A 569,028-nucleotide genomic window follows, 5' to 3' on the forward strand; every position below is an offset into this window, starting at 1 on the left:
GACCCTCGTGCTTCCTCTCGAGTGGAGACGGGTATGTTGGGGAACTTCTTGAGTTGCAGCAATAGTGTGAAGGACCCTTTGGAAGTTCCATTGGTTAGATGTGATTAGCCTCGAGAAGCCTCAGCGGAAATGGGCCTCATCTCGCCTGGAGGGCAAAACCTCCTGGATTTTCTCGAGTTGCGGCAGGTGCTCTCGACTTACGACGGGGACCACAGGGACCCACTCTGGTGGCCTCAGGAAAGGCCAGTCCCCATGCGAGTTCCTCGGGGGCCTCCTGGGAGTTCCTCTCCCGTCGATGCCGGGGCCTAAGACCTTGTGTGGAGTCGGGGCCGGAACCTGAGGATTCCTCTCCAGTGCTGACATGGATCTTGGGGTACATCTGGAGTCTCCCCAGGGGAGTCAGTCCTCTTCTCGAATGCGGGCATGCACTTGCGCATTCCTCCAGAGCGGTAGCAGCAGTGTCACGCAGTCCGCCGCGTGGATCAAAGGATCTATGATTTTCCCTCGAGTTTTTACCACGAGGCTTTCCCACGAGGCTTTCCCAAAGGGCTGTCCCACGTGCACACGTGGTGGGAGTCGATCCTCGGCTTGAACGTCAAGGCAGTTCAGTGAAAACAGGTTCCTCTGGAATGGACTAACACATCTGGGGTCTCTTGGAATGGTGGCACGACCCTGGAGTTCCTCTCGCCTTTCCTGTGGTGAGCGCCGCCTCTTGAGATGCGACGGGAACGCCGGGAATTCTTTCCCTACGAAACAGGGAAAGGATCCCTCATCTCGAGCTAGGAGGCGGAAACGGGGCTCCCCTGGATGTGTGCGGGACCCTCGTGCTTCCTCTCGAGTGGAGACGGGTATGTTGGGGAACTTCTTGAGTTGCAGCAATGGTGTGAAGGACACTTTGGAAGTTCCATTGGTTAGATGTGATTAGCCTCGGAAGCATCAGCGGAAATGGGCCTCATCTCGCCTGGAGGGCAAAACCTCCTGGATTTTCTCGAGTTGCGGCAGGTGCTCTCAACTTACGACGGGGACCACAGGGACCCGCTCTGGTGGCCTCAGGAAAGGCCAGTCCCCATGCGAGTTCCACGGGGGCCTCCTGAGAGTTCCTCTCCCGTCGATGCCGGGGCCTAAGACCTTGTGTGGAGTCGGGGCCGGAACCTGAGGATTCCTCTGCAGTGCTGACATGGATCTTGGGGTACTTCTGGAGTCTCCCCATGGGAGTCAGTCCTCGTCTCGAATGCGGGCATGCACTTGCGCTTTCCTCCAGAGCGGTAGCAGCAGTGTCACGCAGTCCGCCGCGTGGATCAAAGCATCTATGGTTTTCCCTCGAGTCTTTCCCATGAGGCTTTCCAACGGGGCTTTCCCACAGGGCTGTCCCACGTGCACACGTGGTAGGAGTCAATCCTCGGCTTGAACGTCAAGGCAGTGCAGGGAAAACAGGTTCCTCTGGAATGGACTGACACATCTGGGGGTCTCTTGGAATGGTGCCACGACCCTGGAGTTCCTCTCGCCTTTCCTGTGGAGAGCGCCTCCTCTTGAGATGCGACGGGAACGGCGGGAATTCTTTCCCTACTAAACAGGGAAAGGATCCCTCATCTCGAGCTAGGAGGCGGAAACGGGGCTCCCCTGGATGTGTGCGGGACCCCACGCGCTTCCTCTCGAGTGGAGACGGGTATGTCGCGGAACTGCTTGTGTTGCAGCAAGGGTGTGAAGGACCCCTTGGAAGTTCCAGTGGTTAGATGTGATTAGCCTCGAGAAGCCTCAGCGGAAATGGGCCTCATCTCGCCTGGAGGGCAAAACCTCCTGGATTTTCCCGAGTTGCGGCAGGTGCTCTCGACTTACGACGGGGACCTCAGGGACCCGCTCTGGAGGCCTCAGGAAAGGCCAGTCCCCATGCGAGTTCCTCGGGGGCCTCTCGGGATTCCTCTCCCGTCGATGCCGGGGCCTAAGACCTTGTGTGGAGTCGGGGGCGCAACCTGAGGATTCCTCTCCAGTGCTGACATGGATCTTGGGGTACTTCTGGAGTCTCCCCAGGGGAGTCAGTCCTCGTCTCGAATGCGGGCATGCACTTGCGCTTTCCTCCAGAGCGGTAGCAGCAGTGTCACGCTGTCCGCCGCGTGGATTAAAGGATCTATGGTTTTCCCTCGAGTCTTTCCCACGAGGCTTTCCCACGAGGCTTTCCCACAGGGCTGTCCCACGTGCACACGTGTTGGGAGTCGATCCTCGGCTTGAACGTCAAGGCAGTGCAGGGAAAACAGGTTCCTCTGGAATGGACTGACACATCTGGGGGACTCTTGGAATGGTGGCACGACCCTGGAGTTCCTCTCGCCTTTCCTGTGGAGAGCGCCTCCTCTTGAGATGCGACGGGAACGGCGGGAATTCTTTCCCTACGAAACAGGGAAAGGATCCCTCATCTCGAGCTAGGAGGCGGAAACGGGGCTCCCCTGGATGTGTGCGGGACCCCACGTGCTTCCTCTCGAGTGGAGACGGGTATGTCGCGGAACTGCTTGTGTTGCAGCAAGGGTGTGAAGGACCCCTTGGAATTTCCAGTGGTTAGATGTGATTAGCCTCGAGAAGCCTCAGCGGAAATGGGCCTCATCTCGCCTGGAGGGCAAAACCTCCTGGATTTTCCCGAGTTGCGGCAGGTGCTCTCGACTTACGACGGGGACCTCAGGGACCCGCTCTGGAGGCCTCATGAAAGGCCAGTCCCCATGCGAGTTCCACGGGGGCCTCTCCGGATTCCTCTCCCGTCGATGCCGGGGCCTAAGACCTTGTGTGGAGACGGGGCCGGAACCTGAGGCTTCCTCTCCAGTGCTGACATGGATCTTGGGGTATTTCTGGAGTCTCCCCAGGGAAGTCAGTCCTCGTCTCGAATGCGGGCATGCACTGGCGCTTTCCTCCAGAGCGGTAGCAGCAGTGTCACGCAGTCCGCCGCGTGGATCAAAGGATCTATGGTTTTCCCTCGAGTCTTTCCCACGAGGCTTTCCCACGAGGCTTTCCCACAGGGCTGTCCCACGTGCACACGTGGTGGGAGTCGATCCTCGGCTTGAACGTCAAGGCAGTGCTGGGAAAACAGGTTCCTCTGGAATGGACTGACACATCTGGGGGACTCTTGGAATGGCGACACGACCCTGGAGTTCCTCTCGCCTTTCCTGTGGAGAGCGCCTCCTCTTGAGATGCGACGGGAACGCCGGGAATTCTTTCCCTACGAAACAGGGAAAGGATCCCTCATCTCGAGCTAGGAGGCGGAAACGGGGCTCCCCTGGATGTGCGTGGGACCCCACGTGCTTCCTCTCGAGTGGAGAAGGGTATGTCGCGGAACTGCATGAGTTGCAGCAAGGGTGTGAAGGACCCTTTGGAAGTTCCAGTGGTTAGATGTGATTAGCCTCGAGAAGCCTCAGCGGAAATGGGCCTCATCTCGCCTGGAGGGCAAAACCTCCTGGATTTTCTCGAGTTGCGGAAGGTGCTCTCGACTTACGACGGGGACCTCAGGGTCCGGCTCTGGTGGCCTCAGGAAAGGCCAGTCCCCATGCGAGTTCCTCGGGGGCCTCTCGGGATTCCTCTCCCGTCGATGCCGGGGCCTAAGATCTTGTGTGGAGTCGGGGCCGGAACCTGAGGATTCCTCTCCAGTGCTGACATGGATCTTGGGGTACTTCTGGAGTCTCCCCAGGGGAGTCAGTCCTCGTCTCGAATGCGGGCATGCACTTGCGCTTTCCTCCAGAGCGGTAGCAGCAGTGTCACGCTGTCCGCCGCGTGGATTAAAGGATCTATGGTTTTCCCTCGAGTCTTTCCCACGAGGCTTTCCCACGAGGCTTTCCCACAGGGCTGTCCCACGTGCACACGTGTTGGGAGTCGATCCTCGGCTTGAACGTCAAGGCAGTGCAGGGAAAACAGGTTCCTCTGGAATGGACTGACACATCTGGGGGACTCTTGGAATGGTGGCACGACCCTGGAGTTCCTCTCGCCTTTCCTGTAGAGAGCGCCTCCTCTTGAGATGCGACGGGAACGCCGGGAATTCTTTCCCTACGAAACAGGGAAAGGATCCCTCATCTCGAGCTAGGAGGCGGAAACGGGGCTCCCCTGGATGTGTGCGGGACCCCACGTGCTTCCTCTCGAGTGGAGACGGGTATGTCGCGGAACTGCTTGTGTTGCAGCAAGGGTGTGAAGGACCCCTTGGAATTTCCAGTGGTTAGATGTGATTAGCCTCGAGAAGCCTCAGCGGAAATGGGCCTCATCTCGCCTGGAGGGCAAAACCTCCTGGATTTTCCCGAGTTGCGGCAGGTGCTCTCGACTTACGACGGGGACCTCAGGGACCCGCTCTGGAGGCCTCATGAAAGACCAGTCCCCATGCGAGTTCCTCGGGGGCCTCTCCGGATTCCTCTCCCGTCAATGCCGGGGCCTAAGACCTTGTGTGGAGTCGGGGCCGGAACCTGAGGCTTCCTCTCCAGTGCTGACATGGATCTTGGGGTATTTCTGGAGTCTCCCCAGGGAAGTCAGTCCTCGTCTCGAATGCGGGCATGCACTTGCGCTTTCCTCCAGAGCGGTAGCAGCAGTGTCACGCAGTCCGCCGCGTGGATCAAAGGATCTATGGTTTTCCCTCGAGTTTTTCCCACGAGGCTTTCCCACGAGGCTTTCCCACAGGGCTGTCCCACGTGCACACATGGTGGGAGTCGATCCTCGGCTTGAACGTCAAGGCAGTGCTGGGAAAACAGGTTCCTCTGGAATGGACTGACACATCTGGGGGACTCTTGGAATGGCGGCACGACCCTGGAGTTCCTCTCGCCTTTCCTGTGGAGAGCGCCTCCTCTTGAGATGCGACGGGAACGCCGGGAATTCTTTCCCTACGAAACAGGGAAAGGATACCTCATCTCGAGCTAGGAGGCGGAAACGGGGCTCCCCTGGATGTGCGTGGGACCCCACGTGCTTCCTCTCGAGTGGAGAAGGGTATGTCGCGGAACTGCATGAGTTGCAGCAAGGGTGTGAAGGACCCTTTGGAAGTTCCAGTGGTTAGATGTGATTAGCCTCGAGAAGCCTCAGCGGAAATGGGCCTCATCTCGCCTGGAGGGCAAAACCTCCTGGATTTTCTCGAGTTGCGGAAGGTGCTCTCGACTTACGACGGGGACCTCAGGGTCCGGCTCTGGTGGCCTCAGGAAAGGCCAGTCCCCATGCGAGTTCCTTGGGGGCCTCTCCGGATTTCTCTCCCGTCGATGCCGGGGCCTAAGATCTTGTGTGGAGTCGGGGCCGGAACCTGAGGATTCCTCTCCAGTGCTGACATGGATCTTGGGGTACTTCTGGAGTCTCCCCAGGGAAGTCAGTCCTCGTCTCGAATGCGGGCATGCACTTGCGCTTTCCTCCAGAGCGGTAGCAGCAGTGTCACGCAGTCCGCCGCGTGGATCAAAGGATCTATGGTTTTCCCTCGAGTCTTTCCCACGAGGCTTTCCCACGAGGCTTTCCCACAGGGCTGTCCCACGTGCACACGTGGTGGGAATCGATCCTCTGCTTGAACGTCAAGGCAGTGCAGGGAAAACAGGTTCCTCTGGAATGGACTGACACATCTGGGGGTCTCTTGAAATGGTGCCACGACCCTGGAGTTCCTCTCGCCTTTCCTGTGGAGAGCCCCTCCTCTTGAGATGCGACGGGAACTCCGGTAATTCTTTCCCTACTAAACAGGGAAAGGATCCCTCATCTCGAGCTAGGAGGCGGAAACGGGGCTCCCCTGGATGTGTGCGGGACCCCACGTGCTTCCTCTCGAGTGGAGACGGGTATGTTCCGGAACTGCTTGTGTTGCAGCAAGGGTGTGAAGGACCCCTTGGAATTTCCAGTGGTTAGATGTGATTAGCCTCGAGAAGCCTCAGCGGAAATGGGCCTCATCTCGCCTGGAGGGCAAAACCTCCTGGATTTTCCCGAGTTGCTTCAGGTGCTCTCGACTTACGACGGGGACCTCAGGGACCCGCTCTGGAGGCCTCATGAAAGGCCAGTCCCCATGCGAGTTCCTCGGGGGCCTCTCCGGATTCCTCTCCCGTCGATGCCGGGGCCTAAGACCTTGTGTGGAGTCAGAGCCGGAACCTGAGGATTCCTCTCCAGTGCTGACATGGACCTTGGGGTACTTCTGGAGTCTCCCCAGGGGAGTCAGTCCTCGTCTCGAATGCGGGTATGCACTTGCGCTTTCCTCCAGAGCGGTAGCAGCAGTGTCACGCAGTCCGCCGCGTGAATCAAAGGATCTATGGTTTTCCCTCGAGTCTTTCCCACGAGGCTTTCCCACGAGGCTTTCCCACAGGGCTGTCCCACGTGCACACGTGGTGGGAGTCGATCCTCGGCTTGAACGTCAAGGCAGTGCAGGGAAAACAGGTTCCACTGGAATGGACTGACACATCTGGGGGTTTCTTGGAATGGTGGCACGACCCTGTAGTTCCTCTCGCCTTTCCTGTGGAGAGCGCCTCCTCTTGAGATGCGACGGGAACGCCGGGAACTCTTTCCCTACGAAACAGGGAAAGGATCCCTCATCTCGAGATAGGAGGCGGAAACGGGGCTCCCCTGGATGTGTGCGGGACCCCACGTGCTTCCTCTCGAGTGGAGACGGGTATGTCGGGGAACTTCTTGAGTTGCAGCAAGGGTGTGAAGGACCCTTTGGAAGTTCCAGTGGTTAGACGTCATTAGCCTCCAGAAGCCTCAGCGGAAATGGGCCTCATCTCGCCAGGAGGGCAAAATCTCCTGGATTTTCTCGAATTGCGGCAGGTGCTCTCGACTTACGACGGGGACCTCAGGGACCCGCTCTGGTGGCCTCAGGAAAGGCCAGTCCCCATGCGAGTTCCTCGGGGGCCTCTCGGGATTCCTCTCCCTTCGATGCCGGGGCCTAAGACCTTGTGTGGAGTCGGGGCCGGAACCTGAGGATTCCTCTCCAGTGCTGACATGGATCTTGGGGTATTTCTGCAGTCTCCCCAGGGGAGACAGTCCTCGTCTCGAATGCGGGCATGCACTTGCGCTTTCCTCCAGAGCGGTAGCAGCAGTGTCACGCTGTCCGCCGCGTGGATTAAAGGATCTATGGTTTTCCCTCGAGTCTTTCCCACGAGGCTTTCCCACGAGGCTTTCCCACAGGGCTGTCCCACGTGCACACGTGTTGGGAGTCGATCCTCGGCTTGAACGTCAAGGCAGTGCAGGGAAAACAGGTTCCTCTGGAATGGACTGACACATCTGGGGGACTCTTGGAATGGTGGCACGACCCTGGAGTTCCTCTCGCCTTTCCTGTGGAGAGCGCCTCCTCTTGAGATGCGACGGGAACGCCGGGAATTCTTTCCCTACGAAACAGGGAAAGGATCCCTCATCTCGAGCTAGGAGGCGGAAACGGGGCTCCCCTGGATGTGTGCGGGACCCCACGTGCTTCCTCTCGAGTGGAGACGGGTATGTCGCGGAACTGCTTGTGTTGCAGCAAGGGTGTGAAGGACCCCTTGGAAGTTCCAGTGGTTAGATGTGATTAGCCTCGAGAAGCCTCAGCGGAAATGGGCCTCATCTCGCCTGGAGGGCAAAACCTCCTGGATTTTCCCGAGTTGCGGCAGGTGCTCTCGACTTACGACGGGGACCTCAGGGACCCGCTCTGGAGGCCTCATGAAAGGCCAGTCCCCATGCGAGTTCCTCGGGGGCCTCTCCGGATTCCTCTCCCGTCGATGCCGGGGCCTAAGACCTTGTGTGGAGTCGGGGCCGGAACCTGAGGCTTCCTCTCCAGTGCTGACATGGATCTTGGGGTATTTCTGGAGTCTCCCCAGGGAAGTCAGTCCTCGTCTCGAATGCGGGCATGCACTTGCGCTTTCCTCCAGAGCGGTAGCAGCAGTGTCACGCAGTCCGCCGCGTGGATCAAAGGATCTATGGTTTTCCCTCGAGTCTTTCCCACGAGGCTTTCCCACGAGGCTTTCCCACAGGGCTGTCCCACGTGCACACATGGTGGGAGTCGATCCTCGGCTTGAACGTCAAGGCAGTGCTGGGAAAACAGGTTCCTCTGGAATGGACTGACACATCTGGGGGACTCTTGGAATGGCGGCACGACCCTGGAGTTCCTCTCGCCTTTCCTGTGGAGAGCGCCTCCTCTTGAGATGCGACGGGAACGCCGGGAATTCTTTCCCTACGAAACAGGGAAAGGATCCCTCATCTCGAGCTAGGAGGCGGAAACGGGGCTCCCCTGGATGTGCGTGGGACCCCACGTGCTTCCTCTCGAGTGGAGAAGGGTATGTCGCGGAACTGCATGAGTTGCAGCAAGGGTGTGAAGGACCCTTTGGAAGTTCCAGTGGTTAGATGTGATTAGCCTCGAGAAGCCTCAGCGGAAATGGGCCTCATCTCGCCTGGAGGGCAAAACCTCCTGGATTTTCTCGAGTTGCGGAAGGTGCTCTCGACTTACGACGGGGACCTCAGGGTCCGGCTCTGGTGGCCTCAGGAAAGGCCAGTCCCCATGCGAGTTCCTTGGGGGCCTCTCGGGATTTCTCTCCCGTCGATGCCGGGGCCTAAGATCTTGTGTGGAGTCGGGGCCGGAACCTGAGGATTCCTCTCCAGTGCTGACATGGATCTTGGGGTACTTCTGGAGTCTCCCCAGGGAAGTCAGTCCTCGTCTCGAATGCGGGCATGCACTTGCGCTTTCCTCCAGAGCGGTAGCAGCAGTGTCACGCAGTCCGCCGCGTGGATCAAAGGATCTATGGTTTTCCCTCGAGTCTTTCCCACGAGGCTTTCCCACGAGGCTTTCCCACAGGGCTGTCCCACGTGCACACGTGGTGGGAATCGATCCTCTGCTTGAACGTCAAGGCAGTGCAGGGAAAACAGGTTCCTCTGGAATGGACTGACACATCTGGGGGTCTCTTGAAATGGTGCCACGACCCTGGAGTTCCTCTCGCCTTTCCTGTGGAGAGCCCCTCCTCTTGAGATGCGACGGGAACTCCGGTAATTCTTTCCCTACTAAACAGGGAAAGGATCCCTCATCTCGAGCTAGGAGGCGGAAACGGGGCTCCCCTGGATGTGTGCGGGACCCCACGTGCTTCCTCTCGAGTGGAGACGGGTATGTTCCGGAACTGCTTGTGTTGCAGCAAGGGTGTGAAGGACCCCTTGGAATTTCCAGTGGTTAGATGTGATTAGCCTCGAGAAGCCTCAGCGGAAATGGGCCTCATCTCGCCTGGAGGGCAAAACCTCCTGGATTTTCCCGAGTTGCGGCAGGTGCTCTCGACTTACGACGGGGACCTCAGGGACCCGCTCTGGAGGCCTCATGAAAGGCCAGTCCCCATGCGAGTTCCTCGGGGGCCTCTCCGGATTCCTCTCCCGTCGATGCCGGGGCCTAAGACCTTGTGTGGAGTCAGAGCCGGAACCTGAGGATTCCTCTCCAGTGCTGACATGGACCTTGGGGTACTTCTGGAGTCTCCCCAGGGGAGTCAGTCCTCGTCTCGAATGCGGGTATGCACTTGCGCTTTCCTCCAGAGCGGTAGCAGCACTGTCACGCAGTCCACCGCGTGGATCAAAGATCTATGGTTTTCCCTCGAGTCTTTCCCACGAGGCTTTCCCACGAGGCTTTCCCACAGGGCTGTCCCACGTGCACACGTGGTGGGAGTCGATCCTCGGCTTGAACGTCAAGGCAGTGCAGGGAAAACAGGTTCCTCTGGAATGGACTGACACATCTGGGGGCTCTTGGAATGGTGGCACGACCCTGGAGTTCCTCTCGCCTTTCCTGTGGAGAGCGCCTCCTCTTGAGATGCGACGGGAACGCCGGGAATTCTTTCCCTACGAAACAGGGAAAGGATCCCTCATCTCGAGCTAGGAGGCGGAAACGGGGCTCCCCTGGATGTGTGCGGGACCCCACGTGCTTCCTCTCGAGTGGAGACGGGTAATTCGGGGAACTTCTTGAGTTGCAGCAAGGGTGTGAAGGACCCTTTGGAAGTTCCAGTGGTTAGATGTGATTAGCCTCGAGAAGCCTCATCGGAAATGGGCCTCATCTCGCCTGGAGGGCAAAACCTCCTGTATTTTCTCGAGTTGCGGCAGGTGCTCTCGACTTACGACGGGGACCTCAGGGACCCGCTCTGGTGGCCTCAGGAAAGGCCAGTCCCCATGCGAGTTCCTCGGGGGCCTCTCGGGATTCCTCTCCCGTCGATGCCTGGGCCTAAGACCTTGTGTGGAGTCGGGGCCGGAACCTGAGGATTCCTCTCCAGTGATGACATGGATCTTGGGGTACTTCTGGAGTCTCCACAGGGGAGTCAGTCCTCGTCTCGAATGCGGGCATTCACTTGTGCTTTCCTCCAGAGCGGTAGCAGCAGTGTCACGCAGTCCGCCGCCTGGATCAAAGGATCTATGGTTTTCCCTCGAGTCTTTCCCACGAGGCTTTCCCACAGGGCTGTCCCACGTGCACACGTGGTGGGAGTCGATCCTCGGCTTGAACGTCAAGGCAGTGCAGGGAAAACAGGTTCCTCTGGAATGGACTGACCCATCTGGGGGACACTTGGAATGGTGGCACGACCCTGGAGTTCCTCTCGCCTTTCCTGTGGAGAGCGCCTCCTCTTGAGATGCGATGGGAACGCCGGGAATTCTTTCCCTACGAAACAGGGAAAGGAACCCTCATCTCGAGCTAGGAGGCGGAAACGGGGCTCCCCTGGATGTGTGCGGGACCCCACGTGCTTCCTCTCGAGTGGAGACGGGTATGTCGCGAAACTGCTTGAGTTGCAGCAAGGGTGTGAAGGACCCTTTGGAAGTTCCAGTGGTTAGATGTGATTAGCCTCGAGAAACCTCAGCCGAAATGGGCCTCATCTCGCCTGGAGGGCAAAACCTCCTGGATTTTCCCGAGTTGCGGCAGGTGCTCTCGACTTACGACGGGGACCTCAGGGACCCGCTCTGGTGGCCTCAGGAAAGGCCCGTCCCCATGCGAGTTCCTCGGGGGCCTCTCGGGATTCCTCTCCCGTCGATGCCTGGGCCTAAAACCTTGTGTGGAGTCGGGGCCGGAACCTGAGGATTCCTCTCCAGTGCTGACATGGATCTTGGGGTACTTCTGGAGTCTCCCCAGGGGAGTCAGTCCTCGTCTCGAATGCGGGCATTCATTTGTGCTTTCCTCCAGAGCGGTAGCAGCAGTGTCACGCAGTCCGGCGCCTGGATCAAAGGATCTATGGTTTTCCCTCGAGTCTTTCCCTTGAGGCTTTCCCACGAGGCTTTCCCACAGGGCTGTCCCACGTGCACACGTGGTGGGAGTCGATCCTCTGCTTGAACGTCAAGGCAGTGCAGGGAAAACAGGTTCCTCTGGAATGGACTGACCCATCTGGGGGACTCTTGGAATGGTGGCACGACCCTGGAGTTCCTCTCGCCTTTCCTGTGGAGAGCGCCTCCTCTTGAGATGCGACGGGAACGCCGGGAATTCTTTCCCTACGAAACATGGAAAGAATCCCTCATTTCGAGCTAGGAGGCGGAAACGCGGCCCCCTGGATGTGTGCGGGACCCCACGTGCTTCCTCTCGAGTGGAGACGGGTATTTCGGGGAACTTCTTGAGTTGCAGCAAGGGTGTGAAGGACCCTTTGGAAGTTCCAGTGGTTAGATGTGATTAGCCTCGAGAAGCCTCAGCGGAAATGGGCCTCATCTCGCCTGGAGGGCAAAACCTCCTGTATTTTCTCGAGTTGCGGCAGGTGCTCTCGACTTACTACGGGGACTTCAGGGACCCGCTCTGGTGGCCTCAGGAAAGGCCAGTCCCCATGCGAGTTCCTCGGGGGCCTCTCGGGATTCCTCTCCCGTCGATGCCTGGGCCTAAGACCTTGTGTGGAGTCGGGGCCGGAACCTGAGGATTCCTCTCCAGTGCTGACATGGATCTTGGGGTACTTCTGGAGTCTCCCCAGGGGAGTCAGTCCTCGTCTCGAATGCGGGCATTAACTTGTGCTTTCCTCCAGAGCGGTAGCAGCAGTGTCACGCAGTCCGCCGCGTGGATCAAAGAATCTATGGTTTTCCCTCGAGTCTTTCCCACGAGGCTTTCCCACGAGGCTTTCCCACAGGGCTGTCCCACGTGCACACGTGGTGGGAGTCGATCCTCTGCTTGAACGTCAAGGCAGTGCAGGGAAAACAGGTTCCTCTGGAATGGACTGACCCATCTGGGGGACTCTTGGAATGGTGGCACGACCCTGGAGTTCCTCTCGCCTTTCCTGTGGAGAGCGCCTCCTCTTGAGATGCGACGGGAACGCCGGGAATTCTTTCCCTACGAAACAGGGAAAGGATCCCTCATCTCGAGCTATGAGGCTGAAACGGGGCTCCCCTGGATGTGTGCGGGACCCCACGTGCTTCCTCTCGAGGGGGACGGGTATTTCGGGGAGTTTCTTGAGTTGCAGCAATGGTGTGAAGGACCCTTTGGAAGTTCCAGTGGTTAGATGTGATTAGCCTCGAGAAGCCTCAGCGGAAATGGGCCTCATCTCGCCTGGAGGGCAAAACCTCCTGGATTTTCTCGAGTTGCGGCAGGTGCTCTCGACTTACGACGGGGACCTCAGGGACCCGCTCTCGTGGCCTCAGGAAAGGCCAGTCCCCATGCGAGTTCCTCGGGGGCCTCTCGGGATTCCTCTCCCGTCGATGCCGGGGCCTAAGACCTTGTGTGGAGTCGGGGCCGGAACCTGAGGATTCCTCTCCAGTGCTGACATGGATCTTGGGGTACTTCTGGAGTCTCCCCAGGGGAGTCAGTCCTCGTCTCGAATGCGGGCATGCACTTGCGCTTTCCTCCAGAGCGGTAGCAGCAGTGTCACGCAGTCCGCCGCGTGGATCAAAGGATCTATGGTTTTCCCTCGAGTCTTTCCCACGAGGCTTTCCCACAAGGCTTTCCCACAGGGCTGTCCCACGTGCACACGTGGTGGGAGTCGATCCTCGGCTTGAACGTCAAGGCAGTGCAGGGAAAACAGGTTCCTCTGGAATGGACTGACCCATCTGGGGGACTCTTGGAATGGTGGCACGACCCTGGATTTCCTCTCGCCTTTCCTGTGGAGAGCGCCTCCTCTTGAGATGCGACGGGAACACCGGGAATTCTTTCCTTACGAAACAGGGAAAGGATCCCTCATCTTGAGCTAGGAGTCGGAAACAGGGCTCCCCTGGATGTGTGCGGGACCCTCGTGCTTCCTCTCGAGTGGAGACGGGTATGTTGGGGAACTTCTTGAGTTGCAGCAATAGTGTGAAGGACCCTTTGGAAGTTCCATTGGTTAGATGTGATTAGCCTCGAGAAGCCTCAGCGGAAATGGGCCTCATCTCGCCTGGACGGCAAAACCTCCTGGATTTTCTCGAGTTGCGGCAGGTGCTCTCGACTTACGACGGGGACCACAGGGACCCACTCTCGTGGCCTCAGGAAAGGCCAGTCCCCATGCGAGTTCCTCGGGGGCCTCCTGGGAGTTCCTCTCCCGTCGATGCCGGGGCCTAAGACCTTGTGTGGAGTCGGGGCCGGAACCTGAGGATTCCTCTCCAGTGCTGACATGGATCTTGGGCTACTTCTGGAGTCTCCCCAGGGGAGTCAGTCCTCGTCTCGAATGCGGGCATGCACTTGCGCTTTCCTCCAGAGCGGTAGCAGCAGTGTCACGCAGTCCGCCGCGTGGATCAAAGGATCTATGGTTTTCCCTCGAGTCTTTCCCACGAGGCTTTCCCACGAGGCTTTCCCACAGGGCTGTCCCACGTGCACACGTGGTGGGAGTCGATCCTCGGCTTGAACGTCAAGGCAGTGCAGGGAAAACAGGTTCCTCTGGAATGGACTGACACATCTGGGGGTCTCTTGGAATGCTGGCAAGACCCTGGAGTTCCTCTCGCCTTTCCTGTGGAGAGCGCCTCCTCTTGAGATGCGACGGGAACCCCGGGAATTCTTTCCTTACGAAACAGGGAAAGGATCCCTCATCTCGAGCTAGGAGGCGGAAACGGGGCTCCCCTGGATGTGTGCGGGACCCTCGTGCTTCCTCTCGAGTGGAGACGGGTATGTTGGGGAACTTCTTGAGTTGCAGCAATAGTGTGAAGGACCCTTTGGAAGTTCCATTGGTTAGATGTGATTAGCCTCGAGAAGCCTCAGCGGAAATGGGCCTCATCTCGCCTGGAGGGCAAAACCTCCTGGATTTTCTCGAGTTGCGGCAGGTGCTCTCGACTTACGACGGGGACCACAGGGACCCGCTCTGGTGGCCTCAGGAAAGGCCAGTCCCCATGCGAGTTCCTCGGGGGCCTCCTGGGAGTTCCTCTCCCGTAGATGCCGGGGCCTAAGACCTTGTGTGGAGTCGGGGCCGGAACCTGAGGATTCCTCTCCAGTGCTGACATGGATCTTGGGGTACATCTGGAGTCTCCCCAGGGGAGTCAGTCCTCTTCTCGAATGCGGGCATGCACTTGCGCATTCCTCCAGAGCGGTAGCAGCAGTGTCACACAGTCCGCCGCGTGGATCAAAGGATCTATGATTTTCTCTCGAGTTTTTACCACGAGGCTTTCCCACGAGGCTTTCCCAAAGGGCTGTCCCACGTGCACACGTGGTGGGAGTCGATCCTCGGCTTGAACGTCAAGGCAGTTCAGTGAAAACAGGTTCCTCTGGAATGGACTAACACATCTGGGGTCTCTTGGAATGGTGGCACGACCCTGGAGTTCCTCTCGCCTTTCCTGTGGTGAGCGCCGCCTCTTGAGATGCGACAGGAACGCCGGGAATTCTTTCCCTACGAAACAGGGAAAGGATCCCTCATCTCGAGCTAGGAGGCGGAAACGGGGCTCCCCTGGATGTGTGCGGGACCCCACGTGCTTCCTCTCGAGTGGAGACGGGTATGTTGGGGAACTTCTTGAGTTGCAGCAATGGTGTGAAGGACACTTTGGAAGTTCCATTGGTTAGATGTGATTAGCCTCGGAAGCATCAGCGGAAATGGGCCTCATCTCGCCTGGAGGGCAAAACCTCCTGGATTTTCTCGAGTTGCGGCAGGTGCTCTCAACTTACGACGGGGACCACAGGGACCCGCTCTGGTGGCCTCAGGAAAGGCCAGTCCCCATGCGAGTTCCACGGGGGCCTCCTGAGAGTTCCTCTCCCGTCGATGCCGGGGCCTAAGACCTTGTGTGGAGTCGGGGCCGGAACCTGAGGATTCCTCTGCAGTGCTGACATGGATCTTGGGGTACTTCTGGAGTCTCCCCATGGGAGTCAGTCCTCGTCTCGAATGCGGGCATGCACTTGCGCTTTCCTCCAGAGCGGTAGCAGCAGTGTCACGCAGTCCGCCGCGTGGATCAAAGGATCTATGGTTTTCCCTCGAGTCTTTCCCACGAGGCTTTCCCACGAGGCTTTCCCACAGGGCTGTCCCACGTGCACACGTGTTGGAAGTCGATCCTCGGCTTGAACGTCAAGGCAGTGCAGGGAAAACAGGTTCCTCTGGAATGGACTGACACATCTGGGGGACTCTTGGAATGGTGGCACGACCCTGGAGTTCCTCTCGCCTTTCCTGTGGAGAGCGCCTCCTCTTGAGATGCGACGGGAACGCCGGGAATTCTTTCCCTACGAAACAGGGAAAGGATCCCTCATCTCGAGCTAGGAGGCGGAAACGGGGCTCCCCTGGATGTGTGCGGGAACCCACGTGCTTCCTCTCGAGTGGAGACGGGTATGTCGCGGAACTGCTTGTGTTGCAGCAAGGGTGTGAAGGACCCCTTGGAATTTCCAGTGGTTAGATGTGATTAGCCTCGAGAAGCCTCAGCGGAAATGGGCCTCATCTCGCCTGGAGGGCAAAACCTCCTGGATTTTCCCGAGTTGCGGCAGGTGCTCTCGACTTACGACGGGGACCTCAGGGACCCGCTCTGGAGGCCTCATGAAAGGCCAGTCCCCATGCGAGTTCCACGGGGGCCTCTCCGGATTCCTCTCCCGTCGATGCCGGGGCCTAAGACCTTGTGTGGAGACGGGGCCGGAACCTGAGGCTTCCTCTCCAGTGCTGACATGGATCTTGGGGTATTTCTGGAGTCTCCCCAGGGAAGTCAGTCCTCGTCTCGAATGCGGGCATGCACTTGCGCTTTCCTCCAGAGCGGTAGCAGCAGTGTCACGCAGTCCGCCGCGTGGATCAAAGGATCTATGGTTTTCCCTCGAGTCTTTCCCACGAGGCTTTCCCACGAGGCTTTCCCACAGGGCTGTCCCACGTGCACACGTGGTGGGAGTCGATCCTCGGCTTGAATGTCAAGGCAGTGCTGGGAAAACAGGTTCCTCTGGAATGGACTGACACATCTGGGGGACTCTTGGAATGGCGACACGACCCTGGAGTTCCTCTCGCCTTTCCTGTGGAGAGCGCCTCCTCTTGAGATGCGACGGGAACGCCGGGAATTCTTTCCCTACGAAACAGGGAAAGGATCCCTCATCTCGAGCTAGGAGGCGGAAACGGGGCTCCCCTGGATGTGCGTGGGACCCCACGTGCTTCCTCTCGAGTGGAGAAGGGTATGTCGCGGAACTGCATGAGTTGCAGCAAGGGTGTGAAGGACCCTTTGGAAGCTCCAGTGGTTAGATGTGATTAGCCTCGAGAAGCCTCAGCGGAAATGGGCCTCATCTCGCCTGGAGGGCAAAACCTCCTGGATTTTCTCGAGTTGCGGAAGGTGCTCTCGACTTACGACGGGGACCTCAGGGTCCGGCTCTGGTGGCCTCAGGAAAGGCCAGTCCCCATGCGAGTTCCTCGGGGGCCTCTCGGGATTCCTCTCCCGTCGATGCCGGGGCCTAAGATCTTGTGTGGAGTCGGGGCCGGAACCTGAGGATTCCTCTCCAGTGCTGACATGGATCTTGGGGTACTTCTGGAGTCTCCCCAGGGGAGTCAGTCCTCGTCTCGAATGCGGGCATGCACTTGCGCTTTCCTCCAGAGCGGTAGCAGCAGTGTCACGCTGTCCGCCGCGTGGATTAAAGGATCTATGGTTTTCCCTCGAGTCTTTCCCACGAGGCTTTCCCACGAGGCTTTCCCACAGGGCTGTCCCACGTGCACACGTGTTGGGAGTCGATCCTCGGCTTGAACGTCAAGGCAGTGCAGGGAAAACAGGTTCCTCTGGAATGGACTGACACATCTGGGGGACTCTTGGAATGGTGGCACGACCCTGGAGTTCCTCTCGCCTTTCCTGTGGAGAGCGCCTCCTCTTGAGATGCGACGGGAACGCCGGGAATTCTTTCCCTACGAAACAGGGAAAGGATCCCTCATCTCGAGCTAGGAGGCGGAAACGGGGCTCCCCTGGATGTGTGCGGGACCCCACGTGCTTCCTCTCGAGTGGAGACGGGTATGTCGCGGAACTGCTTGTGTTGCAGCAAGGGTGTGAAGGACCCCTTGGAATTTCCAGTGGTTAGATGTGATTAGCCTCGAGAAGCCTCAGCGGAAATGGGCCTCATCTCGCCTGGAGGGCAAAACCTCCTGGATTTTCCCGAGTTGCGGCAGGTGCTCTCGACTTACGACGGGGACCTCAGGGACCCGCTCTGGAGGCCTCATGAAAGGCCAGTCCCCATGCGAGTTCCTCGGGGGCCTCTCCGGATTCCTCTCCCGTCAATGCCGGGGCCTAAGACCTTGTGTGGAGTCAGAGCCGGAACCTGAGGATTCCTCTCCAGTGCTGACATGGACCTTGGGGTACTTCTGGAGTCTCCCCAGGGGAGTCAGTCCTCGTCTCGAATGCGGGCATGCACTTGCGCTTTCCTCCAGAGCGGTAGCAGCAGTGTCACGCAGTCCGCCGCGTGGATCAAAGGATCTATGGTTTTCCCTCGAGTCTTTCCCACGAGGCTTTCCCACGAGGCTTTCCCACAGGGCTGTCCCACGTGCACACATGGTGGGAGTCGATCCTCGGCTTGAACGTCAAGGCAGTGCTGGGAAAACAGGTTCCTCTGGAATGGACTGACACATCTGGGGGACTCTTGGAATGGCGGCACGACCCTGGAGTTCCTCTCGCCTTTCCTGTGGAGAGCGCCTCCTCTTGAGATGCGACGGGAACGCCGGGAATTCTTTCCCTACGAAACAGGGAAAGGATCCCTCATCTCGAGCTAGGAGGCGGAAACGGGGCTCCCCTGGATGTGCGTGGGACCCCACGTGCTTCCTCTCGAGTGGAGAAGGGTATGTCGCGGAACTGCATGAGTTGCAGCAAGGGTGTGAAGGACCCTTTGGAAGTTCCAGTGGTTAGATGTGATTAGCCTCGAGAAGCCTCAGCGGAAATGGGCCTCATCTCGCCTGGAGGGCAAAACCTCCTGGATTTTCTCGAGTTGCGGAAGGTGCTCTCGACTTACGACGGGGACCTCAGGGTCCGGCTCTGGTGGCCTCAGGAAAGGCCAGTCCCCATGCGAGTTCCTTGGGGGCCTCTCGGGATTTCTCTCCCGTCGATGCCGGGGCCTAAGATCTTGTGTGGAGTCGGGGCCGGAACCTGAGGATTCCTCTCCAGTGCTGACATGGATCTTGGGGTACTTCTGGAGTCTCCCCAGGGAAGTCAGTCCTCGTCTCGAATGCGGGCATGCACTTGCGCTTTCCTCCAGAGCGGTAGCAGCAGTGTCACGCAGTCCGCCGCGTGGATCAAAGGATCTATGGTTTTCCCTCGAGTCTTTCCCACGAGGCTTTCCCACGAGGCTTTCCCACAGGGCTGTCCCACGTGCACACGTGGTGGGAATCGATCCTCTGCTTGAACGTCAAGGCAGTGCAGGGAAAACAGGTTCCTCTGGAATGGACTGACACATCTGGGGGTCTCTTGAAATGGTGCCACGACCCTGGAGTTCCTCTCGCCTTTCCTGTGGAGAGCCCCTCCTCTTGAGATGCGACGGGAACTCCGGTAATTCTTTCCCTACTAAACAGGGAAAGGATCCCTCATCTCGAGCTAGGAGGCGGAAACGGGGCTCCCCTGGATGTGTGCGGGACCCCACGTGCTTCCTCTCGAGTGGAGACGGGTATGTTCCGGAACTGCTTGTGTTGCAGCAAGGGTGTGAAGGACCCCTTGGAATTTCCAGTGGTTAGATGTGATTAGCCTCGAGAAGCCTCAGCGGAAATGGGCCTCATCTCGCCTGGAGGGCAAAACCTCCTGGATTTTCCCGAGTTGCGGCAGGTGCTCTCGACTTACGACGGGGACCTCAGGGACCCGCTCTGGAGGCCTCATGAAAGGCCAGTCCCCATGCGAGTTCCTCGGGGGCCTCTCCGGATTCCTCTCCCGTCGATGCCGGGGCCTAAGACCTTGTGTGGAGTCAGAGCCGGAACCTGAGGATTCCTCTCCAGTGCTCACATGGACCTTGGGGTACTTCTGGAGTCTCCCCAGGGGAGTCAGTCCTCGTCTCGAATGCGGGTATGCACTTGCGCTTTCCTCCAGAGCGGTAGCAGCAGTGTCACGCAGTCCGCCGCGTGAATCAAAGGATCTATGGTTTTCCCTCGAGTCTTTCCCACGAGGCTTTCCCACGAGGCTTTCCCACAGGGCTGTCCCACGTGCACACGTGGTGGGAGTCGATCCTCGGCTTGAACGTCAAGGCAGTGCAGGGAAAACAGGTTCCTCTGGAATGGACTGACACATCTGGGGGTTTCTTGGAATGGTGGCACGACCCTGTAGTTCCTCTCGCCTTTCCTGTGGAGAGCGCCTCCTCTTGAGATGCGACGGGAACGCCGGGAACTCTTTCCCTACGAAACAGGGAAAGGATCCCTCATCTCGAGATAGGAGGCGGAAACGGGGCTCCCCTGGATGTGTGCGGGACCCCACGTGCTTCCTCTCGAGTGGAGACGGGTATGTCGGGGAACTTCTAGAGTTGCAGCAAGGGTGTGAAGGACCCTTTGGAAGTTCCAGTGGTTAGACGTCATTAGCCTCGAGAAGCCTCATCGGAAATGGGCCTCATCTCCCCAGGAGGGCAAAATCTCCTGGATTTTCTCGAATTGCGGCAGGTGCTCTCGACTTACGACGGGGACCTCAGGGACCCGCTCTGGTGGCCTCAGGAAAGGCCAGTCCCCATGCGAGTTCCTCGGGGGCCTCTCGGGATTCCTCTCCCTTCGATGCCGGGGCCTAAGACCTTGTGTGGAGTCGGGGCCGGAACCTGAGGATTCCTCTCCAGTGCTGACATGGATCTTGGGGTATTTCTGCAGTCTCCCCAGGGGAGACAGTCCTCGTCTCGAATGCGGGCATGCACTTGCGCTTTCCTCCAGAGCGGTAGCAGCAGTGTCACGCAGTCCGCCGCGTGGATCAAAGGATCTATGGTTTTCCCTCGCGTCTTTCCCACGAGGCTTTACCTCGAGGCTTTCCCACAGGGCTGTCCCACGTGCACACGTGGTGGGAGTCGATCCTCGGCTTGAACGTCAAGGCAGTGCAGGGAAAACAGGTTCCTCTGGAATGGACTGACACATCTGGGGGCTCTTGGAATGGTGGCATGACCCTGGAGTTCCTCTCGCCTATCCTGTGGAGAGCGCCTCCTCTTGAGATGCGACGGGAACGCCGGGAATTCTTTCCCTACGAAACATGGAAAGAATCCCTCATCTCGAGCTAGGAGGCGGAAACGGGGCTCCCCTGGATGTGTGCGGGATCCCACGTGCTTCCTCTCGAGTGGAGACGGGTAATTCGGGGAACTTCTTGAGTTGCAGCAAGGGTGTGAAGGACCCTTTGGAAGTTCCAGTGGTTAGATGTGATTAGCCTCGAGAAGCCTCATCGGAAATGGGCCTCATCTCGCCTGGAGGGCAAAACCTCCTGTATTTTCTCGAGTTGCGGCAGGTGCTCTCGACTTACGACGGGGACCTCAGGGACCCGCTCTGGTGGCCTCAGGAAAGGCCAGTCCCCATGCGAGTTCCTCGGGGGCCTCTCGGGATTCCTCTCCCGTCGATGCCTGGGCCTAAGACCTTGTGTGGAGTCGGGGCCGGAACCTGAGGATTCCTCTCCAGTGATGACATGGATCTTGGGGTACTTCTGGAGTCTCCACAGGGGAGTCAGTCCTCGTCTCGAATGCGGGCATTCACTTGTGCTTTCCTCGAGAGCGGTAGCAGCAGTGTCACGCAGTCCGCCGCCTGGATCAAAGGATCTATGGTTTTCCCTCGAGTCTTTCCCACGAGGCTTTCCCACAGGGCTGTCCCACGTGCACACGTGGTGGGAGTCGATCCTCGGCTTGAACGTCAAGGCAGTGCAGGGAAAACAGGTTCCTCTGGAATGGACTGACCCATCTGGGGGACACTTGGAATGGTGGCACGACCCTGGAGTTCCTCTCGCCTTTCCTGTGGAGAGCGCCTCCTCTTGAGATGCGATGGGAACGCCGGGAATTCTTTCCCTACGAAACAGGGAAAGGAACCCTCATCTCGAGCTAGGAGGCGGAAACGGGGCTCCCCTGGATGTGTGCGGGACCCCACGTGCTTCCTCTCGAGTGGAGACGGGTATGTCGCGAAACTGCTTGAGTTGCAGCAAGGGTGTGAAGGACCCTTTGGAAGTTCCAGTGGTTAGATGTGATTAGCCTCGAGAAACCTCAGCGGAAATGGGCCTCATCTCGCCTGGAGGGCAAAATCTCCTGGATTTTCTCGAGTTGCGGCAGGTGCTCTCGACTTACGACGGGGACCTCAGGGACCCGCGCTGGTGTCCTCAGGAAAGGCCAGTCCCCATGCGAGTTCCTCGGGGGCCTCTCGGGATTCCTCTCCCGTGGATGCCGCGGCCTAAACCTTGTGTGGAGTCGGGGCTGGAACCTGAGGATTCCTCTCCAGTGCTGACATGGATCTTGGGGTACTTCTTGAGTCTACCCAGGGGAGTCAGTCCTCGTCTCGAATGTGGGCATGCACTTGCGCTTTCCTCCAGAGTGGTAACAGCAGTGTCACGCAGTCCACCGCGTGGATCAAAGGATCTATGGTTTTCCCTCGAGTCTTTCCCACGAGGCTTTCCCACGAGGCTTTCCCACAGGGCTGTCCCACGTGCACACGTGGTGGGAGTCGATCCTCGGCTTGAACGTCAAGGCAGTGCAGGGAAAACAGGTTCCTCTGGAATGGACTGACACATCTGGGGGACTCTTGGAATGGTGGCACGACCCTGGAGTTCCTCTCGCCTTTCCTGTGAAGAGCGCCTCCTCTTGAGATGCGACGGGAACGCCGGGAATTCTTTCCCTACGAAACATGGAAAGGATCCCTCATCTCGAGCTATGAGGCTGAAACGGGGCTCCCTTGGATGTGTGCGGGACCCCACGTGCTTCCTCTCGAGTGGAGACGGGTATTTCGGGGAACTTCTTGAGTTGCAGCAAGGGTGTGAAGGACCCTTTGGAAGTTCCAGTGGTTAGATGTGATTAGCCTCGAGAAGCCTCAGCCGCAAATGGGCCTCATCTCGCCTGGAGGGCAAAACCTCCTGTATTTTCTCGAGTTGCGGCAGGTGCTCTCGACTTACGACGGGGACCTCAGGGACCCGCTCTGGTGGCCTCAGGAAAGGCCCGTCCCCATGCGAGTTCCTCGGGGGCCTCTCGGGATTCCTCTCCCGTCGATGCCTGGGCCTAAAACCTTGTGTGGAGTCGGGGCCGGAACCTGAGGATTCCTCTCCAGTGCTGACATGGATCTTGGGGTACTTCTGGAGTCTCCCCAGGGGAGTCAGTCCTCGTCTCGAATGCGGGCATTCATTTGTGCTTTCCTCCAGAGCGGTAGCAGCAGTGTCACGCAGTCCGGCGCCTGGATCGAAGGATCTATGGTTTTCCCTCGAGTCTTTCCCTCGAGGCTTTCCCGGGAGGCTTTCCCACAGGGCTGTCCCACGTGCACACGTGGTGGGAGTCGATCCTCTGCTTGAACGTCAAGGCAGTGCAGGGAAAACAGGTTCCTCTGGAATGGACTGACCCATCTGGGGGACTCTTGGAATGGTGGCACGACCCTGGAGTTCCTCTCGCCTTTCCTGTGGAGAGCGCCTCCTCTTGAGATGCGACGGGAACGCCGGGAATTCTTTCCCTACGAAACATGGAAAGAATCCCTCATTTCGAGCTAGGAGGCGGAAACGCGGCCCCCTGGATGTGTGCGGGACCCCACGTGCTTCCTCTCGAGTGGAGACGGGTATTTCGGGGAACTTCTTGAGTTGCAGCAAGGGTGTGAAGGACCCTTTGGAAGTTCCAGTGGTTAGATGTGATTAGCCTCGAGAAGCCTCAGCGGAAATGGGCCTCATCTCGCCTGGAGGGCAAAACCTCCTGTATTTTCTCGAGTTGCGGCAGGTGCTCTCGACTTTCTACGGGGACTTCAGGGATCCGCTCTGGTGGCCTCAGGAAAGGCCAGTCCCCATGCGAGTTCCTCGGGGGCCTCTCGGGATTCCTCTCCCGTCGATGCCTGGGCCTAAGACCTTGTGTGGAGTCGGGGCCGGAACCTGAGGATTCCTCTCCAGTGCTGACATGGATCTTGGGGTACTTCTGGAGTCTCCCCAGGGGAGTCAGTCCTCGTCTCGAATGTGGGCATGCACTTGCGCTTTCCTCCAGAGTGGTAACAGCAGTGTCACGCAGTCCACCGCGTGGATCAAAGGATCTATGGTTTTCCCTCGAGTCTTTCCCACGAGGCTTTCCCACGAGGCTTTCCCACAGGGCTGTCCCACGTGCACACGTGGTGGGAGTCGATCCTCGGCTTGAACGTCAAGGCAGTGCAGGGAAAACAGGTTCCTCTGGAATGGACTGACACATCTGGGGGACTCTTGGAATGGTGGCACGACCCTGGAGTTCCTCTCGCCTTTCCTGTGAAGAGCGCCTCCTCTTGAGATGCGACGGGAACGCCGGGAATTCTTTCCCTACGAAACATGGAAAGGATCCCTCATCTCGAGCTATGAGGCTGAAACGGGGCTCCCTTGGATGTGTGCGGGACCCCACGTGCTTCCTCTCGAGTGGAGACGGGTATTTCGGGGAACTTCTTGAGTTGCAGCAAGGGTGTGAAGGACCCTTTGGAAGTTCCAGTGGTTAGATGTGATTAGCCTCGAGAAGCCTCAGCGGAAATGGGCCTCATCTCGCCTGGAGGGCAAAACCTCCTGTATTTTCTCGAGTTGCGGCAGGTGCTCTCGACTTACGACGGGGACCTCAGGGACCCGCTCTGGTGGCCTCAGGAAAGGCCCGTCCCCATGCGAGTTCCTCGGGGGCCTCTCGGGAGTCCTCTCCCGTCGATGCCTGGGCCTAAAACCTTGTGTGGAGTCGGGGCCGGAACCTGAGGATTCCTCTCCAGTGCTGACATGGATCTTGGGGTACTTCTGGAGTCTCCCCAGGGGAGTCAGTCCTCGTCTCGAATGCGGGCATTCATTTGTGCTTTCCTCCAGAGCGGTAGCAGCAGTGTCACGCAGTCCGGCGCCTGGATCGAAGGATCTATGGTTTTCCCTCGAGTCTTTCCCTCGAGGCTTTCCCACGAGGCTTTCCCACAGGGCTGTCCCACGTGCACACGTGGTGGGAGTCGATCCTCTGCTTGAACGTCAAGGCAGTGCAGGGAAAACAGGTTCCTCTGGAATGGACTGACCCATCTGGGGGACTCTTGGAATGGTGGCACGACCCTGGAGTTCCTCTCGCCTTTCCTGTGGAGAGCGCCTCCTCTTGAGATGCGACGGGAACGCCGGGAATTCTTTCCCTACGAAACATGGAAAGAATCCCTCATTTCGAGCTAGGAGGCGGAAACGCGGCCCCCTGGATGTGGGCGGGACCCCACGTGCTTCCTCTCGAGTGGAGACGGGTATTTCGGGGAACTTCTTGAGTTACAGCAAGGGTGTGAAGGACCCTTTGGAAGTTCCAGTGGTTAGATGTGATTAGCCTCGAGAAGCCTCAGCGGAAATGGGCCTCATCTCGCCTGGAGGGCAAAACCTCCTGTATTTTCTCGAGTTGCGGCAGGTGCTCTCGACTTTCTACGGGGACTTCAGGGATCCGCTCTGGTGGCCTCAGGAAAGGCCAGTCCCCATGCGAGTTCCTCGGGGGCCTCTCGGGATTCCTCTCCCGTCGATGCCTGGGCCTAAGACCTTGTGTGGAGTCGGGGCCGGAACCTGAGGATTCCTCTCCAGTGCTGACATGGATCTTGGGGTACTTCTGGAGTCTCCCCAGGGGAGTCAGTCCTCGTCTCGAATGCGGGCATTAACTTGTGCTTTCCTCCAGAGCGGTAGCAGCAGTGTCACGCAGTCCGCCGCGTGGATCAAAGAATCTATGGTTTTCCCTCGAGTCTTTCCCACGAGGCTTTCCCACGAGGCTTTCCCACAGGGCTGTCCCACGTGCACACGTGGTGGGAGTCGATCCTCTGCTTGAACGTCAAGGCAGTGCAGGGAAAACAGGTTCCTCTGGAATGGACTGACCTATCTGGGGGACTCTTGGAATGGTGGCACGACCCTGGAGTTCCTCTCGCCTTTCCTGTGGAGAGCGCCTCCTCTTGAGATGCGACGGGAACGCCGGGAATTCTTTCCCTATGAAACAGGGAAAGGATCCCTCATCTCGAGCTATGAGGCTGAAACGGGGCTCCCCTGGATGTGTGCGGGACCCCACGTGCTTCCTCTCGAGGGGGACGGGTATTTCGGGGAGTTTCTTGAGTTGCAGCAAGGGTGTGAAGGACCCTTTGGAAGTTCCAGTGGTTAGATGTGATTAGCCTCGAGAAGCCTCAGCGGAAATGGGCCTCATCTCGCCTGGAGGGCAAAACCTCCTGGATTTTCTCGAGTTGCGGCAGGTGCTCTCGACTTACGACGGGGACCTCAGGGACCCGCTCTCGTGGCCTCAGGAAAGGCCAGTCCCCATGCGAGTTCCTCGGGGGCCTCTCGGGATTCCTCTCCCGTCGATGCCGGGGCCTAAGACCTTGTGTGGAGTCGGGGCCGGAACCTGAGGATTCCTCTCCAGTGCTGACATGGATCTTGGGGTACTTCTGGAGTCTCCCCAGGGGAGTCAGTCCTCGTCTCGAATGCGGGCATGCACTTGCGCTTTCCTCCAGAGCGGTAGCAGCAGTGTCACGCAGTCCGCCGCGTGGATCAAAGGATCTATGGTTTTCCCTCGAGTCTTTCCCAGGAGGCTTTCCCACAAGGCTTTCCCACAGGGCTGTCCCACGTGCACACGTGGTGGGAGTCGATCCTCGGCTTGAACGTCAAGGCAGTGCAGGGAAAACAGGTTCCTCTGGAATGGACTGACCCATCTGGGGGACTCTTGGAATGGTGGCACGACCCTGGATTTCCTCTCGCCTTTCCTGTGGAGAGCGCCTCCTCTTGAGATGCGACGGGAACACCGGGAATTCTTTCCTTACGAAACAGGGAAAGGATCCCTCATCTCGAGCTAGGAGTCGGAAACGGGGCTCCCCTGGATGTGTGCGGGACCCTCGTGCTTCCTCTCGAGTGGAGACGGGTATGTTGGGGAACTTCTTGAGTTGCAGCAATAGTGTGAAGGACCCTTTGGAAGTTCCATTGGTTAGATGTGATTAGCCTCGAGAAGCCTCAGCGGAAATGGGCCTCATCTCGCCTGGAGGGCAAAACCTCCTGGATTTTCTCGAGTTGCGGCAGGTGCTCTCGACTTACGACGGGGACCACAGGGACCCGCTCTGGTGGCCTCAGGAAAGGCCAGTCCCCATGCGAGTTCCTCGGGGGCCTCCTGGGAGTTCCTCTCCCGTCGATGCCGGGGTCTAAGACCTTGTGTGGAGTCGGGGCCGGAACCTGAGGATTCCTCTCCAGTGCTGACATGGATCTTGGGCTACTTCTGGAGTCTCCCCAGGGGAGTCAGTCCTCGTCTCGAATGCGGGCATGCACTTGCGCTTTCCTCCAGAGCGGTAGCAGCAGTGTCACGCAGTCCTCCGCGTGGATCAAAGGATCTATGGTTTTCCCTCGAGTCTTTCCCACGAGGCTTTCCCACGAGGCTTTCCCACAGGGCTGTCCCACGTGCACACGTGGTGGGAGTCGATCCTCGGCTTGAACGTCAAGGCAGTGCAGGGAAAACAGGTTCCTCTGGAATGGACTGACACATCTGGGGGTCTCTTGGAATGCTGGCAAGACCCTGGAGTTCCTCTCGCCTTTCCTGTGGAGAGCGCCTCCTCTTGAGATGCGACGGGAACCCCGGGAATTCTTTCCTTACGAAACAGGGAAAGGATCCCTCATCTCGAGCTAGGAGGCGGAAACGGGGCTCCCCTGGATGTGTGCGGGACCCTCGTGCTTCCTCTCGAGTGGAGACGGGTATGTTGGGGAACTTCTTGAGTTGCAGCAATAGTGTGAAGGACCCTTTGGAAGTTCCATTGGTTAGATGTGATTAGCCTCGAGAAGCCTCAGCGGAAATGGGCCTCATCTCGCCTGGAGGGCAAAACCTCCTGGATTTTCTCGAGTTGCGGCAGGTGCTCTCGACTTACGACGGGGACCACAGGGACCCGCTCTGGTGGCCTCAGGAAAGGCCAGTCCCCATGCGAGTTCCTCGGGGGCCTCCTGGGAGTTCCTCTCCCGTAGATGCCGGGGCCTAAGACCTTGTGTGGAGTCGGGGCCGGAACCTGAGGATTCCTCTCCAGTGCTGACATGGATCTTGGGGTACATCTGGAGTCTCCCCAGGGGAGTCAGTCCTCTTCTCAAATGCGGGCATGCACTTGCGCATTCCTCCAGAGCGGTAGCAGCAGTGTCACGCAGTCCGCCGCGTGGATCAAAGGATCTATGATTTTCCCTCGAGTTTTTACCACGAGGCTTTCCCACGAGGCTTTCCCAAAGGGCTGTCCCACGTGCACACGTGGTGGGAGTCGATCCTCGGCTTGAACGTCAAGGCAGTTCAGTGAAAACAGGTTCCTCTGGAATGGACTAACACATCTGGGGTCTCTTGGAATGGTGGCACGACCCTGGAGTTCCTCTCGCCTTTCCTGTGGTGAGCGCCGCCTCTTGAGATGCGACGGGAACGCCGGGAATTCTTTCCCTACGAAACAGGGAAAGGATCCCTCATCTCGAGCTAGGAGGCGGAAACGGGGCTCCCCTGGGTGTGTGCGGGACCCTCGTGCTTCCTCTCGAGTGGAGACGGGTATGTTGGGGAACTTCTTGAGTTGCAGCAATGGTGTGAAGGACACTTTGGAAGTTCCATTGGTTAGATGTGATTAGCCTCGGAAGCATCAGCGGAAATGGGCCTCATCTCGCCTGGAGGGCAAAACCTCCTGGATTTTCTCGAGTTGCGGCAGGTGCTCTCAACTTACGACGGGGACCACAGGGACCCGCTCTGGTGGCCTCAGGAAAGGCCAGTCCCCATGCGAGTTCCTCGGGGGCCTCCTGAGAGTTCCTCTCCCGTCGATGCAGGGGCCTAAGACCTTGTGTGGAGTCGGGGCCGGAACCTGAGGATTCCTCTGCAGTGCTGACATGGATCTTGGGGTACTTCTGGAGTCTCCCCATGGGAGTCAGTCCTCGTCTCGAATGCGGGCATGCACTTGAGCTTTCCTCCAGAGCGGTAGCAGCAGTGTCACGCAGTCCGCCGCGTGGATCAAAGGATCTATGGTTTTCCCTCGAGTCTTTCCCATGAGGCTTTCCCACGAGGCTTTCCCACAGGGCTGTCCCACGTGCACACGTGGTAGGAGTCAATCCTCGGCTTGAACGTCAAGGCACTGCAGGGAAAACAGGTTCCTCTGGAATGGACTGACACATCTGGGGGTCTCTTGGAATGGTGGCACGACCCTGGAGTTCCTCTCGCCTTTCCTGTGGAGAGCGCCTCCTCTTGAGATGCGACGGGAACCCCGGGAATTCTTTCCCTACGAAACAGGGAAAGGATCCCTCATCTCGATCTATGAGGCGGAAACGGGGCAACCCTGGATGTGTGCGGGACCCCACGTGCTTCCTCTCGAGTGGAGACGGGTATGTCGGGGAACTTCTTGAGTTGCAGCAATGGTGAGAAGGACCCTTAGATAGTTCCAGTGGTTAGACGTGATTAGCCTCGAGAAACCTCAGCGGAAATGGGCCTCATCTCGCCTGGAGGGAAAAACCTCCTGGATTTTCCCGAGTTGCGGCAGGTGCTCTCGACTTACGACGGGGACCTCAGGGACCCGCTCTGGAGGCCTCAGGAAAGGCCAGTCCCCATGCGAGTTCCTCGGGGGCCTCTCAGGATTCCTCTCCCGTCGATGCCGGGGCCTAAGACCTTGTGTGGAGTCAGGGCCGGAACCTGAGGATTCCTCTCCAGTGCTGACATGGACCTTGGGGTACTTCTGGAGTCTCCCCAGGGGAGTCAGTCCTCGTCTCGAACGCGGGTATGCACTTGCGCTTTCCTCCAGAGCGGTAGCAGCAGTGTCACGCAGTCCGCCGCGTGAATCAAAGGATCTATGGTTTTCCCTCGAGTCTTTACCACGAGGCTTTCCCACGAGGCTTTCCCACAGGGCTGTCCCACGTGCACACGTGGTGGGAGTCGATCCTCGGCTTGAACGTCAAGGCAGTGCAGGGAAAACAGGTTCCTCTGGAATGGACTGACACATCTGGGGGTTTCTTGGAATGGTGGCACGACCCTGTAGTTCCTCTCGCCTTTCCTGTGGAGAGCGCCTCCTCTTGAGATGCGACGGGAACGCCGGGAATTCTTTCCCTACGAAACACGGAATGGATCCCTCATCTCGAGCTAGGAGGCGGAATCGGGGCTCCCCTGGATGTGTGCGGGACCCCACGTGCTTCCTCTCGAGTGGAGACGGGTATGTCGGGGAACTTCTTGAGTTGCAGCAAGGGTGTGAAGGACCCTTTGGAAGTTCCAGTGGTTAGACGTGATTAGCCTCCAGAAGCCTCAGCGGAAATGGGCCTCATCTCGCCAGGAGGGCAAAATCTCCTGGATTTTCTCGAGTTGCGGCAGGTGCTCTCGACTTACGAAGGGGACCTCAGGGACCCGCTCTGGTGGCCTCAGGAAAGGCCAGTCCCCATGCGAGTTCCTCGGGGGCCTCTCGGGATTCCTCTCCCTTCGATGCCGGGGCCTAAGACCTTGTGTGGAGTCGGGGCCGGAACCTGAGGATTCCTCTCCAGTGCTGACATGGATCTTGGGGTATTTCTGCAGTCTCCCCAGGGGAGAGAGTCCTCGTCTCGAATGCGGGCATGCACTTGCGCTTTCCTCCTGAGTGGTAGGAGCAGTGTCACGCAGTCCGCCGCGTGGATCAAAGGATCTATGGTTTTACCTCGAGTCTTTCCCACGAGGCTTTCCCACAGGGCTGTCCCACGTGCACACGTGGTGGGAATCGATCCTCGGCTTGAACGTCAAGGCAGTGCAGGGAAAACAGGTTCCTCTGGAATGGACTGACACATCTGGGGGTCTCTTGGAATGGTGCCACGACCCTGGAGTTCCTCTCGCCTTTCCTGTGGAGAGCGCCTCCTCTTGAGATGCGACGGGAACTCCGGGAATTCTTTCCCTTCTAAACAGGGAAAGGATCCCTCATCTCGAGCTAGGAGGCGGAAACGGGGCTCCCCTGGATGTGTGCGGGACCGCACGTGCTTCCTCTCGAGTGGAGACGGGTATGTCGCGGAACTGCTTGTGTTGCAGCAAGGGTGTGAAGGACCCCTTGGAAGTTCCAGTGGTTAGATGTGATTAGCCTCGAGAAGCCTCAGCGGAAATGGGCCTCATCTCGCCTGGAGGGCAAAACCTCCTGGATTTTCCCGAGTTGCGGCAGGTGCTCTCGACTTACGACGGGGACCTCAGGGACCCGCTGTGGAGGCCTCAGGAAAGGCCAGTCCCCATGCGAGTTCCTCGGGGGCCTCTCGGGATTCCTCTCCCGTCGATGCCGGGGCCTAAGACCTTGTGTGGAGTCGGGGTCGGAAACTGAGGATTCCTCTCCAGTGCTGACATGGATCTTGGGGTACTTCTGGAGTCTCCCCAGGGGAGTCAGTCCTCGTCTCGAATGCGGGCATGCACTTGCGCTTTCCTCCAGAGCGGTAGAAGCAGTGTCACGCAGTCCGCCGCGTGGATCAAAGGATCTATGGTTTTCCCTCGAGTCTTTCCCACGAGGCTTTCCCACGAGGCTTTCCCACAGGGCTGTCCCACGTGCACACGTGGTGGGAGTCGATCCTCGGCTTGAACGTCAAGGCAGTGCAGGGAAAACAGGTTCCTCTGGAATGGACTGACCCATCTGGGGGACTCTTGGAATGGTGGCACGACCCTGGAGTTCCTCTCGCCTTTCCTGTGGAGAGCGCCTCCTCTTGAGATGCGACGGGAACTCCGGGAATTCTTTCCCTACGAAACAGGGAAAGGATCCCTCATCTCGAGCTAGGAGGCGGAAACGCGGCTCCCCTGGATGTGTACGGGACCCCACGTGCTTCCTCTCGAGTGGAGACGGTTATGTCGTGGAACTTCTTGAGTTGCAGCAAGGGTGTGAAGGACCCTTTAGAAGTTCCAGTGGTTAGATGTGATTAGCCTCGAGAAGCCTCAGCGGAAATGGGCCTCATCTCGCCTGGAGGGTAAAACCTCCTGGATTTTCTCGAGTTGCGGCAGGTGCTCTCGACTTACGACGGGGACCTCAGGGACCCGCTCTGGAGGCCTCAGGAAAGGCCAGTCCCCATGCGAGTTCCTCGGGGGCCTCTCGGGATTCCTCTCCCGTCGATGCCGGGGCCTAAGACCTTGTGTGGAGTCGGGGCCGCAACCTGAGGATTCCTCTCCAGTGCTGACATGGATCTTGGGGTACTTCTGGAGTCTCCCCAGGGGAGTCAGTCCTCGTCTCGAATGCGGGCATGCACTTGCGCTTTCCTCCAGAGCGGTAGCAGCAGTGTCACGCTGTCCGCCGCGTGGATTAAAGGATCTATGGTTTTCCCTCGAGTCTTTCCCACGAGGCTTTCCCACGAGGCTTTCCCACAGGGCTGTCCCACGTGCACACGTGTTGGGAGTCGATTCTCGGCTTGAACGTCAAGGCAGTGCAGGGAAAACAGGTTCCTCTGGAATGGACTGACACATCTGGGGGACTCTTGGAATGGTGGCACGACCCTGGAGTTCCTCTCGCCTTTCCTGTGGAGAGCGCCTCCTCTTGAGATGCGACGGGAACGCCGGGAATTCTTTCCCTACGAAACAGGGAAAGGATCCCTCATCTCGAGCTAGGAGGCGGAAACGGTGCTCCCCTGGATGTGTGCGGGACCCCACGTGCTTCCTCTCGAGTGGAGACGGGTATGTCGGGGAACTTCTGGACTTGCAGAAAGGGTGTGAAGGACCCTTTGGATGTTCCAGTGGTTAGATGTGATTAGCCTCGAGAAGCCTCAGCAGAAATATGCCTCATCTCGCCTGGAGGGCAAAACCTCCTGGATTTTCTCGAGTTGCGGCAGGTGCTCTCGACTTACGACGGGGACCACAGGGACCCGCTCTGGTGGCCTCAGGAAAGGCCAGTCCCCATGCGAGTTCCTCGGGGTCCTCTCGGGATTCCTCTCCCGTCGATGCCGGGGCCTAAGACCTTGTGTGGATTCGGGGCCGGAACCTGAGGATTCCTCTCCAGTGCTGACATGGATCTTGGGGTATTTCTGGAGTCTCCCCAGGGGAGTCAGTCCTCGTCTCGAATGCGGGAATGCACTTGCGCTTTCCTCCAGAGCGGTAGCAGCAGTGTCACGCAGTCCGCCGCGTGGATCAAAGGATCTATGGTTTTCCCTCGAGTCTTTCCCACGAGGCTTTCCCACGAGTCTTTCCCACAGGGCTGTCCCACGTGCACACGTGGTGGGAGTCGATCCTCGGCTTGAACGTCAAGGCATTGCAGGGAAAACAGCTTCCTCTGGAATGGACTGACACATCTGGGGGACTCTTGGAATGGTGGCACGACCCTGGAGTTCCTCTCGCCTTTCCTGTGGAGAGCGCCTCCTCTTGAGATGCGACGGGAACGCCGGGAATTCTTTCCCTACGAAACAGGGAAAGGATCCCTCATCTCGAGCTAGGAGGCGGCAACGGGGCTCCCCTGGATGTGTGCGGGACCCTCGTGCTTCCTCTCGAGTGGAGACGGGTATGTTGGGGAACTTCTTGAGTTGCAGCAATAGTGTGAAGGACCCTTTGGAAGTTCCATTGGTTAGATGTGATTAGCCTCGAGAAGCCTCAGCGGAAATGGGCCTCATCTCGCCTGGAGGGCAAAACCTCCTGGATTTTCTCGAGTTGCGGCAGGTGCTCTCGACTTACGACGGGGACCTCAGGGACCCGCTCTGGAGGCCTCAGGAAAGGCCAGTCCCCATGCGAGTTCCTCGGGGGCCTCCTGGGAGTTCCTCTCCCGTCGATGCCGGGGCCTAAGACCTTGTGTGGAGTCGGGGCCGGAACCTGAGGATTCCTCTCCAGTGCTGACATGGATCTTGGGGTACTTCTGGAGTCTCCCCAGGGGAGTCAGTCCTCGTCTCGAATGCGGGCATTCACTTGTGCTTTCCTCCAGAGCGGTAGCAGCAGTGTCACGCAGTCCGCCGCCTGGATCAAAGGATCTATGGTTTTCCCTCGAGTCTTTCCCACGAGGCTTTCCCACGAGGCTTTCGCACAGGGCTGTCCCACGTGCACACGTGGTGGGAGTCGATCCTCTGCTTGAACGTCAAGGCAGTGCAGGGAAAACAGGTTCCTCTGGAATGGACTGACCCATCTGGGGGACTCTTGGAATGGTGGCACGACCCTGGAGTTCCTCTCGCCTTTCCTGTGGAGAGCGCCTCCTCTTGAGATGCGACGGGAACGCCGGGAATTCTTTCCCTACGAAACATGGAAAGAATCCCTCATCTCGAGCTAGGAGGCGGAAACCGGGCTCCCCTGGATGTGTGCGGGACCCCACGTGCTTCCTCTCGAGTGGAGACAGGTAATTCGGGGAACTTCTTGAGTTGCAGCAAGGGTGTGAAGGACCCTTTGGAAGTTCCAGTGGTTAGATGTGATTAGCCTCGAGAAGCCTCATCGGAAATGGGCCTCATCTCGCCTGGAGGGCAAAACCTCCTGTATTTTCCCGAGTTGCGGCAGGTGCTCTCGACTTACGACGGGGACCTCAGGGACCCGCTCTGGTGGCCTCAGGAAAGGCCAGTCCCCATGCGAGTTCCTCGGGGGCCTCTCGGGATTCCTCTCCCGTCGATGCCTGGGCCTAAGACCTTGTGTGGAGTCGGGGCTGGAACCTGAGGATTCCTCTCCAGTGCTGACATGGATCTTGGGGTACTTCTGGAGTCTCCCCAAGGGAGTCAGTCCTCGTCTCGAATGCGGGCATTCACTTGTGCTTTCCTCCAGAGCGGTAGCAGCAGTGTCACGCAGTCCGCCGCCTGGATCAAAGGATCTATGGTTTTCCCTCGAGTCTTTCCCACGAGGCTTTCCCACAGGGCTGTCCCACGTGCACACGTGGTGGGAGTCGATCCTCGGCTTGAACGTCAAGGCAGTGCAGGGAAAACAGGTTCCTCTGGAATGGACTGACCCATCTGGGGGACACTTGGAATGGTGGCACGACACTGGAGTTCCTCTCGCCTTTCCTGTGGAGAGCGCCTCCTCTTGAGATGCGATGGGAACGCCGGGAATTCTTTCCCTACGAAACAGGGAAAGGATCCCTCATCTCGAGCTAGGAGGCGGAAACGGGGCTCCCCTGGATGTGTGCGGGACCCCACGTGCTTCCTCTCGAGTGGAGACGGGTATGTCGCGAAACTGCTTGAGTTGCAGCAAGGGTGTGAAGGACCCTTTGGAAGTTCCAGTGGTTAGATGTGATTAGCCTCGAGAAACCTCAGCGGAAATGGGCCTCATGTCGCCTGGAGGGCAAAATCTCCTGGATTTTCTCGAGTTGCGGCAGGAGCTCTCGACTTACGACGGGGACCTCAGGGACCCGCGCTGGTGTCCTCAGGAAAGGCCAGTCCCCATGCGAGTTCCTCGCGGGCCTCTCGGGATTCCTCTCCCGTGGATGCCGCGGCCTAAACCTTGTGTGGAGTCGGGGCTGGAACCTGAGGATTCCTCTCCAGTGCTGACATGGATCTTGGGGTACTTCTGGAGTCTACCCAGGGGAGTCAGTCCTCGTCTCGAATGTGGGCATGCACTTGCGCTTTCCTCCAGTGTGGTAACAGCAGTGTCACGCAGTCCACCGCGTGGATCAAAGGATCTATGGTTTTCCCTCGAGTCTTTCCCACGAGGCTTTCCCACGAGGCTTTCCCACAGGGCTGTCCCACGTGCACACGTGGTGGGAGTCGATCCTCGGCTTGAACGTCAAGGCAGTGCAGGGAAAACAGGTTCCTCTGGAATGGACTGACACATCTGGGGGACTCTTGGAATGGTGGCACGACCCTGGAGTTCCTCTCGCCTTTCCTGTGAAGAGCGCCTCCTCTTGAGATGCGACGGGAACGCCGGGAATTCTTTCCCTACGAAACAGGGAAAGGATCCCTCATCTCGAGCTATGAGGCGGAAACGGGGCAACCCTGGATGTGTGCGGGACCCCACGTGCTTCCTCTCGAGTGGAGATGGGTATGTCGGGGAACTTCTTGAGTTGCAGCAATGGTGAGAAGGACCCTTAGATAGTTCCAGTGGTTAGACGTGATTAGCCTCGAGAAACCTCAGCGGAAATGGGCCTCATCTCGCCTGGAGGGAAAAACCTCCTGGATTTTCTCGAGTTGCGGCAGGTGTTCTCGACTTACGACGGGGACCTCAGGGACCCGCTCTGGTGGCCTCAGGAAAGGCCAGTCCCCATGCGAGTTCCTCGGGGGCCTCTCGGGATTCCTCTCCCGTCGATGCCGGGGCCTAGGACCTAGTTTGGTATCGGGGCCGGAACCTGAGGATTCCTCTCCAGTGCTGACATGTATCTTGGGGTACTTCTGGAGTCTCCGCAGGGTAGTCAGTCCTCGTCTCGAATGCGGGCATGCACTTGCGCTTTCCTCCAGAGCGGTAGCAGCAGTGTCACGCAGTCCGCCGCGTGGATCAAAGGATCTATGGTTTTCCCTCGAGTCTTTCCCACGAGGCTTTCCCACAGGGCTGTCCCACGTGCACACGTGGTGGGAGTCGATCGTCGGCTTGAACGTCAAGGCAGTGCAGGGAAAACAGGTTCCTCTGGAATGGACTGACACATCTGGGGGACTCTTGGAATGGTGGCACGACCCTGGAGTTCCTCTCGCCTTTCCTGTGGAGAGCGCCTCCTCTTGAGATGCGACGGGAACGCCGGGAATTCTTTCCCTACGAAACAGGGAAAGGATCCCTCATTTCGAGCTAGGAGGCGGAAACGGGGCTCCTCTGGATGTGTGCGGGACCCTCGTGCTTCCTCTCGAGTGGAGACGGGTATGTCGGGGAGCTTCCTGAGTTGCAGCAAGGGTGTGAAGGACCCTTTGGAAGTTCCAGTGGTTAGATGTGATTAGCCTCGAGAAGCCTCAGCGGAAATGGGCCTCATCTCGCCTGGAGGGCAAAACCTCCTGGATTTTCCCGAGTTGCGGCAGGTGCTCTCGACTTACGACGGGGACCTCAGGGACCCGCTCTGGAGGCCTCAAAAGGCCAGTCCGCATGCGAGTTCCTCGGGGGCCTCTCGGGATTCCTCTCTCGTCGATGCCGGGGCCTAACCTTGTGTGGAGTCGGGGCAAGAACCTGAGGATTCCTCTCCAGTGCTGACATGGATCTTGGGGTACTTCTGGAGTCTCCCCAGGGGAGTCAGTCCTCGTCTCGAATGCGGGCATGCACTTGCGCTTTCCTCCAGAGTGGTAGCAGCAGTGTCACGCAGTCCGCCGCATGGATCAAAGGATCTATGGTTTTCCCTCGAGTCTTTCCCACGAGGCTTTCCCACGAGGCTTTCCCACAGGGCTGTCCCACGTGCACACGTGGTGGGAGTCGATCCTCGGCTTGAACGTCAAGGCAGTGCAGGGAAAACAGGTTCCTCTGGAATGGACTGACACATCTGGGGGTCTCTTGGAATGGTGGCACGACCCTGGAGTTCCTCTCGCCTTTCCTTTGGAGAGCGCCTCCTCTTGAGATGCGACGGGAACGCCGGGAATTCTTTCCCTACGAAACAAGGAAAGGATCCCTCATCTCGAGCTAGGAGGCGGAAACGGGGCTCCCCTGGATGTGTGCGGGACCCTCCTGCTTCCTCTCGAGTGGAGACGGGTATGTCGCGGAACTGCTTGAGTTGCAGCAAGGGTGTGAAGGACCCTTTGGAAGTTCCAGTGGTTAGATGTGATTAGCCTTGAGAAGCCTCAGCGGAAATGGGCTTCATCTCGCCTGGAGGGCAAAACCTCCTGGATTTTCTCGAGTTGCGGCAGGTGCTCTCGACTTACGACGGGGACCTCAGGGACCCGCACTGGTGGCCTCAGGAAAGGCCAGTCCCCATGCGAGTTCCTCGGGGGCCTCTCGGGATTCCTCTCCCGTCGATGCCGGGGTCTAAGACCTTGTGTGGATTCGGGGCCGGAACCTGAGGATTCCTCTCCAGTGCTGACATGGATCTTGGGGTACTTCTGGAGTCTCCCCAGGGGAGTCAGTCCTCGTCTCCAATGCAGGCATTCACTTGTGCTTTCCTCCAGAGCGGTAGCAGCAGTGTCACGCAATCCGCGGCGTGGATCAAAGGATCGATGGTTTTCCCTCGAGTCTTTCCCAGGAGGCTTTTCCACGAGGCTTTCCCACAGGGCTGTCCCACGTGCACACGTGGTGGGAGTCGATCCTCGGCTTGAACGTCAAGGCAGTGCCGGGAAAACAGTTTGCTCTGGAATGGACTGACACATCTGGGGGACTCTTGGAATGGTGGCACGACCCTGGAGTTCCTCTCGGCTTTCCTGTGGAGAGCGCCTCCTCTTGAGATGCGACGGGAACGCCGGGAATTCTTTCCCTACGAAACAAGGAAAGGATCCCTCATCTCGAGCTAGGAGGCGGAAACGGGGCTCCCCTGGATGTGTGCGGGACCCCACGTGCTTCCTCTCGAGTGGAGACGGGTATGTCGGGGAACATCTTGAGTTGCAGCAAGGGTGTGAAGGACCCTTTGGAAGTTCCAGTGGTTAGATGTGATTAGCCTCGAGAAGCCTCAGCGGAAATGGGCCTCATCTCGCCTGGAGGGCAAAACCTCCTGGATTTACTCGAGTTGCGGCAGGTGCTCTCGACTTACGACGGGGACCTCAGGGACCCGCTCTGGAGGCCTCAGGAAAGGCCAGTCCGCATGCGAGTTCCTCGGGGGCCTCTCGGGATTCCTCTCCCGTCGATGCCGGGGCCTAAGACCTTGTGTGGAGTCGGGGCCGGAACCTGAGGATTCCTTTCCAGTGCTGACATGGATCTTGGGGTAATTCTGGAGTCTCCCCAGGGGAGTCAGTCCTCGTCTCGAATGCGGGCATGCACTTGCGCTTTCCTCCAGAGCGGTAGCAGCCATGTCACGCATTCCGCCACGTGGATCAAAGGATCTATGGTTTTCCCTCGAGTCTTTCCCACGAGGCTTTCCCACGAGGCTTTCCCACAGGGCTGTCCCACGTGCACACGTGGTGGGAGTCGATCCTCGGCTTGAACGTCAAGGCAGTGCAGGGAAAACAGGTTCCTCTGGAATGGACTGACACATCTGGGGGTCTCTTGGAATGGTGCCACGAACCTGGAGTTCCTCTCGCTTTTCCTGTGGAGAGCGCCTCCTCTTGAGATGCGACGGGAACGCCGGGAATTCTTTCCCTACTAAACAGGGAAAGGATCCCTCATCTCGAGCTAAGAGGCGGAAACGGGGCTCCCCTGGATGTGTGCCGGACCCCACGTGCTTCCTCTCGAGTGGAGACGGGTATGTCGGGGAACTTCTTGAGTTGCAGCAAGGGTGTGAAGGACCCTTTGGAAGTTCCAGTGGTTAGATGTGATTAGCCTCGAGAAGCCTCAGCGGAAATGGGCCTCATCTCGCCTGGAGGGCAAAACCTCCTGGATTTTCTCGAGTTGCGGAAGGTGCTCTCGACTTACGACGGGGACCTCAGGGACCCGCTCTGGTGGCCTCAGGAAAGGCCAGTCCCCATGCGAGTTCCTCGGGGGCCTCTCGGGATTCCTCTCCCGTCGATGCCGGGGTCTAAGACCTTGTATGGATTCGGGGCCGGAACCTGAGGATTCCTCTCCAGTGCTGACATGGATCTTGGGGTACTTCTGGAGTCTCCCCAGGGGAGTCAGTCCTCGTCTCGAATGCGGGTATGCACTTGGGCTTTCCTCCAGAGCGGTAGCAGCAGTGTCACGCAGTCCACCGCGTGGATCAAAGGATCTATGGTTTTCCCTCGAGTCTTTCCCATGAGGCTTTCCCACGAGGCTTTCCCACAGGGCTGTCCCACGTGCACACGTGGTGGGAGTCGATCCTCGGCTTGAACGTCAAGGCAGTGCAGGGAAAACAGGTTCCTCTGGAATGGACTGACACATCTGGGGGACTCTTGGAATGGTGGCACGACCCTGGAGTTCCTCTCGCCTTTCCTGTGGAGAGCGCCTCCTCTTGAGATGCGACGGGAACGCCGGGAATTCTTTCCCTACGAAACAGGGAAAGGATCCCTCATTTCGAGCTAGGAGGCGGAAACGGGGCTCCTCTGGATGTGTGCGGGACCCTCGTGCTTCCTCTCGAGTGGAGACGGGTATGTCGGGGAGCTTCCTGAGTTGCAGCAAGGGTGTGAAGGACCCTTTGGAAGTTCCAGTGGTTAGATGTGATTAGCCTCGAGAAGCCTCAGCGGAAATGGGCCTCATCTCGCCTGGAGGGCAAAACCTCCTGGATTTTCTCGAGTTGCGGCAGGTGCTCTCGACTTACGACGGGGACCTCAGGGACCCGCTCTGGAGGCCTCAAAAGGCCAGTCCGCATGCGAGTTCCTCGGGGGCCTCTCGGGATTCCTCTCTCGTCGATGCCGGGGCCTAACCTTGTGTGGAGTTGGGGCAGGAACCTGAGGATTCCTCTCCAGTGCTGACATGGATCTTGGGGTACTTCTGGAGTCTCCCCAGGGGAGTCAGTCCTCGTCTCGAATGCGGGCATGCACTTGCGCTTTCCTCCAGAGTGGTAGCAGCAGTGTCACGCAGTCCGCCGCATGGATCAAAGGATCTATGGTTTTCCCTCGAGTCTTTCCCACGAGGCTTTCCCACGAGGCTTTCCCACAGGGCTGTCCCACGTGCACACGTGGTGGGAGTCGATCCTCGGCTTGAACGTCAAGGCAGTGCAGGGAAAACAGGTTCCTCTGGAATGGACTGACACATCTGGGGGTCTCTTGGAATGGTGGCACGACCCTGGAGTTCCTCTCGCCTTTCCTTTGGAGAGCGCCTCCTCTTGAGATGCGACGGGAACGCCGGGAATTCTTTCGCTACGAAACAAGGAAAGGATCCCTCATCTCGAGCTAGGAGGCGGAAACGGGGCTCCCCTGGATGTGTGCGGGACCCTCCTGCTTCCTCTCGAGTGGAGACGGGTATGTCGCGGAACTGCTTGAGTTGCAGCAAGGGTGTGAAGGACCCTTTGGAAGTTCCAGTGGTTAGATGTGATTAGCCTTGAGAAGCCTCAGCGGAAATGGGCCTCATCTCGCCTGGAGGGCAAAACCTCCTGGATTTTCTCGAGTTGCGGCAGGTGCTCTCGACTTACGACGGGGACCTCAGGGACCCGCTCTGGTGGCCTCAGGAAAGGCCAGTCCCCATGCGAGTTCCTCGGGGGCCTCTCGGGATTCCTCTCCCGTCGATGCCGGGGTCTAAGACCTTGTGTGGATTCGGGGCCGGAACCTGAGGATTCCTCTCCAGTGCTGACATGGATCTTGGGGTACTTCTGGAGTCTCCCCAGGGGAGTCAGTCCTCGTCTCCAATGCAGGCATTCACTTGTGCTTTCCTCCAGAGCGGTAGCAGCAGTGTCACGCAATCCGCGGCGTGGATCAAAGGATCGATGGATTTCCCTCGAGTCTTTCCCACGAGGCTTTCCCACGAGGCTTTCCCACAGGGCTGTCCCACGTGCACACGTGGTGGGAGTCGATCCTCGGCTTGAACGTCAAGGCAGTGCAGGGAAAACAGTTTGCTCTGGAATGGACTGACACATCTGGGGGACTCTTGGAATGGTGGCATGACCCTGGAGTTCCTCTCGGCTTTCCTGTGGAGAGCGCCTCCTCTTGAGATGCGACGGGAACGCCGGGAATTCTTTCCCTACGAAACAAGGAAAGGATCCCTCATCTCGAGCTAGGAGGCGGAAACGGGGCTCCCCTGGATGTGTGCGGGACCCCACGTGCTTCCTCTCGAGTGGAGACGGGTATGTCGCGAAACTGCTTGAGTTGCAGCAAGGGTGTGAAGGACCCTTTGGAAGTTCCAGTGGTTAGATGTGATTAGCCTCGAGAAGCCTCAGTGGAAATGGGCCTCATCTCGCCTGGAGGGCAAAACCTCCTGGATTTACTCGAGTTGCGGCAGGTGATCTCGACTTACGACGGGGACCTCAGGGACCCGCTCTGGAGGCCTCAGGAAAGGCCAGTCCGCATGCGAGTTCCTCGGGGGCCTCTCGGGATTCCTCTCCCGTCGATGCCGGGGCCTAACCTTGTGTGGAGACGGGGCCGGAACCTGAGGATTCCTCTCCAGTGCTGACATGGATCTTGGGGTACTTCTGGAGTCTCCCCAGGGGAGTCAGTCCTCGTCTCGAATGCGGGCATGCACTTGCGCTTTCCTCCAGAGTGGTAGCAGCAGTGTCACGCAGTCCGCCGCGTGGATCAAAGGATCTATGGTTTTCCCTCGAGTCTTTCCCACGAGGCTTTCCCACGAGGCTTTCCCACAGGGCTGTCCCACGTGCACACGTGGTGGGAGTCGATCCTCGGCTTGAACGTCAAGGCAGTGCAGGGAAAACAGGTTCCTCTGGAATGGACTGACCCATCTGGGGGACTCTTGGAATGGTGGCACGACCCTGGAGTTCCTCTCGCCTTTCCTGTGGAGAGCGCCTCCTCTTGAGATGCGACGGGAACGCCGGGAAATCTTTCCCTACCAAACAGGGAAAGGATCCCTCATCTCGAGCTAGGAGGCGGAAACGGGGCTCCCCTGGATGTGTGCGGGACCCCACGTGCTTCCTCTCGATTGGAGACGGGTATGTCGGGGAACTTCTTGAGTTGCAGGAAGGGTGTGAAGGACCCTTTGGAAGTTCCAGTGGTTAGATGTGATTAGCCTCGAGAAGCCTCAGCGGAAATGGGCCTCATCTCGCCTGGAGGGCAAAACCTCCTGGATTTTCTCGAGTTGCGGCAGGTGCTCTCGACTTACGATGGGGACCTCAGGGACCCGCTCTGGTGGCCTCAGGAAAGGCCAGTCCCCATGCGAGTTCCTCGGGGGCCTCTCGGGATTCCTCTCCCGTCGATGCCGGGGCCTAAGACCTTGTGTGGAGTCGGGGCCGGAACCTGAGGATTCCTTTCCAGTGCTGACATGGATCTTGGGGTAATTCTGGAGTCTCCCCAGGGGAGTCAGTCCTCGTCTCGAATGCGGGCATGCACTTGCGCTTTCCTCCAGAGCGGTAGCAGCAGTGTCACGCATTCCGCCACGTGGATCAAAGGATCTATGGTTTTCCCTCGAGTCTTTCCCACGAGGCTTTCCCACGAGGCTTTCCCACAGGGCTGTCCCACGTGCACACGTGGTGGGAGTCGATCCTCGGCTTGAACGTCAAGGCAGTGCAGGGAAAACAGGTTCCTCTGGAATGGACTGACACATCTGGGGGTCTCTTGGAATGGTGCCACGAACCTGGAGTTCCTCTCGCCTTTCCTGTGGAGAGCGCCTCCTCTTGAGATGCGACGGGAACGCCGGGAATTCTTTCCATACGAAACAGGGTAAGGATCCCTCATTTCGAGCTAGGAGGCGGAAACGGGGCTCCTCTGGATGTGTGCGGGACCCTCGTGCTTCCTCTCGAGTGGAGACGGGTATGTCGGGGAGCTTCCTGAGTTGCAGCAAGGGTGTGAAGGACCCTTTGGAAGTTCCAGTGGTTAGATGTGATTAGCCTCGAGAAGCCTCAGCGGAAATGGGCCTCATCTCGCCTGGAGGGCAAAACCTCCTGGATTTTCTCGAGTTGCGGCAGGTGCTCTCGACTTACGACGGGGACTTCAGGGACCCGCTCTGGTGGCCTCAGGAAAGGCCAGTCCCCATGCGAATTTCTCGGGGGCCTCTCGGGATTCCTCTCCCGTCGATGCCGGGGACTAACACCTTGTGTGGATTCGGGGCCGGAACCTGAGGATTCCTCTCCAGTGCTGACATGGATCTTGGGCTACTTCTGGAGTCTCCCCAGGGGAGTCAGTCCTCGTCTCGAATGCGGGCATGCACTTGTGCTTTCCTCCAGAGCGGTAGCAGCAGTGTCACGCAGTCCGCCGCGTGGATCAAAGGATTTATGTTTTTCCCTCGAGTCTTTCCCACGAGGCTTTCCCACGAGGCTTTCCCACAGGGCTGTCCCACGTGCACACGTGGTGGGAGTCGATCCTCGGCTTGAACGTCAAGGCGGTGCAGGGAAAACAGGTTCCTCTGGAATGGACTGACACATCTGGGGGTCTCTTGGAATGCTGGCACGACCCTGGAGTTCCTCTCGCCTATCCTGTGGAGAGCGCCTCCTCTTGAGATGCGACGGGAACGCCGGGAATTCTTTCCCTACGAAACAGGGAAAGGATCCCTCATCTCGAGTTAGGAGGCGGAAACTGGGCTCCCCTGGATGTGTGCAAGACCCCACGTGCTTCCTCTCGAGTGGAGACGGGTATGTCAGGGAACTTCCTGAGTTGCAGCAAGGGTGTGAAGGACCCTTTGGAAGTTCCAGTGGTTAGATGTGATTAGCCTCGAGAAGCCTCAGCGGAAATGGGCCTCATCTCGCCTGGAGGGCAAAACCTCCTGGATTTTCTCGAGTTGCGGCAGGTGCTCTCGACTTACGACGGGGACCTCAGGGACCCTCTCTGGAGGCCTCAAAAGGCCAGTCCGCATGCGAGTTCCTCGGGGGCCTCTCGGGATTCCTCTCTCGTCGATGCCGGGGCCTAACCTTGTGTGGAGTCGGGGCAGGAACCTGAGGATTCCTCTCCAGTGCTGACATGGATCTTGGGGTACTTCTGGAGTCTCCCCAGGGGAGTCAGTCCTCGTCTCGAATGCGGGCATGCACTTGCGCTTTCCTCCAGAGTGGTAGCAGCAGTGTCACGCAGTCCGCCGCATGGATCAAAGGATCTATGGTTTTCCCTCGAGTCTTTCCCACGAGGCTTTCCCACGAGGCTTTCCCACAGGGCTGTCCCACGTGCACACGTGGTGGGAGTCGATCCTCGGCTTGAACGTCAAGACAGTGCAGGGAAAACAGGTTCCTCTGGAATGGACTGACACATCTGGGGGTCTCTTGGAATGGTGGCACGACCCTGGAGTTCCTCTCGCCTTTCCTTTGGAGAGCGCCTCCTCTTGAGATGCGACGGGAACGCCAGGAATTCTTTCCCTACGAAACAAGGAAAGGATCCCTCATCTCGAGCTAGGAGGCGGAAACGGGGCTCCCCTGGATGTGTGCGGGACCCTCCTGCTTCCTCTCGAGTGGAGACGGGTATGTCGCGGAACTGCTTGAGTTGCAGCAAGGGTGTGAAGGACCCTTTGGAAGTTCCAGTGGTTAGATGTGATTAGCCTTGAGAAGCCTCAGCGGAAATGGGCCTCATCTCGCCTGGAGGGCAAAACCTCCTGGATTTTCTCGAGTTGCGGCAGGTGCTCTCGACTTACGACGGGGACCTCAGGGACCCGCTCTGGTGGCCTCAGGAAAGGCCAGTCCCCATGCGAGTTCCTCGGGGGCCTCTCGGGATTCCTCTCCCGTCGATGCCGGGGTCTAAGACCTTGTGTGGATTCGGGGCCGGAACCTGAGGATTCCTCTCCAGTGCTGACATGGATCTTGGGGTACTTCTGGAGTCTCCCCAGGGGAGTCAGTCCTCGTCTCCAATGCAGGCATTCACTTGTGCTTTCCTCCAGAGCGGTAGCAGCAGTGTCACGCAATCCGCGGCGTGGATCAAAGGATCGATGGTTTTCCCTCGAGTCTTTCCCACGAGGCTTTCCCACGAGGCTTTCCCACAGGGCTGTCCCACGTGCACACGTGGTGGGAGTCGATCCTCGGCTTGAACGTCAAGGCAGTGCAGGGAAAACAGTTTGCTCTGGAATGGACTGACACATCTGGGGGACTCTTGGAATGGTGGCACGACCCTGGAGTTCCTCTCGGCTTTCCTGTGGAGAGCGCCTCCTCTTGAGATGCGACGGGAACGCCGGGAATTCTTTCCCTACGAAACAAGGAAAGGATCCCTCATCTCGAGCTAGGAGGCGGAAACGGGGCTCCCCTGGATGTGTGCGGGACCCCACGTGCTTCCTCTCGAGTGGAGACGGGTATGTCGGGGAACATCTTGAGTTGCAGCAAGGGTGTGAAGGACCCTTTGGAAGTTCCAGTGGTTAGATGTGATTAGCCTCGAGAAGCCTCAGCGGAAATGGGCCTCATCTCGCCTGGAGGGCAAAACCTCCTGGATTTACTCGAGTTGCGGCAGGTGCTCTCGACTTACGACGGGGACCTCAGGGACCCGCTCTGGAGGCCTCAGGAAAGGCCAGTCCGCATGCGAGTTCCTCGGGGGCCTCTCGGGATTCCTCTCCCGTCGATGCCGGGGCCTAACCTTGTGTGGAGACGGGGCCGGAACCTGAGGATTCCTCTCCAGTGCTGACATGGATCTTGGGGTACTTCTGGAGTCTCCCCAGGGGAGTCAGTCCTCGTCTCGAATGCGGGCATGCACTTGCGCTTTCCTCCAGAGTGGTAGCAGCAGTGTCACGCAGTCCGCCGCGTGGATCAAAGGATCTATGGTTTTCCCTCGAGTCTTTCCCACGAGGCTTTCCCACGAGGCTTTCCCACAGGGCTGTCCCACGTGCACACGTGGTGGGAGTCGATCCTCGGCTTGAACGTCAAGGCAGTGCAGGGAAAACAGGTTCCTCTGGAATGGACTGACACATCTGGGGGACTCTTGGAATGGTGGCACGACCCTGGAGTTCCTCTCGCCTTTCCTGTGGAGAGCGCCTCCTCTTCAGATGCGACGGGAACGCCGGGAAATCTTTCCCTACCAAACAGGGAAAGGATCCCTCATCTCGAGCTAGGAGGCGGAAACGGGGCTCCCCTGGATGTGTGCGGGACCCCACGTGCGTCCTCTCGATTGGAGACGGGTATTTCGGGGAACTTCTTGAGTTGCAGGAAGGGTGTGAAGGACCCTTTGGAAGTTCCAGTGGTTAGATGTGATTAGCCTCGAGAAGCCTCAGCGGAAATGGGCCTCATCTCGCCTGGAGGGCAAAACCTCCTGGATTTTCTCGAGTTGCGGCAGGTGCTCTCGGCTTACGATGGGGACCTCAGGGACCCGCTCTGGTGGCCTCAGGAAAGGCCAGTCCCCATGCGAGTTCCTCGGGGGCCTCTCGGGATTCCTCTCCCGTCGATGCCGGGGCCTAAGACCTTGTGTGGAGTCGGGGCCGGAACCTGAGGATTCCTTTCCAGTGCTGACATGGATCTTGGGGTAATTCTGGAGTCTCCCCAGGGGAGTCAGTCCTCGTCTCGAATGCGGGCATGCACTTGCGCTTTCCTCCAGAGCGGTAGCAGCAGTGTCACGCATTCCGCCACGTGGATCAAAGGATCTATGGTTTTCCCTCGAGTCTTTCCCACGAGGCTTTCCCACGAGGCTTTCCCACAGGGCTGTCCCACGTGCACACGTGGTGGGAGTCGATCCTCGGCTTGAACGTCAAGGCAGTGCAGGGAAAACAGGTTCCTCTGGAATGGACTGACACATCTGGGGGTCTCTTGGAATGGTGCCACGAACCTGGAGTTCCTCTCGCCTTTCCTGTGGAGAGCGCCTCCTCTTGAGATGCGACGGGAACGCCGGGAATTCTTTCCCTACTAAACAGGGAAAGGATCCCTCATCTCGAGCTAAGAGGTTGAAACGGGGCTCCCCTGGATGTGTGCCGGACCCCACGTGCTTCCTCTCGAGTGGAGACGGGTATGTCGGGGAACTTCTTGAGTTGCAGCAAGGGTGTGAAGGACCCTTTGGAAGTTCCAGTGGTTAGATGTGATTAGCCTCGAGAAGCCTCAGCGGAAATGGGCCTCATCTCGCCTGGAGGGCAAAACCTCCTGGATTTTCTCGAGTTGCGGCAGGTGCTCTCGACTTACGACGGGGACCTCAGGGACCCGCTCTGGTGGCCTCAGGAAAGGCCAGTCCCCATGCGAGTTCCTCGGGGGCCTCTCGGGATTCCTCTCCCGTCGATGCCGGGGTCTAAGACCTTGTGTGGATTCGGGGCCGGAACCTGAGGATTCCTCTCCAGTGCTGACATGGATCTTGGGGTACTTCTGGAGTCTCCCCAGGGGAGTCAGTCCTCGTCTCGAATGCGGGTATGCACTTGGGCTTTCCTCCAGAGCGGTAGCAGCAGTGTCACGCAGTCCACCGCGTGGATCAAAGGATCTATGGTTTTCCCTCGAGTCTTTCCCATGAGGCTTTCCCACGAGGCTTTCCCACAGGGCTGTCCCACGTGCACACGTGGTGGGAGTCGATCCTCGGCTTGAACGTCAAGGCAGTGCAGGGAAAACAGGTTCCTCTGGAATGGACTGACACATCTGGGGGACTCTTGGAATGGTGGCACGACCCTGGAGTTCGTCTCGCCTTTCCTGTGGAGAGCGCCTCCTCTTGAGATGCGACGGAAACGCCGGGAATTCTTTCCCTACGAAACAGGGTAAGGATCCCTCATCTCGAGCTAGGAGGCGGAAACGGGGCTCCCCTGGATGTGTGCGGGACCCTCCTGCTTCCTCTCGAGTGGAGACGGGTATGTCGGGGAACTTCTTGAGTTGCAGCAAGGGTGTGAAGGACCCTTTGGAAGTTCCAGTGGTTAGATGTGATTAGCCTCGAGAATCCTCAGCGGAAATGGGCCTCATCTCTCCTGGAGGGCAAAGCCTCCTGGATTTTCTCGAGTAGCGTCAGGTGCTCTCGACTTACGACGGGGACCTCAGGGACCCGCTCTGGTGGCCTCAGTAAAGGCCAGTCCCCATGCGAGTTCCTCGGGGGCCTCTCGGGATTCCTCTCCCGTCGATGCCGGGGCCTAAGACCTTGTGTGGAGTCGGGGCCGGAACCTGAGGATTCCTCTCCAGTGCTGACATGGATCTTGGGGTACTTCTGGAGTCTCCCCAGGGGAGTCAGACCTCGTCTCGAATGCGGGCATGCACTTGCGCTTTCCTCCAGAGTGGTAGCAGCAGTGTCATGCAGTACGCCGCGTGGATCAAAGGATCTATGGTTTTCCCTCGAGTCTTTCCCACGAGGCTTTCCCACGAGGCTTTCCCACAGGGCTGTCCCACGTGCACACGTGGTGGGATTCGATCCTCGGCTTGAACGTCAAGGCAGTGCAGGGAAAACAGTTTCCTCTGGAATGGACTGACACATCTGGGGGACTCTTAGAATGGTGGCACGACCCTGGAGTTCCTCTCGCCTTTCCTGTGGAGAGCGCCTCCTCTTGAGATGCGACGGGAACGCCGGGAATTCTTTCCCTACGAAACAGGGAAAGGATCCCTCATCTCGAGCTAGGAGGCGGAAACGGGGCTCCCCTGGATGTGTGCGGGACCCCACGTGCTTCCTCTCGAGTGGAGACGGGTATGTCGGGGAGCTTCTTGAGTTGCAGCAAGGGTGTGAAGGACCCTTTGGAAGTTCCAGTGGTTAGATGTGATTGGCCTCGAGAAGCCTCAGCGGAAATGGGCCTCATCGCGCCTGGAGGGCAAAACCTCCTGGATTCTCTCGAGTTGCGGCAGGTGCTCTCGACTTACGACGGGGACCTCAGGGACCCGCTGTGGTGGCCTCAGGAAAGGCCAGTCCCCATGCGAGTTCCTCGGGGGCCTCTCGGGATTCCTCTCCCGTCGATGCCGGGTCCTAAGACCTTGTGTGGAGTCGGGGCCGAAACCTGAGGATTCCTCTCCAGTGCTGACATGGATCTTGGGGTACTTCTGGAGTCTCCCCAGGGGAGTCAGTCCTCGTCTCGAATGCGGGCCTGCACTTGCGCTTTCCTCCAGAGAGGTAGCAGCAGTGTCACGCAGTCCGCCGCGTGGATCAAAGGATCTATGGTTTTCCCTCGAGTCTTTCCCACGAGGCTTTCCCACGAGGCTTTCCCACAGGGCTGTCCCACGTGCACACGTGTTGGGAGTCGATCCTCGGCTTGAACGTCATGGCAGTGGAGGGAAAACAGGTTCCTCTGGAATGGACTGACACATCTGGTGGACTCTTGGAATGGTGGCACGACCCTGGAGTTCCTCTCGCCATTCCTGTGGAGAGCGCCTCCTTTTGAGATGCGACGGGAACGCCGGGAATTCTTTCCCTACGAAACAGGGAAAGGATCCCTCATCTCGAGCTAGGAGGCGGAAACGGGGCTCCCCAGGATGTGTGCGGGACCCTCGTGCTTCCTCTCGAGTAGAGACGGGTATGTCGGGAACTTCTTGAGTTGCAGCAAGGGTGAGAAGGACCCTTTGGATGTTCCAGTGGTTAGATGTGATGAGCCTCGAGAAGCCTCAACGGAAATGGACCTCATCTCGCCTGGAGGGCAAAACCTCCTGGATTTTCTCGAGTTGCGGCAGGTGCTCTCGACTTACGACGGGGACCTCAGGGACCCGCTCTGGTGGCCTCAGGAAAGGCCAGTCCCCATGCGAGTTCCTCAGGGGCCTCTCGGGATTCCTCTCCCGTCGATGCCGGGGCCTAAGACCTTGTGTGGAGTCGGGGCCGGAACCTGAGGATTCCTCTCCAGTGCTAACATGGATCTTGGGGTACTTCTGGAGTCTCCCCAGGGGAGTCAGTCCTCGTCTCGAATGCGGGCATGCACTTGCGCTTTCCTCCAGAGCGGTGGCAGCAGTGTCACGCAGTCCACCGCGTGGATCAAAGGATCTATGGTTTTCCCTCGAGTCTTTCCCACGAGGCTTTCCCACAGGGCTGTCCCACGTGCACACGTGGTCGGAATCGATCCTCGGCTTGAACGTCAAGGCATTGCAGGGAAAACAGGTTCCTCTGGAATGGACTGACACATCTGGGGTTCTCTTGGAATGGTGCCATGACCCTGGAGTTCCTCTCGCCTTTCCTGTGGAGAGCCCCTCCTCTTGAGATGCGACGGGAACGCCGGTAATTCTTTCCCTACTAAACAGGGAAAGGATCCCTCATCTCGAGCTAGGAGGCGGAAACCGGGCTCCCCTGGATGTGTGCGGGACCCCACGTGCTTCCTCTCGAGTGGAGACGGGTATGTCGCGGAACTGCTTGTGTTGCAGCAAGGGTGTGAAGGACCCCTTGGAATTTCCAGTGGTTAGATGTGATTAGCCTCGAGAAGCCTCAGCGGAAATGGGCCTCATCTCGCCTGGAGGGCAAAACCTCCTGGATTTTCTCGAGTTGCGGCAGGTACTCTCGACTTACGACGGGGACCTCAGGGACCCGCTCTGGTGGCCTCAGGAAAGGCCAGTCCCCATGCGAATTCTTCGGGGGCCTCTCGGGATTCCTCTCCCGTCAATGCCGGGGCCTAAGACCTTGTGTGGAGTCGGGGCCGGAACCTGAGGATTCCTCTCCAGTGCTGACATGGATCTTGGGCTACTTCTGGAGTCTCCCCAGGGGAGTCAGTCCTCGTCTCGAATGCGGGCATTCACTTGCGCTTTCCTCCAGATTGGTAGCAGCAGTGTCACCCAGTCCGCCGCGTGGATCAAAGGATCTATGGTTTTCCCTCGAGTCTTTCCCACGAGGCTTTCCCACGAGGCTTTCCCACAGGGCTGTCCCACGTGCACACGTGGTGGGATTCGATCCTCGGCTTGAACGTCAAGGCAGTGCAGGGAAAACAGGTTCCTCTGGAATGGACTGACACATCTGGGGAACCCTTGGAATGGTGGCACGACCCTGGAGTTCCTCTCGCCTTTCTTGTGGAGAGCGCCTCCTCTTGAGATGTGACGGGAACGCCGGGAATTCCTTCCCTACGAAACAGGGAAAGGATCCCTCATCTCGAGCTAGGAGGCGGAAACGGGGCTCCCCTGGATGTGTGCGGTACTCTCGTGCTTCTTCTCAAGTGGAGACGGGTATGTCGGGGAACTTCTTGAGTTGCAGCAAGGGTGTGAATTACCCTTTGGAAGTTCCAGTGGTTAGATGTGATTAGCCTCGAGAAGCCTCAGCGGAAATGGACCTCATCTCGCCTGGAGGCCAAAAGCTCCAGGATTTTCTCGAGTTGCGGCAGGTGCTCCCGACTTACGACGGGGAACTCAGGGACCCGCTCTGGTGGCCTCAGGAAAGGCCAGTCCCCATGCGAGTTCCTCGGGGGCCTCTCGGGATTCCTCTCCCGTCAATGCCGGGGCCTAAGACCTTGTGTGGAGTCGGGGCCGGAACCTGAGGATTCCTCTCCAGTGCTGACATGGATCTTGGGGTACTTCTGGAGTCTCCCCAGGGGAGTCAGTCCTCGTCTCGAATGCGGGCATGCACTTGCGCTTTCCTCCAGAGCGGTAGCAGCAGTGTCACGCAGTCCGCCGCGTGGATCAAAGGATCTATGGTTTTCCCTCGAGTCTTTCCCACGAGGCTTTCCCACGAGGCTTTCCCACAGGGCTGTCCCACGTGCACACGTGGTGGGAGTCGATCCTCGGCTTGAACGTCAAGGGAGTGCAGGGAAAACAGGTTCCTCTGGAATGGACTGACACATCTGGGGGACTCTTGGAATGGTGGCACGACCCTGGAGTTCCTCTCGCCTTTCCTGTGGAGAGCGCCTCCTCTTGATATGCGACGGGAACGCCGGGAATTCTTTCCGTACGAAACAGGGAAAGGATCCCTCATCTCGAGCTAGGAGGCGGAAACGGGGCTCCCCTGGATGTGTGCGGGACACTCGTGCTACCTCTCGAGTGGACACGGGTATGTCGGGGAACTTCTTGAGTTGCAGCAAGGGTGAGAAGGACCCTTTGGAAGTTCCAGTGGTTAGATGTGATTAGCCTCGAGAAGCCACAGCGGAAATGGGCCTCATCTCGCCTGGAGGGCAAAACCTCCTGGATTTTCTCGAGTTGCGGCAGGTGCTCTCGACTTACGATGGGGACCTCAGGGACCCGCTCTGGTGGCCTCAGGAAAGGCCAGTCCCCATGCGAGTTCTTCGGGGGCCACTCGGGATTCCTCTCCCGTCGATGCCGGGGCCTAAGACCTTGTGTGGAGTCGGGGCCGGAACCTGAGGATTCCTCTCCAGTGCTGACATGGATCTTGGGCTATTTCTGGAGTCTCCCCAGTGGAGTCAGTCCTCGTCTCGAATGCGGGCATGTACTTGCGCTTTCCTCCAGAGCGGTAGCAGCAGTGTCACTGAGTCCGCCGCGTGAATCAAAGGATCTATGGTTTTCCCTCGAGTCTTTCCCACGACGCTTTCCCACGAGGCTTTCCCACAGGGCTGTCCCACGTGCACACGTGGTGGGAGTCGATCCTCGGTTGAACGTCTAGGCAGTGCAGGGAAAACAGGTTCCTCTGGAATGGACTGACATATCTGGGGGACTCTTGGAATGGTGGCACGACCCTGGAGTTCCACTCGCCTTCCCTGTGGAGAGCGCCTCCTCTTGAGATGCGACGGGAACGCCGGGAAATCTTTCCCTACGAAACAGGGAAAGGATCCCTCATCTCGAGCTAGGAGGCGGAAACGGGGCTCCCCTGGATGTGTGCGGGACCCTCGTGCTTCCTCTCGAGTGGAGACGGGTATGTCGGGGAACTTCTTGAGTTGCAGCAAGGGTGTGAAGGACCCTTTGGAAGTTCCAGTGGTTAGATGTGATTAGCCTCGAGAAGCCTCAGCGGAAATGGGACTCATCTCGCATGGAGGGCAAAACCTCCTGGATTTTCTCGAGTTGCGGCAGGTGCTCTCTACTTACGACGGGGACCTCAGGGACCCGCTCAGGTGGGCTCAGGAAAGGCCAGTCCCCATGCGAGTTCCTCGGGGGCCTCTCGGGATTCCTCTCCCGTCGATGCCTGGGCCTAAGACCTTGTGTGGAGTCGGGGCCGGAACCTGAGGATTCCTCTCCAGTGCTGACATGGATCTTGGGGTACTTCGGGAGTCTCCCCAGGGGAGTCAGTCCTCGTCTCGAATGCGGGCATGCACTTGCGCTTTCCTCCAGAGCGGTAGCAGCAGTGTCACGCAGTCCACCGCGTGGATCAAAGGATCTATGGTTTTCCCTCGAGTCTTTCCCAAGAAGCTTTCCCACAGGGCTGTCCCACGTGCACACGTGGTGGAAGTCGATCCTCGGCTTGATCGTCAAGGCAGTGCAGGGAAAACAAGTTCCTCTGGAATGGACTGACACATCTGGGGGACTCTTGGAATGGTGACACGACCCTGGATTTCCCCTCGCCTTTCCTGTGGAGAGCGCCTCCTCTTGATATGCGACGGGAACGCCGGGAATTCTTTCCCTACGAAACAGGGAAAGGATCCCTCATCTCGAGCTAGGAGGCGGAAACGGGGCTCCCCTGGATGTGTGCGGGACCCTCGTGCTTCCTCTCGAGTGGAGACGGGTATGTCGGGGAACTTCTTGAGTTGCAGCAAGGGTGTGAAGGGCCCTTTGGAAGTTCCATTGGTTAGATGTGATTAGCCTCGAGAAGCGTCAGCAGAAATGGGCCTCATCTCGCCTGGAGGGCAAAACCTCCTGGATTTTCTCGAGTTGCGGCAGGTGCTCTCGACTTACGACGGGGACCTCAGGGACCCGCTCTGGTGGCCTCAGGAAAGGCCAGTCCCCAAGCGAGTTCCTCGGGTGCCTCTCGGGATTCCTCTCCCGTCGATGCCGGGGCCTAAGACCTTGTGTGCAGTCGAGGCCGGAACTTGAGGATTCTTCTCCAGTGCTGACATGGATCTTGGGCTACTTCTGGAGTCTCCCCAGGGGAGTCACTCCTCGTCTCGAATGCGGGCATGCACTTGCGCTTTTCTCCAGAGCGGCAGCAGCAGTGTCACGCAGTCCGCCGCGTGGATCAAAGGATCTATGGTTTTCCCTCGAGTCTTTCCCACGAGGCTTTCCCACGAGGCTTTCCCACAGGGCTGTCCCACGTGCACACGTGGTGGGATTCGATCCTCGGCTTGAACGTCAAGGCAGTGCAGGGAAAACAGGTTCCTCTGGAATGGACTGACACATCTGGGGGACTCTTGGAATGGTGGCACGACCCTGGAGTTCCTCTCGCCTTTCCTGTGGAGAGCGCCTCCTCTTGAGATGCGACGGGAACGCCGGGAATTCTTTCCCTACGAAACAGGGAAAGGATCCCTCATCTCGAGCTAGGAGGCGAAAACGGGGCTCCCCTGGATGTGTGCGGGACCCTCGTGCTTCCTCTCGAGTGGACACGGGTATGTCGGGGAACTTCTGGACTTGCAGCAAGGGTGTGAAGGACCCTTTGGAAGTTCCAGTGGTTTGATGTGATTAGCCTCGAGAAGCCTCAGCTGAAATGGGCCTCATCTCGCCTGGAGGGCAAAACCTCCTTGATTTTTTCAAGTTGCGGCAGGTGCTTTCGACTTACGACGGGGACCTCAGTGACCCGCTCTGGTGGCCTCAGGAAAGGCCAGTCCCCATGCCAGTTCCTCGGGGGCCTTTCGGGATTCCTCTCCCGTCGATCCCGGGGCCTAAGACCTTGTGTGGAGTCGGGGCCGGAACCTGAGGTTTCCTCTCCAGTGCTGACATGGATCTTGGGCTACTTCTGGAGTCTCCCCAGGGGAGTCACTCCTCGTCTCGAATGCGGGCATGCACTTTCGCTTTCCTCCAGAGCGGTAGCAGCAGTGTCTCGCATTCCACCGCGTGAATCAAGGGATCTATGGCTTTCCCTCCAGGCTTTCCCACGAGGCTTTCCCACAGGGCTGTCCCACGTGCACACGTGGTGGGAGTCGATCCTCGGCCTGAAAGTCGAGGCAGTGCAGGGAAAACAGTTTCCTCTGGAATGGACTGACACATCTGGGGGACTCTTGGAATGGTGGCACGACCCTGGAGTTCCTCTCGCCTTTCCTGTGGAGAGCGCCTCCTCTTGAGATGCGACGGGAACGCAGGGAATTCTTTCCCTACGAAACAGGGAAAGGATCCCTCATCTCGAGCTAGGAGGCGGAAACGGGGCTCCCCTGGATGTGTGGGACCCTCGTGCTTCCTCTCGAGTGGAGACGGGTATGTCGGGGCACTTCTTGATTTGCAGCAAGGGTGTGAAGGACCCTTTGGACGTTCCAGTGGTTAGATGTGATTAGCCTCGAGAAGCCTCAGCGGAAATGGGCCTCATCTCGCCTGGAGGGCAAAACCTCCTGGATTTTCTCGAGTTACGGCAGGTGCTCTCGACTTACTATGGGGACCTCAGTGACCCGCTCTGGTGGCCTCAGGAAAGGCCAGTCCCCATGCGAGTTCCTCGGGGGCCTCTAGGGATTCCTCTCCCGTCGATGCCGGGGCCTAAGACCTTGTGTGGAGTCGGGGCCGGAACCTGAGGATACCTCTCCAGTGCTGACATGGATCTTGGGGTATTTCTGGAGTCTCCCCAGGGGAGTCAGTCCTCGTCTCGAATGCGGGCATGCATTTCCGCTTTCCTCCAGAGCGGTAGCAGCAGTGGCACGAATTCCGCCGCGTGGATCAAAGGATCTATGGTTTTCCCTCGAGTCTTTCCCACGAGGCTTTCCCACGAGGCTTTCCCACAGGGCTGTCCCACGTGCCACCGTGGTGGGAGTCCATCCTCGGCATGAACGTCGAGGCAGTGCAGGGAAAATACCTTCCTCTGGAATGGACTGACACATCTGGGGGACTCTTGGAATGGTGGCACGACCCTGGAGTTCCTCTCGCCTTTCCTGTGGAGAGCGCCTCCTCTTGAGATGCGACGGTAACGCCGGGAGTTCTTTCCCAACGAAACAGCAAAGGATCCCTCATCTCGAGCTAGGAGGCGGAAACGGGGCTCCCCTGGATGTGTGCGGGGCCTTCGTGCTTCCTCTGGAGTGGAGACGGGTATGTCGGGGAACTTCTTGAGTTGCAGCAAGGGTGTGAAGGACCCTTTGGAAGTTCCAGTGGTTCGATGTGTTTAGCCTCGAGAAACCTCAGCGGAAATGGGCCTCATCTCGCCTGGAGGGCAAAACCTCCTGGATTTTCTCGAGTTGCGGCAGGTGCTCTCGACTTACGACGGGGACCTCAGGGACCCGCTCTGGTGGCCTCAGGAAAGGCCAGTCCCCATGGGAGTTCCTCGGGGGCCTCTCGGGATTCCTCTCCCGTCGATGCCGGGGCCTAAGACCTTGTGTGGAGTCGGGGCCGGAACCTGAGTATTCCTCTCCAGTGCTGACATGGATCTTGGGCTACTTCTGGAGTCTCCCCAGGGGAGTCAGTCCTCGTCTCGAATGCGGGCATGCACTTGTGCTTTCCTCCAGAGCGGTAGCAGCAGTGTCACGCAGTCCGCCGCGTGGATCAAAGGATCTATGGTTTTCCCTCGATTCTTTCCCACGATGCTTTCCCACGAGGCTTTCCCACAGGGCTGTCCCACGTGCACACGTGGTGGGAGTCTATCCTCAGCTTGAACGTCAAGGCAGTGCAGGGAAAACAGGTTCCTCTGGAATGGACTGACACATCTGGGGGACTCTTGGAATGGTGGCACGACCCTGGGGTTCCTCTCGTCTTTCCTGTGGAGAGCGCCTCCTCTTGAGATGCGACGGAATCGCCGGGAATTCTTTCCCTACAAAACAGGGATAGGATCCCTCATCTTGAGCTAGGAGGCGGAAACGGGTCTCCCCTGGATGTGTGCGGGACCCTCGTGCTTCCTCTCGAGTGGAGACGGGTATGTCGGGGAACTTCTTGAGTTGCAGCAAGGGTGTGAAGGACCCTTTGGAAGTTCCAGTGGTTAGATGTGATTCGCCTCGAGAAGCCTCAGCGGAAATTGGCCTCATCTCGCCTGGAGGGCATAACCTCCTCGATTTTCTCGAGTTGCGGCAGGTGCTCTCGACTTACGACGGGGACCTCAGGGACCCGCTCTGGTGGCCTCAGGAAAGACCAGTCCCTATGGGAGTTCCTCGGGGGCCTTTCGGGATTCCTCTCCCGTCGATGCCAGGGCCTAAGACCTTGTGTGGAGTCGGGGCCTGAACTTGAGGATTCCTCTCCAGTGGTGACATGGATCTTGGGGTACTTCTGGAGTCTCCGCAGGGGAGTCAGTCCTCGTCTCCAATGGCGGCATGCACTTGCGCTTTCCTCGAGAGCGGTAGCAGCAATGTCACGCTTTCCATTGCGTGACAGGGAAAGGATCCCTCATCTTGAGCTAGGAGTCGGAAACTGGGCTCCCCTGGATGTGTGCGGGACCCTCGTGCTTCCTCTCGAGTGGAGACGGGTATGTCGGGGAACTTCTTGAGTTGCAGCAAGGGTGTGAAGGACCCTTTGGAGGTTCCAGTGGTTAGATGTGATTAGCCTCGAGTACCTCAGCGGAAATGGGCCTCATCTCGCCTGGAGGGCAAAACCTCCTGGATTTTCTCGAGTTGCGGCAGGTGCTGTCGACTGACGACAGGGACCTCAGGGACCCGCTCTGGTGGCCTTAGAAAAGGCCCGTCCCCATGCGAGTTCCTCGGGGGCCTCTCGGGATTCCTCTCCCATCGATGCCGGGGTCTAAGACCTTGTGTGGAGTCGGGACCGGAACCCGAGGATTCCTCTCCAGGGATGACATGGTTCTTGGGGTACTTCTGGAGTCTCCCCAGGGGAGTCAGTCCTCGTCTCGAATGCGGGCATGCACTTGCGCTTTCCTCCAGAGCGGCAGCAGCAGTGTCACGCAGTCCGCCGCGTGGATCAAAGGATCTATGGTTTTCCCTCGAGTCTTTCCCACGAGGCTTTCCCACGAGGCTTTCCCACAGGGCTGTCCCACGTGCACACGTGGTGGGAGTCGATCCTGGGCTTGAACGTCAAGGGAGTGCAGGGAAAACAGGTTCCTCTGGAATGGACTGACACATCTGGGGGACTCTTGGAATGGTGGCACGACCCTGGAGTTCCTCTCGCCTTTCCTGTGGAGAGCGCCTCCTCTTGATATGCGACGGGAACGCCGGGAATTCTTTCCGTACGAAACAGGGAAAGGATCCCTCATCTCGAGCTAGGAGGCGGAAACGGGGCTCCCCTGGATGTGTGCGGGACCCTCGTGCTACCTCTCGAGTGGACACGGGTATGTCGGGGAACTTCTTGAGTTGCAGCAAGGGTGAGAAGGACCCTTTGGAAGTTCCAGTGGTTAGATGTGATTAGCCTCGAGAAGCCACAGCGGAAATGGGCCTCATCTCGCCTGGAGGGCAAAACCTCCTGGATTTTCTCGAGTTGCGGCAGGTGCTCTCGACTTACGATGGGGACCTCAGGGACCTGCTCTGGTGGCCTCAGGAAAGGCCAGTCCCCATGCGAGTTCTTCGGGGGCCACTCGGGATTCCTCTCCCGTCGATGCCGGGGCCTAAGACCTTGTGTGGAGTCGGGGCCGGAACCTGAGGATTCCTCTCCAGTGCTGACATGGATCTTGGGCTATTTCTGGAGTCTCCCCAGGGGAGTCAGTCCTCGTCTCGAATGTGGGCATGCACTTGTGCTTTCCTCCAGAGCGGTAGCAGCAGTGTCACGCAGTCCGCCGCGTGGATCAAAGGATCTATGGTTTTCCCTCGAGTCTTTCCCACGAGGCTTTCCCACAGGGCTGTCCCACGTGCACACGTGGTGGGAGTCGATCCTCGGCTTGAACGTCAAGGCAGTGCAGGGAAAACAGGTTCCTCTGGAATGGACTGACACATCTGGGGGACTCTTGGAATGGTGGCATGACCCTGGAGTTCCTCTCGCCTTTCTTGTGGAGAGCGCCTCCTCTTGAGATGCGACGGGAACGCCAGGAATTCCTTTCCTACGAAACAGGGAAAGAATCCCTCATCTCGAGCTAGGAGGCGGAAACGGGGCTCCCCTGGATGTGTGCGGTTCTCTCGTGCTTCCTCTCGAGTGGAGACGGGTATGTCGGGGAACTTCTTGAGTTGCAGCAAGGGTGTGAAGGACCCTTTGGAAGTTCCAGTGGTTAGATGTGATTAGCCTCGAGAAGCCTCAGCGGAAATGGGCCTCATCTCGCCTGGAAGGCAAAAGCTCCTGGATTTTCTCGAGTTGCGGCAGGTGCTCTCGACTTACGACGGGGACCTCAGGGACCCGCTCTGGTGGCCTCAGGAAAGTCCAGTCCCCATGCGAGTTCCTCGGAGGCTTCTCGGGATTCCTCTCCCGTCGATGCCGGGTCCTAAGACCTTGTGTGGAGTCGGGGCCAACCTGAGGATTCCTCTCCAGTGCTGACATGGATCTTGGGCTACTTCTGGAGTCTCCACAGGGGAGTCAGTCCTCGTCTCGAATGCGGGCATGTACTTGCGCTTTCCTCCAGAGCGGTAGCAGCAGTGTCACTGAGTCCGCCGCGTGAATCAAAGGATCTATGGTTTTCCCTCGAGTCTTTCCCACGACGCTTTCCCACGAGGCTTTCCCACAGGGCTGTCCCACATGCACACGTGGTGGGAGTCGATCCTCGGTTGAACGTCTAGGCAGTGCAGGGAAAACAGGTTCCTCTGGAATGGACTGACATATCTGGGGGACTCTTGGAATGGTGGCACGACCCTGGAGTTCCACTCGCCTTCCCTGTGGAGAGCGCCTCCTCTTGAGATGCGACGGGAACGCCGGGAAATCTTTCCCTACGAAACAGGGAAAGGATCCCTCATCTCGAGCTAGGAGGCGGAAACGGGGCTCCCCTGGATGTGTGCGGGACCCTCGTGCTTCCTCTCGAGTGGAGACGGGTATGTCGGGGAACTTCTTGAGTTGCAGCAAGGGTGTGAAGGACCCTTTGGAAGATGCAGTGGTTAGATGTGATTAGCCTCGAGAAGCCTCAGCGGAAATGGGACTCATCTCGCATGGAGGGCAAAACCTCCTGGATTTTCTCGAGTTGCGGCAGGTGCTCTCGACTTACGACGGGGACCTCAGGGACCCGCTCAGGTGGCCTCAGGAAAGGCCAGTCCCCATGCGAGTTCCTCGGGGGCCTCTCGGGATTCCTCTCCCGTCGATGCCTGGGCCTAAGACCTTGTGTGGAGTCGGGGCCGGAACCTGAGGATTCCTCTCCAGTGCTGACATGGATCTTGGGGTACTTCGGGAGTCTCCCCAGGGGAGTCAGTCCTCGTCTCGAATGCGGGCATGCACTTGCGCTTTCCTCCAGAGCGGTAGCAGCAGTGTCACGCAGTCCACCGCGTGGATCAAAGGATCTATGGTTTTCCCTCGAGTCTTTCCCACGAAGCTTTCCCACAGGGCTGTCCCACGTGCACACGTGGTGGGAGTCGATCCTCGGCTTGATCGTCAAGGCAGTGCAGGGAAAACAAGTTCCTCTGGAATGGACTGACACATCTGGGGGACTCTTGGAATGGTGACACGACCCTGGAGTTCCCCTCGCCTTTCCTGTGGAGAGCGCCTCCTCTTGAGATGCGACGGGAACGCCGGGAATTCTTTCCCTACGAAACAGGGAAAGGATCCCTCATCTCGAGCTAGGAGGCGAAAACGGGGCTCCCCTGGATGTGTGCGGGACCCTCGTGCTTCCTCTCGAGTGGAGACGGGTATGTCGGGGAACTTCTTGAGTTGCAGCAAGGGTGTGAAGGACCCTTTGGAAGATGCAGTGGTTAGATGTGATTAGCCTCGAGAAGCCTCAGCGGAAATGGGACTCATCTCGCATGGAGGGCAAAACCTCCTGGATTTTCTCGAGTTGCGGCAGGTGCTCTCGACTTACGACGGGGACCTCAGGGACCCGCTCTGGTGGCCTCAGGAAAGGCCAGTCCCCAAGCGAGTTCCTCGGGTGCCTCTCGGGATTCCTCTCCCGTCGATGCCGGGGCCTAAGACCTTGTGTGCATCGAGGCCGGAACTTGAGGATTCCTCTCCAGTGCTGACATGGATCTTGGGCTACTTCTGGAGTCTCCCCAGGGGAGTCACTCCTCGTCTCGAATGCGGGCATGCACTTTCGCTTTCCTCCAGAGCGGTAGCAGCAGTGTCTCGCATTCCGCCGCGTGAATCAAGGGATCTATGGCTTTCCCTCCAGGCTTTCCCACAGGGCTGTCCCACGTGCACACGTGGTGGGAGTCGATCCTCGGCCTGAAAGTCGAGGCAGTGCAGGGAAAACAGTTTCCTCTGGAATGGACTGACACATCTGGGGGACTCTTGGAATGGTGGCACGACCCTGGAGTTCCTCTCGCCTTTCCTGTGGAGAGCGCCTCCTCTTGAGATGCGACGGGAACGCAGGGAATTCTTTCCCTACGAAACAGGGAAAGGATCCCTCATCTCGAGCTAGGAGGCGGAAACGGGGCTCCCCTGGATGTGTGGGACCCTCGTGCTTCCTCTCGAGTGGAGACGGGTATGTCGGGGCACTTCTTGATTTGCAGCAAGGGTGTGAAGGACCCTTTGGACGTTCCAGTGGTTAGATGTGATTAGCCTCGAGAAGCCTCAGCGGAAATGGGCCTCATCTCGCCTGGAGGGCAAAACCTCCTGGATTTTCTCGAGTTACGGCAGGTGCTCTCGACTTACTATGGGGACCTCAGTGACCCGCTCTGGGGGCCTCAGGAAAGGCCAGTCCCCATGCGAGTTCCTCGGGGGCCTCTCGGGATTCCTCTCCCGTCGATGCCGGGGCCTAAGACCTTCTGTGGAGTCGGGGCCGGAACCTGAGGATACCTCTCCAGTGCTGACATGGATCTTGGGGTATTTCTGGAGTCTCCCCAGGGGAGTCAGTCCTCGTCTCGAATGCGGGCATGCATTTCCGCTTTCCTCCAGAGCGGTAGCAGCAGTGGCACGAATTCCGCCGCGTGGATCAAAGGATCTATGGTTTTCCCTCGAGTCTTTCCCACGAGGCTTTCCCACGAGCCTTTCCCACAGGGCTGTCCCACGTGCCACCGTGGTGGGAGTCCATCCTCGGCATGAACGTCGAGGCAGTGCAGGGAAAATACCTTCCTCTGGAATGGACTGACACATCTGGGGGACTCTTGGAATGGTGGCACGACCCTGGAGTTCCTCTCGCCTTTCTTGTGGAGAGCGCCTCCTCTTGAGATGCGACGGTAACGCCGGGAGTTCTTTCCCTACGAAACAGCAAAGGATCCCTCATCTCGAGCTAGGAGGCGGAAACGGGGCTCCCCTGGATGTGTGCGGGGCCTTCGTGCTTCCTCTGGAGTGGAGACGGGTATGTCGGGGAACTTCTTGAGTTGCAGCAAGGGTGTGAAGGACCCTTTGGAAGTTCCAGTGGTTCGATGTGTTTAGCCTCGAGAAACCTCAGCGGAAATGGGCCTCATCTCGCCTGGAGGGCAAAACCTCCTGGATTTTCTCGAGTTGCGGCAGGTGCTCTCGACTTACGACGGGGACCTCAGGGACCCGCTCTGGTGGCCTCAGGAAAGGCCAGTCCCCATGGGAGTTCCTCGGGGGCCTCTCGGGATTCCTCTCCCGTCGATGCCGGGGCCTAAGACCTTGTGTGGAGTCGGGGCCGGAACCTGAGGATTCCTCTCCAGTGCTGACATGGATCTTGGGCTACTTCTGGAGTCTCCCCAGGGGAGTCAGTCCTCGTCTCGAATGCGGGCATGCACTTGTGCTTTCCTCCAGAGCGGTAGCAGCAGTGTCACGCAGTCCGCCGCGTGGATCAAAGGATCTATGGTTTTCCCTCGAGTCTTTCCCACGATGCTTTCCCACGAGGCTTTCCCACAGGGCTGTCCCACGTGCACACGTGGTGGGAGTCTATCCTCAGCTTGAACGTCAAGGCAGTGCAGGGAAAACAGGTTCCTCTGGAATGGACTGACACATCTGGGGGACTCTTGGAATGGTGGCACGACCCTGGGGTTCCTCTCGTCTTTCCTGTGGAGAGCGCCTCCTCTTGAGATGCGACGGAATCGCCGGGAATTCTTTCCCTACAAAACAGGGATAGGATCCCTCATCTTGAGCTAGGAGGCGGAAACGGGTCTCCCCTGGATGTGTGCGGGACCCTCGTGCTTCCTCTCGAGTGGAGACGGGTATGTCGGGGAACTTCTTGAGTTGCAGCAAGGGTGTGAAGGACCCTTTGGAAGTTCCAGTGGTTAGATGTGATTCGCCTCGAGAAGCCTCAGCGGAAATTGGCCTCATCTCGCCTGGAGGGCATAACCTCCTCGATTTTCTCGAGTTGCGGCAGGTGCTCTCGACTTACGACGGGGACCTCAGGGACCCGCTCTGGTGGCCTCAGGAAAGACCAGTCCCTATGGGAGTTCCTCGGGGGCCTTTCGGGATTCCTCTCCCGTCGATGCCAGGGCCTAAGACCTTGTGTGGAGTCGGGGCCTGAACTTGAGGATTCCTCTCCAGTGGTGACATGGATCTTGGGGTACTTCTGGAGTCTCCGCAGGGGAGTCAGTCCTCGTCTCCAATGGCGGCATGCACTTGCGCTTTCCTCGAGAGCGGTAGCAGCAATGTCACGCTTTCCATTGCGTGACAGGGAAAGGATCCCTCATCTTGAGCTAGGAGTCGGAAACTGGGCTCCCCTGGATGTGTGCGGGACCCTCGTGCTTCCTCTCGAGTGGAGACGGGTATGTCGGGGAACTTCTTGAGTTGCAGCAAGGGTGTGAAGGACCCTTTGGAGGTTCCAGTGGTTAGATGTGATTAGCCTCGAGTACCTCAGCGGAAATGGGCCTCATCTCGCCTGGAGGGCAAAACCTCCTGGATTTTCTCGAGTTGCGGCAGGTGCTGTCGACTGACGACAGGGACCTCAGGGACCCGCTCTGGTGGCCTTAGAAAAGGCCCGTCCCCATGCGAGTTCCTCGGGGGCCTCTCGGGATTCCTCTCCCATCGATGCCGGGGTCTAAGACCTTGTGTGGAGTCGGGACCGGAACCCGAGGATTCCTCTCCAGGGATGACATGGTTCTTGGGGTACTTCTGGAGTCTCCCCAGGGGAGTCAGTCCTCGTCTCGAATGCGGGCATGCACTTGCGCTTTCCTCCAGAGCGGCAGCAGCAGTGTCACGCAGTCCGCCGCGTGGATCAAAGGATCTATGGTTTTCCCTCGAGTCTTTCCCACGAGGCTTTCCCACGAGGCTTTCCCACAGGGCTGTCCCACGTGCACACGTGGTGGGAGTCGATCCTGGGCTTGAACGTCAAGGGAGTGCAGGGAAAACAGGTTCCTCTGGAATGGACTGACACATCTGGGGGACTCTTGGAATGGTGGCACGACCCTGGAGTTCCTCTCGCCTTTCCTGTGGAGAGCGCCTCCTCTTGATATGCGACGGGAACGCCGGGAATTCTTTCCGTACGAAACAGGGAAAGGATCCCTCATCTCGAGCTAGGAGGCGGAAACGGGGCTCCCCTGGATGTGTGCGGGACCCTCGTGCTACCTCTCGAGTGGACACGGGTATGTCGGGGAACTTCTTGAGTTGCAGCAAGGGTGAGAAGGACCCTTTGGAAGTTCCAGTGGTTAGATGTGATTAGCCTCGAGAAGCCACAGCGGAAATGGGCCTCATCTCGCCTGGAGGGCAAAACCTCCTGGATTTTCTCAAGTTGCGGCAGGTGCTCTCGACTTACGATGGGGACCTCAGGGACCTGCTCTGGTGGCCTCAGGAAAGGCCAGTCCCCAAGCGAGTTCCTCGGGTGCCTCTCGGGATTCCTCTCCCGTCGATGCCGGGGCCTAAGACCTTGTGTGCATCGAGGCCGGAACTTGAGGATTCCTCTCCAGTGCTGACATGGATCTTGGGCTACTTCTGGAGTCTCCCCAGGGGAGTCACTCCTCGTCTCGAATGCGGGCATGCACTTTCGCTTTCCTCCAGAGCGGTAGCAGCAGTGTCTCGCATTCCGCCGCGTGAATCAAGGGATCTATGGCTTTCCCTCCAGGCTTTCCCACAGGGCTGTCCCACGTGCACACGTGGTGGGAGTCGATCCTCGGCCTGAAAGTCGAGGCAGTGCAGGGAAAACAGTTTCCTCTGGAATGGACTGACACATCTGGGGGACTCTTGGAATGGTGGCACGACCCTGGAGTTCCTCTCGCCTTTCCTGTGGAGAGCGCCTCCTCTTGAGATGCGACGGGAACGCAGGGAATTCTTTCCCTACGAAACAGGGAAAGGATCCCTCATCTCGAGCTAGGAGGCGGAAACGGGGCTCCCCTGGATGTGTGGGACCCTCGTGCTTCCTCTCGAGTGGAGACGGGTATGTCGGGGCACTTCTTGATTTGCAGCAAGGGTGTGAAGGACCCTTTGGACGTTCCAGTGGTTAGATGTGATTAGCCTCGAGAAGCCTCAGCGGAAATGGGCCTCATCTCGCCTGGAGGGCAAAACCTCCTGGATTTTCTCGAGTTACGGCAGGTGCTCTCGACTTACTATGGGGACCTCAGTGACCCGCTCTGGTGGCCTCAGGAAAGGCCAGTCCCCATGCGAGTTCCTCGGGGGCCTCTCGGGATTCCTCTCCCGTCGATGCCGGGGCCTAAGACCTTCTGTGGAGTCGGGGCCGGAACCTGAGGATACCTCTCCAGTGCTGACATGGATCTTGGGGTATTTCTGGAGTCTCCCCAGGGGAGTCAGTCCTCGTCTCGAATGCGGGCATGCATTTCCGCTTTCCTCCAGAGCGGTAGCAGCAGTGGCACGAATTCCGCCGCGTGGATCAAAGGATCTATGGTTTTCCCTCGAGTCTTTCCCACGAGGCTTTCCCACGAGGCTTTCCCACAGGGCTGTCCCACGTGCCACCGTGGTGGGAGTCCATCCTCGGCATGAACGTCGAGGCAGTGCAGGGAAAATACCTTCCTCTGGAATGGACTGACACATCTGGGGGACTCTTGGAATGGTGGCACGACCCTGGAGTTCCTCTCGCCTTTCTTGTGGAGAGCGCCTCCTCTTGAGATGCGACGGTAACGCCGGGAGTTCTTTCCCTACGAAACAGCAAAGGATCCCTCATCTCGAGCTAGGAGGCGGAAACGGGGCTCCCCTGGATGTGTGCCGGGCCTTCGTGCTTCCTCTGGAGTGGAGACGGGTATGTCGGGGAACTTCTTGAGTTGCAGCAAGGGTGTGAAGGACCCTTTGGAAGTTCCAGTGGTTCGATGTGTTTAGCCTCGAGAAACCTCAGCGGAAATGGGCCTCATCTCGCCTGGAGGGCAAAACCTCCTGGATTTTCTCGAGTTACGGCAGGTGCTCTCGACTTACGACGGGGACCTCAGGGACCCGCTCTGGTGGCCTCAGGAAAGGCCAGTCCCCATGGGAGTTCCTCGGGGGCCTCTCGGGATTCCTCTCCCGTCGATGCCGGGGCCTAAGACCTTGTGTGGAGTCGGGGCCGGAACCTGAGGATTCCTCTCCAGTGCTGACATGGATCTTGGGCTACTTCTGGAGTCTCCCCAGGGGAGTCAGTCCTCGTCTCGAATGCGGGCATGCACTTGCGCTTTCCTCCAGAGCGGTAGCAGCAGTGTCACGCAGTCCGCCGCGTGGATCAAAGGATCTATGGTTTTCCCTCGAGTCTTTCCCACGATGCTTTCCCACGAGGCTTTCCCACAGGGCTGTCCCACGTGCACACGTGGTGGGAGTCGATCCTCGGCTTGATCGTCAAGGCAGTGCAGGGAAAACAAGTTCCTCTGGAATGGACTGACACATCTGGGGGACTCTTGGAATGGTGACACGACCCTGGAGTTCCCCTCGCCTTTCCTGTGGAGAGCGCCTCCTCTTGAGATGCGACGGGAACGCCGGGAATTCTTTCCCTACGAAACAGGGAAAGGATCCCTCATCTCGAGCTAGGAGGCGAAAACGGGGCTCCCCTGGATGTGTGCGGGACCCTCGTGCTTCCTCTCGAGTGGAGACGGGTATGTCGGGGAACTTCTTGAGTTGCAGCAAGGGTGTGAAGGACCCTTTGGAAGATGCAGTGGTTAGATGTGATTAGCCTCGAGAAGCCTCAGCGGAAATGGGACTCATCTCGCATGGAGGGCAAAACCTCCTGGATTTTCTCGAGTTGCGGCAGGTGCTCTCGACTTACGACGGGGACCTCAGGGACCCGCTCTGGTGGCCTCAGGAAAGGCCAGTCCCCAAGCGAGTTCCTCGGGTGCCTCTCGGGATTCCTCTCCCGTCGATGCCGGGGCCTAAGACCTTGTGTGCATCGAGGCCGGAACTTGAGGATTCCTCTCCAGTGCTGACATGGATCTTGGGCTACTTCTGGAGTCTCCCCAGGGGAGTCACTCCTCGTCTCGAATGCGGGCATGCACTTTCGCTTTCCTCCAGAGCGGTAGCAGCAGTGTCTCGCATTCCGCCGCGTGAATCAAGGGATCTATGGCTTTCCCTCCAGGCTTTCCCACAGGGCTGTCCCACGTGCACACGTGGTGGGAGTCGATCCTCGGCCTGAAAGTCGAGGCAGTGCAGGGAAAACAGTTTCCTCTGGAATGGACTGACACATCTGGGGGACTCTTGGAATGGTGGCACGACCCTGGAGTTCCTCTCGCCTTTCCTGTGGAGAGCGCCTCCTCTTGAGATGCGACGGGAACGCAGGGAATTCTTTCCCTACGAAACAGGGAAAGGATCCCTCATCTCGAGCTAGGAGGCGGAAACGGGGCTCCCCTGGATGTGTGGGACCCTCGTGCTTCCTCTCGAGTGGAGACGGGTATGTCGGGGCACTTCTTGATTTGCAGCAAGGGTGTGAAGGACCCTTTGGACGTTCCAGTGGTTAGATGTGATTAGCCTCGAGAAGCCTCAGCGGAAATGGGCCTCATCTCGCCTGGAGGGCAAAACCTCCTGGATTTTCTCGAGTTACGGCAGGTGCTCTCGACTTACTATGGGGACCTCAGTGACCCGCTCTGGTGGCCTCAGGAAAGGCCAGTCCCCATGCGAGTTCCTCGGGGGCCTCTCGGGATTCCTCTCCCGTCGATGCCGGGGCCTAAGACCTTCTGTGGAGTCGGGGCCGGAACCTGAGGATACCTCTCCAGTGCTGACATGGATCTTGGGGTATTTCTGGAGTCTCCCCAGGGGAGTCAGTCCTCGTCTCGAATGCGGGCATGCATTTCCGCTTTCCTCCAGAGCGGTAGCAGCAGTGGCACGAATTCCGCCGCGTGGATCAAAGGATCTATGGTTTTCCCTCGAGTCTTTCCCACGAGGCTTTCCCACGAGGCTTTCCCACAGGGCTGTCCCACGTGCCACCGTGGTGGGAGTCCATCCTCGGCATGAACGTCGAGGCAGTGCAGGGAAAATACCTTCCTCTGGAATGGACTGACACATCTGGGGGACTCTTGGAATGGTGGCACGACCCTGGAGTTCCTCTCGCCTTTCTTGTGGAGAGCGCCTCCTCTTGAGATGCGACGGTAACGCCGGGAGTTCTTTCCCTACGAAACAGCAAAGGATCCCTCATCTCGAGCTAGGAGGCGGAAACGGGGCTCCCCTGGATGTGTGCGGGGCCTTCGTGCTTCCTCTGGAGTGGAGACGGGTATGTCGGGGAACTTCTTGAGTTGCAGCAAGGGTGTGAAGGACCCTTTGGAAGTTCCAGTGGTTCGATGTGTTTAGCCTCGAGAAACCTCAGCGGAAATGGGCCTCATCTCGCCTGGAGGGCAAAACCTCCTGGATTTTCTCGAGTTGCGGCAGGTGCTCTCGACTTACGACGGGGACCTCAGGGACCCGCTCTGGTGGCCTCAGGAAAGGCCAGTCCCCATGGGAGTTCCTCGGGGGCCTCTCGGGATTCCTCTCCTGTCGATGCCGGGGCCTAAGACCTTGTGTGGAGTCGGGGCCGGAACCTGAGGATTCCTCTCCAGTGCTGACATGGATCTTGGGCTACTCTGGAGTCTCCCCAGGGGAGTCAGTCCTCGTCTCGAATGCGGGCATGCACTTGTGCTTTCCTCCAGAGCGGTAGCAGCAGTGTCACGCAGTCCGCCGCGTGGATCAAAGGATCTATGGTTTTCCCTCGAGTCTTTCCCACGATGCTTTCCCACGAGGCTTTCCCACAGGGCTGTCCCACGTGCACACGTGGTGGGAGTCTATCCTCAGCTTGAACGTCAAGGCAGTGCAGGGAAAACAGGTTCCTCTGGAATGGACTGACACATCTGGGGGACTCTTGGAATGGTGGCACGACCCTGGGGTTCCTCTCGTCTTTCCTGTGGAGAGCGCCTCCTCTTGAGATGCGACGGAATCGCCGGGAATTCTTTCCCTACAAAACAGGGATAGGATCCCTCATCTTGAGCTAGGAGGCGGAAACGGGTCTCCCCTGGATGTGTGCGGGACCCTCGTGCTTCCTCTCGAGTGGAGACGGGTATGTCGGGGAACTTCTTGAGTTGCAGCAAGGGTGTGAAGGACCCTTTGGAAGTTCCAGTGGTTAGATGTGATTCGCCTCGAGAAGCCTCAGCGGAAATTGGCCTCATCTCGCCTGGAGGGCATAACCTCCTCGATTTTCTCGAGTTGCGGCAGGTGCTCTCGACTTACGACGGGGACCTCAGGGACCCGCTCTGGTGGCCTCAGGAAAGACCAGTCCCTATGGGAGTTCCTCGGGGGCCTTTCGGGATTCCTCTCCCGTCGATGCCAGGGCCTAAGACCTTGTGTGGAGTCGGGGCCGGAACTTGAGGATTCCTCTCCAGTGGTGACATGGATCTTGGGGTACTTCTGGAGTCTCCGCAGGGGAGTCAGTCCTCGTCTCCAATGGCGGCATGCACGTGCGCTTTCCTCGAGAGCGGTAGCAGCAGTGTCACGCTTTCCATTGCGTGACAGGGAAAGGATCCCTCATCTTGAGCTAGGAGTCGGAAACTGGGCTCCCCTGGATGTGTGCGGGACCCTCGTGCTTCCTCTCGAGTGGAGACGGGTATGTCGGGGAACTTCTTGAGTTGCAGCAAGGGTGTGAAGGACCCTTTGGAGGTTCCAGTGGTTAGATGTGATTAGCCTCGAGTACCTCAGCGGAAATGGGCCTCATCTCGCCTGGAGGGCAAAACCTCCTGGATTTTCTCGAGTTGCGGCAGGTGCTGTCGACTGACGACAGGGACCTCAGGGACCCGCTCTGGTGGCCTTAGAAAAGGCCCGTCCCCATGCGAGTTCCTCGGGGGCCTCTCGGGATTCCTCTCCCATCGATGCCGGGGTCTAAGACCTTGTGTGGAGTCGGGACCGGAACCCGAGGATTCCTCTCCAGGGATGACATGGTTCTTGGGGTACTTCTGGAGTCTCCCGAGGGGAGTCAGTCCTCGTCTCGAGTGGGGTCATGCACGTGCGCTTTCCTCCCGAGTGGTAGCAGCAGTGTCCCGCTTTCTGTGGTGTCGATCAAGGGATCTGTGGCTTTCCCTCGAGGCTTTCCCACGAGGCTTTCCCACGAGGCTTTCCCACAGGGCTGTCCCACGTGCCACCGTCGTGTGAGTCGATCCTCGACCTGAAATTCGAGGCAATGCAAGGAAAACAGGTTCCTCTGGATTGGACTGACACATCTGGTGGACTCTTGGAATGGTGGCACGACCCTGGAGTTCCTCTCGCCTTTCCTGTGGAGAGCGCCTCCTCTTGAGATGCGACGGGAACGCCGGAAATTCTTTCCCGACCAAGAAGGGAAAGGATCCCTCATCTCGATCTACCAGGCAGAAACGGGGCTCCTCTGGATGTGGACGTGACCCTCTTACTTCCTCTCGAGTGGAGACGGGTTTGTCGGGGAACTTCTTGAGTTGCATCAAGGGTGTTAAAGACCCTTTCGAAGTTCCAGAGGTTAGATTTGATTAACCTAGAGACGCCTCAGAGGAAATGGGCCTCATCTCGCCTGGACGGGAGAACCTCCTGGATTGTCTCAAGTTGCAGCAGGTGCTCTCGACTTAGGATGGGGTCATAAGGGACCCGCTCTGGTGGCCTCATGAAAGACCAGTCCCCATGAGAGATCCTTGGGGGCCTCTCGGGATTCCTCTCCCGTCGATGCCGGGGCCTAACACCTTGTGCGGAGTCAGGGCTGGAATGTGAGGTTTCCACTCCCTGGCTGACATGGATCATGGCTTACTTCTGTAGAATCCACAGGGGAGTCAGTCCTCGTCTCGAGTGGGGGCATGCACCTGCTCCTTCCTCCGAGCTGTAGCAGCAGTGTCACACTTCCCGTCGCATGGATCAGGGGATCTGTTGCTTTCCCGCGAGGCTTTCCCACAGGGCTGTTCCACGTGACACCGTGGTGTGAGTCAATCCTTGGCGTGAAAGTCGAGGCCGTTCAGAGAAAACACGTTCCTCTGGAATGGACTGAGACATCTGGGGGCCTCTTGGAATTGCGGCACGACCCTGGAGTTCCTCTCGCCTTTCCTGTGGAGAGCACCTCCTCTTGAGATGCGACGGGAACGCTGGGAATTCCTTCCCGACCCAGAAGGGAAAGGATCCCTCATCTCGAGCTACAAGGCGGAAACGGGACCTCTCTCGATGTGGGCGGGACCATCGTGTTTCCTCTTGAGTGGAGACGGGTATGTCGGGGAACTTCTTGAGTTGCAGCAAGGGTGTACAGGCCCCTTTGCAATTCCCAGAGGGTAGGTGTGATTAGCCTCGATACGCCTCAGCGGAAATGGGTTTCATCTCGCCTTTAGGGGAGAACCTCCTGGATTTTCTCGAGTTGCAACAGGTGCTCTCCACTTAAGACAGGGACTTCAGGGACCCGCTCTGGTGGCCTCAGGAAAGGCCAGTCCCCATGCGAGTTCCTAGGGGACCTCTCGGGATTCCTCTCCCGTCGATGCCGGGGCCTAAGACCTTGTGTGGAGTCGGTTCCGGAACCTGAAGATTCCTCTCCAGTGCTGACATGGATCTTGGGGTACTTCTGGAGTCTCCCCAGTTGAGTCAGTCCTCGTCTCGAGTGGGGGCATGCACGTTAGCTTTCCTCCCGAGCTGTAGTAGCAGTGTCACGCTTCCCATCACGTGGATCAAGGGATCTATGGCTTTCCCTAGAGGCTTTCCCACGAGTCTTTCCCACAGGGCTCACCCACGTGCCACCATGGTGTGAGTCGATCCTCGGCGTGAAAGTCGAGGCAGTGCAGGGAAAACAGGTTCCTCTGGTGCCGGGAGCCAGTGTGAGGAATCCTGCCCGTGACAAGTTTATGAGGAAGGACGCTGACATACGCAAGGCGTGCTCAGACTTCAGGGACCCCTCTGGAAATTCCTATGCATGTACCCCAACAAAAATCTGCCGGTTTTTGTGCTCCGCATTTCTACTCTTCTGACATTTTCTGGAAAAAGTCAAGGCTTTAGTCTTCTGCATTTGAAAGAGTGTTTCAATCCAAAAGACCCTCTGATGGCTTTCTAGCCTGCCTGCAGGACTCATACAGCTGTGTGTGTAATTGTTTGAGGCCTCCTGACTGCAGGAGGCACAGGAAGCTTAAAACATCCAAGGAATGTAGGGGCTTCCGAGGAGTCAAAATCTTTAGAATAGGACTGATTAAAGGTTTCATTTGTTGAGTCAGTGCTTGCTGCCAAATTTTCATATCCTATATTTTTAGATATAGTTGGTATATAGAAAAACAAGTAGTAGACCTTGTATTAGCAACATTAGCTCTTTGAGTTAAGTACCTTCTTTGTTATAACCCACTGCACCTTTGTTCTAGAAATGTACCTTTAACGCTTTAAGAAGATGTAGATTAAAGATAACCACTTCAGGGGAAACAAAATTAACATTCATTAAGGAAGAGAGCCAAAAAGTGTTAACAAGCCTCTTGGCCAGAAGATAATGTAAATCACCTGAGACCTTTGTATGCAAAATGATGTATAGAAAGAGTCTGAGCTGCGAACGCTACATAATTTTGGGTTACCCATTGATCTTCGTGTTTTATCAAAAGTATAAAAGGCCTTCTGAACAATAAAGGAGGGGGCCAGCTTCTCGGACCAGTTTCTTGAACTAGTCTCTCGGCCTGGTTTCTTGGGACTCTGGCTCCCCCCGTGTCTCTCTCTCTCTTCTTCTCTCCCTTTCCCTATCTCTGCTCTTTACTTTAACTTCAGGCTGAATCTCCACCTGGGGCGCGGAGGCTCGCCAGGTCTACTTACTTGCCCTGGCTGTTAAGACCCACACGAAAGGGAACTTAAGGCGAGGCACCCTGAGATTTCAAGGGGGCGCCGGTGGCCCAACGTAGATGGTGCAAATTCCTTCTCTGGAAATTTATTGGCCTTCTGTGTAAACCAAGCTATTCAGCCCTCTTCCTCCAATTAATCTTCTTACTACACTATAGTTTCTTAATCAAATCTTATATTAATAAATAAACAACTCTTTCCATGCCAACGCCGTCCACCCTTCGAATTCCCTGGATCCACCAGGGCTCGACCCCGGCACTCTGGAATGGACTGAGACATCTGGGGGACACTTGGAATGGTGGCACGACCCTGGAGATCCTCTTGCCTTACCTGTGGAGAGCACCTCCTCTTGAGATGCGATGGGAACACCGGGAATTCTTTCCCGAACAGGCAGGGAGAGGATCCCTCCGCTCGAGCTACAAGGTGGAAACGGGGCTCCTCTGGATGTGGGCGGGACACGTGCTTCCTCTGGAGTGGAGACGGGAATGTCGGGGAACTTCTTGAGTTGCAGCAAGGGTGTGAAGGACCCTTTGGAAGTTCCAGAGGTTAGGTGTGCTTAGCCTTGAGACGCCTCAGCAGAAATGGGCCTCATCTCGCTTGGAGGGGAGAACCTCCTGGATTTTCTCAAGCTGCGGCAGGTGCTCTCGACTTACGATGGGGACCTCGGGGACTCGCTCTGGTGGTCTCAGGAAAGGCCAGTCCCCATGCGCGTTGCTAGGGGGCCTCTCGGGATTCCTCTCCCGTCGATGCCGGGGCCTAAGACGTTGTGTGGAGTCAGTGCCGGACCCTGAGGATTCCTCTCCAGGGCTGACATGGATCTTGGGGTTCTTTTGGAATCTACCCAGGGGAGACAGTCCTCGTCTCGAGTGGGGGCATGCACGTGCGCTTTCCTCCTGAGCTGTAGCAGCAGTGTCACGCTTCCCGTCGCATGGATCAAGGGATCTGTGGCTTTCCCTCGAGGCTTTCACACGAGGATTTCACACAGGACTGTCCCAAGTGCCACTATGGTGTGAGTAGATCCTCGGCGTGAAAGTCGAGGCAGTGCAGGAAAACAGGCTCCTCTGGAATCGACTGAGACATCTGGGGGACTCTTGGAATGGAGGCACGACCCTGGGCTTCCTCTCGCCTTTTTTTGGAGAGAGCCTCCTCTTGAGATGCCAGGAATGCCGGGAATTCTTTCCCAACCAAGCAGGGAAAGGTTCCCTCCTTTCGAGCTATGAGGTGGAAACGGGGCTCCTCTGGATGGGGGCGGGACCCACGTGCTTACTCTCGAGTGGAGACGTGTATGTCGGGAAACTTCTTGAGTTGCAGCAAGGGTGTGAAGGACTGTTTGGAAGTTCCAGAGGTTAGGTGTGCTTAGCCTCGAGACGCCTCAGCGGAAATGGGCCTCATCTCACCGGGAGGGGAGAACTTCCTGGCGTTTCTCGAGTGTGGCAGGTGCTCTCGACTTACGACGGGGACCTCAGGAACCCGCTCTGGTGGCCTCAGGAAAGGCCAGTCCCCATGCGAGTTGCTAGGGGGCCTCTCGGGATTCCTCTCCCGTCGATGCCGGGGCCTAAGACCTTGTGTGGAGTCGGGGCCGGAAGCTGAGGATTCCTCTCCAGCGCTGACATGGATCTTGGGGTACTTCTAGAGAATCGACAGGGGAGTCAGTCCTCGGCTCGACTGGGGTAATGCACGAGCGCTTTCCTCCCGAGCTGTAGCATCAGTGTCAGCCTTCCCGTCAAGTGGATTAAGGGATCGGTGGCTTTCACTGGAGGCTTTCCGACCAGGCTTTCACACAGGGCTGTCCCATGTGCCACCATGGTGTGAGTCAATCCTCGGCGTGAAATTCGAGGCAGTGCAGGGAAAACAGGTTCCTCTGGAATGGACTGAGACATCTGGGGACTCTTGGAATGGTGGCACCACCCTGGAGTTCCTCTCACCTTTTCTGTGGAGAGCGCCTCCTCTTGAGATGTGACCGGAACTCCGGGAATTCTTTTCCGAAGAAGCAGGGAAAGGATACCTCCTCTCGAGCTACGAGGCGGAAACGGGGCTCCTCTGGATGTGGGTGGGACCCTCGTGCTTCCTCTCGAGTGGAGACATGAATGTCCGGGAACTTCTTGATTTGCAGCAAGGGTGTGAAGGACTGTTTGGAAGTTCCAGAGGTTAGGTGTGCTTAGCCTTGAGACGCTTCAGTGGAAATGGGCCTAATCTCGCCTGGAGGGGAGAACTTCCTGGATTTTCTCGAGTTGTGGCAGGTGCTCTCGGCTTACGACGGGGACGTCAGGGACCCTCTCTGGTGGCCTCAGGAAAGGCCAGTCCCCATGCGAGTTCCTCGGGGGCCTCTCGGGATTCCTCTCCCGTCGATGCCGGGGCCTAAGACCTTGTGTGGAGTCGGGGCCGGAACCTGAGGATTCCTCTCCAGGGCTGACATGGATCTTGGGGTACTTCTGGAGTCTCCCCAGGGAAGTCAGTCCTCGTCTATAGTGGGGGCATACATGTGAGCTTTTCTCCCTAGCTGTAGCAGCAGTGTCACGCTTCCCGTCTCGTGGATCAAGGGATCTGCGGCTTTGAATCGAGGGTTTCCCACTAGGCTTTCCCACGAGGGTTTCCCACAGGGCTGTCCCACGTGCCACCGTGGTGAGTCAATCCTCGTCGTGAAAGTTGAGTCAGTGCAGGGAAAACAGGTTCGTCTGGAATGGACTGAGACATCTCGGGGACTCTTGGAGTGGTGGCAAGACGATGGGGTTCCTCTCACCTTTCCTGTGGAGAGTGCCCAAGGGGGCCCAGGTGATTGCTCCATGGGGCCCACGAGATTAGCAACAAGGGGCGCATGTGATTGCCCCATGGGGACCAAGTGATTGCCCCTCGGGGCCCACGAGATTGCCCCAGGGGGCCAAGTGATTGCACCAAGGAGAACACGTGATTGCCCCAGGTAACCCAAGTGACTGCCACAGGGGCCTCCGTGATTGCAACATGGGGAAGTTGCCACAGGGTGCCCACGTGATTGCCCCTGGGGGAATAGCCAAAGGGTGACCACATGATTGGCCCGGGAGGCCCACGTGATTTTCTGTGGGGGCCCACAGGATTTCCCCTGGGGGCCCACGGGATTTCCCCTGGGGGCCCACGGGATTTCCCCGTGGGGCTCACGTGATTTCCCCGTGGGGCCCACGTGATTTCCCCTGGGGGCCCACGTGAATTCCCCGAGGGGACCATGTGATTTCCCCGTGGGGCCCACGAGATTTCCCCGTGGGGCCCACGTGATTTCCCCTGGGGGCCTACGTGATTTCCCCGTGGGGCCGACATGATTTCCCCTGGGGGCCCACGTAATTTCCCCGTGGGGCCCACGTGATTTCCCCTGGGGGCCCACGTGATTTCCACTTGGGGCCCACGTGATTTCCCCGTGGGGCCCACGTGATTTCCCCTGGGGGCCCACGTGATTTCCCCGTGGGGCCCACGTGATTTCCCCGTGGGGCCCACGTGATTTCCCCTGGGGGCCCACGTGATTTCCCCGTGGGGACCACGTGATTTCCCCTGGGGGCCCACGTGATTTACGCGTGGGGCACACGTGATTTCCCCGTGGGGCCCAGGTGATTGCCCCTGGGGTCCCACGTGATTTCCCCGTGGGGCCCGCGTGATTTCCCCTGGGGGCAAACGTGATTTCCCCTGGGGGCCCACGTGATTTCCCCGTGGGGCCCACGTGATTTCCCCTGGGGGCCCACGTGATTTCCCCTGGGGGCCCACGTGATTTCCCCTGGGGGCCCACGTGATTTCCCCGTGGGGCCCACGTGATTTCCCCGTGGGGCCCACGTGATTTCCCCTGGGGGCCCACGTGATTTCCCCGTGGGGACCACGTGATTTCCCCTGGGGGCCCACGTGATTTACGCGTGGGGCCCACGTGATTTCCCCGTGGGGCCCAGGTGATTTCCCCTGGGGTCCCACGTGATTTCCCCGTGGGGCCCGCGTGATTTCCCCTGGGGGCAAACGTGATTTCCCCTGGGGGCCCACGTGATTTCCCCGTGGGGCCCACGTGATTTCCCCTGGGGGCCCACGTGATTTCCCCTGGGGGCCCACGTGATTTCCCCGTGGGGCCCACGTGATTTCCCCTGGGGGCCCACGTGATTTCCCCGTGGGGCCCACGTGATTCCCCTGGGGGCCCACGTGATTTACCCTGGGGGCCCACGTGATTTCCCTTGGGGGCCCACGTGATTTCCCGGGGGACCCACGTGATTTCCCCTGGGGGCCCACGTGATTTCCCCGTGGGGCCCAAGTGATTTCCCCGTGGGGCGCACGTGATTTCCCCGTGGGGCCCACGTGATTTCCCCTGGGGGCCCACGTGATTTCCCCGAGGGGCCCACGTGATTTCCCCTGGGGGCCCACGTGATTTCCCCTGGGGGCCCACGTGATTTCCCCTGGGGGCCCACGTGATTTCCCCTGGGGGCCCTTGTGATTTCCCCGTGGGGCCCACGTGATTTCCCCTGGGGGGCCACGTGATTTCCCCTGGGGGCCCACGTGATTTCCTCGTGAGGCCCACGTGATTTCCCCTAGGGACCACGTGATTTCCCCTGGGGGCCCACGTGATTTCCCCTTGGGGCCCACGTGATTTCCCCGTGGCGCCCACGTGATTTCCCCGTGGGGCCCACGTGATTTACCCTGGGGGCCCACGTGAAATCCCCGTGGGGCCCACGTGATTTCCCCGTGGGGCCCACGTGATTTCCCTGGGGGGCCACGTGATTTCCCCTGGGGGCCCACGTAATTTCCCCGTGGGGCCCACGTGATTTCCCTTGGGGGCCCAAGTGATTTTCCCGTGGGGCCCACGTGATTTACCCTGGGGGCCCACGTGAAATCCCCGTGGGGCCCACGGATTTCCCCTGGGGTCCCACGAGATTTCCCCGTGGGGCCGACGTGATTTCCACGTGGGGCCCACGTGATTTCCCCTAGGGTCCCACGTGATTTCCCCTGGGGGCCCACGTGATTTCCCCGTGGGTCCCACGTGATTTCCCCTGGGGGGCCACGTGATTTCCCCTGGGGGCCCACGTGATTTCCCCGTGGGGCCGACGTGATTTCCCCTGGGGGCCCACGTGATTTCCCATGGGGGCCCACGTGATTTCCCCGTGGGGCCGACGTGATTTCCCCCGGGGGGCCCCGTGATTTCCCCCGGGGGCCGACGTGATTTCCCCTGGGGGCCCACGTGATTTCCCCGTGGGGCCCACGTGATTTCCCCGTGGGGCCCACGTGATTTCCCCTGGGGGGCCGCGTGATTTCCCCTGGGGGCCCACGTGATTTCCTCGTGGGGCCCACGTGATTTCCCCTAGGGACCACGTGATTTCCCCGACGGGCCCACGTGATTTCCCCGGGGGGCCCACGTGATTTCCCCTGGGGGCCCACTTGATTTCCCCTGGGGGCCCACGTGATTTCCCCGTGGGGCCCACGTGATTTCCCCGTGGGGCCCACGTGATATCCCCTGGTGGGCCACGTGATTTCCCGGGGGAACCACGTGATTTCCCCTGTGGGCCCACGTGATTTCCCTGTGGGGCGCACGTGATTTCCCCTGGTGGCCCACGTGATTTCCCCTGGGGGCCCACGTGATTTCCCCGTGGGCACCAGCTGATTTCCCCCGTGGGCCCACTTGATTTCCACGTGGGGCCGACGTGATTTACGCGTGGGTCCCACGTGATTTCCCCTGGGGGCCCACGTGATTTCCCCGTGGGGCCCACGTGATTTCCCCGTGCGGCCCACGTGATTTCCCCTAGGGACCACGTGATTTCCCCGAGGGGCCCACGTGATTTCCCCTTGGGGCCCACGTGATTTCCCCTGGGGGCCCACGTGATTTCCCCTGGGGGCCCACGTGATTTCCTCATGGGGCCCACATGATTTCCCCTGGGGGCCCACGTGATTTCCACTTGGGGCCCACGTGATTTCCCCGTGGGGCCCACGTGATTTCCCCTGGGGGCCCACGTGATTTCCCCTGGGGGCCCACGTGATTTCCCCGTGGGGCCCACGTGATTTCCCCGTGGGGCCCACGTGATTTCCCCTGGGGGCCCACGTGATTTCCCCGTGGGGACCACGTGATTTCCCCTGGGGGCCCACGTGATTTACGCGTGGGGCACACGTGATTTCCCCGTGGGGCCCAGGTGATTGCCCCTGGGGTCCCACGTGATTTCCCCGTGGGGCCCGCGTGATTTCCCCTGGGGGCAAACGTGATTTCCCCTGGGGGCCCACGTGATTTCCCCGTGGGGCCCACGTGATTTCCCCTGGGGGCCCACGTGATTTCCCCTGGGGGCCCACGTGATTTCCCCTGGGGGCCCACGTGATTTCCCCGTGGGGCCCACGTGATTTCCCCGTGGGGCCCACGTGATTTCCCCTGGGGGCCCATGGGATTTCCCCGTGGGGACCACGTGATTTCCCCTGGGGGCCCACGTGATTTACGCGTGGGGCCCACGTGATTTCCCCGTGGGGCCCAGGTGATTTCCCCTGGGGTCCCACGTGATTTCCCCGTGGGGCCCGCGTGATTTCCCCTGGGGGCAAACGTGATTTCCCCTGGGGGCCCACGTGATTTCCCCGGGGGGCCCACGGGATTTCCCCTGGGGGCCCACGTGATTTCCCCTGGGGGCCCACGTGATTTCCCCGTGGGGCCCACGTGATTTCCCCTGGGGGCCCACGTGATTTCCCCGTGGGGCCCACGTGATTCCCCTGGGGGCCCACGTGATTTACCCTGGGGGCCCACGTGATTTCCCTTTGGGGCCCACGTGATTTCCCGGGGGACCCACGTGATTTCCCCTGGGGGCCCACGTGATTTCCCCGTGGGGCCCAAGTGATTTCCCCGTGGGGCGCACGTGATTTCCCCGTGGGGCCCACGTGATTTCCCCTGGGGGCCCACGTGATTTCCCCGAGGGGCCCACGTGATTTCCCCTGGGGGCCCACGTGATTTCCCCTGGGGGCCCACGTGATTTCCCCTGGGGGCCCACGTGATTTCCCCTGGGGGCCCTTGTGATTTCCCCGTGGGGCCCACGTGATTTCCCCTGGGGGGCCACGTGATTTCCCCTGGGGGCCCACGTGATTTCCTCGTGAGGCCCACGTGATTTCCCCTAGGGACCACGTGATTTCCCCTGGGGGCCCACGTGATTTCCCCTTGGGGCCCGCGTGATTTCCCCGTGGGGCCCGCGTGATTTCCCTGTGGGGCCCACGTGATTTCCCGGGGGAACCACGTGATTTCCCCTGTGGGCCCACGTGATTTCCCTGTGGGGCGCACGTGATTTCCCCTGGTGGCCCACGTGATTTCCCCTGGGGGCCCACGTGATTTCCCCGTGGGCACCACCTGATTTCCCCCGTGGGCCCACTTGATTTCCACGTGGGGCCGACGTGATTTACGCGTGGGTCCCACGTGATTTCCCCTGGGGGCCCACGTGATTTCCCCGTGGGGCCCACGTGATTTCCCCGTGGGGCCCACGTGATTTCCCCTAGGGACCACGTGATTTCCCCGAGGGGCCCACGTGATTTCCCCTTGGGGCCCACGTGATTTCCCCTGGGGGCCCACGTGATTTCCCCTGGGGGCCCACGTGATTTCCTCATGGGGCCCACATGATTTCCCCTAGGGACCACGTGATTTCCCCGAGGGGCCCACGTGATTTCCCCTTGGGGCCCACGTGATTTCCCCTGGGGGCCCACGTGATTTCCCCTGGGGGCCCACGTGATTTCCACGTGGGGCCCACGTGATTTCCCCGTGGGGCCCACGTGATTTCCCCGTGGGGCCCACGTGATTTCCCATGGGGGCCCGCGTGATTCCCCCGTGGGGCCCGCGTGATTTCCAGTGGGGGCCCGGGTGATTTCCCCGTGGGCCCCGCGTGATTTCACCGTGGGGCCCGCGTGATTTCCCATGGGGCCCACGTGATTTCCCCTGGGGGCCCACGTGATTTCCCCGGGGGCCCACGTGATTTCTCCGCGGGGCGCACGTGATTACCCCGTGGGGCCCACGTGATTTCCCCTAGGGACCACGTGATTTCCCCGAGGGTCCACGTGATTTCCCCGTGGGGCCCAAGTGATTTCCCCTGGGGGCCCACGTGATTTCCCCTGGGGGCCCACGTGATTTCCCCGTGGGGCCCACGTGATTTCCCCGTGGGGCCCACGAGATTTCCCCGTGGGGCCCACGTGATTTCCCATGGGGGCCCACGTGATTTCCCCGTGGGGCCGACGTGATTTCCCCCGGGGGGCCCCGTGATTTCCCCCGGGGGCCGACGTGATTTCCCCTGGGGGCCCACGTGATTTCCCCGTGGGGCCCACGTGATTTCCCCGTGGGGCCCACGTGATTTCCCCTGGAGGGCCGCGTGATTTCCCCTGGGGGCCCACGTGATTTCCTCGTGGGGCCCACGTGATTTCCCCTAGGGACCACGTGATTTCCCCGAGGGGCCCACGTGATTTCCCCGTGGGGCCCACGTGATTTCACCTGGGGACCCACTTGATTTCCCCTGGGGGCCCACGTGATTTCCCCGTGGGGCCCACGTGATTTCCCCTAGGGACCACGTGATTTCCCCGAGGGTCCCACGTGATTTCCCCGTGGGGCCGACGTGATTTCCCCTGGGGGCCCACGTGATTTCCTCGTGGGGCCCACGTGATTTCCCCTAGGGACCACGTGATTTCCCCGAGGGTCCCACGTGATTTCCCCGTGGGGCCGACGTGATTTCCCCTGGGGGCCCACGTGATTTCCCCTGGGGGCCCACGTGATTTCCCCGTAGGGCCCACGTGATTTCCCCTGGGGGCCCACGTGATTTCTCCGTGGGGCCCGCGTGATTTCCTGTGGGGGCCCGCGTGATTTCCCCGTGGGGCCCGCGTGATTTCCCCGTGGGGCCCGCGTGATTTCCCTGTGGGGCCCACGTGATTTCCCGGGGGAACCACGTGATTTCCCCTGTGGGCCCACGTGATTTCCCTGTGGGGCGCACGTGATTTCCCCTGGTGGCCCACATGATTTCCCCTGGGGGCCCACGTGATTTCACCGTGGGCACCACCTGATTTCCCCCGTGGGCCCACTTGATTTCCACGTGGGGCCGACGTGATTTACGCGTGGGTCCCACGTGATTTCCCCTGGGGGCCCACGTGATTTCCCCGTGGGGCCCACGTGATTTCCCCTTGGGGCCCACGTGATTTCCCCTAGGGACCACGTGATTTCCCCGAGGGGCCCACGTGATTTCCCCTTGGGGCCCACGTGATTTCCCCTGGGGGCCCACGTGATTTCCCCTGGGGGCCCACGTGATTTCCTCATGGGGCCCACATGATTTCCCCTAGGGACCACGTGATTTCCCCGAGGGGCCCACGTGATTTCCCCTTGGGGCCCACGTGATTTCCCCTGGGGGCCCACGTGATTTCCCCTGGGGGCCCACGTGATTTCCCCGTGGGGCCCACGTGATTTCCCCGTGGGGCCCACGTGATTTCCCCGTGGGGCCCACGTGATTTCCCATGGGGGCCCGCGTGATTCCCCCGTGGGGCCCGCGTGATTTCCAATGGGGGCCCGGGTGATTTCCCCGTGGGCCCCGCGTGATTTCACCGTGGGGCCCGCGTGATTTCCCATGGGGCCCACGTGATTTCCCCTGGGGGCCCACGTGATTTCCCTGGGGGCCCACGTGATTTCCCCGTGGGGCGCACGTGATTACCCCGTGGGGCCCACGTGATTTCCCCTGGGGGCCCAGGTGATTTCCCCTGGGGGCCACGAGATTTCCCGGGGGGGCCCGCGTGATTTCCCCTGGGGGCCCTCGTGATTTCCCCTGGGGGCCCACGTGATTTCCCCAGGGGGCCCACGTGATTTCCCCTTGGGGCCCACGTGATTTCCCCGTGGGGCCCACGTGATTTCCCCGTTGGGCCCACGTGATTTCCCATGGGGGCCGAGGTGATTTCCCCGTGGGGCCCACGTGATTTCCCCGTGGGGCCCACGTGATTTCCCCTGGAGGCCCACATGATTTCCCCTGGGGGCCCTCGTGATTTCCCCGTGGGGCCCATGTGATTTCCCCGTGGGGCCCACGTGATTTCCCCGTGGGGCCCACGTGATATCCCCTGGGGAACCACGTGATTTCCCCTGGGTGCCCAAGTGATTTGCCCGTAGGGCCCACGTGATTTCCCCTGGGGTCCCACGTGATTTCCCCTGGGGGCCCACGAGATTTCCCGTGGGGGCCCACGTGATTTCCTCATGGGGCCCACATGATTTCCCCTAGGGACCACGTGATTTCCCCGAGGGGCCCACGTGATTTCCCCTGGGGGCCCACGTGATTTCCCCTGGGGGCCCACGTGATTTCCCCGTGGGGCCCACGTGATTTCCCCGTGGGGACCACGTGATTTCCCCGTGGGGACCACGTGATTTCCCCGTGGGGCCCACGTGATTTCCCCGTGGGGCACACGTGATTTCCCCTGGGGGCCCACGTGATTTCCCCTGGGGGCACACGTGATTTCCCCTAGGGGGCCACGTGATTTCCACTGTGGGCCCACGTGATTTCCCCGTAGGGCCCACGTGATTTCCCCTGGGGGCCCACGTGATTTCTCCGTGGGGCCCGCGTGATTTCCTGTGGGGGCCCGCGTGATTTCCCCGTGGGGCCCGCGTGATTTCCCCGTGGGGCCCGCGTGATTTCCCTGTGGGGCCCACGTGATTTCCCGGGGGAACCACGTGATTTCCCCTGTGGGCCCACGTGATTTCCCTGTGGGGCGCACGTGATTTCCCCTGGTGGCCCACGTGATTTCCCCTGGGGGCCCACGTGATTTCCCCGTGGGCACCACCTGATTTCCCCCGTGGGCCCACTTGATTTCCACGTGGGGCCGACGTGATTTACGCGTGGGTCCCACGTGATTTCCCCTGGGGGCCCACGTGATTTCCCCGTGGGGCCCACGTGATTTCCCCGTGGGGCCCACGTGATTTCCCCTAGGGACCACGTGATTTCCCCGAGGGGCCCACGTGATTTCCCCTTGGGGCCCACGTGATTTCCCCTGGGGGCCCACGTGATTTCCCCTGGGGGCCCACGTGATTTCCTCATGGGGCCCACATGATTTCCCCTAGGGACCACGTGATTTCCCCGAGGGGCCCACGTGATTTCCCCTTGGGGCCCACGTGATTTCCCCTGGGGGCCCACGTGATTTCCCCTGGGGGCCCACGTGATTTCCACGTGGGGCCCACGTGATTTCCCCGTGGGGCCCACGTGATTTCCCCGTGGGGCCCACGTGATTTCCCATGGGGGCCCGCGTGATTCCCCCGTGGGGCCCGCGTGATTTCCAGTGGGGGCCCGGGTGATTTCCCCGTGGGCCCCGCGTGATTTCACCGTGGGGCCCGCGTGATTTCCCATGGGGCCCACGTGATTTCCCCTGGGGGCCCACGTGATTTCCCCGGGGGCCCACGTGATTTCTCCGCGGGGCGCACGTGATTACCCCGTGGGGCCCACGTGATTTCCCCTAGGGACCACGTGATTTCCCCGAGGGTCCACGTGATTTCCCCGTGGGGCCCAAGTGATTTCCCCTGGGGGCCCACGTGATTTCCCCTGGGGGCCCACGTGATTTCCCCGTGGGGCCCACGTGATTTCCCCGTGGGGCCCACGAGATTTCCCCGTGGGGCCCACGTGATTTCCCATGGGGGCCCACGTGATTTCCCCGTGGGGCCGACGTGATTTCCCCCGGGGGGCCCCGTGATTTCCCCCGGGGGCCGACGTGATTTCCCCTGGGGGCCCACGTGATTTCCCCGTGGGGCCCACGTGATTTCCCCGTGGGGCCCACGTGATTTCCCCTGGGGGGCCGCGTGATTTCCCCTGGGGGCCCACGTGATTTCCTCGTGGGGCCCACGTGATTTCCCCTAGGGACCACGTGATTTCCCCGAGGGGCCCACGTGATTTCCCCGTGGGGCCCACGTGATTTCACCTGGGGACCCACTTGATTTCCCCTGGGGGCCCACGTGATTTCCCCGTGGGGCCCACGTGATTTCCCCTAGGGACCACGTGATTTCCCCGAGGGTCCCACGTGATTTCCCCGTGGGGCCGACGTGATTTCCCCTGGGGGCCCACGTGATTTCCTCGTGGGGCCCACGTGATTTCCCCTAGGGACCACGTGATTTCCCCGAGGGTCCCACGTGATTTCCCCGTGGGGCCGACGTGATTTCCCCTGGGGGCCCACGTGATTTCCCCTGGGGGCCCACGTGATTTCCCCGTAGGGCCCACGTGATTACCCCGGGGGGCCCACGTGATTTCTCCGTGGGGCCCGCGTGATTTCCTGTGGGGGCCCGCGTGATTTCCCCGTGGGGCCCGCGTGATTTCCCCGTGGGGCCCGCGTGATTTCCCTGTGGGGCCCACGTGATTTCCCGGGGGAACCACGTGATTTCCCCTGTGGGCCCACGTGATTTCCCTGTGGGGCGCACGTGATTTCCCCTGGTGGCCCACATGATTTCCCCTGGGGGCCCACGTGATTTCACCGTGGGCACCACCTGATTTCCCCCGTGGGCCCACTTGATTTCCACGTGGGGCCGACGTGATTTACGCGTGGGTCCCACGTGATTTCCCCTGGGGGCCCACGTGATTTCCCCGTGGGGCCCACGTGATTTCCCCTTGGGGCCCACGTGATTTCCCCTAGGGACCACGTGATTTCCCCGAGGGGCCCACGTGATTTCCCCTTGGGGCCCACGTGATTTCCCCTGGGGGCCCACGTGATTTCCCCTGGGGGCCCACGTGATTTCCTCATGGGGCCCACATGATTTCCCCTAGGGACCACGTGATTTCCCCGAGGGGCCCACGTGATTTCCCCTTGGGGCCCACGTGATTTCCCCTGGGGGCCCACGTGATTTCCCCTGGGGGCCCACGTGATTTCCCCGTGGGGCCCACGTGATTTCCCCGTGGGGCCCACGTGATTTCCCCGTGGGGCCCACGTGATTTCCCATGGGGGCCCGCGTGATTCCCCCGTGGGGCCCGCGTGATTTCCAATGGGGGCCCGGGTGATTTCCCCGTGGGCCCCGCGTGATTTCACCGTGGGGCCCGCGTGATTTCCCATGGGGCCCACGTGATTTCCCCTGGGGGCCCACGTGATTTCCCTGGGGGCCCACGTGATTTCCCCGTGGGGCGCACGTGATTACCCCGTGGGGCCCACGTGATTTCCCCTGGGGGCCCAGGTGATTTCCCCTGGGGGCCACGAGATTTCCCGGGGGGGCCCGCGTGATTTCCCCTGGGGGCCCTCGTGATTTCCCCTGGGGGCCCACGTGATTTCCCCAGGGGGCCCACGTGATTTCCCGTGGGGGCCCATGTGATTTCCCCTGGGGGCCCACGTGATTTCCCCGTGGGGCCAAAGTGATTACCCCGTGGGGCCCACGTGATTTCCCCTGAGGGCCCACGTGATTTCCCCTGGGGGCCCACGAGATTTTCCCGTGGGGCTCACGTGATTTACCCTGAGGGCCCACGTGAAATCCCCGTGGGGCCCAAGTGATTTCCCCTGGGGGCCCACGAGATTTCCCCGTGGGGCCGACGTGATTTCCCCATGGGGCCCACGTGATTTCCCCTAGGGGCCCATGTGATTTCCCCTGGGGGCCCACGTGATTTCCCCGTGGGGCCCACGTGATTTCCCCTGGGGGCCGACGTGATTTCCCCGTGGGGCCCACGTGATTTCCCCGTAGGGCCCACGTGATTTCCCCTGGGGGCCGAGGTGATTTCCCCGTGGGGCCCACGTGATTTCCCCGTGGGGCCCACGTGATTTCCCCTGGAGGCCCACATGATTTCCCCTGGGGGCCCTCGTGATTTCCCCGTGGGGCCCATGTGATTTCCCCGTGGGGCCCACGTGATTTCCCCGTGGGGCACACGTGATTTCCGGGTGGGGCCCACGTGATTTCCGGGTGGGGCCCACGTGATATTCGGGTGGGGCCCACGTGACTTCCCCTGGGGGCCCACGTGATTTCCGGGTGGGGCCCACGTGATTTCCGGGTGGGGCCCACGTGATTTCCGGGTGGGGCCCACGTGATTTCCGGGTGGGGCCCACGTGATTTCCGGGTGGGGCCCACGTGATTTCCCCGTGGGGCCCACGTGATTTCCGGGTGGGCCCCACGTGATTTCCGGGTGGGGCCCACGTGATTTCCCCGTGGGGCCCACGTGATTTCCGGATGGGGCCCACGTGATTTCCGGGTGGGGCCCACGTGATTTCCGGGTGGGGCCCACGTGATTTCCGGGTGGGGCCCACGTGATTGCCGGGTGGGGCCCACGTGATTTCCGGGTGGGGCCCATGAGATTTCCGGGTGGGGCCCACGTGATTTCCGGGTGGGGCCCACGTGATTTCCGGGTGGGGCCCACGTGATTTCCGGGTGGGGCCCACGTGATTTACGGGTGGGGCCCACGTGATTTCCGGGTGGGGCCCACGTGATTTCCGGGTGGGGCCCACGTATTTCCGGGTGGGGCCCACGTGATTTCCGGGTGGGGCCCACGTGATTTCCGGGTGGGGCCCACGTGATTTCCGGGTGGGGCCCACGTGATTTCCGGGTGGGGCCCACGTGATTTCCGGGTGGGGCCCACGTGATTTCCGGGTGGGGCCCACGTGATTTCCGGGTGGGGCCCACGTGATTTCCCCTGGGGGCCCACGTGATTTCCGGGTGGGGCCCACGTGATTTCCGGGTGGGGCCCACGTGATTTCCCCGTGGGGCCCACGTTATTTCCGGGTGGGGCCCACGTCATTTCCGGGTGGGGCCCACGTGATATCCGGGTGGGGCCCACGTGATTTCCCCTGGGGGCCCACGTGATTTCCGGGTGGGGCCCACGTGATTTCCGGGTGGGGCCCACGTGATTTCCGGGTGGGGCCCACATGATTTCCGGGTGGGGCCCAAGTGATTTCCGGGTGGGGCCCACGTGATTTCCGGGTGGGGCCCACGTGATTTCCCCGTGGGGCCCACGTGATTTCCGGGTGGGCCCCACGTGATTTCCGGGTGGGGCCCACGTGATTTCCCCGTGGGGCCCACGTGATTTCCGGATGGGGCCCACGTGATTTCCGGGTGGGGCCCACGTGATTTCCGGGTGGGGCCCACGTGATTTCCGGGTGGGGCCCACGTGATTTCCGGGTGGGGCCCACGTGATTTCCGGGTGGGGCCCACGTGATTTCCCCGTGGGGCCCACGTGATTTCCGGGTGGGCCCCACGTGATTTCCGGGTGGGGCCCAGGTGATTTCCGGGTGGGGCCCACGTGATTTCCGGGTGGGGCCCACGTGATTTCCGGGTGGGGCCCACGTGATTTCCCCTGGGGGCCCACGTGATTTCCGGGTGGGGCCCACGTGATTTCCGGGTGGGGCCCACGTGATTTCCGGGTGGGGCCCACGTGATTTCCGGGTGGGGCCCACGTGATTTCCGGGTGGGGCCCACGTGATTTCCGGGTGGGGCCCACGTGATTTCCGGGTGGGGCCCACGTGATTTCCCCGTGGGGCCCACGTGATTTCCCCGTGGGGCCCACGTGATTTCCGGGTGGGGCCCACGTGATTTCCGGGTGGGGCCCACGTGATTTCCGGGTGGGGCCCACGTGATTTCCGGGTGGGGCCCACGTGATTTCCCCGTGGGGCCCACGTGATTTCCGGGTGGGGCCCACGTGATTTCCGGGTGGGGCACACGTGATTTCCGGGTGGGGCCCACGTGATTTCCGGGTGGGGCCCACGTGATTTCCGGGTGGGGCCCACGTGATTTCCGGGTGGGGCCCACGTGATTTCCGGGTGGGGCCCACGTGATTTCCGGGTGGGGCCCACGTGATTTCCGGGTGGGGCCCACGTGATTTCCGGGTGGGGCCCACGTGATTTCCGGGTGGGGCCCACGTGATTTCCGGGTGGGGCCCACGTGATATCCTTGTGGGGCCCACGTGATTTCCCCTGGGGGCCCACGTGATTTCCGGGTGGTGCCCACGTGATTTCCGGGTGGGGCCCACGTGATTTCCGGGTGGGGCCCACGTGATTTCCGGGTGGGGCCCACGTGATTTCCGGGTGGGGCCCACGTGATTTCCCCGTGGGGCCCACGTGATTTCCGGGTGGGGCCCACGTGATTTCCGGGTGGGGCCCACGTGATTTCCGGGTGGGGCCCACGTGATTTCCGGGTGGGGCCCACGTGATTTCCGGGTGGGGCCCACGTGATTTCCGGGTGGGGCCCACGTGATTTCCCCTTGGGGCCCACGTGATTTCCGGGTGGGCCCCACGTGATTTCCGGGTGGGGCCCACGTGATTTCCGGGTGGGGCCCACGTGATTTCCGGGTGGGGCCCACGTGATTTCCGGGTGGGGCCCACGTGATTTCCGGGTGGGGCCCACGTGATTTCCGGGTGGGGCCCACGTGATTTCCGGGTGGGGCCCACGTGATTTCCGGGTGGGGCCCACGTGATTTCCCCTGGGGGCCCACGTGATTTCCGGGTGGGGCCCACGTGATTTCCGGGTGGGGCCCACGTGATTTCCGGGTGGGACCCACGTGATTTCCGGGTGGGGCCAACGTGATTTCCGGGTGGGGCCCACGTGATTTCCGGGTGGGGCCCACGTGATTTCCGGGTGGGGCCCACGTGATTTCCGGGTGGGGCCCACGTGATTTCCGGGTGGGGCCCACGTGATTTCCCCTGGGGGCCCACGTGATTTCCGGGTGGGGCCCACGTGATTTCCGGGTGGGGCCCACGTGATTTCCGGGTGGGGCCCACGTGATTTCCGGGTGGGGCCCACGTGATTTCCCCTGGGGGCCCACGTGATTTCCGGGTGGGGCCCACGTTATTTCCGGGTGGGGCCCACGTGATTTCCGGGTGGGGCCCACGTGATATCCGGGTGGGGCCCACGTGATTTCCCCTGGGGGCCCACGTGATTTCCGGGTGGGGCCCACGTGATTTCCGGGTGGGGCCCACGTGATTTCCGGGTGGGGCCCACGTGATTTCCGGGTGGGGCCCACGTGATTTCCGGGTGGGGCCCACGTGATTTCCCCGTGGGGCCCACGTGATTTCCGGGTGGGCCCCACGTGATTTCCGGGTGGGGCCCACGTGATTTCCGGGTGGGGCCCACGTGATTTCCGGGTGGGGCCCACGTGATTTCCGGGTGGGGCCCACGTGATTTCCGGGTGGGGCCCACGTGATTTCCGGGAGGGGCCCACGTGATTTCCGGGTGGGGCCCACGTGATTTCCGGGTGGGGCCCACGTGATTTCCCCTGGGGGCCCACGTGATTTCCGGGTGGGGCCCACGTGATTTCCGGGTGGGGCCCACGTGATTTCCGGGTGGGGCCCACGTGATTTCCGGGTGGGGCCCACGTGATTTCCGGGTGGGGCCCACGTATTTCCGGGTGGGGCCCACGTGATTTCCGGGTGGGGCCCACGTGATTTCCTGGTGGGGCCCACGTGATTTCCGGGTGGGGCCCACGTGATTTCCGGGTGGGGCCCACGTGATTTCCGGGTGGGTCCCACGTGATTTCCGGGTGGGGCCCACGTGATTTCCGGGTGGGGCCCACGTGATTTCCGGGTGGGGCCCACGTGATTTCCGGGTGGGGCCCACGTGATTTCCCCTGGGGGCCCACGTGATTTCCGGGTGGGGCCCACGTGATTTCCGGGTGGGGCCCACGTGATTTCCCCGTGGGGCCCACGTTATTTCCGGGTGGGGCCCACGTGATTTCCCCTGGGGGCCCACGTGATTTCCGGGTGGGGCCCACGTGATTTCCGGGTGGGGCCCACGTGATTTCCGGGTGGGGCCCACGTGATTTCCGGGTGGGGCCCACGTGATTTTCGGGTGGGGCCCACGTGATTTCCGGGTGGGGCCCACGTGATTTCCGGGTGGGGCCCACGTGATTTCCCCTGGGGGCCCACGTGATTTCCGGGTGGGGCCCACGTGATTTCCGGGTGGGGCCCACGTGATTTCCCCGTGGGGCCCACGTGATTTCCCCGTGGGGCCCACGTGATTTCCGGGTGGGGCCCACGTGATTTCCGGGTGGGGCCCACGTGATTTCCGGGTGGGGCCCACGTGATTTCCTTGTGGGGCCCACGTGATTTCACCTGGGGGCCCACGTGATTTCCGGGTGGTGCCCACGTGATTTCCGGGAGGGGCCCACGTGATTTCCGGGTGGGGCCCACGTGATTTCCGGGTGGGGCCCACGTGATTTCCGGGTGGGGCCCACGTGATTTCCACGTGGGGCCCACGTGATTTCCGGGTGGGGCCCACGTGATTTCCGGGTGGGGCCCACTTGATTTCCGGGTGGGGCCCACGTGATTTCCGGGTGGGGCCCACGTGATTTCCGGGTGGGGCCCACGTGATTTCCGGGTGGGGCCCACGTGATTTCCCCGTGGGGCCCACGTGATTTCCGGGTGGGCCCCACGTGATTTCCGGGTGGGGCCCACGTGATTTCCGGGTGGGGCCCACGTGATTTCCGGGTGGGGCCCACGTGATTTCCGGGTGGGGCCCACGTGATTTCCGGGTGGGGCCCACGTGATTTCCGGGTGGGGCCCACGTGATTTCCGGGTGGGGCCCACGTGATTTCCGGGTGGGGCCCACGTGATTTCCCCTGGGGGCCCACGTGATTTCCGGGTGGGGCCCACGTGATTTCCGGGTGGGGCCCACGTGATTTCCGGGTGGGGCCCACGTGATTTCCGGGTGGGGCCCACGTGATTTCCGGGTGGGGCCCACGTGATTTCCGGGTGGGGCCCACGTGATTTCCGGGTGGGGCCCACGTGATTTCCGGGTGGGGCCCACGTGATTTCCGGGTGGGGCCCACGTGATTTCCCCTGGGGGCCCACGTGATTTCCGGGTGGGGCCCACGTGATTTCCGGGTGGGGCCCACGTGATTTCCGGGTGGGGCCCACGTGATTTCCGGGTGGGGCCCACGTGATTTCCGGGTGGGGCCCACGTGATTTCCGGGTGGGGCCCACGTGATTTCCGGGTGGGGCCCACGTGATTTCCGGGTGGGGCCCACGTGATTTCCGGGTGGGGCCCACGTGATTTCCGGGTGGGGCCCACGTGATTTCCCCGTGGGGCCCACGTGATTTCCCCGTGGGGCCCACGTGATTTCCGGGTGGGGCCCACGTGATTTCCGGGTGGGGCCCACGTGATTTCCGGGTGGGGCCCACGTGATTTCCTTGTGGGGCCCACGTGATTTCACCTGGGGGCCCACGTGATTTCCGGGTGGGGCCCACGTGATTTCCGGGTGGGGCCCACGTGATTTCCCCGTGGGGCCCACGTGATTTCCGGGTGGGCCCCACGTGATTTCCGGGTGGGGCCCACGTGATTTCCCCGTGGGGCCCACGTGATTTCCGGGTGGGGCCCACGTGATTTCCGGGTGGGGCCCACGTGATTTCCGGGTGGGGCCCACGAGATTTCCCCGTGGGGCCCACGTGATTTCCGGGTGGGGCCCACGTGATTTCCGGGTGGGGCCCACGTGATTTCCGGGTGGGGCCCACGTGATTTCCGGGTGGGGCCCACGTGATTTCCGGGTGGGGCCCACGTGATTTCCGGGTGGGGCCCACGTGATTTCCGGGTGGGGCCCACGTGATTTCCGGGTGGGGCCCACGTGATTTCCGGGTGGGGCCCACGTGATTTCCGGGTGGGGCCCACGTGATTTCCGGGTGGGGCCCACGTGATTTCCGGGTGGGGCCCACGTGATTTCCGGGTGGGGCCCACGTGATTTCCCCTGGGGGCCCACGTGATTTCCGGGTGGGGCCCACGTGATTTCCGGGTGGGGCCCACGTGATTTCCCCGTGGGGCCCACGTTATTTCCGGGTGGGGCCCACGTCATTTCCGGGTGGGGCCCACGTGATATCCGGGTGGGGCCCACGTGATTTCCCCTGGGGGCCCACGTGATTTCCGGGTGGGGCCCACGTGATTTCCGGGTGGGGCCCACTTGATTTCCGGGTGGGGCCCACGTGATTTCCGGGTGGGGCCCACGTGATTTCCGGGTGGGGCCCACGTGATTTCCCCGTGGGGCCCACGTGATTTCCGGGTGGGCCCCACGTGATTTCCGGGTGGGGCCCACGTGATTTCCCCGTGGGGCCCACGTGATTTCCGGATGGGGCCCACGTGATTTCCGGGTGGGGCCCACGTGATTTCCGGGTGGGGCCCACGTGATTTCCGGGTGGGGCCCACGTGATTTCCGGGTGGGGCCCACGTGATTTCCGGGTGGGGCCCACGTGATTTCCCCTGGGGGCCCACGTGATTTCCGGGTGGGGCCCACGTGATTTCCGGGTGGGGCCCACGTGATTTCCGGGTGGGGCCCACGTGATTTCCGGGTGGGGCCCACGTGATTTCCGGGTGGGGCCCACGTGATTTCCGGGTGGGGCCCACGTGATTTCCGGGTGGGGCCCACGTGATTTCCGGGTGGGGCCCACGTGATTTCCGGGTGGGGCCCACGTGATTTCCGGGTGGGGCCCACGTGATTTCCCCGTGGGGCCCACGTGATTTCCGGGTGGGCCCCACGAGATTTCCGGGTGGGGCCCAGGTGATTTCCGGGTGGGGCCCACGTGATTTCCGGGTGGGGCCCACGTGATTTCCGGGTGGGGCCCACGTGATTTCCCCTGGGGGCCCACGTGATTTCCGGGTGGGGCCCATGTGATTTCCGGGTGGGGCCCACGTGATTTCCGGGTGGGGCCCACGTGATTTCCGGGTGGGGCCCACGTGATTTCCGGGTGGGGCCCACGTGATTTCCGGGTGGGGCCCACGTGATTTCCGGGTGGGGCCCACGTGATTTCCGGGTGGGGCCCACGTGATTTCCGGGTGGGGCCCACGTGATTTCCGGGTGGGGCCCACGTGATTTCCCCGTGGGGCCCACGTGATTTCCGGGTGGGGCCCACGTGATTTCCGGGTGGGGCCCACGTGATTTCCGGGTGGGGCCCACGTGATTTCCGGGTGGGGCCCACGTGATTTCCCCGTGGGGCCCACGTGATTTCCGGGTGGGGCCCACGTGATTTCCGGGTGGGGCCCACGTGATTTCCGGGTGGGGCCCACGTGATTTCCGGGTGGGGCCCACGTGATTTCCGGGTGGGGCCCACGTGATTTCCGGGTGGGGCCCACGTGATTTCCCCGTGGGGCCCACGTGATTTCCGGGTGGGGCCCACGTGATTTCCGGGTGGGGCCCACGTGATTTCCGGGTGGGGCCCACGTGATTTCCGGGTGGGGCCCACGTGATTTCCGGGTGGGGCCCACGTGATTTCCGGGTGGGGCCCACGTGATTTCCGGGTGGGGCCCACGTGATTTCCCCGTGGTGCCCACGTGATTTCCGGGTGGGGCCCACGTGATTTCCGGGTGGGGCCCACGTGATTTCCGGGTGGGGCCCACGTGATTTCCGGGTGGGGCCCACGTGATATCCTTGTGGGGCCCACGTGATTTCCCCTGGGGGCGCACGTGATTTCCGGGTGGTGCCCACGTGATTTCCGGGTGGGGCCCACGTGATTTCCGGGTGGGGCCCACGTGATTTCCGGGTGGGGCCCACGTGATTTCCGGGTGGGGCCCACGTGATTTCCCCGTGGGGCCCACGTGATTTCCGGGTGGGGCCCACGTGATTTCCGGGTGGGGCCCACGTGATTTCCGGGTGGGGCCCACGTGATTTCCGGGTGGGGCCCACGTGATTTTCGGGTGGGGCCCACGTGATTTCCGGGTGGGCCCCACGTGATTTCCGGGTGGGGCCCACGTGATTTTCGGGTGGGGCCCACGTGATTTCCGGGTGGGGCCCACGTGATTTCCGGGTGGGGCCCACGTGATTTCCGGGTGGGGCCCACGTGATTTCCGGGTGGGGCCCACGTGATTTCCGGGTGGGGCCCACGTGATTTCCGGGTGGGGCCCACGTGATTTCCCCTGGGGGCCCACGTGATTTCCGGGTGGGGCCCACGTGATTTCCGGGTGGGGCCCACGTGATTTCCGGGTGGGGCCCACGTGATTTCCGGGTGGGGCCCACGTGATTTCCGGGTGGGGCCCACGTGATTTCCGGGTGGGGCCCACGTGATTTCCCCTGGGGGCCCACGTGATTTCCGGGTGGGGCCCATGTGATTTCCGGGTGGGGCCCACGTGATTTCCGGGTGGGGCCCACGTGATTTCCGGGTGGGGCCCACGTGATTTCCCCTGGGGGCCCACGTGATTTCCGGGTGGGGCCCACGTCATCCGGGTGGGGCCCACGTGATTTCCGGGTGGGGCCCACGTGATATCCGGGTGGGGCCCACGTGATTTCCCCTGGGGGCCCACGTGATTTCCGGGTGGGGCCCACGTGATTTCCGGGTGGGGCCCACGTGATTTCCGGGTGGGGCCCACGTGATTTCCGGGTGGGGCCCACGTGATTTCCGGGTGGGGCCCACGTGATTTCCGGGTGGGGCCCACGTGATTTCCGGGTGGGGCCCACGTGATTTCCGGGTGGGGCCCACGTGATTTCCGGGTGGGGCCCACGTGATTTCCGGGTGGGGCCCACGTGATTTCCGGGTGGGGCCCACGTGATTTCCGGGTGGGGCCCACGTGATTTCCCCGTGGGGCCCACGTGATTTCCGGGTGGGGCCCACGTGATTTCCGGGTGGGGCCCACGTGATTTCCGGGTGGGGCCCACGTGATTTCCGGGTGGGGCCCACGTGATTTCCGGGTGGGGCCCACGTGATTTCACCGTGGGGCCCACGTGATTTCACCGTGGGGCCCACGTGATTTCCGGGTGGGGCCCACGTGATTTCCCCGTGGGGCCCACGTGATTTCCGGGTGGGGCCCACGTGATTTCCGGGTGGGGCCCACGTGATTTCCGGGTGGGGCCCACGTGATTTCCGGGTGGGGCCCACGTGATTTCCGGGTGGGGCCCACGTGATTTCCGGGTGGGGCCCACGTGATTTCCCCGTGGGGCCCACGTGATTTCCCCGTGGGGCCCACGTGATTTCCGGGTGGGGCCCACGTGATTTCCGGGTGGGGCCCACGTGATTTCCGGGTGGGGCCCACGTGATTTCCCCGTGGGGCCCACGTGATTTCCGGGTGGGGCCCACGTGATTTCCGGGTGGGGCCCACTTGATTTCCGGGTGGGGCCCACGTGATTTCCGGGTGGGGCCCACGTGATTTCCGGGTGGGGCCCACGTGATTTCCGGGTGGGGCCCACGTGATTTCCCCGTGGGGCCCACGTGATTTCCGGGTGGGCCCCACGTGATTTCCGGGTGGGGCCCACGTGATTTCCGGGTGGGGCCCACGTGATTTCCGGGTGGGGCCCACGTGATTTCCGGGTGGGGCCCACGTGATTTCCGGGTGGGGCCCACGTGATTTCCGGGTGGGGCCCACGTGATTTCCGGGTGGGGCCCACGTGATTTCCGGGTGGGGCCCACGTGATTTCCCCTGGGGGCCCACGTGATTTCCGGGTGGGGCCCACGTGATTTCCGGGTGGGGCCCACGTGATTTCCGGGTGGGGCGCACGTGATTTCCGGGTGGGGCCCACGTGATTTCCGGGTGGGGCCCACGTGATTTCCGGGTGGGGCCCACGTGATTTCCGGGTGGGGCCCACGTGATTTCCGGGTGGGGCCCACGTGATTTCCGGGTGGGGCCCACGTGATTTCCCCTGGGGGCCCACGTGATTTCCGGGTGGGGCCCACGTGATTTCCGGGTGGGGCCCACGTGATTTCCGGGTGGGGCCCACGTGATTTCCGGGTGGGGCCCACGTGATTTTCCCTGGGGGCCCACGTGATTTCCGGGTGGGGCCCACGTGATTTCCGGGTGGGGCCCACGTGATTTCCGGGTGGGGCCCACGTGATATTCGGGTGGGGCCCACGTGATTTCCCCTGGGGGCCCACGTGATTTCCGGGTGGGGCCCACGTGATTTCCGGGTGGGGCCCACGTGATTTTCGGGTGGGGCCCACGTGATTTCCGGGTGGGGCCCACGTGATTTCCGGGTGGGGCCCACGTGATTTCCCCGTGTGGCCCACGTGATTTCCGGGTGGGCCCCACGTGATTTCCGGGTGGGGCCCACGTGATTTCCCCGTGGGGCCCACGTGATTTCCGGATGGGGCCCACGTGATTTCCGGGTGGGGCCCACGTGATTTCCGGGTGGGGCCCACGTGATTTCCGGGTGGGGCCCACGTGATTGCCGGGTGGGGCCCACGTGATTTCCGGGTGGGGCCCATGAGATTTCCGGGTGGGGCCCACGTGATTTCCGGGTGGGGCCCACGTGATTTCCCCGTGGGGCCCACGCGATTTCCGGGTGGGGCCCACGTGATTTACGGGTGGGGCCCACGTGATTTCCGGGTGGGGCCCACGTGATTTCCGGGTGGGGCCCACGTATTTCCGGGTGGGGCCCACGTGATTTCCGGGTGGGGCCCACGTGATTTCCGGGTGGGGCCCACGTGATTTCCGGGTGGGGCCCACGTGATTTCCGGGTGGGGCCCACGTGATTTCCGGGTGGGGCCCACGTGATTTCCGGGTGGGGCCCACGTGATTTCCGGGTGGGGCCCACGTGATTTCCCCTGGGGGCCCACGTGATTTCCGGGTGGGGCCCACGTGATTTCCGGGTGGGGCCCACGTGATATCCTTGTGGGGCCCACGTGATTTCCCCTGGGGGCGCACGTGATTTCCGGGTGGTGCCCACGTGATTTCCGGGTGGGGCCCACGTGATTTCCGGGTGGGGCCCACGTGATTTCCGGGTGGGGCCCACGTGATTTCCGGGTGGGGCCCACGTGATTTCCCCGTGGGGCCCACGTGATTTCCGGGTGGGGCCCACGTGATTTCCGGGTGGGGCCCACGTGATTTCCGGGTGGGGCCCACGTGATTTCCGGGTGGGGCCCACGTGATTTCCCCGTGGGGCCCACGTGATTTCCGGGTGGGCCCCACGTGATTTCCGGGTGGGGCCCACGTGATTTTCGGGTGGGGCCCACGTGATTTCCGGGTGGGGCCCACGTGATTTCCGGGTGGGGCCCACGTGATTTCCCCGTGGGGCCCACGTGATTTCCGGGTGGGGCCCACGTGATTTCCGGGTGGGGCCCACGTGATTTCCGGGTGGGGCCCACGTGATTTCCGGGTGGGGCCCACGTGATTTCCCCTGGGGGCCCACGTGATTTCCGGGTGGGGCCCACGTGATTTCCGGGTGGGGCCCACGTGATTTCCGGGTGGGGCCCACGTGATTTCCGGGTGGGGCCCACGTGATTTCCGGGTGGGGCCCACGTGATTTCCGGGTGGGGCCCACGTGATTTCCCCTGGGGGCCCACGTGATTTCCGGGTGGGGCCCATGTGATTTCCGGGTGGGGCCCACGTGATTTCCGGGTGGGGCCCACGTGATTTCCGGGTGGGGCCCACGTGATTTCCCCTGGGGGCCCACGTGATTTCCGGGTGGGGCCCACGTCATTTCCGGGTGGGGCCCACGTGATTTCCGGGTGGGGCCCACGTGATATCCGGGTGGGGCCCACGTGATTTCCCCTGGGGGCCCACGTGATTTCCGGGTGGGGCCCACGTGATTTCCGGGTGGGGCCCACGTGATTTCCGGGTGGGGCCCACGTGATTTCCGGGTGGGGCCCACGTGATTTCCGGGTGGGGCCCACGTGATTTCCCCGTGGGGCCCACGTGATTTCCGGGTGGGCCCCACGTGATTTCCGGGTGGGGCCCACGTGATTTTCGGGTGGGGCCCACGTGATTTCCGGGTGGGGCCCACGTGATTTCCGGGTGGGGCCCACGTGATTTCCCCGTGGGGCCCACGTGATTTCCGGGTGGGGCCCACGTGATTTCCGGGTGGGGCCCACGTGATTTCCGGGTGGGGCCCACGTGATTTCCGGGTGGGGCCCACGTGATTTCCCCTGGGGGCCCACGTGATTTCCGGGTGGGGCCCACGTGATTTCCGGGTGGGGCCCACGTGATTTCCGGGTGGGGCCCACGTGATTTCCGGGTGGGGCCAACGTGATTTCCGGGTGGGGCCCACGTGATTTCCGGGTGGGGCCCACGTGATTTCCGGGTGGGGCCCACGTGATTTCCGGGTGGGGCCCACGTGATTTCCGGGTGGGGCCCACGTGATTTCCCCTGGGGGCCCACGTGATTTCCGGGTGGGGCCCATGTGATTTCCGGGTGGGGCCCACGTGATTTCCGGGTGGGGCCCACGTGATTTCCGGGTGGGGCCCACGTGATTTCCCCTGGGGGCCCACGTGATTTCCGGGTGGGGCCCACGTCATTTCCGGGTGGGGCCCACGTGATTTCCGGGTGGGGCCCACGTGATATCCGGGTGGGGCCCACGTGATTTCCCCTGGGGGCCCACGTGATTTCCGGGTGGGGCCCACGTGATTTCCGGGTGGGGCCCACGTGATTTCCGGGTGGGGCCCACGTGATTTCCGGGTGGGGCCCACGTGATTTCCGGGTGGGGCCCACGTGATTTCCCCGTGGGGCCCACGTGATTTCCGGGTGGGCCCCACGTGATTTCCGGGTGGGGCCCACGTGATTTTCGGGTGGGGCCCACGTGATTTCCGGGTGGGGCCCACGTGATTTCCGGGTGGGGCCCACGTGATTTCCCCGTGGGGCCCACGTGATTTCCGGGTGGGGCCCACGTGATTTCCGGGTGGGGCCCACGTGATTTCCGGGTGGGGCCCACGTGATTTCCGGGTGGGGCCCACGTGATTTCCCCTGGGGGCCCACGTGATTTCCGGGTGGGGCCCACGTGATTTCCGGGTGGGGCCCACGTGATTTCCGGGTGGGGCCCACGTGATTTCTGGGTGGGGCCAACGTGATTTCCGGGTGGGGCCCACGTGATTTCCGGGTGGGGCCCACGTGATTTCCGGGTGGGGCCCACGTGATTTCCGGGTGGGGCCCACGTGATTTCCGGGTGGGGCCCACGTGATTTCCGGGTGGGGCCCACGTGATTTCCCCTGGGGGCCCACGTGATTTCCGGGTGGGGCCCATGTGATTTCCGGGTGGGGCCCACGTGATTTCCGGGTGGGGCCCACGTGATTTCCGGGTGGGGCCCACGTGATTTCCCCTGGGGGCCCACGTGATTTCCGGGTGGGGCCCACGTCATTTCCGGGTGGGGCCCACGTGATTTCCGGGTGGGGCCCACGTGATATCCGGGTGGGGCCCACGTGATTTCCCCTGGGGGCCCACGTGATTTCCGGGTGGGGCCCACGTGATTTCCGGGTGGGGCCCACGTGATTTCCGGGTGGGGCCCACGTGATTTCCGGGTGGGGCCCACGTGATTTCCGGGTGGGGCCCACGTGATTTCCGGGTGGGGCCCACGTGATTTCCGGGTGGGGCCCACGTGATTTCCGGGTGGGGCCCACGTGATTTCCCCGTGGGGCCCACGTGATTTCCCCGTGGGGCCCACGTGATTTCCGGGTGGGGCCCACGTGATTTCCGGGTGGGGCCCACGTGATTTCCGGGTGGGGCCCACGTGATTTCCGGGTGGGGCCCACGTGATTTCCGGGTGGGGCCCACGTGATTTCCGGGTGGGGCCCACGTGATTTCCGGGTGGGGCCCACGTGATTTCCGGGTGGGGCCCACGTGATTTCCGGGTGGGGCCCACGTGATTTCCGGGTGGGGCCCACGTGATTTCCGGGTGGGGCCCACGTGATTTCCGGGTGGGGCCCACGTGATTTCCGGGTGGGGCCCACGTGATTTCCGGGTGGGGCCCACGTGATTTCCCCGTGGGGCCCACGTGATTTCCCCGTGGGGCCCACGTGATTTCCGGGTGGGCCCCACGTGATTTCCGGGTGGGGCCCACGTGATTTCCCCGTGGGGCCCACGTGATTTCCGGATGGGGCCCACGTGATTTCCGGGTGGGGCCCACGTGATTTCCGGGTGGGGCCCACGTGATTTCCTTGTGGGGCCCACGTGATTTCACCTGGGGGCCCACGTGATTTCCGGGTGGTGCCCACGTAATTTCCGGGAGGGGCCCACGTGATTTCCGGGTGGGGCCCACGTGATTTCCGGGTGGGGCCCACGTGATTTCCGGGTGGGGCCCACGTGATTTCCCCGTGGGGCCCACGTGATTTCCGGGTGGGGCCCACGTGATTTCCGGGTGGGGCCCACTTGATTTCCGGGTGGGGCCCCCGTGATTTCCGGGAGGGGCCCACGTGATTTCCGGGAGGGGCCCACGTGATTTCCCCTGGGGGCCCACGTGATTTCCCCGGGGGGCCCACGTGATTTCCGGGTGGGTCCCAGGTGATTTCCCCGTGGGGCCCACGGGATTTCCGGGTGGGGCCCACGTGATTTCCGGGTGGGGCCCACGTGATTTCCGGGTGGGGCCCACGTGATTTCCGGGTGGGGCCCACGTGATTTCCGGGTGGGGCCCACGTGATTTCCGGGTGGGGCCCACGTGATTTCCGGGTGGGGCCCACGTGATTTCCGGGTGGGGCCCACGTGATTTCCGGGTGGGGCCCACGTGATTTCCGGGTGGGGCCCACGTGATTTCCGGGTGGGGCCCACGTGATTTCCGGGTGGGGCCCACGTGATTTCCGGGTGGGGCCCACGTGATTTCCGGGTGGGGCCCACGTGATTTCCGGGTGGGGCCCACGTGATTTCCGGGTGGGGCCCACGTGATTTCCGGGTGGGGCCCACGTGATTTCCCCTGGGGGCCCACGTGATTTCCGGGTGGGGCCCACGTGATTTCCGGGTGGGGCCCACGTGATTTCCGGGTGGGGCCCACGTGATTTCCGGGTGGGGCCCACGTGATTTTCCCTGGGGGCCCACGTGATTTCCGGGTGGGGCCCACGTGATATTCGGGTGGGGCCCACGTGATTTCCCCTGGGGGCCCACGTGATTTCCGGGTGGGGCCCACGTGATTTCCGGGTGGGGCCCACGTGATTTCCGGGTGGGGCCCACGTGATTTCCGGGTGGGGCCCACGTGATTTCCGGGTGGGGCCCACGTGATTTCCCCGTGGGGCCCACGTGATTTCCGGGTGGGCCCCACGTGATTTCCGGGTGGGGCCCACGTGATTTCCCCGTGGGGCCCACGTGATTTCCGGATGGGGCCCACGTGATTTCCGGGTGGGGCCCACGTGATTTCCGGGTGGGGCCCACGTGATTTCCGGGTGGGGCCCACGTGATTGCCGGGTGGGGCCCACGTGATTTCCGGGTGGGGCCCATGAGATTTCCGGGTGGGGCCCACGTGATTTCCGGGTGGGGCCCACGTGATTTCCGGGTGGGGCCCACGTGATTTCCGGGTGGGGCCCACGTGATTTACGGGTGGGGCCCACGTGATTTCCGGGTGGGGCCCACGTGATTTCCGGGTGGGGCCCACGTATTTCCGGGTGGGGCCCACGTGATTTCCGGGTGGGGCCCACGTGATTTCCGGGTGGGGCCCACGTGATTTCCGGGTGGGGCCCACGTGATTTCCGGGTGGGGCCCACGTGATTTCCGGGTGGGGCCCACGTGATTTCCGGGTGGGGCCCACGTGATTTCCGGGTGGGGCCCACGTGATTTCCCCTGGGGGCCCACGTGATTTCCGGGTGGGGCCCACGTGATTTCCGGGTGGGGCCCACGTGATTTCCCCGTGGGGCCCACGTTATTTCCGGGTGGGGCCCACGTCATTTCCGGGTGGGGCCCACGTGATATCCGGGTGGGGCCCACGTGATTTCCCCTGGGGGCCCACGTGATTTCCGGGTGGGGCCCACGTGATTTCCGGGTGGGGCAGACATGATTTCCGGGTGGGGCCCACGTGATTTCCGGGTGGGGCCCACGTGATTTCCGGGTGGGCCCCACGTGATTTCCGGGTGGGGCCCACGTGATTTCCCCGTGGGGCCCACGTGATTTCCGGGTGGGGCCCACGTGATTTCCGGGTGGGGCCCACGTGATTTCCGGGTGGGGCCCACGTGATTTCCCCGTGGGGCCCACGTGATTTCCGGGTGGGGCCCACGTGATTTCCGGGTGGGCCCCACGTGATTTCCGGGTGGGGCCCACGTGATTTCCGGGTGGGGCCCACGTGATTTCCGGGTGGGGCCCACGTGATTTCCGGGTGGGGCCCACGTGATTTCCGGGTGGGGCCCACGTGATTTCCGGGTGGGGCCCACGTGATTTCCGGGTGGGGCCCACGTGATTTCCGGGTGGGGCCCACGTGATTTCCGGGTGGGGCCCACGTGATTTCCCCGTGGGGCCCACGTGATTTCCGGGTGGGGCCCACGTGATTTCCGGGTGGGGCCCACGTGATTTCCGGGTGGGACCCACGTGATTTCCGGGTGGGGCCAACGTGATTTCCGGGTGGGGCCCACGTGATTTCCGGGTGGGGCCCACGTGATTTCCGGGTGGGGCCCACGTGATTTCCGGGTGGGGCCCACGTGATTTCCGGGTGGGGCCCACGTGATTTCCCCTGGGGGCCCACGTGATTTCCGGGTGGGGCCCACGTGATTTCCGGGTGGGGCCCACGTGATTTCCGGGTGGGGCCCACGTGATTTCCGGGTGGGGCCCACGTGATTTCCCCTGGGGGCCCACGTGATTTCCGGGTGGGGCCCACGTTATTTCCGGGTGGGGCCCACGTGATTTCCGGGTGGGGCCCACGTGATATCCGGGTGGGGCCCACGTGATTTCCCCTGGGGGCCCACGTGATTTCCGGGTGGGGCCCATGTGATTTCCGGGTGGGGCCCACGTGATTTCCGGGTGGGGCCCACGTGATTTCCGGGTGGGGCCCACGTGATTTCCGGGTGGGGCCCACGTGATTTCCCCGTGGGGCCCACGTGATTTCCGGGTGGGCCCCACGTGATTTCCGGGTGGGGCCCACGTGATTTCCGGGTGGGGCCCACGTGATTTCCGGGTGGGGCCCACGTGATTTCCGGGTGGGGCCCACGTGATTTCCGGGTGGGGCCCACGTGATTTCCGGGTGGGGCCCACGTGATTTCCGGGTGGGGCCCACGTGATTTCCGGGTGGGGCCCACGTGATTTCCCCTGGGGGCCCACGTGATTTCCGGGTGGGGCCCACGTGATTTCCGGGTGGGGCTCACGTGATTTCCGGGTGGGGCCCACGTGATTTCCGGGTGGGGCCCACGTGATTTCCGGGTGGGGCCCACGTATTTCCGGGTGGGGCCCACGTGATTTCCGGGTGGGGCCCACGTGATTTCCTGGTGGGGCCCACGTGATTTCCGGGTGGGGCCCACGTGATTTCCGGGTGGGGCCCACGTGATTTCCGGGTGGGTCCCACGTGATTTCCGGGTGGGGCCCACGTGATTTCCGGGTGGGGCCCACGTGATTTCCGGGTGGGGCCCACGTGATTTCCGGGTGGGGCCCACGTGATTTCCCCTGGGGGCCCACGTGATTTCCGGGTGGGGCCCACGTGATTTCCGGGTGGGGCCCACGTGATTTCCCCGTGGGGCCCACGTTATTTCCGGGTGGGGCCCACGTGATTTCCCCTGGGGGCCCACGTGATTTCCGGGTGGGGCCCACGTGATTTCCGGGTGGGGCCCACGTGATTTCCGGGTGGGGCCCACGTGATTTCCGGGTGGGGCCCACGTGATTTCCGGGTATGGCCCACGTGATTTCCCCGTGGGGCCCACGTGATTTCCGGGTGGGCCCCACGTGATTTCCGGGTGGGGCCCACGTGATTTCCCCGTGGGGCCCACGTGATTTCCGGGTGGGGCCCACGTGATTTCCGGGTGGGGCCCACGTGATTTCCGGGTGGGGCCCACGTGATTTCCGGGTGGGGCCCACGTGATTTCCGGGTGGGGCCCACGTGATTTCCGGGTGGGGCCCACGTGATTTCCGGGTGGGGCCCACGTGATTTCCGGGTGGGGCCCACGTGATTTCCGGGTGGGGCCCACGTATTTCCGGGTGGGGCCCACGTGATTTCCGGGTGGGGCCCACGTGATTTCCGGGTGGGGCCCACGTGATTTCCGGGTGGGGCCCACGTGATTTCCGGGTGGGGCCCACGTGATTTCCCCGTGGGGCCCACGTGATTTCCGGGTGGGGCCCACGTGATTTCCGGGTGGGGCCCACGTGATTTCCGGGTGGGGCCCACGTGATTTCCGGGTGGGGTCCACGTGATTTCCCCTGGGGGCCCACGTGATTTCCGGGTGGGGCCCACGTGATTTCCGGGTGGGGCCCACGTGATTTCCGGGTGGGGTCCACGTGATTTCCGGGTGGGGCCCACGTGATTTCCGGGTGGGGCCCACGTGATTTCCGGGTGGGGCCCACGTGATTTCCGGATGGGGCCCACGTGATTTCCCCGTGGGGCCCACGTGATTTCCGGGTGGGGCCCACGTGATTTCCGGGTGGGGCCCACGTGATTTCCGGGTGGGGCCCACGTGATTTCCGGGTGGGGCCCACGTGATTTCCCCGTGGGGCCCACGTGATTTCCGGGTGGGCCCCACGTGTTTTCCGGGTGGGGCCCACGTGATTTCCGGGTGGGGCCCACGTGATTTCCGGGTTGGCCCCACGTGATTTCCGGGTGGGGCCCACGTGATTTCCGGGTGGGGCCCACGTGATTTCCGGGTGGGGCCCACGTGATTTCCGGGTGGGGCCCACGTGATTTCCGGGTGGGGCCCACGTGATTTCCGGGTGGGGCCCACGTGATTTCCGGGTGGGGCCCACGTGATTTCCCCTGGGGGCCCACGTGATTTCCGGGTGGGGCCCACGTGATTTCCGGGTGGGGCCCACGTGATTTCCGGGTGGGGCCCACGTGATTTCCGGGTGGGGCCCACGTGATTTCCCCTGGGGGCCCACGTGATTTCCGGGTGGGGCCCACGTTATTTCCGGGTGGGGCCCACGTGATTTCCGGGTGGGGCCCACGTGATATCCGGGTGGGGCCCACGTGATTTCCCCTGGGGGCCCACGTGATTTCCGGGTGGGGCCCACGTGATTTCCGGGTGGGGCCCACGTGATTTCCGGGTGGGGCCCACGTGATTTCCGGGTGGGGCCCACGTGATTTCCGGGTGGGGCCCACGTGATTTCCCCGTGGGGCCCACGTGATTTCCAGGTGGGCCCCACGTGATTTCCGGGTGGGGCCCACGTGATTTCCGGGTGGGGCCCACGTGATTTCCGGGTGGGGCCCACGTGATTTCCGGGTGGGGCCCACGTGATTTCCGGGTGGGGCCCACGTGATTTCCGGGTGGGGCCCACGTGATTTCCGGGTGGGGCCCACGTGATTTCCGGGTGGGGCCCACGTGATTTCCGGGTGGGGCCCACGTGATTTCCGGGTGGGGCCCACGTGATTTCCGGGTGGGGCCCACGTGATTTCCGGGTGGGGCCCACGTGGTTTCCCCGTGGGGCCCACGTGATTTCCCCGTGGGGCCCACGTGATTTCCGGGTGGGCCCCACGTGATTTCCGGGTGGGGCCCACGTGATTTCCCCGTGGGGCCCACGTGATTTCCGGGTGGGGCCCACGTGATTTCCGGGTGGGGCCCACGTGATTTCCGGGTGGGGCCCACGTGATTTCCGGGTGGGGCCCACGTGATTTCACCTGGGGGCCCACGTGATTTCCGGGTGGTGCCCACGTAATTTCCGGGAGGGGCCCACGTGATTTCCGGGTGGGGCCCACGTGATTTCCGGGTGGGGCCCACGTGATTTCCCCGTGGGGCCCACGTGATTTCCCCGTGGGGCCCACGTGATTTCCGGGTGGGGCCCACGTGATTTCCGGGTGGGGCCCACTTGATTTCCGGGTGGGGCCCACGTGATTTCCGGGTGGGGCCCACGTGATTTCCGGGTGGGGCCCACGTGATTTCCGGGTGGGGCCCACGTGATTTCCCCGTGGGGCCCACGTGATTTCCGGGTGGGCCCCACGTGATTTCCGGGTGGGGCCCACGTGATTTCCGGGTGGGGCCCACGTGATTTCCGGGTGGGGCCCACGTGATTTCCGGGTGGGGCCCACGTGATTTCCGGGTGGGGCCCACGTGATTTCCGGGTGGGGCCCACGTGATTTCCGGGTGGGGCCCACGTGATTTCCGGGTGGGGCCCACGTGATTTCCCCTGGGGGCCCACGTGATTTCCGGGTGGGGCCCACGTGATTTCCGGGTGGGGCCCACGTGATTTCCGGGTGGGGCCCACGTGATTTCCGGGTGGGGCCCACGTGATTTCCGGGTGGGGCCCACGTGATTTCCGGGTGGGGCCCACGTGATTTCCGGGTGGGGCCCACGTGATTTCCGGGTGGGGCCCACGTGATTTCCGGGTGGGGCCCACGTGATTTCCCCTGGGGGCCCACGTGATTTCCGGGTGGGGCCCACGTGATTTCCGGGTGGGGCCCACGTGATTTCCGGGTGGGGCCCACGTGATTTCCGGGTGGGGCCCACGTGATTTTCCCTGGGGGCCCACGTGATTTCCGGGTGGGGCCCACGTGATTTCCGGGTGGGGCCCACGTGATTTCCGGGTGGGGCCCACGTGATATTCGGGTGGGGCCCACGTGATTTCCCCTGGGGGCCCACGTGATTTCCGGGTGGGGCCCACGTGATTTCCTGGTGGGGCCCACGTGATATCCTTGTGGGGCCCACGTGATTTCCCCTGGGGGCGCACGTGATTTCCGGGTGGTGCCCACGTGATTTCCGGGTGGGGCCCACGTGATTTCCGGGTGGGGCCCACGTGATTTCCGGGTGGGGCCCACGTGATTTCCGGGTGGGGCCCACGTGATTTCCCCGTGGGGCCCACGTGATTTCCGGGTGGGGCCCACGTGATTTCCGGGTGGGGCCCACGTGATTTCCGGGTGGGGCCCACGTGATTTCCGGGTGGGGCCCACGTGATTTCCCCGTGGGGCCCACGTGATTTCCGGGTGGGCCCCACGTGATTTCCGGGTGGGGCCCACGTGATTTTCGGGTGGGGCCCACGTGATTTCCGGGTGGGGCCCACGTGATTTCCGGGTGGGGCCCACGTGATTTCCCCGTGGGGCCCACGTGATTTCCGGGTGGGGCCCACGTGATTTCCGGGTGGGGCCCACGTGATTTCCGGGTGGGGCCCACGTGATTTCCGGGTGGGGCCCACGTGATTTCCGGGTGGGGCCCACGTGATTTCCGGGTGGGGCCCACGTGATTTCCGGGTGGGGCCCACGTGATTTCCGGGTGGGGCCCACGTGATTTCCGGGTGGGGCCAACGTGATTTCCGGGTGGGGCCCACGTGATTTCCGGGTGGGGCCCACGTGATTTCCGGGTGGGGCCCACGTGATTTCCGGGTGGGGCCCACGTGATTTCCGGGTGGGGCCCACGTGATTTCCCCTGGGGGCCCACGTGATTTCCGGGTGGGGCCCATGTGATTTCCGGGTGGGGCCCACGTGATTTCCGGGTGGGGCCCACGTGATTTCCGGGTGGGGCCCACGTGATTTCCCCTGGGGGCCCACGTGATTTCCGGGTGGGGCCCACGTCATTTCCGGGTGGGGCCCACGTGATTTCCGGGTGGGGCCCACGTGATATCCGGGTGGGGCCCACGTGATTTCCCCTGGGGGCCCACGTGATTTCCGGGTGGGGCCCACGTGATTTCCGGGTGGGGCCCACGTGATTTCCGGGTGGGGCCCACGTGATTTCCGGGTGGGGCCCACGTGATTTCCGGGTGGGGCCCACGTGATTTCCGGGTGGGGCCCACGTGATTTCCGGGTGGGGCCCACGTGATTTCCGGGTGGGGCCCACGTGATTTCCGGGTGGGGCCCACGTGATTTCCGGGTGGGGCCCACGTGATTTCCCCGTGGGGCCCACGTGATTTCCGGGTGGGGCCCACGTGATTTCCGGGTGGGGCCCACGTGATTTCCGGGTGGGGCCCACGTGATTTCTGGGTGGGGCCCACGTGATTTCCGGGTGGGGCCCACGTGATTTCCGGGTGGGGCCCACGTGATTTCCGGGTGGGGCCCACGTGATTTCCGGGTGGGGCCCACGTGATTTCACCGTGGGGCCCACGTGATTTCACCGTGGGGCCCACGTGATTTCCGGGTGGGGCCCACGTGATTTCCCCGTGGGGCCCACGTGATTTCCGGGTGGGGCCCACGTGATTTCCGGGTGGGGCCCACGTGATTTCCGGGTGGGGCCCACGTGATTTCCGGGTGGGGCCCACGTGATTTCCGGGTGGGGCCCACGTGATTTCCGGGTGGGGCCCACGTGATTTCCCCGTGGGGCCCACGTGATTTCCCCGTGGGGCCCACGTGATTTCCGGGTGGGGCCCACGTGATTTCCGGGTGGGGCCCACGTGATTTCCGGGTGGGGCCCACGTGATTTCCGGGTGGGGCCCACGTGATTTCCCCTGGGGGCCCACGTGATTTCCGGGTGGTGCCCACGTGATTTCCGGGTGGGGCCCACGTGATTTCCGGGTGGGGCCCACGTGATTTCCGGGTGGGGCCCACGTGATTTCCGGGTGGGGCCCACGTGATTTCCGGGTGGGGCCCACGTGATTTCCGGGTGGGGCCCACGTGATTTCCGGGTGGGGCCCACGTGATTTCCGGGTGGGGCCCACGTGATTTCCGGGTGGGGCCCACGTGATTTCCGGGTGGGGCCCACGTGATTTCCGGGTGGGGCCCACGTGATTTCCGGGTGGGGCCCACGTGATTTCCGGGTGGGGCCCACGTGATTTCCGGGTGGGGCCCACGTGATTTCCGGGTGGGGCCCACGTGATTTCCCCGTGGGGCCCACGTGATTTCCGGGTGGGCCCCACGTGATTTCCGGGTGGGGCCCACGTGATTTCCCCGTGGGGCCCACGTGATTTCCGGATGGGGCCCACGTGATTTCCGGGTGGGGCCCACGTGATTTCCGGGTGGGGCCCACGTGATTTCCTTGTGGGGCCCACGTGATTTCACCTGGGGGCCCACGTGATTTCCGGGTGGTGCCCACGTAATTTCCGGGAGGGGCCCACGTGATTTCCGGGTGGGGCCCACGTGATTTCCGGGTGGGGCCCACGTGATTTCCGGGTGGGGCCCACGTGATTTCCCCGTGGGGCCCACGTGATTTCCGGGTGGGGCCCACGTGATTTCCGGGTGGGGCCCACTTGATTTCCGGGTGGGGCCCACGTGATTTCCGGGTGGGGCCCACGTGATTTCCGGGTGGGGCCCACGTGATTTCCGGGTGGGGCCCACGTGATTTCCCCGTGGGGCCCACGTGATTTCCGGGTGGGCCCCACGTGATTTCCGGGTGGGGCCCACGTGATTTCCGGGTGGGGCCCACGTGATTTCCGGGTGGGGCCCACGTGATTTCCGGGTGGGGCCCACGTGATTTCCGGGTGGGGCCCACGTGATTTCCGGGTGGGGCCCACGTGATTTCCGGGTGGGGCCCACGTGATTTCCGGGTGGGGCCCACGTGATTTCCCCTGGGGGCCCACGTGATTTCCGGGTGGGGCCCACGTGATTTCCGGGTGGGGCCCACGTGATTTCCGGGTGGGGCCCACGTGATTTCCGGGTGGGGCCCACGTGATTTCCGGGTGGGGCCCACGTGATTTCCGGGTGGGGCCCACGTGATTTCCGGGTGGGGCCCACGTGATTTCCGGGTGGGGCCCACGTGATTTCCCCTGGGGGCCCACGTGATTTCCGGGTGGGGCCCACGTGATTTCCGGGTGGGGCCCACGTGATTTCCGGGTGGGGCCCACGTGATTTCCGGGTGGGGCCCACGTGATTTTCCCTGGGGGCCCACGTGATTTCCGGGTGGGGCCCACGTGATTTCCGGGTGGGGCCCACGTGATTTCCGGGTGGGGCCCACGTGATATTCGGGTGGGGCCCACGTGATTTCCCCTGGGGGCCCACGTGATTTCCGGGTGGGGCCCACGTGATTTCCGGGTGGGGCCCACGTGATTTCCGGGTGGGGCCCACGTGATTTCCGGGTGGGGCCCACGTGATTTCCGGGTGGGGCCCACGTGATTTCCCCGTGGGGCCCACGTGATTTCCGGGTGGGCCCCACGTGATTTCCGGGTGGGGCCCACGTGATTTCCCCGTGGGGCCCACGTGATTTCCGGATGGGGCCCACGTGATTTCCGGGTGGGGCCCACGTGATTTCCGGGTGGGGCCCACGTGATTTCCGGGTGGGGCCCACGTGATTGCCGGGTGGGGCCCACGTGATTTCCGGGTGGGGCCCATGAGATTTCCGGGTGGGGCCCACGTGATTTCCGGGTGGGGCCCACGTGATTTCCGGGTGGGGCCCACGTGATTTCCGGGTGGGGCCCACGTGATTTACGGGTGGGGCCCACGTGATTTCCGGGTGGGGCCCACGTGATTTCCGGGTGGGGCCCACGTATTTCCGGGTGGGGCCCACGTGATTTCCGGGTGGGGCCCCCGTGATTGCCGGGTGGGGCCCACGTGATTTCCGGGTGGGGCCCACGTGATTTCCGGGTGGGGCCCACGTGATTTCCGGGTGGGGCCCACGTGATTTCCGGGTGGGGCCCACGTGATTTCCGGGTGGGGCCCACGTGATTTCCCCTGGGGGCCCACGTGATTTCCGGGTGGGGCCCACGTGATTTCCGGGTGGGGCCCACGTGATTTCCCCTGGGGGCCCACGTGATTTCCGGGTGGGGCCCACGTGATTTCCGGGTGGGGCCCACGTGATTTCCCCTGGGGGCCCACGTGATTTCCGGGTGGGGCCCACGTGATTTCCGGGTGGGGCCCACATGATTTCCGGGTGGGGCCCACGTGATTTCCGGGTGGGGCCCACGTGATTTCCGGGTGGGCCCCACGTGATTTCCGGGTGGGGCCCACGTGATTTCCCCGTGGGGCCCACGTGATTTCCGGATGGGGCCCACGTGATTTCCGGGTGGGGCCCACGTGATTTCCGGGTGGGGCCCACGTGATTTCCGGGTGGGGCCCACGTGATTTCCGGGTGGGGCCCACGTGATTTCCCCGTGGGGCCCACGTGATTTCCGGGTGGGCCCCACGTGATTTCCGGGTGGGGCCCACGTGATTTCCGGGTGGGGCCCACGTGATTTCCGGGTGGGGCCCACGTGATTTCCGGGTGGGGCCCACGTGATTTCCCCTGGGGGCCCACGTGATTTCCGGGTGGGGCCCACGTGATTTCCGGGTGGGGCCCACGTGATTTCCGGGTGGGGTCCACGTGATTTCCGGGTGGGGCCAACGTGATTTCCGGGTGGGGCCCACGTGATTTCCGGGTGGGGCCCACGTGATTTCCGGGTGGGGCCCACGTGATTTCCCCGTGGGGCCCACGTGATTTCCCCGTGGGGCCCACGTGATTTCCGGGTGGGGCCCACGTGATTTCCGGGTGGGGCCCACGTGATTTCCGGGTGGGGCCCACGTGATTTCCGGGTGGGGCCCACGTGATTTCCCCGTGGGGCCCACGTGATTTCCGGGTGGGGCCCACGTGATTTCCGGGTGGGGCACACGTGATTTCCGGGTGGGGCCCACGTGATTTCCGGGTGGGGCCCACGTGATTTCCGGGTGGGGCCCACGTGATTTCCCCGTGGGGCCCACGTGATTTCCGGGTGGGGCCCACGTGATTTCCGGGTGGGGCCCACGTGATTTCCGGGTGGGGCCCACGTGATTTCCGGGTGGGGTCCACGTGATTTCCCCTGGGGGCCCACGTGATTTCCGGGTGGGGCCCACGTGATTTCCGGGTGGGGCCCACGTGATTTCCGGGTGGGGCCCACGTGATTTCCGGGTGGGGCCCACGTGATTTCCGGGTGGGGCCCACGTGATTTCCGGGTGGGGCCCACGTGATTTCCGGATGGGGCCCACGTGATTTCCCCGTGGGGCCCACGTGATTTCCGGGTGGGGCCCACGTGATTTCCGGGTGGGGCCCACGTGATTTCCGGGTGGGGCCCACGTGATTTCCGGGTGGGGCCCACGTGATTTCCCCGTGGGGCCCACGTGATTTCCGGGTGGGCCCCACGTGTTTTCCGGGTGGGGCCCACGTGATTTCCGGGTGGGGCCCACGTGATTTCCGGGTGGGCCCCACGTGATTTCCGGGTGGGGCCCACGTGATTTCCGGGTGGGGCCCACGTGATTTCCGGGCGGGGCCCACGTGATTTCCGGGTGGGGCCCACGTGATTTCCGGGTGGGGCCCACGTGATTTCCCCTGGGGGCCCACGTGATTTCCGGGTGGGGCCCACGTGATTTCCGGGTGGGGCCCACGTGATTTCCGGGTGGGGCCCACGTGATTTCCGGGTGGGGCCCACGTGATTTCCCCTGGGGGCCCACGTGATTTCCGGGTGGGGCCCACGTTATTTCCGGGTGGGGCCCACGTGATTTCCGGGTGGGGCCCACGTGATATCCGGGTGGGGCCCACGTGATTTCCCCTGGGGGCCCACGTGATTTCCGGGTGGGGCCCACGTGATTTCCGGGTGGGGCCCACGTGATTTCCGGGTGGGGCCCACGTGATTTCCGGGTGGGGCCCACGTGATTTCCGGGTGGGGCCCACGTGATTTCCCCGTGGGGCCCACGTGATTTCCGGGTGAGCCCCACGTGATTTCCGGGTGGGGCCCACGTGATTTCCGGGTGGGGCCCACGTGATTTCCGGGTGGGGCCCACGTGATTTCCGGGTGGGGCCCACGTGATTTCCGGGTGGGGCCCACGTGATTTCCGGGTGGGGCCCACGTGATTTCCGGGTGGGGCCCACGTGATTTCCGGGTGGGGCCCACGTGATTTCCCCTGGGGGCCCACGTGATTTCCGGGTGGGGCCCACGTGATTTCCGGGTGGGGCTCACGTGATTTCCGGGTGGGGCCCACGTGATTTCCGGGTGGGGCCCACGTGATTTCCGGGTGGGGCCCACGTGATTTCCGGGTGGGGCCCACGTGATTTCCGGGTGGGGCCCACGTGATTTCCCCTGGGGGCCCACGTGATTTCCGGGTGGGGCCCACGTGATTTCCGGGTGGGGCCCACGTGATTTCCGGGTGGGGCCCACGTGATTTCCGGGTGGGGCCCACGTGATTTCCGGGTGGGGCCCACGTGATTTCCGGGTGGGGCCCACGTGATTTCCGGGTGGGGCCCACGTGATTTCCGGGTGGGGCCCACGTGATTTCCGGGTGGGGCCCACGTGATTTCCCCTGGGGGCCCACGTGATTTCCGGGTGGGGCCCACGTGATTTCCGGGTGGGGCCCACGTGATTTCCGGGTGGGGCCCACGTGATTTCCGGGTGGGGCCCACGTGATTTTCCCTGGGGGCCCACGTGATTTCCGGGTGGGGCCCACGTGATTTCCGGGTGGGGCCCACGTGATTTCCGGGTGGGGCCCACGTGATATTCGGGTGGGGCCCACGTGATTTCCCCTGGGGGCCCACGTGATTTCCGGGTGGGGCCCACGTGATTTCCGGGTGGGGCCCACGTGATATCCTTGTGGGGCCCACGTGATTTCCCCTGGGGGCGCACGTGATTTCCGGGTGGTGCCCACGTGATTTCCGGGTGGGGCCCACGTGATTTCCGGGTGGGGCCCACGTGATTTCCGGGTGGGGCCCACGTGATTTCCGGGTGGGGCCCACGTGATTTCCCCGTGGGGCCCACGTGATTTCCGGGTGGGGCCCACGTGATTTCCGGGTGGGGCCCACGTGATTTCCGGGTGGGGCCCACGTGATTTCCGGGTGGGGCCCACGTGATTTCCCCGTGGGGCCCACGTGATTTCCGGGTGGGCCCCACGTGATTTCCGGGTGGGGCCCACGTGATTTTCGGGTGGGGCCCACGTGATTTCCGGGTGGGGCCCACGTGATTTCCGGGTGGGGCCCACGTGATTTCCCCGTGGGGCCCACGTGATTTCCGGGTGGGGCCCACGTGATTTCCGGGTGGGGCCCACGTGATTTCCGGGTGGGGCCCACGTGATTTCCGGGTGGGGCCCACGTGATTTCCCCTGGGGGCCCACGTGATTTCCGGGTGGGGCCCACGTGATTTCCGGGTGGGGCCCACGTGATTTCCGGGTGGGGCCCACGTGATTTCCGGGTGGGGCCAACGTGATTTCCGGGTGGGGCCCACGTGATTTCCGGGTGGGGCCCACGTGATTTCCGGGTGGGGCCCACGTGATTTCCGGGTGGGGCCCACGTGATTTCCGGGTGGGGCCCACGTGATTTCCCCTGGGGGCCCACGTGATTTCCGGGTGGGGCCCATGTGATTTCCGGGTGGGGCCCACGTGATTTCCGGGTGGGGCCCACGTGATTTCCGGGTGGGGCCCACGTGATTTCCCCTGGGGGCCCACGTGATTTCCGGGTGGGGCCCACGTCATTTCCGGGTGGGGCCCACGTGATTTCCGGGTGGGGCCCACGTGATATCCGGGTGGGGCCCACGTGATTTCCCCTGGGGGCCCACGTGATTTCCGGGTGGGGCCCACGTGATTTCCGGGTGGGGCCCACGTGATTTCCGGGTGGGGCCCACGTGATTTCCGGGTGGGGCCCACGTGATTTCCGGGTGGGGCCCACGTGATTTCCGGGTGGGGCCCACGTGATTTCCGGGTGGGGCCCACGTGATTTCCGGGTGGGGCCCACGTGATTTCCGGGTGGGGCCCACGTGATTTCCGGGTGAGGCCCACGTGATTTCCCCGTGGGGCCCACGTGATTTCCGGGTGGGGCCCACGTGATTTCCGGGTGGGGCCCACGTGATTTCCGGGTGGGGCCCACGTGATTTCTGGGTGGGGCCCACGTGATTTCCGGGTGGGGCCCACGTGATTTCCGGGTGGGGCCCACGTGATTTCCGGGTGGGGCCCACGTGATTTCCGGGTGGGGCCCACGTGATTTCACCGTGGGGCCCACGTGATTTCACCGTGGGGCCCACGTGATTTCCGGGTGGGGCCCACGTGATTTCCCCGTGGGGCCCACGTGATTTCCGGGTGGGGCCCACGTGATTTCCGGGTGGGGCCCACGTGATTTCCGGGTGGGGCCCACGTGATTTCCGGGTGGGGCCCACGTGATTTCCGGGTGGGGCCCACGTGATTTCCGGGTGGGGCCCACGTGATTTCCCCGTGGGGCCCACGTGATTTCCCCGTGGGGCCCACGTGATTTCCGGGTGGGGCCCACGTGATTTCCGGGTGGGGCCCACGTGATTTCCGGGTGGGGCCCACGTGATTTCCGGGTGGGGCCCACGTGATTTCCCCTGGGGGCCCACGTGATTTCCGGGTGGTGCCCACGTGATTTCCGGGTGGGGCCCACGTGATTTCCGGGTGGGGCCCACGTGATTTCCGGGTGGGGCCCACGTGATTTCCGGGTGGGGCCCACGTGATTTCCGGGTGGGGCCCACGTGATTTCCGGGTGGGGCCCACGTGATTTCCGGGTGGGGCCCACGTGATTTCCGGGTGGGGCCCACGTGATTTCCGGGTGGGGCCCACGTGATTTCCGGGTGGGGCCCACGTGATTTCCGGGTGGGGCCCACGTGATTTCCGGGTGGGGCCCACGTGATTTCCGGGTGGGGCCCACGTGATTTCCGGGTGGGGCCCACGTGATTTCCCCGTGGGGCCCACGTGATTTCCCCGTGGGGCCCACGTGATTTCCGGGTGGGCCCCACGTGATTTCCGGGTGGGGCCCACGTGATTTCCCCGTGGGGCCCACGTGATTTCCGGATGGGGCCCACGTGATTTCCGGGTGGGGCCCACGTGATTTCCGGGTGGGGCCCACGTGATTTCCTTGTGGGGCCCACGTGATTTCACCTGGGGGCCCACGTGATTTCCGGGTGGTGCCCACGTAATTTCCGGGAGGGGCCCACGTGATTTCCGGGTGGGGCCCACGTGATTTCCGGGTGGGGCCCACGTGATTTCCGGGTGGGGCCCACGTGATTTCCCCGTGGGGCCCACGTGATTTCCGGGTGGGGCCCACGTGATTTCCGGGTGGGGCCCACTTGATTTCCGGGTGGGGCCCACGTGATTTCCGGGTGGGGCCCACGTGATTTCCGGGTGGGGCCCACGTGATTTCCGGGTGGGGCCCACGTGATTTCCCCGTGGGGCCCACGTGATTTCCGGGTGGGCCCCACGTGATTTCCGGGTGGGGCCCACGTGATTTCCGGGTGGGGCCCACGTGATTTCCGGGTGGGGCCCACGTGATTTCCGGGTGGGGCCCACGTGATTTCCGGGTGGGGCCCACGTGATTTCCGGGTGGGGCCCACGTGATTTCCGGGTGGGGCCCACGTGATTTCCGGGTGGGGCCCACGTGATTTCCCCTGGGGGCCCACGTGATTTCCGGGTGGGGCCCACGTGATTTCCGGGTGGGGCCCACGTGATTTCCGGGTGGGGCCCACGTGATTTCCGGGTGGGGCCCACGTGATTTCCGGGTGGGGCCCACGTGATTTCCGGGTGGGGCCCACGTGATTTCCGGGTGGGGCCCACGTGATTTCCGGGTGGGGCCCACGTGATTTCCCCTGGGGGCCCACGTGATTTCCGGGTGGGGCCCACGTGATTTCCGGGTGGGGCCCACGTGATTTCCGGGTGGGGCCCACGTGATTTCCGGGTGGGGCCCACGTGATTTTCCCTGGGGGCCCACGTGATTTCCGGGTGGGGCCCACGTGATTTCCGGGTGGGGCCCACGTGATTTCCGGGTGGGGCCCACGTGATATTCGGGTGGGGCCCACGTGATTTCCCCTGGGGGCCCACGTGATTTCCGGGTGGGGCCCACGTGATTTCCGTGTGGGGCCCACGTGATTTCCGGGTGGGGCCCACGTGATTTCCGGGTGGGGCCCACGTGATTTCCGGGTGGGGCCCACGTGATTTCCCCGTGGGGCCCACGTGATTTCCGGGTGGGCCCCACGTGATTTCCGGGTGGGGCCCACGTGATTTCCCCGTGGGGCCCACGTGATTTCCGGATGGGGCCCACGTGATTTCCGGGTGGGGCCCACGTGATTTCCGGGTGGGGCCCACGTGATTTCCGGGTGGGGCCCACGTGATTGCCGGGTGGGGCCCACGTGATTTCAGGGTGGGGCCCACGAGATTTCCGGGTGGGGCCCACGTGATTTCCGGGTGGGGCCCACGTGATTTCCGGGTGGGGCCCACGTGATTTCCGGGTGGGGCCCACGTGATTTACGGGTGGGGCCCACGTGATTTCCGGGTGGGGCCCACGTGATTTCCGGGTGGGGCCCACGTATTTCCGGGTGGGGCCCACGTGATTTCCGGGTGGGGGCCACGTGCGTTCCGGGTGGGGCCCACGTGATTTCCGGGTGGGGCCCACGTGATTTCCGGGTGGGGCCCACGTGATTTCCGGGTGGGGCCCACGTGATTTCCGGGTGGGGCCCACGTGATTTCCGGGTGGGGCCCACGTGATTTCCCCTGGGGGCCCACGTGATTTCCGGGTGGGGCCCACGTGATTTCCGGGTGGGGCCCACGTGATTTCCCCGTGGGGCCCACGTTATTTCCGGGTGGGGCCCACGTCATTTCCGGGTGGGGCCCACGTGATATCCGGGTGGGGCCCACGTGATTTCCCCTGGGGGCCCACGTGATTTCCGGGTGGGGCCCACGTGATTTCCGGGTGGGGCCCACATGATTTCCGGGTGGGGCCCACGTGATTTCCGGGTGGGGCCCACGTGATTTCCGGGTGGGCCCCACGTGATTTCCGGGTGGGGCCCACGTGATTTCCCCGTGGGGCCCACGTGATTTCCGGATGGGGCCCACGTGATTTCCGGGTGGGGCCCACGTGATTTCCGGGTGGGGCCCACGTGATTTCCGGGTGGGGCCCACGTGATTTCCGGGTGGGGCCCACGTGATTTCCCCGTGGGGCCCACGTGATTTCCGGGTGGGCCCCACGTGATTTCCGGGTGGGGCCCACGTGATTTCCGGGTGGGGCCCACGTGATTTCCGGGTGGGGCCCACGTGATTTCCGGGTGGGGCCCACGTGATTTCCCCTGGGGGCCCACGTGATTTCCGGGTGGGGCCCACGTGATTTCCGGGTGGGGCCCACGTGATTTCCGGGTGGGGTCCACGTGATTTCCGGGTGGGGCCAACGTGATTTCCGGGTGGGGCCCACGTGATTTCCGGGTGGGGCCCACGTGATTTCCGGGTGGGGCCCACGTGATTTCCCCGTGGGGCCCACGTGATTTCCCCGTGGGGCCCACGTGATTTCCGGGTGGGGCCCACGTGATTTCCGGGTGGGGCCCACGTGATTTCCGGGTGGGGCCCACGTGATTTCCGGGTGGGGCCCACGTGATTTCCCCGTGGGGCCCACGTGATTTCCGGGTGGGGCCCACGTGATTTCCGGGTGGGGCACACGTGATTTCCGGGTGGGGCCCACGTGATTTCCGGGTGGGGCCCACGTGATTTCCGGGTGGGGCCCACGTGATTTCCCCGTGGGGCCCACGTGATTTCCGGGTGGGGCCCACGTGATTTCCGGGTGGGGCCCACGTGATTTCCGGGTGGGGCCCACGTGATTTCCGGGTGGGGTCCACGTGATTTCCCCTGGGGGCCCACGTGATTTCCGGGTGGGGCCCACGTGATTTCCGGGTGGGGCCCACGTGATTTCCGGGTGGGGCCCACGTTATTTCCGGGTGGGGCCCACGTGATTTCCGGGTGGGGCCCACGTGATTTCCGGGTGGGGCCCACGTGATTTCCGGATGGGGCCCACGTGATTTCCCCGTGGGGCCCACGTGATTTCCGGGTGGGGCCCACGTGATTTCCGGGTGGGGCCCACGTGATTTCCGGGTGGGGCCCACGTGATTTCCGGGTGGGGCCCACGTGATTTCCCCGTGGGGCCCACGTGATTTCCGGGTGGGCCCCACGTGTTTTCCGGGTGGGGCCCACGTGATTTCCGGGTGGGGCCCACGTGATTTCCGGGTGGGCCCCACGTGATTTCCGGGTGGGGCCCACGTGATTTCCGGGTGGGGCCCACGTGATTTCCGGGTGGGGCCCACGTGATTTCCGGGTGGGGCCCACGTGATTTCCGGGTGGGGCCCACGTGATTTCCGGGTGGGGCCCACGTGATTTCCGGGTGGGGCCCACGTGATTTCTCCTGGGGGCCCACGTGATTTCCGGGTGGGGCCCACGTGATTTCCGGGTGGGGCCCACGTGATTTCCGGGTGGGGCCCACGTGATTTCCGGGTGGGGCCCACGTGATTTCCCCTGGGGGCCCACGTGATTTCCGGGTGGGGCCCACGTTATTTCCGGGTGGGGCCCACGTGATTTCCGGGTGGGGCCCACGTGATATCCGGGTGGGGCCCACGTGATTTCCCCTGGGGGCCCACGTGATTTCCGGGTGGGGCCCACGTGATTTCCGGGTGGGGCCCACGTGATTTCCGGGTGGGGCCCACGTGATTTCCGGGTGGGGCCCACGTGATTTCCGGGTGGGGCCCACGTGATTTCCCCGTGGGGCCCACGTGATTTCCGGGTGAGCCCCACGTGATTTCCGGGTGGGGCCCACGTGATTTCCGGGTGGGGCCCACGTGATTTCCGGGTGGGGCCCACGTGATTTCCGGGTGGGGCCCACGTGATTTCCGGGTGGGGCCCACGTGATTTCCGGGTGGGGCCCACGTGATTTCCGGGTGGGGCCCACGTGATTTCCGGGTGGGGCCCACGTGATTTCCCCTGGGGGCCCACGTGATTTCCGGGTGGGGCCCACGTGATTTCCGGGTGGGGCTCACGTGATTTCCGGGTGGGGCCCACGTGATTTCCGGGTGGGGCCCACGTGATTTCCGGGTGGGGCCCACGTATTTCCGGGTGGGGCCCACGTGATTTCCGGGTGGGGCCCACGTGATTTCCTGGTGGGGCCCACGTGATTTCCGGGTGGGGCCCACGTGATTTCCGGGTGGGGCCCACGTGATTTCCGGGTGGGTCCCACGTGATTTCCGGGTGGGGCCCACGTGATTTCCGGGTGGGGCCCACGTGATTTCCGGGTGGGGCCCACGTGATTTCCGGGTGGGGCCCACGTGATTTCCCCTGGGGGCCCACGTGATTTCCGGGTGGGGCCCACGTGATTTCCGGGTGGGGCCCACGTGATTTCCCCGTGGGGCCCACGTTATTTCCGGGTGGGGCCCACGTGATTTCCCCTGGGGGCCCACGTGATTTCCGGGTGGGGCCCACGTGATTTCCGGGTGGGGCCCACGTGATTTCCGGGTGGGGCCCACGTGATTTCCGGGTGGGGCCCACGTGATTTCCGGGTGGGGCCCACGTGATTTCCCCGTGGGGCCCACGTGATTTCCGGGTGGGCCCCACGTGATTTCCGGGTGGGGCCCACGTGATTTTCCCGTGGGGCCCACGTGATTTCCGGGTGGGGCCCACGTGATTTCCGGGTGGGGCCCACGTGATTTCCGGGTGGGGCCCACGTGATTTCCGGGTGGGGCCCACGTGATTTCCGGGTGGGGCCCACGTGATTTCCGGGTGGGGCCCACGTGATTTCCGGGTGGGGCCCACGTGATTTCCGGGTGGGGCCCACGTGATTTCCGGGTGGGGCCCACGTATTTCCGGGTGGGGCCCACGTGATTTCCGGGTGGGGCCCACGTGATTTCCGGGTGGGGCCCACGTGATTTCCAGGTGGGGCCCACGTGATTTCCGGGTGGGGCCCACGTGATTTCCCCGTGGGGCCCACGTGATTTCCGGGTGGGGCCCACGTGATTTCCGGGTGTGGCCCACGTGATTTCCGGGTGGGGCCCACGTGATTTCCGGGTGGGGTCCACGTGATTTCCCCTGGGGGCCCACGTGATTTCCGGGTGGGGCCCACGTGATTTCCGGGTGGGGCCCACGTGATTTCCAGGTGGGGCCCACGTGATTTCCGGGTGGGGCCCACGTGATTTCCGGGTGGGGCCCACGTGATTTCCCCGTGGGGCCCACGTGATTTCCGGGTGGGCCCCACGTGTTTTCCGGGTGGGGCCCACGTGATTTCCGGGTGGGGCCCACGTGATTTCCGGGTGGGCCCCACGTGATTTCCGAGTGGGGCCCACGTGATTTCCGGGTGGGGCCCACGTGATTTCCGGGTGGGGCCCACGTGATTTCCGGGTGGGGCCCACGTGATTTCCGGGTGGGGCCCACGTGATTTCCGGGTGGGGCCCACGTGATTTCCCCTGGGGGCCCACGTGATTTCCGGGTGGGGCCCACGTGATTTCCGGGTGGGGCCCACGTGATTTCCGGGTGGGGCCCACGTGATTTCCGGGTGGGGCCCACGTGATTTCCGGGTGGGGCCCACGTGATTTCCGGGTGGGGCCCACGTGATTTCCCCTGGGGGCCCACGTGATTTCCCCTGGGGGCCCACGTGATTTCCGGGTGGGGCCCACGTGATTTCCCCGTGGGGCCCACGTGATTTCCGGGTGGGCCCCACGTGATTTCCGGGTGGGGCCCACGTGATTTCCCCGTGGGGCCCACGTGATTTCCGGGTGGGGCCCACGTGATTTCCGGGTGGGGCCCACGTGATTTCCGGGTGGGGCCCACGTGATTTCCGGGTGGGGCCCACGTGATTTCCGGGTGGGGCCCACGTGATTTCCGGGTGGGCCCCACGTGATTTCCGGGTGGGGCCCACGTGATTTCCGGGTGGGGCCCACGTGATTTCCGGGTGGGCCCCACGTGATTTCCGGGTGGGGCCCACGTGATTTCCGGGTGGGGCCCACGTGATTTCCGGGTGGGGCCCACGTGATTTCCGGGTGGGGCCCACGTGATTTCCGGGTGGGGCCCACGTGATTTCCGGGTGGGGCCCACGTGATTTCCGGGTGGGGCCCACGTGATTTCCGGGTGGGGCCCACGTGATTTCCGGGTGGGGCCCACGTGATTTCCGGGTGGGGCCCACGTGATTTCCCCGTGGGGCCCACGTGATTTCCGGGTGGGGCCCACGTGATTTCCGGGTGGGGCCGACGTGATTTCCGGGTGGGGCCCACGTGATTTCCGGGTGGGGCCCACGTGATTTCCGGGTGGGGCCCACGTGATTTCCGGGTGGGGCCCACGTGATTTCCCCGTGGGGCCCACGTGATTTCCGGGTGGGCCCCACGTGATTTCCGGGTGGGGCCCACGTGATTTCCCCGTGGGGCCCACGTGATTTCCGGATGGGGCCCACGTGATTTCCGGGTGGGGCCCACGTGATTTCCGGGTGGGGCCCACGTGATTTCCGGGTGGGGCCCACGTGATTTCCGGGTGGGGCCCACGTGATTTCCGGGTGGGGCCCACGTGATTTCCGGGTGGGGCCCACGTGATTTCCGGGTGGGGCCCACGTGATTTCCGGGTGGGCCCCACGTGATTTCCGGGTGGGGCCCACGTGATTTCCGGGTGGGGCCCACGTGATTTCCGGGTGGGCCCCACGTGATTTCCGGGTGGGGCCCACGTGATTTCCCCGTGGGGCCCACGTGATTTCCGGGTGGGGCCCACGTGATTTCCGGGTGGGGCCGACGTGATTTCCGGGTGGGGCCCACGTGATTTCCGGGTGGGGCCCACGTGATTTCCGGGTGGGGCCCACGTGATTTCCGGGTGGGGCCCACGTGATTTCCGGGTGGGGCCCACGTGATTTCCGGGTGGGGCCCACGTGATTTCCGGGTGGGGCCCACGTGATTTCCGGGTGGGGCCACGTGATTTCCCCGTGGGGCCCACGTGATTTCCCCGTGGGGCCCACGTGATTTCCGGGTGGGGCCCACGTGATTTCCGGGTGGGGCCCACGTGATTTCCGGGTGGGGCCCACGTGATTTCCGGGTGGGGCCCACGTGATTTCCGGGTGGGGCCCACGTGATTTCCGGGTGGGGCCACGTGATTTCCCCGTGGGGCCCACGTGATTTCCCCGTGGGGCCCACGTGATTTCCGGGTGGGGCCCACGTGATTTCCGGGTGGGGCCCACGTGATTTCCGGGTGGGGCCCACGTGATTTCCGGGTGGGGCCCACGTGATTTCCGGGTGGGGCCCACGTGATTTCCGGGTGGGGCCCACGTGATTTCCGGGTGGGGCCCACGTGATTTCCGGGTGGGGCCCACGTGATTTCCCCTGGGGGCCCACGTGATTTCCGGGTAGGGCCCACGTGATTTCCGGGTGGGGCCCACGTGATTTCCGGGTGGGGCCCACGTGATTTCCGGGTGGGGCCCACGTGATTTCCGGGTGGGGCCCACGTGATTTCCGGGTGGGGCCCACGTGATTTCCGGGTGGGGCCCACGTGATTTCCGGGTGGGGCCCACGTGATTTCCCCGTGGGGCCCACGTGATTTCCGGGTGGGCCCCACGTGATTTCCGGGTGGGGCCCACGTGATTTTTGGGTGGGGCCCACGTGATTTCCGGGTGGGGCCCATGTGATTTCCGGATGGGGCCCACGTGATTTCCGGGTGGGGCCCACGTGATTTCCCCGTGGGGCCCACGTGATTTCCGGGTGGGGCCCACGTGATTTCCGGGTGGGGCCCACGTGATTTCCGGGTGGGGCCCACGTGATTTCCCCTGGGGGCCCACGTGATTTCCGGGTGGGGCCCACGTGATTTCCGGGTGGGGCCCACGTGATTTCCGGGTGGGGCCCACGTGATTTCCGGGTGGGGCCCACGTGATTTCCGGGTGGGGCCCACGTGATTTCCGGGTGGGGCCCACGTGATTTCCCCGTGGGGCCCACGTGATTTCCCCGTGGGGCCCACGTGATTTCCGGGTGGGGCCCACGTGATTTCCGGGTGGGGCCCACGTGATTTCCGGGTGGGGCCCACGTGATTTCCGGGTGGGGCCCACGTGATTTCCGGGTGTGGCCCACGTGATTTCCGGGTGGGGCCCACGTGATTTCCGGGTGGGGCCCACGTGATTTCCGGGTGGGGCCCACGTGATTTCCGGGTGGGGCCCACGTGATTTCCGGGTGGGGCCCACGTGATTTCCCCTGGGGGCCCACGTGATTTCCGGGTGGGGCCCACGTGATTTCCGGGTGGGGCCCACGTGATTTCCGGGTGGGGCCCACGTGATTTCCGGGTGGGGCCCACGTGATTTCCGGGTGGGGCCCACGTGATTTCCGGGTGGGGCCCACGTGATTTCCGGGTGGGGCCCACGTGATTTCCCCGTGGGGCCCACGTGATTTCCGGGTGGGGCCCACGTGATTTCCGGGTGGGGCCCACGTGATTTCCGGGTGGGGCCCACGTGATTTCCGGGTGGGGCCCACGTGATTTCCGGGTGGGGCCCACGTGATTTCCGGGTGGGGCCCACGTGATTTCCGGGTGGGGCCCACGTGATTTCCGGGTGGGGCCCACGTGATTTCCGGGTGGGGCCCACGTGATTTCCGGGTGGGGCCCACGTGATTTCCGGGTGGGGCCCACGTGATTTCCCCGTGGGGCCCACGTGATTTCCGGGTGGGGCCCACGTGATTTCCGGGTGGGGCCCACGTGATTTCCGGGTGGGGCCCACGTGATTTCCGGGTGGGGCCCACGTGATTTCCGGGTGGGGCCCACGTGATTTCCGGGTGGGGCCCACGTGATTTCCGGGTGGGGCCCACGTGATTTCCGGGTGGGGCCCACGTGATTTCCCCGTGGGGCCCACGTGATTTCCGGGTGGGCCCCACGTGATTTCCGGGTGGGGCCCACGTGATTTCCGGGTGGGGCCCACGTGATTTCCGGGTGGGGCCCACGTGATTTCCGGGTGGGGCCCACGTGATTTCCGGGTGGGGCCCACGTGATTTCCGGGTGGGGCCCACGTGATTTCCGGGTGGGGCCCACGTGATTTCCGGGTGGGGCCCACGTGATTTCCGGGTGGGGCCCACGTGATTTCCGGGTTGGGCCCACGTGATTTCCGGGTGGGGCCCACGTGATTTCCGGGTGGGGCCCACGTGATTTCCGGGTGGGGCCCACGTGATTTCCGGGTGGGGCCCACGTGATTTCCGGGTGGGGCCCACGTGATTTCCCCGTGGGGCCCACGTGATTTCCGGGTGGGGCCCACGTGATTTCCGGGTGGGGCCACGTGATTTCCCCGTGGGGCCCACGTGATATCCCCGTGGGGCCCACGTGATTTCCGGGTGGGGCCCACGTGATTTCCGGGTGGGGCCCACGTGATTTCCGGGTGGGGCCCACGTGATTTCCGGGTGGGGCCCACGTGATTTCCGGGTGGGGCCCACGTGATTTCCGGGTGGGGCCACGTGATTTCCCCGTGGGGCCCACGTGATTTCCCCGTGGGGCCCACGTGATTTCCGGGTGGGGCCCACGTGATTTCCGGGTGGGGCCCACGTGATTTCCGGGTGGGGCCCACGTGATTTCCGGGTGGGGCCCACGTGATTTCCGGGTGGGGCCCACGTGATTTCCGGGTGGGGCCCACGTGATTTCCGGGTGGGGCCCACGTGATTTCCGGGTGGGGCCCACGTGATTTCCCCTGGGGGCCCACGTGATTTCCGGGTAGGGCCCACGTGATTTCCGGGTGGGGCCCACGTGATTTCCGGGTGGGGCCCACGTGATTTCCGGGTGGGGCCCACGTGATTTCCGGGTGGGGCCCACGTGATTTCCGGGTGGGGCCCACGTGATTTCCGGGTGGGGCCCACGTGATTTCCGGGTGGGGCCCACGTGATTTCCCCGTGGGGCCCACGTGATTTCCGGGTGGGCCCCACGTGATTTCCGGGTGGGGCCCACGTGATTTTTGGGTGGGGCCCACGTGATTTCCGGGTGGGGCCCATGTGATTTCCGGATGGGGCCCACGTGATTTCCGGGTGGGGCCCACGTGATTTCCCCGTGGGGCCCACGTGATTTCCGGGTGGGGCCCACGTGATTTCCGGGTGGGGCCCACGTGATTTCCGGGTGGGGCCCACGTGATTTCCCCTGGGGGCCCACGTGATTTCCGGGTGGGGCCCACGTGATTTCCGGGTGGGGCCCACGTGATTTCCGGGTGGGGCCCACGTGATTTCCGGGTGGGGCCCACGTGATTTCCGGGTGGGGCCCACGTGATTTCCGGGTGGGGCCCACGTGATTTCCCCGTGGGGCCCACGTGATTTCCCCGTGGGGCCCACGTGATTTCCGGGTGGGGCCCACGTGATTTCCGGGTGGGGCCCACGTGATTTCCGGGTGGGGCCCACGTGATTTCCGGGTGGGGCCCACGTGATTTCCGGGTGGGGCCCACGTGATTTCCGGGTGTGGCCCACGTGATTTCCGGGTGGGGCCCACGTGATTTCCGGGTGGGGCCCACGTGATTTCCGGGTGGGGCCCACGTGATTTCCGGGTGGGGCCCACGTGATTTCCGGGTGGGGCCCACGTGATTTCCCCTGGGGGCCCACGTGATTTCCGGGTGGGGCCCACGTGATTTCCGGGTGGGGCCCACGTGATTTCCGGGTGGGGCCCACGTGATTTCCGGGTGGGGCCCACGTGATTTCCGGGTGGGGCCCACGTGATTTCCGGGTGGGGCCCACGTGATTTCCGGGTGGGGCCCACGTGATTTCCCCGTGGGGCCCACGTGATTTCCGGGTGGGGCCCACGTGATTTCCGGGTGGGGCCCACGTGATTTCCGGGTGGGGCCCACGTGATTTCCGGGTGGGGCCCACGTGATTTCCGGGTGGGGCCCACGTGATTTCCGGGTGGGGCCCACGTGATTTCCGGGTGGGGCCCACGTGATTTCCGGGTGGGGCCCACGTGATTTCCCCGTGGGGCCCACGTGATTTCCGGGTGGGGCCCACGTGATTTCCGGGTGGGGCCCACGTGATTTCCCCGTGGGGCCCACGTGATTTCCGGGTGGGGCCCACGTGATTTCCGGGTGGGGCCCACGTGATTTCCGGGTGGGGCCCACGTGATTTCCGGGTGGGGCCCACGTGATTTCCGGGTGGGGCCCACGTGATTTCCGGGTGGGGCCCACGTGATTTCCGGGTGGGGCCCACGTGATTTCCGGGTGGGGCCCACGTGATTTCCCCGTGGGGCCCACGTTATTTCCGGGTGGGCCCCACGTGATTTCCGGGTGGGGCCCACGTGATTTCCGGGTGGGGCCCACGTGATTTCCGGGTGGGGCCCACGTGATTTCCGGGTGGGGCCCACGTGATTTCCGGGTGGGGCCCACGTGATTTCCGGGTGGGGCCCACGTGATTTCCGGGTGGGGCCCACGTGATTTCCGGGTGGGGCCCACGTGATTTCCGGGTGGGGCCCACGTGATTTCCGGGTGGGGCCCACGTGATTTCCGGGTGGGGCCCACGTGATTTCCCCGTGGGGCCCACGTGATTTCCGGGTGGGGCCCACGTGATTTCCGGGTGGGGCCCACGTGATTTCCGGGTGGGGCCCACGTGATTTCCCCGTGGGGCCCACGTGATTTCCGGGTGGGGCCCACGTGATTTCCGGGTGGGGCCCACGTGATTTCCGGGTGGGGCCCACGTGATTTCCGGGTGGGGCCCACGTGATTTCCGGGTGGGGCCCACGTGATTTCCGGGTGGGGCCCACGTGATTTCCCCGTGGGGCCCACGTGATTTCCCCGTGGGGCCCACGTGATTTCCGGGTGGGGCCCACGTGATTTCCGGGTGGGGCCCACGTGATTTCCGGGTGGGGCCCACGTGATTTCCGGGTGGGGCCCACGTGATTTCCCCTGGGGGCCCACGTGATTTCCGGGTGGGGCCCACGTGATTTCCGGGTGGGGCCCACGTGATTTCCGGGTGGGGCCCACGTGATTTCCGGGTGGGGCCCACGTGATTTCCGGGTGGGGCCCACGTGATTTCCGGGTGGGGCCCACGTGATTTCCGGGTGGGGCCCACGTGATTTCCGGGTGGGGCCCACGTGATTTCCGGGTGGGGCCCACGTGATTTCCGGGTGGGGCCCACGTGATTTCCGGGTGGGGCCCACGTGATTTCCGGGTGGGGCCCACGTGATTTCCGGGTGGGGCCCACGTGATTTCCGGGTGGGGCCCACGTGATTTCCGGGTGGGGCCCACGTGATTTCCGGGTGGGGCCCACGTGATTTCCGGGTGGGGCCCACGTGATTTCCCCGTGGGGCCCACGTGATTTCCCCTGGGGGCCCACGTGATTTCCGGGTGGGGCCCACGTGATTTCCGGGTGGGGCCCACGTGATTTCCGGGTGGGGCCCACGTGATTTCCCGGTGGGGCCCACGTGATTTCCCCTGGGGGCCCACGTGATTTCCGGGTGGGGCCCACGTTATTTCCGGGTGGGGCCCACGTGATTTCCGGGTGGGGCCCACGTGATATCCGGGTGGGGCCCACGTGATTTCCCCTGGGGGCCCACGTGATTTCCGGGTGGGGCCCACGTGATTTCCGGGTGGGGCCCACGTGATTTCCGGGTGGGGCCCACGTGATTTCCGGGTGGGGCCCACGTGATTTCCGGGTGGGGCCCACGTGATTTCCGGGTGGGCCCCACGTGATTTCCGGGTGGGGCCCACGTGATTTCCGGGTGGGGCCCACGTGATTTCCGGGTGGGGCCCACGTGATTTTCGGGTGGGGCCCACGTGATTTCCGGGTGGGGCCCACGTGATTTCCGGGTGGGGCCCACGTGATTTCCGGGTGGGGCCCACGTGATTTCCGGGTGGGGCCCACGTGATTTCCGGGTGGGGCCCACGTGATTTCCGGGTGGGGCCCACGTGATTTCCGGGTGGGGCCCAAGTGATTTCCGGGTGGGGCCCACGTGATTTCCGGGTGGGGCCACGTGATTTCCCCGTGGGGCCCACGTGATTTCCCCGTGGGGCCCACGTGATTTCCGGGTGGGGCCCACGTGATTTCCCCGTGGGGCCCACGTGATTTCCGGGTGGGGCCCACGTGATTTCCGGGTGGGGCCCACGTGATTTCCGGGTGGGGCCCACGTGATTTCCGGGTGGGGCCCACGTGATTTCCGGGTGGGGCCCACGTGATTTCCGGGTGGGGCCCACGTGATTTCCGGGTGGGGCCCACGTGATTTCCCCTGGGGGCCCACGTGATTTCCGGGTAGGGCCCACGTGATTTCCGGGTGGGGCCCACGTGATTTCCGGGTGGGGCCCACGTGATTTCCGGGTGGGGCCCACGTGATTTCCGGGTGGGGCCCACGTGATTTCCGGGTGGGGCCCACGTGATTTCCGGGTGGGGCCCACGTGATTTCCGGGTGGGGCCCACGTGATTTCCCCGTGGGGCCCACGTGATTTCCGGGTGGGCCCCACGTGATTTCCGGGTGGGGCCCACGTGATTTTTGGGTGGGGCCCACGTGATTTCCGGGTGGGGCCCACGTGATTTCCGGGTGGGGCCCACGTGATTTCCGGGTGGGGCCCACGTGATTTCCCCGTGGGGCCCACGTGATTTCCGGGTGGGGCCCACGTGATTTCCGGGTGGGGCCCACGTGATTTCCGGGTGGGGCCCACGTGATTTCCCCTGGGGGCCCACGTCATTTCCGGGTGGGGCCCACGTGATTTCCGGGTGGGGCCCACGTGATTTCCGGGTGGGGCCCACGTGATTTCTGGGTGGGGCCCACGTGATTTCCGGGTGGGGCCCACGTGATTTCCGGGTGGGGCCCACGTGATTTCCCCGTGGGGCCCACGTGATTTCCCCGTGGGGCCCACGTGATTTCCGGGTGGGGCCCACGTGATTTCCGGGTGGGGCCCACGTGATTTCCGGGTGGGGCCCACGTGATTTCCGGGTGGGGCCCACGTGATTTCCGGGTGGGGCCCACGTGATTTCCCCTGGGGGCCCACGTGATTTCCGGGTGGGGCCCACGTGATTTCCGGGTGGGGCCCACGTGATTTCCGGGTGGGGCCCACGTGATTTCCGGGTGGGGCCCACGTGATTTCCGGGTGGGGCCCACGTGATTTCCGGGTGGGCCCCACGTGATTTCCGGGTGGGGCCCACGTGATTTCCGGGTGGGGCCCACGTGATTTCCGGGTGGGGCCCACGTGATTTCCGGGTGGGGCCCACGTGATTTCCGGGTGGGGCCCACGTGATTTCCGGGTGGGGCCCACGTGATTTCCGGGTGGGGCCCACGTGATTTCCGGGTGGGGCCCACGTGATTTCCCCTGGGGGCCCACGTGATTTCCGGGTGGGGCCCACGTGATTTCCGGGTGGGGCCCACGTGATTTCCGGGTGGGGCCCACGTGATTTCCGGGTGGGGCCCACGTGATTTCCGGGTGGGGCCCACGTATTTCCGGGTGGGGCCCACGTGATTTCCCCTGGGGGCCCACGTGATTTCCGGGTGGGGCCCACGTGATTTCCGGGTGGGGCCCACGTGATTTCCGGGTGGGGCCCACGTGATTTCCGGGTGGGGCCCACGTGATTTCCGGGTGGGGCCCACGTGATTTCCGGGTGGGCCCCACGTGATTTCCGGGTGGGGCCCACGTGATTTCCGGGTGGGGCCCACGTGATTTCCGGGTGGGGCCCACGTGATTTCCGGGTGGGGCCCACGTGATTTCCGGGTGGGGCCCACGTGATTTCCGGGTGGGGCCCACGTGATTTCCGGGTGGGGCCCACGTGATTTCCGGGTGGGGCCCACGTGATTTCCCCTGGGGGCCCACGTGATTTCCGGGTGGGGCCCACGTGATTTCCGGGTGGGGCCCACGTGATTTCCGGGTGGGGCCCACGTGATTTCCGGGTGGGGCCCACGTGATTTCCGGGTGGGGCCCACGTATTTCCGGGTGGGGCCCACGTGATTTCCGGGTGGGGCCCACGTGATTTCCGGGTGGGGCCCACGTGATTTCCGGGTGGGGCCCACGTGATTTCCGGGTGGGGCCCACGTGATTTCCCCGTGGGGCCCACGTGATTTCCGGGTGGGGCCCACGTGATTTCCGGGTGGGGCCGACGTGATTTCCGGGTGGGGCCCACGTGATTTCCGGGTGGGGCCCACGTGATTTCCGGGTGGGGCCCACGTGATTTCCGGGTGGGGCCCACGTGATTTCCGGGTGGGGCCCACGTGATTTCCGGGTGGGGCCCACGTGATTTCCGGGTGGGGCCCACGTGATTTCCGGGTGGGGCCCACGTGATTTCCGGGTGGGGCCACGTGATTTCCCCGTGGGGCCCACGTGATTTCCCCGTGGGGCCCACGTGATTTCCGGGTGGGGCCCACGTGATTTCCCCGTGGGGCCCACGTGATTTCCGGGTGGGGCCCACGTGATTTCCGGGTGGGGCCCACGTGATTTCCGGGTGGGGCCCACGTGATTTCCCCGTGGGGCCCACGTGATTTCCGGGTGGGCCCCACGTGATTTCCGGGTGGGGCCCACGTGATTTTTGGGTGGGGCCCACGTGATTTCCGGGTGGGGCCCACGTGATTTCCGGGTGGGGCCCTCGTGATTTCCGGGTGGGGCCCACGTGATTTCCCCGTGGGGCCCACGTGATTTCCGGGTGGGGCCCACGTGATTTCCGGGTGGGGCCCACGTGATTTCCGGGTGGGGCCCACGTGATTTCCCCTGGGGGCCCACGTCATTTCCGGGTGGGGCCCACGTGATTTCCGGGTGGGGCCCACGTGATTTCCGGGTGGGGCCCACGTGATTTCCGGGTGGGGCCCACGTGATTTCCGGGTGGGGCCCACGTGATTTCCGGGTGGGGCCCACGTGATTTCCCCGTGGGGCCCACGTGATTTCCCCGTGGGGCCCACGTGATTTCCGGGTGGGGCCCACGTGATTTCCGGGTGGGGCCCACGTGATTTCCGGGTGGGGCCCACGTGATTTCCGGGTGGGGCCCACGTGATTTCCGGGTGGGGCCCACGTGATTTCCCCTGGGGGCCCACGTGATTTCCGGGTGGGGCCCACGTGATTTCCGGGTGGGTCCCACGTGATTTCCGGGTGGGGCCCACGTGATTTCCGGGTGGGGCCCACGTGATTTCCGGGTGGGGCACACGTGATTTCCGGGTGGGGCCCACGTGATTTCCGGGTGGGGCCCACGTGATTTCCGGGTGGGGCCCACGTGATTTCCGGGTGGGGCCCACGTGATTTCCGGGTGGGGCCCACGTGATTTCCGGGTGGGGCCCACGTGATTTCCGGGTGGGGCCCACGTGATTTCCGGGTGGGGCCCACGTGATTTCCGGGTGGGGCCCACGTGATTTCCGGGTGGGGCCCACGTGATTTCCGGGTGGGGCCCACGTGATTTCCGGGTGGGGCCCACGTGATTTCCCCGTGGGGCCCATGTGATTTCCCCGTGGGGCCCACGTGATTTCCGGGTGGGGCCCACGTGATTTCCGGGTGGGGCCCACGTGATTTCCGGGTGGGGCCCACGTGATTTCCCGTGGGGCCCACGTGATTTCCCCGTGGGGCCCACGTGATTTCCCCTGGGGGCCCACGTGATTTCCGGGTGGGGCCCACGTGATTTCCGGGTGGGGCCCACGTGATTTCCGGGTGGGGCCCACGTGATTTCCGGGTGGGGCCCACGTGATTTCCCCTGGGGGCCCACGTGATTTCCGGGTGGGGCCCACGTTATTTCCGGGTGGGGCCCACGTGATTTCCGGGTGGGGCCCACGTGATATCCGGGTGGGGCCCACGTGATTTCCCCTGGGGGCCCACGTTATTTCCGGGTGGGGCCCACGTGATTTCCGGGTGGGGCCCACGTGATTTCCGGGTGGGGCCCACGTGATTTCCGGGTGTGGCCCACGTGATTTCCGGGTGGGGCCCACGTGATTTCCGGGTGGGCCCCACGTGATTTCCGGGTGGGGCCCACGTGATTTCCGGGTGGGGCCCACGTGATTTCCGGATGGGGCCCACGTGATTTCCGGGTGGGGCCCACGTGATTTCCGGGTGGGGCCCACGTGATTTCCGGGTGGGGCCCACGTGATTTCCGGGTGGGGCCCACGTGATTTCCCCTGGGGGCCCACGTGATTTCCGGGTGGGGCCCACGTGATTTCCGGGTGGGGCCCACGTGATTTCCGGGTGGGGCCCACGTGATTTCCGGGTGGGGCCCACGTGATTTCCGGGTGGGGCCCACGTGATTTCCGGGTGGGGCCCACGTGATTTCCGGGTGGGGCCCACGTGATTTCCGGGTGGGGCCCACGTGATTTCCGGGTGGGGCCCACGTGATTTCCGGGTGGGGCCCACGTGATTTCCGGGTGGGGCCCACGTGATTTCCGGGTGGGGCCCACGTGATTTCCGGGTGGGGCCCACGTGATTTCCGGGTGGGGCCCACGTGATTTCCGGGTGGGGCCCACGTGATTTCCGGGTGGGGCCCACGTCATTTCCGGGTGGGGCCCACGTGATTTCCGGGTGGGGCCCACGTGATTTCCCCGTGGGGCCCACGTGATTTCCGGGGGGGGCCCACGTGATTTCCGGGTGGGGCCCACGTGATTTCCGGGTGGGGCCCACGTGATTTCCCCGTGGGGCCCACGTGATTTCCCCTGGGGGCCCACGTGATTTCCGGGTGGGGCCCACGTGATTTCCGGGTGGGGCCCACGTGATTTCCGGGTGGGGCCCACGTGATTTCCCGGTGGGGCCCACGTGATTTCCCCTGGGGGCCCACGTGATTTCCGGGTGGGGCCCACGTTATTTCCGGGTGGGGCCCACGTGATTTCCGGGTGGGGCCCACGTGATATCCGGGTGGGGCCCACGTGATTTCCCCTGGGGGCCCACGTGATTTCCGGGTGGGGCCCACGTGATTTCCGGGTGGGGCCCACGTGATTTCCGGGTGGGGCCCACGTGATTTCCGGGTGGGGCCCACGTGATTTCCCCGTGGGGCCCATGTGATTTCCCCGTGGGGCCCACGTGATTTCCGGGTGGGGCCCACGTGATTTCCGGGTGGGGCCCACGTGATTTCCGGGTGGGGCCCACGTGATTTCCCGTGGGGCCCACGTGATTTCCCCGTGGGGCCCACGTGATTTCCCCTGGGGGCCCACGTGATTTCCGGGTGGGGCCCACGTGATTTCCGGGTGGGGCCCACGTGATTTCCGGGTGGGGCCCACGTGATTTCCGGGTGGGGCCCACGTGATTTCCCCTGGGGGCCCACGTGATTTCCGGGTGGGGCCCACGTTATTTCCGGGTGGGGCCCACGTGATTTCCGGGTGGGGCCCACGTGATATCCGGGTGGGGCCCACGTGATTTCCCCTGGGGGCCCACGTTATTTCCGGGTGGGGCCCACGTGATTTCCGGGTGGGGCCCACGTGATTTCCGGGTGGGGCCCACGTGATTTCCGGGTGTGGCCCACGTGATTTCCGGGTGGGGCCCACGTGATTTCCGGGTGGGCCCCACGTGATTTCCGGGTGGGGCCCACGTGATTTCCGGGTGGGGCCCACGTGATTTCCGGATGGGGCCCACGTGATTTCCGGGTGGGGCCCACGTGATTTCCGGGTGGGGCCCACGTGATTTCCGGGTGGGGCCCACGTGATTTCCGGGTGGGGCCCACGTGATTTCCCCTGGGGGCCCACGTGATTTCCGGGTGGGGCCCACGTGATTTCCGGGTGGGGCCCACGTGATTTCCGGGTGGGGCCCACGTGATTTCCGGGTGGGGCCCACGTGATTTCCGGGTGGGGCCCACGTGATTTCCGGGTGGGGCCCACGTGATTTCCGGGTGGGGCCCACGTGATTTCCGGGTGGGGCCCACGTGATTTCCGGGTGGGGCCCACGTGATTTCCGGGTGGGGCCCACGTGATTTCCGGGTGGGGCCCACGTGATTTCCGGGTGGGGCCCACGTGATTTCCGGGTGGGGCCCACGTGATTTCCCCGTGGGGCCCACGTGATTTCCCCGTGGGGCCCACGTGATTTCCGGGTGGGGCCCACGTGATTTCCGGGTGGGGCCCACGTGATTTCCGGGTGGGGCCCACGTGATTTCCCGTGGGGCCCACGTGATTTCCCCGTGGGGCCCACGTGATTTCCCCTGGGGGCCCACGTGATTTCCGGGTGGGGCCCACGTGATTTCCGGGTGGGGCCCACGTGATTTCCGGGTGGGGCCCACGTGATTTCCCCTGGGGGCCCACGTGATTTCCGGGTGGGGCCCACGTTATTTCCGGGTGGGGCCCACGTGATTTCCGGGTGGGGCCCACGTGATATCCGGGTGGGGCCCACGTGATTTCCCCTGGGGGCCCACGTGATTTCCGGGTGGGGCCCAGGTGATTTCCGGGTGGGGCCCACGTGATTTCCGGGTGGGGCCCACGTGATTTCCGGGTGGGGCCCACGTGATTTCCGGGTGGGCCCCACGTGATTTCCGGGTGGGGCCCACGTGATTTCCGGGTGGGGCCCACGTGATTTCCGGGTGGGGCCCACGTGATTTCCGGGTGGGGCCCACGTGATTTCCGGGTGGGGCCCACGTGATTTCCGGGTGGGGCCCACGTGATTTCCCCTGGGGGCCCACGTGATTTCCGGGTGGGGCCCACGTGATTTCCGGGTGGGGCCCACGTGATTTCCGGGTGGGGCCCACGTGATTTCCGGGTGGGGCCCACGTGATTTCCGGGTGGGGCCCACGTATTTCCGGGTGGGGCCCACGTGATTTCCGGGTGGGGCCCACGTGATTTCCGGGTGGGGCCCACGTGATTTCCGGGTGGGGCCCACGTGATTTCCGGGTGGGGCCCACGTGATTTCCGGGTGGGGCCCACGTGATTTCCGGGTGGGGCCCACGTGATTTCCGGGTGGGGCCCACGTGATTTCCGGGTGGGGCCCACGTGATTTCCGGGTGGGGCCCACGTGATTTCCGGGTGGGGCCCACGTGATTTCCGGGTGGGGCCCACGTGATTTCCGGGTGGGGCTCACGTGATTTCCGGGTGGGGCCCACGTGATTTCCGGGTGGGGCCCACGTGATTTCCGGGTGGGGCCCACGTGATTTCCGGGTGGGGCCACGTGATTTCCCCGTGGGGCCCACGTGATTTCCCCGTGGGGCCCACGTGATTTCCGGGTGGGGCCCACGTGATTTCCCCGTGGGGCCCACGTGATTTCCGGGTGGGGCCCACGTGATTTCCGGGTGGGGCCCACGTGATTTCCGGGTGGGGCCCACGTGATTTCCGGGTGGGGCCCACGTGATTTCCGGGTGGGGCCCACGTGATTTCCGGGTGGGGCCCACGTGATTTCCGGGTGGGGCCCACGTGATTTCCGGGTGGGGCCCACGTGATTTCCCCTGGGGGCCCACGTGATTTCCGGGTAGGGCCCACGTGATTTCCGGGTGGGGCCCACGTGATTTCCGGGTGGGGCCCACGTGATTTCCGGGTGGGGCCCACGTGATTTCCGGGTGGGGCCCACGTGATTTCCGGGTGGGGCCCACGTGATTTCCGGGTGGGGCGCACGTGATTTCCCCGTGGGGCCCACGTGATTTCCGGGTGGGCCCCACGTGATTTCCGGGTGGGGCCCACGTGATTTCCGGGTGGGGCCCACGTGATTTCCGGGTGGGGCCCATGTGATTTCCGGGTGGGGCCCACGTGATTTCCCCGTGGGGCCCACGTGATTTCCCCGTGGGGCCCACGTGATTTCCGGGTGGGCCCCACGTGATTTCCGGGTGGGGCCCACGTGATTTCCGGGTGGGGCCCACGTGATTTCCGGGTGGGGCCCACGTGATTTCCGGGTGGGGCCCACGTGATTTCCGGGTGGGGCCCACGTGATTTCCGGGTGGGGCCCACGTGATTTCCCCGTGGGGCCCACGTGATTTCCGGGTGGGGCCCACGTGATTTCCGGGTGGGGCCCACGTGATTTCCGGGTTGGGCCCACGTGATTTCCGGGTGGGGCCCACGTGATTTCCGGGTGGGGCCCACGTGATTTCCCAGTGGGGCCCACGTGATTTCCGGGTGGGGCCCACGTGATTTCCGGGTGGGGCCCACGTGATTTCCGGGTGGGGCCCACGTGATTTCCGGGTGGGGCCCACGTGATTTCCGGGTGGGGCCCACGTGATTTCCGGGTGGGGCCCACGTGATTTCCGGGTGGGGCCCACGTGATTTCCCCGTGGGGCCCACGTGATTTCCGGGTGGGGCCCACGTGATTTCCGGGTGGGGCCCACGTGATTTCCGGGTGGGGCCCACGTGATTTCCGGGTGGGGCCCACGTGATTTCCGGGTGGGGCCCACGTGATTTCCGGGTGGGGCCCACGTGATTTCCGGGTGGGGCCCACGTGATTTCCCCGTGGGGCCCACGTGATTTCCGGGTGGGGCCCACGTGATTTCCGGGTGGGGCCCACGTGATTTCCGGGTGGGGCCCACGTGATTTCCGGGTGGGGCCCACGTGATTTCCGGGTGGGGCCCACGTGATTTCCGGGTGGGGCCCACGTGATTTCCGGATGGGGCCCACGTGATTTCCGGATGGGGCCCACGTGATTTCCGGGTGGGGCCCACGTGATTTCCGGGTGGGGCCCACGTGATTTCCGGGTGGGGCCCACGTGATTTCCGGGTGGGGCCCACGTGATTTCCGGGTGGGGCCCACGTGATTTCCGGGTGGGGCCCACGTGATTTCCGGGTGGGGCCCACGTGATTTCCGGGTGGGGCCCACGTGATTTCCGGGTGGGGCCCACGTGATTTCCGGGTGGGGCCCACGTGATTTCCGGGTGGGGCCCACGTGATTTCCGGGTGGGGCCCACGTGATTTCCCCTGGGGGCCCACGTGATTTCCCCTGGGGGCCCACGTGATTTCCGGGTGGGGCCCACGTGATTTCCGGGTGGGGCCCACGTGATTTCCGGGTGGGGCCCACGTGATTTCCCCTGGGGGCCCACGTGATTTCCGGGTGGGGCCCACGTGATTTCCGGGTGGGGCCCACGTGATTTCCGGGTGGGGCCCACGTGATTTCCGGGTGGGGCCCACGTGATTTCCCCTGGGGGCCCACGTGATTTCCGGGTGGGGCCCACGTGATTTCCGGGTGGGGCCCACGTGATTTCCGGGTGGGGCCCACGTGATTTCCGGGTGGGGCCCACGTGATTTCCGGGTGGGGCCCACGTGATTTCCGGGTGGGCCCCACGTGATTTCCGGGTGGGGCCCACGTGATTTCCGGGTGGGGCCCACGTGATTTCCGGATGGGGCCCACGTGATTTCCGGGTGGGGCCCACGTGATTTCCGGGTGGGGCCCACGTGATTTCCGGGTGGGGCCCACGTGATTTCCGGGTGGGGCCCACGTGATTTCCCCTGGGGGCCCACGTGATTTCCCCTGGGGGCCCACGTGATTTCCGGGTGGGGCCCACGTGATTTCCGGGTGGGGCCCACGTGATTTCCGGGTGGGGCCCACGTGATTTCCGGGTGGGGCCCACGTGATTTCCGGGTGGGGCCCACGTATTTCCGGGTGGGGCCCACGTGATTTCCGGGTGGGGCCCACGTGATTTCCTGGTGGGGCCCACGTGATTTCCGGGTGGGGCCCACGTGATTTCCGGGTGGGTCCCACGTGATTTCCGGGTGGGTCCCCCGTGATTTCCGGGTGGGGCCCACGTGATTTCCGGGTGGGGCCCACGTGATTTCTGGGTGGGGCCCACGTGATTTCCGGGTGGGGCCCACGTGATTTCCCCTGGGGGCCCACGTGATTTCCGGGTGGGGCCCACGTGATTTCCGGGTGGGGCCCACGTGATTTCCCCGTGGGGCCCACGTTATTTCCGGGTGGGGCCCACGTGATTTCCGGGTGGGGCCCACGTGATATCCGGGTGGGGCCCACGTGATTTCCCCTGGGGGCCCACGTGATTTCCGGGTGGGGCCCACGTGATTTCCGGGTGGGGCCCACGTGATTTCCGGGTGGGGCCCACGTGATTTCCGGGTGGGCCCCACGTGATTTCCGGGTGGGGCCCACGTGATTTCCGGGTGGGGCCCACGTGATTTCCGGGTGGGGCCCACGTGATTTCCGGGTGGGGCCCACGTGCTTTCCGGGTGGGGCCCACGTGATTTCCCCGTGGGGCCCACGTGATTTCCGGGTGGGGCCCACGTGATTTCCCCTGGGGGCCCACGTGATTTCCGGGTGGGGCCCACGTGATTTCCGGGTGGGGCCCACGTGATTTCCCCGTGGGGCCCACGTGATTTCCGGGTGGGGCCCACGTGATTTCCGGGTGGGGCCCACGTGATTTCCGGGTGGGGCCCACGTGATTTCCGGGTGGGGCCCACGTGATTTCCGGGTGGGGCCCACGTGATTTCCGGGTGGGGCCCACGTGATTTCCGGGTGGGGCCCACGTGATTTCCGGGTGGGGCCCACGTGATTTCCGGGTGGGGCCCACGTGATTTCCGGGTGGGGCCCACGTGATTTCCGGGTGGGGCCCACGTGATTTCCCCTGGGGGCCCACGTGATTTCCGGGTGGGGCCCACGTGATTTCCGGGTGGGGCCCACGTGATTTCCGGGTGGGGCCCACGTGATTTCCAGGTGGGGCCGACGTGATTTCCCCGTGGGGCCCACGTGATTTCCCCGTGGGGCCCACGTGATTTCCGGGTGGGGCCCACGTGATTTCCGGGTGGGGCCCACGTGATTTCCGGGTGGGGCCCACGTGATTTCCGGGTGGGGCCCACGTGATTTCCGGGTGGGGCCCACGTGATTTCCGGGTGGGGCCCACGTGATTTCCGGGTGGGGCCCACGTGATTTCCGGGTGGGGCCCACGTGATTTCCGGGTGGGGCCCACGTGATTTCCGGGTGGGCCCCACGTGATTTCCGGGTGGGGCCCACGTGATTTCCGGCTGGGGCCCACGTGATTTCCGGGTGGGGCCCACGTGATTTCCGGGTGGGGCCCACGTGATTTCCGGGTGGGGCCCACGTGATTTCCGGGTGGGGCCCACGTGATTTCCGGGTGGGGCCCACGTGATTTCCGGCTGGGGCCCACGTGATTTCCGGGTGGGGCCCACGTGATTTCCGGGTGGGGCCCACGTGATTTCCGGGTGGGGCCCACGTGATTTCCGGGTGGGCCCCACGTGATTTCCGGGTGGGGCCCACGTGATTTCCGGCTGGGGCCCACGTGATTTCCGGGTGGGGCCCACGTGATTTCCGGGTGGGGCCCACGTGATTTCCGGCTGGGGCCCACGTGATTTCCGGGTGGGGCCCACGTGATTTCCGGGTGGGGCCCACGTGATTTCCGGGTGGGGCCCACGTGATTTCCGGGTGGGGCCCACGTGATTTCCGGGTGGGGCCCACGTGATTTCCGGGTGGGGCCCACGTGATTTCCGGGTGGGGCCCACGTGATTTCCCCGTGGGGCCCACGTGATTTCCCCGTGGGGCCCACGTGATTTCCCCGTGGGGCCCACGTGATTTCCCCGTGGGGCCCACGTGATTTCCGGGTGGGGCCCACGTGATTTCCCCTGGGGGCCCACGTGATTTCCGGGTGGGGCCCACGTGATTTCCCCTGGGGGCCCACGTGATTTCCGGGTGGGGCCCACGTTATTTCCGGGTGGGGCCCACGTGATTTCCGGGTGGGGCCCACGTGATATCCGGGTGGGGCCCACGTGATTTCCCCTGGGGGCCCACGTGATTTCCGGGTGGGGCCCACGTGATTTCCGGGTGGGGCCCACGTGATTTCCGGGTGGGGCCCACGTGATTTCCGGCTGGGGCATACGTGATTTCCGGGTGGGGCCCACGTGATTTCCGGGTGGGGCCCACGTGATTTCCCCGTGGGGCCCACGTGATTTCCGGGTGGGCCCCACGTGATTTCCGGGTGGGGCCCACGTGATTTCCGGGTGGGGCCCACGTGATTTCCGGGTGGGGCCCACGTGATTTCCGGGTGGGGCCCACGTGATTTCCGGGTGGGGCCCACGTGATTTCCGGGTGGGGCCCACGTGATTTCCGGGTGGGGCCCACGTGATTTCCGGGTGGGGCCCACGTGATTTCCGGGTGGGGCCCACGTGATTTCCCCTGGGGGCCCACGTGATTTCCGGGTGGGGCCCACGTGATTTCCGGGTGGGGCCCACGTGATTTCCGGGTGGGGCCCACGTGATTTCCGGGTGGGGCCCACGTGATTTCCGGGTGGGGCCCACGTGATTTCCGGGTGGGGCCCACGTGATTTCCGGGTGGGGCCCACGTGATTTCCCCTGGGGGCCCACGTGATTTCCGGGTGGGGCCCACGTGATTTCCGGGTGGGGCCCACGTGATTTCCGGGTGGGGCCCACGTGATTTCCGGGTGGGGCCCACGTGATTTCCCCTGGGGGCCCACGTGATTTCCGGGTGGGGCCCACGTTATTTCCGGGTGGGGCCCACGTGATTTCCGGGTGGGGCCCACGTGATATCCGGGTGGGGCCCACGTGATTTCCCCTGGGGGCCCACGTGATTTCCGGGGGGGGCCCTCGTGATTTCCGGGTGGGGCCCACGTGATTTCCGGGTGGGCCCCACGTGATTTCCGGGTGGGGCCCACGTGATTTCCGGGTGGGGCCCACGTGATTTCCGGGTGGGGCCCACGTGATTTCCGGGTGGGGCCCACGTGATTTCCGGGTGGGGCCCACGTGATTTCCGGGAGGGGCCCACGTGATTTCCGGGTGGGGCCCACGTGATTTCCGGGTGGGGCCCACGTGATTTCCGGGTGGGGCCCACGTGATTTCCGGGTGGGGCCCACGTGATTTCCCCGTGGGGCCCACGTGATTTCCGGGTGGGGCCCACGTGATTTCCGGGTGGGGCCCACGTGATTTCCGGGTGGGGCCCACGTGATTTCCCCGTGGGGCCCACGTGATTTCCCCGTGGGGCCCACGTGATTTCCCCGTGGGGCCCACGTGATTTCCCCGTGGGGCCCACGTGATTTCCCCGTGGGGCCCACGTGATTTCCGGGTGGGGCCCACGTGATTTCCGGGTGGGGCCCACGTGATTTCCGGGTGGGGCCCACGTGATTTCCGGGTGGGGCCCACGTGATTTCCCCTGGGGGCCCACGAGATTTCCGGGTGGTGCCCACGTGATTTCCGGGTGGGGCCCACGTGATTTCCGGGTGGGGCCCACGTGATTTCCGGGTGGGGCCCACGTGATTTCCGGGTGGGGCCCACGTGATTTCCGGGTGGGGCCCACGTGATTTCCCCTGGGGGTCCACGTGATTTCCGTGTGGGGCCCACGTGATTTCAGGGTGGGGCCCACGTGATTTCAGGGTGGGGCCCACGTGATATCCGGGTGGGGCCCACGTGATTTCCGGGTGGGGCCCACGTGATTTCCCCGTGGGGCCCACGTGATTTCCCCGTGGGGCCCACGTGATTTCCGGGTGGGGCCCACGTGATTTCCGGGTGGGGCCCACATGATTTCCGGGTGGGGCCCACGTGATTGCCGGGTGGGGCCCACGTGATTTCCCCGTGGGGCCCACGTGATTTCCGGGTGGGGCCCACGTGATTTCCTTGTGGGGCCCACGTGATTTCACCTGGGGGCCCACGTGATTTCCGGGTGGTGCCCACGTGATTTCCGGGTGGGGCCCACGTGATTTCCGGGTGGGGCCCACGTGATTTCCGGGTGGGGCCCACGTGATTTCCGGGTGGGGCCCACGTGATTTCCGGGTGGGGCCCACGTGATTTCCGGGTGGGGCCCACGTGATTTCCGGGTGGGGCCCACGTGATTTCCGGGTGGGGCCCACGTGATTTCCTTGTGGGGCCCACGTGATTTCACCTGGGGGCCCACGTGATTTCCGGGTGGTGCCCACGTGATTTCCGGGTGGGGCCCACGTGATTTCCGGGTGGGGCCCACGTGATTTCCGGGTGGGGCCCACGTGATTTCCGGGTGGGGCCCACGTGATTTCCGGGTGGGGCCCACGTGATTTCCGGGTGGGGCTCACGTGATTTCCCCGTGGGGCCCACGTGATTTCCGGGTGGGGCGCACGTGATTTCCGGGTGGGGCCCACGTGATTTCCGGGTGGGGCCCACGTGATTTCCGGGTGGGGCCCACGTGATTTCCCCGTGGGGCCCACGTGATTTCCGGATGGGGCCCACGTGATTTCCGGGTGGGGCCCACGTGATTTCCGGGTGGGGCCCACGTGATTTCCCCTGGGGGCCCACGTGATTTCCCCGTGGGGCCCACGTGATTTCCCCGTGGGGCCCACGTGATTTCCGGGTGGGGCGCACGTGATTTCCGGGTGGGGCCCACGTGATTTCCGGGTGGGGCCCACGTGATTTCCGGGTGGGGCCCACGTGATTTCCGGGTGGGGCCCACGTGATTTCCGGGTGGGGCCCACGTGATTTCCGGGTGGGGCCCACGTGATTTCCGGGTGGGGCCCACGTGATTTCCCCGTGGGGCCCACGTGATTTCCCCGTGGGGCCCACGTGATTTCCGGGTGGGGCGCACGTGATTTCCGGGTGGGGCCCACGTGATTTCCGGGTGGGGCCCACGTGATTTCCGGGTGGGGCCCACGTGATTTCCGGGTGGGGCCCACGTGATTTCCGGGTGGGGCCCACGTGATTTCCGGGTGGGGCCCACGTGATTTCCGGGTGGGGCCCACGTGATTTCCGGGTGGGGCCCACGTGATTTCCGGGTGGGGCCCTCGTGATTTCCCCGTGGGGCCCACGTGATTTCCGGGTGGGGCCCACGTGATTTCCCCGTGGGGCCCACGTGATTTCCGGGTGGGGCGCACGTGATTTCCGGGTGGGGCGCACGTGATTTCCGGGTGGGGCCCACGTGATTTCCGGGTGGGGCCCACGTGATTTCCGGGTGGGGCCCACGTGATTTCCGGGTGGGGCCCACGTGATTTCCGGGTGGGGCCCACGTGATTTCCGGGTGGGGCCCACGTGATTTCCGGGTGGGGCCCACGTGATTTCCGGGTGGGGCCCACGTGATTTCCGGGTGGGGCCCACGTGATTTCCCCTGGGGGCCCACGTGATTTCCGGGAGGGGCCCACGTGATTTCCGGGTGGGGCCCACGTGATTTCCGGGTGGGGCCCACGTAATTTCCGGGTGGGGACCACGTGATTTCCCCGTGGGGCCCACGTGATTTCCCCGTGGGGCCCACGTGATTTCCCCGTGGGGCCCACGTGATTTCCCCGTGGGGCCCACGTGATTTCCGGGTGGGGCCCACGTGATTTCCGGGTGGGGCCCACGTGATTTCCGGGTGGGGCCCACATGATTTCCGGGTGGGGCCCACGTGATTTCCCCTGGGGGCCCACGAGATTTCCGGGTGGTGCCAACGTGATTTCCGGGTGGGGCCCACGTGATTTCCGGGTGGGGCCCACGTGATTTCCGGGTGGGGCCCACGTGATTTCCGGGTGGGGCCCACGTGATTTCCGGGTGGGGCCCACGTGATTTCCGGGTGGGGCCCACGTGATTTCCGGGTGGGGCCCACGTGATTTCCCCGTGGGGCCCACGTGATTTCCGGGTGGGGCCCACGTGATTTCCGGGTGGGGCCCACGTGATTTCCGGGTGGGGCCCACGTGATTTCCGGGTGGGGCCCACGTGATTTCCGGGTGGGCCCCACGTGATTTCCGGGTGGGGCCCACGTGATTTCCGGGTGGGGCCCACGTGATTTCCGGGTGGGGCCCACGTGATTTCCGGGTGGGGCCCACGTGATTTCCGGGTGGGGCCCACGTGATTTCCGGGTGGGGCCCACGTGATTTCCGGGTGGGGCCCACGTGATTTCCCCTGGGGGCCCACGTGATTTCCGGGTGGGGCCCACGTGATTTCCGGGTGGGGCCCACGTGATTTCCGGGTGGGGCCCACGTGATTTCCGGGTGGGGCCCACGTGACTTCCGGGTGGGGCCCACGTGACTTCCGGGTTGGGCCCACGTGATTTCCGGGTGGGGCCCACGTGATTTCCCCGTGGGGCCCACGTGATTTCCCCGTGGGGCCCACGTGATTTCCCCGTGGGGCCCACGTGATTTCCGGGTGGGGCCCACGTGATTTCCGGGTGGGGCCCACGTGATTTCCGGGTGGGGCCCACGTGATTTCCGGGTGGGGCCCACGTGATTTCCGGGTGGGGCCCACGTGATTTCCGGGTGGGGCCCACGTGATTTCCGGGTTGGGCCCACGTGATTTCCGGGTGGGGCCCACGTGATTTCCGGGTGGGGCCCACGTGATTTCCGGGTGGGGCCCACGTGATTTCCGGGTGGGGCCCACGTGATTTCCGGGTGGGGCCCACGTGATTTCCCCTGGGGGCCCACGTGATTTCCGGGTGGGGCCCACGATTTCCGGGTGGGGCCCACGTGATTTCCCCGTGGGGCCCACGTGATTTCCGGGTGGGGCCCACGTGATTTCCGGGTGGGGCCCACGTGATTTCCGGGTGGGGCCCACGTGATTTCCGGGTGGGGCCCACGTGATTTCCCCTGGGGGCCCACGTGATTTCCGGGTGGGGCCCACGTGATTTCCGGGTGGGGCCCACGTGATTTCCGGGTGGGGCCCACGTGATTTCCGGGTGGGGCCCACGTGATTTCCGGGTGGGGCCCACGTGATTCCCGGGTGTGGCCCACGTGATTTCCGGTTGGGGCCCACGTGATTTCCGGATGGGGCCCACGTGATTTCCGGGTGGGGCCCACGTGATTTCCGGGTGGGGCCCTCGTGATTTCCCCGTGGGGCCCACGTGATTTCCGGGTGGGGCCCACGTGATTTCCCCGTGGGGCCCACGTGATTTCCTGGTGGGGCCCACGTGATTTCCGGGTGGGGCCCACGTGATTTCCGGGTGGGGCCCACGTGATTTCCCCGTGGGGCCCACGTGATTTCCGGGTGGGGCCCACGTGATTTCCGGGTGGGGCCCACGTGATTTCCGGGTGGGGCCCACGTGATTTCCCCTGGGGGCCCACGTGATTTCCGGGTGGGGCCCACGTGATTTCCGGGTGGGGCCCACGTGATTTCCGGGTGGGGCCCACGTGATTTCCGGGTGGGGCCACGTGATTTCCGGGTGGGGCCCACGTGATATCCGGGTGGGGCCCACGTGATTTCCCCTGGGGGCCCACGTGATTTCCGGGTGGGGCCCACGTGATTTCCGGGTGGGGCCCACGTGATTTCCGGGTGGGGCCCACGTGATTTCCGGGTGGGGCCCACGTGATTTCCCCGTGGGGCCCACGTGATTTGCGGGTGGGCCCCACGTGATTTCCGGGTGGGGCCCACGTGATTTCCCCGTGGGGCCCACGTGATTTCCGGATGGGGCCCACGTGATTTCCGGGTGGGGCCCACGTGATTTCCGGGTGGGGCCCACGTGATTTCCGGGTGGGGCCCACGTGATTTCCGGGTGGGGCCCACGTGATTTCCGGGTGGGGCCCACGTGATTTCCGGGTGGGGCCCACGTGATTTCCGGGTGGGGCCCACGTGATTTCCGGGTGGGCCCCACGTGATTTCCGGGTGGGGCCCACGTGATTTCCGGGTGGGGCCCACGTGATTTCCGGGTGGGCCCCACGTGATTTCCGGGTGGGGCCCACGTGATTTCCGGGTGGGGCCCACGTGATTTCCGGGTGGGGCCCACGTGATTTCCGGGTGGGGCCCACGTGATTTCCGGGTGGGGCCCACGTGATTTCCGGGTGGGGCCCACGTGATTTCCGGGTGGGGCCCACGTGATTTCCGGGTGGGCCCACGTGATTTCCGGGTGGGGCCCACGTGATTTCCGGGTGGGGCCCACGTGATTTCCGGGTGGGGCCACGTGATTTCCCCGTGGGGCCCACGTGATTTCCCCGTGGGGCCCACGTGATTTCCGGGTGGGGCCCACGTGATTTCCCCGTGGGGCCCACGTGATTTCCGGGTGGGGCCCACGTGATTTCCGGGTGGGGCCCACGTGATTTCCGGGTGGGGCCCACGTGATTTCCGGGTGGGGCCCACGTGATTTCCGGGTGGGGCCCACGTGATTTCCGGGTGGGGCCCACGTGATTTCCGGGTGGGGCCCACGTGATTTCCGGGTGGGGCCCACGTGATTTCCCCTGGGGGCCCACGTGATTTCCGGGTAGGGCCCACGTGATTTCCGGGTGGGGCCCACGTGATTTCCGGGTGGGGCCCACGTGATTTCCGGGTGGGGCCCACGTGATTTCCGGGTGGGGCCCACGTGATTTCCGGGTGGGGCCCACGTGATTTCCGGGTGGGGCCCACGTGATTTCCGTGTGGGGCCCACGTGATTTCCCCGTGGGGCCCACGTGATTTCCGGGTGGGCCCCACGTGATTTCCGGGTGGGGCCCACGTGATTTTTGGGTGGGGCCCACGTGATTTCCGGGTGGGGCCCACGTGATTTCCGGGTGGGGCCCACGTGATTTCCGGGTGGGGCCCACGTGATTTCCGGGTGGGGCCCACGTGATTTCCCCGTGGGGCCCACGTGATTTCCGGGTGGGGCCCACGTGATTTCCGGGTGGGGCCCACGTGATTTCCGGGTGGGGCCCACGTGATTTCCGGGTGGGGCCCACGTGATTTCCGGGTGGGGCCCACGTGATTTCCGGGTGGGGCCCACGTGATTTCCGGGTGGGGCCCACGTGATTTCCGGGTGGGCCCCACGTGATTTCCGGGTGGGGCCCGCGTGATTTCCGGGTGGGGCCCACGTGATTTCCGGGTGGGGCCCACGTGATTTCCGGGTGGGGCCCACGTGATTTCCGGCTGGGGCCCACGTGATTTCCGGCTGGGGCCCACGTGATTTCCGGGTGGGGCCCACGTGATTTCCGGGTGGGGCCCACGTGATTTCCGGGTGGGGCCCACGTGATTTCCCCTGGAGGCCCACGTGATTTCCGGGTGGGGCCCACGTGATTTCCGGGTGGGCCCACGTGATATCCAGGTGGGGCCCACGTGATTTCCCCTGGGGGCCCACGTGATTTCCGGGTGGGGCCCACGTGATTTCCGGGTGGGGCCCACGTGATTTCCGGGTGGGGCCCACGTGATTTCCGGGTGGGGCCCACGTGATTTCCCCGTGGGGCCCACGTGATTTCCGGGTGGGCCCCACGTGATTTCCGGGTGGGGCCCACGTGATTTCCGGGTGGGGCCCACGTGATTTCCGGGTGGGGCCCACGTGATTTCCGGGTGGGGCCCACGTGATTTCCCCTGGGGGCCCACGTGATTTCCGGGTAGGGCCCACGTGATTTCCGGGTGGGGCCCACGTGATTTCCGGGTGGGGCCCACGTGATTTCCGGGTGGGGCCCACGTGATTTCCCCGTGGGGCCCACGTGATTTCCGGGTGGGGCCCATGTGATTTCCGGGTCGGGCCCACGTGATTTCCGGGTGGGGCCCACGTGATTTCCGGGTGGGGCCCACGTGATTTCCCCGAGGGGCCCACGTGATTTCCGGGTGGGGCCCACGTGATTTCCGTGTGGGGCCCACGTGATTTCCGGGTGGGGCCCACGTGATTTCCGGGTGGGGCCCACGTGATTTCCGGGTGGGGCCCACGTGATTTCCGGGTGGGGCCCACGTGATTTCCGGGTGGGGCCCACGTGATTTCCCCGTGGGGCCCACGTGATTTCCGGGTGGGGCCCACGTGATTTCCGGGTGGGGCCCATGTGATTTCCGGGTCGGGCCCACGTGATTTCCGGGTGGGGCCCACGTGATTTCCGGGTGGGGCCCACGTGATTTCCGGGTGGGGCCCACGTGATTTCCGGGTGGGGCCCACGTGATTTCCGGGTGGGGCCCACGTGATTTCCGGGTGGGGCCCACGTGATTTCCCCGTGGGGCCCACGTGATTTCCGGGTGGGGACCACGTGATTTCCGGGTGGGCCCCACGTGATTTCCGGGTGGGGCCCACGTGATTTCCGGGTGGGGCCCACGTGATTTCCGGGTGGGGCCCACGTGATTTCCCCGTGGGGCCCACGTGATTTCCCCGTGGGGCCCACGTGATTTCCGGGTGGGGCCCACGTGATTTCCGGGTGGGGCCCACGTGATTTCCGGGTGGGGCCCACGTGATTTCCCCGTGGGGCCCACGTGATTTCCGGGTGGGGCCCACGTGATTTCCGGGTGGGGCCCACGTGATTTCCGGGTGGGGCCCACGTGATTTCCGGGTGGGGCCCACGTGATTTCCGGGTGGGGCCCACGTGATTTCCGGGTGGGGCCCACGTGATTTCCGGGTGGGGCGCACGTGATTTCCCCGTGGGGCCCACGTGATTTCCCCGTGGGGCCCACGTGATTTCCGGGTGGGGCCCACGTGATTTCCGGGTGGGGCCCACGTGATTTCCGGGTGGGGCCCACGTGATTTCCCGGTGGGGCCCACGTGATTTCCCCGTGGGGCCCACGTGATTTCCGGGTGGGGCCCACGTGATTTCCGGGTGGGGCCCACGTGATTTCCGGGTGGGGCCCACGTGATTTCCGGGTGGGGCCCACGTGATTTCCCCGTGGGGCCCACGTGATTTCCGGGTGGGACCCACGTGATTTCCCCGAGGGGCCCACGTGATTTCCGGGTGGGGCCCACGTGATTTCCGGGTGGGGCCCACGTGATTTCCCCGTGGGGCCCACGTGATTTCCCCGTGGGGCCCACGTGATTTCCGGGTGGGGCCCACGTGATTTCCGGGTGGGGCCCACGTGATTTCCGGGTGGGGCCCACGTGATTTCCCCGTGGGGCCCACGTGATTTCCGGGTGGGGCCCACGTGATTTCCGGGTGGGGCCCACGTGATTTCCGGGTGGGGCCCACGTGATTTCCGGGTGGGGCCCACGTGATTTCCGGGTGGGGCCCACGTGATTTCCGGGTGGGGCCCACGTGATTTCCGGGTGGGGCCCACGTGATTTCCCCTGGGGGCCCACGTGATTTCCCCGTGGGGCCCACGTGATTTCCGGGTGGGGCCCACGTGATTTCCGGGTGGGGCCCACGTGATTTCCGGGTGGGGCCCACGTGATTTCCGGGTGGGGCCCACGTGATTTCCGGGTGGGGCCCACGTGATTTCCCCTGGGGGCCCACGTGATTTCCGGGTGGGGCCCACGTGATTTCCGGGTGGGGCCCACGTGATTTCCGGGTGGGGCCCACGTGATTTCCGGGTGGGGCCCACGTGATTTCCGGGTGGGGCCCACGTGATTTCCCCGTGGGGCCCACGTGATTTCCGGGTGGGACCCACGTGATTTCCCCGTGGGGCCCACGTGATTTCCGGGTGGGGCCCACGTGATTTCCCCGTGGGGCCCACGTGATTTCCCCGTGGGGCCCACGTGATTTCCGGGTGGGGCCCACGTGATTTCCGGGTGGGGCCCACGTGATTTCCGGGTGGGGCCCACGTGATTTCCGGGTGGGGCCCACGTGATTTCCGGGTGGGGCCCACGTGATTTCCCCTGGGGGCCCACGTGATTTCCGGGTGGGGCCCACGTGATTTCCGGGTGGGGCCCACGTGATTTCCGGGTGGGGCCCACGTGATTTCCGGGTGGGGCCCACGTGATTTCCGGGTGGGGCCCACGTGATTTCCCCGTGGGGCCCACGTGATTTCCGGGTGGGGCCCACGTGATTTCCGGGTGGGGCCCACGTGATTTCCGGGTGGGGCCCACGTGATTTCCCCGTGGGGCCCACGTGATTTCCGGGTGGGCCCCACGTGATTTCCGGGTGGGGCCCACGTGATTTCCCCGTGGGGCCCACGTGATTTCCGGGTGGGGCCCACGTGATTTCCGGGTGGGGCCCACGTGATTTCCGGGTGGGGCCCACGTGATTTCCGGGTGGGGCCCAGGTGATTTCCGGGTGGGGCCCACGTGATTTCCGGGTGGGGCCCACGTGATTTCCCCTGGGGGCCAACGTGATTTCCGGGTGGGGCCCACGTGATTTCCGGGTGGGGCCCACGTGATTTCCGGGTGGGGCCCACGTGATTTCCGGGTGGGGCATACGTGATTTCCGGGTGGGGCCCACGTGATTTCCGGGTGGGGCCCACGTGATTTCCCCGTGGGGCCCACGTGATTTCCGGGTGGGCCCCACGTGATTTCCGGGTGGGGCCCACGTGATTTCCGGGTGTGGGCCCACGTGATTTCCGGGTGGGGCCCACGTGATTTCCGGGTGGGGCCCACGTGATTTCCGGGTGGGGCCCACGTGATTTCCGGGTGGGGCCCACGTGATTTCCGGGTGGGGCCCACGTGATTTCCGGGTGGGGCCCACGTGATTTCCGGGTGGGGCCCACGTGATTTCCCCTGGGGGCCCACGTGATTTCCGGGTGGGGCCCACGTGATTTCCGGGTGGGGCCCACGTGATTTCCGGGTGGGGCCAACGTGATTTCCGGGTGGGGCCCACGTGATTTCCGGGTGGGGCCCACGTGATTTCCGGGTGGGGCCCACGTGATTTCCCCTGGGGGCCCACGTGATTTCCGGGTGGGGCCCACGTGATTTCCGGGTGGGGCCCACGTGATTTCCGGGTGGGGCCCACGTGATTTCCGGGTGGGGCCCACGTGATTTCCCCTGGGGGCCCACGTGATTTCCGGGTGGGGCCCACGTTATTTCCGGGTGGGGCCCACGTGATTTCCGGGTGGGGCCCACGTGATATCCGGGTGGGGCCCACGTGATTTCCCCTGGGGGCCCACGTGATTTCCGGGTGGGGCCCACGTGATTTCCGGGTGGGGCCCACGTGATTTCCGGGTGGGGCCCACGTGATTTCCGGGTGGGGCCCACGTGATTTCCGGGTGGGGCCCACGTGATTTCCCCGTGGGGCCCACGTGATTTCCGGGTGGGCCCCACGTGATTTCCGGGTGGGGCCCACGTGATTTCCCCGTGGGGCCCACGTGATTTCCGGATGGGGCCCACGTGATTTCCGGGTGGGGCCCACGTGATTTCCGGGTGGGGCCCACGTGATTTCCGGGTGGGGCCCACGTGATTTCCGGGTGGGGCCCACGTGATTTCCGGGTGGGGCCCACGTGATTTCCCCTGGGGGCCCACGTGATTTCCGGGTGGGGCCCACGTGATTTCCGGGTGGGGCCCACGTGATTTCCGGGTGGGGCCCACGTGATTTCCGGGTGGGGCCCACGTATTTCCGGGTGGGGCCCACGTGATTTCCGGGTGGGGCCCACGTGATTTCCTGGTGGGGCCCACGTGATTTCCGGGTGGGGCCCACGTGATTTCCGGGTGGGGCCCACGTGATTTCCGGGTGGGGCCCACGTGATTTCCGGGTGGGGCCCACGTGATTTCCGGGTGGGGCCCACGTGATTTCCGGGTGGGGCCCACGTGATTTCCCCTGGGGGCCCACGTGATTTCCGGGTGGGGCCCACGTGATTTCCCCTGGGGGCCCACGTGATTTCCGGGTGGGCCCCACGTGATTTCCGGGTGGGGCCCAAGTGATTTCCGGGTGGGGCCCACGTGATTTCCGGGTGGGGCCCACGTGATTTCCGGGTGGGGCCCACGTGCTTTCCGGGTGGGGCCCACGTGATTTCCCCGTGGGGCCCACGTGATTTCCGGGTGGGGCCCACGTGATTTCCCCTGGGGGCCCACGTGATTTCCGGGTGGGGCCCACGTGATTTCCGGGTGGGGCCCACGTGATTTCCGGGTGGGGCCCACGTGATTTCCCCGTGGGGCCCACGTGATTTCCGGGTGGGCCCCACGTGATTTCCGGGTGGGGCCCACGTGATTTCCCCGTGGGGCCCACGTGATTTCCGGATGGGGCCCACGTGATTTCCGGGTGGGGCCCACGTGATTTCCGGGTGGGGCCCACGTGATTTCCGGGTGGGGCCCACATGATTTCCGGGTGGGGCCCACGTGATTTCCGGGTGGGGCCCACGTGATTTCCCCTGGGGGCCCACGTGATTTCCGGGTGGGGCCCACGTGATTTCCGGGTGGGGCCCACGTGATTTCCGGGTGGGGCCCACGTGATTTCCGGGTGGGGCCCACGTGATTTCCCCTGGGGGCCCACGTGATTTCCGGGTGGGGCCCACGTGATTTCCGGGTGGGGCCCACGTGATTTCCGGGTGGGGCCCACGTGATTTCCGGGTGGGGCCCACGTGATTTCCGGGTAGGGCCCACGTGATTTCCGGGTGGGGCCCACGTGATTTCCGGGTGGGGCCCACGTGATTTCCCCTGGGGGCCCACGTGATTTCCGGGTGGGGCCCACGTGATTTCCGGGTGGGGCCCACGTGATTTCCGGGTGGGGCCCACGTGATTTCCGGGTGGGGCCCACGTGATTTCCCCTGGGGGCCCACGTGATTTCCGGGTGGGGCCCACGTGATTTCCGGGTGGGGCCCACGTGATTTCCGGGTGGGGCCCACGTGATATCCGGGTGGGGCCCACGTGATTTCCCCTGGGGGCCCACGTGATTTCCGGGTGGGGCCCACGTGATTTCCGGGTGGGGCCCACGTGATTTCCGGGTGGGGCCCACGTGATTTCCGGGTGGGGCCCACGTGATTTCCCCGTGGGGCCCACGTGATTTCCGGGTGGGCCCCACGTGATTTCCGGGTGGGCCCCACGTGATTTCCGGGTGGGGCCCACGTGATTTCCCCGTGGGGCCCACGTGATTTCCGGATGGGGCCCACGTGATTTCCGGGTGGGGCCCACGTGATTTCCGGGTGGGGCCCACGTGATTTCCGGGTGGGGCCCACGTGATTTCCGGGTGGGGCCCACGTGATTTCCGGGTGGGGCCCACGTGATTTCCCCTGGGGGCCCACGTGATTTCCGGGTGGGGCCCACGTGATTTCCGGGTGGGGCCCACGTGATTTCCGGGTGGGGCCCACGTGATTTCCGGGTGGGGCCCACGTATTTCCGGGTGGGGCCCACGTGATTTCCGGGTGGGGCCCACGTGATTTCCTGGTGGGGCCCACGTGATTTCCGGGGGGGGCCCACGTGATTTCCGGGTGGGGCCCACGTGATTTCCGGGTGGGGCCCACGTGATTTCCGGGTGGGGCCCACGTGATTTCCGGGTGGGGCCCACGTGATTTCCCCTGGGGGCCCACGTGATTTCCGGGTGGGGCCCACGTGATTTCCCCTGGGGGCCCACGTGATTTCCGGGTGGGCCCCACGTGATTTCCGGGTGGGGCCCACGTGATTTCCGGGTGGGGCCCACGTGATTTCCGGGTGGGGCCCACGTGATTTCCGGGTGGGGCCCACGTGCTTTCCGGGTGGGGCCCACGTGATTTCCCCGTGGGGCCCACGTGATTTCCGGGTGGGGCCCACGTGATTTCCCCTGGGGGCCCACGTGATTTCCGGGTGGGGCCCACGTGATTTCCGGGTGGGGCCCACGTGATTTCCCCGTGGGGCCCACGTGATTTCCGGGTGGGGCCCACGTGATTTCCGGGTGGGGCCCACGTGATTTCCGGGTGGGGCCCACGTGATTTCCGGGTGGGGCCCACGTGATTTCCGGGTGGGGCCCACGTGATTTCCGGGTGGGGCCCACGTGATTTCCGGGTGGGGCCCACGTGATTTCCGGGTGGGGCCGACGTGATTTCCGGGTGGGGCCCACGTGATTTCCCCTGGGGGCCCACGTGATTTCCGGGTGGGGCCCACGTGATTTCCGGGTGGGGCCCACGTGATTTCCGGGTGGGGCCCACGTGATTTCCAGGTGGGGCCGACGTGATTTCCCCGTGGGGCCCACGTGATTTCCCCGTGGGGCCCACGTGATTTCCGGGTGGGGCCCACCTGATTTCCGGGTGGGGCCCACGTGATTTCCGGGTGGGGCCCACGTGATTTCCTTGTGGGGCCCACGTGATTTCCCCTGGGGGCCCACGTGATTTCCGGGTGGTGCCCACGTGATTTCCGGGTGGGGCCCACGTGATTTCCGGGTGGGGCCCACGTGATTTCCGGGTGGGGCCCACGTGATTTCCGGGTGGGGCCCACGTGATTTCCGGGTGGGGCCCACGTGATTTCCGGGTGGGGCCCACGTGATTTCCGGGTGGGGCCCACGTGATTTCCGGGTGGGGCCCACGTGATTTCCGGGTGGGGCCCACGTGATTTCCCCTGGGGGCCCACGTGATTTCCGGGTGGGGCCCTCGTGATTTCCGGGTGGGGCCCACGTGATTTCCGGGTGGGGCCCACGTGATTTCCGGGTGGGGCCCACGTGATTTCCGGGTGGGGCCCACGTATTTCCGGGTGGGGCCCACGTGATTTCCGGGTGGGGCCCATGTGATTTCCTGGTGGGGCCCACGTGATTTCCGGGTGGGGCCCACGTGATTTCCGGGTGGGGCCCACGTGATTTCCGGGTGGGGCCCACGTGATTTCCGGGTGGGGCCCACGTGATTTCCGGGTGGGGCCCACGTGATTTCCCCTGGGGGCCCACGTGATTTCCGGGTGGGGCCCACGTGATTTCCGGGTGGGGCCCACGTGATTTCCGGGTGGGGCCCACGTGATTTCCGGCTGGGGCATACGTGATTTCCGGGTGGGGCCCACGTGATTTCCGGGTGGGGCCCACGTGATTTCCGGGTGGGGCCCACGTGATTTCCGGGTGGGGCCCACGTGATTTCCGGGTGGGGCCCACGTGATTTCCCCTGGGGGCCCACGTGATTTCCGGGTGGGGCCCACGTGATTTCCGGGTGGGGCCCACGTGATTTCCGGGTGGGGCCCACGTGATTTCCGGCTGGGGCATACGTGATTTCCGGGTGGGGCCCACGTGATTTCCGGGTGGGGCCCACGTATTTCCGGGTGGGGCCCACGTGATTTCCGGGTGGGGCCCATGTGATTTCCTGGTGGGGCCCACGTGATTTCCGGGTGGGGCCCACGTGATTTCCGGGTGGGGCCCACGTGATTTCCGGGTGGGGCCCACGTGATTTCCGGGTGGGGCCCACGTGATTTCCGGGTGGGGCCCACGTGATTTCCCCTGGGGGCCCACGTGATTTCCGGGTGGGGCCCACGTGATTTCCGGGTGGGGCCCACGTGATTTCCGGGTGGGGCCCACGTGATTTCCGGCTGGGGCATACGTGATTTCCGGGTGGGGCCCACGTGATTTCCGGGTGGGGCCCACGTGATTTCCCCTGGGGGCCCACGTGATTTCCGGCTGGGGCATACGTGATTTCCGGGTGGGGCCCACGTGATTTCCGGGTGGGGCCCACGTGATTTCCCCTGGGGGCCCACGTGATTTCCGGGTGGGGCCCACGTGATTTCCCCTGGGGGCCCACGTGATTTCCGGGTGGGGCCCACGTTATTTCCGGGTGGGGCCCACGTGATTTCCGGGTGGGGCCCACGTGATATCCGGGTGGGGCCCACGTGATTTCCCCTGGGGGCCCACGTGATTTCCGGGTGGGGCCCACGTGATTTCCGGGTGGGGCCCACGTGATTTCCGGGTGGGGCCCACGTGATTTCCGGCTGGGGCATACGTGATTTCCGGGTGGGGCCCACGTGATTTCCGGGTGGGGCCCACGTGATTTCCCCGTGGGGCCCACGTGATTTCCGGGTGGGCCCCACGTGATTTCCGGGTGGGGCCCACGTGATTTCCGGGTGGGGCCCACGTGATTTCCGGGTGGGGCCCACGTGATTTCCGGGTGGGGCCCACGTGATTTCCGGGTGGGGCCCACGTGATTTCCGGGTGGGGCCCACGTGATTTCCGGGTGGGGCCCACGTGATTTCCGGGTGGGGCCCACGTGATTTCCGGGTGGGGCCCACGTGATTTCCGGGTGGGGCCCATGTGATTTCCTGGTGGGGCCCACGTGATTTCCGGGTGGGGCCCACGTGATTTCCGGGTGGGGCCCACGTGATTTCCGGGTGGGGCCCACGTGATTTCCGGGTGGGGCCCACGTGATTTCCGGCTGGGGCATACGTGATTTCCGGGTGGGGCCCACGTGATTTCCGGGTGGGGCCCACGTGATTTCCCCGTGGGGCCCACGTGATTTCCGGGTGGGCCCCACGTGATTTCCGGGTGGGGCCCACGTGATTTCCGGGTGGGGCCCACGTGATTTCCGGGTGGGGCCCACGTGATTTCCGGGTGGGGCCCACGTGATTTCCGGGTGGGGCCCACGTGATTTCCGGGTGGGGCCCACGTGATTTCCGGGTGGGGCCCACGTATTTCCGGGTGGGGCCCACGTGATTTCCGGGTGGGGCCCACGTGATTTCCGGGTGGGGCCCACGTGATTTCCGGGTGGGGCCCACGTGATTTCCGGGTGGGGCCCACGTGATTTCCCCTGGGGGCCCACGTGATTTCCGGGTGGGGCCCACGTGATTTCCGGGTGGGGCCCACGTGATTTCCGGGTGGGGCCCACGTGATTTCCGGGTGGGGCCCACGTGATTTCCGGGTGGGGCCCACGTGATTTCCCCTGGGGGCCCACGTGATTTCCGGGTGGGGCCCACGTGATTTCCGGGTGGGGCCCACGTGATTTCCGGGTGGGGCCCACGTGATTTCCGGGTGGGGCCCACGTGATTTCCGGGTGGGGCCCACGTGATTTCCGGGTGGGGCCCACGTGATTTCCCCTGGGGGCCCACGTGATTTCCGGGTGGGGCCCACGTGATTTCCGGGTGGGGCCCACGTGATTTCCGGGTGGGGCCCACGTGATTTCCGGGTGGGGCCCACGTGATTTCCCCTGGGGGCCCACGTGATTTCCGGGTGGGGCCCACGTTATTTCCGGGTGGGGCCCACGTGATTTCCGGGTGGGGCCCACGTGATATCCGGGTGGGGCCCACGTGATTTCCCCTGGGGGCCCACGTGATTTCCGGGTGGGGCCCACGTGATTTCCGGGTGGGGCCCACGTGATTTCCGGGTGGGGCCCACGTGATTTCCCCTGGGGGCCCACGTGATTTCCGGGTGGGGCCCTCGTGATTTCCGGGTGGGGCCCACGTGATTTCCGGGTGGGGCCCACGTGATTTCCGGGTGGGGCCCACGTGATTTCCGGGTGGGGCCCACGTATTTCCGGGTGGGGCCCACGTGATTTCCGGGTGGGGCCCACGTGATTTCCTGGTGGGGCCCACGTGATTTCCGGGTGGGGCCCACGTGATTTCCGGGTGGGGCCCACGTGATTTCCGGGTGGGGCCCACGTGATTTCCGGGTGGGGCCCACGTGATTTCCGGGTGGGGCCCACGTGATTTCCGGGTGGGGCCCACGTGATTTCCCCTGGGGGCCCACGTGATTTCCGGGTGGGGCCCACGTGATTTCCGGGTGGGGCCCACGTGATTTCCCCGTGGGGCCCACGTTATTTCCGGGTGGGGCCCACGTGATTTCCGGGTGGGGCCCACGTGATATCCGGGTGGGGCCCACGTGATTTCCCCTGGGGGCCCACGTGATTTCCGGGTGGGGCCCACGTGATTTCCGGGTGGGGCCCACGTGATTTCCGGGTGGGGCCCACGTGATTTCCGGGTGGGGCCCACGTGATTTCCGGGTGGGGCCCACGTGATTTCCCCGTGGGGCCCACGTGATTTCCGGGTGGGCCCCACGTGATTTCCGGGTGGGGCCCACGTGATTTCCCCGTGGGGCCCACGTGATTTCCGGATGGGGCCCACGTGATTTCCGGGTGGGGCCCACGTGATTTCCGGGTGGGGCCCACGTGATTTCCGGGTGGGGCCCACGTGATTTCCGGGTGGGGCCCACGTGATTTCCGGGTGGGGCCCACGTGATTTCCGGGTGGGGCCCACGTGATTTCCGGGTGGGGCCCACGTGATTTCCGGGTGGGGCCCACGTGATTTCCGGGTGGGGCCCACGTGATTTCCGGGTGGGGCCCACGTGATTTCCGGGTGGGGCCCTCGTGATTTCCGGGTGGGGCCCACGTGATTTCCGGGTGGGGCCCACGTGATTTCCGGGTGGGGCCCACGTGATTTCCGGGTGGGGCCCACGTGATTTCCGGGTGGGGCCCACGTGATTTCCGGGTGGGGCCCACGTGATTTCCGGGTGGGGCCCACGTGATTTCCGGGTGGGCCCCACGTGATTTCCGGGTGGGGCCCACGTGATTTCCGGGTGGGCCCCACGTGATTTCCGGGTGGGGCCCACGTGATTTCCGGGTGGGGCCCACGTGATTTCCGGGTGGGGCCCACGTGATTTCCGGGTGGGCCCCACGTGATTTCCGGGTGGGGCCCACGTGATTTCCGGGTGGGGCCCACGTGATTTCCGGGTGGGGCCCACGTGATTTCCGGGTGGGGCCCACGTGATTTCCGGGTGGGGCCCACGTGATTTCCGGGAGGGGCCCACGTGATTTCCGGGTGGGGCCCACGTGATTTCCGGGTGGGGCCCACGTGATTTCCGGGTGGGGCCCACGTGATTTCCGGGTGGGGCCCACGTGATTTCCCCGTGGGGCCCACGTGATTTCCGGGTGGGGCCCACGTGATTTCCGGGTGGGGCCCACGTGATTTCCGGGTGGGGCCCACGTGATTTCCGGGTGGGGCCCACGTGATTTCCCCGTGGGGCCCACGTGATTTCCCCGTGGGGCCCACGTGATTTCCCCGTGGGGCCCACGTGATTTCCCCGTGGGGCCCACGTGATTTCCCCGTGGGGCCCACGTGATTTCCGGGTGGGGCCCACGTGATTTCCGGGTGGGGCCCACGTGATTTCCGGGTGGGGCCCACGTGATTTCCGGGTGGGGCCCACGTGATTTCCCCTGGGGGCCCACGAGATTTCCGGGTGGTGCCCACGTGATTTCCGGGTGGGGCCCACGTGATTTCCGGGTGGGGCCCACGTGATTTCCGGGTGGGGCCCACGTGATTTCCGGGTGGGGCCCACGTGATTTCCGGGTGGGGCCCACGTGATTTCCCCTGGGCGTCCACGTGATTTCCGTGTGGGGCCCACGTGATTTCCGGGTGGGGCCCACGTGATTTCAGGGTGGGGCCCACGTGATATCCGGGTGGGGCCCACGTGATTTCCGGGTGGGGCCCACGTGATTTCCCCGTGGGGCCCACGTGATTTCCCCGTGGGGCCCACGTGATTTCCGGGTGGGGCCCACGTGATTTCCGGGTGGGGCCCACATGATTTCCGGGTGGGGCCCACGTGATTTCCGGGTGGGGCCCACGTGATTTCCCCGTGGGGCCCACGTGATTTCCGGGTGGGGCCCACGTGATTTCCTTGTGGGGCCCACGTGATTTCACCTGGGGGCCCACGTGATTTCCGGGTGGTGCCCACGTGATTTCCGGGTGGGGCCCACGTGATTTCCGGGTGGGGCCCACGTGATTTCCGGGTGGGGCCCACGTGATTTCCGGGTGGGGCCCACGTGATTTCCGGGTGGGGCCCACGTGATTTCCGGGTGGGGCCCACGTGAGTTCCGGGTGGGGCCCACGTGATTTCCGGGTGGGGCCCACGTGATTTCCTTGTGGGGCCCACGTGATTTCACCTGGGGGCCCACGTGATTTCCGGGTGGTGCCCACGTGATTTCCGGGTGGGGCCCACGTGATTTCCGGGTGGGGCCCACGTGATTTCCGGGTGGGGCCCACGTGATTTCCGGGTGGGGCCCACGTGATTTCCGGGTGGGGCCCACGTGATTTCCGGGTGGGGCTCACGTGATTTCCCCGTGGGGCCCACGTGATTTCCGGGTGGGGCGCACGTGATTTCCGGGTGGGGCCCACGTGATTTCCGGGTGGGGCCCACGTGATTTCCGGGTGGGGCCCACGTGATTTCCCCGTGGGGCCCACGTGATTTCCGGATGGGGCCCACGTGATTTCCGGGTGGGGCCCACGTGATTTCCGGGTGGGGCCCACGTGATTTCCGGGTGGGGCCCACGTGATTTCCCCTGGGGGCCCACGTGATTTCCCCGTGGGGCCCACGTGATTTCCCCGTGGGGCCCACGTGATTTCCGGGTGGGGCGCACGTGATTTCCGGGTGGGGCCCACGTGATTTCCGGGTGGGGCCCACGTGATTTCCGGGTGGGGCCCACGTGATTTCCGGGTGGGGCCCACGTGATTTCCGGGTGGGGCCCACGTGATTTCCGGGTGGGGCCCACGTGATTTCCGGGTGGGGCCCACGTGATTTCCCCGTGGGGCCCACGTGATTTCCCCGTGGGGCCCACGTGATTTCCGGGTGGGGCGCACGTGATTTCCGGGTGGGGCCCACGTGATTTCCGGGTGGGGCCCACGTGATTTCCGGGTGGGGCCCACGTGATTTCCGGGTGGGGCCCACGTGATTTCCGGGTGGGGCCCACGTGATTTCCGGGTGGGGCCCACGTGATTTCCGGGTGGGGCCCACGTGATTTCCGGGTGGGGCCCACGTGATTTCCGGGTGGGGCCCTCGTGATTTCCCCGTGGGGCCCACGTGATTTCCGGGTGGGGCCCACGTGATTTCCCCGTGGGGCCCACGTGATTTCCGGGTGGGGCGCACGTGATTTCCGGGTGGGGCGCACGTGATTTCCGGGTGGGGCCCACGTGATTTCCGGGTGGGGCCCACGTGATTTCCGGGTGGGGCCCACGTGATTTCCGGGTGGGGCCCACGTGATTTCCGGGTGGGGCCCACGTGATTTCCGGGTGGGGCCCACGTGATTTCCGGGTGGGGCCCACGTGATTTCCGGGTGGGGCCCACGTGATTTCCGGGTGGGGCCCACGTGATTTCCCCTGGGGGCCCACGTGATTTCCGGGAGGGGCCCACGTGATTTCCGGGTGGGGCCCACGTGATTTCCGGGTGGGGCCCACGTGATTTCCGGGTGGGGCCCACGTGATTTCCCCGTGGGGCCCACGTGATTTCCCCGTGGGGCCCACGTGATTTCCCCGTGGGGCCCACGTGATTTCCCCGTGGGGCCCACGTGATTTCCGGATGGGGCCCACGTGATTTCCGGGTGGGGCCCACGTGATTTCCGGGTGGGGCCCACGTGATTTCCGGGTGGGGCCCACGTGATTTCCCCTGGGGGCCCACGAGATTTCCGGGTGGTGCCAACGTGATTTCCGGGTGGGGCCCACGTGATTTCCGGGTGGGGCCCACGTGATTTCCGGGTGGGGCCCACGTGATTTCCGGGTGGGGCCCACGTGATTTCCCCGTGGGGCCCACGTGATTTCCGGGTGGGGCCCACGTGATTTCCGGGTGGGCCCCACGTGATTTCCGGGTGGGGCCCACGTGATTTCCGGGTGGGCCCCACGTGATTTCCGGGTGGGGCCCACGTGATTTCCGGGTGGGGCCCACGTGATTTCCGGGTGGGGCCCACGTGATTTCCGGGTGGGCCCCACGTGATTTCCGGGTGGGGCCCACGTGATTTCCGGGTGGGGCCCACGTGATTTCCGGGTGGGGCCCACGTGATTTCCGGGTGGGGCCCACGTGATTTCCGGGTGGGGCCCACGTGATTTCCGGGAGGGGCCCACGTGATTTCCGGGTGGGGCCCACGTGATTTCCGGGTGGGGCCCACGTGATTTCCGGGTGGGGCCCACGTGATTTCCGGGTGGGGCCCACGTGATTTCCCCGTGGGGCCCACGTGATTTCCGGGTGGGGCCCACGTGATTTCCGGGTGGGGCCCACGTGATTTCCGGGTGGGGCCCACGTGATTTCCGGGTGGGGCCCACGTGATTTCCCCGTGGGGCCCACGTGATTTCCCCGTGGGGCCCACGTGATTTCCCCGTGGGGCCCACGTGATTTCCCCGTGGGGCCCACGTGATTTCCCCGTGGGGCCCACGTGATTTCCGGGTGGGGCCCACGTGATTTCCGGGTGGGGCCCACGTGATTTCCGGGTGGGGCCCACGTGATTTCCGGGTGGGGCCCACGTGATTTTCCCCTGGGGGCCCACGTGATTTCCGGGTGGTGCCCACGTGATTTCCGGGTGGGGCCCACGTGATTTCCGGGTGGGGCCCACGTGATTTCCGGGTGGGGCCCACGTGATTTCCGGGTGGGGCCCACGTGATTTCCCCTGGGCGTCCACGTGATTTCCGTGTGGGGCCCACGTGATTTCCGGGTGGGGCCCACGTGATTTCAGGGTGGGGCCCACGTGATATCCGGGTGGGGCCCACGTGATTTCCGGGTGGGGCCCACGTGATTTCCCCGTGGGGCCCACGTGATTTCCCCGTGGGGCCCACGTGATTTCCGGGTGGGGCCCACGTGATTTCCGGGTGGGGCCCACATGATTTCCGGGTGGGGCCCACGTGATTTCCGGGTGGGGCCCACGTGATTTCCCCGTGGGTCCCACGTGATTTCCGGGTGGGGCCCACGTGATTTCCTTGTGGGGCCCACGTGATTTCACCTGGGGGCCCACGTGATTTCCGGGTGGTGCCCACGTGATTTCCGGGTGGGGCCCACGTGATTTCCGGGTGGGGCCCACGTGATTTCCGGGTGGGGCCCACGTGATTTCCGGGTGGGGCCCACGTGATTTCCGGGTGGGGCCCACGTGATTTCCGGGTGGGGCCCACGTGATTTCCGGGTGGGGCCCACGTGATTTCCGGGTGGGGCCCACGTGATTTCCTTGTGGGGCCCACGTGATTTCACCTGGGGGCCCACGTGATTTCCGGGTGGTGCCCACGTGATTTCCGGGTGGGGCCCACGTGATTTCCGGGTGGGGCCCACGTGATTTCCGGGTGGGGCCCACGTGATTTCCGGGTGGGGCCCACGTGATTTCCGGGTGGGGCCCACGTGATTTCCGGGTGGGGCTCACGTGATTTCCCCGTGGGGCCCACGTGATTTCCGGGTGGGGCGCACGTGATTTCCGGGTGGGGCCCACGTGATTTCCGGGTGGGGCCCACGTGATTTCCGGGTGGGGCCCACGTGATTTCCCCGTGGGGCCCACGTGATTTCCGGATGGGGCCCACGTGATTTCCGGGTGGGGCCCACGTGATTTCCGGGTGGGGCCCACGTGATTTCCGGGTGGGGCCCACGTGATTTCCCCTGGGGGCCCACGTGATTTCCCCGTGGGGCCCACGTGATTTCCCCGTGGGGCCCACGTGATTTCCGGGTGGGGCGCACGTGATTTCCGGGTGGGGCCCACGTGATTTCCGGGTGGGGCCCACGTGATTTCCGGGTGGGGCCCACGTGATTTCCGGGTGGGGCCCACGTGATTTCCGGGTGGGGCCCACGTGATTTCCGGGTGGGGCCCACGTGATTTCCGGGTGGGGCCCACGTGATTTCCCCGTGGGGCCCACGTGATTTCCCCGTGGGGCCCACGTGATTTCCGGGTGGGGCGCACGTGATTTCCGGGTGGGGCCCACGTGATTTCCGGGTGGGGCCCACGTGATTTCCGGGTGGGGCCCACGTGATTTCCGGGTGGGGCCCACGTGATTTCCGGGTGGGGCCCACGTGATTTCCGGGTGGGGCCCACGTGATTTCCGGGTGGGGCCCACGTGATTTCCGGGTGGGGCCCACGTGATTTCCGGGTGGGGCCCTCGTGATTTCCCCGTGGGGCCCACGTGATTTCCGGGTGGGGCCCACGTGATTTCCCCGTGGGGCCCACGTGATTTCCGGGTGGGGCGCACGTGATTTCCGGGTGGGGCGCACGTGATTTCCGGGTGGGGCCCACGTGATTTCCGGGTGGGGCCCACGTGATTTCCGGGTGGGGCCCACGTGATTTCCGGGTGGGGCCCACGTGATTTCCGGGTGGGGCCCACGTGATTTCCGGGTGGGGCCCACGTGATTTCCGGGTGGGGCCCACGTGATTTCCGGGTGGGGCCCACGTGATTTCCGGGTGGGGCCCACGTGATTTCCCCTGGGGGCCCACGTGATTTCCGGGAGGGGCCCACGTGATTTCCGGGTGGGGCCCACGTGATTTCCGGGTGGGGCCCACGTGATTTCCGGGTGGGGCCCACGTGATTTCCCCGTGGGGCCCACGTGATTTCCCCGTGGGGCCCACGTGATTTCCCCGTGGGGCCCACGTGATTTCCCCGTGGGGCCCACGTGATTTCCGGGTGGGGCCCACGTGATTTCCGGGTGGGGCCCACGTGATTTCCGGGTGGGGCCCACGTGATTTCCGGGTGGGGCCCACGTGATTTCCCCGGGGGGCCCACGTGATTTCCGGGTGGTGCCCACGTGATTTCCGGGTGGGGCCCACGTGATTTCCCCCACGTGATTTCCGGGTGGGGCCCACGTGATTTTCCCCGTGGGGCCCACGTGATTTCCGGGTGGGGCCCACGTGATTTTCCGGGTGGGGCCCACGTGATTTCCGGGTGGGGCCACATTTCCGGGTGGGGCCCACGTGATTTCCGGGTGGGGCCCACGTGATTTCCGGGTGGGGCCCACGTGATTTCGGGGTGGGGCCCACGTGATTTCCGGTTGGGGCCCACGTGATTTCCGGGTGGGGCCCACGTGATTTCCGGGTGGGGCCCACGTGATTTCCCCTGGGGGTCCACGTGATTTCCGTGTGGGGCCCACGTGATTTCCGGGTGGGGCCCACGTGATTTCCGGGTGGGGCCCACGTGATATCCGGGTGGGGCCCACGTGATTTCCGGGTGGGGCCCACGTGATTTCCCCGTGGGGCCCACGTGATTTCCCCGTGGGGCCCACGTGATTTCCGGGTGGGGCCCACGTGATTTCCGGGTGGGGCCCACATGATTTCCGGGTGGGGCCCACGTGATTTCCGGGTGGGGCCCACGTGATTTCCCCGTGGGGCCCACGTGATTTCCGGGTGGGGCCCACGTGATTTCCCTGTGGGGCCCACGTGATTTCACCTGGGGGCCCACGTGATTTCCGGGTGGGGCCCACGTGATTTCCGGGTGGGGCCCACGTGATTTCCGGGTGGGGCCCACGTGATTTCCGGGTGGGGCCCACGTGATTTCCGGGTGGGGCCCACGTGATTTCCGGGTGGGGCCCACGTGATTTCCGGGTGGGGCCCACGTGATTTCCGGGTGGGGCCCACGTGATTTCCGGGTGGGGCCCACGTGATTTCCGGGTGGGGGTGATTTCCGGGTGGGGCCCACGTGATTTCCGGGTGGGGCCCACGTGATTTCCGGGTGGGCCCCACGTGATTTCCGGGTGGGGCCCACGTGATTTCCGGGTGGGGCCCACGTGATTTCCGGGTGGGGCCCACGTGATTTCCGGGTGGGGCCCACGTGATTTCCGGGTGGGGCCCACGTGATTTCCGGGTGGGGCCCACGTGATTTCCGGGTGGGGCCCACGTGATTTCCGGGTGGGGCCCACGTGATTTCCGGGTGGGGCCCACGTGATTTCCGGGTGGGCCCCACGTGATTTCCGGGTGGGGCCCACGTGATTTCCGGGTGGGGCCCACGTGATTTCCGGGTGGGGCCCACGTGATTTCCGGGTGGGGCCCACGTGATTTCCGGGTGGGGCCCACGTGATTTCCGGGTGGGGCCCACGTGATTTCCGGGTGGGGCCCACGTGATTTCCCCTGGGGGCCCACGTGATTTCCGGGTGGGGCCCACGTGATTTCCGGGTGGGGCCCACGTGATTTCCGGGTGGGGCCCACGTGATTTCCGGGTGGGGCCCACGTGACTTCCGGGTGGGGCCCACGTGACTTCCGGTTTGGGCCCACGTGATTTCCGGGTGGGGCCCACGTGATTTCCGGGTGGGGCCCACGTGATTTCCCCGTGGGGCCCACGTGATTTCCCCGTGGGGCCCACGTGATTTCCCCGTGGGGCCCACGTGATTTCCGGGTGGGGCCCACGTGATTTCCGGGTGGGGCCCACGTGATTTCCGGGTGGGGCCCACGTGATTTCCGGGTGGGGCCCACGTGATTTCCGGGTGGGGCCCACGTGATTTCCGGGTGGGGCCCACGTGATTTCCGGGTGGGGCCCACGTGATTTCCGGGTGGGGCCCACGTGATTTCCGGGTGGGGCCCACGTGATTTCCGGGTGGGGCCCACGTGATTTCCGGGTGGGGCCCACGTGATTTCCCCTGGGGGCCCACGTGATTTCCGGGTGGGGCCCACGATTTCCGGGTGGGGCCCAAGTGATTTCCCCGTGGGGCCCACGTGATTTCCGGGTGGGGCCCACGTGATTTCCGGGTGGGGCTCACGTGATTTCCGGGTGGGGCCCACGTGATTTCCGGGTGGGGCCCACGTGATTTCCCCTGGGGGCCCACGTGATTTCCGGGTGGGGCCCACGTGATTTCCGGGTGGGGCCCACGTGATTTCCGGGTGGGGCCCACGTGATTTCCGGGTGGGGCCCACGTGATTTCCGGGTGGGGCCCACGTGATTCCCGGGTGGGGCCCACGTGATTTCCGGGTGGGGCCCACGTGATTTCCGGATGGGGCCCACGTGATTTCCGGGTGGGGCCCACGTGATTTCCGGGTGGGGCCCTCGTGATTTCCCCGTGGGGCCCACGTGATTTCCGGGTGGGGCCCACGTGATTTCCCCGTGGGGCCCACGTGATTTCCTGGTGGGGCCCACGTGATTTCCGGGTGGGGCCCACGTGATTTCCGGGTGGGGCCCACGTGATTTCCCCGTGGGGCCCACGTGATTTCCGGGTGGGGCCCACGTGATTTCCGGGTGGGGCCCACGTGATTTCCGGGTGGGGCCCACGTGATTTCCCCTGGGGGCCCACGTGATTTCCGGGTGGGGCCCACGTGATTTCCGGGTGGGGCCCACGTGATTTCCGGGTGGGGCCCACGTGATTTCCGGGTGGGGCCACGTGATTTCCGGGTGGGGCCCACGTGATATCCGGGTGGGGCCCACGTGATTTCCCCTGGGGGCCCACGTGATTTCCGGGTGGGGCCCACGTGATTTCCGGGTGGGGCCCACGTGATTTCCGGGTGGGGCCCACGTGATATCCGGGTGGGGCCCACGTGATTTCCCCGTGGGGCCCACGTGATTTGCGGGTGGGCCCCACGTGATTTCCGGGTGGGGCCCACGTGATTTCCCCGTGGGGCCCACGTGATTTCCGGATGGGGCCCACGTGATTTCCGGGTGGGGCCCACGTGATTTCCGGGTGGGGCCCACGTGATTTCCGGGTGGGGCCCACGTGATTTCCGGGTGGGGCCCACGTGATTTCCGGGTGGGGCCCACGTGATTTCCGGGTGGGGCCCACGTGATTTCCGGGTGGGGCCCACGTGATTTCCGGGTGGGCCCCACGTGATTTCCGGGTGGGGCCCACGTGATTTCCGGGTGGGGCCCACGTGATTTCCGGGTGGGCCCCACGTGATTTCCGGGTGGGGCCCACGTGATTTCCGGGTGGGGCCCACGTGATTTCCGGGTGGGGCCCACGTGATTTCCGGGTGGGGCCCACGTGATTTCCGGGTGGGGCCCACGTGATTTCCGGGTGGGGCCCACGTGATTTCCGGGTGGGGCCCACGTGATTTCCGGGTGGGGCCCACGTGATTTCCGGGTGGGGCCCACGTGATTTCCGGGTGGGGCCCACGTGATTTCCGGGTGGGGCCCACGTGATTTCCGGGTGGGGCCACGTGATTTCCCCGTGGGGCCCACGTGATTTCCCCGTGGGGCCCACGTGATTTCCGGGTGGGGCCCACGTGATTTCCCCGTGGGGCCCACGTGATTTCCGGGTGGGGCCCACGTGATTTCCGGGTGGGGCCCCACGTGATTTCCGGGTGGGGCCCACGTGATTTCCGGGTGGGGCCCACGTGATTTCCGGGTGGGGCCCACGTGATTTCCGGGTGGGGCCCACGTGATTTCCGGGTGGGGCCCACGTGATTTCCCCTGGGGGCCCACGTGATTTCCGGGTAGGGCCCACGTGATTTCCGGGTGGGGCCCACGTGATTTCCGGGTGGGGCCCACGTGATTTCCGGGTGGGGCCCACGTGATTTCCGGGTGGGGCCCACGTGATTTCCGGGTGGGGCCCACGTGATTTCCGGGTGGGGCCCACGTGATTTCCGGGTGGGGCCCACGTGATTTCCCCGTGGGGCCCACGTGATTTCCGGGTGGGCCCCACGTGATTTCCGGGTGGGGCCCACGTGATTTTTGGGTGGGGCCCACGTGATTTCCGGGTGGGGCCCACGTGATTTCCGGGTGGGGCCCACGTGATTTCCGGGTGGGGCCCACGTGATTTCCGGGTGGGGCCCACGTGATTTCCCCGTGGGGCCCACGTGATTTCCGGGTGGGGCCCACGTGATTTCCGGGTGGGGCCCACGTGATTTCCGGGTGGGGCCCACGTGATTTCCGGGTGGGGCCCACGTGATTTCCGGGTGGGGCCCACGAGATTTCCGGGTGGGGCCCACGTGATTTCCGGGTGGGGCCCACGTGATTTCCGGGTGGGGCCCACGTGATTTCCGGGTGGGCCCCACGTGATTTCCGGGTGGGGCCCACGTGATTTCCGGGTGGGGCCCACGTGATTTCCGGGTGGGGCCCACGTGATTTCCGGGTGGGGCCCACGTGATTTCCGGCTGGGGCCCACGTGATTTCCGGCTGGGGCCCACGTGATTTCCGGGTGGGGCCCACGTGATTTCCGGGTGGGGCCCACGTGATTTCCGGGTGGGGCCCACGTGATTTCCCCTGGGGGCCCACGTGATTTCCGGGTGGGGCCCACGTGATTTCCGGGTGGGCCCACGTGATATCCAGGTGGGGCCCACGTGATTTCCCCTGGGGGCCCACGTGATTTCCGGGTGGGGCCCACGTGATTTCCGGGTGGGGCCCACGTGATTTCCGGGTGGGGCCCACGTGATTTCCGGGTGGGGCCCACGTGATTTCCCCGTGGGGCCCACGTGATTTCCGGGTGGGCCCCACGTGATTTCCGGGTGGGGCCCACGTGATTTCCGGGTGGGGCCCACGTGATTTCCGGGTGGGGCCCACGTGATTTCCGGGTGGGGCCCACGTGATTTCCCCTGGGGGCCCACGTGATTTCCGGGTAGGGCCCACGTGATTTCCGGGTGGGGCCCACGTGATTTCCGGGTGGGGCCCACGTGATTTCCGGGTGGGGCCCACGTGATTTCCCCGTGGGGCCCACGTGATTTCCGGGTGGGGCCCATGTGATTTCCGGGTCGGGCCCACGTGATTTCCGGGTGGGGCCCACGTGATTTCCGGGTGGGGCCCACGTGATTTCCCCGAGGGGCCCACGTGATTTCCGGGTGGGGCCCACGTGATTTCCGTGTGGGGCCCACGTGATTTCCGGGTGGGGCCCACGTGATTTCCGGGTGGGGCCCACGTGATTTCCGGGTGGGGCCCACGTGATTTCCGGGTGGGGCCCACGTGATTTCCGGGTGGGGCCCACGTGATTTCCCCGTGGGGCCCACGTGATTTCCGGGTGGGGCCCACGTGATTTCCGGGTCGGGCCCACGTGATTTCCGGGTCGGGCCCACGTGATTTCCCCGTGGGGCCCACGTGATTTCCCCGGTGGGGCCCACGTGATTTCCCCGTGGGGCCCACGTGATTTCCGGTTGGGGCCCACGTGATTTCCCCGTGGGGCCCACGTGATTTCCGGGTGGGGCCCACGTGATTTCCCCGTGGGGCCCACGTGATTTCCGGGTGGGGCCCACGTGATTTCCGGGTGGGCCCCACGTGATTTCCGGGTGGGGCCCACGTGATTTCCGGGTGGGGCCCACGTGATTTCCGGGTGGGGCCCACGTGATTTCCCCGTGGGGCCCACGTGATTTCCCCGTGGGGCCCACGTGATTTCCGGGTGGGGCCCACGTGATTTCCGGGTGGGGCCCACGTGATTTCCGGGTGGGGCCCACGTGATTTCCCCGTGGGGCCCACGTGATTTCCGGGTGGGGCCCACGTGATTTCCGGGTGGGGCCCACGTGATTTCCGGGTGGGGCCCACGTGATTTCCGGGTGGGGCCCACGTGATTTCCGGGTGGGGCCCACGTGATTTCCGGGTGGGGCCCACGTGATTTCCGGGTGGGGCGCACGTGATTTCCCCGTGGGGCCCACGTGATTTCCCCGTGGGGCCCACGTGATTTCCGGGTGGGGCCCACGTGATTTCCGGGTGGGGCCCACGTGATTTCCGGGTGGGGCCCACGTGATTTCCCGGTGGGGCCCACGTGATTTCCCCGTGGGGCCCACGTGATTTCCGGGTGGGGCCCACGTGATTTCCGGGTGGGGCCCACGTGATTTCCGGGTGGGGCCCACGTGATTTCCGGGTGGGGCCCACGTGATTTCCCCGTGGGGCCCACGTGATTTCCGGGTGGGACCCACGTGATTTCCCCGTGGGGCCCACGTGATTTCCGGGTGGGGCCCACGTGATTTCCGGGTGGGGCCCACGTGATTTCCCCGTGGGGCCCACGTGATTTCCCCGTGGGGCCCACGTGATTTCCGGGTGGGGCCCACGTGATTTCCGGGTGGGGCCCACGTGATTTCCGGGTGGGGCCCACGTGATTTCCCCGTGGGGCCCACGTGATTTCCGGGTGGGGCCCACGTGATTTCCGGGTGGGGCCCACGTGATTTCCGGGTGGGGCCCACGTGATTTCCGGGTGGGGCCCACGTGATTTCCGGGTGGGGCCCACGTGATTTCCGGGTGGGGCCCACGTGATTTCCGGGTGGGGCCCACGTGATTTCCCCTGGGGGCCCACGTGATTTCCCCGTGGGGCCCACGTGATTTCCGGGTGGGGCCCACGTGATTTCCGGGTGGGGCCCACGTGATTTCCGGGTGGGGCCCACGTGATTTCCGGGTGGGGCCCACGTGATTTCCGGGTGGGGCCCACGTGATTTCCCCTGGGGGCCCACGTGATTTCCGGGTGGGGCCCACGTGATTTCCGGGTGGGGCCCACGTGATTTCCGGGTGGGGCCCACGTGATTTCCGGGTGGGGCCCACGTGATTTCCGGGTGGGGCCCACGTGATTTCCCCGTGGGGCCCACGTGATTTCCGGGTGGGACCCACGTGATTTCCCCGTGGGGCCCACGTGATTTCCGGGTGGGGCCCACGTGATTTCCGGGTGGGGCCCACGTGATTTCCGGGTGGGGCCCAGGTGATTTCCGGGTGGGGCCCACGTGATTTCCGGGTGGGGCCCACGTGATTTCCCCTGGGGGCCCACGTGATTTCCGGGTGGGGCCCACGTGATTTCCGGGTGGGGCCCACGTGATTTCCGGGTGGGGCCCACGTGATTTCCGGGTGGGGCCCACGTGATTTCCCCGTGGGGCCCACGTGATTTCCGGGTGGGCCCCACGTGATTTCCGGGTGGGGCCCACGTGATTTCCGGGTGGGGCCCACGTGATTTCCGGGTGGGCCCCACGTGATTTCCGGGTGGGGCCCACGTGATTTTTGGGTGGGGCCCACGTGATTTCCGGGTGGGGCCCATGTGATTTCCGGGTGGGGCCCACGTGATTTCCGGGTGGGGCCCACGTGATTTCCGGGTGGGGCCCACGTGATTTCCCCGTGGGGCCCACGTGATTTCCGGGTGGGGCCCACGTGATTTCCGGGTGGGGCCCACGTGATTTCCGGGTGGGGCCCACGTGATTTCCCCTGGGGGCCCACGTGATTTCCGGGTGGGGCCCACGTGATTTCCGGGTGGGGCCCACGTGATTTCCGGGTGGGGCCCACGTGATTTCCGGGTGGGGCCCACGTGATTTCCGGGTGGGGCCCACGTGATTTCCGGGTGGGGCCCACGTGATTTCCGGGTGGGGCCCACGTGATTTCCGGGTGGGGCCCACGTGATTTCCGGGTGGGGCCCACGTGATTTCCGGGTGGGGCCCACGTGATTTCCGGGTGGGGCCCACGTGATTTCCGGGTGGGGCCCACGTGATTTCCGGGTGGGGCCCACGTGATTTCCGGGTGGGGCCCACGTGATTTCAGGGTGGGGCCCACGTGATTTCCGGGTGGGGCGCACGTGATTTCCCCGTGGGGCCCACGTGATTTCCCCGTGGGGCCCACGTGATTTCCGGGTGGGGCCCACGTGATTTCCGGGTGGGGCCCACGTGATTTCCGGGTGGGGCCCACGTGATTTCCCGGTGGGGCCCACGTGATTTCCCCGTGGGGCCCACGTGATTTCCGGGTGGGGCCCACGTGATTTCCGGGTGGGGCCCACGTGATTTCCGGGTGGGGCCCACGTGATTTCCGGGTGGGGCCCACGTGATTTCCCCGTGGGGCCCACGTGATTTCCGGGTGGGACCCACGTGATTTCCCCGTGGGGCCCACGTGATTTCCGGGTGGGGCCCACGTGATTTCCGGGTGGGGCCCACGTGATTTCCGGGTGGGGCCCACGTGATTTCCCCGTGGGGCCCACGTGATTTCCGGGTGGGGCCCACGTGATTTCCGGGTGGGGCCCACGTGATTTCCGGGTGGGGCCCACGTGATTTCCCCGTGGGGCCCACGTGATTTCCGGGTGGGCCCCACGTGATTTCCGGGTGGGGCCCACGTGATTTTCCCGTGGGGCCCACGTAATTTCCGGGTGGGGCCCACGTGATTTCCGGGTGGGGCCCACGTGATTTCCGGGTGGGGCCCACGTGATTTCCGGGTGGGGCCCACGTGATTTCCGGGTGGGGCCCACGTGATTTCCGGGTGGGGCCCACGTGATTTCCCCTGGGGGCCCACGTGATTTCCGGGTGGGGCCCACGTGATTTCCGGGTGGGGCCCACGTGATTTCCGGGTGGGGCCCACGTGATTTCCGGGTGGGGCCCACGTGATTTCCCCTGGGGGCCCACGTGATTTCCCCGTGGGGCCCACGTGATTTCCGGGTGGGGCCCACGTGATTTCCGGGTGGGGCCCACGTGATTTCCGGGTGGGGCCCACGTGATTTCCGGGTGGGGCCCACGTGATTTCCGGGTGGGGCCCACGTGATTTCCCCTGGGGGCCCCCGTGATTTCCGGGTGGGGCCCACGTGATTTCCGGGTGGGGCCCACGTGATTTCCGGGTGGGGCCCACGTGATTTCCGGGTGGGGCCCACGTGATTTCCGGGTGGGGCCCACGTGATTTCCCCGTGGGGCCCACGTGATTTCCGGGTGGGACCCACGTGATTTCCCCGTGGGGCCCACGTGATTTCCGGGTGGGGCCCACGTGATTTCCGGGTGGGGCCCACGTGATTTCCGGGTGGGGCCCACGTGATTTCCCCGTGGGGCCCACGTGATTTCCGGGTGGGGCCCACGTGATTTCCGGGTGGGGCCCACGTGATTTCCGGGTGGGGCCCACGTGATTTCCCCGTGGGGCCCACGTGATTTCCGGGTGGGCCCCACGTGATTTCCGGGTGGGGCCCACGTGATTTCCCCGTGGGGCCCACGTGATTTCCGGGTGGGGCCCACGTGATTTCCGGGTGGGGCCCACGTGATTTCCGGGTGGGGCCCACGTGATTTCCGGGTGGGGCCCACGTGATTTCCGGGTGGGGCCCACGTGATTTCCGGGTGGGGCCCACGTGATTTCCCCTCGGGGCCCACGTGATTTCCGGGTGGGGCCCACGTGATTTCCGGGTGGGGCCCACGTGATTTCCGGGTGGGGCCCACGTGATTTCCGGGTGGGGCCCACGTGATTTCCCCTGGGGGCCCACGTGATTTCCCCGTGGGGCCCACGTGATTTCCGGGTGGGGCCCACGTGATTTCCGGGTGGGGCCCACGTGATTTCCGGGTGGGGCCCACGTGATTTCCGGGTGCGGCCCACGTGATTTCCGGGTGGGGCCCACGTGATTTCCCCGTGGGGCCCACGTGATTTCCGGGTGGGGCCCACGTGATTTCCGGGTGGGGCCCACGTGATTTCCGGGTGGGGCCCACGTGATTTCCGGGTGGGGCCCACGTGATTTCCGGGTGGGGCCCACGTGATTTCCGGGTGGGACCCACGTGATTTCCCCGTGGGGCCCACGTGATTTCCGGGTGGGGCCCACGTGATTTCCGGGTGGGGCCCACGTGATTTCCGGGTGGGGCCCACGTGATTTCCGGGTGGGGCCCACGTGATTTCCCCGTGGGGCCCACGTGATTTCCGGGTGGGGCCCACGTGATTTCCGGGTGGGGCCCACGTGATTTCCGGGTGGGGCCCACGTGATTTCCGGGTGGGGCCCACGTGATTTCCGGGTGGGGCCCACGTGATTTCCGGGTGGGGCCCACGTGATTTCCCCTGGGGGCCCACGTGATTTCCGGGTGGGGCCCACGTGATTTCCGGGTGGGGCCCACGTGATTTCCGGGTGGGGCCCACGTGATTTCCGGGTGGGGCCCACGTGATTTCCGGGTGGGGCCCACGTGATTTCCCCGTGGGGCCCACGTGATTTCCGGGTGGGACCCACGTGATTTCCCCGTGGGGCCCACGTGATTTCCGGGTGGGGCCCACGTGATTTCCCCGTGGGGCCCACGTGATTTCCCCGTGGGGCCCACGTGATTTCCGGGTGGGGCCCACGTGATTTCCGGGTGGGGCCCACGTGATTTCCGGGTGGGGCCCACGTGATTTCCGGGTGGGGCCCACGTGATTTCCGGGTGGGGCCCACGTGATTTCCCCTGGGGGCCCACGTGATTTCCGGGTGGGGCCCACGTGATTTCCGGGTGGGGCCCACGTGATTTCCGGGTGGGGCCCACGTGATTTCCGGGTGGGGCCCACGTGATTTCCGGGTGGGGCCCACGTGATTTCCCCGTGGGGCCCACGTGATTTCCGGGTGGGGCCCACGTGATTTCCGGGTGGGGCCCACGTGATTTCCGGGTGGGGCCCACGTGATTTCCCCGTGGGGCCCACGTGATTTCCGGGTGGGCCCCACGTGATTTCCGGGTGGGGCCCACGTGATTTCCCCGTGGGGCCCACGTGATTTCCGGGTGGGGCCCACGTGATTTCCGGGTGGGGCCCACGTGATTTCCGGGTGGGGCCCACGTGATTTCCGGGTGGGGCCCAGGTGATTTCCGGGTGGGGCCCACGTGATTTCCGGGTGGGGCCCACGTGATTTCCCCTGGGGGCCAACGTGATTTCCGGGTGGGGCCCACGTGATTTCCGGGTGGGGCCCACGTGATTTCCGGGTGGGGCCCACGTGATTTCCGGGTGGGGCATACGTGATTTCCGGGTGGGGCCCACGTGATTTCCGGGTGGGGCCCACGTGATTTCCCCGTGGGGCCCACGTGATTTCCGGGTGGGCCCCACGTGATTTCCGGGTGGGGCCCACGTGATTTCCGGGTGTGGCCCACGTGATTTCCGGGTGGGGCCCACGTGATTTCCGGGTGGGGCCCACGTGATTTCCGGGTGGGGCCCACGTGATTTCCGGGTGGGGCCCACGTGATTTCCGGGTGGGGCCCACGTGATTTCCGGGTGGGGCCCACGTGATTTCCGGGTGGGGCCCACGTGATTTCCCCTGGGGGCCCACGTGATTTCCGGGTGGGGCCCACGTGATTTCCGGGTGGGGCCCACGTGATTTCCGGGTGGGGCCAACGTGATTTCCGGGTGGGGCCCACGTGATTTCCGGGTGGGGCCCACGTGATTTCCGGGTGGGGCCCACGTGATTTCCCCTGGGGGCCCACGTGATTTCCGGGTGGGGCCCACGTGATTTCCGGGTGGGGCCCACGTGATTTCCGGGTGGGGCCCACGTGATTTCCGGGTGGGGCCCACGTGATTTCCCCTGGGGGCCCACGTGATTTCCGGGTGGGGCCCACGTTATTTCCGGGTGGGGCCCACGTGATTTCCGGGTGGGGCCCACGTGATATCCGGGTGGGGCCCACGTGATTTCCCCTGGGGGCCCACGTGATTTCCGGGTGGGGCCCACGTGATTTCCGGGTGGGGCCCACGTGATTTCCGGGTGGGGCCCACGTGATTTCCGGGTGGGGCCCACGTGATTTCCGGGTGGGGCCCACGTGATTTCCCCGTGGGGCCCACGTGATTTCCGGGTGGGCCCCACGTGATTTCCGGGTGGGGCCCACGTGATTTCCCCGTGGGGCCCACGTGATTTCCGGATGGGGCCCACGTGATTTCCGGGTGGGGCCCACGTGATTTCCGGGTGGGGCCCACGTGATTTCCGGGTGGGGCCCACGTGATTTCCGGGTGGGGCCCACGTGATTTCCGGGTGGGGCCCACGTGATTTCCCCTGGGGGCCCACGTGATTTCCGGGTGGGGCCCACGTGATTTCCGGGTGGGGCCCACGTGATTTCCGGGTGGGGCCCACGTGATTTCCGGGTGGGGCCCACGTATTTCCGGGTGGGGCCCACGTGATTTCCGGGTGGGGCCCACGTGATTTCCTGGTGGGGCCCACGTGATTTCCGGGTGGGGCCCACGTGATTTCCGGGTGGGGCCCACGTGATTTCCGGGTGGGGCCCACGTGATTTCCGGGTGGGGCCCACGTGATTTCCGGGTGGGGCCCACGTGATTTCCGGGTGGGGCCCACGTGATTTCCCCTGGGGGCCCACGTGATTTCCGGGTGGGGCCCACGTGATTTCCCCTGGGGGCCCACGTGATTTCCGGGTGGGCCCCACGTGATTTCCGGGTGGGCCCCACGTGATTTCCGGGTGGGGCCCACGTGATTTCCGGGTGGGGCCCACGTGATTTCCGGGTGGGGCCCACGTGCTTTCCGGGTGGGGCCCACGTGATTTCCCCGTGGGGCCCACGTGATTTCCGGGTGGGGCCCACGTGATTTCCCCTGGGGGCCCACGTGATTTCCGGGTGGGGCCCACGTGATTTCCGGGTGGGGCCCACGTGATTTCCGGGTGGGGCCCACGTGATTTCCCCGTGGGGCCCACGTGATTTCCGGGTGGGCCCCACGTGATTTCCGGGTGGGGCCCACGTGATTTCCCCGTGGGGCCCACGTGATTTCCGGATGGGGCCCACGTGATTTCCGGGTGGGGCCCACGTGATTTCCGGGTGGGGCCCACGTGATTTCCGGGTGGGGCCCACGTGATTTCCGGGTGGGGCCCACGTGATTTCCGGGTGGGGCCCACGTGATTTCCCCTGGGGGCCCACGTGATTTCCGGGTGGGGCCCACGTGATTTCCGGGTGGGGCCCACGTGATTTCCGGGTGGGGCCCACGTGATTTCCGGGTGGGGCCCACGTGATTTCCCCTGGGGGCCCACGTGATTTCCGGGTGGGGCCCACGTGATTTCCGGGTGGGGCCCACGTGATTTCCGGGTGGGGCCCACGTGATTTCCGGGTGGGGCCCACGTGATTTCCGGGTGGGGCCCACGTGATTTCCGGGTGGGGCCCACGTGATTTCCGGGTGGGGCCCACGTGATTTCCCCTGGGGGCCCACGTGATTTCCGGGTGGGGCCCACGTGATTTCCGGGTGGGGCCCACGTGATTTCCGGGTGGGGCCCACGTGATTTCCGGGTGGGGCCCACGTGATTTCCCCTGGGGGCCCACGTGATTTCCGGGTGGGGCCCACGTGATTTCCGGGTGGGGCCCACGTGATTTCCGGGTGGGGCCCACGTGATATCCGGGTGGGGCCCACGTGATTTCCCCTGGGGGCCCACGTGATTTCCGGGTGGGGCCCACGTGATTTCCGGGTGGGGCCCACGTGATTTCCGGGTGGGGCCCACGTGATTTCCGGGTGGGGCCCACGTGATTTCCCCGTGGGGCCCACGTGATTTCCGGGTGGGCCCCACGTGATTTCCGGGTGGGCCCCACGTGATTTCCGGGTGGGGCCCACGTGATTTCCCCGTGGGGCCCACGTGATTTCCGGATGGGGCCCACGTGATTTCCGGGTGGGGCCCACGTGATTTCCGGGTGGGGCCCACGTGATTTCCGGGTGGGGCCCACGTGATTTCCGGGTGGGGCCCACGTGATTTCCGGGTGGGGCCCACGTGATTTCCCCTGGGGGCCCACGTGATTTCCGGGTGGGGCCCACGTGATTTCCGGGTGGGGCCCACGTGATTTCCGGGTGGGGCCCACGTGATTTCCGGGTGGGGCCCACGTATTTCCGGGTGGGGCCCACGTGATTTCCGGGTGGGGCCCACGTGATTTCCTGGTGGGGCCCACGTGATTTCCGGGGGGGGCCCACGTGATTTCCGGGTGGGGCCCACGTGATTTCCGGGTGGGGCCCACGTGATTTCCGGGTGGGGCCCACGTGATTTCCGGGTGGGGCCCACGTGATTTCCCCTGGGGGCCCACGTGATTTCCGGGTGGGGCCCACGTGATTTCCCCTGGGGGCCCACGTGATTTCCGGGTGGGCCCCACGTGATTTCCGGGTGGGGCCCACGTGATTTCCGGGTGGGGCCCACGTGATTTCCGGGTGGGGCCCACGTGATTTCCGGGTGGGGCCCACGTGCTTTCCGGGTGGGGCCCACGTGATTTCCCCGTGGGGCCCACGTGATTTCCGGGTGGGGCCCACGTGATTTCCCCTGGGGGCCCACGTGATTTCCGGGTGGGGCCCACGTGATTTCCGGGTGGGGCCCACGTGATTTCCCCGTGGGGCCCACGTGATTTCCGGGTGGGGCCCACGTGATTTCCGGGTGGGGCCCACGTGATTTCCCCGTGGGGCCCACGTGATTTCCGGGTGGGCCCCACGTGATTTCCGGGTGGGGCCCACGTGATTTCCCCGTGGGGCCCACGTGATTTCCGGATGGGGCCCACGTGATTTCCGGGTGGGGCCCACGTGATTTCCGGGTGGGGCCCACGTGATTTCCGGGTGGGGCCCACGTGATTTCCGGGTGGGGCCCACGTGATTTCCGGGTGGGGCCCACGTGATTTCCCCTGGGGGCCCACGTGATTTCCGGGTGGGGCCCACGTGATTTCCGGGTGGGGCCCACGTGATTTCCGGGTGGGGCCCACGTGATTTCCGGGTGGGGCCCACGTATTTCCGGGTGGGGCCCACGTGATTTCCGGGTGGGGCCCACGTGATTTCCTGGTGGGGCCCACGTGATTTCCGGGTGGGGCCCACGTGATTTCCGGGTGGGGCCCACGTGATTTCCGGGTGGGGCCCACGTGATTTCCGGGTGGGGCCCACGTGATTTCCGGGTGGGGCCCACGTGATTTCCGGGTGGGGCCCACGTGATTTCCCCTGGGGGCCCACGTGATTTCCGGGTGGGGCCCACGTGATTTCCCCTGGGGGCCCACGTGATTTCCGGGTGGGCCCCACGTGATTTCCGGGTGGGGCCCACGTGATTTCCGGGTGGGGCCCACGTGATTTCCGGGTGGGGCCCACGTGATTTCCGGGTGGGGCCCACGTGCTTTCCGGGTGGGGCCCACGTGATTTCCCCGTGGGGCCCACGTGATTTCCGGGTGGGGCCCACGTGATTTCCCCTGGGGGCCCACGTGATTTCCGGGTGGGGCCCACGTGATTTCCGGGTGGGGCCCACGTGATTTCCGGGTGGGGCCCACGTGATTTCCCCGTGGGGCCCACGTGATTTCCGGGTGGGCCCCACGTGATTTCCGGGTGGGGCCCACGTGATTTCCCCGTGGGGCCCACGTGATTTCCGGATGGGGCCCACGTGATTTCCGGGTGGGGCCCACGTGATTTCCGGGTGGGGCCCACGTGATTTCCGGGTGGGGCCCACGTGATTTCCGGGTGGGGCCCACGTGATTTCCGGGTGGGGCCCACGTGATTTCCCCTGGGGGCCCACGTGATTTCCGGGTGGGGCCCACGTGATTTCCGGGTGGGGCCCACGTGATTTCCGGGTGGGGCCCACGTGATTTCCGGGTGGGGCCCACGTGATTTCCCCTGGGGGCCCACGTGATTTCCGGGTGGGGCCCACGTGATTTCCGGGTGGGGCCCACGTGATTTCCGGGTGGGGCCCACGTGATTTCCGGGTGGGGCCCACGTGATTTCCGGGTGGGGCCCACGTGATTTCCGGGTGGGGCCCACGTGATTTCCGGGTGGGGCCCACGTGATTTCCCCTGGGGGCCCACGTGATTTCCGGGTGGGGCCCACGTGATTTCCGGGTGGGGCCCACGTGATTTCCGGGTGGGGCCCACGTGATTTCCGGGTGGGGCCCACGTGATTTCCCCTGGGGGCCCACGTGATTTCCGGGTGGGGCCCACGTGATTTCCGGGTGGGGCCCACGTGATTTCCGGGTGGGGCCCACGTGATATCCGGGTGGGGCCCACGTGATTTCCCCTGGGGGCCCACGTGATTTCCGGGTGGGGCCCACGTGATTTCCGGGTGGGGCCCACGTGATTTCCGGGTGGGGCCCACGTGATTTCCGGGTGGGGCCCACGTGATTTCCCCGTGGGGCCCACGTGATTTCCGGGTGGGCCCCACGTGATTTCCGGGTGGGCCCCACGTGATTTCCGGGTGGGGCCCACGTGATTTCCCCGTGGGGCCCACGTGATTTCCGGATGGGGCCCACGTGATTTCCGGGTGGGGCCCACGTGATTTCCGGGTGGGGCCCACGTGATTTCCGGGTGGGGCCCACGTGATTTCCGGGTGGGGCCCACGTGATTTCCGGGTGGGGCCCACGTGATTTCCCCTGGGGGCCCACGTGATTTCCGGGTGGGGCCCACGTGATTTCCGGGTGGGGCCCACGTGATTTCCGGGTGGGGCCCACGTGATTTCCGGGTGGGGCCCACGTATTTCCGGGTGGGGCCCACGTGATTTCCGGGTGGGGCCCACGTGATTTCCTGGTGGGGCCCACGTGATTTCCGGGGGGGGCCCACGTGATTTCCGGGTGGGGCCCACGTGATTTCCGGGTGGGGCCCACGTGATTTCCGGGTGGGGCCCACGTGATTTCCGGGTGGGGCCCACGTGATTTCCCCTGGGGGCCCACGTGATTTCCGGGTGGGGCCCACGTGATTTCCCCTGGGGGCCCACGTGATTTCCGGGTGGGCCCCACGTGATTTCCGGGTGGGGCCCACGTGATTTCCGGGTGGGGCCCACGTGATTTCCGGGTGGGGCCCACGTGATTTCCGGGTGGGGCCCACGTGCTTTCCGGGTGGGGCCCACGTGATTTCCCCGTGGGGCCCACGTGATTTCCGGGTGGGGCCCACGTGATTTCCCCTGGGGGCCCACGTGATTTCCGGGTGGGGCCCACGTGATTTCCGGGTGGGGCCCACGTGATTTCCCCGTGGGGCCCACGTGATTTCCGGGTGGGGCCCACGTGATTTCCGGGTGGGGCCCACGTGATTTCCGGGTGGGGCCCACGTGATTTCCGGGTGGGGCCCACGTGATTTCCGGGTGGGGCCCACGTGATTTCCGGGTGGGGCCCACGTGATTTCCGGGTGGGGCCCACGTGATTTCCGGGTGGGGCCCACGTGATTTCCGGGTGGGGCCCACGTGATTTCCCCTGGGGGCCCACGTGATTTCCGGGTGGGGCCCACGTGATTTCCGGGTGGGGCCCACGTGATTTCCGGGTGGGGCCCACGTGATTTCCAGGTGGGGCCGACGTGATTTCCCCGTGGGGCCCACGTGATTTCCCCGTGGGGCCCACGTGATTTCCGGGTGGGGCCCACCTGATTTCCGGGTGGGGCCCACGTGATTTCCGGGTGGGGCCCACGTGATTTCCTTGTGGGGCCCACGTGATTTCCCCTGGGGGCCCACGTGATTTCCGGGTGGTGCCCACGTGATTTCCGGGTGGGGCCCACGTGATTTCCGGGTGGGGCCCACGTGATTTCCGGGTGGGGCCCACGTGATTTCCGGGTGGGGCCCACGTGATTTCCGGGTGGGGCCCACGTGATTTCCGGGTGGGGCCCACGTGATTTCCGGGTGGGGCCCACGTGATTTCCGGGTGGGGCCCACGTGATTTCCGGGTGGGGCCCACGTGATTTCCCCTGGGGGCCCACGTGATTTCCGGGTGGGGCCCTCGTGATTTCCGGGTGGGGCCCACGTGATTTCCGGGTGGGGCCCACGTGATTTCCGGGTGGGGCCCACGTGATTTCCGGGTGGGGCCCACGTATTTCCGGGTGGGGCCCACGTGATTTCCGGGTGGGGCCCATGTGATTTCCTGGTGGGGCCCACGTGATTTCCGGGTGGGGCCCACGTGATTTCCGGGTGGGGCCCACGTGATTTCCGGGTGGGGCCCACGTGATTTCCGGGTGGGGCCCACGTGATTTCCGGGTGGGGCCCACGTGATTTCCCCTGGGGGCCCACGTGATTTCCGGGTGGGGCCCACGTGATTTCCGGGTGGGGCCCACGTGATTTCCGGGTGGGGCCCACGTGATTTCCGGCTGGGGCATACGTGATTTCCGGGTGGGGCCCACGTGATTTCCGGGTGGGGCCCACGTGATTTCCGGGTGGGGCCCACGTGATTTCCGGGTGGGGCCCACGTGATTTCCGGGTGGGGCCCACGTGATTTCCCCTGGGGGCCCACGTGATTTCCGGGTGGGGCCCACGTGATTTCCGGGTGGGGCCCACGTGATTTCCGGGTGGGGCCCACGTGATTTCCGGCTGGGGCATACGTGATTTCCGGGTGGGGCCCACGTGATTTCCGGGTGGGGCCCACGTATTTCCGGGTGGGGCCCACGTGATTTCCGGGTGGGGCCCATGTGATTTCCTGGTGGGGCCCACGTGATTTCCGGGTGGGGCCCACGTGATTTCCGGGTGGGGCCCACGTGATTTCCGGGTGGGGCCCACGTGATTTCCGGGTGGGGCCCACGTGATTTCCGGGTGGGGCCCACGTGATTTCCCCTGGGGGCCCACGTGATTTCCGGGTGGGGCCCACGTGATTTCCGGGTGGGGCCCACGTGATTTCCGGGTGGGGCCCACGTGATTTCCGGCTGGGGCATACGTGATTTCCGGGTGGGGCCCACGTGATTTCCGGGTGGGGCCCACGTGATTTCCCCTGGGGGCCCACGTGATTTCCGGCTGGGGCATACGTGATTTCCGGGTGGGGCCCACGTGATTTCCGGGTGGGGCCCACGTGATTTCCCCTGGGGGCCCACGTGATTTCCGGGTGGGGCCCACGTGATTTCCCCTGGGGGCCCACGTGATTTCCGGGTGGGGCCCACGTTATTTCCGGGTGGGGCCCACGTGATTTCCGGGTGGGGCCCACGTGATATCCGGGTGGGGCCCACGTGATTTCCCCTGGGGGCCCACGTGATTTCCGGGTGGGGCCCACGTGATTTCCGGGTGGGGCCCACGTGATTTCCGGGTGGGGCCCACGTGATTTCCGGCTGGGGCATACGTGATTTCCGGGTGGGGCCCACGTGATTTCCGGGTGGGGCCCACGTGATTTCCCCGTGGGGCCCACGTGATTTCCGGGTGGGCCCCACGTGATTTCCGGGTGGGGCCCACGTGATTTCCGGGTGGGGCCCACGTGATTTCCGGGTGGGGCCCACGTGATTTCCGGGTGGGGCCCACGTGATTTCCGGGTGGGGCCCACGTGATTTCCGGGTGGGGCCCACGTGATTTCCGGGTGGGGCCCACGTGATTTCCGGGTGGGGCCCACGTGATTTCCGGGTGGGGCCCACGTGATTTCCGGGTGGGGCCCATGTGATTTCCTGGTGGGGCCCACGTGATTTCCGGGTGGGGCCCACGTGATTTCCGGGTGGGGCCCACGTGATTTCCGGGTGGGGCCCACGTGATTTCCGGGTGGGGCCCACGTGATTTCCGGCTGGGGCATACGTGATTTCCGGGTGGGGCCCACGTGATTTCCGGGTGGGGCCCACGTGATTTCCCCGTGGGGCCCACGTGATTTCCGGGTGGGCCCCACGTGATTTCCGGGTGGGGCCCACGTGATTTCCGGGTGGGGCCCACGTGATTTCCGGGTGGGGCCCACGTGATTTCCGGGTGGGGCCCACGTGATTTCCGGGTGGGGCCCACGTGATTTCCGGGTGGGGCCCACGTGATTTCCGGGTGGGGCCCACGTGATTTCCGGGTGGGGCCCACGTATTTCCGGGTGGGGCCCACGTGATTTCCGGGTGGGGCCCACGTGATTTCCGGGTGGGGCCCACGTGATTTCCGGGTGGGGCCCACGTGATTTCCGGGTGGGGCCCACGTGATTTCCCCTGGGGGCCCACGTGATTTCCGGGTGGGGCCCACGTGATTTCCGGGTGGGGCCCACGTGATTTCCGGGTGGGGCCCACGTGATTTCCGGGTGGGGCCCACGTGATTTCCGGGTGGGGCCCACGTGATTTCCCCTGGGGGCCCACGTGATTTCCGGGTGGGGCCCACGTGATTTCCGGGTGGGGCCCACGTGATTTCCGGGTGGGGCCCACGTGATTTCCGGGTGGGGCCCACGTGATTTCCGGGTGGGGCCCACGTGATTTCCGGGTGGGGCCCACGTGATTTCCCCTGGGGGCCCACGTGATTTCCGGGTGGGGCCCACGTGATTTCCGGGTGGGGCCCACGTGATTTCCGGGTGGGGCCCACGTGATTTCCGGGTGGGGCCCACGTGATTTCCCCTGGGGGCCCACGTGATTTCCGGGTGGGGCCCACGTTATTTCCGGGTGGGGCCCACGTGATTTCCGGGTGGGGCCCACGTGATATCCGGGTGGGGCCCACGTGATTTCCCCTGGGGGCCCACGTGATTTCCGGGTGGGGCCCACGTGATTTCCGGGTGGGGCCCACGTGATTTCCGGGTGGGGCCCACGTGATTTCCCCTGGGGGCCCACGTGATTTCCGGGTGGGGCCCTCGTGATTTCCGGGTGGGGCCCACGTGATTTCCGGGTGGGGCCCACGTGATTTCCGGGTGGGGCCCACGTGATTTCCGGGTGGGGCCCACGTATTTCCGGGTGGGGCCCACGTGATTTCCGGGTGGGGCCCATGTGATTTCCTGGTGGGGCCCACGTGATTTCCGGGTGGGGCCCACGTGATTTCCGGGTGGGGCCCACGTGATTTCCGGGTGGGGCCCACGTGATTTCCGGGTGGGGCCCACGTGATTTCCGGGTGGGGCCCACGTGATTTCCGGGTGGGGCCCACGTGATTTCCCCTGGGGGCCCACGTGATTTCCGGGTGGGGCCCACGTGATTTCCGGGTGGGGCCCACGTGATTTCCCCGTGGGGCCCACGTTATTTCCGGGTGGGGCCCACGTGATTTCCGGGTGGGGCCCACGTGATATCCGGGTGGGGCCCACGTGATTTCCCCTGGGGGCCCACGTGATTTCCGGGTGGGGCCCACGTGATTTCCGGGTGGGGCCCACGTGATTTCCGGGTGGGGCCCACGTGATTTCCGGGTGGGGCCCACGTGATTTCCGGGTGGGGCCCACGTGATTTCCCCGTGGGGCCCACGTGATTTCCGGGTGGGCCCCACGTGATTTCCGGGTGGGGCCCACGTGATTTCCCCGTGGGGCCCACGTGATTTCCGGATGGGGCCCACGTGATTTCCGGGTGGGGCCCACGTGATTTCCGGGTGGGGCCCACGTGATTTCCGGGTGGGGCCCACGTGATTTCCGGGTGGGGCCCACGTGATTTCCGGGTGGGGCCCACGTGATTTCCGGGTGGGGCCCACGTGATTTCCGGGTGGGGCCCACGTGATTTCCGGGTGGGGCCCACGTGATTTCCGGGTGGGGCCCACGTGATTTCCGGGTGGGGCCCACGTGATTTCCGGGTGGGGCCCTCGTGATTTCCGGGTGGGGCCCACGTGATTTCCGGGTGGGGCCCACGTGATTTCCGGGTGGGGCCCACGTGATTTCCGGGTGGGGCCCACGTGATTTCCGGGTGGGGCCCACGTGATTTCCGGGTGGGGCCCACGTGATTTCCGGGTGGGGCCCACGTGATTTCCGGGTGGGCCCCACGTGATTTCCGGGTGGGGCCCACGTGATTTCCGGGTGGGCCCCACGTGATTTCCGGGTGGGGCCCACGTGATTTCCGGGTGGGGCCCACGTGATTTCCGGGTGGGGCCCACGTGATTTCCGGGTGGGCCCCACGTGATTTCCGGGTGGGGCCCACGTGATTTCCGGGTGGGGCCCACGTGATTTCCGGGTGGGGCCCACGTGATTTCCGGGTGGGGCCCACGTGATTTCCGGGTGGGGCCCACGTGATTTCCGGGAGGGGCCCACGTGATTTCCGGGTGGGGCCCACGTGATTTCCGGGTGGGGCCCACGTGATTTCCGGGTGGGGCCCACGTGATTTCCGGGTGGGGCCCACGTGATTTCCGGGTGGGGCCCACGTGATTTCCCCGTGGGGCCCACGTGATTTCCGGGTGGGACCCACGTGATTTCCCCGTGGGGCCCACGTGATTTCCGGGTGGGGCCCACGTGATTTCCGGGTGGGGCCCACGTGATTTCCGGGTGGGGCCCACGTGATTTCCCCGTGGGGCCCACGTGATTTCCGGGTGGGGCCCACGTGATTTCCGGGTGGGGCCCACGTGATTTCCGGGTGGGGCCCACGTGATTTCCCCGTGGGGCCCACGTGATTTCCGGGTGGGCCCCACGTGATTTCCGGGTGGGGCCCACGTGATTTTCCCGTGGGGCCCACGTAATTTCCGGGTGGGGCCCACGTGATTTCCGGGTGGGGCCCACGTGATTTCCGGGTGGGGCCCACGTGATTTCCGGGTGGGGCCCACGTGATTTCCGGGTGGGGCCCACGTGATTTCCGGGTGGGGCCCACGTGATTTCCCCTGGGGGCCCACGTGATTTCCGGGTGGGGCCCACGTGATTTCCGGGTGGGGCCCACGTGATTTCCGGGTGGGGCCCACGTGATTTCCGGGTGGGGCCCACGTGATTTCCCCTGGGGGCCCACGTGATTTCCCCGTGGGGCCCACGTGATTTCCGGGTGGGGCCCACGTGATTTCCGGGTGGGGCCCACGTGATTTCCGGGTGGGGCCCACGTGATTTCCGGGTGGGGCCCACGTGATTTCCGGGTGGGGCCCACGTGATTTCCCCTGGGGGCCCCCGTGATTTCCGGGTGGGGCCCACGTGATTTCCGGGTGGGGCCCACGTGATTTCCGGGTGGGGCCCACGTGATTTCCGGGTGGGGCCCACGTGATTTCCGGGTGGGGCCCACGTGATTTCCCCGTGGGGCCCACGTGATTTCCGGGTGGGACCCACGTGATTTCCCCGTGGGGCCCACGTGATTTCCGGGTGGGGCCCACGTGATTTCCGGGTGGGGCCCACGTGATTTCCGGGTGGGGCCCACGTGATTTCCCCGTGGGGCCCACGTGATTTCCGGGTGGGGCCCACGTGATTTCCGGGTGGGGCCCACGTGATTTCCGGGTGGGGCCCACGTGATTTCCCCGTGGGGCCCACGTGATTTCCGGGTGGGCCCCACGTGATTTCCGGGTGGGGCCCACGTGATTTCCCCGTGGGGCCCACGTGATTTCCGGGTGGGGCCCACGTGATTTCCGGGTGGGGCCCACGTGATTTCCGGGTGGGGCCCACGTGATTTCCGGGTGGGGCCCACGTGATTTCCGGGTGGGGCCCACGTGATTTCCGGGTGGGGCCCACGTGATTTCCGGGTGGGGCCCACGTGATTTCCGGGTGGGGCCCACGTGATTTCCGGGTGGGGCCCACGTGATTTCCGGGTGGGGCCCACGTGATTTCCGGGTGGGGCCCACGTGATTTCCCCTGGGGGCCCACGTGATTTCCCCGTGGGGCCCACGTGATTTCCGGGTGGGGCCCACGTGATTTCCGGGTGGGGCCCACGTGATTTCCGGGTGGGGCCCACGTGATTTCCGGGTGCGGCCCACGTGATTTCCGGGTGGGGCCCACGTGATTTCCCCGTGGGGCCCACGTGATTTCCGGGTGGGGCCCACGTGATTTCCGGGTGGGGCCCACGTGATTTCCGGGTGGGGCCCACGTGATTTCCGGGTGGGGCCCACGTGATTTCCGGGTGGGGCCCACGTGATTTCCGGGTGGGACCCACGTGATTTCCCCGTGGGGCCCACGTGATTTCCGGGTGGGGCCCACGTGATTTCCGGGTGGGGCCCACGTGATTTCCGGGTGGGGCCCACGTGATTTCCGGGTGGGGCCCACGTGATTTCCCCGTGGGGCCCACGTGATTTCCGGGTGGGGCCCACGTGATTTCCGGGTGGGGCCCACGTGATTTCCGGGTGGGGCCCACGTGATTTCCGGGTGGGGCCCACGTGATTTCCGGGTGGGGCCCACGTGATTTCCGGGTGGGGCCCACGTGATTTCCCCTGGGGGCCCACGTGATTTCCGGGTGGGGCCCACGTGATTTCCGGGTGGGGCCCACGTGATTTCCGGGTGGGGCCCACGTGATTTCCGGGTGGGGCCCACGTGATTTCCGGGTGGGGCCCACGTGATTTCCCCGTGGGGCCCACGTGATTTCCGGGTGGGACCCACGTGATTTCCCCGTGGGGCCCACGTGATTTCCGGGTGGGGCCCACGTGATTTCCCCGTGGGGCCCACGTGATTTCCCCGTGGGGCCCACGTGATTTCCGGGTGGGGCCCACGTGATTTCCGGGTGGGGCCCACGTGATTTCCGGGTGGGGCCCACGTGATTTCCGGGTGGGGCCCACGTGATTTCCGGGTGGGGCCCACGTGATTTCCCCTGGGGGCCCACGTGATTTCCGGGTGGGGCCCACGTGATTTCCGGGTGGGGCCCACGTGATTTCCGGGTGGGGCCCACGTGATTTCCGGGTGGGGCCCACGTGATTTCCGGGTGGGGCCCACGTGATTTCCCCGTGGGGCCCACGTGATTTCCGGGTGGGGCCCACGTGATTTCCGGGTGGGGCCCACGTGATTTCCGGGTGGGGCCCACGTGATTTCCCCGTGGGGCCCACGTGATTTCCGGGTGGGCCCCACGTGATTTCCGGGTGGGGCCCACGTGATTTCCCCGTGGGGCCCACGTGATTTCCGGGTGGGGCCCACGTGATTTCCGGGTGGGGCCCACGTGATTTCCGGGTGGGGCCCACGTGATTTCCGGGTGGGGCCCAGGTGATTTCCGGGTGGGGCCCACGTGATTTCCGGGTGGGGCCCACGTGATTTCCCCTGGGGGCCAACGTGATTTCCGGGTGGGGCCCACGTGATTTCCGGGTGGGGCCCACGTGATTTCCGGGTGGGGCCCACGTGATTTCCGGGTGGGGCATACGTGATTTCCGGGTGGGGCCCACGTGATTTCCGGGTGGGGCCCACGTGATTTCCCCGTGGGGCCCACGTGATTTCCGGGTGGGCCCCACGTGATTTCCGGGTGGGGCCCACGTGATTTCCGGGTGTGGCCCACGTGATTTCCGGGTGGGGCCCACGTGATTTCCGGGTGGGGCCCACGTGATTTCCGGGTGGGGCCCACGTGATTTCCGGGTGGGGCCCACGTGATTTCCGGGTGGGGCCCACGTGATTTCCGGGTGGGGCCCACGTGATTTCCGGGTGGGGCCCACGTGATTTCCCCTGGGGGCCCACGTGATTTCCGGGTGGGGCCCACGTGATTTCCGGGTGGGGCCCACGTGATTTCCGGGTGGGGCCAACGTGATTTCCGGGTGGGGCCCACGTGATTTCCGGGTGGGGCCCACGTGATTTCCGGGTGGGGCCCACGTGATTTCCCCTGGGGGCCCACGTGATTTCCGGGTGGGGCCCACGTGATTTCCGGGTGGGGCCCACGTGATTTCCGGGTGGGGCCCACGTGATTTCCGGGTGGGGCCCACGTGATTTCCCCTGGGGGCCCACGTGATTTCCGGGTGGGGCCCACGTTATTTCCGGGTGGGGCCCACGTGATTTCCGGGTGGGGCCCACGTGATATCCGGGTGGGGCCCACGTGATTTCCCCTGGGGGCCCACGTGATTTCCGGGTGGGGCCCACGTGATTTCCGGGTGGGGCCCACGTGATTTCCGGGTGGGGCCCACGTGATTTCCGGGTGGGGCCCACGTGATTTCCGGGTGGGGCCCACGTGATTTCCCCGTGGGGCCCACGTGATTTCCGGGTGGGCCCCACGTGATTTCCGGGTGGGGCCCACGTGATTTCCCCGTGGGGCCCACGTGATTTCCGGATGGGGCCCACGTGATTTCCGGGTGGGGCCCACGTGATTTCCGGGTGGGGCCCACGTGATTTCCGGGTGGGGCCCACGTGATTTCCGGGTGGGGCCCACGTGATTTCCGGGTGGGGCCCACGTGATTTCCCCTGGGGGCCCACGTGATTTCCGGGTGGGGCCCACGTGATTTCCGGGTGGGGCCCACGTGATTTCCGGGTGGGGCCCACGTGATTTCCGGGTGGGGCCCACGTATTTCCGGGTGGGGCCCACGTGATTTCCGGGTGGGGCCCACGTGATTTCCTGGTGGGGCCCACGTGATTTCCGGGTGGGGCCCACGTGATTTCCGGGTGGGGCCCACGTGATTTCCGGGTGGGGCCCACGTGATTTCCGGGTGGGGCCCACGTGATTTCCGGGTGGGGCCCACGTGATTTCCGGGTGGGGCCCACGTGATTTCCCCTGGGGGCCCACGTGATTTCCGGGTGGGGCCCACGTGATTTCCCCTGGGGGCCCACGTGATTTCCGGGTGGGCCCCACGTGATTTCCGGGTGGGCCCCACGTGATTTCCGGGTGGGGCCCACGTGATTTCCGGGTGGGGCCCACGTGATTTCCGGGTGGGGCCCACGTGCTTTCCGGGTGGGGCCCACGTGATTTCCCCGTGGGGCCCACGTGATTTCCGGGTGGGGCCCACGTGATTTCCCCTGGGGGCCCACGTGATTTCCGGGTGGGGCCCACGTGATTTCCGGGTGGGGCCCACGTGATTTCCGGGTGGGGCCCACGTGATTTCCCCGTGGGGCCCACGTGATTTCCGGGTGGGCCCCACGTGATTTCCGGGTGGGGCCCACGTGATTTCCCCGTGGGGCCCACGTGATTTCCGGATGGGGCCCACGTGATTTCCGGGTGGGGCCCACGTGATTTCCGGGTGGGGCCCACGTGATTTCCGGGTGGGGCCCACGTGATTTCCGGGTGGGGCCCACGTGATTTCCGGGTGGGGCCCACGTGATTTCCCCTGGGGGCCCACGTGATTTCCGGGTGGGGCCCACGTGATTTCCGGGTGGGGCCCACGTGATTTCCGGGTGGGGCCCACGTGATTTCCGGGTGGGGCCCACGTGATTTCCCCTGGGGGCCCACGTGATTTCCGGGTGGGGCCCACGTGATTTCCGGGTGGGGCCCACGTGATTTCCGGGTGGGGCCCACGTGATTTCCGGGTGGGGCCCACGTGATTTCCGGGTGGGGCCCACGTGATTTCCGGGTGGGGCCCACGTGATTTCCGGGTGGGGCCCACGTGATTTCCCCTGGGGGCCCACGTGATTTCCGGGTGGGGCCCACGTGATTTCCGGGTGGGGCCCACGTGATTTCCGGGTGGGGCCCACGTGATTTCCGGGTGGGGCCCACGTGATTTCCCCTGGGGGCCCACGTGATTTCCGGGTGGGGCCCACGTGATTTCCGGGTGGGGCCCACGTGATTTCCGGGTGGGGCCCACGTGATATCCGGGTGGGGCCCACGTGATTTCCCCTGGGGGCCCACGTGATTTCCGGGTGGGGCCCACGTGATTTCCGGGTGGGGCCCACGTGATTTCCGGGTGGGGCCCACGTGATTTCCGGGTGGGGCCCACGTGATTTCCCCGTGGGGCCCACGTGATTTCCGGGTGGGCCCCACGTGATTTCCGGGTGGGCCCCACGTGATTTCCGGGTGGGGCCCACGTGATTTCCCCGTGGGGCCCACGTGATTTCCGGATGGGGCCCACGTGATTTCCGGGTGGGGCCCACGTGATTTCCGGGTGGGGCCCACGTGATTTCCGGGTGGGGCCCACGTGATTTCCGGGTGGGGCCCACGTGATTTCCGGGTGGGGCCCACGTGATTTCCCCTGGGGGCCCACGTGATTTCCGGGTGGGGCCCACGTGATTTCCGGGTGGGGCCCACGTGATTTCCGGGTGGGGCCCACGTGATTTCCGGGTGGGGCCCACGTATTTCCGGGTGGGGCCCACGTGATTTCCGGGTGGGGCCCACGTGATTTCCTGGTGGGGCCCACGTGATTTCCGGGGGGGGCCCACGTGATTTCCGGGTGGGGCCCACGTGATTTCCGGGTGGGGCCCACGTGATTTCCGGGTGGGGCCCACGTGATTTCCGGGTGGGGCCCACGTGATTTCCCCTGGGGGCCCACGTGATTTCCGGGTGGGGCCCACGTGATTTCCCCTGGGGGCCCACGTGATTTCCGGGTGGGCCCCACGTGATTTCCGGGTGGGGCCCACGTGATTTCCGGGTGGGGCCCACGTGATTTCCGGGTGGGGCCCACGTGATTTCCGGGTGGGGCCCACGTGCTTTCCGGGTGGGGCCCACGTGATTTCCCCGTGGGGCCCACGTGATTTCCGGGTGGGGCCCACGTGATTTCCCCTGGGGGCCCACGTGATTTCCGGGTGGGGCCCACGTGATTTCCGGGTGGGGCCCACGTGATTTCCCCGTGGGGCCCACGTGATTTCCGGGTGGGGCCCACGTGATTTCCGGGTGGGGCCCACGTGATTTCCCCGTGGGGCCCACGTGATTTCCGGGTGGGCCCCACGTGATTTCCGGGTGGGGCCCACGTGATTTCCCCGTGGGGCCCACGTGATTTCCGGATGGGGCCCACGTGATTTCCGGGTGGGGCCCACGTGATTTCCGGGTGGGGCCCACGTGATTTCCGGGTGGGGCCCACGTGATTTCCGGGTGGGGCCCACGTGATTTCCGGGTGGGGCCCACGTGATTTCCCCTGGGGGCCCACGTGATTTCCGGGTGGGGCCCACGTGATTTCCGGGTGGGGCCCACGTGATTTCCGGGTGGGGCCCACGTGATTTCCGGGTGGGGCCCACGTATTTCCGGGTGGGGCCCACGTGATTTCCGGGTGGGGCCCACGTGATTTCCTGGTGGGGCCCACGTGATTTCCGGGTGGGGCCCACGTGATTTCCGGGTGGGGCCCACGTGATTTCCGGGTGGGGCCCACGTGATTTCCGGGTGGGGCCCACGTGATTTCCGGGTGGGGCCCACGTGATTTCCGGGTGGGGCCCACGTGATTTCCCCTGGGGGCCCACGTGATTTCCGGGTGGGGCCCACGTGATTTCCCCTGGGGGCCCACGTGATTTCCGGGTGGGCCCCACGTGATTTCCGGGTGGGGCCCACGTGATTTCCGGGTGGGGCCCACGTGATTTCCGGGTGGGGCCCACGTGATTTCCGGGTGGGGCCCACGTGCTTTCCGGGTGGGGCCCACGTGATTTCCCCGTGGGGCCCACGTGATTTCCGGGTGGGGCCCACGTGATTTCCCCTGGGGGCCCACGTGATTTCCGGGTGGGGCCCACGTGATTTCCGGGTGGGGCCCACGTGATTTCCGGGTGGGGCCCACGTGATTTCCCCGTGGGGCCCACGTGATTTCCGGGTGGGCCCCACGTGATTTCCGGGTGGGGCCCACGTGATTTCCCCGTGGGGCCCACGTGATTTCCGGATGGGGCCCACGTGATTTCCGGGTGGGGCCCACGTGATTTCCGGGTGGGGCCCACGTGATTTCCGGGTGGGGCCCACGTGATTTCCGGGTGGGGCCCACGTGATTTCCGGGTGGGGCCCACGTGATTTCCCCTGGGGGCCCACGTGATTTCCGGGTGGGGCCCACGTGATTTCCGGGTGGGGCCCACGTGATTTCCGGGTGGGGCCCACGTGATTTCCGGGTGGGGCCCACGTGATTTCCCCTGGGGGCCCACGTGATTTCCGGGTGGGGCCCACGTGATTTCCGGGTGGGGCCCACGTGATTTCCGGGTGGGGCCCACGTGATTTCCGGGTGGGGCCCACGTGATTTCCGGGTGGGGCCCACGTGATTTCCGGGTGGGGCCCACGTGATTTCCGGGTGGGGCCCACGTGATTTCCCCTGGGGGCCCACGTGATTTCCGGGTGGGGCCCACGTGATTTCCGGGTGGGGCCCACGTGATTTCCGGGTGGGGCCCACGTGATTTCCGGGTGGGGCCCACGTGATTTCCCCTGGGGGCCCACGTGATTTCCGGGTGGGGCCCACGTGATTTCCGGGTGGGGCCCACGTGATTTCCGGGTGGGGCCCACGTGATATCCGGGTGGGGCCCACGTGATTTCCCCTGGGGGCCCACGTGATTTCCGGGTGGGGCCCACGTGATTTCCGGGTGGGGCCCACGTGATTTCCGGGTGGGGCCCACGTGATTTCCGGGTGGGGCCCACGTGATTTCCCCGTGGGGCCCACGTGATTTCCGGGTGGGCCCCACGTGATTTCCGGGTGGGCCCCACGTGATTTCCGGGTGGGGCCCACGTGATTTCCCCGTGGGGCCCACGTGATTTCCGGATGGGGCCCACGTGATTTCCGGGTGGGGCCCACGTGATTTCCGGGTGGGGCCCACGTGATTTCCGGGTGGGGCCCACGTGATTTCCGGGTGGGGCCCACGTGATTTCCGGGTGGGGCCCACGTGATTTCCCCTGGGGGCCCACGTGATTTCCGGGTGGGGCCCACGTGATTTCCGGGTGGGGCCCACGTGATTTCCGGGTGGGGCCCACGTGATTTCCGGGTGGGGCCCACGTATTTCCGGGTGGGGCCCACGTGATTTCCGGGTGGGGCCCACGTGATTTCCTGGTGGGGCCCACGTGATTTCCGGGGGGGGCCCACGTGATTTCCGGGTGGGGCCCACGTGATTTCCGGGTGGGGCCCACGTGATTTCCGGGTGGGGCCCACGTGATTTCCGGGTGGGGCCCACGTGATTTCCCCTGGGGGCCCACGTGATTTCCGGGTGGGGCCCACGTGATTTCCCCTGGGGGCCCACGTGATTTCCGGGTGGGCCCCACGTGATTTCCGGGTGGGGCCCACGTGATTTCCGGGTGGGGCCCACGTGATTTCCGGGTGGGGCCCACGTGATTTCCGGGTGGGGCCCACGTGCTTTCCGGGTGGGGCCCACGTGATTTCCCCGTGGGGCCCACGTGATTTCCGGGTGGGGCCCACGTGATTTCCCCTGGGGGCCCACGTGATTTCCGGGTGGGGCCCACGTGATTTCCGGGTGGGGCCCACGTGATTTCCCCGTGGGGCCCACGTGATTTCCGGGTGGGGCCCACGTGATTTCCGGGTGGGGCCCACGTGATTTCCGGGTGGGGCCCACGTGATTTCCGGGTGGGGCCCACGTGATTTCCGGGTGGGGCCCACGTGATTTCCGGGTGGGGCCCACGTGATTTCCGGGTGGGGCCCACGTGATTTCCGGGTGGGGCCCACGTGATTTCCGGGTGGGGCCCACGTGATTTCCCCTGGGGGCCCACGTGATTTCCGGGTGGGGCCCACGTGATTTCCGGGTGGGGCCCACGTGATTTCCGGGTGGGGCCCACGTGATTTCCAGGTGGGGCCGACGTGATTTCCCCGTGGGGCCCACGTGATTTCCCCGTGGGGCCCACGTGATTTCCGGGTGGGGCCCACCTGATTTCCGGGTGGGGCCCACGTGATTTCCGGGTGGGGCCCACGTGATTTCCTTGTGGGGCCCACGTGATTTCCCCTGGGGGCCCACGTGATTTCCGGGTGGTGCCCACGTGATTTCCGGGTGGGGCCCACGTGATTTCCGGGTGGGGCCCACGTGATTTCCGGGTGGGGCCCACGTGATTTCCGGGTGGGGCCCACGTGATTTCCGGGTGGGGCCCACGTGATTTCCGGGTGGGGCCCACGTGATTTCCGGGTGGGGCCCACGTGATTTCCGGGTGGGGCCCACGTGATTTCCGGGTGGGGCCCACGTGATTTCCCCTGGGGGCCCACGTGATTTCCGGGTGGGGCCCTCGTGATTTCCGGGTGGGGCCCACGTGATTTCCGGGTGGGGCCCACGTGATTTCCGGGTGGGGCCCACGTGATTTCCGGGTGGGGCCCACGTATTTCCGGGTGGGGCCCACGTGATTTCCGGGTGGGGCCCATGTGATTTCCTGGTGGGGCCCACGTGATTTCCGGGTGGGGCCCACGTGATTTCCGGGTGGGGCCCACGTGATTTCCGGGTGGGGCCCACGTGATTTCCGGGTGGGGCCCACGTGATTTCCGGGTGGGGCCCACGTGATTTCCCCTGGGGGCCCACGTGATTTCCGGGTGGGGCCCACGTGATTTCCGGGTGGGGCCCACGTGATTTCCGGGTGGGGCCCACGTGATTTCCGGCTGGGGCATACGTGATTTCCGGGTGGGGCCCACGTGATTTCCGGGTGGGGCCCACGTGATTTCCGGGTGGGGCCCACGTGATTTCCGGGTGGGGCCCACGTGATTTCCGGGTGGGGCCCACGTGATTTCCCCTGGGGGCCCACGTGATTTCCGGGTGGGGCCCACGTGATTTCCGGGTGGGGCCCACGTGATTTCCGGGTGGGGCCCACGTGATTTCCGGCTGGGGCATACGTGATTTCCGGGTGGGGCCCACGTGATTTCCGGGTGGGGCCCACGTATTTCCGGGTGGGGCCCACGTGATTTCCGGGTGGGGCCCATGTGATTTCCTGGTGGGGCCCACGTGATTTCCGGGTGGGGCCCACGTGATTTCCGGGTGGGGCCCACGTGATTTCCGGGTGGGGCCCACGTGATTTCCGGGTGGGGCCCACGTGATTTCCGGGTGGGGCCCACGTGATTTCCCCTGGGGGCCCACGTGATTTCCGGGTGGGGCCCACGTGATTTCCGGGTGGGGCCCACGTGATTTCCGGGTGGGGCCCACGTGATTTCCGGCTGGGGCATACGTGATTTCCGGGTGGGGCCCACGTGATTTCCGGGTGGGGCCCACGTGATTTCCCCTGGGGGCCCACGTGATTTCCGGCTGGGGCATACGTGATTTCCGGGTGGGGCCCACGTGATTTCCGGGTGGGGCCCACGTGATTTCCCCTGGGGGCCCACGTGATTTCCGGGTGGGGCCCACGTGATTTCCCCTGGGGGCCCACGTGATTTCCGGGTGGGGCCCACGTTATTTCCGGGTGGGGCCCACGTGATTTCCGGGTGGGGCCCACGTGATATCCGGGTGGGGCCCACGTGATTTCCCCTGGGGGCCCACGTGATTTCCGGGTGGGGCCCACGTGATTTCCGGGTGGGGCCCACGTGATTTCCGGGTGGGGCCCACGTGATTTCCGGCTGGGGCATACGTGATTTCCGGGTGGGGCCCACGTGATTTCCGGGTGGGGCCCACGTGATTTCCCCGTGGGGCCCACGTGATTTCCGGGTGGGCCCCACGTGATTTCCGGGTGGGGCCCACGTGATTTCCGGGTGGGGCCCACGTGATTTCCGGGTGGGGCCCACGTGATTTCCGGGTGGGGCCCACGTGATTTCCGGGTGGGGCCCACGTGATTTCCGGGTGGGGCCCACGTGATTTCCGGGTGGGGCCCACGTGATTTCCGGGTGGGGCCCACGTGATTTCCGGGTGGGGCCCACGTGATTTCCGGGTGGGGCCCATGTGATTTCCTGGTGGGGCCCACGTGATTTCCGGGTGGGGCCCACGTGATTTCCGGGTGGGGCCCACGTGATTTCCGGGTGGGGCCCACGTGATTTCCGGGTGGGGCCCACGTGATTTCCGGCTGGGGCATACGTGATTTCCGGGTGGGGCCCACGTGATTTCCGGGTGGGGCCCACGTGATTTCCCCGTGGGGCCCACGTGATTTCCGGGTGGGCCCCACGTGATTTCCGGGTGGGGCCCACGTGATTTCCGGGTGGGGCCCACGTGATTTCCGGGTGGGGCCCACGTGATTTCCGGGTGGGGCCCACGTGATTTCCGGGTGGGGCCCACGTGATTTCCGGGTGGGGCCCACGTGATTTCCGGGTGGGGCCCACGTGATTTCCGGGTGGGGCCCACGTATTTCCGGGTGGGGCCCACGTGATTTCCGGGTGGGGCCCACGTGATTTCCGGGTGGGGCCCACGTGATTTCCGGGTGGGGCCCACGTGATTTCCGGGTGGGGCCCACGTGATTTCCCCTGGGGGCCCACGTGATTTCCGGGTGGGGCCCACGTGATTTCCGGGTGGGGCCCACGTGATTTCCGGGTGGGGCCCACGTGATTTCCGGGTGGGGCCCACGTGATTTCCGGGTGGGGCCCACGTGATTTCCCCTGGGGGCCCACGTGATTTCCGGGTGGGGCCCACGTGATTTCCGGGTGGGGCCCACGTGATTTCCGGGTGGGGCCCACGTGATTTCCGGGTGGGGCCCACGTGATTTCCGGGTGGGGCCCACGTGATTTCCGGGTGGGGCCCACGTGATTTCCCCTGGGGGCCCACGTGATTTCCGGGTGGGGCCCACGTGATTTCCGGGTGGGGCCCACGTGATTTCCGGGTGGGGCCCACGTGATTTCCGGGTGGGGCCCACGTGATTTCCCCTGGGGGCCCACGTGATTTCCGGGTGGGGCCCACGTTATTTCCGGGTGGGGCCCACGTGATTTCCGGGTGGGGCCCACGTGATATCCGGGTGGGGCCCACGTGATTTCCCCTGGGGGCCCACGTGATTTCCGGGTGGGGCCCACGTGATTTCCGGGTGGGGCCCACGTGATTTCCGGGTGGGGCCCACGTGATTTCCCCTGGGGGCCCACGTGATTTCCGGGTGGGGCCCTCGTGATTTCCGGGTGGGGCCCACGTGATTTCCGGGTGGGGCCCACGTGATTTCCGGGTGGGGCCCACGTGATTTCCGGGTGGGGCCCACGTATTTCCGGGTGGGGCCCACGTGATTTCCGGGTGGGGCCCATGTGATTTCCTGGTGGGGCCCACGTGATTTCCGGGTGGGGCCCACGTGATTTCCGGGTGGGGCCCACGTGATTTCCGGGTGGGGCCCACGTGATTTCCGGGTGGGGCCCACGTGATTTCCGGGTGGGGCCCACGTGATTTCCGGGTGGGGCCCACGTGATTTCCCCTGGGGGCCCACGTGATTTCCGGGTGGGGCCCACGTGATTTCCGGGTGGGGCCCACGTGATTTCCCCGTGGGGCCCACGTTATTTCCGGGTGGGGCCCACGTGATTTCCGGGTGGGGCCCACGTGATATCCGGGTGGGGCCCACGTGATTTCCCCTGGGGGCCCACGTGATTTCCGGGTGGGGCCCACGTGATTTCCGGGTGGGGCCCACGTGATTTCCGGGTGGGGCCCACGTGATTTCCGGGTGGGGCCCACGTGATTTCCGGGTGGGGCCCACGTGATTTCCCCGTGGGGCCCACGTGATTTCCGGGTGGGCCCCACGTGATTTCCGGGTGGGGCCCACGTGATTTCCCCGTGGGGCCCACGTGATTTCCGGATGGGGCCCACGTGATTTCCGGGTGGGGCCCACGTGATTTCCGGGTGGGGCCCACGTGATTTCCGGGTGGGGCCCACGTGATTTCCGGGTGGGGCCCACGTGATTTCCGGGTGGGGCCCACGTGATTTCCGGGTGGGGCCCACGTGATTTCCGGGTGGGGCCCACGTGATTTCCGGGTGGGGCCCACGTGATTTCCGGGTGGGGCCCACGTGATTTCCGGGTGGGGCCCACGTGATTTCCGGGTGGGGCCCTCGTGATTTCCGGGTGGGGCCCACGTGATTTCCGGGTGGGGCCCACGTGATTTCCGGGTGGGGCCCACGTGATTTCCGGGTGGGGCCCACGTGATTTCCGGGTGGGGCCCACGTGATTTCCGGGTGGGGCCCACGTGATTTCCGGGTGGGGCCCACGTGATTTCCGGGTGGGCCCCACGTGATTTCCGGGTGGGGCCCACGTGATTTCCGGGTGGGCCCCACGTGATTTCCGGGTGGGGCCCACGTGATTTCCGGGTGGGGCCCACGTGATTTCCGGGTGGGGCCCACGTGATTTCCGGGTGGGCCCCACGTGATTTCCGGGTGGGGCCCACGTGATTTCCGGGTGGGGCCCACGTGATTTCCGGGTGGGGCCCACGTGATTTCCGGGTGGGGCCCACGTGATTTCCGGGTGGGGCCCACGTGATTTCCGGGAGGGGCCCACGTGATTTCCGGGTGGGGCCCACGTGATTTCCGGGTGGGGCCCACGTGATTTCCGGGTGGGGCCCACGTGATTTCCGGGTGGGGCCCACGTGATTTCCCCGTGGGGCCCACGTGATTTCCGGGTGGGGCCCACGTGATTTCCGGGTGGGGCCCACGTGATTTCCGGGTGGGGCCCACGTGATTTCCGGGTGGGGCCCACGTGATTTCCCCGTGGGGCCCACGTGATTTCCCCGTGGGGCCCACGTGATTTCCCCGTGGGGCCCACGTGATTTCCCCGTGGGGCCCACGTGATTTCCCCGTGGGGCCCACGTGATTTCCGGGTGGGGCCCACGTGATTTCCGGGTGGGGCCCACGTGATTTCCGGGTGGGGCCCACGTGATTTCCGGGTGGGGCCCACGTGATTTCCCCTGGGGGCCCACGAGATTTCCGGGTGGTGCCCACGTGATTTCCGGGTGGGGCCCACGTGATTTCCGGGTGGGGCCCACGTGATTTCCGGGTGGGGCCCACGTGATTTCCGGGTGGGGCCCACGTGATTTCCGGGTGGGGCCCACGTGATTTCCCCTGGGCGTCCACGTGATTTCCGTGTGGGGCCCACGTGATTTCCGGGTGGGGCCCACGTGATTTCAGGGTGGGGCCCACGTGATATCCGGGTGGGGCCCACGTGATTTCCGGGTGGGGCCCACGTGATTTCCCCGTGGGGCCCACGTGATTTCCCCGTGGGGCCCACGTGATTTCCGGGTGGGGCCCACGTGATTTCCGGGTGGGGCCCACATGATTTCCGGGTGGGGCCCACGTGATTTCCGGGTGGGGCCCACGTGATTTCCCCGTGGGGCCCACGTGATTTCCGGGTGGGGCCCACGTGATTTCCTTGTGGGGCCCACGTGATTTCACCTGGGGGCCCACGTGATTTCCGGGTGGTGCCCACGTGATTTCCGGGTGGGGCCCACGTGATTTCCGGGTGGGGCCCACGTGATTTCCGGGTGGGGCCCACGTGATTTCCGGGTGGGGCCCACGTGATTTCCGGGTGGGGCCCACGTGATTTCCGGGTGGGGCCCACGTGATTTCCGGGTGGGGCCCACGTGATTTCCGGGTGGGGCCCACGTGATTTCCTTGTGGGGCCCACGTGATTTCACCTGGGGGCCCACGTGATTTCCGGGTGGTGCCCACGTGATTTCCGGGTGGGGCCCACGTGATTTCCGGGTGGGGCCCACGTGATTTCCGGGTGGGGCCCACGTGATTTCCGGGTGGGGCCCACGTGATTTCCGGGTGGGGCCCACGTGATTTCCGGGTGGGGCTCACGTGATTTCCCCGTGGGGCCCACGTGATTTCCGGGTGGGGCGCACGTGATTTCCGGGTGGGGCCCACGTGATTTCCGGGTGGGGCCCACGTGATTTCCGGGTGGGGCCCACGTGATTTCCCCGTGGGGCCCACGTGATTTCCGGATGGGGCCCACGTGATTTCCGGGTGGGGCCCACGTGATTTCCGGGTGGGGCCCACGTGATTTCCGGGTGGGGCCCACGTGATTTCCCCTGGGGGCCCACGTGATTTCCCCGTGGGGCCCACGTGATTTCCCCGTGGGGCCCACGTGATTTCCGGGTGGGGCGCACGTGATTTCCGGGTGGGGCCCACGTGATTTCCGGGTGGGGCCCACGTGATTTCCGGGTGGGGCCCACGTGATTTCCGGGTGGGGCCCACGTGATTTCCGGGTGGGGCCCACGTGATTTCCGGGTGGGGCCCACGTGATTTCCGGGTGGGGCCCACGTGATTTCCCCGTGGGGCCCACGTGATTTCCCCGTGGGGCCCACGTGATTTCCGGGTGGGGCGCACGTGATTTCCGGGTGGGGCCCACGTGATTTCCGGGTGGGGCCCACGTGATTTCCGGGTGGGGCCCACGTGATTTCCGGGTGGGGCCCACGTGATTTCCGGGTGGGGCCCACGTGATTTCCGGGTGGGGCCCACGTGATTTCCGGGTGGGGCCCACGTGATTTCCGGGTGGGGCCCACGTGATTTCCGGGTGGGGCCCTCGTGATTTCCCCGTGGGGCCCACGTGATTTCCGGGTGGGGCCCACGTGATTTCCCCGTGGGGCCCACGTGATTTCCGGGTGGGGCGCACGTGATTTCCGGGTGGGGCGCACGTGATTTCCGGGTGGGGCCCACGTGATTTCCGGGTGGGGCCCACGTGATTTCCGGGTGGGGCCCACGTGATTTCCGGGTGGGGCCCACGTGATTTCCGGGTGGGGCCCACGTGATTTCCGGGTGGGGCCCACGTGATTTCCGGGTGGGGCCCACGTGATTTCCGGGTGGGGCCCACGTGATTTCCGGGTGGGGCCCACGTGATTTCCCCTGGGGGCCCACGTGATTTCCGGGAGGGGCCCACGTGATTTCCGGGTGGGGCCCACGTGATTTCCGGGTGGGGCCCACGTGATTTCCGGGTGGGGCCCACGTGATTTCCCCGTGGGGCCCACGTGATTTCCCCGTGGGGCCCACGTGATTTCCCCGTGGGGCCCACGTGATTTCCCCGTGGGGCCCACGTGATTTCCGGGTGGGGCCCACGTGATTTCCGGGTGGGGCCCACGTGATTTCCGGGTGGGGCCCACGTGATTTCCGGGTGGGGCCCACGTGATTTCCCCTGGGGGCCCACGAGATTTCCGGGTGGTGCCAACGTGATTTCCGGGTGGGGCCCACGTGATTTCCGGGTGGGGCCCACGTGATTTCCGGGTGGGGCCCACGTGATTTCCGGGTGGGGCCCACGTGATTTCCCCGTGGGGCCCACGTGATTTCCGGGTGGGGCCCACGTGATTTCCGGGTGGGGCCCCACGTGATTTCCGGGTGGGGCCCACGTGATTTCCGGGTGGGCCCCACGTGATTTCCGGGTGGGGCCCACGTGATTTCCGGGTGGGGCCCACGTGATTTCCGGGTGGGGCCCACGTGATTTCCGGGTGGGCCCCACGTGATTTCCGGGTGGGGCCCACGTGATTTCCGGGTGGGGCCCACGTGATTTCCGGGTGGGGCCCACGTGATTTCCGGGTGGGGCCCACGTGATTTCCGGGTGGGGCCCACGTGATTTCCGGGAGGGGCCCACGTGATTTCCGGGTGGGGCCCACGTGATTTCCGGGTGGGGCCCACGTGATTTCCGGGTGGGGCCCACGTGATTTCCGGGTGGGGCCCACGTGATTTCCCCGTGGGGCCCACGTGATTTCCGGGTGGGGCCCACGTGATTTCCGGGTGGGGCCCACGTGATTTCCGGGTGGGGCCCACGTGATTTCCGGGTGGGGCCCACGTGATTTCCCCGTGGGGCCCACGTGATTTCCCCGTGGGGCCCACGTGATTTCCCCGTGGGGCCCACGTGATTTCCCCGTGGGGCCCACGTGATTTCCCCGTGGGGCCCACGTGATTTCCGGGTGGGGCCCACGTGATTTCCGGGTGGGGCCCACGTGATTTCCGGGTGGGGCCCACGTGATTTCCGGGTGGGGCCCACGTGATTTCCCCTGGGGGCCCACGAGATTTCCGGGTGGTGCCCACGTGATTTCCGGGTGGGGCCCACGTGATTTCCGGGTGGGGCCCACGTGATTTCCGGGTGGGGCCCACGTGATTTCCGGGTGGGGCCCACGTGATTTCCCCTGGGCGTCCACGTGATTTCCGTGTGGGGCCCACGTGATTTCCGGGTGGGGCCCACGTGATTTCAGGGTGGGGCCCACGTGATATCCGGGTGGGGCCCACGTGATTTCCGGGTGGGGCCCACGTGATTTCCCCGTGGGGCCCACGTGATTTCCCCGTGGGGCCCACGTGATTTCCGGGTGGGGCCCACGTGATTTCCGGGTGGGGCCCACATGATTTCCGGGTGGGGCCCACGTGATTTCCGGGTGGGGCCCACGTGATTTCCCCGTGGGGCCCACGTGATTTCCGGGTGGGGCCCACGTGATTTCCTTGTGGGGCCCACGTGATTTCACCTGGGGGCCCACGTGATTTCCGGGTGGTGCCCACGTGATTTCCGGGTGGGGCCCACGTGATTTCCGGGTGGGGCCCACGTGATTTCCGGGTGGGGCCCACGTGATTTCCGGGTGGGGCCCACGTGATTTCCGGGTGGGGCCCACGTGATTTCCGGGTGGGGCCCACGTGATTTCCGGGTGGGGCCCACGTGATTTCCGGGTGGGGCCCACGTGATTTCCTTGTGGGGCCCACGTGATTTCACCTGGGGGCCCACGTGATTTCCGGGTGGTGCCCACGTGATTTCCGGGTGGGGCCCACGTGATTTCCGGGTGGGGGCCCACGGGATTTCCGGGTGGGGCCCACGGGATTTCCGGGTGGGGCCCACGGGATTTCCGGGTGGGGCCCACGTGATTTCCGGGTGGGGCTCACGTGATTTCCCCGTGGGGCCCACGTGATTTCCGGGTGGGGCGCACGTGATTTCCGGGTGGGGCCCACGTGATTTCCGGGTGGGGCCCACGTGATTTCCGGGTGGGGCCCACGTGATTTCCCCGTGGGGCCCACGTGATTTCCGGATGGGGCCCACGTGATTTCCGGGTGGGGCCCACGTGATTTCCGGGTGGGGCCCACGTGATTTCCGGGTGGGGCCCACGTGATTTCCCCTGGGGGCCCACGTGATTTCCCCGTGGGGCCCACGTGATTTCCCCGTGGGGCCCACGTGATTTCCGGGTGGGGCGCACGTGATTTCCGGGTGGGGCCCACGTGATTTCCGGGTGGGGCCCACGTGATTTCCGGGTGGGGCCCACGTGATTTCCGGGTGGGGCCCACGTGATTTCCGGGTGGGGCCCACGTGATTTCCGGGTGGGGCCCACGTGATTTCCGGGTGGGGCCCACGTGATTTCCCCGTGGGGCCCACGTGATTTCCCCGTGGGGCCCACGTGATTTCCGGGTGGGGCGCACGTGATTTCCGGGTGGGGCCCACGTGATTTCCGGGTGGGGCCCACGTGATTTCCGGGTGGGGCCCACGTGATTTCCGGGTGGGGCCCACGTGATTTCCGGGTGGGGCCCACGTGATTTCCGGGTGGGGCCCACGTGATTTCCGGGTGGGGCCCACGTGATTTCCGGGTGGGGCCCACGTGATTTCCGGGTGGGGCCCTCGTGATTTCCCCGTGGGGCCCACGTGATTTCCGGGTGGGGCCCACGTGATTTCCCCGTGGGGCCCACGTGATTTCCGGGTGGGGCGCACGTGATTTCCGGGTGGGGCGCACGTGATTTCCGGGTGGGGCCCACGTGATTTCCGGGTGGGGCCCACGTGATTTCCGGGTGGGGCCCACGTGATTTCCGGGTGGGGCCCACGTGATTTCCGGGTGGGGCCCACGTGATTTCCGGGTGGGGCCCACGTGATTTCCGGGTGGGGCCCACGTGATTTCCGTGTGGGGCCCACGTGATTTCCGGGTGGGGCCCCCGTGATTTCCGGTGGGGGCCCACGTGATTTCCGGGAGGGGCCCACGTGATTTCCGGGTGGGGCCCACGTGATTTCCGGGTGGGGCCCACGTGACTTCCGGGTGGGGCCCACGTGATTTCCCCGTGGGGCCCACGTGATTTCCCCGTGGGGCCCACGTGATTTCCCCGTGGGGCCCACGTGATTTCCCCGTGGGGCCCACGTGATTTCCGGGTGGGGCCCACGTGATTTCCGGGTGGGGCCCACGTGATTTCCGGGTGGGGCCCACGTGATTTCCGGGTGGGGCCCACGTGATTTCCCCTGGGGGCCCACGAGATTTCCGGGTGGTGCCAACGTGATTTCCGGGTGGGGCCCACGTGATTTCCGGGTGGGGCCCACGTGATTTCCGGGTGGGGCCCACGTGATTTCCGGGTGGGGCCCACGTGATTTCCCCGTGGGGCCCACGTGATTTCCGGGTGGGGCCCACGTGATTTCCGGGTGGGGCCCACGTGATTTCCCCGTGGGGCCCACGTGATTTCCGGGTGGGGCCCACGTGATTTCCGGGTGGGGCCCACGTGATTTCCGGGTGGGGCCCACGTGATTTCCGGGTGGGGCCCACGTGATTTCGGGGTGGGGCCCACGTGATTTCCGGTTGGGGCCCACGTGATTTCCGGGTGGGGCCCACGTGATTTCCGGGTGGGGCCCACGTGATTTCCCCTGGGGGTCCACGTGATTTCCGTGTGGGGCCCACGTGATTTCCGGGTGGGGCCCACGTGATTTCCGGGTGGGGCCCACGTGATATCCGGGTGGGGCCCACGTGATTTCCGGGTGGGGCCCACGTGATTTCCCCGTGGGGCCCACGTGATTTCCCCGTGGGGCCCACGTGATTTCCGGGTGGGGCCCACGTGATTTCCGGGTGGGGCCCACATGATTTCCGGGTGGGGCCCACGTGATTTCCGGGTGGGGCCCACGTGATTTCCCCGTGGGGCCCACGTGATTTCCGGGTGGGGCCCACGTGATTTCCTTGTGGGGCCCACGTGATTTCACCTGGGGGCCCACGTGATTTCCGGGTGGGGCCCACGTGATTTCCGGGTGGGGCCCACGTGATTTCCGGGTGGGGCCCACGTGATTTCCGGGTGGGGCCCACGTGATTTCCGGGTGGGGCCCACGTGATTTCCGGGTGGGGCCCACGTGATTTCCGGGTGGGGCCCACGTGATTTCCGGGTGGGGCCCACGTGATTTCCGGGTGGGGCCCACGTGATTTCCGGGTGGGGCCCACGTGATTTCCGGGTGGGGCCCACGTGATTTCCGGGTGGGGCCCACGTGATTTCCGGGTGGGGCCCACGTGATTTCCCCTGGGGGCCCACGTGATTTCCGGGTGGGGCCCACGATTTCCGGGTGGGGCCCAAGTGATTTCCCCGTGGGGCCCACGTGATTTCCGGGTGGGGCCCACGTGATTTCCGGGTGGGGCTCACGTGATTTCCGGGTGGGGCCCACGTGATTTCCGGGTGGGGCCCACGTGATTTCCCCTGGGGGCCCACGTGATTTCCGGGTGGGGCCCACGTGATTTCCGGGTGGGGCCCACGTGATTTCCGGGTGGGGCCCACGTGATTTCCGGGTGGGGCCCACGTGATTTCCGGGTGGGGCCCACGTGATTCCCGGGTGGGGCCCACGTGATTTCCGGGTGGGGCCCACGTGATTTCCGGATGGGGCCCACGTGATTTCCGGGTGGGGCCCACGTGATTTCCGGGTGGGGCCCTCGTGATTTCCCCGTGGGGCCCACGTGATTTCCGGGTGGGGCCCACGTGATTTCCCCGTGGGGCCCACGTGATTTCCTGGTGGGGCCCACGTGATTTCCGGGTGGGGCCCACGTGATTTCCGGGTGGGGCCCACGTGATTTCCCCGTGGGGCCCACGTGATTTCCGGGTGGGGCCCACGTGATTTCCGGGTGGGGCCCACGTGATTTCCGGGTGGGGCCCACGTGATTTCCCCTGGGGGCCCACGTGATTTCCGGGTGGGGCCCACGTGATTTCCGGGTGGGGCCCACGTGATTTCCGGGTGGGGCCCACGTGATTTCCGGGTGGGGCCACGTGATTTCCGGGTGGGGCCCACGTGATATCCGGGTGGGGCCCACGTGATTTCCCCTGGGGGCCCACGTGATTTCCGGGTGGGGCCCACGTGATTTCCGGGTGGGGCCCACGTGATTTCCGGGTGGGGCCCACGTGATTTCCGGGTGGGGCCCACGTGATTTCCCCGTGGGGCCCACGTGATTTGCGGGTGGGCCCCACGTGATTTCCGGGTGGGGCCCACGTGATTTCCCCGTGGGGCCCACGTGATTTCCGGATGGGGCCCACGTGATTTCCGGGTGGGGCCCACGTGATTTCCGGGTGGGGCCCACGTGATTTCCGGGTGGGGCCCACGTGATTTCCGGGTGGGGCCCACGTGATTTCCGGGTGGGGCCCACGTGATTTCCGGGTGGGGCCCACGTGATTTCCGGGTGGGGCCCACGTGATTTCCGGGTGGGCCCCACGTGATTTCCGGGTGGGGCCCACGTGATTTCCGGGTGGGGCCCACGTGATTTCCGGGTGGGCCCCACGTGATTTCCGGGTGGGGCCCACGTGATTTCCGGGTGGGGCCCACGTGATTTCCGGGTGGGGCCCACGTGATTTCCGGGTGGGGCCCACGTGATTTCCGGGTGGGGCCCACGTGATTTCCGGGTGGGGCCCACGTGATTTCCGGGTGGGGCCCACGTGATTTCCGGGTGGGGCCCACGTGATTTCCGGGTGGGGCCCACGTGATTTCCGGGTGGGGCCCACGTGATTTCCGGGTGGGGCCCACGTGATTTCCGGGTGGGGCCACGTGATTTCCCCGTGGGGCCCACGTGATTTCCCCGTGGGGCCCACGTGATTTCCGGGTGGGGCCCACGTGATTTCCCCGTGGGGCCCACGTGATTTCCGGGTGGGGCCCACGTGATTTCCGGGTGGGGCCCACGTGATTTCCGGGTGGGGCCCACGTGATTTCCGGGTGGGGCCCACGTGATTTCCGGGTGGGGCCCACGTGATTTCCGGGTGGGGCCCACGTGATTTCCGGGTGGGGCCCACGTGATTTCCGGGTGGGGCCCACGTGATTTCCCCTGGGGGCCCACGTGATTTCCGGGTAGGGCCCACGTGATTTCCGGGTGGGGCCCACGTGATTTCCGGGTGGGGCCCACGTGATTTCCGGGTGGGGCCCACGTGATTTCCGGGTGGGGCCCACGTGATTTCCGGGTGGGGCCCACGTGATTTCCGGGTGGGGCCCACGTGATTTCCGGGTGGGGCCCACGTGATTTCCCCGTGGGGCCCACGTGATTTCCGGGTGGGCCCCACGTGATTTCCGGGTGGGGCCCACGTGATTTTTGGGTGGGGCCCACGTGATTTCCGGGTGGGGCCCACGTGATTTCCGGGTGGGGCCCACGTGATTTCCGGGTGGGGCCCACGTGATTTCCGGGTGGGGCCCACGTGATTTCCCCGTGGGGCCCACGTGATTTCCGGGTGGGGCCCACGTGATTTCCGGGTGGGGCCCACGTGATTTCCGGGTGGGGCCCACGTGATTTCCGGGTGGGGCCCACGTGATTTCCGGGTGGGGCCCACGAGATTTCCGGGTGGGGCCCACGTGATTTCCGGGTGGGGCCCACGTGATTTCCGGGTGGGGCCCACGTGATTTCCGGGTGGGCCCCACGTGATTTCCGGGTGGGGCCCACGTGATTTCCGGGTGGGGCCCACGTGATTTCCGGGTGGGGCCCACGTGATTTCCGGGTGGGGCCCACGTGATTTCCGGCTGGGGCCCACGTGATTTCCGGCTGGGGCCCACGTGATTTCCGGGTGGGGCCCACGTGATTTCCGGGTGGGGCCCACGTGATTTCCGGGTGGGGCCCACGTGATTTCCCCTGGGGGCCCACGTGATTTCCGGGTGGGGCCCACGTGATTTCCGGGTGGGCCCACGTGATATCCAGGTGGGGCCCACGTGATTTCCCCTGGGGGCCCACGTGATTTCCGGGTGGGGCCCACGTGATTTCCGGGTGGGGCCCACGTGATTTCCGGGTGGGGCCCACGTGATTTCCGGGTGGGGCCCACGTGATTTCCCCGTGGGGCCCACGTGATTTCCGGGTGGGCCCCACGTGATTTCCGGGTGGGGCCCACGTGATTTCCGGGTGGGGCCCACGTGATTTCCGGGTGGGGCCCACGTGATTTCCGGGTGGGGCCCACGTGATTTCCCCTGGGGGCCCACGTGATTTCCGGGTAGGGCCCACGTGATTTCCGGGTGGGGCCCACGTGATTTCCGGGTGGGGCCCACGTGATTTCCGGGTGGGGCCCACGTGATTTCCCCGTGGGGCCCACGTGATTTCCGGGTGGGGCCCATGTGATTTCCGGGTCGGGCCCACGTGATTTCCGGGTGGGGCCCACGTGATTTCCGGGTGGGGCCCACGTGATTTCCCCGAGGGGCCCACGTGATTTCCGGGTGGGGCCCACGTGATTTCCGTGTGGGGCCCACGTGATTTCCGGGTGGGGCCCACGTGATTTCCGGGTGGGGCCCACGTGATTTCCGGGTGGGGCCCACGTGATTTCCGGGTGGGGCCCACGTGATTTCCGGGTGGGGCCCACGTGATTTCCCCGTGGGGCCCACGTGATTTCCGGGTGGGGCCCACGTGATTTCCGGGTCGGGCCCACGTGATTTCCGGGTCGGGCCCACGTGATTTCCGGGTGGGGCCCACGTGATTTCCGGGTGGGGCCCACGTGATTTCCGGGTGGGGCCCACGTGATTTCCGGTTGGGGCCCACGTGATTTCCGGGTGGGGCCCACGTGATTTCCGGGTGGGGCCCACGTGATTTCCCCGTGGGGCCCACGTGATTTCCGGGTGGGGCCCACGTGATTTCCGGGTGGGCCCCACGTGATTTCCGGGTGGGGCCCACGTGATTTCCGGGTGGGGCCCACGTGATTTCCGGGTGGGGCCCACGTGATTTCCCCGTGGGGCCCACGTGATTTCCCCGTGGGGCCCACGTGATTTCCGGGTGGGGCCCACGTGATTTCCGGGTGGGGCCCACGTGATTTCCGGGTGGGGCCCACGTGATTTCCCCGTGGGGCCCACGTGATTTCCGGGTGGGGCCCACGTGATTTCCGGGTGGGGCCCACGTGATTTCCGGGTGGGGCCCACGTGATTTCCGGGTGGGGCCCACGTGATTTCCGGGTGGGGCCCACGTGATTTCCGGGTGGGGCCCACGTGATTTCCGGGTGGGGCGCACGTGATTTCCCCGTGGGGCCCACGTGATTTCCCCGTGGGGCCCACGTGATTTCCGGGTGGGGCCCACGTGATTTCCGGGTGGGGCCCACGTGATTTCCGGGTGGGGCCCACGTGATTTCCCGGTGGGGCCCACGTGATTTCCCCGTGGGGCCCACGTGATTTCCGGGTGGGGCCCACGTGATTTCCGGGTGGGGCCCACGTGATTTCCGGGTGGGGCCCACGTGATTTCCGGGTGGGGCCCACGTGATTTCCCCGTGGGGCCCACGTGATTTCCGGGTGGGACCCACGTGATTTCCCCGTGGGGCCCACGTGATTTCCGGGTGGGGCCCACGTGATTTCCGGGTGGGGCCCACGTGATTTCCCCGTGGGGCCCACGTGATTTCCCCGTGGGGCCCACGTGATTTCCGGGTGGGGCCCACGTGATTTCCGGGTGGGGCCCACGTGATTTCCGGGTGGGGCCCACGTGATTTCCCCGTGGGGCCCACGTGATTTCCGGGTGGGGCCCACGTGATTTCCGGGTGGGGCCCACGTGATTTCCGGGTGGGGCCCACGTGATTTCCGGGTGGGGCCCACGTGATTTCCGGGTGGGGCCCACGTGATTTCCGGGTGGGGCCCACGTGATTTCCGGGTGGGGCCCACGTGATTTCCCCTGGGGGCCCACGTGATTTCCCCGTGGGGCCCACGTGATTTCCGGGTGGGGCCCACGTGATTTCCGGGTGGGGCCCACGTGATTTCCGGGTGGGGCCCACGTGATTTCCGGGTGGGGCCCACGTGATTTCCGGGTGGGGCCCACGTGATTTCCCCTGGGGGCCCACGTGATTTCCGGGTGGGGCCCACGTGATTTCCGGGTGGGGCCCACGTGATTTCCGGGTGGGGCCCACGTGATTTCCGGGTGGGGCCCACGTGATTTCCGGGTGGGGCCCACGTGATTTCCCCGTGGGGCCCACGTGATTTCCGGGTGGGACCCACGTGATTTCCCCGTGGGGCCCACGTGATTTCCGGGTGGGGCCCACGTGATTTCCGGGTGGGGCCCACGTGATTTCCGGGTGGGGCCCAGGTGATTTCCGGGTGGGGCCCACGTGATTTCCGGGTGGGGCCCACGTGATTTCCCCTGGGGGCCCACGTGATTTCCGGGTGGGGCCCACGTGATTTCCGGGTGGGGCCCACGTGATTTCCGGGTGGGGCCCACGTGATTTCCGGGTGGGGCCCACGTGATTTCCCCTGGGGGCCCACGTGATTTCCCCGTGGGGCCCACGTGATTTCCGGGTGGGGCCCACGTGATTTCCGGTTGGGGCCCACGTGATTTCCGGGTGGGGCCCACGTGATTTCCGGGTGCGGCCCACGTGATTTCCGGGTGGGGCCCACGTGATTTCCCCGTGGGGCCCACGTGATTTCCGGGTGGGGCCCACGTGATTTCCGGGTGGGGCCCACGTGATTTCCGGGTGGGGCCCACGTGATTTCCGGGTGGGGCCCACGTGATTTCCGGGTGGGGCCCACGTGATTTCCGGGTGGGACCCACGTGATTTCCCCGTGGGGCCCACGTGATTTCCGGGTGGGGCCCACGTGATTTCCGGGTGGGGCCCACGTGATTTCCGGGTGGGGCCCACGTGATTTCCGGGTGGGGCCCACGTGATTTCCGGGTGGGGCCCACGTGATTTCCGGGTGGGGCCCACGTGATTTCCGGGTGGGGCCCACGTGATTTCCGGGTGGGGCCCACGTGATTTCCGGGTGGGGCCCACGTGATTTCCGGGTGGGGCCCACGTGATTTCAGGGTGGGGCCCACGTGATTTCCGGGTGGGGCGCACGTGATTTCCCCGTGGGGCCCACGTGATTTCCCCGTGGGGCCCACGTGATTTCCGGGTGGGGCCCACGTGATTTCCGGGTGGGGCCCACGTGATTTCCGGGTGGGGCCCACGTGATTTCCCGGTGGGGCCCACGTGATTTCCCCGTGGGGCCCACGTGATTTCCGGGTGGGGCCCACGTGATTTCCGGGTGGGGCCCACGTGATTTCCGGGTGGGGCCCACGTGATTTCCGGGTGGGGCCCACGTGATTTCCCCGTGGGGCCCACGTGATTTCCGGGTGGGACCCACGTGATTTCCCCGTGGGGCCCACGTGATTTCCGGGTGGGGCCCACGTGATTTCCGGGTGGGGCCCACGTGATTTCCGGGTGGGGCCCACGTGATTTCCCCGTGGGGCCCACGTGATTTCCGGGTGGGGCCCACGTGATTTCCGGGTGGGGCCCACGTGATTTCCGGGTGGGGCCCACGTGATTTCCCCGTGGGGCCCACGTGATTTCCGGGTGGGCCCCACGTGATTTCCGGGTGGGGCCCACGTGATTTTCCCGTGGGGCCCACGTAATTTCCGGGTGGGGCCCACGTGATTTCCGGGTGGGGCCCACGTGATTTCCGGGTGGGGCCCACGTGATTTCCGGGTGGGGCCCACGTGATTTCCGGGTGGGGCCCACGTGATTTCCGGGTGGGGCCCACGTGATTTCCCCTGGGGGCCCACGTGATTTCCGGGTGGGGCCCACGTGATTTCCGGGTGGGGCCCACGTGATTTCCGGGTGGGGCCCACGTGATTTCCGGGTGGGGCCCACGTGATTTCCCCTGGGGGCCCACGTGATTTCCCCGTGGGGCCCACGTGATTTCCGGGTGGGGCCCACGTGATTTCCGGGTGGGGCCCACGTGATTTCCGGGTGGGGCCCACGTGATTTCCGGGTGGGGCCCACGTGATTTCCGGGTGGGGCCCACGTGATTTCCCCTGGGGGCCCCCGTGATTTCCGGGTGGGGCCCACGTGATTTCCGGGTGGGGCCCACGTGATTTCCGGGTGGGGCCCACGTGATTTCCGGGTGGGGCCCACGTGATTTCCGGGTGGGGCCCACGTGATTTCCCCGTGGGGCCCACGTGATTTCCGGGTGGGACCCACGTGATTTCCCCGTGGGGCCCACGTGATTTCCGGGTGGGGCCCACGTGATTTCCGGGTGGGGCCCACGTGATTTCCGGGTGGGGCCCACGTGATTTCCCCGTGGGGCCCACGTGATTTCCGGGTGGGGCCCACGTGATTTCCGGGTGGGGCCCACGTGATTTCCGGGTGGGGCCCACGTGATTTCCCCGTGGGGCCCACGTGATTTCCGGGTGGGCCCCACGTGATTTCCGGGTGGGGCCCACGTGATTTCCCCGTGGGGCCCACGTGATTTCCGGGTGGGGCCCACGTGATTTCCGGGTGGGGCCCACGTGATTTCCGGGTGGGGCCCACGTGATTTCCGGGTGGGGCCCACGTGATTTCCGGGTGGGGCCCACGTGATTTCCGGGTGGGGCCCACGTGATTTCCCCTCGGGGCCCACGTGATTTCCGGGTGGGGCCCACGTGATTTCCGGGTGGGGCCCACGTGATTTCCGGGTGGGGCCCACGTGATTTCCGGGTGGGGCCCACGTGATTTCCCCTGGGGGCCCACGTGATTTCCCCGTGGGGCCCACGTGATTTCCGGGTGGGGCCCACGTGATTTCCGGGTGGGGCCCACGTGATTTCCGGGTGGGGCCCACGTGATTTCCGGGTGCGGCCCACGTGATTTCCGGGTGGGGCCCACGTGATTTCCCCGTGGGGCCCACGTGATTTCCGGGTGGGGCCCACGTGATTTCCGGGTGGGGCCCACGTGATTTCCGGGTGGGGCCCACGTGATTTCCGGGTGGGGCCCACGTGATTTCCGGGTGGGGCCCACGTGATTTCCGGGTGGGACCCACGTGATTTCCCCGTGGGGCCCACGTGATTTCCGGGTGGGGCCCACGTGATTTCCGGGTGGGGCCCACGTGATTTCCGGGTGGGGCCCACGTGATTTCCGGGTGGGGCCCACGTGATTTCCCCGTGGGGCCCACGTGATTTCCGGGTGGGGCCCACGTGATTTCCGGGTGGGGCCCACGTGATTTCCGGGTGGGGCCCACGTGATTTCCGGGTGGGGCCCACGTGATTTCCGGGTGGGGCCCACGTGATTTCCGGGTGGGGCCCACGTGATTTCCCGGGTGGGGCCCACGTGATTTCCGGGTGGGGCCCACGTGATTTCCGGGTGGGGCCCACGTGATTTCCGGGTGGGGCCCACGTGATTTCCGGGTGGGGCCCACGTGATTTCCGGGTGGGGCCCACGTGATTTCCGGGTGGGGCCCACGTGATTTCCGGGTGGGGCCCACGTGATTTCCGGGTGGGGCCCACGTGATTTCCGGGTGGGGCCCACGTGATTTCCGGGTGGGGCCCAAGTGATTTCCGGGTGGGGCCCACGTGATTTCCCCGTGGGGCCCACGTGATTTCCGGGTGGGCCCCACGTGATTTCCGGGTGGGCCCCACGTGATTTCCGGGTGGGGCCCACGTGATTTCCGGGTGGGGCCCACGTGATTTCCGGGTGGGGCCCACGTGATTTCCGGGTGGGGCCCACGTGATTTCCCCTGGGGGCCCACGTGATTTCCCCGTGGGGCCCACGTGATTTCCGGGTGGGGCCCACGTGATTTCCGGGTGGGGCCCACGTGATTTCCGGGTGGGGCCCACGTGATTTCCGGGTGGGGCCCACGTGATTTCCCCTGGGGTCCCACGTGATTTCCGGGTGGGGCCCACGTGATTTCGGGGTGGGGCCCACGTGATTTCCGGGTGGGGCCCACGTGATTTACCCGGGTGGGGCCCACGTGATTTCCGGGTGGGGCCCACGTGATTTCCGGGTGGGGCCCACGTGATTTCCGGGTGGGGCCCACGTGATTTCCGGGAGGGGCCCACGTGATTTCCGGGTGGGCCCCACGTGATTTCCGGGTGGGGCCCACGTGATTTCCGCGTGGGGCCCACGTGATTTCCGGGTGGGCCCCACGTGATTTCCGGGTGGGGCCCACGTGATTTCCGGGTGGGGCCCACGTGATTTCCGGGTGGGGCCCACGTGATTTCCGGGTGGGGCCCACGTGATTTCCGGGTGGGGCCCACGTGATTTCCGGGTGGGGCCCACGTGATTTCCGGGTGGGGCCCACGTGATTTCCGGGTGGGGCCCACGTGATTTCCGGGTGGGGCCCACGTGATTTCCGGGTGGGGCCCACGTGATTTCCCCGTGGGTCCCACGTGATTTCCCCGTGGGGCCCACGTGATTTCCGGGTGGGCCCCACGTGATTTCCGGGTGGGGCCCACGTGATTTCCGGGTGGGGCCCACGTGATTTCCCCTGGGGGCCCACGTGATTTCCGGGTGGGGCCCACGTGATTTCCGGGTGGGGCCCACGTGATTTCCGGGTGGGGCCCACGTGATTTCCGGGTGGGGCACACGTGATTTCCGGGTGGGGCCCACGTGATTTCCCCGTGGGGCCCACGTGATTTCCCCGTGGGGCCCACGTGATTTCCGGGTGGGGCCCACGTGATTTCCCCGTGGGGCCCACGTGATTTCCGGGTGGGGCCCACGTGATTTCCGGGTGGGGCCCACGTGATTTCCGGGTGGGGCCCACGTGATTTCCGGGTGGGGCCCACGTGATTTCCGGGTGGGGCCCACGTGATTTCCGGGTGGGACCCACGTGATTTCCCCTGGGGGCCCACGTGATTTCCGGGTAGGGCCCACGTGATTTCCGGGTGGGGCCCACGTGATTTCCGGGTGGGGCCCACGTGATTTCCGGGTGGGGCCCACGTGATTTCCCCGTGGGGCCCACGTGATTTCCGGGTGGGCCCCACGTGATTTCCGGGTGGGGCCCACGTGATTTTTGGGTGGGGCCCACGTGATTTCCGGGTGGGGCCCACGTGATTTCCGGGTGGGGCCCACGTGATTTCCGGGTGGGGCCCACGTGATTTCCGGGTGGGGCCCACGTGATTTCCCCGTGGGGCCCTCGTGATTTCCGGGTGGGGCCCACGTGATTTCCGGGTGGGGCCCACGTTATTTTCCCTGGGGGCCCACGTGATTTCCGGGTGGGGCCCACGTGATTTCCGGGTGGGGCCCACGTGATTTCCGGGTGGGGCCCACGTGATTTCCGGGTGGGGCCCACGTGATTTCCGGGTGGGGCCCACGTGATTTCCGGGTGGGGCCCACGTGATTTCCGGGTGGGGCCCACGTGATTTCCCCGAGGGGCCCACGTGATTTCCGGGTGGGGCCCACGTGATTTCCGGGTGGGGCCCACGTGATTTCCGGGTGGGGCCCACGTGATTTCCGGGTGGGGCCCACGTGATTTCCGGGTGGGGCCCACGTGATTTCCGGGTGGGGCCCACGTGATTTCCGGGTGGGGCCCACGTGATTTCCGGGTGGGGCCCACGTGATTTCCGGGTGGGGCCCACGTGATTTCCCCGTGGGGCCCAAGTGATTTCCCCGTGGGCCCCACGTGATTTCCGGGTGGGGCCCACGTGATTTCCCCGTGGGGCCCACGTGATTTCCGGGTGGGGCCCACGTGATTTCCGGGTGGGGCCCACGTGATTTCCGGGTGGGGCCCACGTGATTTCCCCTGGGGGCCCACGTTATTTCCGGATGGGGCCCACGTGATTTCCGGGTGGGGCCCACGTGATTTCCGGGTGGGGCCCACGTGATTTCCGGGTGGGGCCCACTTGATTTCCGGGTGGGGCCACGTGATTTCCCCGTGGGGCCCACGTGATTTCCCCGTGGGGCCCACGTGATTTCCGGGTGGGGCCCACGTGATTTCCCCGTGGGGCTCACGTGATTTCCGGGTGGGGCCCACGTGATTTCCGGGTGGGGCCCACGTGATTTCCGGGTGGGGCCCACGTGATTTCCGGGTGGGGCCCACGTGATTTCCGGGTGGGGCCCACGTGATTTCCGGGTGGGGCCCACGTGATTTCCGGGTGGGGCCCACGTGATTTCCCCTGGGGGCCCACGTGATTTCCGGGTAGGGCCCACGTGATTTCCGGGTGGGGCCCACGTGATTTCCGGGTGGGGCCCACGTGATTTCCGGGTGGGGCCCACGTGATTTCCCCGTGGGGCCCACGTGATTTCCGGGTGGGCCCCACGTGATTTCCGGGTGGGGCCCACATGATTTTTGGGTGGGGCCCACGTGATTTCCGGGTGGGGCCCACATGATTTTTGGGTGGGGCCCACGTGATTTCCGGGTGGGGCCCACGTGATTTCCCCGTGGGGCCCACGTGATTTCCGGGTGGGGCCCACGTGATTTCCGGGTGGGGCCCACGTGATTTCCGGGTGGGGCCCACGTGATTTCCGGGTGGGGCCCACGTGATTTCCCCGTGGGGCCCACGTGATTTCCGGGTGGGCCCCACGTGATTTCCGGGTGGGGCCCACATGATTTTTGGGTGGGGCCCACGTGATTTCCGGGTGGGGCCCACGTGATTTCCGGGTGGGGCCCACGTGATTTCCGGGTGGGGCCCACGTGATTTCCGGGTGGGGCCCACGTGATTTCCCCGTGGGGCCCTCGTGATTTCCGGGTGGGGCCCACGTGATTTCCGGGTGGGGCCCACGTGATTTCCCCTGGGGGCCCACGTGATTTCCGGGTGGGGCCAACGTGATTTCCGGGTGGGGCCCACGTGATTTCCGGGTGGGGCCCACGTGATTTCCGGGTGGGGCCCACGTGATTTCCGGGTGGGGCCCACGTGATTTCCGGGTGGGGCCCACGTGATTTCCCCGTGGGGCCCTCGTGATTTCCGGGTGGGGCCCACGTGATTTCCGGGTGGGGCCCACGTGATTTCCCGGGTGGGGCCCACGTGATTTCCGGGTGGGGCCCACGTGATTTCCGGGTGGGGCCCACGTGATTTCCGGGTGGGGCCCACGTGATTTCCGGGTGGGGCCCACGTGATTTCCGGGTGGGGCCCACGTGATTTCCGGGTGGGGCCCACGTGATTTCCGGGTGGGGCCCACGTGATTTCCGGGTGGGGCCCACGTGATTTCCGGGTGGGGCCCACGTGATTTCCGGGTGGGGCCCACGTGATTTCCGGGTGGGGCCCACGTGATTTCCGGGTGGGGCCCACGTGATTTCCGGGTGGGGCCCACGTGATTTCCCGGTGGGGCCCACGTGATTTCCGGGTGGGGCCCACGTGATTTCCGGGTGGGGCCCACGTGATTTCCGGGTGGGGCCCACGTGATTTCCGGGTGGGGCCCACGTGATTTCCGGGTGGGGCCCACGTGATTTCCGGGTGGGGCCCACGTGATTTCCGGGTGGGGCCCACGTGATTTCCGGGTGGGGCCCACGTGATTTCCCCGTGGGGCCCACGTGATTTCCGGGTGGGGCCCACGTGATTTCCCCGTGGGGCCCACGTGATTTCCGGGTGGGGCCCACGTGATTTCCGGGTGGGGCCCACGTGATTTCCCCTGGGGGCCCACGTGATTTCCGGGTGGGGCCCACGTGATTTCCCCTGGGGGCCCACGTGATTTCCGGGTGGTGCCCACGTGATTTCCGGGTGGGGCCCACGTGATTTCCGGGTGGAGCCCACGTGATTTCCGGGTGGGGCCCACGTGATTTCCGGGTGGGGCCCACGTGATTTCCGGGTGGGGCCCACGTGATTTCCGGGTGGGGCCCACGTGATTTCCGGGTGGGGCCCACGTGATTTCCGGGTGGGGCCCACGTGATTTCCGGGTGGGGCCCACGTGATTTCCGGGTGGGGCCCACGTGATTTCCCCGTGGGGCCCACGTGATTTCCGGGTGGGGCCCACGTGATTTCCCCGTGGGGCCCACGTGATTTCCGGGTGGGGCCCACGTGATTTCCGGGTGGGGCCCACGTGATTTCCGGGTGGGGCCCACGTGATTTCCCCTGGGGGCCCACGTGATTCCCGGGTGGGGCCCACGTGATTTCCGGGTGGGGCCCACGTGATTTCCGGGTGGGGCCCACGTGATTTCCGGGTGGGGCCCACGTGATTTCCCCTGGGGGCCCACGTGATTTCCCCGTGGGGCCCACGTGATTTCCGGGTGGGGCCCACGTGATTTCCGGGTGGGGCCCACGTGATTTCCGGGTGGGGCCCACGTGATTTCCGGGTGGGGCCCACGTGATTTCCCCTGGGGTCCCACGTGATTTCCGGGTGGGGCCCACGTGATTTCGGGGTGGGGCCCACGTGATTTCCGGGTGGGGCCCACGTGATTTACGTGATTTCCGGGTGGGGCCCACGTGATTTCCGGGTGGGGCCCACGTGATTTCCGGGTGGGGCCCACGTGATTTCCGGGTGGGGCCCACGTGATTTCCGGGAGGGGCCCACGTGATTTCCGGGTGGGCCCCACGTGATTTCCGGGTGGGGCCCACGTGATTTCCGCGTGGGGCCCACGTGATTTCCGGGTGGGCCCCACGTGATTTCCGGGTGGGGCCCACGTGATTTCCGGGTGGGGCCCACGTGATTTCCGGGTGGGGCCCACGTGATTTCCGGGTGGGGCCCACGTGATTTCCGGGTGGGGCCCACGTGATTTCCGGGTGGGGCCCACGTGATTTCCGGGTGGGGCCCACGTGATTTCCGGGTGGGGCCCACGTGATTTCCGGGTGGGGCCCACGTGATTTCCGGGTGGGGCCCACGTGATTTCCCCGTGGGTCCCACGTGATTTCCCCGTGGGGCCCACGTGATTTCCGGGTGGGCCCCACGTGATTTCCGGGTGGGGCCCACGTGATTTCCGGGTGGGGCCCACGTGATTTCCCCTGGGGGCCCACGTTATTTCCGGGTGGGGCCCACGTGATTTCCGGGTGGGGCCCACGTGATTTCCGGGTGGGGCCCACGTGATTTCCGGGTGGGGCACACGTGATTTCCGGGTGGGGCCACGTGATTTCCCCGTGGGGCCCACGTGATTTCCCCGTGGGGCCCACGTGATTTCCGGGTGGGGCCCACGTGATTTCCCCGTGGGGCCCACGTGATTTCCGGGTGGGGCCCACGTGATTTCCGGGTGGGGCCCACGTGATTTCCGGGTGGGGCCCACGTGATTTCCGGGTGGGGCCCACGTGATTTCCGGGTGGGGCCCACGTGATTTCCGGGTGGGGCCCACGTGATTTCCCCTGGGGGCCCACGTGATTTCCGGGTAGGGCCCACGTGATTTCCGGGTGGGGCCCACGTGATTTCCGGGTGGGGCCCACGTGATTTCCGGGTGGGGCCCACGTGATTTCCCCGTGGGGCCCACGTGATTTCCGGGTGGGCCCCACGTGATTTCCGGGTGGGGCCCACGTGATTTTTGGGTGGGGCCCACGTGATTTCCGGGTGGGGCCCACGTGATTTCCGGGTGGGGCCCACGTGATTTCCGGGTGGGGCCCACGTGATTTCCGGGTGGGGCCCACGTGATTTCCCCGTGGGGCCCTCGTGATTTCCGGGTGGGGCCCACGTGATTTCCGGGTGGGGCCCACGTTATTTTCCCTGGGGGCCCACGTGATTTCCGGGTGGGGCCCACGTGATTTCCGGGTGGGGCCCACGTGATTTCCGGGTGGGGCCCACGTGATTTCCGGGTGGGGCCCACGTGATTTCCGGGTGGGGCCCACGTGATTTCCGGGTGGGGCCCACGTGATTTCCGGGTGGGGCCCACGTGATTTCCCCGAGGGGCCCACGTGATTTCCGGGTGGGGCCCACGTGATTTCCGGGTGGGGCCCACGTGATTTCCGGGTGGGGCCCACGTGATTTCCGGGTGGGGCCCACGTGATTTCCGGGTGGGGCCCACGTGATTTCCGGGTGGGGCCCACGTGATTTCCGGGTGGGGCCCACGTGATTTCCGGGTGGGGCCCACGTGATTTCCGGGTGGGGCCCACGTGATTTCCCCGTGGGGCCCAAGTGATTTCCCCGTGGGCCCCACGTGATTTCCGGGTGGGGCCCACGTGATTTCCCCGTGGGGCCCACGTGATTTCCGGGTGGGGCCCACGTGATTTCCGGGTGGGGCCCACGTGATTTCCGGGTGGGGCCCACGTGATTTCCCCTGGGGGCCCACGTTATTTCCGGATGGGGCCCACGTGATTTCCGGGTGGGGCCCACGTGATTTCCGGGTGGGGCCCACGTGATTTCCGGGTGGGGCACACGTGATTTCCGGGTGGGGCCACGTGATTTCCCCGTGGGGCCCACGTGATTTCCCCGTGGGGCCCACGTGATTTCCGGGTGGGGCCCACGTGATTTCCCCGTGGGGCTCACGTGATTTCCGGGTGGGGCCCACGTGATTTCCGGGTGGGGCCCACGTGATTTCCGGGTGGGGCCCACGTGATTTCCGGGTGGGGCCCACGTGATTTCCGGGTGGGGCCCACGTGATTTCCGGGTGGGGCCCACGTGATTTCCGGGTGGGGCCAACGTGATTTCCCCTGGGGGCCCACGTGATTTCCGGGTAGGGCCCACGTGATTTCCGGGTGGGGCCCACGTGATTTCCGGGTGGGGCCCACGTGATTTCCGGGTGGGGCCCACGTGATTTCCCCGTGGGGCCCACGTGATTTCCGGGTGGGCCCCACGTGATTTCCGGGTGGGGCCCACATGATTTTTGGGTGGGGCCCACGTGATTTCCGGGTGGGGCCCACATGATTTTTGGGTGGGGCCCACGTGATTTCCGGGTGGGGCCCACGTGATTTCCCCGTGGGGCCCACGTGATTTCCGGGTGGGGCCCACGTGATTTCCGGGTGGGGCCCACGTGATTTCCGGGTGGGGCCCACGTGATTTCCGGGTGGGGCCCACGTGATTTCCCCGTGGGGCCCACGTGATTTCCGGGTGGGCCCCACGTGATTTCCGGGTGGGGCCCACATGATTTTTGGGTGGGGCCCACGTGATTTCCGGGTGGGGCCCACGTGATTTCCGGGTGGGGCCCACGTGATTTCCGGGTGGGGCCCACGTGATTTCCGGGTGGGGCCCACGTGATTTCCCCGTGGGGCCCTCGTGATTTCCGGGTGGGGCCCACGTGATTTCCGGGTGGGGCCCACGTGATTTCCCCTGGGGGCCCACGTGATTTCCGGGTGGGGCCAACGTGATTTCCGGGTGGGGCCCACGTGATTTCCGGGTGGGGCCCACGTGATTTCCGGGTGGGGCCCACGTGATTTCCGGGTGGGGCCCACGTGATTTCCGGGTGGGGCCCACGTGATTTCCCCGTGGGGCCCTCGTGATTTCCGGGTGGGGCCCACGTGATTTCCGGGTGGGGCCCACGTGATTTCCCCTGGGGGCCCACGTGATTTCCGGGTGGGACCCACGTGATTTCCGGGTGGGGCCCACGTGATTTCCGGGTGGGGCCCACGTGATTTCCGGGTGGGGCCCACGTGATTTCCGGGTGGGGCCCACGTGATTTCCGGGTGGGGCCCACGTGATTTCCGGGTGGGGCCCACGTGATTTCCGGGTGGGGCCCACGTGATTTCCGGGTGGGGCCCACGTGATTTCCGGGTGGGGCCCACGTGATTTCCGGGTGGGGCCCACGTGATTTCCGGGTGGGGCCCACGTGATTTCCGGGTGGGGCCCACGTGATTTCCCGGTGGGGCCCACGTGATTTCCGGGTGGGGCCCACGTGATTTCCGGGTGGGGCCCACGTGATTTCCGGGTGGGGCCCACGTGATTTCCGGGTGGGGCCCACGTGATTTCCGGGTGGGGCCCACGTGATTTCCGGGTGGGGCCCACGTGATTTCCGGGTGGGGCCCACGTGATTTCCGGGTGGGGCCCACGTGATTTCCGGGTGGGGCCCACGTGATTTCCCCGTGGGGCCCACGTGATTTCCGGGTGGGGCCCACGTGATTTCCCCGTGGGGCCCACGTGATTTCCGGGTGGGGCCCACGTGATTTCCGGGTGGGGCCCACGTGATTTCCCCTGGGGGCCCACGTGATTTCCGGGTGGGGCCCACGTGATTTCCCCTGGGGGCCCACGTGATTTCCGGGTGGTGCCCACGTGATTTCCGGGTGGGGCCCACGTGATTTCCGGGTGGGGCCCACGTGATTTCCGGGTGGGGCCCACGTGATTTCCGGGTGGGGCCCACGTGATTTCCGGGTGGGGCCCACGTGATTTCCGGGTGGGGCCCACGTGATTTCCGGGTGGGGCCCACGTGATTTCCGGGTGGGGCCCACGTGATTTCCGGGTGGGGCCCACGTGATTTCCGGGTGGGGCCCACGTGATTTCCCCGTGGGGCCCACGTGATTTCCGTGATTTCCCCGTGGGGCCCACGTGATTTCCCCGTGGGGCCCACGTGATTTCCGGGTGGGGCCCACGTGATTTCCGGGTGGGGCCCACGTGATTTCCGGGTGGGGCCCACGTGATTTCCCCTGGGGGCCCACGTGATTCCCGGGTGGGGCCCACGTGATTTCCGGGTGGGGCCCACGTGATTTCCGGGTGGGGCCCACGTGATTTCCGGGTGGGGCCCACGTGATTTCCGGGTGGGGCCCACGTGATTTCCCCGTGGGGCCCACGTGATTTCCCCGTGGGGCCCACGTGATTTCCGGGTGGGGCCCACGTGATTTCCGGGTGGGGCCCACGTGATTTCCGGGTGGGGCCCACGTGATTTCCGGGTGGGGCCCACGTGATTTCCGGGTGGGGCCCACGTGATTTCCCCGAGGGGCCCACGTGATTTCCGGGTGGGGCCCACGTGATTTCCGGGTGGGGCCCACGTGATTTCCGGGTGGGGCCCACGTGATTTCCGGGTGGGGCCCACGTGATTTCCGGGTGGGGCCCACGTGATTTCCCCGTGGGGCCCACGTGATTTCCGGGTGGGACCCACGTGATTTCCCCGTGGGGCCCACGTGATTTCCGGGTGGGGCCCACGTGATTTCCGGGTGGGGCCCACGTGATTTCCCCGTGGGGCCCACGTGATTTCCGGGTGGGACCCACGTGATTTCCCCGTGGGGCCCACGTGATTTCCTGGTGGGGCCCACGTGATTTCCGGGTGGGGCCCACGTGATTTCCCCGTGGGGCCCACGTGATTTCCGGGTGGGGCCCACGTGATTTCCGGGTGGGGCCCACGTGATTTCCGGGTGGGGCCCACGTGATTTCCGGGTGGGGCCCACGTGATTTCCGGGTGGGGCCCACGTGATTTCCCCGAGGGGCCCACGTGATTTCCGGGTGGGGCCCACGTGATTTCCGGGTGGGGCCCACGTGATTTCCGGGTGGGGCCCACGTGATTTCCGGGTGGGGCCCACGTGATTTCCGGGTGGGGCCCACGTGATTTCCGGGTGGGGCCCACGTGATTTCCGGGTGGGGCCCACGTGATTTCCGGGTGGGGCCCACGTGATTTCCGGGTGGGGCCCACGTGATTTCCCCGTGGGGCCCACGTGATTTCCCCGTGGGGCCCACGTGATTTCCGGGTGGGGCCCACGTGATTTCCGGGTGGGGCCCACGTGATTTCCGGGTGGGGCCCACGTGATTTCCGGGTGGGGCCCACGTGATTTCCCCTGGGGGCCCACGTGATTTCCGGGTGGGGCCCACGTGATTTCCGGGTGGGGCCCACGTGATTTCCGGGTGGGGCCCACGTGATTTCCGGGTGGGGCCCACGTGATTTCCGGGTGGGGCCCACGTGATTTCCGGGTGGGGCCCACGTGATTTCCGGGTGGGGCCCACGTGATTTCCGGGTGGGGCCCACGTGATTTCCGGGTGGGGCCCACGTGATTTCCGGGTGGGGCCCACGTGATTTCCGGGTGGGGCCCACGTGATTTTTGGGTGGGGCCCACGTGATTTCCGGGTGGGGCCCACGTGATTTCCGGGTGGGGCCCACGTGATTTCCGGGTGGGGCCCACGTGATTTCCGGGTGGGGCCCACGTGATTTCCCCGTGGGGCCCACGTGATTTCCGGGTGGGGCCCACGTGATTTCCGGGTGGGGCCCACGTGATTTCCGGGTGGGGCCCACGTGATTTCCGGGTGGGGCCCACGTGATTTCCCCGTGGGGCCCACGTGATTTCCGGGTGGGCCCCACGTGATTTCCGGGTGGGGCCCACATGATTTTTGGGTGGGGCCCACGTGATTTCCGGGTGGGGCCCACGTGATTTCCGGGTGGGGCCCACGTGATTTCCGGGTGGGGCCCACGTGATTTCCGGGTGGGGCCCACGTGATTTCCCCGTGGGGCCCTCGTGATTTCCGGGTGGGGCCCACGTGATTTCCGGGTGGGGCCCACGTGATTTCCCCTGGGGGCCCACGTGATTTCCGGGTGGGGCCCACGTGATTTCCGGGTGGGGCCCACGTGATTTCCGGGTGGGGCCCACGTGATTTCCGGGTGGGGCCCACGTGATTTCCGGGTGGGGCCCACGTGATTTCCGGGTGGGGCCCACGTGATTTCCGGGTGGGGCCCACGTGATTTCCCCGAGGGGCCCACGTGATTTCCGGGTGGGGCCCACGTGATTTCCGGGTGGGGCCCACGTGATTTCCGGGTGGGGCCCACGTGATTTCCGGGTGGGGCCCACGTGATTTCCGGGTGGGGCCCACGTGATTTCCGGGTGGGGCCCACGTGATTTCCGGGTGGGGCCCACGTGATTTCCGGGTGGGGCCCACGTGATTTCCGGGTGGGGCCCACGTGATTTCCGGGTGGGGCCCACGTGATTTCCCCGTGGGGCCCAAGTGATTTCCCCGTGGGCCCCACGTGATTTCCGGGTGGGGCCCACGTGATTTCCGGGTGGGGCCCACGTGATTTCCGGGTGGGGCCCACGTGATTTCCGGGTGGGGCCCACGTGATTTCCGGGTGGGGCCCACGTGATTTCCGGGTGGGGCCCACGTGATTTCCGGGTGGGGCCCACGTGATTTCCGGGTGGGGCCCACGTGATTTCCGGGTGGGGCCCACGTGATTTCCGGGTGGGGCCCACGTGATTTCCGGGTGGGGCCCACGTGATTTCCGGGTGGGGCCCACGTGATTTCCGGGTGGGGCCCACGTGATTTCCGGGTGGGGCCCACGTGATTTCCCCGTGGGGCCCACGTGATTTCCGGGTGGGGACCACGTGATTTCCGGGTGGGGCCCACGTGATTTCCGGGTGGGGCCCACGTGATTTCCGGGTGGGGCCCACGTGATTTCCGGGTGGGGCCCACGTGATTTCCGGGTGGGGCCCACGTGATTTCCCCGTGGGGCCCACGTGATTTCCGGGTGGGGCCCACGTGATTTCCGGGTGGGGCCCACGTGATTTCCGGGTGGGGCCCACGTGATTTCCGGGTGGGGCCCACGTGATTTCCCCTGGGGGCCCACGTGATTTCCGGGTGGTGCCCACGTGATTTCCGGGTGGGGCCCACGTGATTTCCGGGTGGGGCCCACGTGATTTCCGGGTGGGGCCCACGTGATTTCCGGGTGGGGCCCACGTGATTTCCGGGTGGGGCCCACGTGATTTCCGGGTGGGGCCCACGTGATTTCCGGGTGGGGCCCACGTGATTTTTGGGTGGGGCCCACGTGATTTCCGGGTGGGGCCCACGTGATTTCCGGGTGGGGCCCACGTGATTTCCGGGTGGGGCCCACGTGATTTCCGGGTGGGGCCCACGTGATTTCCCCGTGGGGCCCACGTGATTTCCGGGAGGGGCCCACGTGATTTCCGGGTGGGGCCCACGTGATTTCCGGGTGGGGCCCACGTGATTTCCCCTGGGGGCCCACGTGATTCCCGGGTGGGGCCCACGTGATTTCCGGGTGGGGCCCACGTGATTTCCGGGTGGGGCCCACGTGATTTCCGGGTGGGGCCCATGTGATTTCCGGGTGGGGCCCACGTGATTTCCGGGTGGGGCCCACGTGATTTCCCCGTGGGGCCCACGTGATTTCCCCGTGGGGCCCACGTGATTTCCGGGTGGGGCCCACGTGATTTCCGGGTGGGGCCCACGTGATTTCCGGGTGGGGCCCACGTGATTTCCGGGTGGGGCCCACGTGATTTCCGGGTGGGGCCCACGTGATTTCCCCGAGGGGCCCACGTGATTTCCGGGTGGGGCCCACGTGATTTCCGGGTGGGGCCCACGTGATTTCCGGGTGGGGCCCACGTGATTTCCGGGTGGGGCCCACGTGATTTCCGGGTGGGGCCCACGTGATTTCCCCGTGGGGCCCACGTGATTTCCGGGTGGGACCCACGTGATTTCCCCGTGGGGCCCACGTGATTTCCGGGTGGGGCCCACGTGATTTCCGGGTGGGGCCCACGTGATTTCCCCGTGGGGCCCACGTGATTTCCGGGTGGGACCCACGTGATTTCCCCGTGGGGCCCACGTGATTTCCGGGTGGGGCCCACGTGATTTCCGGGTGGGGCCCACGTGATTTCCCCGTGGGGCCCACGTGATTTCCGGGTGGGGCCCACGTGATTTCCGGGTGGGGCCCACGTGATTTCCGGGTGGGGCCCACGTGATTTCCCCGTGGGGCCCACGTGATTTCCGGGTGGGCCCCACGTGATTTCCGGGTGGGGCCCACGTGATTTCCCCGTGGGGCCCACGTGATTTCCGGGTGGGGCCCACGTGATTTCCGGGTGGGGCCCACGTGATTTCCGGGTGGGGCCCACGTGATTTCCGGGTGGGGCCCACGTGATTTCCCCTGGGGGCCCACGTGATTTCCGGGTGGGGCCCACGTGATTTCCGGGTGGGGCCCACGTGATTTCCGGGTGGGGCCCACGTGATTTCCGGGTGGGGCCCACGTGATTTCCCCTGGGGGCCCACGTGATTTCCCCGTGGGGCCCACGTGATTTCCGGGTGGGGCCCACGTGATTTCCGGGTGGGGCCCACGTGATTTCCGGGTGGGGCCCACGTGATTTCCGGGTGCGGCCCACGTGATTTCCGGGTGGGGCCCACGTGATTTCCGGGTGGGGCCCACGTGATTTCCGGGTGGGGCCCACGTGATTTCCGGGTGGGGCCCACGTGATTTCCGGGTGGGGCCCACGTGATTTCCGGGTGGGGCCCACGTGATTTCCGGGTGGGGCCCACGTGATTTCCGGGTGGGACCCACGTGATTTCCCCGTGGGGCCCACGTGATTTCCGGGTGGGGCCCACGTGATTTCCGGGTGGGGCCCACGTGATTTCCGGGTGGGGCCCACGTGATTTCCGGGTGGGGCCCACGTGATTTCCCCGTGGGGCCCACGTGATTTCCGGGTGGGGCCCACGTGATTTCCGGGTGGGGCCCACGTGATTTCCGGGTGGGGCCCACGTGATTTCCGGGTGGGGCCCACGTGATTTCCGGGTGGGGCCCACGTGATTTCCCCTGGGGGCCCACGTGATTTCCGGGTGGGGCCCACGTGATTTCCCCGTGGGGCCCACGTGATTTCCGGGTGGGGCCCACGTGATTTCCGGGTGGGGCCCACGTGATTTCCGGGTGGGGCCCACGTGATTTCCGGGTGGGGCCCACGTGATTTCCGGGTGGGGCCCACGTGATTTCCGGGTGGGGCCCACGTGATTTCCGGGTGGGGCCCACGTGATTTCCGGGTGGGGCCCAAGTGATTTCCGGGTGGGGCCCACGTGATTTCCCCGTGGGGCCCACGTGATTTCCGGGTGGGCCCCACGTGATTTCCGGGTGGGCCCCACGTGATTTCCGGGTGGGGCCCACGTGATTTCCGGGTGGGGCCCACGTGATTTCCGGGTGGGGCCCACGTGATTTCCGGGTGGGGCCCACGTGATTTCCCCTGGGGGCCCACGTGATTTCCCCGTGGGGCCCACGTGATTTCCCCGTGGGGCCCACGTGATTTCCGGGTGGGGCCCACGTGATTTCCGGGTGGGGCCCACGTGATTTCCGGGTGGGGCCCACGTGATTTCCCCTGGGGTCCCACGTGATTTCCGGGTGGGGCCCACGTGATTTCGGGGTGGGGCCCACGTGATTTCCGGGTGGGGCCCACGTGATTTACTTGATTTCCGGGTGGGGCCCACGTGATTTCCGGGTGGGGCCCACGTGATTTCCGGGTGGGGCCCACGTGATTTCCGGGTGGGGCCCACGTGATTTCCGGGAGGGGCCCACGTGATTTCCGGGTGGGCCCCACGTGATTTCCGGGTGGGGCCCACGTGATTTCCGGGTGGGCCCCACGTGATTTCCGGGTGGGGCCCACGTGATTTCCGGGTGGGGCCCACGTGATTTCCGGGTGGGGCCCACGTGATTTCCGGGTGGGGCCCACGTGATTTCCGGGTGGGGCCCACGTGATTTCCGGGTGGGGCCCACGTGATTTCCGGGTGGGGCCCACGTGATTTCCGGGTGGGGCCCACGTGATTTCCCCGTGGGGCCCACGTGATTTCCGGGTGGGGCCCACGTGATTTCCGGGTGGGGCCCACGTGATTTCCGGGTGGGGCCCACGTGATTTCCCCTGGGGGCCCACGTGATTTCCGGGTGGGGCCCACGTGATTTCCGGGTGGGGCCCACGTGATTTCCGGGTGGGGCCCACGTGATTTCCGGGTGGGGCACACGTGATTTCCGGGTGGGGCCACGTGATTTCCCCGTGGGGCCCACGTGATTTCCCCGTGGGGCCCACGTGATTTCCGGGTGGGGCCCACGTGATTTCCCCGTGGGGCCCACGTGATTTCCGGGTGGGGCCCACGTGATTTCCGGGTGGGGCCCACGTGATTTCCGGGTGGGGCCCACGTGATTTCCGGGTGGGGCCCACGTGATTTCCGGGTGGGGCCCACGTGATTTCCGGGTGGGGCCCACGTGATTTCCCCTGGGGGCCCACGTGATTTCCGGGTAGGGCCCACGTGATTTCCGGGTGGGGCCCACGTGATTTCCGGGTGGGGCCCACGTGATTTCCGGGTGGGGCCCACGTGATTTCCCCGTGGGGCCCACGTGATTTCCGGGTGGGCCCCACGTGATTTCCGGGTGGGGCCCACGTGATTTTTGGGTGGGGCCCACGTGATTTCCGGGTGGGGCCCACGTGATTTCCGGGTGGGGCCCACGTGATTTCCGGGTGGGGCCCACGTGATTTCCGGGTGGGGCCCACGTGATTTCCCCGTGGGGCCCTCGTGATTTCCGGGTGGGGCCCACGTGATTTCCGGGTGGGGCCCACGTGATTTCCCCTGGGGGCCCACGTGATTTCCGGGTGGGGCCCACGTGATTTCCGGGTGGGGCCCACGTGATTTCCGGGTGGGGCCCACGTGATTTCCGGGTGGGGCCCACGTGATTTCCGGGTGGGGCCCACGTGATTTCCGGGTGGGGCCCACGTGATTTCCGGGTGGGGCCCACGTGATTTCCCCGAGGGGCCCACGTGATTTCCGGGTGGGGCCCACGTGATTTCCGGGTGGGGCCCACGTGATTTCCGGGTGGGGCCCACGTGATTTCCGGGTGGGGCCCACGTGATTTCCGGGTGGGGCCCACGTGATTTCCGGGTGGGGCCCACGTGGTTTCCGGGTGGGGCCCACGTGATTTCCGGGTGGGGCCCACGTGATTTCCGGGTGGGGCCCACGTGATTTCCCCGTGGGGCCCAAGTGATTTCCCCGTGGGCCCCACGTGATTTCCGGGTGGGGCCCACGTGATTTCCCCGTGGGGCCCACGTGATTTCCGGGTGGGGCCCACGTGATTTCCGGGTGGGGCCCACGTGATTTCCGGGTGGGGCCCACGTGATTTCCCCTGGGGGCCCACGTTATTTCCGGGTGGGGCCCACGTGATTTCCGGGTGGGGCCCACGTGATTTCCGGGTGGGGCCCACGTGATTTCCGGGTGGGGCACACGTGATTTCCGGGTGGGGCCCACGTGATTTCCCCGTGGGGCCCACGTGATTTCCCCGTGGGGCCCACGTGATTTCCGGGTGGGGCCCACGTGATTTCCCCGTGGGGCTCACGTGATTTCCGGGTGGGGCCCACGTGATTTCCGGGTGGGGCCCACGTGATTTCCGGGTGGGGCCCACGTGATTTCCGGGTGGGGCCCACGTGATTTCCGGGTGGGGCCCACGTGATTTCCGGGTGGGGCCCACGTGATTTCCGGGTGGGGCCAACGTGATTTCCCCTGGGGGCCCACGTGATTTCCGGGTAGGGCCCACGTGATTTCCGGGTGGGGCCCACGTGATTTCCGGGTGGGGCCCACGTGATTTCCGGGTGGGGCCCACGTGATTTCCCCGTGGGGCCCACGTGATTTCCGGGTGGGCCCCACGTGATTTCCGGGTGGGGCCCACATGATTTTTGGGTGGGGCCCACGTGATTTCCGGGTGGGGCCCACGTGATTTCCGGGTGGGGCCCACGTGATTTCCGGGTGGGGCCCACGTGATTTCCGGGTGGGGCCCACGTGATTTCCCCGTGGGGCCCTCGTGATTTCCGGGTGGGGCCCACGTGATTTCCGGGTGGGGCCCACGTGATTTCCCCTGGGGGCCCACGTGATTTCCGGGTGGGGCCCACGTGATTTCCGGGTGGGGCCCACGTGATTTCCGGGTGGGGCCCACGTGATTTCCGGGTGGGGCCCACGTGATTTCCGGGTGGGGCCCACGTGATTTCCGGGTGGGGCCCACGTGATTTCCCCGAGGGGCCCACGTGATTTCCGGGTGGGGCCCACGTGATTTCCGGGTGGGGCCCACGTGATTTCCGGGTGGGGCCCACGTGATTTCCGGGTGGGGCCCACGTGATTTCCGGGTGGGGCCCACGTGATTTCCGGGTGGGGCCCACGTGATTTCCGGGTGGGGCCCACGTGATTTCCGGGTGGGGCCCACGTGATTTCCGGGTGGGGCCCACGTGATTTCCGGGTGGGGCCCACGTGATTTCCCCGTGGGGCCCAAGTGATTTCCCCGTGGGCCCCACGTGATTTCCGGGTGGGGCCCACGTGATTTCCGGGTGGGGCCCACGTGATTTCCGGGTGGGGCCCACGTGATTTCCGGGTGGGGCCCACGTGATTTCCGGGTGGGGCCCACGTGATTTCCGGGTGGGGCCCACGTGATTTCCGGGTGGGGCCCACGTGATTTCCGGGTGGGGCCCACGTGATTTCCGGGTGGGGCCCACGTGATTTCCGGGTGGGGCCCACGTGATTTCCGGGTGGGGCCCACGTGATTTCCGGGTGGGGCCCACGTGATTTCCGGGTGGGGCCCACGTGATTTCCGGGTGGGGCCCACGTGATTTCCCCGTGGGGCCCACGTGATTTCCGGGTGGGGCCCACGTGATTTCCGGGTGGGGCCCACGTGATTTCCGGGTGGGGCCCACGTGATTTCCCCGTGGGGCCCACGTGATTTCCGGGTGGGGCCCACGTGATTTCCGGGTGGGGCCCACGTGATTTCCGGGTGGGGCCCACGTGATTTCCGGGTGGGGCCCACGTGATTTCCGGGTGGGGCCCACGTGATTTCCGGGTGGGGCCCACGTGATTTCCCCGTGGGGCCCACGTGATTTCCCCGTGGGGCCCACGTGATTTCCGGGTGGGGCCCACGTGATTTTCGGGTGGGGCCCACGTGATTTCCGGGTGGGGCCCACGTGATTTCCGGGTGGGGCCCACGTGATTTCCCCTGGGGGCCCACGTGATTTCCGGGTGGTGCCCACGTGATTTCCGGGTGGGGCCCACGTGATTTCCGGGTGGGGCCCACGTTATTTCCGGGTGGGGCCCACGTGATTTCCGGGTGGGGCCCACGTGATTTCCGGGTGGGGCCCACGTGATTTCCGGGTGGGGCCCACGTGATTTCCGGGTGGGGCCCACGTGATTTCCGGGTGGGGCCCACGTGATTTCCGGGTGGGGCCCACGTGATTTCCGGGTGGGGCCCACGTGATTTCCGGGTGGGGCCCACGTGATTTCCGGGTGGGGCCCACGTGATTTCCGGGTGGGGCCCACGTGATTTCCGGGTGGGGCCCACGTGATTTCCGGGTGGGGCCCACGTGATTTCCCCGTGGGGCCCACGTGATTTCCGGGTGGGGCCCACGTGATTTCCGGGTGGGGCCCACGTGATTTCCGGGTGGGGCCCACGTGATTTCCCCTGGGGGCCCACGTGATTCCCGGGTGGGGCCCACGTGATTTCCGGGTGGGGCCCACGTGATTTCCGGGTGGGGCCCACGTGATTTCCGGGTGGGGCCCACGTGATTTCCGGGTGGGGCCCACGTGATTTCCGGGTGGGGCCCACGTGATTTCCCCGTGGGGCCCACGTGATTTCCCCGTGGGGCCCACGTGATTTCCGGGTGGGGCCCACGTGATTTCCGGGTGGGGCCCACGTGATTTCCGGGTGGGGCCCACGTGATTTCCGGGTGGGGCCCACGTGATTTCCCCGAGGGGCCCACGTGATTTCCGGGTGGGGCCCACGTGATTTCCGGGTGGGGCCCACGTGATTTCCGGGTGGGGCCCACGTGATTTCCGGGTGGGGCCCACGTGATTTCCGGGTGGGGCCCACGTGATTTCCGGGTGGGGCCCACGTGATTTCCGGGTGGGGCCCACGTGATTTCCGGGTGGGGCCCACGTGATTTCCGGGAGGGGCCCACGTGATTTCCCCGTGGGGCCCACGTGATTTCCGGGTGGGGCCCACGTGATTTCCGGGTGGGGCCCACGTTATTTCCGGGTGGGGCCCACGTGATTTCCGGGTGGGGCCCACGTGATTTCCGGGTGGGGCCCACGTGATTTCCGGGTGGGGCCCACGTGATTTCCGGGTGGGGCCCACGTGATTTCCGGGTGGGGCCCACGTGATTTCCGGGTGGGGCCCACGTGATTTCCCCGTGGGGCCCACGTGATTTCCCCGTGGGCCCCACGTGATTTCCGGGTGGGGCCCACGTGATTTCCGGGTGGGGCCCACGTGATTTCCGGGTGGGGCCCACGTGATTTCCGGGTGGGGCCCACGTGATTTCCGGGTGGGGCCCACGTGATTTCCGGGTGGGGCCCACGTGATTTCCGGGTGGGGCCCACGTGATTTCCGGGTGGGGCCCACGTGATTTCCGGGTGGGGCCCACGTGATTTCCGGGTGGGGCCCACGTGATTTCCGGGTGGGGCCCAAGTGATTTCCGGGTGGGGCCCACGTGATTTCCGGGTGGGGCCCACGTGATTTCCGGGTGGGGCCCACGTGATTTCCCCGTGGGGCCCACGTGATTTCCGGGTGGGGCCCACGTGATTTCCGGGTGGGGCCCACGTGATTTCCGGGTGGGGCCCACGTGATTTCCCCGTGGGGCCCACGTGATTTCTGGGTGGGGCCCACGTGATTTCCGGGTGGGGCCCACGTGATTTCCGGGTGGGGCCCACGTGATTTCCGGGTGGGGCCCACGTGATTTCCGGGTGGGGCCCACGTGATTTCCGGGTGGGGCCCACGTGATTTCCCCGTGGGGCCCACGTGATTTCCGGGTGGGGCCCACGTGATTTCCGGGTGGGGCCCACGTGATTTCCGGGTGGGGCCCACGTGATTTCCGGGTGGGGCCCACGTGATTTCCCCTGGGGGCCCACGTGATTTCCGGGTGGTGCCCACGTGATTTCCGGGTGGGGCCCACGTGATTTCCGGGTGGGGCCCACGTGATTTCCGGGTGGGGCCCACGTGATTTCCGGGTGGGGCCCACGTGATTTCCGGGTGGGGCCCACGTGATTTCCGGGTGGGGCCCACGTGATTTCCGGGTGGGGCCCACGTGATTTTTGGGTGGGGCCCACGTGATTTCCGGGTGGGGCCCACGTGATTTCCGGGTGGGGCCCACGTGATTTCCGGGTGGGGCCCACGTGATTTCCGGGTGGGGCCCACGTGATTTCCCCGTGGGGCCCACGTGATTTCCGGGAGGGGCCCACGTGATTTCCGGGTGGGGCCCACGTGATTTCCGGGTGGGGCCCACGTGATTTCCCCTGGGGGCCCACGTGATTCCCGGGTGGGGCCCACGTGATTTCCGGGTGGGGCCCACGTGATTTCCGGGTGGGGCCCACGTGATTTCCGGGTGGGGCCCATGTGATTTCCGGGTGGGGCCCACGTGATTTCCGGGTGGGGCCCACGTGATTTCCCCGTGGGGCCCACGTGATTTCCCCGTGGGGCCCACGTGATTTCCGGGTGGGGCCCACGTGATTTCCGGGTGGGGCCCACGTGATTTCCGGGTGGGGCCCACGTGATTTCCGGGTGGGGCCCACGTGATTTCCGGGTGGGGCCCACGTGATTTCCCCGAGGGGCCCACGTGATTTCCGGGTGGGGCCCACGTGATTTCCGGGTGGGGCCCACGTGATTTCCGGGTGGGGCCCACGTGATTTCCGGGTGGGGCCCACGTGATTTCCGGGTGGGGCCCACGTGATTTCCCCGTGGGGCCCACGTGATTTCCGGGTGGGACCCACGTGATTTCCCCGTGGGGCCCACGTGATTTCCGGGTGGGGGCCACGTGATTTCCGGGTGGGGCCCACGTGATTTCCCCGTGGGGCCCACGTGATTTCCGGGTGGGACCCACGTGATTTCCCCGTGGGGCCCACGTGATTTCCGGGTGGGGCCCACGTGATTTCCGGGTGGGGCCCACGTGATTTCCCCGTGGGGCCCACGTGATTTCCGGGTGGGGCCCACGTGATTTCCGGGTGGGGCCCACGTGATTTCCGGGTGGGGCCCACGTGATTTCCCCGTGGGGCCCACGTGATTTCCGGGTGGGCCCCACGTGATTTCCGGGTGGGGCCCACGTGATTTCCCCGTGGGGCCCACGTGATTTCCGGGTGGGGCCCACGTGATTTCCGGGTGGGGCCCACGTGATTTCCGGGTGGGGCCCACGTGATTTCCGGGTGGGGCCCACGTGATTTCCGGGTGGGGCCCACGTGATTTCCGGGTGGGGCCCACGTGATTTCCCCTGGGGGCCCACGTGATTTCCGGGTGGGGCCCACGTGATTTCCGGGTGGGGCCCACGTGATTTCCGGGTGGGGCCCACGTGATTTCCGGGTGGGGCCCACGTGATTTCCCCTGGGGGCCCACGTGATTTCCCCGTGGGGCCCACGTGATTTCCGGGTGGGGCCCACGTGATTTCCGGGTGGGGCCCACGTGATTTCCGGGTGGGGCCCACGTGATTTCCGGGTGCGGCCCACGTGATTTCCGGGTGGGGCCCACGTGATTTCCCCGTGGGGCCCACGTGATTTCCGGGTGGGGCCCACGTGATTTCCGGGTGGGGCCCACGTGATTTCCGGGTGGGGCCCACGTGATTTCCGGGTGGGGCCCACGTGATTTCCGGGTGGGGCCCACGTGATTTCCGGGTGGGACCCACGTGATTTCCCCGTGGGGCCCACGTGATTTCCGGGTGGGGCCCACGTGATTTCCGGGTGGGGCCCACGTGATTTCCGGGTGGGGCCCACGTGATTTCCGGGTGGGGCCCACGTGATTTCCGGGTGGGGCCCACGTGATTTCCGGGTGGGGCCCACGTGATTTCCGGGTGGGGCCCACGTGATTTCCGGGTGGGGCCCACGTGATTTCCGGGTGGGGCCCACGTGATTTCCGGGTGGGGCCCACGTGATTTCCCCTGGGGGCCCACGTGATTTCCGGGTGGGGCCCACGTGATTTCCGGGTGGGGCCCACGTGATTTCCGGGTGGGGCCCACGTGATTTCCGGGTGGGGCCCACGTGATTTCCGGGTGGGGACCACGTGATTTCCGGGTGGGGCCCACGTGATTTCCGGGTGGGGCCCACGTGATTTCCGGGTGGGGCCCACGTGATTTCCGGGTGGGGCCCACGTGATTTCCGGGTGGGGCCCAAGTGATTTCCGGGTGGGGCCCACGTGATTTCCCCGTGGGGCCCACGTGATTTCCGGGTGGGCCCCACGTGATTTCCGGGTGGGCCCCACGTGATTTCCGGGTGGGGCCCACGTGATTTCCGGGTGGGGCCCACGTGATTTCCGGGTGGGGCCCACGTGATTTCCGGGTGGGGCCCACGTGATTTCCCCTGGGGGCCCACGTGATTTCCCCGTGGGGCCCACGTGATTTCCGGGTGGGGCCCACGTGATTTCCGGGTGGGGCCCACGTGATTTCCGGGTGGGGCCCACGTGATTTCCGGGTGGGGCCCACGTGATTTCCCCTGGGGTCCCACGTGATTTCCGGGTGGGGCCCACGTGATTTCGGGGTGGGGCCCACGTGATTTCCGGGTGGGGCCCACGTGATTTACGTGATTTCCGGGTGGGGCCCACGTGATTTCCGGGTGGGGCCCACGTGATTTCCGGGTGGGGCCCACGTGATTTCCGGGTGGGGCCCACGTGATTTCCGGGAGGGGCCCACGTGATTTCCGGGTGGGCCCCACGTGATTTCCGGGTGGGGCCCACGTGATTTCCGGGTGGGCCCCACGTGATTTCCGGGTGGGGCCCACGTGATTTCCGGGTGGGGCCCACGTGATTTCCGGGTGGGGCCCACGTGATTTCCGGGTGGGGCCCACGTGATTTCCGGGTGGGGCCCACGTGATTTCCGGGTGGGGCCCACGTGATTTCCGGGTGGGGCCCACGTGATTTCCGGGTGGGGCCCACGTGATTTCCGGGTGGGGCCCACGTGATTTCCGGGTGGGGCCCACGTGATTTCCGGGTGGGGCCCACGTGATTTCCCCGTGGGGCCCACGTGATTTCCGGGTGGGGCCCACGTGATTTCCGGGTGGGGCCCACGTGATTTCCGGGTGGGGCCCACGTGATTTCCCCTGGGGGCCCACGTTATTTCCGGGTGGGGCCCACGTGATTTCCGGGTGGGGCCCACGTGATTTCCGGGTGGGGCCCACGTGATTTCCGGGTGGGGCACACGTGATTTCCGGGTGGGGCCACGTGATTTCCCCGTGGGGCCCACGTGATTTCCCCGTGGGGCCCACGTGATTTCCGGGTGGGGCCCACGTGATTTCCCCGTGGGGCCCACGTGATTTCCGGGTGGGGCCCACGTGATTTCCGGGTGGGGCCCACGTGATTTCCGGGTGGGGCCCACGTGATTTCCGGGTGGGGCCCACGTGATTTCCGGGTGGGGCCCACGTGATTTCCGGGTGGGGCCCACGTGATTTCCCCTGGGGGCCCACGTGATTTCCGGGTAGGGCCCACGTGATTTCCGGGTGGGGCCTACGTGATTTCCGGGTGGGGCCCACGTGTTTTCCGGGTGGGGCCCACGTGATTTCCCCGTGGGGCCCACGTGATTTCCGGGTGGGCCCCACGTGATTTCCGGGTGGGGCCCACGTGATTTTTGGGTGGGGCCCACGTGATTTCCGGGTGGGGCCCACGTGATTTCCGGGTGGGGCCCACGTGATTTCCGGGTGGGGCCCACGTGATTTCCGGGTGGGGCCCACGTGATTTCCCCGTGGGGCCCTCGTGATTTCCGGGTGGGGCCCACATGATTTCCGGGTGGGGCCCACGTGATTTCCCCTGGGGGCCCACGTGATTTCCGGGTGGGGCCCACGTGATTTCCGGGTGGGGCCCACGTGATTTCCGGGTGGGGCCCACGTGATTTCCGGGTGGGGCCCACGTGATTTCCGGGTGGGGCCCACGTGATTTCCGGGTGGGGCCCACGTGATTTCCGGGTGGGGCCCACGTGATTTCCCCGAGGGGCCCACGTGATTTCCGGGTGGGGCCCACGTGATTTCCGGGTGGGGCCCACGTGATTTCCGGGTGGGGCCCACGTGATTTCCGGGTGGGGCCCACGTGATTTCCGGGTGGGGCCCACGTGATTTCCGGGTGGGGCCCACGTGGTTTCCGGGTGGGGCCCACGTGATTTCCGGGTGGGGCCCACGTGATTTCCGGGTGGGGCCCACGTGATTTCCCCGTGGGGCCCAAGTGATTTCCCCGTGGGCCCCACGTGATTTCCGGGTGGGGCCCACGTGATTTCCCCGTGGGGCCCACGTGATTTCCGGGTGGGGCCCACGTGATTTCCGGGTGGGGCCCACGTGATTTCCGGGTGGGGCCCACGTGATTTCCCCTGGGGGCCCACGTTATTTCCGGGTGGGGCCCACGTGATTTCCGGGTGGGGCCCACGTGATTTCCGGGTGGGGCCCACGTGATTTCCGGGTGGGGCACACGTGATTTCCGGGTGGGGCCACGTGATTTCCCCGTGGGGCCCACGTGATTTCCCCGTGGGGCCCACGTGATTTCCGGGTGGGGCCCACGTGATTTCCCCGTGGGGCTCACGTGATTTCCGGGTGGGGCCCACGTGATTTCCGGGTGGGGCCCACGTGATTTCCGGGTGGGGCCCACGTGATTTCCGGGTGGGGCCCACGTGATTTCCGGGTGGGGCCCACGTGATTTCCGGGTGGGGCCCACGTGATTTCCGGGTGGGGCCAACGTGATTTCCCCTGGGGGCCCACGTGATTTCCGGGTAGGGCCCACGTGATTTCCGGGTGGGGCCCACGTGATTTCCGGGTGGGGCCCACGTGATTTCCGGGTGGGGCCCACGTGATTTCCCCGTGGGGCCCACGTGATTTCCGGGTGGGCCCCACGTGATTTCCGGGTGGGGCCCACATGATTTTTGGGTGGGGCCCACGTGATTTCCGGGTGGGGCCCACGTGATTTCCGGGTGGGGCCCACGTGATTTCCGGGTGGGGCCCACGTGATTTCCGGGTGGGGCCCACGTGATTTCCCCGTGGGGCCCTCGTGATTTCCGGGTGGGGCCCACGTGATTTCCGGGTGGGGCCCACGTGATTTCCCCTGGGGGCCCACGTGATTTCCGGGTGGGGCCCACGTGATTTCCGGGTGGGGCCCACGTGATTTCCGGGTGGGGCCCACGTGATTTCCGGGTGGGGCCCACGTGATTTCCGGGTGGGGCCCACGTGATTTCCGGGTGGGGCCCACGTGATTTCCGGGTGGGGCCCACGTGATTTCCCCGAGGGGCCCACGTGATTTCCGGGTGGGGCCCACGTGATTTCCGGGTGGGGCCCACGTGATTTCCGGGTGGGGCCCACGTGATTTCCGGGTGGGGCCCACGTGATTTCCGGGTGGGGCCCACGTGATTTCCGGGTGGGGCCCACGTGATTTCCGGGTGGGGCCCACGTGATTTCCGGGTGGGGCCCACGTGATTTCCGGGTGGGGCCCACGTGATTTCCGGGTGGGGCCCACGTGATTTCCCCGTGGGGCCCAAGTGATTTCCCCGTGGGCCCCACGTGATTTCCGGGTGGGGCCCACGTGATTTCCGGGTGGGGCCCACGTGATTTCCGGGTGGGGCCCACGTGATTTCCGGGTGGGGCCCACGTGATTTCCGGGTGGGGCCCACGTGATTTCCGGGTGGGGCCCACGTGATTTCCGGGTGGGGCCCACGTGATTTCCGGGTGGGGCCCACGTGATTTCCGGGTGGGGCCCACGTGATTTCCGGGTGGGGCCCACGTGATTTCCGGGTGGGGCCCACGTGATTTCCGGGTGGGGCCCACGTGATTTCCGGGTGGGGCCCACGTGATTTCCCACGTGGGGCCCACGTGATTTCCGGGTGGGGCCCACGTGATTTCCGGGTGGGGCCCACGTGATTTCCGGGTGGGGCCCACGTGATTTCCCCGTGGGGCCCACGTGACTTCCGGGTGGGGCCCACGTGATTTCCGGGTGGGGCCCACGTGATTTCCGGGTGGGGCCCACGTGATTTCCGGGTGGGGCCCACGTGATTTCCGGGTGGGGCCCACGTGATTTCCGGGTGGGGCCCACGTGATTTCCCCGTGGGGCCCACGTGATTTCCCCGTGGGGCCCACGTGATTTCCGGGTGGGGCCCACGTGATTTTCGGGTGGGGCCCACGTGATTTCCGGGTGGGGCCCACGTGATTTCCGGGTGGGGCCCACGTGATTTCCCCTGGGGGCCCACGTGATTTCCGGGTGGTGCCCACGTGATTTCCGGGTGGGGCCCACGTGATTTCCGGGTGGGGCCCACGTTATTTCCGGGTGGGGCCCACGTGATTTCCGGGTGGGGCCCACGTGATTTCCGGGTGGGGCCCACGTGATTTCCGGGTGGGGCCCACGTGATTTCCGGGTGGGGCCCACGTGATTTCCGGGTGGGGCCCACGTGATTTCCGGGTGGGGCCCACGTGATTTTTGGGTGGGGCCCACGTGATTTCCGGGTGGGGCCCACGTGATTTCCGGGTGGGGCCCACGTCATTTCCGGGTGGGGCCCACGTGATTTCCGGGTGGGGCCCACGTGATTTCCCCGTGGGGCCCACGTGATTTCCGGGTGGGGCCCACGTGATTTCCGGGTGGGGCCCACGTGATTTCCGGGTGGGGCCCACGTGATTTCCCCTGGGGGCCCACGTGATTCCCGGGTGGGGCCCACGTGATTTCCGGGTGGGGCCCACGTGATTTCCGGGTGGGGCCCACGTGATTTCCGGGTGGGGCCCACGTGATTTCCGGGTGGGGCCCACGTGATTTCCGGGTGGGGCCCACGTGATTTCCCCGTGGGGCCCACGTGATTTCCCCGTGGGGCCCACGTGATTTCCGGGTGGGGCCCACGTGATTTCCGGGTGGGGCCCACGTGATTTCCGGGTGGGGCCCACGTGATTTCCGGGTGGGGCCCACGTGATTTCCCCGAGGGGCCCACGTGATTTCCGGGTGGGGCCCACGTGATTTCCGGGTGGGGCCCACGTGATTTCCGGGTGGGGCCCACGTGATTTCCGGGTGGGGCCCACGTGATTTCCGGGTGGGGCCCACGTGATTTCCGGGTGGGGCCCACGTGATTTCCGGGTGGGGCCCACGTGATTTCCGGGTGGGGCCCACGTGATTTCCGGGTGGGGCCCACGTGATTTCCGGGTGGGGCCCACGTGATTTCCGGGTCGGGCCCACGTGATTTCCGGGTGGGGCCCACGTGATTTCCGGGTGGGGCCCACGTGATTTCCGGGTGGGGCCCACGTGATTTCCGGGTGGGGCCCACGTGATTTCCGGGTGGGGCCCACGTGATTTCCGGGTGGGGCCCACGTGATTTCCGGGTGGGGCCCACGTGATTTCCGGGTGGGGCCCACGTGATTTCCCCGTGGGGCCCACGTGATTTCCGGGTGGGCCCCACGTGATTTCCGGGTGGGGCCCACGTGATTTCCGGGTGGGGCCCACGTGATTTCCGGGTGGGGCCCACGTGATTTCCGGGTGGGGCCCACGTGATTTCCGGGTGGGGCCCACGTGATTTCCGGGTGGGGCCCACGTGATTTCCGGGTGGGGCCCACGTGATTTCCGGGTGGGGCCCACGTGATTTCCGGGTGGGGCCCACGTGATTTCCGGGTGGGGCCCACGTGATTTCCCCGTGGGGCCCACGTGATTTCCGGGTGGGGCCCACGTGATTTCCGGGTGGGGCCCACGTGATTTCCGGGTGGGGCCCACGTGATTTCCCCGTGGGGCCCACGTGATTTCCGGGTGGGGCCCACGTGATTTCCGGGTGGGGCCCACGTGATTTCCGGGTGGGGCCCACGTGATTTCCGGGTGGGGCCCACGTGATTTCCGGGTGGGGCCCACGTGATTTCCGGGTGGGGCCCACGTGATTTCCGGGTGGGGCCCACGTGATTTCCGGGTGGGGCCCACGTGATTTCCGGGTGGGGCCCACGTGATTTCCGGGTGGGGCCCACGTGATTTCCGGGTGGGGCCCACGTGATTTCCGGGTGGGGCCCACGTGATTTCCGGGTGGGGCCCACGTGATTTCCGGGTGGGGCCCACGTGATTTCCGGGTGGGGCCCACGTGATTTTTGGGTGGGGCCCACGTGATTTCCGGGTGGGGCCCACGTGATTTCCGGGTGGGGCCCACGTGATTTCCGGGTGGGGCCCACGTGATTTCCGGGTGGGGCCCACGTGATTTCCCCGTGGGGCCCACGTGATTTCCGGGTGGGGCCCACGTGATTTCCGGGTGGGGCCCACGTGATTTCCGGGTGGGGCCCACGTGATTTCCGGGTGGGGCCCACGTGATTTCCCCGTGGGGCCCACGTGATTTCCGGGTGGGCCCCACGTGATTTCCGGGTGGGGCCCACATGATTTTTGGGTGGGGCCCACGTGATTTCCGGGTGGGGCCCACGTGATTTCCGGGTGGGGCCCACGTGATTTCCGGGTGGGGTCCACGTGATTTCCGGGTGGGGCCCACGTGATTTCCCCGTGGGGCCCTCGTGATTTCCGGGTGGGGCCCACGTGATTTCCGGGTGGGGCCCACGTGATTTCCCCTGGGGGCCCACGTGATTTCCGGGTGGGGCCCACGTGATTTCCGGGTGGGGCCCACGTGATTTCCGGGTGGGGCCCACGTGATTTCCGGGTGGGGCCCACGTGATTTCCGGGTGGGGCCCACGTGATTTCCGGGTGGGGCCCACGTGATTTCCGGGTGGGGCCCACGTGATTTCCCCGAGGGGCCCACGTGATTTCCGGGTGGGGCCCACGTGATTTCCGGGTGGGGCCCACGTGATTTCCGGGTGGGGCCCACGTGATTTCCGGGTGGGGCCCACGTGATTTCCGGGTGGGGCCCACGTGATTTCCGGGTGGGGCCCACGTGATTTCCGGGTGGGGCCCACGTGATTTCCGGGTGGGGCCCACGTGATTTCCGGGTGGGGCCCACGTGATTTCCGGGTGGGGCCCACGTGATTTCCCCGTGGGGCCCAAGTGATTTCCCCGTGGGCCCCACGTGATTTCCGGGTGGGGCCCACGTGATTTCCGGGTGGGGCCCACGTGATTTCCGGGTGGGGCCCACGTGATTTCCGGGTGGGGCCCACGTGATTTCCGGGTGGGGCCCACGTGATTTCCGGGTGGGGCCCACGTGATTTCCGGGTGGGGCCCACGTGATTTCCGGGTGGGGCCCACGTGATTTCCGGGTGGGGCCCACGTGATTTCCGGGTGGGGCCCACGTGATTTCCGGGTGGGGCCCACGTGATTTCCGGGTGGGCCCACGTGATTCCGGGTGGGGCCCACGTGATTTCCCCGTGGGGCCCACGTGATTTCCGGGTGGGGCCCACGTGATTTCCGGGTGGGGCCCACGTGATTTCCGGGTGGGGCCCACGTGATTTCCGGGTGGGGCCCACGTGATTTCCGGGTGGGGCCCACGTGATTTCCGGGTGGGGCCCACGTGATTTCCCCGTGGGGCCCACGTGATTTCCCCGTGGGGCCCACGTGATTTCCGGGTGGGGCCCACGTGATTTTCGGGTGGGGCCCACGTGATTTCCGGGTGGGGCCCACGTGATTTCCGGGTGGGGCCCACGTGATTTCCCCTGGGGGCCCACGTGATTTCCGGGTGGTGCCCACGTGATTTCCGGGTGGGGCCCATGTGATTTCCGGGTGGGGCCCACGTTATTTCCGGGTGGGGCCCACGTGATTTCCGGGTGGGGCCCACGTGATTTCCGGGTGGGGCCCACGTGATTTCCGGGTGGGGCCCACGTGATTTCCGGGTGGGGCCCACGTGATTTCCGGGTGGGGCCCACGTGATTTCCGGGTGGGGCCCACGTGATTTCCGGGTGGGGCCCACGTGATTTTTGGGTGGGGCCCACGTGATTTCCGGGTGGGGCCCACGTGATTTCCGGGTGGGGCCCACGTGATTTCCGGGTGGGGCCCACGTGATTTCCGGGTGGGGCCCACGTGATTTCCCCGTGGGGCCCACGTGATTTCCGGGTGGGGCCCACGTGATTTCCGGGTGGGGCCCACGTGATTTCCGGGTGGGGCCCACGTGATTTCCCCTGGGGGCCCACGTGATTCCCGGGTGGGGCCCACGTGATTTCCGGGTGGGGCCCACGTGATTTCCGGGTGGGGCCCACGTGATTTCCGGGTGGGGCCCACGTGATTTCCGGGTGGGGCCCACGTGATTTCCGGGTGGGGCCCACGTGATTTCCCCGTGGGGCCCACGTGATTTCCCCGTGGGGCCCACGTGATTTCCGGGTGGGGCCCACGTGATTTCCGGGTGGGGCCCACGTGATTTCCGGGTGGGGCCCACGTGATTTCCGGGTGGGGCCCACGTGATTTCCCCGAGGGGCCCACGTGATTTCCGGGTGGGGCCCACGTGATTTCCGGGTGGGGCCCACGTGATTTCCGGGTGGGGCCCACGTGATTTCCGGGTGGGGCCCACGTGATTTCCGGGTGGGGCCCACGTGATTTCCGGGTGGGGCCCACGTGATTTCCGGGTGGGGCCCACGTGATTTCCGGGTGGGGCCCACGTGATTTCCGGGTGGGGCCCACGTGATTTCCGGGTGGGGCCCACGTGATTTCCGGGTGGGGCCCACGTGATTTCCGGGTCGGGCCCACGTGATTTCCGGGTGGGGCCCACGTGATTTCCGGGTGGGGCCCACGTGATTTCCGGGTGGGGCCCACGTGATTTCCGGGTGGGGCCCACGTGATTTCCGGGTGGGGCCCACGTGATTTCCGGGTGGGGCCCACGTGATTTCCGGGTGGGGCCCACGTGATTTCCGGGTGGGGCCCACGTGATTTCCCCGTGGGCCCACGTGATTTCCGGGTGGGCCCCACGTGATTTCCGGGTGGGGCCCACGTGATTTCCGGGTGGGGCCCACGTGATTTCCGGGTGGGGCCCACGTGATTTCCGGGTGGGGCCCACGTGATTTCCGGGTGGGGCCAACGTGATTTCCGGGTGGGGCCCACGTGATTTCCGGGTGGGGCCCACGTGATTTCCGGGTGGGGCCCACGTGATTTCCGGGTGGGGCCCACGTGATTTCCGGGTGGGGCCCACGTGATTTCCGGGTGGGGCCCACGTGATTTCCCCGTGGGGCCCACGTGATTTCCCCGTGGGGCCCACGTGATTTCCGGGTGGGGCCCACGTGATTTCCGGGTGGGGCCCACGTGATTTCCGGGTGGGGCCCACGTGATTTCCCCGTGGGGCCCACGTGATTTCCGGGTGGGGCCCACGTGATTTCCGGGTGGGGCCCACGTGATTTCCGGGTGGGGCCCACGTGATTTCCGGGTGGGGCCCACGTGATTTCCGGGTGGGGCCCACGTGATTTCCGGGTGGGGCCCACGTGATTTCCGGGTGGGGCCCACGTGATTTCCCCGTGGGGCCCACGTGATTTCCCCGTGGGGCCCACGTGATTTCCGGGTGGGGCCCACGTGATTTCCGGGTGGGGCCCACGTGATTTCCGGGTGGGGCCCACGTGATTTCCGGGTGGGGCCCACGTGATTTCCCCTGGGGGCCCACGTGATTTCCGGGTGGGGCCCACGTGATTTCCGGGTGGGGCCCACGTGATTTCCGGGTGGGGCCCACGTGATTTCCGGGTGGGGCCCACGTGATTTCCGGGTGGGGCCCACGTGATTTCCGGGTGGGGCCCACGTGATTTCCGGGTGGGGCCCACGTGATTTCCGGGTGGGGCCCACGTGATTTCCGGGTGGGGCCCACGTGATTTCCGGGTGGGGCCCACGTGATTTCCGGGTGGGGCCCACGTGATTTTTGGGTGGGGCCCACGTGATTTCCGGGTGGGGCCCACGTGATTTCCGGGTGGGGCCCACGTGATTTCCGGGTGGGGCCCACGTGATTTCCGGGTGGGGCCCACGTGATTTCCCCGTGGGGCCCACGTGATTTCCGGGTGGGGCCCACGTGATTTCCGGGTGGGGCCCACGTGATTTCCGGGTGGGGCCCACGTGATTTCCGGGTGGGGCCCACGTGATTTCCCCGTGGGGCCCACGTGATTTCCGGGTGGGCCCCACGTGATTTCCGGGTGGGGCCCACATGATTTTTGGGTGGGGCCCACGTGATTTCCGGGTGGGGCCCACGTGATTTCCGGGTGGGGCCCACGTGATTTCCGGGTGGGGCCCACGTGATTTCCGGGTGGGGCCCACGTGATTTCCCCGTGGGGCCCTCGTGATTTCCGGGTGGGGCCCACGTGATTTCCGGGTGGGGCCCACGTGATTTCCCCTGGGGGCCCACGTGATTTCCGGGTGGGGCCCACGTGATTTCCGGGTGGGGCCCACGTGATTTCCGGGTGGGGCCCACGTGATTTCCGGGTGGGGCCCACGTGATTTCCGGGTGGGTCCCACGTGATTTCCGGGTGGGGCCCACGTGATTTCCGGGTGGGGCCCACGTGATTTCCCCGAGGGGCCCACGTGATTTCCGGGTGGGGCCCACGTGATTTCCGGGTGGGGCCCACGTGATTTCCGGGTGGGGCCCACGTGATTTCCGGGTGGGGCCCACGTGATTTCCGGGTGGGGCCCACGTGATTTCCGGGTGGGGCCCACGTGATTTCCGGGTGGGGCCCACGTGATTTCCGGGTGGGGCCCACGTGATTTCCGGGTGGGGCCCACGTGATTTCCGGGTGGGGCCCACGTGATTTCCCCGTGGGGCCCAAGTGATTTCCCCGTGGGCCCCACGTGATTTCCGGGTGGGGGCCCACGTGATTTCCGGGTGGGGCCCACGTGATTTCCGGGTGGGGCCCACGTGATTTCCGGGTGGGGCCCACGTGATTTCCGGGTGGGGCCCACGTGATTTCCGGGTGGGGCCCACGTGATTTCCGGGTGGGGCCCACGTGATTTCCGGGTGGGGCCCACGTGATTTCCGGGTGGGGCCCACGTGATTTCCGGGTGGGGCCCACGTGATTTCCGGGTGGGGCCCACGTGATTTCCGGGTGGGGCCCACGTGATTTCCGGGTGGGGCCCACGTGATTTCCCCGTGGGGCCCACGTGATTTCCGGGTGGGGCCCCCGTGATTTCCGGGTGGGGCCCACGTGATTTCCGGGTGGGGCCCACGTGATTTCCCCGTGGGGCCCACGTGATTTCCGGGTGGGGCCCACGTGATTTCCGGGTGGGGCCCACGTGATTTCCGGGTGGGGCCCACGTGATTTCCGGGTGGGGCCCACGTGATTTCCGGGTGGGGCCCACGTGATTTCCCCGTGGGGCCCACGTGATTTCCCCGTGGGGCCCACGTGATTTCCGGGTGGGGCCCACGTGATTTCCGGGTGGGGCCCACGTGATTTCCGGGTGGGGCCCACGTGATTTCCGGGTGGGGCCCACGTGATTTCCCCTGGGGGCCCACGTGATTTGGGGCCCACGTGATTTCCGGGTGGGGCCCACGTGATTTCCGGGTGGGGCCCACGTGATTTCCGGGTGGGGCCCACGTGATTTCCGGGTGGGGCCCACGTGATTTCCGGGTGGGGCCCACGTGATTTCCGGGTGGGGCCCACGTGATTTCCGGGTGGGGCCCACGTGATTTCCGGGTGGGGCCCACGTGATTTCCGGGTGGGGCCCACGTGATTTCCCGGGTGGGGCCCACGTGATTTCCGGGTGGGGCCCACGTGATTTCCGGGTGGGGCCCACGTGATTTCCGGGTGGGGCCCACGTGATTTCCGGGTGGGGCCCACGTGATTTCCGGGTGGGGCCCACGTGATTTCCCCGAGGGGCCCACGTGATTTCCGGGTGGGGCCCACGTGATTTCCGGGTGGGGCCCACGTGATTTCCGGGTGGGGCCCACGTGATTTCCGGGTGGGGCCCACGTGATTTCCGGGAGGGGCCCACGTGATTTCCGGGTGGGGCCCACGTGATTTCCGGGTGGGGCCCACGTGATTTCCGGGTGGGCCCCACGTGATTTCCGGGTGGGGCCCACGTGATTTCCGGGTGGGGCCCACGTGATTTCCGGGTGGGGCCCACGTGATTTCCGGGTGGGGCCCACGTGATTTCCGGGTGGGGCCCACGTGATTTCCGGGTGGGGCCCACGTGATTTCCGGGTGGGGCCCACGTGATTTCCGGGTGGGGCCCACGTGATTTCCGGGTGGGGCCCACGTGATTTCCGGGTGGGGCCCACGTGATTTCCGGGTGGGGCCCACGTGATTTCCGGGTGGGGCCCACGTGATTTCCGGGTGGGGCCCACGTGATTTCCCCTGGGGGCCCACGTGATTTCCGGGTGGGGCCCACGTGATTTCCGGGTGGGGCCCACGTGATTTCCGGGTGGGGCCCACGTGATTTCCGGGTGGGGCACACGTGATTTCCGGGTGGGGCCCACGTGATTTCCCCGTGGGGCCCACGTGATTTCCCCGTGGGGCCCACGTGATTTCCGGGTGGGGCCCACGTGATTTCCCCGTGGGGCCCACGTGATTTCCGGGTGGGGCCCACGTGATTTCCGGGTGGGGCCCACGTGATTTCCGGGTGGGGCCCACGTGATTTCCGGGTGGGGCCCACGTGATTTCCGGGTGGGGCCCACGTGATTTCCGGGTGGGGCCCACGTGATTTCCCCTGGGGGCCCACGTGATTTCCGGGTAGGGCCCACGTGATTTCCGGGTGGGGCCCACGTGATTTCCGGGTGGGGCCCACGTGATTTCCGGGTGGGGCCCACGTGATTTCCCCGTGGGGCCCACGTGATTTCCGGGTGGGCCCCACGTGATTTCCGGGTGGGGCCCACGTGATTTTTGGGTGGGGCCCACGTGATTTCCGGGTGGGGCCCACGTGATTTCCGGGTGGGGCCCACGTGATTTCCGGGTGGGGCCCACGTGATTTCCGGGTGGGGCCCACGTGATTTCCCCGTGGGGCCCTCGTGATTTCCGGGTGGGGCCCACGTGATTTCCGGGTGGGGCCCACGTGATTTCCCCTGTGGGGCCCACGTGATTTCCGGGTGGGGCCCACGTGATTTCCGGGTGGGGCCCACGTGATTTCCGGGTGGGGCCCACGTGATTTCCGGGTGGGGCCCACGTGATTTCCGGGTGGGGCCCACGTGATTTCCGGGTGGGGCCCACGTGATTTCCGGGTGGGGCCCACGTGATTTCCGGGAGGGGCCCACGTGATTTCCGGGTGGGGCCCACGTGATTTCCGGGTGGGGCCCACGTGATTTCCGGGTGGGGCCCACGTGATTTCCGGGTGGGGCCCACGTGATTTCCGGGTGGGGCCCACGTGATTTCCGGGTGGGGCCCACGTGGTTTCCGGGTGGGGCCCACGTGATTTCCGGGTGGGGCCCACGTGATTTCCGGGTGGGGCCCACGTGATTTCCCCGTGGGGCCCACGTGATTTCCCCGTGGGGCCCACGTGATTTCCGGGTGGGGCCCACGTGATTTCCCCGTGGGGCCCACGTGATTTCCGGGTGGGGCCCACGTGATTTCCGGGTGGGGCCCACGTGATTTCCGGGTGGGGCCCACGTGATTTCCCCTGGGGGCCCACGTTATTTCCGGGTGGGGCCCACGTGATTTCCGGGTGGGGCCCACGTGATTTCCGGGTGGGGCCCACGTGATTTCCGGGTGGGGCACACGTGATTTCCGGGTGGGGCCACGTGATTTCCCCGTGGGGCCCACGTGATTTCCCCGTGGGGCCCACGTGATTTCCGGGTGGGGCCCACGTGATTTCCCCGTGGGGCTCACGTGATTTTCGGGTGGGGCCCACGTGATTTCCGGGTGGGGCCCACGTGATTTCCGGGTGGGGCCCACGTGATTTCCGGGTGGGGCCCACGTGATTTCCGGGTGGGGCCCACGTGATTTCCGGGTGGGGCCCACGTGATTTCCGGGTGGGGCCAACGTGATTTCCCCTGGGGGCCCACGTGATTTCCGGGTAGGGCCCACGTGATTTCCGGGTGGGGCCCACGTGATTTCCGGGTGGGGCCCACGTGATTTCCGGGTGGGGCCCACGTGATTTCCCCGTGGGGCCCACGTGATTTCCGGGTGGGCCCCACGTGATTTCCGGGTGGGGCCCACATGATTTTTGGGTGGGGCCCACGTGATTTCCGGGTGGGGCCCACGTGATTTCCGGGTGGGGCCCACGTGATTTCCGGGTGGGGCCCACGTGATTTCCGGGTGGGGCCCACGTGATTTCCCCGTGGGGCCCTCGTGATTTCCGGGTGGGGCCCACGTGATTTCCGGGTGGGGCCCACGTGATTTCCCCTGGGGGCCCACGTGATTTCCGGGTGGGGCCCACGTGATTTCCGGGTGGGGCCCACGTGATTTCCGGGTGGGGCCCACGTGATTTCCGGGTGGGGCCCACGTGATTTCCGGGTGGGGCCCACGTGATTTCCGGGTGGGGCCCACGTGATTTCCGGGTGGGGCCCACGTGATTTCCCCGAGGGGCCCACGTGATTTCCGGGTGGGGCCCACGTGATTTCCGGGTGGGGCCCACGTGATTTCCGGGTGGGGCCCACGTGATTTCCGGGTGGGGCCCACGTGATTTCCGGGTGGGGCCCACGTGATTTCCGGGTGGGGCCCACGTGATTTCCGGGTGGGGCCCACGTGATTTCCGGGTGGGGCCCACGTGATTTCCGGGTGGGGCCCACGTGAATTCCGGGTGGGGCCCACGTGATTTCCCCGTGGGGCCCAAGTGATTTCCCCGTGGGCCCCACGTGATTTCCGGGTGGGGCCCACGTGATTTCCGGGTGGGGCCCACGTGATTTCCGGGTGGGGCCCACGTGATTTCCGGGTGGGGCCCACGTGATTTCCGGGTGGGGCCCACGTGATTTCCGGGTGGGGCCCACGTGATTTCCGGGTGGGGCCCACGTGATTTCCGGGTGGGGCCCACGTGATTTCCGGGTGGGGCCCACGTGATTTCCGGGTGGGGCCCACGTGATTTCCGGGTGGGGCCCACGTGATTTCCGGGTGGGGCCCACGTGATTTCCGGGTGGGGCCCACGTGATTTCCCCGTGGGGCCCACGTGATTTCCGGGTGGGGCCCACGTGATTTCCGGGTGGGGCCCACGTGATTTCCGGGTGGGGCCCACGTGATTTCCCCGTGGGGCCCACGTGATTTCCGGGTGGGGCCCACGTGATTTCCGGGTGGGGCCCACGTGATTTCCGGGTGGGGCCCACGTGATTTCCGGGTGGGGCCCACGTGATTTCCGGGTGGGGCCCACGTGATTTCCGGGTGGGGCCCACGTGATTTCCCCGTGGGGCCCACGTGATTTCCCCGTGGGGCCCACGTGATTTCCGGGTGGGGCCCACGTGATTTTCGGGTGGGGCCAACGTGATTTCCGGGTGGGGCCCACGTGATTTCCGGGTGGGGCCCACGTGATTTCCCCTGGGGGCCCACGTGATTTCCGGGTGGTGCCCACGTGATTTCCGGGTGGGGCCCACGTGATTTCCGGGTGGGGCCCACGTTATTTCCGGGTGGGGCCCACGTGATTTCCGGGTGGGGCCCACGTGATTTCCGGGTGGGGCCCACGTGATTTCCGGGTGGGGCCCACGTGATTTCCGGGTGGGGCCCACGTGATTTCCGGGTGGGGCCCACGTGATTTCCGGGTGGGGCCCACGTGATTTCCGGGTGGGGCCCACGTGATTTTTGGGTGGGGCCCACGTGATTTCCGGGTGGGGCCCACGTGATTTCCGGGTGGGGCCCACGTGATTTCCGGGTGGGGCCCACGTGATTTCCGGGTGGGGCCCACGTGATTTCCCCGTGGGGCCCACGTGATTTCCGGGTGGGGCCCACGTGATTTCCGGGTGGGGCCCACGTGATTTCCGGGTGGGGCCCACGTGATTTCCCCTGGGGGCCCACGTGATTCCCGGGTGGGGCCCACGTGATTTCCGGGTGGGGCCCACGTGATTTCCGGGTGGGGCCCACGTGATTTCCGGGTGGGGCCCACGTGATTTCCGGGTGGGGCCCACGTGATTTCCGGGTGGGGCCCACGTGATTTCCCCGTGGGGCCCACGTGATTTCCCCGGGTGGGGCCCACGTGATTTCCGGGTGGGGCCCACGTGATTTCCGGGTGGGGCCCACGTGATTTCCGGGTGGGGCCCACGTGATTTCCCCGAGGGGCCCACGTGATTTCCGGGTGGGGCCCACGTGATTTCCGGGTGGGGCCCACGTGATTTCCGGGTGGGGCCCACGTGATTTCCGGGTGGGGCCCACGTGATTTCCGGGTGGGGCCCACGTGATTTCCGGGTGGGGCCCACGTGATTTCCGGGTGGGGCCCACGTGATTTCCGGGTGGGGCCCACGTGATTTCCGGGTGGGGCCCACGTGATTTCCGGGTGGGGCCCACGTGATTTCCGGGTCGGGCCCACGTGATTTCCGGGTGGGGCCCACGTGATTTCCGGGTGGGGCCCACGTGATTTCCGGGTGGGGCCCACGTGATTTCCGGGTGGGGCCCACGTGATTTCCGGGTGGGGCCCACGTGATTTCCGGGTGGGGCCCACGTGATTTCCGGGTGGGGCCCACGTGATTTCCCCGTGGGGCCCACGTGATTTCCCCGTGGGGCCCACGTGATTTCCGTGATTTCCGGGTGGGGCCCACGTGATTTCCGGGTGGGGCCCACGTGATTTCCGGGTGGGGCCCACGTGATTTCCGGGTGGGGCCCACGTGATTTCCGGGTGGGGCCAACGTGATTTCCGGGTGGGGCCCACGTGATTTCCGGGTGGGGCCCACGTGATTTCCGGGTGGGGCCCACGTGATTTCCGGGTGGGGCCCACGTGATTTCCGGGTGGGGCCCACGTGATTTCCGGGTGGGGCCCACGTGATTTCCGGGTGGGGCCCACGTGATTTCCCCGTGGGGCCCACGTGATTTCCCCGTGGGGCCCACGTGATTTCCGGGTGGGGCCCACGTGATTTCCGGGTGGGGCCCACGTGATTTCCCCGTGGGGCCCACGTGATTTCCGGGTGGGGCCCACGTGATTTCCGGGTGGGGCCCACGTGATTTCCGGGTGGGGCCCACGTGATTTCCGGGTGGGGCCCACGTGATTTCCGGGTGGGGCCCACGTGATTTCCGGGTGGGGCCCACGTGATTTCCGGGTGGGGCCCACGTGATTTCCCCGTGGGGCCCACGTGATTTCCCCGTGGGGCCCACGTGATTTCCGGGTGGGGCCCACGTGATTTCCGGGTGGGGCCCACGTGATTTCCGGGTGGGGCCCACGTGATTTCCGGGTGGGGCCCACGTGATTTCCTCTGGGGGCCCACGTGATTTCCGGGTGGGGCCCACGTGATTTCCGGGTGGGGCCCACGTGATTTCCGGGTGGGGCCCACGTGATTTCCGGGTGGGGCCCACGTGATTTCCGGGTGGGGCCCACGTGATTTCCGGGTGGGGCCCACGTGATTTCCGGGTGGGGCCCACGTGATTTCCGGGTGGGGCCCACGTGATTTCCGGGTGGGGCCCACGTGATTTCCGGGTGGGGCCCACGTGATTTTTGGGTGGGGCCCACGTGATTTCCGGGTGGGGCCCACGTGATTTCCGGGTGGGGCCCACGTGATTTCCGGGTGGGGCCCACGTGATTTCCGGGTGGGGCCCACGTGATTTCCCCGTGGGGCCCACGTGATTTCCGGGTGGGGCCCACGTGATTTCCGGGTGGGGCCCACGTGATTTCCGGGTGGGGCCCACGTGATGTCCGGGTGGGGCCCACGTGATTTCCCCGTGGGGCCCACGTGATTTTCGGGTGGGCCCCACGTGATTTCCGGGTGGGGCCCACATGATTTTTGGGTGGGGCCCACGTGATTTCCGGGTGGGGCCCACGTAATTTCCGGGTGGGGCCCACGTGATTTCCGGGTGGGGCCCACGTGATTTCCGGGTGGGGCCCACGGGATTTCCGCGTGGGGCCCACGTGATTTCCGGGTGGGGCCCACGTGATTTCCGGGTGGGGCCCACGTGATTTCCCCTGGGGGCCCACGTGATTTCCGGGTGGGGCCCACGTGATTTCCGGGTGGGGCCCACGTGATTTCCGGGTGGGGCCCACGTGATTTCCGGGTGGGGCCCACGTGATTTCCGGGTGGGGCCCACGTGATTTCCGGGTGGGGCCCACGTGATTTCCGGGTGGGGCCCACGTGATTTCCCCGAGGGGCCCACGTGATTTCCGGGTGGGGCCCACGTGATTTCCGGGTGGGGCCCACGTGATTTCCGGGTGGGGCCCACGTGATTTCCGGGTGGGGCCCACGTGATTTCCGGGTGGGGCCCACGTGATTTCCGGGTGGGGCCCACGTGATTTCCGGGTGGGGCCCACGTGATTTCCGGGTGGGGCCCACGTGATTTCCGGGTGGGGCCCACGTGATTTCCGGGTGGGGCCCACGTGATTTCCGGGTGGGGCCCACGTGATTTCCGGGTGGGGCCCACGTGATTTCCGGGTGGGGCCCACGTGATTTCCGGGTGGGGCCCACGTGATTTTCCGGGTGGGGCCCACGTGATTTCCGGGTGGGGCCCACGTGATTTCCGGGTGGGGCCCACGTGATTTCCGGGTGGGGCCCACGTGATTTCCGGGTGGGGCCCACGTGATTTCCGGGTGGGGCCCACGTGATTTCCCCGTGGGGCCCACGTGATTTCCGGGTGGGGCCCACGTGATTTCCGGGTGGGGCCCACGTGATTTCCGGGTGGGGCCCACGTGATTTCCCCGTGGGGCCCACGTGATTTCCGGGTGGGGCCCACGTGATTTCCGGGTGGGGCCCACGTGATTTCCGGGTGGGGCCCACGTGATTTCCGGGTGGGGCCCACGTGATTTCCGGGTGGGGCCCACGTGATTTCCGGGTGGGGCCCACGTGATTTCCCCGTGGGGCCCACGTGATTTCCCCGTGGGGCCCACGTGATTTCCCCGTGGGGCCCACGTGATTTCCGGGTGGGGCCCACGTGATTTCCGGGTGGGGCCCACGTGATTTCCGGGTGGGGCCCACGTGATTTCCCCTGGGGGCCCACGTGATTTCCGGGTGGTGCCCACGTGATTTCCGGGTGGGGCCCACGTGATTTCCGGGTGGGGCCCACGTGATTTCCGGGTGGGGCCCACGTGATTTCTGGGTGGGGCCCACGTGATTTCCGGGTGGGGCTCACGTGATTTCCGGGTGGGGCCCACGTGATTTCCGGGTGGGGCCCACGTGATTTCCGGGTGGGGCCCACGTGATTTCCGGGTGGGGCCCACGTGATTTTTGGGTGGGGCCCACGTGATTTCCGGGTGGGGCCCACGTGATTTCCGGGTGGGGCCCACGTGATTTCCGGGTGGGGCCCACGTGATTTCCGGGTGGGGCCCACGTGATTTCCCCGTGGGGCCCACGTGATTTCCGGGTGGGGCCCACGTGATTTCCGGGTGGGGCCCACGTGATTTCCGGGTGGGGCCCACGTGATTTCCCCTGGGGGCCCACGTGATTCCCGGGTGGGGCCCACGTGATTTCCGGGTGGGGCCCACGTGATTTCCGGGTGGGGCCCACGTGATTTCCGGGTGGGGCCCACGTGATTTCCGGGTGGGGCCCACGTGATTTCCGGGTGGGGCCCACGTGATTTCCCCGTGGGGCCCACGTGATTTCCCCGTGGGGCCCACGTGATTTCCGGGTGGGGCCCACGTGATTTCCGGGTGGGGCCCACGTGATTTCCGGGTGGGGCCCACGTGATTTCCGGGTGGGGCCCACGTGATTTCCCCGAGGGGCCCACGTGATTTCCGGGTGGGGCCCACGTGATTTCCGGGTGGGGCCCACGTGATTTCCGGGTGGGGCCCACGTGATTTCCGGGTGGGGCCCACGTGATTTCCGGGTGGGGCCCACGTGATTTCCGGGTGGGGCCCACGTGATTTCCGGGTGGGGCCCACGTGATTTCCGGGTGGGGCCCACGTGATTTCCGGGTGGGGCCCACGTGATTTCCGGGTGGGGCCCACGTGATTTCCGGGTGGGGCCCACGTGATTTCCGGGTGGGGCCCACGTGATTTCCGGGTGGGGCCCACGTGATTTCCCCGTGGGGCCCACGTGATTTCCGGGTGGGGCCCACGTGATTTCCGGGTGGGGCCCACGTGATTTCCGGGTGGGGCCCACGTGATTTCCGGGTGGGGCCCACGTGATTTCCGGGTGGGGCCCACGTGATTTCCCCGAGGGGCCCACGTGATTTCCGGGTGGGGCCCACGTGATTTCCGGGTGGGGCCCACGTGATTTCCCCGTGGGGCCCACGTGATTTCCGGGTGGGACCCACGTGATTTCCCCGTGGGGCCCACGTGATTTCCGGGTGGGGCCCACGTGATTTCCGGGTGGGGCCCACGTGATTTCCGGGTGGGGCCCACGTGATTTCCCCGTGGGGCCCACGTGATTTCCGGGTGGGGCCCACGTGATTTCCGGGTGGGGCCCACGTGATTTCCGGGTGGGGCCCACGTGATTTCCCCGTGGGGCCCACGTGATTTCCGGGTGGGCCCCACGTGATTTCCGGGTGGGGCCCACGTGATTTCCCCGTGGGGCCCACGTGATTTCCGGGTGGGGCCCACGTGATTTCCGGGTGGGGCCCACGTGATTTCCGGGTGGGGCCCACGTGATTTCCGGGTGGGGCCCACGTGATTTCCGGGTGGGGCCCACGTGATTTCCGGGTGGGGCCCACGTGATTTCCCCTGGGGGCCCACGTGATTTCCGGGTGGGGCCCACGTGATTTCCGGGTGGGGCCCACGTGATTTCCGGGTGGGGCCCACGTGATTTCCGGGTGGGGCCCACGTGATTTCCCCTGGGGGCCCACGTGATTTCCCCGTGGGGCCCACGTGATTTCCGGGTGGGGCCCACGTGATTTCCGGGTGGGGCCCACGTGATTTCCGGGTGGGGCCCACGTGATTTCCGGGTGCGGCCCACGTGATTTCCGGGTGGGGCCCACGTGATTTCCCCGTGGGGCCCACGTGATTTCCGGGTGGGGCCCACGTGATTTCCGGGTGGGGCCCACGTGATTTCCGGGTGGGGCCCACGTGATTTCCGGGTGGGGCCCACGTGATTTCCGGGTGGGGCCCACGTGATTTCCGGGTGGGACCCACGTGATTTCCCCGTGGGGCCCACGTGATTTCCGGGTGGGGCCCACGTGATTTCCGGGTGGGGCCCACGTGATTTCCGGGTGGGGCCCACGTGATTTCCGGGTGGGGCCCACGTGATTTCCCCGTGGGGCCCACGTGATTTCCGGGTGGGGCCCACGTGATTTCCGGGTGGGGCCCACGTGATTTCCGGGTGGGGCCCACGTGATTTCCGGGTGGGGCCCACGTGATTTCCGGGTGGGGCCCACGTGATTTCCGGGTGGGGCCAACGTGATTTCCCCTGGGGGCCCACGTGATTTCCGGGTGGGGCCCACGTGATTTCCCCGTGGGGCCCACGTGATTTCCCCGTGGGGCCCACGTGATTTCCGGGTGGGGCCCACGTGATTTCCGGGTGGGGCCCACGTGATTTCCGGGTGGGGCCCACGTGATTTCCGGGTGGGGCCCACGTGATTTCCGGGTGGGGCCCACGTGATTTCCGGGTGGGGCCCACGTGATTTCCGGGTGGGGCCCAAGTGATTTCCGGGTGGGGCCCACGTGATTTCCCCGTGGGGCCCACGTGATTTCCGGGTGGGCCCCACGTGATTTCCGGGTGGGCCCCACGTGATTTCCGGGTGGGGCCCACGTGATTTCCGGGTGGGGCCCACGTGATTTCCGGGTGGGGCCCACGTGATTTCCGGGTGGGGCCCACGTGATTTCCCCTGGGGGCCCACGTGATTTCCCCGTGGGGCCCACGTGATTTCCGGGTGGGGCCCACGTGATTTCCGGGTGGGGCCCACGTGATTTCCGGGTGGGGCCCACGTGATTTCCGGGTGGGGCCCACGTGATTTCCCCTGGGGTCCCACGTGATTTCCGGGTGGGGCCCACGTGATTTCGGGGTGGGGCCCACGTGATTTCCGGGTGGGGCCCACGTGATTTACGTGATTTCCGGGTGGGGCCCACGTGATTTCCGGGTGGGGCCCACGTGATTTCCGGGTGGGGCCCACGTGATTTCCGGGTGGGGCCCACGTGATTTCCGGGAGGGGCCCACGTGATTTCCGGGTGGGCCCCACGTGATTTCCGGGTGGGGCCCACGTGATTTCCGGGTGGGGCCCACGTGATTTCCGGGTGGGCCCCACGTGATTTCCGGGTGGGGCCCACGTGATTTCCGGGTGGGGCCCACGTGATTTCCGGGTGGGGCCCACGTGATTTCCGGGTGGGGCCCACGTGATTTCCGGGTGGGGCCCACGTGATTTCCGGGTGGGGCCCACGTGATTTCCGGGTGGGGCCCACGTGATTTCCGGGTGGGGCCCACGTGATTTCCGGGTGGGGCCCACGTGATTTCCCCGTGGGGCCCACGTGATTTCCGGGTGGGGCCCACGTGATTTCCGGGTGGGGCCCACGTGATTTCCGGGTGGGGCCCACGTGATTTCCCCTGGGGGCCCACGTTATTTCCGGGTGGGGCCCACGTGATTTCCGGGTGGGGCCCACGTGATTTCCGGGTGGGGCCCACGTGATTTCCGGGTGGGGCACACGTGATTTCCGGGTGGGGCCACGTGATTTCCCCGTGGGGCCCACGTGATTTCCCCGTGGGGCCCACGTGATTTCCGGGTGGGGCCCACGTGATTTCCCCGTGGGGCCCACGTGATTTCCGGGTGGGGCCCACGTGATTTCCGGGTGGGGCCCACGTGATTTCCGGGTGGGGCCCACGTGATTTCCGGGTGGGGCCCACGTGATTTCCGGGTGGGGCCCACGTGATTTCCGGGTGGGGCCCACGTGATTTCCCCTGGGGGCCCACGTGATTTCCGGGTAGGGCCCACGTGATTTCCGGGTGGGGCCCACGTGATTTCCGGGTGGGGCCCACGTGATTTCCGGGTGGGGCCCACGTGATTTCCCCGTGGGGCCCACGTGATTTCCGGGTGGGCCCCACGTGATTTCCGGGTGGGGCCCACGTGATTTTTGGGTGGGGCCCACGTGATTTCCGGGTGGGGCCCACGTGATTTCCGGGAGGGGCCCACGTGATTTCCGGGTGGGGCCCACGTGATTTCCGGGTGGGGCCCACGTGATTTCCCCGTGGGGCCCTCGTGATTTCCGGGTGGGGCCCACGTGATTTCCGGGTGGGGCCCACGTGATTTCCCCTGGGGGCCCACGTGATTTCCGGGTGGGGCCCACGTGATTTCCGGGTGGGGCCCACGTGATTTCCGGGTGGGGCCCACGTGATTTCCGGGTGGGGCCCACGTGATTTCCGGGTGGGGCCCACGTGATTTCCGGGTGGGGCCCACGTGATTTCCGGGTGGGGCCCACGTGATTTCCCCGAGGGGCCCACGTGATTTCCGGGTGGGGCCCACGTGATTTCCCCGTGGGGCCCAAGTGATTTCCGGGTGGGGCCCACGTGATTTCCGGATGGGGCCCACGTGATTTCCCCGTGGGGCCCACGTGATTTCCCCGTGGGGCCCACGTGATTTCCGGGTGGGGCCCACGTGATTTCCCCGTGGGGCCCACGTGATTTCCGGGTGGGGCCCACGTGATTTCCGGGTGGGGCCCACGTGATTTCCGGGTGGGGCCCACGTGATTTCCCCTGGGGGCCCACGTGATTTCCGGGTGGGGCCCACGTGATTTCCGGGTGGGGCCCACGTGATTTCCGGGTGGGGCCCACGTGATTTCCGGGTGGGGCACACGTGATTTCCGGGTGGGGCCCACGTGATTTCCCCGTGGGGCCCACGTGATTTCCCCGTGGGGCCCACGTGATTTCCGGGTGGGGCCCACGTGATTTCCCCGTGGGGCTCACGTGATTTCCGGGTGGGGCCCACGTGATTTCCGGGTGGGGCCCACGTGATTTCCGGGTGGGGCCCACGTGATTTCCGGGTGGGGCCCACGTGATTTCCGGGTGGGGCCCACGTGATTTCCGGGTGGGGCCCACGTGATTTCCGGGTGGGGCCAACGTGATTTCCGGGTGGGGCCCACGTGATTTCCGGGTAGGGCCCACGTGATTTCCGGGTGGGGCCCACGTGATTTCCGGGTGGGGCCCACGTGATTTCCGGGTGGGGCCCACGTGATTTCCCCGTGGGGCCCACGTGATTTCCGGGTGGGGCCCACGTGATTTCCGGGTGGGGCCCACGTGATTTTTGGGTGGGGCCCACGTGATTTCCGGGTGGGGCCCACGTGATTTCCGGGTGGGGCCCACGTGATTTCCGGGTGGGGCCCACGTGATTTCCGGGTGGGGCCCACGTGATTTTCCGGGTGGGGCCCACGTGATTTCCGGGTGGGGCCCACGTGATTTCCGGGTGGGGCCCACGTGATTTCCCCTGGGGGCCCACGTGATTTCCGGGTGGGGCCCACGTGATTTCCGGGTGGGGCCCACGTGATTTCCGGGTGGGGCCCACGTGATTTCCGGGTGGGGCCCACGTGATTTCCGGGTGGGGCCCACGTGATTTCCGGGTGGGGCCCACGTGATTTCCCCGTGGGGCCCACGTGATTTCCCCGTGGGGCCCACGTGATTTCCGGGTGGGGCCCACGTGATTTCCCCGTGGGGCTCACGTGATTTCCGGGTGGGGCCCACGTGATTTCCGGGTGGGGCCCACGTGATTTCCGGGTGGGGCCCACGTGATTTCCGGGTGGGGCCCACGTGATTTCCGGGTGGGGCCCACGTGATTTCCGGGTGGGGCCCACGTGATTTCCGGGTGGGGCCCACGTGATTTCCCCTGGGGGCCCACGTGATTTCCGGGTGGGGCCCACGTGATTTCCGGGTGGGGCCCACGTGATTTCCGGGTGGGGCCCAAGTGATTTCCGGGTGGGGCCCACGTGATTTCCCCGTGGGGCCCACGTGATTTCCGGGTGGGCCCCACGTGATTTCCGGGTGGGGCCCACGTGATTTTTGGGTGGGGCCCACGTGATTTCCGGGTGGGGCCCACGTGATTTCCGGGTGGGGCCCACGTGATTTCCGGGTGGGGCCCACGTGATTTCCGGGTGGGGCCCACGTGATTTCCCCGTGGGGCCCTCGTGATTTCCGGGTGGGGCCCACGTGATTTCCGGGTGGGGCCCACGTGATTTCCCCTGTGGGGCCCACGTGATTTCCGGGTGGGGCCCACGTGATTTCCGGGTGGGGCCCACGTGATTTCCGGGTGGGGCCCACGTGATTTCCGGGTGGGGCCCACGTGATTTCCGGGTGGGGCCCACGTGATTTCCGGGTGGGGCCCACGTGATTTCCGGGTGGGGCCCACGTGATTTCCCCGAGGGGCCCACGTGATTTCCGGGTGGGGCCCACGTGATTTCCGGGTGGGGCCCACGTGATTTCCGGGTGGGGCCCACGTGATTTCCGGGTGGGGCCCACGTGATTTCCGGGTGGGGCCCACGTGATTTCCGGGTGGGGCCCACGTGATTTCCGGGTGGGGCCCACGTGATTTCCGGGTGGGGCCCACGTGATTTCCGGGTGGGGCCCACGTGATTTCCGGGTGGGGCCCACGTGATTTCCCCGTGGGGCCCAAGTGATTTCCCCGTGGGCCCCACGTGATTTCCGGGTGGGGCCCACGTGATTTCCGGGTGGGGCCCACGTGATTTCCGGGTGGGGCCCACGTGATTTCCGGGTGGGGCCCACGTGATTTCCGGGTGGGGCCCACGTGATTTCCGGGTGGGGCCCACGTGATTTCCGGGTGGGGCCCACGTGATTTCCGGGTGGGGCCCACGTGATTTCCGGGTGGGGCCCACGTGATTTCCGGGTGGGGCCCACGTGATTTCCGGGTGGGGCCCACGTGATTTCCGGGTGGGGCCCACGTGATTTCCGGGTGGGGCCCACGTGATTTCCCCGTGGGGCCCACGTGATTTCCGGGTGGGGCCCACGTGATTTCCGGGTGGGGCCCACGTGATTTCCGGGTGGGGCCCACGTGATTTCCCCGTGGGGCCCACGTGATTTCCGGGTGGGGCCCACGTGATTTCCGGGTGGGGCCCACGTGATTTCCGGGTGGGGCCCACGTGATTTCCGGGTGGGGCCCACGTGATTTCCGGGTGGGGCCCACGTGATTTCCGGGTGGGGCCCACGTGATTTCCCCGTGGGGCCCACGTGATTTCCCCGTGGGGCCCACGTGATTTCCGGGTGGGGCCCACGTGATTTCCGGGTGGGGCCCACGTGATTTCCGGGTGGGGCCCACGTGATTTCCGGGTGGGGCCCACGTGATTTCCCCTGGGGGCCCACGTGATTTCCGGGTGGTGCCCACGTGATTTCCGGGTGGGGCCCACGTGATTTCCGGGTGGGGCCCACGTGATTTCCGGGTGGGGCCCACGTGATTTCCGGGTGGGGCCCACGTGATTTCCGGGTGGGGCCCACGTGATTTCCGGGTGGGGCCCACGTGATTTCCGGGTGGGGCCCACGTGATTTCCGGGTGGGGCCCACGTGATTTCCGGGTGGGGCCCACGTGATTTTTGGGTGGGGCCCACGTGATTTCCGGGTGGGGCCCACGTGATTTCCGGGTGGGGCCCACGTGATTTCCGGGTGGGGCCCACGTGATTTCCGGGTGGGGCCCACGTGATTTCCCCGTGGGGCCCACGTGATTTCCGGGTGGGGCCCACGTGATTTCCGGGTGGGGCCCACGTGATTTCCGGGTGGGGCCCACGTGATTTCCCCTGGGGGCCCACGTGATTCCCGGGTGGGGCCCACGTGATTTCCGGGTGGGGCCCACGTGATTTCCGGGTGGGGCCCACGTGATTTCCGGGTGGGGCCCACGTGATTTCCGGGTGGGGCCCACGTGATTTCCCCGTGGGGCCCACGTGATTTCCCCGTGGGGCCCACGTGATTTCCCCGTGGGGCCCACGTGATTTCCGGGTGGGGCCCACGTGATTTCCGGGTGGGGCCCACGTGATTTCCGGGTGGGGCCCACGTGATTTCCGGGTGGGGCCCACGTGATTTCCCCGAGGGGCCCACGTGATTTCCGGGTGGGGCCCACGTGATTTCCGGGTGGGGCCCACGTGATTTCCGGGTGGGGCCCACGTGATTTCCGGGTGGGGCCCACGTGATTTCCGGGTGGGGCCCACGTGATTTCCGGGTGGGGCCCACGTGATTTCCGGGTGGGGCCCACGTGATTTCCGGGTGGGGCCCACGTGATTTCCGGGTCGGGCCCACGTGATTTCCGGGTGGGGCCCACGTGATTTCCGGGTGGGGCCCACGTGATTTCCGGGTGGGGCCCACGTGATTTCCGGGTGGGGCCCACGTGATTTCCGGGTGGGGCCCACGTGATTTCCGGGTGGGGCCCACGTGATTTCCGGGTGGGGCCCACGTGATTTCCGGGTGGGGCCCACGTGATTTCCCCGTGGGGCCCACGTGATTTCCGGGTGGGCCCCACGTGATTTCCGGGTGGGGCCCACGTGATTTCCGGGTGGGGCCCACGTGATTTCCGGGTGGGGCCCACGTGATTTCCGGGTGGGGCCCACGTGATTTCCGGGTGGGGCCCACGTGATTTCCGGGTGGGGCCCACGTGATTTCCGGGTGGGGCCCACGTGATTTCCGGGTGGGGCCCACGTGATTTCCGGGTGGGGCCCACGTGATTTCCGGGTGGGGCCCACGTGATTTCCGGGTGGGGCCCACGTGATTTCCCCGTGGGGCCCACGTGATTTCCGGGTGGGGCCCACGTGATTTCCGGGTGGGGCCCACGTGATTTCCGGGTGGGGCCCACGTGATTTCCCCGTGGGGCCCACGTGATTTCCGGGTGGGGCCCACGTGATTTCCGGGTGGGGCCCACGTGATTTCCGGGTGGGGCCCACGTGATTTCCGGGTGGGGCCCACGTGATTTCCGGGTGGGGCCCACGTGATTTCCGGGTGGGGCCCACGTGATTTCCGGGTGGGGCCCACGTGATTTCCCCGTGGGGCCCACGTGATTTCCCCGTGGGGCCCACGTGATTTCCGGGTGGGGCCCACGTGATTTCCGGGTGGGGCCCACGTGATTTCCGGGTGGGGCCCACGTGATTTCCGGGTGGGGCCCACGTGATTTCCCCTGGGGGCCCACGTGATTTCCGGGTGGGGCCCACGTGATTTCCGGGTGGGGCCCACGTGATTTCCGGGTGGGGCCCACGTGATTTCCGGGTGGGGCCCACGTGATTTCCGGGTGGGGCCCACGTGATTTCCGGGTGGGGCCCACGTGATTTCCCCGTGGGGCCCTCGTGATTTCCGGGTGGGGCCCACGTGATTTCCGGGTGGGGCCCACGTGATTTCCCCTGGGGGCCCACGTGATTTCCGGGTGGGGCCCACGTGATTTCCGGGTGGGGCCCACGTGATTTCCGGGTGGGGCCCACGTGATTTCCGGGTGGGGCCCACGTGATTTCCGGGTGGGGCCCACGTGATTTCCGGGTGGGGCCCACGTGATTTCCGGGTGGGGCCCACGTGATTTCCCCGAGGGGCCCACGTGATTTCCGGGTGGGGCCCACGTGATTTCCGGGTGGGGCCCACGTGATTTCCGGGTGGGGCCCACGTGATTTTCGGGTGGGGCCCTCGTGATTTCCGGGTGGGGCCCACGTGATTTCCGGGTGGGGCCCACGTGATTTCCGGGTGGGGCCCACGTGATTTCCGGGTGGGGCCCACGTGATTTCCCCGTGGGGCCCAAGTGATTTCCCCGTGGGCCCCACGTGATTTCCGGGTGGGGCCCACGTGATTTCCGGGTGGGGCCCACGTGATTTCCGGGTGGGGCCCACGTGATTTCCGGGTGGGGCCCACGTGATTTCCGGGTGGGGCCCACGTGATTTCCGGGTGGGGCCCACGTGATTTCCGGGTGGGGCCCACGTGATTTCCGGGTGGGGCCCACGTGATTTCCGGGTGGGGCCCACGTGATTTCCGGGTGGGGCCCACGTGATTTCCGGGTGGGGCCCACGTGATTTCCGGGTGGGGCCCACGTGATTTCCGGGTGGGGCCCACGTGATTTCCGGGTGGGGCCCACGTTATTTCCGGGTGGGGCCCACGTGATTTCCGGGTGGGGCCCACGTGATTTCCCCGTGGGGCCCACGTGATTTCCGGGTGGGGCCCACGTGATTTCCGGGTGGGGCCCACGTGATTTCCGGGTGGGGCCCACGTGATTTCCGGGTGGGGCCCACGTGATTTCCGGGTGGGGCCCACGTGATTTCCGGGTGGGGCCCACGTGATTTCCCCGTGGGGCCCACGTGATTTCCCCGTGGGGCCCACGTGATTTCCGGGTGGGGCCCACGTGATTTCCGGGTGGGGCCCACGTGATTTCCGGGTGGGGCCCACGTGATTTCCGGGTGGGGCCCACGTGATTTCCCCGGTGGGGCCCACGTGATTTCCGGGTGGTGCCCACGTGATTTCCGGGTGGGGCCCACGTGATTTCCGGGTGGGGCCCACGTGATTTCCGGGTGGGGCCCACGTGATTTCCGGGTGGGGCCCACGTGATTTCCCGGGGGGGCCCACGTGATTTCCGGGTGGTGCCCACGTGATTTCCGGGTGGGGCCCACGTGATTTCCGGGTGGTGCCCACGTGATTTCCGGGTGGGGCCCACGTGATTTCCGGGTGGGGCCCACGTGATTTCCGGGTGGGGCCCACGTGATTTCCGGGTGGGGCCCACGTGATTTCCGGGTGGGGCCCACGTGATTTCCGGGTGGGGCCCACGTGATTTCCGGGTGGGGCCCACGTGATTTCCCCGTGGGGCCCACGTGATTTCCGGGTGGGGCCCACGTGATTTCCGGGTGGGGCCCACGTGATTTCCGGGTGGGGCCCACGTGATTTCCCCGTGGGGCCCACGTGATTTCCGGGTGGGGCCCACGTGATTTCCGGGTGGGGCCCACGTGATTTCCGGGTGGGGCCCACGTGATTTCCGGGTGGGGCCCACGTGATTTCCGGGTGGGGCCCACGTGATTTCCGGGTGGGGCCCACGTGATTTCCGGGTGGGGCCCACGTGATTTCCCCGTGGGGCCCACGTGATTTCCCCGTGGGGCCCACGTGATTTCCCCGTGGGGCCCACGTGATTTCCGGGTGGGGCCCACGTGATTTCCGGGTGGGGCCCACGTGATTTCCGGGTGGGGCCCACGTGATTTCCCCTGGGGGCCCACGTGATTTCCGGGTGGTGCCCACGTGATTTCCGGGTGGGGCCCACGTGATTTCCGGGTGGGGCCCACGTGATTTCCGGGTGGGGCCCACGTGATTTCCGGGTGGGGCCCACGTGATTTCCGGGTGGGGCCCACGTGATTTCCGGGTGGGGCCCACGTGATTTCCGGGTGGGGCCCACGTGATTTCCGGGTGGGGCCCACGTGATTTCCCGGGTGGGGCCCACGTGATTTCCCCTGGGGGCCCACGTGATTTCCGTGGTGGGGCCCACGTGATTTCCGGGTGGGGCCCACGTGATTTCCGGGTGGGGCCCACGTGATTTCCGGGTGGGGCCCACGTGATTTCCGGGTGGGGCCCACGTGATTTCCCCGTGGGGCCCACGTGATTTCCCCGTGGGGCCCACGTGATTTCCGGGTGGGGCCCACGTGATTTCCGGGTGGGGCCCACGTGATTTCCGGGTGGGGCCCACGTGATTTCCGGGTGGGGCCCACGTGATTTCCGGGTGGGGCCCACGTGATTTCCCCGTGGGGCCCACGTGATTTCCCCGTGGGGCCCACGTGATTTCCCCGTGGGGCCCACGTGATTTCCGGGTGGGGCCCACGTGATTTCCGGGTGGGGCCCACGTGATTTCCCCGTGGGGCCCACGTGATTTCCCGGGGGGGGCCCACGTGATTTCCCCTGGGGGCCCACGTGATTTCCGGGTGGTGCCCACGTGATTTCCGGGTGGGGCCCACGTGATTTCCGGGTCGGGCCCACGTGATTTCCGGGTGGGGCCCACGTGATTTCCGGGTGGGGCCCACGTGATTTCCGGGTGGGGCCCACGTGATTTCCGGGTGGGGCCCACGTGATTTCCGGGTGGGGCCCACGTGATTTCCCCGTGGGGCCCACGTGATTTCCCCGTGGGGCCCACGTGATTTCCCCGTGGGGCCCACGTGATTTCCGGGTGGGCCCCACGTGATTTCCGGGTGGGGCCCACGTGATTTCCGGGTGGGGCCCACGTGATTTCCGGGTGGGGCCCACGTGATTTCCGGGTGGGGCCCACGTGATTTCCGGGTGGGGCCCACGTGATTTCCGGGTGGGGCCCACGTGATTTCCGGGTGGGGCCCACGTGATTTCCGGGTGGGGCCCACGTGATTTCCGGGTGGGGCCCACGTGATTTCCGGGTGGGGCCCACGTGATTTCCGGGTGGGGCCCACGTGATTTCCGGGTGGGGCCCACGTGATTTCCGGGTGGGGCCCACGTGATTTCCGGGTGGGGCCCACGTGATTTCCCCGTGGGGCCCACGTGATTTCCCCGTGGGGCCCACGTGATTTCCGGGTGGGGCCCACGTGATTTCCGGGTGGGGCCCACGTGATTTCCGGGTGGGGCCCACGTGATTTCCCCTGGGGGCCCACGTGATTTCCGGGTGGTGCCCACGTGATTTCCGGGTGGGGCCCACGTGATTTCCGGGTGGGGCCCACGTGATTTCCGGGTGGGGCCCACGTGATTTCCGGGTGGGGCCCACGTGATTTCCGGGTGGGGCCCACGTGATTTCCGGGTGGGGCCCACGTGATTTCCGGGTGGGGCCCACGTGATTTCCGGGTGGGGCCCACGTGATTTCCGGGTGGGGCCCACGTGATTTCCCCTGGGGGCCCACGTGATTTCCGGGTGGTGCCCACGTGATTTCCGGGTGGGGCCCACGTGATTTCCGGGTGGGGCCCACGTGATTTCCGGGTGGGGCCCACGTGATTTCCGGGTGGGGCCCACGTGATTTCCGGGTGGGGCCCACGTGATTTCCGGGTGGGGCCCACGTGATTTCCGGGTGGGGCCCACGTGATTTCCCCGTGGGGCCCACGTGATTTCCGGGTGGGGCCCACGTGATTTCCGGGTAGGGCCCACGTGATTTCCGGGTGGGGCCCACGTGATTTCCGGGTGGGGCCCACGTGATTTCCGGGTGGGGCCCACGTGATTTCCGGGTGGGGCCCACGTGATTTCCCCGTGGGGCCCACGTGATTTCCCCGTGGGGCCCACGTGATTTCCGGGTGGGGCCCACGTGATTTCCGGGTGGGGCCCACGTGATTTCCGGGTGGGGCCCACGTGATTTCCGGGTGGGGCCCACGTGATTTCCGGGTGGGGCCCACGTGATTTCCCGGGTGGGGCCCACGTGATTTCCGGGTGGGGCCCACGTGATTTCCGGGTGGGGCCCACGTGATTTCCGGGTGGGGCCCACGTGATTTCCGGGTGGGGCCCACGTGATTTCCGGGTGGGGCCCACGTGATTTCCGGGTGGGGCCCACGTGATTTCCGGGTGGGGCCCACGTGATTTCCGGGTGGGGCCCACGTGATTTCCGGGTGGGGCCCACGTGATTTCCGGGTGGGGCCCACGTGATTTCCGGGTGGGGCCCACGTGATTTCCGGGTGGGGCCCACGTGATTTCCGGGTGGGGCCCACGTGATTTCCCGGTGGGGCCCACGTGATTTCCGGGTGGGGCCCACGTGATTTCCGGGTGGGGCCCACGTGATTTCCGGGTGGGGCCCACGTGATTTCCCCTGTGGGGCCCACGTGATTTCCGGGTGGGGCCCACGTGATTTCCGGGTGGGGCCCACGTGATTTCCGGGTGGGGCCCACGTGATTTCCGGGTGGGGCCCACGTGATTTCCGGGTGGGGCCCACGTGATTTCCCCGAGGGGCCCACGTGATTTCCGGGTGGGGCCCACGTGATTTCCGGGTGGGGCCCACGTGATTTCCGGGTGGGGCCCACGTGATTTCCCCGTGGGGCCCACGTGATTTCCGGGTGGGGCCCACGTGATTTCCGGGTGGGGCCCACGTGATTTCCGGGTCGGGCCCACGTGATTTCCGGGTGGGGCCCACGTGATTTCCGGGTGGGGCCCACGTGATTTCCGGGTGGGGCCCACGTGATTTCCGGGTGGGGCCCACGTGATTTCCGGGTGGGGCCCACGTGATTTCCGGGTGGGGCCCACGTGATTTCCCCGTGGGGCCCACGTGATTTCCCCGTGGGGCCCACGTGATTTCCGGGTGGGCCCCACGTGATTTCCGGGTGGGGCCCACGTGATTTCCGGGTGGGGCCCACGTGATTTCCGGGTGGGGCCCACGTGATTTCCGGGTGGGGCCCACGTGATTTCCGGGTGGGGCCCACGTGATTTCCGGGTGGGGCCCACGTGATTTCCGGGTGGGGCCCACGTGATTTCCGGGTGGGGCCCACGTGATTTCCGGGTGGGGCCCACGTGATTTCCGGGTGGGGCCCACGTGATTTCCGGGTGGGGCCCACGTGATTTCCGGGTGGGGCCCACGTGATTTCCCCGTGGGGCCCACGTGATTTCCGGGTGGGGCCCACGTGATTTCCGGGTGGGGCCCACGTGATTTCCGGGTGGGGCCCACGTGATTTCCCCGTGGGGCCCACGTGATTTCCGGGTGGGGCCCACGTGATTTCCGGGTGGGGCCCACGTGATTTCCCCGAGGGGCCCACGTGATTTCCGGGTGGGGCCCACGTGATTTCCGGGTGGGGCCCACGTGATTTCCGGGTGGGGCCCACGTGATTTCCCCGTGGGGCCCACGTGATTTCCGGGTGGGGCCCACGTGATTTCCGGGTGGGGCCCACGTGATTTCCGGGTGGGGCCCACGTGATTTCCGGGTGGGGCCCACGTGATTTCCGGGTGGGGCCCACGTGATTTCCCGGTGGGGCCCACGTGATTTCCCCGTGGGGCCCACGTGATTTCCCCGTGGGGCCCACGTGATTTCCGGGTGGGGCCCACGTGATTTCCGGGTGGGGCCCACGTGATTTCCGGGTGGGGCCCACGTGATTTCCGGGTGGGGCCCACGTGATTTCCCCTGGGGGCCCACGTGATTTCCGGGTGGTGCCCACGTGATTTCCGGGTGGGGCCCACGTGATTTCCGGGTGGGGCCCACGTGATTTCCGGGTGGGGCCCACGTGATTTCCGGGTGGGGCCCACGTGATTTCCGGGTGGGGCCCACGTGATTTCCGGGTGGGGCCCACGTGATTTCCGGGTGGGGCCCACGTGATTTCCGGGTGGGGCCCACGTGATTTCCGGGTGGGGCCCACGTGATTTCCGGGTGGGGCCCACGTGATTTCCGGGTGGGGCCCACGTGATTTCCGGGTGGGGCCCACGTGATTTCCCCGTGGGGCCCACGTGATTTCCGGGTGGGGCCCACGTGATTTCCGGGTGGGGCCCACGTGATTTCCGGGTGGGGCCCACGTGATTTCCCCGTGGGGCCCACGTGATTTCCGGGTGGGGCCCACGTGATTTCCGGGTGGGGCCCACGTGATTTCCCCGAGGGGCCCACGTGATTTCCGGGTGGGGCCCACGTGATTTCCGGGTGGGGCCCACGTGATTTCCGGGTGGGGCCCACGTGATTTCCCCGGGTGGGGCCCACGTGATTTCCGGGTGGGGCCCACGTGATTTCCGGGTGGGGCCCACGTGATTTCCGGGTGGGGCCCACGTGATTTCCCCGTGGGGCCCACGTGATTTCCCCGTGGGGCCCACGTGATTTCCCCGTGGGGCCCACGTGATTTCCGGGTGGGGCCCACGTGATTTCCGGGTGGGGCCCACGTGATTTCCGGGTGGGGCCCACGTGATTTCCGGGTGGGGCCCACGTGATTTCCCCTGGGGGCCCACGTGATTTCCGGGTGGTGCCCACGTGATTTCCGGGTGGGGCCCACGTGATTTCCGGGTGGGGCCCACGTGATTTCCGGGTGGGGCCCACGTGATTTCCGGGTGGGGCCCACGTGATTTCCGGGTGGGGCCCACGTGATTTCCGGGTGGGGCCCACGTGATTTCCGGGTGGGGCCCACGTGATTTCCGGGTGGGGCCCACGTGATTTCCGGGTGGGGCCCACGTGATTTCCCCATGGGGCCCACGTGATTTCCCCGTGGGGCCCACGTGATTTCCCCGTGGGGCCCACGTGATTTCCGGGTGGGGCCCACGTGATTTCCGGGTGGGGCCCACGTGATTTCCGGGTGGGGCCCACGTGATTTCCGGGTGGGGCCCACGTGATTTCCCCTGGGGGCCCACGTGATTTCCGGGTGGTGCCCACGTGATTTCCGGGTGGGGCCCACGTGATTTCCGGGTGGGGCCCACGTGATTTCCGGGTGGGGCCCACGTGATTTCCGGGTGGGGCCCACGTGATTTCCGGGTGGGGCCCACGTGATTTCCGGGTGGGGCCCACGTGATTTCCGGGTGGGGCCCACGTGATTTCCGGGTGGGGCCCACGTGATTTCCGGGTGGGGCCCACGTGATTTCCGGGTGGGGCCCACGTGATTTCCGGGTGGGGCCCACGTGATTTCCGGGTGGGGCCCACGTGATTTCCGGGTGGGGCCCACGTGATTTCCCCGTGGGGCCCACGTGATTTCCGGGTGGGGCCCACGTGATTTCCGGGTGGGGCCCACGTGATTTCCGGGTGGGGCCCACGTGATTTCCCCTGGGGGCCCACGTGATTCCCGGGTGGGGCCCACGTGATTTCCGGGTGGGGCCCACGTGATTTCCGGGTGGGGCCCACGTGATTTCCCCGTGGGGCCCACGTGATTTCCGGGTGGGGCCCACGTGATTTCCGGGTGGGGCCCACGTGATTTCCCCGTGGGGCCCACGTGATTTCCGGGTGGGGCCCACGTGATTTCCGGGTGGGGCCCACGTGATTTCCGGGTGGGGCCCACGTGATTTCCGGGTGGGGCCCACGTGATTTCCCCGAGGGGCCCACGTGATTTCCGGGTGGGGCCCACGTGATTTCCGGGTGGGGCCCACGTGATTTCCGGGTGGGGCCCACGTGATTTCCGGGTGGGGCCCACGTGATTTCCGGGTGGGGCCCACGTGATTTCCGGGTGGGGCCCACGTGATTTCCGGGTGGGGCCCACGTGATTTCCGGGTGGGGCCCACGTGATTTCCGGGTCGGGCCCACGTGATTTCCGGGTGGGGCCCACGTGATTTCCGGGTGGGGCCCACGTGATTTCCGGGTGGGGCCCACGTGATTTCCGGGTGGGGCCCACGTGATTTCCGGGTGGGGCCCACGTGATTTCCGGGTGGGGCCCACGTGATTTCCGGGTGGGGCCCACGTGATTTCCCCGTGGGGCCCACGTGATTTCCGGGTGGGCCCCACGTGATTTCCGGGTGGGGCCCACGTGATTTCCGGGTGGGGCCCACGTGATTTCCGGGTGGGGCCCACGTGATTTCCGGGTGGGGCCCACGTGATTTCCGGGTGGGGCCCACGTGATTTCCGGGTGGGGCCCACGTGATTTCCGGGTGGGGCCCACGTGATTTCCGGGTGGGGCCCACGTGATTTCCGGGTGGGGCCCACGTGATTTCCCCGTGGGGCCCACGTGATTTCCGGGTGGGGCCCACGTGATTTCCGGGTGGGGCCCACGTGATTTCCGGGTGGGGCCCACGTGATTTCCCCGTGGGGCCCACGTGATTTCCGGGTGGGGCCCACGTGATTTCCGGGTGGGGCCCACGTGATTTCCGGGTGGGGCCCACGTGATTTCCGGGTGGGGCCCACGTGATTTCCGGGTGGGGCCCACGTGATTTCCGGGTGGGGCCCACGTGATTTCCGGGTGGGGCCCACGTGATTTCCCCGTGGGGCCCACGTGATTTCCCCGTGGGGCCCACGTGATTTCCGGGTGGGGCCCACGTGATTTCCGGGTGGGGCCCACGTGATTTCCGGGTGGGGCCCACGTGATTTCCGGGTGGGGCCCACGTGATTTCCCCTGGGGGCCCACGTGATTTCCGGGTGGGGCCCACGTGATTTCCGGTTGGGGCCCACGTGATTTCCGGGTGGGGCCCACGTGATTTCCGGGTGGGGCCCACGTGATTTCCGGGTGGGGCCCACGTGATTTCCGGGTGGGGCCCACGTGATTTCCGGGTGGGGCCCACGTGATTTCCGGGTGGGGCCCACGTGATTTCCGGGTGGGGCGCACGTGATTTTTGGGTGGGGCCCACGTGATTTCCGGGTGGGGCCCATGTGATTTCCGGGTGGGGCCCACGTGATTTCCGGGTGGGGCCCACGTGATTTCCGGGTGGGGCCCACGTGATTTCCGGGTGGGGCCCACGTGATTTCCGGGTGGGGCCCACGTGATATTCGGGTGGGGCCCACGTGATTTCCCCTGGGGGCCCACGTGATTTCCGGGTGGGGCCCACGTGATTTCCGGGTGGGGCCCACGTGATTTTCGGGTGGGGCCCACGTGATTTCCGGGTGGGGCCCACGTGATTTCCGGGTGGGGCCCACGTGATTTCCCCGTGGGGCCCACGTGATTTCCGGGTGGGCCCCACGTGATTTCCGGGTGGGGCCCACGTGATTTCCCCGTGGGGCCCACGTGATTTCCGGATGGGGCCCACGTGATTTCCGGGTGGGGCCCACGTGATTTCCGGGTGGGGCCCACGTGATTTCCGGGTGGGGCCCACGTGATTGCCGGGTGGGGCCCACGTGATTTCCGGGTGGGGCCCATGAGATTTCCGGGTGGGGCCCACGTGATTTCCGGGTGGGGCCCACGTGATTTCCGGGTGGGGCCCACGTGATTTCCGGGTGGGGCCCACGTGATTTACGGGTGGGGCCCACGTGATTTACGGGTGGGGCCCACGTGATTTCCGGGTGGGGCCCACGTGATTTCCGGGTGGGGCCCACGTGATTTCCGGGTGGGGCCCAGGTGATTTCCGGGTGGGGCCCACGTGATTTCCGGGTGGGGCCCACGTGATTTCCGGGTGGGGCCCACGTGATTTCCGGGTGGGGCCCACGTGATTTCCGGGTGGGGCCCACGTGATTTCCGGGTGGGGCCCACGTGATTTCCGGGTGGGGCCCACGTGATTTCCCCTGGGGGCCCACGTGATTTCCGGGTGGGGCCCACGTGATTTCCGGGTGGGGCCCACGTGATATCCTTGTGGGGCCCACGTGATTTCCCCTGGGGGCGCACGTGATTTCCGGGTGGTGCCCACGTGATTTCCGGGTGGGGCCCACGTGATTTCCGGGTGGGGCCCACGTGATTTCCGGGTGGGGCCCACGTGATTTCCGGGTGGGGCCCACGTGATTTCCCCGTGGGGCCCACGTGATTTCCGGGTGGGGCCCACGTGATTTCCGGGTGGGGCCCACGTGATTTCCGGGTGGGGCCCACGTGATTTCCGGGTGGGGCCCACGTGATTTCCCCGTGGGGCCCACGTGATTTCCGGGTGGGCCCCACGTGATTTCCGGGTGGGGCCCACGTGATTTTCGGGTGGGGCCCACGTGATTTCCGGGTGGGGCCCACGTGATTTCCGGGTGGGGCCCACGTGATTTCCCCGTGGGGCCCACGTGATTTCCGGGTGGGGCCCACGTGATTTCCGGGTGGGGCCCACGTGATTTCCGGGTGGGGCCCACGTGATTTCCGGGTGGGGCCCACGTGATTTCCCCTGGGGGCCCACGTGATTTCCGGGTGGGGCCCACGTGATTTCCGGGTGGGGCCCACGTGATTTCCGGGTGGGGCCCACGTGATTTCCGGGTGGGGCCCACGTGATTTCCGGGTGGGGCCCACGTGATTTCCGGGTGGGGCCCACGTGATTTCCCCTGGGGGCCCACGTGATTTCCGGGTGGGGCCCATGTGATTTCCGGGTGGGGCCCACGTGATTTCCGGGTGGGGCCCACGTGATTTCCGGGTGGGGCCCACGTGATTTCCCCTGGGGGCCCACGTGATTTCCGGGTGGGGCCCACGTCATTTCCGGGTGGGGCCCACGTGATTTCCGGGTGGGGCCCACGTGATATCCGGGTGGGGCCCACGTGATTTCCCCTGGGGGCCCACGTGATTTCCGGGTGGGGCCCACGTGATTTCCGGGTGGGGCCCACGTGATTTCCGGGTGGGGCCCACGTGATTTCCGGGTGGGGCCCACGTGATTTCCCCGTGGGGCCCACGTGATTTCCGGGTGGGCCCCACGTGATTTCCGGGTGGGGCCCACGTGATTTTCGGGTGGGGCCCACGTGATTTCCGGGTGGGGCCCACGTGATTTCCGGGTGGGGCCCACGTGATTTCCCCGTGGGGCCCACGTGATTTCCGGGTGGGGCCCACGTGATTTCCGGGTGGGGCCCACGTGATTTCCGGGTGGGGCCCACGTGATTTCCGGGTGGGGCCCACGTGATTTCCCCTGGGGGCCCACGTGATTTCCGGGTGGGGCCCACGTGATTTCCGGGTGGGGCCCACGTGATTTCCGGGTGGGGCCCACTGATTTCCGGGTGGGGCCAACGTGATTTCCGGGTGGGGCCCACGTGATTTCCGGGTGGGGCCCACGTGATTTCCGGGTGGGGCCCACGTGATTTCCGGGTGGGGCCCACGTGATTTCCGGGTGGGGCCCACGTGATTTCCCCTGGGGGCCCACGTGATTTCCGGGTGGGGCCCATGTGATTTCCGGGTGGGGCCCACGTGATTTCCGGGTGGGGCCCACGTGATTTCCGGGTGGGGCCCACGTGATTTCCCCTGGGGGCCCACGTGATTTCCGGGTGGGGCCCACGTCATTTCCGGGTGGGGCCCACGTGATTTCCGGGTGGGGCCCACGTGATATCCGGGTGGGGCCCACGTGATTTCCCCTGGGGGCCCACGTGATTTCCGGGTGGGGCCCACGTGATTTCCGGGTGGGGCCCACGTGATTTCCGGGTGGGGCCCACGTGATTTCCGGGTGGGGCCCACGTGATTTCCGGGTGGGGCCCACGTGATTTCCCCGTGGGGCCCACGTGATTTCCGGGTGGGCCCCACGTGATTTCCGGGTGGGGCCCACGTGATTTTCGGGTGGGGCCCACGTGATTTCCGGGTGGGGCCCACGTGATTTCCGGGTGGGGCCCACGTGATTTCCCCGTGGGGCCCACGTGATTTCCGGGTGGGGCCCACGTGATTTCCGGGTGGGGCCCACGTGATTTCCGGGTGGGGCCCACGTGATTTCCGGGTGGGGCCCACGTGATTTCCCCTGGGGGCCCACGTGATTTCCGGGTGGGGCCCACGTGATTTCCGGGTGGGGCCCACGTGATTTCCGGGTGGGGCCCACGTGATTTCCGGGTGGGGCCAACGTGATTTCCGGGTGGGGCCCACGTGATTTCCGGGTGGGGCCCACGTGATTTCCGGGTGGGGCCCACGTGATTTCCGGGTGGGGCCCACGTGATTTCCGGGTGGGGCCCACGTGATTTCCGGGTGGGGCCCACGTGATTTCCCCTGGGGGCCCACGTGATTTCCGGGTGGGGCCCATGTGATTTCCGGGTGGGGCCCACGTGATTTCCGGGTGGGGCCCACGTGATTTCCGGGTGGGGCCCACGTGATTTCCCCTGGGGGCCCACGTGATTTCCGGGTGGGGCCCACGTCATTTCCGGGTGGGGCCCACGTGATTTCCGGGTGGGGCCCACGTGATATCCGGGTGGGGCCCACGTGATTTCCCCTGGGGGCCCACGTGATTTCCGGGTGGGGCCCACGTGATTTCCGGGTGGGGCCCACGTGATTTCCGGGTGGGGCCCACGTGATTTCCGGGTGGGGCCCACGTGATTTCCGGGTGGGGCCCACGTGATTTCCGGGTGGGGCCCACGTGATTTCCGGGTGGGGCCCACGTGATTTCCGGGTGGGGCCCACGTGATTTCCCCGTGGGGCCCACGTGATTTCCCCGTGGGGCCCACGTGATTTCCGGGTGGGGCCCACGTGATTTCCGGGTGGGGCCCACGTGATTTCCGGGTGGGGCCCACGTGATTTCCGGGTGGGGCCCACGTGATTTCCGGGTGGGGCCCACGTGATTTCCGGGTGGGGCCCACGTGATTTCCGGGTGGGGCCCACGTGATTTCCGGGTGGGGCCCACGTGATTTCCGGGTGGGGCCCACGTGATTTCCGGGTGGGGCCCACGTGATTTCCGGGTGGGGCCCACGTGATTTCCGGGTGGGGCCCACGTGATTTCCGGGTGGGGCCCACGTGATTTCCCCGTGGGGCCCACGTGATTTCCCCGTGGGGCCCACGTGATTTCCGGGTGGGCCCCACGTGATGTCCCCGTGGGGCCCACGTGAGTTCCCCGTGGGGCCCACGTGATTTCCGGATGGGGCCCACGTGATTTCCGGGTGGGGCCCACGTGATTTCCGGGTGGGGCCCACGTGATTTCCTTGTGGGGCCCACGTGATTTCACCTGGGGGCCCACGTGATTTCCGGGTGGTGCCCACGTAATTTCCGGGAGGGGCCCACGTGATTTCCGGGTGGGGCCCACGTGATTTCCGGGTGGGGCCCACGTGATTTCCGGGTGGGGCCCACGTGATTTCCCCGTGGGGCCCACGTGATTTCCGGGTGGGGCCCACGTGATTTCCGGGTGGGGCCCACTTGATTTCCGGGTGGGGCCCACGTGATTTCCGGGAGGGGCCCACGTGATTTCCGGGTGGGGCCCACGTGATTTCCGGGTGGGGCCCACGTGATTTCCCCGTGGGGCCCACGTGATTTCCGGGTGGGCCCCACGTGATTTCCGGGTGGGGCCCACGTGATTTCCGGGTGGGGCCCACGTGATTTCCGGGTGGGGCCCACGTGATTTCCGGGTGGGGCCCACGTGATTTCCGGGTGGGGCCCACGTGATTTCCGGGTGGGGCCCACGTGATTTCCGGGTGGGGCCCACGTGATTTCCGGGTGGGGCCCACGTGATTTCCGGGTGGGGCCCACGTGATTTCCGGGTGGGGCCCACGTGATTTCCGGGTGGGGCCCACGTGATTTCCGGGTGGGGCCCACGTGATTTCCGGGTGGGGCCCACGTGATTTCCGGGTGGGGCCCACGTGATTTCCGGGTGGGGCCCACGTGATTTCCGGGTGGGGCCCACGTGATTTCCGGGTGGGGCCCACGTGATTTCCGGGTGGGGCCCACGTGATTTCCCCTGGGGGCCCACGTGATTTCCGGGTGGGGCCCACGTGATTTCCGGGTGGGGCCCACGTGATTTCCGGGTGGGGCCCACGTGATTTCCGGGTGGGGCCCACGTGATTTTCCCTGGGGGCCCACGTGATTTCCGGGTGGGGCCCACGTGATATTCGGGTGGGGCCCACGTGATTTCCCCTGGGGGCCCACGTGATTTCCGGGTGGGGCCCACGTGATTTCCGGGTGGGGCCCACGTGATTTCCGGGTGGGGCCCACGTGATTTCCGGGTGGGGCCCACGTGATTTCCGGGTGGGGCCCACGTGATTTCCCCGTGGGGCCCACGTGATTTCCGGGTGGGCCCCACGTGATTTCCGGGTGGGGCCCACGTGATTTCCCCGTGGGGCCCACGTGATTTCCGGATGGGGCCCACGTGATTTCCGGGTGGGGCCCACGTGATTTCCGGGTGGGGCCCACGTGATTTCCGGGTGGGGCCCACGTGATTGCCGGGTGGGGCCCACGTGATTTCCGGGTGGGGCCCATGAGATTTCCGGGTGGGGCCCACGTGATTTCCGGGTGGGGCCCACGTGATTTCCGGGTGGGGCCCACGTGATTTCCGGGTGGGGCCCACGTGATTTACGGGTGGGGCCCACGTGATTTCCGGGTGGGGCCCACGTGATTTCCGGGTGGGGCCCACGTATTTCCGGGTGGGGCCCACGTGATTTCCGGGTGGGGCCCACGTGATTTCCGGGTGGGGCCCACGTGATTTCCGGGTGGGGCCCACGTGATTTCCGGGTGGGGCCCACGTGATTTCCGGGTGGGGCCCACGTGATTTCCGGGTGGGGCCCACGTGATTTCCGGGTGGGGCCCACGTGATTTCCCCTGGGGGCCCACGTGATTTCCGGGTGGGGCCCACGTGATTTCCGGGTGGGGCCCACGTGATTTCCCCGTGGGGCCCACGTTATTTCCGGGTGGGGCCCACGTCATTTCCGGGTGGGGCCCACGTGATATCCGGGTGGGGCCCACGTGATTTCCCCTGGGGGCCCACGTGATTTCCGGGTGGGGCCCACGTGATTTCCGGGTGGGGCAGACATGATTTCCGGGTGGGGCCCACGTGATTTCCGGGTGGGGCCCACGTGATTTCCGGGTGGGCCCCACGTGATTTCCGGGTGGGGCCCACGTGATTTCCCCGTGGGGCCCACGTGATTTCCGGGTGGGGCCCACGTGATTTCCGGGTGGGGCCCACGTGATTTCCGGGTGGGGCCCACGTGATTTCCCCGTGGGGCCCACGTGATTTCCGGGTGGGGCCCACGTGATTTCCGGGTGGGCCCCACGTGATTTCCGGGTGGGGCCCACGTGATTTCCGGGTGGGGCCCACGTGATTTCCGGGTGGGGCCCACGTGATTTCCGGGTGGGGCCCACGTGATTTCCGGGTGGGGCCCACGTGATTTCCGGGTGGGGCCCACGTGATTTCCGGGTGGGGCCCACGTGATTTCCGGGTGGGGCCCACGTGATTTCCGGGTGGGGCCCACGTGATTTCCCCGTGGGGCCCACGTGATTTCCGGGTGGGGCCCACGTGATTTCCGGGTGGGGCCCACGTGATTTCCGGGTGGGACCCACGTGATTTCCGGGTGGGGCCAACGTGATTTCCGGGTGGGGCCCACGTGATTTCCGGGTGGGGCCCACGTGATTTCCGGGTGGGGCCCACGTGATTTCCGGGTGGGGCCCACGTGATTTCCGGGTGGGGCCCACGTGATTTCCCCTGGGGGCCCACGTGATTTCCGGGTGGGGCCCACGTTATTTCCGGGTGGGGCCCACGTGATTTCCGGGTGGGGCCCACGTGATATCCGGGTGGGGCCCACGTGATTTCCCCTGGGGGCCCACGTGATTTCCGGGTGGGGCCCACGTGATTTCCGGGTGGGGCCCACGTGATTTCCGGGTGGGGCCCACGTGATTTCCGGGTGGGGCCCACGTGATTTCCGGGTGGGGCCCACGTGATTTCCCCGTGGGGCCCACGTGATTTCCGGGTGGGCCCCACGTGATTTCCGGGTGGGGCCCACGTGATTTCCGGGTGGGGCCCACGTGATTTCCGGGTGGGGCCCACGTGATTTCCGGGTGGGGCCCACGTGATTTCCGGGTGGGGCCCACGTGATTTCCGGGTGGGGCCCACGTGATTTCCGGGTGGGGCCCACGTGATTTCCGGGTGGGGCCCACGTGATTTCCCCTGGGGGCCCACGTGATTTCCGGGTGGGGCCCACGTGATTTCCGGGTGGGGCTCACGTGATTTCCGGGTGGGGCCCACGTGATTTCCGGGTGGGGCCCACGTGATTTCCGGGTGGGGCCCACGTATTTCCGGGTGGGGCCCACGTGATTTCCGGGTGGGGCCCACGTGATTTCCTGGTGGGGCCCACGTGATTTCCGGGTGGGGCCCACGTGATTTCCGGGTGGGGCCCACGTGATTTCCGGGTGGGTCCCACGTGATTTCCGGGTGGGGCCCACGTGATTTCCGGGTGGGGCCCACGTGATTTCCGGGTGGGGCCCACGTGATTTCCGGGTGGGGCCCACGTGATTTCCCCTGGGGGCCCACGTGATTTCCGGGTGGGGCCCACGTGATTTCCGGGTGGGGCCCACGTGATTTCCCCGTGGGGCCCACGTTATTTCCGGGTGGGGCCCACGTGATTTCCCCTGGGGGCCCACGTGATTTCCGGGTGGGGCCCACGTGATTTCCGGGTGGGGCCCACGTGATTTCCGGGTGGGGCCCACGTGATTTCCGGGTGGGGCCCACGTGATTTCCGGGTATGGCCCACGTGATTTCCCCGTGGGGCCCACGTGATTTCCGGGTGGGCCCCACGTGATTTCCGGGTGGGGCCCACGTGATTTCCCCGTGGGGCCCACGTGATTTCCGGGTGGGGCCCACGTGATTTCCGGGTGGGGCCCACGTGATTTCCGGGTGGGGCCCACGTGATTTCCGGGTGGGGCCCACGTGATTTCCGGGTGGGGCCCACGTGATTTCCGGGTGGGGCCCACGTGATTTCCGGGTGGGGCCCACGTGATTTCCGGGTGGGGCCCACGTATTTCCGGGTGGGGCCCACGTGATTTCCGGGTGGGGCCCACGTGATTTCCGGGTGGGGCCCACGTGATTTCCGGGTGGGGCCCACGTGATTTCCGGGTGGGGCCCACGTGATTTCCCCGTGGGGCCCACGTGATTTCCGGGTGGGGCCCACGTGATTTCCGGGTGGGGCCCACGTGATTTCCGGGTGGGGCCCACGTGATTTCCGGGTGGGGTCCACGTGATTTCCCCTGGGGGCCCACGTGATTTCCGGGTGGGGCCCACGTGATTTCCGGGTGGGGCCCACGTGATTTCCGGGTGGGGTCCACGTGATTTCCGGGTGGGGCCCACGTGATTTCCGGGTGGGGCCCACGTGATTTCCGGGTGGGGCCCACGTGATTTCCGGATGGGGCCCACGTGATTTCCCCGTGGGGCCCACGTGATTTCCGGGTGGGGCCCACGTGATTTCCGGGTGGGGCCCACGTGATTTCCGGGTGGGGCCCACGTGATTTCCGGGTGGGGCCCACGTGATTTCCCCGTGGGGCCCACGTGATTTCCGGGTGGGCCCCACGTGTTTTCCGGGTGGGGCCCACGTGATTTCCGGGTGGGGCCCACGTGATTTCCGGGTTGGCCCCACGTGATTTCCGGGTGGGGCCCACGTGATTTCCGGGTGGGGCCCACGTGATTTCCGGGTGGGGCCCACGTGATTTCCGGGTGGGGCCCACGTGATTTCCGGGTGGGGCCCACGTGATTTCCGGGTGGGGCCCACGTGATTTCCGGGTGGGGCCCACGTGATTTCCCCTGGGGGCCCACGTGATTTCCGGGTGGGGCCCACGTGATTTCCGGGTGGGGCCCACGTGATTTCCGGGTGGGGCCCACGTGATTTCCGGGTGGGGCCCACGTGATTTCCCCTGGGGGCCCACGTGATTTCCGGGTGGGGCCCACGTTATTTCCGGGTGGGGCCCACGTGATTTCCGGGTGGGGCCCACGTGATATCCGGGTGGGGCCCACGTGATTTCCCCTGGGGGCCCACGTGATTTCCGGGTGGGGCCCACGTGATTTCCGGGTGGGGCCCACGTGATTTCCGGGTGGGGCCCACGTGATTTCCGGGTGGGGCCCACGTGATTTCCGGGTGGGGCCCACGTGATTTCCCCTGGGGGCCCACGTGATTTCCAGGTGGGCCCCACGTGATTTCCGGGTGGGGCCCACGTGATTTCCGGGTGGGGCCCACGTGATTTCCGGGTGGGGCCCACGTGATTTCCGGGTGGGGCCCACGTGATTTCCGGGTGGGGCCCACGTGATTTCCGGGTGGGGCCCACGTGATTTCCGGGTGGGGCCCACGTGATTTCCGGGTGGGGCCCACGTGATTTCCGGGTGGGGCCCACGTGATTTCCGGGTGGGGCCCACGTGATTTCCGGGTGGGGCCCACGTGATTTCCGGGTGGGGCCCACGTGGTTTCCCCGTGGGGCCCACGTGATTTCCCCGTGGGGCCCACGTGATTTCCGGGTGGGCCCCACGTGATTTCCGGGTGGGGCCCACGTGATTTCCCCGTGGGGCCCACGTGATTTCCGGGTGGGGCCCACGTGATTTCCGGGTGGGGCCCACGTGATTTCCGGGTGGGGCCCACGTGATTTCCGGGTGGGGCCCACGTGATTTCACCTGGGGGCCCACGTGATTTCCGGGTGGTGCCCACGTAATTTCCGGGAGGGGCCCACGTGATTTCCGGGTGGGGCCCACGTGATTTCCGGGTGGGGCCCACGTGATTTCCCCGTGGGGCCCACGTGATTTCCCCGTGGGGCCCACGTGATTTCCGGGTGGGGCCCACGTGATTTCCGGGTGGGGCCCACTTGATTTCCGGGTGGGGCCCACGTGATTTCCGGGTGGGGCCCACGTGATTTCCGGGTGGGGCCCACGTGATTTCCGGGTGGGGCCCACGTGATTTCCCCGTGGGGCCCACGTGATTTCCGGGTGGGCCCCACGTGATTTCCGGGTGGGGCCCACGTGATTTCCGGGTGGGGCCCACGTGATTTCCGGGTGGGGCCCACGTGATTTCCGGGTGGGGCCCACGTGATTTCCGGGTGGGGCCCACGTGATTTCCGGGTGGGGCCCACGTGATTTCCGGGTGGGGCCCACGTGATTTCCGGGTGGGGCCCACGTGATTTCCCCTGGGGGCCCACGTGATTTCCGGGTGGGGCCCACGTGATTTCCGGGTGGGGCCCACGTGATTTCCGGGTGGGGCCCACGTGATTTCCGGGTGGGGCCCACGTGATTTCCGGGTGGGGCCCACGTGATTTCCGGGTGGGGCCCACGTGATTTCCGGGTGGGGCCCACGTGATTTCCGGGTGGGGCCCACGTGATTTCCGGGTGGGGCCCACGTGATTTCCCCTGGGGGCCCACGTGATTTCCGGGTGGGGCCCACGTGATTTCCGGGTAGGGCCCACGTGATTTCCGGGTGGGGCCCACGTGATTTCCGGGTGGGGCCCACGTGATTTTCCCTGGGGGCCCACGTGATTTCCGGGTGGGGCCCACGTGATTTCCGGGTGGGGCCCACGTGATTTCCGGGTGGGGCCCACGTGATATTCGGGTGGGGCCCACGTGATTTCCCCTGGGGGCCCACGTGATTTCCGGGTGGGGCCCACGTGATTTCCGGGTGGGGCCCACGTGATATCCTTGTGGGGCCCACGTGATTTCCCCTGGGGGCGCACGTGATTTCCGGGTGGTGCCCACGTGATTTCCGGGTGGGGCCCACGTGATTTCCGGGTGGGGCCCACGTGATTTCCGGGTGGGGCCCACGTGATTTCCGGGTGGGGCCCACGTGATTTCCCCGTGGGGCCCACGTGATTTCCGGGTGGGGCCCACGTGATTTCCGGGTGGGGCCCACGTGATTTCCGGGTGGGGCCCACGTGATTTCCGGGTGGGGCCCACGTGATTTCCCCGTGGGGCCCACGTGATTTCCGGGTGGGCCCCACGTGATTTCCGGGTGGGGCCCACGTGATTTTCGGGTGGGGCCCACGTGATTTCCGGGTGGGGCCCACGTGATTTCCGGGTGGGGCCCACGTGATTTCCCCGTGGGGCCCACGTGATTTCCGGGTGGGGCCCACGTGATTTCCGGGTGGGGCCCACGTGATTTCCGGGTGGGGCCCACGTGATTTCCGGGTGGGGCCCACGTGATTTCCCCTGGGGGCCCACGTGATTTCCGGGTGGGGCCCACGTGATTTCCGGGTGGGGCCCACGTGATTTCCGGGTGGGGCCCACGTGATTTCCGGGTGGGGCCAACGTGATTTCCGGGTGGGGCCCACGTGATTTCCGGGTGGGGCCCACGTGATTTCCGGGTGGGGCCCACGTGATTTCCGGGTGGGGCCCACGTGATTTCCGGGTGGGGCCCACGTGATTTCCCCTGGGGGCCCACGTGATTTCCGGGTGGGGCCCACGTGATTTCCGGGTGGGGCCCACGTGATTTCCGGGTGGGGCCCACGTGATTTCCGGGTGGGGCCAACGTGATTTCCGGGTGGGGCCCACGTGATTTCCGGGTGGGGCCCACGTGATTTCCGGGTGGGGCCCACGTGATTTCCGGGTGGGGCCCACGTGATTTCCGGGTGGGGCCCACGTGATTTCCCCTGGGGGCCCACGTGATTTCCGGGTGGGGCCCATGTGATTTCCGGGTGGGGCCCACGTGATTTCCGGGTGGGGCCCACGTGATTTCCGGGTGGGGCCCACGTGATTTCCCCTGGGGGCCCACGTGATTTCCGGGTGGGGCCCACGTCATTTCCGGGTGGGGCCCACGTGATTTCCGGGTGGGGCCCACGTGATATCCGGGTGGGGCCCACGTGATTTCCCCTGGGGGCCCACGTGATTTCCGGGTGGGGCCCACGTGATTTCCGGGTGGGGCCCACGTGATTTCCGGGTGGGGCCCACGTGATTTCCGGGTGGGGCCCACGTGATTTCCGGGTGGGGCCCACGTGATTTCCGGGTGGGGCCCACGTGATTTCCGGGTGGGGCCCACGTGATTTCCGGGTGGGGCCCACGTGATTTCCGGGTGGGGCCCACGTGATTTCACCGTGGGGCCCACGTGATTTCACCGTGGGGCCCACGTGATTTCCGGGTGGGGCCCACGTGATTTCCCCGTGGGGCCCACGTGATTTCCGGGTGGGGCCCACGTGATTTCCGGGTGGGGCCCACGTGATTTCCGGGTGGGGCCCACGTGATTTCCGGGTGGGGCCCACGTGATTTCCGGGTGGGGCCCACGTGATTTCCGGGTGGGGCCCACGTGATTTCCCCGTGGGGCCCACGTGATTTCCCCGTGGGGCCCACGTGATTTCCGGGTGGGGCCCACGTGATTTCCGGGTGGGGCCCACGTGATTTCCGGGTGGGGCCCACGTGATTTCCGGGTGGGGCCCACGTGATTTCCCCTGGGGGCCCACGTGATTTCCGGGTGGTGCCCACGTGATTTCCGGGTGGGGCCCACGTGATTTCCGGGTGGGGCCCACGTGATTTCCGGGTGGGGCCCACGTGATTTCCGGGTGGGGCCCACGTGATTTCCGGGTGGGGCCCACGTGATTTCCGGGTGGGGCCCACGTGATTTCCGGGTGGGGCCCACGTGATTTCCGGGTGGGGCCCACGTGATTTCCGGGTGGGGCCCACGTGATTTCCGGGTGGGGCCCACGTGATTTCCGGGTGGGGCCCACGTGATTTCCGGGTGGGGCCCACGTGATTTCCGGGTGGGGCCCACGTGATTTCCGGGTGGGGCCCACGTGATTTCCGGGTGGGGCCCACGTGATTTCCCCGTGGGGCCCACGTGATTTCCGGGTGGGCCCCACGTGAGGTCCCCGTGGGGCCCACGTGATGTCCCCGTGGGGCCCACGTGATTTCCGGATGGGGCCCACGTGATTTCCGGGTGGGGCCCACGTGATTTCCGGGTGGGGCCCACGTGATTTCCTTGTGGGGCCCACGTGATTTCACCTGGGGGCCCACGTGATTTCCGGGTGGTGCCCACGTAATTTCCGGGAGGGGCCCACGTGATTTCCGGGTGGGGCCCACGTGATTTCCGGGTGGGGCCCACGTGATTTCCGGGTGGGGCCCACGTGATTTCCCCGTGGGGCCCACGTGATTTCCGGGTGGGGCCCACGTGATTTCCGGGTGGGGCCCACTTGATTTCCGGGTGGGGCCCACGTGATTTCCGGGTGGGGCCCACGTGATTTCCGGGTGGGGCCCACGTGATTTCCGGGTGGGGCCCACGTGATTTCCCCGTGGGGCCCACGTGATTTCCGGGTGGGCCCCACGTGATTTCCGGGTGGGGCCCACGTGATTTCCGGGTGGGGCCCACGTGATTTCCGGGTGGGGCCCACGTGATTTCCGGGTGGGGCCCACGTGATTTCCGGGTGGGGCCCACGTGATTTCCGGGTGGGGCCCACGTGATTTCCGGGTGGGGCCCACGTGATTTCCGGGTGGGGCCCACGTGATTTCCCCTGGGGGCCCACGTGATTTCCGGGTGGGGCCCACGTGATTTCCGGGTGGGGCCCACGTGATTTCCGGGTGGGGCCCACGTGATTTCCGGGTGGGGCCCACGTGATTTCCGGGTGGGGCCCACGTGATTTCCGGGTGGGGCCCACGTGATTTCCGGGTGGGGCCCACGTGATTTCCGGGTGGGGCCCACGTGATTTCCCCTGGGGGCCCACGTGATTTCCGGGTGGGGCCCACGTGATTTCCGGGTGGGGCCCACGTGATTTCCGGGTGGGGCCCACGTGATTTCCGGGTGGGGCCCACGTGATTTTCCCTGGGGGCCCACGTGATTTCCGGGTGGGGCCCACGTGATTTCCGGGTGGGGCCCACGTGATTTCCGGGTGGGGCCCACGTGATATTCGGGTGGGGCCCACGTGATTTCCCCTGGGGGCCCACGTGATTTCCGGGTGGGGCCCACGTGATTTCCGGGTGGGGCCCACGTGATTTCCGGGTGGGGCCCACGTGATTTCCGGGTGGGGCCCACGTGATTTCCGGGTGGGGCCCACGTGATTTCCCCGTGGGGCCCACGTGATTTCCGGGTGGGCCCCACGTGATTTCCGGGTGGGGCCCACGTGATTTCCCCGTGGGGCCCACGTGATTTCCGGATGGGGCCCACGTGATTTCCGGGTGGGGCCCACGTGATTTCCGGGTGGGGCCCACGTGATTTCCGGGTGGGGCCCACGTGATTGCCGGGTGGGGCCCACGTGATTTCCGGGTGGGGCCCATGAGATTTCCGGGTGGGGCCCACGTGATTTCCGGGTGGGGCCCACGTGATTTCCGGGTGGGGCCCACGTGATTTCCGGGTGGGGCCCACGTGATTTACGGGTGGGGCCCACGTGATTTCCGGGTGGGGCCCACGTGATTTCCGGGTGGGGCCCACGTATTTCCGGGTGGGGCCCACGTGATTTCCGGGTGGGGCCCACGTGATTTCCGGGGGGGGCCCACGGGATTTCCGGGTGGGGCCCACGTGATTTCCGGGTGGGGCCCACGTGATTTCCGGGTGGGGCCCACGTGATTTCCGGGTGGGGCCCACGTGATTTCCGGGTGGGGCCCACGTGATTTCCCCTGGGGGCCCACGTGATTTCCGGGTGGGGCCCACGTGATTTCCGGGTGGGGCCCACGTGATTTCCCCGTGGGGCCCACGTTATTTCCGGGTGGGGCCCACGTCATTTCCGGGTGGGGCCCACGTGATATCCGGGTGGGGCCCACGTGATTTCCCCTGGGGGCCCACGTGATTTCCGGGTGGGGCCCACGTGATTTCCGGGTGGGGCCCACATGATTTCCGGGTGGGGCCCACGTGATTTCCGGGTGGGGCCCACGTGATTTCCGGGTGGGCCCCACGTGATTTCCGGGTGGGGCCCACGTGATTTCCCCGTGGGGCCCACGTGATTTCCGGATGGGGCCCACGTGATTTCCGGGTGGGGCCCACGTGATTTCCGGGTGGGGCCCACGTGATTTCCGGGTGGGGCCCACGTGATTTCCGGGTGGGGCCCACGTGATTTCCCCGTGGGGCCCACGTGATTTCCGGGTGGGCCCCACGTGATTTCCGGGTGGGGCCCACGTGATTTCCGGGTGGGGCCCACGTGATTTCCGGGTGGGGCCCACGTGATTTCCGGGTGGGGCCCACGTGATTTCCCCTGGGGGCCCACGTGATTTCCGGGTGGGGCCCACGTGATTTCCGGGTGGGGCCCACGTGATTTCCGGGTGGGGTCCACGTGATTTCCGGGTGGGGCCAACGTGATTTCCGGGTGGGGCCCACGTGATTTCCGGGTGGGGCCCACGTGATTTCCGGGTGGGGCCCACGTGATTTCCCCGTGGGGCCCACGTGATTTCCCCGTGGGGCCCACGTGATTTCCGGGTGGGGCCCACGTGATTTCCGGGTGGGGCCCACGTGATTTCCGGGTGGGGCCCACGTGATTTCCGGGTGGGGCCCACGTGATTTCCCCTGGGGGCCCACGTGATTTCCGGGTGGGGCCCACGTGATTTCCGGGTGGGGCACACGTGATTTCCGGGTGGGGCCCACGTGATTTCCGGGTGGGGCCCACGTGATTTCCGGGTGGGGCCCACGTGATTTCCCCGTGGGGCCCACGTGATTTCCGGGTGAGCCCCACGTGATTTCCGGGTGGGGCCCACGTGATTTCCGGGTGGGGCCCACGTGATTTCCGGGTGGGGCCCACGTGATTTCCGGGTGGGGCCCACGTGATTTCCGGGTGGGGCCCACGTGATTTCCGGGTGGGGCCCACGTGATTTCCGGGTGGGGCCCACGTGATTTCCGGGTGGGGCCCACGTGATTTCCCCTGGGGGCCCACGTGATTTCCGGGTGGGGCCCACGTGATTTCCGGGTGGGGCTCACGTGATTTCCGGGTGGGGCCCACGTGATTTCCGGGTGGGGCCCACGTGATTTCCGGGTGGGGCCCACGTGATTTCCGGGTGGGGCCCACGTGATTTCCGGGTGGGGCCCACGTGATTTCCCCTGGGGGCCCACGTGATTTCCGGGTGGGGCCCACGTGATTTCCGGGTGGGGCCCACGTGATTTCCGGGTGGGGCCCACGTGATTTCCGGGTGGGGCCCACGTGATTTCCGGGTGGGGCCCACGTGATTTCCGGGTGGGGCCCACGTGATTTCCGGGTGGGGCCCACGTGATTTCCGGGTGGGGCCCACGTGATTTCCGGGTGGGGCCCACGTGATTTCCCCTGGGGGCCCACGTGATTTCCGGGTGGGGCCCACGTGATTTCCGGGTGGGGCCCACGTGATTTCCGGGTGGGGCCCACGTGATTTCCGGGTGGGGCCCACGTGATTTTCCCTGGGGGCCCACGTGATTTCCGGGTGGGGCCCACGTGATTTCCGGGTGGGGCCCACGTGATTTCCGGGTGGGGCCCACGTGATATTCGGGTGGGGCCCACGTGATTTCCCCTGGGGGCCCACGTGATTTCCGGGTGGGGCCCACGTGATTTCCGGGTGGGGCCCACGTGATATCCTTGTGGGGCCCACGTGATTTCCCCTGGGGGCGCACGTGATTTCCGGGTGGTGCCCACGTGATTTCCGGGTGGGGCCCACGTGATTTCCGGGTGGGGCCCACGTGATTTCCGGGTGGGGCCCACGTGATTTCCGGGTGGGGCCCACGTGATTTCCCCGTGGGGCCCACGTGATTTCCGGGTGGGGCCCACGTGATTTCCGGGTGGGGCCCACGTGATTTCCGGGTGGGGCCCACGTGATTTCCGGGTGGGGCCCACGTGATTTCCCCGTGGGGCCCACGTGATTTCCGGGTGGGCCCCACGTGATTTCCGGGTGGGGCCCACGTGATTTTCGGGTGGGGCCCACGTGATTTCCGGGTGGGGCCCACGTGATTTCCGGGTGGGGCCCACGTGATTTCCCCGTGGGGCCCACGTGATTTCCGGGTGGGGCCCACGTGATTTCCGGGTGGGGCCCACGTGATTTCCGGGTGGGGCCCACGTGATTTCCGGGTGGGGCCCACGTGATTTCCCCTGGGGGCCCACGTGATTTCCGGGTGGGGCCCACGTGATTTCCGGGTGGGGCCCACGTGATTTCCGGGTGGGGCCCACGTGATTTCCGGGTGGGGCCAACGTGATTTCCGGGTGGGGCCCACGTGATTTCCGGGTGGGGCCCACGTGATTTCCGGGTGGGGCCCACGTGATTTCCGGGTGGGGCCCACGTGATTTCCGGGTGGGGCCCACGTGATTTCCCCTGGGGGCCCACGTGATTTCCGGGTGGGGCCCATGTGATTTCCGGGTGGGGCCCACGTGATTTCCGGGTGGGGCCCACGTGATTTCCGGGTGGGGCCCACGTGATTTCCCCTGGGGGCCCACGTGATTTCCGGGTGGGGCCCACGTCATTTCCGGGTGGGGCCCACGTGATTTCCGGGTGGGGCCCACGTGATATCCGGGTGGGGCCCACGTGATTTCCCCTGGGGGCCCACGTGATTTCCGGGTGGGGCCCACGTGATTTCCGGGTGGGGCCCACGTGATTTCCGGGTGGGGCCCACGTGATTTCCGGGTGGGGCCCACGTGATTTCCGGGTGGGGCCCACGTGATTTCCGGGTGGGGCCCACGTGATTTCCGGGTGGGGCCCACGTGATTTCCGGGTGGGGCCCACGTGATTTCCGGGTGGGGCCCACGTGATTTCCGGGTGGGGCCCACGTGATTTCCCCGTGGGGCCCACGTGATTTCCGGGTGGGGCCCACGTGATTTCCGGGTGGGGCCCACGTGATTTCCGGGTGGGGCCCACGTGATTTCTGGGTGGGGCCCACGTGATTTCCGGGTGGGGCCCACGTGATTTCCGGGTGGGGCCCACGTGATTTCCGGGTGGGGCCCACGTGATTTCCGGGTGGGGCCCACGTGATTTCACCGTGGGGCCCACGTGATTTCACCGTGGGGCCCACGTGATTTCCGGGTGGGGCCCACGTGATTTCCCCGTGGGGCCCACGTGATTTCCGGGTGGGGCCCACGTGATTTCCGGGTGGGGCCCACGTGATTTCCCCGTGGGGCCCACGTGATTTCCCCGTGGGGCCCACGTGATTTCCGGGTGGGGCCCACGTGATTTCCGGGTGGGGCCCACGTGATTTCCGGGTGGGGCCCACGTGATTTCCGGGTGGGGCCCACGTGATTTCCGGGTGGGGCCCACGTGATTTCCCCGTGGGGCCCACGTGATTTCCGGGTGGGGCCCACGTGATTTCCGGGTGGGGCCCACGTGATTTCCGGGTGGGGCCCACGTGATTTCCGGGTGGGGCCCACGTGATTTCCGGGTGGGGCCCACGTGATTTCCGGGTGGGGCCCACGTGATTTCCGGGTGGGGCCCACGTGATTTCCGGGTGGGGCCCACGTGATTTCCGGGTGGGGCCCACGTGATTTCCGGGTGGGGCCCACGTGATTTCCGGGTGGGGCCCACGTGATTTCCGGGTGGGGCCCACGTGATTTCCCCGTGGGGCCCACGTGATTTCCGGGTGGGGCCCACGTGATTTCCGGGTGGGGCCCACGTGATTTCCGGGTGGGGCCCACGTGATTTCCCCGTGGGGCCCACGTGATTTCCGGGTGGGGCCCACGTGATTTCCGGGTGGGGCCCACGTGATTTCCGGGTGGGGCCCACGTGATTTCCGGGTGGGGCCCACGTGATTTCCGGGTGGGGCCCACGTGATTTCCGGGTGGGGCCCACGTGATTTCCCCGTGGGGCCCACGTGATTTCCCCGTGGGGCCCACGTGATTTCCGGGTGGGGCCCACGTGATTTTCGGGTGGGGCCCACGTGATTTCCGGGTGGGGCCCACGTGATTTCCGGGTGGGGCCCACGTGATTTCCCCTGGGGGCCCACGTGATTTCCGGGTGGTGCCCACGTGATTTCCGGGTGGGGCCCACGTGATTTCCGGGTGGGGCCCACGTGATTTCCGGGTGGGGCCCACGTGATTTCCGGGTGGGGCCCACGTGATTTCCGGGTGGGGCCCACGTGATTTCCGGGTGGGGCCCACGTGATTTCCGGGTGGGGCCCACGTGATTTCCGGGTGGGGCCCACGTGATTTCCCCGTGGGGCCCACGTGATTTCCGGGTGGGGCCCACGTGATTTCCGGGTGGGGCCCACGTGATTTCCCGGGTGGGGCCCACGTGATTTCTGGGTGGGGCCCACGTGATTTCCGGGTGGGGCCCACGTGATTTCCGGGTGGGGCCCACGTGATTTCCGGGTGGGGCCCACGTGATTTCCGGGTGGGGCCCACGTGATTTCACCGTGGGGCCCACGTGATTTCACCGTGGGGCCCACGTGATTTCCGGGTGGGGCCCACGTGATTTCCCCGTGGGGCCCACGTGATTTCCGGGTGGGGCCCACGTGATTTCCGGGTGGGGCCCACGTGATTTCCCCGTGGGGCCCACGTGATTTCCCCGTGGGGCCCACGTGATTTCCGGGTGGGGCCCACGTGATTTCCGGGTGGGGCCCACGTGATTTCCGGGTGGGGCCCACGTGATTTCCGGGTGGGGCCCACGTGATTTCCGGGTGGGGCCCACGTGATTTCCGGGTGGGGCCCACGTGATTTCCGGGTGGGGCCCACGTGATTTCCGGGTGGGGCCCACGTGATTTCCGGGTGGGGCCCACGTGATTTCCGGGTGGGGCCCACGTGATTTCCGGGTGGGGCCCACGTGATTTCCGGGTGGGGCCCACGTGATTTCCGGGTGGGGCCCACGTGATTTCCGGGTGGGGCCACGTGATTTCCGGGTGGGGCCCACGTGATTTCCCCGTGGGGCCCACGTGATTTCCGGGTGGGGCCCACGTGATTTCCGGGTGGGGCCCACGTGATTTCCGGGTGGGGCCCACGTGATTTCCCCGTGGGGCCCACGTGATTTCCGGGTGGGGCCCACGTGATTTCCGGGTGGGGCCCACGTGATTTCCGGGTGGGCCCACGTGATTTCCGGGTGGGGCCCACGTGATTTCCGGGTGGGGCCCACGTGATTTCCCCGTGGGGCCCACGTGATTTCCCCGTGGGGCCCACGTGATTTCCGGGTGGGGCCCACGTGATTTTCGGGTGGGGCCCACGTGATTTCCGGGTGGGGCCCACGTGATTTCCGGGTGGGGCCCACGTGATTTCCCCTGGGGGCCCACGTGATTTCCGGGTGGTGCCCACGTGATTTCCGGGTGGGGCCCACGTGATTTCCGGGTGGGGCCCACGTGATTTCCGGGTGGGGCCCACGTGATTTCCGGGTGGGGCCCACGTGATTCCGGGTGGGGCCCACGTGATTTCCGGGTGGGGCCCACGTGATTTCCCCGTGGGGCCCACGTGATTTCCGGGTGGGGCCCACGTGATTTCCGGGTGGGGCCCACGTGATTTCCGGGTGGGGCCCACGTGATTTCTGGGTGGGCCCACGTGATTTCCGGGTGGGGCCCCACGTGATTTCCGGGTGGGGCCCACGTGATTTCCGGGTGGGGCCCACGTGATTTCCGGGTGGGGCCCACGTGATTTCACCGTGGGGCCCACGTGATTTCACCGTGGGGCCCACGTGATTTCCGGGTGGGGCCCACGTGATTTCCCCGTGGGGCCCACGTGATTTCCGGGTGGGGCCCACGTGATTTCCGGGTGGGGCCCACGTGATTTCCCCGTGGGGCCCACGTGATTTCCCCGTGGGGCCCACGTGATTTCCGGGTGGGGCCCACGTGATTCCGGGTGGGGCCCACGTGATTTCCGGGTGGGGCCCACGTGATTTCCGGGTGGGGCCCACGTGATTTCCGGGTGGGGCCCACGTGATTTCCGGGTGGGGCCCACGTGATTTCCGGGTGGGGCCCACGTGATTTCCGGGTGGGGCCCACGTGATTTCCGGGTGGGGCCCACGTGATTTCCGGGTGGGGCCCACGTGATTTCCGGGTGGGGCCCACGTGATTTCCGGGTGGGGCCCACGTGATTTCCGGGTGGGGCCCACGTGATTTCCGGGTGGGGCCCACGTGATTTCCGGGTGGGGCCCACGTGATTTCCGGGTGGGGCCCACGTGATTTCCGGGTGGGGCCCACGTGATTTCCCCGTGGGGCCCACGTGATTTCCGGGTGGGGCCCACGTGATTTCCGGGTGGGGCCCACGTGATTTCCGGGTGGGGCCCACGTGATTTCCCCGTGGGGCCCACGTGATTTCCGGGTGGGGCCCACGTGATTTCCGGGTGGGGCCCACGTGATTCCGGGTGGGGCCCACGTGATTTCCGGGTGGGGCCCACGTGATTTCCGGGTGGGGCCCACGTGATTTCCGGGTGGGGCCCACGTGATTTCCCCGTGGGGCCCACGTGATTTCCCCGTGGGGCCCACGTGATTTCCGGGTGGGGCCCACGTGATTTTCGGGTGGGGCCCACGTGATTTCCGGGTGGGGCCCACGTGATTTCCGGGTGGGGCCCACGTGATTTCCCCTGGGGGCCCACGTGATTTCCGGGTGGTGCCCACGTGATTTCCGGGTGGGGCCCACGTGATTTCCGGGTGGGGCCCACGTGATTTCCGGGTGGGGCCCACGTGATTTCCGGGTGGGGCCCACGTGATTTCCGGGTGGGGCCCACGTGATTTCCGGGTGGGGCCCACGTGATTTCCGGGTGGGGCCCACGTGATTTCCGGGTGGGCCCACGTGATTTCCCCGTGGGGCCCACGTGATTTCCGGTGGGGCCCACGTGATTTCCGGGTGGGGCCCACGTGATTTCCGGGTGGGGCCCACGTGATTTCTGGGTGGGGCCCACGTGATTTCCGGGTGGGGCCCACGTGATTTCCGGGTGGGGCCCACGTGATTTCCGGGTGGGGCCCACGTGATTTCCGGGTGGGGCCCACGTGATTTCACCGTGGGGCCCACGTGATTTCACCGTGGGGCCCACGTGATTTCCGGGTGGGGCCCACGTGATTTCCCCGTGGGGCCCACGTGATTTCCGGGTGGGGCCCACGTGATTTCCGGGTGGGGCCCACGTGATTTCCCCGTGGGGCCCACGTGATTTCCCCGTGGGGCCCACGTGATTTCCGGGTGGGGCCCACGTGATTTCCGGGTGGGGCCCACGTGATTTCCGGGTGGGGCCCACGTGATTTCCGGGTGGGGCCCACGTGATTTCCGGGTGGGGCCCACGTGATTTCCGGGTGGGGCCCACGTGATTTCCGGGGTGGGGCCCACGTGATTTCCGGGTGGGGCCCACGTGATTTCCGGGTGGGGCCCACGTGATTTCCGGGTGGGGCCCACGTGATTTCCGGGTGGGGCCCACGTGATTTCCGGGTGGGGCCCACGTGATTTCCGGGTGGGGCCCACGTGATTTCCGGGTGGGGCCCACGTGATTTCCGGGTGGGGCCCACGTGATTTCCGGGTGGGGCCCACGTGATTTCCGGGTGGGGCCCACGTGATTTCCGGGTGGGGCCCACGTGATTTCACCGTGGGGCCCACGTGATTTCACCGTGGGGCCCACGTGATTTCCGGGTGGGGCCCACGTGATTTCCCCGTGGGGCCCACGTGATTTCCGGGTGGGGCCCACGTGATTTCCGGGTGGGGCCCACGTGATTTCCGGGTGGGGCCCACGTGATTTCCCCGTGGGGCCCACGTGATTTCCGGGTGGGGCCCACGTGATTTCCGGGTGGGGCCCACGTGATTTCCGGGTGGGGCCCACGTGATTTCCGGGTGGGGCCCACGTGATTTCCGGGTGGGGCCCACGTGATTTCCGGGTGGGGCCCACGTGATTTCCGGGTGGGGCCCACGTGATTTCCGGGTGGGGCCCACGTGATTTCCGGGTGGGGCCCACGTGATTTCCGGGTGGGGCCCACGTGATTTCCGGGTGGGGCCCACGTGATTTCCGGGTGGGGCCCACGTGATTTCCGGGTGGGGCCCACGTGATTTCCGGGTGGGGGCCCACGTGATTTCCGGGTGGGGCCCACGTGATTTCCGGGTGGGGCCCACGTGATTTCCGGGTGGGGCCCACGTGATTTCCGGGTGGGGCCCACGTGATTTCCCCGTGGGGCCCACGTGATTTCCGGGTGGGGCCCACGTGATTTCCGGGTGGGGCCCACGTGATTTCCGGGTGGGGCCCCACGTGATTTCCCCGTGGGGCCCACGTGATTTCCGGGTGGGGCCCACGTGATTTCCGGGTGGGGCCCACGTGATTTCCGGGTGGGGCCCACGTGATTTCCGGGTGGGGCCCACGTGATTTCCGGGTGGGGCCCACGTGATTCCGGGTGGGGCCCACGTGATTTCCCCGTGGGGCCCACGTGATTTCCCCGTGGGGCCCACGTGATTTCCGGGTGGGGCCCACGTGATTTTCGGGTGGGGCCCACGTGATTTCCGGGTGGGGCCCACGTGATTTCCGGGTGGGGCCCACGTGATTTCCCCTGGGGGCCCACGTGATTTCCGGGTGGTGCCCACGTGATTTCCGGGTGGGGCCCACGTGATTTCCGGGTGGGGCCCACGTTATTTCCGGGTGGGGCCCACGTGATTTCCGGGTGGGGCCCACGTGATTTCCGGGTGGGGCCCACGTGATTTCCGGGTGGGGCCCACGTGATTTCCGGGTGGGGCCCACGTGATTTCCGGGTGGGGCCCACGTGATTTCCGGGTGGGGCCCACGTGATTTCCGGGTGGGGCCCACGTGATTTCCGGGTGGGGCCCACGTGATTTCCGGGTGGGGCCCACGTGATTTCCGGGTGGGGCCCACGTGATTTCCGGGTGGGGCCCACGTGATTTCCGGGTGGGGCCCACGTGATTTCCCCGTGGGGCCCACGTGATTTCCGGGTGGGGCCCACGTGATTTCCGGGTGGGGCCCACGTGATTTCCGGGTGGGGCCCACGTGATTTCCCCTGGGGGCCCACGTGATTCCCGGGTGGGGCCCACGTGATTTCCGGGTGGGGCCCACGTGATTTCCGGGTGGGGCCCACGTGATTTCCGGGTGGGGCCCACGTGATTTCCGGGTGGGGCCCACGTGATTTCCGGGTGGGGCCCACGTGATTTCCCCGTGGGGCCCACGTGATTTCCCCGTGGGGCCCACGTGATTTCCGGGTGGGGCCCACGTGATTTCCGGGTGGGGCCCACGTGATTTCCGGGTGGGGCCCACGTGATTTCCGGGTGGGGCCCACGTGATTTCCCCGAGGGGCCCACGTGATTTCCGGGTGGGGCCCACGTGATTTCCGGGTGGGGCCCACGTGATTTCCGGGTGGGGCCCACGTGATTTCCGGGTGGGGCCCACGTGATTTCCGGGTGGGGCCCACGTGATTTCCGGGTGGGGCCCACGTGATTTCCGGGTGGGGCCCACGTGATTTCCGGGTGGGGCCCACGTGATTTCCGGGTGGGGCCCACGTGATTTCCCCGAGGGGCCCACGTGATTTCCGGGTGGGGCCCACGTGATTTCCGGGTGGGGCCCACGTGATTTCCGGGTGGGGCCCACGTTATTTCCGGGTGGGGCCCACGTGATTTCCGGGTGGGGCCCACGTGATTTCCGGGTGGGGCCCACGTGATTTCCGGGTGGGGCCCACGTGATTTCCGGGTGGGGCCCACGTGATTTCCGGGTGGGGCCCACGTGATTTCCGGGTGGGGCCCACGTGATTTCCCCGTGGGGCCCAAGTGATTTCCCCGTGGGCCCCACGTGATTTCCGGGTGGGGCCCACGTGATTTCCGGGTGGGGCCCACGTGATTTCCGGGTGGGGCCCACGTGATTTCCGGGTGGGGCCCACGTGATTTCCGGGTGGGGCCCACGTGATTTCCGGGTGGGGCCCACGTGATTTCCGGGTGGGGCCCACGTGATTTCCGGGTGGGGCCCACGTGATTTCCGGGTGGGGCCCACGTGATTTCCGGGTGGGGCCCACGTGATTTCCGGGTGGGGCCCAAGTGATTTCCGGGTGGGGCCCACGTGATTTCCGGGTGGGGCCCACGTGATTTCCGGGTGGGGCCCACGTGATTTCCCCGTGGGGCCCACGTGATTTCCGGGTGGGGCCCACGTGATTTCCGGGTGGGGCCCACGTGATTTCCGGGTGGGGCCCACGTGATTTCCCCGTGGGGCCCACGTGATTTCTGGGTGGGGCCCACGTGATTTCCGGGTGGGGCCCACGTGATTTCCGGGTGGGGCCCACGTGATTTCCGGGTGGGGCCCACGTGATTTCCGGGTGGGGCCCACGTGATTTCCGGGTGGGGCCCACGTGATTTCCCCGTGGGGCCCACGTGATTTCCGGGTGGGGCCCACGTGATTTCCGGGTGGGGCCCACGTGATTTCCGGGTGGGGCCCACGTGATTTCCGGGTGGGGCCCACGTGATTTCCCCTGGGGGCCCACGTGATTTCCGGGTGGTGCCCACGTGATTTCCGGGTGGGGCCCACGTGATTTCCGGGTGGGGCCCACGTGATTTCCGGGTGGGGCCCACGTGATTTCCGGGTGGGGCCCACGTGATTTCCGGGTGGGGCCCACGTGATTTCCGGGTGGGGCCCACGTGATTTCCGGGTGGGGCCCACGTGATTTTTGGGTGGGGCCCACGTGATTTCCGGGTGGGGCCCACGTGATTTCCGGGTGGGGCCCACGTGATTTCCGGGTGGGGCCCACGTGATTTCCGGGTGGGGCCCACGTGATTTCCGGGTGGGGCCCACGTGATTTCCGGGTGGGGCCCACGTGATTTCCGGGTGGGGCCCACGTGATTTCCGGGTGGGGCCCACGTGATTTCCGGGTGGGGCCCACGTGATTTCCGGGTGGGGCCCACGTGATTTCCGGGTGGGGCCCACGTGATTTCCCCGTGGGGCCCACGTGATTTCCGGGTGGGGCCCACGTGATTTCCGGGTGGGGCCCACGTGATTTCCGGGTGGGGCCCACGTGATTTCCCCGTGGGGCCCACGTGATTTCCGGGTGGGGCCCACGTGATTTCCGGGTGGGGCCCACGTGATTTCTGGGTGGGGCCCACGTGATTTCCGGGTGGGGCCCACGTGATTTCCGGGTGGGGCCCACGTGATTTCCGGGTGGGGCCCACGTGATTTCCGGGTGGGGCCCACGTGATTTCACCGTGGGGCCCACGTGATTTCACCGTGGGGCCCACGTGATTTCTGGGTGGGGCCCACGTGATTTCCGGGTGGGGCCCACGTGATTTCCCCGTGGGGCCCACGTGATTTCCGGGTGGGGCCCACGTGATTTCCGGGTGGGGCCCACGTGATTTCCGGGTGGGGCCCACGTGATTTCCGGGTGGGGCCCACGTGATTTCCGGGTGGGGCCCACGTGATTTCCGGGTGGGGCCCACGTGATTTCCGGGTGGGGCCCACGTGATTTCCCCTGGGGGCCCACGTGATTTCCGGGTGGGGCCCATGTGATTTCCGGGTGGGGCCCACGTGATTTCCGGGTGGGGCCCACGTGATTTCCGGGTGGGGCCCACGTGATTTCCCCTGGGGGCCCACGTGATTTCCGGGTGGGGCCCACGTCATTTCCGGGTGGGGCCCACGTGATTTCCGGGTGGGGCCCACGTGATATCCGGGTGGGGCCCACGTGATTTCCCCTGGGGGCCCACGTGATTTCCGGGTGGGGCCCACGTGATTTCCGGGTGGGGCCCACGTGATTTCCGGGTGGGGCCCACGTGATTTCCGGGTGGGGCCCACGTGATTTCCGGGTGGGGCCCACGTGATTTCCGGGTGGGGCCCACGTGATTTCCGGGTGGGGCCCACGTGATTTCCGGGTGGGGCCCACGTGATTTCCGGGTGGGGCCCACGTGATTTCCGGGTGGGGCCCACGTGATTTCCCCGTGGGGCCCACGTGATTTCCGGGTGGGGCCCACGTGATTTCCGGGTGGGGCCCACGTGATTTCCGGGTGGGGCCCACGTGATTTCTGGGTGGGGCCCACGTGATTTCCGGGTGGGGCCCACGGGATTTCCGGGTGGGGCCCACGTGATTTCCGGGTGGGGCCCAAGTGATTTCCGGGTGGGGCCCACGTGATTTCACCGTGGGGCCCACGTGATTTCACCGTGGGGCCCACGTGATTTCCGGGTGGGGCCCACGTGATTTCCCCGTGGGGCCCACGTGATTTCCGGGTGGGGCCCACGTGATTTCCGGGTGGGGCCCACGTGATTTCCCCGTGGGGCCCACGTGATTTCCCCGTGGGGCCCACGTGATTTCCGGGTGGGGCCCACGTGATTTCCGGGTGGGGCCCACGTGATTTCCGGGTGGGGCCCACGTGATTTCCGGGTGGGGCCCACGTGATTTCCGGGTGGGGCCCACGTGATTTCCCCGTGGGGCCCACGTGATTTCCGGGTGGGGCCCACGTGATTTCCGGGTGGGGCCCACGTGATTTCCGGGTGGGGCCCACGTGATTTCTGGGTGGGGCCCACGTGATTTCCGGGTGGGGCCCACGTGATTTCCGGGTGGGGCCCACGTGATTTCCGGGTGGGGCCCACGTGATTTCCGGGTGGGGCCCACGTGATTTCACCGTGGGGCCCACGTGATTTCACCGTGGGGCCCACTTGATTTCCGGGTGGGGCCCACGTGATTTCCCCGTGGGGCCCACGTGATTTCCGGGTGGGGCCCACGTGATTTCCGGGTGGGGCCCACGTGATTTCCGGGTGGGGCCCACGTGATTTCACCGTGGGGCCCACGTGATTTCACCGTGGGGCCCACGTGATTTCCGGGTGGGGCCCACGTGATTTCCCCGTGGGGCCCACGTGATTTCCGGGTGGGGCCCACGTGATTTCCGGGTGGGGCCCACGTGATTTCCCCGTGGGGCCCACGTGATTTCCGGGTGGGGCCCACGTGATTTCCGGGTGGGGCCCACGTGATTTCCGGGTGGGGCCCACGTGATTTCTGGGTGGGGCCCACGTGATTTCCGGGTGGGGCCCACGTGATTTCCGGGTGGGGCCCACGTGATTTCCGGGTGGGGCCCACGTGATTTCCCCGTGGGGCCCACGTGATTTCCGGGTGGGGCCCACGTGATTTCCGGGTGGGGCCCACGTGATTTCCGGGTGGGGCCCACGTGATTTCCGGGTGGGGCCCACGTGATTTCCGGGTGGGGCCCACGTGATTTCCCCGTGGGGCCCACGTGATTTCCGGGTGGGGCCCACGTGATTTCCGGGTGGGGCCCACGTGATTTCCGGGTGGGGCCCACGTGATTTCTGGGTGGGGCCCACGTGATTTCCGGGTGGGGCCCACGTGATTTCCGGGTGGGGCCCACGTGATTTCCGGGTGGGGCCCACGTGATTTCCGGGTGGGGCCCACGTGATTTCACCGTGGGGCCCACGTGATTTCACCGTGGGGCCCACGTGATTTCCGGGTGGGGCCCACGTGATTTCCCCGTGGGGCCCACGTGATTTCCGGGTGGGGCCCACGTGATTTCCGGGTGGGGCCCACGTGATTTCCCCGTGGGGCCCACGTGATTTCCCCGTGGGGCCCACGTGATTTCCGGGTGGGGCCCACGTGATTTCCGGGTGGGGCCCACGTGATTTCCGGGTGGGGCCCACGTGATTTCCGGGTGGGGCCCACGTGATTTCCGGGTGGGGCCCACGTGATTTCCCCGTGGGGCCCACGTGATTTCCCCTGGGGGCCCACGTGATTTCCGGGTGGTGCCCACGTGATTTCCGGGTGGGGCCCACGTGATTTCCGGGTGGGGCCCACGTGATTTCCGGGTGGGGCCCACGTGATTTCCGGGTGGGGCCCACGTGATTTCCGGGTGGGGCCCACGTGATTTCCGGGTGGGGCCCACGTGATTTCCGGGTGGGGCCCACGTGATTTCCGGGTGGGGCCCACGTGATTTCCGGGTGGGGCCCACGTGATTTCCGGGTGGGGCCCACGTGATTTCCGGGTGGGGCCCACGTGATTTCCGGGTGGGGCCCACGTGATTTCCGGGTGGGGCCCACGTGATTTCCCCGTGGGGCCCACGTGATTTCCCCGTGGGGCCCACGTGATTTCCGGGTGGGCCCCACGTGATTTCCGGGTGGGGCCCACGTGATTTCCCCGTGGGGCCCACGTGATTTCCGGATGGGGCCCACGTGATTTCCGGGTGGGGCCCACGTGATTTCCGGGTGGGGCCCACGTGATTTCCTTGTGGGGCCCACGTGATTTCACCTGGGGGCCCACGTGATTTCCGGGTGGTGCCCACGTAATTTCCGGGAGGGGCCCACGTGATTTCCGGGTGGGGCCCACGTGATTTCCGGGTGGGGCCCACGTGATTTCCGGGTGGGGCCCACGTGATTTCCCCGTGGGGCCCACGTGATTTCCGGGTGGGGCCCACGTGATTTCCGGGTGGGGCCCACTTGATTTCCGGGTGGGGCCCACGTGATTTCCGGGTGGGGCCCACGTGATTTCCGGGTGGGGCCCACGTGATTTCCGGGTGGGGCCCACGTGATTTCCCCGTGGGGCCCACGTGATTTCCGGGTGGGCCCCACGTGATTTCCGGGTGGGGCCCACGTGATTTCCGGGTGGGGCCCACGTGATTTCCGGGTGGGGCCCACGTGATTTCCGGGTGGGGCCCACGTGATTTCCGGGTGGGGCCCACGTGATTTCCGGGTGGGGCCCACGTGATTTCCGGGTGGGGCCCACGTGATTTCCGGGTGGGGCCCACGTGATTTCCGGGTGGGGCCCACGTGATTTCCCCTGGGGGCCCACGTGATTTCCGGGTGGGGCCCACGTGATTTCCGGGTGGGGCCCACGTGATTTCCGGGTGGGGCCCACGTGATTTCCGGGTGGGGCCCACGTGATTTCCGGGTGGGGCCCACGTGATTTCCGGGTGGGGCCCACGTGATTTCCGGGTGGGGCCCACGTGATTTCCGGGTGGGGCCCACGTGATTTCCCCTGGGGGCCCACGTGATTTCCGGGTGGGGCCCACGTGATTTCCGGGTGGGGCCCACGTGATTTCCGGGTGGGGCCCACGTGATTTCCGGGTGGGGCCCACGTGATTTTCCCTGGGGGCCCACGTGATTTCCGGGTGGGGCCCACGTGATTTCCGGGTGGGGCCCACGTGATTTCCGGGTGGGGCCCACGTGATATTCGGGTGGGGCCCACGTGATTTCCCCTGGGGGCCCACGTGATTTCCGGGTGGGGCCCACGTGATTTCCGTGTGGGGCCCACGTGATTTCCGGGTGGGGCCCACGTGATTTCCGGGTGGGGCCCACGTGATTTCCGGGTGGGGCCCACGTGATTTCCCCGTGGGGCCCACGTGATTTCCGGGTGGGCCCCACGTGATTTCCGGGTGGGGCCCACGTGATTTCCCCGTGGGGCCCACGTGATTTCCGGATGGGGCCCACGTGATTTCCGGGTGGGGCCCACGTGATTTCCGGGTGGGGCCCACGTGATTTCCGGGTGGGGCCCACGTGATTGCCGGGTGGGGCCCACGTGATTTCCGGGTGGGGCCCATGAGATTTCCGGGTGGGGCCCACGTGATTTCCGGGTGGGGCCCACGTGATTTCCGGGTGGGGCCCACGTGATTTCCGGGTGGGGCCCACGTGATTTACGGGTGGGGCCCACGTGATTTCCGGGTGGGGCCCACGTGATTTCCGGGTGGGGCCCACGTATTTCCGGGTGGGGCCCACGTGATTTCCGGGTGGGGCCCACGTGATTTCCGGGTGGGGCCCACGTGATTTCCGGGTGGGGCCCACGTGATTTCCGGGTGGGGCCCACGTGATTTCCGGGTGGGGCCCACGTGATTTCCGGGTGGGGCCCACGTGATTTCCGGGTGGGGCCCACGTGATTTCCCCTGGGGGCCCACGTGATTTCCGGGTGGGGCCCACGTGATTTCCGGGTGGGGCCCACGTGATTTCCCCGTGGGGCCCACGTTATTTCCGGGTGGGGCCCACGTCATTTCCGGGTGGGGCCCACGTGATATCCGGGTGGGGCCCACGTGATTTCCCCTGGGGGCCCACGTGATTTCCGGGTGGGGCCCACGTGATTTCCGGGTGGGGCCCACATGATTTCCGGGTGGGGCCCACGTGATTTCCGGGTGGGGCCCACGTGATTTCCGGGTGGGCCCCACGTGATTTCCGGGTGGGGCCCACGTGATTTCCCCGTGGGGCCCACGTGATTTCCGGATGGGGCCCACGTGATTTCCGGGTGGGGCCCACGTGATTTCCGGGTGGGGCCCACGTGATTTCCGGGTGGGGCCCACGTGATTTCCGGGTGGGGCCCACGTGATTTCCCCGTGGGGCCCACGTGATTTCCGGGTGGGCCCCACGTGATTTCCGGGTGGGGCCCACGTGATTTCCGGGTGGGGCCCACGTGATTTCCGGGTGGGGCCCACGTGATTTCCGGGTGGGGCCCACGTGATTTCCCCTGGGGGCCCACGTGATTTCCGGGTGGGGCCCACGTGATTTCCGGGTGGGGCCCACGTGATTTCCGGGTGGGGTCCACGTGATTTCCGGGTGGGGCCAACGTGATTTCCGGGTGGGGCCCACGTGATTTCCGGGTGGGGCCCACGTGATTTCCGGGTGGGGCCCACGTGATTTCCCCGTGGGGCCCACGTGATTTCCCCGTGGGGCCCACGTGATTTCCGGGTGGGGCCCACGTGATTTCCGGGTGGGGCCCACGTGATTTCCGGGTGGGGCCCACGTGATTTCCGGGTGGGGCCCACGTGATTTCCCCGTGGGGCCCACGTGATTTCCGGGTGGGGCCCACGTGATTTCCGGGTGGGGCACACGTGATTTCCGGGTGGGGCCCACGTGATTTCCGGGTGGGGCCCACGTGATTTCCGGGTGGGGCCCACGTGATTTCCCCGTGGGGCCCACGTGATTTCCGGGTGGGGCCCACGTGATTTCCGGGTGGGGCCCACGTGATTTCCGGGTGGGGCCCACGTGATTTCCGGGTGGGGTCCACGTGATTTCCCCTGGGGGCCCACGTGATTTCCGGGTGGGGCCCACGTGATTTCCGGGTGGGGCCCACGTGATTTCCGGGTGGGGCCCACGTTATTTCCGGGTGGGGCCCACGTGATTTCCGGGTGGGGCCCACGTGATTTCCGGGTGGGGCCCACGTGATTTCCGGATGGGGCCCACGTGATTTCCCCGTGGGGCCCACGTGATTTCCGGGTGGGGCCCACGTGATTTCCGGGTGGGGCCCACGTGATTTCCGGGTGGGGCCCACGTGATTTCCGGGTGGGGCCCACGTGATTTCCCCGTGGGGCCCACGTGATTTCCGGGTGGGCCCCACGTGTTTTCCGGGTGGGGCCCACGTGATTTCCGGGTGGGGCCCACGTGATTTCCGGGTGGGCCCCACGTGATTTCCGGGTGGGGCCCACGTGATTTCCGGGTGGGGCCCACGTGATTTCCGGGTGGGGCCCACGTGATTTCCGGGTGGGGCCCACGTGATTTCCGGGTGGGGCCCACGTGATTTCCGGGTGGGGCCCACGTGATTTCCGGGTGGGGCCCACGTGATTTCCCCTGGGGGCCCACGTGATTTCCGGGTGGGGCCCACGTGATTTCCGGGTGGGGCCCACGTGATTTCCGGGTGGGGCCCACGTGATTTCCGGGTGGGGCCCACGTGATTTCCCCTGGGGGCCCACGTGATTTCCGGGTGGGGCCCACGTTATTTCCGGGTGGGGCCCACGTGATTTCCGGGTGGGGCCCACGTGATATCCGGGTGGGGCCCACGTGATTTCCCCTGGGGGCCCACGTGATTTCCGGGTGGGGCCCACGTGATTTCCGGGTGGGGCCCACGTGATTTCCGGGTGGGGCCCACGTGATTTCCGGGTGGGGCCCACGTGATTTCCGGGTGGGGCCCACGTGATTTCCCCGTGGGGCCCACGTGATTTCCGGGTGAGCCCCACGTGATTTCCGGGTGGGGCCCACGTGATTTCCGGGTGGGGCCCACGTGATTTCCGGGTGGGGCCCACGTGATTTCCGGGTGGGGCCCACGTGATTTCCGGGTGGGGCCCACGTGATTTCCGGGTGGGGCCCACGTGATTTCCGGGTGGGGCCCACGTGATTTCCGGGTGGGGCCCACGTGATTTCCCCTGGGGGCCCACGTGATTTCCGGGTGGGGCCCACGTGATTTCCGGGTGGGGCTCACGTGATTTCCGGGTGGGGCCCACGTGATTTCCGGGTGGGGCCCACGTGATTTCCGGGTGGGGCCCACGTATTTCCGGGTGGGGCCCACGTGATTTCCGGGTGGGGCCCACGTGATTTCCTGGTGGGGCCCACGTGATTTCCGGGTGGGGCCCACGTGATTTCCGGGTGGGGCCCACGTGATTTCCGGGTGGGTCCCACGTGATTTCCGGGTGGGGCCCACGTGATTTCCGGGTGGGGCCCACGTGATTTCCGGGTGGGGCCCACGTGATTTCCGGGTGGGGCCCACGTGATTTCCCCTGGGGGCCCACGTGATTTCCGGGTGGGGCCCACGTGATTTCCGGGTGGGGCCCACGTGATTTCCCCGTGGGGCCCACGTTATTTCCGGGTGGGGCCCACGTGATTTCCCCTGGGGGCCCACGTTATTTCCGGGTGGGGCCCACGTGATTTCCGGGTGGGGCCCACGTGATTTCCGGGTGGGGCCCACGTGATTTCCGGGTGGGGCCCACGTGATTTCCGGGTGGGGCCCACGTGATTTCCCCGTGGGGCCCACGTGATTTCCGGGTGGGCCCCACGTGATTTCCGGGTGGGGCCCACGTGATTTCCCCGTGGGGCCCACGTGATTTCCGGGTGGGGCCCACGTGATTTCCGGGTGGGGCCCACGTGATTTCCGGGTGGGGCCCACGTGATTTCCGGGTGGGGCCCACGTGATTTCCGGGTGGGGCCCACGTGATTTCCGGGTGGGGCCCACGTGATTTCCGGGTGGGGCCCACGTGATTTCCGGGTGGGGCCCACGTGATTTCCGGGTGGGGCCCACGTATTTCCGGGTGGGGCCCACGTGATTTCCGGGTGGGGCCCACGTGATTTCCGGGTGGGGCCCACGTGATTTCCAGGTGGGGCCCACGTGATTTCCGGGTGGGGCCCACGTGATTTCCCCGTGGGGCCCACGTGATTTCCGGGTGGGGCCCACGTGATTTCCGGGTGTGGCCCACGTGATTTCCGGGTGGGGCCCACGTGATTTCCGGGTGGGGTCCACGTGATTTCCCCTGGGGGCCCACGTGATTTCCGGGTGGGGCCCACGTGATTTCCGGGTGGGGCCCACGTGATTTCCAGGTGGGGCCCACGTGATTTCCGGGTGGGGCCCACGTGATTTCCGGGTGGGGCCCACGTGATTTCCCCGTGGGGCCCACGTGATTTCCGGGTGGGCCCCACGTGTTTTCCGGGTGGGGCCCACGTGATTTCCGGGTGGGGCCCACGTGATTTCCGGGTGGGCCCCACGTGATTTCCGAGTGGGGCCCACGTGATTTCCGGGTGGGGCCCACGTGATTTCCGGGTGGGGCCCACGTGATTTCCGGGTGGGGCCCACGTGATTTCCGGGTGGGGCCCACGTGATTTCCGGGTGGGGCCCACGTGATTTCCCCTGGGGGCCCACGTGATTTCCGGGTGGGGCCCACGTGATTTCCGGGTGGGGCCCACGTGATTTCCGGGTGGGGCCCACGTGATTTCCGGGTGGGGCCCACGTGATTTCCGGGTGGGGCCCACGTGATTTCCGGGTGGGGCCCACGTGATTTCCCCTGGGGGCCCACGTGATTTCCCCTGGGGGCCCACGTGATTTCCGGGTGGGGCCCACGTGATTTCCCCGTGGGGCCCACGTGATTTCCGGGTGGGCCCCACGTGATTTCCGGGTGGGGCCCACGTGATTTCCCCGTGGGGCCCACGTGATTTCCGGGTGGGGCCCACGTGATTTCCGGGTGGGGCCCACGTGATTTCCGGGTGGGGCCCACGTGATTTCCGGGTGGGGCCCACGTGATTTCCGGGTGGGGCCCACGTGATTTCCGGGTGGGCCCCACGTGATTTCCGGGTGGGGCCCACGTGATTTCCGGGTGGGGCCCACGTGATTTCCGGGTGGGCCCCACGTGATTTCCGGGTGGGGCCCACGTGATTTCCGGGTGGGGCCCACGTGATTTCCGGGTGGGGCCCACGTGATTTCCGGGTGGGGCCCACGTGATTTCCGGGTGGGGCCCACGTGATTTCCGGGTGGGGCCCACGTGATTTCCGGGTGGGGCCCACGTGATTTCCGGGTGGGGCCCACGTGATTTCCGGGTGGGGCCCACGTGATTTCCGGGTGGGGCCCACGTGATTTCCCCGTGGGGCCCACGTGATTTCCGGGTGGGGCCCACGTGATTTCCGGGTGGGGCCGACGTGATTTCCGGGTGGGGCCCACGTGATTTCCGGGTGGGGCCCACGTGATTTCCGGGTGGGGCCCACGTGATTTCCGGGTGGGGCCCACGTGATTTCCCCGTGGGGCCCACGTGATTTCCGGGTGGGCCCCACGTGATTTCCGGGTGGGGCCCACGTGATTTCCCCGTGGGGCCCACGTGATTTCCGGATGGGGCCCACGTGATTTCCGGGTGGGGCCCACGTGATTTCCGGGTGGGGCCCACGTGATTTCCGGGTGGGGCCCACGTGATTTCCGGGTGGGGCCCACGTGATTTCCGGGTGGGGCCCACGTGATTTCCGGGTGGGGCCCACGTGATTTCCGGGTGGGGCCCACGTGATTTCCGGGTGGGCCCCACGTGATTTCCGGGTGGGGCCCACGTGATTTCCGGGTGGGGCCCACGTGATTTCCGGGTGGGCCCCACGTGATTTCCGGGTGGGGCCCACGTGATTTCCCCGTGGGGCCCACGTGATTTCCGGGTGGGGCCCACGTGATTTCCGGGTGGGGCCGACGTGATTTCCGGGTGGGGCCCACGTGATTTCCGGGTGGGGCCCACGTGATTTCCGGGTGGGGCCCACGTGATTTCCGGGTGGGGCCCACGTGATTTCCGGGTGGGGCCCACGTGATTTCCGGGTGGGGCCCACGTGATTTCCGGGTGGGGCCCACGTGATTTCCGGGTGGGGCCCACGTGATTTCCGGGTGGGGCCACGTGATTTCCCCGTGGGGCCCACGTGATTTCCCCGTGGGGCCCACGTGATTTCCGGGTGGGGCCCACGTGATTTCCGGGTGGGGCCCACGTGATTTCCGGGTGGGGCCCACGTGATTTCCGGGTGGGGCCCACGTGATTTCCGGGTGGGGCCCACGTGATTTCCGGGTGGGGCCACGTGATTTCCCCGTGGGGCCCACGTGATTTCCCCGTGGGGCCCACGTGATTTCCGGGTGGGGCCCACGTGATTTCCGGGTGGGGCCCACGTGATTTCCGGGTGGGGCCCACGTGATTTCCGGGTGGGGCCCACGTGATTTCCGGGTGGGGCCCACGTGATTTCCGGGTGGGGCCCACGTGATTTCCGGGTGGGGCCCACGTGATTTCCGGGTGGGGCCCACGTGATTTCCCCTGGGGGCCCACGTGATTTCCGGGTAGGGCCCACGTGATTTCCGGGTGGGGCCCACGTGATTTCCGGGTGGGGCCCACGTGATTTCCGGGTGGGGCCCACGTGATTTCCGGGTGGGGCCCACGTGATTTCCGGGTGGGGCCCACGTGATTTCCGGGTGGGGCCCACGTGATTTCCGGGTGGGGCCCACGTGATTTCCCCGTGGGGCCCACGTGATTTCCGGGTGGGCCCCACGTGATTTCCGGGTGGGGCCCACGTGATTTTTGGGTGGGGCCCACGTGATTTCCGGGTGGGGCCCATGTGATTTCCGGATGGGGCCCACGTGATTTCCGGGTGGGGCCCACGTGATTTCCCCGTGGGGCCCACGTGATTTCCGGGTGGGGCCCACGTGATTTCCGGGTGGGGCCCACGTGATTTCCGGGTGGGGCCCACGTGATTTCCCCTGGGGGCCCACGTGATTTCCGGGTGGGGCCCACGTGATTTCCGGGTGGGGCCCACGTGATTTCCGGGTGGGGCCCACGTGATTTCCGGGTGGGGCCCACGTGATTTCCGGGTGGGGCCCACGTGATTTCCGGGTGGGGCCCACGTGATTTCCCCGTGGGGCCCACGTGATTTCCCCGTGGGGCCCACGTGATTTCCGGGTGGGGCCCACGTGATTTCCGGGTGGGGCCCACGTGATTTCCGGGTGGGGCCCACGTGATTTCCGGGTGGGGCCCACGTGATTTCCGGGTGTGGCCCACGTGATTTCCGGGTGGGGCCCACGTGATTTCCGGGTGGGGCCCACGTGATTTCCGGGTGGGGCCCACGTGATTTCCGGGTGGGGCCCACGTGATTTCCGGGTGGGGCCCACGTGATTTCCCCTGGGGGCCCACGTGATTTCCGGGTGGGGCCCACGTGATTTCCGGGTGGGGCCCACGTGATTTCCGGGTGGGGCCCACGTGATTTCCGGGTGGGGCCCACGTGATTTCCGGGTGGGGCCCACGTGATTTCCGGGTGGGGCCCACGTGATTTCCGGGTGGGGCCCACGTGATTTCCCCGTGGGGCCCACGTGATTTCCGGGTGGGGCCCACGTGATTTCCGGGTGGGGCCCACGTGATTTCCGGGTGGGGCCCACGTGATTTCCGGGTGGGGCCCACGTGATTTCCGGGTGGGGCCCACGTGATTTCCGGGTGGGGCCCACGTGATTTCCGGGTGGGGCCCACGTGATTTCCGGGTGGGGCCCACGTGATTTCCGGGTGGGGCCCACGTGATTTCCGGGTGGGGCCCACGTGATTTCCGGGTGGGGCCCACGTGATTTCCCCGTGGGGCCCACGTGATTTCCGGGTGGGGCCCACGTGATTTCCGGGTGGGGCCCACGTGATTTCCGGGTGGGGCCCACGTGATTTCCGGGTGGGGCCCACGTGATTTCCGGGTGGGGCCCACGTGATTTCCGGGTGGGGCCCACGTGATTTCCGGGTGGGGCCCACGTGATTTCCGGGTGGGGCCCACGTGATTTCCCCGTGGGGCCCACGTGATTTCCGGGTGGGCCCCACGTGATTTCCGGGTGGGGCCCACGTGATTTCCGGGTGGGGCCCACGTGATTTCCGGGTGGGGCCCACGTGATTTCCGGGTGGGGCCCACGTGATTTCCGGGTGGGGCCCACGTGATTTCCGGGTGGGGCCCACGTGATTTCCGGGTGGGGCCCACGTGATTTCCGGGTGGGGCCCACGTGATTTCCGGGTGGGGCCCACGTGATTTCCGGGTTGGGCCCACGTGATTTCCGGGTGGGGCCCACGTGATTTCCGGGTGGGGCCCACGTGATTTCCGGGTGGGGCCCACGTGATTTCCGGGTGGGGCCCACGTGATTTCCGGGTGGGGCCCACGTGATTTCCCCGTGGGGCCCACGTGATTTCCGGGTGGGGCCCACGTGATTTCCGGGTGGGGCCACGTGATTTCCCCGTGGGGCCCACGTGATATCCCCGTGGGGCCCACGTGATTTCCGGGTGGGGCCCACGTGATTTCCGGGTGGGGCCCACGTGATTTCCGGGTGGGGCCCACGTGATTTCCGGGTGGGGCCCACGTGATTTCCGGGTGGGGCCCACGTGATTTCCGGGTGGGGCCACGTGATTTCCCCGTGGGGCCCACGTGATTTCCCCGTGGGGCCCACGTGATTTCCGGGTGGGGCCCACGTGATTTCCGGGTGGGGCCCACGTGATTTCCGGGTGGGGCCCACGTGATTTCCGGGTGGGGCCCACGTGATTTCCGGGTGGGGCCCACGTGATTTCCGGGTGGGGCCCACGTGATTTCCGGGTGGGGCCCACGTGATTTCCGGGTGGGGCCCACGTGATTTCCCCTGGGGGCCCACGTGATTTCCGGGTAGGGCCCACGTGATTTCCGGGTGGGGCCCACGTGATTTCCGGGTGGGGCCCACGTGATTTCCGGGTGGGGCCCACGTGATTTCCGGGTGGGGCCCACGTGATTTCCGGGTGGGGCCCACGTGATTTCCGGGTGGGGCCCACGTGATTTCCGGGTGGGGCCCACGTGATTTCCCCGTGGGGCCCACGTGATTTCCGGGTGGGCCCCACGTGATTTCCGGGTGGGGCCCACGTGATTTTTGGGTGGGGCCCACGTGATTTCCGGGTGGGGCCCATGTGATTTCCGGATGGGGCCCACGTGATTTCCGGGTGGGGCCCACGTGATTTCCCCGTGGGGCCCACGTGATTTCCGGGTGGGGCCCACGTGATTTCCGGGTGGGGCCCACGTGATTTCCGGGTGGGGCCCACGTGATTTCCCCTGGGGGCCCACGTGATTTCCGGGTGGGGCCCACGTGATTTCCGGGTGGGGCCCACGTGATTTCCGGGTGGGGCCCACGTGATTTCCGGGTGGGGCCCACGTGATTTCCGGGTGGGGCCCACGTGATTTCCGGGTGGGGCCCACGTGATTTCCCCGTGGGGCCCACGTGATTTCCCCGTGGGGCCCACGTGATTTCCGGGTGGGGCCCACGTGATTTCCGGGTGGGGCCCACGTGATTTCCGGGTGGGGCCCACGTGATTTCCGGGTGGGGCCCACGTGATTTCCGGGTGGGGCCCACGTGATTTCCGGTTGTGGCCCACGTGATTTCCGGGTGGGGCCCACGTGATTTCCGGGTGGGGCCCACGTGATTTCCGGGTGGGGCCCACGTGATTTCCGGGTGGGGCCCACGTGATTTCCGGGTGGGGCCCACGTGATTTCCCCTGGGGGCCCACGTGATTTCCGGGTGGGGCCCACGTGATTTCCGGGTGGGGCCCACGTGATTTCCGGGTGGGGCCCACGTGATTTCCGGGTGGGGCCCACGTGATTTCCGGGTGGGGCCCACGTGATTTCCGGGTGGGGCCCACGTGATTTCCGGGTGGGGCCCACGTGATTTCCCCGTGGGGCCCACGTGATTTCCGGGTGGGGCCCACGTGATTTCCGGGTGGGGCCCACGTGATTTCCGGGTGGGGCCCACGTGATTTCCGGGTGGGGCCCACGTGATTTCCGGGTGGGGCCCACGTGATTTCCGGGTGGGGCCCACGTGATTTCCGGGTGGGGCCCACGTGATTTCCGGGTGGGGCCCACGTGATTTCCCCGTGGGGCCCACGTGATTTCCGGGTGGGGCCCACGTGATTTCCGGGTGGGGCCCACGTGATTTCCCCGTGGGGCCCACGTGATTTCCGGGTGGGGCCCACGTGATTTCCGGGTGGGGCCCACGTGATTTCCGGGTGGGGCCCACGTGATTTCCGGGTGGGGCCCACGTGATTTCCGGGTGGGGCCCACGTGATTTCCGGGTGGGGCCCACGTGATTTCCGGGTGGGGCCCACGTGATTTCCGGGTGGGGCCCACGTGATTTCCCCGTGGGGCCCACGTTATTTCCGGGTGGGCCCCACGTGATTTCCGGGTGGGGCCCACGTGATTTCCGGGTGGGGCCCACGTGATTTCCGGGTGGGGCCCACGTGATTTCCGGGTGGGGCCCACGTGATTTCCGGGTGGGGCCCACGTGATTTCCGGGTGGGGCCCACGTGATTTCCGGGTGGGGCCCACGTGATTTCCCCGTGGGGCCCACGTGATTTCCGGGTGGGGCCCACGTGATTTCCGGGTGGGGCCCACGTGATTTCCGGGTGGGGCCCACGTGATTTCCCCGTGGGGCCCACGTGATTTCCGGGTGGGGCCCACGTGATTTCCGGGTGGGGCCCACGTGATTTCCGGGTGGGGCCCACGTGATTTCCGGGTGGGGCCCACGTGATTTCCGGGTGGGGCCCACGTGATTTCCGGGTGGGGCCCACGTGATTTCCCCGTGGGGCCCACGTGATTTCCCCGTGGGGCCCACGTGATTTCCGGGTGGGGCCCACGTGATTTCCGGGTGGGGCCCACGTGATTTCCGGGTGGGGCCCACGTGATTTCCGGGTGGGGCCCACGTGATTTCCCCTGGGGGCCCACGTGATTTCCGGGTGGGGCCCACGTGATTTCCGGGTGGGGCCCACGTGATTTCCGGGTGGGGCCCACGTGATTTCCGGGTGGGGCCCACGTGATTTCCGGGTGGGGCCCACGTGATTTCCGGGTGGGGCCCACGTGATTTCCGGGTGGGGCCCACGTGATTTCCGGGTGGGGCCCACGTGATTTCCGGGTGGGGCCCACGTGATTTCCGGGTGGGGCCCACGTGATTTCCGGGTGGGGCCCACGTGATTTCCGGGTGGGGCCCACGTGATTTCCGGGTGGGGCCCACGTGATTTCCGGGTGGGGCCCACGTGATTTCCGGGTGGGGCCCACGTGATTTCCGGGTGGGGCCCACGTGATTTCCGGGTGGGGCCCACGTGATTTCCCCGTGGGGCCCACGTGATTTCCCCTGGGGGCCCACGTGATTTCCGGGTGGGGCCCACGTGATTTCCGGGTGGGGCCCACGTGATTTCCGGGTGGGGCCCACGTGATTTCCCGGTGGGGCCCACGTGATTTCCCCTGGGGGCCCACGTGATTTCCGGGTGGGGCCCACGTTATTTCCGGGTGGGGCCCACGTGATTTCCGGGTGGGGCCCACGTGATATCCGGGTGGGGCCCACGTGATTTCCCCTGGGGGCCCACGTGATTTCCGGGTGGGGCCCACGTGATTTCCGGGTGGGGCCCACGTGATTTCCGGGTGGGGCCCACGTGATTTCCGGGTGGGGCCCACGTGATTTCCGGGTGGGGCCCACGTGATTTCCGGGTGGGCCCCACGTGATTTCCGGGTGGGGCCCACGTGATTTCCGGGTGGGGCCCACGTGATTTCCGGGTGGGGCCCACGTGATTTTCGGGTGGGGCCCACGTGATTTCCGGGTGGGGCCCACGTGATTTCCGGGTGGGGCCCACGTGATTTCCGGGTGGGGCCCACGTGATTTCCGGGTGGGGCCCACGTGATTTCCGGGTGGGGCCCACGTGATTTCCGGGTGGGGCCCACGTGATTTCCGGGTGGGGCCCACGTGATTTCCGGGTGGGGCCCAAGTGATTTCCGGGTGGGGCCCACGTGATTTCCGGGTGGGGCCACGTGATTTCCCCGTGGGGCCCACGTGATTTCCCCGTGGGGCCCACGTGATTTCCGGGTGGGGCCCACGTGATTTCCCCGTGGGGCCCACGTGATTTCCGGGTGGGGCCCACGTGATTTCCGGGTGGGGCCCACGTGATTTCCGGGTGGGGCCCACGTGATTTCCGGGTGGGGCCCACGTGATTTCCGGGTGGGGCCCACGTGATTTCCGGGTGGGGCCCACGTGATTTCCGGGTGGGGCCCACGTGATTTCCCCTGGGGGCCCACGTGATTTCCGGGTAGGGCCCACGTGATTTCCGGGTGGGGCCCACGTGATTTCCGGGTGGGGCCCACGTGATTTCCGGGTGGGGCCCACGTGATTTCCGGGTGGGGCCCACGTGATTTCCGGGTGGGGCCCACGTGATTTCCGGGTGGGGCCCACGTGATTTCCGGGTGGGGCCCACGTGATTTCCCCGTGGGGCCCACGTGATTTCCGGGTGGGCCCCACGTGATTTCCGGGTGGGGCCCACGTGATTTTTGGGTGGGGCCCACGTGATTTCCGGGTGGGGCCCACGTGATTTCCGGGTGGGGCCCACGTGATTTCCGGGTGGGGCCCACGTGATTTCCCCGTGGGGCCCACGTGATTTCCGGGTGGGGCCCACGTGATTTCCGGGTGGGGCCCACGTGATTTCCGGGTGGGGCCCACGTGATTTCCCCTGGGGGCCCACGTCATTTCCGGGTGGGGCCCACGTGATTTCCGGGTGGGGCCCACGTGATTTCCGGGTGGGGCCCACGTGATTTCCGGGTGGGGCCCACGTGATTTCCGGGTGGGGCCCACGTGATTTCCGGGTGGGGCCCACGTGATTTCCCCGTGGGGCCCACGTGATTTCCCCGTGGGGCCCACGTGATTTCCGGGTGGGGCCCACGTGATTTCCGGGTGGGGCCCACGTGATTTCCGGGTGGGGCCCACGTGATTTCCGGGTGGGGCCCACGTGATTTCCGGGTGGGGCCCACGTGATTTCCCCTGGGGGCCCACGTGATTTCCGGGTGGGGCCCACGTGATTTCCGGGTGGGGCCCACGTGATTTCCGGGTGGGGCCCACGTGATTTCCGGGTGGGGCCCACGTGATTTCCGGGTGGGGCCCACGTGATTTCCGGGTGGGCCCCACGTGATTTCCGGGTGGGGCCCACGTGATTTCCGGGTGGGGCCCACGTGATTTCCGGGTGGGGCCCACGTGATTTCCGGGTGGGGCCCACGTGATTTCCGGGTGGGGCCCACGTGATTTCCGGGTGGGGCCCACGTGATTTCCGGGTGGGGCCCACGTGATTTCCGGGTGGGGCCCACGTGATTTCCCCTGGGGGCCCACGTGATTTCCGGGTGGGGCCCACGTGATTTCCGGGTGGGGCCCACGTGATTTCCGGGTGGGGCCCACGTGATTTCCGGGTGGGGCCCACGTGATTTCCGGGTGGGGCCCACGTATTTCCGGGTGGGGCCCACGTGATTTCCCCTGGGGGCCCACGTGATTTCCGGGTGGGGCCCACGTGATTTCCGGGTGGGGCCCACGTGATTTCCGGGTGGGGCCCACGTGATTTCCGGGTGTGGGGCCCACGTGATTTCCGGGTGGGGCCCACGTGATTTCCGGGTGGGCCCCACGTGATTTCCGGGTGGGGCCCACGTGATTTCCGGGTGGGGCCCACGTGATTTCCGGGTGGGGCCCACGTGATTTCCGGGTGGGGCCCACGTGATTTCCGGGTGGGGCCCACGTGATTTCCGGGTGGGGCCCACGTGATTTCCGGGTGGGGCCCACGTGATTTCCGGGTGGGGCCCACGTGATTTCCCCTGGGGGCCCACGTGATTTCCGGGTGGGGCCCACGTGATTTCCGGGTGGGGCCCACGTGATTTCCGGGTGGGGCCCACGTGATTTCCGGGTGGGGCCCACGTGATTTCCGGGTGGGGCCCACGTATTTCCGGGTGGGGCCCACGTGATTTCCGGGTGGGGCCCACGTGATTTCCGGGTGGGGCCCACGTGATTTCCGGGTGGGGCCCACGTGATTTCCGGGTGGGGCCCACGTGATTTCCCCGTGGGGCCCACGTGATTTCCGGGTGGGGCCCACGTGATTTCCGGGTGGGGCCGACGTGATTTCCGGGTGGGGCCCACGTGATTTCCGGGTGGGGCCCACGTGATTTCCGGGTGGGGCCCACGTGATTTCCGGGTGGGGCCCACGTGATTTCCGGGTGGGGCCCACGTGATTTCCGGGTGGGGCCCACGTGATTTCCGGGTGGGGCCCACGTGATTTCCGGGTGGGGCCCACGTGATTTCCGGGTGGGGCCACGTGATTTCCCCGTGGGGCCCACGTGATTTCCCCGTGGGGCCCACGTGATTTCCGGGTGGGGCCCACGTGATTTCCCCGTGGGCCCACGTGATTTCCGGGTGGGGCCCACGTGATTTCCGGGTGGGGCCCACGTGATTTCCGGGTGGGGCCCACGTGATTTCCGGGTGGGGCCCACGTGATTTCCGGGTGGGGCCCACGTGATTTCCGGGTGGGGCCCACGTGATTTCCGGGTGGGGCCCACGTGATTTCCCCTGGGGGCCCACGTGATTTCCGGGTGGGGCCCACGTGATTTCCGGGTGGGGCCCACGTGATTTCCGGGTGGGGCCCACGTGATTTCCGGGTGGGGCCCACGTGATTTCCGGGTGGGGCCCACGTGATTTCCGGGTGGGGCCCACGTGATTTCCGGGTGGGGCCCACGTGATTTCCGGGTGGGGCCCACGTGATTTCCCCGTGGGGCCCACGTGATTTCCGGGTGGGCCCCACGTGATTTCCGGGTGGGGCCCACGTGATTTTTGGGTGGGGCCCACGTGATTTCCGGGTGGGGCCCACGTGATTTCCGGGTGGGGCCCTCGTGATTTCCGGGTGGGGCCCACGTGATTTCCCCGTGGGGCCCACGTGATTTCCGGGTGGGGCCCACGTGATTTCCGGGTGGGGCCCACGTGATTTCCGGGTGGGGCCCACGTGATTTCCCCTGGGGGCCCACGTCATTTCCGGGTGGGGCCCACGTGATTTCCGGGTGGGGCCCACGTGATTTCCGGGTGGGGCCCACGTGATTTCCGGGTGGGGCCCACGTGATTTCCGGGTGGGGCCCACGTGATTTCCGGGTGGGGCCCACGTGATTTCCCCGTGGGGCCCACGTGATTTCCCCGTGGGGCCCACGTGATTTCCGGGTGGGGCCCACGTGATTTCCGGGTGGGGCCCACGTGATTTCCGGGTGGGGCCCACGTGATTTCCGGGTGGGGCCCACGTGATTTCCCCTGGGGGCCCACGTGATTTCCGGGTGGGGCCCACGTGATTTCCGGGTGGGTCCCACGTGATTTCCGGGTGGGGCCCACGTGATTTCCGGGTGGGGCCCACGTGATTTCCGGGTGGGGCACACGTGATTTCCGGGTGGGGCCCACGTGATTTCCGGGTGGGGCCCACGTGATTTCCGGGTGGGGCCCACGTGATTTCCGGGTGGGGCCCACGTGATTTCCGGGTGGGGCCCACGTGATTTCCGGGTGGGGCCCACGTGATTTCCGGGTGGGGCCCACGTGATTTCCGGGTGGGGCCCACGTGATTTCCGGGTGGGGCCCACGTGATTTCCGGGTGGGGCCCACGTGATTTCCGGGTGGGGCCCACGTGATTTCCGGGTGGGGCCCACGTGATTTCCCCGTGGGGCCCATGTGATTTCCCCGTGGGGCCCACGTGATTTCCGGGTGGGGCCCACGTGATTTCCGGGTGGGGCCCACGTGATTTCCGGGTGGGGCCCACGTGATTTCCCGTGGGGCCCACGTGATTTCCCCGTGGGGCCCACGTGATTTCCCCTGGGGGCCCACGTGATTTCCGGGTGGGGCCCACGTGATTTCCGGGTGGGGCCCACGTGATTTCCGGGTGGGGCCCACGTGATTTCCGGGTGGGGCCCACGTGATTTCCCCTGGGGGCCCACGTGATTTCCGGGTGGGGCCCACGTTATTTCCGGGTGGGGCCCACGTGATTTCCGGGTGGGGCCCACGTGATATCCGGGTGGGGCCCACGTGATTTCCCCTGGGGGCCCACGTTATTTCCGGGTGGGGCCCACGTGATTTCCGGGTGGGGCCCACGTGATTTCCGGGTGGGGCCCACGTGATTTCCGGGTGTGGCCCACGTGATTTCCGGGTGGGGCCCACGTGATTTCCGGGTGGGCCCCACGTGATTTCCGGGTGGGGCCCACGTGATTTCCGGGTGGGGCCCACGTGATTTCCGGATGGGGCCCACGTGATTTCCGGGTGGGGCCCACGTGATTTCCGGGTGGGGCCCACGTGATTTCCGGGTGGGGCCCACGTGATTTCCGGGTGGGGCCCACGTGATTTCCCCTGGGGGCCCACGTGATTTCCGGGTGGGGCCCACGTGATTTCCGGGTGGGGCCCACGTGATTTCCGGGTGGGGCCCACGTGATTTCCGGGTGGGGCCCACGTGATTTCCGGGTGGGGCCCACGTGATTTCCGGGTGGGGCCCACGTGATTTCCGGGTGGGGCCCACGTGATTTCCGGGTGGGGCCCACGTGATTTCCGGGTGGGGCCCACGTGATTTCCGGGTGGGGCCCACGTGATTTCCGGGTGGGGCCCACGTGATTTCCGGGTGGGGCCCACGTGATTTCCGGGTGGGGCCCACGTGATTTCCGGGTGGGGCCCACGTGATTTCCGGGTGGGGCCCACGTGATTTCCGGGTGGGGCCCACGTCATTTCCGGGTGGGGCCCACGTGATTTCCGGGTGGGGCCCACGTGATTTCCCCGTGGGGCCCACGTGATTTCCGGGGGGGGCCCACGTGATTTCCGGGTGGGGCCCACGTGATTTCCGGGTGGGCCCACGTGATTTCCCCGTGGGGCCCACGTGATTTCCCCTGGGGGCCCACGTGATTTCCGGGTGGGGCCCACGTGATTTCCGGGTGGGGCCCACGTGATTTCCGGGTGGGGCCCACGTGATTTCCCGGTGGGGCCCACGTGATTTCCCCTGGGGGCCCACGTGATTTCCGGGTGGGGCCCACGTTATTTCCGGGTGGGGCCCACGTGATTTCCGGGTGGGGACCACGTGATATCCGGGTGGGGCCCACGTGATTTCCCCTGGGGGCCCACGTGATTTCCGGGTGGGGCCCACGTGATTTCCGGGTGGGGCCCACGTGATTTCCGGGTGGGGCCCACGTGATTTCCGGGTGGGGCCCACGTGATTTCCCCGTGGGGCCCATGTGATTTCCCCGTGGGGCCCACGTGATTTCCGGGTGGGGCCCACGTGATTTCCGGGTGGGGCCCACGTGATTTCCGGGTGGGGCCCACGTGATTTCCCGTGGGGCCCACGTGATTTCCCCGTGGGGCCCACGTGATTTCCCCTGGGGGCCCACGTGATTTCCGGGTGGGGCCCACGTGATTTCCGGGTGGGGCCCACGTGATTTCCGGGTGGGGCCCACGTGATTTCCGGGTGGGGCCCACGTGATTTCCCCTGGGGGCCCACGTGATTTCCGGGTGGGGCCCACGTTATTTCCGGGTGGGGCCCACGTGATTTCCGGGTGGGGCCCACGTGATATCCGGGTGGGGCCCACGTGATTTCCCCTGGGGGCCCACGTTATTTCCGGGTGGGGCCCACGTGATTTCCGGGTGGGGCCCACGTGATTTCCGGGTGGGGCCCACGTGATTTCCGGGTGTGGCCCACGTGATTTCCGGGTGGGGCCCACGTGATTTCCGGGTGGGCCCCACGTGATTTCCGGGTGGGGCCCACGTGATTTCCGGGTGGGGCCCACGTGATTTCCGGATGGGGCCCACGTGATTTCCGGGTGGGGCCCACGTGATTTCCGGGTGGGGCCCACGTGATTTCCGGGTGGGGCCCACGTGATTTCCGGGTGGGGCCCACGTGATTTCCCCTGGGGGCCCACGTGATTTCCGGGTGGGGCCCACGTGATTTCCGGGTGGGGCCCACGTGATTTCCGGGTGGGGCCCACGTGATTTCCGGGTGGGGCCCACGTGATTTCCGGGTGGGGCCCACGTGATTTCCGGGTGGGGCCCACGTGATTTCCGGGTGGGGCCCACGTGATTTCCGGGTGGGGCCCACGTGATTTCCGGGTGGGGCCCACGTGATTTCCGGGTGGGGCCCACGTGATTTCCGGGTGGGGCCCACGTGATTTCCGGGTGGGGCCCACGTGATTTCCGGGTGGGGCCCACGTGATTTCCGGGTGGGGCCCACGTGATTTCCGGGTGGGGCCCACGTGATTTCCGGGTGGGGCCCACGTGATTTCCGGGTGGGGCCCACGTGATTTCCGGGTGGGGCCCACGTGATTTCCCCGTGGGGCCCACGTGATTTCCCCGTGGGGCCCACGTGATTTCCGGGTGGGGCCCACGTGATTTCCGGGTGGGGCCCACGTGATTTCCGGGTGGGGCCCACGTGATTTCCCGTGGGGCCCACGTGATTTCCCCGTGGGGCCCACGTGATTTCCCCTGGGGGCCCACGTGATTTCCGGGTGGGGCCCACGTGATTTCCGGGTGGGGCCCACGTGATTTCCGGGTGGGGCCCACGTGATTTCCGGGTGGGGCCCACGTGATTTCCCCTGGGGGCCCACGTGATTTCCGGGTGGGGCCCACGTTATTTCCGGGTGGGGCCCACGTGATTTCCGGGTGGGGCCCACGTGATATCCGGGTGGGGCCCACGTGATTTCCCCTGGGGGCCCACGTGATTTCCGGGTGGGGCCCACGTGATTTCCGGGTGGGGCCCACGTGATTTCCGGGTGGGGCCCACGTGATTTCCGGGTGGGGCCCACGTGATTCCGGGTGGGGCCCACGTGATTTCCGGGTGGGCCCCACGTGATTTCCGGGTGGGGCCCACGTGATTTCCGGGTGGGGCCCACGTGATTTCCGGATGGGGCCCACGTGATTTCCGGGTGGGGCCCACGTGATTTCCGGGTGGGGCCCACGTGATTTCCGGGTGGGGCCCACGTGATTTCCGGGTGGGGCCCACGTGATTTCCGGGTGGGGCCCACGTGATTTCCCCTGGGGGCCCACGTGATTTCCGGGTGGGGCCCACGTGATTTCCGGGTGGGGCCCACGTGATTTCCGGGTGGGGCCCACGTGATTTCCGGGTGGGGCCCACGTGATTTCCGGGTGGGGCCCACGTATTTCCGGGTGGGGCCCACGTGATTTCCGGGTGGGGCCCACGTGATTTCCGGGTGGGGCCCACGTGATTTCCGGGTGGGGCCCACGTGATTTCCGGGTGGGGCCCACGTGATTTCCGGGTGGGGCCCACGTGATTTCCGGGTGGGGCCCACGTGATTTCCGGGTGGGGCCCACGTGATTTCCCAGTGGGGCCCACGTGATTTCCGGGTGGGGCCCACGTGATTTCCGGGTGGGGCCCACGTGATTTCCGGGTGGGGCCCACGTGATATCCGGGTGGGGCCCACGTGATTTCCCCTGGGGGCCCACGTGATTTCCGGGGGGGGCCCTCGTGATTTCCGGGTGGGGCCCACGTGATTTCCGGGTGGGCCCCACGTGATTTCCGGGTGGGGCCCACGTGATTTCCGGGTGGGGCCCACGTGATTTCCGGGTGGGGCCCACGTGATTTCCGGGTGGGGCCCACGTGATTTCCGGGTGGGGCCCACGTGATTTCCGGGAGGGGCCCACGTGATTTCCGGGTGGGGCCCACGTGATTTCCGGGTGGGGCCCACGTGATTTCCGGGTGGGGCCCACGTGATTTCCGGGTGGGGCCCACGTGATTTCCCCGTGGGGCCCACGTGATTTCCGGGTGGGGCCCACGTGATTTCTGGGTGGGGCCCACGTGATTTCCGGGTGGGGCCCACGTGATTTCCCCGTGGGGCCCACGTGATTTCCCCGTGGGGCCCACGTGATTTCCCCGTGGGGCCCACGTGATTTCCCCGTGGGGCCCACGTGATTTCCCCGTGGGGCCCACGTGATTTCCGGGTGGGGCCCACGTGATTTCCGGGTGGGGCCCACGTGATTTCCGGGTGGGGCCCACGTGATTTCCGGGTGGGGCCCACGTGATTTCCCCTGGGGGCCCACGAGATTTCCGGGTGGTGCCCACGTGATTTCCGGGTGGGGCCCACGTGATTTCCGGGTGGGGCCCACGTGATTTCCGGGTGGGGCCCACGTGATTTCCGGGTGGGGCCCACGTGATTTCCGGGTGGGGCCCACGTGATTTCCCCTGGGGGTCCACGTGATTTCCGTGTGGGGCCCACGTGATTTCAGGGTGGGGCCCACGTGATTTCAGGGTGGGGCCCACGTGATATCCGGGTGGGGCCCACGTGATTTCCGGGTGGGGCCCACGTGATTTCCCCGTGGGGCCCACGTGATTTCCCCGTGGGGCCCACGTGATTTCCGGGTGGGGCCCACGTGATTTCCGGGTGGGGCCCACATGATTTCCGGGTGGGGCCCACGTGATTTCCGGGTGGGGCCCACGTGATTTCCCCGTGGGGCCCACGTGATTTCCGGGTGGGGCCCACGTGATTTCCTTGTGGGGCCCACGTGATTTCACCTGGGGGCCCACGTGATTTCCGGGTGGTGCCCACGTGATTTCCGGGTGGGGCCCACGTGATTTCCGGGTGGGGCCCACGTGATTTCCGGGTGGGGCCCACGTGATTTCCGGGTGGGGCCCACGTGATTTCCGGGTGGGGCCCACGTGATTTCCGGGTGGGGCCCACGTGATTTCCGGGTGGGGCCCACGTGATTTCAGGGTGGGGCCCACGTGATTTCCTTGTGGGGCCCACGTGATTTCACCTGGGGGCCCACGTGATTTCCGGGTGGTGCCCACATGATTTCCGGGTGGGGCCCACGTGATTTCCGGGTGGGGCCCACGTGATTTCCGGGTGGGGCCCACGTGATTTCCGGGTGGGGCCCACGTGATTTCCGGGTGGGGCCCACGTGATTTCCGGGTGGGGCTCACGTGATTTCCCCGTGGGGCCCACGTGATTTCCGGGTGGGGCGCACGTGATTTCCGGGTGGGGCCCACGTGATTTCCGGGTGGGGCCCACGTGATTTCCGGGTGGGGCCCACGTGATTTCCCCGTGGGGCCCACGTGATTTCCGGATGGGGCCCACGTGATTTCCGGGTGGGGCCCACGTGATTTCCGGGTGGGGCCCACGTGATTTCCGGGTGGGGCCCACGTGATTTCCCCTGGGGGCCCACGTGATTTCCCCGTGGGGCCCACGTGATTTCCCCGTGGGGCCCACGTGATTTCCGGGTGGGGCGCACGTGATTTCCGGGTGGGGCCCACGTGATTTCCGGGTGGGGCCCACGTGATTTCCGGGTGGGGCCGACGTGATTTCCCCGTGGGGCCCACGTGATTTCCCCGTGGGGCCCACGTGATTTCCGGGTGGGGCCCACGTGATTTCCGGGTGGGGCCCACGTGATTTCCGGGTGGGGCCCACGTGATTTCCGGGTGGGGCCCACGTGATTTCCCCGTGGGGCCCACGTGATTTCCCCGTGGGGCCCACGTGATTTCCGGGTGGGGCGCACGTGATTTCCGGGTGGGGCCCACGTGATTTCCGGGTGGGGCCCACGTGATTTCCGGGTGGGGCCCACGTGATTTCCGGGTGGGGCCCACGTGATTTCCGGGTGGGGCCCACGTGATTTCCGGGTGGGGCCCACGTGATTTCCGGGTGGGGCCCACGTGATTTCCGGGTGGGGCCCACGTGATTTCCGGGTGGGGCCCTCGTGATTTCCCCGTGGGGCCCACGTGATTTCCGGGTGGGGCCCACGTGATTTCCCCGTGGGGCCCACGTGATTTCCGGGTGGGGCGCACGTGATTTCCGGGTGGGGCGCACGTGATTTCCGGGTGGGGCCCACGTGATTTCCGGGTGGGGCCCACGTGATTTCCGGGTGGGGCCCACGTGATTTCCGGGTGGGGCCCACGTGATTTCCGGGTGGGGCCCACGTGATTTCCGGGTGGGGCCCACGTGATTTCCGGGTGGGGCCCACGTGATTTCCGGGTGGGGCCCACGTGATTTCCGGGTGGGGCCCACGTGATTTCCCCTGGGGGCCCACGTGATTTCCGGGAGGGGCCCACGTGATTTCCGGGTGGGGCCCACGTGATTTCCGGGTGGGGCCCACGTAATTTCCGGGTGGGGACCACGTGATTTCCCCGTGGGGCCCACGTGATTTCCCCGTGGGGCCCACGTGATTTCCCCGTGGGGCCCACGTGATTTCCCCGTGGGGCCCACGTGATTTCCGGGTGGGGCCCACGTGATTTCCGGGTGGGGCCCACGTGATTTCCGGGTGGGGCCCACATGATTTCCGGGTGGGGCCCACGTGATTTCCCCTGGGGGCCCACGAGATTTCCGGGTGGTGCCAACGTGATTTCCGGGTGGGGCCCACGTGATTTCCGGGTGGGGCCCACGTGATTTCCGGGTGGGGCCCACGTGATTTCCGGGTGGGGCCCACGTGATTTCCGGGTGGGGCCCACGTGATTTCCGGGTGGGGCCCACGTGATTTCCGGGTGGGGCCCACGTGATTTCCCCGTGGGGCCCACGTGATTTCCGGGTGGGGCCCACGTGATTTCCGGGTGGGGCCCACGTGATTTCCGGGTGGGGCCCACGTGATTTCCGGGTGGGGCCCACGTGATTTCCGGGTGGGCCCCACGTGATTTCCGGGTGGGGCCCACGTGATTTCCGGGTGGGGCCCACGTGATTTCCGGGTGGGGCCCACGTGATTTCCGGGTGGGGCCCACGTGATTTCCGGGTGGGGCACACGTGATTTCCGGGTGGGGCCCACGTGATTTCCGGGTGGGGCCCACGTGATTTCCCCTGGGGGCCCACGTGATTTCCGGGTGGGGCCCACGTGATTTCCGGGTGGGGCCCACGTGATTTCCGGGTGGGGCCCACGTGATTTCCGGGTGGGGCCCACGTGACTTCCGGGTGGGGCCCACGTGACTTCCGGGTTGGGCCCACGTGATTTCCGGGTGGGGCCCACGTGATTTCCCCGTGGGGCCCACGTGATTTCCCCGTGGGGCCCACGTGATTTCCCCGTGGGGCCCACGTGATTTCCGGGTGGGGCCCACGTGATTTCCGGGTGGGGCCCACGTGATTTCCGGGTGGGGCCCACGTGATTTCCGGGTGGGGCCCACGTGATTTCCGGGTGGGGCCCACGTGATTTCCGGGTGGGGCCCACGTGATTTCCGGGTTGGGCCCACGTGATTTCCGGGTGGGGCCCACGTGATTTCCGGGTGGGGCCCACGTGATTTCCGGGTGGGGCCCACGTGATTTCCGGGTGGGGCCCACGTGATTTCCGGGTGGGGCCCACGTGATTTCCCCTGGGGGCCCACGTGATTTCCGGGTGGGGCCCACGATTTCCGGGTGGGGCCCACGTGATTTCCCCGTGGGGCCCACGTGATTTCCGGGTGGGGCCCACGTGATTTCCGGGTGGGGCCCACGTGATTTCCGGGTGGGGCCCACGTGATTTCCGGGTGGGGCCCACGTGATTTCCCCTGGGGGCCCACGTGATTTCCGGGTGGGGCCCACGTGATTTCCGGGTGGGGCCCACGTGATTTCCGGGTGGGGCCCACGTGATTTCCGGGTGGGGCCCACGTGATTTCCGGGTGGGGCCCACGTGATTCCCGGGTGGGGCCCACGTGATTTCCGGTTGGGGCCCACGTGATTTCCGGATGGGGCCCACGTGATTTCCGGGTGGGGCCCACGTGATTTCCGGGTGGGGCCCTCGTGATTTCCCCGTGGGGCCCACGTGATTTCCGGGTGGGGCCCACGTGATTTCCCCGTGGGGCCCACGTGATTTCCTGGTGGGGCCCACGTGATTTCCGGGTGGGGCCCACGTGATTTCCGGGTGGGGCCCACGTGATTTCCCCGTGGGGCCCACGTGATTTCCGGGTGGGGCCCACGTGATTTCCGGGTGGGGCCCACGTGATTTCCGGGTGGGGCCCACGTGATTTCCCCTGGGGGCCCACGTGATTTCCGGGTGGGGCCCACGTGATTTCCGGGTGGGGCCCACGTGATTTCCGGGTGGGGCCCACGTGATTTCCGGGTGGGGCCACGTGATTTCCGGGTGGGGCCCACGTGATATCCGGGTGGGGCCCACGTGATTTCCCCTGGGGGCCCACGTGATTTCCGGGTGGGGCCCACGTGATTTCCGGGTGGGGCCCACGTGATTTCCGGGTGGGGCCCACGTGATTTCCGGGTGGGGCCCACGTGATTTCCCCGTGGGGCCCACGTGATTTGCGGGTGGGCCCCACGTGATTTCCGGGTGGGGCCCACGTGATTTCCGGGTGGGGCCCACGTGATTTCCGGATGGGGCCCACGTGATTTCCGGGTGGGGCCCACGTGATTTCCGGGTGGGGCCCACGTGATTTCCGGGTGGGGCCCACGTGATTTCCGGGTGGGGCCCACGTGATTTCCGGGTGGGGCCCACGTGATTTCCGGGTGGGGCCCACGTGATTTCCGGGTGGGGCCCACGTGATTTCCGGGTGGGCCCCACGTGATTTCCGGGTGGGGCCCACGTGATTTCCGGGTGGGGCCCACGTGATTTCCGGGTGGGCCCCACGTGATTTCCGGGTGGGGCCCACGTGATTTCCGGGTGGGGCCCACGTGATTTCCGGGTGGGGCCCACGTGATTTCCGGGTGGGGCCCACGTGATTTCCGGGTGGGGCCCACGTGATTTCCGGGTGGGGCCCACGTGATTTCCCCGTGGGGCCCACGTGATTTGCGGGTGGGGCCCACGTGATTTCCGGGTGGGGCCCACGTGATTTCCGGGTGGGGCCCACGTGATTTCCGGGTGGGGCCACGTGATTTCCCCGTGGGGCCCACGTGATTTCCCCGTGGGGCCCACGTGATTTCCGGGTGGGGCCCACGTGATTTCCCCGTGGGGCCCACGTGATTTCCGGGTGGGGCCCACGTGATTTCCGGGTGGGGCCCACGTGATTTCCGGGTGGGGCCCACGTGATTTCCGGGTGGGGCCCACGTGATTTCCGGGTGGGGCCCACGTGATTTCCGGGTGGGGCCCACGTGATTTCCGGGTGGGGCCCACGTGATTTCCCCTGGGGGCCCACGTGATTTCCGGGTAGGGCCCACGTGATTTCCGGGTGGGGCCCACGTGATTTCCGGGTGGGGCCCACGTGATTTCCGGGTGGGGCCCACGTGATTTCCGGGTGGGGCCCACGTGATTTCCGGGTGGGGCCCACGTGATTTCCGGGTGGGGCCCACGTGATTTCCGTGTGGGGCCCACGTGATTTCCCCGTGGGGCCCACGTGATTTCCGGGTGGGCCCCCCGTGATTTCCGGGTGGGGCCCACGTGATTTTTGGGTGGGGCCCACGTGATTTCCGGGTGGGGCCCACGTGATTTCCGGGTGGGGCCCACGTGATTTCCGGGTGGGGCCCACGTGATTTCCGGGTGGGGCCCACGTGATTTCCCCGTGGGGCCCACGTGATTTCCGGGTGGGGCCCACGTGATTTCCGGGTGGGGCCCACGTGATTTCCGGGTGGGGCCCACGTGATTTCCGGGTGGGGCCCACGTGATTTCCGGGTGGGGCCCACGTGATTTCCGGGTGGGGCCCACGTGATTTCCGGGTGGGGCCCACGTGATTTCCCCGTGGGCCCCACGTGATTTCCCCGTGGGGCCCACGTGATTTCCGGGTGGGGCCCACGTGATTTCCGGGTGGGGCCCACGTGATTTCCGGGTGGGGCCCACGTGATTTCCGGCTGGGGCCCACGTGATTTCCGGCTGGGGCCCACGTGATTTCCGGGTGGGGCCCACGTGATTTCCGGGTGGGGCCCACGTGATTTCCGGGTGGGGCCCACGTGATTTCCCCTGGGGGCCCACGTGATTTCCGGGTGGGGCCCACGTGATTTCCGGGTGGGCCCACGTGATATCCAGGTGGGGCCCACGTGATTTCCCCTGGGGGCCCACGTGATTTCCGGGTGGGGCCCACGTGATTTCCGGGTGGGGCCCACGTGATTTCCGGGTGGGGCCCACGTGATTTCCGGGTGGGGCCCACGTGATTTCCCCGTGGGGCCCACGTGATTTCCGGGTGGGCCCCACGTGATTTCCGGGTGGGGCCCACGTGATTTCCGGGTGGGGCCCACGTGATTTCCGGGTGGGGCCCACGTGATTTCCGGGTGGGGCCCACGTGATTTCCCCTGGGGGCCCACGTGATTTCCGGGTAGGGCCCACGTGATTTCCGGGTGGGGCCCACGTGATTTCCGGGTGGGGCCCACGTGATTTCCGGGTGGGGCCCACGTGATTTCCCCGTGGGGCCCACGTGATTTCCGGGTGGGGCCCATGTGATTTCCGGGTCGGGCCCACGTGATTTCCGGGTGGGGCCCACGTGATTTCCGGGTGGGGCCCACGTGATTTCCCCGAGGGGCCCACGTGATTTCCGGGTGGGGCCCACGTGATTTCCGTGTGGGGCCCACGTGATTTCCGGGTGGGGCCCACGTGATTTCCGGGTGGGGCCCACGTGATTTCCGGGTGGGGCCCACGTGATTTCCGGGTGGGGCCCACGTGATTTCCGGGTGGGGCCCACGTGATTTCCCCGTGGGGCCCACGTGATTTCCGGGTGGGGCCCACGTGATTTCCGGGTGGGGCCCATGTGATTTCCGGGTCGGGCCCACGTGATTTCCGGGTGGGGCCCACGTGATTTCCGGGTGGGGCCCACGTGATTTCCGGGTGGGGCCCACGTGATTTCCGGGTGGGGCCCACGTGATTTCCGGGTGGGGCCCACGTGATTTCCGGGTGGGGCCCACGTGATTTCCCCGTGGGGCCCACGTGATTTCCGGGTGGGGCCCACGTGATTTCCGGGTGGGCCCCACGTGATTTCCGGGTGGGGCCCACGTGATTTCCGGGTGGGGCCCACGTGATTTCCGGGTGGGGCCCACGTGATTTCCCCGTGGGGCCCACGTGATTTCCCCGGTGGGGCCCACGTGATTTCCGGGTGGGGCCCACGTGATTTCCGGGTGGGGCCCACGTGATTTCCGGGTGGGGCCCACGTGATTTCCCCGTGGGGCCCACGTGATTTCCGGGTAGGGCCCACGTGATTTCCCCGTGGGGCCCACGTGATTTCCGGGTGGGGCCCACGTGATTTCCGGGTGGGGCCCACGTGATTTCCGGGTGGGGCCCACGTGATTTCCGGGTGGGGCCCACGTGATTTCCGGGTGGGGCCCACGTGATTTCCGGGTGGGGCCCACGTGATTTCCGGGTGGGGCCCACGTGATTTCCGGGTGGGCCCCACGTGATTTCCGGGTGGGGCCCACGTGATTTCCGGGTGGGGCCCACGTGATTTCCGGGTGGGGCCCACGTGATTTCCGGGTGGGGCCCACGTGATTTTCCCCTGGGGGCCCACGTGATTTCCGGGTGGGGCCCACGTGATTTCCGGGTGGGGCCCACGTGATTTCCGGGTGGGGCCCACGTGATTTCCGGGTGGAGGCCCACGTGATTTCCGGGTGGGGCCCACGTGATTTCCGGGTGGGGCCCACGTGATATCCGGGTGGGGCCCACGTGATTTCCCCTGGGGGCCCACGTGATTTCCGGGTGGGGCCCACGTGATTTCCGGGTGGGGCCCACGTGATTTCCGGGTGGGGCCCACGTGATTTCCGGGTGGGGCCCACGTGATTTCCCCGTGGGGCCCACGTGATTTCAGGGTGGGCCCCACGTGATTTCCGGGTGGGGCCCACGTGATTTCCGGGTGGGGCCCACGTGATTTCCGGGTGGGGCCCACGTGATTTCCGGGTGGGGCCCACGTGATTTCCCCTGGGGGCCCACGTGATTTCCGGGTAGGGCCCACGTGATTTCCGGGTGGGGCCCACGTGATTTCCGGGTGGGGCCCACGTGATTTCCGGGTGGGGCCCACGTGATTTCCCCGTGGGGCCCACGTGATTTCCGGGTGGGGCCCACGTGATTTCCGGGTCGGGCCCACGTGATTTCCGGGTGGGGCCCACGTGATTTCCGGGTGGGGCCCACGTGATTTCCGGGAGGGGCCCACGTGATTTCCGGGTGGCGCCCACGTGATTTCCGCGTGGGGCCGACGTGATTTCCCCGTGGGGCCCACGTGATTTCCGGGTGGGGCCCACGTGATTTCCGGGTGGGGCCCACGTGATTTCCGGGTGGGGCCCACGTGATTTCCGGGTGGGGCCCACGTGATTTCCCCGTGGGGCCCACGTGATTTCCGGGTGGGGCCCACGTGATTTCCGGGTGGGGCCCATGTGATTTCCGGGTCGGGCCCACGTGATTTCCGGGTGGGGCCCACGTGATTTCCGGGTGGGGCCCACGTGATTTCCGGGTGGGGCCCACGTGATTTCCGGGTGGGGCCCACGTGATTTCCGGGTGGGGCCCACGTGATTTCCGGGTGGGGCCCACGTGATTTCCCCGTGGGGCCCACGTGATTTCCGGGTGGGGCCCACGTGATTTCCCCGGGGGGCCCCACGTGATTTCCGGGTGGTGCCCACGTGATTTCCGGGTGGGGCCCACGTGATTTCCGGGTGGGGCCCACGTGATTTCCCCGTGGGGCCCACGTGATTTCCCCGTGGGGCCCACGTGATTTCCGGGTGGGGCCCACGTGATTTCCGGGTGGGGCCCACGTGATTTCCGGGTGGGGCCCACGTGATTTCCCCGTGGGGCCCACGTGATTTCCGGGTGGGGCCCACGTGATTTCCGGGTGGGGCCCACGTGATTTCCGGGTGGGGCCCACGTGATTTCCGGGTGGGGCCCACGTGATTTCCGGGTGGGGCCCACGTGATTTCCGGGTGGGGCCCACGTGATTTCCGGGTGGGCCGCACGTGATTTCCCCGTGGGGCCCACGTGATTTCCCCGTGGGGCCCACGTGATTTCCGGGTGGGGCCCACGTGATTTCCGGGTGGGGCCCACGTGATTTCCGGGTGGGGCCCACGTGATTTCCCGGTGGGGCCCTCGTGATTTCCCCGTGGGGCCCACGTGATTTCCGGGTGGGGCCCACGTGATTTCCGGGTGGGGCCCACGTGATTTCCGGGTGGGGCCCACGTGATTTCCGGGTGGGGCCCACGTGATTTCCCCGTGGGGCCCACGTGATTTCCGGGTGGGACCCACGTGATTTCCCCGAGGGGCCCACGTGATTTCCGGGTGGGGCCCACGTGATTTCCGGGTGGGGCCCACGTGATTTTCCGTGGTGGGGCCCACGTGATTTCCGGGTGGGGCCCACGTGATTTCCGGGTGGGGCCCACGTGATTTCCGGGTGGGGCCCACGTGATTTCCCCGTGGGGCCCACGTGATTTCCGGGTGGGGCCCACGTGATTTCCGGGTGGGGCCCACGTGATTTCCGGGTGGGGCCCACGTGATTTCCGGGTGGGGCCCACGTGATTTCCGGGTGGGGCCCACGTGATTTCCGGGTGGGGCCCACGTGATTTCCCCGTGGGGCCCACGTGATTTCCCCGTGGGGCCCACGTGATTTCCCCGTGGGGCCCACGTGATTTCCCCGTGGGGCCCACGTGATTTCCCCGTGGGGCCCACGTGATTTCCGGGTGGGGCCCACGTGATTTCCGGGTGGGGCCCACGTGATTTCCGGGTGGGGCCCACGTGATTTCCCCTGGGGGCCCACGTGATTTCCGGGTGGGGCCCACGTGATTTCCGGGTGGGGCCCACGTGATTTCCGGGTGGGGCCCACGTGATTTCCGGGTGGGGCCCACGTGATTTCCGGGTGGGGCCCACGTGATTTCCCCGTGGGGCCCACGTGATTTCCGGGTGGGGCCCACGTGATTTCCCCGTGGGGCCCACGTGATTTCCCCGTGGGGCCCACGTGATTTCCGGGTGGGGCCCACGTGATTTCCGGGTGGGGCCCACGTGATTTCCCCGTGGGGCCCACGTGATTTCCCGGGGGGGTCCACGTGATTTCCGTGTGGGGCCCACAAGATTTCCGGGTGGGGCCCACGTGATTTCCCCGTGGGGCCCACGTGATATCCGGGTGGGCCCCACGTGATTTCCGGGTGGGGCCCACGTGATTTCCCCGTGGGGCCCACGTGATTTCCCCGTGGGGCCCACGTGATTTCCGGGTGGGGCCCACGTGATTTCCGGGTGGGGCCCACGTGATTTCCGGGTGGGGCCCAGGTGATTTCCGGGTGGGGCCCACGTGATTTCCGGGTGGGGCCCACGTGATTTCCCCTGGGGGCCCACGTGATTTCCGGGTGGGGCCCACGTGATTTCCGGGTGGGGCCCACGTGATTTCCGGGTGGGGCCCACGTGATTTCCGGGTGGGGCATACGTGATTTCCGGGTGGGGCCCACGTGATTTCCGGGTGGGGCCCACGTGATTTCCCCGTGGGGCCCACGTGATTTCCCCGTGGGCCCCACGTGATTTCCGGGTGGGGCGCACGTGATTTCCGGGTGTGGCCCACGTGATTTCCGGGTGGGGCCCACGTGATTTCCGGGTGGGGCCCACGTGATTTCCGGGTGGGGCCCACGTGATTTCCGGGTGGGGCCCACGTGATTTCCGGGTGGGGCCCACGTGATTTCCGGGTGGGGCCCACGTGATTTCCGGGTGGGGCCCACGTGATTTCCCCTGGGGGCCCACGTGATTTCCCCGTGGGGCCCACGTGATTTCCCCGTGGGGCCCACGTGATTTCCGGGTGGGGCGCACGTGATTTCCGGGTGGGGCCCACGTGATTTCCGGGTGGGGCCCACGTGATTTCCGGGTGGGGCCCACGTGATTTCCCGGGTGGGGCCCACGTGATTTCCGGGTGGGGCCCACGTGATTTCCGGGTGGGGCCCACGTGATTTCCCCGTGGGGCCCACGTGATTTCCCCGTGGGGCCCACGTGATTTCCCCTGGGGGCCCACGTGATTTCCGGGTGGGGCCCACCTGATTTCCGGGTGGGGCCCACGTGATTTCCGGGTGGGGCCCACGTGATATCCGGGTGGGGCCCACGTGATTTCCCCTGGGGGCCCACGTGATTTCCGGGTGGGGCCCACGTGATTTCCGGGTGGGGCCCACGTGATTTCCGGGTGGGGCCCACGTGATTTCCGGGTGGGGCCCACGTGATTTCCGGGTGGGGCCCACGTGATTTCCCCGTGGGGCCCACGTGATTTCCGGGTGGGCCCCACGTGATTTCCGGGTGGGGCCCACGTGATTTCCCCGTGGGGCCCACGTGATTTCCGGATGGGGCCCACGTGATTTCCGGGTGGGGCCCACGTGATTTCCGGGTGGGGCCCACGTGATTTCCGGGTGGGGCCCACGTGATTTCCGGGTGGGGCCCACGTGATTTCCGGGTGGGGCCCACGTGATTTCCCCTGGGGGCCCACGTGATTTCCGGGTGGGGCCCACGTGATTTCCGGGTGGGGCCCACGTGATTTCCGGGTGGGGCCCACGTGATTTCCGGGTGGGGCCCACGTATTTCCGGGTGGGGCCCACGTGATTTCCGGGTGGGGCCCACGTGATTTCCTGGTGGGGCCCACGTGATTTCCGGGTGGGGCCCACGTGATTTCCGGGTGGGGCCCACGTGATTTCCGGGTGGGGCCCACGTGATTTCCGGGTGGGGCCCACGTGATTTCCGGGTGGGGCCCACGTGATTTCCGGGTGGGGCCCACGTGATTTCCCCTGGGGGCCCACGTGATTTCCGGGTGGGGCCCACGTGATTTCCCCTGGGGGCCCACGTGATTTCCGGGTGGGCCCCACGTGATTTCCGGGTGGGGCCCACGTGATTTCCGGGTGGGGCCCACGTGATTTCCGGGTGGGGCCCACGTGATTTCCGGGTGGGGCCCACGTGCTTTCCGGGTGGGGCCCACGTGATTTCCCCGTGGGGCCCACGTGATTTCCGGGTGGGGCCCACGTGATTTCCCCTGGGGGCCCACGTGATTTCCGGGTGGGGCCCACGTGATTTCCGGGTGGGGCCCACGTGATTTCCGGGTGGGGCCCACGTGATTTCCCCGTGGGGCCCACGTGATTTCCGGGTGGGCCCCACGTGATTTCCGGGTGGGGCCCACGTGATTTCCCCGTGGGGCCCACGTGATTTCCGGATGGGGCCCACGTGATTTCCGGGTGGGGCCCACGTGATTTCCGGGTGGGGCCCACGTGATTTCCGGGTGGGGCCCACGTGATTTCCGGGTGGGGCCCACGTGATTTCCGGGTGGGGCCCACGTGATTTCCCCTGGGGGCCCACGTGATTTCCGGGTGGGGCCCACGTGATTTCCGGGTGGGGCCCACGTGATTTCCGGGTGGGGCCCACGTGATTTCCGGGTGGGGCCCACGTGATTTCCCCTGGGGGCCCACGTGATTTCCGGGTGGGGCCCACGTGATTTCCGGGTGGGGCCCACGTGATTTCCGGGTGGGGCCCACGTGATTTCCGGGTGGGGCCCACGTGATTTCCGGGTGGGGCCCACGTGATTTCCGGGTGGGGCCCACGTGATTTCCGGGTGGGGCCCACGTGATTTCCCCTGGGGGCCCACGTGATTTCCGGGTGGGGCCCACGTGATTTCCGGGTGGGGCCCACGTGATTTCCGGGTGGGGCCCACGTGATTTCCGGGTGGGGCCCACGTGATTTCCCCTGGGGGCCCACGTGATTTCCGGGTGGGGCCCACGTGATTTCCGGGTGGGGCCCACGTGATTTCCGGGTGGGGCCCACGTGATATCCGGGTGGGGCCCACGTGATTTCCCCTGGGGGCCCACGTGATTTCCGGGTGGGGCCCACGTGATTTCCGGGTGGGGCCCACGTGATTTCCGGGTGGGGCCCACGTGATTTCCGGGTGGGGCCCACGTGATTTCCCCGTGGGGCCCACGTGATTTCCGGGTGGGCCCCACGTGATTTCCGGGTGGGCCCCACGTGATTTCCGGGTGGGGCCCACGTGATTTCCCCGTGGGGCCCACGTGATTTCCGGATGGGGCCCACGTGATTTCCGGGTGGGGCCCACGTGATTTCCGGGTGGGGCCCACGTGATTTCCGGGTGGGGCCCACGTGATTTCCGGGTGGGGCCCACGTGATTTCCGGGTGGGGCCCACGTGATTTCCCCTGGGGGCCCACGTGATTTCCGGGTGGGGCCCACGTGATTTCCGGGTGGGGCCCACGTGATTTCCGGGTGGGGCCCCCGTGATTTCCGGGTGGGGCCCACGTATTTCCGGGTGGGGCCCACGTGATTTCCGGGTGGGGCCCACGTGATTTCCTGGTGGGGCCCACGTGATTTCCGGGGGGGGCCCACGTGATTTCCGGGTGGGGCCCACGTGATTTCCCCTGGGGGCCCACGTGATTTCCGGGTGGGGCCCACGTGATTTCCGGGTGGGGCCCACGTGATTTCCCCTGGGGGCCCACGTGATTTCCGGGTGGGGCCCACGTGATTTCCCCTGGGGGCCCACGTGATTTCCGGGTGGGCCCCACGTGATTTCCGGGTGGGGCCCACGTGATTTCCGGGTGGGGCCCACGTGATTTCCGGGTGGGGCCCACGTGATTTCCGGGTGGGGCCCACGTGCTTTCCGGGTGGGGCCCACGTGATTTCCCCGTGGGGCCCACGTGATTTCCGGGTGGGGCCCACGTGATTTCCCCTGGGGGCCCACGTGATTTCCGGGTGGGGCCCACGTGATTTCCGGGTGGGGCCCACGTGATTTCCCCGTGGGGCCCACGTGATTTCCGGGTGGGGCCCACGTGATTTCCGGGTGGGGCCCACGTGATTTCCGGGTGGGGCCCACGTGATTTCCGGGTGGGGCCCACGTGATTTCCGGGTGGGGCCCACGTGATTTCCGGGTGGGGCCCACGTGATTTCCGGGTGGGGCCCACGTGATTTCCGGGTGGGGCCCACGTGATTTCCGGGTGGGGCCCACGTGATTTCCCCTGGGGGCCCACGTGATTTCCGGGTGGGGCCCACGTGATTTCCGGGTGGGGCCCACGTGATTTCCGGGTGGGGCCCACGTGATTTCCAGGTGGGGCCGACGTGATTTCCCCGTGGGGCCCACGTGATTTCCCCGTGGGGCCCACGTGATTTCCGGGTGGGGCCCACCTGATTTCCGGGTGGGGCCCACGTGATTTCCGGGTGGGGCCCACGTGATTTCCTTGTGGGGCCCACGTGATTTCCCCTGGGGGCCCACGTGATTTCCGGGTGGTGCCCACGTGATTTCCGGGTGGGGCCCACGTGATTTCCGGGGGGGGCCCACGTGATGTCCGGGTGGGGCCCACGTGATTTCGGGGTGGGGCCCACGTGATTTCCGGGTGGGGCCCACGTGATTTCCGGGTGGGGCCCACGTGATTTCCGGGTGGGGCCACGTGATTTCCCCGTGGGGCCCACGTGATTTCCCCGTGGGGCCCACGTGATTTCCGGGTGGGGCCCACGTGATTTCCGGGTGGGGCCCACGTGATTTCCGGGTGGGGCCCACGTGATTTCCGGGTGGGGCCCACGTGATTTCCGGGTGGGGCCCACGTGATTTCCGGGTGGGGCCCACGTGATTTCCGGGTGGGGCCCACGTGATTTCCGGGTGGGGCCCACGTGATTTCCGGGTGGGGCCCACGTGATTTCCGGGTGGGGCCCACGTGATTTCCGGGTGGGGCCCACGTGATTTCCGGGTGGGGCCCACGTGATTTCCGGGTGGGGCCCACGTGATTTCCGGGTGGGGCCCACGTGATTTCCGGGTGGGGCCCACGTGATTTCCGGGTGGGCCCCACGTGATTTCCGGGTGGGGCCCACGTGATTTTTGGGTGGGGCCCACGTGATTTCCGGGTGGGGCCCATGTGATTTCCGGGTGGGGCCCACGTGATTTCCGGGTGGGGCCCACGTGATTTCCGGGTGGGGCCCATGTGATTTCCCCGTGGGGCCCACGTGATTTCCGGGTGGGGCCCACGTGATTTCCGGGTGGGGCCCACGTGATTTCCGGGTGGGGCCCACGTGATTTCCCCTGGGGGCCCACGTGATTTCCGGGTGGGGCCCACGTGATTTCCGGGTGGGGCCCACGTGATTTCCGGGTGGGGCCCACGTGATTTCCGGGTGGGGCCCACGTGATTTCCGGGTGGGGCCCACGTGATTTCCGGGTGGGGCCCACGTGATTTCCGGGTGGGGCCCACGTGATTTCCGGGTGGGGCCCACGTGATTTCCGGGTGGGGCCCACGTGATTTCCGGGTGGGGCCCACGTGATTTCCGGGTGGGGCCCACGTGATTTCCGGGTGGGGCCCACGTGATTTCCGGGTGGGGCCCACGTGATTTCCGGGTGGGGCCCACGTGATTTCCGGGTGGGCCCCACGTGATTTCCGGGTGGGGCCCACGTGATTTCCGGCTGGGGCCCACGTGATTTCCGGGTGGGGCCCACGTGATTTCCGGGTGGGGCCCACGTGATTTCCGGGTGGGGCCCACGTGATTTCCGGGTGGGGCCCACGTGATTTCCGGGTGGGGCCCACGTGATTTCCGGCTGGGGCCCACGTGATTTCCGGGTGGGGCCCACGTGATTTCCGGGTGGGGCCCACGTGATTTCCGGGTGGGGCCCACGTGATTTCCGGGTGGGCCCCACGTGATTTCCGGGTGGGGCCCACGTGATTTCCGGCTGGGGCCCACGTGATTTCCGGGTGGGGCCCACGTGATTTCCGGGTGGGGCCCACGTGATTTCCGGGTGGGGCCCACGTGATTTCCGGCTGGGGCCCACGTGATTTCCGGGTGGGGCCCACGTGATTTCCGGGTGGGGCCCACGTGATTTCCGGGTGGGGCCCACGTGATTTCCGGGTGGGGCCCACGTGATTTCCGGGTGGGGCCCACGTGATTTCCGGGTGGGGCCCACGTGATTTCCGGGTGGGGCCCACGTGATTTCCCCGTGGGGCCCACGTGATTTCCCCGTGGGGCCCACGTGATTTCCCCGTGGGGCCCACGTGATTTCCGGGTGGGGCCCACGTGATTTCCGGGTGGGGCCCACGTGATTTCCCCTGGGGGCCCACGTGATTTCCGGGTGGGGCCCACGTGATTTCCCCTGGGGGCCCACGTGATTTCCGGGTGGGGCCCACGTTATTTCCGGGTGGGGCCCACGTGATTTCCGGGTGGGGCCCACGTGATATCCGGGTGGGGCCCACGTGATTTCCCCTGGGGGCCCACGTGATTTCCGGGTGGGGCCCACGTGATTTCCGGGTGGGGCCCACGTGATTTCCGGGTGGGGCCCACGTGATTTCCGGCTGGGGCATACGTGATTTCCGGGTGGGGCCCACGTGATTTCCGGGTGGGGCCCACGTGATTTCCCCGTGGGGCCCACGTGATTTCCGGGTGGGCCCCACGTGATTTCCGGGTGGGGCCCACGTGATTTCCGGGTGGGGCCCACGTGATTTCCGGGTGGGGCCCACGTGATTTCCGGGTGGGGCCCACGTGATTTCCGGGTGGGGCCCACGTGATTTCCGGGTGGGGCCCACGTGATTTCCGGGTGGGGCCCACGTGATTTCCGGGTGGGGCCCACGTGATTTCCGGGTGGGGCCCACGTGATTTCCCCTGGGGGCCCACGTGATTTCCGGGTGGGGCCCACGTGATTTCCGGGTGGGGCCCACGTGATTTCCGGGTGGGGCCCACGTGATTTCCGGGTGGGGCCCACGTGATTTCCGGGTGGGGCCCACGTGATTTCCGGGTGGGGCCCACGTGATTTCCCCTGGGGGCCCACGTGATTTCCGGGTGGGGCCCACGTTATTTCCGGGTGGGGCCCACGTGATTTCCGGGTGGGGCCCACGTGATATCCGGGTGGGGCCCACGTGATTTCCCCTGGGGGCCCACGTGATTTCCGGGTGGGGCCCACGTGATTTCCGGGTGGGGCCCACGTGATTTCCGGGTGGGGCCCACGTGATTTCCGGGTGGGCCCCACGTGATTTCCGGGTGGGGCCCACGTGATTTCCGGGTGGGGCCCACGTGATTTCCGGGTGGGGCCCACGTGATTTCCGGGTGGGGCCCACGTGATTTCCGGGTGGGGCCCACGTGATTTCCGGGTGGGGCCCACGTGATTTCCCCTGGGGGCCCACGTGATTTCCGGATGGGGCCCACGTGATTTCCCCTGGGGGCCCACGTGATTTCCGGGTGGGGCCCACGTTATTTCCGGGTGGGGCCCACGTGATTTCCGGGTGGGGCCCACGTGATATCCGGGTGGGGCCCACGTGATTTCCCCTGGGGGCCCACGTGATTTCCGGGTGGGGCCCACGTGATTTCCGGGTGGGGCCCACGTGATTTCCGGGTGGGGCCCACGTGATTTCCGGCTGGGGCATACGTGATTTCCGGGTGGGGCCCACGTGATTTCCGGGTGGGGCCCACGTGATTTCCCCGTGGGGCCCACGTGATTTCCGGGTGGGCCCCACGTGATTTCCGGGTGGGGCCCACGTGATTTCCGGGTGGGGCCCACGTGATTTCCGGGTGGGGCCCACGTGATTTCCGGGTGGGGCCCACGTGATTTCCGGCTGGGGCCCACGTGATTTCCGGGTGGGGCCCACGTGATTTCCGGGTGGGGCCCACGTGATTTCCGGGTGGGGCCCACGTGATTTCCGGGTGGGGCCCACGTGATTTCCGGGTGGGGCCCATGTGATTTCCTGGTGGGGCCCACGTGATTTCCGGGTGGGGCCCACGTGATTTCCGGGTGGGGCCCACGTGATTTCCGGGTGGGGCCCACGTGATTTCCGGGTGGGGCCCACGTGATTTCCGGCTGGGGCATACGTGATTTCCGGGTGGGGCCCACGTGATTTCCGGGTGGGGCCCACGTGATTTCCCCGTGGGGCCCACGTGATTTCCGGGTGGGGCCCACGTGATTTCCGGGTGGGGCCCACGTGATTTCCGGGTGGGGCCCACGTGATTTCCCCTGGGGGCCCACGTGATTTCCGGGTGGGGCCCTCGTGATTTCCGGGTGGGGCCCACGTGATTTCCGGGTGGGGCCCACGTGATTTCCGGGTGGGGCCCACGTGATTTCCGGGTGGGGCCCACGTATTTCTGGGTGGGGCCCACGTGATTTCCGGGTGGGGCCCATGTGATTTCCTGGTGGGGCCCAAGTGATTTCCGGGTGGGGCCCACGTGATTTCCGGGTGGGGCCCACGTGATTTCCGGGTGGGGCCCACGTGATTTCCGGGTGGGGCCCACGTGATTTCCGGGTGGGGCCCACGTGATTTCCCCTGGGGGCCCACGTGATTTCCGGGTGGGGCCCACGTGATTTCCGGGTGGGGCCCACGTGATTTCCGGGTGGGGCCCACGTGATTTCCGGCTGGGGCATACGTGATTTCCGGGTGGGGCCCACGTGATTTCCGGGTGGGGCCCACGTGATTTCCGGGTGGGGCCCACGTGATTTCCGGGTGGGGCCCACGTGATTTCCGGGTGGGGCCCACGTGATTTCCCCTGGGGGCCCACGTGATTTCCGGGTGGGGCCCACGTGATTTCCGGGTGGGGCCCACGTGATTTCCGGGTGGGGCCCACGTGATTTCCGGCTGGGGCATACGTGATTTCCGGGTGGGGCCCACGTGATTTCCGGGTGGGGCCCACGTATTTCCGGGTGGGGCCCACGTGATTTCCGGGTGGGGCCCATGTGATTTCCTGGTGGGGCCCACGTGATTTCCGGGTGGGGCCCACGTGATTTCCGGGTGGGGCCCACGTGATTTCCGGGTGGGGCCCACGTGATTTCCGGGTGGGGCCCACGTGATTTCCGGGTGGGGCCCACGTGATTTCCCCTGGGGGCCCACGTGATTTCCGGGTGGGGCCCACGTGATTTCCGGGTGGGGCCCACGTGATTTCCGGGTGGGGCCCACGTGATTTCCGGCTGGGGCATACGTGATTTCCGGGTGGGGCCCACGTGATTTCCGGGTGGGGCCCACGTGATTTCCCCTGGGGGCCCACGTGATTTCCGGCTGGGGCATACGTGATTTCCGGGTGGGGCCCACGTGATTTCCGGGTGGGGCCCACGTGATTTCCCCTGGGGGCCCACGTGATTTCCGGGTGGGGCCCACGTGATTTCCCCTGGGGGCCCACGTGATTTCCGGGTGGGGCCCACGTTATTTCCGGGTGGGGCCCACGTGATTTCCGGGTGGGGCCCACGTGATATCCGGGTGGGGCCCACGTGATTTCCCCTGGGGGCCCACGTGATTTCCGGGTGGGGCCCACGTGATTTCCGGGTGGGGCCCACGTGATTTCCGGGTGGGGCCCACGTGATTTCCGGCTGGGGCATACGTGATTTCCGGGTGGGGCCCACGTGATTTCCGGGTGGGGCCCACGTGATTTCCCCGTGGGGCCCACGTGATTTCCGGGTGGGCCCCACGTGATTTCCGGGTGGGGCCCACGTGATTTCCGGGTGGGGCCCACGTGATTTCCGGGTGGGGCCCACGTGATTTCCGGGTGGGGCCCACGTGATTTCCGGGTGGGGCCCACGTGATTTCCGGGTGGGGCCCACGTGATTTCCGGGTGGGGCCCACGTGATTTCCGGGTGGGGCCCACGTGATTTCCGGGTGGGGCCCACGTGATTTCCGGGTGGGGCCCATGTGATTTCCTGGTGGGGCCCACGTGATTTCCGGGTGGGGCCCACGTGATTTCCGGGTGGGGCCCACGTGATTTCCGGGTGGGGCCCACGTGATTTCCGGGTGGGGCCCACGTGATTTCCGGCTGGGGCATACGTGATTTCCGGGTGGGGCCCACGTGATTTCCGGGTGGGGCCCACGTGATTTCCCCGTGGGGCCCACGTGATTTCCGGGTGGGCCCCACGTGATTTCCGGGTGGGGCCCACGTGATTTCCGGGTGGGGCCCACGTGATTTCCGGGTGGGGCCCACGTGATTTCCGGGTGGGGCCCACGTGATTTCCGGGTGGGGCCCACGTGATTTCCGGGTGGGGCCCACGTGATTTCCGGGTGGGGCCCACGTGATTTCCGGGTGGGGCCCACGTATTTCCGGGTGGGGCCCACGTGATTTCCGGGTGGGGCCCACGTGATTTCCGGGTGGGGCCCACGTGATTTCCGGGTGGGGCCCACGTGATTTCCGGGTGGGGCCCACGTGATTTCCCCTGGGGGCCCACGTGATTTCCGGGTGGGGCCCACGTGATTTCCGGGTGGGGCCCACGTGATTTCCGGGTGGGGCCCACGTGATTTCCGGGTGGGGCCCACGTGATTTCCGGGTGGGGCCCACGTGATTTCCCCGTGGGGCCCACGTGATTTCCGGGTGGGGCCCACGTGATTTCCGGGTGGGGCCCACGTGATTTCCGGGTGGGGCCCACGTGATTTCCGGGTGGGGCCCACGTGATTTCCGGGTGGGGCCCACGTGATTTCCCCTGGGGGCCCACGTGATTTCCGGGTGGGGCCCACGTGATTTCCGGGTGGGGCCCACGTGATTTCCGGGTGGGGCCCACGTGATTTCCGGGTGGGGCCCACGTGATTTCCCCTGGGGGCCCACGTGATTTCCGGGTGGGGCCCACGTTATTTCCGGGTGGGGCCCACGTGATTTCCGGGTGGGGCCCACGTGATATCCGGGTGGGGCCCACGTGATTTCCCCTGGGGGCCCACGTGATTTCCGGGTGGGGCCCACGTGATTTCCGGGTGGGGCCCACGTGATTTCCGGGTGGGGCCCACGTGATTTCCCCTGGGGGCCCACGTGATTTCCGGGTGGGGCCCTCGTGATTTCCGGGTGGGGCCCACGTGATTTCCGGGTGGGGCCCACGTGATTTCCGGGTGGGGCCCACGTGATTTCCGGGTGGGGCCCACGTATTTCCGGGTGGGGCCCACGTGATTTCCGGGTGGGGCCCATGTGATTTCCTGGTGGGGCCCACGTGATTTCCGGGTGGGGCCCACGTGATTTCCGGGTGGGGCCCACGTGATTTCCGGGTGGGGCCCACGTGATTTCCGGGTGGGGCCCACGTGATTTCCGGGTGGGGCCCACGTGATTTCCGGGTGGGGCCCACGTGATTTCCCCTGGGGGCCCACGTGATTTCCGGGTGGGGCCCACGTGATTTCCGGGTGGGGCCCACGTGATTTCCCCGTGGGGCCCACGTTATTTCCGGGTGGGGCCCACGTGATTTCCGGGTGGGGCCCACGTGATATCCGGGTGGGGCCCACGTGATTTCCCCTGGGGGCCCACGTGATTTCCGGGTGGGGCCCACGTGATTTCCGGGTGGGGCCCACGTGATTTCCGGGTGGGGCCCACGTGATTTCCGGGTGGGGCCCACGTGATTTCCGGGTGGGGCCCACGTGATTTCCCCGTGGGGCCCACGTGATTTCCGGGTGGGCCCCACGTGATTTCCGGGTGGGGCCCACGTGATTTCCCCGTGGGGCCCACGTGATTTCCGGATGGGGCCCACGTGATTTCCGGGTGGGGCCCACGTGATTTCCGGGTGGGGCCCACGTGATTTCCGGGTGGGGCCCACGTGATTTCCGGGTGGGGCCCACGTGATTTCCGGGTGGGGCCCACGTGATTTCCGGGTGGGGCCCACGTGATTTCCGGGTGGGGCCCACGTGATTTCCGGGTGGGGCCCACGTGATTTCCGGGTGGGGCCCACGTGATTTCCGGGTGGGGCCCTCGTGATTTCCGGGTGGGGCCCTCGTGATTTCCGGGTGGGGCCCACGTGATTTCCGGGTGGGGCCCACGTGATTTCCGGGTGGGGCCCACGTGATTTCCGGGTGGGGCCCACGTGATTTCCGGGTGGGGCCCACGTGATTTCCGGGTGGGGCCCACGTGATTTCCGGGTGGGCCCCACGTGATTTCCGGGTGGGGCCCACGTGATTTCCGGGTGGGCCCCACGTGATTTCCGGGTGGGGCCCACGTGATTTCCGGGTGGGGCCCACGTGATTTCCGGGTGGGGCCCACGTGATTTCCGGGTGGGCCCCACGTGATTTCCGGGTGGGGCCCACGTGATTTCCGGGTGGGGCCCACGTGATTTCCGGGTGGGGCCCACGTGATTTCCGGGTGGGGCCCACGTGATTTCCGGGTGGGGCCCACGTGATTTCCGGGAGGGGCCCACGTGATTTCCGGGTGGGGCCCACGTGATTTCCGGGTGGGGCCCACGTGATTTCCGGGTGGGGCCCACGTGATTTCCGGGTGGGGCCCACGTGATTTCCCCGTGGGGCCCACGTGATTTCCGGGTGGGGCCCACGTGATTTCCGGGTGGGGCCCACGTGATTTCCGGGTGGGGCCCACGTGATTTCCGGGTGGGGCCCACGTGATTTCCCCGTGGGGCCCACGTGATTTCCCCGTGGGGCCCACGTGATTTCCCCGTGGGGCCCACGTGATTTCCCCGTGGGGCCCACGTGATTTCCCCGTGGGGCCCACGTGATTTCCGGGTGGGGCCCACGTGATTTCCGGGTGGGGCCCACGTGATTTCCGGGTGGGGCCCACGTGATTTCCGGGTGGGGCCCACGTGATTTCCCCTGGGGGCCCACGAGATTTCCGGGTGGTGCCCACGTGATTTCCGGGTGGGGCCCACGTGATTTCCGGGTGGGGCCCACGTGATTTCCGGGTGGGGCCCACGTGATTTCCGGGTGGGGCCCACGTGATTTCCGGGTGGGGCCCACGTGATTTCCCCTGGGCGTCCACGTGATTTCCGTGTGGGGCCCACGTGATTTCCGGGTGGGGCCCACGTGATTTCAGGGTGGGGCCCACGTGATATCCGGGTGGGGCCCACGTGATTTCCGGGTGGGGCCCACGTGATTTCCCCGTGGGGCCCACGTGATTTCCCCGTGGGGCCCACGTGATTTCCGGGTGGGGCCCACGTGATTTCCGGGTGGGGCCCACATGATTTCCGGGTGGGGCCCACGTGATTTCCGGGTGGGGCCCACGTGATTTCCCCGTGGGGCCCACGTGATTTCCGGGTGGGGCCCACGTGATTTCCTTGTGGGGCCCACGTGATTTCACCTGGGGGCCCACGTGATTTCCGGGTGGTGCCCACGTGATTTCCGGGTGGGGCCCACGTGATTTCCGGGTGGGGCCCACGTGATTTCCGGGTGGGGCCCACGTGATTTCCGGGTGGGGCCCACGTGATTTCCGGGTGGGGCCCACGTGATTTCCGGGTGGGGCCCACGTGATTTCCGGGTGGGGCCCACGTGATTTCCGGGTGGGGCCCACGTGATTTCCTTGTGGGGCCCACGTGATTTCACCTGGGGGCCCACGTGATTTCCGGGTGGTGCCCACGTGATTTCCGGGTGGGGCCCACGTGATTTCCTGGTGGGGCCCACGTGATTTCCGGGTGGGGCCCACGTGATTTCCGGGTGGGGCCCACGTGATTTCCGGGTGGGGCCCACGTGATTTCCGGGTGGGGCTCACGTGATTTCCCCGTGGGGCCCACGTGATTTCCGGGTGGGGCGCACGTGATTTCCGGGTGGGGCCCACGTGATTTCCGGGTGGGGCCCACGTGATTTCCGGGTGGGGCCCACGTGATTTCCCCGTGGGGCCCACGTGATTTCCGGATGGGGCCCACGTGATTTCCGGGTGGGGCCCACGTGATTTCCGGGTGGGGCCCACGTGATTTCCGGGTGGGGCCCACGTGATTTCCCCTGGGGGCCCACGTGATTTCCCCGTGGGGCCCACGTGATTTCCCCGTGGGGCCCACGTGATTTCCGGGTGGGGCGCACGTGATTTCCGGGTGGGGCCCACGTGATTTCCGGGTGGGGCCCACGTGATTTCCGGGTGGGGCCCACGTGATTTCCGGGTGGGGCCCACGTGATTTCCGGGTGGGGCCCACGTGATTTCCGGGTGGGGCCCACGTGATTTCCGGGTGGGGCCCACGTGATTTCCCCGTGGGGCCCACGTGATTTCCCCGTGGGGCCCACGTGATTTCCGGGTGGGGCGCACGTGATTTCCGGGTGGGGCCCACGTGATTTCCGGGTGGGGCCCACGTGATTTCCGGGTGGGGCCCACGTGATTTCCGGGTGGGGCCCACGTGATTTCCGGGTGGGGCCCACGTGATTTCCGGGTGGGGCCCACGTGATTTCCGGGTGGGGCCCACGTGATTTCCGGGTGGGGCCCACGTGATTTCCGGGTGGGGCCCTCGTGATTTCCCCGTGGGGCCCACGTGATTTCCGGGTGGGGCCCACGTGATTTCCCCGTGGGGCCCACGTGATTTCCGGGTGGGGCGCACGTGATTTCCGGGTGGGGCGCACGTGATTTCCGGGTGGGGCCCACGTGATTTCCGGGTGGGGCCCACGTGATTTCCGGGTGGGGCCCACGTGATTTCCGGGTGGGGCCCACGTGATTTCCGGGTGGGGCCCACGTGATTTCCGGGTGGGGCCCACGTGATTTCCGGGTGGGGCCCACGTGATTTCCGGGTGGGGCCCACGTGATTTCCGGGTGGGGCCCACGTGATTTCCCCTGGGGGCCCACGTGATTTCCGGGAGGGGCCCACGTGATTTCCGGGTGGGGCCCACGTGATTTCCGGGTGGGGCCCACGTGATTTCCGGGTGGGGCCCACGTGATTTCCCCGTGGGGCCCACGTGATTTCCCCGTGGGGCCCACGTGATTTCCCCGTGGGGCCCACGTGATTTCCCCGTGGGGCCCACGTGATTTCCGGGTGGGGCCCACGTGATTTCCGGGTGGGGCCCACGTGATTTCCGGGTGGGGCCCACGTGATTTCCGGGTGGGGCCCACGTGATTTCCCCTGGGGCCCACGAGATTTCCGGGTGGTGCCAACGTGATTTCCGGGTGGGGCCCACGTGATTTCCGGGTGGGGCCCACGTGATTTCCGGGTGGGGCCCACGTGATTTCCGGGTGGGGCCCACGTGATTTCCCCGTGGGGCCCACGTGATTTCCGGGTGGGGCCCACGTGATTTCCGGGTGGGCCCCACGTGATTTCCGGGTGGGGCCCACGTGATTTCCGGGTGGGCCCCACGTGATTTCCGGGTGGGGCCCACGTGATTTCCGGGTGGGGCCCACGTGATTTCCGGGTGGGGCCCACGTGATTTCCGGGTGGGCCCCACGTGATTTCCGGGTGGGGCCCACGTGATTTCCGGGTGGGGCCCACGTGATTTCCGGGTGGGGCCCACGTGATTTCCGGGTGGGGCCCACGTGATTTCCGGGTGGGGCCCACGTGATTTCCGGGAGGGGCCCACGTGATTTCCGGGTGGGGCCCACGTGATTTCCGGGTGGGGCCCACGTGATTTCCGGGTGGGGCCCACGTGATTTCCGGGTGGGGCCCACGTGATTTCCCCGTGGGGCCCACGTGATTTCCGGGTGGGGCCCACGTGATTTCCGGGTGGGGCCCACGTGATTTCCGGGTGGGGCCCACGTGATTTCCGGGTGGGGCCCACGTGATTTCCCCGTGGGGCCCACGTGATTTCCCCGTGGGGCCCACGTGATTTCCCCGTGGGGCCCACGTGATTTCCCCGTGGGGCCCACGTGATTTCCCCGTGGGGCCCACGTGATTTCCGGGTGGGGCCCACGTGATTTCCGGGTGGGGCCCACGTGATTTCCGGGTGGGGCCCACGTGATTTCCGGGTGGGGCCCACGTGATTTCCCCTGGGGGCCCACGAGATTTCCGGGTGGTGCCCACGTGATTTCCGGGTGGGGCCCACGTGATTTCCGGGTGGGGCCCACGTGATTTCCGGGTGGGGCCCACGTGATTTCCGGGTGGGGCCCACGTGATTTCCCCTGGGCGTCCACGTGATTTCCGTGTGGGGCCCACGTGATTTCCGGGTGGGGCCCACGTGATTTCAGGGTGGGGCCCACGTGATATCCGGGTGGGGCCCACGTGATTTCCGGGTGGGGCCCACGTGATTTCCCCGTGGGGCCCACGTGATTTCCCCGTGGGGCCCACGTGATTTCCGGGTGGGGCCCACGTGATTTCCGGGTGGGGCCCACATGATTTCCGGGTGGGGCCCACGTGATTTCCGGGTGGGGCCCACGTGATTTCCCCGTGGGGCCCACGTGATTTCCGGGTGGGGCCCACGTGATTTCCTTGTGGGGCCCACGTGATTTCACCTGGGGGCCCACGTGATTTCCGGGTGGTGCCCACGTGATTTCCGGGTGGGGCCCACGTGATTTCCGGGTGGGGCCCACGTGATTTCCGGGTGGGGCCCACGTGATTTCCGGGTGGGGCCCACGTGATTTCCGGGTGGGGCCCACGTGATTTCCGGGTGGGGCCCACGTGATTTCAGGGTGGGGCCCACGTGATTTCCGGGTGGGGCCCATGTGATTTCCTTGTGGGGCCCACGTGATTTCACCTGGGGGCCCACGTGATTTCCGGGTGGTGCCCACGTGATTTCCGGGTGGGGCCCACGTGATTTCCGGGTGGGGCCCACGTGATTTCCGGGTGGGGCCCACGTGATTTCCGGGTGGGGCCCACGTGATTTCCGGGTGGGGCCCACGTGATTTCCGGGTGGGGCTCACGTGATTTCCCCGTGGGGCCCACGTGATTTCCGGGTGGGGCGCACGTGATTTCCGGGTGGGGCCCACGTGATTTCCGGGTGGGGCCCACGTGATTTCCGGGTGGGGCCCACGTGATTTCCCCGTGGGGCCCACGTGATTTCCGGATGGGGCCCACGTGATTTCCGGGTGGGGCCCACGTGATTTCCGGGTGGGGCCCACGTGATTTCCGGGTGGGGCCCACGTGATTTCCCCTGGGGGCCCACGTGATTTCCCCGTGGGGCCCACGTGATTTCCCCGTGGGGCCCACGTGATTTCCGGGTGGGGCGCACGTGATTTCCGGGTGGGGCCCACGTGATTTCCGGGTGGGGCCCACGTGATTTCCGGGTGGGGCCCACGTGATTTCCGGGTGGGGCCCACGTGATTTCCGGGTGGGGCCCACGTGATTTCCGGGTGGGGCCCACGTGATTTCCGGGTGGGGCCCACGTGATTTCCCCGTGGGGCCCACGTGATTTCCCCGTGGGGCCCACGTGATTTCCGGGTGGGGCGCACGTGATTTCCGGGTGGGGCCCACGTGATTTCCGGGTGGGGCCCACGTGATTTCCGGGTGGGGCCCACGTGATTTCCGGGTGGGGCCCACGTGATTTCCGGGTGGGGCCCACGTGATTTCCGGGTGGGGCCCACGTGATTTCCGGGTGGGGCCCACGTGATTTCCGGGTGGGGCCCACGTGATTTCCGGGTGGGGCCCTCGTGATTTCCCCGTGGGGCCCACGTGATTTCCGGGTGGGGCCCACGTGATTTCCCCGTGGGGCCCACGTGATTTCCGGGTGGGGCGCACGTGATTTCCGGGTGGGGCGCACGTGATTTCCGGGTGGGGCCCACGTGATTTCCGGGTGGGGCCCACGTGATTTCCGGGTGGGGCCCACGTGATTTCCGGGTGGGGCCCACGTGATTTCCGGGTGGGGCCCACGTGATTTCCGGGTGGGGCCCACGTGATTTCCGGGTGGGGCCCACGTGATTTCCGGGTGGGGCCCACGTGATTTCCGGGTGGGGCCCACGTGATTTCCCCTGGGGGCCCACGTGATTTCCGGGAGGGGCCCACGTGATTTCCGGGTGGGGCCCACGTGATTTCCGGGTGGGGCCCACGTGATTTCCGGGTGGGGCCCACGTGATTTCCCCGTGGGGCCCACGTGATTTCCCCGTGGGGCCCACGTGATTTCCCCGTGGGGCCCACGTGATTTCCCCGTGGGGCCCACGTGATTTCCGGGTGGGGCCCACGTGATTTCCGGGTGGGGCCCACGTGATTTCCGGGTGGGGCCCACGTGATTTCCGGGTGGGGCCCACGTGATTTCCCCTGGGGGCCCACGAGATTTCCGGGTGGTGCCAACGTGATTTCCGGGTGGGGCCCACGTGATTTCCGGGTGGGGCCCACGTGATTTCCGGGTGGGGCCCACGTGATTTCCGGGTGGGGCCCACGTGATTTCCCCGTGGGGCCCACGTGATTTCCGGGTGGGGCCCACGTGATTTCCGGGTGGGGCCCACGTGATTTCCCCGTGGGGCCCACGTGATTTCCGGGTGGGGCCCACGTGATTTCCGGGTGGGGCCCACGTGATTTCCGGGTGGGGCCCACGTGATTTCCGGGTGGGGCCCACGTGATTTCGGGGTGGGGCCCACGTGATTTCCGGTTGGGGCCCACGTGATTTCCGGGTGGGGCCCACGTGATTTCCGGGTGGGGCCCACGTGATTTCCCCTGGGGGTCCACGTGATTTCCGTGTGGGGCCCACGTGATTTCCGGGTGGGGCCCACGTGATTTCCGGGTGGGGCCCACGTGATATCCGGGTGGGGCCCACGTGATTTCCGGGTGGGGCCCACGTGATTTCCCCGTGGGGCCCACGTGATTTCCCCGTGGGGCCCACGTGATTTCCGGGTGGGGCCCACGTGATTTCCGGGTGGGGCCACATGATTTCCGGGTGGGGCCCACGTGATTTCCGGGTGGGGCCCACGTGATTTCCCCGTGGGGCCCACGTGATTTCCGGGTGGGGCCCACGTGATTTCCTTGTGGGGCCCACGTGATTTCACCTGGGGGCCCACGTGATTTCCGGGTGGGGCCCACGTGATTTCCGGGTGGGGCCCACGTGATTTCCGGGTGGGGCCCACGTGATTTCCGGGTGGGGCCCACGTGATTTCCGGGTGGGGCCCACGTGATTTCCGGGTGGGGCCCACGTGATTTCCGGGTGGGGCCCACGTGATTTCCGGGTGGGGCCCACGTGATTTCCGGGTGGGGCCCACGTGATTTCCGGGTGGGGCCCACGTGATTTCCGGGTGGGGCCCACGTGATTTCCGGGTGGGGCCCACGTGATTTCCGGGTGGGCCCCACGTGATTTCCGGGTGGGGCCCACGTGATTTCCGGGTGGGGCCCACGTGATTTCCGGGTGGGGCCCACGTGATTTCCGGGTGGGGCCCACGTGATTTCCGGGTGGGGCCCACGTGATTTCCGGGTGGGGCCCACGTGATTTCCGGGTGGGGCCCACGTGATTTCCGGGTGGGGCCCACGTGATTTCCGGGTGGGGCCCACGTGATTTCCGGGTGGGCCCCACGTGATTTCCGGGTGGGGCCCACGTGATTTCCGGGTGGGGCCCACGTGATTTCCGGGTGGGGCCCACGTGATTTCCGGGTGGGGCCCACGTGATTTCCGGGTGGGGCCCACGTGATTTCCGGGTGGGGCCCACGTGATTTCCGGGTGGGGCCCACGTGATTTCCCCTGGGGGCCCACGTGATTTCCGGGTGGGGCCCACGTGATTTCCGGGTGGGGCCCACGTGATTTCCGGGTGGGGCCCACGTGATTTCCGGGTGGGGCCCACGTGACTTCCGGGTGGGGCCCACGTGACTTCCGGTTTGGGCCCACGTGATTTCCGGGTGGGGCCCACGTGATTTCCGGGTGGGGCCCACGTGATTTCCCCGTGGGGCCCACGTGATTTCCCCGTGGGGCCCACGTGATTTCCCCGTGGGGCCCACGTGATTTCCGGGTGGGGCCCACGTGATTTCCGGGTGGGGCCCACGTGATTTCCGGGTGGGGCCCACGTGATTTCCGGGTGGGGCCCACGTGATTTCCGGGTGGGGCCCACGTGATTTCCGGGTGGGGCCCACGTGATTTCCGGGTGGGGCCCACGTGATTTCCGGGTGGGGCCCACGTGATTTCCGGGTGGGGCCCACGTGATTTCCGGGTGGGGCCCACGTGATTTCCGGGTGGGGCCCACGTGATTTCCCCTGGGGGCCCACGTGATTTCCGGGTGGGGCCCACGATTTCCGGGTGGGGCCCAAGTGATTTCCCCGTGGGGCCCACGTGATTTCCGGGTGGGGCCCACGTGATTTCCGGGTGGGGCTCACGTGATTTCCGGGTGGGGCCCACGTGATTTCCGGGTGGGGCCCACGTGATTTCCCCTGGGGGCCCACGTGATTTCCGGGTGGGGCCCACGTGATTTCCGGGTGGGGCCCACGTGATTTCCCCTGGGGGCCCACGTGATTTCCGGGAGGGGCCCACGTGATTTCCGGGTGGGGCCCACGTGATTTCCGGGTGGGGCCCACGTGATTTCCGGGTGGGGCCCACGTGATTTCCCCGTGGGGCCCACGTGATTTCCCCGTGGGGCCCACGTGATTTCCCCGTGGGGCCCACGTGATTTCCCCGTGGGGCCCACGTGATTTCCGGGTGGGGCCCACGTGATTTCCGGGTGGGGCCCACGTGATTTCCGGGTGGGGCCCACGTGATTTCCGGGTGGGGCCCACGTGATTTCCCCTGGGGGCCCACGAGATTTCCGGGTGGTGCCAACGTGATTTCCGGGTGGGGCCCACGTGATTTCCGGGTGGGGCCCACGTGATTTCCGGGTGGGGCCCACGTGATTTCCGGGTGGGGCCCACGTGATTTCCCCGTGGGGCCCACGTGATTTCCGGGTGGGGCCCACGTGATTTCCGGGTGGGCCCCACGTGATTTCCGGGTGGGGCCCACGTGATTTCCGGGTGGGCCCCACGTGATTTCCGGGTGGGGCCCACGTGATTTCCGGGTGGGGCCCACGTGATTTCCGGGTGGGGCCCACGTGATTTCCGGGTGGGCCCCACGTGATTTCCGGGTGGGGCCCACGTGATTTCCGGGTGGGGCCCACGTGATTTCCGGGTGGGGCCCACGTGATTTCCGGGTGGGGCCCACGTGATTTCCGGGTGGGGCCCACGTGATTTCCGGGAGGGGCCCACGTGATTTCCGGGTGGGGCCCACGTGATTTCCGGGTGGGGCCCACGTGATTTCCGGGTGGGGCCCACGTGATTTCCGGGTGGGGCCCACGTGATTTCCCCGTGGGGCCCACGTGATTTCCGGGTGGGGCCCACGTGATTTCCGGGTGGGGCCCACGTGATTTCCGGGTGGGGCCCACGTGATTTCCGGGTGGGGCCCACGTGATTTCCCCGTGGGGCCCACGTGATTTCCCCGTGGGGCCCACGTGATTTCCCCGTGGGGCCCACGTGATTTCCCCGTGGGGCCCACGTGATTTCCCCGTGGGGCCCACGTGATTTCCGGGTGGGGCCCACGTGATTTCCGGGTGGGGCCCACGTGATTTCCGGGTGGGGCCCACGTGATTTCCGGGTGGGGCCCACGTGATTTCCCCTGGGGGCCCACGAGATTTCCGGGTGGTGCCCACGTGATTTCCGGGTGGGGCCCACGTGATTTCCGGGTGGGGCCCACGTGATTTCCGGGTGGGGCCCACGTGATTTCCGGGTGGGGCCCACGTGATTTCCCCTGGGCGTCCACGTGATTTCCGTGTGGGGCCCACGTGATTTCCGGGTGGGGCCCACGTGATTTCAGGGTGGGGCCCACGTGATATCCGGGTGGGGCCCACGTGATTTCCGGGTGGGGCCCACGTGATTTCCCCGTGGGGCCCACGTGATTTCCCCGTGGGGCCCACGTGATTTCCGGGTGGGGCCCACGTGATTTCCGGGTGGGGCCCACATGATTTCCGGGTGGGGCCCACGTGATTTCCGGGTGGGGCCCACGTGATTTCCCCGTGGGGCCCACGTGATTTCCGGGTGGGGCCCACGTGATTTCCTTGTGGGGCCCACGTGATTTCACCTGGGGGCCCACGTGATTTCCGGGTGGTGCCCACGTGATTTCCGGGTGGGGCCCACGTGATTTCCGGGTGGGGCCCACGTGATTTCCGGGTGGGGCCCACGTGATTTCCGGGTGGGGCCCACGTGATTTCCGGGTGGGGCCCACGTGATTTCCGGGTGGGGCCCACGTGATTTCCGGGTGGGGCCCACGTGATTTCCGGGTGGGGCCCACGTGATTTCCTTGTGGGGCCCACGTGATTTCACCTGGGGGCCCACGTGATTTCCGGGTGGTGCCCACGTGATTTCCGGGTGGGGCCCACGTGATTTCCGGGTGGGGCCCACGTGATTTCCGGGTGGGGCCCACGTGATTTCCGGGTGGGGCCCACGTGATTTCCGGGTGGGGCCCACGTGATTTCCGGGTGGGGCTCACGTGATTTCCCCGTGGGGCCCACGTGATTTCCGGGTGGGGCGCACGTGATTTCCGGGTGGGGCCCACGTGATTTCCGGGTGGGGCCCACGTGATTTCCGGGTGGGGCCCACGTGATTTCCCCGTGGGGCCCACGTGATTTCCGGATGGGGCCCACGTGATTTCCGGGTGGGGCCCACGTGATTTCCGGGTGGGGCCCACGTGATTTCCGGGTGGGGCCCACGTGATTTCCCCTGGGGGCCCACGTGATTTCCCCGTGGGGCCCACGTGATTTCCCCGTGGGGCCCACGTGATTTCCGGGTGGGGCGCACGTGATTTCCGGGTGGGGCCCACGTGATTTCCGGGTGGGGCCCACGTGATTTCCGGGTGGGGCCCACGTGATTTCCGGGTGGGGCCCACGTGATTTCCGGGTGGGGCCCACGTGATTTCCGGGTGGGGCCCACGTGATTTCCGGGTGGGGCCCACGTGATTTCCCCGTGGGGCCCACGTGATTTCCCCGTGGGGCCCACGTGATTTCCGGGTGGGGCGCACGTGATTTCCGGGTGGGGCCCACGTGATTTCCGGGTGGGGCCCACGTGATTTCCGGGTGGGGCCCACGTGATTTCCGGGTGGGGCCCACGTGATTTCCGGGTGGGGCCCACGTGATTTCCGGGTGGGGCCCACGTGATTTCCGGGTGGGGCCCACGTGATTTCCGGGTGGGGCCCACGTGATTTCCGGGTGGGGCCCTCGTGATTTCCCCGTGGGGCCCACGTGATTTCCGGGTGGGGCCCACGTGATTTCCCCGTGGGGCCCACGTGATTTCCGGGTGGGGCGCACGTGATTTCCGGGTGGGGCGCACGTGATTTCCGGGTGGGGCCCACGTGATTTCCGGGTGGGGCCCACGTGATTTCCGGGTGGGGCCCACGTGATTTCCGGGTGGGGCCCACGTGATTTCCGGGTGGGGCCCATGTGATTTCCGGGTGGGGCCCACGTGATTTCCGGGTGGGGCCCACGTGATTTCCGGGTGGGGCCCACGTGATTTCCGGGTGGGGCCCACGTGATTTCCCCTGGGGGCCCACGTGATTTCCGGGAGGGGCCCACGTGATTTCCGGGTGGGGCCCACGTGATTTCCGGGTGGGGCCCACGTGATTTCCGGGTGGGGCCCACGTGATTTCCCCGTGGGGCCCACGTGATTTCCCCGTGGGGCCCACGTGATTTCCCCGTGGGGCCCACGTGATTTCCCCGTGGGGCCCACGTGATTTCCGGGTGGGGCCCACGTGATTTCCGGGTGGGGCCCACGTGATTTCCGGGTGGGGCCCACGTGATTTCCGGGTGGGGCCCACGTGATTTCCCCTGGGGGCCCACGAGATTTCCGGGTGTTGCCAACGTGATTTCCGGGTGGGGCCCACGTGATTTCCGGGTGGGGCCCACGTGATTTCCGGGTGGGGCCCACGTGATTTCCGGGTGGGGCCCACGTGATTTCCCCGTGGGGCCCACGTGATTTCCGGGTGGGGCCCACGTGATTTCCGGGTGGGGCCCACGTGATTTCCCCGTGGGGCCCACGTGATTTCCGGGTGGGGCCCACGTGATTTCCGGGTGGGGCCCACGTGATTTCCGGGTGGGGCCCACGTGATTTCCGGGTGGGGCCCACGTGATTTCGGGGTGGGGCCCACGTGATTTCCGGTTGGGGCCCACGTGATTTCCGGGTGGGGCCCACGTGATTTCCGGGTGGGGCCCACGTGATTTCCCCTGGGGGTCCACGTGATTTCCGTGTGGGGCCCACGTGATTTCCGGGTGGGGCCCACGTGATTTCCGGGTGGGGCCCACGTGATATCCGGGTGGGGCCCACGTGATTTCCGGGTGGGGCCCACGTGATTTCCCCGTGGGGCCCACGTGATTTCCCCGTGGGGCCCACGTGATTTCCGGGTGGGGCCCACGTGATTTCCGGGTGGGGCCCACATGATTTCCGGGTGGGGCCCACGTGATTTCCGGGTGGGGCCCACGTGATTTCCCCGTGGGGCCCACGTGATTTCCGGGTGGGGCCCACGTGATTTCCTTGTGGGGCCCACGTGATTTCACCTGGGGGCCCACGTGATTTCCGGGTGGGGCCCACGTGATTTCCGGGTGGGGCCCACGTGATTTCCGGGTGGGGCCCACGTGATTTCCGGGTGGGGCCCACGTGATTTCCGGGTGGGGCCCACGTGATTTCCGGGTGGGGCCCACGTGATTTCCGGGTGGGGCCCACGTGATTTCCGGGTGGGGCCCACGTGATTTCCGGGTGGGGCCCACGTGATTTCCGGGTGGGGCCCACGTGATTTCCGGGTGGGGCCCACGTGATTTCCGGGTGGGGCCCACGTGATTTCCGGGTGGGCCCCACGTGATTTCCGGGTGGGGCCCACGTGATTTCCGGGTGGGGCCCACGTGATTTCCGGGTGGGGCCCACGTGATTTCCGGGTGGGGCCCACGTGATTTCCGGGTGGGGCCCACGTGATTTCCGGGTGGGGCCCACGTGATTTCCGGGTGGGGCCCACGTGATTTCCGGGTGGGGCCCACGTGATTTCCGGGTGGGGCCCACGTGATTTCCGGGTGGGCCCCACGTGATTTCCGGGTGGGGCCCACGTGATTTCCGGGTGGGGCCCACGTGATTTCCGGGTGGGGCCCACGTGATTTCCGGGTGGGGCCCACGTGATTTCCGGGTGGGGCCCACGTGATTTCCGGGTGGGGCCCACGTGATTTCCGGGTGGGGCCCACGTGATTTCCCCTGGGGGCCCACGTGATTTCCGGGTGGGGCCCACGTGATTTCCGGGTGGGGCCCACGTGATTTCCGGGTGGGGCCCACGTGATTTCCGGGTGGGGCCCACGTGACTTCCGGGTGGGGCCCACGTGACTTCCGGTTTGGGCCCACGTGATTTCCGGGTGGGGCCCACGTGATTTCCGGGTGGGGCCCACGTGATTTCCCCGTGGGGCCCACGTGATTTCCCCGTGGGGCCCACGTGATTTCCCCGTGGGGCCCACGTGATTTCCGGGTGGGGCCCACGTGATTTCCGGGTGGGGCCCACGTGATTTCCGGGTGGGGCCCACGTGATTTCCGGGTGGGGCCCACGTGATTTCCGGGTGGGGCCCACGTGATTTCCGGGTGGGGCCCACGTGATTTCCGGGTGGGGCCCACGTGATTTCCGGGTGGGGCCCACGTGATTTCCGGGTGGGGCCCACGTGATTTCCGGGTGGGGCCCACGTGATTTCCGGGTGGGGCCCACGTGATTTCCCCTGGGGGCCCACGTGATTTCCGGGTGGGGCCCACGATTTCCGGGTGGGGCCCAAGTGATTTCCCCGTGGGGCCCACGTGATTTCCGGGTGGGGCCCACGTGATTTCCGGGTGGGGCTCACGTGATTTCCGGGTGGGGCCCACGTGATTTCCGGGTGGGGCCCACGTGATTTCCCCTGGGGGCCCACGTGATTTCCGGGTGGGGCCCACGTGATTTCCGGGTGGGGCCCACGTGATTTCCGGGTGGGGCCCACGTGATTTCCGGGTGGGGCCCACGTGATTTCCGGGTGGGGCCCACGTGATTCCCGGGTGGGGCCCACGTGATTTCCGGGTGGGGCCCACGTGATTTCCGGATGGGGCCCACGTGATTTCCGGGTGGGGCCCACGTGATTTCCGGGTGGGGCCCTCGTGATTTCCCCGTGGGGCCCACGTGATTTCCGGGTGGGGCCCACGTGATTTCCCCGTGGGGCCCACGTGATTTCCTGGTGGGGCCCACGTGATTTCCGGGTGGGGCCCACGTGATTTCCGGGTGGGGCCCACGTGATTTCCCCGTGGGGCCCACGTGATTTCCGGGTGGGGCCCACGTGATTTCCGGGTGGGGCCCACGTGATTTCCGGGTGGGGCCCACGTGATTTCCCCTGGGGGCCCACGTGATTTCCGGGTGGGGCCCACGTGATTTCCGGGTGGGGCCCACGTGATTTCCGGGTGGGGCCCACGTGATTTCCGGGTGGGGCCACGTGATTTCCGGGTGGGGCCCACGTGATATCCGGGTGGGGCCCACGTGATTTCCCCTGGGGGCCCACGTGATTTCCGGGTGGGGCCCACGTGATTTCCGGGTGGGGCCCACGTGATTTCCGGGTGGGGCCCACGTGATTTCCGGGTGGGTCCCACGTGATTTCCCCGTGGGGCCCACGTGATTTGCGGGTGGGCCCCACGTGATTTCCGGGTGGGGCCCACGTGATTTCCCCGTGGGGCCCACGTGATTTCCGGATGGGGCCCACGTGATTTCCGGGTGGGGCCCACGTGATTTCCGGGTGGGGCCCACGTGATTTCCGGGTGGGGCCCACGTGATTTCCGGGTGGGGCCCACGTGATTTCCGGGTGGGGCCCACGTGATTTCCGGGTGGGGCCCACGTGATTTCCGGGTGGGGCCCACGTGATTTCCGGGTGGGCCCCACGTGATTTCCGGGTGGGGCCCACGTGATTTCCGGGTGGGGCCCACGTGATTTCCGGGTGGGCCCCACGTGATTTCCGGGTGGGGCCCACGTGATTTCCGGGTGGGGCCCACGTGATTTCCGGGTGGGGCCCACGTGATTTCCGGGTGGGGCCCACGTGATTTCCGGGTGGGGCCCACGTGATTTCCGGGTGGGGCCCACGTGATTTCCGGGTGGGGCCCACGTGATTTCCGGGTGGGGCCCACGTGATTTCCGGGTGGGGCCCACGTGATTTCCGGGTGGGGCCCACGTGATTTCCGGGTGGGGCCCACGTGATTTCCGGGTGGGGCCACGTGATTTCCCCGTGGGGCCCACGTGATTTCCCCGTGGGGCCCACGTGATTTCCGGGTGGGGCCCACGTGATTTCCCCGTGGGGCCCACGTGATTTCCGGGTGGGGCCTACGTGATTTCCGGGTGGGGCCCACGTGATTTCCGGGTGGGGCCCACGTGATTTCCGGGTGGGGCCCACGTGATTTCCGGGTGGGGCCCACGTGATTTCCGGGTGGGGCCCACGTGATTTCCGGGTGGGGCCCACGTGATTTCCGGGTGGGGCCCACGTGATTTCCCCTGGGGGCCCACGTGATTTCCGGGTAGGGCCCACGTGATTTCCGGGTGGGGCCCACGTGATTTCCGGGTGGGGCCCACGTGATTTCCGGGTGGGGCCCACGTGATTTCCGGGTGGGGCCCACGTGATTTCCGGGTGGGGCCCACGTGATTTCCGGGTGGGGCCCACGTGATTTCCGGGTGGGGCCCACGTGATTTCCCCGTGGGGCCCACGTGATTTCCGGGTGGGCCCCACGTGATTTCCGGGTGGGGCCCACGTGATTTTTGGGTGGGGCCCACGTGATTTCCGGGTGGGGCCCACGTGATTTCCGGGTGGGGCCCACGTGATTTCCGGGTGGGGCCCACGTGATTTCCGGGTGGGGCCCACGTGATTTCCCCGTGGGGCCCACGTGATTTCCGGGTGGGGCCCACGTGATTTCCGGGTGGGGCCCACGTGATTTCCGGGTGGGGCCCACGTGATTTCCGGGTGGGGCCCACGTGATTTCCGGGTGGGGCCCACGAGATTTCCGGGTGGGGCCCACGTGATTTCCGGGTGGGGCCCACGTGATTTCCGGGTGGGGCCCACGTGATTTCCGGGTGGGCCCCACGTGATTTCCGGGTGGGGCCCACGTGATTTCCGGGTGGGGCCCACGTGATTTCCGGGTGGGGCCCACGTGATTTCCGGGTGGGGCCCACGTGATTTCCGGCTGGGGCCCACGTGATTTCCGGCTGGGGCCCACGTGATTTCCGGGTGGGGCCCACGTGATTTCCGGGTGGGGCCCACGTGATTTCCGGGTGGGGCCCACGTGATTTCCCCTGGGGGCCCACGTGATTTCCGGGTGGGGCCCACGTGATTTCCGGGTGGGCCCACGTGATATCCAGGTGGGGCCCACGTGATTTCCCCTGGGGGCCCACGTGATTTCCGGGTGGGGCCCACGTGATTTCCGGGTGGGGCCCACGTGATTTCCGGGTGGGGCCCACGTGATTTCCGGGTGGGGCCCACGTGATTTCCCCGTGGGGCCCACGTGATTTCCGGGTGGGCCCCACGTGATTTCCGGGTGGGGCCCACGTGATTTCCGGGTGGGGCCCACGTGATTTCCGGGTGGGGCCCACGTGATTTCCGGGTGGGGCCCACGTGATTTCCCCTGGGGGCCCACGTGATTTCCGGGTAGGGCCCACGTGATTTCCGGGTGGGACCCACGTGATTTCCGGGTGGGGCCCACGTGATTTCCGGGTGGGGCCCACGTGATTTCCCCGTGGGGCCCACGTGATTTCCGGGTGGGGCCCATGTGATTTCCGGGTCGGGCCCACGTGATTTCCGGGTGGGGCCCACGTGATTTCCGGGTGGGGCCCACGTGATTTCCCCGAGGGGCCCACGTGATTTCCGGGTGGGGCCCACGTGATTTCCGTGTGGGGCCCACGTGATTTCCGGGTGGGGCCCACGTGATTTCCGGGTGGGGCCCACGTGATTTCCGGGTGGGGCCCACGTGATTTCCGGGTGGGGCCCACGTGATTTCCGGGTGGGGCCCACGTGATTTCCCCGTGGGGCCCACGTGATTTCCGGGTGGGGCCCACGTGATTTCCGGGTCGGGCCCACGTGATTTCCGGGTCGGGCCCACGTGATTTCCCCGTGGGGCCCACGTGATTTCCGGGTGGGGCCCACGTGATTTCCGGGTGGGGCCCACGTGTTGTCCGGGTGGGGCCCACGTGATTTCCGGGTGGGGCCCACGTGATTTCCGGGTGGGGCCCACGTGATTTCCCCGTGGGGCCCACGTGATTTCCGGATGGGGCCCACGTGATTTCCGGGTGGGCCCCACGTGATTTCCGGGTGGGGCCCACGTGATTTCCGGGTGGGGCCCACGTGATTTCCGGGTGGGGCCCACGTGATTTCCCCGTGGGGCCCACGTGATTTCCCCGTGGGGCCCACGTGATTTCCGGGTGGGGCCCACGTGATTTCCGGGTGGGGCCCACGTGATTTCCGGGTGGGGCCCACGTGATTTCCCCGTGGGGCCCACGTGATTTCCGGGTGGGGCCCACGTGATTTCCGGGTGGGGCCCACGTGATTTCCGGGTGGGGCCCACGTGATTTCCGGGTGGGGCCCACGTGATTTCCGGGTGGGGCCCACGTGATTTCCGGGTGGGGCCCACGTGATTTCCGGGTGGGGCGCACGTGATTTCCCCGTGGGGCCCACGTGATTTCCCCGTGGGGCCCACGTGATTTCCGGGTGGGGCCCACGTGATTTCCGGGTGGGGCCCACGTGATTTCCGGGTGGGGCCCACGTGATTTCCCGGTGGGGCCCACGTGATTTCCCCGTGGGGCCCACGTGATTTCCGGGTGGGGCCCACGTGATTTCCGGGTGGGGCCCACGTGATTTCCGGGTGGGGCCCACGTGATTTCCGGGTGGGGCCCACGTGATTTCCCCGTGGGGCCCACGTGATTTCCGGGTGGGGACCCACGTGATTTCCCCGTGGGGCCCACGTGATTTCCGGGTGGGGCCCACGTGATTTCCGGGTGGGGCCCACGTGATTTCCCCGTGGGGCCCACGTGATTTCCCCGTGGGGCCCACGTGATTTCCGGGTGGGGCCCACGTGATTTCCGGGTGGGGCCCACGTGATTTCCGGGTGGGGCCCACGTGATTTCCCCGTGGGGCCCACGTGATTTCCGGGTGGGGCCCACGTGATTTCCGGGTGGGGCCCACGTGATTTCCGGGTGGGGCCCACGTGATTTCCGGGTGGGGCCCACGTGATTTCCGGGTGGGGCCCACGTGATTTCCGGGTGGGGGGCCCACGTGATTTCCCCTGGGGGCCCACGTGATTTCCCCGTGGGGCCCACGTGATTTCCGGGTGGGGCCCACGTGATTTCCGGGTGGGGCCCACGTGATTTCCGGGTGGGGCCCACGTGATTTCCGGGTGGGGCCCACGTGATTTCCGGGTGGGGCCCACGTGATTTCCCCTGGGGGCCCACGTGATTTCCGGGTGGGGCCCACGTGATTTCCGGGTGGGGCCCACGTGATTTCCGGGTGGGGCCCACGTGATTTCCGGGTGGGGCCCACGTGATTTCCGGGTGGGGCCCACGTGATTTCCCCGTGGGGCCCACGTGATTTCCGGGTGGGACCCACGTGATTTCCCCGTGGGGCCCACGTGATTTCCGGGTGGGGCCCACGTGATTTCCGGGTGGGGCCCACGTGATTTCCGGGTGGGGCCCAGGTGATTTCCGGGTGGGGCCCACGTGATTTCCGGGTGGGGCCCACGTGATTTCCCCTGGGGGCCCACGTGATTTCCGGGTGGGGCCCACGTGATTTCCGGGTGGGGCCCACGTGATTTCCGGGTGGGGCCCACGTGATTTCCGGGTGGGGCCCACGTGATTTCCCCTGGGGGCCCACGTGATTTCCCCGTGGGCCCCACGTGATTTCCGGGTGGGGCCCACGTGATTTCCGGTTGGGGCCCACGTGATTTCCGGGTGGGGCCCACGTGATTTCCGGGTGCGGCCCACGTGATTTCCGGGTGGGGCCCACGTGATTTCCCCGTGGGGCCCACGTGATTTCCGGGTGGGGCCCACGTGATTTCCGGGTGGGGCCCACGTGATTTCCGGGTGGGGCCCACGTGATTTCCGGGTGGGGCCCACGTGATTTTTGGGTGGGGCCCACGTGATTTCCGGGTGGGACCCACGTGATTTCCCCGTGGGGCCCACGTGATTTCCGGGTGGGGCCCACGTGATTTCCGGGTGGGGCCCACGTGATTTCCGGGTGGGGCCCACGTGATTTCCGGGTGGGGCCCACGTGATTTCCGGGTGGGGCCCACGTGATTTCCGGGTGGGGCCCACGTGATTTCCGGGTGGGGCCCACGTGATTTTTGGGTGGGGCCCACGTGATTTCCGGGTGGGGCCCACGTGATTTCCCCGTGGGGCCCACGTGATTTCCCCGTGGGGCCCACGTGATTTCCGGGTGGGGCCCACGTGATTTCCGGGTGGGGCCCACGTGATTTCCGGGTGGGGCCCACGTGATTTCCCCGTGGGGCCCACGTGATTTCCGGGTGGGGCCCACGTGATTTCCGGGTGGGGCCCACGTGATTTCCGGGTGGGGCCCACGTGATTTCCGGGTGGGGCCCACGTGATTTCCGGGTGGGGCCCACGTGATTTCAGGGTGGGGCCCACGTGATTTCCGGGTGGGGCGCACGTGATTTCCGGGTGGGGCCCACGTGATTTCCCCGTGGGGCCCACGTGATTTCCGGGTGGGGCCCACGTGATTTCCGGGTGGGGCCCACGTGATTTCCGGGTGGGGCCCACGTGATTTCCCGGTGGGGCCCACGTGATTTCCGGGTGGGGCCCACGTGATTTCCGGGTGGGGCCCACGTGATTTCCGGGTGGGGCCCACGTGATTTCCGGGTGGGGCCCACGTGATTTCCGGGTGGGGCCCACGTGATTTCCCCGTGGGGCCCACGTGATTTCCGGGTGGGACCCACGTGATTTCCGGGTGGGGCCCACGTGATTTCCGGGTGGGTCCCACGTGATTTCCGGGTGGGGCCCACGTGATTTCCGGGTGGGGCCCACGTGATTTCCCGGTGGGGCCCACGTGATTTCCGGGTGGGGCCCACGTGATTTCCGGGTGGGGCCCACGTGATTTCCGGGTGGGGCCCACGTGATTTCCCCGTGGGGCCCACGTGATTTCCGGGTGGGCCCCACGTGATTTCCGGGTGGGGCCCACGTGATTTTCCCGTGGGGCCCACGTAATTTCCGGGTGGGGCCCACGTGATTTCCGGGTGGGGCCCACGTGATTTCCGGGTGGGGCCCACGTGATTTCCGGGTGGGGCCCACGTGATTTCCGGGTGGGGCCCACGTGATTTCCGGGTGGGGCCCACGTGATTTCCCCGTGGGGGCCCACGTGATTTCCGGGTGGGGCCCACGTGATTTCCGGGTGGGGCCCACGTGATTTCCCGGGTGGGGCCCACGTGATTTCCGGGTGGGGCCCACGTGATTTCCCCTGGGGGCCCACGTGATTTCCGGGTGGTGCCCACGTGATTTCCGGGTGGGGCCCACCTGATTTCCGGGTGGGGCCCACGTGATTTCCGGGTGGGGCCCACGTGATTTCCGGGTGGGGCCCACGTGATTTCCGGGTGGGGCCCCACGTGATTTCCGGGTGGGGCCCACGTGATTTCCGGGTGGGGCCCACGTGATTTCCGGGTGGGGCCCACGTGATTTCCGGGTGGGGCCCACGTGATTTCCGGGTGGGGCCCACGTGATTTCCCCGTGGGGCCCACGTGATTTCCGGGTGGGACCCACGTGATTTCCCCGTGGGGCCCACGTGATTTCCGGGTGGGGCCCACGTGATTTCCGGGTGGGGCCCACGTGATTTCCGGGTGGGGCCCACGTGATTTCCCCGTGGGGCCCACGTGATTTCCGGGTGGGGCCCACGTGATTTCCGGGTGGGGCCCACGTGATTTCCGGGTGGGGCCCACGTGATTTCCCCGTGGGGCCCACGTGATTTCCGGGTGGGGCCCACGTGATTTCCCCGAGGGGCCCACGTGATTTCCCCGTGGGGCCCACGTGATTTCCGGGTGGGGCCCACGTGATTTCCGGGTGGGGCCCACGTGATTTCCGGGTGGGGCCCACGTGATTTCCGGGTGGGGCCCACGTGATTTCCCCGTGGGGCCCACGTGATTTCCGGGTGGGGCCCACGTGATTTCCCCGTCGGGGCCCACGTGATTTCCGGGTGGGGCCCACGTGATTTCCGGGTGGGGCCCACGTGATTTCCGGGTGGGGCCCACGTGATTTCCGGGTGGGGCCCACGTGATTTCCCCGTGGGGCCCACGTGATTTCCCCGTGGGGCCCACGTGATTTCCGGGTGGGGCCCACGTGATTTCCGGGTGGGGCCCACGTGATTTCCGGGTGGGGCCCACGTGATTTCCGGGTGCGGCCCACGTGATTTCCGGGTGGGGCCCACGTGATTTCCCCGTGGGGCCCACGTGATTTCCGGGTGGGGCCCACGTGATTTCCGGGTGGGGCCCACGTGATTTCCGGGTGGGGCCCACGTGATTTCCGGGTGGGGCCCACGTGATTTCCGGGTGGGGCCCACGTGATTTCCGGGTGGGACCCACGTGATTTCCCCGTGGGGCCCACGTGATTTCCGGGTGGGGCCCACGTGATTTCCGGGTGGGGCCCACGTGATTTCCGGGTGGGGCCCACGTGATTTCCGGGTGGGGCCCACGTGATTTCCCCGTGGGGCCCACGTGATTTCCCCGTGGGGCCCACGTGATTTCCGGGTGGGGCCCACGTGATTTCCGGGTGGGGCCCACGTGATTTCCGGGTGGGGCCCACGTGATTTCCGGGTGGGGCCCACGTGATTTCCGGGTGGGGCCCACGTGATTTCCCCTGGGGGCCCACGTGATTTCCGGGTGGGGCCCACGTGATTTCCGGGTGGGGCCCACGTGATTTCCGGGTGGGGCCCACGTGATTTCCGGGTGGGGCCCACGTGATTTCCGGGTGGGGCCCACGTGATTTCCGGGTGGGGCCCACGTGATTTCCGGGTGGGGCCCACGTGATTTCCGGGTGGGGCCCACGTGATTTCCGGGTGGGGCCCACGTGATTTCCGGGTGGGGCCCAAGTGATTTCCGGGTGGGGCCCACGTGATTTCCCCGTGGGGCCCACGTGATTTCCGGGTGGGCCCCACGTGATTTCCGGGTGGGCCCCACGTGATTTCCGGGTGGGGCCCACGTGATTTCCGGGTGGGGCCCACGTGATTTCCGGGTGGGGCCCACGTGATTTCCGGGTGGGGCCCACGTGATTTCCCGGGTGGGGCCCACGTGATTTCCCCGTGGGGCCCACGTGATTTCCGGGTGGGGCCCACGTGATTTCCGGGTGGGGCCCACGTGATTTCCGGGTGGGGCCCACGTGATTTCCGGGTGGGGCCCACGTGATTTTCCCCTGGGGTCCCACGTGATTTCCGGGTGGGGCCCACGTGATTTCCGGGTGGGGCCCACGTGATTTCCGGGTGGGGCCCCACGTGATTTCCGGGTGGGGCCCACGTGATTTCCGGGTGGGGCCCACGTGATTTCCGGGTGGGGCCCACGTGATTTCCGGGTGGGGCCCACGTGATTTCCGGGAGGGGCCCACGTGATTTCCGGGTGGGCCCCACGTGATTTCCGGGTGGGGCCCACGTGATTTCCGCGTGGGGCCCACGTGATTTCCGGGTGGGGCCCACGTGATTTCCGGGTGGGGCCCACGTGATTTCCGGGTGGGGCCCACGTGATTTCCGGGTGGGGCCCACGTGATTTCCGGGTGGGGCCCACGTGATTTCCGGGTGGGGCCCACGTGATTTCCGGGTGGGGCCCACGTGATTTCCAGGTGGGGCCCACGTGATTTCCGGGTGGGGCCCACGTGATTTCCGGGTGGGGCCCACGTGATTTCCGGGTGGGGCCCACGTGATTTCCCCGTGGGGCCCACGTGATTTCCCCGTGGGGCCCACGTGATTTCCGGGTGGGCCCCACGTGATTTCCGGGTGGGGCCCACGTGATTTCCGGGTGGGGCCCACGTGATTTCCCCTGGGGGCCCACGTGATTTCCCCGTGGGCCCCACGTGATTTCCGGGTGGGGCCCACGTGATTTCCGGGTGGGGCCCACGTGATTTCCGGGTGGGGCACACGTGATTTCCGGGTGGGGCCCACGTGATTTCCCCGTGGGGCCCACGTGATTTCCCCGTGGGGCCCACGTGATTTCCGGGTGGGGCCCACGTGATTTCCCCGTGGGGCCCACGTGATTTCCGGGTGGGGCCCACGTGATTTCCGGGTGGGGCCCACGTGATTTCCGGGTGGGGCCCACGTGATTTCCGGGTGGGGCCCACGTGATTTCCGGGTGGGGCCCACGTGATTTCCGGGTGGGGCCCACGTGATTTCCCCTGGGGGCCCACGTGATTTCCGGGTAGGGCCCACGTGATTTCCGGGTGGGGCCCACGTGATTTCCGGGTGGGGCCCACGTGATTTCCGGGTGGGGCCCACGTGATTTCCCCGTGGGGCCCACGTGATTTCCGGGTGGGGCACACGTGATTTCCGGGTGGGGCCCACGTGATTTTTGGGTGGGGCCCACGTGATTTCCGGGTGGGGCCCACGTGATTTCCGGGTGGGGCCCACGTGATTTCCGGGTGGGGCCCACGTGATTTCCGGGTGGGGCCCACGTGATTTCCCCGTGGGGCCCTCGTGATTTCCGGGTGGGGCCCACGTGATTTCCGGGTGGGGCCCACGTTATTTTCCCTGGGGGCCCACGTGATTTCCGGGTGGGGCCCACGTGATTTCCGGGTGGGGCCCACGTGATTTCCGGGTGGGGCCCACGTGATTTCCGGGTGGGGCCCACGTGATTTCCGGGTGGGGCCCACGTGATTTCCGGGTGGGGCCCACGTGATTTCCGGGTGGGGCCCACGTGATTTCCGGGAGGGGCCCACGTGATTTCCGGGTGGGGCCCACGTGATTTCCGGGTGGGGCCCACGTGATTTCCGGGTGGGGCCCACGTGATTTCCGGGTGGGGCCCACGTGATTTCCGGGTGGGGCCCACGTGATTTCCGGGTGGGGCCCACGTGATTTCCGGGTGGGGCCCACGTGATTTCCGGGTGGGGCCCACGTGATTTCCGGGTGGGGCCCACGTGATTTCCCCGTGGGGCCCACGTGATTTCCCCGTGGGCCCCACGTGATTTCCGGGTGGGGCCCACGTGATTTCCCCGTGGGGCCCACGTGATTTCCGGGTGGGGCCCACGTGATTTCCGGGTGGGGCCCACGTGATTTCCGGGTGGGGCCCACGTGATTTCCCCTGGGGGCCCACGTGATTTCCGGATGGGGCCCACGTGATTTCCGGGTGGGGCCCACGTGATTTCCGGGTGGGGCCCACGTGATTTCCGGGTGGGGCACACGTGATTTCCGGGTGGGGCCACGTGATTTCCCCGTGGGGCCCACGTGATTTCCCCGTGGGGCCCACGTGATTTCCGGGTGGGGCCCACGTGATTTCCCCGGTGGGGCTCACGTGATTTCCGGGTGGGGCCCACGTGATTTCCGGGTGGGGCCCACGTGATTTCCGGGTGGGGCCCACGTGATTTCCGGGTGGGGCCCACGTGATTTCCGGGTGGGGCCCACGTGATTTCCGGGTGGGGCCCACGTGATTTCCGGGTGGGGCCAACGTGATTTCCCCGTGGGGGCCCACGTGATTTCCGGGTAGGGCCCACGTGATTTCCGGGTGGGGCCCACGTGATTTCCGGGTGGGGCCCACGTGATTTCCGGGTGGGGCCCACGTGATTTCCCCGTGGGGCCCACGTGATTTCCGGGTGGGGCCCACGTGATTTCCGGGTGGGGCCCACGTGATTTTTGGGTGGGGCCCACGTGATTTCCGGGTGGGGCCCACATGATTTTTGGGTGGGGCCCACGTGATTTCCGGGTGGGGCCCACGTGATTTCCCCGTGGGGCCCACGTGATTTCCGGGTGGGGCCCACGTGATTTCCGGGTGGGGCCCACGTGATTTCCGGGTGGGGCCCACGTGATTTCCGGGTGGGGCCCACGTGATTTCCCCGTGGGGCCCACGTGATTTCCGGGTGGGCCCCACGTGATTTCCGGGTGGGGCCCACATGATTTTTGGGTGGGGCCCACGTGATTTCCGGGTGGGGCCCACGTGATTTCCGGGTGGGGCCCACGTGATTTCCGGGTGGGGCCCACGTGATTTCCGGGTGGGGCCCACGTGATTTCCCCGTGGGGCCCTCGTGATTTCCGGGTGGGGCCCACGTGATTTCCGGGTGGGGCCCACGTGATTTCCCCTGGGGGCCCACGTGATTTCCGGGTGGTGCCAACGTGATTTCCGGGTGGGGCCCACGTGATTTCCGGGTGGGGCCCACGTGATTTCCGGGTGGGGCCCACGTGATTTCCGGGTGGGGCCCACGTGATTTCCGGGTGGGGCCCACGTGATTTCCGGGTGGGGCCCTCGTGATTTCCGGGTGGGGCCCACGTGATTTCCGGGTGGGGCCCACGTGATTTCCCGGGTGGGGCCCACGTGATTTCCGGGTGGGGCCCACGTGATTTCCGGGTGGGGCCCACGTGATTTCCGGGTGGGGCCCACGTGATTTCCGGGTGGGGCCCACGTGATTTCCGGGTGGGGCCCACGTGATTTCCGGGTGGGGCCCACGTGATTTCCGGGTGGGGCCCACGTGATTTCCGGGTGGGGCCCACGTGATTTCCGGGTGGGGCCCACGTGATTTCCGGGTGGGGCCCACGTGATTTCCGGGTGGGGCCCACGTGATTTCCCGGTGGGGCCCACGTGATTTCCGGGTGGGGCCCACGTGATTTCCGGGTGGGGCCCACGTGATTTCCGGGTGGGGCCCACGTGATTTCCGGGTGGGGCCCACGTGATTTCCGGGTGGGGCCCACGTGATTTCCGGGTGGGGCCCACGTGATTTCCGGGTGGGGCCCACGTGATTTCCCCGTGGGGCCCACGTGATTTCCCCTGGGGGCCCACGTGATTTCCCCGTGGGGCCCACGTGATTTCCGGGTGGGGCCCACGTGATTTCCCCGTGGGGCCCACGTGATTTCCCCTGGGGGCCCACGTGATTTCCGGGTGGGGCCCACGTGATTTCCCCTGGGGGCCCACGTGATTTCCGGGTGGTGCCCACGTGATTTCCGGGTGGGGCCCACGTGATTTCCGGGTGGTGCCCACGTGATTTCCGGGTGGGGCCCACGTGATTTCCGGGTGGGGCCCACGTGATTTCCGGGTGGGGCCCACGTGATTTCCGGGTGGGGCCCACGTGATTTCCGGGTGGGGCCCACGTGATTTCCGGGTGGGGCCCACGTGATTTCCGGGTGGGGCCCACGTGATTTCCCCGTGGGGCCCACGTGATTTCCCCGTGGGGCCCACGTGATTTCCGGGTGGGGCCCACGTGATTTCCCCGTGGGGCCCACGTGATTTCCGGGTGGGGCCCACGTGATTTCCGGGTGGGGCCCACGTGATTTCCGGGTGGGGCCCACGTGATTTCCCCTGGGGGCCCACGTGATTCCCGGGTGGGGCCCACGTGATTTCCGGGTGGGGCCCACGTGATTTCCGGGTGGGGCCCACGTGATTTCCGGGTGGGGCCCACGTGATTTCCCGGGTGGGGCCCACGTGATTTCCGGGTGGGGCCCACGTGATTTCCCGGTGGGGCCCACGTGATTTCCGGGTGGGGCCCACGTGATTTCCGGGTGGGGCCCACGTGATTTCCGGGTGGGGCCCACGTGATTTCCGGGTGGGGTCCCACGTGATTTCCGGGTGGGGCCCACGTGATTTCGGGGTGGGGCCCACGTGATTTCCGGGTGGGGCCCACGTGATTTACGTGATTTCCGGGTGGGGCCCACGTGATTTCCGGGTGGGGCCCACGTGATTTCCGGGTGGGGCCCACGTGATTTCCGGGTGGGGCCCACGTGATTTCCCCGAGGGGCCCACGTGATTTCCGGGTGGGCCCCACGTGATTTCCGGGTGGGGCCCACGTGATTTCCGCGTGGGGCCCACGTGATTTCCGGGTGGGGCCCCACGTGATTTCCGGGTGGGGCCCACGTGATTTCCGGGTGGGGCCCACGTGATTTCCGGGTGGGGCCCACGTGATTTCCGGGTGGGGCCCACGTGATTTCCGGGTGGGGCCCACGTGATTTCCGGGTGGGGCCCACGTGATTTCCGGGTGGGGCCCACGTGATTTCCGGGTGGGGCCCACGTGATTTCCGGGTGGGGCCCACGTGATTTCCGGGTGGGGCCCACGTGATTTCCCCGTGGGTCCCACGTGATTTCCCCGTGGGGCCCACGTGATTTCCGGGTGGGCCCCACGTGATTTCCGGGTGGGGCCCACGTGATTTCCGGGTGGGGCCCACGTGATTTCCCCTGGGGGCCCACGTTATTTCCGGGTGGGGCCCACGTGATTTCCGGGTGAGGCCCACGTGATTTCCGGGTGGGGCCCACGTGATTTCCGGGTGGGGCACACGTGATTTCCGGGTGGGGCCACGTGATTTCCCCGTGGGGCCCACGTGATTTCCCCGTGGGGCCCACGTGATTTCCGGGTGGGGCCCACGTGATTTCCCCGTGGGGCCCACGTGATTTCCGGGTGGGGCCCACGTGATTTCCGGGTGGGGCCCACGTGATTTCCGGGTGGGGCCCACGTGATTTCCGGGTGGGGCCCACGTGATTTCCGGGTGGGGCCCACGTGATTTCCGGGTGGGGCCCACGTGATTTCCCCTGGGGGCCCACGTGATTTCCGGGTAGGGCCCACGTGATTTCCGGGTGGGGCCCACGTGATTTCCGGGTGGGGCCCACGTGATTTCCGGGTGGGGCCCACGTGATTTCCCCGTGGGGCCCACGTGATTTCCGGGTGGGCCCCACGTGATTTCCGGGTGGGGCCCACGTGATTTTTGGGTGGGGCCCACGTGATTTCCGGGTGGGGCCCACGTGATTTCCGGGTGGGGCCCACGTGATTTCCGGGTGGGGCCCACGTGATTTCCGGGTGGGGCCCACGTGATTTCCCCGTGGGGCCCTCGTGATTTCCGGGTGGGGCCCACGTGATTTCCGGGTGGGGCCCACGTTATTTTCCCTGGGGGCCCACGTGATTTCCGGGTGGGGCCCACGTGATTTCCGGGTGGGGCCCACGTGATTTCCGGGTGGGGCCCACGTGATTTCCGGGTGGGGCCCACGTGATTTCCGGGTGGGGCCCACGTGATTTCCGGGTGGGGCCCACGTGATTTCCGGGTGGGGCCCACGTGATTTCCCCGAGGGGCCCACGTGATTTCCGGGTGGGGCCCACGTGATTTCCGGGTGGGGCCCACGTGATTTCCGGGTGGGGCCCACGTGATTTCCGGGTGGGGCCCACGTGATTTCCGGGTGGGGCCCACGTGATTTCCGGGTGGGGCCCACGTGATTTCCGGGTGGGGCCCACGTGATTTCCGGGTGGGGCCCACGTGATTTCCGGGTGGGGCCCACGTGATTTCCCCGTGGGGCCCAAGTGATTTCCCCGTGGGCCCCACGTGATTTCCGGGTGGGGCCCACGTGATTTCCCCGTGGGGCCCACGTGATTTCCGGGTGGGGCCCACGTGATTTCCGGGTGGGGCCCACGTGATTTCCGGGTGGGGCCCACGTGATTTCCCCTGGGGGCCCACGTTATTTCCGGATGGGGCCCACGTGATTTCCGGGTGGGGCCCACGTGATTTCCGGGTGGGGCCCACGTGATTTCCGGGTGGGGCACACGTGATTTCCGGGTGGGGCCACGTGATTTCCCCGTGGGGCCCACGTGATTTCCCCGTGGGGCCCACGTGATTTCCGGGTGGGGCCCACGTGATTTCCCCGTGGGGCTCACGTGATTTCCGGGTGGGGCCCACGTGATTTCCGGGTGGGGCCCACGTGATTTCCGGGTGGGGCCCACGTGATTTCCGGGTGGGGCCCACGTGATTTCCGGGTGGGGCCCACGTGATTTCCGGGTGGGGCCCACGTGATTTCCGGGTGGGGCCAACGTGATTTCCCCTGGGGGCCCACGTGATTTCCGGGTAGGGCCCACGTGATTTCCGGGTGGGGCCCACGTGATTTCCGGGTGGGGCCCACGTGATTTCCGGGTGGGGCCCACGTGATTTCCCCGTGGGGCCCACGTGATTTCCGGGTGGGCCCCACGTGATTTCCGGGTGGGGACCACATGATTTTTGGGTGGGGCCCACGTGATTTCCGGGTGGGGCCCACATGATTTTTGGGTGGGGCCCACGTGATTTCCGGGTGGGGCCCACGTGATTTCCCCGTGGGGCCCACGTGATTTCCGGGTGGGGCCCACGTGATTTCCGGGTGGGGCCCACGTGATTTCCGGGTGGGGCCCACGTGATTTCCGGGTGGGGCCCACGTGATTTCCCCGTGGGGCCCACGTGATTTCCGGGTGGGCCCCACGTGATTTCCGGGTGGGGCCCACATGATTTTTGGGTGGGGCCCACGTGATTTCCGGGTGGGGCCCACGTGATTTCCGGGTGGGGCCCACGTGATTTCCGGGTGGGGCCCACGTGATTTCCGGGTGGGGCCCACGTGATTTCCCCGTGGGGCCCTCGTGATTTCCGGGTGGGGCCCACGTGATTTCCGGGTGGGTCCCACGTGATTTCCCCTGGGGGCCCACGTGATTTCCGGGTGGGGCCAACGTGATTTCCGGGTGGGGCCCACGTGATTTCCGGGTGGGGCCCACGTGATTTCCGGGTGGGGCCCACGTGATTTCCGGGTGGGGCCCACGTGATTTCCGGGTGGGGCCCACGTGATTTCCCCGTGGGGCCCTCGTGATTTCCGGGTGGGGCCCACGTGATTTCCGGGTGGGGCCCACGTGATTTCCCCTGGGGGCCCACGTGATTTCCGGGTGGGGCCCACGTGATTTCCGGGTGGGGCCCACGTGATTTCCGGGTGGGGCCCACGTGATTTCCGGGTGGGGCCCACGTGATTTCCGGGTGGGGCCCACGTGATTTCCGGGTGGGGCCCACGTGATTTCCGGGTGGGGCCCACGTGATTTCCGGGTGGGGCCCACGTGATTTCCGGGTGGGTCCCACGTGATTTCCGGGTGGGGCCCACGTGATTTCCGGGTGGGGCCCACGTGATTTCCGGGTGGGGCCCACGTGATTTCCGGGTGGGGCCCACGTGATTTCCCGGTGGGGCCCACGTGATTTCCGGGTGGGGCCCACGTGATTTCCGGGTGGGGCCCACGTGATTTCCGGGTGGGGCCCACGTGATTTCCGGGTGGGGCCCACGTGATTTCCGGGTGGGGCCCACGTGATTTCCGGGTGGGGCCCACGTGATTTCCGGGTGGGGCCCACGTGATTTCCGGGTGGGGCCCACGTGATTTCCGGGTGGGGCCCACGTGATTTCCCCGTGGGGCCCACGTGATTTCCGGGTGGGGCCCACGTGATTTCCCCGTGGGGCCCACGTGATTTCCGGGTGGGGCCCACGTGATTTCCGGGTGGGGCCCACGTGATTTCCCCTGGGGGCCCACGTGATTTCCGGGTGGGGCCCACGTGATTTCCCCTGGGGGCCCACGTGATTTCCGGGTGGTGCCCACGTGATTTCCGGGTGGGGCCCACCTGATTTCCGGGTGGGGCCCACGTGATTTCCGGGTGGGGCCCACGTGATTTCCGGGTGGGGCCCACGTGATTTCCGGGTGGGGCCCACGTGATTTCCGGGTGGGGCCCACGTGATTTCCGGGTGGGGCCCACGTGATTTCCGGGTGGGGCCCACGTGATTTCCGGGTGGGGCCCACGTGATTTCCGGGTGGGGCCCACGTGATTTCCCCGTGGGGCCCACGTGATTTCCGGGTGGGGCCCACGTGATTTCCCCGTGGGGCCCACGTGATTTCCGGGTGGGGCCCACGTGATTTCCGGGTGGGGCCCACGTGATTTCCGGGTGGGGCCCACGTGATTTCCCCGTGGGGGCCCACGTGATTTCCGGGTGGGGCCCACGTGATTTCCGGGTGGGGCCCACGTGATTTCCGGGTGGGGCCCACGTGATTTCCGGGTGGGGCCCACGTGATTTCCGGGTGGGGCCCACGTGATTTCCCCGAGGGGCCCACGTGATTTCCGGGTGGGGCCCACGTGATTTCCCCGTGGGGCCCACGTGATTTCCGGGTGGGGCCCACGTGATTTCCGGGTGGGGCCCACGTGATTTCCGGGTGGGGCCCACGTGATTTCCCCGTGGGGCCCACGTGATTTCCGGGTGGGACCCACGTGATTTCCCCGAGGGGCCCACGTGATTTCCGGGTGGGGCCCACGTGATTTCCGGGTGGGGCCCACGTGATTTCCCCGGGTGGGGCCCACGTGATTTCCCCGGGTGGGACCCACGTGATTTCCGGGTGGGGCCCACGTGAATTTCCGGGTGGGGCCCACGTGATTTCCGGGTGGGGCCCACGTGATTTCCCCGTGGGGCCCACGTGATTTCCGGGTGGGGCCCACGTGATTTCCGGGTGGGGCCCACGTGATTTCCCCGTGGGGCCCACGTGATTTCCGGGTGGGACCCACGTGATTTCCGGGTGGGGCCCACGTGATTTCCCCGAGGGGCCCACGTGATTTCCGGGTGGGGCCCACGTGATTTCCCGTGGGGCCCACGTGATTTCCGGGTGGGGCCCACGTGATTTCCGGGTGGGGCCCACGTGATTTCCGGGTGGGGCCCACGTGATTTCCGGGTGGGGCCCACGTGATTTCCGGGTGGGGCCCACGTGATTTCCGGGAGGGGCCCACGTGATTTCCGGGTGGGGCCCACGTGATTTCCGGGTGGGGCCCACGTGATTTCCCCGTGGGGCCCACGTGATTTCCCCGTGGGGCCCACGTGATTTCCCGGGTGGGGCCCACGTGATTTCCGGGTGGGGCCCACGTGATTTCCGGGTGGGGCCCACGTGATTTCCGGGTGGGGCCCACGTGATTTCCCCTGGGGGCCCACGTGATTTCCGGGTGGGGCCCACGTGATTTCCCCGTGGGGCCCACGTGATTTCCGGGTGGGGCCCACGTGATTTCCGGGTGGGGCCCACGTGATTTCCGGGTGGGGCCCACGTGATTTCCGGGTGGGGCCCACGTGATTTCCTGGGTGGGGCCCACGTGATTTCCGGGTGGGGCCCACGTGATTTCCGGGTGGGGCCCACGTGATTTCCGGGTGGGGCCCACGTGATTTCCGGGTGGGGCCCACGTGATTTTTGGGTGGGGCCCACGTGATTTCCGGGTGGGGCCCACGTGATTTCCGGGTGGGGCCCACGTGATTTCCGGGTGGGGCCCACGTGATTTCCGGGTGGGGCCCACGTGATTTCCGGGTGGGGCCCACGTGATTTCCGGGTGGGGCCCACGTGATTTTTGGGTGGGGCCCACGTGATTTCCGGGTGGGGCCCACGTGATTTCCGGGTGGGGCCCACGTGATTTCCGGGTGGGGCCCACGTGATTTCCGGGTGGGGCCCACGTGATTTCCGGGTGGGGCCCACGTGATTTCCGGGTGGGGCCCACGTGATTTCCGGGTGGGGCCCACGTGATTTCCGGGAGGGGCCCACGTGATTTCCGGGTGGGGCCCACGTGATTTCCGGGTGGGGCCCACGTGATTTCCGGGTGGGGCCCTCGTGATTTCCGGGTGGGGCCCACGTGATTTCCGGGTGGGGCCCACGTGATTTCCCGGGTGGGGCCCACGTGATTTCCGGGTGGGGCCCACGTGATTTCCGGGTGGGGCCCACGTGATTTCCGGGTGGGGCCCACGTGATTTCCGGGTGGGGCCCACGTGATTTCCGGGTGGGGCCCACGTGATTTCCGGGTGGGGCCCAAGTGATTTCCGGGTGGGGCCCACGTGATTTCCGGGTGGGGCCCACGTGATTTCCGGGTGGGGCCCACGTGATTTCCGGGTGGGGCCCACGTGATTTCCGGGTGGGGCCCACGTGATTTCCGGGTGGGGCCCACGTGATTTCCGGGTGGGGCCCCACGTGATTTCCGGGTGGGGCCCACGTGATTTCCGGGTGGGGCCCACGTGATTTCCGGGTGGGGCCCACGTGATTTCCGGGTGGGGCCCACGTGATTTCCCGGGTGGGGCCCACGTGATTTCCGGGTGGGGCCCACGTGATTTCCGGGTGGGGCCCACGTGATTTCCGGGTGGGGCCCACGTGATTTCCCCGTGGGGCCCACGTGATTTCCGGGTGGGGCCCACGTGATTTCCGGGTGGGGCCCACGTGATTTCCGGGTGGGGCCCACGTGATTTCCCCGTGGGGCCCACGTGATTTCCGGGTGGGGCCCACGTGATTTCCCCGTGGGGCCCACGTGATTTCCGGGTGGGGCCCACGTGATTTCCGGGTGGGGCCCACGTGATTTCCGGGTGGGGCCCACGTGATTTCCCCGTGGGGCCCACGTGATTTCTGGGTGGGGCCCACGTGATTTCCGGGTGGGGCCCACGTGATTTCCGGGTGGGGCCCACGTGATTTCCGGGTGGGGCCCACGTGATTTCCCGGTGGGGCCCACGTGATTTCCGGGTGGGGCCCACGTGATTTCCGGGTGGGGCCCACGTGATTTCCGGGTGGGGCCCACGTGATTTCCGGGTGGGGCCCACGTGATTTCCGGGTGGGGCCCACGTGATTTCCGGGTGGGGCCCACGTGATTTCCCGGGTGGGGCCCACGTGATTTCCGGGTGGTGCCCACGTGATTTCCGGGTGGGGCCCACGTGATTTCCGGGTGGGGCCCACGTGATTTTCCGGGTGGGGCCCACGTGATTTCCGGGTGGGGCCCACGTGATTTCCGGGTGGGGCCCACGTGATTTCCGGGTGGGGCCCACGTGATTTCCGGGTGGGGCCCACGTGATTTTTGGGTGGGGCCCACGTGATTTCCCGGGTGGGGCCCACGTGATTTCCGGGTGGGGCCCCACGTGATTTCCGGGTGGGGCCCACGTGATTTCCGGGTGGGGCCCACGTGATTTCCCCGTGGGGCCCACGTGATTTCCGGGAGGGGCCCACGTGATTTCCGGGTGGGGCCCACGTGATTTCCGGGTGGGGCCCACGTGATTTCCCGGGTGGGGCCCACGTGATTTCCGGGTGGGGCCCACGTGATTTTCCGGGTGGGGCCCACGTGATTTCCGGGTGGGGCCCACGTGATTTCCGGGTGGGGCCCATGTGATTTCCGGGTGGGGCCCACGTGATTTCCGGGTGGGGCCCACGTGATTTCCCCGTGGGGCCCACGTGATTTCCCCGTGGGGCCCACGTGATTTCCGGGTGGGGCCCACGTGATTTCCCGGGTGGGGCCCACGTGATTTCCGGGTGGGGCCCACGTGATTTCCGGGTGGGGCCCACGTGATTTCCGGGTGGGGCCCACGTGATTTCCGGGAGGGGCCCACGTGATTTCCGGGTGGGGCCCACGTGATTTCCGGGTGGGGCCCACGTGATTTCCGGGTGGGGCCCACGTGATTTCCGGGTGGGGCCCACGTGATTTCCGGGTGGGGCCCACGTGATTTCCCCGTGGGGCCCACGTGATTTCCGGGTGGGACCCACGTGATTTCCGGGTGGGGCCCACGTGATTTCCGGGTGGGGCCCCACGTGATTTCCGGGTGGGGCCCACGTGATTTCCCCGTGGGGCCCACGTGATTTCCGGGTGGGACCCACGTGATTTCCGGGTGGGGCCCACGTGATTTCCGGGTGGGGCCCACGTGATTTCCCCGTGGGGCCCACGTGATTTCCCCGTGGGGCCCACGTGATTTCCGGGTGGGGCCCACGTGATTTCCGGGTGGGGCCCACGTGATTTCCGGGTGGGGCCCACGTGATTTCCCCGTGGGGCCCACGTGATTTCCGGGTGGGGCCCCACGTGATTTCCGGGTGGGGCCCACGTGATTTCCCGGGTGGGGCCCACGTGATTTCCCCGTGGGGCCCACGTGATTTCCGGGGTGGGGCCCACGTGATTTCCGGGTGGGGCCCACGTGATTTCCGGGTGGGGCCCACGTGATTTCCGGGTGGGGCCCACGTGATTTCCGGGTGGGGCCCACGTGATTTCCCGGGTGGGGCCCACGTGATTTCCGGGTGGGGCCCACGTGATTTCCGGGTGGGGCCCACGTGATTTCCCGGTGGGGCCCACGTGATTTCCGGGTGGGGCCCACGTGATTTCCCTGTGGGGCCCACGTGATTTCCGGGTGGGGCCCACGTGATTTCCGGGAGGGGCCCACGTGATTTCCGGGTGGGGCCCACGTGATTTCCGGGTGGGGCCCACGTGATTTCCGGGTGCGGGCCCACGTGATTTCCGGGTGGGGCCCACGTGATTTCCCCGTGGGGCCCACGTGATTTCCGGGTGGGGGCCCACGTGATTTCCGGGTGGGGCCCACGTGATTTCCGGGTGGGGCCCACGTGATTTCCGGGTGGGGCCCACGTGATTTCCGGGTGGGGCCCACGTGATTTCCGGGTGGGGCCCACGTGATTTCCCGGGTGGGGCCCACGTGATTTCCGGGTGGGGCCCACGTGATTTCCGGGTGGGGCCCACGTGATTTCCGGGTGGGGCCCACGTGATTTCCGGGTGGGGCCCACGTGATTTCCCCGTGGGGCCCACGTGATTTCCGGGTGGGGCCCACGTGATTTCCGGGTGGGGCCCACGTGATTTCCGGGTGGGGCCCACGTGATTTCCGGGTGGGGCCCACGTGATTTCCCGGTGGGGCCCACGTGATTTCCGGGTGGGGGCCCACGTGATTTCCGGGTGGGGCCCACGTGATTTCCGGGTGGGGCCCACGTGATTTCCGGGTGGGGCCCACGTGATTTCCGGGTGGGGCCCACGTGATTTCCGGGTGGGGACCACGTGATTTCCGGGTGGGGCCCACGTGATTTCCGGGTGGGGCCCACGTGATTTCCGGGTGGGGCCCACGTGATTTCCGGGTGGGGCCCACGTGATTTCCGGGTGGGGCCCAAGTGATTTCCGGGTGGGGCCCACGTGATTTCCCCGTGGGGCCCACGTGATTTCCGGGTGGGCCCCACGTGATTTCCGGGTGGGCCCACGTGATTTCCGGGTGGGGCCCACGTGATTTCCGGGTGGGGCCCACGTGATTTCCGGGTGGGGCCCACGTGATTTCCCGGGTGGGGCCCACGTGATTTCCGGGTGGGGCCCACGTGATTTCCCGGTGGGGCCCACGTGATTTCCGGGTGGGGCCCACGTGATTTCCGGGTGGGGCCCACGTGATTTCCGGGTGGGGCCCACGTGATTTCCGGGTGGGGCCCACGTGATTTCCGGGTGGGGTCCCACGTGATTTCCGGGTGGGGCCCACGTGATTTCCGGGTGGGGCCCACGTGATTTCCGGGTGGGGCCCCACGTGATTTCCGGGTGGGGCCCACGTGATTTCCGGGTGGGGCCCACGTGATTTCCGGGTGGGGCCCACGTGATTTCCGGGTGGGGCCCACGTGATTTCCGGGAGGGGCCCACGTGATTTCCGGGTGGGGCCCACGTGATTTCCGGGTGGGGCCCACGTGATTTCCGGGTGGGCCCCACGTGATTTCCGGGTGGGGCCCACGTGATTTCCGGGTGGGGCCCACGTGATTTCCGGGTGGGGCCCACGTGATTTCCGGGTGGGGCCCACGTGATTTCCGGGTGGGGCCCACGTGATTTCCGGGTGGGGCCCACGTGATTTCCGGGTGGGGCCCACGTGATTTCCGGGTGGGGCCCACGTGATTTCCGGGTGGGGCCCACGTGATTTCCGGGTGGGGCCCACGTGATTTCCGGGTGGGGCCCACGTGATTTCCCCGTGGGGCCCACGTGATTTCCGGGTGGGGCCCACGTGATTTCCGGGTGGGGCCCACGTGATTTCCGGGTGGGGCCCACGTGATTTCCCGGTGGGGCCCACGTTATTTCCGGGTGGGGCCCACGTGATTTCCGGGTGGGGCCCACGTGATTTCCGGGTGGGGCCCACGTGATTTCCGGGTGGGGCCCACGTGATTTTCCGGGTGGGGCCCACGTGATTTCCGGGTGGGGCCCACGTGATTTCCCCGTGGGGCCCACGTGATTTCCGGGTGGGGCCCACGTGATTTCCCGGGTGGGGCCCACGTGATTTCCGGGTGGGGCCCACGTGATTTCCGGGTGGGGCCCACGTGATTTCCGGGTGGGGCCCACGTGATTTCCGGGTGGGGCCCACGTGATTTCCGGGTGGGGCCCACGTGATTTCCGGGTGGGGCCCACGTGATTTCCCTGTGGGGCCCACGTGATTTCCGGGTGGGGCCCACGTGATTTCCGGGTGGGGCCCACGTGATTTCCGGGTGGGGCCCACGTGATTTCCGGGTGGGGCCCACGTGATTTCCCCGTGGGGCCCACGTGATTTCCGGGTGGGCCCCACGTGATTTCCGGGTGGGGCCCACGTGATTTTTGGGTGGGGCCCACGTGATTTCCGGGTGGGGCCCACGTGATTTCCGGGTGGGGCCCACGTGATTTCCGGGTGGGGCCCACGTGATTTCCGGGTGGGGCCCACGTGATTTCCGGGTGGGGCCCTCGTGATTTCCGGGTGGGGCCCACGTGATTTCCGGGTGGGGCCCACGTGATTTCCCTGTGGGGCCCACGTGATTTCCGGGTGGGGCCCACGTGATTTCCGGGTGGGGCCCACGTGATTTCCGGGTGGGGCCCACGTGATTTCCGGGTGGGGCCCACGTGATTTCCGGGTGGGGCCCACGTGATTTCCGGGTGGGGCCCACGTGATTTCCGGGTGGGGCCCACGTGATTTCCGGGTGGGGCCCACGTGATTTCCGGGTGGGGCCCACGTGATTTCCGGGTGGGGCCCACGTGATTTCCGGGTGGGGCCCACGTGATTTCCGGGTGGGGCCCACGTGATTTCCGGGTGGGGCCCACGTGATTTCCGGGTGGGGCCCACGTGATTTCCGGGTGGGGCCCACGTGATTTCCGGGTGGGGCCCCACGTGATTTCCGGGTGGGGCCCACGTGATTTCCCCGTGGGGCCCACGTGATTTCCGGGTGGGGCCCACGTGATTTCCCCGTGGGGCCCACGTGATTTCCGGGTGGGGCCCACGTGATTTCCGGGTGGGGCCCACGTGATTTCCGGGTGGGGCCCACGTGATTTCCGGGTGGGGCCCACGTGATTTCCGGGTGGGGCCCACGTGATTTCCGGGTGGGGCCCACGTGATTTCCCGGTGGGGCCCACGTGATTTCCGGGTGGGGCCCACGTGGGGATTTCCGGGTGGGGCCCACGTGATTTCCGGGTGGGGCCCACGTGATTTCCGGGTGGGGCCCACGTGATTTCCCGGTGGGGCCCACGTGATTTCCGGGTGGGGCCCACGTGATTTCCGGGTGGGGCCCACGTGATTTCCGGGTGGGGCCCACGTGATTTCCCCTGGGGCCCACGTGATTTCCGGGTGGGGCCCACGTGATTTCCGGGTGGGGCCCACGTGATTTCCGGGTGGGGCCCACGTGATTTCCGGGTGGGGCCCACGTGATTTCCGGGTGGGGCCCACGTGATTTCCGGGTGGGGCCCACGTGATTTCCCCGTGGGGCCCACGTGATTTCCCCGTGGGGCCCACGTGATTTCCGGGTGGGGCCCACGTGATTTCCGGGTGGGGCCCACGTGATTTCCGGTGGGGCCCACGTGATTTCCGGGTGGGGCCCACGTGATTTCCGGGTGGGGCCCACGTGATTTCCGGGTGGGGCCCACGTGATTTCCGGGTGGGGCCCACGTGATTTCCCTGTGGGGCCCACGTGATTTCCGGGTGGGGCCCACGTGATTTCCGGGTGGGGCCCACGTGATTTCCCGGTGGGGCCCACGTGATTTCCGGGTGGGGCCCACGTGATTTCCGGGTGGGGCCCACGTGATTTCCGGGTGGGGCCCACGTGATTTCCGGGTGGGGCCCACGTGATTTCCGGGTGGGGCCCACGTGATTTCCGGGTGGGGCCCACGTGATTTCCCGGGTGGGGCCCACGTGATTTCCGGGTGGGGCCCACGTGATTTCCGGGTGGGGCCCACGTGATTTCCGGGTGGGGCCCACGTGATTTCCCGGGTGGGGCCCACGTGATTTCCGGGTGGGGCCCACGTGATTTCCGGGTGGGGCCCACGTGATTTCCGGGTGGGGCCCACGTGATTTCCGGGTGGGGCCCACGTGATTTCCGGGTGGGGCCCACGTGATTTCCGGGTGGGGCCCACGTGATTTCCGGGTGGGGCCCACGTGATTTCCCCGTGGGGCCCACGTGACTTCCGGGTGGGGCCCACGTGATTTCCGGGTGGGGCCCACGTGATTTCCGGGTGGGGCCCACGTGATTTCCGGGTGGGGCCCACGTGATTTCCGGGTGGGGCCCACGTGATTTCCGGGTGGGGCCCACGTGATTTCCCCGTGGGGCCCACGTGATTTCCCCGTGGGGCCCACGTGATTTCCGGGTGGGGCCCACGTGATTTCCGGGTGGGGCCCACGTGATTTCCGGGTGGGGCCCACGTGATTTCCGGGTGGGGCCCACGTGATTTCCCTGTGGGGCCCACGTGATTTCCGGGTGGTGCCCACGTGATTTCCGGGTGGGGCCCACGTGATTTCCGGGTGGGGCCCACGTTATTTCCGGGTGGGGCCCACGTGATTTCCGGGTGGGGCCCACGTGATTTCCGGGTGGGGCCCACGTGATTTCCGGGTGGGGCCCACGTGATTTCCGGGTGGGGCCCACGTGATTTCCGGGTGGGGCCCACGTGATTTCCGGGTGGGGCCCACGTGATTTTTGGGTGGGGCCCACGTGATTTCCGGGTGGGGCCCACGTGATTTCCGGGTGGGGCCCACGTGATTTCCGGGTGGGGCCCACGTGATTTCCGGGTGGGGCCCACGTGATTTCCCCGTGGGGCCCACGTGATTTCCCCGTGGGGCCCACGTGATTTCCGGGTGGGGCCCACGTGATTTCCGGGTGGGGCCCACGTGATTTCCCCTGGGGGCCCACGTGATTTCCGGGTGGGGCCCACGTGATTTCCGGGTGGGGCCCACGTGATTTCCGGGTGGGGCCCACGTGATTTCCGGGTGGGGCCCACGTGATTTCCGGGTGGGGCCCACGTGATTTCCGGGTGGGGCCCACGTGATTTCCCCGTGGGGCCCACGTGATTTCCCGGTGGGGCCCACGTGATTTCCGGGTGGGGCCCACGTGATTTCCGGGTGGGGCCCACGTGATTTCCGGGTGGGGCCCACGTGATTTCCGGGTGGGGCCCACGTGATTTCCGGGAGGGGCCCACGTGATTTCCGGGTGGGGCCCACGTGATTTCCGGGTGGGGCCCACGTGATTTCCGGGTGGGGCCCACGTGATTTCCGGGTGGGGCCCACGTGATTTCCCGGGTGGGGCCCACGTGATTTCCGGGTGGGGCCCACGTGATTTCCGGGTGGGGCCCACGTGATTTCCGGGTGGGGCCCACGTGATTTCCGGGTGGGGCCCACGTGATTTCCGGGTGGGGCCCACGTGATTTCCGGGTCGGGCCCACGTGATTTCCGGGTGGGGCCCACGTGATTTCCGGGTGGGGCCCACGTGATTTCCGGGTGGGGCCCACGTGATTTCCGGGTGGGGCCCACGTGATTTCCGGGTGGGGCCCACGTGATTTCCGGGTGGGGCCCACGTGATTTCCCCCACGTGATTTCCGGGTGGGGCCCACGTGATTTCCCCGTGGGGCCCACGTGATTTCCGGGTGGGCCCCACGTGATTTCCGGGTGGGGCCCACGTGATTTCCGGGTGGGGCCCACGTGATTTCCGGGTGGGGCCCACGTGATTTCCGGGTGGGGCCCACGTGATTTCCGGGTGGGGCCCACGTGATTTCCGGGTGGGGCCCACGTGATTTCCGGGTGGGGCCCACGTGATTTCCGGGTGGGGCCCACGTGATTTCCGGGTGGGGCCCACGTGATTTCCGGGTGGGGCCCACGTGATTTCCGGGTGGGGCCCACGTGATTTCCCCGTGGGGCCCACGTGATTTCCGGGTGGGGCCCACGTGATTTCCGGGTGGGGCCCACGTGATTTCCGGGTGGGGCCCACGTGATTTCCCCGTGGGGCCCACGTGATTTCCGGGTGGGGCCCACGTGATTTCCGGGTGGGGCCCACGTGATTTCCGGGTGGGGCCCACGTGATTTCCGGGTGGGGCCCACGTGATTTCCGGGTGGGGCCCACGTGATTTCCCGGGTGGGGCCCACGTGATTTCCGGGTGGGGCCCACGTGATTTCCGGGTGGGGCCCACGTGATTTCCGGGTGGGGCCCACGTGATTTCCGGGTGGGGCCCACGTGATTTCCGGGTGGGGCCCACGTGATTTCCCCTGGGGTCCCACGTGATTTCCGGGTGGGGCCCACGTGATTTCGGGGTGGGGCCCACGTGATTTCCGGGTGGGGCCCACGTGATTTCCGGGTACGTGATTTCCGGGTGGGGCCCACGTGATTTCCGGGTGGGGCCCACGTGATTTCCGGGTGGGGCCCACGTGATTTCCGGGTGGGGCCCACGTGATTTCCGGGAGGGGCCCACGTGATTTCCGGGTGGGGCCCACGTGATTTCCGGGTGGGGCCCACGTGATTTCCGGGTGGGCCCCACGTGATTTCCGGGTGGGGCCCACGTGATTTCCGGGTGGGGCCCACGTGATTTCCGGGTGGGGCCCACGTGATTTCCGGGTGGGGCCCACGTGATTTCCGGGTGGGGCCCACGTGATTTCCGGGTGGGGCCCACGTGATTTCCGGGTGGGGCCCACGTGATTTCCGGGTGGGGCCCACGTGATTTCCGGGTGGGGCCCACGTGATTTCCGGGTGGGGCCCACGTGATTTCCGGGTGGGGCCCACGTGATTTTCCGGGTGGGGCCCACGTGATTTCCGGGTGGGGCCCACGTGATTTCCGGGTGGGGCCCACGTGATTTCCGGGTGGGGCCCACGTGATTTCCCGGGTGGGGCCCACGTGATTTCCGGGTGGGGCCCACGTGATTTCCGGGTGGGGCCCACGTGATTTCCGGGTGGGGCCCACGTGATTTCCGGGTGGGGCACACGTGATTTCCGGGTGGGGCCCACGTGATTTCCGGGTGGGGCCCACGTGATTTCCCCGTGGGGCCCACGTGATTTCCGGGTGGGGCCCACGTGATTTCCCCGTGGGGCCCACGTGATTTCCCCGTGGGGCCCACGTGATTTCCGGGTGGGGCCCACGTGATTTCCGGGTGGGGCCCACGTGATTTCCGGGTGGGGCCCACGTGATTTCCGGGTGGGGCCCACGTGATTTCCGGGTGGGGCCCACGTGATTTCCCGGGTGGGGCCCACGTGATTTCCGGGTAGGGCCCACGTGATTTCCGGGTGGGGCCCACGTGATTTCCGGGTGGGGCCCACGTGATTTCCGGGTGGGGCCCACGTGATTTCCCCGTGGGGCCCACGTGATTTCCCCGTGGGGCCCACGTGATTTCCGGGTGGGGCCCACGTGATTTTTGGGTGGGGCCCACGTGATTTCCGGGTGGGGCCCACGTGATTTCCGGGTGGGGCCCACGTGATTTCCGGGTGGGGCCCACGTGATTTCCGGGTGGGGCCCACGTGATTTCCGGGTGGGGCCCTCGTGATTTCCGGGTGGGGCCCACGTGATTTCCGGGTGGGGCCCACGTGATTTCCCGGGTGGGGCCCACGTGATTTCCGGGTGGGGCCCACGTGATTTCCGGGTGGGGCCCACGTGATTTCCGGGTGGGGCCCACGTGATTTCCGGGTGGGGCCCACGTGATTTCCGGGTGGGGCCCACGTGATTTCCGGGTGGGGCCCACGTGATTTCCGGGTGGGGCCCACGTGATTTCCGGGAGGGGCCCACGTGATTTCCGGGTGGGGCCCACGTGATTTCCGGGTGGGGCCCACGTGATTTCCGGGTGGGGCCCACGTGATTTCCGGGTGGGGCCCACGTGATTTCCGGGTGGGGCCCACGTGATTTCCGGGTGGGGCCCACGTGATTTTCCGGGTGGGGCCCACGTGATTTCCGGGTGGGGCCCACGTGATTTCCGGGTGGGGCCCACGTGATTTCCCCGTGGGGCCCACGTGATTTCCCCGTGGGGCCCACGTGATTTCCGGGTGGGGCCCACGTGATTTCCCCGTGGGGCCCACGTGATTTCCGGGTGGGGCCCACGTGATTTCCCCTGGGGGCCCACGTTATTTCCGGGTGGGGCCCACGTGATTTCCGGGTGGGGCCCACGTGATTTCCGGGTGGGGCCCACGTGATTTCCGGGTGGGGCCCACGTGATTTCCGGGTGGGGCCCACGTGATTTCCGGGTGGGGCACACGTGATTTCCGGGTGGGGCCCACGTGATTTCCCCGTGGGGCCCACGTGATTTCCCCGTGGGGCCCACGTGATTTCCGGGTGGGGCCCACGTGATTTCCCCGTGGGGCTCACGTGATTTCCGGGTGGGGCCCACGTGATTTCCGGGTGGGGCCCACGTGATTTCCGGGTGGGGCCCACGTGATTTCCGGGTGGGGCCCACGTGATTTCCGGGTGGGGCCCACGTGATTTCCGGGTGGGGCCCACGTGATTTCCGGGTGGGGCCCACGTGATTTCCCGGGTGGGGCCCACGTGATTTCCGGGTAGGGCCCACGTGATTTCCGGGTGGGGCCCACGTGATTTCCGGGTGGGGCCCACGTGATTTCCGGGTGGGGCCCACGTGATTTCCCCGTGGGGCCCACGTGATTTCCGGGTGGGCCCCACGTGATTTCCGGGTGGGGCCCACGTGATTTTTGGGTGGGGCCCACGTGATTTCCGGGTGGGGCCCACGTGATTTCCGGGTGGGGCCCACGTGATTTCCGGGTGGGGCCCACGTGATTTCCGGGTGGGGCCCACGTGATTTCCCCGTGGGGCCCTCGTGATTTCCGGGTGGGGCCCACGTGATTTCCGGGTGGGGCCCACGTGATTTCCCCTGGGGGCCCACGTGATTTCCGGGTGGGGCCCACGTGATTTCCGGGTGGGGCCCACGTGATTTCCGGGTGGGGCCCACGTGATTTCCGGGTGGGGCCCACGTGATTTCCGGGTGGGGCCCACGTGATTTCCGGGTGGGGCCCACGTGATTTCCGGGTGGGGCCCACGTGATTTCCCCGAGGGGCCCACGTGATTTCCGGGTGGGGCCCACGTGATTTCCGGGTGGGGCCCACGTGATTTCCGGGTGGGGCCCACGTGATTTCCGGGTGGGGCCCACGTGATTTCCGGGTGGGGCCCACGTGATTTCCGGGTGGGGCCCACGTGATTTCCGGGTGGGCCCACGTGATTTCCGGGTGGGGCCCACGTGATTTCCGGGTGGGGCCCACGTGATTTCCGGGTGGGGCCCACGTGATTTCCCCGTGGGGCCCACGTGATTTCCCCGTGGGGCCCACGTGATTTCCGGGTGGGGCCCACGTGATTTCCGGGTGGGGCCCACGTGATTTCCGGGTGGGGCCCACGTGATTTCCGGGTGGGGCCCACGTGATTTCCGGGTGGGGCCCACGTGATTTCCGGGTGGGGCCCACGTGATTTCCGGGTGGGGCCCACGTGATTTCCGGGTGGGGCCCACGTGATTTCCGGGTGGGGCCCACGTGATTTCCGGGTGGGGCCCACGTGATTTCCGGGTGGGGCCCACGTGATTTCCGGGTGGGGCCCACGTGATTTCCGGGTGGGGCCCACGTGATTTCCCCGTGGGGCCCACGTGATTTCCGGGTGGGGCCCACGTGATTTCCGGGTGGGGCCCACGTGATTTCCGGGTGGGGCCCACGTGATTTCCCCGTGGGGCCCACGTGACTTCCGGGTGGGGCCCACGTGATTTCCGGGTGGGGCCCACGTGATTTCCGGGTGGGGCCCACGTGATTTCCGGGTGGGGCCCACGTGATTTCCGGGTGGGGCCCACGTGATTTCCGGGTGGGGCCCACGTGATTTCCCCGTGGGGCCCACGTGATTTCCCCGTGGGGCCCACGTGATTTCCGGGTGGGGCCCACGTGATTTTCGGGTGGGGCCCACGTGATTTCCGGGTGGGGCCCACGTGATTTCCGGGTGGGGCCCACGTGATTTCCCGGGTGGGGCCCACGTGATTTCCGGGTGGTGCCCACGTGATTTCCGGGTGGGGCCCACGTGATTTCCGGGTGGGGCCCACGTTATTTCCGGGTGGGGCCCACGTGATTTCCGGGTGGGGCCCACGTGATTTCCGGGTGGGGCCCACGTGATTTCCGGGTGGGGCCCACGTGATTTCCGGGTGGGGCCCACGTGATTTCCGGGTGGGGCCCACGTGATTTCCGGGTGGGGCCCACGTGATTTTTGGGTGGGGCCCACGTGATTTCCGGGTGGGGCCCACGTGATTTCCGGGTGGGGCCCACGTGATTTCCGGGTGGGGCCCACGTGATTTCCGGGTGGGGCCCACGTGATTTCCCCGTGGGGCCCACGTGATTTCCGGGTGGGGCCCACGTGATTTCCGGGTGGGGCCCACGTGATTTCCGGGTGGGGCCCACGTGATTTCCCGGGTGGGGCCCACGTGATTTCCCGGGTGGGGCCCACGTGATTTCCGGGTGGGGCCCACGTGATTTCCGGGTGGGGCCCACGTGATTTCCGGGTGGGGCCCACGTGATTTCCGGGTGGGGCCCACGTGATTTCCGGGTGGGGCCCACGTGATTTCCGGGTGGGGCCCACGTGATTTCCCCGGTGGGGCCCACGTGATTTCCGGGTGGGGCCCACGTGATTTCCGGGTGGGGCCCACGTGATTTCCGGGTGGGGCCCACGTGATTTCCGGGTGGGGCCCACGTGATTTCCCGGTGGGGCCCACGTGATTTCCGGGTGGGGCCCACGTGATTTCCGGGTGGGGCCCACGTGATTTCCGGGTGGGGCCCACGTGATTTCCGGGTGGGGCCCACGTGATTTCCGGGTGGGGCCCACGTGATTTCCGGGTGGGGCCCACGTGATTTCCGGGTGGGGCCCACGTGATTTCCGGGTGGGGCCCACGTGATTTCCGGGTGGGGCCCACGTGATTTCCGGGTGGGGCCCACGTGATTTCCGGGTCGGGCCCACGTGATTTCCGGGTGGGGCCCACGTGATTTCCGGGTGGGGCCCACGTGATTTCCGGGTGGGGCCCACGTGATTTCCGGGTGGGGCCCACGTGATTTCCGGGTGGGGCCCACGTGATTTCCGGGTGGGGCCCACGTGATTTCCGGGTGGGGCCCACGTGATTTCCGGGTGGGGCCCACGTGATTTCCCCGTGGGGCCCACGTGATTTCCGGGTGGGCCCCACGTGATTTCCGGGTGGGGCCCACGTGATTTCCGGGTGGGGCCCACGTGATTTCCGGGTGGGGCCCACGTGATTTCCGGGTGGGGCCCACGTGATTTCCGGGTGGGGCCCACGTGATTTCCGGGTGGGGCCCACGTGATTTCCGGGTGGGGCCCACGTGATTTCCGGGTGGGGCCCACGTGATTTCCGGGTGGGGCCCACGTGATTTCCGGGTGGGGCCCACGTGATTTCCGGGTGGGGCCCACGTGATTTCCCCGTGGGGCCCACGTGATTTCCGGGTGGGGCCCACGTGATTTCCGGGTGGGGCCCACGTGATTTCCGGGTGGGGCCCACGTGATTTCCCGGTGGGGCCCACGTGATTTCCGGGTGGGGCCCACGTGATTTCCGGGTGGGGCCCACGTGATTTCCGGGTGGGGCCCACGTGATTTCCGGGTGGGGCCCACGTGATTTCCGGGTGGGGCCCACGTGATTTCCGGGTGGGGCCCACGTGATTTCCGGGTGGGGCCCACGTGATTTCCGGGTGGGGCCCACGTGATTTCCGGGTGGGGCCCACGTGATTTCCGGGTGGGGCCCACGTGATTTCCGGGTGGGGCCCACGTGATTTCCGGGTGGGGCCCACGTGATTTCCGGGTGGGGCCCACGTGATTTCCGGGTGGGGCCCACGTGATTTCCGGGTGGGGCCCACGTGATTTTTGGGTGGGGCCCACGTGATTTCCGGGTGGGGCCCACGTGATTTCCGGGTGGGGCCCACGTGATTTCCGGGTGGGGCCCACGTGATTTCCGGGTGGGGCCCACGTGATTTCCCGGGTGGGGCCCACGTGATTTCCGGGTGGGGCCCACGTGATTTCCGGGTGGGGCCCACGTGATTTCCGGGTGGGGCCCACGTGATTTCCGGGTGGGGCCCACGTGATTTCCCCGTGGGGCCCACGTGATTTCCGGGTGGGGCCCACGTGATTTCCGGGTGGGGCCCACGTGATTTTTGGGTGGGGCCCACGTGATTTCCGGGTGGGGCCCACGTGATTTCCGGGTGGGGCCCACGTGATTTCCGGGTGGGGTCCACGTGATTTCCGGGTGGGGCCCACGTGATTTCCCCGTGGGGCCCTCGTGATTTCCGGGTGGGGCCCACGTGATTTCCGGGTGGGGCCCACGTGATTTCCCCTGGGGGCCCACGTGATTTCCGGGTGGGGCCCACGTGATTTCCGGGTGGGGCCCACGTGATTTCCGGGTGGGGCCCACGTGATTTCCGGGTGGGGCCCACGTGATTTCCGGGTGGGGCCCACGTGATTTCCGGGTGGGGCCCACGTGATTTCCGGGTGGGGCCCACGTGATTTCCCCGGTGGGGCCCACGTGATTTCCGGGTGGGGCCCACGTGATTTCCGGGTGGGGCCCACGTGATTTCCGGGTGGGGCCCACGTGATTTCCGGGTGGGGCCCACGTGATTTCCGGGTGGGGCCCACGTGATTTCCGGGTGGGGCCCACGTGATTTCCGGGTGGGGCCCACGTGATTTCCGGGTGGGGCCCACGTGATTTCCGGGTGGGGCCCACGTGATTTCCGGGTGGGGCCCACGTGATTTCCCCGTGGGGCCCACGTGATTTCCCCGTGGGGCCCACGTGATTTCCGGGTGGGGCCCACGTGATTTCCGGGTGGGGCCCACGTGATTTCCGGGTGGGGCCCACGTGATTTCCGGGTGGGGCCCACGTGATTTCCGGGTGGGGCCCACGTGATTTCCGGGTGGGGCCCACGTGATTTCCGGGTGGGGCCCACGTGATTTCCGGGTGGGGCCCACGTGATTTCCGGGTGGGGCCCACGTGATTTCCGGGTGGGGCCCACGTGATTTCCGGGTGGGGCCCACGTGATTTCCGGGTGGGGCCCACGTGATTTCCGGGTGGGGCCCACGTGATTTCCGGGTGGGGCCCACGTGATTTCCCCGTGGGGCCCACGTGATTTCCGGGTGGGGCCCACGTGATTTCCGGGTGGGGCCCACGTGATTTCCGGGTGGGGCCCACGTGATTTCCCCGTGGGGCCCACGTGATTTCCCCGTGGGGCCCACGTGATTTCCGGGTGGGGCCCACGTGATTTTCGGGTGGGGCCCACGTGATTTCCGGGTGGGGCCCACGTGATTTCCGGGTGGGGCCCACGTGATTTCCCCTGGGGGGCCCACGTGATTTCCGGGTGGTGCCCACGTGATTTCCGGGTGGGGCCCACGTGATTTCCGGGTGGGGCCCACGTTATTTCCGGGTGGGGCCCACGTGATTTCCGGGTGGGGCCCACGTGATTTCCGGGTGGGGCCCACGTGATTTCCGGGTGGGGCCCACGTGATTTCCGGGTGGGGCCCACGTGATTTCCGGGTGGGGCCCACGTGATTTCCGGGTGGGGCCCACGTGATTTCCGGGTGGGGCCCACGTGATTTTTGGGTGGGGCCCACGTGATTTCCGGGTGGGGCCCACGTGATTTCCGGGTGGGGCCCACGTGATTTCCGGGTGGGGCCCACGTGATTTCCGGGTGGGGCCCACGTGATTTCCCCGTGGGGCCCACGTGATTTCCGGGTGGGGCCCACGTGATTTCCGGGTGGGGCCCACGTGATTTCCGGGTGGGGCCCACGTGATTTCCCCTGGGGGCCCACGTGATTTCCGGGTGGGGCCCACGTGATTTCCGGGTGGGGCCCACGTGATTTCCGGGTGGGGCCCACGTGATTTCCGGGTGGGGCCCACGTGATTTCCGGGTGGGGCCCACGTGATTTCCGGGTGGGGCCCACGTGATTTCCCCGTGGGGCCCACGTGATTTCCCCGTGGGGCCCACGTGATTTCCGGGTGGGGCCCACGTGATTTCCGGGTGGGGCCCACGTGATTTCCGGGTGGGGCCCACGTGATTTCCGGGTGGGGCCCACGTGATTTCCCCGAGGGGCCCACGTGATTTCCGGGTGGGGCCCACGTGATTTCCGGGTGGGGCCCACGTGATTTCCGGGTGGGGCCCACGTGATTTCCGGGTGGGGCCCACGTGATTTCCGGGTGGGGCCCACGTGATTTCCGGGTGGGGCCCACGTGATTTCCGGGTGGGGCCCACGTGATTTCCGGGTGGGGCCCACGTGATTTCCGGGTGGGGCCCACGTGATTTCCGGGTGGGGCCCACGTGATTTCCGGGTGGGGCCCACGTGATTTCCGGGTCGGGCCCACGTGATTTCCGGGTGGGGCCCACGTGATTTCCGGGTGGGGCCCACGTGATTTCCGGGTGGGGCCCACGTGATTTCCGGGTGGGGCCCACGTGATTTCCGGGTGGGGCCCACGTGATTTCCGGGTGGGGCCCACGTGATTTCCGGGTGGGGCCCACGTGATTTCCGGGTGGGGCCCACGTGATTTCCCCGTGGGCCCACGTGATTTCCGGGTGGGCCCCACGTGATTTCCGGGTGGGGCCCACGTGATTTCCGGGTGGGGCCCACGTGATTTCCGGGTGGGGCCCACGTGATTTCCGGGTGGGGCCCACGTGATTTCCGGGTGGGGCCCACGTGATTTCCGGGTGGGGCCCACGTGATTTCCGGGTGGGGCCCACGTGATTTCCGGGTGGGGCCCACGTGATTTCCGGGTGGGGCCCACGTGATTTCCGGGTGGGGCCCACGTGATTTCCGGGTGGGGCCCACGTGATTTCCCCGTGGGGCCCACGTGATTTCCCCGTGGGGCCCACGTGATTTCCGGGTGGGGCCCACGTGATTTCCGGGTGGGGCCCACGTGATTTCCGGGTGGGGCCCACGTGATTTCCCCGTGGGGCCCACGTGATTTCCGGGTGGGGCCCACGTGATTTCCGGGTGGGGCCCACGTGATTTCCGGGTGGGGCCCACGTGATTTCCGGGTGGGGCCCACGTGATTTCCGGGTGGGGCCCACGTGATTTCCGGGTGGGGCCCACGTGATTTCCGGGTGGGGCCCACGTGATTTCCGGGTGGGGCCCACGTGATTTCCCCGTGGGGCCCACGTGATTTCCGGGTGGGGCCCACGTGATTTCCGGGTGGGGCCCACGTGATTTCCGGGTGGGGCCCACGTGATTTCCGGGTGGGGCCCACGTGATTTCCCCTGGGGGGCCCACGTGATTTCCGGGTGGGGCCCACGTGATTTCCGGGTGGGGCCCACGTGATTTCCGGGTGGGGCCCACGTGATTTCCGGGTGGGGCCCACGTGATTTCCGGGTGGGGCCCACGTGATTTCCGGGTGGGGCCCACGTGATTTCCGGGTGGGGCCCACGTGATTTCCGGGTGGGGCCCACGTGATTTCCGGGTGGGGCCCACGTGATTTCCGGGTGGGGCCCACGTGATTTCCGGGTGGGGCCCACGTGATTTTTGGGTGGGGCCCACGTGATTTCCGGGTGGGGCCCACGTGATTTCCGGGTGGGGCCCACGTGATTTCCGGGTGGGGCCCACGTGATTTCCGGGTGGGGCCCACGTGATTTCCCCGTGGGGCCCACGTGATTTCCGGGTGGGGCCCACGTGATTTCCGGGTGGGGCCCACGTGATTTCCGGGTGGGGCCCACGTGATTTCCGGGTGGGGCCCACGTGATTTCCCCGTGGGGCCCACGTGATTTCCGGGTGGGGCCCCACGTGATTTCCGGGTGGGGCCCACGTGATTTTTGGGTGGGGCCCACGTGATTTCCGGGTGGGGCCCACGTGATTTCCGGGTGGGGCCCACGTGATTTCCGGGTGGGGCCCACGTGATTTCCGGGTGGGGCCCACGTGATTTCCCCGTGGGGCCCTCGTGATTTCCGGGTGGGGCCCACGTGATTTCCGGGTGGGGCCCACGTGATTTCCCCTGGGGGCCCACGTGATTTCCGGGTGGGGCCCACGTGATTTCCGGGTGGGGCCCACGTGATTTCCGGGTGGGGCCCACGTGATTTCCGGGTGGGGCCCACGTGATTTCCGGGTGGGGCCCACGTGATTTCCGGGTGGGGCCCACGTGATTTCCGGGTGGGGCCCACGTGATTTCCCCGAGGGGCCCACGTGATTTCCGGGTGGGGCCCACGTGATTTCCGGGTGGGGCCCACGTGATTTCCGGGTGGGGCCCACGTGATTTCCGGGTGGGGCCCACGTGATTTCCGGGTGGGGCCCACGTGATTTCCGGGTGGGGCCCACGTGATTTCCGGGTGGGGCCCACGTGATTTCCGGGTGGGGCCCACGTGATTTCCGGGTGGGGCCCACGTGATTTCCGGGTGGGGCCCACGTGATTTCCCCGTGGGGCCCACGTGATTTCCCCGTGGGCCCCACGTGATTTCCGGGTGGGGCCCACGTGATTTCCGGGTGGGGCCCACGTGATTTCCGGGTGGGGCCCACGTGATTTCCGGGTGGGGCCCACGTGATTTCCGGGTGGGGCCCACGTGATTTCCGGGTGGGGCCCACGTGATTTCCGGGTGGGGCCCACGTGATTTCCGGGTGGGGCCCACGTGATTTCCGGGTGGGGCCCACGTGATTTCCGGGTGGGGCCCACGTGATTTCCGGGTGGGGCCCACGTGATTTCCGGGTGGGGCCCACGTGATTTCCGGGTGGGGCCCACGTGATTTCCCCGTGGGGCCCACGTGATTTCCGGGTGGGGCCCCCGTGATTTCCGGGTGGGGCCCACGTGATTTCCGGGTGGGGCCCACGTGATTTCCCCGTGGGGCCCACGTGATTTCCGGGTGGGGCCCACGTGATTTCCGGGTGGGGCCCACGTGATTTCCGGGTGGGGCCCACGTGATTTCCGGGTGGGGCCCACGTGATTTCCCCGTGGGGCCCACGTGATTTCCCCGTGGGGCCCACGTGATTTCCCCGTGGGGCCCACGTGATTTCCGGGTGGGGCCCACGTGATTTCCGGGTGGGGCCCACGTGATTTCCGGGTGGGGCCCACGTGATTTCCGGGTGGGGCCCACGTGATTTCCCCTGGGCGCCCACGTGATTTCCGGGTGGGGCCCACGTGATTTCCGGGTGGGGCCCACGTGATTTCCGGGTGGGGCCCACGTGATTTCCGGGTGGGGCCCACGTGATTTCCGGGTGGGGCCCACGTGATTTCCGGGTGGGGCCCACGTGATTTCCGGGTGGGGCCCACGTGATTTCCGGGTGGGGCCCACGTGATTTCCGGGTGGGGCCCACGTGATTTCCGGGTGGGGCCCACGTGATTTTTGGGTGGGGCCCACGTGATTTCCGGGTGGGGCCCACGTGATTTCCGGGTGGGGCCCACGTGATTTCCGGGTGGGGCCCACGTGATTTCCCCGTGGGGCCCACGTGATTTCCGGGTGGGGCCCACGTGATTTCCGGGTGGGGCCCACGTGATTTCCGGGTGGGGCCCACGTGATTTCCCCTGGGGGCCCACGTGATTCCCGGGTGGGGCCCACGTGATTTCCGGGTGGGGCCCACGTGATTTCCGGGTGGGGCCCACGTGATTTCCGGGTGGGGCCCACGTGATTTCCGGGTGGGGCCCACGTGATTTCCGGGTGGGGCCCACGTGATTTCCCCGTGGGGCCCACGTGATTTCCCCGTGGGGCCCACGTGATTTCCGGGTGGGGCCCACGTGATTTCCGGGTGGGGCCCACGTGATTTCCGGGTGGGGCCCACGTGATTTCCGGGTGGGGCCCACGTGATTTCCCCGAGGGGCCCACGTGATTTCCGGGTGGGGCCCACGTGATTTCCGGGTGGGGCCCACGTGATTTCCGGGTGGGGCCCACGTGATTTCCGGGTGGGGCCCACGTGATTTCCGGGTGGGGCCCACGTGATTTCCCCGTGGGGCCCACGTGATTTCCCCGTGGGGCCCACGTGATTTCCGGGTGGGGCCCACGTGATTTCCGGGTGGGGCCCACGTGATTTCCGGGTGGGGCCCACGTGATTTCCGGGTGGGGCCCACGTGATTTCCCCGAGGGGCCCACGTGATTTCCGGGTGGGGCCCACGTGATTTCCGGGTGGGGCCCACGTGATTTCCGGGTGGGGCCCACGTGATTTCCGGGTGGGGCCCACGTGATTTCCGGGAGGGGCCCACGTGATTTCCGGGTGGGGCCCACGTGATTTCCGGGTGGGGCCCACGTGATTTCCGGGTGGGCCCCACGTGATTTCCGGGTGGGGCCCACGTGATTTCCGGGTGGGGCCCACGTGATTTCCGGGTGGGGCCCACGTGATTTCCGGGTGGGGCCCACGTGATTTCCGGGTGGGGCCCACGTGATTTCCGGGTGGGGCCCACGTGATTTCCGGGTGGGGCCCACGTGATTTCCGGGTGGGGCCCACGTGATTTCCGGGTGGGGCCCACGTGATTTCCGGGTGGGGCCCACGTGATTTCCGGGTGGGGCCCACGTGATTTCCGGGTGGGGCCCACGTGATTTCCCCTGGGGGCCCACGTTATTTCCGGGTGGGGCCCACGTGATTTCCGGGTGGGGCCCACGTGATTTCCGGGTGGGGCCCACGTGATTTCCGGGTGGGGCACACGTGATTTCCGGGTGGGGCCACGTGATTTCCCCGTGGGGCCCACGTGATTTCCCCGTGGGGCCCACGTGATTTCCGGGTGGGGCCCACGTGATTTCCCCGTGGGGCCCACGTGATTTCCGGGTGGGGCCCACGTGATTTCCGGGTGGGGCCCACGTGATTTCCGGGTGGGGCCCACGTGATTTCCGGGTGGGGCCCACGTGATTTCCGGGTGGGGCCCACGTGATTTCCGGGTGGGGCCCACGTGATTTCCCCTGGGGGCCCACGTGATTTCCGGGTAGGGCCCACGTGATTTCCGGGTGGGGCCCACGTGATTTCCGGGTGGGGCCCACGTGATTTCCGGGTGGGGCCCACGTGATTTCCCCGTGGGGCCCACGTGATTTCCGGGTGGGCCCCACGTGATTTCCGGGTGGGGCCCACGTGATTTTTGGGTGGGGCCCACGTGATTTCCGGGTGGGGCCCACGTGATTTCCGGGTGGGGCCCACGTGATTTCCGGGTGGGGCCCACGTGATTTCCGGGTGGGGCCCACGTGATTTCCCCGTGGGGCCCTCGTGATTTCCGGGTGGGGCCCACGTGATTTCCGGGTGGGGCCCACGTGATTTCCCCTGGGGGCCCACGTGATTTCCGGGTGGGGCCCACGTGATTTCCGGGTGGGGCCCACGTGATTTCCGGGTGGGGCCCACGTGATTTCCGGGTGGGGCCCACGTGATTTCCGGGTGGGGCCCACGTGATTTCCGGGTGGGGCCCACGTGATTTCCGGGTGGGGCCCACGTGATTTCCCCGAGGGGCCCACGTGATTTCCGGGTGGGGCCCAAGTGATTTCCGGGTGGGGCCCACGTGATTTCCGGGTGGGGCCCACGTGATTTCCGGGTGGGGCCCACGTGATTTCCGGGTGGGGCCCACGTGATTTCCGGGTGGGGCCCACGTGGTTTCCGGGTGGGGCCCACGTGATTTCCGGGTGGGGCCCACGTGATTTCCGGGTGGGGCCCACGTGATTTCCCCGGTGGGGCCCACGTGATTTCCCCGTGGGCCCCACGTGATTTCCGGGTGGGGCCCACGTGATTTCCCCGTGGGGCCCACGTGATTTCCGGGTGGGGCCCACGTGATTTCCGGGTGGGGCCCACGTGATTTCCGGGTGGGGCCCACGTGATTTCCCCTGGGGGCCCACGTTATTTCCGGGTGGGGCCCACGTGATTTCCGGGTGGGGCCCACGTGATTTCCGGGTGGGGCCCACGTGATTTCCGGGTGGGGCACACGTGATTTCCGGGTGGGGCCACGTGATTTCCCCGTGGGGCCCACGTGATTTCCCCGTGGGGCCCACGTGATTTCCGGGTGGGGCCCACGTGATTTCCCCGTGGGGCTCACGTGATTTCCGGGTGGGGCCCACGTGATTTCCGGGTGGGGCCCACGTGATTTCCGGGTGGGGCCCACGTGATTTCCGGGTGGGGCCCACGTGATTTCCGGGTGGGGCCCACGTGATTTCCGGGTGGGGCCCACGTGATTTCCGGGTGGGGCCCACGTGATTTCCCCTGGGGGCCCACGTGATTTCCGGGTAGGGCCCACGTGATTTCCGGGTGGGGCCCACGTGATTTCCGGGTGGGGCCCACGTGATTTCCGGGTGGGGCCCACGTGATTTCCCCGTGGGGCCCACGTGATTTCCGGGTGGGCCCCACGTGATTTCCGGGTGGGGCCCACATGATTTTTGGGTGGGGCCCACGTGATTTCCGGGTGGGGCCCACGTGATTTCCGGGTGGGGCCCACGTGATTTCCGGGTGGGGCCCACGTGATTTCCGGGTGGGGCCCACGTGATTTCCCCGTGGGGCCCTCGTGATTTCCGGGTGGGGCCCACGTGATTTCCGGGTGGGGCCCACGTGATTTCCCCTGGGGGCCCACGTGATTTCCGGGTGGGGCCCACGTGATTTCCGGGTGGGGCCCACGTGATTTCCGGGTGGGGCCCACGTGATTTCCGGGTGGGGCCCACGTGATTTCCGGGTGGGGCCCACGTGATTTCCGGGTGGGGCCCACGTGATTTCCGGGTGGGGCCCACGTGATTTCCCCGAGGGGCCCACGTGATTTCCGGGTGGGGCCCACGTGATTTCCGGGTGGGGCCCACGTGATTTCCGGGTGGGGCCCACGTGATTTCCGGGTGGGGCCCACGTGATTTCCGGGTGGGGCCCACGTGATTTCCGGGTGGGGCCCACGTGATTTCCGGGTGGGGCCCACGTGATTTCCGGGTGGGGCCCACGTGATTTCCGGGTGGGGCCCACGTGAATTCCGGGTGGGGCCCACGTGATTTCCCCGTGGGGCCCAAGTGATTTCCCCGTGGGCCCCACGTGATTTCCGGGTGGGGCCCACGTGATTTCCGGGTGGGGCCCACGTGATTTCCGGGTGGGGCCCACGTGATTTCCGGGTGGGGCCCACGTGATTTCCGGGTGGGGCCCACGTGATTTCCGGGTGGGGCCCACGTGATTTCCGGGTGGGGCCCACGTGATTTCCGGGTGGGGCCCACGTGATTTCCGGGTGGGGCCCACGTGATTTCCGGGTGGGGCCCACGTGATTTCCGGGTGGGGCCCACGTGATTTCCGGGTGGGGCCCACGTGATTTCCGGGTGGGGCCCACGTGATTTCCCCGTGGGGCCCACGTGATTTCCGGGTGGGGCCCACGTGATTTCCGGGTGGGGCCCACGTGATTTCCGGGTGGGGCCCACGTGATTTCCCCGTGGGGCCCACGTGATTTCCGGGTGGGGCCCACGTGATTTCCGGGTGGGGCCCACGTGATTTCCGGGTGGGGCCCACGTGATTTCCGGGTGGGGCCCACGTGATTTCCGGGTGGGGCCCACGTGATTTCCCCGTGGGGCCCACGTGATTTCCCCGTGGGGCCCACGTGATTTCCGGGTGGGGCCCACGTGATTTTCGGGTGGGGCCCACGTGATTTCCGGGTGGGGCCCACGTGATTTCCGGGTGGGGCCCACGTGATTTCCCCTGGGGGCCCACGTGATTTCCGGGTGGTGCCCACGTGATTTCCGGGTGGGGCCCACGTGATTTCCGGGTGGGGCCCACGTTATTTCCGGGTGGGGCCCACGTGATTTCCGGGTGGGGCCCACGTGATTTCCGGGTGGGGCCCACGTGATTTCCGGGTGGGGCCCACGTGATTTCCGGGTGGGGCCCACGTGATTTCCGGGTGGGGCCCACGTGATTTCCGGGTGGGGCCCACGTGATTTCCGGGTGGGGCCCACGTGATTTTTGGGTGGGGCCCACGTGATTTCCGGGTGGGGCCCACGTGATTTCCGGGTGGGGCCCACGTGATTTCCGGGTGGGGCCCACGTGATTTCCGGGTGGGGCCCACGTGATTTCCCCGTGGGGCCCACGTGATTTCCGGGTGGGGCCCACGTGATTTCCGGGTGGGGCCCACGTGATTTCCGGGTGGGGCCCACGTGATTTCCCCTGGGGGCCCACGTGATTCCCGGGTGGGGCCCACGTGATTTCCGGGTGGGGCCCACGTGATTTCCGGGTGGGGCCCACGTGATTTCCGGGTGGGGCCCACGTGATTTCCGGGTGGGGCCCACGTGATTTCCGGGTGGGGCCCACGTGATTTCCCCGTGGTGCCCACGTGATTTCCCCGTGGGGCCCACGTGATTTCCGGGTGGGGCCCACGTGATTTCCGGGTGGGGCCCACGTGATTTCCGGGTGGGGCCCACGTGATTTCCGGGTGGGGCCCACGTGATTTCCCCGAGGGGCCCACGTGATTTCCGGGTGGGGCCCACGTGATTTCCGGGTGGGGCCCACGTGATTTCCGGGTGGGGCCCACGTGATTTCCGGGTGGGGCCCACGTGATTTCCGGGTGGGGCCCACGTGATTTCCGGGTGGGGCCCACGTGATTTCCGGGTGGGGCCCACGTGATTTCCGGGTGGGGCCCACGTGATTTCCGGGTGGGGCCCACGTGATTTCCGGGTGGGGCCCACGTGATTTCCGGGTCGGGCCCACGTGATTTCCGGGTGGGGCCCACGTGATTTCCGGGTGGGGCCCACGTGATTTCCGGGTGGGGCCCACGTGATTTCCGGGTGGGGCCCACGTGATTTCCGGGTGGGGCCCACGTGATTTCCGGGTGGGGCCCACGTGATTTCCGGGTGGGGCCCACGTGATTTCCGGGTGGGGCCCACGTGATTTCCCCGTGGGGCCCACGTGATTTCCGGGTGGGCCCCACGTGATTTCCGGGTGGGGCCCACGTGATTTCCGGGTGGGGCCCACGTGATTTCCGGGTGGGGCCCACGTGATTTCCGGGTGGGGCCCACGTGATTTCCGGGTGGGGCCAACGTGATTTCCGGGTGGGGCCCACGTGATTTCCGGGTGGGGCCCACGTGATTTCCGGGTGGGGCCCACGTGATTTCCGGGTGGGGCCCACGTGATTTCCGGGTGGGGCCCACGTGATTTCCGGGTGGGGCCCACGTGATTTCCGGGTGGGGCCCACGTGATTTCCCCGTGGGGCCCACGTGATTTCCCCGTGGGGCCCACGTGATTTCCGGGTGGGGCCCACGTGATTTCCGGGTGGGGCCCACGTGATTTCCCCGTGGGGCCCACGTGATTTCCGGGTGGGGCCCACGTGATTTCCGGGTGGGGCCCACGTGATTTCCGGGTGGGGCCCACGTGATTTCCGGGTGGGGCCCACGTGATTTCCGGGTGGGGCCCACGTGATTTCCGGGTGGGGCCCACGTGATTTCCGGGTGGGGCCCACGTGATTTCCCCGTGGGGCCCACGTGATTTCCCCGTGGGGCCCACGTGATTTCCGGGTGGGGCCCACGTGATTTCCGGGTGGGGCCCACGTGATTTCCGGGTGGGGCCCACGTGATTTCCGGGTGGGGCCCACGTGATTTCCTCTGGGGGCCCACGTGATTTCCGGGTGGGGCCCACGTGATTTCCGGGTGGGGCCCACGTGATTTCCGGGTGGGGCCCACGTGATTTCCGGGTGGGGCCCACGTGATTTCCGGGTGGGGCCCACGTGATTTCCGGGTGGGGCCCACGTGATTTCCGGGTGGGGCCCACGTGATTTCCGGGTGGGGCCCACGTGATTTCCGGGTGGGGCCCACGTGATTTCCGGGTGGGGCCCACGTGATTTCCGGGTGGGGCCCACGTGATTTTTGGGTGGGGCCCACGTGATTTCCGGGTGGGGCCCACGTGATTTCCGGGTGGGGCCCACGTGATTTCCGGGTGGGGCCCACGTGATTTCCGGGTGGGGCCCACGTGATTTCCCCGTGGGGCCCACGTGATTTCCGGGTGGGGCCCACGTGATTTCCGGGTGGGGCCCACGTGATTTCCGGGTGGGGCCCACGTGATGTCCGGGTGGGGCCCACGTGATTTCCCCATGGGGCCCACGTGATTTTCGGGTGGGCCCCACGTGATTTCCGGGTGGGGCCCACATGATTTTTGGGTGGGGCCCACGTGATTTCCGGGTGGGGCCCACGTAATTTCCGGGTGGGGCCCACGTGATTTCCGGGTGGGGCCCACGTGATTTCCGGGTGGGGCCCACGTGATTTCCCCGTGGGGCCCTCGTGATTTCCGGGTGGGGCCCACGTGATTTCCGGGTGGGGCCCACGTGATTTCCCCTGGGGGCCCACGTGATTTCCGGGTGGGGCCCACGTGATTTCCGGGTGGGGCCCACGTGATTTCCGGGTGGGGCCCACGTGATTTCCGGGTGGGGCCCACGTGATTTCCGGGTGGGGCCCACGTGATTTCCGGGTGGGGCCCACGTGATTTCCGGGTGGGGCCCACGTGATTTCCCCGAGGGGCCCACGTGATTTCCGGGTGGGGCCCACGTGATTTCCGGGTGGGGCCCACGTGATTTCCGGGTGGGGCCCACGTGATTTCCGGGTGGGGCCCACGTGATTTCCGGGTGGGGCCCACGTGATTTCCGGGTGGGGCCCACGTGATTTCCGGGTGGGGCCCACGTGATTTCCGGGTGGGGCCCACGTGATTTCCGGGTGGGGCCCACGTGATTTCCGGGTGGGGCCCACGTGATTTCCGGGTGGGGCCCACGTGATTTCCGGGTGGGGCCCACGTGATTTCCGGGTGGGGCCCACGTGATTTCCGGGTGGGGCCCACGTGATTTCCGGGTGGGGCCCACGTGATTTCCGGGTGGGGCCCACGTGATTTCCGGGTGGGGCCCACGTGATTTCCCCGTGGGGCCCACGTGATTTCCGGGTGGGGCCCACGTGATTTCCGGGTGGGGCCCACGTGATTTCCGGGTGGGGCCCACGTGATTTCCCCGTGGGGCCCACGTGATTTCCGGGTGGGGCCCACGTGATTTCCGGGTGGGGCCCACGTGATTTCCGGGTGGGGCCCACGTGATTTCCGGGTGGGGCCCACGTGATTTCCGGGTGGGGCCCACGTGATTTCCGGGTGGGGCCCACGTGATTTCCCCGTGGGGCCCACGTGATTTCCCCGTGGGGCCCACGTGATTTCCGGGTGGGGCCCACGTGATTTCCGGGTGGGGCCCACGTGATTTCCGGGTGGGGCCCACGTGATTTCCCCTGGGGGCCCACGTGATTTCCGGGTGGTGCCCACGTGATTTCCGGGTGGGGCCCACGTGATTTCCGGGTGGGGCCCACGTGATTTCCGGGTGGGGCCCACGTGATTTCTGGGTGGGGCCCACGTGATTTCCGGGTGGGGCTCACGTGATTTCCGGGTGGGGCCCACGTGATTTCCGGGTGGGGCCCACGTGATTTCCGGGTGGGGCCCACGTGATTTCCGGGTGGGGCCCACGTGATTTTTGGGTGGGGCCCACGTGATTTCCGGGTGGGGCCCACGTGATTTCCGGGTGGGGCCCACGTGATTTCCGGGTGGGGCCCACGTGATTTCCGGGTGGGGCCCACGTGATTTCCCCGTGGGGCCCACGTGATTTCCGGGTGGGGCCCACGTGATTTCCGGGTGGGGCCCACGTGATTTCCGGGTGGGGCCCACGTGATTTCCCCTGGGGGCCCACGTGATTCCCGGGTGGGGCCCACGTGATTTCCGGGTGGGGCCCACGTGATTTCCGGGTGGGGCCCACGTGATTTCCGGGTGGGGCCCACGTGATTTCCGGGTGGGGCCCACGTGATTTCCGGGTGGGGCCCACGTGATTTCCCCGTGGGGCCCACGTGATTTCCCCGTGGGGCCCACGTGATTTCCGGGTGGGGCCCACGTGATTTCCGGGTGGGGCCCACGTGATTTCCGGGTGGGGCCCACGTGATTTCCGGGTGGGGCCCACGTGATTTCCCCGAGGGGCCCACGTGATTTCCGGGTGGGGCCCACGTGATTTCCGGGTGGGGCCCACGTGATTTCCGGGTGGGGCCCACGTGATTTCCCCGTGGGGCCCACGTGATTTCCGGGTGGGGCCCACGTGATTTCCGGGTGGGGCCCACGTGATTTCCGGGTGGGGCCCACGTGATTTCCCCTGGGGGCCCACGTGATTCCCGGGTGGGGCCCACGTGATTTCCGGGTGGGGCCCACGTGATTTCCGGGTGGGGCCCACGTGATTTCCGGGTGGGGCCCACGTGATTTCCGGGTGGGGCCCACGTGATTTCCGGGTGGGGCCCACGTGATTTCCCCGTGGGGCCCACGTGATTTCCGGGTGGGGCCCACGTGATTTCCGGGTGGGGCCCACGTGATTTCCGGGTGGGGCCCACGTGATTTCCGGGTGGGGCCCACGTGATTTCCGGGTGGGGCCCACGTGATTTCCCCGAGGGGCCCACGTGATTTCCGGGTGGGGCCCACGTGATTTCCGGGTGGGGCCCACGTGATTTCCCCGTGGGGCCCACGTGATTTCCGGGTGGGACCCACGTGATTTCCCCGTGGGGCCCACGTGATTTCCGGGTGGGGCCCACGTGATTTCCGGGTGGGGCCCACGTGATTTCCGGGTGGGGCCCACGTGATTTCCCCGTGGGGCCCACGTGATTTCCGGGTGGGGCCCACGTGATTTCCGGGTGGGGCCCACGTGATTTCCGGGTGGGGCCCACGTGATTTCCCCGTGGGGCCCACGTGATTTCCGGGTGGGCCCCACGTGATTTCCGGGTGGGGCCCACGTGATTTCCCCGTGGGGCCCACGTGATTTCCGGGTGGGGCCCACGTGATTTCCGGGTGGGGCCCACGTGATTTCCGGGTGGGGCCCACGTGATTTCCGGGTGGGGCCCACGTGATTTCCGGGTGGGGCCCACGTGATTTCCGGGTGGGGCCCACGTGATTTCCCCTGGGGGCCCACGTGATTTCCGGGTGGGGCCCACGTGATTTCCGGGTGGGGCCCACGTGATTTCCGGGTGGGGCCCACGTGATTTCCGGGTGGGGCCCACGTGATTTCCCCTGGGGGCCCACGTGATTTCCCCGTGGGGCCCACGTGATTTCCGGGTGGGGCCCACGTGATTTCCGGGTGGGGCCCACGTGATTTCCGGGTGGGGCCCACGTGATTTCCGGGTGCGGCCCACGTGATTTCCGGGTGGGGCCCACGTGATTTCCCCGTGGGGCCCACGTGATTTCCGGGTGGGGCCCACGTGATTTCCGGGTGGGGCCCACGTGATTTCCGGGTGGGGCCCACGTGATTTCCGGGTGGGGCCCACGTGATTTCCGGGTGGGGCCCACGTGATTTCCGGGTGGGACCCACGTGATTTCCCCGTGGGGCCCACGTGATTTCCGGGTGGGGCCCACGTGATTTCCGGGTGGGGCCCACGTGATTTCCGGGTGGGGCCCACGTGATTTCCGGGTGGGGCCCACGTGATTTCCCCGTGGGGCCCACGTGATTTCCGGGTGGGGCCCACGTGATTTCCGGGTGGGGCCCACGTGATTTCCGGGTGGGGCCCACGTGATTTCCGGGTGGGGCCCACGTGATTTCCGGGTGGGGCCCACGTGATTTCCGGGTGGGGCCAACGTGATTTCCCCTGGGGGCCCACGTGATTTCCGGGTGGGGCCCACGTGATTTCCCCGTGGGGCCCACGTGATTTCCCCGTGGGGCCCACGTGATTTCCGGGTGGGGCCCACGTGATTTCCGGGTGGGGCCCACGTGATTTCCGGGTGGGGCCCACGTGATTTCCGGGTGGGGCCCACGTGATTTCCGGGTGGGGCCCACGTGATTTCCGGGTGGGGCCCACGTGATTTCCGGGTGGGGCCCAAGTGATTTCCGGGTGGGGCCCACGTGATTTCCGGGTGGGGCCCACGTGATTTCCGGGTGGGGCCCACGTGATTTCCGGGTGGGGCCCACGTGATTTCCGGGTGGGGCCCACGTGATTTCCGGGTGGGGCCCACGTGATTTCCGGGTGGGGCCCACGTGATTTCCGGGTGGGGCCAACGTGATTTCCCCTGGGGGCCCACGTGATTTCCGGGTGGGGCCCACGTGATTTCCCCGTGGGGCCCACGTGATTTCCCCGTGGGGCCCACGTGATTTCCCCGTGGGGCCCACGTGATTTCCGGGTGGGCCCCACGTGATTTCCGGGTGGGCCCCACGTGATTTCCGGGTGGGGCCCACGTGATTTCCGGGTGGGGCCCACGTGATTTCCGGGTGGGGCCCACGTGATTTCCGGGTGGGGCCCACGTGATTTCCGGGTGGGGCCAACGTGATTTCCCCTGGGGGCCCACGTGATTTCCGGGTGGGGCCCACGTGATTTCCCCGTGGGGCCCACGTGATTTCCCCGTGGGGCCCACGTGATTTCCCCGTGGGGCCCACGTGATTTCCGGGTGGGCCCCACGTGATTTCCGGGTGGGCCCCACGTGATTTCCGGGTGGGGCCCACGTGATTTCCGGGTGGGGCCCACGTGATTTCCGGGTGGGGCCCACGTGATTTCCGGGTGGGGCCCACGTGATTTCCCCTGGGGGCCCACGTGATTTCCCCGTGGGGCCCACGTGATTTCCGGGTGGGGCCCACGTGATTTCCGGGTGGGGCCCACGTGATTTCCGGGTGGGGCCCACGTGATTTCCGGGTGGGGCCCACGTGATTTCCCCTGGGGTCCCACGTGATTTCCGGGTGGGGCCCACGTGATTTCGGGGTGGGGCCCACGTGATTTCCGGGTGGGGCCCACGTGATTTACGTGATTTCCGGGTGGGGCCCACGTGATTTCCGGGTGGGGCCCACGTGATTTCCGGGTGGGGCCCACGTGATTTCCGGGTGGGGCCCACGTGATTTCCGGGAGGGGCCCACGTGATTTCCGGGTGGGCCCCACGTGATTTCCGGGTGGGGCCCACGTGATTTCCGGGTGGGGCCCACGTGATTTCCGGGTGGGCCCCACGTGATTTCCGGGTGGGGCCCACGTGATTTCCGGGTGGGGCCCACGTGATTTCCGGGTGGGGCCCACGTGATTTCCGGGTGGGGCCCACGTGATTTCCGGGTGGGGCCCACGTGATTTCCGGGTGGGGCCCACGTGATTTCCGGGTGGGGCCCACGTGATTTCCGGGTGGGGCCCACGTGATTTCCCCGTGGGGCCCACGTGATTTCCGGGTGGGGCCCACGTGATTTCCGGGTGGGGCCCACGTGATTTCCGGGTGGGGCCCACGTGATTTCCCCTGGGGGCCCACGTTATTTCCGGGTGGGGCCCACGTGATTTCCGGGTGGGGCCCACGTGATTTCCGGGTGGGGCCCACGTGATTTCCGGGTGGGGCACACGTGATTTCCGGGTGGGGCCACGTGATTTCCCCGTGGGGCCCACGTGATTTCCCCGTGGGGCCCACGTGATTTCCGGGTGGGGCCCACGTGATTTCCCCGTGGGGCCCACGTGATTTCCGGGTGGGGCCCACGTGATTTCCGGGTGGGGCCCACGTGATTTCCGGGTGGGGCCCACGTGATTTCCGGGTGGGGCCCACGTGATTTCCGGGTGGGGCCCACGTGATTTCCGGGTGGGGCCCACGTGATTTCCCCTGGGGGCCCACGTGATTTCCGGGTAGGGCCCACGTGATTTCCGGGTGGGGCCCACGTGATTTCCGGGTGGGGCCCACGTGATTTCCGGGTGGGGCCCACGTGATTTCCCCGGTGGGGCCCACGTGATTTCCGGGTGGGCCCCACGTGATTTCCGGGTGGGGCCCACGTGATTTTTGGGTGGGGCCCACGTGATTTCCGGGTGGGGCCCACGTGATTTCCGGGTGGGGCCCACGTGATTTCCGGGTGGGGCCCACGTGATTTCCGGGTGGGGCCCACGTGATTTCCCCGTGGGGCCCTCGTGATTTCCGGGTGGGGCCCACGTGATTTCCGGGTGGGGCCCACGTGATTTCCCCTGGGGGCCCACGTGATTTCCGGGTGGGGCCCACGTGATTTCCGGGTGGGGCCCACGTGATTTCCGGGTGGGGCCCACGTGATTTCCGGGTGGGGCCCACGTGATTTCCGGGTGGGGCCCACGTGATTTCCGGGTGGGGCCCACGTGATTTCCGGGTGGGGCCCACGTGATTTCCCCGAGGGGCCCACGTGATTTCCGGGTGGGGCCCACGTGATTTCCCCGTGGGGCCCAAGTGATTTCCCCTGGGGGCCCACGTGATTTCCGGGTAGGGCCCACGTGATTTCCGGGTGGGGCCCACGTGATTTCCGGGTGGGGCCCACGTGATTTTTGGGTGGGGCCCACGTGATTTCCGGGTGGGGCCCACGTGATTTCCGGGTGGGGCCCACGTGATTTCCGGGTGGGGCCCACGTGATTTCCGGGTGGGGCCCACGTGATTTCCCCGTGGGGCCCACGTGATTTCCGGGTGGGGCCCACGTGATTTCCGGGTGGGGCCCACGTGATTTCCGGGTGGGGCCCACGTGATTTCCCCTGGGGGCCCACGTGATTCCCGGGTGGGGCCCACGTGATTTCCGGGTGGGGCCCACGTGATTTCCGGGTGGGGCCCACGTGATTTCCGGGTGGGGCCCACGTGATTTCCGGGTGGGGCCCACGTGATTTCCGGGTGGGGCCCACGTGATTTCCCCGTGGGGCCCACGTGATTTCCCCGTGGGGCCCACGTGATTTCCGGGTGGGGCCCACGTGATTTCCGGGTGGGGCCCACGTGATTTCCGGGTGGGGCCCACGTGATTTCCGGGTGGGGCCCACGTGATTTCCCCGAGGGGCCCACGTGATTTCCGGGTGGGGCCCACGTGATTTCCGGGTGGGGCCCACGTGATTTCCGGGTGGGGCCCACGTGATTTCCCCGTGGGGCCCACGTGATTTCCGGGTGGGGCCCACGTGATTTCCGGGTGGGGCCCACGTGATTTCCGGGTGGGGCCCACGTGATTTCCCCTGGGGGCCCACGTGATTCCCGGGTGGGGCCCACGTGATTTCCGGGTGGGGCCCACGTGATTTCCGGGTGGGGCCCACGTGATTTCCGGGTGGGGCCCACGTGATTTCCGGGTGGGGCCCACGTGATTTCCGGGTGGGGCCCACGTGATTTCCCCGTGGGGCCCACGTGATTTCCGGGTGGGGCCCACGTGATTTCCGGGTGGGGCCCACGTGATTTCCGGGTGGGGCCCACGTGATTTCCGGGTGGGGCCCACGTGATTTCCGGGTGGGGCCCACGTGATTTCCCCGAGGGGCCCACGTGATTTCCGGGTGGGGCCCACGTGATTTCCGGGTGGGGCCCACGTGATTTCCCCGTGGGGCCCACGTGATTTCCGGGTGGGACCCACGTGATTTCCCCGTGGGGCCCACGTGATTTCCGGGTGGGGCCCACGTGATTTCCGGGTGGGGCCCACGTGATTTCCGGGTGGGGCCCACGTGATTTCCCCGTGGGGCCCACGTGATTTCCGGGTGGGGCCCACGTGATTTCCGGGTGGGGCCCACGTGATTTCCGGGTGGGGCCCACGTGATTTCCCCGTGGGGCCCACGTGATTTCCGGGTGGGCCCCACGTGATTTCCGGGTGGGGCCCACGTGATTTCCCCGTGGGGCCCACGTGATTTCCGGGTGGGGCCCACGTGATTTCCGGGTGGGGCCCACGTGATTTCCGGGTGGGGCCCACGTGATTTCCGGGTGGGGCCCACGTGATTTCCGGGTGGGGCCCACGTGATTTCCGGGTGGGGCCCACGTGATTTCCCCTGGGGGCCCACGTGATTTCCGGGTGGGGCCCACGTGATTTCCGGGTGGGGCCCACGTGATTTCCGGGTGGGGCCCACGTGATTTCCGGGTGGGGCCCACGTGATTTCCCCTGGGGGCCCACGTGATTTCCCCGTGGGGCCCACGTGATTTCCGGGTGGGGCCCACGTGATTTCCGGGTGGGGCCCACGTGATTTCCGGGTGGGGCCCACGTGATTTCCGGGTGCGGCCCACGTGATTTCCGGGTGGGGCCCACGTGATTTCCCCGTGGGGCCCACGTGATTTCCGGGTGGGGCCCACGTGATTTCCGGGTGGGGCCCACGTGATTTCCGGGTGGGGCCCACGTGATTTCCGGGTGGGGCCCACGTGATTTCCGGGTGGGGCCCACGTGATTTCCGGGTGGGACCCACGTGATTTCCCCGTGGGGCCCACGTGATTTCCGGGTGGGGCCCACGTGATTTCCGGGTGGGGCCCACGTGATTTCCGGGTGGGGCCCACGTGATTTCCGGGTGGGGCCCACGTGATTTCCCCGTGGGGCCCACGTGATTTCCGGGTGGGGCCCACGTGATTTCCGGGTGGGGCCCACGTGATTTCCGGGTGGGGCCCACGTGATTTCCGGGTGGGGCCCACGTGATTTCCGGGTGGGGCCCACGTGATTTCCGGGTGGGGCCAACGTGATTTCCCCTGGGGGCCCACGTGATTTCCGGGTGGGGCCCACGTGATTTCCCCGTGGGGCCCACGTGATTTCCCCGTGGGGCCCACGTGATTTCCGGGTGGGGCCCACGTGATTTCCGGGTGGGGCCCACGTGATTTCCGGGTGGGGCCCACGTGATTTCCGGGTGGGGCCCACGTGATTTCCGGGTGGGGCCCACGTGATTTCCGGGTGGGGCCCACGTGATTTCCGGGTGGGGCCCAAGTGATTTCCGGGTGGGGCCCACGTGATTTCCGGGTGGGGCCCACGTGATTTCCGGGTGGGGCCCACGTGATTTCCGGGTGGGGCCCACGTGATTTCCGGGTGGGGCCCACGTGATTTCCGGGTGGGGCCCACGTGATTTCCGGGTGGGGCCCACGTGATTTCCGGGTGGGGCCAACGTGATTTCCCCTGGGGGCCCACGTGATTTCCGGGTGGGGCCCACGTGATTTCCCCGTGGGGCCCACGTGATTTCCCCGTGGGGCCCACGTGATTTCCCCGTGGGGCCCACGTGATTTCCGGGTGGGCCCCACGTGATTTCCGGGTGGGCCCCACGTGATTTCCGGGTGGGGCCCACGTGATTTCCGGGTGGGGCCCACGTGATTTCCGGGTGGGGCCCACGTGATTTCCGGGTGGGGCCCACGTGATTTCCGGGTGGGGCCAACGTGATTTCCCCTGGGGGCCCACGTGATTTCCGGGTGGGGCCCACGTGATTTCCCCGTGGGGCCCACGTGATTTCCCCGTGGGGCCCACGTGATTTCCCCGTGGGGCCCACGTGATTTCCGGGTGGGGCCCCACGTGATTTCCGGGTGGGCCCCACGTGATTTCCGGGTGGGGCCCACGTGATTTCCGGGTGGGGCCCACGTGATTTCCGGGTGGGGCCCACGTGATTTCCGGGTGGGGCCCACGTGATTTCCCCTGGGGGCCCACGTGATTTCCCCGTGGGGCCCACGTGATTTCCGGGTGGGGCCCACGTGATTTCCGGGTGGGGCCCACGTGATTTCCGGGTGGGGCCCACGTGATTTCCGGGTGGGGCCCACGTGATTTCCCCTGGGGTCCCACGTGATTTCCGGGTGGGGCCCACGTGATTTCGGGGTGGGGCCCACGTGATTTCCGGGTGGGGCCCACGTGATTTACGTGATTTCCGGGTGGGGCCCACGTGATTTCCGGGTGGGGCCCACGTGATTTCCGGGTGGGGCCCACGTGATTTCCGGGTGGGGCCCACGTGATTTCCGGGAGGGGCCCACGTGATTTCCGGGTGGGGCCCACGTGATTTCCGGGTGGGGCCCACGTGATTTCCGGGTGGGGCCCACGTGATTTCCGGGTGGGCCCACGTGATTTCCGGGTGGGGCCCACGTGATTTCCGGGTGGGGCCCACGTGATTTCCGGGTGGGGCCCACGTGATTTCCGGGTGGGGCCCACGTGATTTCCGGGTGGGGCCCACGTGATTTCCGGGTGGGGCCCACGTGATTTCCGGGTGGGGCCCACGTGATTTCCGGGTGGGGCCCACGTGATTTCCCCGTGGGGCCCACGTGATTTCCGGGTGGGGCCCACGTGATTTCCGGGTGGGGCCCACGTGATTTCCGGGTGGGGCCCACGTGATTTCCCCTGGGGGCCCACGTGATTTCCGGGTGGGGCCCACGTGATTTCCGGGTGGGGCCCACGTGATTTCCGGGTGGGGCCCACGTGATTTCCGGGTGGGGCACACGTGATTTCCGGGTGGGGCCCACGTGATTTCCCCGTGGGGCCCACGTGATTTCCCCGTGGGGCCCACGTGATTTCCGGGTGGGGCCCACGTGATTTCCCCGTGGGGCCCACGTGATTTCCGGGTGGGGCCCACGTGATTTCCGGGTGGGGCCCACGTGATTTCCGGGTGGGGCCCACGTGATTTCCGGGTGGGGCCCACGTGATTTCCGGGTGGGGCCCACGTGATTTCCGGGTGGGGCCCACGTGATTTCCCCTGGGGGCCCACGTGATTTCCGGGTAGGGCCCACGTGATTTCCGGGTGGGGCCCACGTGATTTCCGGGTGGGGCCCACGTGATTTCCGGGTGGGGCCCACGTGATTTCCCCGTGGGGCCCACGTGATTTCCGGGTGGGCCCCACGTGATTTCCGGGTGGGGCCCACGTGATTTTTGGGTGGGGCCCACGTGATTTCCGGGTGGGGCCCACGTGATTTCCGGGTGGGGCCCACGTGATTTCCGGGTGGGGCCCACGTGATTTCCGGGTGGGGCCCACGTGATTTCCCCGTGGGGCCCTCGTGATTTCCGGGTGGGGCCCACGTGATTTCCGGGTGGGGCCCACGTGATTTCCCCTGGGGGCCCACGTGATTTCCGGGTGGGGCCCACGTGATTTCCGGGTGGGGCCCACGTGATTTCCGGGTGGGGCCCACGTGATTTCCGGGTGGGGCCCACGTGATTTCCGGGTGGGGCCCACGTGATTTCCGGGTGGGGCCCACGTGATTTCCGGGTGGGGCCCACGTGATTTCCCCGAGGGGCCCACGTGATTTCCGGGTGGGGCCCACGTGATTTCCCCGTGGGGCCCACGTGATTTCCCCGTGGGCCCCACGTGATTTCCGGATGGGGCCCACGTGATTTCCCCGTGGGGCCCAAGTGATTTCCCCGTGGGGCCCACGTGATTTCCGGGTGGGGCCCACGTGATTTCCCCGTGGGGCCCACGTGATTTCCGGGTGGGGCCCACGTGATTTCCGGGTGGGGCCCACGTGATTTCCGGGTGGGGCCCACGTGATTTCCCCTGGGGGCCCACGTGATTTCCGGGTGGGGCCCACGTGATTTCCGGGTGGGGCCCACGTGATTTCCGGGTGGGGCCCACGTGATTTCCGGGTGGGGCACACGTGATTTCCGGGTGGGGCCCACGTGATTTCCCCGTGGGGCCCACGTGATTTCCCCGTGGGGCCCACGTGATTTCCGGGTGGGGCCCACGTGATTTCCCCGTGGGGCTCACGTGATTTCCGGGTGGGGCCCACGTGATTTCCGGGTGGGGCCCACGTGATTTCCGGGTGGGGCCCACGTGATTTCCGGGTGGGGCCCACGTGATTTCCGGGTGGGGCCCACGTGATTTCCGGGTGGGGCCCACGTGATTTCCGGGTGGGGCCAACGTGATTTCCCCTGGGGGCCCACGTGATTTCCGGGTGGGGCCCACGTGATTTCCGGGTGGGGCCCACGTGATTTCCGGGTGGGGCCCACGTGATTTCCGGGTGGGGCCCACGTGATTTCCCCGTGGGGCCCACGTGATTTCCGGGTGGGGCCCACGTGATTTCCGGGTGGGGCCCACATGATTTTTGGGTGGGGCCCACGTGATTTCCGGGTGGGGCCCACGTGATTTCCGGGTGGGGCCCACGTGATTTCCGGGTGGGGCCCACGTGATTTCCGGGTGGGGCCCACGTGATTTTCCCGTGGGGCCCTCGTGATTTCCGGGTGGGGCCCACGTGATTTCCGGGTGGGGCCCACGTGATTTCCCCTGGGGGCCCACGTGATTTCCGGGTGGGGCCCACGTGATTTCCGGGTGGGGCCCACGTGATTTCCGGGTGGGGCCCACGTGATTTCCGGGTGGGGCCCACGTGATTTCCGGGTGGGGCCCACGTGATTTCCGGGTGGGGCCACGTGATTTCCCCGTGGGGCCCACGTGATTTACCCGTGGGGCCCACGTGATTTCCGGGTGGGGCCCACGTGATTTCCCCGTGGGGCTCACGTGATTTCCGGGTGGGGCCCACGTGATTTCCGGGTGGGGCCCACGTGATTTCCGGGTGGGGCCCACGTGATTTCCGGGTGGGGCCCACGTGATTTCCGGGTGGGGCCCACGTGATTTCCGGGTGGGGCCCACGTGATTTCCGGGTGGGGCCAACGTGATTTCCCCTGGGGGCCCACGTGATTTCCGGGTGGGGCCCACGTGATTTCCGGGTGGGGCCCACGTGATTTCCGGGTGGGGCCCAAGTGATTTCCGGGTGGGGCCCACGTGATTTCCCCGTGGGGCCCACGTGATTTCCGGGTGGGCCCCACGTGATTTCCGGGTGGGGCCCACATGATTTTTGGGTGGGGCCCACGTGATTTCCGGGTGGGGCCCACGTGATTTCCGGGTGGGGCCCACGTGATTTCCGGGTGGGGCCCACGTGATTTCCGGGTGGGGCCCACGTGATTTTCCCGTGGGGCCCACGTGATTTCCGGGTGGGGCCCACGTGATTTCCGGGTGGGGCCCACGTGATTTCCCCTGGGGGCCCACGTGATTTCCGGGTGGGGCCCACGTGATTTCCGGGTGGGGCCCACGTGATTTCCGGGTGGGGCCCACGTGATTTCCGGGTGGGGCCCACGTGATTTCCGGGTGGGGCCCACGTGATTTCCGGGTGGGGCCCACGTGATTTCCGGGTGGGGCCCACGTGATTTCCGGGAGGGGCCCACGTGATTTCCGGGTGGGGCCCACGTGATTTCCGGGTGGGGCCCACGTGATTTCCGGGTGGGGCCCACGTGATTTCCGGGTGGGGCCCACGTGATTTCCGGGTGGGGCCCACGTGATTTCCGGGTGGGGCCCACGTGATTTCCGGGTGGGGCCCACGTGATTTCCGGGTGGGGCCCACGTGATTTCCGGGTGGGGCCCACGTGATTTCCGGGTGGGGCCCACGTGATTTCCCCGTGGGGCCCACGTGATTTCCCCGTGGGGCCCACGTGATTTCCGGGTGGGGCCCACGTGATTTCCGGGTGGGGCCCACGTGATTTCCGGGTGGGGCCCACGTGATTTCCGGGTGGGGCCCACGTGATTTCCGGGTGGGGCCCACGTGATTTCCGGGTGGGGCCCACGTGATTTCCGGGTGGGGCCCACGTGATTTCCGGGTGGGGCCCACGTGATTTCCGGGTGGGGCCCACGTGATTTCCGGGTGGGGCCCACGTGATTTCCGGGTGGGGCCCACGTGATTTCCGGGTGGGGCCCACGTGATTTCCCCGTGGGGCCCACGTGATTTCCGGGTGGGGCCCACGTGATTTCCGGGTGGGGCCCACGTGATTTCCGGGTGGGGCCCACGTGATTTCCCCGGTGGGGCCCACGTGATTTCCGGGTGGGGCCCACGTGATTTCCGGGTGGGGCCCACGTGATTTCCGGGTGGGGCCCACGTGATTTCCGGGTGGGGCCCACGTGATTTCCGGGTGGGGCCCACGTGATTTCCGGGTGGGGCCCACGTGATTTCCCCGTGGGGCCCACGTGATTTCCCCGTGGGGCCCACGTGATTTCCGGGTGGGGCCCACGTGATTTCCGGGTGGGGCCCACGTGATTTCCGGGTGGGGCCCACGTGATTTCCGGGTGGGGCCCACGTGATTTCCCCTGGGGGCCCACGTGATTTCCGGGTGGTGCCCACGTGATTTCCGGGTGGGGCCCACGTGATTTCCGGGTGGGGCCCACGTGATTTCCGGGTGGGGCCCACGTGATTTCCGGGTGGGGCCCACGTGATTTCCGGGTGGGGCCCACGTGATTTCCGGGTGGGGCCCACGTGATTTCCGGGTGGGGCCCACGTGATTTCCGGGTGGGGCCCACGTGATTTCCGGGTGGGGCCCACGTGATTTTTGGGTGGGGCCCACGTGATTTCCGGGTGGGGCCCACGTGATTTCCGGGTGGGGCCCACGTGATTTCCGGGTGGGGCCCACGTGATTTCCGGGTGGGGCCCACGTGATTTCCCCGTGGGGCCCACGTGATTTCCGGGTGGGGCCCACGTGATTTCCGGGTGGGGCCCACGTGATTTCCGGGTGGGGCCCACGTGATTTCCCCTGGGGGCCCACGTGATTCCCGGGTGGGGCCCACGTGATTTCCGGGTGGGGCCCACGTGATTTCCGGGTGGGGCCCACGTGATTTCCGGGTGGGGCCCACGTGATTTCCGGGTGGGGCCCACGTGATTTCCCCGTGGGGCCCACGTGATTTCCCCGTGGGGCCCACGTGATTTCCCCGTGGGGCCCACGTGATTTCCGGGTGGGGCCCACGTGATTTCCGGGTGGGGCCCACGTGATTTCCGGGTGGGGCCCACGTGATTTCCGGGTGGGGCCCACGTGATTTCCCCGAGGGGCCCACGTGATTTCCGGGTGGGGCCCACGTGATTTCCGGGTGGGGCCCACGTGATTTCCGGGTGGGGCCCACGTGATTTCCGGGTGGGGCCCACGTGATTTCCGGGTGGGGCCCACGTGATTTCCGGGTGGGGCCCACGTGATTTCCGGGTGGGGCCCACGTGATTTCCGGGTGGGGCCCACGTGATTTCCGGGTCGGGCCCACGTGATTTCCGGGTGGGGCCCACGTGATTTCCGGGTGGGGCCCACGTGATTTCCGGGTGGGGCCCACGTGATTTCCGGGTGGGGCCCACGTGATTTCCGGGTGGGGCCCACGTGATTTCCGGGTGGGGCCCACGTGATTTCCGGGTGGGGCCCACGTGATTTCCGGGTGGGGCCCACGTGATTTCCCCCGTGGGGCCCACGTGATTTCCGGGTGGGCCCCACGTGATTTCCGGGTGGGGCCCACGTGATTTCCGGGTGGGGCCCACGTGATTTCCGGGTGGGGCCCACGTGATTTCCGGGTGGGGCCCACGTGATTTCCGGGTGGGGCCCACGTGATTTCCGGGTGGGGCCCACGTGATTTCCGGGTGGGGCCCACGTGATTTCCGGGTGGGGCCCACGTGATTTCCGGGTGGGGCCCACGTGATTTCCGGGTGGGGCCCACGTGATTTCCGGGTGGGGCCCACGTGATTTCCCCGTGGGGCCCACGTGATTTCCGGGTGGGGCCCACGTGATTTCCGGGTGGGGCCCACGTGATTTCCGGGTGGGGCCCACGTGATTTCCCCGTGGGGCCCACGTGATTTCCGGGTGGGGCCCACGTGATTTCCGGGTGGGGCCCACGTGATTTCCGGGTGGGGCCCACGTGATTTCCGGGTGGGGCCCACGTGATTTCCGGGTGGGGCCCACGTGATTTCCGGGTGGGGCCCACGTGATTTCCGGGTGGGGCCCACGTGATTTCCCCGTGGGGCCCACGTGATTTCCCCGTGGGGCCCACGTGATTTCCGGGTGGGGCCCACGTGATTTCCGGGTGGGGCCCACGTGATTTCCGGGTGGGGCCCACGTGATTTCCGGGTGGGGCCCACGTGATTTCCCCTGGGGGCCCACGTGATTTCCGGGTGGGGCCCACGTGATTTCCGGGTGGGGCCCACGTGATTTCCGGGTGGGGCCCACGTGATTTCCGGGTGGGGCCCACGTGATTTCCGGGTGGGGCCCACGTGATTTCCGGGTGGGGCCCACGTGATTTCCCCGTGGGGCCCTCGTGATTTCCGGGTGGGGCCCACGTGATTTCCGGGTGGGGCCCACGTGATTTCCCCTGGGGGCCCACGTGATTTCCGGGTGGGGCCCACGTGATTTCCGGGTGGGGCCCACGTGATTTCCGGGTGGGGCCCACGTGATTTCCGGGTGGGGCCCACGTGATTTCCGGGTGGGGCCCACGTGATTTCCGGGTGGGGCCCACGTGATTTCCGGGTGGGGCCCACGTGATTTCCCCGAGGGGCCCACGTGATTTCCGGGTGGGGCCCACGTGATTTCCGGGTGGGGCCCACGTGATTTCCGGGTGGGGCCCACGTGATTTCCGGGTGGGGCCCTCGTGATTTCCGGGTGGGGCCCACGTGATTTCCGGGTGGGGCCCACGTGATTTCCGGGTGGGGCCCACGTGATTTCCGGGTGGGGCCCACGTGATTTCCCCGTGGGGGCCCAAGTGATTTCCCCGTGGGGCCCACGTGATTTCCGGGTGGGGCCCACGTGATTTCCGGGTGGGGCCCACGTGATTTCCGGGTGGGGCCCACGTGATTTCCGGGTGGGGCCCACGTGATTTCCGGGTGGGGCCCACGTGATTTCCGGGTGGGGCCCACGTGATTTCCGGGTGGGGCCCACGTGATTTCCCGGGTGGGGCCCACGTGATTTCCGGGTGGGGCCCACGTGATTTCCGGGTGGGGCCCACGTTATTTCCGGGTGGGGCCCACGTGATTTCCGGGTGGGGCCCACGTGATTTCCCCGTGGGGCCCACGTGATTTCCGGGTGGGGCCCACGTTATTTCCGGGTGGGGCCCACGTGATTTCCGGGTGGGGCCCACGTGATTTCCCCGTGGGGCCCACGTGATTTCCGGGTGGGGCCCACGTGATTTCCGGGTGGGGCCCACGTGATTTCCCCGGGTGGGGCCCACGTGATTTCCGGGTGGGGCCCACGTGATTTCCGGGTGGGGCCCACGTGATTTCCGGGTGGGGCCCACGTGATTTCCCCGTGGGGCCCACGTGATTTCCCCTGGGGGCCCACGTGATTTCCCCGGGGGGCCCACGTGATTTCCGGGTGGGGCCCACGTGATTTCCGGGTGGGGCCCACGTGATTTCCGGGTGGGGCCCACGTGATTTCCCGGGTGGGGCCCACGTGATTTCCGGGTGGGGCCCACGTGATTTCCGGGTGGGGCCCACGTGATTTCCGGGTGGGGCCCACGTGATTTCCGGGTGGGGCCCACGTGATTTCCCCGTGGGGCCCACGTGATTTCCCCGTGGGGCCCACGTGATTTCCCCGTGGGGCCCACGTGATTTCCGGGTGGGGCCCACGTGATTTCCGGGTGGTGCCCACGTGATTTCCGGGTGGGGCCCACGTGATTTCCGGGTGGGGCCCACGTGATTTCCGGGTGGGGCCCACGTGATTTCCGGGTGGGGCCCACGTGATTTCCGGGTGGGGCCCACGTGATTTCCGGGTGGGGCCCACGTGATTTCCGGGTGGGGCCCACGTGATTTCCCCGTGGGGCCCACGTGATTTCCGGGTGGGGCCCACGTGATTTCCCCGTGGGGCCCACGTGATTTCCCCGTGGGGGTGATTTCCCCGTGGGGCCCACGTGATTTCCGGGTGGGGCCCACGTGATTTCCCCGTGGGGCCCACGTGATTTCCGGGTGGGGGCCCACGTGATTTCCGGGTGGGGCCCACGTGATTTCCGGGTGGGGCCCACGTGATTTCCCCGAGGGGCCCACGTGATTTCCGGGTGGGGCCCACGTGATTTCCCCGTGGGGCCCACGTGATTTCCCCGTGGGGCCCACGTGATTTCCCCGTGGGGCCCACGTGATTTCCCCGTGGGGCCCACGTGATTTCCGGGTGGGGCCCACGTGATTTCCGGGTGGTGCCCACGTGATTTCCCGGGTGGGGCCCACGTGATTTCCGGGTGGTGCCCACGTGATTTCCGGGTGGGGCCCACGTGATTTCCGGGTGGGGCCCACGTGATTTCCGGGTGGGGCCCACGTGATTTCCGGGTGGGGCCCACGTGATTTCCGGGTGGGGCCCACGTGATTTCCGGGTGGGGCCCACGTGATTTCCGGGTGGGGCCCACGTGATTTCCCCTGGGGGCCCACGTGATTTCCGGGTGGTGCCCACGTGATTTCCGGGTGGGGCCCACGTGATTTCCGGGTGGGGCCCACGTGATTTCCGGGTGGGGCCCACGTGATTTCCGGGTGGGGCCCACGTGATTTCCGGGTGGGGCCCACGTGATTTCCGGGTGGGGCCCACGTGATTTCCCCGTGGGGCCCACGTGATTTCCCCGTGGGGCCCACGTGATTTTTGGGTGGGGCCCACGTGATTTCCGGGTGGGGCCCACGTGATTTCCGGGTGGGGCCCACGTGATTTCCGGGTGGGGCCCACGTGATTTCCGGGTGGGGCCCACGTGATTTCCCCGTGGGGCCCACGTGATTTCCCCGTGGGGCCCACGTGATTTCCGGGTGGGGCCCACGTGATTTCCGGGTGGGGCCCACGTGATTTCCCCTGGGGGCCCACGTGATTCCCGGGTGGGGCCCACGTGATTTCCGGGTGGGGCCCACGTGATTTCCGGGTGGTGCCCACGTGATTTCCCTGTGGGGCCCACGTGATTTCCGGGTCGGGCCCACGTGATTTCCGGGTGGGGCCCACGTGATTTCCCCGTGGGGCCCACGTGATTTCCCCGTGGGGCCCACGTGATTTCCGGGTGGGGCCCACGTGATTTCCGGGTGGGGCCCACGTGATTTCCCCGTGGGGCCCACGTGATTTCCCCGTGGGGCCCACGTGATTTCCGGGAGGGGCCCACGTGATTTCCGGGTGGGCCCCACGTGATTTCCGGGTGGGGCCCACGTGATTTCCGGGTGGGGCCCACGTGATTTCCCCGTGGGGCCCACGTGATTTCCCCGTGGGGCCCACGTGATTTCCGGGTGGGGCCCACGTGATTTCCGGGTGGGGCCCACGTGATTTCCGGGTGGGGCCCACGTGATTTCCGGGTGGGGCCCACGTGATTTCCGGGTGGGGCCCACGTGATTTCCGGGTGGGGCCCACGTGATTTCCGGGTGGGGCCCACGTGATTTCCGGGTGGGGCCCACGTGATTTCCGGGTGGGGCCCACGTGATTTCCGGGTGGGGCCCACGTGATTTCCCCGTGGGGCCCACGTGATTTCCCCGTGGGGCCCACGTGATTTCCGGGTGGGGCCCACGTGATTTCCGGGTGGGGCCCACGTGATTTCCGGGTGGGGCCCACGTGATTTCCGGGGTGGGGCCCACGTGATTTCCGGGTGGTGCCCACGTGATTTCCCGGGTGGGGCCCACGTGATTTCCCCGTGGGGCCCACGTGATTTCCGGTTGTGGGCCCACGTGATTTCCGGGTGGGGCCCACGTGATTTCCGGGTGGGGCCCACGTGATTTCCGGGTGGGGCCCACGTGATTTCCGGGTGGGGCCCACGTGATTTCCGGGTGGGGCCCACGTGATTTCCGGGTGGGGCCCACGTGATTTCCGGGGTGGGGCCCACGTGATTTTTGGGTGGGGCCCACGTGATTTCCGGGTGGGGCCCACGTGATTTCCGGGTGGGGCCCACGTGATTTCCGGGTGGGGCCCACGTGATTTCCGGGTGGGGCCCACGTGATTTCCGGGTGGGGCCCACGTGATTTCCGGGTGGGGCCCACGTGATTTCCGGGTGGGGCCCACGTGATTTCCCCGTGGGGCCCACGTGATTTCCGGGTGGGGCCCACGTGATTTCCCCGTGGGGCCCACGTGATTTCCGGGTGGGGCCCACGTGATTTCCGGGTGGGGCCCACATGATTTTTGGGTGGGGCCCACGTGATTTCCGGGTGGGGCCCACGTGATTTCCCCGTGGGGCCCACGTGATTTCCCCGTGGGGCCCACGTGATTTCCGGGTGGGGCCCACGTGATTTCCGGGTGGGGCCCACGTGATTTCCGGGTGGGGCCCACGTGATTTCCGGGTGGGGCCCACGTGATTTCCCGGGGGGGCCCACGTGATTTCCGGGTGGTGCCCACGTGATTTCCGGGTGGGGCCCACGTGATTTCCGGGTGGGGCCCACGTGATTTCCGGGTGGGGCCCACGTGATTTCCGGGTGGGGCCCACGTGATTTCCGGGTGGGGCCCACGTGATTTCCCCGAGGGGCCCACGTGATTTCCGGGTGGGGCCCACGTGATTTCCGGGTGGGGCCCACGTGATTTCCGGGTGGGGCCCACGTGATTTCCGGGTGGGGCCCACGTGATTTCCGGGTGGGGCCCACGTGATTTCCGGGTGGGGCCCACGTGATTTCCGGGTGGGGCCCACGTGATTTCCGGGTGGGGCCCACGTGATTTCCCCGTGGGGCCCACGTGATTTCCCCGTGGGCCCCACGTGATTTCCGGGTGGGGCCCACGTGATTTCCGGGTGGGGCCCACGTGATTTCCGGGTGGGGCCCACGTGATTTCCCGGGTGGGGCCCACGTGATTTCCGGGTGGGACCCACGTGATTTCCGGGTGGGGCCCACGTGATTTCCGGGTGGGGCCCACGTGATTTCCGGGTGGGGCCCACGTGATTTCCGGGTGGGGCCCACGTGATTTCCGGGTGGGGCCCACGTGATTTCCGGGTGGGGCCCACGTGATTTCCGGGTGGGGCCCACGTGATTTCCGGGTGGGGCCCACGTGATTTCCCCGTGGGGCCCACGTGATTTCCGGGTGGGGCCCACGTGATTTCCGGGTGGGGCCCACGTGATTTCCGGGTGGGGCCCACGTGATTTCCGGGTGGGGCCCACGTGATTTCCCCGTGGGGCCCACGTGATTTCCCCGTGGGGCCCACGTGATTTCCGGGTGGGGCCCACGTGATTTCCGGGTGGGGCCCACGTGATTTCCGGGTGGGGCCCACGTGATTTCCGGGTGGGGCCCACGTGATTTCCCCTGGGGGCCCACGTGATTTCCGGGTGGTGCCCACGTGATTTCCGGGTGGGGCCCACGTGATTTCCGGGTGGGGCCCACGTGATTTCCGGGTGGGGCCCACGTGATTTCCGGGTGGGGCCCACGTGATTTCCGGGTGGGGCCCACGTGATTTCCGGGTGGGGCCCACGTGATTTCCGGGTGGGGCCCACGTGATTTCCGGGTGGGGCCCACGTGATTTCCCCGTGGGGCCCACGTGATTTCCCCGTGGGGCCCACGTGATTTCCGGGTGGGGCCCACGTGATTTCCGGGTGGGGCCCACGTGATTTCCCGGGTGGGGCCCACGTGATTTCCGGGTGGGGCCCACGTGATTTCCGGGTGGGGCCCACGTGATTTCCGGGTGGGGCCCACGTGATTTCCCCGTGGGGCCCACGTGATTTCCGGGTGGGGCCCACGTGATTTCCGGGTGGGGCCCACGTGATTTCCCGGTGGGGCCCACGTGATTTCCGGGTGGGGCCCACGTGATTTCCGGGTGGGGCCCACGTGATTTCCGGGTGGGGCCCACGTGATTTCCGGGTGGGGCCCACGTGATTTCCGGGTGGGGCCCACGTGATTTCCGGGTGGGGCCCACGTGATTTCCGGGTGGGGCCCACGTGATTTCCGGGTGGGGCCCACGTGATTTCCGGGTGGGGCCCACGTGATTTCCGGGTGGGGCCCACGTGATTTCCCCGAGGGGCCCACGTGATTTCCCGGTGGGGCCCACGTGATTTCCCCGTGGGGCCCACGTGATTTCCGGGTGGGGCCCACGTGATTTCCGGGTGGGGCCCACGTGATTTCCGGGTGGGGCCCACGTGATTTCCGGGTGGGGCCCACGTGATTTCCGGGTGGGGCCCACGTGATTTCCGGGTGGGGCCCACGTGATTTCCGGGTGGGGCCCACGTGATTTCCGGGTGGGGCCCACGTGATTTCCGGGTCGGGCCCACGTGATTTCCGGGTGGGGCCCACGTGATTTCCGGGTGGGGCCCACGTGATTTCCGGGTGGGGCCCACGTGATTTCCGGGTGGGGCCCACGTGATTTCCGGGTGGGGCCCACGTGATTTCCGGGTGGGGCCCACGTGATTTCCCCGTGGGGCCCACGTGATTTCCCCGTGGGGCCCACGTGATTTTCCCCGTGGGGCCCCACGTGATTTCCCCGGGTGGGGCCCACGTGATTTCCGGGTGGGGCCCACGTGATTTCCGGGTGGGGCCCACGTGATTTTCCCCGTGGGGCCCACGTGATTTCCGGGTGGGGCCCACGTGATTTCCGGGTGGGGCCCACGTGATTTCCGGGAGGGGCCCACGTGATTTCCGGGTGGGACCCACGTGATTTTCCGGGTGGGGCCCACGTGATTTCCGGGTGGGGCCCACGTGATTTTCCCCGTGGGGCCCACGTGATTTCCGGGTGGGGCCCACGTGATTTCCGGGTGGGGCCCACGTGATTTCCGGGTGGGGCCCACGTGATTTCCCCGTGGGGCCCACGTGATTTCCCCGTGGGGCCCACGTGATTTCCGGGTGGGGCCCACGTGATTTCCGGGTGGGGCCCACGTGATTTCCGGGTGGGGCCCACGTGATTTCCGGGTGGGGCCCACGTGATTTCCCGGGGGGGCCCACGTGATTTCCGGGTGGGGGCCCACGTGATTTCCGGGTGGGGCCCACGTGATTTCCGGGTGGGGCCCACGTGATTTCCGGGTGGGGCCCACGTGATTTCCGGGTGGGGCCCACGTGATTTCCGGGTGGGGCCCACGTGATTTCCGGGTGGGGCCCACGTGATTTCCGGGTGGGGCCCACGTGATTTCCCGGGTGGGGCCCACGTGATTTCCGGGTGGGGCCCACGTGATTTTTGGGTGGGGCCCACGTGATTTCCGGGTGGGGCCCACGTGATTTCCCCGTGGGGCCCACGTGATTTCCCCGTGGGGCCCACGTGATTTCCGGGTGGGGCCCACGTGATTTCCGGGTGGGGCCCACGTGATTTCCGGGTGGGGCACACGTGATTTCCGGGTGGGGCCCACGTGATTTCCCGGGTGGGGCCCACGTGATTTCCCCGTGGGGCCCACGTGATTTCCGGGTGGGGCCCACGTGATTTCCGGGTGGGGCCCACGTGATTTCCGGGTGGGGCCCACGTGATTTCCCGGGTGGGGCCCACGTGATTTCCGGGTGGGGCCCACGTGATTTCCGGGTGGGGCCCACGTGATTTCCGGGTGGGGCCCACGTGATTTCCGGGTGGGGCCCACGTGATTTCCGGGTGGGGCCCACGTGATTTCCGGGTGGGGCCCACGTGATTTCCGGGTGGGGCCCACGTGATTTCCGGGTGGGGCCCACGTGATTTCCGGGTGGGGCCCACGTGATTTCCGGGTGGGGCCCACGTGATTTTTGGGTGGGGCCCACGTGATTTCCGGGTGGGGCCCACGTGATTTCCCCGTGGGGCCCACGTGATTTCCCGGGTGGGGCCCACGTGATTTCCGGGTGGGGCCCACGTGATTTCCGGGTGGGGCCCACGTGATTTCCCCGTGGGGCCCACGTGATTTCCCCGTGGGGCCCACGTGATTTCCGGGTGGGGCCCACGTGATTTCCCCGTGGGGCCCACGTGATTTCCCCGTGGGGCCCACGTGATTTCCCCGTGGGGCCCACGTGATTTCCGGGTGGGGCCCACGTGATTTCCGGGTGGGGCCCACGTGATTTCCGGGTGGGGCCCACGTGATTTCCGGGAGGGGCCCACGTGATTTCCGGGTGGGGCCCACGTGATTTCCGGGTGGGGCCCACGTGATTTCCGGGTGGGGCCCACGTGATTTCCGGGTGGGGCCCACGTGATTTCCGGGTGGGGCCCACGTGATTTCCGGGTGGGGCCCACGTGATTTCCGGGTGGGGCCCACGTGATTTCCCCGTGGGGCCCACGTGATTTCCGGGTCGGGCCCACGTGATTTCCGGGTGGGGCCCACGTGATTTCCGGGTGGGGCCCACGTGATTTCCGGGTGGGGCCCACGTGATTTCCGGGTGGGGCCCACGTGATTTCCGGGTGGGGCCCACGTGATTTCCGGGTGGGGCCCACGTGATTTCCCCGTGGGGCCCACGTGATTTCCCCGTGGGGCCCACGTGATTTCCGGGTGGGCCCCACGTGATTTCCCTGTGGGGCCCACGTGATTTCCGGGTGGGGCCCACGTGATTTCCGGGTGGGGCCCACGTGATTTCCGGGTGGGGCCCACGTGATTTCCGGGTGGGGCCCACGTGATTTCCGGGTGGGGCCCACGTGATTTCCGGGTGGGGCCCACGTGATTTCCGGGTGGGGCCCACGTGATTTCCGGGTGGGGCCCACGTGATTTCCCCTGGGGGCCCACGTGATTTCCGGGTGGGGCCCACGTGATTTCCGGGTGGGGCCCACGTGATTTCCGGGTGGGGCCCACGTGATTTCCCCGTGGGGCCCACGTGATTTCCGGGTGGGGCCCACGTGATTTCCGGGTGGGGCCCACGTGATTTCCGGGTGGGGCCCACGTGATTTCCCCGAGGGGGCCCACGTGATTTCCGGGTGGGGCCCACGTGATTTCCGGGTGGGGCCCACGTGATTTCCGGGTGGGGCCCACGTGATTTCCCCGTGGGGCCCACGTGATTTCCCCGTGGGGCCCACGTGATTTCCGGGTGGGGGCCCACGTGATTTCCGGGTGGGGCCCACGTGATTTCCGGGTGGGGCCCACGTGATTTCCGGGTGGGGCCCACGTGATTTCCCGGGTGGGGCCCACGTGATTTCCGGGTGGGGCCCACGTGATTTCCGGTTGGGGCCCACGTGATTTCCGGGTGGGGCCCACGTGATTTCCGGGTGGGGCCCACGTGATTTCCGGGTGGGGCCCACGTGATTTCCGGGTGGGGCCCACGTGATTTCCGGGTGGGGCCCACGTGATTTCCGGGTGGGGCCCACGTGATTTCCGGGTGGGGCGCACGTGATTTCCGGGTGGGGCCCACGTGATTTCCGGGTGGGGCCCATGTGATTTCCGGGTGGGGCCCACGTGGATTTCCGGGTGGGGCCCACGTGATTTCCGGGTGGGGCCCACGTGATTTCCCGGTGGGGCCCACGTGATTTCCGGGTGGGGCCCACGTGATTTCCGGGTGGGGCCCACGTGATTTCCCGGGTGGGGCCCACGTGATTTCCGGGTGGGGCCCACGTGATTTCCGGGTGGGGCCCACGTGATTTTCGGGTGGGGCCCACGTGATTTCCGGGTGGGGCCCACGTGATTTCCGGGTGGGGCCCACGTGATTTCCCCGTGGGGCCCACGTGATTTCCGGGTGGGCCCCACGTGATTTCCGGGTGGGGCCCACGTGATTTCCCCGTGGGGCCCACGTGATTTCCGGGTGGGGCCCACGTGATTTCCGGGTGGGGGCCACGTGATTTCCGGGTGGGGCCCACGTGATTTCCGGGTGGGGCCCACGTGATTGCCGGGTGGGGCCCACGTGGATTTCCGGGTGGGGCCCACGAGATTTCCCGGTGGGGCCCACGTGATTTCCGGGTGGGGCCCACGTGATTTCCGGGTGGGGCCCACGTGATTTCCGGGTGGGGCCCACGTGATTTACCGGTGGGGCCCACGTGATTTCCGGGTGGGGCCCACGTGATTTCCGGGTGGGGCCCACGTATTTCCGGGTGGGGCCCACGTGATTTCCGGGTGGGGCCCACGTGATTTCCGGGTGGGGCCCACGTGATTTCCGGGTGGGGCCCACGTGATTTCCGGGTGGGGCCCACGTGATTTCCGGGTGGGGCCCACGTGATTTCCGGGTGGGGCCCACGTGATTTCCGGGTGGGGCCCACGTGATTTCCCGGGTGGGGCCCACGTGATTTCCCTGTGGGGCCCACGTGATTTCCGGGTGGGGCCCACGTGATTTCCGGGTGGGGCCCACGTGATATCCTTGTGGGGCCCACGTGATTTCCCCTGGGGGCCCACGTGATTTCCGGGTGGTGCCCACGTGATTTCCGGGTGGGGCCCACGTGATTTCCGGGTGGGGCCCACGTGATTTCCGGGTGGGGCCCACGTGATTTCCGGGTGGGGCCCACGTGATTTCCCCGTGGGGCCCACGTGATTTCCGGGTGGGGCCCACGTGATTTCCGGGTGGGGCCCACGTGATTTCCGGGTGGGGCCCACGTGATTTCCGGGTGGGGCCCACGTGATTTCCCCGTGGGGCCCACGTGATTTCCGGGTGGGCCCCACGTGATTTCCGGGTGGGGCCCACGTGATTTTCGGGTGGGGCCCACGTGATTTCCGGGTGGGGCCCACGTGATTTCCGGGTGGGGCCCACGTGATTTCCCCGTGGGGCCCACGTGATTTCCGGGTGGGGCCCACGTGATTTCCGGGTGGGGCCCACGTGATTTCCGGGTGGGGCCCACGTGATTTCCGGGTGGGGCCCACGTGATTTCCCCGGGGGGCCCACGTGATTTCCGGGTGGGGCCCACGTGATTTCCGGGTGGGGCCCACGTGATTTCCGGGTGGGGCCCACGTGATTTCCGGGTGGGGCCCACGTGATTTCCGGGTGGGGCCCACGTGATTTCCGGGTGGGGCCCACGTGATTTCCCCTGTGGGGCCCACGTGATTTCCCCGTGGGGCCCATGTGATTTCCGGGTGGGGCCCACGTGATTTCCGGGTGGGGCCCACGTGATTTCCGGGTGGGGCCCACGTGATTTCCCCTGGGGGCCCACGTGATTTCCGGGTGGGGCCCACGTCATTTCCGGGTGGGGCCCACGTGATTTCCGGGTGGGGCCCACGTGATATCCGGGTGGGGCCCACGTGATTTCCCCTGGGGGCCCACGTGATTTCCGGGTGGGGCCCACGTGATTTCCGGGTGGGGCCCACGTGATTTCCGGGTGGGGCCCACGTGATTTCCGGGTGGGGCCCACGTGATTTCCCCGTGGGGCCCACGTGATTTCCGGGTGGGCCCCACGTGATTTCCGGGTGGGGCCCACGTGATTTTCGGGTGGGGGCCCACGTGATTTCCGGGTGGGGCCCACGTGATTTCCGGGGTGGGGCCCACGTGATTTCCCCGTGGGGCCCACGTGATTTCCGGGTGGGGCCCACGTGATTTCCGGGTGGGGCCCACGTGATTTCCGGGTGGGGCCCACGTGATTTCCGGGTGGGGCCCACGTGATTTCCCCTGTGGGGCCCACGTGATTTCCGGGTGGGGCCCACGTGATTTCCGGGTGGGGCCCACGTGATTTCCGGGTGGGGCCCACTGATTTCCGGGTGGGGCCAACGTGATTTCCGGGTGGGGCCCACGTGATTTCCGGGTGGGGCCCACGTGATTTCCGGGTGGGGCCCACGTGATTTCCGGGTGGGGCCCACGTGATTTCCGGGTGGGGCCCACGTGATTTCCCGGGTGGGGCCCACGTGATTTCCGGGTGGGGCCCATGTGATTTCCGGGTGGGGCCCACGTGATTTCCGGGTGGGGCCCACGTGATTTCCGGGTGGGGCCCACGTGATTTCCCCTGTGGGGCCCACGTGATTTCCGGGTGGGGCCCACGTCATTTCCGGGTGGGGCCCACGTGATTTCCGGGTGGGGCCCACGTGATATCCGGGTGGGGCCCACGTGATTTCCCCTGTGGGGCCCACGTGATTTCCGGGTGGGGCCCACGTGATTTCCGGGTGGGGCCCACGTGATTTCCGGGTGGGGCCCACGTGATTTCCGGGTGGGGCCCACGTGATTTCCGGGTGGGGCCCACGTGATTTCCCCGTGGGGCCCACGTGATTTCCGGGTGGGCCCCACGTGATTTCCGGGTGGGGCCCACGTGATTTTCGGGTGGGGCCCACGTGATTTCCGGGTGGGGCCCACGTGATTTCCGGGTGGGGCCCACGTGATTTCCCCGTGGGGCCCACGTGATTTCCGGGTGGGGCCCACGTGATTTCCGGGTGGGGCCCACGTGATTTCCGGGTGGGGCCCACGTGATTTCCGGGTGGGGCCCACGTGATTTCCCCGTGGGGGCCCACGTGATTTCCGGGTGGGGCCCACGTGATTTCCGGGTGGGGCCCACGTGATTTCCGGGTGGGGCCCACGTGATTTCCGGGTGGGGCCAACGTGATTTCCGGGTGGGGCCCACGTGATTTCCGGGTGGGGCCCACGTGATTTCCGGGTGGGGCCCACGTGATTTCCGGGTGGGGCCCACGTGATTTCCGGGTGGGGCCCACGTGATTTCCGGGTGGGGCCCACGTGATTTCCCCTGGGGGCCCACGTGATTTCCGGGTGGGGCCCATGTGATTTCCGGGTGGGGCCCACGTGATTTCCGGGTGGGGCCCACGTGATTTCCGGGTGGGGCCCACGTGATTTCCCGGGTGGGGCCCACGTGATTTCCGGGTGGGGCCCACGTCATTTCCGGGTGGGGCCCACGTGATTTCCGGGTGGGGCCCACGTGATATCCGGGTGGGGCCCACGTGATTTCCCCTGGGGGCCCACGTGATTTCCGGGTGGGGCCCACGTGATTTCCGGGTGGGGCCCACGTGATTTCCGGGTGGGGCCCACGTGATTTCCGGGTGGGGCCCACGTGATTTCCGGGTGGGGCCCACGTGATTTCCGGGTGGGGCCCACGTGATTTCCGGGTGGGGCCCACGTGATTTCCGGGTGGGGCCCACGTGATTTCCCCGTGGGGCCCACGTGATTTCCCCGTGGGGCCCACGTGATTTCCGGGTGGGGCCCACGTGATTTCCGGGTGGGGCCCACGTGATTTCCGGGTGGGGCCCACGTGATTTCCGGGTGGGGCCCACGTGATTTCCGGGTGGGGCCCACGTGATTTCCGGGTGGGGCCCACGTGATTTCCGGGTGGGGCCCACGTGATTTCCGGGTGGGGCCCACGTGATTTCCGGGTGGGGCCCACGTGATTTCCGGGTGGGGCCCACGTGATTTCCGGGTGGGGCCCACGTGATTTCCGGGTGGGGCCCACGTGATTTCCGGGTGGGGCCCACGTGATTTCCCCGTGGGGCCCACGTGATTTCCCCGTGGGGCCCACGTGATTTCCGGGTGGGCCCCACGTGATTTCCGGGTGGGGCCCACGTGATTTCCCCGTGGGGCCCACGTGATTTCCGGATGGGGCCCACGTGATTTCCGGGTGGGGCCCACGTGATTTCCGGGTGGGGCCCACGTGATTTCCTTGTGGGGCCCACGTGATTTCACCTGGGGGCCCACGTGATTTCCGGGTGGTGCCCACGTAATTTCCGGGAGGGGCCCACGTGATTTCCGGGTGGGGCCCACGTGATTTCCGGGTGGGGCCCACGTGATTTCCGGGTGGGGCCCACGTGATTTCCCCGTGGGGCCCACGTGATTTCCGGGTGGGGCCCACGTGATTTCCGGGTGGGGCCCACTTGATTTCCGGGTGGGGCCCACGTGATTTCCGGGAGGGGCCCACGTGATTTCCGGGTGGGGCCCACGTGATTTCCGGGTGGGGCCCACGTGATTTCCCCGTGGGGCCCACGTGATTTCCGGGTGGGCCCCACGTGATTTCCGGGTGGGGCCCACGTGATTTCCGGGTGGGGCCCACGTGATTTCCGGGTGGGGCCCACGTGATTTCCGGGTGGGGCCCACGTGATTTCCGGGTGGGGCCCACGTGATTTCCGGGTGGGGCCCACGTGATTTCCGGGTGGGGCCCACGTGATTTCCGGGTGGGGCCCACGTGATTTCCGGGTGGGGCCCACGTGATTTCCGGGTGGGGCCCACGTGATTTCCGGGTGGGGCCCACGTGATTTCCGGGTGGGGCCCACGTGATTTCCGGGTGGGGCCCACGTGATTTCCGGGTGGGGCCCACGTGATTTCCGGGTGGGGCCCACGTGATTTCCGGGTGGGGCCCACGTGATTTCCGGGTGGGGCCCACGTGATTTCCGGGTGGGGCCCACGTGATTTCCCCTGGGGGCCCACGTGATTTCCGGGTGGGGCCCACGTGATTTCCGGGTGGGGCCCACGTGATTTCCGGGTGGGGCCCACGTGATTTCCGGGTGGGGCCCACGTGATTTTCCCTGGGGGCCCACGTGATTTCCGGGTGGGGCCCCACGTGATATTCGGGTGGGGCCCACGTGATTTCCCCTGGGGGCCCACGTGATTTCCGGGTGGGGCCCACGTGATTTCCGGGTGGGGCCCACGTGATTTCCGGGTGGGGCCCACGTGATTTCCGGGTGGGGCCCACGTGATTTCCGGGTGGGGCCCACGTGATTTCCCCGTGGGGCCCACGTGATTTCCGGGTGGGCCCCACGTGATTTCCGGGTGGGGCCCACGTGATTTCCCCGTGGGGCCCACGTGATTTCCGGATGGGGCCCACGTGATTTCCGGGTGGGGCCCACGTGATTTCCGGGTGGGGCCCACGTGATTTCCGGGTGGGGCCCACGTGATTGCCGGGTGGGGCCCACGTGATTTCCGGGTGGGGCCCATGAGATTTCCGGGTGGGGCCCACGTGATTTCCGGGTGGGGCCCACGTGATTTCCGGGTGGGGCCCACGTGATTTCCGGGTGGGGCCCACGTGATTTACGGGTGGGGCCCACGTGATTTCCGGGTGGGGCCCACGTGATTTCCGGGTGGGGCCCACGTATTTCCGGGTGGGGCCCACGTGATTTCCGGGTGGGGCCCACGTGATTTCCGGGTGGGGCCCACGTGATTTCCGGGTGGGGCCCACGTGATTTCCGGGTGGGGCCCACGTGATTTCCGGGTGGGGCCCACGTGATTTCCGGGTGGGGCCCACGTGATTTCCGGGTGGGGCCCACGTGATTTCCCCTGGGGGCCCACGTGATTTCCGGGTGGGGCCCACGTGATTTCCGGGTGGGGCCCACGTGATTTCCCCGTGGGGCCCACGTTATTTCCGGGTGGGGCCCACGTCATTTCCGGGTGGGGCCCACGTGATATCCGGGTGGGGCCCACGTGATTTCCCCTGGGGGCCCACGTGATTTCCGGGTGGGGCCCACGTGATTTCCGGGTGGGGCAGACATGATTTCCGGGTGGGGCCCACGTGATTTCCGGGTGGGGCCCACGTGATTTCCGGGTGGGCCCCACGTGATTTCCGGGTGGGGCCCACGTGATTTCCCCGTGGGGCCCACGTGATTTCCGGGTGGGGCCCACGTGATTTCCGGGTGGGGCCCACGTGATTTCCGGGTGGGGCCCACGTGATTTCCCCGTGGGGCCCACGTGATTTCCGGGTGGGGCCCACGTGATTTCCGGGTGGGCCCCACGTGATTTCCGGGTGGGGCCCACGTGATTTCCGGGTGGGGCCCACGTGATTTCCGGGTGGGGCCCACGTGATTTCCGGGTGGGGCCCACGTGATTTCCGGGTGGGGCCCACGTGATTTCCGGGTGGGGCCCACGTGATTTCCGGGTGGGGCCCACGTGATTTCCGGGTGGGGCCCACGTGATTTCCGGGTGGGGCCCACGTGATTTCCCCGTGGGGCCCACGTGATTTCCGGGTGGGGCCCACGTGATTTCCGGGTGGGGCCCACGTGATTTCCGGGTGGGACCCACGTGATTTCCGGGTGGGGCCAACGTGATTTCCGGGTGGGGCCCACGTGATTTCCGGGTGGGGCCCACGTGATTTCCGGGTGGGGCCCACGTGATTTCCGGGTGGGGCCCACGTGATTTCCGGGTGGGGCCCACGTGATTTCCCCTGGGGGCCCACGTGATTTCCGGGTGGGGCCCACGTTATTTCCGGGTGGGGCCCACGTGATTTCCGGGTGGGGCCCACGTGATATCCGGGTGGGGCCCACGTGATTTCCCCTGGGGGCCCACGTGATTTCCGGGTGGGGCCCACGTGATTTCCGGGTGGGGCCCACGTGATTTCCGGGTGGGGCCCACGTGATTTCCGGGTGGGGCCCACGTGATTTCCGGGTGGGGCCCACGTGATTTCCCCGTGGGGCCCACGTGATTTCCGGGTGGGCCCCACGTGATTTCCGGGTGGGGCCCACGTGATTTCCGGGTGGGGCCCACGTGATTTCCGGGTGGGGCCCACGTGATTTCCGGGTGGGGCCCACGTGATTTCCGGGTGGGGCCCACGTGATTTCCGGGTGGGGCCCACGTGATTTCCGGGTGGGGCCCACGTGATTTCCGGGTGGGGCCCACGTGATTTCCCCTGGGGGCCCACGTGATTTCCGGGTGGGGCCCACGTGATTTCCGGGTGGGGCTCACGTGATTTCCGGGTGGGGCCCACGTGATTTCCGGGTGGGGCCCACGTGATTTCCGGGTGGGGCCCACGTATTTCCGGGTGGGGCCCACGTGATTTCCGGGTGGGGCCCACGTGATTTCCTGGTGGGGCCCACGTGATTTCCGGGTGGGGCCCACGTGATTTCCGGGTGGGGCCCACGTGATTTCCGGGTGGGTCCCACGTGATTTCCGGGTGGGGCCCACGTGATTTCCGGGTGGGGCCCACGTGATTTCCGGGTGGGGCCCACGTGATTTCCGGGTGGGGCCCACGTGATTTCCCCTGGGGGCCCACGTGATTTCCGGGTGGGGCCCACGTGATTTCCGGGTGGGGCCCACGTGATTTCCCCGTGGGGCCCACGTTATTTCCGGGTGGGGCCCACGTGATTTCCCCTGGGGGCCCACGTGATTTCCGGGTGGGGCCCACGTGATTTCCGGGTGGGGCCCACGTGATTTCCGGGTGGGGCCCACGTGATTTCCGGGTGGGGCCCACGTGATTTCCGGGTATGGCCCACGTGATTTCCCCGTGGGGCCCACGTGATTTCCGGGTGGGCCCCACGTGATTTCCGGGTGGGGCCCACGTGATTTCCCCGTGGGGCCCACGTGATTTCCGGGTGGGGCCCACGTGATTTCCGGGTGGGGCCCACGTGATTTCCGGGTGGGGCCCACGTGATTTCCGGGTGGGGCCCACGTGATTTCCGGGTGGGGCCCACGTGATTTCCGGGTGGGGCCCACGTGATTTCCGGGTGGGGCCCACGTGATTTCCGGGTGGGGCCCACGTATTTCCGGGTGGGGCCCACGTGATTTCCGGGTGGGGCCCACGTGATTTCCGGGTGGGGCCCACGTGATTTCCGGGTGGGGCCCACGTGATTTCCGGGTGGGGCCCACGTGATTTCCCCGTGGGGCCCACGTGATTTCCGGGTGGGGCCCACGTGATTTCCGGGTGGGGCCCACGTGATTTCCGGGTGGGGCCCACGTGATTTCCGGGTGGGGTCCACGTGATTTCCCCTGGGGGCCCACGTGATTTCCGGGTGGGGCCCACGTGATTTCCGGGTGGGGCCCACGTGATTTCCGGGTGGGGTCCACGTGATTTCCGGGTGGGGCCCACGTGATTTCCGGGTGGGGCCCACGTGATTTCCGGGTGGGGCCCACGTGATTTCCGGATGGGGCCCACGTGATTTCCCCGTGGGGCCCACGTGATTTCCGGGTGGGGCCCACGTGATTTCCGGGTGGGGCCCACGTGATTTCCGGGTGGGGCCCACGTGATTTCCGGGTGGGGCCCACGTGATTTCCCCGTGGGGCCCACGTGATTTCCGGGTGGGCCCCACGTGTTTTCCGGGTGGGGCCCACGTGATTTCCGGGTGGGGCCCACGTGATTTCCGGGTTGGCCCCACGTGATTTCCGGGTGGGGCCCACGTGATTTCCGGGTGGGGCCCACGTGATTTCCGGGTGGGGCCCACGTGATTTCCGGGTGGGGCCCACGTGATTTCCGGGTGGGGCCCACGTGATTTCCGGGTGGGGCCCACGTGATTTCCGGGTGGGGCCCACGTGATTTCCCCTGGGGGCCCACGTGATTTCCGGGTGGGGCCCACGTGATTTCCGGGTGGGGCCCACGTGATTTCCGGGTGGGGCCCACGTGATTTCCGGGTGGGGCCCACGTGATTTCCCCTGGGGGCCCACGTGATTTCCGGGTGGGGCCCACGTTATTTCCGGGTGGGGCCCACGTGATTTCCGGGTGGGGCCCACGTGATATCCGGGTGGGGCCCACGTGATTTCCCCTGGGGGCCCACGTGATTTCCGGGTGGGGCCCACGTGATTTCCGGGTGGGGCCCACGTGATTTCCGGGTGGGGCCCACGTGATTTCCGGGTGGGGCCCACGTGATTTCCGGGTGGGGCCCACGTGATTTCCCCTGGGGGCCCACGTGATTTCCAGGTGGGCCCCACGTGATTTCCGGGTGGGGCCCACGTGATTTCCGGGTGGGGCCCACGTGATTTCCGGGTGGGGCCCACGTGATTTCCGGGTGGGGCCCACGTGATTTCCGGGTGGGGCCCACGTGATTTCCGGGTGGGGCCCACGTGATTTCCGGGTGGGGCCCACGTGATTTCCGGGTGGGGCCCACGTGATTTCCGGGTGGGGCCCACGTGATTTCCGGGTGGGGCCCACGTGATTTCCGGGTGGGGCCCACGTGATTTCCGGGTGGGGCCCACGTGGTTTCCCCGTGGGGCCCACGTGATTTCCCCGTGGGGCCCACGTGATTTCCGGGTGGGCCCCACGTGATTTCCGGGTGGGGCCCACGTGATTTCCCCGTGGGGCCCACGTGATTTCCGGGTGGGGCCCACGTGATTTCCGGGTGGGGCCCACGTGATTTCCGGGTGGGGCCCACGTGATTTCCGGGTGGGGCCCACGTGATTTCACCTGGGGGCCCACGTGATTTCCGGGTGGTGCCCACGTAATTTCCGGGAGGGGCCCACGTGATTTCCGGGTGGGGCCCACGTGATTTCCGGGTGGGGCCCACGTGATTTCCCCGTGGGGCCCACGTGATTTCCCCGTGGGGCCCACGTGATTTCCGGGTGGGGCCCACGTGATTTCCGGGTGGGGCCCACTTGATTTTCCGGGTGGGGCCCACGTGATTTCCGGGTGGGGCCCACGTGATTTCCGGGTGGGGCCCACGTGATTTCCGGGTGGGGCCCACGTGATTTCCCCGTGGGGCCCACGTGATTTCCGGGTGGGCCCCACGTGATTTCCGGGTGGGGCCCACGTGATTTCCGGGTGGGGCCCACGTGATTTCCGGGTGGGGCCCACGTGATTTCCGGGTGGGGCCCACGTGATTTCCGGGTGGGGCCCACGTGATTTCCGGGTGGGGCCCACGTGATTTCCGGGTGGGGCCCACGTGATTTCCGGGTGGGGCCCACGTGATTTCCCCTGGGGGCCCACGTGATTTCCGGGTGGGGCCCACGTGATTTCCGGGTGGGGCCCACGTGATTTCCGGGTGGGGCCCACGTGATTTCCGGGTGGGGCCCACGTGATTTCCGGGTGGGGCCCACGTGATTTCCGGGTGGGGCCCACGTGATTTCCGGGTGGGGCCCACGTGATTTCCGGGTGGGGCCCACGTGATTTCCGGGTGGGGCCCACGTGATTTCCCCTGGGGGCCCACGTGATTTCCGGGTGGGGCCCACGTGATTTCCGGGTAGGGCCCACGTGATTTCCGGGTGGGGCCCACGTGATTTCCGGGTGGGGCCCACGTGATTTTCCCTGGGGGCCCACGTGATTTCCGGGTGGGGCCCACGTGATTTCCGGGTGGGGCCCACGTGATTTCCGGGTGGGGCCCACGTGATATTCGGGTGGGGCCCACGTGATTTCCCCTGGGGGCCCACGTGATTTCCGGGTGGGGCCCACGTGATTTCCGGGTGGGGCCCACGTGATATCCTTGTGGGGCCCACGTGATTTCCCCTGGGGGCGCACGTGATTTCCGGGTGGTGCCCACGTGATTTCCGGGTGGGGCCCACGTGATTTCCGGGTGGGGCCCACGTGATTTCCGGGTGGGGCCCACGTGATTTCCGGGTGGGGCCCACGTGATTTCCCCGTGGGGCCCACGTGATTTCCGGGTGGGGCCCACGTGATTTCCGGGTGGGGCCCACGTGATTTCCGGGTGGGGCCCACGTGATTTCCGGGTGGGGCCCACGTGATTTCCCCGTGGGGCCCACGTGATTTCCGGGTGGGCCCCACGTGATTTCCGGGTGGGGCCCACGTGATTTTCGGGTGGGGCCCACGTGATTTCCGGGTGGGGCCCACGTGATTTCCGGGTGGGGCCCACGTGATTTCCCCGTGGGGCCCACGTGATTTCCGGGTGGGGCCCACGTGATTTCCGGGTGGGGCCCACGTGATTTCCGGGTGGGGCCCACGTGATTTCCGGGTGGGGCCCACGTGATTTCCCCTGGGGGCCCACGTGATTTCCGGGTGGGGCCCACGTGATTTCCGGGTGGGGCCCACGTGATTTCCGGGTGGGGCCCACGTGATTTCCGGGTGGGGCCAACGTGATTTCCGGGTGGGGCCCACGTGATTTCCGGGTGGGGCCCACGTGATTTCCGGGTGGGGCCCACGTGATTTCCGGGTGGGGCCCACGTGATTTCCGGGTGGGGCCCACGTGATTTCCCCTGGGGGCCCACGTGATTTCCGGGTGGGGCCCACGTGATTTCCGGGTGGGGCCCACGTGATTTCCGGGTGGGGCCCACGTGATTTCCGGGTGGGGCCAACGTGATTTCCGGGTGGGGCCCACGTGATTTCCGGGTGGGGCCCACGTGATTTCCGGGTGGGGCCCACGTGATTTCCGGGTGGGGCCCACGTGATTTCCGGGTGGGGCCCACGTGATTTCCCCTGGGGGCCCACGTGATTTCCGGGTGGGGCCCATGTGATTTCCGGGTGGGGCCCACGTGATTTCCGGGTGGGGCCCACGTGATTTCCGGGTGGGGCCCACGTGATTTCCCCTGGGGGCCCACGTGATTTCCGGGTGGGGCCCACGTCATTTCCGGGTGGGGCCCACGTGATTTCCGGGTGGGGCCCACGTGATATCCGGGTGGGGCCCACGTGATTTCCCCTGGGGGCCCACGTGATTTCCGGGTGGGGCCCACGTGATTTCCGGGTGGGGCCCACGTGATTTCCGGGTGGGGCCCACGTGATTTCCGGGTGGGGCCCACGTGATTTCCGGGTGGGGCCCACGTGATTTCCGGGTGGGGCCCACGTGATTTCCGGGTGGGGCCCACGTGATTTCCGGGTGGGGCCCACGTGATTTCCGGGTGGGGCCCACGTGATTTCACCGTGGGGCCCACGTGATTTCACCGTGGGGCCCACGTGATTTCCGGGTGGGGCCCACGTGATTTCCCCGTGGGGCCCACGTGATTTCCGGGTGGGGCCCACGTGATTTCCGGGTGGGGCCCACGTGATTTCCGGGTGGGGCCCACGTGATTTCCGGGTGGGGCCCACGTGATTTCCGGGTGGGGCCCACGTGATTTCCGGGTGGGGCCCACGTGATTTCCCCGTGGGGCCCACGTGATTTCCCCGTGGGGCCCACGTGATTTCCGGGTGGGGCCCACGTGATTTCCGGGTGGGGCCCACGTGATTTCCGGGTGGGGCCCACGTGATTTCCGGGTGGGGCCCACGTGATTTCCCCTGGGGGCCCACGTGATTTCCGGGTGGTGCCCACGTGATTTCCGGGTGGGGCCCACGTGATTTCCGGGTGGGGCCCACGTGATTTCCGGGTGGGGCCCACGTGATTTCCGGGTGGGGCCCACGTGATTTCCGGGTGGGGCCCACGTGATTTCCGGGTGGGGCCCACGTGATTTCCGGGTGGGGCCCACGTGATTTCCGGGTGGGGCCCACGTGATTTCCGGGTGGGGCCCACGTGATTTCCGGGTGGGGCCCACGTGATTTCCGGGTGGGGCCCACGTGATTTCCGGGTGGGGCCCACGTGATTTCCGGGTGGGGCCCACGTGATTTCCGGGTGGGGCCCACGTGATTTCCGGGTGGGGCCCACGTGATTTCCCCGTGGGGCCCACGTGATTTCCGGGTGGGCCCCACGTGATTTCCGGGTGGGGCCCACGTGATTTCCCCGTGGGGCCCACGTGATTTCCGGATGGGGCCCACGTGATTTCCGGGTGGGGCCCACGTGATTTCCGGGTGGGGCCCACGTGATTTCCTTGTGGGGCCCACGTGATTTCACCTGGGGGCCCACGTGATTTCCGGGTGGTGCCCACGTAATTTCCGGGAGGGGCCCACGTGATTTCCGGGTGGGGCCCACGTGATTTCCGGGTGGGGCCCACGTGATTTCCGGGTGGGGCCCACGTGATTTCCCGTGGGGCCCACGTGATTTCCGGGTGGGGCCCACGTGATTTCCGGGTGGGGCCCACTTGATTTCCGGGTGGGGCCCACGTGATTTCCGGGTGGGGCCCACGTGATTTCCGGGTGGGGCCCACGTGATTTCCGGGTGGGGCCCACGTGATTTCCCCGTGGGGCCCACGTGATTTCCGGGTGGGCCCCACGTGATTTCCGGGTGGGGCCCACGTGATTTCCGGGTGGGGCCCACGTGATTTCCGGGTGGGGCCCACGTGATTTCCGGGTGGGGCCCACGTGATTTCCGGGTGGGGCCCACGTGATTTCCGGGTGGGGCCCACGTGATTTCCGGGTGGGGCCCACGTGATTTCCGGGTGGGGCCCACGTGATTTCCCCTGGGGGCCCACGTGATTTCCGGGTGGGGCCCACGTGATTTCCGGGTGGGGCCCACGTGATTTCCGGGTGGGGCCCACGTGATTTCCGGGTGGGGCCCACGTGATTTCCGGGTGGGGCCCACGTGATTTCCGGGTGGGGCCCACGTGATTTCCGGGTGGGGCCCACGTGATTTCCGGGTGGGGCCCACGTGATTTCCCCTGGGGGCCCACGTGATTTCCGGGTGGGGCCCACGTGATTTCCGGGTGGGGCCCACGTGATTTCCGGGTGGGGCCCACGTGATTTCCGGGTGGGGCCCACGTGATTTTCCCTGGGGGCCCACGTGATTTCCGGGTGGGGCCCACGTGATTTCCGGGTGGGGCCCACGTGATTTCCGGGTGGGGCCCACGTGATATTCGGGTGGGGCCCACGTGATTTCCCCTGGGGGCCCACGTGATTTCCGGGTGGGGCCCACGTGATTTCCGGGTGGGGCCCACGTGATTTCCGGGTGGGGCCCACGTGATTTCCGGGTGGGGCCCACGTGATTTCCGGGTGGGGCCCACGTGATTTCCCCGTGGGGCCCACGTGATTTCCGGGTGGGCCCCACGTGATTTCCGGGTGGGGCCCACGTGATTTCCCCGTGGGGCCCACGTGATTTCCGGATGGGGCCCACGTGATTTCCGGGTGGGGCCCACGTGATTTCCGGGTGGGGCCCACGTGATTTCCGGGTGGGGCCCACGTGATTGCCGGGTGGGGCCCACGTGATTTCCGGGTGGGGCCCATGAGATTTCCGGGTGGGGCCCACGTGATTTCCGGGTGGGGCCCACGTGATTTCCGGGTGGGGCCCACGCGATTTCCGGGTGGGGCCCACGTGATTTACGGGTGGGGCCCACGTGATTTCCGGGTGGGGCCCACGTGATTTCCGGGTGGGGCCCACGTATTTCCGGGTGGGGCCCACGTGATTTCCGGGTGGGGCCCACGTGATTTCCGGGTGGGGCCCACGTGATTTCCGGGTGGGGCCCACGTGATTTCCGGGTGGGGCCCACGTGATTTCCGGGTGGGGCCCACGTGATTTCCGGGTGGGGCCCACGTGATTTCCGGGTGGGGCCCACGTGATTTCCCCTGGGGGCCCACGTGATTTCCGGGTGGGGCCCACGTGATTTCCGGGTGGGGCCCACGTGATTTCCCCGTGGGGCCCACGTTATTTCCGGGTGGGGCCCACGTCATTTCCGGGTGGGGCCCACGTGATATCCGGGTGGGGCCCACGTGATTTCCCCTGGGGGCCCACGTGATTTCCGGGTGGGGCCCACGTGATTTCCGGGTGGGGCCCACATGATTTCCGGGTGGGGCCCACGTGATTTCCGGGTGGGGCCCACGTGATTTCCGGGTGGGCCCCACGTGATTTCCGGGTGGGGCCCACGTGATTTCCCCGTGGGGCCCACGTGATTTCCGGATGGGGCCCACGTGATTTCCGGGTGGGGCCCACGTGATTTCCGGGTGGGGCCCACGTGATTTCCGGGTGGGGCCCACGTGATTTCCGGGTGGGGCCCACGTGATTTCCCCGTGGGGCCCACGTGATTTCCGGGTGGGCCCCACGTGATTTCCGGGTGGGGCCCACGTGATTTCCGGGTGGGGCCCACGTGATTTCCGGGTGGGGCCCACGTGATTTCCGGGTGGGGCCCACGTGATTTCCCCTGGGGGCCCACGTGATTTCCGGGTGGGGCCCACGTGATTTCCGGGTGGGGCCCACGTGATTTCCGGGTGGGGTCCACGTGATTTCCGGGTGGGGCCAACGTGATTTCCGGGTGGGGCCCACGTGATTTCCGGGTGGGGCCCACGTGATTTCCGGGTGGGGCCCACGTGATTTCCCCGTGGGGCCCACGTGATTTCCCCGTGGGGCCCACGTGATTTCCGGGTGGGGCCCACGTGATTTCCGGGTGGGGCCCACGTGATTTCCGGGTGGGGCCCACGTGATTTCCGGGTGGGGCCCACGTGATTTCCCCTGGGGGCCCACGTGATTTCCGGGTGGGGCCCACGTGATTTCCGGGTGGGGCACACGTGATTTCCGGGTGGGGCCCACGTGATTTCCGGGTGGGGCCCACGTGATTTCCGGGTGGGGCCCACGTGATTTCCCCGTGGGGCCCACGTGATTTCCGGGTGAGCCCCACGTGATTTCCGGGTGGGGCCCACGTGATTTCCGGGTGGGGCCCACGTGATTTCCGGGTGGGGCCCACGTGATTTCCGGGTGGGGCCCACGTGATTTCCGGGTGGGGCCCACGTGATTTCCGGGTGGGGCCCACGTGATTTCCGGGTGGGGCCCACGTGATTTCCGGGTGGGGCCCACGTGATTTCCCCTGGGGGCCCACGTGATTTCCGGGTGGGGCCCACGTGATTTCCGGGTGGGGCTCACGTGATTTCCGGGTGGGGCCCACGTGATTTCCGGGTGGGGCCCACGTGATTTCCGGGTGGGGCCCACGTGATTTCCGGGTGGGGCCCACGTGATTTCCGGGTGGGGCCCACGTGATTTCCCCTGGGGGCCCACGTGATTTCCGGGTGGGGCCCACGTGATTTCCGGGTGGGGCCCACGTGATTTCCGGGTGGGGCCCACGTGATTTCCGGGTGGGGCCCACGTGATTTCCGGGTGGGGCCCACGTGATTTCCGGGTGGGGCCCACGTGATTTCCGGGTGGGGCCCACGTGATTTCCGGGTGGGGCCCACGTGATTTCCGGGTGGGGCCCACGTGATTTCCCGTGGGGGCCCACGTGATTTCCGGGTGGGGCCCACGTGATTTCCGGGTGGGGCCCACGTGATTTCCGGGTGGGGCCCACGTGATTTCCGGGTGGGGCCCACGTGATTTTCCCTGGGGGCCCACGTGATTTCCGGGTGGGGCCCACGTGATTTCCGGGTGGGGCCCACGTGATTTCCGGGTGGGGCCCACGTGATATTCGGGTGGGGCCCACGTGATTTCCCCTGGGGGCCCACGTGATTTCCGGGTGGGGCCCACGTGATTTCCGGGTGGGGCCCACGTGATATCCGTGTGGGGCCCACGTGATTTCCCCTGGGGGCGCACGTGATTTCCGGGTGGTGCCCACGTGATTTCCGGGTGGGGCCCACGTGATTTCCGGGTGGGGCCCACGTGATTTCCGGGTGGGGCCCACGTGATTTCCGGGTGGGGCCCACGTGATTTCCCGGTGGGGCCCACGTGATTTCCGGGTGGGGCCCACGTGATTTCCGGGTGGGGCCCACGTGATTTCCGGGTGGGGCCCACGTGATTTCCGGGTGGGGCCCACGTGATTTCCCCGTGGGGCCCACGTGATTTCCGGGTGGGCCCCACGTGATTTCCGGGTGGGGCCCACGTGATTTTCGGGTGGGGCCCACGTGATTTCCGGGTGGGGCCCACGTGATTTCCGGGTGGGGCCCACGTGATTTCCCCGTGGGGCCCACGTGATTTCCGGGTGGGGCCCACGTGATTTCCGGGTGGGGCCCACGTGATTTCCGGGTGGGGCCCACGTGATTTCCGGGTGGGGCCCACGTGATTTCCCCTGGGGGCCCACGTGATTTCCGGGTGGGGCCCACGTGATTTCCGGGTGGGGCCCACGTGATTTCCGGGTGGGGCCCACGTGATTTCCGGGTGGGGCCAACGTGATTTCCGGGTGGGGCCCACGTGATTTCCGGGTGGGGCCCACGTGATTTCCGGGTGGGGCCCACGTGATTTCCGGGTGGGGCCCACGTGATTTCCGGGTGGGGCCCACGTGATTTCCCCTGGGGGCCCACGTGATTTCCGGGTGGGGCCCATGTGATTTCCGGGTGGGGCCCACGTGATTTCCGGGTGGGGCCCACGTGATTTCCGGGTGGGGCCCACGTGATTTCCCCTGGGGGCCCACGTGATTTCCGGGTGGGGCCCACGTCATTTCCGGGTGGGGCCCACGTGATTTCCGGGTGGGGCCCACGTGATATCCGGGTGGGGCCCACGTGATTTCCCCTGGGGGCCCACGTGATTTCCGGGTGGGGCCCACGTGATTTCCGGGTGGGGCCCACGTGATTTCCGGGTGGGGCCCACGTGATTTCCGGGTGGGGCCCACGTGATTTCCGGGTGGGGCCCACGTGATTTCCGGGTGGGGCCCACGTGATTTCCGGGTGGGGCCCACGTGATTTCCGGGTGGGGCCCACGTGATTTCCGGGTGGGGCCCACGTGATTTCCGGGTGGGGCCCACGTGATTTCCCCGTGGGGCCCACGTGATTTCCGGGTGGGGCCCACGTGATTTCCGGGTGGGGCCCACGTGATTTCCGGGTGGGGCCCACGTGATTTCTGGGTGGGGCCCACGTGATTTCCGGGTGGGGCCCACGTGATTTCCGGGTGGGGCCCACGTGATTTCCGGGTGGGGCCCACGTGATTTCCGGGTGGGGCCCACGTGATTTCACCGTGGGGCCCACGTGATTTCACCGTGGGGCCCACGTGATTTCCGGGTGGGGCCCACGTGATTTCCCCGTGGGGCCCACGTGATTTCCGGGTGGGGCCCACGTGATTTCCGGGTGGGGCCCACGTGATTTCCCCGTGGGGCCCACGTGATTTCCCCGTGGGGCCCACGTGATTTCCGGGTGGGGCCCACGTGATTTCCGGGTGGGGCCCACGTGATTTCCGGGTGGGGCCCACGTGATTTCCGGGTGGGGCCCACGTGATTTCCGGGTGGGGCCCACGTGATTTCCCCGTGGGGCCCACGTGATTTCCGGGTGGGGCCCACGTGATTCCGGGTGGGGCCCACGTGATTTCCGGGTGGGGCCCACGTGATTTCCGGGTGGGGCCCACGTGATTTCCGGGTGGGGCCCACGTGATTTCCGGGTGGGGCCCACGTGATTTCCGGGTGGGGCCCACGTGATTTCCGGGTGGGGCCCACGTGATTTCCGGGTGGGGCCCACGTGATTTCCGGGTGGGGCCCACGTGATTTCCGGGTGGGGCCCACGTGATTTCCGGGTGGGGCCCACGTGATTTCCCCGTGGGGCCCACGTGATTTCCGGGTGGGGCCCACGTGATTTCCGGGTGGGGCCCACGTGATTTCCGGGTGGGGCCCACGTGATTTCCCCGTGGGGCCCACGTGATTTCCGGGTGGGGCCCACGTGATTTCCGGGTGGGGCCCACGTGATTTCCGGGTGGGGCCCACGTGATTTCCGGGTGGGGCCCACGTGATTTCCGGGTGGGGCCCACGTGATTTCCGGGTGGGGCCCACGTGATTTCCCCGTGGGGCCCACGTGATTTCCCCGTGGGGCCCACGTGATTTCCGGGTGGGGCCCACGTGATTTTCGGGTGGGGCCCACGTGATTTCCGGGTGGGGCCCACGTGATTTCCGGGTGGGGCCCACGTGATTTCCCCTGGGGGCCCACGTGATTTCCGGGTGGTGCCCACGTGATTTCCGGGTGGGGCCCACGTGATTTCCGGGTGGGGCCCACGTGATTTCCGGGTGGGGCCCACGTGATTTCCGGGTGGGGCCCACGTGATTTCCGGGTGGGGCCCACGTGATTTCCGGGTGGGGCCCACGTGATTTCCGGGTGGGGCCCACGTGATTTCCGGGTGGGGCCCACGTGATTTCCCCGTGGGGCCCACGTGATTTCCGGGTGGGGCCCACGTGATTTCCGGGTGGGGCCCACGTGATTTCCGGGTGGGGCCCACGTGATTTCTGGGTGGGGCCCACGTGATTTCCGGGTGGGGCCCACGTGATTTCCGGGTGGGGCCCACGTGATTTCCGGGTGGGGCCCACGTGATTTCCGGGTGGGGCCCACGTGATTTCACCGTGGGGCCCACGTGATTTCACCGTGGGGCCCACGTGATTTCCGGGTGGGGCCCACGTGATTTCCCCGTGGGGCCCACGTGATTTCCGGGTGGGGCCCACGTGATTTCCGGGTGGGGCCCACGTGATTTCCCCGTGGGGCCCACGTGATTTCCCCGTGGGGCCCACGTGATTTCCGGGTGGGGCCCACGTGATTTCCGGGTGGGGCCCACGTGATTTCCGGGTGGGGCCCACGTGATTTCCGGGTGGGGCCCACGTGATTTCCGGGTGGGGCCCACGTGATTTCCGGGTGGGGCCCACGTGATTTCCGGGTGGGGCCCACGTGATTTCCGGGTGGGGCCCACGTGATTTCCGGGTGGGGCCCACGTGATTTCCGGGTGGGGCCCACGTGATTTCCGGGTGGGGCCCACGTGATTTCCGGGTGGGGCCCACGTGATTTCCGGGTGGGGCCCACGTGATTTCCGGGTGGGGCCCACGTGATTTCCGGGTGGGGCCCACGTGATTTCCCCGTGGGGCCCACGTGATTTCCGGGTGGGGCCCACGTGATTTCCGGGTGGGGCCCACGTGATTTCCGGGTGGGGCCCACGTGATTTCCCCGTGGGGCCCACGTGATTTCCGGGTGGGGCCCACGTGATTTCCGGGTGGGGCCCACGTGATTTCCGGGTGGGGCCCACGTGATTTCCGGGTGGGGCCCACGTGATTTCCGGGTGGGGCCCACGTGATTTCCCCGTGGGGCCCACGTGATTTCCCCGTGGGGCCCACGTGATTTCCGGGTGGGGCCCACGTGATTTTCGGGTGGGGCCCACGTGATTTCCGGGTGGGGCCCACGTGATTTCCGGGTGGGGCCCACGTGATTTCCCCTGGGGGCCCACGTGATTTCCGGGTGGTGCCCACGTGATTTCCGGGTGGGGCCCACGTGATTTCCGGGTGGGGCCCACGTGATTTCCGGGTGGGGCCCACGTGATTTCCGGGTGGGGCCCACGTGATTTCCGGGTGGGGCCCACGTGATTTCCGGGTGGGGCCCACGTGATTTCCCCGTGGGGCCCACGTGATTTCCGGGTGGGGCCCACGTGATTTCCGGGTGGGGCCCACGTGATTTCCGGGTGGGGCCCACGTGATTTCTGGGTGGGGCCCACGTGATTTCCGGGTGGGGCCCACGTGATTTCCGGGTGGGGCCCACGTGATTTCCGGGTGGGGCCCACGTGATTTCCGGGTGGGGCCCACGTGATTTCACCGTGGGGCCCACGTGATTTCACCGTGGGGCCCACGTGATTTCCGGGTGGGGCCCACGTGATTTCCCCGTGGGGCCCACGTGATTTCCGGGTGGGGCCCACGTGATTTTCCGGGTGGGGCCCACGTGATTTCCCCGGGTGGGGCCCACGTGATTTCCCCGTGGGGCCCACGTGATTTCCGGGTGGGGCCCACGTGATTTCCGGGTGGGGCCCACGTGATTTCCGGGTGGGGCCCACGTGATTTCCGGGTGGGGCCCACGTGATTTCCGGGTGGGGGCCCACGTGATTTCCGGGTGGGGCCCACGTGATTTCCGGGTGGGGCCCACGTGATTTCCGGGTGGGGCCCACGTGATTTCCGGGTGGGGCCCACGTGATTTCCGGGTGGGGCCCACGTGATTTCCGGGTGGGGCCCACGTGATTTCCGGGTGGGGCCCACGTGATTTCCGGGTGGGGCCCACGTGATTTCCGGGTGGGCCCACGTGATTTCCGGGTGGGGCCCACGTGATTTCCGGGTGGGGCCCACGTGATTTCCGGGTGGGGCCCACGTGATTTCCCCGTGGGGCCCACGTGATTTCCGGGTGGGGCCCACGTGATTTCCGGGTGGGGCCCACGTGATTTCCGGGTGGGGCCCACGTGATTTCCCCGTGGGGCCCACGTGATTTCCGGGTGGGGCCCACGTGATTTCCGGGTGGGGCCCACGTGATTTCCGGGTGGGGCCCACGTGATTTCCGGGTGGGGCCCACGTGATTTCCGGGTGGGGCCCACGTGATTTCCGGGTGGGGCCCACGTGATTTCCCCGTGGGGCCCACGTGATTTCCCCGTGGGGCCCACGTGATTTCCGGGTGGGGCCCACGTGATTTTCGGGTGGGGCCCACGTGATTTCCGGGTGGGGCCCACGTGATTTCCGGGTGGGGCCCACGTGATTTCCCCTGGGGGCCCACGTGATTTCCGGGTGGTGCCCACGTGATTTCCGGGTGGGGCCCACGTGATTTCCGGGTGGGGCCCACGTGATTTCCGGGTGGGGCCCACGTGATTTCCGGGTGGGGCCCACGTGATTTCCGGGTGGGGCCCACGTGATTTCCGGGTGGGGCCCACGTGATTTCCGGGTGGGGCCCACGTGATTTCCGGGTGGGGCCCACGTGATTTCCCCGTGGGGCCCACGTGATTTCCGGGTGGGGCCCACGTGATTTCCGGGTGGGGCCCACGTGATTTCCGGGTGGGGCCCACGTGATTTCTGGGTGGGGCCCACGTGATTTCCGGGTGGGGCCCACGTGATTTCCGGGTGGGGCCCACGTGATTTCCGGGTGGGGCCCACGTGATTTCCGGGTGGGGCCCACGTGATTTCACCGTGGGGCCCACGTGATTTCACCGTGGGGCCCACGTGATTTCCGGGTGGGGCCCACGTGATTTCCCCGTGGGGCCCACGTGATTTCCGGGTGGGGCCCACGTGATTTCCGGGTGGGGCCCACGTGATTTCCCCGTGGGGCCCACGTGATTTCCCCGTGGGGCCCACGTGATTTCCGGGTGGGGCCCACGTGATTTCCGGGTGGGGCCCACGTGATTTCCGGGTGGGGCCCACGTGATTTCCGGGTGGGGCCCACGTGATTTCCGGGTGGGGCCCACGTGATTTCCGGGTGGGGCCCACGTGATTTCCGGGTGGGGCCCACGTGATTTCCGGGTGGGGCCCACGTGATTTCCGGGTGGGGCCCACGTGATTTCCGGGTGGGGCCCACGTGATTTCCGGGTGGGGCCCACGTGATTTCCGGGTGGGGCCCACGTGATTTCCGGGTGGGGCCCACGTGATTTCCGGGTGGGGCCCACGTGATTTCCGGGTGGGGCCCACGTGATTTCCGGGTGGGGCCCACGTGATTTCCGGGTGGGGCCCACGTGATTTCCGGGTGGGGCCCACGTGATTTCACCGTGGGGCCCACGTGATTTCACCGTGGGGCCCACGTGATTTCCGGGTGGGGCCCACGTGATTTCCCCGTGGGGCCCACGTGATTTCCGGGTGGGGCCCACGTGATTTCCGGGTGGGGCCCACGTGATTTCCGGGTGGGGCCCACGTGATTTCCCCGTGGGGCCCACGTGATTTCCGGGTGGGGCCCACGTGATTTCCGGGTGGGGCCCACGTGATTTCCGGGTGGGGCCCACGTGATTTCCGGGTGGGGCCCACGTGATTTCCGGGTGGGGCCCACGTGATTTCCGGGTGGGGCCCACGTGATTTCCGGGTGGGGCCCACGTGATTTCCGGGTGGGGCCCACGTGATTTCCGGGTGGGGCCCACGTGATTTCCGGGTGGGGCCCACGTGATTTCCGGGTGGGGCCCACGTGATTTCCGGGTGGGGCCCACGTGATTTCCGGGTGGGGCCCACGTGATTTCCGGGTGGGGCCCACGTGATTTCCGGGTGGGGCCCACGTGATTTCCGGGTGGGGCCCACGTGATTTCCGGGTGGGGCCCACGTGATTTCCGGGTGGGGCCCACGTGATTTCCCCGTGGGGCCCACGTGATTTCCGGGTGGGCCCACGTGATTTCCGGGTGGGGCCCACGTGATTTCCGGGTGGGGCCCACGTGATTTCCCCGTGGGGCCCACGTGATTTCCGGGTGGGGCCCACGTGATTTCCGGGTGGGGCCCACGTGATTTCCGGGTGGGGCCCACGTGATTTCCGGGTGGGGCCCACGTGATTTCCGGGTGGGGCCCACGTGATTTCCGGGTGGGGCCCACGTGATTTCCCCGTGGGGCCCACGTGATTTCCCCGTGGGGCCCACGTGATTTCCGGGTGGGGCCCACGTGATTTTCGGGTGGGGCCCACGTGATTTCCGGGTGGGGCCCACGTGATTTCCGGGTGGGGCCCACGTGATTTCCCCTGGGGGCCCACGTGATTTCCGGGTGGTGCCCACGTGATTTCCGGGTGGGGCCCACGTGATTTCCGGGTGGGGCCCACGTTATTTCCGGGTGGGGCCCACGTGATTTCCGGGTGGGGCCCACGTGATTTCCGGGTGGGGCCCACGTGATTTCCGGGTGGGGCCCACGTGATTTCCGGGTGGGGCCCACGTGATTTCCGGGTGGGGCCCACGTGATTTCCGGGTGGGGCCCACGTGATTTCCGGGTGGGGCCCACGTGATTTCCGGGTGGGGCCCACGTGATTTCCGGGTGGGGCCCACGTGATTTCCGGGTGGGGCCCACGTGATTTCCGGGTGGGGCCCACGTGATTTCCGGGTGGGGCCCACGTGATTTCCCCGTGGGGCCCACGTGATTTCCGGGTGGGGCCCACGTGATTTCCGGGTGGGGCCCACGTGATTTCCGGGTGGGGCCCACGTGATTTCCCCTGGGGGCCCACGTGATTCCCGGGTGGGGCCCACGTGATTTCCGGGTGGGGCCCACGTGATTTCCGGGTGGGGCCCACGTGATTTCCGGGTGGGGCCCACGTGATTTCCGGGTGGGGCCCACGTGATTTCCGGGTGGGGCCCACGTGATTTCCCCGTGGGGCCCACGTGATTTCCCCGTGGGGCCCACGTGATTTCCGGGTGGGGCCCACGTGATTTCCGGGTGGGGCCCACGTGATTTCCGGGTGGGGCCCACGTGATTTCCGGGTGGGGCCCACGTGATTTCCCCGAGGGGCCCACGTGATTTCCGGGTGGGGCCCACGTGATTTCCGGGTGGGGCCCACGTGATTTCCGGGTGGGGCCCACGTGATTTCCGGGTGGGGCCCACGTGATTTCCGGGTGGGGCCCACGTGATTTCCGGGTGGGGCCCACGTGATTTCCGGGTGGGGCCCACGTGATTTCCGGGTGGGGCCCACGTGATTTCCGGGTGGGGCCCACGTGATTTCCCCGAGGGGCCCACGTGATTTCCGGGTGGGGCCCACGTGATTTCCGGGTGGGGCCCACGTGATTTCCGGGTGGGGCCCACGTTATTTCCGGGTGGGGCCCACGTGATTTCCGGGTGGGGCCCACGTGATTTCCGGGTGGGGCCCACGTGATTTCCGGGTGGGGCCCACGTGATTTCCGGGTGGGGCCCACGTGATTTCCGGGTGGGGCCCACGTGATTTCCGGGTGGGGCCCACGTGATTTCCCCGTGGGGCCCAAGTGATTTCCCCGTGGGCCCCACGTGATTTCCGGGTGGGGCCCACGTGATTTCCGGGTGGGGCCCACGTGATTTCCGGGTGGGGCCCACGTGATTTCCGGGTGGGGCCCACGTGATTTCCGGGTGGGGCCCACGTGATTTCCGGGTGGGGCCCACGTGATTTCCGGGTGGGGCCCACGTGATTTCCGGGTGGGGCCCACGTGATTTCCGGGTGGGGCCCACGTGATTTCCGGGTGGGGCCCACGTGATTTCCGGGTGGGGCCCAAGTGATTTCCGGGTGGGGCCCACGTGATTTCCGGGTGGGGCCCACGTGATTTCCGGGTGGGGCCCACGTGATTTCCCCGTGGGGCCCACGTGATTTCCGGGTGGGGCCCACGTGATTTCCGGGTGGGGCCCACGTGATTTCCGGGTGGGGCCCACGTGATTTCCCCGTGGGGCCCACGTGATTTCTGGGTGGGGCCCACGTGATTTCCGGGTGGGGCCCACGTGATTTCCGGGTGGGGCCCACGTGATTTCCGGGTGGGGCCCACGTGATTTCCGGGTGGGGCCCACGTGATTTCCGGGTGGGGCCCACGTGATTTCCCCGTGGGGCCCACGTGATTTCCGGGTGGGGCCCACGTGATTTCCGGGTGGGGCCCACGTGATTTCCGGGTGGGGCCCACGTGATTTCCGGGTGGGGCCCACGTGATTTCCCCTGGGGGCCCACGTGATTTCCGGGTGGTGCCCACGTGATTTCCGGGTGGGGCCCACGTGATTTCCGGGTGGGGCCCACGTGATTTCCGGGTGGGGCCCACGTGATTTCCGGGTGGGGCCCACGTGATTTCCGGGTGGGGCCCACGTGATTTCCGGGTGGGGCCCACGTGATTTCCGGGTGGGGCCCACGTGATTTTGGGTGGGGCCCACGTGATTTCCGGGTGGGGCCCACGTGATTTCCGGGTGGGGCCCACGTGATTTCCGGGTGGGGCCCACGTGATTTCCGGGTGGGGCCCACGTGATTTCCGGGTGGGGCCCACGTGATTTCCGGGTGGGGCCCACGTGATTTCCGGGTGGGGCCCACGTGATTTCCGGGTGGGGCCCACGTGATTTCCGGGTGGGGCCCACGTGATTTCCGGGTGGGGCCCACGTGATTTCCGGGTGGGGCCCACGTGATTTCCCCGTGGGGCCCACGTGATTTCCGGGTGGGGCCCACGTGATTTCCGGGTGGGGCCCACGTGATTTCCGGGTGGGGCCCACGTGATTTCCCCGTGGGGCCCACGTGATTTCCGGGTGGGGCCCACGTGATTTCCGGGTGGGGCCCACGTGATTTCTGGGTGGGGCCCACGTGATTTCCGGGTGGGGCCCACGTGATTTCCGGGTGGGGCCCACGTGATTTCCGGGTGGGGCCCACGTGATTTCCGGGTGGGGCCCCACGTGATTTCACCGTGGGGCCCACGTGATTTCACCGTGGGGCCCACGTGATTTCTGGGTGGGGCCCACGTGATTTCCGGGTGGGGCCCACGTGATTTCCCCGTGGGGCCCACGTGATTTCCGGGTGGGGCCCACGTGATTTCCGGGTGGGGCCCACGTGATTTCCGGGTGGGGCCCACGTGATTTCCGGGTGGGGCCCACGTGATTTCCGGGTGGGGCCCACGTGATTTCCGGGTGGGGCCCACGTGATTTCCGGGTGGGGCCCACGTGATTTCCCCTGGGGGCCCACGTGATTTCCGGGTGGGGCCCATGTGATTTCCGGGTGGGGCCCACGTGATTTCCGGGTGGGGCCCACGTGATTTCCGGGTGGGGCCCACGTGATTTCCCCTGGGGGCCCACGTGATTTCCGGGTGGGGCCCACGTCATTTCCGGGTGGGGCCCACGTGATTTCCGGGTGGGGCCCACGTGATATCCGGGTGGGGCCCACGTGATTTCCCCTGGGGGCCCACGTGATTTCCGGGTGGGGCCCACGTGATTTCCGGGTGGGGCCCACGTGATTTCCGGGTGGGGCCCACGTGATTTCCGGGTGGGGCCCACGTGATTTCCGGGTGGGGCCCACGTGATTTCCGGGTGGGGCCCACGTGATTTCCGGGTGGGGCCCACGTGATTTCCGGGTGGGGCCCACGTGATTTCCGGGTGGGGCCCACGTGATTTCCGGGTGGGGCCCACGTGATTTCCCCGGTGGGGCCCACGTGATTTCCGGGTGGGGCCCACGTGATTTCCGGGTGGGGCCCACGTGATTTCCGGGTGGGGCCCACGTGATTTCTGGGTGGGGCCCACGTGATTTCCGGGTGGGGCCCACGGGATTTCCGGGTGGGGCCCACGTGATTTCCGGGTGGGGCCCAAGTGATTTCCGGGTGGGGCCCACGTGATTTCACCGTGGGGCCCACGTGATTTCACCGTGGGGCCCACGTGATTTCCGGGTGGGGCCCACGTGATTTCCCCGTGGGGCCCACGTGATTTCCGGGTGGGGCCCACGTGATTTCCGGGTGGGGCCCACGTGATTTCCCCGTGGGGCCCACGTGATTTCCCCGTGGGGCCCACGTGATTTCCGGGTGGGGCCCACGTGATTTCCGGGTGGGGCCCACGTGATTTCCGGGTGGGGCCCACGTGATTTCCGGGTGGGGCCCACGTGATTTCCGGGTGGGGCCCACGTGATTTCCCCGTGGGGCCCACGTGATTTCCGGGTGGGGCCCACGTGATTTCCGGGTGGGGCCCACGTGATTTCCGGGTGGGGCCCACGTGATTTCTGGGTGGGGCCCACGTGATTTCCGGGTGGGGCCCACGTGATTTCCGGGTGGGGCCCACGTGATTTCCGGGTGGGGCCCACGTGATTTCCGGGTGGGGCCCACGTGATTTCACCGTGGGGCCCACGTGATTTCACCGTGGGGCCCACTTGATTTCCGGGTGGGGCCCACGTGATTTCCCCGTGGGGCCCACGTGATTTCCGGGTGGGGCCCACGTGATTTCCGGGTGGGGCCCACGTGATTTCCGGGTGGGGCCCACGTGATTTCACCGTGGGGCCCACGTGATTTCACCGTGGGGCCCACGTGATTTCCGGGTGGGGCCCACGTGATTTCCCCGTGGGGCCCACGTGATTTCCGGGTGGGGCCCACGTGATTTCCGGGTGGGGCCCACGTGATTTCCCCGTGGGGCCCACGTGATTTCCGGGTGGGGCCCACGTGATTTCCGGGTGGGGCCCACGTGATTTCCGGGTGGGGCCCACGTGATTTCTGGGTGGGGCCCACGTGATTTCCGGGTGGGGCCCACGTGATTTCCGGGTGGGGCCCACGTGATTTCCGGGTGGGGCCCACGTGATTTCCCCGTGGGGCCCACGTGATTTCCGGGTGGGGCCCACGTGATTTCCGGGTGGGGCCCACGTGATTTCCGGGTGGGGCCCACGTGATTTCCGGGTGGGGCCCACGTGATTTCCGGGTGGGGCCCACGTGATTTCCCCGTGGGGCCCACGTGATTTCCGGGTGGGGCCCACGTGATTTCCGGGTGGGGCCCACGTGATTTCCGGGTGGGGCCCACGTGATTTCTGGGTGGGGCCCACGTGATTTCCGGGTGGGGCCCACGTGATTTCCGGGTGGGGCCCACGTGATTTCCGGGTGGGGCCCACGTGATTTCCGGGTGGGGCCCACGTGATTTCACCGTGGGGCCCACGTGATTTCACCGTGGGGCCCACGTGATTTCCGGGTGGGGCCCACGTGATTTCCCCGTGGGGCCCACGTGATTTCCGGGTGGGGCCCACGTGATTTCCGGGTGGGGCCCACGTGATTTCCCCGTGGGGCCCACGTGATTTCCCCGTGGGGCCCACGTGATTTCCGGGTGGGGCCCACGTGATTTCCGGGTGGGGCCCACGTGATTTCCGGGTGGGGCCCACGTGATTTCCGGGTGGGGCCCACGTGATTTCCGGGTGGGGCCCACGTGATTTCCCCGTGGGGCCCACGTGATTTCCCCTGGGGGCCCACGTGATTTCCGGGTGGTGCCCACGTGATTTCCGGGTGGGGCCCACGTGATTTCCGGGTGGGGCCCACGTGATTTCCGGGTGGGGCCCACGTGATTTCCGGGTGGGGCCCACGTGATTTCCGGGTGGGGCCCACGTGATTTCCGGGTGGGGCCCACGTGATTTCCGGGTGGGGCCCACGTGATTTCCGGGTGGGGCCCACGTGATTTCCGGGTGGGGCCCACGTGATTTCCGGGTGGGGCCCACGTGATTTCCGGGTGGGGCCCACGTGATTTCCGGGTGGGGCCCACGTGATTTCCGGGTGGGGCCCACGTGATTTCCCCGTGGGGCCCACGTGATTTCCCCGTGGGGCCCACGTGATTTCCGGGTGGGCCCCACGTGATTTCCGGGTGGGGCCCACGTGATTTCCCCGTGGGGCCCACGTGATCTCCGGATGGGGCCCACGTGATTTCCGGGTGGGGCCCACGTGATTTCCGGGTGGGGCCCACGTGATTTCCTTGTGGGGCCCACGTGATTTCACCTGGGGGCCCACGTGATTTCCGGGTGGTGCCCACGTAATTTCCGGGAGGGGCCCACGTGATTTCCGGGTGGGGCCCACGTGATTTCCGGGTGGGGCCCACGAGATTTCCGGGTGGGGCCCACGTGATTTCCCCGTGGGGCCCACGTGATTTCCGGGTGGGGCCCACGTGATTTCCGGGTGGGGCCCACTTGATTTCCGGGTGGGGCCCACGTGATTTCCGGGTGGGGCCCACGTGATTTCCGGGTGGGGCCCACGTGATTTCCGGGTGGGGCCCACGTGATTTCCCCGTGGGGCCCACGTGATTTCCGGGTGGGGCCCCACGTGATTTCCGGGTGGGGCCCACGTGATTTCCGGGTGGGGCCCACGTGATTTCCGGGTGGGGCCCACGTGATTTCCGGGTGGGGCCCACGTGATTTCCGGGTGGGGCCCACGTGATTTCCGGGTGGGGCCCACGTGATTTCCGGGTGGGGCCCACGTGATTTCCGGGTGGGGCCCACGTGATTTCCGGGTGGGGCCCACGTGATTTCCCCTGGGGGCCCACGTGATTTCCGGGTGGGGCCCACGTGATTTCCGGGTGGGGCCCACGTGATTTCCGGGTGGGGCCCACGTGATTTCCGGGTGGGGCCCACGTGATTTCCGGGTGGGGCCCACGTGATTTCCGGGTGGGGCCCACGTGATTTCCGGGTGGGGCCCACGTGATTTCCGGGTGGGGCCCACGTGATTTCCCCTGGGGGCCCACGTGATTTCCGGGTGGGGCCCACGTGATTTCCGGGTGGGGCCCACGTGATTTCCGGGTGGGGCCCACGTGATTTCCGGGTGGGGCCCACGTGATTTCCCTGGGGGCCCACGTGATTTCCGGGTGGGGCCCACGTGATTTCCGGGTGGGGCCCACGTGATTTCCGGGTGGGGCCCACGTGATATTCGGGTGGGGCCCACGTGATTTCCCCTGGGGGCCCACGTGATTTCCGGGTGGGGCCCACGTGATTTCCGTGTGGGGCCCACGTGATTTCCGGGTGGGGCCCACGTGATTTCCGGGTGGGGCCCACGTGATTTCCGGGTGGGGCCCACGTGATTTCCCCGTGGGGCCCACGTGATTTCCGGGTGGGCCCCACGTGATTTCCGGGTGGGGCCCACGTGATTTCCCCGTGGGGCCCACGTGATTTCCGGATGGGGCCCACGTGATTTCCGGGTGGGGCCCACGTGATTTCCGGGTGGGGCCCACGTGATTTCCGGGTGGGGCCCACGTGATTGCCGGGTGGGGCCCACGTGATTTCCGGGTGGGGCCCACGAGATTTCCGGGTGGGGCCCACGTGATTTCCGGGTGGGGCCCACGTGATTTCCGGGTGGGGCCCACGTGATTTCCGGGTGGGGCCCACGTGATTTACGGGTGGGGCCCACGTGATTTCCGGGTGGGGCCCACGTGATTTCCGGGTGGGGCCCACGTATTTCCGGGTGGGGCCCACGTGATTTCCGGGTGGGGCCCACGTGATTTCCGGGTGGGGCCCACGTGATTTCCGGGTGGGGCCCACGTGATTTCCGGGTGGGGCCCACGTGATTTCCGGGTGGGGCCCACGTGATTTCCGGGTGGGGCCCACGTGATTTCCGGGTGGGGCCCACGTGATTTCCCCTGGGGGCCCACGTGATTTCCGGGTGGGGCCCACGTGATTTCCGGGTGGGGCCCACGTGATTTCCCCGTGGGGCCCACGTTATTTCCGGGTGGGGCCCACGTGATTTCCGGGTGGGGCCCACGTGATATCCGGGTGGGGCCCACGTGATTTCCCCTGGGGGCCCACGTGATTTCCGGGTGGGGCCCACGTGATTTCCGGGTGGGGCCCACATGATTTCCGGGTGGGGCCCACGTGATTTCCGGGTGGGGCCCACGTGATTTCCGGGTGGGCCCCACGTGATTTCCGGGTGGGGCCCACGTGATTTCCCCGTGGGGCCCACGTGATTTCCGGATGGGGCCCACGTGATTTCCGGGTGGGGCCCACGTGATTTCCGGGTGGGGCCCACGTGATTTCCGGGTGGGGCCCACGTGATTTCCGGGTGGGGCCCACGTGATTTCCCCGTGGGGCCCACGTGATTTCCGGGTGGGGCCCCACGTGATTTCCGGGTGGGGCCCACGTGATTTCCGGGTGGGGCCCACGTGATTTCCGGGTGGGGCCCACGTGATTTCCGGGTGGGGCCCACGTGATTTCCCCTGGGGGCCCACGTGATTTCCGGGTGGGGCCCACGTGATTTCCGGGTGGGGCCCACGTGATTTCCGGGTGGGGTCCACGTGATTTCCGGGTGGGGCCAACGTGATTTCCGGGTGGGGCCCACGTGATTTCCGGGTGGGGCCCACGTGATTTCCGGGTGGGGCCCACGTGATTTCCCCGTGGGGCCCACGTGATTTCCCCGTGGGGCCCACGTGATTTCCGGGTGGGGCCCACGTGATTTCCGGGTGGGGCCCACGTGATTTCCGGGTGGGGCCCACGTGATTTCCGGGTGGGGCCCACGTGATTTCCCCGTGGGGCCCACGTGATTTCCGGGTGGGGCCCACGTGATTTCCGGGTGGGGCACACGTGATTTCCGGGTGGGGCCCACGTGATTTCCGGGTGGGGCCCACGTGATTTCCGGGTGGGGCCCACGTGATTTCCCCGTGGGGCCCACGTGATTTCCGGGTGGGGCCCACGTGATTTCCGGGTGGGGCCCACGTGATTTCCGGGTGGGGCCCACGTGATTTCCGGGTGGGGTCCACGTGATTTCCCCTGGGGGCCCACGTGATTTCCGGGTGGGGCCCACGTGATTTCCGGGTGGGGCCCACGTGATTTCCGGGTGGGGCCCACGTTATTTCCGGGTGGGGCCCACGTGATTTCCGGGTGGGGCCCACGTGATTTCCGGGTGGGGCCCACGTGATTTCCGGATGGGGCCCACGTGATTTCCCCGTGGGGCCCACGTGATTTCCGGGTGGGGCCCACGTGATTTCCGGGTGGGGCCCACGTGATTTCCGGGTGGGGCCCACGTGATTTCCGGGTGGGGCCCACGTGATTTCCCGGTGGGGCCCACGTGATTTCCGGGTGGGCCCCACGTGTTTTCCGGGTGGGGCCCACGTGATTTCCGGGTGGGGCCCACGTGATTTCCGGGTGGGCCCCACGTGATTTCCGGGTGGGGCCCACGTGATTTCCGGGTGGGGCCCACGTGATTTCCGGGTGGGGCCCACGTGATTTCCGGGTGGGGCCCACGTGATTTCCGGGTGGGGCCCACGTGATTTCCGGGTGGGGCCCACGTGATTTCCGGGTGGGGCCCACGTGATTTCCCCTGGGGGCCCACGTGATTTCCGGGTGGGGCCCACGTGATTTCCGGGTGGGGCCCACGTGATTTCCGGGTGGGGCCCACGTGATTTCCGGGTGGGGCCCACGTGATTTCCCCTGGGGGCCCACGTGATTTCCGGGTGGGGCCCACGTTATTTCCGGGTGGGGCCCACGTGATTTCCGGGTGGGGCCCACGTGATATCCGGGTGGGGCCCACGTGATTTCCCCTGGGGGCCCACGTGATTTCCGGGTGGGGCCCACGTGATTTCCGGGTGGGGCCCACGTGATTTCCGGGTGGGGCCCACGTGATTTCCGGGTGGGGCCCACGTGATTTCCGGGTGGGGCCCACGTGATTTCCCCGTGGGGCCCACGTGATTTCCGGGTGAGCCCCACGTGATTTCCGGGTGGGGCCCACGTGATTTCCGGGTGGGGCCCACGTGATTTCCGGGTGGGGCCCACGTGATTTCCGGGTGGGGCCCACGTGATTTCCGGGTGGGGCCCACGTGATTTCCGGGTGGGGCCCACGTGATTTCCGGGTGGGGCCCACGTGATTTCCGGGTGGGGCCCACGTGATTTCCCCTGGGGGCCCACGTGATTTCCGGGTGGGGCCCACGTGATTTCCGGGTGGGGCTCACGTGATTTCCGGGTGGGGCCCACGTGATTTCCGGGTGGGGCCCACGTGATTTCCGGGTGGGGCCCACGTATTTCCGGGTGGGGCCCACGTGATTTCCGGGTGGGGCCCACGTGATTTCCTGGTGGGGCCCACGTGATTTCCGGGTGGGGCCCACGTGATTTCCGGGTGGGGCCCACGTGATTTCCGGGTGGGTCCCACGTGATTTCCGGGTGGGGCCCACGTGATTTCCGGGTGGGGCCCACGTGATTTCCGGGTGGGGCCCACGTGATTTCCGGGTGGGGCCCACGTGATTTCCCCTGGGGGCCCACGTGATTTCCGGGTGGGGCCCACGTGATTTCCGGGTGGGGCCCACGTGATTTCCCCGTGGGGCCCACGTTATTTCCGGGTGGGGCCCACGTGATTTCCCCTGGGGGCCCACGTTATTTCCGGGTGGGGCCCACGTGATTTCCGGGTGGGGCCCACGTGATTTCCGGGTGGGGCCCACGTGATTTCCGGGTGGGGCCCACGTGATTTCCGGGTGGGGCCCACGTGATTTCCCCGTGGGGCCCACGTGATTTCCGGGTGGGCCCCACGTGATTTCCGGGTGGGGGGCCCACGTGATTTCCCCGTGGGGCCCACGTGATTTCCGGGTGGGGCCCACGTGATTTCCGGGTGGGGCCCACGTGATTTCCGGGTGGGGCCCACGTGATTTCCGGGTGGGGCCCACGTGATTTCCGGGTGGGGCCCACGTGATTTCCGGGTGGGGCCCACGTGATTTCCGGGTGGGGCCCACGTGATTTCCGGGTGGGGCCCACGTGATTTCCGGGTGGGGCCCACGTATTTCCGGGTGGGGCCCACGTGATTTCCGGGTGGGGCCCACGTGATTTCCGGGTGGGGCCCACGTGATTTCCAGGTGGGGCCCACGTGATTTCCGGGTGGGGCCCACGTGATTTCCCCGTGGGGCCCACGTGATTTCCGGGTGGGGCCCACGTGATTTCCGGGTGTGGCCCACGTGATTTCCGGGTGGGGCCCACGTGATTTCCGGGTGGGGTCCACGTGATTTCCCCTGGGGGCCCACGTGATTTCCGGGTGGGGCCCACGTGATTTCCGGGTGGGGCCCACGTGATTTCCAGGTGGGGCCCACGTGATTTCCGGGTGGGGCCCACGTGATTTCCGGGTGGGGCCCACGTGATTTCCCCGTGGGGCCCACGTGATTTCCGGGTGGGCCCCACGTGTTTTCCGGGTGGGGCCCACGTGATTTCCGGGTGGGGCCCACGTGATTTCCGGGTGGGCCCCACGTGATTTCCGAGTGGGGCCCACGTGATTTCCGGGTGGGGCCCACGTGATTTCCGGGTGGGGCCCACGTGATTTCCGGGTGGGGCCCACGTGATTTCCGGGTGGGGCCCACGTGATTTCCGGGTGGGGCCCACGTGATTTCCCCTGGGGGCCCACGTGATTTCCGGGTGGGGCCCACGTGATTTCCGGGTGGGGCCCACGTGATTTCCGGGTGGGGCCCACGTGATTTCCGGGTGGGGCCCACGTGATTTCCGGGTGGGGCCCACGTGATTTCCGGGTGGGGCCCACGTGATTTCCCCTGGGGGCCCACGTGATTTCCCCTGGGGGCCCACGTGATTTCCGGGTGGGGCCCACGTGATTTCCCCGTGGGGCCCACGTGATTTCCGGGTGGGCCCCACGTGATTTCCGGGTGGGGCCCACGTGATTTCCCCGTGGGGCCCACGTGATTTCCGGGTGGGGCCCACGTGATTTCCGGGTGGGGCCCACGTGATTTCCGGGTGGGGCCCACGTGATTTCCGGGTGGGGCCCACGTGATTTCCGGGTGGGGCCCACGTGATTTCCGGGTGGGCCCCACGTGATTTCCGGGTGGGGCCCACGTGATTTCCGGGTGGGGCCCACGTGATTTCCGGGTGGGCCCCACGTGATTTCCGGGTGGGGCCCACGTGATTTCCGGGTGGGGCCCACGTGATTTCCGGGTGGGGCCCACGTGATTTCCGGGTGGGGCCCACGTGATTTCCGGGTGGGGCCCACGTGATTTCCGGGTGGGGCCCACGTGATTTCCGGGTGGGGCCCACGTGATTTCCGGGTGGGGCCCACGTGATTTCCGGGTGGGGCCCACGTGATTTCCGGGTGGGGCCCACGTGATTTCCCCGTGGGGCCCACGTGATTTCCGGGTGGGGCCCACGTGATTTCCGGGTGGGGCCGACGTGATTTCCGGGTGGGGCCCACGTGATTTCCGGGTGGGGCCCACGTGATTTCCGGGTGGGGCCCACGTGATTTCCGGGTGGGGCCCACGTGATTTCCCCGTGGGGCCCACGTGATTTCCGGGTGGGCCCCACGTGATTTCCGGGTGGGGCCCACGTGATTTCCCCGTGGGGCCCACGTGATTTCCGGATGGGGCCCACGTGATTTCCGGGTGGGGCCCACGTGATTTCCGGGTGGGGCCCACGTGATTTCCGGGTGGGGCCCACGTGATTTCCGGGTGGGGCCCACGTGATTTCCGGGTGGGGCCCACGTGATTTCCGGGTGGGGCCCACGTGATTTCCGGGTGGGGCCCACGTGATTTCCGGGTGGGCCCCACGTGATTTCCGGGTGGGGCCCACGTGATTTCCGGGTGGGGCCCACGTGATTTCCGGGTGGGCCCCACGTGATTTCCGGGTGGGGCCCACGTGATTTCCCCGTGGGGCCCACGTGATTTCCGGGTGGGGCCCACGTGATTTCCGGGTGGGGCCGACGTGATTTCCGGGTGGGGCCCACGTGATTTCCGGGTGGGGCCCACGTGATTTCCGGGTGGGGCCCACGTGATTTCCGGGTGGGGCCCACGTGATTTCCGGGTGGGGCCCACGTGATTTCCGGGTGGGGCCCACGTGATTTCCGGGTGGGGCCCACGTGATTTCCGGGTGGGGCCCACGTGATTTCCGGGTGGGGCCACGTGATTTCCCCGTGGGGCCCACGTGATTTCCCCGTGGGGCCCACGTGATTTCCGGGTGGGGCCCACGTGATTTCCGGGTGGGGCCCACGTGATTTCCGGGTGGGGCCCACGTGATTTCCGGGTGGGGCCCACGTGATTTCCGGGTGGGGCCCACGTGATTTCCGGGTGGGGCCACGTGATTTCCCCGTGGGGCCCACGTGATTTCCCCGTGGGGCCCACGTGATTTCCGGGTGGGGCCCACGTGATTTCCGGGTGGGGCCCACGTGATTTCCGGGTGGGGCCCACGTGATTTCCGGGTGGGGCCCACGTGATTTCCGGGTGGGGCCCACGTGATTTCCGGGTGGGGCCCACGTGATTTCCGGGTGGGGCCCACGTGATTTCCGGGTGGGGCCCACGTGATTTCCCCTGGGGGGCCCACGTGATTTCCGGGTAGGGCCCACGTGATTTCCGGGTGGGGCCCACGTGATTTCCGGGTGGGGCCCACGTGATTTCCGGGTGGGGCCCACGTGATTTCCGGGTGGGGCCCACGTGATTTCCGGGTGGGGCCCACGTGATTTCCGGGTGGGGCCCACGTGATTTCCGGGTGGGGCCCACGTGATTTCCCCGTGGGGCCCACGTGATTTCCGGGTGGGCCCCACGTGATTTCCGGGTGGGGCCCACGTGATTTTTGGGTGGGGCCCACGTGATTTCCGGGTGGGGCCCATGTGATTTCCGGATGGGGCCCACGTGATTTCCGGGTGGGGCCCACGTGATTTCCCCGTGGGGCCCACGTGATTTCCGGGTGGGGCCCACGTGATTTCCGGGTGGGGCCCACGTGATTTCCGGGTGGGGCCCACGTGATTTCCCCTGGGGGCCCACGTGATTTCCGGGTGGGGCCCACGTGATTTCCGGGTGGGGCCCACGTGATTTCCGGGTGGGGCCCACGTGATTTCCGGGTGGGGCCCACGTGATTTCCGGGTGGGGCCCACGTGATTTCCGGGTGGGGCCCACGTGATTTCCCCGTGGGGCCCACGTGATTTCCCCGTGGGGCCCACGTGATTTCCGGGTGGGGCCCACGTGATTTCCGGGTGGGGCCCACGTGATTTCCGGGTGGGGCCCACGTGATTTCCGGGTGGGGCCCACGTGATTTCCGGGTGTGGCCCACGTGATTTCCGGGTGGGGCCCACGTGATTTCCGGGTGGGGCCCACGTGATTTCCGGGTGGGGCCCACGTGATTTCCGGGTGGGGCCCACGTGATTTCCGGGTGGGGCCCACGTGATTTCCCCTGGGGGCCCACGTGATTTCCGGGTGGGGCCCACGTGATTTCCGGGTGGGGCCCACGTGATTTCCGGGTGGGGCCCACGTGATTTCCGGGTGGGGCCCACGTGATTTCCGGGTGGGGCCCACGTGATTTCCGGGTGGGGCCCACGTGATTTCCGGGTGGGGCCCACGTGATTTCCCCGTGGGGCCCACGTGATTTCCGGGTGGGGCCCACGTGATTTCCGGGTGGGGCCCACGTGATTTCCGGGTGGGGCCCACGTGATTTCCGGGTGGGGCCCACGTGATTTCCGGGTGGGGCCCACGTGATTTCCGGGTGGGGCCCACGTGATTTCCGGGTGGGGCCCACGTGATTTCCGGGTGGGGCCCACGTGATTTCCGGGTGGGGCCCACGTGATTTCCGGGTGGGGCCCACGTGATTTCCGGGTGGGGCCCACGTGATTTCCCCGTGGGGCCCACGTGATTTCCGGGTGGGGCCCACGTGATTTCCGGGTGGGGCCCACGTGATTTCCGGGTGGGGCCCACGTGATTTCCGGGTGGGGCCCACGTGATTTCCGGGTGGGGCCCACGTGATTTCCGGGTGGGGCCCACGTGATTTCCGGGTGGGGCCCACGTGATTTCCGGGTGGGGCCCACGTGATTTCCCCGTGGGGCCCACGTGATTTCCGGGTGGGCCCCACGTGATTTCCGGGTGGGGCCCACGTGATTTCCGGGTGGGGCCCACGTGATTTCCGGGTGGGGCCCACGTGATTTCCGGGTGGGGCCCACGTGATTTCCGGGTGGGGCCCACGTGATTTCCGGGTGGGGCCCACGTGATTTCCGGGTGGGGCCCACGTGATTTCCGGGTGGGGCCCACGTGATTTCCGGGTGGGGCCCACGTGATTTCCGGGTTGGGCCCACGTGATTTCCGGGTGGGGCCCACGTGATTTCCGGGTGGGGCCCACGTGATTTCCGGGTGGGGCCCACGTGATTTCCGGGTGGGGCCCACGTGATTTCCGGGTGGGGCCCACGTGATTTCCCCGTGGGGCCCACGTGATTTCCGGGTGGGGCCCACGTGATTTCCGGGTGGGGCCACGTGATTTCCCCGTGGGGCCCACGTGATATCCCCGTGGGGCCCACGTGATTTCCGGGTGGGGCCCACGTGATTTCCGGGTGGGGCCCACGTGATTTCCGGGTGGGGCCCACGTGATTTCCGGGTGGGGCCCACGTGATTTCCGGGTGGGGCCCACGTGATTTCCGGGTGGGGCCACGTGATTTCCCCGTGGGGCCCACGTGATTTCCCCGTGGGGCCCACGTGATTTCCGGGTGGGGCCCACGTGATTTCCGGGTGGGGCCCACGTGATTTCCGGGGTGGGGCCCACGTGATTTCCGGGTGGGGCCCACGTGATTTCCGGGTGGGGCCCACGTGATTTCCGGGTGGGGCCCACGTGATTTCCGGGTGGGGCCCACGTGATTTCCGGGTGGGGCCCACGTGATTTCCCCTGGGGGCCCACGTGATTTCCGGGTAGGGCCCACGTGATTTCCGGGTGGGGCCCACGTGATTTCCGGGTGGGGCCCACGTGATTTCCGGGTGGGGCCCACGTGATTTCCGGGTGGGGCCCACGTGATTTCCGGGTGGGGCCCACGTGATTTCCGGGTGGGGCCCACGTGATTTCCGGGTGGGGCCCACGTGATTTCCCCGTGGGGCCCACGTGATTTCCGGGTGGGGCCCCACGTGATTTCCGGGTGGGGCCCACGTGATTTTTGGGTGGGGCCCACGTGATTTCCGGGTGGGGCCCACGTGATTTCCGGGTGGGGCCCACGTGATTTCCGGGTGGGGCCCACGTGATTTCCCGGGTGGGGCCCACGTGATTTCCGGGTGGGGCCCACGTGATTTCCGGGTGGGGCCCACGTGATTTCCGGGTGGGGCCCACGTGATTTCCCCTGGGGGCCCACGTGATTTCCGGGTGGGGCCCACGTGATTTCCGGGTGGGGCCCACGTGATTTCCGGGTGGGGCCCACGTGATTTCCGGGTGGGGCCCACGTGATTTCCGGGTGGGGCCCACGTGATTTCCGGGTGGGGCCCACGTGATTTCCCCGTGGGGCCCACGTGATTTCCCCGTGGGGCCCACGTGATTTCCGGGTGGGGCCCCCACGTGATTTCCGGGTGGGGCCCACGTGATTTCCGGGTGGGGCCCACGTGATTTCCGGGTGGGGCCCACGTGATTTCCGGGTGGGGCCCACGTGATTTCCGGGTGTGGCCCACGTGATTTCCGGGTGGGGCCCACGTGATTTCCGGGTGGGGCCCACGTGATTTCCGGGTGGGGCCCACGTGATTTCCGGGTGGGGCCCACGTGATTTCCGGGTGGGGCCCACGTGATTTCCCCGGGGGGCCCACGTGATTTCCGGGTGGGGCCCACGTGATTTCCGGGTGGGGCCCACGTGATTTCCGGGTGGGGCCCACGTGATTTCCGGGTGGGGCCCACGTGATTTCCGGGTGGGGCCCACGTGATTTCCGGGTGGGGCCCACGTGATTTCCGGGTGGGGCCCACGTGATTTCCCCGTGGGGCCCACGTGATTTCCGGGTGGGGCCCACGTGATTTCCGGGTGGGGCCCACGTGATTTCGGGGTGGGGCCCACGTGATTTCCGGGTGGGGCCCCACGTGATTTCCGGGTGGGGCCCACGTGATTTCCGGGTGGGGCCCACGTGATTTCCGGGTGGGGCCCACGTGATTTCCGGGTGGGGCCCACGTGATTTCCCCGTGGGGCCCACGTGATTTCCGGGTGGGGCCCACGTGATTTCCGGGTGGGGCCCACGTGATTTCCCCGTGGGGCCCACGTGATTTCCGGGTGGGGCCCACGTGATTTCCGGGTGGGGCCCACGTGATTTCCGGGTGGGGCCCACGTGATTTCCGGGTGGGGCCCACGTGATTTCCGGGTGGGGCCCACGTGATTTCCGGGTGGGGCCCACGTGATTTCCGGGTGGGGCCCACGTGATTTCCGGGTGGGGCCCACGTGATTTCCGGGTGGGGCCCACGTTATTTCCGGGTGGGGCCCACGTGATTTCCGGGTGGGGCCCACGTGATTTCCGGGTGGGGCCCACGTGATTTCCGGGTGGGGCCCACGTGATTTCCGGGTGGGGCCCACGTGATTTCCGGGTGGGGCCCACGTGATTTCCGGGTGGGGCCCACGTGATTTCCGGGTGGGGCCCACGTGATTTCCCGGTGGGGCCCACGTGATTTCCGGGTGGGGCCCACGTGATTTCCGGGTGGGGCCCACGTGATTTCCGGGTGGGGCCCACGTGATTTCCCCGTGGGGCCCACGTGATTTCCGGGTGGGGCCCACGTGATTTCCGGGTGGGGCCCACGTGATTTCCGGGTGGGGCCCACGTGATTTCCGGGTGGGGCCCACGTGATTTCCGGGTGGGGCCCACGTGATTTCCGGGTGGGGCCCACGTGATTTCCCCGTGGGGCCCACGTGATTTCCCCGTGGGGCCCACGTGATTTCCGGGTGGGGCCCACGTGATTTCCGGGTGGGGCCCACGTGATTTCCGGGTGGGGCCCACGTGATTTCCGGGTGGGGCCCACGTGATTTCCCCTGGGGGCCCACGTGATTTCCGGGTGGGGCCCACGTGATTTCCGGGTGGGGCCCACGTGATTTCCGGGTGGGGCCCACGTGATTTCCGGGTGGGGCCCACGTGATTTCCGGGTGGGGCCCACGTGATTTCCGGGTGGGGCCCACGTGATTTCCGGGTGGGGCCCACGTGATTTCCGGGTGGGGCCCACGTGATTTCCGGGTGGGGCCCACGTGATTTCCGGGTGGGGCCCACGTGATTTCCGGGTGGGGCCCACGTGATTTCCGGGTGGGGCCCACGTGATTTCCGGGTGGGGCCCACGTGATTTCCGGGTGGGGCCCACGTGATTTCCGGGTGGGGCCCACGTGATTTCCGGGTGGGGCCCACGTGATTTCCGGGTGGGGCCCACGTGATTTCCCCGTGGGGCCCACGTGATTTCCCCTGGGGGCCCACGTGATTTCCGGGTGGGGCCCACGTGATTTCCGGGTGGGGCCCACGTGATTTCCGGGTGGGGCCCACGTGATTTCCCGGTGGGGCCCACGTGATTTCCCCTGGGGGCCCACGTGATTTCCGGGTGGGGCCCACGTTATTTCCGGGTGGGGCCCACGTGATTTCCGGGTGGGGCCCACGTGATATCCGGGTGGGGCCCACGTGATTTCCCCTGGGGGCCCACGTGATTTCCGGGTGGGGCCCACGTGATTTCCGGGTGGGGCCCACGTGATTTCCGGGTGGGGCCCACGTGATTTCCGGGTGGGGCCCACGTGATTTCCGGGTGGGGCCCACGTGATTTCCGGGTGGGCCCCACGTGATTTCCGGGTGGGGCCCACGTGATTTCCGGGTGGGGCCCACGTGATTTCCGGGTGGGGCCCACGTGATTTTCGGGTGGGGCCCACGTGATTTCCGGGTGGGGCCCACGTGATTTCCGGGTGGGGCCCACGTGATTTCCGGGTGGGGCCCACGTGATTTCCGGGTGGGGCCCACGTGATTTCCGGGTGGGGCCCACGTGATTTCCGGGTGGGGCCCACGTGATTTCCGGGTGGGGCCCACGTGATTTCCGGGTGGGGCCCAAGTGATTTCCGGGTGGGGCCCACGTGATTTCCGGGTGGGGCCACGTGATTTCCCCGTGGGGCCCACGTGATTTCCCCGTGGGGCCCACGTGATTTCCGGGTGGGGCCCACGTGATTTCCCCGTGGGGCCCACGTGATTTCCGGGTGGGGCCCACGTGATTTCCGGGTGGGGCCCACGTGATTTCCGGGTGGGGCCCACGTGATTTCCGGGTGGGGCCCACGTGATTTCCGGGTGGGGCCCACGTGATTTCCGGGTGGGGCCCACGTGATTTCCGGGTGGGGCCCACGTGATTTCCCCTGGGGGCCCACGTGATTTCCGGGTAGGGCCCACGTGATTTCCGGGTGGGGCCCACGTGATTTCCGGGTGGGGCCCACGTGATTTCCGGGTGGGGCCCACGTGATTTCCGGGTGGGGCCCACGTGATTTCCGGGTGGGGCCCACGTGATTTCCGGGTGGGGCCCACGTGATTTCCGGGTGGGGCCCACGTGATTTCCCCGTGGGGCCCACGTGATTTCCGGGTGGGCCCCACGTGATTTCCGGGTGGGGCCCACGTGATTTTTGGGTGGGGCCCACGTGATTTCCGGGTGGGGCCCACGTGATTTCCGGGTGGGGCCCACGTGATTTCCGGGTGGGGCCCACGTGATTTCCCCGTGGGGCCCACGTGATTTCCGGGTGGGGCCCACGTGATTTCCGGGTGGGGCCCACGTGATTTCCGGGTGGGGCCCACGTGATTTCCCCTGGGGGGCCCACGTCATTTCCGGGTGGGGCCCACGTGATTTCCGGGTGGGGCCCACGTGATTTCCGGGTGGGGCCCACGTGATTTCCGGGTGGGGCCCACGTGATTTCCGGGTGGGGCCCACGTGATTTCCGGGTGGGGCCCACGTGATTTCCCCGTGGGGCCCACGTGATTTCCCCGTGGGGCCCACGTGATTTCCGGGTGGGGCCCACGTGATTTCCGGGTGGGGCCCACGTGATTTCCGGGTGGGGCCCACGTGATTTCCGGGTGGGGCCCACGTGATTTCCGGGTGGGGCCCACGTGATTTCCCCTGGGGGCCCACGTGATTTCCGGGTGGGGCCCACGTGATTTCCGGGTGGGGCCCACGTGATTTCCGGGTGGGGCCCACGTGATTTCCGGGTGGGGCCCACGTGATTTCCGGGTGGGGCCCACGTGATTTCCGGGTGGGCCCCACGTGATTTCCGGGTGGGGCCCACGTGATTTCCGGGTGGGGCCCACGTGATTTCCGGGTGGGGCCCACGTGATTTCCGGGTGGGGCCCACGTGATTTCCGGGTGGGGCCCACGTGATTTCCGGGTGGGGCCCACGTGATTTCCGGGTGGGGCCCACGTGATTTCCGGGTGGGGCCCACGTGATTTCCCCTGGGGGCCCACGTGATTTCCGGGTGGGGCCCACGTGATTTCCGGGTGGGGCCCACGTGATTTCCGGGTGGGGCCCACGTGATTTCCGGGTGGGGCCCACGTGATTTCCGGGTGGGGCCCACGTATTTCCGGGTGGGGCCCACGTGATTTCCCCTGGGGGCCCACGTGATTTCCGGGTGGGGCCCACGTGATTTCCGGGTGGGGCCCACGTGATTTCCGGGTGGGGCCCACGTGATTTCCGGGTGGGGCCCACGTGATTTCCGGGTGGGGCCCACGTGATTTCCGGGTGGGCCCCACGTGATTTCCGGGTGGGGCCCACGTGATTTCCGGGTGGGGCCCACGTGATTTCCGGGTGGGGCCCACGTGATTTCCGGGTGGGGCCCACGTGATTTCCGGGTGGGGCCCACGTGATTTCCGGGTGGGGCCCACGTGATTTCCGGGTGGGGCCCACGTGATTTCCGGGTGGGGCCCACGTGATTTCCCCTGGGGGCCCACGTGATTTCCGGGTGGGGCCCACGTGATTTCCGGGTGGGGCCCACGTGATTTCCGGGTGGGGCCCACGTGATTTCCGGGTGGGGCCCACGTGATTTCCGGGTGGGGCCCACGTATTTCCGGGTGGGGCCCACGTGATTTCCGGGTGGGGCCCACGTGATTTCCGGGTGGGGCCCACGTGATTTCCGGGTGGGGCCCACGTGATTTCCGGGTGGGGCCCACGTGATTTCCCCGTGGGGCCCACGTGATTTCCGGGTGGGGCCCACGTGATTTCCGGGTGGGGCCGACGTGATTTCCGGGTGGGGCCCACGTGATTTCCGGGTGGGGCCCACGTGATTTCCGGGTGGGGCCCACGTGATTTCCGGGTGGGGCCCACGTGATTTCCGGGTGGGGCCCACGTGATTTCCGGGTGGGGCCCACGTGATTTCCGGGTGGGGCCCACGTGATTTCCGGGTGGGGCCCACGTGATTTCCGGGTGGGGCCACGTGATTTCCCCGTGGGGCCCACGTGATTTCCCCGTGGGGCCCACGTGATTTCCGGGTGGGGCCCACGTGATTTCCCCGTGGGGCCCACGTGATTTCCGGGTGGGGCCCACGTGATTTCCGGGTGGGGCCCACGTGATTTCCGGGTGGGGCCCACGTGATTTCCGGGTGGGGCCCACGTGATTTCCGGGTGGGGCCCACGTGATTTCCGGGTGGGGCCCACGTGATTTCCGGGTGGGGCCCACGTGATTTCCCCTGGGGGCCCACGTGATTTCCGGGTGGGGCCCACGTGATTTCCGGGTGGGGCCCACGTGATTTCCGGGTGGGGCCCACGTGATTTCCGGGTGGGGCCCACGTGATTTCCGGGTGGGGCCCACGTGATTTCCGGGTGGGGCCCACGTGATTTCCGGGTGGGGCCCACGTGATTTCCGGGTGGGGCCCACGTGATTTCCCCGTGGGGCCCACGTGATTTCCGGGTGGGCCCCACGTGATTTCCGGGTGGGGCCCACGTGATTTTTGGGTGGGGCCCACGTGATTTCCGGGTGGGGCCCACGTGATTTCCGGGTGGGGCCCTCGTGATTTCCGGGTGGGGCCCACGTGATTTCCCCGTGGGGCCCACGTGATTTCCGGGTGGGGCCCACGTGATTTCCGGGTGGGGCCCACGTGATTTCCGGGTGGGGCCCACGTGATTTCCCCTGGGGGCCCACGTCATTTCCGGGTGGGGCCCACGTGATTTCCGGGTGGGGCCCACGTGATTTCCGGGTGGGGCCCACGTGATTTCCGGGTGGGGCCCACGTGATTTCCGGGTGGGGCCCACGTGATTTCCGGGTGGGGCCCACGTGATTTCCCCGTGGGGCCCACGTGATTTCCCCGTGGGGCCCACGTGATTTCCGGGTGGGGCCCACGTGATTTCCGGGTGGGGCCCACGTGATTTCCGGGTGGGGCCCACGTGATTTCCGGGTGGGGCCCACGTGATTTCCCCTGGGGGCCCACGTGATTTCCGGGTGGGGCCCACGTGATTTCCGGGTGGGTCCCACGTGATTTCCGGGTGGGGCCCACGTGATTTCCGGGTGGGGCCCACGTGATTTCCGGGTGGGGCACACGTGATTTCCGGGTGGGGCCCACGTGATTTCCGGGTGGGGCCCACGTGATTTCCGGGTGGGGCCCACGTGATTTCCGGGTGGGGCCCACGTGATTTCCGGGTGGGGCCCACGTGATTTCCGGGTGGGGCCCACGTGATTTCCGGGTGGGGCCCACGTGATTTCCGGGTGGGGCCCACGTGATTTCCGGGTGGGGCCCACGTGATTTCCGGGTGGGGCCCACGTGATTTCCGGGTGGGGCCCACGTGATTTCCGGGTGGGGCCCACGTGATTTCCCCGTGGGGCCCATGTGATTTCCCCGTGGGGCCCACGTGATTTCCGGGTGGGGCCCACGTGATTTCCGGGTGGGGCCCACGTGATTTCCGGGTGGGGCCCACGTGATTTCCCGTGGGGCCCACGTGATTTCCCCGTGGGGCCCACGTGATTTCCCCTGGGGGCCCACGTGATTTCCGGGTGGGGCCCACGTGATTTCCGGGTGGGGCCCACGTGATTTCCGGGTGGGGCCCACGTGATTTCCGGGTGGGGCCCACGTGATTTCCCCTGGGGGCCCACGTGATTTCCGGGTGGGGCCCACGTTATTTCCGGGTGGGGCCCACGTGATTTCCGGGTGGGGCCCACGTGATATCCGGGTGGGGCCCACGTGATTTCCCCTGGGGGCCCACGTTATTTCCGGGTGGGGCCCACGTGATTTCCGGGTGGGGCCCACGTGATTTCCGGGTGGGGCCCACGTGATTTCCGGGTGTGGCCCACGTGATTTCCGGGTGGGGCCCACGTGATTTCCGGGTGGGCCCCACGTGATTTCCGGGTGGGGCCCACGTGATTTCCGGGTGGGGCCCACGTGATTTCCGGATGGGGCCCACGTGATTTCCGGGTGGGGCCCACGTGATTTCCGGGTGGGGCCCACGTGATTTCCGGGTGGGGCCCACGTGATTTCCGGGTGGGGCCCACGTGATTTCCCCTGGGGGCCCACGTGATTTCCGGGTGGGGCCCACGTGATTTCCGGGTGGGGCCCACGTGATTTCCGGGTGGGGCCCACGTGATTTCCGGGTGGGGCCCACGTGATTTCCGGGTGGGGCCCACGTGATTTCCGGGTGGGGCCCACGTGATTTCCGGGTGGGGCCCACGTGATTTCCGGGTGGGGCCCACGTGATTTCCGGGTGGGGCCCACGTGATTTCCGGGTGGGGCCCACGTGATTTCCGGGTGGGGCCCACGTGATTTCCGGGTGGGGCCCACGTGATTTCCGGGTGGGGCCCACGTGATTTCCGGGTGGGGCCCACGTGATTTCCGGGTGGGGCCCACGTGATTTCCGGGTGGGGCCCACGTCATTTCCGGGTGGGGCCCACGTGATTTCCGGGTGGGGCCCACGTGATTTCCCCGTGGGGCCCACGTGATTTCCGGGGGGGGCCCACGTGATTTCCGGGTGGGGCCCACGTGATTTCCGGGTGGGGCCCACGTGATTTCCCCGTGGGGCCCACGTGATTTCCCCTGGGGGCCCACGTGATTTCCGGGTGGGGCCCACGTGATTTCCGGGTGGGGCCCACGTGATTTCCGGGTGGGGCCCACGTGATTTCCCGGTGGGGCCCACGTGATTTCCCCTGGGGGCCCACGTGATTTCCGGGTGGGGCCCACGTTATTTCCGGGTGGGGCCCACGTGATTTCCGGGTGGGGACCACGTGATATCCGGGTGGGGCCCACGTGATTTCCCCTGGGGGCCCACGTGATTTCCGGGTGGGGCCCACGTGATTTCCGGGTGGGGCCCACGTGATTTCCGGGTGGGGCCCACGTGATTTCCGGGTGGGGCCCACGTGATTTCCCCGTGGGGCCCATGTGATTTCCCCGTGGGGCCCACGTGATTTCCGGGTGGGGCCCACGTGATTTCCGGGTGGGGCCCACGTGATTTCCGGGTGGGGCCCACGTGATTTCCCGTGGGGCCCACGTGATTTCCCCGTGGGGCCCACGTGATTTCCCCTGGGGGCCCACGTGATTTCCGGGTGGGGCCCACGTGATTTCCGGGTGGGGCCCACGTGATTTCCGGGTGGGGCCCACGTGATTTCCGGGTGGGGCCCACGTGATTTCCCCTGGGGGCCCACGTGATTTCCGGGTGGGGCCCACGTTATTTCCGGGTGGGGCCCACGTGATTTCCGGGTGGGGCCCACGTGATATCCGGGTGGGGCCCACGTGATTTCCCCTGGGGGCCCACGTTATTTCCGGGTGGGGCCCACGTGATTTCCGGGTGGGGCCCACGTGATTTCCGGGTGGGGCCCACGTGATTTCCGGGTGTGGCCCACGTGATTTCCGGGTGGGGCCCACGTGATTTCCGGGTGGGCCCCACGTGATTTCCGGGTGGGGCCCACGTGATTTCCGGGTGGGGCCCACGTGATTTCCGGATGGGGCCCACGTGATTTCCGGGTGGGGCCCACGTGATTTCCGGGTGGGGCCCACGTGATTTCCGGGTGGGGCCCACGTGATTTCCGGGTGGGGCCCACGTGATTTCCCCTGGGGGCCCACGTGATTTCCGGGTGGGGCCCACGTGATTTCCGGGTGGGGCCCACGTGATTTCCGGGTGGGGCCCACGTGATTTCCGGGTGGGGCCCACGTGATTTCCGGGTGGGGCCCACGTGATTTCCGGGTGGGGCCCACGTGATTTCCGGGTGGGGCCCACGTGATTTCCGGGTGGGGCCCACGTGATTTCCGGGTGGGGCCCACGTGATTTCCGGGTGGGGCCCACGTGATTTCCGGGTGGGGCCCACGTGATTTCCGGGTGGGGCCCACGTGATTTCCGGGTGGGGCCCACGTGATTTCCGGGTGGGGCCCACGTGATTTCCGGGTGGGGCCCACGTGATTTCCGGGTGGGGCCCACGTGATTTCCGGGTGGGGCCCACGTGATTTCCGGGTGGGGCCCACGTGATTTCCCCGTGGGGCCCACGTGATTTCCCCGTGGGGCCCACGTGATTTCCGGGTGGGGCCCACGTGATTTCCGGGTGGGGCCCACGTGATTTCCGGGTGGGGCCCACGTGATTTCCCGTGGGGCCCACGTGATTTCCCCGTGGGGCCCACGTGATTTCCCCTGGGGGCCCACGTGATTTCCGGGTGGGGCCCACGTGATTTCCGGGTGGGGCCCACGTGATTTCCGGGTGGGGCCCACGTGATTTCCGGGTGGGGCCCACGTGATTTCCCCTGGGGGCCCACGTGATTTCCGGGTGGGGCCCACGTTATTTCCGGGTGGGGCCCACGTGATTTCCGGGTGGGGCCCACGTGATATCCGGGTGGGGCCCACGTGATTTCCCCTGGGGGCCCACGTGATTTCCGGGTGGGGCCCACGTGATTTCCGGGTGGGGCCCACGTGATTTCCGGGTGGGGCCCACGTGATTTCCGGGTGGGGCCCACGTGATTTCCGGGTGGGGCCCACGTGATTTCCGGGTGGGCCCCACGTGATTTCCGGGTGGGGCCCACGTGATTTCCGGGTGGGGCCCACGTGATTTCCGGATGGGGCCCACGTGATTTCCGGGTGGGGCCCACGTGATTTCCGGGTGGGGCCCACGTGATTTCCGGGTGGGGCCCACGTGATTTCCGGGTGGGGCCCACGTGATTTCCGGGTGGGGCCCACGTGATTTCCCCTGGGGGCCCACGTGATTTCCGGGTGGGGCCCACGTGATTTCCGGGTGGGGCCCACGTGATTTCCGGGTGGGGCCCACGTGATTTCCGGGTGGGGCCCACGTGATTTCCGGGTGGGGCCCACGTATTTCCGGGTGGGGCCCACGTGATTTCCGGGTGGGGCCCACGTGATTTCCGGGTGGGGCCCACGTGATTTCCGGGTGGGGCCCACGTGATTTCCGGGTGGGGCCCACGTGATTTCCGGGTGGGGCCCACGTGATTTCCGGGTGGGGCCCACGTGATTTCCGGGTGGGGCCCACGTGATTTCCCAGTGGGGCCCACGTGATTTCCGGGTGGGGCCCACGTGATTTCCGGGTGGGGCCCACGTGATTTCCGGGTGGGGCCCACGTGATATCCGGGTGGGGCCCACGTGATTTCCCCTGGGGGCCCACGTGATTTCCGGGGGGGGCCCTCGTGATTTCCGGGTGGGGCCCACGTGATTTCCGGGTGGGCCCCACGTGATTTCCGGGTGGGGCCCACGTGATTTCCGGGTGGGGCCCACGTGATTTCCGGGTGGGGCCCACGTGATTTCCGGGTGGGGCCCACGTGATTTCCGGGTGGGGCCCACGTGATTTCCGGGAGGGGCCCACGTGATTTCCGGGTGGGGCCCACGTGATTTCCGGGTGGGGCCCACGTGATTTCCGGGTGGGGCCCACGTGATTTCCGGGTGGGGCCCACGTGATTTCCCCGTGGGGCCCACGTGATTTCCGGGTGGGGCCCACGTGATTTCTGGGTGGGGCCCACGTGATTTCCGGGTGGGGCCCACGTGATTTCCCCGTGGGGCCCACGTGATTTCCCCGTGGGGCCCACGTGATTTCCCCGTGGGGCCCACGTGATTTCCCCGTGGGGCCCACGTGATTTCCCCGTGGGGCCCACGTGATTTCCGGGTGGGGCCCACGTGATTTCCGGGTGGGGCCCACGTGATTTCCGGGTGGGGCCCACGTGATTTCCGGGTGGGGCCCACGTGATTTCCCCTGGGGGCCCACGAGATTTCCGGGTGGTGCCCACGTGATTTCCGGGTGGGGCCCACGTGATTTCCGGGTGGGGCCCACGTGATTTCCGGGTGGGGCCCACGTGATTTCCGGGTGGGGCCCACGTGATTTCCGGGTGGGGCCCACGTGATTTCCCCTGGGGGTCCACGTGATTTCCGTGTGGGGCCCACGTGATTTCAGGGTGGGGCCCACGTGATTTCAGGGTGGGGCCCACGTGATATCCGGGTGGGGCCCACGTGATTTCCGGGTGGGGCCCACGTGATTTCCCCGTGGGGCCCACGTGATTTCCCCGTGGGGCCCACGTGATTTCCGGGTGGGGCCCACGTGATTTCCGGGTGGGGCCCACATGATTTCCGGGTGGGGCCCACGTGATTTCCGGGTGGGGCCCACGTGATTTCCCCGTGGGTCCCACGTGATTTCCGGGTGGGGCCCACGTGATTTCCTTGTGGGGCCCACGTGATTTCACCTGGGGGCCCACGTGATTTCCGGGTGGTGCCCACGTGATTTCCGGGTGGGGCCCACGTGATTTCCGGGTGGGGCCCACGTGATTTCCGGGTGGGGCCCACGTGATTTCCGGGTGGGGCCCACGTGATTTCCGGGTGGGGCCCACGTGATTTCCGGGTGGGGCCCACGTGATTTCCGGGTGGGGCCCACGTGATTTCCGGGTGGGGCCCACGTGATTTCCTTGTGGGGCCCACGTGATTTCACCTGGGGGCCCACGTGATTTCCGGGTGGTGCCCACGTGATTTCCGGGTGGGGCCCACGTGAGTTCCGGGTGGGGCCCACGTGATTTCCCCGTGGGGCCCACGTGAGTTCCGGGTGGGGCCCACGTGATTTCCGGGTGGGGCCCACGTGATTTCCGGGTGGGGCTCACGTGATTTCCCCGTGGGGCCCACGTGATTTCCGGGTGGGGCGCACGTGATTTCCGGGTGGGGCCCACGTGATTTCCGGGTGGGGCCCACGTGATTTCCGGGTGGGGCCCACGTGATTTCCCCGTGGGGCCCACGTGATTTCCGGATGGGGCCCACGTGATTTCCGGGTGGGGCCCACGTGATTTCCGGGTGGGGCCCACGTGATTTCCGGGTGGGGCCCACGTGATTTCCCCTGGGGGCCCACGTGATTTCCCCGTGGGGCCCACGTGATTTCCCCGTGGGGCCCACGTGATTTCCGGGTGGGGCGCACGTGATTTCCGGGTGGGGCCCACGTGATTTCCGGGTGGGGCCCACGTGATTTCCGGGTGGGGCCGACGTGATTTCCCCGTGGGGCCCACGTGATTTCCCCGTGGGGCCCACGTGATTTCCGGGTGGGGCCCACGTGATTTCCGGGTGGGGCCCACGTGATTTCCGGGTGGGGCCCACGTGATTTCCGGGTGGGGCCCACGTGATTTCCCCGTGGGGCCCACGTGATTTCCCCGTGGGGCCCACGTGATTTCCGGGTGGGGCGCACGTGATTTCCGGGTGGGGCCCACGTGATTTCCGGGTGGGGCCCACGTGATTTCCGGGTGGGGCCCACGTGATTTCCGGGTGGGGCCCACGTGATTTCCGGGTGGGGCCCACGTGATTTCCGGGTGGGGCCCACGTGATTTCCGGGTGGGGCCCACGTGATTTCCGGGTGGGGCCCACGTGATTTCCGGGTGGGGCCCTCGTGATTTCCCCGTGGGGCCCACGTGATTTCCGGGTGGGGCCCACGTGATTTCCCCGTGGGGCCCACGTGATTTCCGGGTGGGGCGCACGTGATTTCCGGGTGGGGCGCACGTGATTTCCGGGTGGGGCCCACGTGATTTCCGGGTGGGGCCCACGTGATTTCCGGGTGGGGCCCACGTGATTTCCGGGTGGGGCCCACGTGATTTCCGGGTGGGGCCCACGTGATTTCCGGGTGGGGCCCACGTGATTTCCGGGTGGGGCCCACGTGATTTCCGGGTGGGGCCCACGTGATTTCCGGGTGGGGCCCACTGGATTTCCCCTGGGGGCCCACGTGATTTCCGGGAGGGGCCCACGTGATTTCCGGGTGGGGCCCACGTGATTTCCGGGTGGGGCCCACGTAATTTCCGGGTGGGGACCACGTGATTTCCCCGTGGGGCCCACGTGATTTCCCCGTGGGGCCCACGTGATTTCCCCGTGGGGCCCACGTGATTTCCCCGTGGGGCCCACGTGATTTCCGGGTGGGGCCCACGTGATTTCCGGGTGGGGCCCACGTGATTTCCGGGTGGGGCCCACATGATTTCCGGGTGGGGCCCACGTGATTTCCCCTGGGGGCCCACGAGATTTCCGGGTGGTGCCAACGTGATTTCCGGGTGGGGCCCACGTGATTTCCGGGTGGGGCCCACGTGATTTCCGGGTGGGGCCCACGTGATTTCCGGGTGGGGCCCACGTGATTTCCGGGTGGGGCCCACGTGATTTCCGGGTGGGGCCCACGTGATTTCCGGGTGGGGCCCACGTGATTTCCCCGTGGGGCCCACGTGATTTCCGGGTGGGGCCCACGTGATTTCCGGGTGGGGCCCACGTGATTTCCGGGTGGGGCCCACGTGATTTCCGGGTGGGGCCCACGTGATTTCCGGGTGGGCCCCACGTGATTTCCGGGTGGGGCCCACGTGATTTCCGGGTGGGGCCCACGTGATTTCCGGGTGGGGCCCACGTGATTTCCGGGTGGGGCCCACGTGATTTCCGGGTGGGGCACACGTGATTTCCGGGTGGGGCCCACGTGATTTCCGGGTGGGGCCCACGTGATTTCCCCTGGGGGCCCACGTGATTTCCGGGTGGGGCCCACGTGATTTCCGGGTGGGGCCCACGTGATTTCCGGGTGGGGCCCACGTGATTTCCGGGTGGGGCCCACGTGACTTCCGGGTGGGGCCCACGTGACTTCCGGGTTGGGCCCACGTGATTTCCGGGTGGGGCCCACGTGATTTCCCCGTGGGGCCCACGTGATTTCCCCGTGGGGCCCACGTGATTTCCCCGTGGGGCCCACGTGATTTCCGGGTGGGGCCCACGTGATTTCCGGGTGGGGCCCACGTGATTTCCGGGTGGGGCCCACGTGATTTCCGGGTGGGGCCCACGTGATTTCCGGGTGGGGCCCACGTGATTTCCGGGTGGGGCCCACGTGATTTCCGGGTTGGGCCCACGTGATTTCCGGGTGGGGCCCACGTGATTTCCGGGTGGGGCCCACGTGATTTCCGGGTGGGGCCCACGTGATTTCCGGGTGGGGCCCACGTGATTTCCGGGTGGGGCCCACGTGATTTCCCCTGGGGGCCCACGTGATTTCCGGGTGGGGCCCACGATTTCCGGGTGGGGCCCACGTGATTTCCCCGTGGGGCCCACGTGATTTCCGGGTGGGGCCCACGTGATTTCCGGGTGGGGCCCACGTGATTTCCGGGTGGGGCCCACGTGATTTCCGGGTGGGGCCCACGTGATTTCCCCTGGGGGCCCACGTGATTTCCGGGTGGGGCCCACGTGATTTCCGGGTGGGGCCCACGTGATTTCCGGGTGGGGCCCACGTGATTTCCGGGTGGGGCCCACGTGATTTCCGGGTGGGGCCCACGTGATTCCCGGGTGGGGCCCACGTGATTTCCGGTTGGGGCCCACGTGATTTCCGGATGGGGCCCACGTGATTTCCGGGTGGGGCCCACGTGATTTCCGGGTGGGGCCCTCGTGATTTCCCCGTGGGGCCCACGTGATTTCCGGGTGGGGCCCACGTGATTTCCCCGTGGGGCCCACGTGATTTCCTGGTGGGGCCCACGTGATTTCCGGGTGGGGCCCACGTGATTTCCGGGTGGGGCCCACGTGATTTCCCCGTGGGGCCCACGTGATTTCCGGGTGGGGCCCACGTGATTTCCGGGTGGGGCCCACGTGATTTCCGGGTGGGGCCCACGTGATTTCCCCTGGGGGCCCACGTGATTTCCGGGTGGGGCCCACGTGATTTCCGGGTGGGGCCCACGTGATTTCCGGGTGGGGCCCACGTGATTTCCGGGTGGGGCCACGTGATTTCCGGGTGGGGCCCACGTGATATCCGGGTGGGGCCCACGTGATTTCCCCTGGGGGCCCACGTGATTTCCGGGTGGGGCCCACGTGATTTCCGGGTGGGGCCCACGTGATTTCCGGGTGGGGCCCACGTGATTTCCGGGTGGGGCCCACGTGATTTCCCCGTGGGGCCCACGTGATTTGCGGGTGGGCCCCACGTGATTTCCGGGTGGGGCCCACGTGATTTCCGGGTGGGGCCCACGTGATTTCCGGATGGGGCCCACGTGATTTCCGGGTGGGGCCCACGTGATTTCCGGGTGGGGCCCACGTGATTTCCGGGTGGGGCCCACGTGATTTCCGGGTGGGGCCCACGTGATTTCCGGGTGGGGCCCACGTGATTTCCGGGTGGGGCCCACGTGATTTCCGGGTGGGGCCCACGTGATTTCCGGGTGGGCCCCACGTGATTTCCGGGTGGGGCCCACGTGATTTCCGGGTGGGGCCCACGTGATTTCCGGGTGGGCCCCACGTGATTTCCGGGTGGGGCCCACGTGATTTCCGGGTGGGGCCCACGTGATTTCCGGGTGGGGCCCACGTGATTTCCGGGTGGGGCCCACGTGATTTCCGGGTGGGGCCCACGTGATTTCCGGGTGGGGCCCACGTGATTTCCGGGTGGGGCCCACGTGATTTCCGGGTGGGGCCCACGTGATTTCCGGGTGGGGCCCACGTGATTTCCGGGTGGGGCCCACGTGATTTCCGGGTGGGGCCACGTGATTTCCCCGTGGGGCCCACGTGATTTCCCCGTGGGGCCCACGTGATTTCCGGGTGGGGCCCACGTGATTTCCCCGTGGGGCCCACGTGATTTCCGGGTGGGGCCCACGTGATTTCCGGGTGGGGCCCACGTGATTTCCGGGTGGGGCCCACGTGATTTCCGGGTGGGGCCCACGTGATTTCCGGGTGGGGCCCACGTGATTTCCGGGTGGGGCCCACGTGATTTCCGGGTGGGGCCCACGTGATTTCCCCTGGGGGCCCACGTGATTTCCGGGTAGGGCCCACGTGATTTCCGGGTGGGGCCCACGTGATTTCCGGGTGGGGCCCACGTGATTTCCGGGTGGGGCCCACGTGATTTCCGGGTGGGGCCCACGTGATTTCCGGGTGGGGCCCACGTGATTTCCGGGTGGGGCCCACGTGATTTCCGTGTGGGGCCCACGTGATTTCCCCGTGGGGCCCACGTGATTTCCGGGTGGGCCCCACGTGATTTCCGGGTGGGGCCCACGTGATTTTTGGGTGGGGCCCACGTGATTTCCGGGTGGGGCCCACGTGATTTCCGGGTGGGGCCCACGTGATTTCCGGGTGGGGCCCACGTGATTTCCGGGTGGGGCCCACGTGATTTCCCCGTGGGGCCCACGTGATTTCCGGGTGGGGCCCACGTGATTTCCGGGTGGGGCCCACGTGATTTCCGGGTGGGGCCCACGTGATTTCCGGGTGGGGCCCACGTGATTTCCGGGTGGGGCCCACGTGATTTCCGGGTGGGGCCCACGTGATTTCCGGGTGGGGCCCACGTGATTTCCGGGTGGGCCCCACGTGATTTCCGGGTGGGGCCCACGTGATTTCCGGGTGGGGCCCACGTGATTTCCGGGTGGGGCCCACGTGATTTCCGGGTGGGGCCCACGTGATTTCCGGCTGGGGCCCACGTGATTTCCGGCTGGGGCCCACGTGATTTCCGGGTGGGGCCCACGTGATTTCCGGGTGGGGCCCACGTGATTTCCGGGTGGGGCCCACGTGATTTCCCCTGGAGGCCCACGTGATTTCCGGGTGGGGCCCACGTGATTTCCGGGTGGGCCCACGTGATATCCAGGTGGGGCCCACGTGATTTCCCCTGGGGGCCCACGTGATTTCCGGGTGGGGCCCACGTGATTTCCGGGTGGGGCCCACGTGATTTCCGGGTGGGGCCCACGTGATTTCCGGGTGGGGCCCACGTGATTTCCCCGTGGGGCCCACGTGATTTCCGGGTGGGCCCCACGTGATTTCCGGGTGGGGCCCACGTGATTTCCGGGTGGGGCCCACGTGATTTCCGGGTGGGGCCCACGTGATTTCCGGGTGGGGCCCACGTGATTTCCCCTGGGGGCCCACGTGATTTCCGGGTAGGGCCCACGTGATTTCCGGGTGGGGCCCACGTGATTTCCGGGTGGGGCCCACGTGATTTCCGGGTGGGGCCCACGTGATTTCCCCGTGGGGCCCACGTGATTTCCGGGTGGGGCCCATGTGATTTCCGGGTCGGGCCCACGTGATTTCCGGGTGGGGCCCACGTGATTTCCGGGTGGGGCCCACGTGATTTCCCCGAGGGGCCCACGTGATTTCCGGGTGGGGCCCACGTGATTTCCGTGTGGGGCCCACGTGATTTCCGGGTGGGGCCCACGTGATTTCCGGGTGGGGCCCACGTGATTTCCGGGTGGGGCCCACGTGATTTCCGGGTGGGGCCCACGTGATTTCCGGGTGGGGCCCACGTGATTTCCCCGTGGGGCCCACGTGATTTCCGGGTGGGGCCCACGTGATTTCCGGGTGGGGCCCATGTGATTTCCGGGTCGGGCCCACGTGATTTCCGGGTGGGGCCCACGTGATTTCCGGGTGGGGCCCACGTGATTTCCGGGTGGGGCCCACGTGATTTCCGGGTGGGGCCCACGTGATTTCCGGGTGGGGCCCACGTGATTTCCGGGTGGGGCCCACGTGATTTCCCCGTGGGGCCCACGTGATTTCCGGGTGGGGCCCACGTGATTTCCGGGTGGGCCCCACGTGATTTCCGGGTGGGGCCCACGTGATTTCCGGGTGGGGCCCACGTGATTTCCGGGTGGGGCCCACGTGATTTCCCCGTGGGGCCCACGTGATTTCCCCGTGGGGCCCACGTGATTTCCGGGTGGGGCCCACGTGATTTCCGGGTGGGGCCCACGTGATTTCCGGGTGGGGCCCACGTGATTTCCCCGTGGGGCCCACGTGATTTCCGGGTGGGGCCCACGTGATTTCCCCGTGGGGCCCACGTGATTTCCGGGTGGGGCCCACGTGATTTCCGGGTGGGGCCCACGTGATTTCCGGGTGGGGCCCACGTGATTTCCGGGTGGGGCCCACGTGATTTCCGGGTGGGGCCCACGTGATTTCCGGGTGGGGCCCACGTGATTTCCGGGTGGGGCCCACGTGATTTCCGGGTGGGCCCCACGTGATTTCCGGGTGGGGCCCACGTGATTTCCGGGTGGGGCCCACGTGATTTCCGGGTGGGGCCCACGTGATTTCCGGGTGGGGCCCACGTGATTTCCGGCTGGGGCCCACGTGATTTCCGGCTGGGGCCCACGTGATTTCCGGGTGGGGCCCACGTGATTTCCGGGTGGGGCCCACGTGATTTCCGGGTGGGGCCCACGTGATTTCCCCTGGAGGCCCACGTGATTTCCGGGTGGGGCCCACGTGATTTCCGGGTGGGCCCACGTGATATCCAGGTGGGGCCCACGTGATTTCCCCTGGGGGCCCACGTGATTTCCGGGTGGGGCCCACGTGATTTCCGGGTGGGGCCCACGTGATTTCCGGGTGGGGCCCACGTGATTTCCGGGTGGGGCCCACGTGATTTCCCCGTGGGGCCCACGTGATTTCCGGGTGGGCCCCACGTGATTTCCGGGTGGGGCCCACGTGATTTCCGGGTGGGGCCCACGTGATTTCCGGGTGGGGCCCACGTGATTTCCGGGTGGGGCCCACGTGATTTCCCCTGGGGGCCCACGTGATTTCCGGGTAGGGCCCACGTGATTTCCGGGTGGGGCCCACGTGATTTCCGGGTGGGGCCCACGTGATTTCCGGGTGGGGCCCACGTGATTTCCCCGTGGGGCCCACGTGATTTCCGGGTGGGGCCCATGTGATTTCCGGGTCGGGCCCACGTGATTTCCGGGTGGGGCCCACGTGATTTCCGGGTGGGGCCCACGTGATTTCCCCGAGGGGCCCACGTGATTTCCGGGTGGGGCCCACGTGATTTCCGTGTGGGGCCCACGTGATTTCCGGGTGGGGCCCACGTGATTTCCGGGTGGGGCCCACGTGATTTCCGGGTGGGGCCCACGTGATTTCCGGGTGGGGCCCACGTGATTTCCGGGTGGGGCCCACGTGATTTCCCCGTGGGGCCCACGTGATTTCCGGGTGGGGCCCACGTGATTTCCGGGTGGGGCCCATGTGATTTCCGGGTCGGGCCCACGTGATTTCCGGGTGGGGCCCACGTGATTTCCGGGTGGGGCCCACGTGATTTCCGGGTGGGGCCCACGTGATTTCCGGGTGGGGCCCACGTGATTTCCGGGTGGGGCCCACGTGATTTCCGGGTGGGGCCCACGTGATTTCCCCGTGGGGCCCACGTGATTTCCGGGTGGGGCCCACGTGATTTCCGGGTGGGCCCCACGTGATTTCCGGGTGGGGCCCACGTGATTTCCGGGTGGGGCCCACGTGATTTCCGGGTGGGGCCCACGTGATTTCCCCGTGGGGCCCACGTGATTTCCCCGTGGGGCCCACGTGATTTCCGGGTGGGGCCCACGTGATTTCCGGGTGGGGCCCACGTGATTTCCGGGTGGGGCCCACGTGATTTCCCCGTGGGGCCCACGTGATTTCCGGGTGGGGCCCACGTGATTTCCGGGTGGGGCCCACGTGATTTCCGGGTGGGGCCCACGTGATTTCCGGGTGGGGCCCACGTGATTTCCGGGTGGGGCCCACGTGATTTCCGGGTGGGGCCCACGTGATTTCCGGGTGGGGCGCACGTGATTTCCCCGTGGGGCCCACGTGATTTCCCCGTGGGGCCCACGTGATTTCCGGGTGGGGCCCACGTGATTTCCGGGTGGGGCCCACGTGATTTCCGGGTGGGGCCCACGTGATTTCCCGGTGGGGCCCACGTGATTTCCCCGTGGGGCCCACGTGATTTCCGGGTGGGGCCCACGTGATTTCCGGGTGGGGCCCACGTGATTTCCGGGTGGGGCCCACGTGATTTCCGGGTGGGGCCCACGTGATTTCCCCGTGGGGCCCACGTGATTTCCGGGTGGGACCCACGTGATTTCCCCGAGGGGCCCACGTGATTTCCGGGTGGGGCCCACGTGATTTCCGGGTGGGGCCCACGTGATTTCCCCGTGGGGCCCACGTGATTTCCCCGTGGGGCCCACGTGATTTCCGGGTGGGGCCCACGTGATTTCCGGGTGGGGCCCACGTGATTTCCGGGTGGGGCCCACGTGATTTCCCCGTGGGGCCCACGTGATTTCCGGGTGGGGCCCACGTGATTTCCGGGTGGGGCCCACGTGATTTCCGGGTGGGGCCCACGTGATTTCCGGGTGGGGCCCACGTGATTTCCGGGTGGGGCCCACGTGATTTCCGGGTGGGGCCCACGTGATTTCCGGGTGGGGCCCACGTGATTTCCCCTGGGGGCCCACGTGATTTCCCCGTGGGGCCCACGTGATTTCCGGGTGGGGCCCACGTGATTTCCGGGTGGGGCCCACGTGATTTCCGGGTGGGGCCCACGTGATTTCCGGGTGGGGCCCACGTGATTTCCGGGTGGGGCCCACGTGATTTCCCCTGGGGGCCCACGTGATTTCCGGGTGGGGCCCACGTGATTTCCGGGTGGGGCCCACGTGATTTCCGGGTGGGGCCCACGTGATTTCCGGGTGGGGCCCACGTGATTTCCGGGTGGGGCCCACGTGATTTCCCCGTGGGGCCCACGTGATTTCCGGGTGGGACCCACGTGATTTCCCCGTGGGGCCCACGTGATTTCCGGGTGGGGCCCACGTGATTTCCGGGTGGGGCCCACGTGATTTCCGGGTGGGGCCCACGTGATTTCCCCGTGGGGCCCACGTGATTTCCGGGTGGGGCCCACGTGATTTCCGGGTGGGGCCCACGTGATTTCCGGGTGGGGCCCACGTGATTTCCCCGTGGGGCCCACGTGATTTCCGGGTGGGCCCCACGTGATTTCCGGGTGGGGCCCACGTGATTTCCCCGTGGGGCCCACGTGATTTCCGGGTGGGGCCCACGTGATTTCCGGGTGGGGCCCACGTGATTTCCGGGTGGGGCCCACGTGATTTCCGGGTGGGGCCCAGGTGATTTCCGGGTGGGGCCCACGTGATTTCCGGGTGGGGCCCACGTGATTTCCCCTGGGGGCCCACGTGATTTCCGGGTGGGGCCCACGTGATTTCCGGGTGGGGCCCACGTGATTTCCGGGTGGGGCCCACGTGATTTCCGGGTGGGGCATACGTGATTTCCGGGTGGGGCCCACGTGATTTCCGGGTGGGGCCCACGTGATTTCCCCGTGGGGCCCACGTGATTTCCGGGTGGGCCCCACGTGATTTCCGGGTGGGGCCCACGTGATTTCCGGGTGTGGCCCACGTGATTTCCGGGTGGGGCCCACGTGATTTCCGGGTGGGGCCCACGTGATTTCCGGGTGGGGCCCACGTGATTTCCGGGTGGGGCCCACGTGATTTCCGGGTGGGGCCCACGTGATTTCCGGGTGGGGCCCACGTGATTTCCGGGTGGGGCCCACGTGATTTCCCCTGGGGGCCCACGTGATTTCCGGGTGGGGCCCACGTGATTTCCGGGTGGGGCCCACGTGATTTCCGGGTGGGGCCAACGTGATTTCCGGGTGGGGCCCACGTGATTTCCGGGTGGGGCCCACGTGATTTCCGGGTGGGGCCCACGTGATTTCCCCTGGGGGCCCACGTGATTTCCGGGTGGGGCCCACGTGATTTCCGGGTGGGGCCCACGTGATTTCCGGGTGGGGCCCACGTGATTTCCGGGTGGGGCCCACGTGATTTCCCCTGGGGGCCCACGTGATTTCCGGGTGGGGCCCACGTTATTTCCGGGTGGGGCCCACGTGATTTCCGGGTGGGGCCCACGTGATATCCGGGTGGGGCCCACGTGATTTCCCCTGGGGGCCCACGTGATTTCCGGGTGGGGCCCACGTGATTTCCGGGTGGGGCCCACGTGATTTCCGGGTGGGGCCCACGTGATTTCCGGGTGGGGCCCACGTGATTTCCGGGTGGGGCCCACGTGATTTCCCCGTGGGGCCCACGTGATTTCCGGGTGGGCCCCACGTGATTTCCGGGTGGGGCCCACGTGATTTCCCCGTGGGGCCCACGTGATTTCCGGATGGGGCCCACGTGATTTCCGGGTGGGGCCCACGTGATTTCCGGGTGGGGCCCACGTGATTTCCGGGTGGGGCCCACGTGATTTCCGGGTGGGGCCCACGTGATTTCCGGGTGGGGCCCACGTGATTTCCCCTGGGGGCCCACGTGATTTCCGGGTGGGGCCCACGTGATTTCCGGGTGGGGCCCACGTGATTTCCGGGTGGGGCCCACGTGATTTCCGGGTGGGGCCCACGTATTTCCGGGTGGGGCCCACGTGATTTCCGGGTGGGGCCCACGTGATTTCCTGGTGGGGCCCACGTGATTTCCGGGTGGGGCCCACGTGATTTCCGGGTGGGGCCCACGTGATTTCCGGGTGGGGCCCACGTGATTTCCGGGTGGGGCCCACGTGATTTCCGGGTGGGGCCCACGTGATTTCCGGGTGGGGCCCACGTGATTTCCCCTGGGGGCCCACGTGATTTCCGGGTGGGGCCCACGTGATTTCCCCTGGGGGCCCACGTGATTTCCGGGTGGGCCCCACGTGATTTCCGGGTGGGGCCCACGTGATTTCCGGGTGGGGCCCACGTGATTTCCGGGTGGGGCCCACGTGATTTCCGGGTGGGGCCCACGTGCTTTCCGGGTGGGGCCCACGTGATTTCCCCGTGGGGCCCACGTGATTTCCGGGTGGGGCCCACGTGATTTCCCCTGGGGGCCCACGTGATTTCCGGGTGGGGCCCACGTGATTTCCGGGTGGGGCCCACGTGATTTCCGGGTGGGGCCCACGTGATTTCCCCGTGGGGCCCACGTGATTTCCGGGTGGGCCCCACGTGATTTCCGGGTGGGGCCCACGTGATTTCCCCGTGGGGCCCACGTGATTTCCGGATGGGGCCCACGTGATTTCCGGGTGGGGCCCACGTGATTTCCGGGTGGGGCCCACGTGATTTCCGGGTGGGGCCCACGTGATTTCCGGGTGGGGCCCACGTGATTTCCGGGTGGGGCCCACGTGATTTCCCCTGGGGGCCCACGTGATTTCCGGGTGGGGCCCACGTGATTTCCGGGTGGGGCCCACGTGATTTCCGGGTGGGGCCCACGTGATTTCCGGGTGGGGCCCACGTGATTTCCCCTGGGGGCCCACGTGATTTCCGGGTGGGGCCCACGTGATTTCCGGGTGGGGCCCACGTGATTTCCGGGTGGGGCCCACGTGATTTCCGGGTGGGGCCCACGTGATTTCCGGGTGGGGCCCACGTGATTTCCGGGTGGGGCCCACGTGATTTCCGGGTGGGGCCCACGTGATTTCCCCTGGGGGCCCACGTGATTTCCGGGTGGGGCCCACGTGATTTCCGGGTGGGGCCCACGTGATTTCCGGGTGGGGCCCACGTGATTTCCGGGTGGGGCCCACGTGATTTCCCCTGGGGGCCCACGTGATTTCCGGGTGGGGCCCACGTGATTTCCGGGTGGGGCCCACGTGATTTCCGGGTGGGGCCCACGTGATATCCGGGTGGGGCCCACGTGATTTCCCCTGGGGGCCCACGTGATTTCCGGGTGGGGCCCACGTGATTTCCGGGTGGGGCCCACGTGATTTCCGGGTGGGGCCCACGTGATTTCCGGGTGGGGCCCACGTGATTTCCCCGTGGGGCCCACGTGATTTCCGGGTGGGCCCCACGTGATTTCCGGGTGGGCCCCACGTGATTTCCGGGTGGGGCCCACGTGATTTCCCCGTGGGGCCCACGTGATTTCCGGATGGGGCCCACGTGATTTCCGGGTGGGGCCCACGTGATTTCCGGGTGGGGCCCACGTGATTTCCGGGTGGGGCCCACGTGATTTCCGGGTGGGGCCCACGTGATTTCCGGGTGGGGCCCACGTGATTTCCCCTGGGGGCCCACGTGATTTCCGGGTGGGGCCCACGTGATTTCCGGGTGGGGCCCACGTGATTTCCGGGTGGGGCCCACGTGATTTCCGGGTGGGGCCCACGTATTTCCGGGTGGGGCCCACGTGATTTCCGGGTGGGGCCCACGTGATTTCCTGGTGGGGCCCACGTGATTTCCGGGGGGGGCCCACGTGATTTCCGGGTGGGGCCCACGTGATTTCCGGGTGGGGCCCACGTGATTTCCGGGTGGGGCCCACGTGATTTCCGGGTGGGGCCCACGTGATTTCCCCTGGGGGCCCACGTGATTTCCGGGTGGGGCCCACGTGATTTCCCCTGGGGGCCCACGTGATTTCCGGGTGGGCCCCACGTGATTTCCGGGTGGGGCCCACGTGATTTCCGGGTGGGGCCCACGTGATTTCCGGGTGGGGCCCACGTGATTTCCGGGTGGGGCCCACGTGCTTTCCGGGTGGGGCCCACGTGATTTCCCCGTGGGGCCCACGTGATTTCCGGGTGGGGCCCACGTGATTTCCCCTGGGGGCCCACGTGATTTCCGGGTGGGGCCCACGTGATTTCCGGGTGGGGCCCACGTGATTTCCCCGTGGGGCCCACGTGATTTCCGGGTGGGGCCCACGTGATTTCCGGGTGGGGCCCACGTGATTTCCGGGTGGGGCCCACGTGATTTCCGGGTGGGGCCCACGTGATTTCCGGGTGGGGCCCACGTGATTTCCGGGTGGGGCCCACGTGATTTCCGGGTGGGGCCCACGTGATTTCCGGGTGGGGCCCACGTGATTTCCGGGTGGGGCCCACGTGATTTCCCCTGGGGGCCCACGTGATTTCCGGGTGGGGCCCACGTGATTTCCGGGTGGGGCCCACGTGATTTCCGGGTGGGGCCCACGTGATTTCCAGGTGGGGCCGACGTGATTTCCCCGTGGGGCCCACGTGATTTCCCCGTGGGGCCCACGTGATTTCCGGGTGGGGCCCACCTGATTTCCGGGTGGGGCCCACGTGATTTCCGGGTGGGGCCCACGTGATTTCCTTGTGGGGCCCACGTGATTTCCCCTGGGGGCCCACGTGATTTCCGGGTGGTGCCCACGTGATTTCCGGGTGGGGCCCACGTGATTTCCGGGTGGGGCCCACGTGATTTCCGGGTGGGGCCCACGTGATTTCCGGGTGGGGCCCACGTGATTTCCGGGTGGGGCCCACGTGATTTCCGGGTGGGGCCCACGTGATTTCCGGGTGGGGCCACGTGATTTCCCCGTGGGGCCCACGTGATTTCCCCGTGGGGCCCACGTGATTTCCGGGTGGGGCCCACGTGATTTCCGGGTGGGGCCCACGTGATTTCCGGGTGGGGCCCACGTGATTTCCGGGTGGGGCCCACGTGATTTCCGGGTGGGGCCCACGTGATTTCCGGGTGGGGCCCACGTGATTTCCGGGTGGGGCCCACGTGATTTCCGGGTGGGGCCCACGTGATTTCCGGGTGGGGCCCACGTGATTTCCGGGTGGGGCCCACGTGATTTCCGGGTGGGGCCCACGTGATTTCCGGGTGGGGCCCACGTGATTTCCGGGTGGGGCCCACGTGATTTCCGGGTGGGGCCCACGTGATTTCCGGGTGGGGCCCACGTGATTTCCGGGTGGGCCCCACGTGATTTCCGGGTGGGGCCCACGTGATTTTTGGGTGGGGCCCACGTGATTTCCGGGTGGGGCCCATGTGATTTCCGGGTGGGGCCCACGTGATTTCCGGGTGGGGCCCACGTGATTTCCGGGTGGGGCCCATGTGATTTCCCCGTGGGGCCCACGTGATTTCCGGGTGGGGCCCACGTGATTTCCGGGTGGGGCCCACGTGATTTCCGGGTGGGGCCCACGTGATTTCCCCTGGGGGCCCACGTGATTTCCGGGTGGGGCCCACGTGATTTCCGGGTGGGGCCCACGTGATTTCCGGGTGGGGCCCACGTGATTTCCGGGTGGGGCCCACGTGATTTCCGGGTGGGGCCCACGTGATTTCCGGGTGGGGCCCACGTGATTTCCGGGTGGGGCCCACGTGATTTCCGGGTGGGGCCCACGTGATTTCCGGGTGGGGCCCACGTGATTTCCGGGTGGGGCCCACGTGATTTCCGGGTGGGGCCCACGTGATTTCCGGGTGGGGCCCACGTGATTTCCGGGTGGGGCCCACGTGATTTCCGGGTGGGGCCCACGTGATTTCCGGGTGGGCCCCACGTGATTTCCGGGTGGGGCCCACGTGATTTCCGGCTGGGGCCCACGTGATTTCCGGGTGGGGCCCACGTGATTTCCGGGTGGGGCCCACGTGATTTCCGGGTGGGGCCCACGTGATTTCCGGGTGGGGCCCACGTGATTTCCGGGTGGGGCCCACGTGATTTCCGGCTGGGGCCCACGTGATTTCCGGGTGGGGCCCACGTGATTTCCGGGTGGGGCCCACGTGATTTCCGGGTGGGGCCCACGTGATTTCCGGGTGGGCCCCACGTGATTTCCGGGTGGGGCCCACGTGATTTCCGGCTGGGGCCCACGTGATTTCCGGGTGGGGCCCACGTGATTTCCGGGTGGGGCCCACGTGATTTCCGGGTGGGGCCCACGTGATTTCCGGCTGGGGCCCACGTGATTTCCGGGTGGGGCCCACGTGATTTCCGGGTGGGGCCCACGTGATTTCCGGGTGGGGCCCACGTGATTTCCGGGTGGGGCCCACGTGATTTCCGGGTGGGGCCCACGTGATTTCCGGGTGGGGCCCACGTGATTTCCGGGTGGGGCCCACGTGATTTCCCCGTGGGGCCCACGTGATTTCCCCGTGGGGCCCACGTGATTTCCCCGTGGGGCCCACGTGATTTCCGGGTGGGGCCCACGTGATTTCCGGGTGGGGCCCACGTGATTTCCCCTGGGGGCCCACGTGATTTCCGGGTGGGGCCCACGTGATTTCCCCTGGGGGCCCACGTGATTTCCGGGTGGGGCCCACGTTATTTCCGGGTGGGGCCCACGTGATTTCCGGGTGGGGCCCACGTGATATCCGGGTGGGGCCCACGTGATTTCCCCTGGGGGCCCACGTGATTTCCGGGTGGGGCCCACGTGATTTCCGGGTGGGGCCCACGTGATTTCCGGGTGGGGCCCACGTGATTTCCGGCTGGGGCATACGTGATTTCCGGGTGGGGCCCACGTGATTTCCGGGTGGGGCCCACGTGATTTCCCCGTGGGGCCCACGTGATTTCCGGGTGGGCCCCACGTGATTTCCGGGTGGGGCCCACGTGATTTCCGGGTGGGGCCCACGTGATTTCCGGGTGGGGCCCACGTGATTTCCGGGTGGGGCCCACGTGATTTCCGGGTGGGGCCCACGTGATTTCCGGGTGGGGCCCACGTGATTTCCGGGTGGGGCCCACGTGATTTCCGGGTGGGGCCCACGTGATTTCCGGGTGGGGCCCACGTGATTTCCCCTGGGGGCCCACGTGATTTCCGGGTGGGGCCCACGTGATTTCCGGGTGGGGCCCACGTGATTTCCGGGTGGGGCCCACGTGATTTCCGGGTGGGGCCCACGTGATTTCCGGGTGGGGCCCACGTGATTTCCGGGTGGGGCCCACGTGATTTCCCCTGGGGGCCCACGTGATTTCCGGGTGGGGCCCACGTTATTTCCGGGTGGGGCCCACGTGATTTCCGGGTGGGGCCCACGTGATATCCGGGTGGGGCCCACGTGATTTCCCCTGGGGGCCCACGTGATTTCCGGGTGGGGCCCACGTGATTTCCGGGTGGGGCCCACGTGATTTCCGGGTGGGGCCCACGTGATTTCCGGGTGGGCCCCACGTGATTTCCGGGTGGGGCCCACGTGATTTCCGGGTGGGGCCCACGTGATTTCCGGGTGGGGCCCACGTGATTTCCGGGTGGGGCCCACGTGATTTCCGGGTGGGGCCCACGTGATTTCCGGGTGGGGCCCACGTGATTTCCCCTGGGGGCCCACGTGATTTCCGGATGGGGCCCACGTGATTTCCCCTGGGGGCCCACGTGATTTCCGGGTGGGGCCCACGTTATTTCCGGGTGGGGCCCACGTGATTTCCGGGTGGGGCCCACGTGATATCCGGGTGGGGCCCACGTGATTTCCCCTGGGGGCCCACGTGATTTCCGGGTGGGGCCCACGTGATTTCCGGGTGGGGCCCACGTGATTTCCGGGTGGGGCCCACGTGATTTCCGGCTGGGGCATACGTGATTTCCGGGTGGGGCCCACGTGATTTCCGGGTGGGGCCCACGTGATTTCCCCGTGGGGCCCACGTGATTTCCGGGTGGGCCCCACGTGATTTCCGGGTGGGGCCCACGTGATTTCCGGGTGGGGCCCACGTGATTTCCGGGTGGGGCCCACGTGATTTCCGGGTGGGGCCCACGTGATTTCCGGCTGGGGCCCACGTGATTTCCGGGTGGGGCCCACGTGATTTCCGGGTGGGGCCCACGTGATTTCCGGGTGGGGCCCACGTGATTTCCGGGTGGGGCCCACGTGATTTCCGGGTGGGGCCCATGTGATTTCCTGGTGGGGCCCACGTGATTTCCGGGTGGGGCCCACGTGATTTCCGGGTGGGGCCCACGTGATTTCCGGGTGGGGCCCACGTGATTTCCGGGTGGGGCCCACGTGATTTCCGGCTGGGGCATACGTGATTTCCGGGTGGGGCCCACGTGATTTCCGGGTGGGGCCCACGTGATTTCCCCGTGGGGCCCACGTGATTTCCGGGTGGGGCCCACGTGATTTCCGGGTGGGGCCCACGTGATTTCCGGGTGGGGCCCACGTGATTTCCCCTGGGGGCCCACGTGATTTCCGGGTGGGGCCCTCGTGATTTCCGGGTGGGGCCCACGTGATTTCCGGGTGGGGCCCACGTGATTTCCGGGTGGGGCCCACGTGATTTCCGGGTGGGGCCCACGTATTTCTGGGTGGGGCCCACGTGATTTCCGGGTGGGGCCCATGTGATTTCCTGGTGGGGCCCAAGTGATTTCCGGGTGGGGCCCACGTGATTTCCGGGTGGGGCCCACGTGATTTCCGGGTGGGGCCCACGTGATTTCCGGGTGGGGCCCACGTGATTTCCGGGTGGGGCCCACGTGATTTCCCCTGGGGGCCCACGTGATTTCCGGGTGGGGCCCACGTGATTTCCGGGTGGGGCCCACGTGATTTCCGGGTGGGGCCCACGTGATTTCCGGCTGGGGCATACGTGATTTCCGGGTGGGGCCCACGTGATTTCCGGGTGGGGCCCACGTGATTTCCGGGTGGGGCCCACGTGATTTCCGGGTGGGGCCCACGTGATTTCCGGGTGGGGCCCACGTGATTTCCCCTGGGGGCCCACGTGATTTCCGGGTGGGGCCCACGTGATTTCCGGGTGGGGCCCACGTGATTTCCGGGTGGGGCCCACGTGATTTCCGGCTGGGGCATACGTGATTTCCGGGTGGGGCCCACGTGATTTCCGGGTGGGGCCCACGTATTTCCGGGTGGGGCCCACGTGATTTCCGGGTGGGGCCCATGTGATTTCCTGGTGGGGCCCACGTGATTTCCGGGTGGGGCCCACGTGATTTCCGGGTGGGGCCCACGTGATTTCCGGGTGGGGCCCACGTGATTTCCGGGTGGGGCCCACGTGATTTCCGGGTGGGGCCCACGTGATTTCCCCTGGGGGCCCACGTGATTTCCGGGTGGGGCCCACGTGATTTCCGGGTGGGGCCCACGTGATTTCCGGGTGGGGCCCACGTGATTTCCGGCTGGGGCATACGTGATTTCCGGGTGGGGCCCACGTGATTTCCGGGTGGGGCCCACGTGATTTCCCCTGGGGGCCCACGTGATTTCCGGCTGGGGCATACGTGATTTCCGGGTGGGGCCCACGTGATTTCCGGGTGGGGCCCACGTGATTTCCCCTGGGGGCCCACGTGATTTCCGGGTGGGGCCCACGTGATTTCCCCTGGGGGCCCACGTGATTTCCGGGTGGGGCCCACGTTATTTCCGGGTGGGGCCCACGTGATTTCCGGGTGGGGCCCACGTGATATCCGGGTGGGGCCCACGTGATTTCCCCTGGGGGCCCACGTGATTTCCGGGTGGGGCCCACGTGATTTCCGGGTGGGGCCCACGTGATTTCCGGGTGGGGCCCACGTGATTTCCGGCTGGGGCATACGTGATTTCCGGGTGGGGCCCACGTGATTTCCGGGTGGGGCCCACGTGATTTCCCCGTGGGGCCCACGTGATTTCCGGGTGGGCCCCACGTGATTTCCGGGTGGGGCCCACGTGATTTCCGGGTGGGGCCCACGTGATTTCCGGGTGGGGCCCACGTGATTTCCGGGTGGGGCCCACGTGATTTCCGGGTGGGGCCCACGTGATTTCCGGGTGGGGCCCACGTGATTTCCGGGTGGGGCCCACGTGATTTCCGGGTGGGGCCCACGTGATTTCCGGGTGGGGCCCACGTGATTTCCGGGTGGGGCCCATGTGATTTCCTGGTGGGGCCCACGTGATTTCCGGGTGGGGCCCACGTGATTTCCGGGTGGGGCCCACGTGATTTCCGGGTGGGGCCCACGTGATTTCCGGGTGGGGCCCACGTGATTTCCGGCTGGGGCATACGTGATTTCCGGGTGGGGCCCACGTGATTTCCGGGTGGGGCCCACGTGATTTCCCCGTGGGGCCCACGTGATTTCCGGGTGGGCCCCACGTGATTTCCGGGTGGGGCCCACGTGATTTCCGGGTGGGGCCCACGTGATTTCCGGGTGGGGCCCACGTGATTTCCGGGTGGGGCCCACGTGATTTCCGGGTGGGGCCCACGTGATTTCCGGGTGGGGCCCACGTGATTTCCGGGTGGGGCCCACGTGATTTCCGGGTGGGGCCCACGTATTTCCGGGTGGGGCCCACGTGATTTCCGGGTGGGGCCCACGTGATTTCCGGGTGGGGCCCACGTGATTTCCGGGTGGGGCCCACGTGATTTCCGGGTGGGGCCCACGTGATTTCCCCTGGGGGCCCACGTGATTTCCGGGTGGGGCCCACGTGATTTCCGGGTGGGGCCCACGTGATTTCCGGGTGGGGCCCACGTGATTTCCGGGTGGGGCCCACGTGATTTCCGGGTGGGGCCCACGTGATTTCCCCGTGGGGCCCACGTGATTTCCGGGTGGGGCCCACGTGATTTCCGGGTGGGGCCCACGTGATTTCCGGGTGGGGCCCACGTGATTTCCGGGTGGGGCCCACGTGATTTCCGGGTGGGGCCCACGTGATTTCCCCTGGGGGCCCACGTGATTTCCGGGTGGGGCCCACGTGATTTCCGGGTGGGGCCCACGTGATTTCCGGGTGGGGCCCACGTGATTTCCGGGTGGGGCCCACGTGATTTCCCCTGGGGGCCCACGTGATTTCCGGGTGGGGCCCACGTTATTTCCGGGTGGGGCCCACGTGATTTCCGGGTGGGGCCCACGTGATATCCGGGTGGGGCCCACGTGATTTCCCCTGGGGGCCCACGTGATTTCCGGGTGGGGCCCACGTGATTTCCGGGTGGGGCCCACGTGATTTCCGGGTGGGGCCCACGTGATTTCCCCTGGGGGCCCACGTGATTTCCGGGTGGGGCCCTCGTGATTTCCGGGTGGGGCCCACGTGATTTCCGGGTGGGGCCCACGTGATTTCCGGGTGGGGCCCACGTGATTTCCGGGTGGGGCCCACGTATTTCCGGGTGGGGCCCACGTGATTTCCGGGTGGGGCCCATGTGATTTCCTGGTGGGGCCCACGTGATTTCCGGGTGGGGCCCACGTGATTTCCGGGTGGGGCCCACGTGATTTCCGGGTGGGGCCCACGTGATTTCCGGGTGGGGCCCACGTGATTTCCGGGTGGGGCCCACGTGATTTCCGGGTGGGGCCCACGTGATTTCCCCTGGGGGCCCACGTGATTTCCGGGTGGGGCCCACGTGATTTCCGGGTGGGGCCCACGTGATTTCCCCGTGGGGCCCACGTTATTTCCGGGTGGGGCCCACGTGATTTCCGGGTGGGGCCCACGTGATATCCGGGTGGGGCCCACGTGATTTCCCCTGGGGGCCCACGTGATTTCCGGGTGGGGCCCACGTGATTTCCGGGTGGGGCCCACGTGATTTCCGGGTGGGGCCCACGTGATTTCCGGGTGGGGCCCACGTGATTTCCGGGTGGGGCCCACGTGATTTCCCCGTGGGGCCCACGTGATTTCCGGGTGGGCCCCACGTGATTTCCGGGTGGGGCCCACGTGATTTCCCCGTGGGGCCCACGTGATTTCCGGATGGGGCCCACGTGATTTCCGGGTGGGGCCCACGTGATTTCCGGGTGGGGCCCACGTGATTTCCGGGTGGGGCCCACGTGATTTCCGGGTGGGGCCCACGTGATTTCCGGGTGGGGCCCACGTGATTTCCGGGTGGGGCCCACGTGATTTCCGGGTGGGGCCCACGTGATTTCCGGGTGGGGCCCACGTGATTTCCGGGTGGGGCCCACGTGATTTCCGGGTGGGGCCCTCGTGATTTCCGGGTGGGGCCCTCGTGATTTCCGGGTGGGGCCCACGTGATTTCCGGGTGGGGCCCACGTGATTTCCGGGTGGGGCCCACGTGATTTCCGGGTGGGGCCCACGTGATTTCCGGGTGGGGCCCACGTGATTTCCGGGTGGGGCCCACGTGATTTCCGGGTGGGCCCCACGTGATTTCCGGGTGGGGCCCACGTGATTTCCGGGTGGGCCCCACGTGATTTCCGGGTGGGGCCCACGTGATTTCCGGGTGGGGCCCACGTGATTTCCGGGTGGGGCCCACGTGATTTCCGGGTGGGCCCCACGTGATTTCCGGGTGGGGCCCACGTGATTTCCGGGTGGGGCCCACGTGATTTCCGGGTGGGGCCCACGTGATTTCCGGGTGGGGCCCACGTGATTTCCGGGTGGGGCCCACGTGATTTCCGGGAGGGGCCCACGTGATTTCCGGGTGGGGCCCACGTGATTTCCGGGTGGGGCCCACGTGATTTCCGGGTGGGGCCCACGTGATTTCCGGGTGGGGCCCACGTGATTTCCCCGTGGGGCCCACGTGATTTCCGGGTGGGGCCCACGTGATTTCCGGGTGGGGCCCACGTGATTTCCGGGTGGGGCCCACGTGATTTCCGGGTGGGGCCCACGTGATTTCCCCGTGGGGCCCACGTGATTTCCCCGTGGGGCCCACGTGATTTCCCCGTGGGGCCCACGTGATTTCCCCGTGGGGCCCACGTGATTTCCCCGTGGGGCCCACGTGATTTCCGGGTGGGGCCCACGTGATTTCCGGGTGGGGCCCACGTGATTTCCGGGTGGGGCCCACGTGATTTCCGGGTGGGGCCCACGTGATTTCCCCTGGGGGCCCACGAGATTTCCGGGTGGTGCCCACGTGATTTCCGGGTGGGGCCCACGTGATTTCCGGGTGGGGCCCACGTGATTTCCGGGTGGGGCCCACGTGATTTCCGGGTGGGGCCCACGTGATTTCCGGGTGGGGCCCACGTGATTTCCCCTGGGCGTCCACGTGATTTCCGTGTGGGGCCCACGTGATTTCCGGGTGGGGCCCACGTGATTTCAGGGTGGGGCCCACGTGATATCCGGGTGGGGCCCACGTGATTTCCGGGTGGGGCCCACGTGATTTCCCCGTGGGGCCCACGTGATTTCCCCGTGGGGCCCACGTGATTTCCGGGTGGGGCCCACGTGATTTCCGGGTGGGGCCCACATGATTTCCGGGTGGGGCCCACGTGATTTCCGGGTGGGGCCCACGTGATTTCCCCGTGGGGCCCACGTGATTTCCGGGTGGGGCCCACGTGATTTCCTTGTGGGGCCCACGTGATTTCACCTGGGGGCCCACGTGATTTCCGGGTGGTGCCCACGTGATTTCCGGGTGGGGCCCACGTGATTTCCGGGTGGGGCCCACGTGATTTCCGGGTGGGGCCCACGTGATTTCCGGGTGGGGCCCACGTGATTTCCGGGTGGGGCCCACGTGATTTCCGGGTGGGGCCCACGTGATTTCCGGGTGGGGCCCACGTGATTTCCGGGTGGGGCCCACGTGATTTCCTTGTGGGGCCCACGTGATTTCACCTGGGGGCCCACGTGATTTCCGGGTGGTGCCCACGTGATTTCCGGGTGGGGCCCACGTGATTTCCGGGTGGGGCCCACGTGATTTCCGGGTGGGGCCCACGTGATTTCCGGGTGGGGCCCACGTGATTTCCGGGTGGGGCCCACGTGATTTCCGGGTGGGGCTCACGTGATTTCCCCGTGGGGCCCACGTGATTTCCGGGTGGGGCGCACGTGATTTCCGGGTGGGGCCCACGTGATTTCCGGGTGGGGCCCACGTGATTTCCGGGTGGGGCCCACGTGATTTCCCCGTGGGGCCCACGTGATTTCCGGATGGGGCCCACGTGATTTCCGGGTGGGGCCCACGTGATTTCCGGGTGGGGCCCACGTGATTTCCGGGTGGGGCCCACGTGATTTCCCCTGGGGGCCCACGTGATTTCCCCGTGGGGCCCACGTGATTTCCCCGTGGGGCCCACGTGATTTCCGGGTGGGGCGCACGTGATTTCCGGGTGGGGCCCACGTGATTTCCGGGTGGGGCCCACGTGATTTCCGGGTGGGGCCCACGTGATTTCCGGGTGGGGCCCACGTGATTTCCGGGTGGGGCCCACGTGATTTCCGGGTGGGGCCCACGTGATTTCCGGGTGGGGCCCACGTGATTTCCCCGTGGGGCCCACGTGATTTCCCCGTGGGGCCCACGTGATTTCCGGGTGGGGCGCACGTGATTTCCGGGTGGGGCCCACGTGATTTCCGGGTGGGGCCCACGTGATTTCCGGGTGGGGCCCACGTGATTTCCGGGTGGGGCCCACGTGATTTCCGGGTGGGGCCCACGTGATTTCCGGGTGGGGCCCACGTGATTTCCGGGTGGGGCCCACGTGATTTCCGGGTGGGGCCCACGTGATTTCCGGGTGGGGCCCTCGTGATTTCCCCGTGGGGCCCACGTGATTTCCGGGTGGGGCCCACGTGATTTCCCCGTGGGGCCCACGTGATTTCCGGGTGGGGCGCACGTGATTTCCGGGTGGGGCGCACGTGATTTCCGGGTGGGGCCCACGTGATTTCCGGGTGGGGCCCACGTGATTTCCGGGTGGGGCCCACGTGATTTCCGGGTGGGGCCCACGTGATTTCCGGGTGGGGCCCACGTGATTTCCGGGTGGGGCCCACGTGATTTCCGGGTGGGGCCCACGTGATTTCCGGGTGGGGCCCACGTGATTTCCGGGTGGGGCCCACGTGATTTCCCCTGGGGGCCCACGTGATTTCCGGGAGGGGCCCACGTGATTTCCGGGTGGGGCCCACGTGATTTCCGGGTGGGGCCCACGTGATTTCCGGGTGGGGCCCACGTGATTTCCCCGTGGGGCCCACGTGATTTCCCCGTGGGGCCCACGTGATTTCCCCGTGGGGCCCACGTGATTTCCCCGTGGGGCCCACGTGATTTCCGGGTGGGGCCCACGTGATTTCCGGGTGGGGCCCACGTGATTTCCGGGTGGGGCCCACGTGATTTCCGGGTGGGGCCCACGTGATTTCCCCTGGGGCCCACGAGATTTCCGGGTGGTGCCAACGTGATTTCCGGGTGGGGCCCACGTGATTTCCGGGTGGGGCCCACGTGATTTCCGGGTGGGGCCCACGTGATTTCCGGGTGGGGCCCACGTGATTTCCCCGTGGGGCCCACGTGATTTCCGGGTGGGGCCCACGTGATTTCCGGGTGGGCCCCACGTGATTTCCGGGTGGGGCCCACGTGATTTCCGGGTGGGCCCCACGTGATTTCCGGGTGGGGCCCACGTGATTTCCGGGTGGGGCCCACGTGATTTCCGGGTGGGGCCCACGTGATTTCCGGGTGGGCCCCACGTGATTTCCGGGTGGGGCCCACGTGATTTCCGGGTGGGGCCCACGTGATTTCCGGGTGGGGCCCACGTGATTTCCGGGTGGGGCCCACGTGATTTCCGGGTGGGGCCCACGTGATTTCCGGGAGGGGCCCACGTGATTTCCGGGTGGGGCCCACGTGATTTCCGGGTGGGGCCCACGTGATTTCCGGGTGGGGCCCACGTGATTTCCGGGTGGGGCCCACGTGATTTCCCCGTGGGGCCCACGTGATTTCCGGGTGGGGCCCACGTGATTTCCGGGTGGGGCCCACGTGATTTCCGGGTGGGGCCCACGTGATTTCCGGGTGGGGCCCACGTGATTTCCCCGTGGGGCCCACGTGATTTCCCCGTGGGGCCCACGTGATTTCCCCGTGGGGCCCACGTGATTTCCCCGTGGGGCCCACGTGATTTCCCCGTGGGGCCCACGTGATTTCCGGGTGGGGCCCACGTGATTTCCGGGTGGGGCCCACGTGATTTCCGGGTGGGGCCCACGTGATTTCCGGGTGGGGCCCACGTGATTTCCCCTGGGGGCCCACGAGATTTCCGGGTGGTGCCCACGTGATTTCCGGGTGGGGCCCACGTGATTTCCGGGTGGGGCCCACGTGATTTCCGGGTGGGGCCCACGTGATTTCCGGGTGGGGCCCACGTGATTTCCCCTGGGCGTCCACGTGATTTCCGTGTGGGGCCCACGTGATTTCCGGGTGGGGCCCACGTGATTTCAGGGTGGGGCCCACGTGATATCCGGGTGGGGCCCACGTGATTTCCGGGTGGGGCCCACGTGATTTCCCCGTGGGGCCCACGTGATTTCCCCGTGGGGCCCACGTGATTTCCGGGTGGGGCCCACGTGATTTCCGGGTGGGGCCCACATGATTTCCGGGTGGGGCCCACGTGATTTCCGGGTGGGGCCCACGTGATTTCCCCGTGGGGCCCACGTGATTTCCGGGTGGGGCCCACGTGATTTCCTTGTGGGGCCCACGTGATTTCACCTGGGGGCCCACGTGATTTCCGGGTGGTGCCCACGTGATTTCCGGGTGGGGCCCACGTGATTTCCGGGTGGGGCCCACGTGATTTCCGGGTGGGGCCCACGTGATTTCCGGGTGGGGCCCACGTGATTTCCGGGTGGGGCCCACGTGATTTCCGGGTGGGGCCCACGTGATTTCCGGGTGGGGCCCACGTGATTTCCGGGTGGGGCCCATGTGATTTCCTTGTGGGGCCCACGTGATTTCACCTGGGGGCCCACGTGATTTCCGGGTGGTGCCCACGTGATTTCCGGGTGGGGCCCACGTGATTTCCGGGTGGGGCCCACGTGATTTCCGGGTGGGGCCCACGTGATTTCCGGGTGGGGCCCACGTGATTTCCGGGTGGGGCCCACGTGATTTCCGGGTGGGGCTCACGTGATTTCCCCGTGGGGCCCACGTGATTTCCGGGTGGGGCGCACGTGATTTCCGGGTGGGGCCCACGTGATTTCCGGGTGGGGCCCACGTGATTTCCGGGTGGGGCCCACGTGATTTCCCCGTGGGGCCCACGTGATTTCCGGATGGGGCCCACGTGATTTCCGGGTGGGGCCCACGTGATTTCCGGGTGGGGCCCACGTGATTTCCGGGTGGGGCCCACGTGATTTCCCCTGGGGGCCCACGTGATTTCCCCGTGGGGCCCACGTGATTTCCCCGTGGGGCCCACGTGATTTCCGGGTGGGGCGCACGTGATTTCCGGGTGGGGCCCACGTGATTTCCGGGTGGGGCCCACGTGATTTCCGGGTGGGGCCCACGTGATTTCCGGGTGGGGCCCACGTGATTTCCGGGTGGGGCCCACGTGATTTCCGGGTGGGGCCCACGTGATTTCCGGGTGGGGCCCACGTGATTTCCCCGTGGGGCCCACGTGATTTCCCCGTGGGGCCCACGTGATTTCCGGGTGGGGCGCACGTGATTTCCGGGTGGGGCCCACGTGATTTCCGGGTGGGGCCCACGTGATTTCCGGGTGGGGCCCACGTGATTTCCGGGTGGGGCCCACGTGATTTCCGGGTGGGGCCCACGTGATTTCCGGGTGGGGCCCACGTGATTTCCGGGTGGGGCCCACGTGATTTCCGGGTGGGGCCCACGTGATTTCCGGGTGGGGCCCTCGTGATTTCCCCGTGGGGCCCACGTGATTTCCGGGTGGGGCCCACGTGATTTCCCCGTGGGGCCCACGTGATTTCCGGGTGGGGCGCACGTGATTTCCGGGTGGGGCGCACGTGATTTCCGGGTGGGGCCCACGTGATTTCCGGGTGGGGCCCACGTGATTTCCGGGTGGGGCCCACGTGATTTCCGGGTGGGGCCCACGTGATTTCCGGGTGGGGCCCACGTGATTTCCGGGTGGGGCCCACGTGATTTCCGGGTGGGGCCCACGTGATTTCCGGGTGGGGCCCACGTGATTTCCGGGTGGGGCCCACGTGATTTCCCCTGGGGGCCCACGTGATTTCCGGGAGGGGCCCACGTGATTTCCGGGTGGGGCCCACGTGATTTCCGGGTGGGGCCCACGTGATTTCCGGGTGGGGCCCACGTGATTTCCCCGTGGGGCCCACGTGATTTCCCCGTGGGGCCCACGTGATTTCCCCGTGGGGCCCACGTGATTTCCCCGTGGGGCCCACGTGATTTCCGGGTGGGGCCCACGTGATTTCCGGGTGGGGCCCACGTGATTTCCGGGTGGGGCCCACGTGATTTCCGGGTGGGGCCCACGTGATTTCCCCTGGGGGCCCACGAGATTTCCGGGTGGTGCCAACGTGATTTCCGGGTGGGGCCCACGTGATTTCCGGGTGGGGCCCACGTGATTTCCGGGTGGGGCCCACGTGATTTCCGGGTGGGGCCCACGTGATTTCCCCGTGGGGCCCACGTGATTTCCGGGTGGGGCCCACGTGATTTCCGGGTGGGGCCCACGTGATTTCCCCGTGGGGCCCACGTGATTTCCGGGTGGGGCCCACGTGATTTCCGGGTGGGGCCCACGTGATTTCCGGGTGGGGCCCACGTGATTTCCGGGTGGGGCCCACGTGATTTCGGGGTGGGGCCCACGTGATTTCCGGTTGGGGCCCACGTGATTTCCGGGTGGGGCCCACGTGATTTCCGGGTGGGGCCCACGTGATTTCCCCTGGGGGTCCACGTGATTTCCGTGTGGGGCCCACGTGATTTCCGGGTGGGGCCCACGTGATTTCCGGGTGGGGCCCACGTGATATCCGGGTGGGGCCCACGTGATTTCCGGGTGGGGCCCACGTGATTTCCCCGTGGGGCCCACGTGATTTCCCCGTGGGGCCCACGTGATTTCCGGGTGGGGCCCACGTGATTTCCGGGTGGGGCCACATGATTTCCGGGTGGGGCCCACGTGATTTCCGGGTGGGGCCCACGTGATTTCCCCGTGGGGCCCACGTGATTTCCGGGTGGGGCCCACGTGATTTCCTTGTGGGGCCCACGTGATTTCACCTGGGGGCCCACGTGATTTCCGGGTGGGGCCCACGTGATTTCCGGGTGGGGCCCACGTGATTTCCGGGTGGGGCCCACGTGATTTCCGGGTGGGGCCCACGTGATTTCCGGGTGGGGCCCACGTGATTTCCGGGTGGGGCCCACGTGATTTCCGGGTGGGGCCCACGTGATTTCCGGGTGGGGCCCACGTGATTTCCGGGTGGGGCCCACGTGATTTCCGGGTGGGGCCCACGTGATTTCCGGGTGGGGCCCACGTGATTTCCGGGTGGGGCCCACGTGATTTCCGGGTGGGCCCCACGTGATTTCCGGGTGGGGCCCACGTGATTTCCGGGTGGGGCCCACGTGATTTCCGGGTGGGGCCCACGTGATTTCCGGGTGGGGCCCACGTGATTTCCGGGTGGGGCCCACGTGATTTCCGGGTGGGGCCCACGTGATTTCCGGGTGGGGCCCACGTGATTTCCGGGTGGGGCCCACGTGATTTCCGGGTGGGGCCCACGTGATTTCCGGGTGGGCCCCACGTGATTTCCGGGTGGGGCCCACGTGATTTCCGGGTGGGGCCCACGTGATTTCCGGGTGGGGCCCACGTGATTTCCGGGTGGGGCCCACGTGATTTCCGGGTGGGGCCCACGTGATTTCCGGGTGGGGCCCACGTGATTTCCGGGTGGGGCCCACGTGATTTCCCCTGGGGGCCCACGTGATTTCCGGGTGGGGCCCACGTGATTTCCGGGTGGGGCCCACGTGATTTCCGGGTGGGGCCCACGTGATTTCCGGGTGGGGCCCACGTGACTTCCGGGTGGGGCCCACGTGACTTCCGGTTTGGGCCCACGTGATTTCCGGGTGGGGCCCACGTGATTTCCGGGTGGGGCCCACGTGATTTCCCCGTGGGGCCCACGTGATTTCCCCGTGGGGCCCACGTGATTTCCCCGTGGGGCCCACGTGATTTCCGGGTGGGGCCCACGTGATTTCCGGGTGGGGCCCACGTGATTTCCGGGTGGGGCCCACGTGATTTCCGGGTGGGGCCCACGTGATTTCCGGGTGGGGCCCACGTGATTTCCGGGTGGGGCCCACGTGATTTCCGGGTGGGGCCCACGTGATTTCCGGGTGGGGCCCACGTGATTTCCGGGTGGGGCCCACGTGATTTCCGGGTGGGGCCCACGTGATTTCCGGGTGGGGCCCACGTGATTTCCCCTGGGGGCCCACGTGATTTCCGGGTGGGGCCCACGATTTCCGGGTGGGGCCCAAGTGATTTCCCCGTGGGGCCCACGTGATTTCCGGGTGGGGCCCACGTGATTTCCGGGTGGGGCTCACGTGATTTCCGGGTGGGGCCCACGTGATTTCCGGGTGGGGCCCACGTGATTTCCCCTGGGGGCCCACGTGATTTCCGGGTGGGGCCCACGTGATTTCCGGGTGGGGCCCACGTGATTTCCCCTGGGGGCCCACGTGATTTCCGGGAGGGGCCCACGTGATTTCCGGGTGGGGCCCACGTGATTTCCGGGTGGGGCCCACGTGATTTCCGGGTGGGGCCCACGTGATTTCCCCGTGGGGCCCACGTGATTTCCCCGTGGGGCCCACGTGATTTCCCCGTGGGGCCCACGTGATTTCCCCGTGGGGCCCACGTGATTTCCGGGTGGGGCCCACGTGATTTCCGGGTGGGGCCCACGTGATTTCCGGGTGGGGCCCACGTGATTTCCGGGTGGGGCCCACGTGATTTCCCCTGGGGGCCCACGAGATTTCCGGGTGGTGCCAACGTGATTTCCGGGTGGGGCCCACGTGATTTCCGGGTGGGGCCCACGTGATTTCCGGGTGGGGCCCACGTGATTTCCGGGTGGGGCCCACGTGATTTCCCCGTGGGGCCCACGTGATTTCCGGGTGGGGCCCACGTGATTTCCGGGTGGGCCCCACGTGATTTCCGGGTGGGGCCCACGTGATTTCCGGGTGGGCCCCACGTGATTTCCGGGTGGGGCCCACGTGATTTCCGGGTGGGGCCCACGTGATTTCCGGGTGGGGCCCACGTGATTTCCGGGTGGGCCCCACGTGATTTCCGGGTGGGGCCCACGTGATTTCCGGGTGGGGCCCACGTGATTTCCGGGTGGGGCCCACGTGATTTCCGGGTGGGGCCCACGTGATTTCCGGGTGGGGCCCACGTGATTTCCGGGAGGGGCCCACGTGATTTCCGGGTGGGGCCCACGTGATTTCCGGGTGGGGCCCACGTGATTTCCGGGTGGGGCCCACGTGATTTCCGGGTGGGGCCCACGTGATTTCCCCGTGGGGCCCACGTGATTTCCGGGTGGGGCCCACGTGATTTCCGGGTGGGGCCCACGTGATTTCCGGGTGGGGCCCACGTGATTTCCGGGTGGGGCCCACGTGATTTCCCCGTGGGGCCCACGTGATTTCCCCGTGGGGCCCACGTGATTTCCCCGTGGGGCCCACGTGATTTCCCCGTGGGGCCCACGTGATTTCCCCGTGGGGCCCACGTGATTTCCGGGTGGGGCCCACGTGATTTCCGGGTGGGGCCCACGTGATTTCCGGGTGGGGCCCACGTGATTTCCGGGTGGGGCCCACGTGATTTCCCCTGGGGGCCCACGAGATTTCCGGGTGGTGCCCACGTGATTTCCGGGTGGGGCCCACGTGATTTCCGGGTGGGGCCCACGTGATTTCCGGGTGGGGCCCACGTGATTTCCGGGTGGGGCCCACGTGATTTCCCCTGGGCGTCCACGTGATTTCCGTGTGGGGCCCACGTGATTTCCGGGTGGGGCCCACGTGATTTCAGGGTGGGGCCCACGTGATATCCGGGTGGGGCCCACGTGATTTCCGGGTGGGGCCCACGTGATTTCCCCGTGGGGCCCACGTGATTTCCCCGTGGGGCCCACGTGATTTCCGGGTGGGGCCCACGTGATTTCCGGGTGGGGCCCACATGATTTCCGGGTGGGGCCCACGTGATTTCCGGGTGGGGCCCACGTGATTTCCCCGTGGGGCCCACGTGATTTCCGGGTGGGGCCCACGTGATTTCCTTGTGGGGCCCACGTGATTTCACCTGGGGGCCCACGTGATTTCCGGGTGGTGCCCACGTGATTTCCGGGTGGGGCCCACGTGATTTCCGGGTGGGGCCCACGTGATTTCCGGGTGGGGCCCACGTGATTTCCGGGTGGGGCCCACGTGATTTCCGGGTGGGGCCCACGTGATTTCCGGGTGGGGCCCACGTGATTTCCGGGTGGGGCCCACGTGATTTCCGGGTGGGGCCCACGTGATTTCCTTGTGGGGCCCACGTGATTTCACCTGGGGGCCCACGTGATTTCCGGGTGGTGCCCACGTGATTTCCGGGTGGGGCCCACGTGATTTCCGGGTGGGGCCCACGTGATTTCCGGGTGGGGCCCACGTGATTTCCGGGTGGGGCCCACGTGATTTCCGGGTGGGGCCCACGTGATTTCCGGGTGGGGCTCACGTGATTTCCCCGTGGGGCCCACGTGATTTCCGGGTGGGGCGCACGTGATTTCCGGGTGGGGCCCACGTGATTTCCGGGTGGGGCCCACGTGATTTCCGGGTGGGGCCCACGTGATTTCCCCGTGGGGCCCACGTGATTTCCGGATGGGGCCCACGTGATTTCCGGGTGGGGCCCACGTGATTTCCGGGTGGGGCCCACGTGATTTCCGGGTGGGGCCCACGTGATTTCCCCTGGGGGCCCACGTGATTTCCCCGTGGGGCCCACGTGATTTCCCCGTGGGGCCCACGTGATTTCCGGGTGGGGCGCACGTGATTTCCGGGTGGGGCCCACGTGATTTCCGGGTGGGGCCCACGTGATTTCCGGGTGGGGCCCACGTGATTTCCGGGTGGGGCCCACGTGATTTCCGGGTGGGGCCCACGTGATTTCCGGGTGGGGCCCACGTGATTTCCGGGTGGGGCCCACGTGATTTCCCCGTGGGGCCCACGTGATTTCCCCGTGGGGCCCACGTGATTTCCGGGTGGGGCGCACGTGATTTCCGGGTGGGGCCCACGTGATTTCCGGGTGGGGCCCACGTGATTTCCGGGTGGGGCCCACGTGATTTCCGGGTGGGGCCCACGTGATTTCCGGGTGGGGCCCACGTGATTTCCGGGTGGGGCCCACGTGATTTCCGGGTGGGGCCCACGTGATTTCCGGGTGGGGCCCACGTGATTTCCGGGTGGGGCCCTCGTGATTTCCCCGTGGGGCCCACGTGATTTCCGGGTGGGGCCCACGTGATTTCCCCGTGGGGCCCACGTGATTTCCGGGTGGGGCGCACGTGATTTCCGGGTGGGGCGCACGTGATTTCCGGGTGGGGCCCACGTGATTTCCGGGTGGGGCCCACGTGATTTCCGGGTGGGGCCCACGTGATTTCCGGGTGGGGCCCACGTGATTTCCGGGTGGGGCCCATGTGATTTCCGGGTGGGGCCCACGTGATTTCCGGGTGGGGCCCACGTGATTTCCGGGTGGGGCCCACGTGATTTCCGGGTGGGGCCCACGTGATTTCCCCTGGGGGCCCACGTGATTTCCGGGAGGGGCCCACGTGATTTCCGGGTGGGGCCCACGTGATTTCCGGGTGGGGCCCACGTGATTTCCGGGTGGGGCCCACGTGATTTCCCCGTGGGGCCCACGTGATTTCCCCGTGGGGCCCACGTGATTTCCCCGTGGGGCCCACGTGATTTCCCCGTGGGGCCCACGTGATTTCCGGGTGGGGCCCACGTGATTTCCGGGTGGGGCCCACGTGATTTCCGGGTGGGGCCCACGTGATTTCCGGGTGGGGCCCACGTGATTTCCCCTGGGGGCCCACGAGATTTCCGGGTGTTGCCAACGTGATTTCCGGGTGGGGCCCACGTGATTTCCGGGTGGGGCCCACGTGATTTCCGGGTGGGGCCCACGTGATTTCCGGGTGGGGCCCACGTGATTTCCCCGTGGGGCCCACGTGATTTCCGGGTGGGGCCCACGTGATTTCCGGGTGGGGCCCACGTGATTTCCCCGTGGGGCCCACGTGATTTCCGGGTGGGGCCCACGTGATTTCCGGGTGGGGCCCACGTGATTTCCGGGTGGGGCCCACGTGATTTCCGGGTGGGGCCCACGTGATTTCGGGGTGGGGCCCACGTGATTTCCGGTTGGGGCCCACGTGATTTCCGGGTGGGGCCCACGTGATTTCCGGGTGGGGCCCACGTGATTTCCCCTGGGGGTCCACGTGATTTCCGTGTGGGGCCCACGTGATTTCCGGGTGGGGCCCACGTGATTTCCGGGTGGGGCCCACGTGATATCCGGGTGGGGCCCACGTGATTTCCGGGTGGGGCCCACGTGATTTCCCCGTGGGGCCCACGTGATTTCCCCGTGGGGCCCACGTGATTTCCGGGTGGGGCCCACGTGATTTCCGGGTGGGGCCCACATGATTTCCGGGTGGGGCCCACGTGATTTCCGGGTGGGGCCCACGTGATTTCCCCGTGGGGCCCACGTGATTTCCGGGTGGGGCCCACGTGATTTCCTTGTGGGGCCCACGTGATTTCACCTGGGGGCCCACGTGATTTCCGGGTGGGGCCCACGTGATTTCCGGGTGGGGCCCACGTGATTTCCGGGTGGGGCCCACGTGATTTCCGGGTGGGGCCCACGTGATTTCCGGGTGGGGCCCACGTGATTTCCGGGTGGGGCCCACGTGATTTCCGGGTGGGGCCCACGTGATTTCCGGGTGGGGCCCACGTGATTTCCGGGTGGGGCCCACGTGATTTCCGGGTGGGGCCCACGTGATTTCCGGGTGGGGCCCACGTGATTTCCGGGTGGGGCCCACGTGATTTCCGGGTGGGCCCCACGTGATTTCCGGGTGGGGCCCACGTGATTTCCGGGTGGGGCCCACGTGATTTCCGGGTGGGGCCCACGTGATTTCCGGGTGGGGCCCACGTGATTTCCGGGTGGGGCCCACGTGATTTCCGGGTGGGGCCCACGTGATTTCCGGGTGGGGCCCACGTGATTTCCGGGTGGGGCCCACGTGATTTCCGGGTGGGGCCCACGTGATTTCCGGGTGGGCCCCACGTGATTTCCGGGTGGGGCCCACGTGATTTCCGGGTGGGGCCCACGTGATTTCCGGGTGGGGCCCACGTGATTTCCGGGTGGGGCCCACGTGATTTCCGGGTGGGGCCCACGTGATTTCCGGGTGGGGCCCACGTGATTTCCGGGTGGGGCCCACGTGATTTCCCCTGGGGGCCCACGTGATTTCCGGGTGGGGCCCACGTGATTTCCGGGTGGGGCCCACGTGATTTCCGGGTGGGGCCCACGTGATTTCCGGGTGGGGCCCACGTGACTTCCGGGTGGGGCCCACGTGACTTCCGGTTTGGGCCCACGTGATTTCCGGGTGGGGCCCACGTGATTTCCGGGTGGGGCCCACGTGATTTCCCCGTGGGGCCCACGTGATTTCCCCGTGGGGCCCACGTGATTTCCCCGTGGGGCCCACGTGATTTCCGGGTGGGGCCCACGTGATTTCCGGGTGGGGCCCACGTGATTTCCGGGTGGGGCCCACGTGATTTCCGGGTGGGGCCCACGTGATTTCCGGGTGGGGCCCACGTGATTTCCGGGTGGGGCCCACGTGATTTCCGGGTGGGGCCCACGTGATTTCCGGGTGGGGCCCACGTGATTTCCGGGTGGGGCCCACGTGATTTCCGGGTGGGGCCCACGTGATTTCCGGGTGGGGCCCACGTGATTTCCCCTGGGGGCCCACGTGATTTCCGGGTGGGGCCCACGATTTCCGGGTGGGGCCCAAGTGATTTCCCCGTGGGGCCCACGTGATTTCCGGGTGGGGCCCACGTGATTTCCGGGTGGGGCTCACGTGATTTCCGGGTGGGGCCCACGTGATTTCCGGGTGGGGCCCACGTGATTTCCCCTGGGGGCCCACGTGATTTCCGGGTGGGGCCCACGTGATTTCCGGGTGGGGCCCACGTGATTTCCGGGTGGGGCCCACGTGATTTCCGGGTGGGGCCCACGTGATTTCCGGGTGGGGCCCACGTGATTCCCGGGTGGGGCCCACGTGATTTCCGGGTGGGGCCCACGTGATTTCCGGATGGGGCCCACGTGATTTCCGGGTGGGGCCCACGTGATTTCCGGGTGGGGCCCTCGTGATTTCCCCGTGGGGCCCACGTGATTTCCGGGTGGGGCCCACGTGATTTCCCCGTGGGGCCCACGTGATTTCCTGGTGGGGCCCACGTGATTTCCGGGTGGGGCCCACGTGATTTCCGGGTGGGGCCCACGTGATTTCCCCGTGGGGCCCACGTGATTTCCGGGTGGGGCCCACGTGATTTCCGGGTGGGGCCCACGTGATTTCCGGGTGGGGCCCACGTGATTTCCCCTGGGGGCCCACGTGATTTCCGGGTGGGGCCCACGTGATTTCCGGGTGGGGCCCACGTGATTTCCGGGTGGGGCCCACGTGATTTCCGGGTGGGGCCACGTGATTTCCGGGTGGGGCCCACGTGATATCCGGGTGGGGCCCACGTGATTTCCCCTGGGGGCCCACGTGATTTCCGGGTGGGGCCCACGTGATTTCCGGGTGGGGCCCACGTGATTTCCGGGTGGGGCCCACGTGATTTCCGGGTGGGGCCCACGTGATTTCCCCGTGGGGCCCACGTGATTTGCGGGTGGGCCCCACGTGATTTCCGGGTGGGGCCCACGTGATTTCCCCGTGGGGCCCACGTGATTTCCGGATGGGGCCCACGTGATTTCCGGGTGGGGCCCACGTGATTTCCGGGTGGGGCCCACGTGATTTCCGGGTGGGGCCCACGTGATTTCCGGGTGGGGCCCACGTGATTTCCGGGTGGGGCCCACGTGATTTCCGGGTGGGGCCCACGTGATTTCCGGGTGGGGCCCACGTGATTTCCGGGTGGGCCCCACGTGATTTCCGGGTGGGGCCCACGTGATTTCCGGGTGGGGCCCACGTGATTTCCGGGTGGGCCCCACGTGATTTCCGGGTGGGGCCCACGTGATTTCCGGGTGGGGCCCACGTGATTTCCGGGTGGGGCCCACGTGATTTCCGGGTGGGGCCCACGTGATTTCCGGGTGGGGCCCACGTGATTTCCGGGTGGGGCCCACGTGATTTCCGGGTGGGGCCCACGTGATTTCCGGGTGGGGCCCACGTGATTTCCGGGTGGGGCCCACGTGATTTCCGGGTGGGGCCCACGTGATTTCCGGGTGGGGCCCACGTGATTTCCGGGTGGGGCCACGTGATTTCCCCGTGGGGCCCACGTGATTTCCCCGTGGGGCCCACGTGATTTCCGGGTGGGGCCCACGTGATTTCCCCGTGGGGCCCACGTGATTTCCGGGTGGGGCCTACGTGATTTCCGGGTGGGGCCCACGTGATTTCCGGGTGGGGCCCACGTGATTTCCGGGTGGGGCCCACGTGATTTCCGGGTGGGGCCCACGTGATTTCCGGGTGGGGCCCACGTGATTTCCGGGTGGGGCCCACGTGATTTCCGGGTGGGGCCCACGTGATTTCCCCTGGGGGCCCACGTGATTTCCGGGTAGGGCCCACGTGATTTCCGGGTGGGGCCCACGTGATTTCCGGGTGGGGCCCACGTGATTTCCGGGTGGGGCCCACGTGATTTCCGGGTGGGGCCCACGTGATTTCCGGGTGGGGCCCACGTGATTTCCGGGTGGGGCCCACGTGATTTCCGGGTGGGGCCCACGTGATTTCCCCGTGGGGCCCACGTGATTTCCGGGTGGGCCCCACGTGATTTCCGGGTGGGGCCCACGTGATTTTTGGGTGGGGCCCACGTGATTTCCGGGTGGGGCCCACGTGATTTCCGGGTGGGGCCCACGTGATTTCCGGGTGGGGCCCACGTGATTTCCGGGTGGGGCCCACGTGATTTCCCCGTGGGGCCCACGTGATTTCCGGGTGGGGCCCACGTGATTTCCGGGTGGGGCCCACGTGATTTCCGGGTGGGGCCCACGTGATTTCCGGGTGGGGCCCACGTGATTTCCGGGTGGGGCCCACGAGATTTCCGGGTGGGGCCCACGTGATTTCCGGGTGGGGCCCACGTGATTTCCGGGTGGGGCCCACGTGATTTCCGGGTGGGCCCCACGTGATTTCCGGGTGGGGCCCACGTGATTTCCGGGTGGGGCCCACGTGATTTCCGGGTGGGGCCCACGTGATTTCCGGGTGGGGCCCACGTGATTTCCGGCTGGGGCCCACGTGATTTCCGGCTGGGGCCCACGTGATTTCCGGGTGGGGCCCACGTGATTTCCGGGTGGGGCCCACGTGATTTCCGGGTGGGGCCCACGTGATTTCCCCTGGGGGCCCACGTGATTTCCGGGTGGGGCCCACGTGATTTCCGGGTGGGCCCACGTGATATCCAGGTGGGGCCCACGTGATTTCCCCTGGGGGCCCACGTGATTTCCGGGTGGGGCCCACGTGATTTCCGGGTGGGGCCCACGTGATTTCCGGGTGGGGCCCACGTGATTTCCGGGTGGGGCCCACGTGATTTCCCCGTGGGGCCCACGTGATTTCCGGGTGGGCCCCACGTGATTTCCGGGTGGGGCCCACGTGATTTCCGGGTGGGGCCCACGTGATTTCCGGGTGGGGCCCACGTGATTTCCGGGTGGGGCCCACGTGATTTCCCCTGGGGGCCCACGTGATTTCCGGGTAGGGCCCACGTGATTTCCGGGTGGGACCCACGTGATTTCCGGGTGGGGCCCACGTGATTTCCGGGTGGGGCCCACGTGATTTCCCCGTGGGGCCCACGTGATTTCCGGGTGGGGCCCATGTGATTTCCGGGTCGGGCCCACGTGATTTCCGGGTGGGGCCCACGTGATTTCCGGGTGGGGCCCACGTGATTTCCCCGAGGGGCCCACGTGATTTCCGGGTGGGGCCCACGTGATTTCCGTGTGGGGCCCACGTGATTTCCGGGTGGGGCCCACGTGATTTCCGGGTGGGGCCCACGTGATTTCCGGGTGGGGCCCACGTGATTTCCGGGTGGGGCCCACGTGATTTCCGGGTGGGGCCCACGTGATTTCCCCGTGGGGCCCACGTGATTTCCGGGTGGGGCCCACGTGATTTCCGGGTCGGGCCCACGTGATTTCCGGGTCGGGCCCACGTGATTTCCGGGTGGGGCCCACGTGATTTCCGGGTGGGGCCCACGTGATTTCCGGGTGGGGCCCACGTGATTTCCGGTTGGGGCCCACGTGATTTCCGGGTGGGGCCCACGTGATTTCCGGGTGGGGCCCACGTGATTTCCCCGTGGGGCCCACGTGATTTCCGGATGGGGCCCACGTGATTTCCGGGTGGGCCCCACGTGATTTCCGGGTGGGGCCCACGTGATTTCCGGGTGGGGCCCACGTGATTTCCGGGTGGGGCCCACGTGATTTCCCCGTGGGGCCCACGTGATTTCCCCGTGGGGCCCACGTGATTTCCGGGTGGGGCCCACGTGATTTCCGGGTGGGGCCCACGTGATTTCCGGGTGGGGCCCACGTGATTTCCCCGTGGGGCCCACGTGATTTCCGGGTGGGGCCCACGTGATTTCCGGGTGGGGCCCACGTGATTTCCGGGTGGGGCCCACGTGATTTCCGGGTGGGGCCCACGTGATTTCCGGGTGGGGCCCACGTGATTTCCGGGTGGGGCCCACGTGATTTCCGGGTGGGGCGCACGTGATTTCCCCGTGGGGCCCACGTGATTTCCCCGTGGGGCCCACGTGATTTCCGGGTGGGGCCCACGTGATTTCCGGGTGGGGCCCACGTGATTTCCGGGTGGGGCCCACGTGATTTCCCGGTGGGGCCCACGTGATTTCCCCGTGGGGCCCACGTGATTTCCGGGTGGGGCCCACGTGATTTCCGGGTGGGGCCCACGTGATTTCCGGGTGGGGCCCACGTGATTTCCGGGTGGGGCCCACGTGATTTCCCCGTGGGGCCCACGTGATTTCCGGGTGGGACCCACGTGATTTCCCCGTGGGGCCCACGTGATTTCCGGGTGGGGCCCACGTGATTTCCGGGTGGGGCCCACGTGATTTCCCCGTGGGGCCCACGTGATTTCCCCGTGGGGCCCACGTGATTTCCGGGTGGGGCCCACGTGATTTCCGGGTGGGGCCCACGTGATTTCCGGGTGGGGCCCACGTGATTTCCCCGTGGGGCCCACGTGATTTCCGGGTGGGGCCCACGTGATTTCCGGGTGGGGCCCACGTGATTTCCGGGTGGGGCCCACGTGATTTCCGGGTGGGGCCCACGTGATTTCCGGGTGGGGCCCACGTGATTTCCGGGTGGGGCCCACGTGATTTCCCCTGGGGGCCCACGTGATTTCCCCGTGGGGCCCACGTGATTTCCGGGTGGGGCCCACGTGATTTCCGGGTGGGGCCCACGTGATTTCCGGGTGGGGCCCACGTGATTTCCGGGTGGGGCCCACGTGATTTCCGGGTGGGGCCCACGTGATTTCCCCTGGGGGCCCACGTGATTTCCGGGTGGGGCCCACGTGATTTCCGGGTGGGGCCCACGTGATTTCCGGGTGGGGCCCACGTGATTTCCGGGTGGGGCCCACGTGATTTCCGGGTGGGGCCCACGTGATTTCCCCGTGGGGCCCACGTGATTTCCGGGTGGGACCCACGTGATTTCCCCGTGGGGCCCACGTGATTTCCGGGTGGGGCCCACGTGATTTCCGGGTGGGGCCCACGTGATTTCCGGGTGGGGCCCAGGTGATTTCCGGGTGGGGCCCACGTGATTTCCGGGTGGGGCCCACGTGATTTCCCCTGGGGGCCCACGTGATTTCCGGGTGGGGCCCACGTGATTTCCGGGTGGGGCCCACGTGATTTCCGGGTGGGGCCCACGTGATTTCCGGGTGGGGCCCACGTGATTTCCCCTGGGGGCCCACGTGATTTCCCCGTGGGGCCCACGTGATTTCCGGGTGGGGCCCACGTGATTTCCGGTTGGGGCCCACGTGATTTCCGGGTGGGGCCCACGTGATTTCCGGGTGCGGCCCACGTGATTTCCGGGTGGGGCCCACGTGATTTCCCCGTGGGGCCCACGTGATTTCCGGGTGGGGCCCACGTGATTTCCGGGTGGGGCCCACGTGATTTCCGGGTGGGGCCCACGTGATTTCCGGGTGGGGCCCACGTGATTTCCGGGTGGGGCCCACGTGATTTCCGGGTGGGACCCACGTGATTTCCCCGTGGGGCCCACGTGATTTCCGGGTGGGGCCCACGTGATTTCCGGGTGGGGCCCACGTGATTTCCGGGTGGGGCCCACGTGATTTCCGGGTGGGGCCCACGTGATTTCCGGGTGGGGCCCACGTGATTTCCGGGTGGGGCCCACGTGATTTCCGGGTGGGGCCCACGTGATTTCCGGGTGGGGCCCACGTGATTTCCGGGTGGGGCCCACGTGATTTCCCCGTGGGGCCCACGTGATTTCCCCGTGGGGCCCACGTGATTTCCGGGTGGGGCCCACGTGATTTCCGGGTGGGGCCCACGTGATTTCCGGGTGGGGCCCACGTGATTTCCCCGTGGGGCCCACGTGATTTCCGGGTGGGGCCCACGTGATTTCCGGGTGGGGCCCACGTGATTTCCGGGTGGGGCCCACGTGATTTCCGGGTGGGGCCCACGTGATTTCCGGGTGGGGCCCACGTGATTTCAGGGTGGGGCCCACGTGATTTCCGGGTGGGGCGCACGTGATTTCCCCGTGGGGCCCACGTGATTTCCCCGTGGGGCCCACGTGATTTCCGGGTGGGGCCCACGTGATTTCCGGGTGGGGCCCACGTGATTTCCGGGTGGGGCCCACGTGATTTCCCGGTGGGGCCCACGTGATTTCCCCGTGGGGCCCACGTGATTTCCGGGTGGGGCCCACGTGATTTCCGGGTGGGGCCCACGTGATTTCCGGGTGGGGCCCACGTGATTTCCGGGTGGGGCCCACGTGATTTCCCCGTGGGGCCCACGTGATTTCCGGGTGGGACCCACGTGATTTCCCCGTGGGGCCCACGTGATTTCCGGGTGGGGCCCACGTGATTTCCGGGTGGGGCCCACGTGATTTCCGGGTGGGGCCCACGTGATTTCCCCGTGGGGCCCACGTGATTTCCGGGTGGGGCCCACGTGATTTCCGGGTGGGGCCCACGTGATTTCCGGGTGGGGCCCACGTGATTTCCCCGTGGGGCCCACGTGATTTCCGGGTGGGCCCCACGTGATTTCCGGGTGGGGCCCACGTGATTTTCCCGTGGGGCCCACGTAATTTCCGGGTGGGGCCCACGTGATTTCCGGGTGGGGCCCACGTGATTTCCGGGTGGGGCCCACGTGATTTCCGGGTGGGGCCCACGTGATTTCCGGGTGGGGCCCACGTGATTTCCGGGTGGGGCCCACGTGATTTCCCCTGGGGGCCCACGTGATTTCCGGGTGGGGCCCACGTGATTTCCGGGTGGGGCCCACGTGATTTCCGGGTGGGGCCCACGTGATTTCCGGGTGGGGCCCACGTGATTTCCCCTGGGGGCCCACGTGATTTCCCCGTGGGGCCCACGTGATTTCCGGGTGGGGCCCACGTGATTTCCGGGTGGGGCCCACGTGATTTCCGGGTGGGGCCCACGTGATTTCCGGGTGGGGCCCACGTGATTTCCGGGTGGGGCCCACGTGATTTCCCCTGGGGGCCCCCGTGATTTCCGGGTGGGGCCCACGTGATTTCCGGGTGGGGCCCACGTGATTTCCGGGTGGGGCCCACGTGATTTCCGGGTGGGGCCCACGTGATTTCCGGGTGGGGCCCACGTGATTTCCCCGTGGGGCCCACGTGATTTCCGGGTGGGACCCACGTGATTTCCCCGTGGGGCCCACGTGATTTCCGGGTGGGGCCCACGTGATTTCCGGGTGGGGCCCACGTGATTTCCGGGTGGGGCCCACGTGATTTCCCCGTGGGGCCCACGTGATTTCCGGGTGGGGCCCACGTGATTTCCGGGTGGGGCCCACGTGATTTCCGGGTGGGGCCCACGTGATTTCCCCGTGGGGCCCACGTGATTTCCGGGTGGGCCCCACGTGATTTCCGGGTGGGGCCCACGTGATTTCCCCGTGGGGCCCACGTGATTTCCGGGTGGGGCCCACGTGATTTCCGGGTGGGGCCCACGTGATTTCCGGGTGGGGCCCACGTGATTTCCGGGTGGGGCCCACGTGATTTCCGGGTGGGGCCCACGTGATTTCCGGGTGGGGCCCACGTGATTTCCCCTCGGGGCCCACGTGATTTCCGGGTGGGGCCCACGTGATTTCCGGGTGGGGCCCACGTGATTTCCGGGTGGGGCCCACGTGATTTCCGGGTGGGGCCCACGTGATTTCCCCTGGGGGCCCACGTGATTTCCCCGTGGGGCCCACGTGATTTCCGGGTGGGGCCCACGTGATTTCCGGGTGGGGCCCACGTGATTTCCGGGTGGGGCCCACGTGATTTCCGGGTGCGGCCCACGTGATTTCCGGGTGGGGCCCACGTGATTTCCCCGTGGGGCCCACGTGATTTCCGGGTGGGGCCCACGTGATTTCCGGGTGGGGCCCACGTGATTTCCGGGTGGGGCCCACGTGATTTCCGGGTGGGGCCCACGTGATTTCCGGGTGGGGCCCACGTGATTTCCGGGTGGGACCCACGTGATTTCCCCGTGGGGCCCACGTGATTTCCGGGTGGGGCCCACGTGATTTCCGGGTGGGGCCCACGTGATTTCCGGGTGGGGCCCACGTGATTTCCGGGTGGGGCCCACGTGATTTCCCCGTGGGGCCCACGTGATTTCCGGGTGGGGCCCACGTGATTTCCGGGTGGGGCCCACGTGATTTCCGGGTGGGGCCCACGTGATTTCCGGGTGGGGCCCACGTGATTTCCGGGTGGGGCCCACGTGATTTCCGGGTGGGGCCCACGTGATTTCCCCTGGGGGCCCACGTGATTTCCGGGTGGGGCCCACGTGATTTCCGGGTGGGGCCCACGTGATTTCCGGGTGGGGCCCACGTGATTTCCGGGTGGGGCCCACGTGATTTCCGGGTGGGGCCCACGTGATTTCCGGGTGGGGCCCACGTGATTTCCGGGTGGGGCCCACGTGATTTCCGGGTGGGGCCCACGTGATTTCCGGGTGGGGCCCACGTGATTTCCGGGTGGGGCCCAAGTGATTTCCCGGGTGGGGCCCACGTGATTTCCCCGTGGGGCCCACGTGATTTCCGGGTGGGCCCCACGTGATTTCCGGGTGGGCCCCACGTGATTTCCGGGTGGGGCCCACGTGATTTCCGGGTGGGGCCCACGTGATTTCCGGGTGGGGCCCACGTGATTTCCGGGTGGGGCCCACGTGATTTCCCCTGGGGGCCCACGTGATTTCCCCGTGGGGCCCACGTGATTTCCGGGTGGGGCCCACGTGATTTCCGGGTGGGGCCCACGTGATTTCCGGGTGGGGCCCACGTGATTTCCGGGTGGGGCCCACGTGATTTCCCCTGGGGTCCCACGTGATTTCCGGGTGGGGCCCACGTGATTTCCGGGTGGGGCCCACGTGATTTCCGGGTGGGGCCCACGTGATTTACGTGATTTCCGGGTGGGGCCCACGTGATTTCCGGGTGGGGCCCACGTGATTTCCGGGTGGGGCCCACGTGATTTCCGGGTGGGGCCCACGTGATTTCCGGGAGGGGCCCACGTGATTTCCGGGTGGGCCCCACGTGATTTCCGGGTGGGGCCCACGTGATTTCCGCGTGGGGCCCACGTGATTTCCGGGTGGGCCCCACGTGATTTCCGGGTGGGGCCCACGTGATTTCCGGGTGGGGCCCACGTGATTTCCGGGTGGGGCCCACGTGATTTCCGGGTGGGGCCCACGTGATTTCCGGGTGGGGCCCACGTGATTTCCGGGTGGGGCCCACGTGATTTCCAGGTGGGGCCCACGTGATTTCCGGGTGGGGCCCACGTGATTTCCGGGTGGGGCCCACGTGATTTCCGGGTGGGGCCCACGTGATTTCCCCGTGGGTCCCACGTGATTTCCCCGTGGGGCCCACGTGATTTCCGGGTGGGCCCCACGTGATTTCCGGGTGGGGCCCACGTGATTTCCGGGTGGGGCCCACGTGATTTCCCCTGGGGGCCCACGTTATTTCCGGGTGGGGCCCACGTGATTTCCGGGTGGGGCCCACGTGATTTCCGGGTGGGGCCCACGTGATTTCCGGGTGGGGCACACGTGATTTCCGGGTGGGGCCACGTGATTTCCCCGTGGGGCCCACGTGATTTCCCCGTGGGGCCCACGTGATTTCCGGGTGGGGCCCACGTGATTTCCCCGTGGGGCCCACGTGATTTCCGGGTGGGGCCCACGTGATTTCCGGGTGGGGCCCACGTGATTTCCGGGTGGGGCCCACGTGATTTCCGGGTGGGGCCCACGTGATTTCCGGGTGGGGCCCACGTGATTTCCGGGTGGGGCCCACGTGATTTCCCCTGGGGGCCCACGTGATTTCCGGGTAGGGCCCACGTGATTTCCGGGTGGGGCCCACGTGATTTCCGGGTGGGGCCCACGTGATTTCCGGGTGGGGCCCACGTGATTTCCCCGTGGGGCCCACGTGATTTCCGGGTGGGCCCCACGTGATTTCCGGGTGGGGCCCACGTGATTTTTGGGTGGGGCCCACGTGATTTCCGGGTGGGGCCCACGTGATTTCCGGGTGGGGCCCACGTGATTTCCGGGTGGGGCCCACGTGATTTCCGGGTGGGGCCCACGTGATTTCCCCGTGGGGCCCTCGTGATTTCCGGGTGGGGCCCACGTGATTTCCGGGTGGGGCCCACGTTATTTTCCCTGGGGGCCCACGTGATTTCCGGGTGGGGCCCACGTGATTTCCGGGTGGGGCCCACGTGATTTCCGGGTGGGGCCCACGTGATTTCCGGGTGGGGCCCACGTGATTTCCGGGTGGGGCCCACGTGATTTCCGGGTGGGGCCCACGTGATTTCCGGGTGGGGCCCACGTGATTTCCCCGAGGGGCCCACGTGATTTCCGGGTGGGGCCCACGTGATTTCCGGGTGGGGCCCACGTGATTTCCGGGTGGGGCCCACGTGATTTCCGGGTGGGGCCCACGTGATTTCCGGGTGGGGCCCACGTGATTTCCGGGTGGGGCCCACGTGATTTCCGGGTGGGGCCCACGTGATTTCCGGGTGGGGCCCACGTGATTTCCGGGTGGGGCCCACGTGATTTCCCCGTGGGGCCCAAGTGATTTCCCCGTGGGCCCCACGTGATTTCCGGGTGGGGCCCACGTGATTTCCCCGTGGGGCCCACGTGATTTCCGGGTGGGGCCCACGTGATTTCCGGGTGGGGCCCACGTGATTTCCGGGTGGGGCCCACGTGATTTCCCCTGGGGGCCCACGTTATTTCCGGATGGGGCCCACGTGATTTCCGGGTGGGGCCCACGTGATTTCCGGGTGGGGCCCACGTGATTTCCGGGTGGGGCACACGTGATTTCCGGGTGGGGCCACGTGATTTCCCCGTGGGGCCCACGTGATTTCCCCGTGGGGCCCACGTGATTTCCGGGTGGGGCCCACGTGATTTCCCCGTGGGGCTCACGTGATTTCCGGGTGGGGCCCACGTGATTTCCGGGTGGGGCCCACGTGATTTCCGGGTGGGGCCCACGTGATTTCCGGGTGGGGCCCACGTGATTTCCGGGTGGGGCCCACGTGATTTCCGGGTGGGGCCCACGTGATTTCCGGGTGGGGCCAACGTGATTTCCCCTGGGGGCCCACGTGATTTCCGGGTAGGGCCCACGTGATTTCCGGGTGGGGCCCACGTGATTTCCGGGTGGGGCCCACGTGATTTCCGGGTGGGGCCCACGTGATTTCCCCGTGGGGCCCACGTGATTTCCGGGTGGGCCCCACGTGATTTCCGGGTGGGGCCCACATGATTTTTGGGTGGGGCCCACGTGATTTCCGGGTGGGGCCCACATGATTTTTGGGTGGGGCCCACGTGATTTCCGGGTGGGGCCCACGTGATTTCCCCGTGGGGCCCACGTGATTTCCGGGTGGGGCCCACGTGAGTTCCGGGTGGGGCCCACGTGATTTCCGGGTGGGGCCCACGTGATTTCCGGGTGGGGCCCACGTGATTTCCCCGTGGGGCCCACGTGATTTCCGGGTGGGCCCCACGTGATTTCCGGGTGGGGCCCACATGATTTTTGGGTGGGGCCCACGTGATTTCCGGGTGGGGCCCACGTGATTTCCGGGTGGGGCCCACGTGATTTCCGGGTGGGGCCCACGTGATTTCCGGGTGGGGCCCACGTGATTTCCCCGTGGGGCCCTCGTGATTTCCGGGTGGGGCCCACGTGATTTCCGGGTGGGGCCCACGTGATTTCCCCTGGGGGCCCACGTGATTTCCGGGTGGGGCCAACGTGATTTCCGGGTGGGGCCCACGTGATTTCCGGGTGGGGCCCACGTGATTTCCGGGTGGGGCCCACGTGATTTCCGGGTGGGGCCCACGTGATTTCCGGGTGGGGCCCACGTGATTTCCCCGTGGGGCCCTCGTGATTTCCGGGTGGGGCCCACGTGATTTCCGGGTGGGGCCCACGTGATTTCCCCTGGGGGCCCACGTGATTTCCGGGTGGGGCCCACGTGATTTCCGGGTGGGGCCCACGTGATTTCCGGGTGGGGCCCACGTGATTTCCGGGTGGGGCCCACGTGATTTCCGGGTGGGGCCCACGTGATTTCCGGGTGGGGCCCACGTGATTTCCGGGTGGGGCCCACGTGATTTCCGGGTGGGGCCCACGTGATTTCCGGGTGGGGCCCACGTGATTTCCGGGTGGGGCCCACGTGATTTCCGGGTGGGGCCCACGTGATTTCCCGGTGGGGCCCACGTGATTTCCGGGTGGGGCCCACGTGATTTCCGGGTGGGGCCCACGTGATTTCCGGGTGGGGCCCACGTGATTTCCGGGTGGGGCCCACGTGATTTCCGGGTGGGGCCCACGTGATTTCCGGGTGGGGCCCACGTGATTTCCGGGTGGGGCCCACGTGATTTCCGGGTGGGGCCCACGTGATTTCCGGGTGGGGCCCACGTGATTTCCCCGTGGGGCCCACGTGATTTCCGGGTGGGGCCCACGTGATTTCCCCGTGGGGCCCACGTGATTTCCGGGTGGGGCCCACGTGATTTCCGGGTGGGGCCCACGTGATTTCCCCTGGGGGCCCACGTGATTTCCGGGTGGGGCCCACGTGATTTCCGGGTGGGGCCCACGTGATTTCCGGGTGGGGCCCACGTGATTTCCGGGTGGGGCCCACGTGATTTCCGGGTGGGGCCCACGTGATTTCCGGGTGGGGCCCACGTGATTTCCGGGTGGGGCCCACGTGATTTCCGGGTGGGGCCCACGTGATTTCCGGGTGGGGCCCACGTGATTTCCGGGTGGGGCCCACGTGATTTCCGGGTGGGGCCCACGTGATTTCCCCGTGGGGCCCACGTGATTTCCGGGTGGGGCCCACGTGATTTCCCCGTGGGGCCCACGTGATTTCCGGGTGGGGCCCACGTGATTTCCGGGTGGGGCCCACGTGATTTCCGGGTGGGGCCCACGTGATTTCCCCTGGGGGCCCACGTGATTCCCGGGTGGGGCCCACGTGATTTCCGGGTGGGGCCCACGTGATTTCCGGGTGGGGCCCACGTGATTTCCGGGTGGGGCCCACGTGATTTCCCCTGGGGGCCCACGTGATTTCCCCGTGGGGCCCACGTGATTTCCGGGTGGGGCCCACGTGATTTCCGGGTGGGGCCCACGTGATTTCCGGGTGGGGCCCACGTGATTTCCGGGTGGGGCCCACGTGATTTCCCCTGGGGTCCCACGTGATTTCCGGGTGGGGCCCACGTGATTTCGGGGTGGGGCCCACGTGATTTCCGGGTGGGGCCCACGTGATTTACGTGATTTCCGGGTGGGGCCCACGTGATTTCCGGGTGGGGCCCACGTGATTTCCGGGTGGGGCCCACGTGATTTCCGGGTGGGGCCCACGTGATTTCCGGGAGGGGCCCACGTGATTTCCGGGTGGGCCCCACGTGATTTCCGGGTGGGGCCCACGTGATTTCCGCGTGGGGCCCACGTGATTTCCGGGTGGGCCCCACGTGATTTCCGGGTGGGGCCCACGTGATTTCCGGGTGGGGCCCACGTGATTTCCGGGTGGGGCCCACGTGATTTCCGGGTGGGGCCCACGTGATTTCCGGGTGGGGCCCACGTGATTTCCGGGTGGGGCCCACGTGATTTCCGGGTGGGGCCCACGTGATTTCCGGGTGGGGCCCACGTGATTTCCGGGTGGGGCCCACGTGATTTCCGGGTGGGGCCCACGTGATTTCCCCGTGGGTCCCACGTGATTTCCCCGTGGGGCCCACGTGATTTCCGGGTGGGCCCCACGTGATTTCCGGGTGGGGCCCACGTGATTTCCGGGTGGGGCCCACGTGATTTCCCCTGGGGGCCCACGTTATTTCCGGGTGGGGCCCACGTGATTTCCGGGTGAGGCCCACGTGATTTCCGGGTGGGGCCCACGTGATTTCCGGGTGGGGCACACGTGATTTCCGGGTGGGGCCACGTGATTTCCCCGTGGGGCCCACGTGATTTCCCCGTGGGGCCCACGTGATTTCCGGGTGGGGCCCACGTGATTTCCCCGTGGGGCCCACGTGATTTCCGGGTGGGGCCCACGTGATTTCCGGGTGGGGCCCACGTGATTTCCGGGTGGGGCCCACGTGATTTCCGGGTGGGGCCCACGTGATTTCCGGGTGGGGCCCACGTGATTTCCGGGTGGGGCCCACGTGATTTCCCCTGGGGGCCCACGTGATTTCCGGGTAGGGCCCACGTGATTTCCGGGTGGGGCCCACGTGATTTCCGGGTGGGGCCCACGTGATTTCCGGGTGGGGCCCACGTGATTTCCCCGTGGGGCCCACGTGATTTCCGGGTGGGCCCCACGTGATTTCCGGGTGGGGCCCACGTGATTTTTGGGTGGGGCCCACGTGATTTCCGGGTGGGGCCCACGTGATTTCCGGGTGGGGCCCACGTGATTTCCGGGTGGGGCCCACGTGATTTCCGGGTGGGGCCCACGTGATTTCCCCGTGGGGCCCTCGTGATTTCCGGGTGGGGCCCACGTGATTTCCGGGTGGGGCCCACGTTATTTTCCCTGGGGGCCCACGTGATTTCCGGGTGGGGCCCACGTGATTTCCGGGTGGGGCCCACGTGATTTCCGGGTGGGGCCCACGTGATTTCCGGGTGGGGCCCACGTGATTTCCGGGTGGGGCCCACGTGATTTCCGGGTGGGGCCCACGTGATTTCCGGGTGGGGCCCACGTGATTTCCCCGAGGGGCCCACGTGATTTCCGGGTGGGGCCCACGTGATTTCCGGGTGGGGCCCACGTGATTTCCGGGTGGGGCCCACGTGATTTCCGGGTGGGGCCCACGTGATTTCCGGGTGGGGCCCACGTGATTTCCGGGTGGGGCCCACGTGATTTCCGGGTGGGGCCCACGTGATTTCCGGGTGGGGCCCACGTGATTTCCGGGTGGGGCCCACGTGATTTCCCCGTGGGGCCCAAGTGATTTCCCCGTGGGCCCCACGTGATTTCCGGGTGGGGCCCACGTGATTTCCCCGTGGGGCCCACGTGATTTCCGGGTGGGGCCCACGTGATTTCCGGGTGGGGCCCACGTGATTTCCGGGTGGGGCCCACGTGATTTCCCCTGGGGGCCCACGTTATTTCCGGATGGGGCCCACGTGATTTCCGGGTGGGGCCCACGTGATTTCCGGGTGGGGCCCACGTGATTTCCGGGTGGGGCACACGTGATTTCCGGGTGGGGCCACGTGATTTCCCCGTGGGGCCCACGTGATTTCCCCGTGGGGCCCACGTGATTTCCGGGTGGGGCCCACGTGATTTCCCCGTGGGGCTCACGTGATTTCCGGGTGGGGCCCACGTGATTTCCGGGTGGGGCCCACGTGATTTCCGGGTGGGGCCCACGTGATTTCCGGGTGGGGCCCACGTGATTTCCGGGTGGGGCCCACGTGATTTCCGGGTGGGGCCCACGTGATTTCCGGGTGGGGCCAACGTGATTTCCCCTGGGGGCCCACGTGATTTCCGGGTAGGGCCCACGTGATTTCCGGGTGGGGCCCACGTGATTTCCGGGTGGGGCCCACGTGATTTCCGGGTGGGGCCCACGTGATTTCCCCGTGGGGCCCACGTGATTTCCGGGTGGGCCCCACGTGATTTCCGGGTGGGGCCCACATGATTTTTGGGTGGGGCCCACGTGATTTCCGGGTGGGGCCCACATGATTTTTGGGTGGGGCCCACGTGATTTCCGGGTGGGGCCCACGTGATTTCCCCGTGGGGCCCACGTGATTTCCGGGTGGGGCCCACGTGATTTCCGGGTGGGGCCCACGTGATTTCCGGGTGGGGCCCACGTGATTTCCGGGTGGGGCCCACGTGATTTCCCCGTGGGGCCCACGTGATTTCCGGGTGGGCCCCACGTGATTTCCGGGTGGGGCCCACATGATTTTTGGGTGGGGCCCACGTGATTTCCGGGTGGGGCCCACGTGATTTCCGGGTGGGGCCCACGTGATTTCCGGGTGGGGCCCACGTGATTTCCGGGTGGGGCCCACGTGATTTCCCCGTGGGGCCCTCGTGATTTCCGGGTGGGGCCCACGTGATTTCCGGGTGGGGCCCACGTGATTTCCCCTGGGGGCCCACGTGATTTCCGGGTGGGGCCAACGTGATTTCCGGGTGGGGCCCACGTGATTTCCGGGTGGGGCCCACGTGATTTCCGGGTGGGGCCCACGTGATTTCCGGGTGGGGCCCACGTGATTTCCGGGTGGGGCCCACGTGATTTCCCCGTGGGGCCCTCGTGATTTCCGGGTGGGGCCCACGTGATTTCCGGGTGGGGCCCACGTGATTTCCCCTGGGGGCCCACGTGATTTCCGGGTGGGGCCCACGTGATTTCCGGGTGGGGCCCACGTGATTTCCGGGTGGGGCCCACGTGATTTCCGGGTGGGGCCCACGTGATTTCCGGGTGGGGCCCACGTGATTTCCGGGTGGGGCCCACGTGATTTCCGGGTGGGGCCCACGTGATTTCCGGGTGGGGCCCACGTGATTTCCGGGTGGGGCCCACGTGATTTCCGGGTGGGGCCCACGTGATTTCCGGGTGGGGCCCACGTGATTTCCGGGTGGGGCCCACGTGATTTCCCGGTGGGGCCCACGTGATTTCCGGGTGGGGCCCACGTGATTTCCGGGTGGGGCCCACGTGATTTCCGGGTGGGGCCCACGTGATTTCCGGGTGGGGCCCACGTGATTTCCGGGTGGGGCCCACGTGATTTCCGGGTGGGGCCCACGTGATTTCCGGGTGGGGCCCACGTGATTTCCGGGTGGGGCCCACGTGATTTCCGGGTGGGGCCCACGTGATTTCCCCGTGGGGCCCACGTGATTTCCGGGTGGGGCCCACGTGATTTCCCCGTGGGGCCCACGTGATTTCCGGGTGGGGCCCACGTGATTTCCGGGTGGGGCCCACGTGATTTCCCCTGGGGGCCCACGTGATTTCCGGGTGGGGCCCACGTGATTTCCCCTGGGGGCCCACGTGATTTCCGGGTGGTGCCCACGTGATTTCCGGGTGGGGCCCACGTGATTTCCGGGTGGGGCCCACGTGATTTCCGGGTGGGGCCCACGTGATTTCCGGGTGGGGCCCACGTGATTTCCGGGTGGGGCCCACGTGATTTCCGGGTGGGGCCCACGTGATTTCCGGGTGGGGCCCACGTGATTTCCGGGTGGGGCCCACGTGATTTCCGGGTGGGGCCCACGTGATTTCCGGGTGGGGCCCACGTGATTTCCCCGTGGGGCCCACGTGATTTCCGGGTGGGGCCCACGTGATTTCCCCGTGGGGCCCACGTGATTTCCGGGTGGGGCCCACGTGATTTCCGGGTGGGGCCCACGTGATTTCCGGGTGGGGCCCACGTGATTTCCCCTGGGGGCCCACGTGATTCCCGGGTGGGGCCCACGTGATTTCCGGGTGGGGCCCACGTGATTTCCGGGTGGGGCCCACGTGATTTCCGGGTGGGGCCCACGTGATTTCCGGGTGGGGCCCACGTGATTTCCGGGTGGGGCCCACGTGATTTCCCCGTGGGGCCCACGTGATTTCCCCGTGGGGCCCACGTGATTTCCGGGTGGGGCCCACGTGATTTCCGGGTGGGGCCCACGTGATTTCCGGGTGGGGCCCACGTGATTTCCGGGTGGGGCCCACGTGATTTCCGGGTGGGGCCCACGTGATTTCCCCGAGGGGCCCACGTGATTTCCGGGTGGGGCCCACGTGATTTCCGGGTGGGGCCCACGTGATTTCCGGGTGGGGCCCACGTGATTTCCGGGTGGGGCCCACGTGATTTCCGGGTGGGGCCCACGTGATTTCCCCGTGGGGCCCACGTGATTTCCGGGTGGGACCCACGTGATTTCCCCGTGGGGCCCACGTGATTTCCGGGTGGGGCCCACGTGATTTCCGGGTGGGGCCCACGTGATTTCCCCGTGGGGCCCACGTGATTTCCGGGTGGGACCCACGTGATTTCCCCGTGGGGCCCACGTGATTTCCTGGTGGGGCCCACGTGATTTCCGGGTGGGGCCCACGTGATTTCCCCGTGGGGCCCACGTGATTTCCGGGTGGGGCCCACGTGATTTCCGGGTGGGGCCCACGTGATTTCCGGGTGGGGCCCACGTGATTTCCGGGTGGGGCCCACGTGATTTCCGGGTGGGGCCCACGTGATTTCCCCGAGGGGCCCACGTGATTTCCGGGTGGGGCCCACGTGATTTCCGGGTGGGGCCCACGTGATTTCCGGGTGGGGCCCACGTGATTTCCGGGTGGGGCCCACGTGATTTCCGGGTGGGGCCCACGTGATTTCCGGGTGGGGCCCACGTGATTTCCGGGTGGGGCCCACGTGATTTCCGGGTGGGGCCCACGTGATTTCCGGGTGGGGCCCACGTGATTTCCCCGTGGGGCCCACGTGATTTCCCCGTGGGGCCCACGTGATTTCCGGGTGGGGCCCACGTGATTTCCGGGTGGGGCCCACGTGATTTCCGGGTGGGGCCCACGTGATTTCCGGGTGGGGCCCACGTGATTTCCCCTGGGGGCCCACGTGATTTCCGGGTGGGGCCCACGTGATTTCCGGGTGGGGCCCACGTGATTTCCGGGTGGGGCCCACGTGATTTCCGGGTGGGGCCCACGTGATTTCCGGGTGGGGCCCACGTGATTTCCGGGTGGGGCCCACGTGATTTCCGGGTGGGGCCCACGTGATTTCCGGGTGGGGCCCACGTGATTTCCGGGTGGGGCCCACGTGATTTCCGGGTGGGGCCCACGTGATTTCCGGGTGGGGCCCACGTGATTTTTGGGTGGGGCCCACGTGATTTCCGGGTGGGGCCCACGTGATTTCCGGGTGGGGCCCACGTGATTTCCGGGTGGGGCCCACGTGATTTCCGGGTGGGGCCCACGTGATTTCCGGGTGGGGCCCACGTGATTTCCGGGTGGGGCCCACGTGATTTCCGGGTGGGGCCCACGTGATTTCCCCGAGGGGCCCACGTGATTTCCGGGTGGGGCCCACGTGATTTCCGGGTGGGGCCCACGTGATTTCCGGGTGGGGCCCACGTGATTTCCGGGTGGGGCCCACGTGATTTCCGGGTGGGGCCCACGTGATTTCCGGGTGGGGCCCACGTGATTTCCGGGTGGGGCCCACGTGATTTCCGGGTGGGGCCCACGTGATTTCCGGGTGGGGCCCACGTGATTTCCGGGTGGGGCCCACGTGATTTCCCCGTGGGGCCCAAGTGATTTCCCCGTGGGCCCCACGTGATTTCCGGGTGGGGCCCACGTGATTTCCGGGTGGGGCCCACGTGATTTCCGGGTGGGGCCCACGTGATTTCCGGGTGGGGGCCCACGTGATTTCCGGGTGGGGCCCACGTGATTTCCGGGTGGGGCCCACGTGATTTCCGGGTGGGGCCCACGTGATTTCCGGGTGGGGCCCACGTGATTTCCGGGTGGGGCCCACGTGATTTCCGGGTGGGGCCCACGTGATTTCCGGGTGGGGCCCACGTGATTTCCGGGTGGGGCCCACGTGATTTCCGGGTGGGGCCCACGTGATTTCCGGGTGGGGCCCACGTGATTTCCCCGTGGGGCCCACGTGATTTCCGGGTGGGGCCCACGTGATTTCCGGGTGGGGCCCACGTGATTTCCGGGTGGGGCCCACGTGATTTCCCCGTGGGGCCCACGTGATTTCCGGGTGGGGCCCACGTGATTTCCCCGTGGGGCCCACGTGATTTCCGGGTGGGGCCCACGTGATTTCCGGGTGGGGCCCACGTGATTTCCGGGTGGGGCCCACGTGATTTCCCCGTGGGGCCCACGTGATTTCTGGGTGGGGCCCACGTGATTTCCGGGTGGGGCCCACGTGATTTCCGGGTGGGGCCCACGTGATTTCCGGGTGGGGCCCACGTGATTTCCCCGTGGGGCCCACGTGATTTCCGGGTGGGGCCCACGTGATTTCCGGGTGGGGCCCACGTGATTTCCGGGTGGGGCCCACGTGATTTCCGGGTGGGGCCCACGTGATTTCCGGGTGGGGCCCACGTGATTTCCGGGTGGGGCCCACGTGATTTCCCCTGGGGGCCCACGTGATTTCCGGGTGGTGCCCACGTGATTTCCGGGTGGGGCCCACGTGATTTCCGGGTGGGGCCCACGTGATTTCCGGGTGGGGCCCACGTGATTTCCGGGTGGGGCCCACGTGATTTCCGGGTGGGGCCCACGTGATTTCCGGGTGGGGCCCACGTGATTTCCGGGTGGGGCCCACGTGATTTTTGGGTGGGGCCCACGTGATTTCCGGGTGGGGCCCACGTGATTTCCGGGTGGGGCCCACGTGATTTCCGGGTGGGGCCCACGTGATTTCCGGGTGGGGCCCACGTGATTTCCCCGTGGGGCCCACGTGATTTCCGGGAGGGGCCCACGTGATTTCCGGGTGGGGCCCACGTGATTTCCGGGTGGGGCCCACGTGATTTCCCCTGGGGGCCCACGTGATTCCCGGGTGGGGCCCACGTGATTTCCGGGTGGGGCCCACGTGATTTCCGGGTGGGGCCCACGTGATTTCCGGGTGGGGCCCATGTGATTTCCGGGTGGGGCCCACGTGATTTCCGGGTGGGGCCCACGTGATTTCCCCGTGGGGCCCACGTGATTTCCCCGTGGGGCCCACGTGATTTCCGGGTGGGGCCCACGTGATTTCCGGGTGGGGCCCACGTGATTTCCGGGTGGGGCCCACGTGATTTCCGGGTGGGGCCCACGTGATTTCCGGGTGGGGCCCACGTGATTTCCCCGAGGGGCCCACGTGATTTCCGGGTGGGGCCCACGTGATTTCCGGGTGGGGCCCACGTGATTTCCGGGTGGGGCCCACGTGATTTCCGGGTGGGGCCCACGTGATTTCCGGGTGGGGCCCACGTGATTTCCCCGTGGGGCCCACGTGATTTCCGGGTGGGACCCACGTGATTTCCCCGTGGGGCCCACGTGATTTCCGGGTGGGGGCCACGTGATTTCCGGGTGGGGCCCACGTGATTTCCCCGTGGGGCCCACGTGATTTCCGGGTGGGACCCACGTGATTTCCCCGTGGGGCCCACGTGATTTCCGGGTGGGGCCCACGTGATTTCCGGGTGGGGCCCACGTGATTTCCCCGTGGGGCCCACGTGATTTCCGGGTGGGGCCCACGTGATTTCCGGGTGGGGCCCACGTGATTTCCGGGTGGGGCCCACGTGATTTCCCCGTGGGGCCCACGTGATTTCCGGGTGGGCCCCACGTGATTTCCGGGTGGGGCCCACGTGATTTCCCCGTGGGGCCCACGTGATTTCCGGGTGGGGCCCACGTGATTTCCGGGTGGGGCCCACGTGATTTCCGGGTGGGGCCCACGTGATTTCCGGGTGGGGCCCACGTGATTTCCGGGTGGGGCCCACGTGATTTCCGGGTGGGGCCCACGTGATTTCCCCTGGGGGCCCACGTGATTTCCGGGTGGGGCCCACGTGATTTCCGGGTGGGGCCCACGTGATTTCCGGGTGGGGCCCACGTGATTTCCGGGTGGGGCCCACGTGATTTCCCCTGGGGGCCCACGTGATTTCCCCGTGGGGCCCACGTGATTTCCGGGTGGGGCCCACGTGATTTCCGGGTGGGGCCCACGTGATTTCCGGGTGGGGCCCACGTGATTTCCGGGTGCGGCCCACGTGATTTCCGGGTGGGGCCCACGTGATTTCCCCGTGGGGCCCACGTGATTTCCGGGTGGGGCCCACGTGATTTCCGGGTGGGGCCCACGTGATTTCCGGGTGGGGCCCACGTGATTTCCGGGTGGGGCCCACGTGATTTCCGGGTGGGGCCCACGTGATTTCCGGGTGGGACCCACGTGATTTCCCCGTGGGGCCCACGTGATTTCCGGGTGGGGCCCACGTGATTTCCGGGTGGGGCCCACGTGATTTCCGGGTGGGGCCCACGTGATTTCCGGGTGGGGCCCACGTGATTTCCCCGTGGGGCCCACGTGATTTCCGGGTGGGGCCCACGTGATTTCCGGGTGGGGCCCACGTGATTTCCGGGTGGGGCCCACGTGATTTCCGGGTGGGGCCCACGTGATTTCCGGGTGGGGCCCACGTGATTTCCCCTGGGGGCCCACGTGATTTCCGGGTGGGGCCCACGTGATTTCCGGGTGGGGCCCACGTGATTTCCGGGTGGGGCCCACGTGATTTCCGGGTGGGGCCCACGTGATTTCCGGGTGGGGACCACGTGATTTCCGGGTGGGGCCCACGTGATTTCCGGGTGGGGCCCACGTGATTTCCGGGTGGGGCCCACGTGATTTCCGGGTGGGGCCCACGTGATTTCCCCGTGGGGCCCAAGTGATTTCCGGGTGGGGCCCACGTGATTTCCCCGTGGGGCCCACGTGATTTCCGGGTGGGCCCCACGTGATTTCCGGGTGGGCCCACGTGATTTCCGGGTGGGGCCCACGTGATTTCCGGGTGGGGCCCACGTGATTTCCGGGTGGGGCCCACGTGATTTCCGGGTGGGGCCCACGTGATTTCCCCTGGGGGCCCACGTGATTTCCCCGTGGGGCCCACGTGATTTCCGGGTGGGGCCCACGTGATTTCCGGGTGGGGCCCACGTGATTTCCGGGTGGGGCCCACGTGATTTCCGGGTGGGGCCCACGTGATTTCCCCTGGGGTCCCACGTGATTTCCGGGTGGGGCCCACGTGATTTCGGGGTGGGGCCCACGTGATTTCCGGGTGGGGCCCACGTGATTTACGTGATTTCCGGGTGGGGCCCACGTGATTTCCGGGTGGGGCCCACGTGATTTCCGGGTGGGGCCCACGTGATTTCCGGGTGGGGCCCACGTGATTTCCGGGAGGGGCCCACGTGATTTCCGGGTGGGCCCCACGTGATTTCCGGGTGGGGCCCACGTGATTTCCGGGTGGGCCCCACGTGATTTCCGGGTGGGGCCCACGTGATTTCCGGGTGGGGCCCACGTGATTTCCGGGTGGGGCCCACGTGATTTCCGGGTGGGGCCCACGTGATTTCCGGGTGGGGCCCACGTGATTTCCGGGTGGGGCCCACGTGATTTCCGGGTGGGGCCCACGTGATTTCCGGGTGGGGCCCACGTGATTTCCGGGTGGGGCCCACGTGATTTCCGGGTGGGGCCCACGTGATTTCCGGGTGGGGCCCACGTGATTTCCCCGTGGGGCCCACGTGATTTCCGGGTGGGGCCCACGTGATTTCCGGGTGGGGCCCACGTGATTTCCGGGTGGGGCCCACGTGATTTCCCCTGGGGGCCCACGTTATTTCCGGGTGGGGCCCACGTGATTTCCGGGTGGGGCCCACGTGATTTCCGGGTGGGGCCCACGTGATTTCCGGGTGGGGCACACGTGATTTCCGGGTGGGGCCACGTGATTTCCCCGTGGGGCCCACGTGATTTCCCCGTGGGGCCCACGTGATTTCCGGGTGGGGCCCACGTGATTTCCCCGTGGGGCCCACGTGATTTCCGGGTGGGGCCCACGTGATTTCCGGGTGGGGCCCACGTGATTTCCGGGTGGGGCCCACGTGATTTCCGGGTGGGGCCCACGTGATTTCCGGGTGGGGCCCACGTGATTTCCGGGTGGGGCCCACGTGATTTCCCCTGGGGGCCCACGTGATTTCCGGGTAGGGCCCACGTGATTTCCGGGTGGGGCCCACGTGATTTCCGGGTGGGGCCCACGTGATTTCCGGGTGGGGCCCACGTGATTTCCCCGTGGGGCCCACGTGATTTCCGGGTGGGCCCCACGTGATTTCCGGGTGGGGCCCACGTGATTTTTGGGTGGGGCCCACGTGATTTCCGGGTGGGGCCCACGTGATTTCCGGGTGGGGCCCACGTGATTTCCGGGTGGGGCCCACGTGATTTCCGGGTGGGGCCCACGTGATTTCCCCGTGGGGCCCTCGTGATTTCCGGGTGGGGCCCACGTGATTTCCGGGTGGGGCCCACGTGATTTCCCCTGGGGGCCCACGTGATTTCCGGGTGGGGCCCACGTGATTTCCGGGTGGGGCCCACGTGATTTCCGGGTGGGGCCCACGTGATTTCCGGGTGGGGCCCACGTGATTTCCGGGTGGGGCCCACGTGATTTCCGGGTGGGGCCCACGTGATTTCCCCGGGTGGGGCCCACGTGATTTCCCCGAGGGGCCCACGTGATTTCCGGGTGGGGCCCACGTGATTTCCGGGTGGGGCCCACGTGATTTCCGGGTGGGGCCCACGTGATTTCCGGGTGGGGCCCACGTGATTTCCGGGTGGGGCCCACGTGATTTCCGGGTGGGGCCCACGTGGTTTCCGGGTGGGGCCCACGTGATTTCCGGGTGGGGCCCACGTGATTTCCGGGTGGGGCCCACGTGATTTCCCCGTGGGGCCCACGTGATTTCCCCGTGGGGCCCACGTGATTTCCCCGTGGGGCCCACGTGATTTCCCCGTGGGGCCCACGTGATTTCCGGGTGGGGCCCACGTGATTTCCCCGTGGGGCCCACGTGATTTCCGGGTGGGTCACGTGATTTCCGGGTGGGGCCCACGTGATTTCCGGGTGGGGCCCACGTGATTTCCGGGTGGGGCCCACGTGATTTCCGGGTGGGGCCCACGTGATTTCCGGGTGGGGCCCACGTGATTTCCGGGTGGGGCCCACGTGATTTCCGGGTGGGGCCAACGTGATTTCCCCTGGGGGCCCACGTGATTTCCGGGTGGGGCCCACGTGATTTCCGGGTGGGGCCCACGTGATTTCCGGGTGGGGCCCACGTGATTTCCGGGTGGGGCCCACGTGATTTCCCCTGTGGGGCCCACGTGATTTCCGGGTGGGGCCCACGTGATTTCCGGGTGGGGCCCACGTGATTTTTGGGTGGGGCCCACGTGATTTCCGGGTGGGGCCCACGTGATTTCCGGGTGGGGCCCACGTGATTTCCGGGTGGGGCCCACGTGATTTCCGGGTGGGGCCCACGTGATTTCCCCGTGGGGCCCTCGTGATTTCCGGGTGGGGCCCACGTGATTTCCGGGTGGGGCCCACGTGATTTCCCCTGGGGGCCCACGTGATTTCCGGGTGGGGCCCACGTGATTTCCGGGTGGGGCCCACGTGATTTCCGGGTGGGGCCCACGTGATTTCCGGGTGGGGCCCACGTGATTTCCGGGTGGGGCCCACGTGATTTCCGGGTGGGGCCCACGTGATTTCCGGGTGGGGCCCACGTGATTTCCCCGAGGGGCCCACGTGATTTCCCCGTGGGCCCCACGTGATTTCCGGGTGGGGCCCACGTGATTTCCGGGTGGGGCCCACGTGATTTCCGGGTGGGGCCCACGTGATTTCCGGGTGGGGCCCACGTGATTTCCGGGTGGGGCCCACGTGATTTCCGGGTGGGGCCCACGTGATTTCCGGGTGGGGCCCACGTGATTTCCGGGTGGGGCCCACGTGATTTCCGGGTGGGGCCCACGTGATTTCCCGGGTGGGGCCCACGTGATTTCCCCGTGGGCCCCACGTGATTTCCGGGTGGGGCCCACGTGATTTCCGGGTGGGGCCCACGTGATTTCCGGGTGGGGCCCACGTGATTTCCGGGTGGGGCCCACGTGATTTCCGGGTGGGGCCCACGTGATTTCCGGGTGGGGCCCACGTGATTTCCCCGTGGGGCCCACGTGACTTCCGGGTGGGGCCCACGTGATTTCCGGGTGGGGCCCACGTGATTTCCGGGTGGGGCCCACGTGATTTCCGGGTGGGGCCCACGTGATTTCCGGGTGGGGCCCACGTGATTTCCGGGTGGGGCCCACGTGATTTCCCCGTGGGGCCCACGTGATTTCCCCGTGGGGCCCACGTGATTTCCGGGTGGGGCCCACGTGATTTCCGGGTGGGGCCCACGTGATTTCCCCGTGGGGCCCACGTGATTTCCGGGTGGGGCCCACGTGATTTCCCCGTGGGGCCCACGTGATTTCCGGGTGGTGCCCACGTGATTTCCGGGTGGGGCCCACGTGATTTCCGGGTGGGGCCCACGTTATTTCCGGGTGGGGCCCACGTGATTTCCGGGTGGGGCCCACGTGATTTCCGGGTGGGGCCCACGTGATTTCCGGGTGGGGCCCACGTGATTTCCGGGTGGGGCCCACGTGATTTCCGGGTGGGGCCCACGTGATTTCCGGGTGGGGCCCACGTGATTTCCCCTGGGGGCCCACGTGATTTCCGGGTGGGGCCCACGTGATTTCCGGGTGGGGCCCACGTGATTTCCGGGTGGGGCCCACGTGATTTCCGGGTGGGGCCCACGTGATTTCCGGGTGGGGCCCACGTGATTTCCGGGTGGGGCCCACGTGATTTCCGGGTGGGGCCCACGTGATTTCCGGGTGGGGCCCACGTGATTTCCCGGGTGGGGCCCACGTGATTCCCGGGTGGGGCCCACGTGATTTCCGGGTGGGGCCCACGTGATTTCCGGGTGGGGCCCACGTGATTTCCGGGTGGGGCCCACGTGATTTCCGGGTGGGGCCCACGTGATTTCCGGGTGGGGCCCACGTGATTTCCCCGTGGGGCCCACGTGATTTCCCCGTGGGGCCCACGTGATTTCCGGGTGGGGCCCACGTGATTTCCGGGTGGGGCCCACGTGATTTCCGGGTGGGGCCCACGTGATTTCCGGGTGGGGCCCACGTGATTTCCGGGAGGGGCCCACGTGATTTCCGGGTGGGGCCCACGTGATTTCCGGGTGGGGCCCACGTGATTTCCGGGTGGGGCCCACGTGATTTCCGGGTGGGGCCCACGTGATTTCCGGGTGGGGCCCACGTGATTTCCGGGTGGGGCCCACGTGATTTCCGGGTGGGGCCCACGTGATTTCCGGGTGGGGCCCACGTGATTTCCGGGTGGGGCCCACGTGATTTCCGGGTGGGGCCCACGTGATTTCCGGGTCGGGCCCACGTGATTTCCGGGTGGGGCCCACGTGATTTCCGGGTGGGGCCCACGTGATTTCCGGGTGGGGCCCACGTGATTTCCGGGTGGGGCCCACGTGATTTCCGGGTGGGGCCCACGTGATTTCCGGGTGGGGCCCACGTGATTTCCGGGTGGGGCCCACGTGATTTCCGGGTGGGGCCCACGTGATTTCCCCGTGGGGCCCACGTGATTTCCGGGTGGGCCCCACGTGATTTCCGGGTGGGGCCCACGTGATTTCCGGGTGGGGCCCACGTGATTTCCGGGTGGGGCCCACGTGATTTCCGGGTGGGGCCCACGTGATTTCCGGGTGGGGCCCACGTGATTTCCGGGTGGGGCCCACGTGATTTCCGGGTGGGGCCCACGTGATTTCCGGGTGGGGCCCACGTGATTTCCGGGTGGGGCCCACGTGATTTCCGGGTGGGGCCCACGTGATTTCCGGGTGGGGCCCACGTGATTTCCCCGTGGGGCCCACGTGATTTCCGGGTGGGGCCCACGTGATTTCCGGGTGGGGCCCACGTGATTTCCGGGTGGGGCCCACGTGATTTCCCCGTGGGGCCCACGTGATTTCCGGGTGGGGCCCACGTGATTTCCGGGTGGGGCCCACGTGATTTCCGGGTGGGGCCCACGTGATTTCCGGGTGGGGCCCACGTGATTTCCGGGTGGGGCCCACGTGATTTCCCGGGTGGGGCCCACGTGATTTCCCCGTGGGGCCCACGTGATTTCCGGGTGGGGCCCACGTGATTTCCGGGTGGGGCCCACGTGATTTCCGGGTGGGGCCCACGTGATTTCCGGGTGGGGCCCACGTGATTTCCCCTGGGGTCCCACGTGATTTCCGGGTGGGGCCCACGTGATTTCGGGGTGGGGCCCACGTGATTTCCGGGTGGGGCCCACGTGATTTACTTGATTTCCGGGTGGGGCCCACGTGATTTCCGGGTGGGGCCCACGTGATTTCCGGGTGGGGCCCACGTGATTTCCGGGTGGGGCCCACGTGATTTCCGGGAGGGGCCCACGTGATTTCCGGGTGGGCCCCACGTGATTTCCGGGTGGGGCCCACGTGATTTCCGGGTGGGCCCCACGTGATTTCCGGGTGGGGCCCACGTGATTTCCGGGTGGGGCCCACGTGATTTCCGGGTGGGGCCCACGTGATTTCCGGGTGGGGCCCACGTGATTTCCGGGTGGGGCCCACGTGATTTCCGGGTGGGGCCCACGTGATTTCCGGGTGGGGCCCACGTGATTTCCGGGTGGGGCCCACGTGATTTCCGGGTGGGGCCCACGTGATTTCCGGGTGGGGCCCACGTGATTTCCGGGTGGGGCCCACGTGATTTCCCCGTGGGGCCCACGTGATTTCCGGGTGGGGCCCACGTGATTTCCGGGTGGGGCCCACGTGATTTCCGGGTGGGGCCCACGTGATTTCCCCTGGGGGCCCACGTTATTTCCGGGTGGGGCCCACGTGATTTCCGGGTGGGGCCCACGTGATTTCCGGGTGGGGCCCACGTGATTTCCGGGTGGGGCACACGTGATTTCCGGGTGGGGCCACGTGATTTCCCCGTGGGGCCCACGTGATTTCCCCGTGGGGCCCACGTGATTTCCGGGTGGGGCCCACGTGATTTCCCCGTGGGGCCCACGTGATTTCCGGGTGGGGCCCACGTGATTTCCGGGTGGGGCCCACGTGATTTCCGGGTGGGGCCCACGTGATTTCCGGGTGGGGCCCACGTGATTTCCGGGTGGGGCCCACGTGATTTCCGGGTGGGGCCCACGTGATTTCCCCTGGGGGCCCACGTGATTTCCGGGTAGGGCCCACGTGATTTCCGGGTGGGGCCCACGTGATTTCCGGGTGGGGCCCACGTGATTTCCGGGTGGGGCCCACGTGATTTCCCCGTGGGGCCCACGTGATTTCCGGGTGGGCCCCACGTGATTTCCGGGTGGGGCCCACGTGATTTTTGGGTGGGGCCCACGTGATTTCCGGGTGGGGCCCACGTGATTTCCGGGTGGGGCCCACGTGATTTCCGGGTGGGGCCCACGTGATTTCCGGGTGGGGCCCACGTGATTTCCCCGTGGGGCCCTCGTGATTTCCGGGTGGGGCCCACATGATTTCCGGGTGGGGCCCACGTGATTTCCCCTGGGGGCCCACGTGATTTCCGGGTGGGGCCCACGTGATTTCCGGGTGGGGCCCACGTGATTTCCGGGTGGGGCCCACGTGATTTCCGGGTGGGGCCCACGTGATTTCCGGGTGGGGCCCACGTGATTTCCGGGTGGGGCCCACGTGATTTCCGGGTGGGGCCCACGTGATTTCCCCGAGGGGCCCACGTGATTTCCGGGTGGGGCCCACGTGATTTCCGGGTGGGGCCCACGTGATTTCCGGGTGGGGCCCACGTGATTTCCGGGTGGGGCCCACGTGATTTCCGGGTGGGGCCCACGTGATTTCCGGGTGGGGCCCACGTGGTTTCCGGGTGGGGCCCACGTGATTTCCGGGTGGGGCCCACGTGATTTCCGGGTGGGGCCCACGTGATTTCCCCGTGGGGCCCAAGTGATTTCCCCGTGGGCCCCACGTGATTTCCGGGTGGGGCCCACGTGATTTCCCCGTGGGGCCCACGTGATTTCCGGGTGGGGCCCACGTGATTTCCGGGTGGGGCCCACGTGATTTCCGGGTGGGGCCCACGTGATTTCCCCTGGGGGCCCACGTTATTTCCGGGTGGGGCCCACGTGATTTCCGGGTGGGGCCCACGTGATTTCCGGGTGGGGCCCACGTGATTTCCGGGTGGGGCACACGTGATTTCCGGGTGGGGCCACGTGATTTCCCCGTGGGGCCCACGTGATTTCCCCGTGGGGCCCACGTGATTTCCGGGTGGGGCCCACGTGATTTCCCCGTGGGGCTCACGTGATTTCCGGGTGGGGCCCACGTGATTTCCGGGTGGGGCCCACGTGATTTCCGGGTGGGGCCCACGTGATTTCCGGGTGGGGCCCACGTGATTTCCGGGTGGGGCCCACGTGATTTCCGGGTGGGGCCCACGTGATTTCCGGGTGGGGCCAACGTGATTTCCCCTGGGGGCCCACGTGATTTCCGGGTAGGGGCCCACGTGATTTCCGGGTGGGGCCCACGTGATTTCCGGGTGGGGCCCACGTGATTTCCGGGTGGGGCCCACGTGATTTCCCCGTGGGGCCCACGTGATTTCCGGGTGGGCCCCACGTGATTTCCGGGTGGGGCCCACATGATTTTTGGGTGGGGCCCACGTGATTTCCGGGTGGGGCCCACGTGATTTCCGGGTGGGGCCCACGTGATTTCCGGGTGGGGCCCACGTGATTTCCGGGTGGGGCCCACGTGATTTCCCCGTGGGGCCCTCGTGATTTCCGGGTGGGGCCCACGTGATTTCCGGGTGGGGCCCACGTGATTTTCCCCTGGGGGCCCACGTGATTTCCGGGTGGGGCCCACGTGATTTCCGGGTGGGGCCCACGTGATTTCCGGGTGGGGCCCACGTGATTTCCGGGTGGGGCCCACGTGATTTCCGGGTGGGGCCCACGTGATTTCCGGGTGGGGCCCACGTGATTTCCCCGAGGGGCCCACGTGATTTCCGGGTGGGGCCCACGTGATTTCCGGGTGGGGCCCACGTGATTTCCGGGTGGGGCCCACGTGATTTCCGGGTGGGGCCCACGTGATTTCCGGGTGGGGCCCACGTGATTTCCGGGTGGGGCCCACGTGATTTCCGGTTGGGGCCCACGTGATTTCCGGGTGGGGCCCACGTGATTTCCGGGTGGGGCCCACGTGATTTCCGGGTGGGGCCCACGTGATTTCCCCGTGGGGCCCAAGTGATTTCCCCGTGGGCCCCACGTGATTTCCGGGTGGGGCCCACGTGATTTCCGGGTGGGGCCCACGTGATTTCCGGGTGGGGCCCACGTGATTTCCGGGTGGGGCCCACGTGATTTCCGGGTGGGGCCCACGTGATTTCCGGGTGGGGCCCACGTGATTTCCGGGTGGGGCCCACGTGATTTCCGGGTGGGGCCCACGTGATTTCCGGGTGGGGCCCACGTGATTTCCGGGTGGGGCCCACGTGATTTCCGGGTGGGGCCCACGTGATTTCCGGGTGGGGCCCACGTGATTTCCCCCGTGATTTCCCCGTGGGGCCCACGTGATTTCCGGGTGGGGCCCACGTGATTTCCGGGTGGGGCCCACGTGATTTCCGGGTGGGGCCCACGTGATTTCCCCGTGGGGCCCACGTGACTTCCGGGTGGGGCCCACGTGATTTCCGGGTGGGGCCCACGTGATTTCCGGGTGGGGCCCACGTGATTTCCGGGTGGGGCCCACGTGATTTCCGGGTGGGGCCCACGTGATTTCCGGGTGGGGCCCACGTGATTTCCCCGTGGGGCCCACGTGATTTCCCGGGTGGGGCCCACGTGATTTCCCCGGTGGGGCCCACGTGATTTTCGGGTGGGGCCCACGTGATTTCCGGGTGGGGCCCACGTGATTTCCGGGTGGGGCCCACGTGATTTCCCCGGCCCACGTGATTTCCGGGTGGGGCCCACGTGATTTCCGGGTGGGGCCCACGTGATTTCCGGGTGGGGCCCACGTTATTTCCGGGTGGGGCCCACGTGATTTCCGGGTGGGGCCCACGTGATTTCCGGGTGGGGCCCACGTGATTTCCGGGTGGGGCCCACGTGATTTCCGGGTGGGGCCCACGTGATTTCCGGGTGGGGCCCACGTGATTTCCGGGTGGGGCCCACGTGATTTCCCGGTGGGGCCCACGTGATTTCCGGGTGGGGCCCACGTGATTTCCGGGTGGGGCCCACGTGATTTCCGGGTGGGGCCCACGTGATTTCCGGGTGGGGCCCACGTGATTTCCCCGTGGGGCCCACGTGATTTCCGGGTGGGGCCCACGTGATTTCCGGGTGGGGCCCACGTGATTTCCGGGTGGGGCCCACGTGATTTCCGGGTGGGGGCCCACGTGATTTCCGGGTGGGGCCCACGTGATTTCCGGGTGGGGCCCACGTGATTTCCGGGTGGGGCCCACGTGATTTCCGGGTGGGGCCCACGTGATTTCCGGGTGGGGCCCACGTGATTTCCGGGTGGGGCCCACGTGATTTCCCCGTGGGGCCCACGTGATTTCCCGTGGGGCCCACGTGATTTCCGGGTGGGGCCCACGTGATTTCCGGGTGGGGCCCACGTGATTTCCGGGTGGGGCCCACGTGATTTCCGGGTGGGGCCCACGTGATTTCCGGGAGGGGCCCACGTGATTTCCGGGTGGGACCCACGTGATTTCCGGGTGGGGCCCACGTGATTTCCGGGTGGGGCCCACGTGATTTCCGGGTGGGGCCCACGTGATTTCCGGGTGGGGCCCACGTGATTTCCGGGTGGGGCCCACGTGATTTCCGGGTGGGGCCCACGTGATTTCCGGGTGGGGCCCACGTGATTTCCGGGTGGGGCCCACGTGATTTCCGGGTGGGGCCCACGTGATTTCCGGGTCGGGCCCACGTGATTTCCGGGTGGGGCCCACGTGATTTCCGGGTGGGGCCCACGTGATTTCCGGGTGGGGCCCACGTGATTTCCGGGTGGGGCCCACGTGATTTCCGGGTGGGGCCCACGTGATTTCCGGGTGGGGCCCACGTGATTTCCGGGTGGGGCCCACGTGATTTCCGGGTGGGGCCCACGTGATTTCCCCGTGGGGCCCACGTGATTTCCGGGTGGGCCCCACGTGATTTCCGGGTGGGGCCCACGTGATTTCCGGGTGGGGCCCACGTGATTTCCGGGTGGGGCCCACGTGATTTCCGGGTGGGGCCCACGTGATTTCCGGGTGGGGCCCACGTGATTTCCGGGTGGGGCCCACGTGATTTCCGGGTGGGGCCCACGTGATTTCCGGGTGGGGCCCACGTGATTTCCGGGTGGGGCCCACGTGATTTCCGGGTGGGGCCCACGTGATTTCCGGGTGGGGCCCACGTGATTTCCCCGTGGGGCCCACGTGATTTCCGGGTGGGGCCCACGTGATTTCCGGGTGGGGCCCACGTGATTTCCGGGTGGGGCCCACGTGATTTCCCGTGGGGCCCACGTGATTTCCGGGTGGGGCCCACGTGATTTCCGGGAGGGGCCCACGTGATTTCCGGGTGGGGCCCACGTGATTTCCGGGTGGGGCCCACGTGATTTCCGGGTGGGGCCCACGTGATTTCCGGGTGGGGCCCACGTGATTTCCGGGTGGGGCCCACGTGATTTCCGGGTGGGGCCCACGTGATTTCCGGGTGGGGCCCACGTGATTTCCGGGTGGGGCCCACGTGATTTCCGGGTGGGGCCCACGTGATTTCCGGGTGGGGCCCACGTGATTTCCGGGTGGGGCCCACGTGATTTCCGGGTGGGGCCCACGTGATTTCCGGGTGGGGCCCACGTGATTTTTGGGTGGGGCCCACGTGATTTCCGGGTGGGGCCCACGTGATTTCCGGGTGGGGCCCACGTGATTTCCGGGTGGGGCCCACGTGATTTCCGGGGGTGGGGCCCACGTGATTTCCCGGTGGGGCCCACGTGATTTCCGGGTGGGGCCCACGTGATTTCCGGGTGGGGCCCACGTGATTTCCGGGTGGGGCCCACGTGATTTCCGGGTGGGGCCCACGTGATTTCCCCGTGGGGCCCACGTGATTTCCGGGTGGGGCCCACGTGATTTCCGGGTGGGGCCCACGTGATTTTTGGGTGGGGCCCACGTGATTTCCGGGTGGGGCCCACGTGATTTCCGGGTGGGGCCCACGTGATTTCCCCTGGGGGCCCACGTGATTTCCGGGTGGGGCCCACGTGATTTCCGGGTGGGGCCCTCGTGATTTCCGGGTGGGGCCCACGTGATTTCCGGGTGGGGCCCACGTGATTTCCCGGGTGGGGCCCACGTGATTTCCGGGTGGGGCCCACGTGATTTCCGGGTGGGGCCCACGTGATTTCCGGGTGGGGCCCACGTGATTTCCGGGTGGGGCCCACGTGATTTCCGGGTGGGGCCCACGTGATTTCCGGGTGGGGCCCACGTGATTTCCGGGTGGGGCCCACGTGATTTCCCCGAGGGGCCCACGTGATTTCCGGGTGGGGGCCCACGTGATTTCCGGGTGGGGCCCACGTGATTTCCGGGTGGGGCCCACGTGATATCCGGGTGGGGCCCACGTGATTTCCGGGTGGGGCCCACGTGATTTCCGGGTGGGGCCCACGTGATTTCCGGGTGGGGCCCACGTGATTTCCGGGTGGGGCCCACGTGATTTCCGGGTGGGGCCCACGTGATTTCCGGGTGGGGCCCACGTGATTTCCCCGTGGGGCCCACGTGATTTCCCCGTGGGGCCCACGTGATTTCCGGGTGGGGCCCACGTGATTTCCGGGTGGGGCCCACGTGATTTCCGGGTGGGGCCCACGTGATTTCCGGGTGGGGCCCACGTGATTTCCGGGTGGGGCCCACGTGATTTCCGGGTGGGGCCCACGTGATTTCCGGGTGGGGCCCACGTGATTTCCGGGTGGGGCCCACGTGATTTCCGGGTGGGGCCCACGTGATTTCCGGGTGGGGCCCACGTGATTTCCGGGTGGGGCCCACGTGATTTCCGGGTGGGGCCCACGTGATTTCCGGGTGGGGCCCACGTGATTTCCGGGTGGGGCCCACGTGATTTTCCCCGTGGGGCCCACGTGATTTCCGGGTGGGGCCCACGTGATTTCCGGGTGGGGCCCACGTGATTTCCGGGTGGGGCCCACGTGATTTCCCCGTGGGGCCCACGTGATTTCCCCGTGGGGCCCACGTGATTTCCGGGTGGGGCCCACGTGATTTTCGGGTGGGGCCCACGTGATTTCCGGGTGGGGCCCACGTGATTTCCGGGTGGGGCCCACGTGATTTCCCCTGGGGGCCCACGTGATTTCCGGGTGGTGGCCCACGTGATTTCCGGGTGGGGCCCACGTGATTTCCGGGTGGGGCCCACGTTATTTCCGGGTGGGGCCCACGTGATTTCCGGGTGGGGCCCACGTGATTTCCGGGTGGGGCCCACGTGATTTCCGGGTGGGGCCCACGTGATTTCCGGGTGGGGCCCACGTGATTTCCGGGTGGGGCCCACGTGATTTCCGGGTGGGGCCCACGTGATTTCCGGGTGGGGCCCACGTGATTTTTGGGTGGGGCCCACGTGATTTCCGGGTGGGGCCCACGTGATTTCCGGGTGGGGCCCACGTGATTTCCGGGTGGGGCCCACGTGATTTCCGGGTGGGGCCCACGTGATTTCCCGGTGGGGCCCACGTGATTTCCGGGTGGGGCCCACGTGATTTCCGGGTGGGGCCCACGTGATTTCCGGGTGGGGCCCACGTGATTTCCCCTGGGGGCCCACGTGATTTCCGGGTGGGGCCCACGTGATTTCCGGGTGGGGCCCACGTGATTTCCGGGTGGGGCCCACGTGATTTCCGGGTGGGGCCCACGTGATTTCCGGGTGGGGCCCACGTGATTTCCGGGTGGGGCCCACGTGATTTCCCCGTGGGGCCCACGTGATTTCCCCGAGGGGCCCACGTGATTTCCGGGTGGGGCCCACGTGATTTCCGGGTGGGGCCCACGTGATTTCCGGGTGGGGCCCACGTGATTTCCGGGTGGGGCCCACGTGATTTCCCCGAGGGGCCCACGTGATTTCCCCGTGGGGCCCACGTGATTTCCGGGTGGGGCCCACGTGATTTCCGGGTGGGGCCCACGTGATTTCCGGGTGGGGCCCACGTGATTTCCGGGTGGGGCCCACGTGATTTCCCCGTGGGGCCCACGTGATTTCCGGGTGGGGCCCACGTGATTTCCCGGGTGGGGCCCACGTGATTTCCGGGTGGGGCCCACGTGATTTCCGGGTGGGGCCCACGTGATTTCCGGGTGGGGCCCACGTGATTTCCGGGTCGGGCCCACGTGATTTCCCTGTGGGGCCCACGTGATTTCCCCGTGGGGCCCACGTGATTTCCGGGTGGGGCCCACGTGATTTCCGGGTGGGGCCCACGTGATTTCCGGGTGGGGCCCACGTGATTTCCCCGTGGGGCCCACGTGATTTCCGGGTGGGTCCCACGTGATTTCCGGGTGGGGCCCACGTGATTTCCCCTGTGGGCCCACGTGATTTCCGGGTGGGCCCCACGTGATTTCCGGGTGGGGCCCACGTGATTTCCGGGTGGGGCCCACGTGATTTCCGGGTGGGGCCCACGTGATTTCCGGGTGGGGCCCACGTGATTTCCGGGTGGGGCCCACGTGATTTCCGGGTGGGGCCCACGTGATTTCCGGGTGGGGCCCACGTGATTTCCGGGTGGGGCCCACGTGATTTCCGGGTGGGGCCCACGTGATTTCCGGGTGGGGCCCACGTGATTTCCCCGTGGGGCCCACGTGATTTCCCCGTGGGGCCCACGTGATTTCCCCGTGGGGCCCACGTGATTTCCGGGTGGGGCCCACGTGATTTCCGGGTGGGGCCCACGTGATTTCCCCGTGGGGCCCACGTGATTTCCCCTGGGGGCCCACGTGATTTCCGGGTGGGGCCCACGTGATTTCCGGGTGGGGCCCACGTGATTTCCGGGTGGGGCCCACGTGATTTCCGGGTGGGGCCCACGTGATTTCCGGGTGGGGCCCACGTGATTTCCGGGTGGGGCCCACGTGATTTCCGGGTGGGGCCCACGTGATTTCCGGGTGGGGCCCACGTGATTTCCCCGTGGGGCCCACGTGATTTCCCCGTGGGGCCCACGTGATTTCCGGGTGGGGCCCACGTGATTTCCGGGTGGGGCCCACGTGATTTACGGGTGGGGCCCACGTGATTTCCCGGGTGGGGCCCACGTGATTTCCGGGTGGGGCCCACGTGATTTCCGGGTGGGGCCCACGTGATTTCCGGGTGGGGCCCACGTGATTTCCGGGTGGGGCCCACGTGATTTCCGGGTGGGGCCCACGTGATTTCCCCGTGGGGCCCACGTGATTTCCCCGTGGGGCCCACGTGATTTCCGGGTGGGGCCCACGTGATTTCCGGGTGGGGCCCACGTGATTTCCGGGTGGGGCCCACGTGATTTCCGGGTGGGGCCCACGTGATTTTTGGGTGGGGCCCACGTGATTTCCGGGTGGGGCCCACGTGATTTCCGGGTGGGGCCCACGTGATTTCCGGGTGGGGCCCACGTGATTTCCGGGTGGGGCCCACGTGATTTCCCCGTGGGGCCCACGTGAATTCCGGGTGGGGCCCACGTGATTTCCGGGTGGGGCCCACGTGATTTCCCGGGTGGGGCCCACGTGATTTCCGGGTGGGGCCCACGTGATTTCCCCGTGGGGCCCACGTGATTTCCGGGTGGGGCCCACGTGATTTCCGGGTCGGGGCCCACGTGATTTCCGGGTGGGGCCCTCGTGATATCCGGGTGGGGCCCACGTGATTTCCGGGTGGTGCCCACGTGATTTCCGGGTGGGGCCCACTTGATTTCCGGGTGGGGCCCACGTGATTTCCGGGTGGGGCCCTCGTGATTTCCGGGTGGGGCCCACGTGATTTCCGGGTGGGGCCCACGTGATTTCCCCTGGGGGCCCACGTGATTTCCGGGTGGGGCCCACGTGATTTCCCGGTGGGGCCCACGTGATTTCCCCGTGGGGCCCACGTGATTTCCGGGTGGGGCCCACGTGATTTCCGGGTGGGGCCCACGTGATTTCCGGGTGGGGCCCACGTGATTTCCCTGTGGGGCCCACGTGATTTCCGGGTGGGGCCCACGTGATTTCCGGGTGGGGCCCACGTGATTTCCGGGTGGGGCCCACGTGATTTCCGGGTGGGGCCCACGTGATTTCCGGGTGGGGCCCACGTGATTTCCGGGTGGGGCCCACGTGATTTCCGGGTGGGGCCCACGTGATTTCCGGGTGGGGCCCACGTGATTTCCGGGTGGGGCCCAAGTGATTTCCGGGTGGGGCCCACGTGATTTCCCCGTGGGGCCCACGTGATTTCCCCGTGGGGCCCACGTGATTTCCCCGTGGGGCCCACGTGATTTCCCCGTGGGGCCCACGTGATTTCCGGGTGGGGCCCACGTGATTTCCGGGTGGGGCCCACGTGATTTCCGGGTGGGGCCCACGTGATTTCCGGGTGGGGCCCACGTGATTTCCGGGTGGGGCCCACGTGATTTCCGGGTGGGGCCCACGTGATTTCCGGGTGGGGCCCACGTGATTTCCGGGTGGGGCCCACGTGATTTCCGGGTGGGGCCCACGTGATTTCCGGGTGGGGCCCACGTGATTTCCGGGTGGGGCCCACGTGATTTCCGGGTGGGGCCCACGTGATTTCCCCGTGGGGCCCACGTGATTTCCGGGTGGGGCCCCCGTGATTTCCGGGTGGGGCCCACGTGATTTCCCCGTGGGGCCCACGTGATTTCCCCGTGGGGCCCACGTGATTTCCGGGTGGGGCCCACGTGATTTCCGGGTGGGGCCCACGTGATTTCCCCGTGGGGCCCACGTGATTTCCGGGTGGGGCCCACGTGATTTTCCGGGTGGGGCCCACGTGATTTCCCCGTGGGGCCCACGTGATTTCCCCGTGGGGCCCACGTGATTTCCGGGTGGGGCCCACGTGATTTCCGGGTGGGGCCCACGTGATTTCCGGGTGGGGCCCTCGTGATTTCCGGGTGGGGCCCACGTGATTTCCGGGTGGGCGCCCACGTGATTTCCGGGTGGGGCCCACGTGATTTCCGGGTGGGGCGCACGTGATTTCCGGGTGGGGCCCACGTGATTTCCGGGTGGGGCCCACGTGATTTCCGGGTGGGGCCCACGTGATTTCCGGGTGGGGCCCACGTGATTTCCGGGTGGGGCCCACGTGATTTCCGGGTGGGGCCCACGTGATTTCCGGGTGGGGCCCACGTGATTTCCGGGTGGGGCCCACGTGATTTTTGGGTGGGGCCCACGTGATTTCCGGGTGGGGCCCACGTGATTTCCGGGTGGGGCCCACGTGATTTCCGGGTGGGGCCCACGTGATTTCCCCGTGGGGCCCACGTGATTTCCGGGTGGGGCCCACGTGATTTCCGGGTGGGGCCCTCGTGATATCCGGGTGGGGCCCACGTGATTTCCCCTGGGGGCCCACGTGATTCCCGGGTGGGGCCCACGTGATTTCCGGGTGGGGCCCACGTGATTTCCGGGTGGGGCCCACGTGATTTCCGGGTGGGGCCCACGTGATTTCCGGGTGGGGCCCACGTGATTTCCGGGTGGGGCCCACGTGATTTCCCCGTGGGGCCCACGTGATTTCCCCGTGGGGCCCACGTGATTTCCGGGTGGGGCCCACGTGATTTCCGGGTGGGGCCCACGTGATTTCCGGGTGGGGCCCACGTGATTTCCGGGTGGGGCCCACGTGATTTCCCCGAGGGGCCCACGTGATTTCCGGGTGGGGCCCACGTGATTTCCGGGTGGGGCCCACGTGATTTCCGGGTGGGGCCCACGTGATTTCCGGGTGGGGCCCACGTGATTTCCGGGTGGGGCCCACGTGATTTCCCCGTGGGCCCCACGTGATTTCCCCGTGGGGCCCACGTGATTTCCGGGTGGGGCCCACGTGATTTCCGGGTGGGGCCCACGTGATTTCCGGGTGGGGCCCACGTGATTTCCGGGTGGGGCCCACGTGATTTCCGGGAGGGGCCCACGTGATTTCCGGGTGGGGCCCACGTGATTTCCGGGTGGGGCCCACGTGATTTCCGGGTGGGGCCCACGTGATTTCCGGGTGGGGCCCACGTGATTTCCGGGAGGGGCCCACGTGATTTCCGGGTGGGGCCCACGTGATTTCCGGGTGGGGCCCACGTGATTTCCGGGTGGGCCCCACGTGATTTCCGGGTGGGGCCCACGTGATTTCCGGGTGGGGCCCACGTGATTTCCGGGTGGGGCCCACGTGATTTCCGGGTGGGGCCCACGTGATTTCCGGGTGGGGCCCACGTGATTTCCGGGTGGGGCCCACGTGATTTCCGGGTGGGGCCCACGTGATTTCCGGGTGGGGCCCACGTGATTTCCGGGTGGGGCCCACGTGATTTCCGGGTGGGGCCCACGTGATTTCCGGGTGGGGCCCACGTGATTTCCGGGTGGGGCCCACGTGATTTCCCCTGGGGGCCCACGTTATTTCCGGGTGGGGCCCACGTGATTTCCCCGTGGGGCCCACGTGATTTCCCCGTGGGGCCCACGTGATTTCCGGGTGGGGCACACGTGATTTCCGGGTGGGGCCCACGTGATTTCCCCGTGGGGCCCACGTGATTTCCCCGTGGGGCCCACGTGATTTCCGGGTGGGGCCCACGTGATTTCCCCGTGGGGCCCACGTGATTTCCGGGTGGGGCCCACGTGATTTCCGGGTGGGGCCCACGTGATTTCCGGGTGGGGCCCACGTGATTTCCGGGTGGGGCCCACGTGATTTCCGGGTGGGGCCCACGTGATTTCCGGGTGGGGCCCACGTGATTTCCCCTGGGGGCCCACGTGATTTCCGGGTAGGGCCCACGTGATTTCCGGGTGGGGCCCACGTGATTTCCGGGTGGGGCCCACGTGATTTCCCGGGGGGGCCCACGTGATTTCCCCGTGGGGCCCACGTGATTTCCGGGTGGGCCCCACGTGATTTCCGGGTGGGGCCCACGTGATTTTTGGGTGGGGCCCACGTGATTTCCGGGTGGGGCCCACGTGATTTCCGGGTGGGGCCCACGTGATTTCCGGGTGGGGCCCACGTGATTTCCGGGTGGGGCCCACGTGATTTCCCCGTGGGGCCCTCGTGATTTCCGGGTGGGGACCACGTGATTTCCGGGTGGGGCCCACGTGATTTCCCGGGTGGGGCCCACGTGATTTCCGGGTGGGGCCCACGTGATTTCCGGGTGGGGCCCACGTGATTTCCGGGTGGGGCCCACGTGATTTCCGGGTGGGGCCCACGTGATTTCCGGGTGGGGCCCACGTGATTTCCGGGTGGGGCCCACGTGATTTCCGGGTGGGGCCCACGTGATTTCCGGGAGGGGCCCACGTGATTTCCGGGTGGGGCCCAAGTGATTTCCGGGTGGGGCCCACGTGATTTCCGGGTGGGGCCCACGTGATTTCCGGGTGGGGCCCACGTGATTTCCGGGTGGGGCCCACGTGATTTCCGGGTGGGTCCCACGTGGTTTCCGGGTGGGGCCCACGTGATTTCCGGGTGGGGCCCACGTGATTTCCGGGTGGGGCCCACGTGATTTCCCCGTGGGGCCCACGTGATTTCCCCGTGGGCCCCACGTGATTTCCGGGTGGGGCCCACGTGATTTCCCCGTGGGGCCCACGTGATTTCCGGGTGGGGCCCACGTGATTTCCGGGTGGGGCCCACGTGATTTCCGGGTGGGGCCCACGTGATTTCCCGGGGGGGCCCACGTTATTTCCGGGTGGGGCCCACGTGATTTCCGGGTGGGGCCCACGTGATTTCCGGGTGGGGCCCACGTGATTTCCGGGTGGGGCACACGTGATTTCCGGGTGGGGCCACGTGATTTCCCCGTGGGGCCCACGTGATTTCCCCGTGGGGCCCACGTGATTTCCGGGTGGGGCCCACGTGATTTCCCCGTGGGGCTCACGTGATTTCCGGGTGGGGCCCACGTGATTTCCGGGTGGGGCCCACGTGATTTCCGGGTGGGGCCCACGTGATTTCCGGGTGGGGCCCACGTGATTTCCGGGTGGGGCCCACGTGATTTCCGGGTGGGGCCCACGTGATTTCCGGGTGGGGCCAACGTGATTTCCCCTGGGGGCCCACGTGATTTCCGGGTGGGGCCCACGTGATTTCCGGGTGGGGCCCACGTGATTTCCGGGTGGGGCCCACGTGATTTCCGGGTGGGGCCCACGTGATTTCCCCGTGGGGCCCACGTGATTTCCGGGTGGGCCCCACGTGATTTCCGGGTGGGGCCCACGTGATTTTTGGGTGGGGCCCACGTGATTTCCGGGTGGGGCCCACGTGATTTCCGGGTGGGGCCCACGTGATTTCCGGGTGGGGCCCACGTGATTTCCGGGTGGGGCCCACGTGATTTCCCCGTGGGGCCCTCGTGATTTCCGGGTGGGGCCCACGTGATTTCCGGGTGGGGCCCACGTGATTTCCCCTGGGGGCCCACGTGATTTCCGGGTGGGGCCCACGTGATTTCCGGGTGGGGCCCACGTGATTTCCGGGTGGGGCCCACGTGATTTCCGGGTGGGGCCCACGTGATTTCCGGGTGGGGCCCACGTGATTTCCGGGTGGGGCCCACGTGATTTCCGGGTGGGGCCCACGTGATTTCCGGGTGATTTCCGGGTGGGGCCCACGTGATTTCCGGGTGGGGCCCACGTGATTTCCGGGTGGGGCCCACGTGATTTCCGGGTGGGGCCCACGTGATTTCCGGGTGGGGCCCACGTGATTTCCGGGTGGGGCCCACGTGATTTCCGGGTGGGGCCCACGTGATTTCCGGGTGGGGCCCACGTGATTTCCGGGTGGGGCCCACGTGAATTCCGGGTGGGGCCCACGTGATTTCCCCGTGGGGCCCACGTGATTTCCCCGTGGGGCCCACGTGATTTCCGGGTGGGGCCCACGTGATTTCCGGGTGGGGCCCACGTGATTTTTGGGTGGGGCCCACGTGATTTCCGGGTGGGGCCCACGTGATTTCCGGGTGGGGCCCACGTGATTTCCGGGTGGGGCCCACGTGATTTCCGGGTGGGGCCCACGTGATTTCCGGGTGGGGCCCACGTGATTTCCGGGTGGGGCCCACGTGATTTCCGGGTGGGGCCCACGTGATTTCCGGGAGGGGCCCACGTGATTTCCCGGGTGGGGCCCACGTGATTCCCGGGTGGGGCCCACGTGATTTCCCCGTGGGGCCCACGTGATTTCCGGGTGGGGCCCACGTGATTTCCGGGTGGGGCCCACGTGATTTCCGGGTGGGGCCCACGTGATTTCCCCGTGGGGCCCACGTGATTTCCCCGTGGGGCCCACGTGATTTCCCCGTGGGGCCCACGTGATTTCCGGGTGGGGCCCACGTGATTTCCGGGTGGGGCCCACGTGATTTCCGGGTGGGGCCCACGTGATTTCCCCGTGGGGCCCACGTGATTTCCCCGAGGGGCCCACGTGATTTCCGGGTGGGGCCCACGTGATTTTCGGGTGGGGCCCACGTGATTTCCGGGTGGGGCCCACGTGATTTCCGGGTGGGGCCCACGTGATTTCCCGGGTGGGGCCCACGTGATTTCCGGGTGGTGCCCACGTGATTTCCGGGTGGGGCCCACGTGATTTCCGGGTGGGGCCCACGTTATTTCCGGGTCGGGCCCACGTGATTTCCGGGTGGGGCCCACGTGATTTCCGGGTGGGGCCCACGTGATTTCCGGGTGGGGCCCACGTGATTTCCGGGTGGGGCCCACGTGATTTCCGGGTGGGGCCCACGTGATTTCCGGGTGGGGCCCACGTGATTTCCGGGTGGGGCCCACGTGATTTTTGGGTGGGGCCCACGTGATTTCCGGGTGGGGCCCACGTGATTTCCGGGTGGGGCCCACGTGATTTCCGGGTGGGGCCCACGTGATTTCCGGGTGGGGCCCACGTGATTTCCCCGTGGGGCCCACGTGATTTCCGGGTGGGGCCCACGTGATTTCCGGGTGGGGCCCACGTGATTTCCGGGTGGGGCCCACGTGATTTCCCGGGTGGGGCCCACGTGATTTCCGGGTGGGGCCCACGTGATTTCCGGGTGGGGCCCACGTGATTTCCGGGTGGGGCCCACGTGATTTCCGGGTGGGGCCCACGTGATTTCCGGGTGGGGCCCACGTGATTTCCGGGTGGGGCCCACGTGATTTCCCCGTGGGGCCCACGTGATTTCCCCGTGGGGCCCACGTGATTTCCGGGTGGGGCCCACGTGATTTCCGGGTGGGGCCCACGTGATTTCCGGGTGGGGCCCACGTGATTTCCGGGTGGGGCCCACGTGATTTCCGGGAGGGGCCCACGTGATTTCCGGGTGGGGCCCACGTGATTTCCGGGTGGGGCCCACGTGATTTCCGGGTGGGGCCCACGTGATTTCCGGGTGGGGCCCACGTGATTTCCGGGTGGGGCCCACGTGATTTCCGGGTGGGGCCCACGTGATTTCCGGGTGGGGCCCACGTGATTTCCGGGTGGGGCCCACGTGATTTCCGGGTGGGGCCCACGTGATTTCCGGGTGGGGCCCACGTGATTTCCGGGTCGGGCCCACGTGATTTCCGGGTGGGGCCCACGTGATTTCCGGGTGGGGCCCACGTGATTTCCGGGTGGGGCCCACGTGATTTCCGGGTGGGGCCCACGTGATTTCCGGGTGGGGCCCACGTGATTTCCGGGTGGGGCCCACGTGATTTCCCCGGGTGGGGCCCACGTGATTTCCGGGTGGGGCCCACGTGATTTCCCCGTGGGGCCCACGTGATTTCCGGGTGGGCCCCACGTGATTTCCGGGTGGGGCCCACGTGATTTCCGGGTGGGGCCCACGTGATTTCCGGGTGGGGCCCACGTGATTTCCGGGTGGGGCCCACGTGATTTCCGGGTGGGGCCAACGTGATTTCCGGGTGGGGCCCACGTGATTTCCCCGTGGGGCCCACGTGATTTCCGGGTGGGGCCCACGTGATTTCCGGGTGGGGCCCACGTGATTTCCGGGTGGGGCCCACGTGATTTCCGGGTGGGGCCCACGTGATTTCCGGGTGGGGCCCACGTGATTTCCCCGTGGGGCCCACGTGATTTCCCCGTGGGGCCCACGTGATTTCCGGGTGGGGCCCACGTGATTTCCGGGTGGGGCCCACGTGATTTCCCCGTGGGGCCCACGTGATTTCCGGGTGGGGCCCACGTGATTTCCGGGTGGGGCCCACGTGATTTCCGGGTGGGGCCCACGTGATTTCCGGGTGGGGCCCACGTGATTTCCGGGTGGGGCCCACGTGATTTCCGGGTGGGGCCCACGTGATTTCCGGGTGGGGCCCACGTGATTTCCCCGTGGGGCCCACGTGATTTCCCCGTGGGGCCCACGTGATTTCCGGGTGGGGCCCACGTGATTTCCGGGTGGGGCCCACGTGATTTCCGGGTGGGGCCCACGTGATTTCCGGGTGGGGCCCACGTGATTTCCGGGTGGGGGCCCACGTGATTTCCGGGTGGGGCCCACGTGATTTCCGGGTGGGGCCCACGTGATTTCCGGGTGGGGCCCACGTGATTTCCGGGTGGGGCCCACGTGATTTCCGGGTGGGGCCCACGTGATTTCCGGGTGGGGCCCACGTGATTTCCGGGTGGGGCCCACGTGATTTCCGGGTGGGGCCCACGTGATTTCCGGGTGGGGCCCACGTGATTTCCGGGTGGGGCCCACGTGATTTCCGGGTGGGGCCCACGTGATTTTTGGGTGGGGCCCACGTGATTTCCGGGTGGGGCCCACGTGATTTCCGGGTGGGGCCCACGTGATTTCCCGGGTGGGGCCCACGTGATTTCCGGGTGGGGCCCACGTGATTTCCCCGTGGGGCCCACGTGATTTCCGGGTGGGGCCCACGTGATTTCCGGGTGGGGCCCACGTGATTTCCGGGTGGGGCCCACGTGATTTCCGGGTGGGGCCCACGTGATTTCCCCGTGGGGCCCACGTGATTTTCGGGTGGGGCCCACGTGATTTCCGGGTGGGGCCCACGTGATTTTTGGGTGGGGCCCACGTGATTTCCGGGTGGGGCCCACGTAATTTCCGGGTGGGGCCCACGTGATTTCCGGGTGGGGCCCACGTGATTTCCGGGTGGGGCCCACGTGATTTCCGGGTGGGGCCCTCGTGATTTCCGGGTGGGGCCCACGTGATTTCCGGGTGGGGCCCACGTGATTTCCCGGGTGGGGCCCACGTGATTTCCGGGTGGGGCCCACGTGATTTCCGGGTGGGGCCCACGTGATTTCCGGGTGGGGCCCACGTGATTTCCGGGTGGGGCCCACGTGATTTCCGGGTGGGGCCCACGTGATTTCCGGGTGGGGCCCACGTGATTTCCGGGTGGGGCCCACGTGATTTCCGGGAGGGGCCCACGTGATTTCCGGGTGGGGCCCACGTGATTTCCGGGTGGGGCCCACGTGATTTCCGGGTGGGGCCCACGTGATTTCCGGGTGGGGCCCACGTGATTTCCGGGTGGGGCCCACGTGATTTCCGGGTGGGGCCCACGTGATTTCCGGGTGGGGCCCACGTGATTTCCGGGTGGGGCCCACGTGATTTCCGGGTGGGGCCCACGTGATTTCCGGGTGGGGCCCACGTGATTTCCGGGTGGGGCCCACGTGATTTCCGGGTGGGGCCCACGTGATTTCCGGGTGGGGCCCACGTGATTTCCGGGTGGGGCCCACGTGATTTCCGGGTGGGGCCCACGTGATTTCCGGGTGGGGCCCACGTGATTTCCGGGTGGGGCCCACGTGATTTCCCCGTGGGGCCCACGTGATTTCCGGGTGGGGCCCACGTGATTTCCGGGTGGGGCCCACGTGATTTCCGGGTGGGGCCCACGTGATTTCCCCGTGGGGCCCACGTGATTTCCGGGTGGGGCCCACGTGATTTCCGGGTGGGGCCCACGTGATTTCCGGGTGGGGCCCACGTGATTTCCGGGTGGGGCCCACGTGATTTCCGGGTGGGGCCCACGTGATTTCCGGGTGGGGCCCACGTGATTTCCCCGTGGGGCCCACGTGATTTCCCCGTGGGGCCCACGTGATTTCCGGGTGGGGCCCACGTGATTTCCGGGTGGGGCCCACGTGATTTCCGGGTGGGGCCCACGTGATTTCCCGGGTGGGGCCCACGTGATTTCCGGGTGGGGCCCACGTGATTTCCGGGTGGGGCCCACGTGATTTCCGGGTGGGGCCCACGTGATTTCCGGGTGGGGCCCACGTGATTTCTGGGTGGGGCCCACGTGATTTCCGGGTGGGGCTCACGTGATTTCCGGGTGGGGCCCACGTGATTTCCGGGTGGGGCCCACGTGATTTCCGGGTGGGGCCCACGTGATTTCCGGGTGGGGCCCACGTGATTTTTGGGTGGGGCCCACGTGATTTCCGGGTGGGGCCCACGTGATTTCCGGGTGGGGCCCACGTGATTTCCGGGTGGGGCCCACGTGATTTCCGGGTGGGGCCCACGTGATTTCCCCGTGGGGCCCACGTGATTTCCGGGTGGGGCCCACGTGATTTCCGGGTGGGGCCCACGTGATTTCCGGGTGGGGCCCACGTGATTTCCCGGGTGGGGCCCACGTGATTTCCGGGTGGGGCCCACGTGATTTCCGGGTGGGGCCCACGTGATTTCCGGGTGGGGCCCACGTGATTTCCGGGTGGGGCCCACGTGATTTCCGGGTGGGGCCCACGTGATTTCCGGGTGGGGCCCACGTGATTTCCCCGTGGGGCCCACGTGATTTCCCCGTGGGGCCCACGTGATTTCCGGGTGGGGCCCACGTGATTTCCGGGTGGGGCCCACGTGATTTCCGGGTGGGGCCCACGTGATTTCCGGGTGGGGCCCACGTGATTTCCGGGAGGGGCCCACGTGATTTCCGGGTGGGGCCCACGTGATTTCCGGGTGGGGCCCACGTGATTTCCGGGTGGGGCCCACGTGATTTCCCCGTGGGGCCCACGTGATTTCCGGGTGGGGCCCACGTGATTTCCGGGTGGGGCCCACGTGATTTCCGGGTGGGGCCCACGTGATTTCCCGGGTGGGGCCCACGTGATTTCCGGGTGGGGCCCACGTGATTTCCGGGTGGGGCCCACGTGATTTCCGGGTGGGGCCCACGTGATTTCCGGGTGGGGCCCACGTGATTTCCGGGTGGGGCCCACGTGATTTCCGGGTGGGGCCCACGTGATTTCCCCGTGGGGCCCACGTGATTTCCGGGTGGGGCCCACGTGATTTCCGGGTGGGGCCCACGTGATTTCCGGGTGGGGCCCACGTGATTTCCGGGTGGGGCCCACGTGATTTCCGGGTGGGGCCCACGTGATTTCCGGGAGGGGCCCACGTGATTTCCGGGTGGGGCCCACGTGATTTCCGGGTGGGGCCCACGTGATTTCCCCGTGGGGCCCACGTGATTTCCGGGTGGGACCCACGTGATTTCCGGGTGGGGCCCACGTGATTTCCGGGTGGGGCCCACGTGATTTCCGGGTGGGGCCCACGTGATTTCCGGGTGGGGCCCACGTGATTTCCCGGTGGGGCCCACGTGATTTCCGGGTGGGGCCCACGTGATTTCCGGGTGGGGCCCACGTGATTTCCGGGTGGGGCCCACGTGATTTCCCCGTGGGGCCCACGTGATTTCCGGGTGGGCCCCACGTGATTTCCGGGTGGGGCCCACGTGATTTCCCCGTGGGGCCCACGTGATTTCCGGGTGGGGCCCACGTGATTTCCGGGTGGGGCCCACGTGATTTCCGGGTGGGGCCCACGTGATTTCCGGGTGGGGCCCACGTGATTTCCGGGTGGGGCCCACGTGATTTCCGGGTGGGGCCCACGTGATTTCCCGGGTGGGGCCCACGTGATTTCCGGGTGGGGCCCACGTGATTTCCGGGTGGGGCCCACGTGATTTCCGGGTGGGGCCCACGTGATTTCCGGGTGGGGCCCACGTGATTTCCCGGGTGGGGCCCACGTGATTTCCCCGTGGGGCCCACGTGATTTCCGGGTGGGGCCCACGTGATTTCCGGGTGGGGCCCACGTGATTTCCGGGTGGGGCCCACGTGATTTCCGGGTGGGCCCACGTGATTTCCGGGTGGGGCCCACGTGATTTCCCCGTGGGGCCCACGTGATTTCCGGGTGGGGCCCACGTGATTTCCGGGTGGGGCCCACGTGATTTCCGGGTGGGGCCCACGTGATTTCCGGGTGGGGCCCACGTGATTTCCGGGTGGGGCCCACGTGATTTCCGGGTGGGACCCACGTGATTTCCGGGTGGGGCCCACGTGATTTCCGGGTGGGGCCCACGTGATTTCCGGGTGGGGCCCACGTGATTTCCGGGTGGGGCCCACGTGATTTCCGGGTGGGGCCCACGTGATTTCCCCGTGGGGCCCACGTGATTTCCGGGTGGGGCCCACGTGATTTCCGGGTGGGGCCCACGTGATTTCCGGGTGGGGCCCACGTGATTTCCGGGTGGGGCCCACGTGATTTCCGGGTGGGGCCCACGTGATTTCCGGGTGGGGCCAACGTGATTTCCGGGTGGGGCCCACGTGATTTCCGGGTGGGGCCCACGTGATTTCCCCGTGGGGCCCACGTGATTTCCCCGTGGGGCCCACGTGATTTCCGGGTGGGGCCCACGTGATTTCCGGGTGGGGCCCACGTGATTTCCGGGTGGGGCCCACGTGATTTCCGGGTGGGGCCCACGTGATTTCCGGGTGGGGCCCACGTGATTTCCGGGTGGGGCCCACGTGATTTCCGGGTGGGGCCCAAGTGATTTCCGGGTGGGGCCCACGTGATTTCCGGGTGGGGCCCACGTGATTTCCGGGTGGGGCCCACGTGATTTCCGGGTGGGGCCCACGTGATTTCCGGGTGGGGCCCACGTGATTTCCGGGTGGGGCCCACGTGATTTCCGGGTGGGGCCCACGTGATTTCCCGGGTGGGGCCCACGTGATTTCCGGGTGGGGCCCACGTGATTTCCGGGTGGGGCCCACGTGATTTCCCGGGTGGGGCCCACGTGATTTCCGGGTGGGGCCCACGTGATTTCCGGGTGGGGCCCACGTGATTTCCGGGTGGGCCCCACGTGATTTCCGGGTGGGCCCCACGTGATTTCCGGGTGGGGCCCACGTGATTTCCGGGTGGGGCCCACGTGATTTCCGGGTGGGGCCCACGTGATTTCCGGGTGGGGCCCACGTGATTTCCGGGTGGGGCCAACGTGATTTCCGGGTGGGGCCCACGTGATTTCCGGGTGGGGCCCACGTGATTTCCCGGGTGGGGCCCACGTGATTTCCGGGTGGGGCCCACGTGATTTCCCGGTGGGGCCCACGTGATTTCCGGGTGGGCCCCACGTGATTTCCGGGTGGGCCCCACGTGATTTCCGGGTGGGGCCCACGTGATTTCCGGGTGGGGCCCACGTGATTTCCGGGTGGGGCCCACGTGATTTCCGGGTGGGGCCCACGTGATTTCCCGGGTGGGGCCCACGTGATTTCCGGGTGGGGCCCACGTGATTTCCGGGTGGGGCCCACGTGATTTCCGGGTGGGGCCCACGTGATTTCCCGGGTGGGGCCCACGTGATTTCCCGGGTGGGGCCCACGTGATTTCCGGGTGGGGCCCACGTGATTTCCGGGTGGGGCCCACGTGATTTCGGGGTGGGGCCCACGTGATTTCCGGGTGGGGCCCACGTGATTTCCCGGGTGGGGCCCACGTGATTTCCGGGTGGGGCCCACGTGATTTCCGGGTGGGGCCCACGTGATTTCCGGGTGGGGCCCACGTGATTTCCGGGAGGGGCCCACGTGATTTCCGGGTGGGGCCCACGTGATTTCCGGGTGGGGCCCACGTGATTTCCGGGTGGGGCCCACGTGATTTCCCGGGTGGGGCCCACGTGATTTCCGGGTGGGGCCCACGTGATTTCCGGGTGGGGCCCACGTGATTTCCGGGTGGGGCCCACGTGATTTCCGGGTGGGGCCCACGTGATTTCCGGGTGGGGCCCACGTGATTTCCGGGTGGGGCCCACGTGATTTCCCGGGTGGGGCCCACGTGATTTCCGGGTGGGGCCCACGTGATTTCCCCGTGGGGCCCACGTGATTTCCGGGTGGGGCCCACGTGATTTCCGGGTGGGGCCCACGTGATTTCCGGGTGGGGCCCACGTGATTTCCCCTTGGGGCCCACGTGATTTCCGGGTGGGGCCCACGTGATTTCCGGGTGGGGCCCACGTGATTTCCGGGTGGGGCCCACGTGATTTCCGGGTGGGGCACACGTGATTTCCGGGTGGGGCCCACGTGATTTCCGGGTGGGGCCCACGTGATTTCCCGGGTGGGGCCCACGTGATTTCCGGGTGGGGCCCACGTGATTTCCGGGTGGGGCCCACGTGATTTCCGGGTGGGGCCCACGTGATTTCCGGGTGGGGCCCACGTGATTTCCGGGTGGGGCCCACGTGATTTCCGGGTGGGGCCCACGTGATTTCCGGGTGGGGCCCACGTGATTTCCGGGTGGGGCCCACGTGATTTCCCGGGTGGGGCCCACGTGATTTCCGGGTGGGGCCCACGTGATTTCCGGGTGGGGCCCACGTGATTTCCGGGTGGGGCCCACGTGATTTCCGGGTGGGGCCCACGTGATTTCCCGGGTGGGGCCCACGTGATTTCCGGGTGGGGCCCACGTGATTTCCGGGTGGGGCCCACGTGATTTTTGGGTGGGGCCCACGTGATTTCCGGGTGGGGCCCACGTGATTTCCCGGGTGGGGCCCACGTGATTTCCGGGTGGGGCCCACGTGATTTCCGGGTGGGGCCCACGTGATTTCCCGGTGGGGCCCACGTGATTTCCGGGTGGGGCCCACGTGATTTCCGGGTGGGGCCCACGTGATTTCCCTGTGGGGCCCACGTGATTTCCGGGTGGGGCCCACGTGATTTCCGGGTGGGGCCCACGTGATTTCCGGGTGGGGCCCACGTGATTTCCGGGTGGGGCCCACGTGATTTCCGGGTGGGGCCCACGTGATTTCCGGGTGGGGCCCACGTGATTTCCGGGTGGGGCCCACGTGATTTCCGGGAGGGGCCCACGTGATTTCCGGGTGGGGCCCACGTGATTTCCGGGTGGGGCCCACGTGATTTCCCGGGTGGGGCCCACGTGATTTCCGGGTGGTGCCCACGTGATTTCCGGGTGGGGCCCACGTGATTTCCGGGTGGGGCCCACGTGATTTTTGGGTGGGGCCCACGTGATTTCCGGGTGGGGCCCACGTGATTTCCGGGTGGGGCCCACGTGATTTCCGGGTGGGGCCCACGTGATTTCCGGGTGGGGCCCACGTGATTTCCCCGTGGGGCCCACGTGATTTCCGGGTGGGGCCCACGTGATTTCCCGGGTGGGGCCCACGTGATTTCCGGGTGGGGCCCACGTGATTTCCGGGTGGGGCCCACGTGATTTTTGGGTGGGGCCCACGTGATTTCCGGGTGGGGCCCACGTGATTTCCGGGTGGGGCCCACGTGATTTCCGGGTGGGGCCCACGTGATTTCCGGGTGGGGCCCACGTGATTTCCGGGTGGGGCCCACGTGATTTCCCCGTGGGGCCCACGTGATTTCCCCGTGGGGCCCACGTGATTTCCGGGTGGGGCCCACGTGATTTCCGGGTGGGGCCCACGTGATTTCCGGGTGGGGCCCACGTGATTTCCGGGTGGGGCCCACGTGATTTCCGGGAGGGGCCCACGTGATTTCCGGGTGGGGCCCACGTGATTTCCGGGTGGGGCCCACGTGATTTCCGGGTGGGGCCCACGTGATTTCCCGGTGGGGCCCACGTGATTTCCGGGTGGGGCCCACGTGATTTCCGGGTGGGGCCCACGTGATTTCCGGGTGGGGCCCACGTGATTTCCCGGGTGGGGCCCACGTGATTCCCGGGTGGGGCCCACGTGATTTCCGGGTGGGGCCCACGTGATTTCCGGGTGGGGCCCACGTGATTTCCGGGTGGGGCCCACGTGATTTCCGGGTGGGGCCCACGTGATTTCCGGGTGGGGCCCACGTGATTTCCCCGTGGGGCCCACGTGATTTCCCGGGTGGGGCCCACGTGATTTCCGGGTGGGGCCCACGTGATTTCCGGGTGGGGCCCACGTGATTTCCGGGTGGGGCCCACGTGATTTCCGGGTGGGGCCCACGTGATTTCCGGGAGGGGCCCACGTGATTTCCGGGTGGGGCCCACGTGATTTCCGGGTGGGGCCCACGTGATTTCCCCGTGGGGCCCACGTGATTTCCGGGTGGGTCCCACGTGATTTCCGGGTGGGGCCCACGTGATTTCCGGGTGGGGCCCACGTGATTTCCGGGTGGGGCCCACGTGATTTCCGGGTGGGGCCCACGTGATTTCCCCGTGGGGCCCACGTGATTTCCGGGTGGGGCCCACGTGATTTCCGGGTGGGGCCCACGTGATTTCCGGGTGGGGCCCACGTGATTTCCCCGTGGGGCCCACGTGATTTCCGGGTGGGGCCCACGTGATTTCCGGGTGTGGCCCACGTGATTTCCGGGTGGGGCCCACGTGATTTCCGGGTGGGGCCCACGTGATTTCCGGGTGGGGCCCACGTGATTTCCCCGTGGGGCCCACGTGATTTCCCCGTGGGGCCCACGTGATTTCCGGGTGGGGCCCACGTGATTTCCGGGTGGGGCCCACGTGATTTCCCGGGTGGGGCCCACGTGATTTCCGGGTGGGGCCCACGTGATTTCCGGGTGGGGCCCACGTGATTTCCGGGTGGGGCCCACGTGATTTCCGGGTGGGGCCCACGTGATTTCCCGGGTGGGGCCCACGTGATTTCCGGGTGGGGCCCACCGTGACTTCCGGGTGGGGCCCACGTGATTCCCGGGTGGGGCCCACGTGATTTCCGGGTGGGGCCCACGTGATTTCCGGGTGCGGCCCACGTGATTTCCGGGTGGGGCCCACGTGATTTCCCCGTGGGGCCCACGTGATTTCCGGGTGGGGCCCACGTGATTTCCGGGTGGGGCCCACGTGATTTCCGGGTGGGGCCCACGTGATTTCCGGGTGGGGCCCACGTGATTTCCGGGTGGGGCCCACGTGATTTCCGGGTGGGACCCACGTGATTTCCGGGTGGGGCCCACGTGATTTCCGGGTGGGGCCCACGTGATTTCCGGGTGGGGCCCACGTGATTTCCGGGTGGGGCCCACGTGATTTCCGGGTGGGGCCCACGTGATTTCCCCGTGGGGCCCACGTGATTTCCGGGTGGGGCCCACGTGATTTCCGGGGTGGGGCCCACGTGATTTCCGGGTGGGGCCCACGTGATTTCCGGGTGGGGCCCACGTGATTTCCGGGTGGGGCCCACGTGATTTCCGGGTGGGGCCCACGTGATTTCCCGGGTGGGGCCCACGTGATTTCCGGGTGGGGCCCACGTGATTTCCCCGTGGGGCCCACGTGATTTCCGGGTGGGGCCCACGTGATTTCCGGGTGGGGCCCACGTGATTTCCGGGTGGGGCCCACGTGATTTCCGGGTGGGGCCCACGTGATTTCCGGGTGGGGCCCACGTGATTTCCGGGTGGGGCCCACGTGATTTCCGGGTGGGGCCCACGTGATTTCCGGGTGGGGCCCAAGTGATTTCCGGGTGGGGCCCACGTGATTTCCGGGTGGGGCCCACGTGATTTCCGGGTGGGGCCCACGTGATTTCCGGGTGGGGCCCACGTGATTTCCGGGTGGGGCCCACGTGATTTCCGGGTGGGGCCCACGTGATTTCCGGGTGGGGCCCACGTGATTTCCGGGTGGGGCCCACGTGATTTCCCGGGTGGGGCCCACGTGATTTCCGGGTGGGGCCCACGTGATTTCCCCGTGGGGCCCACGTGATTTCCCCGTGGGGCCCACGTGATTTCCGGGTGGGGCCCACGTGATTTCCTGGTGGGGCCCACGTGATTTCCCCGTGGGGCCCACGTGATTTCCGGGTGGGGCCCACGTGATTTCCGGGTGGGGCCCACGTGATTTCCGGGTGGGGCCCACGTGATTTCCGGGTGGGGCCCACGTGATTTCCGGGTGGGGCCCACGTGATTTCCCTGTGGGGCCCACGTGATTTCCGGGTGGGGCCCACGTGATTTCCCCGTGGGGCCCACGTGATTTCCCCGTGGGGCCCACGTGATTTCCGGGTGGGGCCCACGTGATTTCCGGGTGGGCCCCACGTGATTTCCGGGTGGGCCCCACGTGATTTCCGGGTGGGGCCCACGTGATTTCCGGGTGGGGCCCACGTGATTTCCGGGTGGGGCCCACGTGATTTCCGGGTGGGGCCCACGTGATTTCCCGGGTGGGGCCCACGTGATTTCCGGGTGGGGCCCACGTGATTTCCGGGTGGGGCCCACGTGATTTCCGGGTGGGGCCCACGTGATTTCCGGGTGGGGCCCACGTGATTTCCGGGTGGGGCCCACGTGATTTCCGGGTGGGGTCCCACGTGATTTCCGGGTGGGGCCCACGTGATTTCGGGGTGGGGCCCACGTGATTTCCGGGTGGGGCCCACGTGATTTCCGGGTGGGGCCCACGTGATTTCCGGGTGGGGCCCACGTGATTTCCGGGTGGGGCCCACGTGATTTCCGGGTGGGGCCCACGTGATTTCCGGGAGGGGCCCACGTGATTTCCGGGTGGGGCCCACGTGATTTCCGGGTGGGGCCCACGTGATTTCCGGGTGGGGCCCACGTGATTTCCGGGTGGGCCCCACGTGATTTCCGGGTGGGGCCCACGTGATTTCCGGGTGGGGCCCACGTGATTTCCGGGTGGGGCCCACGTGATTTCCGGGTGGGGCCCACGTGATTTCCGGGTGGGGCCCACGTGATTTCCGGGTGGGGCCCACGTGATTTCCGGGTGGGGCCCACGTGATTTCCGGGTGGGGCCCACGTGATTTCCCCGTGGGGCCCACGTGATTTCCGGGTGGGGCCCACGTGATTTCCGGGTGGGGCCCACGTGATTTCCGGGTGGGGCCCACGTGATTTCCCGGGTGGGGCCCACGTGATTTCCGGGTGGGGCCCACGTGATTTCCGGGTGGGGCCCACGTGATTTCCGGGTGGGGCCCACGTGATTTCCGGGTGGGGCACACGTGATTTCCGGGTGGGGCCCACGTGATTTCCCGGTGGGGCCCACGTGATTTCCGGGTGGGGCCCACGTGATTTCCGGGTGGGGCCCACGTGATTTCCCCGTGGGGCCCACGTGATTTCCGGGTGGGGCCCACGTGATTTCCGGGTGGGGCCCACGTGATTTCCGGGTGGGGCCCACGTGATTTCCGGGTGGGGCCCACGTGATTTCCGGGTGGGGCCCACGTGATTTCCGGGTGGGGCCCACGTGATTTCCCGGGTGGGGCCCACGTGATTTCCGGGTGGGGCCCACGTGATTTCCGGGTGGGGCCCACGTGATTTCCGGGTGGGGCCCACGTGATTTCCGGGTGGGGCCCACGTGATTTCCCCGTGGGGCCCACGTGATTTCCGGGTGGGCCCCACGTGATTTCCGGGTGGGGCCCACGTGATTTTTGGGTGGGGCCCACGTGATTTCCGGGTGGGGCCCACGTGATTTCCGGGTGGGGCCCACGTGATTTCCGGGTGGGGCCCACGTGATTTCCGGGTGGGGCCCACGTGATTTCCGGGTGGGGCCCTCGTGATTTCCGGGTGGGGCCCACGTGATTTCCGGGTGGGGCCCACGTGATTTCCCTGTGGGGCCCACGTGATTTCCGGGTGGGGCCCACGTGATTTCCGGGTGGGGCCCACGTGATTTCCGGGTGGGGCCCACGTGATTTCCGGGTGGGCCCACGTGATTTCCGGGTGGGGCCCACGTGATTCCGGGTGGGGCCCACGTGATTTCCGGGTGGGGCCCACGTGATTTCCGGGAGGGGCCCACGTGATTTCCGGGTGGGGCCCACGTGATTTCCCCGTGGGGCCCACGTGATTTCCCCGTGGGGCCCACGTGATTTCCGGGTGGGGCCCACGTGATTTCCGGGTGGGGGCCCACGTGATTTCCCCGTGGGGCCCACGTGATTTCCGGGTGGGGCCCACGTGATTTCCCCGTGGGGCCCACGTGATTTCCGGGTGGGGCCCACGTGATTTCCGGGTGGGGCCCACGTGATTTCCGGGTGGGGCCCACGTGATTTCCCGGGTGGGGCCCACGTGATTTCCGGGTGGGGCCCACGTGATTTCCGGGTGGGGCCCACGTGATTTCCGGGTGGGGCCCACGTGATTTCCGGGTGGGGCACACGTGATTTCCGGGTGGGGCCCACGTGATTTCCGGGTGGGGCCCACGTGATTTCCCCGTGGGGCCCACGTGATTTCCGGGTGGGGCCCACGTGATTTCCCCGTGGGGCTCACGTGATTTCCGGGTGGGGCCCACGTGATTTCCGGGTGGGGCCCACGTGATTTCCGGGTGGGGCCCACGTGATTTCCCGGGTGGGGCCCACGTGATTTCCGGGTGGGGCCCACGTGATTTCCGGGTGGGGCCCACGTGATTTCCGGGTGGGGCCAACGTGATTTCCGGGTGGGGCCCACGTGATTTCCGGGTAGGGCCCACGTGATTTCCGGGTGGGGCCCACGTGATTTCCGGGTGGGGCCCACGTGATTTCCGGGTGGGGCCCACGTGATTTCCACGTGGGGCCCACGTGATTTCCGGGTGGGGCCCACGTGATTTCCGGGTGGGGCCCACGTGATTTTTGGGTGGGGCCCACGTGATTTCCGGGTGGGGCCCACGTGATTTCCGGGTGGGGCCCACGTGATTTCCGGGTGGGGCCCACGTGATTTCCGGGTGGGGCCCACGTGATTTCCGGGTGGGGCCCTCGTGATTTCCGGGTGGGGCCCACGTGATTTCCGGGTGGGGCCCACGTGATTTCCCGGGTGGGGC

Source organism: Ovis canadensis, chromosome 14 (assembly GCF_042477335.2).
Source record: "Ovis canadensis isolate MfBH-ARS-UI-01 breed Bighorn chromosome 14, ARS-UI_OviCan_v2, whole genome shotgun sequence".
Taxonomy (NCBI): domain Eukaryota; kingdom Metazoa; phylum Chordata; class Mammalia; order Artiodactyla; family Bovidae; genus Ovis; species Ovis canadensis.